Source organism: Calypte anna, chromosome 17 (assembly GCF_003957555.1).
Source record: "Calypte anna isolate BGI_N300 chromosome 17, bCalAnn1_v1.p, whole genome shotgun sequence".
NCBI lineage: Eukaryota > Metazoa > Chordata > Aves > Apodiformes > Trochilidae > Calypte > Calypte anna.
This window is the reverse complement of record NC_044262.1, coordinates 1,388,877-1,952,351: the sequence shown is the minus strand read 5'-3', so window position 1 is coordinate 1,952,351 and position 563,475 is coordinate 1,388,877. Positions and strand designations below refer to the sequence as shown.

Below are 563,475 nucleotides of genomic sequence, written 5' to 3'. Positions count from 1 at the left end.
CTTCACACCCTGCCTGGGCATCACCCCCACCCTTCCTGCAGGGGAAGTGCACCCACCCACCCCATCTGGGTGGGAACAGGGAGGGGGTCCCTGAATCCTGGGAACCCCCATGATGCTGGGGAACAAGGGACATTGTCTGGGCATTGGGAATGGCCTTACCAGTGAGGATGGTGTCAGCAGGCTTGGTGTCCCTCTGCACACCCCAGCGCAGCCGCCCCACACTGACATCGTGCCAGCCCCCAGCCCCTGTCTCAAAGGTGGTGGCTCCTGCAAAATGCCCCACGTATCCCAGTGGCTTTGTGGGCACCTGCATGCCCTGGCCCAGCCAGCCAGGTCGTGCCCAGGTCACCCTGCTTGGGTTCCCTCTGCCACTTGGCTACCAGGGGCTGGGGTCCCCCGGGGTCTCACCGCAGCGCTGCTCGTCAGAGCCATCAGTGCACGTCTGAGCGAAGTCACAGACCAGCTCTGCACCAATGCATTCCCCGCTGTCACAGGCCACCTCCTCAGCTGCACAGGGACCAGCACCCACCCGGCTGGGCAGTGTGGGTGAAAGCTTTTCTGATGGTGAAACCCCCCGGGATGGAGAGCAGTGGTGAGAGGGCTCAGCAGCCTCAGTGTCACCTTTCAAGCCATGGTCCCCTGTTCCTGATCATCCCCCCAGCTCTCCGTGTCCCCCAGCCCCATCCCTGCCCTGTCGGCTGCCACCAGGTGAAGGGGACAGAGGGGGTGCCTGTGAGACATGGCTCAGGCTGGAGGTTTTAGGGTAGAGGGGGTAGGGGGTGTTACAGCTGCAGGATGAGGACACCAGGAACCCAGGCTGTGGTTCAAGGGCAAGCACTCATCATGCTGTGCCCAGGATGGGCACTGTGATGAGCAGAGGGACAGCCAGACCCTGTGATGGGTCCTTCAAGAGCACAATACACCTGGGGACAGCTGGTCCTGCCAGAGCAGGGGCAGGGGACAGCCACCCTCCAGCTCACCTTGCTCCCGCACACAGCCTGGGGACAGGATCAGGTCATCGATGGCCACGGTCCCCATGCCACTGGCCACCCCTTCAATTAGCACCTGTGGGGAGGAATCATGCCAGCAACATCAATCTGAGGGGGGGCAGAGGGGGTACTGGGGTGCCATGGGGTGGGGAATCCTGGGATCAGCCAACACAGATGGAGGAGAGGAGTCTCTCAGGAGGAGACTTGGTGGGAGCAGGGGCAATGCTGGGGCTTGAAGGGGTGGTGGGCCCTGCACATAGCTATGGCCTTGGGCTCTCTTGGGGTGTCCTCAGAGTGCCATTGGGGTATCTGCCAAGGCCAGGTTAGCAAGGGGGTTGGGTTGTGTGGGTGGCCGTGGGGTACAGCAGACAGGGTGTTGGGAAGGCATAGGGTGACAAGGGACAGGTGAAGACCCCCCCCTTCCCCTGTTTGCAGTGAGGTAGTTCCTGGGCTGGGGTGGCTGGGAGGGGAATTTGGAGGCACAGGAACATGAGGGTGGGACATGCCAACCCCAGAGGCTCAGCTCAGCTCTCTGGTTCCTACTTGGAGTGGCTCTGTGTCCCTCACCCTGCAGGCAGCCCAGCTTGCCCCAGCCTACCTTGAAGCTCTCTGTCACGTTGAAATCCACTCTTTCCCGGACCCAGAAGCTGCCCAGGTCCCCTGTCCTCTCCCTCAGCAGGTGCTTGGTGGAGCTGGTCACATAGGAGATGCTGAGGCTGCTGGTAGCTGAGCCATGGAGGTGGCAGTACAGGACAAGCTGGGGACAGGGGGTGAGTGAGCCCCAAAGCACTGGGCAAGGGAGCATAACCCCATGGCAGGGCTGCTGCCCCACACCATGGTCACAGAGCTGGGGCTGGAGGAGCTCAGAAATGCCACCAAACCACCACCGAACACCCACTACCCGGGGCCAACCCCAGCCCCATGCAGAGGTCCCCAAGGCTGGGGACCATGTCCCTCCCTGTGACAAGGGGCTTGGCTGTGACTCACAGAGCAGGAGCTGGTGGCCTGGAAAGTGGGACTGCTGAGCCGAGCTGGGCTGGTGGCCCCTGAAGTCGAGGGGCTGCCCACATGGAGGTAAAAACCTGCAGAAGATGCCAGGAAGGGCTGAGTGGTGCCAGGGAAGGTGTGAGGGTGTCAGGGAATGGTTTCCAGGCACAGTGTTAAGCCAAGCCCAGGTGCCTGATACCCCAGGGGCTGAAGGGGAAACTGAAGCCAGTTGTGACCCAGGAACTGCCCACTAGTGCTGGTGCCCACTGATGTACCTGTCCTGCTGTTGTGGCTGTGGTCTCGGGTAGGGATGCTGTCTCTTGTCCCCAGGCTCAGGCTTGTGTTCCTCTCCCATGTTAGCTGCCCAGCCTCTGTCTCCCAGCTGCAGAAACCTTGCTCAAAGGAGCAGAAGGTGAAGGGCTCTGCGGGGAAGGGAGAGCAGAGCAGTGACCCAGGGAGGTCCTTGTCTTGGGCTGACCCCTCCTCAAACCTCTTGAGGTGATTCAGCCCCCCCAGCCATGCAGGCGTGGGGCAGAGCTGGGCTGCCTGGAGGATTTGGCTTTGCCCTGCAGGTCAGATTCTCAGCCCATCTGTGGGGTAGGGGTCTGGCAGGCAGGACCCCAAAGCTGGGGCCAGAGATGCTCACTGCAGCGTGTGGTGTCCTCATCCCAGCTGTCCCCGCAGTCATCGGTGCCATCGCAGAACCGGTGCTGGGCCAGGCAGCTGCCCCGGCTGCACCGGCTCTCCTGTGCCCCACAGACCAGCTGCCTGGGCTCTGGGGTAGTGGGGACACACAGTGAGCACATGGCTGGACCCCAGGGACCTCACAGCATCCTTCCACATCCTTCCTTCCCTGGGGTCACTCAAAGGAAAGGCTTTTGCTGCCCACACCGCTTCCTGGTCAGGACAAGATGCCCCCAGGACACCATGGGCAGTGGGCAGCCCTCATGGGTGCAAAGCCCAAAGGAGGTTCCCCCAGGATCCTGGCTCCTGTCTCATCCCAGGGGATATGGGACTCACCCTGCAAGCCACAGTTCCTGAAGATGAGGTCATCGAGTGCCAGGGTTGCCCCACACGCAGGTGGTTGGGTCAGGGAGAAGATGAGCTGCCAGCAAGACACCGGGGATGGTGTGAGCTGGGAACCTTGGGCTCCAGATGCTCCTCCTGGCCACAGCTCAGGGGATGATGCCCAGGTCTCAACATGGCCCTTTCTCACCTGAAACTGATCCCTGACTCGTCCTGGGTAGGTGACCAGCTGGTGCCAGCCCTCACCTTGTTGCCTTGGGCTCTGCCACAGCCCAACCACCTCATCCTCGTGTGCCATGGCCAGGCCCAGCACTGGCTGCTCCATCCCGTTCAGCCCTGCAGGAGCCCCAAAATGTGGCTTCAGAATTGGGCAGCCCAGGGGGTACCCACAGGGACAAACCAAGCCCCTCCAGCTCTGGGGACTGGGGATGGGACCCCTGGGACTCACCAGCTCTGCTTGTGGGATGGCAAGGACCCATCTTGAGGTGTCAGTGGCTGTGTCCCTGCCATGAGGGCAGGTGGCCCCATCCCTCCCCACTGCCCCCATCACCACTTCCCAGTGGCCAGTACCCCATACCCACCCTGGGTGCCCTCACAGCTTCCTGACAGGTGGTACCAGGCCCTGATCTCACACGTGGCAGCTGCTTCTCTCATCACTGGTGACCTGAGCCAGGCCGTGGCCGTAGTCTTTGCAGGGGGTGACACGGTGACCATGAACCACCCTGGGGAGGGCAGAGACCAGAGCAGAGGCTGCAGCCCCATGGGATGGCACTGGAGCCATGGTCCTGCTTACCATGGGTCTGCTCTGACCCTTACACCCTACAAGGATGGGTGTCCCAGCACACCAGCTTCAGGGCACCCACAGCCCAGGGTGCACTGGTGTGGGTGCCTGGAGCCTGTTCACCAGCCCAGCAGCTCCCACTTACCCAGGTCAGTGCCCACAGTGTGGTCTGAGGGGGGTCCTGTGCCCCATGAGGCTGTGCTGGCCCGGCCCCTCACCCATCTGTGAGCTGAGGTGCTCACGTCATGCCAGCCGCAGTCACCTTCCTCGAAATCACAGCTGAAGGGCTCTGCTGAGCCCTGCAGGTACCCTGGGATGAGCAGATGGGGTGTCAGGGCAGCATGGGGGTCATCCTGAGGGCTTGCACCCACCTCAGGATCCTGCAACCACCCTAGGAATTCATGCCCACCTCAGGAGCCTCCTCCCACTCTAGGGACCTTTCCTACCTGGGGAGTCCTTCATCTACCCTGGGTTCCTGTACCCACCCTCAGCACCAGCACCCACCCCAGGGACCTACACCCGCCCCAGGGACCTGCACCCACGGTGCCCCCAGTAGCAGGGCTGGGGAGTGGGGCTGGTGCCCGGGCACCCACCACACTGGTTCTCATCAGAGCAGTCACTGCAGTTGCAGATGAAGTCACAGAGCTGCCCCGCTGAGCTGCTGCAGCTGTTGACCACCATGGACCCACCCGGGAGGACAGCGATGGCTACAGGAGAGACAACAGGACAGGGGCTGAAACCCCAACAGGACACGGTGCCTGCAGCAGGGACAGAGGGAACACTGCAGGTGACATCTGCCTGGGCTCCCTGGTTTGGGACCTGGCTTGAGGGAGCACTGAGCTCCCAGCAGCATCACCCCTTGGATGGGATCCCCCTCCTCCCCCCATTGCCACCTCCCACTGCCAGCCCCTGACTCTCACACCCCAGCTCCCATTTTGTGGGAAACAAGATTCTCAGGGAACCCTGACATCCTCATGGGACCCCACACTGGGATGGGATGGAGCAGGGCAGCCAGTGCTGCGTCCCCTTCCCCTCCCCATGACCCCAGTGCCAGCAGAGCTCACCCTGAAGCAGCAGGAGGATCAGCATCACCTCTCCGGCCATCTCAGCCTCTGGGCTGCAGTGAGAGGAAAATGGAGCTGGGAGAGATGAGGGGCTGGCAGGGGAGGTCACACTGTGAGCCAGGGGGATGGGATCTGCTCCCTAGGGCCTGCCCTGGGTTGGACTTCAGCCCCACTGTTATCAGCTCCAGCCATGGGGTTTATGGCTCTTTGCAGGGCTGGGAGAGGTGACCTGCAGCCCTGCACTGCCACCACTATCACTGGCAGTGGCCCCAGGAGACCTTCAGATCCTTTTACCTCATTGAACCCCCCTTCCTCAGCCCCCCCTTTTCCAGTCATGCTGAGGTGCTGGGTGTTGCTCTGAGTGGGATGGGGACAGTGGCCCTCTCCAGCCCAGCAAGGGGAAAGGACAATTCTTGCTGCTGAGCCAGTGGTGCTGCCATCCCTGGAGGAGCTGCCACTTCAGCCAGGGCAGAGGGGGGACTGTGCCATACTGTGCCAGCTGCCTGGGCTCTGTCATGTCTAACCATGGGGAGAAACAGTCCCTGACCAAGAGGAGCAACGGGAGAGCCTTTGGGTGCAGGGCACGGGCTGGCAGAGGGGTGTACCTGGCCAAGGAAGGCAACTGTGCTGGGGGCAGTGGGAATAGAATCATAGAACCATCAAGGTTGGAAAAGAGCCCTAAGATCATTGAGTAGGGTCCTTCCCCCAGGACCACCCTGCCCTTCCCTCTGCCAGGAATGCAGATCCAATGCTTTCTCCCCATCTGCATCACCTGCTGTCCCCACCTCAGACCCTGCCAGGTCAGGACCCCCACAAAGGGCTGGAAACCCATGTGGAGTAATTCCTGAGGTAAAGGGGTAGCCCCCCTGGGGAACCAGGAATGTGTGACTATGCAGGCAGCTGTACTCCCTAACGTGTTTTATTCTCACATACACATGTGGGATAAACCCAGCAGGCAGGCCAGGGCAGAGCACCCATCAGCTTCACCAAGGCTTTGCTGTGCTGTGCTGGGGAGGAGGGGAGCACCCGCGGGGTGTGGGGGGAAGTCTGATGATGGTGGAGAACAGGCACGTTCAACACAAAGGGAAACCAGGAGAGCCTGGAGTGCTTCTGAGGGTGGGGAGCCAGCCACCACCACCACCCCAGTGCTGGATCTGGCTGCACCAGCTCCAGGCTGGTGCCACTGGCCAGCCAGAGCCTGTCAGTAGCCTTCATCTGCCCAGGTGATCTCGTAGTCCGGGTACTTGGCTTTCAGCTTCTCTGTAGTCACGGAGTGGTCCGCTCGTCCAAAGCCCTGGCAGAGGAGGATCCCAAAGCAGTCAGCACCCACGTCAGGGCTCAGGGAGCCCCTGAGGCAGCTCACCACAACCACAGCCCCCAGAGACACCGATGAGCCCGTGCCTGTGACACATGGATCATCTCTGATCCTTAGGCTCAGCCCAACCCTGGCTGTGGGGTAGCAGCAGCACCCAGGCAGGGGGACAGTGCCACCCTGGAGCTAGGAAAACTGGCACCAGTATCACCAACTCCCTCCTTGGGGAACACAGGTCTGACCCAGAAGAACCACTGACCCCCAGCTCAGCTCCTCTGCTCCCAGGGGACACGGTGCCGGTTCGGCCACGGGCAACAGGAGAGACGGCACCTGTGCGAGGGTGGGGAGGGTAAAGCCCCCCCCACGGGTACCCCCCCGGCTCCCTCCCCTCACTTACCACCGAGTACCCATAGACGTGGATCTTCCTCTCCTCGGGGCGGTGAGCGAGGCGTCCGCCCCCCAGGCACTCGCAGTCCAAGCCCCGCTGTGCCAGCTCCTGCGCCGTGCGCTCATAGATGTCGGCTGCGGGAAAGCAGCCGTGGGGCGGGGAAAACGGAGGGGGTGGGCAGGGCACCCCAGTGGGGGGGCACAGGACCCACCACCCATCCTACGCTTAGGACCTCTCCAGAGCAGCCCCCACCAGCTCCCCTCGGTGCCCCCGGGCGGATGGGATGGGGCCCCGACCCCCTCCTTCTCCAGGGACCCGAAATACCCCCAAGATACCCCTGGGTGTCCCGACTCCTCCCTCTCGGGGATCCCACGGCGCACCCGGAGACCCTTCTCCCCTCCCTCCCCGGTGCCCACCGGTGGTGCCGGTGCCCCGCGCCCCTCACCGTGGTACTCAGCCCAGCCGTGGCCACGCACAACATCCTTGCCGGTCCCGCCGGCCGCACGCACCCGCAGCAGCACGTACTTAAAGACCCCGTCACCATCGATCTCCACGTCCGCCACCCCCGTTAGAGCCTCCGCCGCCATCGCACCCGTCCCGCCTTTTCCGACAATCAGCCACCAATCAGCGCCCCGCCCCGCTTCCGGGCCCCGCCCTTTCCTCCCCAACCACCAATCAGCGCTCCGCTGCGGGTGTACCGGTGGGCGGGAGGCGGCGTGGTCTGGGTGTACCGGTAACGTACCGGTAACGTACCGGTAGTGTACAGGCAGGGTACAGGTAGCGTATCGGTAGCGTACAGGCAGGGTACCGGCAGCGTAGCGCATCGGTACCGTATCGGCAGGGTACAGGCAGCATACAGGCAGAGTACCGGCAGGGTACAGGCAGTGTACTGGTAGAGTACAGGCAGTGTACAGGCAGCGTACCGGCAGCGCTGCCTGAGCCCGGGTCTGGTCGGAGCCGCTCCCTGAGCTGGATGTGGCTGGGAGGTGCTGAGGGTGCCCTCACCCTTGGCTCTCCTTCCCCCGGCAGCCCCGGCCGTGCCGTCGTCCTGGCCACCCGCACCACTGGCTGGGACCCCCCGCTGCCCCGAGGGGACCCACCCGCCTGCCAGCACCACACCATCCTCCACCCCCAGCCCACGGCGTCACGGCCGGGCTGCCCGATGACACCGCTTCTGTCCATCCTCATCCCTGCACCCAGCCACCCCTCCCAGCCCCTCCTTAATTCTCATGCTGTACCCAGAAACCTTGTGGGGTCCTGGGGTGCCTTACAGCCACCCCACAGGGCCCCTGGTGCACCCAAAGATAAGACACAGACACAGGTGCTCCAGACACAGACGCTGTAGGAACAGACCTTGTGCAGCCCAGAACCGTACAGGCCCCCCCTGCCCCATGCCACCCCCAGGGCTGCCGGCAGCACCCACTGGGGGGCTGTGGCCTCGGCAGCACCGCAGTGCTCCACAGGACCCCGTGGCTGGGTGGGGACATGGCATAGGTAGGGTGCTGGCACAGGGGTGTGCGTGGGCAGGCACAGGACCACTGGGTGTGCAGGCAGGTGGGTGGGCAGGGTCTGGGGGTCCCAGGGGGTGCCCCCAGCCTGGCTAAGCACCGTTCACACCGGGAGGGCTCTGCAGAGATTTGCCAGGACACTGGCTGGGACCCGTGCCCCACAGCACCCCAAGGCCTGTACTCCCGTCACCCCATGGCCTCCTCCAGACTGGTCTTCACAGCCAATGTCAGCTGCCTGCAGCCCATGACAGCCTCCACCCCTCAATCCATGGGGGGGCCTGTCCCACTGTGCCAACAGGGCAACACCTATCTACAAAAGGAGATGACCTGAGGGTTCCAGGGGGATGATCCGGGGGTGCCAGCCAGGGGTCCCACCCCACGTTCACATGATGTCATCCAGAAGGTTGGGGCTGGCCACCCAGTCGAGGGTGCGAGGCTCGGAGGCGGCCATGATCATGCACATGAACTGTTTGCCCGTCCTCTTGTCGATGGGGTAGATGGTGGTGGGGGTGAAGCGCTTGTTGCTCTCCACAAAGTCACAGAGCTGCTCATAGACGGCGGGGAACTCATGCCGCAGGAAGACACCGCGGATGCGCAGCTCCCGTTGGATGTTGATGAAGCAAACCTCCCGGGCCTTGCGGCCCTCTTCCCCCTCCTTGTCAATGTCTGCTGTGCCAGGTGGCGGTGTCAGGATCAACGTCTCCATGTCCCGCTCCTTCTTCAGGATCTTCTTCTCAGGGCTGGAGGAGGCTAAGGCCACCTTGGCGTATTTCCTGACCGTCGGCACCTGCATCTTTGGCGACGGCCTCTCTGGCACTTTTTGGGTGATAGCGACGGTTACATTCAGGAGGAAACATTCATTGGGGTCATACTGGTTCCCCGTCTCTCGCAGTTCCCGGGCATACTCCCCTAGGTTGTCCGAGTAGCTGTCGAGCTCCCGGAGGGACAAGTAGGTGGGAGACATCAACAGGCTCTCCAGCCCAAACTGCAGGAAGTTCTCAGCCGAGCCGGCATTGGGGAAGCCCAGGAAGAGGACACCACGGCCACGGGAGAGGTATCCCACCTTGGCGATGCGTGAGAAGGCCTTGTGCACCTCGGCGTTCTCCCGGCAGAACTGCAGGACGTGGCGGCAGACGCTGCCCACGCGCCCATAGACGCAGCTCTCCTTGTGCGTGTCCCAGTCCTCGCGGCGGCAGTGCCTGGAGCAGTAGTAGGTGTAGCAGCTGTGGCACGACTTGAAGTAGAGGCAGGCGTTGAACATGGTCTCCGTCCGCCGACACCTGGCGTTGGAGCACATCATCATGTCGTCCTCCTCCGCGCTCAGGTCGGGTGAGCAGTTCTCCGGTGACTTTTCAAAGGTGCCAACAGACAGCGGGGCGGGCGGGGGGCGTGGGGCACCAGTGCGGGAGCTGGGCCCTGGCTGCTCCTTCATGGGTCGCGGTCCCTCAGGCATGCTGGGGGGGACCCTCCTGCTCTCGCTCCGCCGGGGGGGCCCCGGGGCACTGCTGCTGCTCAGAAGCTGCTTGAGTTGCTCGGCCAGACTGTCCCTGTCCCCAGCGCGGTGGCCTGGTGCGGGTTTGTAGTCAATGACGAGGTCGGTGATGAGCTCATCCAGCTGTTCCAGGCTGCGCTGCCGCCCCGAGCTGCTCTCCCTGGGGACAGGCTGCGGGGCACAGGGCACAGCGTAGGGACCGCGCTCCCGCCCTGCATCCAGCATGTCCCAGCTGGCTGAGCGCCTCTCGCTCCGGCCCAGCCCCTCAGCACGGATGTCATTGTCAGTGATGGTGATCTCCGGAGTGACATACCAGGAGCGGCCCAGGGGACCGCGGCCACCATCGGCATGGACCCTCTCGAGGATGGAGCTCTCAGAGAGGGACAGGGCAGCATAGCGCTTGGGTGAGCTGGACAGGTTGATGACCACCGGCTGCCGGCGCTCCTCGGGGGATAAGGCACGGTGCTGCTCCTGGGCAAGCAGATTCTCGTAGCTTCGCCCGCGCTGCAGGGCCTCCTCCCTGCGCCCCGCTGGCGCCAGGATGTTATCCCAGGATTTGGAGTAGTGCTGGCTCTCCTGGCCCAGCCGTGGCGGGGCGATGCTGTAGCTGCCGTGCCAGGAGGAGAGCATGGCATCGCGGCCGGCTGGCTGGGGGGTGAAGCGGGACACCTGCAGAGTCTGGTAGGGCAGGGCGCCCCGCTCGGGGCAGAACCACTCCCCAAAGTGCAAGGGCTGAGTGCTGCGGGGTGGGGGACACGTCCGCGACATCACCTCCCGCTCCCGGTACCTCCCGTAGTCCTCAGCGTAGAAGAGCCGGGCGGAGGAGCCGAGGGCCGGGTACGTTCGGGCGTCCTCAGCATAAATGGTTTTGATGGGGGTGCCCCGGGGGGCGTAAAAGCGGGGTTCGTCCCCGTAGAAGGTGCGGGTGGGAGCCTCCTGCACTGGGTAGCCCCGTGGCTCCTCCACGTACAACGTCCGGGGTGGCATGGTGTGGATTGCTGCTTTGGCTGGGTCCTCGGTGTAAAAGTGCTGGGGGACGCTGTGGCGGGTGGGGTAGGGGTAGCTGGCGTAGCCAGAGCTGCGGAGGGGCATGGCGGGGCTGGGACACCGTGCTGGATCCTCTGTGTAGAAGAACTTGGCGGGGACACCAGGGGCTGAGAAGGTCATGCAGCCCCTCTCAGGGTACTCCCTGAATTCCCGCGAGGCCGGCACTGGCACCGTCTGGTACGCCAGCGTCCGAGGGTCCGTCTCGTAGTACTCCCCAGGGTAGGGTAGGAGTGGGGGGTCCCCGCTGTAGGAGTCGCTGGGGGTGGGGGTGCGGGATGCCGAGCCCTGCCTGCTCCCTGGCACGGCCAGGCTGCCGCGGGCAGCACCGGGTGCACGTGGCCATCGCGGCGGTTCCTGCCGGCTGGGGGTCGCCCGCAGGCTGCGCGCCGCGTGCACCAACACCGCCTCGTCTGGCTTGATGTCCACCCGGCACTTGACATGGGGACTGGCACCTACCTTGGCTCCCAGGCCCTCTTCATGGCAGTTGCTGCCCAGGCAGAGTGGAGAGATGCGGCTGACGCTGCTGCGCTGCGGCTGCAGCTTGATGGGATGCACCTCGTTAGCCAGCACCCGCAGCGGGACCTGACCCTCACGGCGTGGCGAGGGCTCGGTCCGGGAGGGCTCCCGCGCCACCCGCAGCACCTCCCGCCCGCGCCGGGCCAGCGGCGGTGACGCCGAGACGGCGATGGGCACGGCGGTGAAGGTTGGCTTCACCCGTGGCGTGCTCTTGGAGCGGGCCCGGCGCTTGGGCTCGCTGCGTGGTGGCGGGGCCTGACCCGCATAAGGGTCCGGTTTTGGAGGTGCTCGGCGACCCTGCGGCCCCGGCACGGTCTCGGGGGTGCTGGGGTGAGGGCAGGGCCGCTCCATGGCTGGGGGTGTGCCCAGCTGCTCGTCCAGAGACTCAAGGAAGTCAAAGCTCCTGCAATGGCGCTTGTTGAAGGGCTGGGGCTCGCGGGGCAGGGAGGAGGACATGGATGCGTCACATCGTGCCAGGGGCTGACAGACAATCGAATCCCGGGGGGCTGTGGTGGCCACCTTTATGTCTTGGTACACTGTAGACACCAGGATGTCAGGTGGATCCGTTCGTGTCATCTTAAAAGTGACTCTTCTCTTGCCAGCTCCCCTTCAGATGGCCTCAGAGGAAGGCAGCCAGCCCTGCAAGAGAACAGACCAGGCATCTGAATCCCGAGGGGGACCTGCAGTGGTGATGGATAGATCCCCACAGCTACTGGCTGGGGCTTCTCTTTTCCCCCTCCCCATTACCCAGATGTTATGCCCTGTGTGACACTGAAACTGCGGGAACAAGATGCTGGAGGTGAGGTGAAGCCAGGGATGCCTGTCCCTGGAGAGATCCTGATGCCAGAAGGAGATGATGATTTTGGTGCCTGTGGGGCTGGGGGATTGGGTTTGCCCCTTTAAGGGTGGCTCAGCATAGGCCCCACTGCATTACAGTGCTGGGGGCTGGGCAGGGTCTGGGATGTTGGACCCCAAGCAGGCAGTGATGCCAACAGCACCACTGGGAAGCCCATCCCCATGGTGCTGGGGTGGGCAGGGGCAGGGAAACACAGCCCGGGGTCCTACCTGATCCGGCGGTAGCAGGGAGGGGGTTGGTGGGCTGGGCTGGCCGAGGACCCTGGAGTGGCTCCATCCCAGCACTGCAAAATGAAAGGAGCATGTGAGCAGCCAGGGAAATCCCCTGCCATGCCAAGGGGTGGCTGTGGTGGCCATGGGGTGCCTTGGGGGGACATCGAGCAACCTGAGGGACCCCTGCAGACACAGCTCTGCTGAGCCAAACTGAACTGTGCCCTGGGGATGTGGGCATGGCACCCTCAGGCATTGCCAGGTCCTCCCACCCACCCCAGCAGCTGCCTGTGGCAGTGGGGGGAAGCAGGGACAGCGCGGTGCTGGCATCCCTAGTGCCTCCCGGGGTTGCCATGGTTTCTCCAAATTATTCCTCCTTGGTGTGGGTGCGTGGGGAGGCTGCTGGGGCGGCAGCACTGGGGGGGCTGGGGGAGAGCTGGAGCTTTGCGGCACCAGCAGGGCACCCAAAATCCATAAGCATCCTCTGCTTGTCAGGTGGGAGCCAGGATGGCCCCTCCAACACTGCTGGTGCCTCCATGGTCCTGCACCCCACCTGTCCCCAACCCCAAGTCCCCTCTGCCAGGAGAGGGTTTTTTATACAATCCCTCTGCTTGCTTCCCTGGCTAGTGGGTGCTGGGTGCCCCACTTCATGCTCAGCCCTGCCCAGCGTCACCCCAGGGATGCCAACACTGCCTGGCAGAGGTGGCAGCATGGCCTGAGGGGACTCAGCCAGGCCCCTGCCCACACCCCCACCCTGGGCAGTGTGTCACAGAGTCCCCCATGGACTTGTTGTTGGGCAGGACACATGGACACCTCTGCCCAGCCTGTCCCCAGCACAGCAGCCCCTCTGGCATCCCAGCCATGTTGGAGGGCACCTGGTGGGACCCTCTGTGCCAGCCCACAGGGACCATTCCACAGCTTGACCTGGCACTGCTGTGGGGCCCAGTGTCACCCCCACACCTGTACACCCCCAGCCCTGTGCCCACTGCTGTCTGCAGCGCCCTGGCTCCCCACTTGGCACCCCACACACCCAGCTTTCTGCTCCCACCCACAAGCACCCAGCTCTGGCAACTCGGCTACCTCCATCCCATGGGAGCAGCACAAGGGCACAGGAGATGCCAGAGGTCTCCGGGGAGGCTGCCAGGAACTGGGTCACAGCCAGCACCTGCAGCCGATGCAGTGAAGCTGTTGCAGTGCCCTGACACTGCACACCGTGCTGCCGGGGCACTGCAGCCTCATCCCCATGGTGCTGGTGCTGCCTGACTGCTCTGCACCGAGTGCTCTGCTGGGATGTTGCCCACACACACTGCACACACTGCACTGAGCACTGTCAGGGCACTGCCCCTCAGTCTGCCTACACTGCCTGCAGGATCTCCATGTGCGGGACAGTGCCTGTGCACTGCCTGTGTGCTGCTGTTCCCACCCTGCCTGTGCATCACCCCGACCTGCCCTGCCGGTGTGCCCCGAGCACTGCCAGCACTGCCAGCACTGCCTGCACTGCCTGCCCTGCGCACACACTGCACTGAGCACACTGCCAGAGCGCTGCCCGCACGATGCCCGCACGCATCCCGCTGAGCAGACAGACAGTGCCCTCCCTGCCTGCTGCCTGAGCGCAGTGCACCGGCTGCGCTGCCATCACCACGCTGCCTACACATGCAGTGCACTGAGCGCGCCGCTGCTGCAGCATCCCGCAGGCTGCACCGCACCGAGCACTGCCAGGGCACCGGCAGCACCCGCACTGCCCCGAGCGGGCATTGCCCGCAGCCGGCAAGGCAGCCAGGGCAGCACCGCTCGGGCACTGCCAGCACGGTGCCGGTGACGATGGCACTGAGGGACTGGCAGGGTGATGCTGCGGGTGCAGTGCCTGCACACGCTGTGCCGTGGGCACTGCCAGCCCACAGCCCCGCACTGCCCGGCACTGCCCGGTGCTGCCTGCCCAGGGAGCTGGCCCAGAGCACTCCCCGCAGCAGGGGAGGACACTGCCCCCAGCTCCTGCTCTGTACATCGGGCAAATGGACACTCCTTCCCCTTGTGCCACCACCAGCACACTGTGTCCCAAGGGTTTTGCCTCCCCCCCCCATGCACATCGCACTGCCCCTCCACACACTCCCTGTGCCACCCGCAGCACCTGTGCCCCTGGCACCCCCACATCTCCCCCATCCCCACCTGAGCCCCCCCACACCCTCCAAGATTTCCCACACATGCGGCTGCATGGCTACAGCACCCTTGGGTGCCACAGCACCCCCTGCCCCGCCTGCACCCCTGGAGGGGCTCATCCTGCCGGGGGGAGCAGCACTCCCAGCCCCAGGCCAGGAGAGCACCCCCGGTGCTGGCATCCAGGCGAGGGGGGATCAGCAGCCCGGGCTCAGCAAGGGACACCCCGACCCCAGCCCTCAGTGCCCTCTGTCCCCCTCACTCTGCTGGCCAGGCCCTGGCACCCCACCCAGAAGGGGGAACCCCAAACGGGCAAAGCCGAGGGAGGGAGGGAGGGGGGGGGCATCCCGGGACCGGGAGATCCCGGGTGGGTTTGCAGTGCCCGGACCGGGTCAGGGGGTAGCCGGGGGACGAGGGGATTTCCCGGGCACTGACTCCCCCGCGCCCTGCAGCCCCAGGGCGGTGGCCCCGAGCACCCCCCGTGCTGCGCACTGGCACCGAGCGGTACCAGGCCCGCTGGGCCGCACCGGGCGCTGAGCCCGCCCCGGGGCCGGCATCGCCAGGAGCCGGGGGGAGATGGCCCGGCTGAGGCACTGCGGCGGGATGAGATGGGACAGAAATGGGATGGGATGAGGATGGGGGGGTGCGGGGGAATAGAGTGCGATGGGTTGGAATGACTCGGCCGGGGGATGGGGATGGCCTCGGGAGAGCTGGAGGGATGAGATGGGGAGGGCACAGGGGATGGGGACCGCGACATAGGGCATGGGGGGATGGGATGCATGGAATGCGATACCATGGGATGGGGTGGGATGGCCCGGGAGGGTCTCGGAAGGGGGGGGATATAACACACGGGGGAATGAGATGTAGGCTCCGGAGGGGCATGGGGGGATGGGATGGGATGCGATGTCCGGGGATGTTGCGGGGGGGGGGGAATGGCCCGGTCAGGGTCCCTCGGGACTACGACAGGCCCCAGCCCATGCCGGGTCTCCCCTTACCTGCTTCGCATTCGCCTCCCCCCCGTCGCCGCCGCTGCCGCCGCACTAGGCTGGGGCTGCAGCTGCCTCGGGGGCCATGGTCCAGCCCGGCTCCGCCCGATCCGGCCCGGCACAGTCCAGTACGGCTCTGATCGGGCCGGTACGGTTCTGCTCGGCTCAGCCCGATGCTTCGACGCGGTCGCCCGGCTCCGTCGCCGCTTGTTTTCCCATAAATACAGCAGGCGGAGTTACCGGCCGGGGCCGGGAGCAGGAGCCTCCCACCGGCGCCGCCCCCGGCCCCGGTCCCCATCACCGACCCCGGCCGTCGGTCCGGCTCCGCTCGGCTCTAGCCCCATTCCCCTCCCCGCAGCATCCCTCGCCCATTGCGGGGACCCCCCGGGCAGGGTCTGGGGGACCCCTGGCGCCCCCGTGCCCCACTCCCGGAGCCATCCCTCGGGGGAGATCCCCCGGCACCCCGGGGTTTGGGCACCCGCGGTGGTCCCGGACGAGGCCGCGGCATCTCCCGGAGAGGTGGCGGGGGTGTTCAGCCCCACACCGTGAGAGCCCCCACCCCCATGTGTGCCAGCACCCGTGCCAGCAGCTCCCCGGTGCCAGCAGCCCCCCGGGCCCGCCCTGTCTGACTTTGGCACATGCCTCGGGTTTGCCCGGCCGGGGCCAACCGGGCCGCCAAATCCCCGATAAGCTCCCGGGCGCCGTGGCCTGGTTTACCGGTGGCGGCGGGGCCGGCGCTTCCCGCTGTGACCGGATCCCCCCGGGATGCTCAGCCCCGACACGGGCACGGGCCAGACGGGCCACGGCGGCTGCCGACGGCTCCCGGCACAAAACGGGACCGAGCTCTGCCTCGGTTCCCACCTGGACCCATCCCTCCTGCCCACAGCTCCTCAAGCCCCCCCGGTGCAGCCGAGGGTCCCAGTGCCTGTGGGTGCTCTCTGAAAGGCCTTTGGCACTGGGGACCCACCGGGAGCTGAGGCTCATTGCACAGGGAAGTGGAGTGCAGGTAAGTGGGGTGCAGCAGCTGGGTGGGAGAAGCTGGGGAGCAGGGTCAGGTCACTCCCTCCCACACAGGGTCCCCATTGGCACCCCAGGCCCACACTAAGCCGGGTCACACTGTCCTCCCCTCAGCACTTCCATTTTCCTCCCTGCAGGATGCGGGGCTCGGGCTACTGGTTCGGTGGCTCCTGCAGCCCCCGGCTTCCTGCCCTCACCACCCCTCCCCAGCCCCTGCAGTGCTGCTCCATCTGCTCCCTGCCTGCAGCCAGCCCCGTGTCAGGGCTGAGCGCTGCTGAGGTGTGTGACATGGTCACCAACGCAGGCAGGAGGGTGGGTAGGGCCAGCTCGCTGCTCAGGGGGCTGCCAGGGCTCAGCACCCCCCCGCAGGTGCCATGACACAAGTGATGCAGGAGCCCAAATCCTATGGGAACGCATGGAGTCCCAGCATGGGGGATGCTGCTGCCAGGTGGGCACAGAGATGCCTGCCCTGGGGACATCCCCTGCAGTGCCAGCCTCTGCCCATGCAGCCATGGGCCTGGGTGACAACTGCATAGATCAAGGTCACCCATCCAGAGCTCTGCACTTCAGGGTGGTCACGGGGGCCTCAGCCACCCAAGGGCTGGGGAGAAGCAAGCTGGACAATGTTCCCCAAGCCCCATGGCAATCACCATCTGCTCCCCTGTGCTGCTGCTATTTTAGGCTGGAAAGTGCTGAGGGATCCAACAGGACCGTGGGCATGTCTCCATGTCATTGGAAGTGACAGCACCATGGCATGTGCTGCTGTGGGCTGTGGCACTTCCAGGCTCCCAGGGATGAGGAGCAGCCCAGCCCCTTGGGTGCTGAGACCCCCCAGGGTGGCTGTCAGGCAGGAGTGGGGAGGCTGCTCCCTGGCTTTGTGCCTGCTGCCCACCGGGGTGGCAGCCCCTTGGATGGATGGATGGAGGGATGGAGGGATGGATGGATGGATGGATGGATGGATGGATGGATGTCCCCTTGGCACAGCCACTGGCAGAGCGTTGTGTGAGCAGCAGGGCTGTGAGGAGCCTGGGCCCATGTCTCAGCATCCTCATAGAGAAGAATTTCTTCCTAATGTCTTCCTAATAAATCTCTCTTCCAGTTTGAAAGCATCTCCTCTCATCCTGTCCCTCCAGGCCCTTGTCCCAAGTCCCTCCTCAGCTTTCCTGGAGCCCCTTCAGGCACTGGAAGGTGCTCTAAGGTCTCCCCATTGCAGCCTCCAGGCTGAACATCCCCAACTCTCTCCCCCTGGCTCCAGAGCTGCCCCAGCCCTCTCAGCAGCTCCAGTGCCTTCTCCAGGACAAGCCTCCTCTTTTCCCTCCACGGCTTCCACCCAGGCCAGGCAGAGACACACAGGATGCTGGAGCAGGGTGAGGCACATGGCAGAGGAGACTGGCATCCCTCAGGTGTCCCCTGGCACTGGGGACACAGCACGCTCCTCCTCCCCTCTACACTGAGGATGCCACATACCCCCCACCACTTCCCCTCCTTGCTCCCACCCCAGGGCAGGACCTGCCAACCATGGGGAGATCTTCAGGAGTTCTGTGGGCTCCCAGCCTTACCCTGAGCTGATCTACACCTTCTGCTTCAGCCTGTAACACTGCCCTGGTTTTCCCACAGGCTGCTGAGCCTCCAGCTTCAACAGATTTGCCCCATTCCACCTGGGACCCAGTGGGCACAGCCTGAAGGTGCCCAGGGACTGTTTCCCTTTGCTCAGCTCCTCCCTGCAAAGTGGCTGAAAGACAAAAGCTGAATACTCACCTGGGGATGCTCTGGGGCCAGGAACACACGTGACATGCCTGAGATGCTGATGGTTTGTTTGGGAGGCAAACCCACAGATTCAAAAGGCTCAGCCACTCACCTTGGTATCTTTAAGCAGCAGACTGAGCCAGCACTGGATTAATTACATTATGGCATGAGCGAGATTGTTGCTAGGTTACAGCAAGAAGCACCTAAGCCCATCCTACTGGGGGATTTCCCCAGAATCCCTCATTTTCAAGCTTGGAGGCATCCCAGAAGGACAGGCAAGCATCTCACCAAGGAATAGGATCTGTTCTGGTCGGGTGGGAACCCCTGAAGTGCTGTGTCCAGCTCTGGGGTCTCCAGCACAAGAAGAGCATGGATAGAGTTGGAGTAAGCCTAGAGGAGGCACTGGAGATACTGGGAGGGCTGGAGCAGCTCTGGAACCAGGGGGAGAGAGTTGGGGGTGTTCAGCCTGGAGGCTGCAATGGCGAGACCTTAGAGCACCTTCCAGTGCCTGAAGGGGCTCCAGGAAAGCTGGGGAGGGACTTGGGACAAGGGTCTGAAGGGACAGGACGAGAGGAGATGCTTTCAAACTGGAAGAGAGATTTATGTTAGATACTAGGAAGAAATTCTTTATGAGGATGCTGAGCCATGGGCCCAGGTTGCCCAGAGAAGCTGTGGCTCTCCTTGCTTTTGTCCCTTGTCCTGAAGGGGAATGATGAGGACCTGGAGCCCTGGTGAGCTGGCTGTAAGCACCCAGCAGGACACAGCTGGGAGAAGGGTTGGTCCCACCATGGGATGCTGCAGGAGATGGATTGTATGGGAACCAGCAAGCACCAGCCCTGCCATTACCTCACCTGGACTGGGACACGGGCACTACAAGGGGAGGTGGTGCCAAGGACACAGCCAGGGTCAGCCTGTGAGGTAGAACAAAAGCAGAACAGGGATCTGAGCCCTGTCCCTGCAGGGCTAGGAGCAGGGAGCAGGATTTAAACAACTGTTAGAAATGAAACAAATCAGCAAATTCAGCCAGGAATAAATCTGGATGGCAATTAGCAAACTGAGCCTCAAGGCAGAAGACTGATGGAAGCTTCCTGCAGGGATGCTGGAATCTGGGCTGGATTTGAGGGCTGGGAGATGTAAGCACTGGTCAGTCTGTCCTTGTGCTGGGTTTTCACCTGGTGTTTTGACACTGGGGTGGAGGAAGCCACATGTTGGGCATCAGGAACCAGAGGCTGGTCCTGGCACAGGCTGTGCCATGATGGGCTCAGCTCAGAGCAGCTCGATTCCCAGGCAAGGATGAATTTGCTGACAGCCATGAACAGATTAACATGAGAAGAGCTTTAGCAAGCAGGGATGGGCACCTGTGCCATGGAGACCTGGGTCACCAGGAAAGGGATGGTGTGAACACTGCCTCTGCCCTGGGGACGGGGTGTACAGGGCCAGGGCCAGGAGTCAGGTCCAGGCTACTCAGGTGTGGGGGAGCTGGGAGGTGTCAGTAAACCCAGCATCCCAGAGGGATGGCAGCACAGGAGGCAGGCACACTGTGATGGCTGCAGAGAGCCAAGTGCTCTCTGAGTGTGACTTCACCCACGCTTTGTCACAACAGCTGCATCAAGTCACAAGCCAGAAGCTGCCAAGAGTGACAAGAGGTGCAAAGTGCCACATCTCCCCACTCCAGGGACAGATACAGCAGGAACACTCCCCAAAAAACACCTCACTGGGTGCTGAGCTCCCCCCATTCACATCTCGGGTGGCAGAACAGCCCAGGGATGTTCCAAGGCAGACAGACACAGGGTGCCCTCTCCTCCTGGAGCTCCTGTCCTGCACCTCACAGAGCCCAGGGCTGGAAACACAAGGGGCAGGAACAGGGGACCTTGGAATTACTTCCCATGACATGATCATGACTGATCATGGCAGAAGCTGAGATGCCATCGTGTCGTGGCCAAGGGTGGATCTCCAAGTGCCCAGGCAGGGGGGGGACAGGACAGCTTCCCCCAGGACAGCCTGGCAGGTTACAGACCCTGCCATCCATTTGCCTTCTCCCTCCTGCTGCCCTAAACCAAGCAAGACCTGGGCCAGCATGCCCACTGTTAACTGCCAAGAAATCGCAGCTTCTAGCTCTGTGGGTTTTTTTTTTCTTTTTTTTTTTTTTTTCATGGATGACTGATAAACCTAAAAGCAAATCCACTGGTACCTCTAGAGGTGCTCAGACAAACTATTTATATCAATGTGATCCTGCAGAAGCTTCCACATCATGACAGGCACGTACAGACCTTTTATATTTAGCTGACTGGAGAGCTGGGCATGGGAGAGCCCAGTCTGCTCCCTCACCCCTCACTCACTTGCTGGCAGTGGATTACACCTCATATTGCAGCCCTATCCAGTTCAGTGCTCCCTGAAAAGGGAGCAGACTAAGCCTCAAAACCTCTTTTTTCTGTTATTCCTCTCCACACTCCCACTTTACCCCCAGGGTGGGATTGCTCTGCCCTTGCTGCCCAAGGCAACACATGCCAGACCCTCCAGGGTCTCTGGTGTTCAGTAAAAAGCTCCTGCATCTGCTTTAGCCTTTAAAGAAGTCTTTTGGATGACAATGACTCATCTTTGCTTGGGTTTGTCTCAGCTCCTTGTGCTGAAAAGGAACACAAGCCCCAGGGAGTGTGAAGGCTCCTATGGTGGTCAAATCTGGCCCAGGTGACAGACAAACCAATGCCAGCAGCAGTGTTTGCAGGGGACTCTCTGCCTTCTGCTTCTCAGGAGCTGGGTTCACAAAGCACCAGAGCTCAACAAAACCATCACCTTCCTTCCTGCTGTGTGCAGCAGCAGCTCTCACAGGATAGAGCTCAGTTCTGGGGAAAAAATAATAAAGGAAAAACGGAATCATAGAACAGTCTAGGCTGGAAAAAACCTTTAAAGGCTTTCTGGTCTAACACCTGCAGTCAGATCCTCAACCAGATCAGGTTGCTCAGAGCCCTGTCCAACCCGGCCTTAAATGTTTCCAGGATTGGGGCATCTCTGGGGAACCTGGGCCTGATGTTCAGTTCAGCTTCTTTTAACACTTTTTAATTTAGTGCCTTGTTCCACGAAGTGCAAAAGTGCACCAGAGCAAGGAAAGGGCTTTGGGGATCCCTCCTGGAGGGCCAGGCAGCCCCCAACCCATGCAGAAAATGTTTGCAGTGGCAAAGATGTACGGAGGCAGTTGTACAACAGAGCTTTATAGTCAGAATGGATTGTACCAGGTTTTTTCGATGCAAAACGGAACATGACCCAAAATCTTCACAGAACAGAAGCACTTGATGAATGCAGCCAGCTGAGGCTCCAACCCTGCTGCCTTTTTTGTAACAGAGCCCACAAACCGGTCGCATCCCAATCCCGTTTTTCCTCCCCAGACGTGCAAAGGTTGAGCTGTCCCGTGCAGTTTCCATACAGTGTCATGTGGAATGTTGTAGTACTCAGAGAAGTGGACAAATGCTCATGGCAAACAGACCCAAACAACTTACTGCTCATGCAGCAAAAAAACCCACAAAACCAATCCAGTTTGTTGATAGGGAAATAGTTACCAGTGCTGGGGAACAGAAAGAGAAGAATGGAGCTGGTGACTCTGTGTTTGGATGGAATGGATGATGGACCAAAAGTCCAGAACAAAAAACCCCAAGATTTATAAGGATGTAGAAGGAAACCCCAGTTTGGATTTCATGGCTGACATTTTAGAACAGAAAAGGGAGAAGGAGAACAAAACCAAATTTCAAATCAACCTGCACGCCAGAGGGCAATGGGATGCACAGATCCTTGAGGAAGCTTCACTGAGCTGTGCAAGTGACACCAGAAGGGGGGACAGAGAACTGAACAAGCACCATCAAACACAGGGGCTGCCGACTGAGAGCCAGGCAAGCATGAAGGGCTGGCCTGTAGTGCCCAGCCAACTGCAGGCAATGCTGCAGGGCAGGCACAGGGCCAGGCCCCTATGCTGAAAGCAAAAATTCCAAAGCTTCCCAAGCCCATGGGATGGGAGCAGGCTCTCCACCTGGGGCAGGAAAAAGGGGGCACGCTGGCTGCTGGGAGGCTTGGCCTGCTGGCATGGCTGCAGTGTGGGCAGAAGCCAGAGCAGAATGATGCTGTCTGAGCTACAGTGGGTGTCCCTTGGTGCAGAAAGACAGCCTGGGTTTTACAGCATGACTGTAAAATGCCTGAGAAGCAAATGCCTTGCCATGCTAACACTTCCTTGTAGACAGTTCTGAAGCTCTGGATATCTTCATTTCCACATAAGAGTCATGTCCCTGAGAGGTACCAAAGGGAGGGGATTCTAGTATATGCAAATTCAAGGGTAGGAAATGCAGAAAAGCACTGATTTTTCTCTCTTCTTCAGGTTAACTTTGCACTTTGCATTGTTTTCCCAAACTGCATAGCAGCTTACATGTAGTGTCTGAGACACTGGGGCCACGGAAATCAATGGGGCTTCATGAATTCCACCAGCAGCACCAGTGAGTGCTAATTAAGCTGCTGTGCAGAAAGGTCCCGTTCACAGGACTCCAAAGTCACACACACTCTCTCACTCTGGCCCTGTGGCTGTGGTTTTAGAGAGCTGTACCACAGCACGACCTGCTTGAATAAAAGCTCATCAACTGTCGGGTGGAGCAACGGCCAATACAACCTTTCTCATTAAAAAAATAGGAAGGATAAAAAGTTAAAGACTCGAGACAGGCGAGCACGATGCGTTCATGCAGCACGTTTGGTTGCACTCCTCTTAACAAGCCAGGGATTTCAGGTGTGCAGGAGTGGAACACAGCAGGGGTGGAGCAGGAGGCAGGACCCCTCCACCTCCCACACCCTGACAGCTACACCCAGGGGCACCTCTGGAAGAAGGAAAAACAACATCCTGGAAGTGGGCCTGGGAACTATGCCCTGAACCTTCCCCTTACTCAAGTACATCTCAGCTGGAGTTTCTTTGTGTAACGAATGCACCAGAGCAGCACACACAGATGCAAAGCTTTTGTTTTGCCAGCTCTGGTTGGAGAGAATATATGGCAAACAGCCAAAGCTTTACACATCTGCACCTGTCCTGGTGTGACTCGTAAGAAAAAATGGAGACAGCCAGGACACAGGAGTCTGCTGCAGGTACATCTGGCCAGCCTACAGCTCCTCATAGTCCCCTCCTCCTCCAGGCTTGCTCCCACTGGCTCCTCCTCCAAGAAAAGCCTCAAGTTCATCTATCTCATTGTTTTTCTCCTTGCTCTTCTTTTTCTTTTTCTTTTTGTCTTTCTCCTCTTTGCTCTCCTCCTTCTCTTTGCTCTTCTTGTGTTTGCTCTTCTTTTTCACAGACTTCTCCTCTTCCTGCAAAATGAGAAATTTTTTATCAGTAAATCCTCTGAGCACCCCAGTAACCCAGCACACCCCCCCCTGGCACTTGGCTCTGACATGAACCCTGCTTAGGGTGAAGCAGCAACTACCAAGGTTGGCTTGGAGTTAATTCCAGAAGACCCTTCTGTGAGTTTGGACAGAAAAGAAGAAAGACCATCTGGTTTATGGGTAGCACTGGTCTGTCAGGCAGCTTGTGCCTGACAGTACCAGAGTATTGGACATGCAGAAATGTCAAAGACAAAGCCTCCTGCAGACTTCCCTCACTACTCCTGCAGTTGGGTCTGAAAGGGACAACCTGCTGCTTGGGAAGTCCTGGTGCTTTCAACAGACTCAGCCCAGCAAAGCTGCACTGTTCTATTGAACCCTGTGTTTAACAAACTCACACACTGCTTTTCCAAAACCCAACTGCTCCAAAAGCTTGCTTTTAAACCCCAAAGTGGTTAATGGTCTGGAGAGCCTGGGAGGCACAGGTCTGGCTGTAGGAGGGGAGGATGGAAGGAAGCCCACCAGGCACACAGAGCACTGCACAAGGCCAACTCTAGAAGGAAACAGTACCTCTTTGCTCTTCTTTTTCTTCTTCTTTTTCTCCTTAGAAAGTTGCTTATCTGTTCAAACAAAAAAACCCACAACATAGTGTTAAATCAGTTTAAAATATATGAGGCAATCCTACCCTGCCCCAGTTTCCACCCTGGAGTCACAAGGAGATGCAAATCCCAACTCCTCAGGACAAACTTCATCCCTTTGGAAACCAGCCTAGGCCCCATCACTCACACCTGAACTTCACCACACACATCCAGTTCAGTTGTAGGCTTCACACAATCTGTGCTTTTGTGTGTTACCAACACTGACCTGGATGTTCACCATACTGGGACCAGTTCCATGAACTTGGCCAAGGGCCAGCCTGGGACCAGATTATTGTTTCCAGAACTGTATTAGAGCTCCTGGGAACAATTTCCCTCTGACCATGAAATATTCAAAGGCAGAAGAAATCCCACCAGGCATAACTTGTGCTTCTGTGAGTTCCTAGAAATGCCAGGACCATTCAGGACATGGAGGTGGCAGATGGGAGCACCCTGGTGGGATCCACACTCTGCTGTTCAACTGTTGGCATCATCATGAAGCCAACCTGACAGCCCTACAGCCCTACCTGCACCATATTGGGTAAAATAACTTGTCCCAGGTTATCATGGTGGATGCCTTGGCTGCTAATGGGGCTGCTGAACATCCACTGCCTTTCCACAACAACTTGAAGAGGCTTCCTGTTCCTCAGGAGGGTTTCTAACTGCACCACATTCCATGGGCAGGGTCTGACTGCCAATCTCACCTACACATTCTTTGCTTGGTTGACCTGTAAGCACAAGTCACCCCGAGGGAACTCTAATTGCTGGTCAAGCTCCAAATGACTGACTACCAAGACATGTTTTTATATTTATCCTAGAAAGAGGAGATAGGAGGAAGCCACACAGAATTAATAATGCTGCTAAACTGAAGTTAAGTTATTGACCTGGGCCTCTGCAGATGCACTTCTAGCTATTTCAAGCTGTGCTATTCAGCAGCTCAAAGTGACAAGCCAAGGAAGCCATCACAGCCTGTGACACCTTGCATACACTTTTGGAACTGCTATCAAAGAGAATTCTCTCTGGTGCTGCTTACAGCTTTTTCATCCCTTCAGACTCCTCATCTTTCATGGTGACATCAGGGGCAGACCTATAGGAAGTTGCTCTGCAGTAAAGCCAAGCCAGCAGAAATTGATTTTTGCAAGTAAGATGTGTTCTCTCAGGGAACAGGGAAAAAAGAAAAAGCCTGAGGAATGCTTTGGTTGTGATCAGAACTCCACTCCACCTGTCACAAAAATAGAAAAGCAAGTTGGCAGAGTATGTCAGAGCATTTTGCTCAAATTGATCCAAATTCTTGAGGGGGTGGACACTGCAATGCTGAGCAGCACTTCCAGGCATGCCTGGCTAAGCAGGAAGCCTTGTACAGAAGCAGCTTGTGCAAGATGTGTTCCTGCTTCCAGCTGATGCCAGGGAAGGGCTCAGTTCAACCCCATGGGGAAAAGCTTAAAATTATTTGTTTTAAACCACATTAAGGACTCAGCCAGGGCAGAAGTTACAGAGTATGTTATTTGGTCCTGCAATTTGGTTTGCTTACACTCAGGAACCATTTTGGAAAAAAACAGATTTCTGGCAAACAAAACCAGCAGGAGTGGAAATAAGTGGTGACCCTTACCTTCCTCACTGCTCTCCTTGGGACCAGTTTCTTCCAAACCCAAACCAAAGAGATCTGAGTCATTTTTCAGCTTAAAGGAGTGGAGCACTGATTTCACAGGCTGGGGTGGCTTTGCCAATGAGGTATCATCATCAGATATTTCAGACAGATCTTCCCGGACTGGGAATTCATCCTAAAGAGAAGAAAAGGGAAACAAGACAAACAAATTTTTCAACCAAAATCTCTAAGCATTTTGTAGACAAAGATGTCAGAAGGAGGGGAGGGAGGAACACTGCACTCAGCTGTTATTGCCTGTAAGTCAATGCTCTTGATATATCTATTTTTTGACTCAGTAAAGCATCTCAGTAGCACTGGTACTGCAAAGCTTGCTCTAGTAACTTAACATTCATGCTACCAAAATCCATTTTCTGATATAAGGGGATTAAATGAGACCTTCAACTGTGTTAGATGAACAGCATCAGCCACTAACTGCCCTAGAAAGGCACCTCTGCTTTGGGGAAAATCTAATCAGGCTGAGAACACATCTCCAGACTTGAAAGACAAAACCTCTTTCCTGTGCAGCTCTGCACAGCAGGGCCAGCACACAGCAGGGCCAAGGATGCAGTCTGGGTTTGCAGAATACATCACTTCATTGAGTCAAAAGGGAACATGCTCCCAGGGTAAACCTGCCCCTTCAATGTAGGCTGAAAACCAGGATGCTGCAGAGCCTGGGTATCACCCAAACCATCTCTGCATGATGGGAACAGAAATGAAGTTTACAATCTTCTGATACCTGCCAATTCTTCAGAATGCATTAACCACCCTTTCTTACACCCTCCACACTGATCACAGGGCTTTGCTCTGCTGCAGACCTCAGTGATGCTCTCTCCTCCTTGCCCATGGTGGTAATTTTACTGCTTTGCCTGTCTGGTGAACCTTAAACTGGAAAAGATTCAAGCTGAGGGCATCTCCCTGGCACTGCAGCAACTGCAAGCTCCCTCACAGAGCCCCTTCTCATCATCACACACATGAGAAATAAACTTGCTCCAAATACTTTCGCTTTCATATTAAAGTGCCAGGAAAAGCAGGCACTGAAAATGCTTAACAAATGGGAAACTACTTAGTAAACAGCATGACACACAGGCAGGGTCAAAGCAACTGGGACCATCACCCTTTCTGCAGGATTTTGGAATAGTGGGAACACATAAACCACTCCTGCACAGCAACTCCTCATCCCAAATCCCACTTATCAGTTTCTAAAGATTGCTCTGCTGGCTCTGAGTGTGGATCACTGACACTTGGGGTATTTAGATCCACAGCAGCAAGTTCATACCAGCCCAGAGGAGATGTTTGGATTTTCTCCACTGTTCCACAGGGGTTCCATGCTGTGTTTGAGCAGACAGCTGCAGGGCAGCACCAAGGAGCTGCCCACGTGTGCAGCCTCACAGAGATATTACAGCTAACCTGGCTGTACTGCTAAGTCCTTCTCTGGCAGATTTTCCTACTTCAGTAAGGAGTTTTGCCAGCTGAATTTCATTTTGGCCTTTTGATCACTGGATAGACTGTAGGGAGCTTGTGAGAACAAGCTGAACTTGTTCTCACTGCTATGTACACACTACATGTTCAACTTTGGGTGAAAAATGATTAGCTTTGTATTTTATACCTTCCTCACTGCTAGACTGGCAGTGCTTTGGACTTACTGAGAATAAACAACATGTTAAGACCTGTAAGGACAAACCTCATTGCTGTGTGGCTTCCAAAAATTAGGGGGTTTGTGCTTACACCAATTTCTTCAGGTTACTTAGCACCTGACTCACAGTGACAGAAACTAAGAGATGGGAGAGCAGATGAAAGCTCTGCTCCAGGAGGTGCCTCAGCTCTTCAAGCTCAGAAGCACAGCAATTCATGCATGGTATTTACCATTTTCTTCTTCTGGCTGTCAGAATCCTCACTTTCAAAGTCTGGGTCATCCATAACAAATGAAAGCATTTGAGTAGCTATTGGTCCCTCTTGATCACTGTCAGACTCCTCAGGCTTCTCCTCTTTGACCACTTTCTGCTTGAGAGCATGTCCTTTGCTTTGGGAAGTGGTCTTTGGGGCCTGGACTGCTGCTGGAGTGGCATCAGCAGCAGCTGGCAACTTAGTGTTGAGCTTGCTGCTGTTTCTTTCAGCCCCAGAACGTGGAGGTGAACTGTCAGGAGGCTTTGTGTCAGTTGCTTTGGTCAAAACTGCTTCACTCTGTAGTTTCAGAGAATTTCTGGAAGACCTGAAAAGAAAGAAACAAGTTGTCAGAGTCTGTCCACACTCTGTGAAGCAAAGCATGGTGACCATTTCATACCTGAGCCTGCCTGCAGTGTGCACCTCAACAGGATGCACATTTCATCCCAGAGGGTTGTGAGGCCAAACACAAACCACTCACAAGGCTGGAGATGACCCTTGTGTCCCTGGAGGTGCTGAAGCACAGGTTCCAGTGGGGCACACCTGACTGTCACCCCCAGGATGTGGTGTGTAGAGAACATGATCCAGCTGATTGTCCTCCAGCACAGTGTGATGAGTGATTTCCACTCCTTTCACCCCAAGACTTGACTCCTCTGCCCTCCTCACACTGCCACCACCAGATGCTCAGGCACTCAGCTACAATCTCTCTCTGCTTCAGAAAAAGTGTGGGCCATTCCCAAGCAGAAACAGATCAGTGCCCACAGAAGTGCTCAGAGGGACACTGCCTCAGGGCCGTGCAGAAACCACTTCATAAAGCAGTCACACCTAAACCAAATCCATCCCAGCTGACAGCTGAAGGCTGAGACAGACACCAAGATTTCCCAGAGGCCACACAGAAGTCAGTGGCAGGATGGAGAAGAAGCCCAAGTTTGCCAGCATAACCCTCCCACTTCAGGCTGTGTTTGTACCTTTTTTTTTCCTGCTCTGTGTTGATACCTTCATCAGGTATAAGTACAACCTTAGAGTCCTTCACATCTTCCTCCTCCTCCTCACTGGAGAGGGTAATGTTCTTGCTGGGCACCCGTTCTGCTGCTGGCATGGGTCTGCTGGGGATTTTGTCATCCAGATCCAGGTCATCTTGGAAACCTGCCACCATGGGGTTCCCCCCAGGCACCTCTCCATCACTGCAGAACAGACAAGGATCAGACACAGCATTCCCAGGAAGGACCAGGACAGACATGCAGACATCCCTGAAAACAGACTGCTGCTTGCCTGGCTTTTCCAGCCAACTTCAGGGTCAGTGCCCCTCAGCCTGGGGCAGCTGCACTGGAGCTTGGCTGCTACCCCTCCAGGCTGGCCCTGTGTCCTGTGGGATGCAGGGGGGAGCACAAGCCCATTACAAAATAGGCCACAGAAGGATGTGGCACACAGTAGCTGCTACTGCTCGAGCTGAAAATAAGTGGCTGGAAAAGATGAGTCTGTGGTTTCAGCTCTGTCAGAACATCTCTGGTCCAACATGCAAGGATCAGCCAATTAAGCTGTGGGAACTGCCTGCCCTAATCCCCACATCTTGAATTAAACCTGATCATCTACTGCCACTGTGGGAGTATGGGAATTCACTTGCTGCTATCACCTTCCTGGAATTACTTCTATTTTTCTGGTGCTCCCTGTAGCAGGGAGCTACCCAGACACCATAACCATGCTTTAACATTTCCCAAATTAAATTAACCTAAGAACACACTTCTAGAGCTGGATGTAACCCAGTTATGTGTTCAGAGCACCCTGACAGAGAGCTTCACAGCTGAAATGATGAGCTGAGGATTCTTGTCTGAATGTCCCCAGGACTCAATAATTTTAATACTTTCTGAAGGATTTGCTCATGTCAGGAATACAGATATTTTCCCCAGCAATGGCTGATGAGCCTTTGTATCACCTCTCCTTGTCCTGTTTGCTTTATCAACCACAACCCTTCCTGATAACTGACCAACACAGGAACCATATCCTTTTAATGACTCAGTAGGGACTGTACCCACACAGCCTCCATTGTCACACAGAGACAAAAAAATATATAATTATGATTGCTTGGAACAGTTTATATTTTAGAGGCATAAAAACAATCACAAAAACCCTTACGGTGGAAGAAGGAGGCCTCTCCAGTCCCAAGCACACATCCAGTACTGGAAGAGACAGTGGAGGATGTGCTGGTGGGATGGGAGACCCCGACCCCCTAACACAGTCCAGGTGATTGCACTGCTCACTCTGCCTCTTGTTCACAGGTTAGTTTTGGAGAATTACTTCATCAGGCAGCAGCTAATTCAGTTATTTGTGACACAGGGGACACTGTGTTTACCACTGCTGCAGCACACTGAGTGCAGTTAATGCCTGCCTGGTCAGAGGGCTCAGAACAGGGCTGACAGCCATTCCTCTGCTGCTCCCAGCACAGCAAACTGCTGAAGAGCCCCTTTATCACTAACACTGCTGCTCTCATACTGAGCCAGAAAGGAGGCAAACAGCCCATCCCACACAAAGGAGAAGAAAAGTGGTGTTTAAAACAGTCTCCAGGGCAGGAGGAATTACAAGTGAGTGATTTCTGAGGTCTGTGAAGCACTGGCAGGGTTTCCTCTTGAAATGCACTGAAAAGAAAATGGGAGTTGCATCCTAAAATGGGTAGGAAGTAGTGACACTGCATTTCTTTAACACATCACTGCTCTAGGAAGTATGGGGACTCTTCAGAGACTGCTGCTTCTGTCCTTCTACAGCACACCATGCAAGCCTTGCAGCCTTTAGAGCATTCCCAGTGTAAAGAGAATATCCATGTGTGCACACCCTCCCCTCACAAAGTGGGTCACCTCTCTTTGCAGTGAAAACGCTGCCTCCTTCTATAATTTCCAGATAAATTGTTGATTGGCAGCTTAAGAGCAAAGCCATGGAGTGGATATACACCAGGAAACTTACTGCTGCAGTACAAACAAGGCCTGACAATGCAAAATTAGGATCAGCTTGTGGTCCTGAGGTTCCAGCTGGGAGGAATTCAGAGCATGCAAAACCCAAGCTCATTGCACCACCTCTCTCCACCACCTGACTTGCTGCCAAGCCTGTGTCAGTGTTGAGGTATGAACCAAAAGCAACCACACTTGCCAAGGTCTGTCTGAGCTACTGATCAAAGAGCACACTGGGGTTTCCTCCTCTGCCATGTACCCAGAAAAGGAGGTGACACAAAACCTGGCTGCAAGCTGAGCACAGGGTCTCAAACCTGGGCTGACAGGAACCTCCTGAAGTTCAACAAAGGGAACTGGGGGGCACCCAGCTGGAAAGCAGCTTGGTAGAAATGAGTCTGGGGGTCCTGGTGGGATCAAGTTGAATGGAAGTCAGCAAGATGGCCCTGCTGCCAAGAAGGCAAATGGGATCCTGGGCTTCAGGAGGGAAAGTACTGCCAGTAGGTCAAGGGAGGTGATCCCTCCCCTCTGCTCAGCACTGGGGAGGCCATGCCTGGAGTGCTGGGTGCTCCTCAGGACATGAGACATGGGTGTAATGAAGAGAGCCCAGTGAAGAGCAATAAAAATGATTCAGTGTCTGGAGCATCTCTCACATGAAGAAAGGCTCTCTCATGTGAGTCAGGAATGCTGGGACTCCTAGGAGGCTTGGGGAGACCTTATCAATGTGCTGAAATACCTGAAGAAGGGTGCAAAGATGGAGCTAAGTTCCTTTCAGTGCTGCCCACTGACAAGGCAAGAGGCAAGGGGCACAAACTGGAACACAGAAGATTCCCTGTGAAACAGGAAACAGTTTTTGTGCTGTGTGGGTGCCTGAGACTGGCACAGAGATTGTGGACTCCATCCATGGAGATATTTGAAAATCTGGACATGGTCCTGAGCAACCAGCTCTGGGTGGCCCTGGCTGAGCAGAGGGGTTGGACCAAATGACCTCCAAAGATGCTTTCCAACCTCAGCCATTCTGTGACTCTGTGAATGTAACTCTGCTTTAGACATGAAACACACTGTGCCTGAGGCCTTCTCATGTGAGATAACCAGCAAGACTCTTATCTCTCTCATTTGGGTCAACCACAAACTCTTAACACACAGCCCATTCTTCTGCACCATCTTCAACAGCTCTTCAAGTCTGGAGCTTATATTTGGTTGCAGCACACCCACAAGAAATGCTGGCAAGCAGTGTAAGCTCAACATTCCAAAATGTTCAAGAGACCCAAATGCATCTCTAATACATCCTCAGGCTTTGTTCCTCACTGAGGTGCAAGCTTCCAGTATTTAATTTCTGAAAACCAACAACATCTCCATTAGGTTTGAGTGGTTTCACAGGAAAACTTTTCTGTTCTGTAAATGAATTTCTGCAGCAGCAGATTTTGTTGTTAACTACAACAACCTACTCACTGCAGCAGAAGCTGATTATTAGGGATAATGACTACAGAACTCCTATGTTGCTGGGCATTGTGGGGTTGTAATTGGCATCCTGAAGAATATAAATTATTGCAGGTGATGGTCACACCTCTGAATTTCAGCAGATCTGGCTTAGTGCAGGGGGCTCTTTTTTGGTAGAACAAGTGCAATTGTCAGGCCACTGAGAAAACTGTGAACTGCACAAGAAACCAGAGCAAGATACGGATGCTAAGCTGCAGAGAAATAATCAGCATCTGAATCTGCAGGGATGCACTGCAAGGTCTTCTCCTAGGGAAACAGAGCTGTTCAACTGCAGATGGTTACTGCTGTTCCCAAAGGATGAAGCTGTGAATGAATGTCCTCCCCAGGAAAGCCCAGAGGTCTCTTCTCTCTCTGTGTCCCCACCAGCTCCTAAACACTGGAAGGCTGCCAAGGCTGGGGACAGAATGCCAAAGGGCATCACAATGTGACAACTCTGCAGCTAAGGAGCAAGGAGAACCCCTGTCTGAGATGCCTGGCTTTTTATTGAGTCCAACATCCCCTGCTTCCAATGACTGATGTCCTAGAGAAGAGGAGCCCTTATTAAACACCCAGCCTCCTACCCACCACAAGAACTGCAGCTGAAGAGCTGGGAGGGCACCCCAGGACCCAGCCCTACAGAAGGTCAGGCTTGGCTCTCCTGCCATTTCCTTGTTAAACACAGAAAAATATCCCAGCTCAGCCACAGCCACGAGCAAGATGCTTTGCAGGCCAGCAGGCTTCCAGCAACCATCTCATTTTTTTTTCTTTTTCTTTATTAATAAAACATCCATGTGTTCTCCCATCACAAGGAATGATGATTCAGGCTGACCTGCATTAGACAGGCACTGAGCCTCACACACAGCATTGATTTCAAGTTGTAGTTGAACTAGAGAACACTGAATCATGATAAAGATGCAAAAAAATGCAGAATCCCCCACATTCACAGATGAGCTGTATCAGCATTTAATTACCCTCCTGGTTAATACAGTGAGCATGACAAGAGGCAGCAGGCAAGGACTATCCTAACCAGAGGGATGCAGAGCCTGTGAATGTGCTTAGGTCACCTCTTAAGTGACAGTCTGCTTTGTTACAGCTTGCTGCACAGCCTCTAGCCTGAGCAGCTCAGTATACACAATCCCTTTTCCCTTTATTTAGTTAATAACATCAAAGCCAGGAAAAGAAAAAAAGAGAAAAGAAAAAAATCCCCCAAAACTCCAGGCTGCAGGATAAGCACAGTGCTCTGCCATTTGGAGGACAGAATCCCAGAATCCCAGGCTGGTTTGGGTTGGAAGGGGCTTTTAAAGCTCATCCAGTCCAAGCCCTGAAAACGGGCAGGGATATCTTCAACTCCATCAGGTTGCTCACAGCTTGGTCCAACCTGACCCTGAAGGTTTACAAGGATGAGGCCTCTACCACCCCTCTGGGCAACTTGGGCCACTGTCTCACCACCCATGCTATAAAAAATTTCTTCCTATTATCTAGTCTAGTCTGAATCTTCTCTCCTGCAGTTTAAAACCATCACCCTGTCACTGCAGGCTCTGCTAGAAAGTCTCTCTCCATCTTTCTCCCCTTGAAGTGAAAGGCTGTACCCAGACCCTTCTCTTCTCCAGGCTGAACAACCCCAACTCTCTCAGCTTGGCTCCAGAGCAGAATCAGAGCACCTCAGGTTAGCCAGGCCCAAGCTATCACTCACTCTGCACACCCAGGTATGTCCCTGACTCCCCTCCATCCATCCTCCCCTCCTCACCTCTCACTGTCCACGCGGTGTTTAGGCTGTGGTTTCCCCTTCTCTTTCTGTGGGGCTGGCTCTTCCAGAAAGCTGTGGTCCAGGCTGTCATCAGGAACAAAATCCTCCACACTCTGCACTTTCACAGGGGCTTCAGGGTGGGGAGAAGGAGTGGCAGCAGCAGGGTCTGCATTAACAACAGCAGTTGTGAAACACAGGGTGCACCACAAGTAAAGACAGAAATTTGCTTCTCTAAGATGTCCTGTCCAAGGCAGGACCTTGGCTACACAGCAAAGGAAAAGGCAGGGTATGAACAGGGTACTCAAACGAGTCCAGAATGTTACATTTAGGTCCATCTTAGTAAAAGTGCATGCAACAAAACCTTGGATGCCTCTGCCCAGCAACTTCATTGGGCAGGGGTTGGGCCCACACACTGCCCTACTCTGCACTAGGGAAGCAGTTGAGGCAGCTGGCCTCCTCCTCAGACCATCTTTGAAGCAGATTATTTCTCATGAGGCAAATCTGCTGCAGAGCTTGGACTTCAGTGATCATTTCTGGCTGAATAATCTTTAAAACCAGCACTCCACTGTTCTCTGTTAACACACAGAAGCTCTTTTGAGCTGCCAGATTTTTGTGAAGACAGTGCTTCCAATGGCTTTTCTAACAATTCTTCCCATTCAAGAGGTATGTCTGCTCCTGGCAAGAAGCTGAAGGGTATTTTCTTAGTGTCCCCTTGTGTGTTCAGTACCTTCCTCCTGCAGCACACTGCAGCCACCACCCAGCTGGCTCGACACAGCCCCCAGCCCAGAGAAAAACCAAAACGGGAGAATGACAGCACAGCACTGCTTGGACATGTGCTGCACAGACACAGGGCCTGTGGTTTTCAGACCCCTGTCTGCCAGAGAAATGCCCACGGGAGACACCCTGCTCCAGCACCTACCTGGTTGGGGAGGAGAGGGGTCTGGGGCAGGAGAGGTCCCAAAGAGACGAGATATAATGCTGCGCTTCGGCGGGGCTGCGGCCGGAGGGGCTGGGGAGGGTGTAGCTGGGGGAGGCAAGTGGGGCTGCTGGGCTTCAGGTGCAGGCACTGGTGAAAAAGATGGGGGAGGTTCAGGAGAAATAGTGGAGCTTGTGGCAAGTGGCTGGAGTGGCTGCGGGGTGCCAGGGCTTGAGCTGCCTGTCGAGGTGGAGCTCGGAGGTACTATGGGTGACTGGGAGCCAGAGGAGGGGCTTTGCCCGTTGGTTGTTAGGGGTGATGTGTGTCCTCGGCTTCGGGCTTCCATCATCTCAAGGAAGCTGCAAGGAAGAAAAATTGGGAATGTAAGGAATCAGAGAATCATCAGAGTTGGAAGGGATTTCTAGATACCATCTAGTCAAATTCTCCCACTAAAGCAGGATCACCTAAAGCACATCACACAGGATTGCATCCAGGAGGGTTTTGAGTATCTCCGGAGAAGGGGATTCCACAACCTCCCTGGGCAGTCTGTCCCAGTGCCTTGGCACCCTCAGATGTTTAAATGGAACTTCCTATGTTCCAGCTTGTGTCCATTGCCCCTCGTCCTGTCACTGGGAATTACTGAGAAGAGTCCTGCTCCATCTTCCTCACACCCACCCTTCAGATACTTGTAGACATTAACAAAGTCTCTCCTCAGCCTTCTCTTGTCCAGGCTCAAGTCCCAGCTCTCTCAGCCTTTCCTCATAACAGGAATGCTCCAATGCCCCAGTCATCTTTGCTGCCCTCCACTGGACTCTCTCCAGTAGACCCCAGTCTCTCAAACTGGGCAGCCCAGAACTGGATGCAGCCTCACCAGTGCAGAGTAGAGGGGGAGAATGGCCTCCCTCAACCTACTGCCCACTCTCCTTTATGCAGCCAAGTATTCCCTTGGCCTTCCTGGCAGCAAGGGCACACTGCTGGGGCATGGATAAATCACTATCAGGACTCCTTTTCCTCTGAACTGCCTTCCAGCAAGTCCACCCTAACCTACACTGGTGCTTGGGGTTCTTCCTCCCTGGGTATAGCATCCTACACGTGCTCTTATTGAACCTCATCAGGTTTATCACTGCCCAGCTCATGTCCAGGTCATGCTGGGTGGCAGCACAGCCCTCTGGAGTGTCAGCCACCTCTCCCAGCTTTGCATCATCAGTGAACTTGCTGAGGACACACTTTCTCCTCATCTAGGTCATCGATGAACACACTGAACAAGACCAGACCGAGCACTGGGGGACCCTGCTCCATTGATCCCCCTGAGTTCTGTCCCATAGCCAGCTCTCAATCCACCCAACTTCCACTCATCTAGCCCACACTTCTTCAGTTTCCTAACAAAATGAATGGAGAAAACCTGCCCAACAGAGCACTGAGCATGATGGTGGAGTGCTTTGGCTATGTGCTGAGCTGGGAGGGTTCAGGTCTGGGTCTGCTTTTGGTAATGCTGCAGCTCCCTGGGCCACGATGAATCTGGTTTACCCACATGAGCTAAAAACTCCCCCAATGTACATTGAGGTGTGGAAAACCCCCACCTGCTCTGGACTGCAGGATTCAACTGGTATTTGGAATGCTGCTGGGAATTCCCTGGACTGTAACAAATGCCAGGGCTTGAAACACCATCTGAAGTCAACTCTTGGACATATGTCTCTAAGGGAGTAAGTGCTACATTTTTAGATTCTGCAGAAGAGATCAGAGTGCTCAAGAAAACTCAAATGCTATCAAAACCTCTTATTTCAGCCAGGAATGGATTTGAGAGGAGAATCCTTGAATATAAATAAAAAGAGCAATCCAGAGGGCTCACAGAGGACTGACTGCTGTTATCCTCTGCCCAACATGCACACACAGGCAGTCTCTCTCCCTGCACACTCCCCCTCTGTGTGGGAGGCAGTAAAGCCAAACAGCAGAACCTTTGAAGCAAGCTGTGGTCCTGCCTGGATTCCTGACTAGAAGAGCATCAAAGCCTGTAAGCTGGAGAGGGTGAAATTCTCTGTCCTTTTCAAAAAGGAAGCCAAGCCTGATGCTGCTGCAGCCTCCTCCTGCAGCCCATTCAGTTTGCAGCCTTTTCACAAGCTGTTTGCAGAGAAACACTAACAAAGAGAGGCTCTTACTACAAAATGGTTTCAAGCAGCACATTTAAGAGATAAAGGGGGCATCCAGAATAAAGTATTGTGTATAGAACTGAGCAAGCATCATGGTCTCACCTCTTATTTCATTAAGCCTAATGAACTTGTGAAAAGAAGCTTTGGGTTGAACTGCTACTGCAGGACAGACAGACTTTGTTGTGCTCCAGGCAACGAGGATGTCAAAACAGAGACTCCTCTCCCACAAGAGCACAACCTCATCCTTCAGGGACTTGAGCCAGCCAGACATCCTCACCAGACACCTTCACTGCAACTGCTGCCAAACAGAAAGCAAACAGCAGGGGCTAAAAGACTTGAAGCCCCCTAGAGATCTCATTTCTTATTTTAAGGAGCAACCTGTCACACTTTTAAGGAACAAACTAATATAGTTTGTGATCAGTGGTATTGGGAGCCCTAGAGAACAACACCCATGGGAAGCTGTTACTGGAATTGGAAAACCAGGAGTCCTCCCTAACTAAGGAACTGGCTAAAGGGCAGCACTGGAAAACAGCATTAGCTAAGAAAGAAATCCTTAGTACTGTTCCTCAAGGATCAGCCTTGTGGTGTATTGCAGCATTTCAATAAGAAGCACAGAGACCAGGGAATTCCTTGTGAGGCTGAAATCTGGGAGGCAGCATCAACAGAGAGGGACAAGATACAAAGAGAACTGGATGATCCCGAATAACAGAAATGGGAAGAAATTCAGCAGTACAAAGAAAACAGTCCTCTGCTGAAGGGCTAGGACACAAGGGTTCTTGCTCCAAGTTTATCACACCAGAAGAGCCAGGAGAGACTCACCCACTCGTTCCAGAAGACTGGACTAAAGGCTGCACAGGAGGAGCAGTAAGGGAGTATGGCTGTCACACAGCCATCCACTGCCTGTCCCCTGCTGTTAAGGCACCTAAATCAGTGCCACGCTGTGGTGGCCTTGGTGATGCTTCCCCAGGATCTAGGCCAAAGCTTATGTGCTTATTCCACCAAGCAGACTGGCTACAACAAAAAAGCTCCTGGCAGAGCTGAGATCAAAGCATGTGACAGAGCATCCACTCCAGCACTCCTTCCTCCCAGGGGATGTGTAGCTGGGGTAGGCTGCATGACAACACATTCTGCTAAAAATGGTGCATGGATTTGTTATGCACTGAAGAGAAAACATAAAGGAGCTTCACTCTTGCACTGAGCTCTGCAGTGATTGTTTGGGTTTGTTGGGAAGGTGCACAATGCCTCACACAGACAGCAAGGAGGTACCAGTGTGTTTCCCATCCATCCCTGTTGCTGCCCTGCAGGGCTGAGCAGCAGCACATCACCTCCCTCCTGAGGAGGGATCCCCTCACTCAGCATCCTCCAGGGCAGATTACACAAAGTGCAGTGGGAAGGAAAGATACACCAAGGGTACCTGCAGTTCAGCCCTTCTCCAACACAGCAAATGCTCTGAACCTACATGAGCTGTCAGGGCCTGAAAGCCACCCACGAGAGCTGCCTGCACAGGACGTGTGGCTCCACAAATCCACACCAGAAGCACTGAGTGCTGAATTCTGTCACCCCTTCCCTCTGAGCTTGGATTCCTGGTGAGCCAAAGGCAGTATGGCTGAAGAGCTCTGCTCTGTGGGACTCCTCCTCTCAAGTCTTACCCAGGGTTAAAGCCTCCTCCTTCCAGTTCTGAAGGGAGATTAATCCCAGCTGATCTACTTGCCTCTGCTCTTGTTTATAGCAACAGCCACCCTGGCTGGAGGCTTGTCCAGCAGACAAGGTACTGATGCCAGCACTGCCCCTCTCCTGGCTGAGCTCTCCAGCTGCCTCTGTGAGCACCTAAAGCACCAGCACTACACAAGAAGAGAACAGAACAACCTTTGAGTCCCTGATCAGGTCACTGGGTGCCACCATCAAGACAACTGAGTGACTCAGGCAGGGTAAGACTATTGTAACCTGAAGATCAAAGATCCTCTAGGAAGTACACAGGAAGTACATATATAATCATGTTAGGACACAGAATATGAAATCTAAGGAGTAATTAAAGTTGGACCCAAAAAAGAGGACACTCTTCACAGTATCAGGGTACCTGAAGATTTACTGCACTGTGTACTACCAAAACTGCCCATTTTGGAAAGAACCTGCTTTGTTCTGGGCAAGGAGCCAGCTCCAGAGGGAGGGAGGGCTGTGACTACCACCTGTTTCTCCTGCAGAAACACACGAATTTTAAGATCTGGAGGGATAAAAGGCTACAGAACTGAAGTATAAAGAGTGTCATCCTTCCCTCCAGCTCAGCTAGCCTGGAAAGTAACACACATGCAGGCTTCTGCACCTGTGCTCCTCTGCCTTGCTCACCTACACTGTGTGAAGGGCATCAGAACAAGGGACAGCAAGGTATTTTTAGCAGAAAGATGCAATGGTTATTTGGGGACAGTGTGACACAGGCTCTTACCCCAGCACAGCACCAAGGAGAGCTGTGGCACGTGTGCTCTATGTCACCTTCCTCAGCCCCAACCAGACACGTGGGCCAAGTGTTGTGCTGTGTGCCATGAAATGGGATGGGAATGGAGATGGTCTGATCCTGGATTCACATGGGCTGCATAACCAGCTCTGCTGAGCTTTCATATTCGTATCTTCTTCCATGAAAGAGGTGGGTGGAAAACCAGAATACATGAAAATGCTGCCAGCAAGCTCTCAGTAATTTCCAGGGTGGAGGTGTTTGAGCATCCTCCACACTTCAAAAATACTACATAATGCATGAATGCTTTCTCCTGCTTTACACACACCCTTCAGAGGCACAAGTGTGGCTGGTTAGGGAACACACCAAGCCAAACCTGCCACGTGTCTGTTTTTTCTTATATCCCCTTATAATCTGGCCACCGTGTTCCTTCTTCTATCTTTTTTTGTCAGTCCTTCACAGAAGGACCCCCACAAAATGTAACTGTGAAACAAGCAGCATCATGTCCACACCAGGTCCCATTAAAGCACAAGATGAACTCATTTGTCCAGTTGAGATACAGAGCCAGTAAATGTGCTACACAACACCAGATGGGTTATCTGTCCTCACCTCTCAATCCTTCCATTTCAGACCAAGGAACAAGTGCACATCCTCAAACCCCCTGAATAATTCACTGTCAGTTGGACCTGCTTGCAAGAGGAGACTTTTCTGCAATTTTAAAGATGAACATGCGCTGAATATTCATCAGGGCCTGAGGTTACTGTTGCTCTGCTCTTAGACCAAAGTAAAAATAAAGCACAGAAAGACTTGTTAGCTTCACAGTTCCTAAAATTGTCAGTGCTCATCCTCATTCACTATTGAGGACTGGAGCAGCCTGAAGCTTTTTGGCTCCTAAATGCAACGTGCTGTGAGCAATTTTTCAAGTGTATTTCATGTGGCAAGAAAAGCTTTGGGTTATGTTATTAATTGTAAAAACAAAGATTAAAAGGCTGTGTGACATGAGTGTAACTGGGGTTACATTTCCACATTTGTTTTGGACTCTTTAAAGGTACTAAAAACCCAATTCCCCCCTAAGCCCAAGTCCCAAGTGTGAAATAAATTGCCAAGTGGTGTTGAGCTCTGCTGCCCAGGCCTTGGAGGGCACAGCCCCTTCCCAAGAACTCCTCAGGTTTTCCAGTTGACACAACATGGATGTAGCAGGATAAAGATGGGATTTCTCATGAAGAACTTAAGTATTTCTTTTGACTACATAAGTCTCCAGGAAAAAATAAGTGAATTCCAAAAGAGTTGATTACTTAACCTTTGAAATTAAATGTCTTTTCATAGTAAAAAAAAAAAAAGAGTAATACTAGAAAAAATGCAAAGATAAAAGCTCATGAAAACTGTCCATTAAGTCTGCTTCTTATTAACTGTTGCAAATATTTTCACCAGCAGCTTATTCCTGAAAAAAAAAAAATTTTCAGGATGACCTTCCAAAATTCCCCCCAAAAGCCATTTCTCCATGCACACCACTCAGTGAGAGAACAGGCACCCAGTTTTCCTTGTGACAGAAGAGAAGCCAGCCACCATTACAGATGGAAAAAATGAGCAAATTCAGTACAAATCCAGAACCGAGTAAAAATGTCACTGCTGTTTGTTTAATAAGAATTCAGGAACTCAGAAAGAGCTGAAATGTGCTTTTTAAAGAGTACTGAAAATGTAAAATCTGAGAAACTACAGGAAATGTATCAGAGCAAGAACTGTGGCAGGCAGAGAGGAGACCAAGCACAGGGAAAGAGCTGGAAGCAGCTAAATCCGTCTGGGCAGGCAGAGCTGGTGCTGCCAAGGGATGCCTTATGTAAGGAGATGAGGCAGCTTTGGGTGCCACCTCGTGTCTTCTCTGGGATCCACATTTTGCAGCAATGACATCTTGTCCTTGGGTACCCAGCTGCGAAGAGGAGGAAGAGTTTTTGTTCCCTTTCTGTTCTCACTGATCCCGATTTAGCATCGGTCGTGGGTACAGAGCTGCTGTGCACAGGGGTTAAGGAAATCACTGAGATGTCCTAGCACTGTCACCTCGTGCCTCCTCCATGGCCTGATTTTATGGCAGGAGAGAAGGAATTGCCTAAGAAGAGCTGCTCCAGCAGCCACACCATGACCTGCAGCCCAAGGAGACCTCTCCTTGGTGTGCAACTCGTGCTGAGCATCAGCAGAACTCAGGAGCAGCTCAGACAAGGGCCCCACATCTGCCAAGGTCCAACAAGACCATGGGCTGAACACAAGGAGGAAAATGCTCCCTGGGATATCCCTAGGACATCCACTGCAGTGCCATGTTAAAGATGGCAATCCCAAAATGATGGCCCTTTGGATTTGTCATTGCACAGTGCCCAAAGCAGTGGGACCAGCCTCGTCCTGGGATTCTGGATGTCACCACACTGGAAATGCTACTCGAGTGATGACAGCATTGCTGGAGGAGCATGTACCCAGCCAGGGTACCCTTTGGAGTGGAAACACACCACTAATATCACCTGGTGTACAGTGCAGTGCTGCAGCTGGATGCCATGATCCAGTCCAACATCCAATGTTGGAACTGGAAGCTCCTGTATTGCCCAAGCTCATCCCACCTGTGCCAGTCCCACACTGCTGCTGCTTCCCTCACATTTTCATGTTCAGCAGGTGCTTCTCTGAGCCAGCCCAGCTTGGATTAACCCAGAAATCTGTGAGCTGAACTGGCACATGTGAGGGTCCTGGTGTAAGGGTGAGAGGTGACTAAGGAGCAAGATCTTCTGGTGTAAGTTTGGAAGAGCTCTGACAACTCTTGATTAAGAATCCTCCCATTACTGATGCAGAATAAACAGAAATACTGGAAAACTCTCTGACAGCACAGCCCACACAGCCCAGTCCTTTAAGTAAGGACTGTCTAAAGAATTGCCGAAGGCAAGAGGAGGGTAACCAGTGCCTCAGGGAAGGAAGGAGGTGATCACTCTGGAAAGAGGACTGCTTTGTGTGTGTTTGGCACATTTCTGTACTCTCACAAAGGAAAACAGAGCAACCAAGGTTATAGAACTTGAAACATGGTCTGAAAAATGCTTGTCAAAATGGCTGTGCATTAATATTTTATAATAATCAATTCCAACTTCCAAAAAAAGATGTCTGTAAAGTATTTTTTTCCAGTTCATTCTGGAGCTGATTTTTCTGGCTTGCTCACTACTGCAGTAAGGACCTTGCAGTGGGAATTCACAGGACATATTTATCAACAACATACAAATATGAAGAGATTCCTGTTCACTGTGCTACAGATGCACTGGCTTTGCAGAGCTCATCTGGCAAAAGCTCATTTCAAGCAGCAAGCAAACAGTCAGGGCACTGAACAAACAGAAGCCAGCAGAACCTATCCACTCTTCCAAACCAGAAATGCACTGAGGAATCTGGGAGTATTCAAAGGCAAAAAAGAGAGCTGGATTGTTATATTCCTATCATACAACACACAACACACAGGAAAGCAACAGCCAGAAAAAGAGGAATCAACTTGTCTTCTGAGCAGTAGAGATGGAAAATAACCCCTTTCAGCAGCAGAGGCTGCAACACACTTATCTACAATCCCTTCAGCATGTTCTGCCTCCTCAGCTCCACCTCCACTGCCCTCCTGTACATCACGTGCCCATAATACCAGACCCTTCACAGGGATCCCCAGGTTCATGCTTTATTTCAGGTGATGCCACTTAAAAGTGACATTTTCCAGGATCCAAAGAAAGTCTCAGTGTCCCTCGTTGGACCCTTCACATGCCATAACTGGGGCTGCCCAACATTCACCTGACACCCACAAGTTAGAAAAGATGGCTCAAGGACATACAGTTCGTAGTTTTGATCTTCTGTCTCTTGCTGCACTGACAGCTCCTCCAAAGTTGCATCAATATCCAGCTGATTTGTCTCCAGCTGCCGTAGCAACGTCTCCCTCTGAAGAAAGAAAAACAAGCTGGGTCTGAGCAGGAAGGGTCATGGTAAAAGATCTCTGTGCACTCACAGGGGACAGAGAGATCTTGTGTCACCACAGCAATGAATTAAACAGAAGCTTCGGTCCCTCTCACAGTGTTCAGCTTAAATACAGAAGCACAAAGAGAAGGTGAAGCAGTAGCAAAAGAATGTTAATCCAGAAAGTCTGTGTGTAAGAAAGTAATTTGTTCTGAGAGCTGTTCTCAACCATAAATCAATAACAAGTGATTTTCAGACCCAGCACTGCCAGTGGCATTTGGAGAACAGAATCAGCTCCTGCAGAGCATGGCTGTGCAACCCATTCATTCTGATACCTTTTTTCCCCCTAAAAGGCTGAAGAAGCTTCCCTGTGAGCAAGGCCCAACTGATGCAAAACCTCACAGTAATTTTCTTTTTCCTGTCAGGGTAGATGAGTGAGCACAACCTGTCAGCTCAGTGAAATTTCAGAAGTTGCTGTCCCTCAGTCCCTGCTGCCTCCCAGCTTGGGGACAGACATCCCACTCAGAACCTTACAGAATCTCAGGGGTTGGAAGGGACCTCTACAGATCATCAAGTTCAACCCCCTTGCCAGAGCAGGGTCACCTAGTGCAGGTCACACAGGAGCTAAGACTTAAGTCCATTTCACACGTGCAATGAAGTGAGTTTGCTTCACTAATGCAACACAGGACAGATTAACTCAGACCTTCCCTTCCCATATTTCCAACAGAATTCAAGCAAAAACCTCAGTTGAGAACAAGTGTTTTGAGCCACTGAAGCCAACCAGTTGCAAACAGAAGAGTCCCCCCAGCAGCCTGGATGGCAAGGAGAAGAGATCAATAACCCCAGACATTGGGCAGAGGAACACCCAGCACCCTGTCAGCCTCCTGGGGAGGCTCAGGGCACACGAGTCACTTTACACACCAATTCCTGGAGTCAAAAGCCCCAGTGTTCAGTGTCAGGCCATAGATGAGGTGGCCCAGGCAGCAGGGACAGCTTGTGCTGGCAGGTCCAATGGGTCACAGCACTGCACTGTGTCTGGGATGCCAATGATGCTGCTGGCTGCCAGGCTGCTCCACTGCCCAAGCAAGAGGAAGAGAAACCCCACGTGTCCTTCACACTGCAAAGATTTTTGCTTTTTTAACAGCTTATCCTCAACATCCACTTGAGCTTTCTACTACAAGAAATATTCTTGAAGTTTAGTGTCAATAACTCTGGTGAATGTTTAATTCTGTGTTTGACAACAGGGCCATGAACTGCAGACATCCCACTGGAGGGAAGAGCACAAAAGGAAATCTACACAATCTGCAGAATAAAATCCCCATGGGAAGAAAAACATTTGCATCAGGACATGGTGTTCAGTCTACTGCACAGACTATGGACAATATTGTTTCCTAGACACAGCAACATTGGAGCTATCAAGTGTACAAATTTAAAGGGCAAATAACTCATCTTATACAAAGCAGATCACCCTCCATGGACAGGTTGATTTATATCAAATTCTACCATGACTTAAGTTAGCTTATTTACTGGAAGATACTTGGTTTTCTTTAAAGATAGGAGAGATATGGTTTTTTCTTTAAAATAAAGAGCTTCTATGATAATTTATGGTAATTTATTGCTCCCAAGGTATTTAGATTCTTCAATTTACTGTTTTCATTGTGTTAAGAGCTTGGTCTGATTCCTGTTTCCTTTGCTAGGCAGTTTTTATTTACCATATTCATGAACCCTATGCAGATGGAACTTGACTTCAACTAACACGTAGACAAAGAAATATTAAGATTTTAGTTAACTTGAATCCCTTCATTGTGGTATACCCAACAAAATGTCAGCAAACATACTACACTGAACAGAAGGACTAATCAAAATTTTAGAATAATTCCAGATTATTGACTTCAAGACTTAAGAAATTAAAAATTATAGAAGTAACAGATTTCATTCTTTTATGCTACTCACACAGTGTAAGCAAAAATGAGACAAAGAAAGAGCAAATTTTCTGGTTTTTTGTCCTCAGTTTCCTACGATGAGTGAAATAATGCTGAGCAAATTAGCTGAATAAATAGAGGCAGAAGGGACACTGCTCCCCACTGCTTACCTTAGGCACTGAGATAATGACTTCTATTAAACAAGTGGTTTGCCTTTCCTGATACTTTTGCAGTGAGACATACACCAGAGTCATTTTAACTTCAGTTTTCAAAGGTTCCAGTAAATTAAGAACTTAAATTTAATTATGAAAGAGTTACATGTAATTTTGTAAAAATTTCATCACTAATAATGGACTTCAAAAAACTTTTAAAAAATAAATTCTGTTTTACTGGTATTAAAATATTAAAAAAATTATTTTTAGCAACAACCCAAAGGAAGGGGGAAAAAAATCAGGTGCCACAGAGCAAGGCTTTGGCTGAATGCCACTTTCAAGAGCTTCCTGGCAAAAGGCAAATTCAGCTGTCTGCAGAATTTTGTCTCCTCTGAAAGCCTGATTGACCTGCTCCCATTTGCACATTATGTGGGCCACCAGCAATACCCCCAGCTAAACTGCACTCTCCAGGCTGACAATCCTTCCCCTGGAAAGGAACTGATAAATAATTGAAGAGCCTGGGCTGCTAGAGGGAACGTGCTTTATGCTGGGGGTATGAATTTCAGCCACCACTTTCTTCACGAATAATGCATGAATGGAAGCTGGACCCAGAAATGTGCAACTTAAAACCCATGCACTGAGTGCCAGAACTGCTAAGGGAACCCAGCACACAGCTGAGCACCTTCCCCCCTTCAGAGCTGTGGGTTGGGAGCAACACAGAAACCTCAGAGCTCAACTAAGACTGATGAAATCCTAGGTGCATGTAATACCTGGTAGCATTCCTATCCTTTAATCCTGCTTTGCACCAGGGAAATTACTCCTTTCTGGAGACTGTAACTGGCAAATCTCTCTGGAAGTTTAAGCAGAATCTTTAGGAATTTAGCCTAGCTGTGATTTTCCTACACATTTTACCATGATGCTTCACTGGATGTTCATCAGGCCCAGCCTGGCTCCCCATGAACTCAAATGAAGAACCAAGGGGCAGCAAAGCCCCCAGAGCCACCCAGGAGCAGCACTTCAGGATCTAAACTGTAATGAGGAATCTTTTCAGTTTTGTTTCTGCAGTGTTGAATTATTTAGTTGTGTTACATGAAAACCACAGGACTTGGGAGTCTAATTATGAGGCACAGGCATCTTTTGGTTTACCCTCAGTGTTACCCCAAACCCACTGAGAACAACTGTGAGCTGGTCACCCCATTTCCTTTGCCTTTCCTGACTCCCCAAGCTGCTTCAGGTTATATCACATTTATTTTTTCTATCTTTCCCTGAAGACCAAGATTTGTCCAAGAAATTCTCTGGGCTTGGGGCCAATTACCTTATCTAAGTGTCCTAATTGCTTTCTGTCTCAGGTTACAGATCATGTTTACTTATACACAGCACATTTAAATAAAAGGTCCTTCAAGACTTGCATCCTAAAGCTGCTTCCAAGCAATAGTGATACAATAAATGCTTTGGTATTTCCTGCTTATGACTATGAAAATCATTGCACAGACTGATTATCAACAGTATCATTTATGAGCAGCTTTCAGAAACAAATCTGGCTGGAAGTCTTTGCCTTGTACCAACATCTACTTGAATAAAAAAGGAGAGATCTACAAAATCAACAAAAGTAACCTGGGAACTAATTATTCCTCATGGTTTCCACATGGTTTACCATAGGAGCTAAGATTATAAAACCAATCATTTAATCATGCTGGTATATTTTAATCTCCTCCACTGAGCAGCAGGTTGGTTTATAGCTCAGTTTTACAATTTTCTCCTCAAAAATTTATCACTTGACTTGTTTCACTGGGTTTTTACAAATCCTGTTTTCTTACCCTGGCTCTTTGTGCTCTGCAGCCTGAGGACATGGTAACATCCACTAATATATCAGGTTCTTCTGAAATGAGTATTTCAGTGGGGATTATTTATATAAAAATACACACAGACATTTCACTTAGTGGTGAAGGATAAGCAAGATCAACTTCATGGGTTTTTTTCATCCAAAAGAGAACAATGATACCACAACCAGTGAACACCCAAAAAGCATATGACATTAATCCCAAAAGACCCCTGTATGATCACCCCATAGGGTCCTCTTCTAAAGGACCACAGCCAAGCCACTGGATGCAATTTTTTTGCCAATCTTATTCATTACCTTGGAGCCTTTCTCCAGAGGTAAGCAGTGGTGAGCACAGCAGAGGAAAGCCCTCACACAAGCAGAGACAGGTTTCACAGTATCCTAACATCATTTTGTGGATCCTTTAACAACAAAAGAAACCCCAAATACCAAGTTCCTGCCCTAGAGACAGAGAAAATGAAAACTGTCCCACACCCAACTAGCACACTGGGGAAACACCCTCTCTTACCTGCAGCTGCAGGAAGGGGATGTTGAAGAACTTGTGCAGATACTTCAAGCCAAAGCTGTTCTTCATGGAAGACTCAGCATAGCGAAAATATGAGGAGCCAGGGGGCCTGTCTCAACCAGATAGGTAGAGAGAAGACAACTGTAAAAGGACATGGATTTTGTACACCCAGAAGAGGCAAAGTGCTGAATTTCACACCATAAGTGGTCCCCATTTAGAAGCCATCCCCTCAACCCCCAAATCTAGGCTAGCAAGTCACCCTGCTTGGGATTCATCATTTTGTTTACAAACCAAATCCCAGGTTATCCCTCCTGAGAGGTGGCAGAAGGCAGCTCTGGTGTCACAGTGTCATGTGGCTGCCAGGCTGAGAGATGCTTTGTCAGGATACTGGGACATTGGTTTACCAGTCTGGGGGTTTCACAGCTATGCAAGCTGATCATTTCTCAGGGAAGGTTTTCTTTTAAAACTGCTGACAGACCCACACTAAGTCACAAGCACCAACTGGGGGCATTAAGCTCAGCTAAGTCCCATCAAGGGATGAACTTGTGAAGAAACTATTGCATTATGGAATCAAGCCTTAAAACTGGTACCAAGTCTGTGTGCCTGACACAGGCACAAACAAGTAAGAGAGTAGAAAAATGAAAAAAGTGCCTTAAAAACAGAAAACCACACAAAAAGGTACAAACTATTGAATTCCACCCAAGAAATAATATTTAATATTACGTAACAGTGCATCAGATCTCTGCATAAGGGAAAATCTTGCCTGGCTGGCAAGGGAGGTGGGTGGCTTGGCTGTGCCAGTAAATGCTGTCTGAGGATGCACTTGGAGGAAGAGCCAGGCAGACAGCTGCCCTAGCCTGGAGAATTACTGGAGCAGAGAAGAGTTGCACTGCAGGGAGAGATTCTTTCACTCAGAAGGACTATCCAGAAGGTACTTCTGAAAGGCACAGGCTGTCAGGCACTCAACTGTTCCCTGGAATAGAACAAGCTCCTTGTCTAAAGGAAAAAAAAGCCCTCAGTGTAAACTGAAGCTGCTGTAGGAGCTGCTCGGAGCTACAAAAGCCCAAAAGGCAGGCAGGGGGATGACAGTGATGTGGATCTGAGAGGTGGCAGCAGCCTGGTGGCCGTGGTGCCATCTCACCTGTTGAGGTTGTCGATGAGGTCCCGCACGTCTCCGGGCAGGATGACGCGGTGCTCCCCCATGTCCCGGTAATTCCCAAGCACACACACTGGAACGTGGGTTGGCACCTTAGGAAGCTCCCTTAGAATATAGTTAAATGTCCTTCATCACAGGAGAGAGAGAGACACAGGCAGATGAGTGGGAAGCATCACCCCGTGAGCAGGTGCATGCAAAACCCAAGAGTAAGGTGTTTTTTTCCATAATCCTCCCAAGATTTTTTTTCACCCATGGAGTAATACATTTGTATTAAATATGTTGTCTGTGTCAGTGTTCATGAAAAAACAACTTGACAAGTTGTTTCAATAATCTACTTCAATAAATTCAATAATCTACTTGCACCTGCACCTCACACCATTTCCCACAGTTCTATAAAAAAGTGTGGGGTCAGCAGAAGGAAAGGGTTCACTCCCTTCAGCTGTCAGTCAGCTCACTGATCCAAACCAAACCTGTAAAAGCTTAAACATAAAGCAGGAACCTCAACCACCTCCTCTTTCCACTCTGCCTTCCATATGTCTCTCACCCTCACCAGCAGATATGCAAAAGGAACAGCTCATTTTCTCTGCACGTTAATGCAGCCTCTTATATTATCCTTACTAATACCAATATTCCAGGGAATTTCTCATTTGTGTTCTCAAGAGCAGGGGTTTGTATGATGCCTGGGATGCTTTGCACCCATGACAGCACTCCAACACCAGGATGGATCAGACGCCACAGTACATGAGCCCACAGGAAGGCTGCTCACTTGGAACAAGCCCAGGAGAGGAGCATATGAGAAGACTTTTCAGGAGACAGAGCTAATGTTTTAAGGGATACAAGCTTGCTACAACTCCTGAGGCAGCTTATCAGAGTCCATCTGGGAATCAGGAGGTATAGAAGTTATTTATCTTCACTGAACAAAGGAGAATCATGGGGCTCACACTGCTGAAGATGTCTTACCACTGCTTGGTGATGTCAAACATCATCACGACACCATTGCAGTTTTTGTACACATCCAGGAACTCTGCATCCAGAGCCATTTCTGACTCTGCCTGAAGAAATAAAAGCAAAGAAAGTAGTAAGTAATTTTATTCAGCCTCAGGTGAGTACCAGCCACAGCTCTGGATGTGAACAGGCACACTCCAAAGTGACAGTATCTGGGGATTTTACATCACCACCAGTTAAACAAGACACCTGGTGCTTCACAGCTCCCATTGCCCACAGCAGCAGGATGTGAAGCACCTGGCAGTTGTCCTGCATGGACAAGATAATTCCACATAAGCTACAGGATGTAGGACAGAGGACACAGCTCCCATCCCAGGTTTTTGCTGACCCAAACAGAATCACAGAATCATAGCATAATTTGGGTTGGAAGGGACCTCTAAAAGCCACCCAGTCCAACCCCCCTGCAGGAAGCAGGAACATCCTCAATTAGATCAGGTTGCTCAGAGCAAATATTGACTGTACTTCTGATGCTTCTGGTGCACAAAGCCAGGATGCAGTTTGTGCTGAGTTTCTCCCATGCAGGGCTGAAAAGATTTATTAGTAACTGATTTGCTTTTCATTATCTGGACTCTGCACACTGCAAAGCACAAACTCAACCTTCAAGGCTCCTGCTGCAATTTGGTATCTATGGCACAATTCTCACTCATTTCCCAGGAGTGGAAAATGCACCCATGTTGGCAAAGGAAGAAGCAGCTGTGCTATCTGTTCTCATAGAGCCTTTGTCCCCATGGGAGAGTATTTTTAAAGAAAATTCCCCTAATCTGACCCAACACATGCAGCAGGACTGGTACCCTGGTGAAAGAAGTAACTTCACCCATCCCCAGAGTCCTCAGTGCCTTTCCCACCACTTGAACAAAGCAGTTATTGACTGAGCCCCAGCACTGCCACATCAACAGGAGCAGGAAAGCTCTTGAAGAGCTGCTGCTGAGATCATGGGATCAAGGGCCTTTAAACTGAATTTTTCCTGAGGATTAAAGCATGCATCTTTTGAAAGAGATGCCAGGGAAGTCTGTTGGCAGCCCACATGCTGTGGTTTGGGGAATGTGGTAGTGTGGTCTCCCATCCAGCACTTCTCCAGCAGAAGATTCAAAGGATTTGTGCAAGAGCCCTGAGGAAGCCACTGTGTTTACTTTGATGTGCTAGGAAGCACTTTTATTGCTCCTCCCTCCTCTGGAAGGCTGATAAATTTAACTGTCAGCCCAGTTCTAAGGACCAGCCCAAGCACAGGGCATCAAGTGACTTCTTCAGGTCTCATGAGAAGCCCATTCTCAAGGACTCCTTGCTACTGCCCACCTGCAGACAGGTACAAAGCAGAGCAAACATCTGGGGTGCAGTCACTCCCAAAAGACAGAATGTAAAACAGCAGGGAAGTTGTGGTGAGGGCACAAACCAGAATTAAATGCATGGGTAAAAGAGTGGAGAGCACCAAGGACCACACACTGCCCCAAATCCACCTGCAGCAGAAACAAACACACAACTTACATTCCATGGACCAAGGGTGGTCCAGAGGCCCCTGCTAGGAGGTAAAGATCCACATTCAAGGTGACTCACCTCCTGAGGGTCGTTTTCCAGTTTCAAACCATCTCCTCGTTTTTTGCATTTTCCTTTAAAAAAATTGTAAAAAGAAAAAAAAAAAAAAAAAAAAAAAAAAGGGTTATGTTGGGCAGAGCAGTCCAGGATGGGCGTGGGCAGGACCACAGCATCCTTAAAGCTTTTTAACATCCTTTTTAACATCCTTAAAGCAAATCCAACTTCTGCTGTAAGCATGGGGAATGAGGAGGAGTGGGACAGGCATGATTTGCTGAAGAATATTAACTATGCTGTTGAAGAATCCCAGCTAGTCTCATTCAAAGATGAACAGGAAGAAAGTCTGGGGCAGCTCAAACAACCCTCTTCACAGCACAAAGTCCCAATGCCTGAGTTTGGCAGGGTTTGGTGCACACCTGGCCACAAATGGAAGCTGCTTTGTTGCATGTTTTGTTGCATTTAGAGTTGATGGAGCAAAAGATCGTGGGGATGAACAGCAGCACTAGAAATGTGGCTGTCCTGAGAGATGCTGTGACATTGCTCTGCTATGAATAAACGTGATCTCAGAGGCCACTGGATGCTTTGGAGTGACTTGGGACAAAAAAAAGGAAAAACAAAAGGGGTGGCAGGACTCTATGACAATTTAACAGCCAAAAGACAGAATTACTTATACAAGGGGAAATCCAAGCAACATCAAACTGTAGTAAGGGAGCTGTGGAGAAGAAGAGGAGAGACAGTCTACACCTGTGTGAAAGGCCAGAGCCAGAGGGTCACATCTGGTCATCACTAGCACAGGTGACAAAAGATGTCCTCCATAGGAGCTCTGTCTCCAACTCACCAGTTTCCTCTAAGGAACATGCTAAAATACAGCCCAGATACTTGAAGGGCAGATGCCCTGCAACTTCTCCCATTTATCACAGCTTCAGAAGGATTGGATAAGTTCACACACTGGCATTTTAAGGAACCACTGGCTTTTGACTGCCCTGAAAAGGCTTTGGTGTTTTTAAGCCTTGAGCACCCTGAAAATTCTGCAGAACATGAGTTATGCTGTGATGATTTTCCAGCCTGAAACCACAGCAGATGGAGAAGACATCACCATCTGTCTGTACCTATGAGTAGGAGAGTGGCCATCAGCTAACATGATTTTCTGGTGGAGATACTCAGCATTGCCAGAATCTCAGTATGTGAGAGTGAGGACATCTTTCCCCTACTGCCACACAACTTCAGTGTGGATATACCATGGAATAATCTGTCCTTGATCTCCAGGTATTGTTTAAACTTTAATCTATCTATGGGAGTTTCCAGTGTTTTACCAAATGATGAGCACTGCAAGGTCTGAAGTTAGATTTTACAGGTACCTTCCAGATGTTAGTGACAGCAATTAAGAACTCTATGTACTTCACTTTCTTTTAGTCTAAGTAATGACAAAATGACAAGTTAACTAAATTATAATGGCAGACAACTGGAATTCCTTCTTGTAATTTCAGGAAAAAACCCTGCATCACTGACACTGGAATATGTTGGCAGCTCAGATGCACCCACAAAAAAGAATCTCTTTAACAGACTCTGCAAGACTGGGGACCAAAATAGCTTCCACCAATTATTCAACTCTGCTTGAATTTACCAGGGGCAGCTACTTGTAAAATTCATGGTTCTGTCAGATGCTGAATGTGAAACAAGCTTTTCTCTCTTTTTGTATGCAGGTCAAGGTTAAGCAGTTATGAAATACAGTTATTCATGAAAGTTTTAATGCTGCAGGATACAGCAGGAGATTCCAGTCCCTGTGCCCTGACTGTGCATCTGCTGGGGGCTTCTGTGCATCACTTCAAAATGTTTGCCTCCTTGGCATCTGAGTGCTGGATCTGAAAGGGTAAGAAATATTAATCCTGATCCCTTCCCCATTCATGTTTCCCTGGAGGATCCAAGTACTCTGATTTTTTTCAGTGCAGCTGAAGTCTGGGACACACACACCTTTTCCCACTTCAATTAAATTCATTTCAAGTCAGTGGCATTCATGTGGCTTCTCTGAATGTCAAAACATCACTGTTTCTGCAGTTACTGCTAAATTATGCTTGGCATGACCTGAATTTTTGGGCATTACAACAGAAGCCAAAGCAACCACAAATACACTTCACAGGTCCTCTCGTCCTGAGCAATCAAGGTGTCTTTCTGACCTGAGCCAATTTGAAATCAATGCTTTGAGACTGAATAAACCCCTCACACACCTCTCCCTCCTTGTGATATTATGTCTGTATCAAGAGGAATGAGTAATATTCTTACATGATGCTCCCCACTGCAGTTAAAGAGGTCATTTGTAAAGGAGCACCAGAGCTGCAAAACGCGTGTGTGTGCGGATTGATGCCCAGTGTCTATTTCTGGAACCAAAACTGCAGGATGAGCTAGATACAGGCAAGATGTATTTATTGAAAAGATGCAATTCAGCCTCTAAAGCCAAGTGCATAGAGAAGATCATAATATGAATGAGGCCCTGGGCTTTAAGTTGCACTGCTGTGCAATCCAGGTGCCTCAATTAGAAAGCAAGGGTTTTCCTGTTGTGATTGCTCAGTTTTTCCACCTTGAGTGATGACTGCTCCTTATTTACACACAGAGCAGCAACACTGAGACCAAATCACCTTGCAGCAGTGCCCTGAAGTCTACAGAATAGTTCTTAATGAACACCAGAAGACTGGGTTTGTGGCCAGCACCTGAGAGCCTCTCTGCATCTCTGTGTGCCATCAATTCTGTTGCAGGATTCCAAGGGCTCAGTACAGCTTGCCAAAAAATGCTGCCCACAGTGTGAGGGAGAAGCTTCTGTTCACCATTCAAATATACAAGGCTAGAACATCTGCATTCCCAGTGTTACCTAACTGAAAGACCTGAAAATAGCATAAATATTCATTCTGATCATTCCTCCTTTCCTGAAATGCACCTCTGGGAGGGAGAGGGGGGAAGAGGCAGAGAGAGGAATCTCCCATAGGAGGGAAAATGTTTATGCTATTCTGGGGGCTACTGAAAAAATATTATTTGATCCCTTCAGTAACTGTGTGGGAACAGAACCTAACTGGCAGAAGTTACAGGACAGGAGATCAGAACTGCTCTTGAATCACCTGCATTTAAACAGCTTCTTTGCATTCAGGATCTGTTAGAGCTTTATGACCTGTAGCAGTTATGCAACTTGCTGCAAGCCAGAAAGATGAGTCAGGTCTGTGACTTCTAGCTGATATCTTTCCAATGTTCTGTTAGTTCCAAGGGCAGCAAATGAGACAGTATTTACTACACACACTGCACAAAATCTAATATACTCCATGGCTGGAAGCAAGCTCTGCTTTGTTAAGATTTTAACAAATGGCATCATTACACAAACCAACCCCACTCTGAGGCTTGAGGAGAACCCAGCAGGCTGCAGGGAGCTCTGTTCTCCAGTGAGTCTGCACCTTGAAATACCCCAAAGAGTCAAGCAAAAGGGGAGAGGACAATAAATGTCCCCACAACTATAAATTAACATCTGTATGGTAAATTAATGACACCAAGGCACCAGGCAGGCAGGGCCAATGGAGTTATAACTTGCCTTCCTACAACAGCCTGGAGGGAAACACCAAAGCTCACTGCTCCACTAACAAGGATGGGGAGGACACTGCTGGGAAATGTGAGGAGAAAAAGCACTTGGTAAAACCACATTTAACTTCAGTGCAAAAATGTAAATAAGGTTTTTCAGGGTGCAATTTATTAAGTTTATCCAAACCCTCCTGTGCACATTCACAACGAGACGTGAAAAATGGCAGCACTGCACAGCAGAGAAGGGCATGAAGGTCTTCACAAGAAGCTTTACAAGACTAAGGTGGAAATCTGGTTTACAGATACTTCATTTAGGCAGTCTATCTACATCCCCACACCAAGCTTTCTCTTAACTTTCTCTGTCAAGGAACAATTCTTCCACAAAGGGGAAACACCACCAACAAAATGCACCTGGAAAACAACATTTGTTGAAATGCAGGTTCAGAACATGCATTTTTTTGTTGGTTTCAGGCTGAAAAATGCAGCACTCTGCACAACTCTAAATATGCACTTGAGCCAGGATCTGATAGGCAAGGGGAAAAAAGGAGGATCAGGTCTTGTCAGCACTACACTGCAGCAGCACTTGATACTTCACTACTAAAATCTACAGGCTAGGCTGGTGTTGCTCTCACCAAAAGCATCACGCAGGAGGATTTTTTGTCCTGAGCATAGAGAAGGAAGAACAAAAAATGTCATGAGATAATGTTAAGATGAAAACTGGATAGAAGCAAGCTCTTAACAGTTAATTTAATTTTCATCAAGTTGTACTTCTGAAGAATGCAATGCTATGGCAATAGGACAGGATTTGATTTTGTTCCATCAGGATGACCTGAATTTTTACACCGTATTGATTAAGCACATTTGATTACATAAAAATAGAAATCTGTGGTCCATAAGTAGGGATCTTAATAGAATGAGTTTCATTTCAAGAGCACACAAAGTGGAGAGAAGAGTCCCTTGAGATCTCTAACACATGCTCCACTCTCAGAAATGACCCCAAGAGCTGTTATCACATCTGCACGTATCAGATCTGATCTGCCTTGCCAAAAAAATGCCAAGTCTCTGGTTCAGAAGATGCCTCTGCTCAGAGCAGCTATTCACAGAAACAAATGCTGGGACCACATGATTCCCCAATTAACTGTCTATCCACACTGAAGTTCCAAGGAGAAAACAGATGCTGATGTTGGAATCTGTTGCTCAGATTCCAGCCCTGCACATGTTATCCCAGGATCTGAGAGCCAAACTATAATCAGACTCACTCCAGCAGTACCTCTGACCTATGTAAGGTTTTGTCTACACAGTGAAAACTGGGGTTTAAAGAAAGGCCTAAGCACCCAGGATTTTCATTTAAAGTTACTGGCTCAAGTTTAGCCTAAAGGCTCCATTATGCATCTGAACTAAAGCTGCTATCTTTAATTATCTTTTCTTTTTATCTTTTTTTCTTTTTCTTTTATCTTTTCTCCCTCTCCTACCTCCTGTTGTATTTATCTTATTTTTCAGTGTTAGCACAGGTGGAAGCTGCACAGGTTGAGGCAGTTCTGAGGAGTCTGTGCCAGCACAGGTTCCAGCTAAGGCTGCAGGAAAGGCAGCAGCAGCCAAACCATAAAAGCTGAAGTTTCAGTGACTGTGGTCAACAGACTTGAGCAGCAGACACACACAGACAAGGAGTACAACCCACAGAACAAAAGATGCTCACTTGTAGAGCTGCTTTCCTGGCTGCAGCTGCACCAGGAGCCTGGCTGGTACAAAATGGCTCTGAAAAGCCAAGCAGTGTCTGCATTTGGGGCTACAGAAGGGGCTGCTCAGAGTTACAGCTGGATGCTAACACTGCATTCCACTGCATCCACATTGGGTGCTCACTTGTGTCTTTGGGGTTTGTTTTTACTTCTGATAAAATAGGACTTTATACTTTGATAAAACAGGACTTTCTACTCTGACAAAAATTGAAAGCTAATGGAAAATGTATTTATAATACAGTCCTTGGCTAGGTATTTAGAAAGATTTTGGATTAAATATATTGCATTTTCTGTCCTTAGTGAATATAAGTAATTGGCTTCTCTTTTATTCTTCCCTCCTGCATACATCATGCACTGCAGATAATATTTGATCAATTTAATGATGGCATTGCTTTAGAAAAACAGCTCAGCAAGAACTTCTATAAACAGAACAAAAGTCATAAACATCTCTGAAACTATGAAGGACAGAAGATGACATTTATAATAAAGTTCAGAGAGTCTGAATACTCCAGGCAGTGGGCTATTTCATCTGTCAGAGAGCACATGATACAATTGTTTCTGAATATCAGGTTTGATCTAAGTCTGGATTCCAAATCATGGAATATAATTCCAAATAAAGGAGACTCCTCTCTCCTTTCCCTATTTTTTTCATGCAGTAATATCCATACACCTGAAAATAACAAGTATAGGTGTTTTTATAAAGTATAAGTAAGCAGGTATTTCTGAATCCCATGTACATTTTTAATTAAAACTGAGAAAGAACAAAGAATCTCCATTAGAAAGGAAGTTATAAATCTTACCTTTGTCAACTACATCCCAGACTTCAACTTTTACAATATCATCAGTGGCTAAAAGCAGAATAAGGAACAGTGTTAGAAGAGGGTTTTAGGAAGATGATCAACACAGTGCACACCACAGAGAGCCAAAGCAGCAGCTGAATGTCAGATGGAATTCTTGAGTGAGTTAAAAGAAACCCCAAACATAACAAGAAGAGTTGCCATTGAAGGTCCAATTTATACACAGAAATTGTGCTATCTAAAGAACTTCTTAAGGACTCTTAGTCACATAAGTGACAGCCAGATTTCCTTGATGTTTTATGTCAGAGTTGAAGCATGTTATAAACACTGTGTGTAGATTCTTTTCTGAACATGGAGTTCTCCACAGTCTTTCAAAAAACACATCAATTTAATTTGAAGAAAAAAGCCTGGTCTATAAGCAAGATACACAACTGGGGAAAAAAAAAAGGTATACACACAATTAAGGAAGATCAGCCTTACTAGCAATAACATTTTTATGTGAACATGACAAACAGTGCAGACAGCCCTGTGGCTACAGAAATCCATTCTTTCTGCACATTTCAAGTCCTGTTTTGTGAAAAATACAGTATTGGGAGCAATCAGTAAATTATAAGCAGCAACACAGGTTTGAGCTACTAAAATCTGAAACAAGAAAAGCAAAATTCTAACTGCAGTGCCCTGCCAGCAGCTTCACTTCCCAATGGCATGAGGGACAGGCAGCTTTGGGTACACGTTTCTGTGGAATCCAAATAAGCACTTTGATGTTCATGAAATTGTTCCAAGAAACAGTTGCTTTTTGGAAATGCTACAGACTACAAAGCTAAAGCTTGTACTTAGAGCAGCTCTGAATATGAGGCAACAAAATAAGAGGATAATGTCTCAAAGTGGAAAATAATCCCATAGGATGGCATGAGAATTTAGCTAAGTGCCATTGTCAAGCCAGGAAACATTTCCACTGAAGAATTCACTGCTGGCTTAACTTACATGTTTCAAAACATTGTAAAGACAGATTATGAATAAAGGAAAACTTTGATCCTCTGCTTCTGGAGAAAGATCCATTTTTTACATTTACAAGAAGCAAAGCCAGCCTCTGTTTTGCCTCATAGCAACTCCTGCTTATCTTCCCCTCTGCCAGCAGAGCAGTGGGCAGCACAGGAGGAACATCAGCCCACCCCATGCAGCACAGCCTGAGCTGGGACTGAAATCACAGTGGTCACACAGCACTAAAACCTCCACCCCAATGATCCAGCTCCCCAGATCAATCCTGTCCCTGACTCCTTCCACAGACCATCAAGCCAGACATGGCTGAAGCCCAACCACACCCCATCACCCACTCATCTGGCACCCAGGTGCTCACCCAAGGCAGTGGCAGAGCAGGGGCTGCTCCAGTCTGACCAGGATGCACCATGGCCCTGCAAGTGCTGGGATACAGCTCAGGGAGCAGAGCTCTGCCCCTAAATTCAAACCACGAGCTGGGACTGGCAGTGCTGAAGGACAAAGGGATGGGCAGACCAGCACAGTCAACCCAACAGACTGGATTTTCTGCAAAAGGACAGGGGATGTTTTCCTTTCTCAGATGGCAAACTCTGCAGGGGCACAGGAACAGTCCAGAGGGCTGCTCCTTTCCAGAAGGAGGGGCTTCCACAGAGAAGCTGGAACCCCATTTCAGAGAAGTAAGTCTTTGGGGTGACATGGAGGGCTCTCCTAGGACGTAACCTGAGATGCTGAGCTCCAGATGTCCCCACCTCCTTCTCCTAATACTCTCACTTTTGTGCTGCTGAGTAGTTTCCCCAGTACTGACATCCTGCTGAGCAGCAGCACTTCCAGACAGCTGAGCAGAACCAACCAACACACAGAGGGGAAGCAAAGAATTTTGCAAAGAAATTGACTGCACGAGATTGGGGAAAACTATTTTTCCAGGTGTGGGGTTTTTTTTTGTTCTATGAGCACCAGTGCTCCTGCTAGCTTGTAAGCCAGTAAGTTCTTCCTTTTCATCACCAGCTTCATTCCTGATTATCCTGAACACTCAAGAGGATAATTACTTCAGAGCTTCTGTGTTGGTATATGACTCACACACAGCAGCATTTCACCTTCTCAGCTTTGGAAGGCACAGTGCAGCAGGAGTGCCAGTGCATCCTTTTAACTCTGTAACTTGGATTAGCAGAAAACATGGATCAAATCACTTTAAAATCTGTGCTCAGTTGCTATTTGGCCAAGCACTCTGCAGCCAGCAGTACACACTAAGGCACTGCTTTCCCAGACAACAGTGGAGAGGTGTAAGAAGGTGTCACCTCTTAAACACTTCCCTTGAATTGCAGCTTTCAGGGATCCATCCCGTAGCACTTACACAGTTTCTACATAAAGTGTTTAAAAACATGACTGAGAAACTGAATAATAAATTAAAATAACAAGAATGATGAGAGATCATTTCATCTCCCAAGCACACACAGAAGAAAGAAGCAATCAAAGCTGCTGTGGAATTTCTACCCCCAAGGCACTGTCCCATGATTGCCACCCTCACCACCCACTTCCCTCTTACTTTTATAATTCCAGTGGATGCTGGTGACTTGGATCTCCTGAGTTGGAATATATTCCTCAATAAATTTCTTTCCCTGCAGTCTGTGCCAGAGTGTGGTTTTCCCAGTGTTCCTGTCCCCTCGGATGACAATTTTCACTGAGGAAAAGAGAAACCAGACAAAGAAAGTTGATTAACAACATTTTGAATAATGCTGTGAAAAGCATGATAACTTTTTGCAAGAATAATTCAGATCCAATTAGTTCTGCCATATTCCACAGCCATGATGGGCTTTTTAAAAAAAGCATGAGCCTTGGTCATTAAAATTAGTGTTTATTCAGCTGCTCACACAAGCTCAGCATAAAAAAACCATCAAGACTGAATGTTCAGAAACTACAACTTCAGCCAGCCAACCAACCATCCTCCTGCCTCCTCTACTTCTGCCCAGCCCTTACTGCCACCCTGTCATATCCTTTCCTTTCCCAGCCTTCTATGCCAGGCTTCTCCTTTAATTCCTTCTCCATCATTCTCCCTTCTACCTGAACACTTTTCTTTGAGAAATCACTTCCCAGACCTTGCTGCTGAGTCACAAACAGCTCAAGCAGCAGTTCCCCAACCTGGTCCTGTGTCCCCACCCACAGGGGGGTGACTGAAGCCCAGCCCCTGGTACAACCATTCCTCTGGGATGGTGCTGAAGAGCTGAGAGCTCCTGGTGAATATCACCACAGAGCTAAAGCTGTCACTGTTCTCAGCCACTCCCAGCTGCCTGCTCTGGGGATGCACCCCCTTTTCCAGGGGCAGCAGAAAAAGACTTCATGTCCTTCATCCTGTTCCAGCTCACAGCCCAGATGCTCTCAGAGGAATCCTCAATCCTCAGCAGAACAAGGGAGCTCACATTCACAGGCATCTGTTTTAAACTGCCCCCAATAAAGTCACCAAACTCACTTGGTTGATGGCCACAGTTTGGTTCAAATTAAATCAAAATCAGTCAATCCTAATGCACTAGAAACAAGCTAAACTGAACCAAAACATGCATGTCCCTTTGGGGACATAAACTCACTTAAGTAGCAGTGACATAAACCCACCACATGTGTCAGAGGGACAGTCCCTAACCCAGGAGCCAGCCCTTGGCTGCTGGTGGGATAACCAAGGTGCTGTTTTCAGCCTGTTAAACTATGGGATTTATTTTATTTTTTTTTTTAATTCTATCCTTGCTTGAAGTGGCAACCACAAGTCTAGTGGGAAACATCAGCTGACATCAATAGAATCTGTATGCATGCATTTTGAATAGGAGCTATTATCCCCCAGAAAAGGAGCCACTTGGAGACATCTAATGGCAGATTCTGGTGATTTGCATTAGGTTGTGTATCATCATTTGGGCAAGGAAATCTCAGACTGAAGACTGCCTTCTGTTGCAGCACAGGAGTTATTGCAGGCACTTCAGAGAAAAGCTGAAGAGGAAAATGTTAAGGTAAAACATATACAAAGTCTCTGGAGTTCTGTCAGGTGAAATTTGGTGCTGCAATTGCACTGTCTTTTGTTGTTGCACACTGTAAAAGAATAAACAGCAGTACAGCTCAGAGTTACTTTTAAAATAAGAAGAGGATAAAAAAGGCAAAACTGAACACAGCATTTACAGGCTGACTTCACTTCCAGGCCCCAGAGCAACTCTGCAGAGCCTACAAACCATTCCCTGCATTTTCCCTCCCTCTGCATGTGATTCTGTTTCCTACTTATAGATGGTGAAACCAGTGGAGGACTCCTTTGATTTTCCTGAATTAATGCAGCAAGTCTGCAGCACAGGCAGAAGGAGATTGCATTTGTCCCCTTAAACCCCAAGCCTTCCTAAATCCTCTCACTGCCTACCTCAGAGAGCCAGTTTAAAATCTGTATTCCCCCATGAAGTGGAGCATGAGGCATCAAATCAGTGAGTTTTAAGGGACAGACAGACCCTACTCTAGATAATCAGGCTGCTCTCAAAGTGAACTTTCATGGACACTCCCAGGTGACTCAACTGTGAGGTCTCCCCAGAAGGGGCAACTTTACCTCCCTCTGCTCCAGGCACCCCCAGCACTGGGGTTTGTCAATCCTCTACACACTGGATGCAGCATTAGGAACAAACCCCAAACCAGGAGGTGTTCCATGTTCCGGGCAAAAGGATGGCTTTTTTTTTTTTTTTTGGCACTTTCATGTCTTTTGCTCCTGTTCCTGACCATCAGTTGCTAACTCCCAGGGAATCCTCTTGCCAGTCTAACCCACACAGAACCATTCATTTCACCCTTGTTTGTCCACCACTGCCTTACATAAACTTCCACATTTGAGTAACCTACTGCTGGTATTTCCTCCTGCAATTTGTCAGGTAATTTGTTTAAACAAACACTGCTGCCACAGGAATGAGGTCCACCTTGCTCACTCTCCATTGATCCCACTCTCTCCAGCCTGTGCTACCTTCCCTGGGCCAGCAGAGCTGCCTGAACAGTGCTGCAAGAGACCTCATCCAAGGTCAGGCTATGCCAAGGACAGAAAATAGAGGAAGTTTTTACAAGGATTGGGTCCTCATACTTGGGGCTGTGATCTCCCAGAACCACCCAAGCCACTACATGTCTGGTACAGACCCACAACTTTTTCATTTACAATGCCATGGTAAAACACAGGAGCTCACAGATGACAAAGGAAGCAAAAAAGTGTGGGTGGGGATTGGCATTATGGAAATGCTTCAGTTTTGAGACAGGATGCCCCATGCAGAGGAGGTTGAGTGTTGCTAACAACTAACACTGGCCCTTTGCTTTCATCATTTCATTAGCAATCTAAACCTACCCACCTTGCAAGTCTGGAAAACTTAACTGAGTGGGAGAGAGACTGTCAAAACAAATCACTTTGGGTCAGCTGAGAGGTGCAGGTAATCCTCAGTGCCATTAAAACACCAAATAACCTTCAGTATCACCTCAAACAGGGGGGCTGTCTGGTTATAAAATGTTCTGGAAGTGTGAAGGCTGTTGTGAGCTCTGCAGAGAGGCACCAAGAGGCAGGTGACAAGGCCCATGTCCCAGCCATTTGCTGCCCACTCTCTCAGCACCCAGCTCCAGACATCCTGATTATCCTTCTGGGAAGGAAGCAGCCTTCAGTCCCCTAGCAGTAATGGTCTGTGAAAGCAAAGAAACCTTTCTGTAAAGTCAGCACAGCACCCTTTGGTTTAGGTTTAGTCAGTTCCAGGGAACCAGGAGTTAGAAAGATCTGTGGGTTTTAGCAGTGGCTACCAAACCCATTTCTGCACTCCTCTGCTGAATGCCATGTGTTTGCTAAGAATGGCAACAGAGGATTTGCAGCTCTGCCCTTCCTGAGCAATGGCCCTTGTAATGACATTCCCTCACAGCCCAGCTCCAGCTGAGACCACAACCTCACCCTGCTGAATCCCCCTCTGCCAATGCAGCCTCAGGTACTCTGCAGCCCTTGTCAGCCTGCCCCTCTCCTCTAGATATTACAAACAAGCAGTCCTGGGAGGAGTTACTATGGAAATTGGAAAGCTTCCCTTAAGGCAGTGACAGAAAGCTGCAGATTTATTCCAAATACTAAAGTGGTAACTGGAACACAAATCCTGATAAAACAGGGCACAACCCAAAAAGCTTTCCCCAGGCTTTTTGGTAATGAGACAAAATGCAGCAAAGCTGCAGTTGGCATTCCTGGCAAAGAGGCAGAGATCTCTGCACCTTTGTCAACAACGCAGTTCATCAACAGATAACAAAGAGCTGTCCCCATCAACTGCTGTGCCAGCTGCAGGGTGCAGCTGAGCCCTCCTGTCTGCAGCACAAAGGTTCCCTCTTTGAACAGTCAACTCCTTTCTCTTACATAATTGACAGCCGGGGTCAGATACCTGATCCCAGCCTGAGACACAGCAGTCCCTGCCCAGGGAGACTCTGCAGAGATCAAGACTTCAACCCAGAGATCTCCAGGTAGGTGTTTAACGAGGCAATGCTGTGTTCCAAAGCACAACAGCCTCATCCCCACTCCCCCCTCTTTCACTGGCAACCTAACAACACCACTGTGCCACTCTTCACGTCCATGGCTGCTTGCTCAGACACTAGATTTTCTAAATTAAGGGCTCCTGGCATATCCAACAGATGTGTTATGGATAAAAGCACCAAATGCTCTCCCCAGCAAAGCAAAGAGCTTCAAATCATATCAGTTCAAAAGCACAGTCAGTAGTGATCATCCTAAACAAAGCCAAAGCCCCAGAGCCCAAAGTGCTGACCTCTCCCTTCACACAGTTTCAGATTAAGCTCCAACACGAGCTCTATTCCTCCAGCAGAATTCCTCTGTTCTTTACAGAATTTATCCCGTGCCACGTTGACAGACCAGCCTCTTCCCAACCAGAAATCTCATCCTTGCACCCTGACTTCCCTGCCTGGATCCCCACAAACTGATCCTCACAGTGCTCTCTGGTCCCATCCCTATTTTCAGCCAGGATGACACAACTCCTGTCCCCATCTCACAACTGTTACTTCAGGATGTATTTTACATACTCCCAGGGCCTTCCCCCAGCCTTACATTAGAAATAACCTTTACTGAGCTTCAAGAGAAAACCACAACCCTAAACCTCATCACTGAAAGGAAAACGAATTTTTAAAATGTCCCCTGAGAGAAGCCCAAACGTTACCCCAGAAACAGCCAGGAGGAAACGCTGTACCAAGGGCACAGAAAAGGATGGATCCCCCACCTTTTATTAAAGCCTGGCAGGGCCAAGCTTTTCAACAGACACCCATCATGTAACCACTCGAGCTCAATTATAAATATCCTTATCCTGGGCTGCCAGGAAGGTCACCCACACACCCAGGGGAATTACCCTCTCCATGCTTCACCTGACAAAAACTGATTTACAAGGAACTCTCTTGTGCCACACTCAGCAGAACACAGGCAGCCTGTCAGGCCAGCTGCCATCGGCTGGGGACAGGGCTGCACGACAAGTTCCCAAGTCCTGCACAGCCAGAGAAAACTTTCCCATCCTTCCTCCTCCCACGCTCCTGGAACCTCTTATTAAACATTTCCTTGCGAACCCCACGCAGAAGGGACACGTTTCAGTGTCCCTCCGACCTCCCTGGCCACGACACCGGAGTCAGACGGGACAGACCGGCAGAGCTCTCCCCTCCCCGGGGCTGGCAGTGCCCCCCAGGGACCCCCCGAGCCCCGGTTCCGACTCACTGTTATACTGGACTCCCTTGGCAAACCTCCTCTGCAGAGCCTGGTTCATGGACTGCAGCCCCGCAGGGATATTCTTCTCTCTGCCCGGAGTCTGGTCCGACCCCACCAGCTTCTTCAGGGCCGAGAACATCTTTCTGCTCCCACACCCGCGCCACCGGGAAACGGATTCGCTGCTGCTGCTGCTGCCGCGGGGCTCAGGGCGGCCCCGGGGGGGACATGGAGGCTCACGGGGCTATCAGGGCTGGGGCAGGGCCGGCCCGGCCATGAGGGGCTTTCTGGGCTCGGCAGAGCGGAGGTGTGCGGGCTCGGCCCGGCCCGGCCCGCCGCGGAGGGGAGGGGGCTCAGCCGGGGCCCGCCGTGTGCCGGGGCCGGGGCGTTAACCGGGCATGGCCCGGGGCCGGGAAGGTGGCGCGGAGGAGAAGCGGGGCTGCTGCCGGTGAAGGGGAAGGTGGGGGTGAAGACGGGGCCGGGAAGGCGGCTCAGCCCCGCCGGGCGCTGCCGCTGCGGGTCGGGCGCGGGGAGCGGAGCTGGCTCAGGGCTCCCGCTGCCGCCGCCGCCATTTTGCCTCTTCCGCTTCGCCGCTGGGGACGGGACGGGCGCACGCGCGGCCGGCGACGGTGGCCGCCGTGGGACAATAGAGTGCGGAGCGCGGCTGGTGAGGAGAGGGCCCACCCGTGCACAGTCCTTGCAAAACCCCACGGACCCTCGAACCCTTCCAAGACTATGGGCTGCCCAGGGAAGTAGTGGATTCTCCATCCCTGGAGATATTTAAACAGAGACTGGATGTGGCACTCAGTGCCATGGTCTAGCAACCGCAACGGTGGATCAAGGGTTGGACTCGATGATCTCTGAGGTCCCTTCCAACCCAGCCAATTCTATGATTCTAAGACCCCCGAGGTCCCCTGATGTGACCTCCGTAGCCCCATCATTGCGTTCTAGGACCCTAAGACCTTCCCAGGACTCCCCCAGACCCTTGCAATCCCTTCCAGTGGGCTTCATAGACCCCCACCCCTGACCCCCAGGAACCTTGGGACCCTGTCCTAAGACACTCTGGGACACCTGGGACACCCAGAGCTGCCCCGTGACCCCCAGAACCTCTATAATCACGTCTTGGTGCCCTTTAGCATCTCTGGGGTTCCCCTCCAAAACACTTCCCTCCTGGAGCCCTAGTAACTCCCCTGTGAACTCTATAACCCCTGTGACATCCTTGTTTCCCACCCTAAACCCTCACAACCCCTTATTTGCCTCCTGTGGCCTCAAACAATCCCCCTATGACCCACTGTAATATCCATAATTCCCACTGTAGACACCTATGACCCCCAACCTCCACATTCCCCTACTGTGACCTCTCAGGGTCCTCTCTGACACCCTGTCATCCCCACTGTAACCCCAGCTAATTCCCCCAATTCCACAGGGGATCAGGCTGAGGAGGGGACAGAGACTCAGTGGGGAACACCCAGAAGCCCAACACAGGGGGGACACCCCAACACCCCACCAGTGAGAACCTCACAGCATCCCCTGCCCATCCTGGATCCCCCCACCCTGCTCCCCGCCAGCTCAAAGACAGACACTGGGCTTGTTGGTCACATTTGTCATTTTGGTCACATTTATCATTTACTGCTGGAGGCACCTCCTGTGCCACTGCTGGCACCCTCCTGCTAAACCTGGTGCTGGGTGCTGGCATCTTGTCCTCTGCCCATGTCAGTTTGACAGATGCAAAAACTCCTCGTCCTCTGCAAGGGTGACAGACACAGGGGTGACAGACACAGGGGTGACAGACAGACCCACAGACCCCCACCCAATGCCTGCTGCTTCCCACTTTGTCCCTCTGAGTCACAGAGGTCCAGGCCCTCCATGTATTCCAGTGCTGTCCTGGCATGTCACTCTGTGTCCCACTCACCCCCTGCTACATTGGCATTAATGCCATTTTATATTTGTGATGGGATAATAAAAGATGGGCTCTGCCCTGGGACGTGGTGCTATGGCCTCATCCCCCATCCATGGAGACACAGCAAAAACCCAGCTCCTACACCTTGGGAGCAAGCTTGCCCAGGGTTGGCTGTGGGTGAAGACCCCTGATCTTGCCCCTCTGTACAGAGAGGTCCCCTCCACACTCCTGAAATCCTGATTGTCCATCTGTGCTGTGTTTTCCCAGTGTTTCAGTATGGAAGCACCTGCACTGAGTGGAGCTGGAGGGTCTGGCAGGCACTGCACAGCAGGGAGGTGCCTGGCCAGGGATGCACATTTGGTCCTTACTTGATGTCAGGGTCCCTATTCCCCACAAATCTCTCAGCCCCTCTTTTTCCCTTCGTGGCTTCCCCTGCCCAGGGGCTGTCACCTCCACTGCACCCCACTGTTCCCCAGTCTGCTTGGGGCCATTCTCCCTCTTATCAAGAGGGACTTGGAAGTTCAGTCCGGGCCTCTGGGTGACACTATTTGCAGACCATATTCCATATTCCTCAGTCCATATAGACTTCCATATAACCACATTCCTCAGTCCATCAGAGCCCCTGACTCAGGACAGACTCATCCCAGGCACAACACAGGAACATCCCACATCCCTTCCAGATCCATACTGGATCCAGAACCATAACAAACCCATGACAGAGCCACCCCGGACCCATGACAGATCCATCCTGATGGATCCTGGCAGATCCATACCCAGATCCATCACAGCCTCATCCCAACCCCAGGCAGCCCTGTCCCAGACCATGGCAGGAGATGGTGCAGGATGCTGCCCTGGCTCCCTGGGGCAGGGATGTTCCAGGCAGGATGCAGGGAGGAGAGAGGCAAGGTTGGGGTTACCTGCCAGCAGAGGAGCCCCGCAGTACTCCTTGCATTCCTTCTCCGAGTAGAACTGGTTTCCATTGCCCTTGCAGCCCCCGTAGCTGAACGTGATGCACTTGCCCTGAGCTGCATCGAAGGCCCAGCGTGTCACCGGGTTCTGGCAGGGTCCCTGGACGATGGGCAGCCTGCAGGCAGCTGTGGGGACAGGGGGATGAGCTGAGGGCAGGGGGTTCAGGGTCCCCCCCACTTCTCTCAGGGATGCGGGGCTGTCTCCTGGCTCACCCTCGGTCCGGCAGGCTTGCAGACATTCCTTTTCCGTGTAGAAGTTGTTGCCATTGCCCAGGCAGCCTCCGTAGAGGAATGTTTCACAGGCCATGGAGGAGGAGTTGTAGAAGAAGCGGGAGAGCATCCCGCTGCAGGGCCCGGGGTTCCGGCTCAGCCGGCAAGAGTCTGAGGAGAGAGAGCATGGGACAGGTCCCGACAGGTCCCTACAGCACACGGGGTGCGGGGCAGGGGGACCCCCAGCCCCCTCCCCTGGGCCCTACCTTCCTTATTGCCGATGTAGGTGGGCAGGGGTCCCGCAGCCGAGCCCTCCTCGGGGGGCAGCACCGCTCTCCTCAGCCTCTGCACAGGGAAGGAAGCACGGAGCTGCTGCCAGCCCTTCCCAGGGGCTCTGCTGCCCACCTTGTCACCCCCTGCCCTGGCACTGAGCTCTACCTGGACCCTCTCTGCTCCCGGGATGGGCTATGGCAGGAGCAGTTCTGTTGGGTGCTGCCCTGGGCTCCAACCCTCCTGTTGTTCACCTTGGATCAGCAGCCTGTGAGCCCCCCACTCCTCACACTGCTCAGCCCTGTGCTCACCTCAGGTGGGCAGCAGGGTCGTGGATTTTGGATAAAGACACCCAAAGCACCCCAGTCATGCCCCGTGGGGATTAATTTCTCCTCTTGTTGACAAAGGGATGTACATCCTCCAGATGTGTTCTTAAATAAACTGGGCTGTTTCTCCTATAAAAGCCCCATCCTTTATGAAAATCCTTCTAACCACAATGCAGTGAATTTGGGAGGTTGTGGATTAAGGACCACTGGGGTGCTGAGCTGCATCTCCATCCCTGAAGAGGGGATCTGTAGCCTGACGCCCTCAGCCAGGCAAAGAGCAAGGAGACACCAGGCTCCACGTGCAACAGTTCTCACCCCATAAAAAAATTAGAGTAGGGAAGGACTGTTGCCTACCACTTGGAAAGGATCCAGGACCCTCACCCTGCAGCCTGTGCCTGTCTGGGCTCAGAGGCAAAGAGTCTGTGGAGATGGAAGATCACCTCCCATGGTGGTCAGAGGAGCTGCTGCCCAACCCATGTGTTCTATACACACAGAGTCTCACCCCTGGACACACCAGGTCTCCAGTAGGTTTGGCTTGAAGGGGATGTCCCCAGCCTTGATCCATCTCAGGATGCCTGGACTGGACCACTCACCTCAGGGGCAGCTGTGGTCTCCTGGGGGATGCATTCACCTGGCCCAGATGACAAGAGAGAAGATCAGCAGTGGGAGAGGGGAAGTGTCCTGACAAATCTCACTGTGGTCCTGCATGATGCATGCACAGGACCCAGGAAAGGGGACACCCTCCTAGTTTCACCCCAATGTTCTTCTTCTCTTGCTGCTTTTCACCTCCCACTCCCAGGAGCACAGCCCAACAACCCCCCACACCTCCCAGCACCTTCTGAATCCAGGCTGAGAAAGGATCTCCTCAGGTCCTGGGAATACCCAGTTCATGGGAAGCAGCAGGATGCTGCAGTGTGCAGCATCCTTGTCCCAACACAGTGTTGTGGGTGCATTGACCTGGCAGCCGAACAAGGACCCCACTGACTGATATATGGCCTTGTCTCCTTTCCATCCCATCCTACCAAAGCCTTTGCCTCTCCTCCCTCCATCCTGACCATCTTCCCTTCTCCCCAGCCCCACACATGGAGAAGGAGCAGCCCCAGCAGCCCGTTGGCATGACAAGGGGACAGGCAGAAGGAGAGCCATGTACTTCATGGTGGGTTACCTCTATTGGCCAGGATGAAGATGGAGTCCTCTGGGATGCCCATCTCCAGAGCCAGCTGCTGGAAAGACTCAATCAGGTCCTCCCGTAGCTCCGGGCTCCTCCCTGGGCAAGGGAACAGGGTGTGAGCAGATCCAGTACCAGCCCCCTGCTCCTACCCAATCTCTCTTCCATTATTCTTGACCAAAGCCTTGGACAAAGTGATTTTAACATCTCTCAATCATGAAAGGCAGCATCTCAGGCCACTCCAGGGCCTGGGTTCTTCTAAGCAGACATTGCCACCTTCATACCAAACAACAGGATGGTTTGGGTGTTCAGTCTGTGATGTGGCTCTAAGCCTCTGTAGTGCCAAGGATGAGCTGCTCCGAGGCATCACTTCCAAAGCCATAGCCAAGGGACCCGAGGAACCCTTGGGTGGTGTTTCTCAGCTGCACTGGCCCACCCTGGAACCTGCTTGCCCCCAGATGCCATAGCCAGACGTACCGTACAGCTTCAGGGTGGTGCTTGGGCCAAAACTGCTTTTCTTTTTCAGCAGAATGACGGCGTATTCTTCGTAGTTGGTGCGGAGCACGTAGGACTGGATAGACATATCCCATTCTGCACAAGACAGAGGCACAGGGGACGTAATTCTTGTCTCTCAGGGAGAAACAGGGTAGTGCAAGACAGCCCCAGAGCTGGGGGCTGAAAGCAGGCAGCAAATTCAAGACAAAAGCTGATTTTTGGCAGGCTCTCCAGCCTGTTCTTAGTTGATGGGCTTGGAAGCCAAGGGTTGAGTGCAACTGAGATATCCCCAACACTCCTGAAACATGGCTGGTGGGTCCTTGGGGACAGAAGGGATCTGTTGGAACATCTCATCGTCCTGGTCCTATGCCAGGACTGTGCTGAAACAGCCCCTTTCCTCACCTTCACTCCACAATTTGGCTGGAAATAACCCCAGCTGTGGAGCAGCTTCTGAGCCCTGCTTTCCTGAACCCCTTCCCCAGCCATGCTGGTTAAAATTGCTCAGCCACGCTGCAACTCTCAGGGCTGAACAGGCTGGGAGCAGGAATGACTTACTGGGGTTATAGTAGGTGTATTTGCCAGGGGTGCTGGTTTTCTGGTACTCTCCTGAGACGCGTGTGCAGTCACCTTGCCTGGAGGGAGGAGGAAAACAATCAGCTGCTCTGAGTGTTCATTACTGCTGCTTATTCCATGAAAATCATGTCTGGGGCACTGAGGCCATGCCACAGGAGCCCTGAAATACCCCTGCCCAAGGCTTTGGGTATTTGAGCCCAATCCAGCCCCTCTTCAGGGCCTCAGTGCCAGCCAGAGCAAGCAACATCCTCTCCCTCCTTCCCCCTGCACCAAGTCCCAGACCCTGGGAGATGCAGCACCCCTGGGGGGAGCTTTGCATGGGTGCCCCATACCGCAGCCTGGTGCTGGCAGTGCTGATCTGGTCAGCACTGGGGCCTGGGCTCAGGACCAGTGTGCCCATGCTGAACTTCTCCCTGTAGTTCTTCATCCATTTGCAGGTGGTGCCAATGGCGATGTCGTACCACTTCCCATACATCTGCAGGGAGGAGAAAGGGACATCAGGAACTGAAATATTCACAGCCAGGGAGCAACTGGAGGGAGAAGGTGCAGGGTGACAGGGATGCTGCAGGATTTGGTAAGTGGATCAGCACTGAGCAGGATTTTTCTGGGTCCCCTGACCTCCGGCCAGGGCTGGAGGCATCAGGCTGGTGCTTCCCTGAGGTGTCCCAGGGGAGCCCAGCCCCAGGCATACATGTGGAGCTGTGAAGAGCCTGGCAGGGGCAGGGACTGAGGCTGGCAGCTGGCATCCTGCAGGAATACTGCCCATGGGCCCTGTCAACACCTCGTGGGCAGATCAACAGACGTGCTTCATCCAACCCAGCCACCCTGCGTGGGGCTTTGCAGGGGTGAGGCCACACTGAGAGCCAGTGGGGTGGCACCCCCTGTCTAGCACATAGGGAAGGGTACACTGCCAACACCTGTCCTGCTCAGCTTGACACAGGCACGGTCATATTGCCGTTTTCTGGAGGAAAATGAAATAAACCTTTCCCCCATCCCCTCTGCCCCCAGAATCAAGGGACCGCAAGCCGCTGTTACCCGCTCGGCCTCAAAATTCTCCTGCACTTGGATATCCTCATCCTGGTCCCCAACTGGGGTCCCGCTGGCCAAGACGAAGAGGAGGAGGGAAAGAAGACCCCAAAACATCGTGGCTGGTGGCTTCAGAGCCCCAGTGACCCGGCAGGATCCCGGACTCTGCCCTGTCCCCACTGCGCAGCAGTGTGACCTTCAGACTGCAGCCAGTGGGGCTGGACAGCCTCACTTGGGGGCCTGCAAGGGGGGCATGGGGCAGCTGGTAGCCTCACACAGCCCTGGCCATGTGGCCATCTGGCCCTGATCCATGTGGCCAGAGGGTTTTCCACTGCCCTTGGCACTGTGGGGATTTGCAGACAGCTGGTGAGCATCCTCCTGATGTATTAAGCTGAGCTCCTCACCCTCCCCTCTTCCTACACCACTGCCTGGCCCAGACATTGGACCAGGACCTGTCTGTCTTCCTTATTTTACCCTGGGATTCAGATTCCTGCCCCGTGTCCTGCTAAGAGCTCTGGGGGTGCACCCAGACTAACCCTGCAGAGAGGAGAGGATGGAAGGGTGACCCCAGATGGACCAATTCTGCCCTGCCTGCTCCCCTTCTGGGCTCCCTTCCCTGGGGTCCCAAGGCAGTAGCTGTGTGGGTGTCACCACCCCAACACTCTGAAGCCTGTCAGGTGTGGGCAAGGTGAGCCATGTCCCTCCCCAGCTCTGTTTGCCTTTGCAGGATGATTAACTGAAACCAAACAGAGGAGGCAGAAGGCAAACAGAGCAAAGGGCAGTAGCCCTGCTCCGGGTCCCGGCCCGGTACTGACAGGAAAGACCCAGAGCTGGAAGCCGACTCAGACCGGCAGAACTTTCACCCACCGGCCCCTGTGCTGGTTCCGATGGATGCGGTGTCCGGGCAGTGCGGGGAGGGGTCCGGCAGGGACAGCCCGAGCTGTCTTCACACGCAGGTCCTGGTGCCACATCTGGGGCATCCTCGGGACCACGGGGGGAATCTGGACGTGAGGCAGAGATCTCTTTAAGCATCCCCCCTGACCAGCCGCCCCTGTGCTGCTCCCTCTAGAGGAGCTCAGCCCGGGCCAGAAGCAGCCCTAAGCTCCATCCCCCGGGCTGAGGACACCTCCCCTCACCGAGGTCCCACCCCGCTGTCCCCCGCCCTTCCAGCACTAGGTGGCAGCCGGCGGTCAGGAATGAGGGACCGGCCCGAACCCCGGCGGCGGGACCGGGACGGGGGCTCGGACATCCCTGGGCAGCAGGAACGGGCAGTGATGGGCAATGGAGGAGCAGGGATGGGCGGGAGGGTCTGGCAGCGAGACGGGGCAGTGATGAGCAGTGCAAACCAATAGTGATGGGCAGAGGGAAGGGGCGGCCATGAGCTGCAGGGACCAGCAGGGATGGGCAATGAAACTGGTAGCAATGGGAAGTGGGAACCAGCCTCGCGGCTTTGCCAAGCAGGAATCGCGTTAGAGTGCTGGCAGCCGGGCTGTTGTAGCTCCCGGCTGTCCTGGGGGAGGTGACAGGGAAGAGGCAGGAGGCAGTGGGACTGGGCTGGCTGCCTCTGCTCTGCCTCTGCAGGGAACAGGCCTCCCCATGGCACTCGCACACAGAAATGCCCCAGGAGGGCCTACGTGCACAAGTGACAGACCCAGGTGTGACCAACACAGGGCATCCTCCTCTGGGTTCATCTTTGGGACCATTCTGCTTTACTGGGAGCTCCTGTGCCCATGCTGCAACCTGGCAGGGGAGGGATGCATCAGCTTGGCATCCTGCTTGGCACCTCTCCTCCCACTGCTGATGCTGGGGGTACAGGTAGAGCAGTTACCCATCCACAGGGCAGCACCTGGGGAGGCTGCAGGCCTTGGCCACATCCAGCCCAGCAGTACAGATGGCTCCTCCGAGCCTCTGGGTTGTGGTCCCCACCCTCACGTGCAGTTACTTTTTGTGTCCCTTCTCGCTGTGCCTCGGCCTTGCCCCATCCCTCCCTCACCCACCCCCCCTGCAACCCCCCCTCTGCAGCCCCCGCCGCAGCCAGGCACACACACAAGTGAACTTTTCTGCGTTTTCCAGCAATTAAAAAGAATAAAGCAACAGTTGTCTCCAGGCAGGGCATGGATCCTGGTGACCCTGATTTTCTGTGTGGCTGGGCAGGGTGAATGGGGCTATTGAGCCCCCGATGACTGGCATCTCCACTCCAGGATTGTCTCCCCTTCCAAGTCCCCCTCCCCGAGCTCTCCTCCTCCCTACCCTCCTCCCCGCTTTTAATTTCCTTCCTGGAGAGAGCTGCTCATCCACTTCCCATTGGCCAAAGGCCTGAAAGGGAATGGAGGAGACAAGGGGAGGATTAAAGACGCTCTGCTTAGGAGCCGGCAGCCTGAATACGAGATGCACCGGCTGGGAAAGAATGGGGCTTAGTGGGGCACCAGATCAGACCCGCCCCGCAGCATTCAGCCCGACCCGCATTCCTGCATCGCTAAGCAGGGACCTTTGTCCCCATCAGAGGGACACCCCGGACCCCTGTCCCACCTGCCACTGCAGGTAGAGCTTCTCGGGATGATCCCGAGATCAGCCAGGCCAGCCTGGGACATGGTGTCCCCACCCTGTAAGGATGAGGAGGCAGCTGGGGGCATCCCCCCGAGGGATGTGGAGCAATTTGGGTCTCTGGGACATTCACAGCCCTCGGCCCAGCAGACCCTGTGGGGCTCATCCTGCAGCATTGGAGTTTAAGGCAGGCACCACTGCTTCAGCTCTTTTTTTATCTCCTGGAGAGGGACTGGGGTGCCACAGCCTTGGTGTCAGAGATGGTGGTGCCAGCCACATCCTCTCAGCCTCAGCAGACCCCTCAAAAAGACCATGGGTGTAAATTTCCCCTCTCAGAAGCTCCTGTGGCCACACTGTTTGGGTGCAGATGTGGCATGGTGACTGTGACTTACCTTCTCACCAATCTTACTTACCCCTAGCACCAGCACACACACGTTGAAGAACTTGCCAAGGTTTTTGAGGTGCTCCCAGTGCAGGTCTGGAGGGTGGATTTTGTTGTTGTCCTCATGGAGGACCCTTGGGTTCCTCCATGGGGATGGGAGCTCCTGTTTTCTGGGACCTTTGTGCTCCTCCACTGGCAAGGAGCTGATGGTGTCTTGGTGAAGGTCTCCTGCAGAGCCAGTCACAGCTGAGGGCAACAGCAATGTGCCCACCAGCCCCTAAATGAGAACCAGCTGTCTCACCATGGCTGATGCTCACCCAGTGGGCAGGTGCCTCATGCTGATAATGAAGGTCTCTTCTGCCCAAACTGGTTATTTCCTACCCCTTTTCCCTGTTTTGCCCTGAGTCAGAGAAACTTTCTGGTGCAAAGACCTCAGATCTCATTCCCTGAGACTGCTAAGGTTGATAAGGTTGGCAGAAGGTGGTGGAATGCCTGAAGGATGTGTCTCTTCTCTGGAAGAGGATGGGCATTGTCTTCTGTCTTCTGGGATGGAAATGGGGACACCCATCCAGGAAGGATTTCACATTCTTCTCTGGATCCAAGTTTCTGCTGGACTCACAGGGCTTCAAGAGAGCAGGCATTTATTGCCAAATACTGAAAAATGTTCTAAAATAATGAATTTTAGCATGTGATGATTGAAGCTGTCTGAGTTAGGAGTCCCACCTGGGCCATGGATGGAATGGTCCCGTGCAGTGCTCAGGAGGCAGCAGTGACAGGGACCCTGCCTGCTCAGTCTGGTCTCTGGGGTAGAACCTGAGGCAGTGTCTGGGCTCCTTCTCAGGCTGTGGAAGGTGGGGGAGTGATGGCAGCACTTAACCTAAGCTCCTTCTGCTTCTTGAGGTGTCCTTGCATGTCCTACCTGGAGACCCTGGAGGCCAACCCATCTCCTGGTCTTGCACAGATCTCCTGGGCACCCTGGGGCACCTCAACAGGCACAAGGTGCTGCTCTGTATCAGCACAAAGAGGAGTCTGGAAGGTGACCATGTGCTTGGCCATATCCCACATGGGTTGATGTCACTACCAGGGCTCCATCCTGACCATTGCAGGAGCTGCACAGCTTTGGGGTGCATGAGGAACCAGGCAAGAGAGAGTGAGGAATAAACCTGAAACACGTGGGGAAGGCAACTCATCTCCCTTCGTGGTGGCCAGGGGCCTTTTGTCCCTTTTCCTCCATGCCGAGGGGCTGGATGGAGCCCGGCATTTCCCAGCCTGCAGCAGATGCAGCCCCCGGGCAGGCGGTGGGGTTGCTGAGCCCCTTCCCCAGCCCGGCCGGGATGGAGCGGGACCACGGGGCTTTCTCTTTAATGCAATGCTATGAATACTCGGGGTCTTTCTGCTCGCTGTTTAATGGATTTGAATGTGAAAAGGTGGTGGAATTGGGAAGAGGGGAAGAGAGGGGGGGAGGCCAAGCCTCTTTGTTCAGAGATGCTGCTCCAGCCTTGGATTTATTTAGCATTTGGAGGGCTCTGGGGTCTTTCTCTCCTCCCCAGCCCCTGCAAAGGCTCGTTCCCTTTTCTGCCGCATGCTTATTAGCATAGCAGCTGCTCCGGGAGAGGGGCTAGACGAGAGAAAAGGATCGAGGCGCCCGGGAAATGAATAGGAGGGGGAAAAAATAGCTTAAAAGGACAGAGGCTTTGAATGAGGGGGAGCTGTGAGTGGAAAAGTGGACGGGGGGGCAGTTCGGAGTTGTCACTATAGCTGTGAATGTGAGTAGGGTGAAATGTGAGGGCTCTCTGGTCGGGTTCTGTGCTGGGGGAGGATGGCCTGACCCAGACTGCCCATTGTCCCCTGGTCGTGAGGATAGGCAGGGTGGTGGGTGCTGAGCTGGCACCTTCCTGTCCCCACAGTCCTGCTGCCCTGGGACACCCTGAATGCCTCTTTCTGCAGGGATCTTGGGGTGTCCCAACTGTGACTTGTGAACTGAAGCATCAGGGAGAGACCCCAAGAAGTGTCACAGCAGCTGGCAGTCCCCAGAGGTGCTGGGTGGCTGGAAAACCCATCTCCTCTCCATGGAGCAGGAGGAGAATCCCCCAGGGTATGTGGCAAGGATGCAGCCAGTGCCTCCAGCTCCCCAGCAGAGCCTTCCAGCCACCTGATGGATGATAGATTGTTTTAGGAATAATTAAAGGAAATGAAATGTCCAGGACCTGCCACACCACCCTTGCCGCAGCTCACTGAGGGGCAACCATGCTGAGACATCCCAGTGAGAGCTCCCTGAGCAGGCAGAGGGTCTCTGTGCTGTCCCATCCCATGGAAACATCCCTGGGGCCACACAGCCCAACCCGGGTGGGCTACAGTCTTTTTGGGACATTGGCCCTGGAGCCCCTGCTCCCACCCTGCAGCAGGGTGTGGGGATGTGGTTTGGATGACCCCAAAATAGCTCCATGCCACAGGAACATGACATGGACAGACTGGAGAGTTGGGCTGATTCCAATGGGATGAGTTCAACACAGCCAAGTGCCAGGTCCTGCACTTTGGCCACAACAACCCCATGGGGAGCTCCAGGCTGGGCACAGAGTGGCAGAAAGGGACCTGGGAGTCTGGATTGCCAGGAAGCTGAACATGAGCCAGCAGTGTGCCACAGTGGCCAAGAAGGCCAATGGCATCCTGGGCTGGCTCAGGAACAGCGTGGCCAGCAGGTCCAGGGAAGGGATTCTGCCCCTGTACTCAGCTCTGGTGAGGCCACAGCTTGAGTCCTGTGTCCAGTTCTGGGCCCCTCAGCTCAGGAAGGAGATTGAGGTGCTGGAGCAGGTCCAGAGAAGAGCAAGGAGGCTGTGAAGGGATCCAGCACAAGTCCTGTGAGGAAGGGCTGAGGGAGCTGGGGGTGTTGAGGCTGGAGAAGAGGAGGCTCAGAGGAGACCTCATCACTCTCTACAACTCCCTGGAAGGAGGTTGGAGCCAGGGGGGGGTCGGGCTCTATCAGTCAGACAAGAGGCCATGGGCTGAAGCTCTGCCAGGGGAGGTTTAGGTTGGACATTAGGAAGGAATTCTTTCCAGAGGGGGTGCTCAGGTATTGGAATGGGCTGCCCAGGGAGGGGGTGGATTCTCCTTCCCCGGAAGTTTTTAAGAAGAGACTGAATGTGGCACTGAGTGCCAGGGGCTGGGAACCACGGTGGTAGTGGACCAAGAGTTGGATTTGGTGATCTCAGAGGTCCTATCCAACCTGGCTGATTCTATGAACGGGGAGATCAGCTCCAGCAAGGGCATCCTGGGGACTGGGACCTTTACACTGGAGGCCCAGCACCAAGCACTGGCAGCAAAACGGGTTGAAACCAGGAGCTGTTCCATCCTGCACAATGCTCTGGGGATCCCCAGTGCCACCAATTGCAGCCTGCTCGGCCACCCAGCCACCCAGCCACCCACCCACGTAGAGGGGCTCACCCCCACGGCAGGGCTGGAGCCCAGAAAGCAGTGAGAAGGGGCAGAACAGGAAAGCTGGAAAAGGGGCCAGCCCCGGCGGGCAGTGGGAGCCGCTGGCTCCTCCCCGGCACCAAACAGTGGTCGATTGTGATTTTCTTTTTTTTTTTTTTTTAAGAAAAGGTAACTCCTATTCGGCTCTGCAGGCTGCAGCATTATCATAGTCATACAAGTGCCCAACAAAGCATCTATTTAAAATGTCCTGAATTTTGATTACAGCCCATCCCCTCTCGCTCGCCCGCTCGCCGTCTTTCTTTTTCATTCATTACTTACTCTGTTAAGCTCCCTGAAATTCAAATAAAATCCCACCTCCTCCCCCCCATCCATATGCGTTGGTCGATTCAGCCCTGATGGCTGAGCTTGACGGATGAAGGGCAATAGAAGAGAAGACAAAGCTGTCAAACCTCACTGGGCTGCATTGACTTCCCATGGTCCCCACGGCCGGAGGGGAGCCCGATCCATCTGTATTGGAGTCAGTAGCACAAACAAAAGCAAAAGACAATGGCAGGAAGCACTTGAAAGTTCAAATTCTTGCTTTGGTTTCTCTTGGAACAACAGCACCTACGTAATGAGACCGGTAGACAGCAACACGCAGCCTGGGACATGCAAAGGTGCCAGAGGAATGGTCTTGTGCCACCAGATCATCCAATAGTTTTGTTTTATTGGAGCAAAGGTAGAAAAGGGGGAAAAAAAAAACCAAACCCAAACCAACCAACAAATAAAAAGTGCAGGTCTTTGGAGTTCCTAGAGTTCTTGGATTCTGCAGGGAGCAGAACTGCAGAGCCATGGCACAGGGGGCAGGCCAGGGCTTAGGGTTGGGCTGCACCCTCAGAGTGTTCCCACAGCTGGGGACATGGGATGTGGGGGACCTCAGGATGCCTGGTGGCATCATGGGGGCCATTTGTACCCATTGCCCAGCCCAACTTCCCTGCCAAGGGGCTGTCCCAGGGCCCAATCTGCTCTGTCCTGTGCAGACATGCATGCTGTGTTTCCATGGGAAACCCAAGGCTGAGGCAGGGGCTGGCCCAGCCCAGCTGCTGGGAGCCTGGGACAAGGTGAGCAGCCAGAAGTCATGGGGCTGAGTCCTGTGACACCCCAAGCAGATGTCTGGGTGAGGTTTTTGCAGCATCCCAGGTGTGGGTGAACTGCACCAGTGGGTCAGTGTCATGCAGTGCCCCAAGCTCCTATCATGGGAGAGATTTGGCCCCCAGGTGAGAAACCCCCAAGACCACCAGTGGTTGCAGCTGATGGTTTTACAATAATCGTTTCTTTTTTCCTGATAAAAACCAGCTGGGTCACTTAGTGCCTGCCTTCTTCATGCTGGGATGTGTGTCCCCAGGGCTGTGTCTGACCCAGGCACACCCCACACTGGTGGGGACAGGATGGGACAGGGTTTGGCACACTGAAGCAGAGGTTGGCAAACCCAGGAAGGTCACATCAAGTTTTTCCTCTAGGTTTCCTCCCCGCTGCCATTTGCAGGACACTGCTCCTGGGAACTCACACCCTGGAGCCAAATCAGGCAGGGCACAAATTCCTCAGGGATTTGGGCATTTCCAGAGCTGGCAAAATTAACCATATCTGAAAAGCCTCATCCCAAACCTGCACTGCTGGCAGTGAGGCACCTCCAGAGCCCTGGTGAAGGCAGGGACTGCTTCTGCTCTTCCCACTTCCCAGAACAACTGGATCCTGCCTGGGAAGCCTCCAGAGGTGCAGGGCTCAGCCTGCTTTGGGGCATCAGCTCCCAATGCTCTGAGCCTTGGGATAGGAGGGAGATGTTTTGGGGCTGGTGACTCTCACCCCACACCAACCCTCACCCCCATGCCCTTTCCAGAGAGTGGCTGAAGGCAACACCAGCTTCTAGCTGGAGGTGTCCCAGCATCACAGCCCAAGGATCAGTCCACCACAAAGCCTTGCTGGGGCTCAGGGGGGAAATAAAAAAGACCCAGAGAGCCCTGGGGGTCTCAGCTACCCAGGCTGCAGCCAACACCAGCTTCTAGCTGGAGGTGTCCCAGCATCACAGCCCAAGGATCAGTCCACCACAAAACCTTGCTGGGGCTCAGGGGGGAAATAAAAAAGACCCAGAGAGCCCTGGGGGTCTCAGCTACCCAGGCTGCAGCCCCACAGATGAGTTCTATTCCCATGGTCTGGAGCCTGGGACCAGCCCCAGGGCTCCCCCCATACTCCCCCAGGGCGGGCAGGTTCTTTAGGGACACCCCAAACCCTCCATGGCCCATCCAGCACTAAGTGTCCATCTGAGCCATCACCACACACCCTGCAGCCTGGGGGAAGGGGGTGGTGGTGGCTGCAGCCCCCCAGGAGCCCCCCAGCCATCACCCTCAGGGGATGCATTGAACCTCACCCATTGAACCACCCCCACCCTGAAAGCCACACAGCTTCACCCCTACCCCTGTGGGAAAGAATAAACAAAAAAAGGCATTTCGTTTATTTTTTTTTTTTATAAAAAGATCAATGAAAAATTTATTTATAAATTTCACACTCTGGGGCTACATGTCTATATCATACACTCAGGAATATGCTGTACTGTACAGACTTTATCCAGTTAGAAATGATCATATAGTGACCCACATACAGCTTCAATATAAGCCTAAAAATTCTTAACATTAATTAACATAATTAAAAAAGGTATTCGCATCTAAAGAAAAATCTACAGAAAAACTCCTTTCTGGAGCAATCTGTGCATCAGCTTCAATGTCTGCTTATTTCACTGACATTATCAATATATTCTTCTTACAAAAATAATAATAAAGATGACTGCTGGAAGGCAACCAGTCATGCACGAATGAGCCTCCCCCACCTGCCTCTTTTATTTATTTCTTGTACTCCCCGTTTTGGCGTTGGGGTCAGCAGCACGATGAGCCAACAAGGGGGGTGGGGGGGAACCCTCATTTCAATTTGAATCAATCTGCATCCCTTTTACTTCTCAGGATCAAGAGAGTCGGGGGGGGCGTGGGGGTTGCATAGAAAATTGAAACTCTAGGGACTAGGAAGGGCAGCAGCTTTTCAGTAAAATACAAAGGGATGTAAAAATACATCAACTCACAATTTCAGAGCAAACCCCCTTCCCCAGCGTACAGTTTCCCAAAAAAAATCTCAGCATGTCTAAAGCTCCAGGAGGCTGGAAAGGAACAATACTTTTCTTCAACAACTCACCCAGTATTTCACACAGGAGATTCACAGTCTCAATAGGTATTTTATAAAAATATAAATATGGGTTACATCATGTTGTTTTTACAACACTGGACACAGCTCCCTTTAGACTGGGTTTATAATCAAGATTTCTTTTTAAAAATCCATCTAGAACTTGGCTTTACAATACACTTTTTAATATCATGTCATAAATGTTATGACATTTCATTGTGGCAAATCCATTTAGTCAAAAAAAAAAAAAAAATAGTCAAAAATGTGCAACCATCTGGTAACAACGATAAAACCTCACTAGAAAAGATCTTGTTCCCACCCCATAACTATCACACAGAAGCACCATGGATGTGCTGCCATGCCCACAAAAAAGACTTCGGCCAAGCAATTCCTTGCAAATCACAGCACTAACAGTAGAAGCTTTTGACAGGGTTTTGTTTTTTTTTTTCCTTTTTCTTCTTTCAATCTGGAGCTTTTTTTTTTTAAAAAAAAAAATCATCTCAAATCGCTGAAGCAGAGAAAACCCAAACCAAACTGCAGACTAAACCATGAAAGACAAAGCAGAATATTCAGTGCAATGGGAAACCAGTCATGGCAGACTCAAGTTTTTGTGTTTGGTTTCTTGGTTTGTGTTTTTTTCCTTTCAGTTTTAAGACTAGGAAAACAAACCGAAAAAGAGCAGAATTCCCAAACCATATTTTTGAAACACCACCAGCTTAAAAAAAAAAAAAAAAAAAAAAAATCAACACAGGCTCACAATCTTCACCCACAAATATATACAGACATGATAAATAGTTAAGACACAACCCAAATAAAACCAGCAGGTAATTTTTTTTTTCTTTTCTTTTTTTTTTTTTTTTTTCTTTTTTTAATTGTAATGGTTTGGGTGCAGGGAGCAAGAGAGGAAAGAGGAGGCAGTGACACGGATGGTTTTAGTGCAGACGAGGAGAAGAGGGCTGAAAGACCAGTGGGAGAAAGGAGACTTCTGAAACTTTCCGCTTATTTCCAAATGGATGTTCTTGTGCCATAGCAATAAAAAGCAGCATTTGGGATTAAACGTGCAGTCACTTCAAAATGCGACTTCGGGTGGCTCTCTCTTCTTCCTCCCTTTCTTTTATAAAGATATATATACGCATATATACACACATATATATATATCGTATAAAAGGCGGGTGAATCTACGGACGTTAAGTGACTCGTTCTGCATTGAGAAGTGTTATCCTTATCCAAGTTTTCACCAAAAAGGTCCCAAACTTTTCAGTAGTTTTCCGGCATCTCTAGGCAGCAGAGAGCGCTCGCACCCCTTCGCTGTGCAAAAGCAAATCCTCTGCCTCTAGAGTTTCTTTTTTTTTTTTTTTTTTATTTAAAAAAAAAAGGAAAAATAATCCAGGATTTGCTAATCCCCCTTTACACACAAAACCAGAAGGATTCAATGTCTTTTCCTGGGATCTCACGCGTGCTAAATGGATTGGAGGAGCGGGTGAGGATGCAGATGTTCTTCGGACACCCAAAACTGACAAACCGAAGCAGAAAAACCCAACGCAAAATCGAACAAAAAAAAAAAAAAAAAAAAGAAACAAACAAAAAACCAAAAACCAACCAAAACCAAACCGAAAACAACAACAAAAAAGAGCAACCGGGGTGAGAAAAGCGTCTGTCATATTCCAACGGAGTCGCCTCGGGAAAAACAAACAAATAAAAAACAACAACAACAAAAAACAGTGATGGGAAAACCCTGGGAGAAGCGGAGAGGAGGAACTTTGCGTCTCCTCCTGGCCCGGGAAGGGTCTGGGGGGACGGGAGCCCCCGGGGCCGCCACCAGTCTGGCGGAGGGACCCTGGTACCCCCCGGGAAGGGTGGGAGGGGAGGCTGGGGAGATTGAAATGAAGTCGGTTCTGAGCCAGAATACTTTAAGTAGGGGGGAGCGAGGGGAGTAGGGAGGGAGGATTAAATATTAGGGGGTTGGAGGGAGAGGGGTACGGGGGAGCCCTTAAAGCATCTGACCAGATGTCAAACTGAAACCGTGAATACTGTGAGTGCAGCCGAGGTAGATGGAGGAAAAAAAAAAACAAAAACAAACCACATTACAGTAGGAAAACCACCCTTGGAAAGGGGGAAAAATAAAAAAAAAAAAAAAAAGAAAAAAAAAGGAAAAGCAGGCGAACGGCGTCGTGTTTTGCGTGGGCCCCCCAAATCTTCGCCAAATAAACCCCACGGGGGGGGCGGAAGCAGCTTTGGCGGCCGGGGGATCGCGGGAGAAGGGGGGCGGGGGGGCAGCCCCGGCATCACCGGGCCCCGGCGGAGTATTTGGCCTTGGTGATCAGGTAGAGGACGATGTCCTGGTGGCCCCCGAAGGCGGCGATGTGCAGCGCGCTCCAGCCGTCGCGGTTGGCCAGGCGGATGTCGGCGCCGAACTTCACCAGGAGCTTCACCAGCTCCAGGTTGCCGTCGATGACGGACTGGTGCAGCGCCGTCTGCCCCTCGGGCCCGAAGGAGTTGACGTTGAACTCGCAGTTCGTCATGTTCTGCAGCAGGGACTGCAGCTCCTTGGTGTTGCCCCGCCGCACCGCCTCCTGGAAGACGCGCTGGCTGGGCGGCGGCGCCGCGCACGCCGACACCTCGCTCTGGCTCATGCCGCCGCCTCACGCCCCGCCGCCCCGCATGGACGGCGACAACCGGACCGCCCGGGCATTCGGCGGCTGCTGCTCCTGCTGCTGCTGGGGCGCTACCGGCTGCCGGCCCCCGGCCCTGCAAGGCGCTGCTGCCGCTGTTACCGCCGCTCCCTCTCCCGCTGCTCCGACCCGGGCCCCTCTGGAGCGGAGCCGGCCCCGCGCCGCGCCTTTTACCCGCCCTTTTATTTGCATAACAATAGCGCAGCCGTGACGTCAGACAAGGGGGCGGGGCCGCAGCACAGCGCTCCCATTGGAACACTCGGGCAGGGAGGGGGAGGGGGGACACGCCCCCCAGAGAGCCCCTCCCCCACCCGGCACTGATTTTGGGGGGATGGGGGGGAGTGGGGGGCCCGATCCTGTCTCGTCTCAGCTCGGGGTTCCGCTGGACTCCATTCAGTCCGGCCCGGCTCCGCACGGCTCTGAGCTCCGTTCGGCTCTGACGGGCTCGGTTTGGCTCAATTCGGCTCTGCTCCGGTTTTGGCTCGGACCGGCCTGGCCCGGCCCGGCCCGGCTCTACTCGTCTCGCTGTAGCACGACCCAGCCCGGTCCAGTCCATGCGTACAGCTCTGCCCGGCTGGTCCCGCCGCGGAGTGTTCCGGCTCGGCTCGGTGCTTTGGCTGCAGGAAGGGGGCACCACAGACCCGGCGTGAGGGGCCGAGCACAGCTGGGCCAGACTGGTCCGGACCGAGCCGTGCTGGAACCGGGCTGTCCCCGTCCCCAGCCACCCCCAGGACCTCGGCTGCCCCCGCCGCCTTCCCCCATCCCCCCGGGCCGGGACCCGCAGCCCCAATCCCGGGTGGTTGGGGGTCCCCAGGGGGCGTTTTCTGGCAGAGGTTTTGGAGTGAGCACGTTGGGTTCACCCGCGGGAGGCAGGGCCCGGGACCGGACCCAGCCCTGCAGGATCCATCCCCTCTGGAGGGTGTTGCTGGGGGCTTTGGGGATCCTCCGGTGGGACTCATTTTGGGGAGTGAAGAAGCATCACCCGCCAGGTCCTGCCAGCACCAGGATGACCCAGTTGGTTATCCAGCATCGGATCCCACTGCTCACCTCATCACCAGACTCCTGGCGCGGGAGCACTGCGAGGTGTGGACACTGTGGGTGGGCAAGGAAAATGGGCAAAAAAGCACCAAAAGTAGTGCAGGAACCCAAAGCGGCACTGGAGGGGCCCTCCCTGGATCCGTTTGGCCGGTGGGAGCAAACGGTGGAGGCTGCCGGGTGGGAAGTGGGTGCTGTGCCAGAGCTCACCACGTCTGCCCAGCATTTGGCTGGCCGGGGCAGGGCAGGAGGTGAGGGAAGGGAGGAAGGAGCGTGTTGTAAAACGAGGTGACAGCAGCGGCACCCAGGGCAGCTGGCCGGCAAGCTGCTGTCACCTGGCGGTGTCAGCGTGTCCATTTGGGGATGGGAAGGGAAAAATCAGCCAACTGCTACAGTCGAGTGAGAAGGCTTGGATCAAACAGGCTGTCTGGGAGCCATCCATCGCAGGGAGGGGGGACAGTGGCCATGAGCTCTGGGCATGACTTGTTTTGTAGTGCTTCCCCATGGCTTCTCCCTGCAGCAGCCATGCCAGACTGGGGCTGGGCTCTGTTCCTTCATTAGAGGAGATGAAACCAACCTGGAGTGGGCTGTGAGGAGTCAGCAAAGTGGCTCCTGTCTCTCCTCCCATAAAGGTATCCTTTTCCAAGCCCATATCTGCAGCAAGTTTTTCTCATCCCCATCTCCATCCTTACCCCATGACCATCTTCACACTCACACACATCCCCATGCCCATCTCTGTCGCATTGTTGTCTCATCCCATGCACACCTCCCTCCATCTCCAACCCCATCCAGTCCTTATCCATCCTACCCTCATCCCCTCCTCCATATGGCCACGTCTCCATCTCCTCCCTCATGCCCATCCCATCCCAATCCCTATCCTGTCTCCATCTCCATTCCATCCCCATCCATCCCTGGCTGGTCTCCATGTCCCACCATCTACCAGTCCCATCTTTAACACCAGTGTATGGAAGCTCATCGTTCCCATGGAAAAAGGAGGATGGCAATGTGACCGTGGCCAGGGCCTTGGGGCTGTCCCAGCACAGCACTGGGCTGCAGGCACTCCCTTACTGGTGTCCTGTGTCCCCACAGCTTCTCCCAGGACATCCTCGTGCCACTGAGGTGTGGAGCCCACTCAGTGCTGTCACAGGACACTGAGTGTTTGGGGTCTACACGTAGGTGCAGGAACCCAGGTTTGCCTGAGGAACAAAGAGGAGCCACCCCCCAGGGACCCCATTCTGGGGAGGGGGGTGGTGGCTCTGCCCCACCCGTTGTGGCAGTGGGGGGACACCAGTGGCAATCCCTGCCCTCCTCTCCCCCATGTCACCTCGCTGGGGTGAGTTTTGGGGTGGGATGTGGCTGCCAGGGCTGAGCAGAGCCTGGCACTGCCAACAGCCACACCACAGCCTTGGCCACGCCAGTCTCTGACCGTTCCCCGGTACCAAACCCGGCAAAGGGAGCGGCGTGCGGGGGTTCTGCCGGAGCCGGAGGTCAGGGCTCTGCTACTGCCAGCTGGCCCCATCCTTTCCATTCCCAAGTATCCCGGCAGAGCTGTGTGTGTGCCTTGACGAGCTGTACCCTGCGAGGTGTGGAGCCGTCTCAGCGACTCGTGGGAGAGTGGGAATTGCTCACACCTCCCCGGCCCGGGGCTTGGCCAGAGTTACATCCTCGCAAGCAAATCTGCGTTTGCCAGTGACACTGGTGAGAAAAATAAAGCGCCCGGGCAGGGACCCAGCCATGCAAATGTTCAGGGCTGGCAGGTGGGGGCAGGACGCGGCCTGGGAACGGCGCCAGAGAGAGGGAAAAAAAAAAAAAAAAAAAAAAAAAAAAAAAAAAAAAAAAAAAAAAAAAGAAAAAAAAAAAAAAAGAAAAAACCCATAAACCAAAACAAGCAAAAAACCCCAAACAAACCAACAAAACAAAACAACCAATATTAAAAAAGAAAAAAAAAGGCAATTTTGAAATCCTGCGTTTTGGCTCCAGTTTGTGCCTTAGCTCCGTGAGCCGGGTCCAGTGGTTCCTACAAGGGGCTGCGGAGGGGCTGACGGTGGTTGCTGGCTCGGTGTGCCCCCCAGAACCCATACTCCCACTGGGGGATTTATCCGCTCCCTTCCGAGAAGAGGGGAGGCGGAGGGGCGAGGGGGGACCCGGCGCAGCGAACCCTGTAGCGCCGAGAGGAGCGGAACAAACTTCCCCTCCTCAAAGAGACGTGACGACTGAATTTCCGCACCCCCCTCCCCATCCCTCCCAGCTCATGAGAGAAAACCCGGCTGCCCCCGGCGTGGCCCGAGGGGCTCAGAGCCGCTCCGGTGGCGGGCGGGCTGGGCTGGGCACGTTGCAGCCCTCTCCCAAAAAAAGCCAAAGGGGCGATGCCCGTCCTGCGGGCCGGGCGGACAAACCACTGAGAGTCCAGCCACCCCCGGAGGCCTCCTTGAAGAGAGTCGGAGCGCCAGGGGGACGGAACCGGGGCAGGCGGCGAGGGGGGCGTGCCCCCACTTAATTCATTAAAATGTGTCGGAGAGCGTGGGAAAGACGAGAGCTTTTCTTCCCAGCGCAGGGACCCGGCGTGAGGCGGGACGGGAGCTCGGCCCGCCCGCTCGGCTCCCGGAGAGCGGGGAGGAAGCGAGAAGGTTTCCTCTGCCGCTGGCTCCGCCGCTTGCTTTGCCTGCCGGCTTTTTGGCAAAGCCCTTCTGCCCGAGGCCGCGGGGAGACACGGGCTTGGTTTGGCTTGGTTTGGCCTGGCCTGGCCTGGCTTGGCCTGGCTTGGTTTGGCCTGGCTTGGTTTGGCCTGGCTTGGCTTGACTTGGCTTGGCTTGACTTGGCTTGGCTTGACTTGGCTTGGCTTGACTTGGCTTGACTTGGCTTCGCCTGGCTTGGTTTGGCCTGGCTTGGCTTGGTTTGGCTTGGTTTGGCTTGTCCAACGCCGTCTCCCCAGCCATGGGGATGGGGGATGAGAGGGGAGCCCAGGCAGAGCCGGGGGCTGCAGCTGCTCTGTGGGAATGGTGTCCCCTGTGAGGATTCATCTTTGGGTAGGGGGAGAGGGGAGTCCTTGTCCCAGGGGTTCCTTTTGGCAAAGCAGCAGTGGGGAAGGGGTTCCTGGGGGGGCTGAGGGGAAAAACCTTTCTCTGCACTGCCCCAGAGCAGCCCCACTTGCAGCGAAGGGCCATGAGACCAGTGTCACATCTTCCCATGCAGGTAACGTGGACATGTCACACACCGTGAGCACTCAGCAGCACTTAAGCCTTTCCTGGGGGGCTGGGACCTGCCAGTCCCGAGGCAAGAGCTGGGGTCTGCAGGAGAAACCTTGTGCTGCGAGGACGCGTGTGCGGGTGTCTCCTGTCCTCTGCAGGGAGAAGGCACCACAAGCGGAGCTCTCTTGGGCAATGTGGGGTTATAGGAAGGCTCCAGGCATCCCCCATCCTCCTGGAACACCCACACCACGGCAGCCACCCCAGGAATGCAGGGTGGGAAATGCCACTTTGCACAAATGCCACCGAGGATGCTGCTCTGTGTGTTTGTTCCCTCCCTCCCAGCCTGTGACAAACAGGATTTAAAAACCCGAGTGAGAGTCAAGCAGAGTCACAGCCCTACGCGTGGTCATTGTCCTCAGAGGAACAAAGGCAGGGGCATCCCTGATGCTCAGCCCCAGCCTGGGGGACCCTGAGTTGCAGCATAGCAATTGTGAGGGGTTGAGCTGTCTCTCTGCATCTTGTCCTTTAATCGTCCCAGTGCCTTTATCCTGCTGGAAATGCTGCAGGTGTTCTGATGTTCAGACCCTGAATGTAACCTACAGCCTTCATACCTGACCATTGTTCGGGCAAAAGGCCACCCACTGGGACACCCCTAAAGGTGGAGAGCTGCTCCTGCCCTGTGCCCATGTCTCCCAGGACACACGGTCCCCAGGGCCACTCATTTGGCTGCTGCATGATCAGGGAAATGGGGACTTCCCTATGGTCAAGGCAGTCTGGTGGGGTGACATGGCCATAACCCCTTGCTGGACACACCTGGTGAGCACTAGAAGCCCCCATATTGTCAGGCTGCTGGGAAGGGTTGGATCCTGAGGTATTTCCCAGGGAGCAAACATCCTTCCGATGCCAACCTCGTTCCTCACGTGGCACCGACACCTCTCTCCTCTCCTGCCCCCGGCAAGGGGCCAGCAGAAATGACCCCCAGCCCGTGGGAGCAGCGTTTCTGCCATGTGGGGTGGCACAAGGGCCTGAGCCTGCAGTCAGATTCTGGGTCAGTGCCCAGAATCCTGCTGGGTTGTTTGAAAATGGCAGCCAAGCAACTGGGAGCACGATCAGAGCATCTGGCTGGAAGAGCTGCTCCGTGTCAAGGCTGGGCAGCAGGACAGCCCTCACCCTCCTCCTCTCCTTCTCTCCTCACCAGCTGCCTCGGGGTCCCACCGGCCGTAGTTCAAGGCACAAAGTCACACCAGGGAAAACCGAGCTGATTTCTCTAAGCAAGTCAAATATGCAGCAAGGTTTCCTCTCCAGATTACAGGAGGAAGGAAGTTTGGTCGGAAGGGGATGGGGATAAGGTGGGGGAGAAGGGAGGGAAGCACATTCCTGCCTGGTGAGGAACAATGTTGACATATTCATTTGTAAACTAATGCTGGCCTGAGTGCCAAACACCTTGTCCCCATCAAACTCTGAAGGATGTGCCAGGAGCACACAAGGCGAGGAGAGGAGCCCGCCCGATATCCAGTGCAGGGTGTGATTTCTCAAGGCTGAGAGATGCAGCTCATTCAGTCTGGTGTGATAAAAACCAAGATAAAACTCCTTCCTGGTGCCATTTTATCACAGGGTCCCCTCCACGATCACCCAGAGCAGGGCAGGGGCAGGAGCTGAGTGCAGGTGAAGTGACCTGGGGGTCAAAGTGCTCTGGGGTGGGCAGCCCACCGGAGCTGACAGCCCTGTAGAGCCCCACCAAGGCACCACCAAATGGCTCTGTAAACCACCAAGGGCTCATTACTGCCCTAATAAATGTTAAACATATAGTATGGCACAGACAGTGGGGTTTTAAAAGTGTTTTTAAAATTATTTTTAAAAGTAGACAGATAGGGAAACAGTATTAGAGGCTGATTAAAAAGCTGGTTTAATTCCCTTTGATGTGTATCCACCATTCAAGAGTGGACAATTTATGACTTCCTGGATACTGCTCAAGGCCAGTCCAGTGTGGAGTTTGATGCTGTCTGTGTCTATGACTGGAGATGACCTTGCTGTACAGATCTCACCTTGGCATCACCTCCTGTGGAGAGCTGAAAGAGGTGAGAGGTGCTGTGCAGGCTGTCAGTCCCTGCCCCAACCCCAGGAGCTGGATGAGACCCTTTGGGAGCCATTTCATGCCATGCCCACAGGTACACAGGAACTTCCAGAGTCTCCCCTGAGTCTTCTCCTAAACCAAGTCCCGGGGTGATGAGCCTACCCCAGTGCAGCTGATGGCTGTAAGCACCAGAGCTCACAGATTGAAGGAGATGGAAGGCAGATAAAGGCCTAGAAGTGACCAGGAGATGACACAGGATTCAACACTGGAAGCAGAGATGCTCCGTCCCCCTTGGAGGGAGGTTGGGTGCTGCTGTTGGGGATGCAGCTCCCAGCTCCATAGCATGAGGGACCCAGCAGAGGGGCAGGAGACAAGGGGTCAGCACTGGTCAGGCTGGTCTTCTGGAGAGCTCTGCCCTACTCCTGCCATATCCAGCCTGGGAGAGGCAGGAATAAAACAAATGGGCCATTTCCCAACCACCTCTGATTTAATGATCTCATAGAGGCCACGTATCCTTGGGGTGTCACAAGCCATGAGTGTAAATGTGACTGTCCCCCCCCCCAGCCCCCAAAACAAGAGCCCCTTCCAGCCTCACACGAGAAACCTCCACCCTGAATCTGATCAGGTTCACCAGGGAACATGTTCCCTGTGGTCCCCACTGCACTGTGGAGGCATCTCCAGCCCCAGTGTCCCCACTCAGCTCAGCTCATAGATACCCTGCTTGTCCCCAGCAGGGACAAGGACATCATGAAACTGGGAGACGACGTGTCCAAAGTGGGATCCTTCCCAAAACACCTTCCCACAGTGGGAGCAGCAGTAGAAGTCAGTGAGCCCAGCTCTGTCCAGGACCCCAGGGGGGATGCTGTCAACCTGCAGGACTGTCCCCTCTGCCACCACCACAGACCCCCCTGGCTGCTCCTCCTGCTCCCTGTGCCGGGTGTCACTGGGCTGGGCTGTGTCACAGGCTGGCATGGTGGCATCATGGCTCCAGCTGGGCTCCACAAACCTCACCAGGCAACCTGTGGGGAGAGGAGATGGCAGATAAATCATCAGCTGCTGGTGTGATGAGTGAGTCTGAGCTCAGCCAAGTGAATGACCCTTGTGAGGGCCCTGTCATTCCCACAGGGAGTCCAGGCTCTGCCCTGCATCCCTGGGCAGGAGGCAAGGGGTCCTGCAGGGTCAGTACAGCCTGGGCTGGTGTTCTGGACATGCAGGGACTGGACCACTGAGGAGAATAACTGTGGGAATGTGCCTCCAAGCACTGGAACCACAGACTCCCTGCAAAACCCTGGGCTACCACTTGTTTTTCTACAGTTTATAACACAGACATAAATCTACCTTTCTTCCCCTTCTCTATCTATGGTGCCTGCTCTCGAGCACCAGAACTCGGGATCTGCCCCTAGGATCCTGACAGGAGGGACCTGCACCTTGGCTTGGACTTTGAGATCCAGCCATAATCAAAATGACACTGACAGATGCCACGTGGACACCCTTCCCCATCACTGAAACCCCCCAAAAATTTCCCCAGCCCAACACTGCTGCACCAAATCCTGCCAGGACCAGGGCAGGGACACGGGATGCTCCCACAGGAATCCTGGGCAATTTGCTCTCCCTTTCGACACGCTCCATCAGCCACCCTGCTGCTGGGGGGCAAAGCCAACTGCAGACCCCCTCCTTCTCTGCGAGGGGGAGGAGAAACCTCCAGCTCCCCCAAATACCCCCTGGGCTTGTGAGAAAAAAAGCAGACAGGGAGGAAAAGTTCATCCATTAAATGGGGAGAGAAAGGCTGTGATGGTCACCCAGGAGTTCTGCCTCTTGCTTGCACCAGCCCCCTCCTAATTGTGACTCTTCAAAGGGTTGAAAATGCTACATCACTTCAAAGTGACCATTTTTGAATAAGAGCTTGTAAAACCCCTTTCTCCCCCTCCCATCAAATTCTTTTCCAGGGCTTTTGAAGATGCCTGCGCTCCCCTGGCCACCGCGGTAAAAGGGCCACCAGGCGCCAGGCACAGGGTGCCAGCCGGGCACACAGTGGGAACTGTGCTGGGAAAAGGTCAGATCCCAAAGTAAAAAAAGGTTTTCCTAGGGGAAAGTGGGAATTTTTTCAAGGAATTTTTTTTTTCTTTTTTTTTTTTCTCCTCCTGGAGATGGGCAGAGCCGTCCCCGGCATGGCCGCTGATCCCTTGGGGCTGCAGCCCGGCTCACCAGGATGCTGTGCACCACAGGATACCCTAGAGAGGGAGTAAAAGGCATGTGAGGGGTGTGTGGGGCCCAGCACATCGTTCCTGGATGCCAGGATTTTTTCAGCTCCAAGCTTCCAGAGCTCTGCTGACACCAAAGGCTGGATTCCCACCACATCTCTGCGGAAGAGAAATGAAAGCAGTTCCTTACCAAATCAATTAGAAACACCCCTTGGGAACTAATAATCCCATTATAAAACATCTTGGAAATAAAAAGCCCTTTTGCTGCTCGCTCACCTCTTCCCCTCACCCAGGTCACCTTGGGGATGATGGAGCCCTGCAGCTCCTCAGCACCCTGGGGACCAGCACCCACACGTGCCACAGACAGCAAGGATTGTCCCCATCCCCTGGTGCTGTCCCTGACCTGGCAGCCTGAGATTATCCCCTGACCCCTTCCTGCCCTCCATACAAGCCATGGCCATACCCTGCCCTCACACGTGCTGCACATCACATCTCCAGCTCCTGCTCCCCCAGGGGAATTAATATCCCATGGGAACAGCACAAATGTTGCTGTTCCCACCCATGGACACGTCCTCCCAGTGAGTGCTGCCATGCCCAACATGGGAAGGAGATTCTGTGGGACTCCAGTTCTGCTTATTTCTGCACCAGCTTCCTCTCTGGGCTAAGCAAGGCCACCTTCAGTGGTGGGACCTCACCCCTGCAGCCCAGGAAATGTCATTGCCCCCCTGCAGCAGCCAAAGTCACCACCCCAGAGCTTGGCTGGCAGCCCAGGAGGGATCCCCTTCCTTCAGCTTCCAGCACTGAGATGGTGTGGAAGATCCCTGTCAAAGCTACATCTCATGCTTTGGGGTCCTTACGTGGTTCCTGGTGCCCAAAGACCCACAGCACCTTCACCCCAGAGGACACAGAGCCAGGGGTGTGAGCCCCAGGGGCACAGCAGCACCTGAGGTCCCCGTGGCTGCGGGGGTGACACACGAGTCCTGGAGGGAACCATTGCAGCAAAGAGGATGTGGTGGGCAAGGGATCTTGTGCCAAAGACCTCGGGGAAGGCAGAGCCAGGCCAGGAGCCACAGCTCTATGTGTGTGAGGTCCTGCCTGCGATGGGGGCTGAGCCCAGCAGGGGGCATGGGGGGCATGTGGGGCACGGAAGGGGCTGCTGACAGTGGGCAAGGGGACCTGCACCCTCCCCTTCCCACAGAGAGGGAACTGCAAGGGTCATACTGAAGGGACACCTTGGTGGTGACATCAGTGGCCTGCAGTCCTTACAGCCCGTTCTGTCAGCTGCAACGCAGAAGTCGGTGTTACTGGGACCCCCCAGTGCAGGACAGGGGGCACAGGAGGGCCTGGGAAGCTGGGACAGAGCAGGATCAGGGCCATCTATCCTCCCCTGAACCCTTCCCAGACCGCTGATTAGGCTGGAAAGCCTCCATCCCCATGTGCATGAGCCCCGGGCATCCTCCAGGGATCACTGCTGGGGAACCATCAGGTAACCCCAATTCCCTGGGGGGTGCCAGGTACTTCTGAACAAAATCCGGCCCCCAGGGCTCCGTTTCTATCCCAGGTCCCTCTGTGTCACCCCAGCTAAGACCCAAAGGCTTGGGGCAAGGAGCTGGGTGCGTGTTCCAGCCGGGGACCTGGCACCGTCCCCGCGGGAACCGCAGCCTCTTGGCCCCGGTGCTCCCCCCGCACCCGCTCTCAGGATCGTCCCTAATGAGGCAATTAACGCCGGGGTGTTTGGGAGGGAAGCGCGGATCCCAAAGGCTTTGCACAAGGCTGCAAGCAGCCCTGGGAGCATTCTTGGAGTACAAAGGTGCCTGGGAAACCTTGCTGCGGTGAGAGATGGAACCCGATAAGAGGAGTTACAAGCCTGAGAAAAGCACTCGATTGCAGGGCGCTGAAGATCCCCGGTTATCTTTTCCTCCTCGATAAAACAGATAAGCAAAGGACAAAGGACCCGGGGTTGTGCAACCTGGGCTGCGGCAGCCCGGCCACGTTCTTGAGAGGTTCCCAGGGCGGAGGAGGAGGAGGAGGAGGGAGGATAAGCTCAAGGCAAGAGGCACCTCCAGTTGCCATCATGTCCATGATGAGCCCTCCAGATGCCCACGGGCTGCCCAGGGCTCATCCTGCTCTGTTGGGATGTGACTTTGGAGGAGCAGATGGGCAGTGAGGATCATGCTGGTCTCGAGTACCAGTTTTTGGCTGGTCAGGGAGGGTGCTACCCCTGCCTGGTGCTGCCCCCCTGAGCACCCTCTGCCACTCTGCCTGCTCCTTCACCTCTCTCTAGCCCAGAGTGGAGGCTCCAGCATGCCCACTCATTTTCACATTTTGCAGATGTCATTAGGGTGATTTTTGGATTAAAGGAGCCTTTTCTGTTTGGTGAATCCTAACCAGACCAAATGTGCTTCCTGTGCCTTTCCCAGGGACAGAATTCCATTGTACAGAGCATCCCCCAAGCACCGGGGCCTGTGCCAGCTGTTTTTACCACACTGAGTAAGCTAGAAGCCAGCCAGAGGAGAGCCTGTGACACATCCCATCCCCCTGGGTGTTTTGGGAGGCCTCCAGGGTGATCATGGATTGCCCATGCCACGTGGTGACCCCGCAGAGCTGCTGCCTCCCTCTGCTCCATCCCCTGCCAGCTCCAGGCATCTGATGCTTAGAGCATCCCCCTGGGAAAAAGAGATCCCATAGGGCAAAAGCTGTCCAGGCTTGAAACTATTTCCAGCACTTCCATCAAAGCCCTCATGCAGGGAAAATGCAGCTGTGTCAGGGAAAATGTTCCTTAGAACCTGGGAAAGTCCTAGGTGCAAGTTGGACTGAGCTATTATAGGATGAATAAGTTGCTTTTCATCACTTGGAAGCCCTGCCATAAAAAATATGGGACCCAAACCGAGCAGGACTGGCCCAAGTTTTGCAGCCAAAACACAAGCAGCCCCAGGCTGCCTGCAGACAGACCCTGGCACTCAGGGTCCTCTGAGTTTACATCAAGGGTTGGTCAGGCAGGGTCTGACCCCTGATATCTGCCCCAGTAGCTGCAGCTCCCACCTGCAGGTGAGGCTCCCCAGAGGAGGCAGCCTCTTTGCCTGGAGGCAGGAGCAGGGAAAGGGCATTTTCTTGCTAAGCAGCAGCATCTGGCCATGGTCCTGGGAGTTCATCCATGCGTGGTGGCAGGGGTGAGGTGGCACAGCCAGGGCTCGGGCCATGGAGCAGGGACCAGGTCTGGTGTGGGTGAGCAGCTGGAGGCTGTGGGTACCAGACTCCCACTCCATGCTCTGTGCCACAGCCCTTGCCACCAGCCCCCTCCAGAAGGAAAATGTGAAGGAAATCAGGGAATGACTGAGATTTTCCTTAGTAACCCACTTTTCTGGCTGCACATCCCATCCCATCCCATCCCATCCCATCCCATCCCATCCCATCCCATCCCTGTCCCCCCAGGACACTGTTGTCAAACTCTTCCGTTGTGTCTCTTCCACAAAACTTGACCTCAGTTCAGACATCCTGGGGACAACCGAGCTGGGGACAACATGCTCATGCTTTTAATCCCAGTAGCCCCCAGCAGAATCTGAATAGAAACAGAAACTCTAGGGTGACTGGAGCCTGGGGGGGAACAGGGGACCCCCTGTAAAGTGCCCTGGGGTTTTCACTTTGGGTCAGGTGCCACCTGCCCAAGAATCACAACTTCTCTTCTATTTTACGTCTCCATTGCAGCAAAACACCAGCACTCCAAGGATGTTGTGACACTTTGGGTCCCTGATGGCTCTGTGTTGGAGGATTCCCCCAGGTGAGGTCACACCTGACATGGTTGGTGTGGGTCTCCCACCAGGGCCAGCAGACAGGGTCCTCCTCCCAGGGACCTCCCCAGGGACACAGGGGACCCAGCAGGAGGCTGTATGGCATGGTGGGGACATAAGGTGTTGCAGACATGGTTTAAAGGGGGGGTATAAAGGGTATAAAGGATAGAGGAAGGGTGTCCTTGAAAAGTCTGTGCAGAGGAGCAGCATTGTGTGAGACCCCTCCCCAGCTCCATCATCCCTGTCCTGAAGGGGGAAGGGCAAACTGCTCACATGGTGGCTGAACACAATTCACAGCATTTCTATTTCCCATACTCCCAAACTGGCTGAACAGGCCTGGCTGGTCCCTGGGTACACACACACTGAGTGCCCTCACCAGAGGAACCGCTGGGGAGGATGCCCGGGACCTGGGGAAGCACAGCACTCCCAGCCTGCTGGCACCATGGGAAAAGCCACCCCACCACGTCCCTCATCCCCAAAGCCACATGTGTGATTCCCAGCAAAGCCACAGCCGGCCAGGAATGCCTGGCAGCCACTGCTTCACACTGCTCTCCCCTCACAAACAGATGGGGAAACTGAGGCACGGCGAGCAACGTGGTGAGCAGCAATGAGTGCAGGTGAGAAAGGCTCCACCAGCAGCACCAGCCAGAGGCATTTGGAAGCCCATGTGAGTTTTCCAAGTCAGGTGTTGGTGACCTTAGGCTCTCACTTAAGCCACTGCTGGTTTGTCACCAAACCACCCCAGGCTGGGCACCCATGGATGGCATAGGACAGCACGGGGCAGAGGGCTGGGAACTGTGCTCGGTGTGCACAAGCTCAACTGTGCATGAAGGGAGCTGGAAGAGCTCTGGCTGGTCCATAGAATCCCAGACTGGTTTGGGATCATGTTCCAAACCCCTGCCATGGGCAGGGACACCTTCCACAGCCCAGGGTGCTCCAAGTCCCATCCAACCTTCAACACTGCCAGGGATGGGGCAGCCACAGCTTCTGGAGGCAATCTGGGCCAGGATCTCACCACCAGGTTGGTGTCAGGGAACCTCATTCCCCCTCTGAGACCCCAAGCCTGGGTGGGACAGTCCCAGGGCAGCAAGGGTCAGTACATCAGTCCTTGCCATCACTGCCCATCCACTTACCTGAGCCACTGCCACCCTGTGCCAGCCTGCTGTCCTCCACCAGCTGCTTCATCCTCTCCCTGGGGATCTTTAGGTACCTGTCACAGTTGCACACCTGGAAAAATGAGAGGAGGAGGTTGGTGAGATGGTGACCCTGCTCCCTGGGCAGCTCCTGCCTGCCTGGAGCACCCTGCAGCCTCAGTCACACATCAGAGCAGTGGGCAAGGTCTGTCACACTGAGAGGGGGTGGCAGAATTGCACCCAACACAAATCTGAGGGTTCACCAGCCACAAGAAGCTCCTTGGCAGTGGCACCCCAGCTTTAGGGTGCTCAGCTGCATCTTCATGCTAGGCTGCTAGCTCTGCTGCCCACCCCTGGCCTTCCTCCCTCTCCAGCTCTACACAATGCCAGGAAAGACCAGGAACTGAGACCAGGAACCCAAAGCCTGAGCCATAGCTTCATCACTTGTTTGTTGTCTCTTGTCTCACAGAAGGAGGATGGATGTGGACCCCAGGACAGGCTGGGAGCTTGGCTGGCTCTGCTCAGCCCAGCTCTGCCACAGCACCAGGAGCACCAAACCTCATCTTCTACCCCAGCTTGGGTTTGACAAAATGCACCACAGGCTCCTGGTCCTTGGGGAGCCAAACCCCTCAAGGAGCTCCCCAAACCCCACCACTGAGGAGCATCCAGAGCCTGGGGCTGAGCACAGGGTGCAGGAAGCAGCCAAAGGCACTTACCCAGAAGCCATGGGCCCTAAATCTCCCCGGAGGCATCGCTCTGACAGCTTCATCCTCCCACCCCCTGCTGGGATGGGAGCTGGGTGCTGGGATGTGCCAGAACACCTTTCATCAGCTGTTTGTTTTTAGCGGCTGTTTTCTGCTTGCGGAGCATTTTAAGCACACTGCACACCCAAGCCAAGCAGGGAGAGAGGTGCAGAACCTCACCGACCAGAACAAATTCCCTGCCTGGGGCTTTGCTCCAAAGCCTGTTGAAACCAGAAAGGTTTTTCCAGCAGCTGAGAGGGCACTGGCGGCGCCTCTGTGGGTTTGTGGTGTGCATGCTGGAGCAGCCCTGGGTTCATGGTGAGGTGCAGTGATGCCCCCTTCTTCCCATAAAGCTGCCTGAAGGAGGACAGGGGCAGGATGATTTGTCTGAGAAGGAGCTCAGCAGAGTGTCCCAGCTCTGCCCTGCAGCAGCAGCAGGAGGTTATTTCCACAGCAGTATCCACAAACTCCCCACCCACTCCTGTTTGGCCACAGGATGCCTGAGCTGGGGTCTGAAGCTCCAGCCCCAGGGAGCAGAAGCACAGACAGACAGAGGGATGGACAAGGTGTGAGCTTGAAAGCACTCCAGTGATGTGTCAGCTGCTGCATCAGGTTTGAACAGGAGGTTTGCAGCAATTCCCTGTTTGCAGACATGCAGCCATCAGGGACCTCAAACTCATCCAGATGTGGGGCAGAGCTCTGTGTGCTGCTCCAGCTCCCCAGCCCAGCTCCCTGCTCATGCTGGGCACAAGCCACAGGCACTGATGCCACAGGGGCTGAGTGTGCCCTCCCTGCCCTGAGCATGGCACAGCTCCCTCACTCCCACGCTCAAGCCCTGGTACCCGGGGCAAGGAGGCAGGGTGAAACCCCAAGAGAGAAGGAAGATGATCTTATTTGAGTGCAGATGAATTTCTGGAGAGCTGGATGAACAGCTGGAGTTACCTGATCAGGAAGCCCCTTGGGTGCTCAATGCCAGCCTCATGTGAGTGAGGGGCACACTGCAATGGTGATGCCATGGGATCTGCTCTCCTCAAGCCTCAGCTGGATGGAATGACCAGAGGTGGGGCTCCCTGGCTCCTTTTCACACCTTTGCCTCCCTCAGCCCCACATTGGCTCAGCTGAGCCTGGAGCAGCAACCCTGCATCAGCTGGGTCAGATCCATCCCTAAAAAAGGCTGAGAAGGGAAGAGGAGCACAGCTGGATCCAGGGCTGAGCAGGGAAGGAGATAAATGGGCTCCTTTTCTCAGGGCATATGCCACCCCCAGCAGTGGGACAGACCCCAATGCTGCTGCCCTCCTGTGCTCTGGCCCCTGCCAGCTCTGATGGCAGCTGGTGCTGATGCCACAGGACAGGACAGTCCCCCCGAGGACATCCCAGGCTGCACAGGCTGGACCTGGAGCCGTGGGCTGGGGAAAAATTCTCTACTCTAAAATTCAGCATCATTGTAAACTAGAGGCAATCCACTCCCTGGGCTGGGGATGCCCCAGCAGCCTGAGAGAAGCCCAGTGTTTCCCACTTGCCCAGGGCTGCCAGACACTTGCCACAAGGCTCCGAGCCCCATGCCATCTCCTCTGCTTCCCCAAAACACAGGGTGGGCTCAGGAGCCACTTAGCAGCAGCACCAATTAGCTGTAATAAAAAATTGCAATTAATTTTTTTTAATGCCCTGCCAAAATGAGGCAGAAGAGATGAAGTGAGCAGGGCAGTCTGCCACTTGGACAGACTGAGTGGCTGCTGTGCACGGGCTGGTGGTGGCCCTGAGCTCAGTGCTGGGACATGGCTCCCCACACCTTCTGCATCTCAGTGTCACTCCCCCAGGGTGTGGAACAGGTTTTTGCATGGATCTTGCTTTTGTTTCAAGGACAGGGAAGTGGGAAGCCTCTCTTCTGGGGAAGGGATAGGTTTTTTCCTCCTTGGGAAGGTTTGGTTTCCCCAGGATAAGTCCCAGCCACCACCAAGTGGGGCAGATGTAAGGACAAAAATCTTGGTGGTGGTCAAAGAGCAGGAGATGGTGGCACCCAGGAGTGGAGTCACCGTGAGCAGGAGTGATAAACCAAGAGTGAAAAGTTCATCTTCTCTCCTATACCACCTGAGGGTCTCCCCAGCCCCTGTGCCCAGCTCAGGGGGCAGCTTCTGCCTCCCAGCCCAGCCCAGCCCTGGGGACGAGGAGCCGCAGGGTCTCCATCCCTGCCTGTCCATGTGTTTGGAGTGACAGTGGGGCCATGGGGGAGAGAAGGGGTGAGTTCACCTTGGGAAGAGGGTCCGGGCAGCCGCAGCCTCCTCATCCCCCCAGCCCAGTGCCACCCGTGGTCCCATCGCCCAGGGGTGTCCCCGTGGGCGCGGGCTGGCAGCGGGTGCACCTTGGCGGAGAAGCAGCTCTGCCTTTCTCACGCTGGGGCAGCCCATGCCAGCACACGCTTAGTCACTGGTAAATCCCAGCCGAGATCTGCTCTGCCCTCTGTGAAATGGCTCTTGGCTGCACCCCCGCTGAAGCAATCCCGGTGCTCGGGAGCCATGGCGGCTCCAAGTTCCCACGGCACCCCGGCTGCCGGGCCCCGTGTGAATCAGCCCCTGGCAGGAGGGTGCTGGGTGCCCCCACACAGCCCGTGCACAGCCCCGCTCCCAGCCCTGCTCCCAGACCCTGGATCTGCAGGAGGGATGGGCCAGGAGCGGGCTCTCAGGGTAGGGGGACAGCTGTGACATCCCCCCTGACTCCCTGGGCTCCACTCGATGAGACCACATCAAGGATGAGGATGAGGTCTGACCCATCCCAGATGAAGCTGAGCTCCCTCTCTGTCATTCCCCTCTCCCAGCATGATGGGGACATGGGTATTCTGACCAAAGTGCTGCATCCCAGGACCAGGGGCACTGGTCACCCCTGCAGCCATGCAGCCCTGCCCCAGGACATCCTCCACAGCCAGAGGAAGGCTCTGCAGCCTGGCCTGCTCTGGGATGTCACCACTGAGAGCTGTGACACAGAGAATAGGAGTGATGCCAGAGGATTGGGACATGATGTCATGTCCTGCTGTGATGTCATGGCAGGAGAGCTGGCATGGATCTCATGCTGTGGTCCCTGAGCTGCTTCTCCCTGTCCCCAGAAACTGTCTAGCAGGAAACTGTCAGGCAGTGGGGTTCTCCAAGCCTGTGGCCAAGGAGGACACGGCAGGTGAAATGTCTTTTTGCAATGCTGGCAGCCCATCTGATGCCTTGTTTTTGTTTAGGATGATCTCTGCCTCTCCCAGCCCTCCTGGGTGAGGATTTCACCAGCAGTGACGCACAAACCTCTCAAGACTTGAGGGACTGGATGCTACAGCCTGGAGCTCCAGGGCCATCTCAGCATCCCATCCCCTATCAGGGCCTCCACCCAGCTCCCACCCAGGAAGCTGAGAAGCTTGAGGAAAACTCAGGTTCAGCAGAGAACAGGAACAGCCCTTCTGGGACTCCAAAAGGGTCTCAGGAGCTGGTGTAAGCTTGGCTGAAGATGGCTGCATGAGCTCACCTGGAGGTCCATAGCCTGGTGCCCAACACGTGTGGAAGATGAGGAGTTCAGACAGCCATAGAGTCAGCTTTGCTGCTTCCTTTAAAACCCCTGAAAGCTGCATCCCAAAGCCTTGGTGATGCTGAGCTCTGCACAGAGGAGCCATCCCCAGAAGGGGCCTGAGGCTCACGGGGCTCCTTCCACCTGCCCTGCTGACAAACGTCACTGAGGGATCTCCTTGGCAGGAGTTTTACTGGTGAGACACAACCCTCTGCCTGGAGAGCTGCTGGCTTGGGAAATCCTCAGTGTCTCAAAACCAGCCACAAAGGACAACAGTGCTCGGTGTGAACTCTTTGGGTCACCTCAGGGCAGCTCACGTCAGGACAATTCCCTGGGTGTCTTCTGCTCACCACGTCCCAGGACTGCTCAGCAGCCACCTGCAGTGATGGCTCTTTTCCTACTCACCGCCTACCCTCTTCCCTTCCTTTCTTTCCCTCTCTCTCAGATGGATATCACCTGGTGAAAGGGCTGCTCCTCCGGATGAAGGTTGCAACTCTCATTTTGGTTGTGTAACCACAGTCCCTGAGCATCCAAGAGTTTCTTTCAGGGACTTACTGAGACTGGAAACTTCCCTGGAATGGGCATGCAGGATGCTCGGGCTCAGCTATCTCCTCTGGCTGCCCACATGCCAAGCCCAGGTGTTACAGGCAGGTCTGATTCCAGCAGAAGTCCTGCAGGGAGCACCCAGAAAGGAGGGAGATGCTGAGAAGAACAGTGGAAGAAACCCAGGTACCAAATTCCAAACACAAGACAGGAGCTGATCACGCTCATCTGCCCACGTGTAGATTTTCACACGCTCTTCCCAAGTCTCCAGCTCCTCCTTCCTGCACTCACAGCTTTGACCTTCAGACACTCTCCTCTTCCTCCAACAACACTGTGGGATGGATTCCTTGAAGTCCTTGCACAAAAAGCAGAACCAATTCAACCTGGCAGAGCTCCCCACACCCTGTGAGGTGCAAAGGCCAGGCCTGGGGTGAGCTGAGCCCCTGGGACGGCTGCACCTCCAAGGGAACTTTCAGAAAGCATCTGGCCCTTCCCCTTTATGCCAAGAACTTTTCTCATTGATCTTCTTATCACTGAGAACCATAAAGATATACATTGCTGCTCTTGTGAAAGGTCCAACATTTGTCCTTGGTACCAGCAAACCCACTCAAGCAGCAGGTGGGATGTATGGCTGTGTTTGCCTGGTCCTTTCAAGGAGAAGTGGCTCTTGGTGCACATAAAAACCTGGTGTGGCCACCAAACCCTGGGCAGCCCTGTCTGCCACCAACACAGTGAGAAGATGGACTGTGATGGTTGCAATCCAGGCATCTGCCACCAGCTCTGCCTGAGCAGTGAGCAGCAGTATTTTTATGGCCAAGGTGCTGCTGGGGGGAACACAGGGCTGCGGGTGGGTTTCTGGCACCAGACAGGGGAATCTTGGTTCACAAAGGGGGAAGGGCTCTGTTTATTGAATCATTAACATCACTTCCCTCATCACCAGCCAGGTACTCTGAGAGGTCTCTTAGGCAAGTGCTGACCTAGCCCAACCCTGCTAAGCTGGTAAGATGACATGGGATCCCATGCCAGCCTGGGACGGCGTTCCCACTGCTTTCTCTGCTCCCGCTTTGCTATTAGTCATCCGTTTCTGGAAGGTTTCTCATGCATAATAAAGTGTTTCACCACTTGCACAAGCCAGCTCTTCTCATCAGGAGTGACCCGCTGCATTTCCCAACACCTTCCCTAGGCAAGTCCTTCCGACTGCCACGAACGCAGCGCTAAAAAAATGAAGTTTTCTATCCCCCTCGGAGGCAAAAGGTGTGGGAAATCGAACAGATAAGAATGCCTTTAATTAGTATCATTTGCATAAGCCCTGGGAAAGGCTCACCTGACAGCTAGAAGGGCCTGGCTTGTCTGGGAGCACCCGGGCCTGAAAGAGGCAGATTGGGGAAGGTGCTCAGGTTGGGGACATAGCAAAGCCCAAGGGTCAGAGCTGGTGGAGCCCCAGAGGGTCTCCAACTGGATCCTTTTTTGGGCACCCCAGCTCTTGGCTCCTTTTTGGGGCAACCTAGTTCCCACTGCTCTCAATGGGAGATGCTCCCTTGTCCATTTTCACCCACCAGTTCTCAGCTGCTCCAAGTGGGAGGGAAGGATGCAACTTTTGGGTTGGAGGAGTCTGTCAGTTACCCTGGAGAAAGGCAGGGATGGGAGGAGAAGCACAAGCACATCCCTGGAGCACCTGGCAGGGACAGGACCAGGATTTTGGGAACTCTGCTTCTCTCTCCTCTCAAGCTCACACGTGTTCCCTCCAGCATGGTGCAGGCAGCTGCTGGGCCCTTACCACAAACCCCATCTTGTCCCTGCCTGGCTGTCATGCTGCCTTGAGTAGTTGGTGCCTAATTGTCAGTGACACCAAAAGCCCTCTTAGGTCTTACCTTGGTCTTTGCAGTGATGAGAATCTCACACAGCATTACACCTAAGCCCACATGCAAGGCTGATTTTCCCAAGGAAAAAAAAAAAAAAGGATGCTCAACCTCCCTCCTGCCACACACATCCCCCTACTTGGGTCCCTCTGCCTCCTCCAGCTGCCTTTCAGCTCTCTCAAGTCTCACTTGCTGATTTTTCCTCCTGGCTGGGCTGTGAGGTGCTGAGATGGGGGCTGAGCCCCTCCAAAAAGCTGGAGCTGCCACAGCACCCTTGACCCAATCTTCACCATAGCCACAAGCCCTGTTTATACAGCACCCAGCACAGTGGGGTGCTCTGGAACAGGCTCCCAGCACTTACAACAAATTTAATAACAAAGCCAAACCGGTACCTAACTGCCTCCTAATGAGGTTATGCATCACCCCTAAAGCCTTTGTTTTGGGGTGAGCTCTGTGCCAGAAGCTGCCAGGGGCTGGTGGCCAAACTGTTCCTCTGCACCCTCCTCCCACCCTGACCCTCAGTGCCTCTGATCCTCCAGTCCTGTGCCAGCACTGCAGAAATGTGCTTCCCATCCACCTCTTGGGGGGGGGGTTAACCCTCCTGGGTGTGCAAACCAGCACCTCACAGCTCCAGGGCACACACCTCCCACCCAAGCCTTCTCCTCAGCCATCCCAAGGGATCTTGTGCCATGGGAAAATGGGCAGCTTGCCCAGCTCCCTGCCAGCAGCTCACTGCTGCTCCTCTTCATCAGGATTCTGGCCAGAGAGATGAGAGCTCAGATCTTGACCATGGGATGCTGGAACATGAAGGCTGGAAAAAACAACCCAGGCTGAGAGATCTGAAAATCACCCCAGAGCTGGAAACATCGTGCAGGATCCATGAGGATCCTCCAGACCTCCAGCATCACAGTTTGGAACCAGTAAAAGAAAGGGTTAGGGAAATAAATTTTCTCACCGTGAGAGTCAGAGCTCTGGAAACTGCCAAGGACCCAAACTTTGCTTTCTATAGACAAGTCCAGCCTTCAGATCATTAGCAGTCAGGCACAGCACAGCTCTTAGTTACCCAAATTCACACTGGCTGTGCTGGAAGCTGAGTTTCCTGCCTGGCCCAGGTACCACAGAACCCTGGGGCTGCAGTTGAAGCCCCAGCTCTTCTCCCAGCTGAATGTGCAGCCACACCAGGGCCTCTCTCCTGGGCTCCTGGTGCCAGACAACCTTTAGGAAATCACCTTTAATAAGTATTAAGCCAACAGCCACCCTTGTTCTTACTCCTTCTGCCTTTCCCTGGCAGCTGTCCCTCCTCTGGTTGAGGTCCTGGGACCATCTGTCTAATGTAGGACAGAGTTTCTCCTTTCATCCTGTACTGGGCCCCCCCAAGGTGCCTGGCTGGAAGCTGAGCCCCCCCAAAAGCTCCCTGAGCAGTTTGCAGCCCTGTACAAGTGGCTGAGGCCACCCAGGGCCAGGTGGCTGTGTGGCTCTGCTCCTCCATCTGCTCCCCGAGCATCCTCACCCATGAACCACTCACTGCCTCCTCCCCTGCCCTCCAGTGGGACCCAGGGGGTCTGGGGCTGGTGGCCCCAATTCAGTGCAGTGACCCAGTGGGTGCAGGGGCAGTGGCAGAGCCGAGTGGCACAAGCAGCACCCGGGGAAGTCAGGCTCATGTTTCAGCTTCTATTTTTGTCTGGGAACAGAAGTCTGCATGTAGAGCAAGGCAGAGGCCCCCGGGGGACAAGCTGCCTTCCCCAGCTGGAGCCAGATACCATCAGCACTACCTGCCCTTCCCTGTCAGCCTGCCAGACCTCCGGGGAGAGGGCAGCATCTCCTGAGGCACCAGGACATCCCCCCCACATCTCCACGCAGCCCACGGTGGGAGAAAGAAGCCAGGGAGTGGAGCCCCATCCTCTGGGCATGGCTCTCTGCAGGCCAGGCTGAGGCTGGGAACACTTCATCACACCTAACCCACTCACACCATGTCACCATCCGGGTGACAGTGGCCATGGACAGGTGTCCCTGCACAAACCTGAGCCACAGGGACAGGGATGGCCCAGGAGGGACAGGAGTCACCCCACTCGGCTTAGGAACAGGATGAGCTTGGCCTTGGAAAGGGAAAAGGTGAGACCCTGGCTCACAGAGAAGCTCTGGCTGCCCCATCCCTGGCAGTGTCCAAGGTTGGATGGGGCTTGGAGCACCCTGGGCTGGCGGGAGGTGTCCCTGGGCATGGCAGGGGGTTGGGATAGGTGACCTTTAAGGGACCCTTTCAATCCAAACCAGTCTGGGATTCTCTGCCACGATGCCACCTTGGCTCAGGACCCAGGGATAACCCTTTCAACCTTGCACAGAGCTCTGCCAAGATCTGTGAGGCTGCACCAGCACCGGTGATTTGAATTTACTACATTAAAAACTGGACTGGTGCAGAAAAATGGAAACTTGAGTGGCTTGGGCACTTGAGAAGCTGGCATTGCCTGCAGGGTCCAGGCTGCCTGAAGCCACCCGAAAGGAAGGCTTCTGGGCACAGGAGTTGGGGTTTGGAGCCTGTCCCCTCATCCTGGGCAACCACGGGGGGGAGGATGGGGGCAGAGGCAGGAGGAAGCCAAACCCCCCCCTCCCAGCCTGTTGGGCAGTGCCTGCTGCTTTAATTGGGGCGAGAATAGGAGCTACAGAAAAAAAAAAAAAAAAAAAAACAGAAAACAACAACAACAAAAAAACCCGGGAATATATATAAAAAAAAAAAAAAAAAAAAGCGTGAGAAAGGAAATCTGAGCAAGGCCTGGAGCGATCTAACCAATCCAGCGGAAACAATAGCCCAGGAAGAAAAACCAGTTCCTACACATAAGGTAGAATAGGCTGGGAACGGGCTGCAGGAGGGAGGGGAGGGAGGGAGGGGGGCGGGGGGCTCACCCCGAGCGCTCCCAGCTTGCAGAACAAGATGGGCTTTATGGAGCTGTGCCTGCCCCGGGCACCCTGCCCCTTCCCAGGGGCCATGGAGGATGCCTGCCCAGCCTCCTGCCTGCACTGCTGCCTCTAACAGAGCAGGATTTGGGGGAAAACCCCTAATCCCGGGTGTCCATCCCTCACCTAATCCTGGGTGTCCATCCCTCACCTAATCCCAGGTGTCCATCCCTCCACAGGGCTGGGCTGGCACCCGCCCCACAGGGATGGATTGAGGAAGGCAGGGTGGCCCCAGGCTGGCCTTAGTGCCCAACATTCCAGTCTGAAATGATCCCATTCCAGTCTGAAATTAGCCCTGAGGGTGGGATTAGCCTCCACTATAGATCAGCCTTCAGACTGGGCTCACCCCAGGGTGGGGTCCCCCTCAGGATGGGCTCCCCCAGGTCTGGGTTCCAAGGGCTCCCTGGGGCTGAGCACAGGGGGGATGTGGAGCCCAGGGAAGTGCTGCTGCTGCCAGCTTGGCTGTGGTGGAGTCAGGAAGGGAACAGGGGATTTTGCAGAGGTAACAAAACGTGCACAGCACCCACCCCTGGGCCAACACAGCCCTGCCCGGCCACCCCACCCACCACAAATGGGGTCCTCTGGGGAAATGATGGGGGATGCAGCTTCACATCCCCCCAGAACCCACCCTGGGGGGTCTGTCTGTCCCTCCTGGGCTGCACAGCATGGCAACCCAACCCTTGGGCTGGGGGATGGACTGGTTGAAGGTGGGGAGAAGGTGGTGGGCACCATATCCACAACAATGAGCATTTCATCTGGGGTGGAGGGAAAACCCCAGCTCTTTGCAGGAGATCCTTTCTCCTTTGCAGGATCCTTTCTCCAAAAGGATCCCCCCCAAAAAAAACCAGTCACAGAAAGAAGCCATTCAAGCTGCAAACTGGGACCTACAAGAGGAAAGCTCCTGAGCAAGGAGCAACCCCAGGAGACCTTGAGCACTGAATGCCCACGTTCCCAGCCTGACACCTCCCAGCTGTGCTAACGTGACCCCCACGTGTTGGTGACATCTGAGGTCACTGTGGGCAGGCAGGAATATTCCTGAGGAGCCCAAACACCTCCACATCTTCTCACCACAGCAGGGGGGACCTGGGGAGCTGTGTACAGCATCACATGCTTTTATCACACACACACACACACAAAAAAAAAAAGGTAAAAAGGGATAATAATATACACATAAGCACGTGGCAATTTGGGGAGCCTTTTGCTGGACCCAAGGGGTTTGTTCTCTACTGTTTCAGTGGCCAACTGGAGGAGAGAAACCTGGGAGAGATAGCAAGAGGAGTCATCCAGCCCCACCAAACTGGGTGGCAACAAAACTTTCATTTCAGCCCTCAGTACAAAAATGCCCATGAGTGGAAAATGCTGATGGGCTCTTTGTGGAGGTCGGGGAAGGGAAGTGCTCTGTTCCTGCCATTCCTCCCCAGCTCCCTCATTTTGGTAGCTGTGCTCCCCAGGGTCCACAGGGGTACCTGAGGATGCTGTCCTGTAGCCTCACTGGCTCCTCTGGCTGGGCAGGGCTCAGCAATTTCCCTTCCTGCTGTAGGTATAAATCCTGCTGGGCTCTGAGAAACAAAATCTTTTATCTGTTTGGGCAGCATCCTCAGAAACACTTGAGTGAGGACCCCACACAGGTAAACACTGCATCCCTGGGTGCCACTGCTGCACCCCAGTGTCCTGCCACATGCACAGATGCCATGGAGCATCCTTATGGCCACACTCCAGAGCCTTCTTCAGAGAAGGAAATCCCATCCCATCCCATCCCATCCCAGCTGGTGGGATGTCCTCTCCTCCAGCCAGCTCACACTCTCCTCTTTCTCCTGCAACCCCAACCCCAAAAAAACCAGAGGAAAAGCCTGGCTGAGCACTCCCCTCCCCACACCATGCAGGCTCCCTCCCGGGCACATGCAGGAGGGCACAGTGCCAGCAGCTAATGGGAAAGTTCAGGGTCGGGGCGAGCTGTGGGGAGAGGCACATAAAGGGCTCATTGTGCTCCTGGGCTCCCTCTGCTCTGCCTCTACAGGGCTCGCAGTTCAACAACAAAACGTAGCCCAGAAATATGACAAGACACCTTTTTCCCAGGCTGCTGTTAAACTCTAATTAAACATTTCAGCACTCTTGAGCGAGGCAATGTCTGCTTCTCAGGCTCAGGCTATCTCAGCTGGAAAACATCTCCTCTGGTGGAGGCAGGCTGGTGCAGGTTGACCCAGAAAGATGCCCCTCAGGCCTGGAGATGATGGGAACAGATGGACCAGGGTGGGCAGTCTGCTCCCACCTTTGGGATGATGTGGGGACTGCTTGCTGCTTCTCTCTCTGGAGCCTGGGGCTGGTCTGTCAGTGTTTGCATCCATGTCAGCCCAGGAAAAGGAGAGCCAGGCAATAGCTGCTCCATGATAGCTCCAAATCTGGCCTTGCTGACCCAGAAATTGCTCACTGATGGAGAAGGATCATGATTCTGCCTCATCCATGTGTCGCTGCAGGGCCTCCCACAAGGTCAGTACCCTTCCAACCCATCATCCTAGAAATCTTTGCTGTGATGCCTTCCAGCAGTCATACAGCACAGCCCACAAGCTCTGCCTTCAGACTTGGGAGGGTTTTGGACCTCAGAGCTCATATTTCAGTAAAGCAAATTCTTCCCAAGCTCATGGTCAGACCCTGGGGCCACTGCTTTCCTTCCAGACCTGGACCACCTGGCTCACCTCACCTCCAAGCCTCATCCAGGGGTTTGGATATTTAATAATAACCCAACAGACAAGCCAAATGTTTGATTCTCATTCTTTGTGAACTTTGCAGTGATGACCATCATCACCTTGTGACAATCCAGCTGGTTTTAAGTAACCACTTTCCCTCTCCATCCCCATCACATTCCCCCACAGCTTCCAAGCCTGGGCAGGAAAACTGAGCTCAAGCCCTCTGCTATCTCCCCAGAGATGCATCCCAAGCAGAGGTGCTCCCAAAATTTTGTTTGATCCATAAATTTCCAAAGCTCAGTGGGCTCAGTAGGAGATCACCAGCCTCAGGACATCAGGGTCCCAGAGGAAAGACTCATCCCCAAACCCTTCCCTTTCCAAAAATCCCACTCTTTGCTTTCCTCTGGGTTTTCCAGAGAGCAGAGCACAGCCTGGATTTGATCCCCGGACAGGGGTTTGCTGCTTGCCCAGCGTGGCTGTGGGATTGTGTCACCTGATTCATGTCACCAAGAGAGAGGAACCTGTGACATCAGAGAAGTGAGGTCGGAGCTGCCACCCTGATATTTTAAAGAATGGATGAGAAACAAAAGAGCACAAAAGCAACAAAGCCAGGTGCTGCCTGAGCAAGGAGGGATGGAAATCAGCAGAAAGGGGCACAGTGTGAAGATCCCCCAGAGATCACTTGGATGCCAGGATGGGCATGGTGATGCTGAGCTGACACAGCAGCCAGCCCTTCCCATCCTGCTGCACAAAGTCCTTAGGACCTTGTTTCTACCAAACACAGACTGTACTAATAAAAAAAAAGCCTCAAACAAACCATCTCTGTATGCTTTAACATCCGGTAAAGCCACGTGGGGGGGACCCAGTGGTGCTGAGCTGCTGGCACCAGTGTAGTTCAACTACAGCATCACCCACTGGGAGCAGTGAACCTGGGATGGGCAGCTCTGCCTCACTGGGGACCCACAAACCATCAGGTTTCCTGCCTGCACCCTTGATAAACAACCAGGCTGCCCAGGAAAGGGTTACTACAAAACCCTGCCAGTTGTAAGATTAAGTGGTGGGAAGGTGTCTTGCCCTGAAAGGCTGGAGCAAAGTGACAGCCCAGGCGATGACACTTGTAATTTGGCATCCTGTGGGGGTGGAATTTGGCAAAACTGGTCTCTCCTGCTCTGAGGACATTCCAGCTCCTGCACAAAGGGGCAGTCTGAATGGAACACTCTCAATAAACACAGCAGCCAGGGGTCTAATCCAGCTCAGGACCCACAGTTAGTGACAAGCAGCACAGCTTGTCCTGTCCCGTCCTGACCCATCCTGACTGGGGGGCTCTGGGCCTTCAGCTTCCAGCACTGCTGCAATTCCTGCCACCAGGATCACCACTTGCAGCCCTCACCCTGGTGTCTGGGCTGCCCCCCATGGGACACTGTCACCCCCAAGAAAATGGCAACACCAATTTGTAGCTGGGACCCCCAGGCTGACAACCCTGGAGGGGGCTGTCCCCAGGTACCACGCACTCCCAGGGCTTGTCCTCCTCTGGTGCCACCAGGATGGGGTGGGAAGATGCATTTGGGAAGGAATCTGATTTTTTCAAGCAAAAGCAGGGCCCTTGAATCCTCCCCACATAGCACCAAGGTGTGCTGTGCTGCCTGGACTTGTGGAACACGGATGCACCCAGACCCCCACGGGTGCCCTGGGTGGCACTGTGAGCCACAGTCCTGGCACAGACACAGCTGCAACACAGTGAGGGACAGGACTGGGGGGTGATGAGGTGATGACAGGAACACACACCAAGGGCACCCATCACCAGGGCAAGGCAGATGCCAAGGGGGCTCTCCCCAGCCTCCCTGCACAACCATCCCTGGAACCACATCCCCACCAGGCACAGCCTCCCCGCTGAGGATATTGTGACACTGTGATAGGGGTGATGAGGGACCAGATCCTGACTTAATTGCCTGTTTCCCAGGCTCTTTCTCCAGCTGCCCCCCGCCAGGATGCGTGTGCTGACAGGATGGCATCGGGGCACCAGAGGGAAGCAGGGACAAAGGCGCTGTGCTCCTCCTCCCTGCTCTTGTCAAGGCCGAGGCACTCCGGCTGTGAAGGGAAAATGTTCCCAGGGTGAAGGTGTTAAATACCCTTCTCCCGTGCTGCTGTCACCTCACAGTCCTTGGGGTGTGAGAATCAGACTCTATTATCCCCTCATTAGGAACTAACATACTGTACTAACCTTTTCACATGAAAGCTACGGTCTGTTCCTCAACAAAAGCTGACGCTTGGTTCCCAGGAGTGGAAAAAACCCCAACCCCAGAAGCACTTAGCAGGGGCCAGGGGCTGGGGGCTGGGGACCAGGGCCATGCAGAGCTGTCACCATGCAGAGCCAGAGGATGGTCCGGGGGGAGGAAAGGGCTCCATGGGTGAGGGGCCAGCTGGGCACACAGCGCTGAGCAGCAGAAACCGCTGGGGGGTGAGGGGTCTTTACTCCAGACCCTGAGATGGCTGCAGTTCCCCCCAGTTGTCCCTCCCATCTGGGGAGGGATGGAGAGGTTGTGAGTAGTGGTGCAAAGGGGACTCTGTCCTTTCCTGAGATTTGAGGACACTCTGTCCCACTGTCCCCTAGACAGGGGTCCCAGACTGGCAGACACCTTCAGCTCCCTCCAGGCTCCCCCCGAGCAGTTTCCAGGCTTGGGCTGGTTCTTCCCACACCACTGACCAAAGCACGTTGGGATTTGCAAGATGTGAAACTCCCACTCCTCTGCAGGCTGTCTGGAGAGGTGGGAAACTTGGCTGGGAAAGCCTCACCGGGCCATGGAAAAATCCATCTGCACAGCACCTGGGGACCCAGGTCAGCATCTGGTGAGGACAGATTTTAAGAGCACCAAGCACAACAGGTGACATTTCCGTCCCTGGGAAACGTGTCAGCAGCAAGGACAGGGCTTGCATCACCACAGACCACATCTCCCTGCCCCAGATATTGGCAGGAATTGCTCGAGAAGACGGAGAGTTGGCATAACATCCTCCTGGCTCAGGCTTTTAATTAAAGGAGACCTGCCTGGGGTGACAATTTGAGTTTCTGCCCATCACATCTGCTTGATGGTGAGATAAAGAAGGAGCTAGAGGAGAGATCTTGAAATAAAAAGATGTTTCCTTGTTCTTTCACTTCAAAATATCTGCTCTGCCCTGTTTTTAGTTAGAGAACTTTGACACCTCTGAGAAGTGGGCTTGAAATGTGCCCAGGGCCTCAGTGGGTGCCAAATGCCTGAGGAGTCCCACACCTAGGGACACATCCCTGCAGATATTCCACACCTGGGGACAGGTCCCTACCTTCCCACATGGCTGCATGACCCCACAGATTCCAGATCCACTTGCCACCTTGCAGCCTTGACCATCTCCACGCTGGAGGAAAGCAGGAGTGAAGAGAGATGCATGCACATTTTTTTCCTTTATTCTTCCCCGTCCTCCCTGCCTGCCTCCACCTGCAGCTGGCTGTGAAGGCAGCTCCCTCCCTGACCCCACGACCTGCCTGTCCCTATGCACACATTTTTATTAGATCCTAGCCCAGCTCACTAAGCTGTTTCACACAGGCTGCTGGTGACAGCTTCCAGAGCTGTTTTGCTGCCAGGGGATGCTGTGGAGGTGTTGGTGCTACACGCTGCTTTGCAAAGTAATTGAATTAAACCCAGTGAAACGTTTCGGTGCTGCCTGGCTGCTCCTCTCCAGGACAGGGCTGGGTGCAGTGGCCCGGGGTGGCCTGGAGCACACGTGGCTGCTCTCCTGGGCCAGCTCAGCTGCTCTTTTCAGAAGGTCACTTTTCTTCTCAGTTGCTGCAGTTCAGATTTGGGTCATCAGGTTTGATCTCAGCGTGTCAGAGGACTGGAATTCCGGGGGAAGCAGCAGGAGGATAAATGCCGGTTGGCTCCCGGTGGTGCCGTTTTGGGCCGGTTTCAGAAAACCTCTCGGTTCCCTTCATCTGGCAAACGGGCTGGGAAACCTGGCAGGAGGTTCATTCAGTTCATCACCCGACACAGGTCCCTGCCCGCAGTGCCCGTGGCAGCACCTCTGCACACGTGGGTGTCACGGAGATGAGCAGGCAGGGGAGTCAGAAGCACCTCTGAGCCACAAACCGAGCCAGAGCCATCGCTGCAAGGTGAGAAAAGATCCTTACCCAGGGGCTGGGGTGGGTAAGGCTGGAGGAGGGAGATCTGGTGCAGAGGAGAGGTGCAGAGCTGAGCTGGGATCCTTGTCTCTTCAGCCACTGTTCCCAGGCTTCCCAGTGCCAACAAAATCCCCCAGGTCTTGAAGCTGTTGGTGCTGGCTGGGGAGAGGGAGGCAGAGCACTGTCAAGCTCACTGCAGCTGTGGGACCGCAGTTTCCCCGGTGCCATCGGCCCGTTCCGGTTCCCCTGAGCTCTTCTCCAGCTCCACATGTCGAGTGGGTGCAGCGTGGGAGATGTGTGGTGTTGTCCCAGCAAGGTCACTTGTCCCCGGGGTGGACGGCAGCCCCGGACCTGCCGGGAGAGCAGGCAGGAGACACAAATGGAGACAGAGGTTTAGAGGGTGGCTTCGGATTTTCTGCTTCCCCCACCTGAGATCTGCCTGAACCCCCTCGTTGATAAGTTCATCACCAACCAAGCCACTCTGAGACAATGAAAATTAACTTAAAAGGTGACATTTAAGCTGAAACAAGTGATTTCCTCCCCCAGTTTTCATAGAATAATAGAATCACAGAATGGCTGTGGTTGGAAGGGACCCTAAAACTCATCCAGTTCCAACCCCCCTGCATGGACAGAGACACCTCCCACTAGACCAGGTTGCTCAAAGCCCCATCCAACCTGGCCTTCAATACTTCCAGGAATGAAGCAGCCACAACTTCCCTGGACAACCTGTGCCAGTGTCTCACTATCCTCAAATTAAAGAATTTCTTCCTCGTGTCCAACCTAAATCTCCCCTCTTCAAGTTTGAAACCATTTCCCCTTGTCCTCTCTCTACACACCCATGCAAAAAGCTCTACCCCAGCTTTCTTGTAGTCCCCTCCAGATTTTGGAAGGTTGCTATGAGGTCATCTTGGAGCCTCCTTTTCTCCAGGCTGAACTTCCTCAGCCTTTCTTCATATTCAGTCTTTCAGCTCAGTTCATGCAGTGATCAGCACGTCACAGTCTGGGCCATGCAGATGGCAAGCTGGGGACCTCTTTAGCTCCATCAGTATCCTCATCCAACACTCTCTGTGAGTCCCTGAAGCCTCGTTGGTCCCCACCTGACATGTCAGGGGTCTCAGTGCCCTTTTCTTCACTGTTCTTTGCCTATGACCACAGCTGTTTACAATTTCTGGGCTGCAGTCCCACACTGGTGGCTCATGGTGAGCTTCTCGACATGGTTCTTGCTCCTCCAGCTTTAGGCTTGGTCAAAGGATGGTACAGGATAGAAGGCAACCTGTGGTGGTGCCACCTGTGCCCTGCTGGGTTTCAAAGTCTGGAGATGGCAGAGGAGGCTGTGACAGAGCAGCATGACACAGCCACCCCTTCAGAGAGCTCCCAGCTGGTCCCAGTGGGACTGAATCCACACCCAAAACTCTAGATATGGGCTAAAGGAGTGTGGGGTGTGATGGCAGCATGGCACAAGGCACCAGTCAGGAGCTGTGCTGGGCTCCTGTGGCATGTGGCACCATGATGGTGACATGGCAAAGCTCCTGCTAAGGACAGCAGACCAAGGGACTGGGGACTCCCAGGTTTGCTGTGCTTGTGCCACTCAGCTAAATCACCAAGCCCTGTCCCTGCCCTTACCACAAACTAGGGGAACTTTGCTGTGTCCCCACTGTGTGATGGCACCTGACAGGGGGCAACAGGGACAATTCTGACCAGCCATCACCGTCACAGGCTGGGCCAGGAGCAGTGCAGCTGCCTCTGTGCAAGGACAACCCCACAGCCTTCTCCTTCAGCAAACACCCCAGAGCCTCCAACCTCCTGAGGGATGCTCAGTGGGTGCTGCCAACACTTGGGGGTCCCCAAATCCCCCCAAAGAGGGGATGGTGGTGCTGTGGGCTGGAGCTCAGTACAGGGCCCCTCTCCACAGCCCTGGGAAAGCCCAGCACTGGCTGCTGCCATCCCACTGTGCAGCAGAGATGAGAAGAAAAACAACTCCCGGGGCTTCCCCTCACCTCCCATCCTTGCCCCCACGCCGTGGCCCCGCCAGCTCTTTCATCTCCAAGTGCCAGAGGCTCTTTCATCTCCCGCCCGGAGGTGTGAACCTCTCCCCTGTCACCAAAGCCACCCCAGTCCCCGGCCACCACCGCTGGCACCGGCACTGGGACCAACTCTGCCGGAACAAATGGCTGGGAGCCCGACCTGTGCTGCCAGGCCCTGCTTGCCAGAAGGGGGGTGAGGGACCCTTCTGTCACCCTCTGTCACCTCTGGAGTCATCACCAAATTGCTCAGGATCCCCAAAATCTTCTCCCAGGAGCTGGCAGAGAAACGGAGGCACCGGGATTGCTTCTCCCTCTCCCCACAAGCTGGGGGGGTGCCTGCTCTTGTTCACATTTGCTCAAACTCAGCTCCTCTTTGTTACCTTGTGCTGGCACAAAACCAGCCCACAGGGAGAGACCCCCGTGGGCAGAGGTCTGTGCCACCAGAGCCCTCCCTGACCTGCAGGATGAGGTGGTTCCCCAGCTCCAAAAGCCCAAAGGAATTGTCCCGATGGAACCACCCAGGCCACCCTGCCCGACCTCCAGCCCAGGTGGGAGATAAGCTTGGCCTCATCCTGGCACAGAACCCTGCAGTTTATGGTTTAGCTATGGCTCCTCTTTGGATTGTGGTTTAATGGTGACAAAGCTTTGCTGTCACCACACAGGTTAGGGCACAGGGAATGGAGATGGCTCTGCCAAACTCCTGTGAATGAGCAGCATGAAATGAGCTGCCAGATGGGTATGGAATGCAAAGAGAGGACATCTGGACAAAGGAGGGGGCATCTGAAAACATCCTGTCTGCTGGAGACCATTTCCATTCCCAACCCCATCCTCATCCTCAGTTCCATCCCCATCCATGTCCCCCATCCCTGCATGTTCCCAGGCTCACAGGGAACAACCCAGCCTTGTCAAGTGTTGACTCAGCACCTGGGCACAAGCAGGTGGTGGCAGGGGCACATTGTCCCCAGGGCACATGTGGAGCTGGGGAGGCATTTGGCCAAAGCCCTCAAGGTGCAGCCAGGTGGCCACTTGTTTCTTCCACCCACCAGGGAGGACCCAGATCAGTGAATGCTGAAAATCCCACTTCTCGGAAAGCTGTTCCCATTTTTTTTCTCAGGTCTTTGAAAAAAAAAACCCCTTGGCTGTTGCCCAGCACTAGCAGTGTTGCATTGCCCATCCAGCTCCTAGACTCCCCAGTGACCTCCAGGAATATTTCCCCAGCTGCCCACACAGATTTCCCAGGGAAGGCAGCATGGATCCTCACAGCACAGCAGCCACATTCCCACTCTCCAGCTTGGGCTGCCCCATTCTCCAGGATGATCCCAGCTCCTAGAGGAGGCTTTTTTTTTTCCTTCTGATGTGGTGGGATGCAGCCAGAGGACCTGGTGGCAGCAAATGCATTTGTCACTTTTCCCCGTTTGCCTCCCTGCTGGACACAAAGCCCGTGGATCCCCCTTGGATATGGCTGTTTAGACCATTTGGTTTCGGCTCATTTGAGCTTTTGGGGGCAGCTCTGGAGTCACCCTCGTCTGGGTGGTCCCTGCATGGACCCCAGAGGACAGGGTGCTGGAACCTCAGATCTTGGTGAGACTGTGGCAGCAAAATCACATTTCCGAGGGGAAACGAGGGCTGGAAGCCTCAGCCTTGGTGCTCAACTAATTTTCTCCAAGGAGAAACATACAAAGCCTGATCACAACCAGGCAGATTGCAAGGTTCAAGTTCACCTGCAGTTCCTTGCTGTCAGGTCCCAGGGGGAAAAGCCAGAGGCGGGATGGAGGGAATTTCCCAGCAGGCTCCTGCCCTGGCACGCTGCCTGTCCCCAGATGCTCCGTGATGCTGCAGAGCTCTGGCGCCAGACACAAAGCAGCTGAGCTTCATTTAGCTGCTCAGGGCCACTCTACTGCACACCCACAGAGCTTCATCAGGGAAATTCCCTGCCTGGCCTCTTCCCGAAAAGAGGCTGGAGTAGGAGTGTGGGTCAGATCCAGCCCGGGGCCCTTCCTAATGTTGCCAGCTGGAGACTAAAACCTTGTAAGCAAAGGAGAGCCTGAGGATGAGGGAGATGCTCACCCATCAGCAGGTGTCCAGGTGGGGTGAGAGCAGACACTGCAGACACCCCTGGGGTTCACAGGCTGGGCACTCTGCTTTTGTCCAGCAGCCCTTTCCCAGCATGAATTTTTGGCACAATATTCCCTCCCTCCCTCCCTCTGGGAAGTTTTGCTGATAAGGCTGGGATTGAGATACAGAAAAACGCCTCCACGTTTCCACCCAATTTATCTGCTGAAGCATCCATCCTGTCCATCCCTGGCTCTCCCAGCAGCAATGGGGAAAGCTCAGGTGATGCTCAGACCCTCAAGCATCTCTCCTGGCCACCTGAGCAGACCAGCAGACACTGGAGCATCACTGGGGACCACTGGTCCCACTCCAGTCAGGTTCCCATGGCGTTACCCCAAGAGTGAAAGGGGGGCCCTGGAGTGCCTGACAATGGCTCTTTCCTTCTCCCCTCAATAGCAGCGAGGGCCAGGCTGGGCTGACATGGAGCTGTGCACAACAAAAGGCAGTGTCCCAACAAATCTTCTCAGGAGCTGGGTCCCCCGGCTGACCCGGAGTTAGCCCGGACTTCTGCTCCTGCCCGGCCCTCTGGAGCAGGAATGTCCCTGCGCGCTGGGCCGGGGCTGGTTCCCACGCTTCCAACCTGCTTTGCTATTTATCAGCACCCGGCCTCTAATCCCCTTTGTGAAGGTCTGATTCAAGCTCAGCACAATGTGGTGAAAAGGGGAGGGGGGGGAGGAGGAGGGAGGTGGGAGATGAGGGAGGGAAAAGCAGTTCCAAAGAATGAGAATCAAACCCTTTACCGGTTCCCCTGCCCAGATGAGGCATCCCTGGGGATTCTGGAGGCTGTCACCTCGCTGGGCAGTGCCAGGCTGTGTGGGAGCTGGGTGGCTCAGCCCCCTGGAAGGGGCTTGTGGTGGGAGATGATGGTGTTTAACGAGCACACATTTAAAAAAAAATCACCTGTGTCCTCTGGCAAGTTAATTCAGATTTCATGCTCGTGGCTCTTTCATGACCCTCCTCCTGCAGCAGCTTCATCCCACACCCTTGGGGATGAGGAGCCCGCTCTCCCCACACTTTCCCAGCAGGGATGGAAGAGTCTGCTGGAACAGCACAGGAGGGCACAGAAATCCCAATCTCCTCCTGTCCAGTCACCCCACCATAGCCTCTCCCTGCTGCCACAACCTTCTCTCTTCACAAACCTCTGGTTCTGACTGGTTCCGACTGGTTCTGGCCAGTTCTGACCAGTTAAATCTAGTTCCGATCAGTTCCAACCAGTTCAATCCAGTTCTGGCTGGTTAGGACCAGTTCTGTCCGGTTCTGACTGGTTCTGACCCTCTGGGGGCCAATCACACACTGAAATTCCCCCCTCCCCAGACCAGGCAGAGCTGGGCTCAGCTGCCCGGTGCTGGGTTCCTGCTCCATCCTCCCCAGGGCCCAGCACCTCAGCCAACTCCTGTTTGCTTGAGGGGAGGATTCCAAAGCCCTTTCCACAGAGAACTCTGGAACAAAACAGTTTCCAAAGGCTGCACTATTTACAAATGAGGGGTTTCAAGCTTTTGTCCTAAATCCAATGCTGTTTTCTTTGCAAATGGTGGGGTAAAAAAGCAAAAGAAGAGACGACCTCGAATGCTAATCTTGTTAGGTTAAACTGTTCACTAAACAGATGGAGGTGGAAGGCAATGGGATTTTTGTCTTTCAGAGGAAGGGGTTAGGATTGTAGGGCAGGGAGGTCATTCCGGGCAAACTGGCAGCTTTGCTCTTTGTGTTGCAAGAGCAGGGAGAATATTTTCTCCCTGGCAAAATGCTCCAGGCTGAGATGGTCTGGAGGGGTTTAACCCCCTGTTACTCTGCTGGTCTGCCAGGATGGAGACCCTGAGCCTTGTTTCAGCCATTGGGGTTACTCAGGACCAGTGCACCCCAAAAGGGAGATGCTGAGAAAGACCCCATTGCTCCCCAATGCCACAGCACCTGGATACCCCTTGGGAAGGGTCCTCCCAAAAAACACACCGAGGCTCCTCCAGTGCTTGACCCATTTGGTGAGGACAGGAGGGACAGCAGCCACCAGCAGGACACACAGCATCCACTGGGACCTGCTCCCAGGATGACTCCATGCAAGAGCTGTCAGGCTGGCAGGAAGTTTTGTGGCCTCAGCTGTGAACGGGAGCAATGCCCCTAAATCCCTCTGGAGAGAGAGACTGCTTCAGTCAGAGGGTCCAGATCCATAGGGGAATGGGGTGGCAGCCACAGCACGGACCCTCTCACCACCCCATGGGCTTGGCTGTGGCACCTGAGGGGCTGGGTGGGACTTGTGCTGTCACTTCTGGTCAGGGCTGGGGTAAGGAGCTGATGGAATGTCACGGTAGCACCTGAAACAGGTAGTTCAGATTAACCCAAACCACTTCCCTGCTGCTATTGTCCCCTTGTCCCCAAAGCCAGGCAGGGAGCAGGCAGGGAGCTGACAGAGCCCCAGGAGCTGCCCTGCTGCAGGGGGGCTGAGGTGACATGGCCACTGTCACCCCCCAGCCCTGCATCCCTTCCTAATGACTGGGCTGGAGGACTGGCTTGGATCTCTTAGGGTGCAGCACCCAGGCTGCAGCCATCCTTCACCCCACAGAACCCTGTGGGCATCAGGAGCAAGTGGGTTCACCATGGAGGAAGGCACTACCACCTAGGTGGGAGACATCAGGATCCAGAGGGATGTGACAAGGTGCTGGCAGACACACCCAGGACACCACAGAAAGCAGTGAATACTTGCTGGGTGACTCTGAATCCCTCCAGGTTTTCCTAAGCTCTCCCAGGCCTCATGCTCTGCTGCAGCCTGACCCTCCCTGCATCCAGGGAGTCAAGAGATGCAGCCTGGGTGCTCCTGCCAGCCTGGGTGCTCCAGCCAGCTTGGGTGCTGATATCACCCTGCCTGCTAATGCCAGCCCAGCTACTTAGCTGCCACCCATGCCATCATCATGAGCAAAGGTGACTGCTTCCCCAGGTACCTATTGACACCTGTCTGGGGACAAATGCCAGCCAAGAGAATCCAGCTCATACCCAAATTTTACCTTCCTTGGGCTTTCTGTGGGAAGAAAATGAAAGCCCCTTTGTGGGGACCTCTGACCTGCTGGTGTGACCCCATCCTGCTGTCCCCATCACCCTCAGCAGCCAGAGCTGGCAGGAAGCATGGGGCTAGACAGGGTCCCCATGACCCTCCCTGCCATCCCCAGGGCCCAAGGCTCTGGTTTGGGCTGTGTGCCACGCTGGCAGGTGGTGGTCACAACAGTTTCCTGCCCTTCCTACCCATGGGTGCATGTGCCTGTACCCCACCATGCTGCTGGGATGCTCCAGAGGGCACCTGGGGTGAAGCAGCAACAGAAATGAAAACATAAAAGTATGAAGAATCGATAAAAAAACCCAAAAAAACAACTACCCCCAACCGGATCTGACAAACCGGCAGTCAGGGACGAGGAACTGCCCAGTGGGTGAAACCCTCAGGGGTCCACCACAAACAGAATCCACAAACAGAGGCAGGAGAGGATGTGGGAAGGAAAGGGAGGAGATCCTGAGTGTGGTCAAGGAGAGGGCAGCTGGGAGAGGTGGGATGGCTGCAACAGCTGAAACCGGGCGGGATGTGAGGAGATCCCCTCTGGGCAGCACGCCCAGCCCTGGCTCAGGGACCTTGGAGGCATTGGGCAAAGCCAGACAACCCTGAGCACTCAGGAATGCTCTGGTCTGCAGGTCTGGATCCCAGAGGACTCTGCACTGGTGCTGTGACACAGGATAACCTGGTGCTAGAGCTGCTGGGGTTGGCATAAAACTCTTTGTTTTAAAATAACAGCTAAGGAGAGGGTGCTGGTGGGTCCTCCTGATGGGACGTGCTTCCCCGAGCATCATCCAAAGCCAGACCAAAAAAAATCCCATGGGAAGGCTCAGGACAGCTGAATATATGCTCATATGAATATATGCACATCCACAGCAGCACAACCAGCAGTGCCAGCAGTCTGGCCCTGCAGAGCTCCCTTCTCTGCCCAGCCCAGCCCAACACCCTTCTGTGACCCAGAGAAGGGGCTCACTGGGACACAAGGGTCCCCTCCATGCTTGCCCACCCCTGACTGCCACCCAGCCAGGTTTGCTGGCAACAAACCCCAGGAACCCAGCATCCCTGGAGCCACGCTGGGCTGGGAGGAAACTTCCCACCAACACTTTTATCATGGCAAGAGCAAATTCATGCAGTGTCCCAGTTGGGATAAGCTCTCCTGGCTGCTCCTGCCTCTCCCTCCCTAACCACTCTGCGGATGAAGCATCCGATGCTTCCTCCTGCCAGCTACAGCTCCAAATCCTCCCCGGGATGCAGCAGCCCGGGCTGAAGGGAGCCGGGAGGGGGGGTAGGGACAGGATCTGCTCCACATCCCTCCCTGGGGGCTGCAGCCGCTGTGACCACACGAGGAGCAGGATGGCCGCAGGCATCTGGTTTCGCTGTTGCAATGCGAGCTGGTTCTCAGCGGGTGCTTTCACACCCCGGCCCCGTGTCGTGAGGATGCAGTGTGGTCCAGGATGGGAATTCGCTTTTGTGTGTCCATCCCTCCCCTGCCATTCAAAAAAACCCCAAAAAGCAAGCAAGCAAACAAACAAAAAAAACCCCCAGGAGACTGAAAACCCGGCGTCCAGAGAAATGGGTGAAAAAAGGAAACAAAAAGATGAAGCATCAGGAGTGCCCAGAGGCTCGGCTGTGGGGCTGTGACAGTAAACAAATGACAGTCCTGGCATCCAGGTATTTGTCACCTTGCCCACTGCTGAGGTTGGGGCTGTGGAGAGATGTGCTGGAGAAGGCAACAAAAGGGAAGAGGGAGAGTGTTAGGTGCCATGAGCTGAAATTCCTTGTGGCATCCAAATGAGGAATTTTGCTTTTTCAGTCCCAGCTGTGCCAATCCCCATGCCGAACCTCTGTGGGCCCTGCTGAGCCTCTGCTCTGTCCCTACAACCCCACCGAGTCCCCAAAAACCTGCAGATGCAAACACCCAGGGCTGGGGGATGTCTCACTGCCACCCAACTGCCCCCTTCCTGGAGGGGACACCCACAGGAGGCCCCATTGCACACCATAAAGCTGTTTTTTCCCCAGTTCAGGATAATTTCCCTGGAGCAAGGACTGAGAGGGGTCACAAAGCCCAATAGCGGGTGGCCGGGGGGGTGATAACCCAGCTCCCCCCTCCAGCCCCCCAGCAGGTTGGCTCCCTGCCTGCGATAAGGGCAGAAAACAGCCCAAAAACAAACAAACAGTTCGAGTTAATGGGGCGGCAGTTATTTTTGGCCTAGAGGGAGTTCACACACTCCGTGTTGTTTTAGTAAATAACTGTAAATGGAGCTTGCGGTGCGGGGAGAGGGCTGGGAACCGGCTCGCTCCGGGTGGCGGGGAAGAGCCGTGTCTTGTCGCCTTGGTGCTAACAGGAAACCGAGTGCCTCCCCTACCCCTGCCCTCCTCTGTCCTCACACTTCGAGAGTTGCCACATCCTTCAGCAGCCACATCAGAGAGAAGCTGGGGGGCAGGGAGGAGGCAGGCAGAAAGGAAAGGTAAATCTGGGGCTTTTCACCCCCGCTGCTGGGAGAGAGTCCCCTCCACATCCTTCCCAACAGAGACACGAGATGCCACCATGAGCCATGTTGTCACTGCTGGCTGTCACCCCAAAACTGAGTGAGGTGATGGAGGATGGGATGCAGACCCCTTGCACCCAGTGTCAATCAAATGAACATTTTCTTTGCTCTTTTTTTTTTTTTTTTTTTTTTTTTTTCCCCCTAGAAAGAGTGATTACACTCTGGGGTGTCTGGGATAAGGATGCTGAGTGCCTGCAGAGGATTTTAGTGGCATTGGCTGAATTGGCCTGACTCCATAAAACAGATGCAAGGCTTTTCACAGGCAGAAAGCACGACTCATCAGGAAAACACACATAAAATCAAGCAACACATCATCTCAGTAAGAGAAAGATGGTTAGAAACAACCCCCTTGCATGGCCTGTCATCCCACAGCAATAAAACTTGAAAATAAAAGCCAGACGGCGGCCGCTGCCTGAACAGCAGCCGGGGACGGGGACTCGGAGTGAGGTTCAAGAAGCAGCATCAGGCTCATATCTGAATTTCTGTGCTACTGCCAGTTTAAATCAGGCTGCTGGGGAGATTTGCTTGGGGAAGAGCTCCTTGACCCCACGGCAGCAGGAGGAGGGTGAGGGGGTAACAGGGGGAGATGGCTCCAACACGGCCACGTGGCCAGGAGCTGCGGTGATGGCCCCGTGCCCAGCCTGTGGGATCCCAGTGCCACGTTGCTCCTCCTGGTTCCCACACGTTCAGCTACACAGCAATAAAACACACCCTGAAGCCTGTTGGGAAGCCACCAGGTTTAGACCAAAAAAAAAAAAACCAAACCAAAACAAACCCCCAAAATTAACTAAAATCAGACAATAAAATCACTGCTGTTTCGGCGGGGAGAGGAGAATCCTGACCAAAATTCCTTGATCAAAACTCCAAGACCATTGGGGATTAAAATTCTCAGGAGCACCTCTCACACACAACACCCAGATGCCAAACCTCAGGATCTTTTCACCCAGCATCTGTTATATTTTGGTTCCAGCTCTAGGTGAACACAGATAACACAATGGCAGCAATGTCCCCACTGAGCTGGGACACCCAACGCCCTTGGGAACTCTCCCTTCAAAAGCCAACAAAGTGCCCTGCTGCCCCAGGGACAGGGTGCTGGGGGTTCATGGACCCCAAGGGACCAGGTTCAACCCAGAGGTTCTGCTTTGCTGAGTTGGACCCTTTCCCCAAAGTGTGACCTGACCAAGAGATGAGGTGGGGGTGACAGTGTCCTGCCCTGTGGGGCTGTAAAGGAGAGCAAGAGGTTGGTGATGGCACAGGGTTAGTGCTGGAGGGATGGGGAGGAGCAGACACCCTTTTTCCACCCCTAGTTTACCTCCCTGTCTTCTCTCTGTACCCTGTGGCATGAGGATGGGCAGTGCAGGTCTCTGATGTGATGCTGGAGCAGGAGGATCCTTGTCTCTCCTGCAGCACCCTGGGCTGGAGGACCCAGCTGAGAGTTCCCAAGGTCTTCACCAACCTCAGCCAAGCCCACAAGTGATGCAGCCACACCACTCAGTTTCCAGCTAGCTTGGGACTGTGTCCTCTCTTGCCAAGCAAGCCCAAAGCCAAAACAGCCACTAATTGATTGCTTGGAGTAATAAGCAAAGTGATTCCCCATGAGCTGCTCTTGGGATCAGTGCTTGTCCCAGCCCAGGGTGGCTGCACACTGGGATGCTGTGAAGCCAACTGGCTGCTCACTCCATGTCTGAAAGCACAAGGGTGGTTTGGTTAAGGAGGAAAGATCTCCTGAGCGTGGGACCAGCAGTTAGTCCTGGTCTTAGTGTCTGAGACCCCAGCAAGGTCTGCATCTTCTGCGATGCAGAATTAAGATGAATTAAGATGCAGAATTAAGATGAAGAGCTGGAAATGGGACTGCAGGTAAAGCCAACACAGCAGGGAGGTGCCTGGTGTGCCAGGGAACATGGAACATGGGGTCCTGGTGCCAACCACCCCCCTGCCAGCTCATGCCCAGACTTCTGGGATGGCAGCAAATAGTCCTAGGGCTGAGGGGGGCAACCAAAGTCTCCAGTAGAGTCCCACTGCTCACACTACTGCCTATAACATCAACTAGTAAATATTAACAACATTACTGCACCTTCACACTGCAGAGACTGATGGATGAAACAGGTAGGGAAGGGGATTTTCTTGCCAGGGGCACCCAGAATCTGCCCCTCTAACCCAAAATGGTTCAGGCTCCAGTGGAGCCAATTTCTCTCGGGATGTAACATCCAGTGTGTGGATCTTTCCTGTGAAGGGTGGCTGGAAAGAAGAGTCCCAGAGTTCACAGGATCTGTGGGAAGAGTCAGAGGCCAGAGCTGCACATGCAGTGGCTTTTTTTTCATTAGTGGCTTTTTTTTCATTAGTGGCTTTTGCTGCTAATTGGGCACGGGCTGCCAGTCTGGAGTTATTTCAGTAGAAAAAAAAAGAATCTCTCCCCTGCTTTTTTTCCCTGACAAGTCAAAGGTTAGACACCTCTAAAGCCTGCACAACTACTTAAAGCTTTCAACACTGTTGCACTTACAAGCTTTGCCCTGGTGGGATTCTGCAGAGCAAACCCTCCATCATTAGGACAGACCTGGCCCAATGTGCCCTGTCCCACAGCTTTGTTTCCTCCTGCTGTAAAATTCCTTCTGGATTAAAATTTCCCAGAGGAACAGGTTCTGGGTTCTGATCCTGCTGCACTTCTGTGCTGCCAGACCCAGCTCAGCCCAAACCTCTCTGAGATGTTCCATCTTTCTCACTGTTTCAGTTTAAAAAAATTCAGATTTTTTAACAATATTTCTGACTTCTCCTGGGAAGTGGCAGATGTGGCTTCAACAGCCAGGCTGTCTCAGGGTTTAATGAACAAAACCTTGACAGAATTCTTTTGGCACCTCCATTTTTCATTATATTTTCCTCGGAGAAAGCACAGAATTGTAAATTAAACCTGTTTCTAGAAGTAGATAATGCAAACAGGGCAATGGTGGAGAGAAGCAGCTATCATTCTGAAAAGGCTGGTGCAGAAACAAGCTGCCATGTGCTCAGTGCAGGTGATCAATAGATCTCATGTTTCAAATTCCTCAAAATTCATAAAATAATGAGCAGCTATTGCAAACTTCTGCCATTTGCTCCAGAGACCTGCAGGAGCTGCTTGTTTGAGGAAGAGCTCTGGAGTGCAAACACTTGCAGAGAGACAGCTCTGTCCTGCCTCTCTAGCTTCTGGCCCCTGGCTCTCATCTTGCTCCCTGGCAGCAGCCAAGCAGCTTGTGGGGATCCAAGCAGTGGGATTCCATGAAAAGGTCCCTGTGGATCTGGGGAGTCTCCTCCCCAGGATGCTGCAGGGACTGATGGGCACATGTCACTGGCAGGAGCCATCCCATGGGACATGGAGGGGACATCAGAGAGTCCTGCCTGGAGCAAACCCCCATGGAATTGACAGCTCATGGGGAAGCTGGAGCCCAGGAATCCTTCTCCAGACATGGGAGCTGCCAGGAAAGGAGATGCTGATGAGTCTTAGCTGTAGTGTGGGAATCAGCCTGGCTGGCTCCCTGTTTTTATTTGCAATACTGGAGATAAGAAACCCAGGGTGTTGTGGGAAACAGGAAGACCTTATCTCCCATCCCAAGCCACTTCTGCCACAGACTCAGTTTCTTTTTTTTCACTGGTCCCTGATGCTACATGATACAAGTCAGCAGAGAGGGCTTTATGCTGCTGCTCTGTGTCTCAGCCTCTGCACAGTCCTTCTGGAAGCACCACCAAGCCCCCAAGCACCTGGATCACACCAAGAGATTTAGGTTATCCCCAGGAAAAACCTCCAGACAAATCCCCAGGGGCCTCCAGAAGCATGGCAGATACCACAGTCTGCTGGCAGGAGCTCTCTGTCCAGGTCAGCCCCAAACCTTACAGGTACCAGACACAAGTTTAGGTCTCAGCTGTTCTGAAACAGATTCTGGAGCAGCCAAATCATTGGCAGCTAAGGACCATGCTACATGCTGATGTATTATGACTGATGTATTATGACTGAAATTCCAGATAAAATGGACTAACAGCTCATGAGCTGTAGATGCACTTCCAAAAATCAGCTACAGAAAGAGCTCTGAAACCTGAATGTGGCTCTGAAACCTGCAGGCACCTCTGCAGATCTTCACTGTACAAGGCTTTGCCCATCCTTCCAGCCCTCCAGCTTCCTACACAAGCCTGGAGATGTGGATGCTACTTAATTGTTGGATTTACAGTAAAAACAACCATTAACTTTCTTGTCTTCCATGGCTGCTGAGCACTTTATCTATTAGATACAGCATGGGATGGAAATCAATTGCATCAGGCAGTTTAATAGAGAACATCCTGGTGCTGCAGAGTAAGAGCCAAGACTCTCACAAATCAGGAACAAAAGTCAGATCCTTGAATCCCTGCTCAGCCTCTGAGTAAACCATTTATGGAACCAGAACAGCAGCTATAACTCCTGCTGGTGCCATAACTGCAATGAACCCTGCTTGCTGTTATTCATCACATTCACTGCCTGCCTCAAGGCATCAGGAGCCCAGGCTGAGGCTGAGGACACTGCTGCACCAGGATCTGTCTGAGTAACAGATAGAAAGAGGAGTCCAGACACCTGAGTACATCCCACACAGATGCTTCCATGCCAGCTGCAGGCTCCTGAGCTCAGGTGCTGTGACCACAGCTCAACCACAGCTCAAATCCTGGCCCCAAAGCAGGATGAGCTGAGCCAGAGCATCAGTTCAGTGTGTCCTTGGGGACAGTTGTTGCTGACCCTGCAGTCATGAGACCATGACACTCCTGCCCAGCAGCAAAAGCCCTATGGGATCAAAAGTGATTTAAAAAGTGCTGATTTGGGGGCCCTCGTTTTGGATATAGTCTCATGTGGAAGCTTTGCCTGAATCCTGGCTGCCACAGCCCTGTGATGCTGTGCCCAGGGCAGGTGCTGCTCCATGTCCAGCACTGTGGATGCTTCATGGCAGAGCGCAACCACAGCCACAGCCCTGCAGAGCCATCCAAGCCCCAGGGATGAACCAGAGAGCCCAAGTAATGCCATGAGGCCCAAGGGAATGTGAGATTTCTGCTCCATGTCTCTTCCAGCCAGCTGGCAAAGAGGCCTCGCAACTTTTAGTTCCCCACCTGGGACTCAGGATGGAGGCAGAACCTGGGTTTAGCAGTGCCTGAATCCACCTCTGAGGCTCTGAACACCTCAGGTACAACTGAGAAAAAGCAGAGCCCAGCAGCACCTCCAGCCTTCCTGCACCTTCCTGCAGTCCCTTTTTGGGTCCCTGTCCCTCAGGGAGATTCTGCAGCCTGTGGATGATGGAGACTCCTGGGCTGGGATCTGGCCCATACTGAGAGTGAGCGGGATGGAGGCCCTGGGGATGGAGGGAGATGACAAGAAAGCCCCCTGACCCGGGCAAGGAGGAGAGAAGGGGATTAAAGGGAAGGATTAGCAGGGAGAAAACTGAAGGTTGTCCTTGGAGAGAAAGAAATGAGGCAGCAGAGCTGGCTCTGCCCAGCCGCCCCTCCTGCCCCCGCCCCGGCTCCCAGAGGCACCGGCACCTCCTTTGTGTCTCCTCTGACCCAGGGATTATGAGTGTGGGAACGGGGCCTCGCGGGTTCCCGGGATGCTGCACAAAGCCGAGGGCAGGTCCAGGGAGCAGGAAGGTGATGAGAAATGGCTCCTGCTGGGGCTCTTTGTTGGGAGCCCCCTGGGGTGGCCACTCTGCCCTCCCACTCACCCCACGACTGCTGGAAGGGCCAAAAGCAGAGCTGGCACCCGGGGCTGTCCCCTGGCACACTCCAGTGACACTTGTCACCTCTCATCAGCTCCTGGCTGGGAGGTTCTGTGTGTTCAAGCAGAGCCAGGCACTGAGCGTGAGACCTCAGGGAGCACCCAGTCCAAGCCCAGCAGGAGCTTCAGTAAGAACTGGACTGGTGCATCCAGTGACATGGCTGGGGGTGCTCCTCACTGGGGTGGGGACACTCAGTCTGTGGGTGTCCTGACGTGTTTCATTCTCACACACTGGGCTCTTGAAATCTCCAAGAAAGACATAAATGTCCTCCCAAGCTGTCCCTCTCCTTATCACTCTCTCCGAGGAGCTGCAGCAGGAGCCAAGTCCCACCAGTGCCCCCACCTCCTGCTACTGCCCTTGAGCATCTCCTGTGGCCTGGCCCTGCCAAACATCACCCCAGTGGGCAGGAGAGGTGACAGATGTGTCCATGGGGCACCTCTGCTCCACCAGCAACCTCTGGTTTAGATGCCATGACTCCCCAAGATCATCCCAGCATCCCTCTGGAGACACTGGGGATCACATGCAGAGGGAATTGAAAGGGTTTGGCAGGAGCATCAGCTCCCAGAAAGTGTCCAAAAGGCCAGCCCACGATTAATGACCCATTAAGAAATGCCTGTCATGACTATTATCCAAACAGTCCTGGTAAGGAAGGCTCCTTACCTTAGGAAAAAAATGAATGTTGGCTCCAACTGTCCACAAATGCCACAGCCCACTGTGGGAAACTCCAGACTTCTGTAAAAACAAATAGTCTTGTGCAGGAGTTTTTATTTTTAACTAAGCCAAAGCCAATCAAATGATTTTTCATGGAGCTCTGTAAGCTGTGGGTTTGTAGGGCCTGGAGGGGCAGGGAGGGAGTGGACCAGGCACTGCCTCTGTCCAGTAACACAAACCTCATCTGGGACTCCTCCTGACAGCACAGCAACAGCCAAAACCCATTATATTTTTTCATTAAAACAATAAAAAAAGCATAAAGACACCAAAGGGAACCAATGCCATTTCATCAGGTGATCTTATTAATCCTCCTCAGACTTGATACCAATTTGCAGTGAAACCAAAGGCAGAAGCCATGCCAGCATTGGAGTCAGTGCCCTAGCTGGATAGTTAGGTGTTTAATTTAGTATTGCAATTAAATGAGATCATTGTTTATCACTGCTAAAGTATATTCATAATAGATACAGTGGTTAAGAAGTAAAATTTTAAATACATCCAAATTTGCCTAGAAAGGCTTTCCCAGGCAGCACTATGTCCCTCTAATAAACAGATATTCAAGTCCAGCTCTAAAGCTATTGGCCTACATACACCAGTAACTCCCACAGTAACTTCCCAGTAACTCCCATTAACATCAGGACCTCAGCTCAAAGGATTAGGAAATAACTTAGCTAAAGTCTAAAAGATGGGAAGTGCTTGGCAATCCAGATGTGCTGCCACAGGGATCAATGAAAACAGAATTTCTCCAGTTGCATCAACGTGTATTTTCCAGCTATGACACCAACCAAATGCATACTTTTTTCAAGAAATCAGGGAGGACAGATACAGCCAGACAACTAGAAATTCAAGAGATGAGTATTGTCCAAACACATCCACCCAAGCACAAGGTCTTGGGTGCCACCAGGTCACCTATGCTTGGAGGCAAATCCTTGGGCACCAGTGTGCCATGGCTCATGTGCTTCTTAGGAGGGTTCAGATGATGCTCACCCAGAAACTACGAGCTCTCTATTTACTTAATCTCATATTTGGTGACCAATTCCATCCTTCAAAGAGCTGACGAGGATGAAAACAAGTGGTATGATCAGGAAGGAAATTAAAAATAGCTCTGATGTGGCACTGTGTCAAGTGCTCATGTTTAGATTTTAATTTTATTTTTTTATTCCAAGGTTTTTTTTGATAAAATATTTTCCCATGCTGAATACACTTGGAACGTCCCCTCCATCACGGCATTCCTGATGGATGAGCCAGGCTGTTGCAGATCCTATGCCAGAGCTGTGTTTCCTCTGCTTCTCACTCCCACATCCACACCTTTGGGATCTGGAAGTCACTAATGATTGGACACTAGTCAGGAAGGCAGAAACCTTCACCTCTGGAGGCAGAAACACCACCTTGGACATGGTATGGAAAGGGAACTGAGCCTTTGACAGCCAGCACAAGGCTTGGACCACATCTCTGCTTGTCCCTGTAGCAGTAAATGGAGATTTTCCAGACACAAAACTCAGTGACTGTGGCAGAAAGCAGATGTTTCACCATCCCACTGGCTCTCACATGTGGAGACCTCAGTGGAGAACTGGGCAGTCCATGTCACCCACCTCCATCAGCCTGGGCTCAGCACTCACCCCCTGGGGCTACAGCAAATCCTGACCCAGATCTCACTGGTGTGAAAGGTGTCCAAGCCCCTTCACTGCACCCAGGTCACCCAGAACCTCCCCAGCCACCAGGCAGGAATGGTCACCATGGAATTCCTTGTCATTTCCAAGTTCTGCATTCCTTGGAACCATGTGAAACAGAATGATAGTCTGAGTCCAACAACTTTGAACAAAGATGTTTTTCCTGTTTTCAGAAAAACTGCAAATGTAAATTACATTTTTCACTTTCCCTTCTCACCACAAGCAATTACCAGTCCTTTGGGTTTAGTTCAGTTGATTTTTTTTCCTTTTTTTTTTTTTTTATACTTTTCATACACCTTACTGCAGTCACAAGTTCCAAGAATGAGATGGCAAAGTTCTGAGTGAAAAATTACTGAGCTGCAGAAATAGGAAATACCTCTCCTTCCCCAGGATCCCACCACTCATTTATCTCCTGTATGGGAAGACAAACCTTTACAGCCTCCCAGCTCAGGGGGATGCATTAAAATCACATTTGTTAGAAACTTTCAAAAAGAAAAAAAAAATCCAAGGGTGAAGGGAATCCTGAAAGCAGCATTTACAAGGAAAAATACATGTCCTGTTGTTTTGGTTCCTTTTGCAGGTACCTAAGAGTGAGATTGTAGTATGGGTGATGACCTGAGGGAGCTGACACCAGGATGTCTGCTGTGTGCCATATCACCCCCAGAGTTACTCTACAGACACTGAAGATGCTCAGCTCCAAGCAGAACAGGAGGATGCAGAGGCCACGTGGATCAAAACTGACTTCAATTTTCTCTGACATAGTGGTCAGGGCAGTGGTGACCAGGGCTCAAGGGTTATGGATCAGTTACTGAAAAAGAGAAATTTTCTACCTTCCCAAAGTCATGGGAAAAGCCAAAACTGATAAATCACTGTGAAACCCTCCTGCAGCAGGTACAGCCTGGCACCCCTGCTGTCCCTGGGAGCACAGAGAGCAGTGGAGAGCTGGCAGATGTTCATCCAGAAGCCAATATCATCCATTTCCAAAGAATCCTTTATAACTGAGCCACTTGCACAGCCATGGGATAGGCTGGTGTGTGAACTGAGATGGTCTTTGCCCACTCCTGAGCTCACACCACCTTCCTTTGCACTAGGGAAGGATGAGAAGCTTCTCCCCATCACACCTGCAGGCAGAGGAGAGAAATGGTGGAGTCCCTGCTCCACCTTGGACATTTGCTTTAGGGTTCCAGGAGGAACCCTCTCACCTCATGGGCTGCAGAGAGACCTGAACAACCCATTCTTACAGAGATACCTCCACTGGGGATGGATGAAGCTCAGCCACAAGCTCACCAGTCCAGCTCTGCTCCCTGCTCCTTATTACCTGGCTAAGAGACCTATTTCCACCCACCAATGATGCCCACAGCATCAGGGCATGGGCTGCTTTCACCACAGGCAAAAAGGAGTCCAGCTTGACCATCCTTCCATCCATGGGACACGTCAGCATGATGGAGTGATGGCACTCAGGGCCCTGGAGAAAGACTCTCCCTTTAAGGAGAAAGGCAGAGCACTTTGTGCAGGGATCTGGGCTTGTTTTGTCATGGGACCCATTACCCTGAAACCAAAAGAGGAAGGAAAAAGGGGGGGGAGAGCTTTTGCCTTTCTGGTGGGAACAGCATTTGAGTTAACTTTGTTTCCCTTGGGGAAAGGCACCAAAATAACAGAGGAAGGGGGGTGTTGGGGGAGGAGGGGGGATGAAACTAAAAAGGCTGTGTAAGCTGCCTGGGAAAAATCGTGCTCCCAACAGTGCTGGGGAGCCCATCCACCAGCCCTCCATGGGCAGCCCAGCTCTGCCCTGCTGATGGACACAGAGGGACCTTGCTGAGCTCCATCTGCTCTGCTTGGGGCTCTCTGAAGGTTCTGTGGGGAGGGATGGACACTCACCAGGGAAATGGGCTCTGGGGAAGTTTCTTGCTGGGATTGCCTGGCTGGGATGGCAGCCTCTGACCCAATCTCCCACTTCCAGCTGCCTTCCCTGCCTCCCCTTGGTGCTGCAGGGCCTGAGGATGGTGCTGGAAGCCCTGGCAGGATGGATCTCCACCCCCATCCTCATGATCTTCACCTTTTACCATGGAGCATCCCCTGGGGCACCCAGTGCAGGCACCAGTGTGGGGCTTTATTCCAAAGCCTAACACCACACAGCCCAGCAGACTGGTAAAACCTTACAGTGCTCATACTGGGAACATGATTTTCTCCCACCAGATTCTTGCTTTCCTTGCATCATGGCCCAGAAGCCTGTATGTGCCAAGCCCAGCTTATGCCTGCTATTCCAAACTCTGCCTTTTTGTGTCAGTCAGCAGTGGGGGGGTTTAATCACACATCAGCTCTTGCTGGTCAGACCTGTGGACAGGCCTGGGACAGCACAGCATCCTTCTGAGCTACACCTGCACAAAGCAGCATCCCAGCCTGACATCAGGGCCTTGCAGAAACCTCGGAGATGAAACAGGGAATCCCTCTCCCATCACATCATTATAGTGATGAAAAGCTGAGGGTACAACCTGCCAGGAGGCTCAGCCACCATGTCCCCAGCACAGGAGCAGCCCCCTAACCACAGGGCACACACAACCTCCTCTGTGCACATGGCAAAAAGTCGACAACCTGCTCCAGATTCACTCTGCTCCAAAATCCACAGTGATTAATCCTTGATCAGCAAAAACATTCAGGGCACTGACCACAGAACCACAGAACTCTGCCTGTGGACACAGCTTCTCAGTGCCTTTACCAAAGGCTGTACCTCTGGTTTCTAAAGATCCTTTCTTGACTTGGATCACCCTCCTGACACTTCCCCATTACCTGTATGGCCTTTGGAGTGTAGCTGCAATGTGTAACTAGAGCAGTTTTCTCTTTTTAACTTCAGTACTAGTATTTCACTAAATCAGTTTATTCAAGATCTTCCTAAGTACCCAGAGGAATGAGTAACAACAACAGCAGTGAAATTTAAAACAAAAACAGATAGATTCAGGAGGTTCTCCCTGCCTTCACAGAAAGGCTTCCCTTCCTTTTCATAGTGACAAGTGACAAAGAAAGCAAGGCCAGTGCCTGGGCACTGCCACCTCCCATTTGCTTTGTTCCTTCCCCTGGGAGCTGTAGCCCATGGGATATCCAACCCCATTTCCCACCTCCTCCCCCTGCTGTCTCCATCCCCTTGCATGCAGCCCTGTAGGATCCCCCTGGGAGAGGAGCCTCCTCTGCCTCTATTTTTGTCCACAAGGATGAATGCTTCACCCTCACGTGCAAAGGGAAGCAAAGGGACTGGTGCTGAACTGGGGACACAAGGGACAGCTGGCACCCACCTTGGTTTGTGCCTCACTGTGCCCCACACTCCTAATTGAAATGTTTAAAATTCATTAAATTTGGATGCAGAGGAGGGATGTGAGGGTGGGCACCAAGCTGTCCCTGGGCTGCTCCACACAGCTCTGGAAGATGGAGAATCCAGAGCCCAGGCTCATTTCCTTCCCAGGGACACAGCTCTGGCCAGCTCATGGATGCAGCTTCAGCACTGGCACCAAGAGAGAGGGAAGCACCAGGGAATCCCCCTCCTGGGTCATGCTTGGCCATGGAGCTTGGTCCCATGCTCTGGGCAGCAGTTGTGGTCCCCAGCTCCAGCAGGATGTGCTCAGTGTCACCACTGCCCCTCGGTCCCCCCCTCACAAAGCACTGCTCCCTGATAAAGAGTTAAGGCTCTCCCAGAAGCAGTTCTGTGAGAACATTTCTCAGAGGGCAGTGCACTTTTATTTGAAATAATTTTTCCATTCCATTTATATCTATATAATAGGAGGTGGCTCTGGGGTCCGAGTTTTCCATAACCCCAGACCTCATTTCCCTGCCTGGGCTTGACCCCTGCTCAGCTTCCACAAGAATAACAGAGAAAAGTTCAACAGGAGAGAAAGCTACAGGGTTGAGCTCCCACTGCTCTGGGCATGCAATTAGACTAATTTCATTAACAGAAGGTATTTATATGCATAGATATATTATTTACATATTATATACAACATAATATATACATTTATCAGGAAAATCCTGGAAAGAAATGTACCTGGATTGAGATTTCCAAGCAACAGAGGAAGGCAGGACACTTGCTGCAGTCCTTTCTTGCTTCTGCAGTGACATATTGCTTGATAATGGAAATGTTGTGGTTTGGTACTTTGTCAATGCAGAAGTTATTCTTTCTGCCAAAAAATGTCTTGATTTTAAAAAATTCAGTTGGTCCAGTGGCACCAACTGCCTCCACACAGGAGGAGGTAGAACATGTTTGCATTTACCTGTCAGAAAAATGACTGGTACATCAAAATGCTTACCCAGGTGAGCTGCCATTGAATCTGGGAGAGAAGCAGCAGCTACTGAAAACCCTGCCTGCAGTCTGATGAGTTCATCAGCCTCAGCTGAGAAGGGTTTAATTAGGAATGGCTGCATCAAGTGAACCTTTGAAAACACCAGTGACTTCCAGTCCCCTGCAGCCCAGGCAGATTAAGGAAACCTCAGGTACCTCTTCCTCTCCTTTCCTTCCCACTCAGCTGCCTCCTGCCTCCTCTGGCAGGCACTGGAAGCAGCCAAGCTCATGTGAATGTCACCAGGTCCCAGGGACCAATGTGGCACAGAAGGTTCTTCCCTCAAGAACTACCCAGGCAGACACGTGTCATGCATGGGAGATTTTTCCCACTCAGCTTTCTCAGCAAGAGCTACAGGGGTTCACTCACTCAGGGACCAGCAGCATCCAGATCTTTGGTTGCACTGAACAACCATGTTCCCATCTCCCTGGCTCCACCAGGATCCTCCTCCTTTTGCTGTGCCTGGAAGAACTCACTCTGGTGCTGAGTCTTCATAAAGCAGAGGGTCTTCATTTAATTAACACATTATTTGATGTCATAATTAGCTTCTGCACCTGCCTGCTTCTCTCCTCGATACACACTGAGTGCTACACCATGGTTATTGATCTATTCAGACACCAAACCTGCCAGTCCAGCACAGAAACCACAGCACCAGTGATGCCCAAATCTGTTTCAGAAGTGCTGGAACAAAGACTGAGAATGAGCATGAAAGAGAAGTGAGCAGAAACAGGACAAGAGAAAAAGTAAAAGGATGCCCAGATGTGATGTTTTACACCCCAGGGTGATGGGGAGGACTCCTCTCCACCAGCTCCTGATGGCCCACTATGGGCCATTCTTCTTCTTAAAAAAGATATAAAGTAGTCAGATCAAAATGCACAGGAATGGGAGTTTCACAAAACTGCCAACCAATTGCTAATCCACTTACTGGACTGTGTCTAACTGGGACAGACCTGGAAGATGCAGAAGATTTACCTGTTTGGTGGTCAAGATGCAACTTAAGTTGTAATAGTTAAGATGCTTCCAGAGGAGCAAGGGGAGGCACAACAGACAGTGTCAGTTCTCATCCAGCATTTAACTTACAGCCTCACAGGACCCCCAGCACAGGATCACTGCACTTCAGCTGGACCAGAAACTGCTAAATGTGCAAATTCCTCCCCAAACTGCTAAAAGCATTTAAAGTGATATTTGCAGAGCTGTCTCGACCTTCCCTCAACTCCTCAGCAAGTCTGGTTCTGTAAGCTGTCAGGTGATGGTGGCACACAGAGCAGGCAGGTCAGCAGGGTCTGTCAGAAGAGGTATCCCTCTAACACTGGCAACTCCATTTCTCTTTACTGTAAAGACATCAATGTGTGCCACTGGCCCTAGAAAATTCACCCCTCCCTTCCTAAACAAGGCTTTTGTGGTGGTGATGTGATGGGTCTGTGTGGGCAGCTGACTGCTGCTTGAATCCCAGACAGATTTGGGTTCAAAGGGACCTTAAAGACCACCCAATTCCAAGCCCTGCCATGGGGTTCCCACCAGACCAAGTTGCTGAACACCCCACCCAACCTGGGCTGGAAAACTTCCAGGGAGTGGACACCCTGGGAGCAGCCAACTCTGCAGATCCCCTGCACCCACTGCAAATCCCCACGGGTTGTGGTGCCCAGAGGTCAGCACTCACTCTGCCATGGCCAGAAGAGTCACAGATTATTACAGATCATTCTTATACAGTTACAGATTGCAGAGTTCTCAGTAACTCCACAAGGTGCACAAAGTGGAAGCAGAAAACCATCCCTTCCTTGGACCTGCTGGCCACGCTGTTCCTGAGCCAGCCCAGGATGCCATTGGCCTTCTTGGCTACCTGGGCACACTGTTGGCTCATGTTCAGCTTCCTGTCAATCCAAACTCCAAGGTCCCTCTCTGTCTGGCTGTTTCCTAAATCAAACCAGCTCAAACCCCTCCATGAAGCCCGGAGCAGCGCTCAGCCAGCAGCGCTGCCAGGGGTCGGGAAGGGAGCTGTGTGCATCCCCTCCCTTCTTCACGTTGGGGTTGTCAAGTTGGCAGGGAAATAATAAACACTTTTCTAAACTTCCTAAATGTCAAGAAAACATTTACAGGGCCCACTTCTGCAAAGCATGCACGGCAGCCCAAAGGGCACACCCGCACGCTTCGCCGGGTGCTGCCTGGCATGCTTTTGCCATGATTTTTATTAAACATTTGTGGTTTTCCTGCTGAAAAACCCTGCAAAAGATTAGTGCCAAAAGGGACTCCTCTGGGGCTGAAACTGTCAGGGAGCCAGGACACAGGGAAGGACAGAGCCTGCGTGTCCATTCCTTCCCTAACACATTTTACAGCCAGAGAAATAAGACCCAGCCTGGCCAGGACTGCAGCACATTGAGGTGGGAAATCTGTGCTAATGCTGACTGACCATGCTCTGGAGACACAGAGCAATCTTCAGGCCCACACTCATGAACATTTCACCAGCAAATAAATTAATAGGAAAACATTTCCCATGTATGCAGTTTGGGTTGTTTGGTTTCGGTGAGGTTTTTTTGTTTTTTTGGGGTTTTTTATGCTTTAAAACACGATTGCTATGGTCTCTAATTTTCTCTAGGCAACTGTGCAATGCCTCCCAGCTGCTGAAATCCTCTGCTGGGCACGGAAAAAACAGGCTGAGAGTGAAGCTCAGCTCCTGGGAGGCTTCCAGCACAAGGCTGGAGCCACAACCACAACAACCACAACAACCACACCGGGCAGGTTGGCACCAGGACAAGTGCCACCCCGGGGTTTGGTGTGTGCCACGCAGTGCCACGGCCCCACTGCTCCTCCAGAGCACCCACGGGGGAGCTGCTGCTGCTCCCACAGCCCACGGGGCAGCTGTGGGTGTGGGAGGGCAGTGCCTCTGCCCAGCACCAGCCCTCAGCTACTGCCAGCTTAGGCTATTACACTTTAATGAAGGCTTCCTAATGAGCTGTTTAAATAGTAATTAGAGGCCAGCACTGAAGAGGGAGATAAGTCCTGTGGGTATCTCGCCCTGTAAGAAAGGACCTGATAAGAAAGAACTGAATGATTTTCTTCTGGGATCAATTCCAACAAGCAATTATCCCCTTGATACCACGCTGCTTAATCAGGAGCAGATTGAAAAAGCACTTGACAGTGGCTGGCAATGAATGGGCCACTTTCCCAGAGCTGTACAGGGGAAGGCTGGAGGCTTCAGCCAGTACCTGAGATAGGAGATGATCCAAATAGTGCTAATAGCCCATTTAATTTACATATAATAATAATAATAATAATAATAATAATAATAATAATAATAATAATAATAATAATAATAATTTATTTTTAAAAGCTTCACATTGGTGGAAGAACCATCAGCTTCATTTCCTAATGGGTTCCCATCTCAGCTATTCAAAGGGTTTTGCTTGGGGGTTTTTTTGTTTTGTTTTTTTTTAATTTCAGATGCTGAGCTTCAGTGACTTGTTAAATGCTGACCAGCAACCCAACTGTGGGCCCTTCACTGTCTTTCTATGAGCAGCTCTCCCCTGGCAATTAGACTGAACAGATGAGCCGAGCTGTGACAATTGAGCAGGACAAGATGACTCACAGACTTGGCTACAAACTTACTGGTTCTTCTCTGATGTTGTTGGAGAGTTAAGTAAGCTCGAACATTTTAATAGGCTTATTTTCTCACCATTTTACTGCCTCAGGTGATCCTTTGTGTTGCAACACAAAATACCGTATCATGGGATTATTAGGAAAAAAGAAAGGAACGTGCACAAATCATCATTTTTTTTTTTTCCTGTCACACTCTGCGAGTGCCAATATCTGGCAGGGACTCTGGCAAACAGCACAAGGAGCAAATGAAATGGTGCAGATAGCAATGGTGCAAACAGCTTTGGCAAATTGCAGATGTAATGGCCAGGAGGGATATTTTAAAGCTGGAGTGTTACTCACTATCTGCAGTGCAGCATAGCCAGGAGGTGTAATGGTACAGCAGGACACAGGGAACAACCCCAGTGCTCACCTGCACGTAAGCAGCACAAAAAAAAGACACATAAAGGGGGCAACCATGGGAGTAGCAGCAAATGAACCTTTCCTTAACTGGAAAAGACAAGAGAAAACCTGCAAAGGTGTCTTCTGCATAGTCAGACCATGATTACAGGATCTCACACACAAGAGGAGTTCCGAATGAGAGGCTGGGAAGGGACTTGTTAAGGTTTGTCAGGTCATCCCCTGAAATTCCATCCTGTGAGATGGAAAGGAGAGCAGGGCATGGAGCAGTGAATCCTTCCCAGGCTTCACAAACAGGCTCAGGACATCAGGGGATGCAGACAGCACAACCCACAGCATCCCACAGCCAAGAGCTGGCTCTCTGCACACCTATTTGGTTTCTACAACATCATACTGCAGTGGGCTCCAAATTCACCCAGACACCATGCAGAAATGGGCAGCTCAGCTGCAGTGACTCAGGGGCTAACTCAGGCTCTGGGGCCTTCTGCCTTGTTCAAGTTTGTCAGGCTCCAGGTGAATGTTGGCTCCAGACTGGAGCACATCCCTCCTGTGTGGCTCTTTGACTCTGTCATTTCATCTCATTCCTTCTTTTCCTCTCCTGAAGGGCATCCACTTCTTCTTGCGTAATTTCCCCCAACTCCTTTGTTTTGATGATGATTCCCACTTATGGGTAATTACCAAATTTCATTAGTAATTTCCCTTTTGTGCCAAGGCCATTAAAAATATGAAACAGCATCACTTCCAAGGCTGATTTTTGAGAAACCCACCGAGCACAGTCCTTGCAACCCAGCAACTGCTTCTCCAGTTGATTCCCTATTTCTCCTTTACTGAAGACCAGACAACTTGGTGACATCCTTTCTGCTTTGTTGAGAAGATCAGGTTTATCATTTCCTCTGACATCATTTACTTTCAGAAAATCCATATCACCTTGTCCATTTTCTAAGTTCTGAATTAACCATCCAGCCCCTGTGGTTTGACAGATTTATTACAAACTCTTCCCTGTGACTTCAGCTTTGGGCCAGCCCCTTCTCACTCTGGAGAAGAAGCCAGCTGGTCCTCCCTTCTGCATGCTCAAAGATCCTCGACTGTTGCTTCCATTTTGGTTCTGGCATTTCCCATCCCTGTGGCTGTCACCATCCATCCTGTCCCTCACCCCCTGCCCAGCACTGTTCTGCTCCCAAAATCCTAGGCACAAGTTTTCATTTTGCTTCTTTCAAGACTATATCATCTTCTGTCTCTGTCCCATCCTCAGCACAGACCAGCCCCATTTCTTCTTTCCTGATTCCTCTTTCATTTACATGGCTGGACAGTTTCCAGGAGTTGTGCAACCCATCTTTTCTTATTTCCTTTAATAACCTTGACAAGGTTGGATTCTGCCTCACTTTCAGACTTACTTACTTTCCAAAACTTGCATTTTAGGACTGATCTTTTTTCCCATTGCCCATGGACTCCCTGATCTTTCTCAGCAGCATCTCTTCTGCCACCCACCAGCCTCTTATCCCATTCCTTGTCCTTGCAGATCCCAAGACCCTGTCTCACCTCCATGGGAAAGGGGCAGGGACTGTCAGTGGGAGTGGAGCTGTTGGTGACTCAGCTTTCCTGTTTGTGGGAGTGGGAGCCTTTGCAGGAGAGGTTTATCCTACCTCGGATCTCAGGGGTGGGCAGAGAGGTCCTGCCAGAAGGAAGAAGAATGCTCAGAACATGCTCACTGGATAAAGCTTGTTCATTCCTCTTGCCCTCTGCAGTGCCAGGCCTGTCCCCAGCTACCAGAGGAGCAACTTGGGCAAGTGTTGGCCCAGTGAAGCCCAAGGAGCTGGGGCAGAGTCTTGGAATCAACCAAAACTCAGTAACAGTAATTATTCTTTTTCAATCTTTCTTTCCAGCCACTCTCCAAAGCAGGCTGAGGTTTTGCTGAGCCGTGCTGCACAACGTGCCTTCAGTGCAAAGCCACAAATATCCACAAAATTGAAGGAAAGAGGTAGGTGGGAGGAGGGAAACCCTCGGAACTTGCCCAGGGAAATAGCTGTGCACTTGCACGCCTCGCTGGAGGAAGAGTGCCCCGGTCACCAACACAGGTTTCCTGTGCAGCAGCACCACTGCCAAAGGGTCCTGCCAACACACCCAGCTCCTGGATACCCACGGTTCTCTCCAAGCAGAGAACAAATCCTCCAGGAGCAAGATTCCAACCTTGCAGCTCTCCCCTCCGGTGGGAAGGGGATGGGGAGCAGGGCAGTCCCCGGGCTGTTTGTGCACCAGGGTTTGGGGCTTTGCTACTTGAGAAGGGTTCTGTACCAGAGAGGAGCAGAGCAAAGTGCTTCAAAAGAGGACAAGAAACTGCCTTGGAATGGCTCCAGCCTTGGCTGGGAAGTTGAGACATGCCTTGGAGGGGATGGGAGTCCCCTTGGAAGATAATCAGAGATTTTTGAGTCTCTCCTACTTCCTTCTATTTACAAAGTCAGTGAAGTGAGAAAGCTGGTTCTCCAACCCCACTGAAACCTCCCTGCTCACTGCAGGGCTGGGGGACACCTCAGTGTGAGGTGGCCCTTGGGACATAGGGACACCAGGGAAAGAGGATGTGGGGCTGTCAGAGAATTTCCAAACTCTCACTGCTGCCAAGAGCAGGGCAGTGTGACACAGTGGGAGAGGAATGTCACCTCCTGAGGGCTTATCCCCATCTCAGGACACACATCTCCAGGGCACCTCAGATGCTGGGGTGATGCCACCCCTTGTGGTATGAGGAAAGACCACCCTGACCATCTCATTCTGGTCAGCCAGGGCTGCCTGTGGTATGTTCCTGCCAGCCCTTGGGTGGACAAGCATCTTGTTCACTCTCTTTCCTACCAGCAGGAAAACAAAAAAAACCCCAAACCAACCCAAAAAAAAGCTAAAAGCTGTTTGCTTCTGTGCATGCTCAAGGGAGAGCCCTGCCCCTCCAGACATTTCCCTTCACTCTCCTGTTGGGGGAAGAAACTCCATCCACTTCTCAGCCAGGCTTGCAACACTGCAAATGGAGTAACTTTAATTCAGAGCCCAGCAGCAGAAGGATTAAACCCTAGCAGGATGTGTACCCTGTGTGCTCCATGGGACCTGAAGTCAGATGCCCTTCTCCTCTGCAAGATGTGGAGGGATCTCAGGAAGGGCTCTTGGATGGAGAAATCCAAGTGAAACAACAAAGCAGTGAAGACACCTGAAATGTGTGCACCAAGGCTGCTTCCTGCTGCCAATCCATCCTGGTTTGGCTTCATGGATGGACCTGGAACCTCACACTGCATCTTGTAGGCAGCAAAATCTCCCCCTTCATAAAGAACCAGAGCCTCTGGGCTGTGTCCACGTCAGGTAGGAAAACAGAATCAGATTCTTCAGAAGTCAGACACAAGTTCAGACAATAAAAGGAGCCTGATGACACACTAGAGCCATGGTGATGTTTATAAAGAGCAGTAAAGGTCACATACAGTCTAAACAACTTGGGTCTGACAGCTAAGAGCAGCCAAGAGATACAAACACCCTGCTGGCACCTTACACAGACATCCCTGTAATCCATGTGCCTCAGATTCAGCAGCTCTATCAGCAGCTTTAGGAAACTCTCTGCCTTTCATGGGCACAAAGAGAGCTCAACAACCAGAAGCAAGAAAGCAGCTTGAAAGCCTCCAAGGGCTGGTGGTAGAGCTACACCAGAGGTTCCTGCACCCCACGCTGGTTCACAGCTCTCAGCCAAGGTGGAAAATTCAATCCCTGCTGCAAACACTTGGCAGAACTGGGGCTCTGGCTACTGCTGCCCATCCCCAGCTCTGCTGTCTTGGGACTCCCTGAACTCCCACGGACTGGGAAAGGAGTGAAAGAGGCTTAAAGTGCCACAGAATTCCCTGCCACTTCCAGCTCCAGAGGAAAGCTATTTCCCAGCCAGGAGGCAGGAACCCACAGCAAGTCAGACAGCCAAGTGAATGGCCAGAAAAAGGCTTAGACATTAATTTTCCCATCAAAGGAAGCACAACATCCTCCCTTCACCCAAAATATAGATCCACACTCTCCCATCACTCCCCTGAAGTGTAGGCTCCTCCGTCCCCTGTCCCATTCCCAGGCAGGAGCATGGTGCTGAGCTCCCCAGGGTGTGAGCAAGGATTCAGACATGCAAATCTGAAGGCAAGTGGGTGCATGTTACAACAAGGAGGAGGCTGTTCTGCATGGGGACTTGGCTACTCCTGGGAAGAGACTCAGGGAACATGCTCATGAAAAACCTAAGTCTCCAAATATTTTATTTTGATCCAAGAGCCTGGCAAGATCTCCTGTGAACATCCACTGCGTTGGGACTACATGAGAAGAAGTGGGAGTGGTAGGAAGGGAAGAGACTTGAGAAAGGCTCAGGCTCAGGTCTGGGCAGACTGCTGGGAAACCAGAGGGAATGGCTGGAATCCCTGACATCCAAACTGGAGCAGAAACACAGAGAAAGGCTTGAATTTTCCTCTGAAACACAAGGATGCTGAGCATGATGTTTCAGTCTGAAAGGGACGCAGCTCCCTTGGGGTCCTGCAGATCTGGGAGACACATGGGTACCCCTGGGGCCAGACTGGTTCCTCTATACACTCCTGTCATGATGCTAAACCCAAGGAAAACTTTCAGTAACACAGCCCTGCAGATCTGCTGGAGAAGCAGAGCCTTTCACTCTTTCTAAATAAACAAAGCAGCTTTGGTTTTTTAAGACAAAAAGCTTTTCTACTAGTGGCACCACAAAGTGACTTGAAGAACTGGGGATCAGTAGCAAGCTGAATAGATCCTGCTGGGCACAGATCAAAGCAGAGTGAGAGGTACCAGCATCCTGTGATGGATCAAAAATCTTGGCTCAAAAGCTTTAGAGGGTAAGAAGCCCACTGCCTTCCTAGAGATGCTGCACACTCTTGCAGCAATGCCCAAATCTTACATCCCATGGGGGTGGACAAAGAGCTCAGCCCTGCTGGATTTCTGCCTAATGACAGCAAAGTCAAAGGAAGCCCCAGGGATGGATGGAAGGTGAACTCACCCCCAGGACAGAGGCTGCCACTCAGCCAGCCAGCAGAGACCACTGCAGACCAGTGAGGACATTTCCAGTTTCCATTCACAGCCACAGAGCTACACAGGTTCAGACCAAGCCTGTGGCATGCAAAATGTTGTGATTGGGATCCCAGTACCCTCCAGTCTGGTCCATTTTGCAATTATTGACTTTACAGTGGGAAGCTGAGGAAACAGGCTCCTTTCTTACCTGTGCCACCATGAGACAGCAGAGGTTGGAGTGAAGCTGCAGCTCCATGTGACAGATTATTTATTTCTGAAGCCAAACACTTGATACATCAACTAAAAGAGACATTAAGAAGACCCTCAAATCTTCTATTTTTATTTTTAATGTGCAGGATAAAGAAGAGCAGAAACAGACAAGTGGTTACATTATTTTGGAAACTCTCCTGGCAGACATACTCAGCTGAGTGGACTCAAGCAACTCCCATCCCTTATTCTGCACTGGGCATTTCTGTAGCTGTCGCACATCTGGATTAACCTGGATTAAAATCTTAAATCTCCTGTCAGCCTTGGAGTTTGTCCATTGACATTCACCCATATCCAAGGAGAAGGCACAAGAAGCCTTGGTTTTTGCTGGGAATTAAGAAAGAGGAAAAGCTTGAGGAGGTGAAGAGAGCACAGGGATGTCCACACAGGAACGCACCAACTCTGACATCTCCACTGGGGCAGCTCAGTTGCTGCTGCTCAAGATGAGCTCCAGGGAGGGGGTCTTGCCCTCCCTGCCCAGGTAGTCATGGGGGAGTCACATCCCTTGAAATGACTCAGCCCTGAGCTGCTGAAAAAGCTAATGCCTTCCTCCCCAACCCCAGGGAGGAGGGGTAGAGACACATCCTTCATTCTAGGAAACCCCAAGACACGCTCAAACCAGTATCTGGCTTGAAGGAGAAAGGTGAACACTTAGAAATTAGAACTCAAGCAGCCAAAATCCCCCAATCATCCCTGCTGGGAGCCAAGGTGAACCAGCCTGAATGTTGAAAGAGGACTCGATGGCAGGCGTGTGACACAGCAGATCACCCTGTCCCTGCCACAACAGATCCAGAGCAGATCAATACCCTTGATCCAAGGCAGAACAAGACTTTAATCCAGCCTGGGAGTTTCTGCAGGCTCTCATGGAGCTGGGCTGACAAACCTCACAAAGATTAAAACTGCTTCAAGCTCCCGATCCATGCAAGTGGCTGGAAAACCCCAAGAGAAGCAGAGTCCCTGTGGCAGCCAGGGCTGGCAGCTGTGCCAGGCTGTGCCCCATGCCATGCTGTGCCATGCCAGAGGAGTGGACTGGGACAGTACTGCCTCGCAGTGTGTGCTGTCCCTGGCAGGAAGCCATTTGTCTGTGAGGCAGGGAAACAAGGAGTTCTGGGAGATGGCAATCCCATGCAGCTCCTTGCTGCTTTTTCCCAGCTACCGATCCAAGAGCGCCTGTGTTTACTTCCAGCCTTCCTCTCTGCTCCCCTGCCAAGCAGCCTTAAACAAACCACTCCACACTCCACTCCACTCCACCAGGAAATGCACTGGATCACATCAGATAAAAAAGCCATTGCACTGGGGCACTTTGCTTGTGTTAACCCTGCACCACCACAGCACCACCACAGCACCCACGGCCCCTGCATCTCCAGGTGCCTCCTGTCCTGCCTGGGGCTGCTCCAGAATCCAGTGGTGCTGAGCAGCTTGGATTGCAGCTGAGCAGAGTCCAGGAGCTTGCCAGCAGGGAGATGGACACCCTGAGAACACAGAGCCATGGCTCCCGGGTTCAAGCCCCCTGCACCATCTGGAGTAGCTGCTTCAGAGTGGGAAATGTGTGAGATGATGCTGTGCCCAGAGGAGCTGTGGGGCCAGAGGGGTTTGCCCCACAGTGCAGCCAGACTGACCTCACCAGGGTCCTAAAATGCTTTCAAGGAACACAGGAGATGGGACAGCCCTGCAGGTTGTGGTGTCCTACCAGACAATGGCCCTGGCTCAGCCTCTTCTCTGTTAAAGCAAGGACAAGAGAGGCCTCTCTCTGGGCTGTGCCACACTGGGCACAGCTGCAGATGGATGCTGAAGACCTCTCGGGACTTTCCCCCAAAAGGTACAATCCTCAGAAGCCCCTTAAGGCTCAGAAGACCAGGCCTGGCTCTGGCACAGTTCCTGGATGTGCCATATAATTTCTTTATCCCCCATTTCCTAGCTGTAGCACCACTGCTCTCTCAGGCCCACGTGCTCACTGGGACATGCTGCATCCCTGCCATGTGTTGAGGACACCACCACCCACAGGTTCCCAGTCCCCACCAAGCAGGGGAGGGGAGGCAAGAAAATAAGTTGCCATAAAAGACAAAAGTGCATTGAACCTCCAGAAAAGCAGGACGTTCTCTGCAAGAGCTGCTTATATTTTCTATATATTTACTGTCTCATGGACCTGCCAGCCAGCTGGAAAATGGGGATGGATCTGGACCTCTGAGCAGCCACCACTTTCCTCTCTATCCTCCTTGTGCATATTTGCACAAAGTGAAGCACAAAGCCTTCAACCAGGAGGAAGAAAATGTCTGAGAGATGCCCCCTCACCATTTAACCCACCATCTTTCCTTCATTACCCAAAACACTCAGCAGCCTTTCTTAAACCACAACTGTCCTGTCTCCTTTTCTTCCTCTAGGTGAGGGCTGGCATGAGTCTCCCAGGAATACCCTGGATGGTCCCTAAGTGATGGACATCAGAGGGCAGAGAATGGAGAGAGGACCTCTGATCTTCCTCAGCTCCATTCCCAAACCAAACACCATCCATATTGAGAAAATCAAACTTTTCTGTTATGGGAAAAAAGAAAAAAACCTACAAAAGTCTGAAGGCCCAGCCAAACATTTCTCTCTGGCCAAGCAGCAGCAGGCTGAGCCCTGAGAGCCAAGCAGCCCCCACTGTATCCTTCAAGTCACTTCTGCACATGTTAAGAACCACTCCATCTTCCCTTTGTTTTAAACAAGATAAAGGCTGTTTTAAACTAACCTTCAATAATACATGATACTATTGCTCTCCTGACTTGCTGGGGCAGCACTGACTGATTTTGCTCTTACCTCTTACCACAGACCAACACATTCAAAACACAAATCCTGCCTGGGCTTGAGGATGGGAGCAGGAGAACAGACCACCATCAGCATTTGGTTCCTTAAACCAAGGGCTGAGCAGAAGCCCCAGCCACCTCTTTTGCCTCAAAGCAGGCTGTGCCCAGGCTCTGCAAAATTACCCTAACTCACCCCATCTTAACAAGCAGCAGAATTACTAATGGGGTAGAGCTTTTGCACACCCAAACCCAGTCACACAGAGGCAGGAGGCTCCCTTTTTTGATGAATACCTGGCAAAAAGACCTATTTAACAGCTCTGACATGCTTTAGCCTTACTGCTAGCCCTGCTCCTGCTAATCCCCTCCCAGCACTGCTTGCACACTCGCCTGGCCTGCAGGGAAGTGATCCTGTGTTTGACATACTTGTAATTGTGTAGAGCTTTGCTCTCACGCTCGCTGGCCCAGGGCCAGGCAGCAGAAGGACGTAACCTTGAGCCGAGCCGAGCCCTGCCTTTCCCAGCCATTGAAACGGGAGAGGGGCTGAAGCAGGAAAAACAAGGAGGCAGCTTTTCCCTTTCTTTGGGTGGCAATTCCCTCGCCCTGCCCAGCACACACACACATTCCTGACACGGTGCCAGGATGGCCATGGGGCAACCCGCGGGGAGCCAGAGCCCCGTTGGGGTGGAGGCAGAGTCCCGGGGGGCCAGAAGGAAACCTGCAGCTCCTGGTGGAGGTCGATAGAAAGCTCTGACTCATCCCCTGAGCACTGCACAAACAGGCCTGGCAAGTGAAATGTCCTCACAAAACCATCCCACCCCAAAGTCCACACCAAGATGCATCGGGAACAGCTTGACACAAGTTTTGCTTTAGGGTTGATGTTTTTCATCTCTCCCAGTCCTTAACCTGAGCTAAAACTCTCTGTGCTATTGCTGTAGCTCTAACTGTAGTGATCAGTGCAGCCAATTCCCACTCCTGGCATTCCCTGCTCCTGGAAAGGGACATACCCTTCCTCTACACACTCCTGGCAAAGCCTGATTGCTCCCCCCCAAGCCCCACTGTCCCTTTCCATCATCCCCACAACTGGGTGACAGCAAGGGGTGATGGGGACATGCAACATGCTCTGCACCATGGTGTCCTGGGCCTCTGGGCTCTCAGCCAGCACATTTGCCCTAAGCAAATCCAGAGGAGAAACCCTTTCAGCTCTCCTCCAGGCTTTGCAAGAGGCTTCCAAAACCCACCCGAGCCAGACAGAGCACAGACTGGGCAAGGTTTGCAGCTTCAAACCATAAGCAGTGACCAGCACACAGCTTACAAAGGGTTTGCTGGGGCTCATGTTTGAAAAGCAAAAGTTCCTCTCATTACTATCTTGAAATAAGCATGGTTAGCAAAGATGCCTAATTCTTAGTGGCAAGTTAGAGCTTCAAAAAGGGTGTCTGAACCCTGAAAGGATGTTCTAAAAAGAGGCACATTTCAGATTTCCAAGTGATGTTTTCCCAGCCACACGGTTCAGCTGCTGGATTCTGAAGGGAAACTATGCTGTTACCATCTTCCATCACGATCAACTCCCTGGAAGTCAATGCAACCTCACAAATAAACATCAGGGAATGCCTCATAAACAGATACTGGGCCCCAAACAGTATGTTGAGAATTGGAACAGCAATGCCAAGGCAATATATGATTTACAAGACCTGCAGCAAAGTCAGCCATGGTTGAAAGTCTGCACTTCTTCTGCCAGGGCAGCTCCTTGACTGCTTCTCAAGATAGGAAACACAACCTGCTCCTGAGCAGACAGTGTCACCCTACCATGCCCTGAGACAGAGCTGCAAGAAAATGCCAAAGATTTCACCCATTTCTAACAGAAATGGCTTCACAGAGATGTTCCTGACTGGCTTCAAGACAGCAGTGCCAGGTTCTGCCAGCCAAGGCTGTGGGATGGTGGAGCATCATGGAGTGGAGACAGGCAGAGTGGGCAGTGTGGGCAGAGCAGGCAGCGTGGGCAGAGCAAGCAGGTTCTGTCTCCTGGCCTGGGACTTCCCTGGGAAATCCGGTGCTGCCCCGGCTCGGATGAGCTCTGCTTGTGAGCGGGGACCCAAGGTCCCAGGAGCAGCAATCAGGGAAGGAAGCACCAGGCCCGGGACACTTGTGGATGAGACAGGAAGGGATTACAGAAATCTCACCCACCAGAACGTGTGCGTCCCCTCAAACAAAGCCGCTTCCACCTCTCCATGCAGCCAGGGCTGGGAACCAGCTCCCAGCTGCTCTGGGAAAGCCGCGGATCACTTTCCTTTCCCACTGTCAGCACCTGCTTAGAGGTTACTTCCTACGACCTTCAGGGTAACCCCGTATCACAGTTTTACTGTCCTGAGAAAAGAGATGGGTATGATAAACCAGGGTGAAGAGGAGGAGCCCCTTCCCTCCCCCTCGGATCCCTCCGGCCCCAGCGGACGCGCGGCTTTTCCGAGCGCCTGGGGTCTGTGCCACGGAGCCGAGTCCCCCGAGGGCAGCCTGCGTGCACTCTCCCATCCAGCTAGAGACCAAGGCAGGAATAATATGAACATATATATTTTTAGCAGCAGCAAATTATTTCTCTTACAGAAAGAATACTTCCATGCTGGGCTTTTTCCCTTCCCTTATCACAGATTGCATATTTAGAGCGTGAGAACTCTACCTCGCACAAACAAATGCTGCCAGGCCCCTGTGCTCGGCCAGGGAGCTGCTTCTGACCTCTCTGACATGCCCCTTTTCCGGACCAAACTCCCCATCTTTGCTCCAGAAGTGGGAATTGTCAAAGCCAGAGCTGCATTCAGGACCCGATGTGGAAAGGAAGGGAAAATGCACTCCAGAGAGCTATCAATCAGCACGTTTGTGAAATCATAGCTGCAAGCAGTGGAGCTGTAGGAAACTGAGGGCAGACCCTGAGCTCTGCCATGGTGACAATCGGTTCCTCCGGCGCGGCCGCGGGGGCTTCGCTGCTTCCCCTCTGGCTGCAGGTGCAAGCAGGGATCCCTAGGGATGTCTGGAATGGCTGGGGACATCCCTGGGGTGATCTGGCTGCTAAAACACATCATACTTGCCAGCAGAGAGTCCCACCCAAAGAGTGACTTTACAGCCTGTGCCGCGCAAAGCTTGGGAATGAAAGGCCACGGGTGCTTCAACCCCCTTCCCACCACAAGTGTAAGGGCCAGGTTAATGGAGCGGGTAGCAAACTCCCATAGCCTCCTGGCTTCAGTCTGCTTTCCCAACCCTCTTGCAGCCCTGCCTGTCCCCCTGCCTGTCCCCCTGCCCACCTGGCCACTGCTGGGAGCTGCTTTCTGGCAGGGAAGCCGCAGCCAGCCGGGCAGCCCTGGATCACAGCTAGGGAGGCTTCTCATTCCTCGAGAGGAGGCTGATTTCACAGGCCGACCGTGGCAAACATCTCGGCGATTTCTGCAGTTTGTCATGGATGAGCTGTGAGGCACGGCTCTATCCCTGTGTCCTGCTCAGGGAGGGAGGGAGGGAGGGAGGCAGAACAGTTCCTCCTGGCCAGCGAGGCCCAAACGCTCCCCGCGGCCCCTCTAAGGCAGATTTAACGCATTTCAAACAAAAATGCATCAAATGCCGTATTTCCACACCGAACATGGGGATTTCACGCTCTGGGTGACTTTCATGACATCAAGATTGATACGGACTCTTAATCATAGGTAACAGTTGCTGGGTGAAGCCCCAGGGTGAGGACCTGGTGCCTCACGCCTGCCTTCATTTGCTCCTCTTGGCTTTGCTCTGTTTATTTTCCCCACAGCTCAGCATGGGGCACTCACCCTCCCACTGAGAACGAAATGTCAAGTCATTGGGCCCTTTGCAAATCAGGGACCATGCCTTTTGACCTGCACTGAGATCCCTACACCAGCAGCATGGGAATGGAAATGAATCTGACTGGCTAAATACTCATAATTTGTGGTCAGAGGCAGCGTCACGTACAAAAAGCTTGCAGGCAGGGAGCTCTCACAACAAAACGTGGTTGTTTCAGAGAAAAAGTGGTGCACAGTGAGTAAAGGTGGGGTTTACTCAGTCAGACATCCAAGCTCTCTCTGCCAGCCTGTGCCACTGCCAGTGTCACATCCCAAAGCCCATCCTGCAGGGACCAGGCACTGCCAGACTGGAGCGTGGCAGTGGGCAGGTGGGGTGAGGCTCAGGCTGTCTGTTAAACCTGACCCACACATGAAGTTTGAAAGATCTGCACATCCCCACCTGTTAAATTGCTTTTCCTACTCTGTCCAGTGCATACTTGAATGTTCAGGAAAAGAATGGTTTATCTCGGCACGTTAGCATTCCCATTCTTAATCCACTTGATCTGAATTTCCACCAATTAGCAGCAGGGATTTTCCCACCCAGGAGTTTTCCCATCGCAACCACAAACAGCTGCAAATGTGTCACCTCTAGACTCAGATCCTGACTCCACATGTCCTTGGTGCCTGGGCTGTTAGAAGAGGTTCCCACCTGCTTGCAGACCCAGTGTTGGCAGGATGGGCAGGTTCTGGCCTGCCTGTGCATCACCAGAGATGGGCCAGGGCCAGCTCTGCACCACAGCTGAGCTCCCCTCACCATATACCAGTGGTCTGAGGGACCTCTGATCCCTTGGCTTCAGTAGGGAAAACCTCCTTGGAGAACTGAGCCCCATCTCCCTTACCCACCCAGTGCAGAGCCAAAACCTTGTGATGTGGAAGAGACCAACAGCTCACAGAGCAAATCTACCACCCAGAAAGAGAGGAGGAAGCAAGTTCCCAGCTCTGAGCTGGTACCAGCCTTCCTCGGTCACCTTCTCCAATCTCCCCTCCTGGCTACAGACAGCAAGATTAGCAAAAGGGAATGCTCAATGTGAAGCTGGGAGCTTCACACTGCAGGGCCTGAAAAGGCAGAGCTCAGACACAGAAGGAAGCATCCCACTACAGCCACCTCCAGCTTTTTCCCCAAAAAGAGCTCAGGCTTCTGCCTTGGCTCGTGCATAGGCTCAGGCATCTCTGGAGAGACAGTGGCTGGGTCTGGGTGCCCAGGGGAGCTCTGTGCTCAGTGATCATAGCAAACAGGTTGCAGTGGGGACTGGAAGGTTTGTCAGGAGGTTCTAGAGTCAAAACATGGAGAGAGAGGTCTCCATCAGCCCCAGAAGCTCCCCAGGGTGAGTAGCCAGTCCCTGGCTCAGAGGGTCAGCAGGCGGGAGGAAAACAGAGGAGTAAAAAACAGGACAGTTCCCTGCCAAGACTCATTTCTCCCATGCATGGGGCCAAAATCAGTTGCAATGATATCAGCCCCATGTACTGTTTGGAGCTGGCTCATCTCTGCAGGACACAAACTCTGGCACGGAGCTGAGCTGCACAAGGCCAAGCCCAGAAGCTGAGCTGCACCATGTGAACCACTATGAGTGGAAACGAAATCCCATTGAAATTGGAGCAGATTTGACACAGTGGTCAGAGCCCAACCATCCAAGAGCTGAGCTGGCAGCCAGCAGGACAAGCATGGGTGTCTCTCACCTGCTCACTAAACGTAAAAAAAAATTGCTGCTTGGTGGCTCCTCTCACCCAGGAGAGGCTCCAGCTCTTGGGGGATCCCATATAATGCAGGAGATGAGCACTGCTGGCTGCTGAATGCCTGAGGTTAACGGGGGAAAGCAGGAGGCTGGAAAGCTGGAAACCATTTGCACGTTTCTCATGACCTGGATTTCCGAGAAACATGGTTTGGTAAGGACCAACAGGCTAAAACTCAAACCCTGGGTTCCTCCTGGCAGAGGGATCTATATGATTTGGGCTCCACACAAGCAGCAAGGGGCCCAGGCTGGGCCAGCTGGCAGGACCATGGGTGCAGGGCTGGTGGCTGGCAGCACAGCCCAGGGCCAGGCAGCATTTCAGGAACCAAGGAACCCTGACTGCTCCTGGCTGAACACCACAGTCCAGAAAAATACTTTAAATTGGGGGGGTGGGAGTTTGGGGGGGAGCATGGGGGAGGCAAGAAGTAAAAGCCAAAAAAATAGAAGGGAAAGCAGATGAATGTTTGGGGCAGTATTTGAATTGAAAACCCAGACAAGTGGGAGTGTGAAAATGTGATTTCCAGACAGACGCTTTCTTTTCTGTGTGACCAGATGCCTGGCTACACCAGCAAACCAGCTGATACTCGGAGATGAACGTCCACACACATCTCTCCTTGACCATTTCCAAAACTGCTTTCTGCCGGGTCCCTGCATGGAGGGAAGACCCTTCACAGGCACTGCTCTTCCCTTCCTATGCTCTTATCAAGTTCTTATCACTCTTTAGGCCCTTGGGGAGGTAATTCCTGGGCATTCCTGCTCCAAAAGCCAAAGGACAGTTTTCCCACAGAGGCTACGTCCCTGTGATGCTGTGGGAGTCATGAAAGCAGGAGACCTGAAACACCCAGCAGAATCACTCAGAGGTGAAACACGAAGGCTGGGGTGGAGATTTCACCCACTGAGAAATAAAAGGAGTGTTCTGCACTGTGCCTATTGCTTCAGCCACCTAGCTCCCTTGTGCAGGCAGGGCTGGTGTTAAAACTTGGTGAGAAGGAGGGAAGAGTCCAACCCATCCTGGTGATGGTGATGAGCTCTGTCACCTGCTAAGCAGTGGTACTGAGCAGCAGGATGGGTGCAGAGCTGAGCAGGGTGCAGGGAGAGCTACTGTTTGTTTGTCTGTCCCAGGGCTCAGCAATGCAGCTGCAGCCTGACAGCTGGAACAGAAACCATCTGCCCTGTACTGGGCTGGAGGAGACCAGCAAGGATTCCTAGGATGAGAGGGCAAGGGGGAGGCAGGGTCTCCTGTGAGACCAAGGGAGCTGAGTCCTGTGGAGGTTCTCCTGCAATAACCATTGCTGCAGGGCTTGGGTTACCCCATGGTGGAGAATGGGGAGATAAGAAGGAGGGGTCAAGTCTTCTGTGAAGAGGGTTCAGGATGGATCCAGTCAGAAATGAAGGCATTGAGAAATAAGAAACAGTCCCTGCAAAAACAAACCCTGGCAAGTCTGCAGTGGTACCTGCTGTCACCCAGCCTGCAGGGAGCTTCTGGGCAGACTGAGGGGAGGGAAAAGCTCAATTCAATCTCAAATAAACAGCTGTGTTCAGAAGTACCTCTGGGTTTGCGTGGGTCTAGGGGCCATTCATAGACTACATAATTGCTCCACATACATCTTTGCTCAGTGTGTGTTGTTTCACCTGTCCTGCCATGGCAGCAGTTTGATGGATGAATTTCAGGGTCATATCCAGTAGTTTCACTCTGGGTTCTCCCTGCTGCACCACTAGATTCTCGCTGACATGCAAGTTAGGCAAATCCCATGCAGCACATGAGACTTCATGGGGAAGGCCACCGAGGGACTATTCTCTTTCTGAAAGGATGAGAAACTCATTACCAACACAGATGGCCCAGCTCTTCCAGGCCTCTTGCCTAAAACACCAGTCCAGCAAAGGCCACAGGCTTTACAAGATCCCAGCTACTCGGGAGTTTATGAGGTCACATAAAACATTTATGGTGGGTGCATTAGTAACTCAGTGACCTATATTTACAGCTGGTGCCTGCCTGCTGCAGAGCTGGGGTGACCCCGAGGCTTAGCCCAAGCCCATGTGCTGGTATTTGGATCATGTCCACCAGCATTCACAGCTGGGCTCCCAGGAGCAGCCAAGGGCAGCTCGGATGTCATCTCTCTGCTCCAGCACCCACCCACGGGCTGCAGCCACGTCCCCAGGGTCCCCAGGCTGCCCCAGCACCGGGGAGTGGGATGGGATGGCCCCAAACCAGCACAGCCACCCCTGTTCGTGCTTGGTGGTTGCTGGTGGGAGGTGAGACCATCCCAGAGCTCTCTCCTAACTGGCCTCCAACACCTTGCACAGCAACGAGCCTCCTTCATGCAGAAGGAAAATTAAAGGGTGGAGTGGGTTGGGGAGGGATGCTGCAGAAGGCAAGGAGCAGCCTGCAGATGTGGGAGCTGGGAGGAGGTGACAGCTGGAGCCTGGCCAGGCCACTAAGTCCCCGAGTGCAGCAGGGCAGGGTGTCTGCCTGGGCCCCCCCTCACTCAGGAAGAAGGAACAACAACAGGAAGAGAAGAGAACTCGCTCAGACAAAAGATAAACAGACCAGCTAGATAGTGAAGCCAGAAGTTGCTAATTAACCTCAAATTGCTTCGGAAAGGACTCCAAGTGGCCCGTTCCCTTCTGAAATGCCAGCAGGCAGAGCTGTCCCAAAAATCCTGCTGCTATGGCCCCTCCACTGGCCCACAGTGATGCTCCCACCAAAGTTTGTCTCTCAGCAAGCCCTGAGCTGGCCTGGGTGTGAATGCAGGGGCACAAAACCCAAAAAGGAGCTGTAGTACCTTGCTAAGTGCTCAGTCTCAACTTTGGTTTCCACACATATAGGCCGGAGCTCCTTATTCGTGCAGCAGCACAGACCCTCTCACCCTGCCAAGCCCAGGCAGGAGCCACGTGTTCTTGGAAGAGGCCACAAGCACTGGATCTGAGCTGGGAGCAGCACCCTGAACAGACCTCCTGCTCCACAGCATCACCCAACCCAGCAGGAGCTCCCTTCCCAATGAAGGCTTTGCCCCTGCTGAGCACATTTCACATGCTGCCCAAGGGGGAGGCTGACAGGAGGGGACTGAAGCACAGATCCCTCAGGCAAAGGAAATAAATTGATTTAATCAATTAAATCAATTACTCAAACCCAAGGGCCAGGCAGGACCAACCTGGGCTCCTTAGTGCAGGAAATGACACACAGCTGAGCATCTGTGTGCATGTCAGGATGGATTAGGAGCCTGTCAGGTGCTCAACATCAGCTTTAAAGATGATTATGTGTGAGAGGGCAGAGCTCTGGACACCAGAAGCACCATTCCAAGCACTGCAGCCCCAGAGCATCTGCCACTATCTTGCTACACAATATAAAAGGTGGTGGTGGGAGATAGGAACCTGTAGCAGGTCAGTAGCATCCCCATGTGCCTCTGGACTGGTGGAAGCAGCCCTATGGATATCCATGTCTCTTTAAGGAGATTACTCCAAAGTTTGAAGACAAGGACACCACCACAAGCCTCCTAGAGCTGCCACTCAACATCAAAGGGAGCCTCTGTCTTGACTTCAAAAGGACCTGAGATGGGCCCCTAGAGAGAAGCATTTCATGTAAGCACTCACAGCCCCTTCCTGTATTGAGATCCTACTCCTACCAACCCTATAACAACCTCTGGGACCCTCAGAGGTCCTGTCCAACCTCAGATGTTGAAGGATTCCATATAATTGTCTCCTTTTTCTTGTTAAAGCTGCAATGCTTAATATGGGCCCTTCGTCTTGTTTGCTATTGCACAGTTCCAGAATATCTGCTGTGAATTTGGGAATATAAATTTAAAAAAAAATATCTATAGTGACAAGTTAGACAAAGACACTAAAGTGCTAGATAAGGGAAACATTTCCAAATTCTGGAGAGGTAACATACAGAAGAAACCAAAACTAAATGTCAGACCTGTGCAATAGGGCTGGGACACACAGGGTGACCACTGAGCTCTCAGCACAGTTTGCATGTAAAGGGCCCATGACTGAACACTTTAACTATTCTGATTTATCTAATTAACACATAACCTATCAAAAGCCCCTCAGATTTTAAAGTATTTTAAAGCTTTCAATGCCAGTGTAAAGATGAAACCCCTGTGTTCTGTACCAACCTGCTCTCCCCCATCCCCGTGGCTGAGCCCAGGATTTAGAGAAATAATTAAGAAATCAGAGCAAGCAAACAAAGCAAACAAACAATCCTTGCCTTAGAAAAATCACATAATGATAAAATGAAATAAAAAATGGTGGAAAAGTTATTGTATTAACACTGATGAGAGTCCGTATCTGTTACACAGCTAATAAAACAAATCACTCCCTCTCAGATGGAAGAAAATGTTTCTTCTCTATTGGAGAAAAAAAAAACACAAAGCAGCTCAACTGCATCCCTGAAATTGTGCAATTTACTTTGCATATTTGGCAGCCAAAGTAGAAGAAGCAGTTTATAATCCAGGGGTTTTCAGGCAAATGACAGGTCCTTGGTTCTCGAAGGAGTATTTCATTTTGGTATGTTTTTTAATTAACATTCTAATGGTACATTAGAATTAAAGGAATAGCAGTGACTGAAAACTCTGGTAGCTGTTTGTGCCTCTGTAACAAGCAGTGTCCCAGCAGTGCCCAGGCTGACTGTAATTGGAGCAGCACTTTCCTGGGCACTTTGGGGTTTTGTGTGTGTAAAACTGAAGCATTTTCCATCCAGCCAAGTTCTCTGTGTCCCTTTGCTGGGCAGTTCCCTGCTTCCCACAGCAACACGAGAGCAGACTTAACGAAGAGGAGGTAGGAATGAACCCAAAAGGGCTGCATGCAATAGCTTGGTTCAGGTTTTTTTAAGCACTTCATTGTGAAGATCTGAAGTGTTTTACATTTTATTGCTTTTAAATGTTAATTGGTTTAAAACTGTTTTTAAATCTTCATTGTATTAAGGTGGAAATTTTGTATAAAACAACCTGTAAAGCTCCTTTTTTTTCTTTTGCACTGAGTTGATTCTGTGTTTCAAGAAATGGAACTGCTGGTGTGAAACACCCAGAGAGACCAAAACTGGCACTACCTGCCTGCAGAAACAGTTCAAAATGGGCAAGAATCTCCCAAAGACAGTAATTTTTTGGAAAGGAGCCATACCAAGCAGTTCCCCAGGCAGTAATCAGAGCAGCAAAGGGAACCAACTCTGCTGCCTCTGGAAAGGAAGGGGGGAAAAAAAGCCCACAAGGGAAGTGAAACTCTGACAATTTTTAGGTCCTAGAGACAGAGTCCTATGACTGAGCACAGTCCTGTGTCACATGAAAGGTGTGGGAAAATGCTGAAGCTTGGGTTACACTCACATTTCTACCTTCAAAAATAGCCTGAGAACCTCAGGATGACTTCATAGCTGTGGCAGCTCCAGGCTCAGCACTGCCAGGAGGGTCCACGGGCTCCCAGCCCCACCAGTATGGGCAGGATCCCTCCTGCACCCCTCACCAGGGCACCAGGACCTTCATCCTGTGCTGGAGAAACTGCCCCAAATTTCACACAGCTTTAACACCCAGGTCTAAGTACTTGGCTGGAGTTAGAAGTGAATTTGAATTTAAGCTCAGAGTTAAACCTTGAAGACATCCTGGTGAGTAAGGCATTTTCCAATTATTTCATCCAGAGCATCCAATGGCTGTGCTGGCTCTGTAAACTAAACAAAACCACACATAAATTACACTGACACTAAGAAGAACATTTAACAGGGCTGCCCTTTGCAATGCTATCCAGGTTTATTCTGTTTACAACTCTGTTTACTGCCCTAATCTCCCCAAATTACCCAGGCTCCAACATGAGACATAAACAGACGGAAATTAAGCTACTGGTTCTGAGGACAAGGTTGTTTGGTTTTGTGTTTGGTTTTTTTGTTTTGCTTTTTTTTTTTTTTTTTTTTTTTTAATTTTTTAATGAGTTCTGATGGAGATAATAAGAACAAACCAGATATTTGTTTATTTATTTTTCAGAATTGGCTGAGTGCAGAGTGTGCCCTGTCAGAGAAGACCCATTGCATGTCTCATTGTCACAGCTCTGTGTCTGGCTGAGGCTCACAGCTTCTCTGCCTTGGGAATATCCAGCTTTTTAAGCACATAAATATCCCCCCAGCCTGGCTGATGTCCCACCTGGATGTAGTCTGGATGTGGCTCCTTGGAAGCAGCCAGGGGACACATAGAGCTGGCAGCTCTGTGACAAGCAGGGACACACAGCAGCTCACACCAAACACGTGCTGCAGTGGTGTCAGGCCAGGCACATGCCACAGTGATTGGTCTGTCACCCCCAAAATAAAAAAGGGAAAAGTTCTAGGAAATAAACTAAACAGCACAACTACCTGCACAAACCAGCTGGGCTGCTCAGCCCCAGTGCCCAGTGCCAAAGGACCAAGAGGATGCAAAAACCCCCTTGAGAAACCCCAGCATCACACTGGGGATGGACTTGGAAAAGAGAGGAGAGTCCCAGCCCCTGCCAAGCAGCACCTGAGTCCTGCTTGTCCCACAGAGCTGCCACTTGCAGGTGGCCACGATGCCTCCCGGGCAGCAGCAGCTCCTGTGCCCTGCTCTGGGGCTGCTCTGCTCTGTGGTTTTCATGCTGCATGGGCTGCCCAGCCCTGTGGGGCTTTCACCCAGCCCTGCAACTCTTGATAATGGAAAAGGAAACTCTTGGTAAGAGACAAGGAGCACTGAGAACACTGATGCTAAATGCACCCACCCAGGGACCCAGGCAACACACGGCAAGGACCAAGCTCCCAGTGGCCTCTGACTGCAAATACGTGTGACTGGGGCCAGCATTACTTCACAGGTATTTTAAAACTGCCTCTGAAAGCAGTAAGCACCAAGGCTTCCTGTGGCAGATGAGTTTACAGCCAGACAGCTCAAGGCTGGCCCCCAGTAAGTGCTCAGGTTCTGGTAGCCCCCAGAGGTCAATGTCCCTTTGTTCCCCTCTGCCTGTGAGGGAAGGGCACGAGGAGAGATGCACAAACCCACAGGGACTGAAAGACCAGGACTAAAAAGGAGGTCAGAGTCCCATGGGGACAAACAGAGGGAGCACAGAAACTTCAGCAGCTCTTCACAAGGCTTTCATCATTTCATCACTTTAGGCTTTATCCTGATGCTGCTTACAGTGGTCCAGGTGACATGAAGAGGAAGAAGTGGCCTTCCCAGACTGACCACCTCTATCCAATGAGGCTCCTGGAGCTCAGGAGCTGGATTCTGGATTTTTCCCATCCCTTTCCCTGTCACCTCCATCTTTGGACCTTGTTCTCCCAAGATACCCAAACTCTGAACTGAGCACTGCGTGTTCAACATTCAAAATGAGGAAGGGTGATGAAGAGTGGGTAATTCTTTTTCCAGTGATCTCATCACTCTGGTTAAAAAAGGGAACTCAAATAAGTTGTGTGGTCTAATGCATGGAAATACTTTTATTCCTTAGGAACAGCCTTGAAATCCATGTGCAATGGCACATCTCATTTACTTGCACAGCTGCCATGACTTGTTGCTCAAATCAGGTCTCTGCATTCACAAATTCTTTGCTAATCTGGGTGTCTGTCCACACATGTATTCGAATTCCTGGAGCGTGTTTGCACTTGCTGCAGTAACTGCATGCAGGAATCAGGCACACCTTGTTTGGAGGGCTTCACCCAGGCAGTTGCATATTTGGCACCACCACGCAGCCCAAAGAGCATTTATAAATTAATTAAACCCCTTGACAGAATCAAATACTTGGGGAAAGGACAGGAAAGAAACAGCTCTGCTTTGTATCACTTAACATTAAAAATACAGAGGACTGACATCTTCCAGCCCTGCCTCAGCCTTTTCCCCTGAGGATGCTGAATGGACTCCTGCCACGCTATTGCTGCCAGAACACAGCACCTGGAGTGCAGGAGTAAACTGGGAAACTCTCTGCATGCATTGACCTAAACTGGCCTCATTCATTCTACTGTCATAATTCTTAGAGCTCACTGTTGTCATAATTACCTGCCTGTATCTATCTCATTCCCACAGGCTGCTCCTCCAGTAATCCTTCTCAGAGTCACTCACTCACATTTCAGATCATCTAAATTCAAAACCAATTATGGGTAATTAGAGGAATTTCTATAACCATCCCCTTTACTGGATGTACAGGAATGATCTGCAATTCATCTTCAATGATGATGTCCCTGAGAAGGCTCTGAAAGAGTTCCCAAGAGGAAAAAGGATTCCAGGAGGAATTGGAGCCTGGAAAGCCAACTGTATCCTGGGATGCATCCCCAGCAGCATGACCAGCAGGTCAAGGTCAAGATCCCTTCCAATCCAAGCCATGCTATGATTTTGTGAACTGTTTCCTCCTCTTTTATCTTGGGAAAAGGCCTGATGTGAACACAGGGCCTCCAGCTCTGAGTGCAGGTGAATCTGGGCTTTATTTCCATGGCAGACCCAAGGCTGGGACATTTCAGCTACAGCTACTGAAAGGCTCTGTGGTGATGCAGCCAAAGATGTTTTAGAGCAGATGGTGAAAGGGAGTGAGCACAGTTTATGTTTCAACTGGCTGGACACAAACCAGTGGATTTGTTCCCTGCCCAGTAGCAGGAGTAATGTGACCTCAGGATTCTTCACAACATACTTCTCTCTACCCAGACCCAGGTAACTTTCTTTTGTAAGAACCACAGTTCACATTGAGCTCATCTGCATCCCACAAACCTCAGGCAATTTGATTTTTCTTCGTAAAAGAGTGTGCCACTGTCACAGATCTCAGGTTTCATGCAGATTTTTTTTCCTGAGTGTTTTGCAGACCCCTTTTCTATTTGATTAAAGTTACTTTCAAAAGTAAAGGCTTATAATTTCTGGTGATCTAAACAGATGTGACTCGACAAAGGTGTCCATTGTAGGGTCATGGTAGTGCTTTATTTTTTAATGATGAAGACTTTGGTTGTTTGTTATGGTGAGAAATAGTTTCCCCTCCAGAAAGCCCCTTGAGAAATTCCTGAGAGAAAATCCAGACTGTGAAAAGTATGGCTTGTGAGGAATTTGAAACAACATGACAGGGGAAGCAAATCATGGTGAACATGTTGTTCCAGACAGCCTGGGCTCATGGTCACCTCCAGCCCAAGCCCATACTCCCCACCTCCAGGTGAGCTGTCTCACTGCTGCCTGTGACATGGATGGCCATGAGAACCAGAATCCAGCACCACTCAGCCTTTCTATCCCCCTGCTGCCTCCAAAAGCCAGGATCTCACCCTGTCTGAACCAGCACAGAGGAGGATGGTCTCAAGCCAAAGGCAACACATCATGGGAGTGAAACCCTGGGTCGAGGTAAGGAGGGAAAAACCTGCAACAGATCTTCTGGCTGCTGTGCCAGACCAGACACAGCTGCAAGTGGGCCATGAAGACTTTGGAGAAGTTTACATTTCAGCTCTGTTTTGCACCTGGACAGTGATGGGTTTGCATAAAAACTTGATTTCTCCAGGGTGCAGCTCCAGAGTGGGGTAACCAGTGCAGTGCCTCTAAAGCTCCAGTTTCTGATCCATTTTCAGTTTTTTTCCCCTCCATCCCAAGTCTCTTTCCATGCACATGTTAAAGGGCTCTGCTATATTGTAATTGAAGTATATTTAAGTAAGTTTCAGTTCTCATTTCAGGCTTCATTTTTTAAAATAGCAGAATAGCTTGAGTTCATGTCAGAACAGTTTTAAAGCCTCCAGCATTAAAAATAATCTGTCATAAATCTAAACCCACCAATTTTTCAGAGAGGAGATGCCAAGAGATTTCACACACACGAGCAACTGGGAGATGGGGCTCCAAATTCCACTCTGGCTTTTCCACTGTGCTCTTCCAGAGCTGTTCCTGGGTCTGGGTCTGGCTGCTTCTCTGCACCAGGAGAGATGGAGCTCGATACAGAGTGAGGGAGATGAGGGCAAGCACAAGGAATCCACAAAGCTGCCAGAATGCAGGGAATTGGCCAATTATCCAGCTCTGACCTTTAGCAGAAACCTACAAAGGGATCTTTATGGATGAGAAGATTTCAGGAAAGGAAGGAGAGAGGTAAAGATCAAGGAAAGGGAACAGTGTGGTGAATTAAATCAAGTGTTTATGACTGTCCTCTGAAACCTTGCTCTTAGTCCAGCCTCTACCCAGTGACAATGTTGGGATTACTTAAGAGAACTTGATATAATAAGCTAAAAAATAGTTGTGATGTAAACCCAGTGAGGCTTCTAGACCACAGCAAGAGGTACTCTTGGCAGCTTCTCTCAGTGTAAGGATTTTCACCCTTCCCAGCTGGCATTCCCTTGCACAGCCACAGAAAGGGATGAAGCTGACATGAAATGCTCACCTCCTGGGCACAAACCTGTGCTCCTCCCTGATGGTCCCATGGGGCCACTGCCAAACTCCTCATGGGATGTCCAGGGTCTGTCAGACCTCAGCCCACTGATTAAAACCAGAGCAAAATGTGTCAAAACGGTGAAAAGAGATGGAGAGAAGGAGGTCAAGTACCCACAGCCAGCAAAGATACCCCTAGGCAGACTGATTACACTGCTGCTTGGCTAAAAAAAAAAAAGAAATAACAGAAAATATCCATTGAAAAATTCCTCTTTCTGCCTGATATTGTAAACACAAGTTCAGTCCAGGAGACTCCACGGGCTAAGATGGTTTTGATGACTTCCAGCCGTGTATACACTCTGCAGATTCACTTTCCAAACAGTCTATTATCACCATACAGGCAGCTCATTTATTTGCTGAGAATTCTCATTTAAAAAAAAAAAACCTAATCAGTCGAGATTTATTTTCCTTTGATAAGGCACAGGAGGGCACTGCTAAGGTTCTGGCTTCTGCCAGCTTCTTGTCCAGCAGTTCCTGTCAAGCTGACACCAGGACAAGGCTCTAACACATCACTTCTTCAGCTGGTGTGTCCTGGGGCTTTGCCACTGATGTTCCCACAAGATGGATCATTTCCCTGCCTCTGTTCCTCCAGGAGTGTGTTGGGCTCTTCCAGCCAAAAGCAGGCAGAGGTGGGTGGGTGTCTGTGAGCACCAGGAATTTTCTGAGTCTTCAACTGAGCATCACATCTGCCCAGAGCATCTGGAGCTGCTGCAGGACAGCACATGAGGGTCTTGTACACCTAACCTAAGGCTGTTGGTTTCCTGTGCTGGCCCAGGTGACACTGCCACCTGGGGGCAAGGGGTACCAGGACCCTGTTGTTGTGGCTCAGCCCACTCAGGGTTGGGAAGAAGCAGGAGCAAGGGGGATCTCAGAGCTTCCACCCCACACAGGGCCTGAGATCATCACTGGCAGAGGTACCTTGCTCAGGGCTCCCAAATCTCTGTGAGCAAACAGAAAGAAACTGGAAGGAAGAGACAAAAAGAAATAAAAAAAAACCAACAAATAACCAACCAAAAAAAAAAACCAAATAAAAAAACCAAACCAAACCAAAACAACAACAACACCAACAAAACCAAAACAAACCACCAAGAAAAAAAAAAGGAAAGAAAATGAAAAAAAAATACTAAAAGAAAGCCTGTGTTTGAAATACGCTTTGTTTTCTTTTAAAAAATCCAGGATCTGCTCCAGTTTGAAAGAGGGGGCGAACACTGACATAAGCTCTTTGTTATTTGCATTAGTTCAAGAAGAAAACACTTTGTTCTATATATTCCTCTGAGGCTTAAATACTGCCTCAAGCCCCCACTTTTGGCAGGCAGGGAGCAGGTCACAGGTAGCACACCCAGAGCCCCAACAAACCAGCAGAATGATGGTTCATTAGCCCTTCCAGTCCCTCTCCTCACCTCTCCCAAGCCCTCTCACATCCAGCAATGACCAAGTGAGAACATGGATCATGTCTTCATCTCCTTTCACTGCCAACCCCAGGACGGACTCAGCCACCACCCAGCCTGTTCCAGGGAACCATCCCCTGGGATGCTCTCAGACCATCAGTGACTCCATCAGCACCCCCAGTGCTCCCCAGCAGCTCTACCCTTATGTCTAAAAACAGGCAGGAGCCCCCCAAAACTCAGAGAGCCACCAAAGAGCAGCCAAGGGCTTTGCTCAGCCCTGGTGGGATCTGAAACCATCACCCCTCACCTGCCTTGGTTCCCCAGCAATGCCTCAGTGGTTAATCCCCCTCCAGATCACCTGGGGCTGGGTTCCCTCTGCCCAGAGCACAAAAAGCTGATGTTTGCTAATGGTCTGCTCACCAAATCTGCCTTCACACCACCAGAGGGGTAATGACTGTAATTGCTGAACACATCAACTCCCTGTTCTCCCTGGGCTGCTCCAGCCATGCAGGTTGAAGCGTGGAAGGACAAGTGCCAAGTGTAATGGTCTGAAGCCATTTTCCATTAAAAGCTCTTGTTTTTCATGGCTTATAAGTCACCACTCACTGCCTCCTGTCCCTTAGGTTGAGATTTGTCATGGTTGTTCTCAACCCAGTGGAGAATTTCTATAGGAGAAGTTCAATAGTCTAAGTAGCAGCAATTATTCACCTGGCTTTCATCATGGAAGGTAACAGATATCTGCAGAAACTGCTGTCTCTGTGAGGAAGGCAGCAAAAAAGAGGACTTCTGCCCTGCATCCCAGATGGAACACAACTACCACACCCTGAGGTTTTCCAGGAGTGAATTCAGCAGCAATTGCTGTACCAACAAACACCCACCCAAACCCAGGCACCACGAGCAGTCCCATAGGGCTGGTTTCCAGCATGAAAATGGGATGATCATCAGCTAATCAAGGTATTTTCCAGATGCATTCTGTGTGCAAGTGTAAATTCTAAACCTGCCTATAAAACAAACCAATGTGGCCTGAACTTTGGACTTGGTGAGGTGAGTCCTGAGCAAGACACTGGTGTTTGCACGAGGAGATCCCATCTGCTCTGCTTCACACATGGAGAACTGATGCCCCTGCACTTCCCAAGCTCCAATTCAGCAGAAGAAATGAAAGAACTGGCTTTTTAATTTAAAAAAAAAAGCAAGGAACTTAGACACAAGCCACCAGGTTAATGAGACATTACAACTGAAATGTCAAATGAGCAAATGCCAAATGTGCCAAGTCCCTGCCTGTCCCCTCACAACCTGTGAGCACATTGTACCCCATGTCCTGCTCTTCAGACTGCCAGAAAGAGAGGTAGAAAGGGGCTTCCTTGGCTTCTAGGAAAACCAATTTTGAACATCCTAATTCTATTTTGTCTAAATCTTAACCATAATCTTTATATTAATGCTGTTTATTATAATGTATTTTTCTTGGAATGCATGCACAGAAGCACAATAAAATATAGTTGCATTGGGCTGTTTTAAAAACAAAAACCACAGACCAGATAAGAAAGACAAAAACCATCTTTTATGTGGAGAGATGGCTGTGGGTCACTAGACACTAAAATAAGAAACAGCAATTTGCTCTTACACCAAGGAACAATACAAAGGTGTTTAAACACTTAGATGAGGAGTCATGAAGTCAGTGCAGGATTAATTCCAGGGGAAGGAATGACTCCTCACTCTTCTACCTGAGCACAGAAAAGAAACATAAAACCCACAACCCTGTCTCATTTCTGTAGGAAAACCCCCAGTCTTTTTTGTGCTTTGAAACAGGATGTTGCTTTTTCACATCCATGAATTTATTTACTGACTCTCCCCATAGATTTTAAGGTTAATAACATAATTTTGCTTGTCTAAGTTTTGCTATGTCCCTGAAATGAGCCTCAGGCCTGGGTTAATGGCCCCAAGGGTCAGAGGATGCACCATGCTGGCACCTGAGCTGTTCCAGTGATTAATAACAGTATTTCTCAGGGGGTCATTCCCCTGCAGCCTGCCAGTTCCAAATTCTTCTTACCTTGAGATAAAACAGCTGATCTCACATGAGGCAGATAAAAAGAAATGCCAATAGGTACTAATAGTAATAGTTTAAACCTTGCAGGTCCTTGGCCACCTCCACTGGTGACTGGGGAGAGGAAACACAATCAGGGCTTCCAGCAGCAGGACAACCACCCTCAGGTAAAGCAAAGAATGGGAAATTTCCCCAGTGATGGACACAAGGTCTCTACTTTGAACACCCAGCTGAGCTCAGTCCCCCCAGAAAGAAGCTGTGTGAGTGTGGAAATGTTTTCCTACCAGGAACAGCTCTGTCAGTCTGCATGTCCTCACTTCCACATGCCCAAGACCAAGATCTCTCTGCACAGCACTTCCCCTGGGGATGTGCATGACTGTAATTATTTCTCCAGTCACCAAGGGCCAAATCAGCTTTAATCCAAAGGCCTTGGCTCAAAAGAATATTGTTCTCCTCTTGCTGGGGTTTTGGATGAACAATTGGTTCCTTGTGGGATGTCCCAGGCTTCCCACAGGCTCTGCAGGCACCATCCTTGGCATCCCCCTGGAAGGTGTTCAGCTGAGCTCCTCTGGAACAAGAGCAATGCTTCCTCCTTGGGAAATCTGGGCAAAATATCCCGAGATGAAAAGCAGTGCAGAACTAGGAGACCTCAGTGAATGAGAACAAACTCAATAGTTCTGGATTGTGCCACTCCTTCATCTGATACCATTCACACTGGAAAAGCAGCACTTCAGTTGTACCAAGACAAAACCAGGGGAGGGATATGGCACTTCCACACTGAAGAGGCAAACAGGGAGGATGTCAAGTGAAAGTACCACAGAATCAAGCAGCTTGGGGTAATAACTTCGTGTCAGGCAGATATCAACACCCACCCTTCTTATCTTTGCTGAGCACAAAGAGGTGCTGGCCTAGCTGATGATCATAGACTGGCTGCCACACAATGGGGCAGGCACTGCTTGCTCTTCCAAGGGTGAGATAAACTGTCAAGTGAATTGGAGATTAACTATCCAGATGTAAATGAATTCATTGCTATGCAACTGATAGGGCTCAGGCCTGGTTTAGTGCAGGATGGAGTCAGGTTTGGAGAGCTCTCTCAATGGCCAAAGAATTTATAACCTGTATTCATGGCATTCTCTGGAAAGGGCTGCCTAACAATGCCCGAGCTTGCAAGCATTGTTCCTTTTGAAGGGCTTTGCCACTCCACCCCCACTCCTCTGCCCCCAATTTACTCCCCTCCTCCCTGGATCCCCCAACAGACCTGCTCTGCACCCTTCCCTCCTCCTGATCACACAGGAAGAAAGCTGGGGGGAGGTGACCTCCACAGCAGAATTTGCTATTCATGTTCCGTTCCCCCTCACAAATCCTTAACTTCTTGTCTCTTTTTAATCTTTTTTCTCTTGAGAAAGAAAAGATCAAAGGGCTTGGGGCTGATGCTTTCTGAACTAGGCACTTCTTGCCATGGGAAAACAGCCATGGGGAAGGGCTCCACAAAGATGCTTGTGACTGGGGGTGGGAGAGAGACGATGAGCCAGGACTCTCTTCCATGGAAACGCTTTCCCAAAGCCTTTACCAAGCAGCCCTCCAAGTAAGATGCAGCCATCCAGCAGCCATCCCAGCTTGCCAGGCCTGGCTGGGATATGGCAGCAGCAGCAAGGAGAGCACATCTTGCTTGGGGGTCACACATGAACGCTGTTAATGTCTTCCAACTCCAAGGATGGAACTGCAGAGTCTGGAGGTGTGCATGGGTCCCACAGCAGATCCCTCCTGGGGTGACTGGAGCATGGCAGCAGGGCAGACCTGGTCTGTAGCCTCTCATTGCTCCTGGGTTCCTTAGGAATCAGTTTGGAACAGAAGAAGGAAGAGCTACACTCAACACAACTCCTCCAAGCACAGATATAAAACCTCAGCCTCACCAGAGCTTCCCTTTCACACCTCCATCAACACCCCCACCTCAGCCTGCCAAGGTTGTGCTGGGCCAAACACAGAAGCTGCCTTCCAAAATTAAATAAAACTTCCCCTATTTCCAAAAAGTCAAGCAATTATGCCCTGCAGTTCCAAACAGCCTATGACTGCTATGGAGGAGAGCTAAAAGGTTCTCACAGGGAAGAAAGAGGAGGGATGTAATAGTTCCATCTCCCAAATTGGCTGTGATGAGAGTTTATCTCAAGGCAGGATTTGGAGGTCCCCAGGTATCTTCCCAGGACAATGTGCATTTTTCCCTCATTCAGTAATCCCAGTTTGCCAGTGGCAGGCTGTCTGCTGCCAAGGCAGATGAGTCACAAGGAAGAAGCTGTGCACAAATTAGAGATTTGTACCAAAGCACTGATATAAAATATATCAGGGTAAAAAAGTGCTCTTGGCCCAAAGGTTTGTATGAGTTTCCAACTGGAGATGGAACTTCAAAGCAGAGGCTCAAATCCCTAATGAGGGAACAAGCTTGCTGAGAAACCTTTAATCATTTTTGCTTGGACAAGCAACACATAAATATTCTCCCTTTCAGAGGTCTCCTGCTCCTGGGAAGTAACTGTTCTGCACTTCTATGTTTTGGAAAAATGTTACCTAGTTTTGAAGGACTGATCTGAGTTAAGTTTTTTTTCCTACAATCCAGGCTTGCTGGCACAGATGGGGGAATCTGCAAAGACTATTCAGCTGTCCAGGTTCAGTCCCACCATCTTCTTTTCTAACAGGAATCCCTCATTCCTCTCCTTGTTCATCTGCCCTGAGGGCCATGACCCCTCCAGGACTTTTCAGAGGCAGGCTGGGTCACCACTTCCTAATTCTTCTGTTTTTCATGTTGCTTGTGCAAGAGCTCTCATGGACTTTACAGTCACACTGTCCTTTCTTAGGAGGTCTTGGCACCTTTGTGGTCTGCAACAAATAAAAACTTCTAAATAAAATAAAATACTTCTAAACTCACCAGTAAATGACCTCTCCAGAGCCTTCAGCTCACCAGCATTGAGAAGCTATGGGACAACTGTCTCATTGTTCTTCCAACTCCAGGACAGGCAGGACAGGACAGGATCTGAGTCTTGCTTCAAGCATTTAATGTTAAATTACTTTAACAACAGCCTTACTTGTATTGCATTGACAAAAGCTCATTGCTTGGCCAGGTCACACTCAAACCCATGGCCCTGCTCTCCTGTCAGGAGCACATCTCTAGGCACTGATGATTGTATGTCCCAACCCTACCTTCTCACACAATAACTTCTGATTCAGCTCTGTAAAGTTAGATTAAAATCTGCTAAATGTGTTGTGGTGTAAATCCCGTGAGGGCTTCACTAACCTACACCACAAACAACCTGCAGCATCCACAGCACTCGAAAAAATTACAGGTCTTAGAGGAACACTGAAAATTCACACGACTTTTCTGCCTTCAAAGCTGGTTTCCTGATGCAGATTTAAGAATCTGTTTCCTCTGTAGGCTCAACAAATGCCTGAATCACAGTGGTGAGCCAAGGAGAACAGCTGCCTCTCTTCAGGTTTGAACTACTTTTCACCACCACCCCCAAAACCAAGCACAGGAGCCTTCTCATTATTAGAGAGGATAAGTGTTTGTGCTGAAGGAAAAATGTAAATTGCTCTCAAAGAAATGCCAAATTAGCACAAGTGACCCACGACCTGAAATGCAAAAATTCTCTAGTGGAGATTTAAAGGCAGTTGAATGTCTCAGCAAATTAGCTCCACAGCTGCCACGATGACAACTCCCCTCTCACACTCATGCTACAATGGCAATAAAACAGTTGTTGTTCCAAAGTGTTTCTGATTATTTTTGCTCTACTGCTGGGGGAAAAAAATGCTAAATGTCACCATCACCAAAGTGCCAGATGTGTGTGTTCAGCTACACCATACCAACTCCCCAGGTGACAAATGTCTCCCTTGTCCTCCTGGTTTTGCTGCTGCACAGCCAACCAGGCCCTTGGCATTTCTGTTGAGTCCTGAGTTTCTTTTGAGCCAAAATAACAATTCTGGTCAACTCAGATGTGGTTCTGTGGATTATTGCCCACGAGGGGTAAACGAGAGACACAGGCTGCAGTGTGACAACACAGCAAATCCAGCAGCAAAGCTTCTGCTCTGGGATCAAAGGCAGCGTGGGCACATGACACAAAGCACTAACAAAATACAGAATTAGGAAGTCAGCTCATATGCCTGCAAAAAAAAAAAAAAAATTAAAAAATACAAACTAATTTGTTGTGGCTACCTCTGGGCTGGAAGGCACTGAATACCTAGCAGTGTGACCATACAGCCAGCCTGGACCCAGCTCCACCCTACAAACCCCCAGCCCACAGCAGGACAGTGGTACTGAGTCACTCTTCTTTAATGGGCACCCAAAGAAGATTTTCACTTAGGCCACCTAGGAAGAAAATGTAATTTGTATACATGTCTCTATGTCACCATAGGATCTATTCAACTTCCAAGCCTTCTTGGGTTTTTTTTTCCCTCTGGTCAGTAAGGACTCACATTTTTTCCCAGTATCTCCAAGCATGCTCAGAATGAAACCCAGCAGCTCCAAAGTGCTTTTAATGAAATATTATAGACCTCAAGTATTCAATTAGCAATTTGTCATGGGAAACAAGTTCTAAAAGCCTACCATAAGCACCTTAAACATGTCATGTCTACAAGATACAGAAAGGCTTTAGTAACATGCACTGTGCAAAAAACCAGGATGTACAGAGAGAGAAAAAAGCTTGATGGCATCCTCTGCAATGAAAGCTTTCCAGGAACACTTGTACATCTCCATAAGCTGAAGAACTACAGTGTTACCATTATTAAAATACTCCCTATAAGGAGAAAAGCAGGGCCAGTGCTCTGAGGAGAAATGCATGCAGCCTTGTTCCCTTTCTAAAAATGAATCTTGATGAATATGTGACCTTTTTATGACTCCTTCCCTACTAACAAACGGGTTTCACAGAAACAACGTGAATATACATTTGAAGCATATACTAGGAGAAACTGAATTGTGAAGATGTAAACTGCAGAATCTCTGCCAGAAACCTCCATTTATCCCTTGTTTTCATCCAGACAGAGGAAAGAAAGAACCTGATCAGTGAATTCAACCTTTCAGACTCCTGTAGTCTTCAACGAGCACCCCGAGTGAACTCCAATGAAGATGTAGATGAAGATTTACTGATGGAGGCTGCATCCTTCTCAGCCACTAAACTTGGTGGGAATTGGGCTCCTCATGTCCCCAGCCACCAACCAAACATTAATGTCTGGTGTTCCTCAGCAAGCAACCCCCAAGCCAACACAATAAACAAGTGTAACAGAACTGCAAGCTCTCTTCAAGTAACTTATATACAGAGATGAAATACAAATTAGTAAATCTGCAGGCTCCCCATGCTCAGGGGAAAACCTAAAGGACACACAGAGGTCCTTGGGACACCTGGGTGACCCTGCATGGTGTGGGACATGTTCTCTTCTCAAACAGCAGCTCCTGAGGGCCTGGAGGTGACACAGCCCATGTGCCACCTGCTGCAAAGCCACCTGAAACACAGCTCAGAGAGGCAGCAGCTCTGCAGGACTTTGCCAGCCACACAACACAAGGACTTCAGGGATGGGCAGAGGGATTCCTCATACGACCCCTGAGAGCACAAGCAATGGGACTGGGCAAGATGGGGAGCTGCTCCCTGACACAAAAAGTCTCAGCTCCAGACAACACCCCCCCAGTCTGCCTGTCCTCTCACCAGATTCACAAGCAGAACACCATCAGAACACCACGGCACCAGGAACAAAGTTCTGCTGCAGTTTCCCTGTGCCCCAAGCTGCACCCCGTTGTGAAACGTGGTGAATACCCTTTCCTCCAGCTTTTCCTCCTCATTCCTGTCTCATCTTCACTTTCACACTACCTGCTGGGTGATGCTTTTATAGCAGCATCTATCACCACAGCATCCCAGTGCACCACAGGAAGACAGAAAGCCCTCAAAGGTGTAATCTTCTTCCCAACTTTGTCACTTTGCTTTTGCATTTCAATTATTTTGGTAACAGCAGGCTGTTAAACCATGAAGATCACTGTAGCAGGCAGTGAACAAGGAAGAGAGCCATTGCTACAAGTGTGTGCTTTTCTCTAATGGCAACTTGGAGAAGTCCTGAGACACATTTCTTGTCCAAATGTGCTCTGCTCTGCAGTCTTCCATTAAGAAGTGAGTAAATAGTTTCCCATAAAAGCCAAAGGGCCTGTAAAAAACCCCAACAGAATCTTACTCTCTCTTTAAATTCCAAACCCCATTAACTTCTCACCTTTTTATAACTGCCCCAACTGGTAGGGACCTTTGGAAGCAAATTGTCCTGCAGAGGAGCAGGAGCTACAGGGCTGGAGGTGGCAGCAGGAGCTGGGGCAATCACCAGCAGTGTCCCTGTGCCCTGACACCAGCTCTGCAGAGCAGGGACCAGCACCACGGCATGGACACCAACACTGGTGGCACTGGTACAGCCACCAGAGGTGAGCCCAGGATCCCATCTGGAATTCAGTGCCTTCCCCCAGCCCTAGGGAGTTTCCTGGAAGCCCATGGCAAGCCCAGTCCTGGCTGGCGCCTTGCTGCAGGACTCCCTCTCCTTGGCAGTAATTCCTCCATCTCAACTGCAAGTTCAGAAAATAACGTAATGAAAACAGTCTTCTTTTTCTTTCCTTTTTTTTTTTTTTTCCACTGCTCATTTTATTTTACTGAGCTACTGCATACGGAGCTGAATCTTTATTTTGGCTTATGGCCTCTTGCAATATCATTACCCGCGCGCAAAGGAAAAGCCCTCTGGAGATTTCCAATCCAAACAGGCCCTTGTTTTATCTACAACTATTTGAGTACATGACCTCAGATAACCCCCTGGCCAACTGTGTGCCAAATGCAAACTGCAGCCATGGGAACTTTAAATACAGAGAAGATTTTCCAGCTTCCCTCCGAAGGGAAGACGTCGAGTTTCTTGCTGTCTTTGGGTCGGGCAGAGCTGGGAAGCTGGAGCTGGGCTGGCACTGCCACCACTGTCACCATCACCCCAAGGAAGATGTTGGGTTGAGGCAGGAGCACAACTGACCTCTGCCACATGGTCACTGTCCTTTTGCTTCTCAGGGTACTGCTTCAGATTCCTGAAAAGACATACAGCTGCACTTGGGCCAACAGACTCATATGTAAGGCTGTGTTTGGATTCCTCTGGACAGGGGAGGTTTTTCATCTTCATTAGCCCTGCAGTTTCTCATTGGATCAGAGGCTCCTGCTCTGTTTATGAATCTACATAAATCAGTTAATCTGGCATTTTGAATGAAACATGGGAGGCTTTGGCAGCTGGTGATTCACAGACACTCAGGACATGTGTGCACCTAACTTAGCAAGACCGAGGAAAAGACCAGCCCAGAGAATTTCAGCACCAGAATCAGTGATAAACATTTTTCACAGCAGTCACCACTTGTTTCTCCCAGATCAATACTTCTTCATGTTAACACAAATCCATTAATGCAAAAGAGGAGAATGAGTCCTAGACCCAAACACAAGCACAAAGGAAAAAAAATCTGAAGCTCTAGGCACAGCACAGGAATTTGTTCTTCACAGTCTCCACTGTCACACTCAACACATGCCCACATTATTTCATGTTGGGAACCAAACTCAGTGAGCAGGGCATAGCCCCACGTCCTGGCTGAGGATGTCAGCTTTCACCAGCACATGAGGCTTCCTGGGGAGCAGTGCAGAAACCTGGAGTTTAAAATAAGTGTTAAAGCAAAAGGCAGGGGACCCAGGGATGGAAGGCAAGACCAGGACACTCAGCACTGCTTTGCACCTAGAACATCCCTGTGTCCTCAGCTGGGATGCCCAGAGCACTGCAGCTCCCACAGCCAGACTGGGTCCAGTGTCCATCTGCTGGACACACCAACCTGGGGTGGTTTTTTAGCTCTGTGCAACCACACATTCCTAGGCATTTTCTAGAGGTCTTCACATCTCCAGGCTGCTGTTATTTTGATCTTTACGACCCCCGGAAAAAAATGGGTTCAGCTAAGTCTCATCATTAGGAATTTATATAAGGTCACTTCAAGGCTTCATGCATTTCCTCTGGTTCAGATCTCAGGGCTCTTAGTGCTTCCTCTCTTCATTTATAACCTCCTTGCTGTAGGGCATTCCAAGTAAATCATCCACCACCAGTTTCCTCTCTTCAGCAACATGCATTAAGTTTTTCATTCAGGCCAAATGAAGCTTCAACTGCTCTGTACAACAGTAGCTGAGTTAAAGGCACAGCATCACTTTAAGAGATGGCAGCTTTCCCCTCAATAAAAAGATGCAATTATTTTAATATGAAGAAGATGTATTAATTCTGTTTCTCTGGCAGCAGGATAGATGTAGTCACATTTGGTAGCACAGCTGCGAGCAATGAACAAACTCTTACATGTTGTCTGGGAAATTCATTTGCTAATCACTGAGAAGAGCCTTTTTCACTAGGAATAAATTACAATACACACTCAGAAGCTGTGAACTGTATCCAACCATGATGCAAAACTGCACTGAGGTGCACAGCAGCTATGAGCTGATCAAAATGGCACAGCTGCTCTTTACAGGGGAGTGATCACCCACCTGACTGTGTACTTCATTTATGAAGCCAAAAATCAAATATGAACCAAAACACATCATGAACTGCCAGAAGGGTCCAAAAATAATGGATATGAACAGGGTGGGGATGAGATAGGATGAGGTTTTATCTCTGGACAGGCCACCCTCCCTGGTACATTGCACAGCACCAACCAAATTCTCTCCATGTGGCCTGAGACTGGTCAGGGACTGAGCAGTGCAGGGCTGCTCATGGGAGCTCTGGGCTCCCAAGGGCTGTGGCCATGCTGATGGACTGGAGGCAGAGTCTTCCTGCCCCCCTCCTGCACATCTGGGCAGCTGCAGATCAACCAGACTGGAGAGCTGAGCTGGGTGAAAATTAACCATCTGTTTCTGACAGGTCCATTTCAGCTGGGATCAGTTCCCTGATCCAGTGACCCTGCAGTTAAACAAGCACTGGTGCTGGGGCAGGAGGGGCTCTGGGAGGCACTGGGTAGGGTAGAGGAGAGGCACAGCTTCAGCAGCATCCAGCTACACCTACTTAAACCACTGCTGAAATCATGGCATAAGCATCACAGTCCCATTTCCAACAGACCCTCAGTGATCCTCTCAAGTGTTTTCCTTCCTCTTCTCTGAAAATAGCAAAGAGGAGTCCAGCTCATTCAGACATCATTCACTTTCTTATTAGTAGCCCATGAATATCACTGCACCATCACTGCACACTGGGAAGAATGAATCTGACACAGACCCTGCCTCCATTTTTCAAAGCCTTTCATATTTTTTCCACGATTTTCCAAAAAGAACATTTTCAATATTAAACTTCAGTAATGCCTTGAACTAGTGGGGATAATTTCCACCTAACCTTTTGCCTCTCTTTATTCCATGTCCTCTCCTGACACAGCTATCTCTCTCCTGCTAAGCAACCGCCTGTATCCGCATGGATGAGTCTTTGCAACTGGAAAAATAACCAGGCTGATGGAGCTTAGGTAGGAGAATCTGACTGCCTGCATTCCTCCTGCGGCTGGCCCCAGGAAAAGGACACCCTGCCACTTTTAAACCTGGGAGGTCTTTGAGAGTTTGGCAGAAATCCCCTGGGAGGCCCATCATTAGCCATTTAAAACTGTCTATAGTCTGGAGCTGAATTGCAGCTTGGGACCAAGCCCCCGCAGAGCTATCTGTCAGGAAAGGCTCCCGGCACTGGCAGGGGCTGTTAACAGTAACAATGATGACAATGTAGTGGGATTTTCAGGGGCGGGGACTTCAAAGAAACCCTAAAGAGGTATTTTTCATTAGGAAACAAGAAAGCAGCCCGAGTATTGTTTTTGGCACTAAAGCTGAATATGAATGATACTGCAGCAAGTCACAGCTCAGCGACGGCATAAATTTAAATATGCATGTGCTGCTTTTCTGTACTGCTCCCATCACATCGGGTTTGTGCTACCTGGCCAGGACAGCAGCTCTTGGACCAATCCTCATGCTGAGCATCTTTGGGATACTTCAGTGCTTCTAAAAATCAGCAGCCAGCTGGCAGTCCCTTACAGTGGCTACTCCATGCCCTCGTCATCACCCTGCAGACAGATGCTCCCATATTGGTACCTTAATCCAGGGAATCAGCCCCAAACCCTTGGCTTCCCACAGCCTGCCCACTGGGTGATAAACCAGCTCAAACTGAGAGTCTCTCCATGCAGGAAGGAGAGGGAAACCATGGCTGGCAGACAGGAGGGATTGGCTGCAAAGGGACTTTCTGCACTCAAACTCCAAATCTATGGGGAAGCAAAAGAAGACAATCATAAGAAGTCCAAGATGGACATCATGAAACACTCCTGCTGCAGCAAGTCCTTCTCTTAACCCTAAGGATTTACTAATTACAGGGCTGCTTACTGTGTGGACCATGACGACGAGCCTGTGAACACAAGGGCACCAGTGATACCATAAACATGAATATTTGGTTGGAAACCATGTCCTGCCCTCACCAGCCTTCTCCTTGTGGAGATGACCAGAAGATTCTGGAAGGACCAAAGATGACCAAAAGGACTCAGCAAGATCCAAACCTCTCTGGGTGCCCCATTTGCTCTGGATTCAGCAGTGCTGGGCTGCTCACCACCCCAGTCCCACCGTAACCACCCGTGGTTTGTGTCCCTTTGAACCAAACCCAGGGTCAGTTTTTCCCCCTTCCGACAGCCCAAAACCCCAAAGCTATCATATCAAGTCAGCAGAGAGAAAGTGCCCTCGGGGTTTGTGGAGCAGATTGACTTTCACACCTCACTGCCCACACAGAAGAAACCCAATCTAAACAGCGTAACTTTGCATAACCGATTATTTTCACTGGGGTAATCTGAGCCCTCCAGTAAATGCCACCAAATGTGCCTGATCCAGGGAAGGCCCCGCTGAGGGGAGGAAGGGCCCAAGTGCTGCAGGAAGCAGGAGGGAAGGCTGGGCAGGGCTGGTCCTGGCTCTGGGATGGGTTCACTCCTGGGAGAGAAGGCTGAATCCTATGTGAACAACTTAGTGCCCAACACGTTTGTATGGTCAGAAACCAGGGTGTGCAAAAAGAAGGGAAATAGGCAAGGCAGGCTGGTGTGCAAGATGCTGTCTGGTTTGATGTCTTTTTAAACTTTCTTTTCCTCAGTGTCCCACATATTTTGAGAGGCTTCAACTTTCAGTCTGACTCCCCAGTGACCTATTATCCCTGCACATCAGTCACTCCATCCTGTCACCAAACAGCCATTCACATGACCTTGTTTGTAGGGGACCATGTTCCTCCTCTGACTCCTCTGTCACCAGCTTCCTTCTCTCCAACCAGCAAGTCCAAGTCGTTTCCTCCTGCAGGACTGAGCTCTGTGATCTCTCCTTCTTTAAAGTCCACGAAATTAGACTGCCAAATTAAAACCCTGGCAGATGCAGCAATGGGTGGCCTGCCCAAACCTCTGTAGGACACCCACACTCCCTGAGCTGCCTGAGGTGGAGCAGTCCCTGCCATGGGTACACCTGACATGTACCTTTCTCCTGTAGTGACCACAAAGCACTGATCCAGCTGTGCCAACGGGAGCTTCCATTTCAGCTGGATTACCCTCAACACCTGGATCCCCATGTGCCCTCTCCCCAGGCATGAGCCACAAACATGAGGGACAGAGAAGAGGACAAGGGATGCTGGGCCACCCTCCTGGCTGCAAGACTGCAACCACTGGTATTTTAAGGGGCAGTTAGGAAAATAAGCCTGTGCTCACTTAAACACATGATGTTCTCCTGCTTCTCTAAATTGCTCAGTAGGAAGAGCTCCCCCTGAAACCACTTAGGAAAAGGCTCTGTGTGTGTGTGTAAGGAAGTAGTGACTGGGGATCAGAGAAAACCAGGCTTCCCACTGTGTCTTTCACAAGCACTTCCCTGAATTAAAGGATGATCAGCTGAGACTCTGCATCTTGAATTAAAAGAGGTAGATCATCTAAATCCACTTGTCCAGAGAAAACAGAAAGAGACACAAGAAACATGCTCTGAACGTTACATTTTCCACCTTTGCCAAAATTCTATATGCTGTCATTTCTCCCTCCAAGTTCTCATTCCTGGTGTCAGGAAACTGCAGGGCACTGGGCTCCCCTCTGGAAGAAAAAGTTGGGAGACTGTTCCAGATTATCACGCTCTCAGATAAGCTCATTATAAAAACCTTCCCTTTACCAAAGATTTACTATTGCCTTCTTGGGGCAGAGAGAAGAAAAAATTATCCTGAGCCTCTAACAAATGATTGACCCAATGACAGCATCCATGCCTAGCTCAGCAAAATCCTACCTTGGGCTTACAGCATGCAATACAGCTTAATTTCATCAAGATAACCACAAAATAGAATCTTCTTCAAGAAGAATACAGTATATGAATTGATAAACTAATTTAAGAGCTTTCTGCTCCTCTTTCCCCCAGGACACTGCTTTACCTGTCTCAGTTTCTGAAGCACTGTACAATCCTTGGATGAAAGGGTTTACACAAACCCAAATGGTCTTTTCTTACATCAAGTAAGTACTTCAGACCAGATGCACCTAAGGGGAGAAGGTCATCTTGAAAAGCCTAAACCTTACACGTATTGCTTGCCATCTTCATCATTAGCTGCAAACAACTCCACAGCAATAGATGAAGAAGGAAATCTTGTCCCACAGGGGTCCTACAGGGATTCACAGATAGGCAGTGTTGGCACCAGTGTCATCTCATACAATTAATACTATGAATAAGATATTCAGTTCATTTAATGCCAATAGAAAGTTACATGCTGCAACTGCAGTCCTGGCAAATTCTACAGTGAAGCTCAGTTGTACAATGCTGACTCAAATGAAAGCTTAAAAAATGCCTGGAGACCACACATTCTTCCAAGGAACAAAAGTCTGCTGCCAGGATTAACAGCTGCCCAGGGAAAAATAATCTTGGATGACTGCAAAATTGTTCATTCCCCCTGAAGCAGGTACCAGGATTTCATTGCACTTGCAACAACAAGATAAGGGTTTTGTGCAGGATGCACCCCAGGATTTAGAAAAAACCTTGCTGTGATATTGCCTGTGCTACAATATGTCCCACATCAAGCTGCTCAGGAGAAAGGCTCCTGTTATTCTCTACTCAATCATCTTGAGCTGCACAGAGAAAATGAAGGCCTGGAGCTTTCTGGATGGGTTCAAAGCAATTCACTTCACCTGAACCATTAATGAAGCTGGTCACTCCATTGTGAAAACAAGAGTTTTGACATTATTTAACTTTTAATGAGCAAAGTTTCTCAAATAATGAGACTCTCTAATTGTACTGCTGGTCTATGTGTAGGATTATCACCCTGAGAACCCTCCAGTAAAAATATACAATCATTCAAACACCAGGAGCTGGACACCCCATCCTTACCATGACACACAAACAAAGAGCATTATAAGGGCACCAATGTCAAAAAGGAGGAGAAACTCCACAGTGTATAAAACATGGGAATTTTGACTTCTTGACACAGTCAACACACTGAACTCTGACCTCAGGAGGCACAGGGGACTGGAAACCAACAGAACTTAAATTGGCTACAAATCTCTTGTTTTCTCATGACATTTGAGAGAAAACATGGGGACGGTTTCCTTGGGACACATGGGAGTTATAGCTGTGTCACTGCCTTCTCCAGAGAGTTCTTCCCTCTCCTTACAGTCACTCCATCACTGTCACCCACTGACCTTTCATTACTTTCTCCCAGTGCACCAGCATCACTGCATCCCAGCACTTCAGGAGCTGGCCAAACCCACGGGAGGAAGAAAAAACCTTGTACAGAACTGTATAAAAGGACATTTACTCAGCACTACAGTGTCTACTTTTCTCTGCTAGGCTAAACACAAGTGCTGTTTTCACTGCCAATCATTTGCTTGTGCTGTTCCCACTGGCTAAACCCAGCATTTTTCCAGCTAGTGTTGCCCTCCAGGAAAAAAACACAGTCATACCTTTCTTATGCTTAGCACAGGGCAACAAAACTGGTTCCCAGGCAGAAGGATGGCTTCCTCAAAAGAAAACATTTGCTGTCAGCTGAGGTTTGACCTCTAATGGCTAATTTGGCATCACCATTTTGAGCACTGTAATATATAGCACTGTGAAAGATTAAGAGCATTTGCCCCCCTGAAGTTTAATATCTGTCTGCAGCTTCCCAAGCAAAAATAAGAGAAGGGAAATAAATACACAAACCTTGGGTACAGCCTCTCACAAACATGCACAAAAAGAACCTAAAAGATCCGTGAAGGAAATGTCACTGGAAATGAAGCTTTTGCAGGCACTGAAAAAGAAAATCTGCAACATGAGACTCTTCCTGGAAGAAACACAGCTGATCTGCTGCATTCCCAGGTCTGCCTTCCAGGGCTCTGTGTAAAACATAAACTTCATGCTAACCCTATGGAAACAGTCAACATGCTGCAGAGACAACAGTCTGCTCCGAGCTGGTGAAAGGGGAAAAAAAAAGTCTCAGGCTGTCATTCTTCCCTTGCTGTGACCTTCATGCTCCACTGAATTTCTGAAGATACTGAAATCTTGGCAGGGAAGTGTACAGTCTGTGGGAACCAGGCAGCACTGCCGAGGCTGGCTGCTGAGAATTAGGCCCAGTCAAGCCCTTTTTTGGGGGGCTCTGAGCTTTACATGGAGAGCAGAGCGACAGGCTGGGAATATTGGTGCCCAATGCACTCGTGTGGGGTGCTGGTGACCCCCCCAGCCTGTCCCAAGGTGGAGCTGGTACAGGCAGTGTGCTGCCCACCCTCCTGCTCAGTGCTTCCCCATGGCTCCATGGTTTATAAAGCCTCAGAGATCAGCAAAACCCTCAGCTGGAAAGCAGAAAGGAGCACAACTTGCCACAATAAATCAAATTGCAAACCTTGGTGCTATTTAAGGATGGTCATGTAGAGCCTCTCCAAGTGAGCAGAGCTGCATCCCTGTGGATGGAGGGAGGCAGCACCAGGGTTGGGTGCTTTCACCACCGAATCCTCACATTCAGACCAGCACCTTCTGAGGTCAATTCACTGCCTCAACGATGTCTGTAGAGGTAGAATAATACCATCTGTGCTTCCTGGCTAGAGCCTCAGCAGCACAAGTTGCAGATTACATCTAAATTGCCAAGCCCAGGATAAACAAAAAGCTGATGAAGGCCTTGCCCTCTGTGCTGTACAATCAGAGTCTGGAGGAAGAAATCACAGCCTGCCAAGTGGGTAGGCACAGGGCTGAGTTTTTGGTTTGGGTTAAGGGCTGTTGAGGAGCAAGCAGCTACCTCACATCTGGGGAAACCACAGATGCTGTTAATCACAGGTTTTCCTGACCTGTAGCCACTGACAAATTGCATCCTATGGATGAACCTTTCATTAAACCACACAGGGTTTCAAAACAGTACTCTCTTTCTCAGCATTCCCAAGCTGACAAAATCCAGCACACATGACCCTGCTTAATTCTTCACTGAGATGGTGACAGGGCCCTTACCAACCAGATTTCAGGGCCAAAGGGAAGTGAACAGGGACACAGTGTTATGCCAGGGCATCTCAAAAAGTAAAACATGAGCTTCAAGAACTGACATTTCCAAAATCCTTTGATGATCCCCACAGCCCCATTTCGGTTGCAGATGCTTCTTGTCCTAAGCAGCTCCTGAGACAAACCCCTCTCTATCTGCTGAGGGCAGAAACATTTTACTAAATACAGAGCCTTTAGATTTTACTGGTTTTTTTACTGCTCATGGGGAAGGACAAGTGGTAGATTGAAAATAGTAAGATGACTGTTGGTCAGACCAGGAAAGGTGACCACAAAACAAAACTGGTCCCACTTCCATGACAGGCTAGGGCAGGGAGATAGCTGCTCAGCCCACAAGTCAGTGAGAAAGATGATGTCTGGCAGTTCTCATCATCATCCGGACTGAGGGAGCAATCCACATAAAAGGAACAAAAAAGCTTGATCAGATTGGTGTGACAGAGGCTCATGAGAGACACTCACATTTTCAACCTAAAAGACAGCTTGAGGGATCTATATTACTAATTATCGACTAATATTGCCAGAGTTCCCAGGCTGGCTTCAAAGGTTCTTGCAAAGTGCCCCAAGCAGAAGGTTTTTCATCTAATCATAAGGCCTTTTTCTTTGTCCCTGCTAAATGGATTGCTTCATACTGGGCTCCCTCTGCGTAAATCAGCTTGCACATGATGAGCTTTGCAGTGATGAAATTCGTTACCTTAACCACAAAAAAACTGAAACATTTGCTGCAACTGTTAGAACACTTTTGCACCTAATTTAAAAAAAAAAAATATGGTGGTTTCCTCTCTACCCACAACCCCCCCCCTCCGCCTACTCCTAATCCCATGCTAACACCTTTCTAAAAGACTGGGTTGAGCAGCTTTGAAACTGAAAGAGCAGGGAAGGGGGGGGGGAAGATATCAGATCTCCAGACAATGAAATAAAGCAGCTATCTCTCACATCCTGCAGCACTCAGGCTGAGGTCATAAGTTAAACAGGACATCAGAATAGGTGATGTAATTTGCTTATTTAGGATCAGAGCATTCAGTGAAGTGAAAGAGACAACCTATTTGGATTTGCAGATAATCCTATAATAAATGCAGGGCTGTTCAGCTGCAGAAAGTGCAGCTGCAGCCTGGTTTGGTTTGGGTTTTGGTTTTGGTTTTTTTTTGCCCCTGCACATTTATTTTTGCAGAGGGTATAATTGCAATCACTTTTCCTTGCAGGAAAGACACAAAATCTCACCTGGGATCAAACCCCCATTGTGTTAGGGATTGTTCAAACAGAGTCCTTGCCCTGGACAGCTTAAAGGCTAAAGGGTCAAGTCAAACAGAGGGTGGGAAAGGAAAGAGAAGCCCAGGGGAGAAAAGGAGGTGGCACAGCCACACTGCAGGGCCCAGGCCCCCATCTCACTCCTTCCCTTGTACACAAGAAGGTTTGGACTCAGAGATGAGCAGAAATGATGCTCTCAAGTAAAGCACAAGTCAGCTTTCCAGAAGATGGACGGGTCCTCCTGGCACCAAAACTGTCTGCAGAGCCTCAAACCAGCCAGGATTTTACAGCAGAGTTATAAACCTTTAACAACAAGGTTCTTCTTTAGCAAGGGTAATTTACCAGCACTCCCATACAACACCAAACACGGCTTTCCCTTCAAGCCATGGTGACAAACACTTGTGCTGTAAAGATTTAAAGCTAACAACCTTCACTCTTTATCTCCTTGTTTTATCCCCTATATCACTTTCTTTAGCAGACTTTGGTTTTTTCTTTCTTAAATGCAAGTTCTGTGTTATAACTCCCTTCAAGCTGCAAAGAACAGAGCATCTCTGACCTTCCACTCAAACCAGTTTGTTTGCTGACCCCAAGGCTGCTCACAACAGGTCCTGGCAACTCCACAAAGATCCTCCTGACCCGTGTGAGAGACCAATGTGCTGAATTTATCATGTACCTTCAGCATGTACTCCACATAACCCCTCTCTGAATGAGCTATTGTGGATTCCTGAAAAGAAGAAAAGCTGTATACAAGTGTTAGAGGTAGAGAGGTATATAGTAGAGGTATTTGTATACAAGTTATACAAATGTGTTAGAGGTGACAGACAAGACGGTTGCATTTCAAATCGAGGGAAAGGGTTCATTTCAAATATTTTAAAGCTATCAAGTATAAGGCTTCTTGGGTTTTTTTTTCAATGTCAACAGAAGACAGAATTAATCTTATTTTCACCCAACTCCCCTAATGTGCTCTTCCCAAAGGCAACACCAGGCCTGGCAGAAGTTCCTGTCCACAGGCAGCTTCTCCACAAGCAGAAGTCCTTAGGATGCAGCACTTGGAAGGCAGATGCAATGAGAAGCTCATCCTTGGCAGGCCACAACTGATGCAGCCAGCAGCATTTCTGAAGCCTTTAACCAGAGCAACCAAGCCAAAGCCCAGCACAACAGAAAGCAGAAATGCCAAGAAGCTGTGGGTGAAATTCTCCATCCACTTGCTGCTCAAAGTCAGACAGAGGTAATCACTATTTGCCATTGTTTCAAAAGAAAAAGCAATATTTTGGCAGGGTTACAAAGCAAACCCATTCTTTGTATCTGTAAAAGAGAGACAGTCCATCCCTGCCCAGGGAGCTGACAGAGGAAACATATTTTACAGGAATCTTGGGTACAGCATTGAATTGGGACCTATTTTTACCCTCTGCTCTGCACTACACGCATTAATTGTTACAGCAACAATATTTGCTGACATATTCACTCACATCATTTACAGAGCAGAAGCCCAAGAGACAAAACAAGCCCTGGCTCCACCAGACAGGGAGAGGCAGGCAGGATGCCACATTGCTTCCTGTGACACCCAGAAAAAACCCTTATCTGCTATGGATGATCAGGGGGATAATCCATCTCCAGCACAACAGGACTGTCCTTCAGACACCCACCAGCAGAGCTCTGGGGAGAAGCAGGAGAGTGGCCCAGGTTAGGAATGGCCATTTCCAGCCTCCTCCTCTGGCCCAGCAGCACTTGGGGGTTTTTGGAGGATGCCATCCAAACATTCCCTGACCCATCAGCAATGCACATTTCTGCAAGAAGGTGGCAGACATCCAAGCAGTTTGGAAGACCTGAGGTCTGTCACCCAGTTACAGACCAGGAGAGGCAGGCACAGCTCAGCAGTTTCAGGATCTGGCCTCCACCCTAATTAAGACCAATTAGGTTTGCAGAGAATGAAGATGCTTTCCAGAGAACTCGCCAACCAAGTGCTGAGGTCTCCGCTGGCCCCGGTGACCCCAGAGCAACCTTCTGAAAGCAGAAATTGCCATTTTTCCCAGCCAAGAGCCAGCAGTTCTGCCCTATGCCCCTTCCCAGGGTGCTCCCATCCCTCTGCCCCTCACAGAGGTCCTGACCACAGCCCCGGCATTCCCGGGAGCCTCGGGGCTGCTGCCGGACACTCGCAGCTGGGAGAGCTCGGATCCTCCTGGAGAGGAACAGCAACGTGTCAGCACAACTCCCAACAGTCTGCAGAGGACAGCTGAACCCAATCAGCTCTAGAATGCCTAAGCTTTAAATGTAGGTAAATATATGATTCAGAACACGGAGCAGCTTGACAAATAACAGCATCTTCCCATGCCTCGTCGTGTAAAACATGCAGCTGTTCTACCACCACAATTTACAGGGAAGGCATTTCTCCTGGAAGTAAGAGAACACTTAGTATATATTCCTAGCCAGATTGATTACCCCTATTTATACTGTAAACTAAGACAGCACGTACTAAAAAGCCATGTAGTTAAACAGGCCCAGCCTCCAGCTCCTGGGCAAGGGGTCATTTTGTATCGTATGCCCCAGACTCCTGCAGTCATTACAAACACCACAGATTTCTGCAGCTTGGTTTCTTCTGTGTGCTCATTCTGCTGGTATTTCATCAGCCATCAGGAAGAACACTGCTGTTTTATGGGATCTCAGGGAATCAGAGAATCCACCAGGTTTTTTAAGGATTTTTTTTTTTTTAAATGGCAAAGAGGCCAGCATGCTCCTTACTATATAAAAACTGTTCTGTTCTCAAAACAACAAAACCACAAGACTGGATGTAATATAGCTGAAAATGTACATTTATCCTGAAGTGAGATCAACCCATATTTTGTCGACCCAGTCTGCATGGTGTTACGTCATTCTCCTCCTACAGACAACCTGCACAGCTGGACAACTCTCATTTTCTCTGTAAATTACAGATACAGTTTCAACAACCAACACCAGATACAAGCAGAGGTCTAGAAACTGCTCTCTGGTGTGTCTGCCCAGAAGTCACTGCTATTCCCAAGCACTCGTGCAGTTCCACCCAGCCAAGAGACCCCGTGAGCTCTACCAAAAGGCACCGAGCCAGACTTCACTGCAGAGTTCAGCTGGCCTGTTTATTCCTAATTTATAGCCAGATTTGCAGTTTCTTCTTTTCCTTTTTTTAAACAATGATAAGCTGAGAGCTGCTGAAGTCGCAAGGTGGTTTACATTACCATTTTTGAAGGGATAGGTTTCAGCGTGTTACCCTAACAAATACAAGGGTGAAATTGGAAGAGATGGAGATTTGAGCTAACACAATTAAAATTTCTTCTTAATAACAATCCACAGATATCCAGTGCCAAACACAATCAGGAGTCATCAACTAGCACGGACATGAATTAACCTAATAGCTTCTGGAAAAAAATAAATACAGCCCTAAAAAATTCCTCCTATTAAAGTAATTAAGTGTTATCAGAATCACAGAGCCATAATTAAACATGGTTTGCAATTAAACCAGCATGTGTCCTAGACAGAACACAGCAACAAAGAGAATATAACCATGATAGTCAATGCCAAAACACACGCCAAGTACCAAAAATCAGAAAAACAGCTGAGTTTCTCCCAAAGCTGCAGAGGGGGTGCCTCTGCTCTTCTGACTTAGTCAGCAGCACTTCTAAGGGATGTTCACACACTCTGAACTCCTCACAGCTTTGCAAGCTGTTGCCAGAGCTCAAGCAGAAATCTTGGGAACTAAGCAGGAGACACAATGCATGACCCAAAACGTGCAGGACCCGTGGCTGCTGGGCACGACCCCACGAGGAAGATGAAATTTAACCCAAACTCCTCCTACCTGGCAGCGGCTGAAGATGTCTGCCAGGGACACCTGAACGTTGAAGTGCTTCAGAACCTGAAGGGCCTGTTCTTTTGCCTTTTCTGAGCAGTTGACAGAGAAACACCTTCCTTCTGCTACTTGGGACTGCAGCTTCAAAAGATAATCAGAAACCAAAAAGAGAAGTGAGGCACTCGATGCATCTTGGTCCATGTTGTTTTTCCAGTATACTTGGTTTGGTTTGAACTCAAAATAATATCAGGACTTGGTGTGTGCTTACAGTTTAAATTTTGATCTAACAAAGACAATTAATAAATTAAAATTTAGCTACTGGTGCAATAGCTCTGAGGCTACTGAAACACTGCAGGTTTTATATGTGTATATACATGAAAAATTATTGCCAAAATCCCCTTCTACTTATAATTTGGTAGTGTGGTGCTGACAGAGGTAATGAGAGGAAACTGAATTAATACAAGTTTTCACATGAAACCTGGCCAGATCACAAACAGCATGCAAAAGCAGAATGATGGAAATGACAGTTTTTATACACTGTTCCACATGGAGCTGACGGATGGTCAAGAAATTTGAAGTGGTTGATGTAGTCCCTGGATGTTTGTTATGCATTCAGCAGAAACATTGGTAGCTGGGAACAAGCACTGGGAAGCTGCAGACACTTCTTGATGAACATGCTGAGTACTCACAGTGGGATGGGATCAACTCCACACCTAGGAAGGAGCCTGGCAGAGCCATCCTGGCCTTGTCAAGGGCAGACAAAGGCAAGGACACAAAGGGAACCAGACATTTCCCAGGACAGTGCTGCACACTGGGAAGCAGCTCTTTTCCTTTTGCAATTCTTCCACAGTACTTTGAAGTCAAAGCTTTGCCAAGTAAGATTCTGCTGGATGCTGGATGCCTATTGCATCAGCTGCAGGCTCAAGGAACCTGGAACCAAGGAACCTGGATGAGGAACCTGCACCATGGCATGGCTGCACTTGTGTTTTAGAGTGGGGGGAGTTTTCTTCAATGCTCAGCTATTAGGTAGGAAATCAGCAACCTACATTCTGCAAATAGTCCAATTAGGTACTTGAGGAGTTGGGAAGTTTTCTATTAATAGTTTGTAACAAAGAAATTCTGCACTGTGGCTCGTTTCTGTTCCAGAACAGTTTCTCTCTTCCAAATGATGTTTTGTGGAGCAATAAAGTGTCAAGGACATGCAGCAGGCATCATAACACTGCACCTACTGGCTTGGCAGGTTCAGTATATTCCAAATAACACTCCAGTTTGAAGTGTATCCCATGAAGGGCTCTGAACATCTGGTGCTGAGGGTAAGGTTGGTTTTTGCTTTGGTTTCTTTCATATCAGTAGGAACACAAAACCTCTACAGCTTCTATCAGGACCCAGTGCTTGGTGGCTGCCATCCCCTCCCTTCCAAGACTGAAGAAATGTCTTTAAGTATTGAAATGTCAGTGTATGTCAGTGTGGAGCCAGCCAGCAAGCACCAAGCTTTGTGACAAAAAACATGGGAACTGAGCTGCCTTCCACCTGCCAGTGAGGCCAAACAGAAACACTTTGTTCTGGATTGCTTGGCTTGATTTCCACCTCCTGTCCCCCAAGCAGTGTAATTGCTCTCCCTGCTGATGCAGGACTGTGTACAGAAACAAAATTTCACCCTGAGCTTTGGTCATTGAGAACAGCAGCCTGTCAAGACCCTTCATGTTGTTTTTAGAGTAGAAAACATGAAAAAGCCAAGCCAGCTATTGCATTCACATCTGACTTTTCTTTCATCTGACTTTTCACATCTTCTCTAGACTTCACAGCTCAGACCACGCAATGATACAATGCCAGAAAAATGCCAGAAGCTCTGAACACTTACAGTCCGATATGGGAGTCCAGAGGTTAAAATGACTCTTCCTTCCTGTCGGGCAATCTGGAAAAAACAGTAAAAATCATAATGAGCATGGACTGAAGTTCCTCTGGCTTCAAGCTTTCCTTTCAGTGAAAGCAGAGAGAGCATGAACTGGGGATATGGAGCCTTTCTCTCCAGAGTCAACCCACACAAGGCCAAGAGCACCTGGGCCTGGTTCAACAACATCCTCTTGACAGTGATAGCAGCCCAAGGTGTCACTTACTCTGTGTCCCCTCCCTGCCAATGCCTTGCCTCACATCTGCTGGAACCAGCTACTTGAGCATCTGCCCTGCAGATGGCCCAGGGATCCAATCCACCTTGAAATAATTGGATCAAAAGCATTCCTATCTTTTTTTTTTTCCCCTCTCTTAACTCACACTATTTCTGCTTCCCCAGTCTGGTTCACAAAGAAGCAAGCAGCTCTGCTCACCCAGCAACACACAGGGGAGAAAGGCAAAAATAACCTAAGCACGTAATTCTGGCCAAAAAAATGCACCATGAAATAGGTCTGCAGACTTCACAGATGTTAACAGAAGGATGCTGACTCCACTCCTTCAAGATAAGACTCTGTTATTCTCCCAGCAGCCTGAGAGCAGACACACAGAAATGATGCATCCTCTGCAGGCTGCAGAGAACATCACCATCCGAGTTCATCATCTGCCTTGCAATCATGTGCTTTTATCAGAGGTCTTGTCCTTCAAGGGAAAGGTCTGCTGAATTATCAGGGGACTAATTACCCACACTTCTGACCTTCCCAACAGACTGAGAGACACTTTCAAATGGTTTGATGCCAACAGGAGATATGAAATCTGGAGCTGTAATTCTTCACAAGGATGAAAGTGTGACTGATCTTCATATGATTCAATGACATCTCTCCCTCCCACCTCTTCAGTCCCTGCTGTAGGAGGGAAATAGTTTTACAGCCTGACAGGAGGAGGATTCCCATGTGAATCAGCACTCCAGCTCCCCCAGTGCTGACAAGAGATTGGCACTTTGAGGTAGGCACGAGGTTATTTCTCTTCTCTGGCTTGGATTAAGTTGAAAGCTTTTGTATTGTTCACTGTTTCCAGATGTGTGTCACGGAGGTCTCCCTTTTGGATCAGAGTTTCATCTCTCTCTGGATCACTCTTTAACCCTGGCAGGACATATTTGGGATCTGAGTCCTGCTGCACTTCCCAGGCAGTCTGACACCACTGAGCACAGGAAGGGAACACACAAAAAAAAAACAAACCAAGATTTTCAGATTTGGTCTTGGATAGCTCTTCTCTTAACAGTCACTGGACCTATGGCAACATGAAACGAGGGGCAGAAGGCTCTGAAGGCACCAACTCCCTGTGCAGCCATAATTTTTTTCCCTATTTTGACCTTTCAGGTAGCCACTTCCCTCCCTTTTTTTGTGAAGTCACTCTTCAGCTGCCAGTTCTGCACTGAGAAAGTGATTGGCAACAACTTCTAAAGCATCCTCCTATGGGCAAAATTACTGGATTTCTTTCAAAATCAACTCTCTTTCTCAATATAGGAAAAAAACTTCAACAGGAACCTCGAAAGGGCAGCAGAGGCACCCAGTGCTGCCCACAACACTGCTGGGTTACTGAGCAGCCCTGCCAAAAAACCACCCTGGTGGCACAGCAGCAAAAGTCCAGCAAGGCAACAGCAAAAGCTCAGCACAGTGATTTGCTGATAAGGGAAAAGAGATGTGAAATTCCTTCAGGCCCATGTGTGCTTCAGGGTAAGTCTGAGGATTTCACAGCTGGAACACTCCACTCTGACTTCCTGCATCCAGGGTTAATTAGTTCAAGCTTGATAAATCCCCTTATCTAAATGGCTTTGCAGAGACAAGCAAAGAACATCAAATAAAAAAGGAGAAAACTCTTCCAGCATGTTTTTCCGCCTCTGGAACAATGACTGGGAGAAATGCAGAGCCAGAAAAGCCATGGGGTAGCACAGGAAACCATGGAGGATATGGGCTGGAGAAAAGGGCACTGTTCCTTCTTTTCCTCTGAAAGAAATAAGGGAAGGCAGCACAGGGACCATCTGGGATATGTGTGTTGGGAGATGGAAATCCAAGGAGAAGCACAAGCAGAGCAGTGTGGAGGGGTGGGTGTCATCCCAAGTGCTGCTGAGAGGGCATTGGCCTCAGGCTCACAATCTATTAAAAATCCCAACTTCCTCTGGAAAAGGCTTAGACCTTCTGAATGGAAAGCACTCCCTAGGAACTTGGTATTATTATTTAGCCTAACGTGCCTGTCTGTTCAGCCAACTTTCACCTTGCAGAGATGAATGAACACAAATGAATTACTCAACAGAGACCTGGGAGGACGATACTGAGGAGAGAGCCCAGAGAGAGCCTGTGATTCAAAGCCAGCACCAAGAGCAGAATGATTTGTGACAAGATAAAGGATCCTGGATTAAGGCCAAAGAAGGTTTCAAGCAACAGCAGCACAAGGCTGTAGATTTCTAATTTAAAATTTGCCAAGGCCAAGGATGACACGTGTTGGGTAATGCCACGTGCCCTTGAAAGTGCAGCCTGCAGTGTTCCCTCTGAAAGGCAGCAGTGCGAGAGAAGGTGTGGCAGATGTGAAGCTGTGAGCCTGAGCTTAGGCCAGCAAGGTCCAGCAAGGTTCAGACAAAAGAAGGAGTGGACAGAAAGCATCTGTTTCAGGACATGTGCTTGAAAAGTACAGACATGGATCTACTTTAGAAGTGGATCACAAACCTCAATCCAACCCTTAAGTCCCTACCTGTAAAGCAGACAGTAAAGCAAGACCTGAATAGGTCTGTGAGCACATTCAGTCTAACCCTGCAGAGCACTTGCTGTAATGCTGGCACTGCAACCCTAAAATTCTCTGCAGCATTCCTGAAAACCTTAAATTGTACAGAGTTTATTGCATGATTTCATAATGTGGCCTTAGGGACCACACTGAAACCAGCAGCCCAGTTTTGTTTCTTAATGCAGACCCATTTGTATCAAGGTCTCCAATGAAAAACATTCTCCTCCTGCTGACCAAACATCAAAAGGGAAAGGCCTGACCTTTAAGGCAGAACAATTCTTCATCTGTCCTCTACAAATTTACTCTGCTGACTGGCAGGGAGATAAAAAGAGGAGCAAAGCTGAGGAATTCATATACATCAAAAATATGGAAAAATACATTCAAAGCTGAGATGAGATCAGAGATTAGATTCCCCCATTACATGAAGCTCTGCTTACTGCAATATTATATGGCCCCTTTGTGTCCCATGGCTCCAAACCAGTCTGGGAAAATTCAGATCTAGGTGTACATTGCTCTAACTGGATCCTGGGATCCATCCATGCCTGGCCCTCCTCTCTGACTCACCTGGAGTTTTGGGGGAATTGTTGTAACTCTGCAAGGGAACCTTCTACACCATGGGAACTGCAGGAAGCCAGTTCTACCACCCTTCTGGATATTACCACACTTCAAAAGATACAAGGTTTGCCTTGGTGTGCAAACTATTCTTAAAGATGAGCATGATTTTGAAGACTAAGAGCATAGTCCATTAAAAAAATAAACCAACAGTATGAATTTCTGCAATTTTTCCATTTTTAAAGATTTCTTGTCTATGCACTTGGTCTCTTCTCCCAAATAACCAGAAACAGAATAAGAGGAATGAGCCTCAAGTTGTGTCAGTGGAGTTTGACATAGGGAATATTGGGTATTTCTTCCCTGAAAGGGTTGTCAGGGCCTGGCCCAGGCTGCCTCATCCCTGGAGGGATTTCAAAGCTGTGGAGATGTGGTGCTGAGGGACATGGGGCAGTGGTGGCCTTGGCAGTGTTGGGTTAATGGTTGGACTTGATAATCTTAAAGGTCTTTTCCAACCAAAATGATTCTGTGATTCTTTGATTATGGCAGATACCTTTTAATCCTCTACTTCTCCAATCAATTCCTAATTAAATGGAACCATTAAATTCACTGAGTGCAAACTGGTAACACCACAACACCCAGATATGGGCAAACAGGGGAATTCACTGGCTTGGGATGTTGCAGGTCCTGTTCTCATGGCTGGCAGGTCTGAGATTGCAGAACTGGCATGATAAACTTGCCATGACAACTGTTGACCAAAATAAAACATTCAGCCAACAATATCAGCACAACATGAAGCTGCACACAGGACACAGACTTCAGCTTCAAAACAATCCCTGCAACACACATCAGTCTATAAGAAAAAAGAAAGCAATCCATAGCTGCCAAAGCACAACCTACAAAGCTCTCAGGCTTTCAAGTTTGATCTCAAGTAGCAGAGGATGAAGGACACGACTCATTTTATACCAATATTTGAAGTCACCTTAGGAAGCAGCAGGAATGAGAACAGTAAGGAGCAAATGCCAGGCAGCTCAGGAGTTCTTGGCACATGGGGATGTGTAATATGCTGAGAAACTGATATCAGCCTGATAGATTGATTTCAGTGAAGTGACCTCAACGAAGAACAAACTCTAACTCTGTACACACTTCTGTGTTCCGGGTGACACCAGTTCAAGACTGCTGGGACAACACCCAAATTTTCTATCTTCTACTCACTGACCAAGTCCCAAACCTTTCTCCTGGCCTTTGCAATAACATTGACACATTTTTGGGTGTAGGATGATGGTCAACATTAAATTTCTGTTAAATCAGGACTAGGCAGATATAAAGCAGGGTAGGAGGAGTCTAGTTTTATCTTTGATTATCCAAGCACAGATCAAAGGCTCTGCAATACAGTAACAGTCCAAGGGCTTTTGATAGTGAAAGGATGTTTGTCCAGTCACCATAGAGAAAGCAATGTAAAACATCCTGCTCATAGCACGATAAGGTATCAGGATGAGAAGCAGAGACAGGGCTCTGAGGGGAGGCAGTGAGAACTAGTTTGTTTAAATGACTTGTGAAAGTTTGGCAGAGATGAGATATTAATTATTTCTGCAGAAGTTAGAGCCTGCAGAGGATTCAGGCCAAGCAGACATTTGAAGAGGAAACATCCTGTGCACCAGGCTGGGGGATCAGTGCACATTTGATAGCAACACTCTGTGTGGGCTGAAGAGCTCCACTTCTGGTGTAGCAGAAATATGTCTGAAATGAAGAGCCATGTGGCTCTGCTCTGAGAGGTCAAAGCTGTTATGGAAGTCCAGATCCATGTTCAGTGTCCCTGAGCATGTTAGAGACTCTTCCTGTCTGAAACATTTCACTGCAAGTTGTGGCTGATCACCTTGGAGTCATGTCACAAGATGGTAACCAGCTTGGCTGTTATATGGCAATTTATTAGGTACATTTTACCTTTGATTATGGTTCTGCTCAACTGACCCAGGCACAAGGCAGGTCAACACCTTCCATGTTAGCCCAAACTGGAGTCCACCAGAAACCAAAGTGAATTTGGGGTTCTTTTCCCTGATTTTTTTCTTGTTTCAAATCTCCCATCACCTCCCCATCAGCTACACTTGAGACTGCAGGACACATCTGCACACTCTGCTTGTGTTCTTCTCATGACTTTAAACACCCCAGCTGTCACTGACCCCAGCATACAGACACAAACAAGGTTTGGGATCCACTTACCTCCCATCTCTTGGAAACAGAGAACTGAGCCCATGCACTATTGTAGGGACCAGCTGCCAGCAGCTCCTCAGCCTGAGCCACAGAACCTGATGTCAGCAGAGACACAGGAAGATGGGAGTGCTGGGCAGCCCCTGCCAACCTGCTGCCTGCTTGGCATTAGTGATGAACTGGTGCAGCCATTCAGTCAGCAGCACAGAACAGAGAATGATACGGATTGGAAAGGACCTCTAGAGATCATCCAGTCCAACCCCCCTGCCAAAGCAGGATCACCCAGGGCAGGAACACACAGGAACACAAAGGAGACTCCACAACCTCCCTGGGCAGCCTGTGCCAGTGCTCTGTCACCCTCACAGTAAGGAAGTTTCTCCTCATGTTGAGGTGGAGCTTCCTATGTTCTAGCTTAAACCCATTATTCCTTGTTCTGTCACTGGGCATCACTGAAAAGAGATTGGCCCCTTCCTCTTGACACCCACCCCTCAGATATTTATAGGCATTGATAAGATCCCCTCTCAGCCTTCTTTTCTCAAGGCTGAACAGCCCCAGGGCTCTCAGTCTTTCTTCACAGCAGAGATGCTCAAGTCCCTTCTTTATCCTCACAGCTCTCCCTTGGACTCTCTCCAGTAGATCCCTGCCTCTCTTGAAGAGGGGACCTCAAAACTGGCTGCAGGATTCCAGGTGAGGAGACCTTCTCCAAGGAACACAGATGGGAGCTGTAAACACACCCACCCCCCAGGACTGACCTCAGCAGCTTTCCTGTGATCATCCTCATTCTCCAGTATCTGGACATCGACACCAAGGCAGCGAAGGTAACGCCCAAGGCCCTGCAGCATGTTGTCACAGACCACCTTGAAATCCTTTGGGGAGATGGGAGCAGAGGAACATGAGGTCTCCTTGGTAGATCCTTTGCATTGCTACAGAACAAAAAGAGCTCCATCAGCAGCAGACCAGAGGGCTGATCTCAAGTATTTTTGTGTTTCACCTCCCTGCATTCACTCACCATGAAAAGTCCAGCTGTCCCCTCCCACCTCTATTATGGTTTCCCCCATGCTCTACAACACCTCTAGATGCTCCTTCATGTCTTTCTGCATCACTCACCTACACCTGGGCTGAAGGCAAGACACAATAGAGATAATTCTGAACGAGAACCAAACCCAGACCTTCAGCCTTTCCCTGGAGAAATGCCAACCTGCTCTTCCATGAATTACATGGACAGTGATTTTCATGAAATCACAGAAACACATCTTCAAGGTTGCTATTTCCCTATGGAATTAGACTGCAATTAATATACACGTGCCAAAGTTCTGATTTGGAAAGGGGATGGGCCAGACAGTGGGAAAGGCAGGTAGACAAAGCAACCACGTCAGCTGTGTTATCTTTGAAAGTTTAAAAATAGGTAGTGCCTGAATTCTGTTTATTTTATTTCAAATGTCTGCTGCTGTGGCAGTTCCTGCAGTGGGAGACTTTGTTGTTGAGAGGCTCTCAGAGTACAATAGCAAAATTCATGGAGAAGGGAAGTTACTGAGGAACCTCCAATGCTCAGCTTTGCTTCCAGGAACTTGAATCAGCTGAACTGGCTGAAGGACACAGCCACCACCTCTGCAGGGATTTCTCTTTTGAACCAGAGTCACTGCAGCATCACAGATCAGCTCTGCAGGAGAGGACTCAGGCCTGGCAATGCTGCAGCACACCATGCAGATACACCTGCTCTGACTGGGCAGATTAACTGAGAGCTGAATGCTCAGCCTGGGGGATGCTGCTCTTCCCAGAAGCTGGCACATGCACTCAAAGCTCTGCAGCACTGGCACCAACTCCTGCAAGGACTGTGGTGGATGCAGACATGGTGCTGTGATACCAGAGCAAGCTGAGCTCTGACTTTGAGGTAGCTGGAAGACACTAATCCTGTGCTGCTGCTTCTGTAAGAGAGATGTAAGAGAGTAGCAGCTGGCTCTTAGTGAGTGTTTATTGAATGGCCAGCAATGTCATATGCAGCTTTTTTCTCATGTTTCATGCCAGCAGAAAGCAAAAAGCTTATAAAGGAGAATAGTATCATTAGCCCCACTTCAGACTGTGGCCCAGGAAATACTGGGAAAGAGGGCTTGGAATCATGCAGGATGCAGAGCCAGGACAAGTTGGCTTCTTTGAGTCCCAGTCCAGGTTTTACCAACTACTCCTTGGTTAATGGATCTGCCTGTAGAGAACACAGAGATGACCCCTGAGTTCACAAGGTAATTCAAGCCTCAAGTACTTACTTTTCCCACCTCTGCAGCAGCCAGTCAGATCTGCTATAATATACAATATTCCCATGAACACAGAGTGGTTTGGAAACTCCTGAGCAGCTTTGTGTTTTACTGCCTGACACTAATGGGATATTGTACATTTACACATGCTTGAACAGGAGGATCCTGGAAAGGTGGCTGTAATCTATAATAAATAATCAATAATCAATAGCATCTCAGTCCAACCATGAAAAGTATTGGCTCAGGACACATTTGAGACTACTCCAAAGGCTACACAGCCACAGTGAGTCTTCTCAGCTAATAAAAAAACCTTTTTCTGCTCATATTTTTGTAGGTGCATGAACAACCAGATGGTTGCATTTTAAAAGTAAAACTATTCCTGAGAGAGAAGGACAAGTCCCATTCCAATCAGAGATACCCAGTTCCAAATTATGGCCAGTGGAGTTTAAAGGGTCTGTCACAAGACATTGCAAGAGAAGGAAAGTCATGGGCTGTGTGATGGTGGCCAGGAGACAGAAACAACCCATCAGCAGAAAGACTTCTTAGATCAATTTCTTGGTTTTAAGTTTGCAGACTTCTACTCCAGACACAAGGAAGGAGGCATTCCCAATGTGAAACCAAAGTGTAGGAGCTCAGTTAAAGCAGGGAAGTCAAAGTTTTGAAGCCACAGAATTCAAACCCACAGCACTGAAGAGCTATGGAAGGAGCAAGGTCAGCTGAATTCTGTCACACAGACCTGCCACAGTGTTTTGTGAAGACAAATGAACCTTGAACTGCAGGGAAAGCTGAACCCAGGCACATCCTGGGAGGGATGTAAAGGGAAGGAGCAAGGGAGATGTTTCTGCAATAGTCCTGAGAACAGCCCACAAACAGGCATGCCATGCATAGCTAGTAGTATGACAGAGACACAGCAACATATGATTTGCAGGGGTCTTGAGCAACACACAGCTCTTTGAAGATGTTACAAACCTGTCCAGAAGGTGATGGTACTTCTTGTTTATGCAGCTGCTTCGTTGCCATGGGTTTTATGCTTGGTTTTCCCACCAGACTTTCAGTCAGGTCTGAGCTCAGACCAAAGCTTGCTGGATCCTTACAGATTTTCTCATAGATCTCCAGTAAACAGTATGCATCTGAAGCTGGAAAAAAATGGAGTAAGAGCCTCAGCTGGTTTCATGCAAAAGTAACACAGAGGCTTTCCTGTTGCAAGGAAGATCCTGGAGTTCTGTAAACATCACTGAACAATCTGTGAAGCTCCAGCTTATTGACATCACACCCTGCACTCTTAAACTGATTCCATGAGCACTGCACTCTGACACCATCTCAAAGAGCCAAGGCAGAGGAGCCCAAAAAGCAACAGGTCCTCTGCTATCTCTGCCTGTAATGTAATGCAAATTGTAGTGTGCCTGGTCAAACCACCAGGTCTGATAGCTCCAGCCAACCCACGTTACACTCCATTGTTCCTGAGCCCACGGTTTATTACCACATCTTGGCTCTGGGCAGGTAACTTCCCCATTAGATGTAATATCTTAAAAAGTAATAACCATGTTGTTTGCCATCACCTGCCCACACGCACTGCCGTGCGGCTGCTGTGCCTTGCAACGGGAACTGCCTCAGTGTCCCAGCCAGTTCTGCAAGTCCCAGTGATTAACTTTTGTGGGAACTGTGTCAGCTTCAAAGATAGCTGAATTTAACAGAGGGCTGGGTCACTTTAGTAGACTGTCCTTTGATGCCCCAGGAGAAGATGTAGACCCAGACTTCTGACTCTGGTGTAATCAGTGCTAAACTCCCCCAGTCCCTCCCCAGAACAAATTCTCTGCTGCAGTCTCTGCCACTGGGTCTGCCTGGTTTCACCCTGCTCTACCATGCACTTCACTGTGACAAATGAACACAGCACTTGCCCTCAGAAAGGCTGAGAAAATGGGGCAGAAGGAAGCGGACTTTCTTCTTTTCAGCCAGTGAGAGGAGTTTCCAGTGAGAGGAGGGTGATGTTTCATCAGACATAATCTGCAAAGCTCAGGAATTCTTTCATAAGGGACATAATGATTCACTGGGCAGTTTAAAAACCATTGAAGCCATGGCCATAAAAAGAGAAGCATAATGTCTGCTGGCTTCTCTGAACTAATCTGCCAAGCCATCTTCTTCGTTTTCTACTTAACGATTTTCCTGGTGACAGACAACAGACAAACACAGCCTGTAATGAGCAATCTGGAGCACTTTGCCATGGAGTCAGTGACCACACCTGCATAGAGGATCTGTTCCTCCCTCAGAGGCCGTTTCTCCCAGTTAGACAGCTGCTCTGTTTTATCCAGAGGCTTCCCCAGCACATGTTGCACCATGAGGCTGAGTCCTTTCTCCTGTTGCCTGGAACCTTTATCCTCACAGCTCTGCTCCAGTGCATCTACCTTCTGGCCACCCTTCTTGGAGTCAGTGAAGCTCTTTTGCAGCTGATGGAAAGAAAAAGACACAAAATAAATGGTTCCAACATAACTTCTACAACACCTCCTATTCCAGTGGGTGGGGTCACACACCAACCCTCTGATTTTTATCTCTTGCCTGGCATATTGAATCCCCTTGCATCAGACAAGGGCTGGGATGACATTAGATATATACTGCATCTGGTTATTTGTTTAACAAACATACTTGCTGGAAAGAAATCTGTTTCATAGCCAGGGAAGGGAAAAAATTGCACTGTTGTATAGCATTGCATCAGAGAAGTGGGGCTGTGACTGACTGTGCAAAGTTTTGCAGAGTGCTCAGCCATGTGGTTGTTGAAAACCAACTCAATAAAAGAACAGCAACCATAGTTCAGAACCTTTCTCCTTCTGGTTCCAGTGAAAAAAGGTATTCCTGTAACACAGCAGGCAACAACCTTCCTGCAGTTGCCATTTCACAGATTATATGGGGGCAACAACTGTTGGCAGGTACCTCAGACCCTACAACACTTCCCAGGTTAAGCTACTAGTCCCAGAGATATGAGTTCACCCCAAGCCATAGCCTTAAACACACTCTGCAGATTTTACCCACTAGAAAGTTGTCCTTAACATTTCTGCAGACTGCTAGAAATGATTCTGTACTAACCCAGGGACAGCTGGAGTTCAGCTGAACAAAACTTTCTGTGCTGAATCCACCAGCAGCTCTTCTGAAACATTATGAGTTCTCTACAAATCATTAACTCCACAATATCTGCTTCTAGAATGGAATATCTGAGTTTCTACAAGAATTTAACTCAGAGTTCAAGTATGACTTGTGCTCAGAAACATCATCTCAGATGAATGAAGCTGTGCAGTTCAATTATTTTTTCATAGTTTTTATAAAGGCTATGAAGAAAGTTATTAGCATAACAAGCTCTAACTTTTTAGCTGATGAAACCCAAATGCTTCTGTCTTTCTTTACAGAGCTACATTACCCTCAAAACCACAAGTGGAAAGTACCTTTTTGCTCCTTCAGCCATCTCCCTGCCCATAGAGGACACAAATACAATGCTGTGAAGTCATGCATGACAGTTATCTACAGCCACACGCAGGAGACACAGTTTTCCATAACTCCAGGTGTTCATCCTTACTTGTTTGTCTACTTGGAGCAGGTCCAGCACACCTCGTGCTCGCTTGTCGGTGTCTTTCAAAGCAGAACAAGTGGCTGCAAGGCTGCTGAGGTCTCCAGACATCCCATAACCTGGAGATAAAAAACCCACAGAGGTAGAAAAACACAAATCGTGGCTCATGCACTGCAGCTCAGAGTCAAGATGCTGACAATATATGTACAAACATTGATGGAAAGACCACTAGGGAACAAGGCAGATTTTTGGCTCTCCTGTTCCTAAGAGAGACTCTTGCAGACCAAGACTGGGAGAGAAGAGTTGGATGAAAAGATGCTCAGTTTAAGATCAACTTACTGAAAATCTGCTAGGGCAGTGAAAAGCAATTACCAATCTGCCCTTGAACTTCAGGTTTGCCAACTCCTGCCAAAAGGCTCCAAACAGAATCTCAAAGCAGGTAAAGCCAGTGAGTTCTGCTATCCAGGGCAGCAACTTTGGGACAGGACCAGCAAATCCAGAGAGCTTTTCATGACAGACTTCCCTAGAGCACCCAAGCTTGGGTGCAGGCTGGGGTTTGGTATGGAATGAAGACAATGCCAAATCTATGGGCAAGACTAAATCAGAAATCTTGGATTTGGCCTGAATTAGGGAGACATTTCTATCATTCCCAGTTACAGTGGTCACCCTGTTAGCTGGCATGGCAGTCTTTGAATACTCAGGGCTACAAAAACTGGTCCCATGATAAGTGAAATGAGAGAATGACAAGAAGACTCAGGAATTACACAAAAGAAACAGTGTAAAGACTCAAGGAGCAGAGAAGAGGCTCACATTACCTAGTTTAGTGATGGCTGCATCTGAATAGAGCAGCTGGATGAAATGAGGAAGCTTCTCCTTCTCACCCTCAGTCTCAGCTTGCTCCAGAAGCTTTGGCAGGTCTAGCAGGAACACCTCATCCTTCAGAGCAATTTGGAGGAGGGAGACAGGAGGCTTCCCAACCATGCCAAATGAAGGCTTGTACTCCATGTCAATGCCAACAACCTGCCCAGGCTGCAACACAGACAAAAACCTCTTCATTTAAGAAACCATCTATGTTTTTAAGTAACCTGCACAGTCTCTGTACAGAGCACAAGTGTTTCCTTTCCATCTCTTTGCTCTCATACAAAATACTGTAGAGATAGTGCTGAGTAAGCTGAGTTACCCCTGGCACAGCAATTCCCAGTGTTCCCCAATCAGACAAGCCTCAAGAAAGCAGCTAAGGAGCTGTCAAGACTTTGAGGGGGAAACAGTGAGGGCAGTGCCCCCTCTGTGCCAGTCTGCTATGAATTTTCTGTTCCTTGACCCTTTAAAGTAAGTACAAGGTGACACTCACCTGCAGCACCTTTTCCCAGCACTGCTGTGTCTCTTCCCATGTCTGTAGGAAGTGAATATTTGCCCGTGGAATAGGAAGCTGGTAATAATCCTTCTTCTTACTTTCTTCATGACTGTCTGTTTTCACAGCCTCTTCTTCCCTGCACATAACAGATGCAACATGCCATGAGGGGAAATCTGGGTTGGAGGAACACTGGGAAATCTTAAGCTCCTTATTTCAATCTGGCCCTCTATTTCCCCATGCCACTCAACTCTTCCCCTCTCTTTCCTCACTTTTCCCTATAATCTCTTTCATCTTGACTCATCCTCTCTTTTTATTCCTATAAAAAGAAATATATATATATATATAATATCCTCACACTGGATCTGAGAGCTCAGCACTCACACATGCAGTATGCTCTGCAGAGAACACCCAACCCAAACCTCAAGCCCTGCTTGCAATGCCCAGTTTTTTCCCAGAACCAATACAACTCAGAGGACAAAGCTGGACAGATGTTTCCACACCACAGATAATGCATTTTAGAGTTACTGATTTTTGCCCTTGAGCTTTTACACTAATACACTGTAATACAGAACAGAGGAGCTGCCTCTGCCCAGCACTGTGTCCAAACTGGAGCTTCCACTTCCCCACAGCAGGAACTGGCTGAGAAAGAGACTCAGAGACTGCTCCACACTAAGATCACTACCAGCTGGGCATGGGTGAAGCTGTTTCAGCACTTTACAGTGCAATGGCTTGGGAAGGCTTCCCAGACCTCCCTGCTGCTCTCCAGCTTCCCTGCCTCCATCCCTTCCCTGTAAAATGTTCACACAGGTTGCATAAGAACATTTGTCCTGCATTTCACAGCAAAGAAATGATAAAATAAAGTTTCAAAGTAAGGGAAAACAGCCAGCTGAACCCACAGACCATGTGCTTGCTTGTGCTACTCCCTCCATTTGGGTTTCAGATGGTTCCACACAGAGAAATTTTGCCTCTGTACATTAATACCCTGTGAATGTTGGAGGATGCCTGAAGAAATGAGCTAACTGGCTTCCTACAACAGGATCTTACACAGCACATTTTCTTTTAAAAATGCTGCAGTCTCTTGAAATGGCCTTGTAATTGGGAGGTCAGCATATTGCTATGGTGTCTCAGACAGATGATGCAATCAGAGGAAAGAAACTCATAAAAAATATCCAGCTATTTTAGACATATCACGCATTTCTGGATAGTCTCTTTCCCACAGAGACTTGAAATGGTTTATTATTTGAGAAAATATTTACTAATCTTATGTTTAGGGACTGTGTGACTAATTTTGTAGCATAGCAGCTTTCACTGTACAAACACTTTTTTTCCATGGGTTTGTGTGCATGGGGAAGTCAATATTTGTGTAAAATATTTAATGAAGGTGTGCAGTCTCAGGTCTCCAGGAATATTATCACCTGCAGAGATCAGGAGCTGCGTGTGGGGTGACCAGTGGCAGAACTGATGTCATTTATATGCTGGTATCACCTTGTTCTCTACAGTCTTAACACCCTCTCTGGGAACTTGCTGCTTTGTTAGCTCAATAAATAAGGCAGCCAGACTGCTCTATTAGGCTCTCTTGATTTTCTAGCAGCAACTGCAGCAGGTATCATGACTAGATGAGTAAACTGAGGCACAAAAGGTTTTGCTCATCTGTCATATCTCCTCATGAATGGCAGGGCCATCAGCATGCCTTCCCCCAGCCCCTACATGACACAGGCTTCCTGGAGCAGAGATGGAGCTATGGGTTTTATCTTCCCAGCTGCACAGTCTGTGGATAAGTCACACTCCTGTTAATTGCCTTTTGAGGGGTTACACCCCATGGAAAAACCTCTGGCTCAAAGAGGCAGCTACGTTTGGTATGGAATGAAGGCTTCTGCAGACACTTCTATCAATGCCTGCAGACATTTCTAGGCTTTTGAAAAGCAAATGCAGCATGTACATACTCAAGATGTGATCTGAGTAAATGGAGGAAGCTTTTGCTAAATTATCTCCCCACAGAAGCATTAGAGCAGACTATTTTAAGAAAAGATGCAGTCTTTGTATGATAAGTAATCTACACTGAAAAGACACAAACCAGATATAGTTACCTCTCTTGGATGTGAAGCTTTTGAAGCTCATCAGCCACTTCTTGAGGTAACATCTCCTTGGGCACATTGCAGCACTGTGCCCATCTTGCTGCTGTGGGCAAATCACAGTACTTGATAAGCAACTGGATCAGGTGCCCTTGGAGCCATCGATTCTCCCCAACTGTGCTCTGCAAGGAATCAAGGGTGAGGAAATCCTGTCAGTGCAATTCCATCGTGGGTGTTTCTAACCCCTCTCAGGACACAGAATCCTCAGGGGGTCCTGGACAAGCAGAGAAAGCAGCAAGAATCCCCCCACTGCAGAGTGGGTTTGCTCAGACCCAGTGAGTGCAGAACTTCCCTGCCAAGAGGTGAAGGACTTCAGCCCAGAGCTCACCAGGGTACTTGGGGCCCTGGTTTTTTGTGGTTATTTGTTCAGGGAATATCACTTTGCAGGTACAGAGAAACAAGGGAACACAAAGCCATTTAGCCTGACCAATGACTTGATCAGATTCTGGTTATACCAAGTAAAATCAGAACCAGTGACTGCCCAGACATAAAGGTCTTTGGGCTTCTCAGGCAGGTAATTACAGAAAGGGTAAGGATTTGGATTGGTTTAGTCCTACTTTGTGCCTAAACATGGGCCTGAAATGATGCTGGGACTTGATGTCCTGGGAGAGGCAATAGGATGGCTTCTCTAGGTAACAGGGGGATGGGTTTCCTCCAGCCTTGGCAGTATTTGCAAGAGCACAGCTGTGTGGATGGGTGTCCTGTGCAACCAGCACAGGCTTGGCCAGCTCTGTGGATGGGGCCCAGGGGTGTCAGTGGTGTCACCCTGCCTTGGAAACAGGTTGTATGAAAGGTCCTGTGAAAGTCCTGCTTTATCCCCACTGATGGCAACTTTCAAGTCACTCCTGCTGTGGAGAAACAGGGTTGGGCAGAAGAAATTCCTCCCTTTGTGTCTATTCAAGGCCTCTGTAGATGTGACAACTGGATTATTGCTTCAGCCAATATGGACAAACACAAGGAGCTCAAGTGTGGAGGCAGGAGCCTGGGTCAGGTGCAGCTGCACACAGGGAGGGCAGCTCAGGACACTCCTGGTTCTCAGCTGCTTTCTGATTGCAGCAAACATCCCTGCCCCAGCAACCTGCAGAGCCCAGGGCCACAAACACAACCTCTGTGTGGTTGTACCCAAAACACCCATCCAGGCAGTGGCTGGAATTTGGCACAGCAGAGCTGCCATGGGCAAGGGGCAGAGCTGACAAACAAGGCAGTCCCAGTGCCACAACCAAGGTCACCAAAGCTCCTTTCTTGTTCTCTCTCTTGTCCAATGCCCTCCAAGGCACCCTTGCCCAGCAGCTCCAAGAGGAAACAGGAAAAAAAAAAAATTAGGAATGCAGTGACACCAACAGTCAGGACAGCTAAATTGGGGCAGGACTCTCCCTCTTTTCCTTCCCAACCAGCCCACCCTGTGCTCACCCACACCCCTGAGCCCCTGGAGCTGGATCAGCCTTTGGCTCCTCCTGCCAGACTGATTCCTGATGGATCTGCCTTAGCAGTTATTATCAAAACCCCTTAATTGCTAAAAGAAGCTGAAACTCCACATGGTGGATCAGGACCTGTAGCTCCACAGCTGTCTTGCCACTGGCACTCCCAACACCTATTTTTCCGTGTGGTGAAAAGCTCAGTCCCACATTTGAAGTCCATCCCTGCTCCCTGCACACTCCATGGCCATCTCTCCTTCCCTGCCCATCCCGAGGTGCTCACAGGGTCAGATCCTGCTCCCAGGGACTGCCAGCACCTGGGCTCTTTCCCCACTGCCTGTACAAACACAGCAGGGTGGGTGGGAGGCTGGGGCCATGGGGCCTCATTCCTCACATTCCTTCAGGAACTAAAAGGTGAGAAGTTGCCTTCAAAGCAGGCACACTGCACAGAGATCAGGAAACAAACCTGTTGATGGCCCCAAGGTAAAAGGGAAGGAAACAAGAAGAAGAAGAAAAAAAAGAAAAGGAGGTGCAGGAGGGGTGAACCACAGAGGTGCAGGAGAGGGTAAAGGCTTGGAAGAAAATCCAGAGAGAAATTTTGCATCCCTGGTAACATGTATGAGGAGCCAGGCTGCTCAGAAAAACAACTGCCCCAGCACTGAGTCTGCACCCCTGGGACCTTGCCAGATGCCAAAGCACATTTATTCTCATGGATATTTGAAGGAAGATTTTTCTGCTGCTCCTTAGAGGCAGATGGCACAGCAAGGAGCCAGTGTCAAGCAGCTCACCAGGGGCTTGGTTACCAGAGAGAACCTGACTCAGAGAATCATAGAATGTCAAGGGTTGGAAGGGACCTTAAAGCTCATCCCACCCCCCTGCCATGCCCAGGGACACTTCCCACAGCCCAGGTTGCTCCAAGCCCCATCCAACCTGGCCTGGAACACTGCCAGGGATGGGGCAGCCACAGCTTCCCTGGGCAACCTGTGCCAGTCACCCTCAAATTAAAGAATTTCTTCCTCATGTCCAACCTAAATCTCCCTTCTTCAAGGCTGAAACCCTTTCCCCTTGTCCTCTCACTGCACACCCATGCAAAAAGCTCTACCCCAGCTTTCTTGTAGGTCCCCTTCAGGTGTTGGAAGGTTGCTGTAAGGTCACCTTGGAACCAACCCCAATTGGTTCCACCTTGGAACCAATCCTTTTCTCCAACCCCAAATTCCTCATCCTATCTTCAAAGGAGAGGTGCTCCATCCCTCTGAGCATTTTAATGGCTCTCTGAAGAGGGAATGGAGGGAAAGGGAAGGAAAAGCAACCACATTAATGCTGCCTGTCCTCTACATTTCCTCCTGAATCTTTCCTCCCAGCCATGCCAGTTCTGATACTTTGTGCCTCTCCCACATTTCTGCCTCATGCAACTCAGCTCAGTCAAGCACCTACAATGTGAAGGGAATCTCTATAACCCTTCCTGCTGCATTTGGCAAGCCACTTCTTAGAACTCCCCAAAAGAACATATTTTCTTATTAACATCACAGAGCAATTCCCTCTTCTAGCTTCCCCTGTGTCCATCCTATTGTCTTTCTGCCTTTCTTCTAGAACACAGAGTCTTTGGGGTTGGATTTCTCTTCAGTTCACCCAGAGTAAATTCTTTATAATTCTCATTATGTCAGCTTTATTTCTGGAAATAATGAGGTGCAGATTTTTAAATTTTTTGTTTGTTTTTTTGTTGTATTTTAATGATAATAGATTTATTGTTATAACCACAAAAACAACTCTGGAAAGAAGGTTAATCTCTCCATCTTGCATTCTGAAACAGAAAATAGCTATGTTTTTTTTTTTTTAACTGAAAAACTCCAACATTGCACTAAAGGGGAAAGGCTTCCACTACAACAGCTTTGCAAGAAGCAAGAATGTAGAAGCTTTGGCCCCAGAAGATGTGAGCATAGATGCAAACATTTCACTGGGGACGACATTTGATGTATTTTGCTCTCAGTAAACGAACACTTGAAGAGGAAACTGGCACAGTTGCTCTGATCATCATCAGCGACATCTCCCAGTAAGAAAAGATTACCATGAGGCTTGTTTACATCCCTCTCAGAATTCTAGACATATCATACCTTCTTTAATCCATAGGCACACACAAAAAAACTCCTGACACCAACAATACCCCATGATTAAAGCTCTCCAAAATGACTGCTGCAGATTACCGACCCGTAAATCCTGTTCTTCCCCAGCTGAAGCCTTTACAAAGCTCCCAACAACCAGTGCAGAGCAAGCTTAGGAATTTCCTGACTTTAACCCAAGGAATCAGCAATTCCTCTGTCGTCATCAATAACTTTGGATCCAAGTATCCAATAATTTCTTTGGAAGTCACCTTACCAACTCTGGATTACTTTTATCTCTATGTGTTAAGTTGCATTTGTGTCTGAATTTGCCACTTTCCCTCAGCATCTTTTATCGTAAGTGAAGTTACTCACACCAGTTATTTACCTGCTATTTGCAGGGTCAGATTCTAATTTGACTTTTGAATGTCTTGGAGACAGCAAGTTTAGAAGGGGGAAAATAAACCTGGACTTTGAAAGGACAAACCCACTGTAAGCAATCAATTCACTGTGTTTCAAGTAGAAGGTGTCACCATGGCAGGGGTTGGAACAAGATCATCTTTAAGGTCCCTTCTTACCCAAATCCACTCCGTGACTCCCTGAGCACCCTACTGTGTTACCTGCATTGGTACTTTGCTGTATTTATGGTTTCTGTTTCATTTGTGCCACATGGAGAGATGCTGCAGTAGGAAGGCACCACTGGTATGGCACGGAAGTCATCTCTGCCCAAGGTTGGAGCTGGGACCCTCAGCACCAGCTCAAACCAGGCTCACAGCCTGTTCCGTGAGAGAAGGGGGATCCCAAATTCTGGGAAGCCTCCACAGCTGCCACTCAGAAGGTGCCAACTGTACCCAGAGCTACTTCTGAACTGCTCCTTGTGCCAGCAGCAGAGCACTGACCCGTGGCCAAGGCACCAAGGCAGCAGGAGGAGGCAGCTCTGCTCTCTCACCACTCAGCTGATCCCTTCCTCACAGGGGAAGGGCTACCCAGATGCACTGATTTCTGAACTGAAGAAGCACCAAACAGTCCCCATTCATCTCTCAGCAGACTGACTTTCAGATAGCAATCTGTGCGTCACCCAGAGCCACAATTCAGAGTTCTGGAGGCCACTGCCACCCCAATGGCAGGGAAGTGGTCTGTCTTCTTTCTATCAACAAAGCCTGAGCAGTGTGGCTTCAGCTTTGTGAATCAGGAGATTCAGATTCCCAGTCTCCCCATACAATCAGCTCTTCCCAAAGGCACTTAAGAGAAGTCCAACTTAAAGTATCACTTGAACTGCCCCTGACTGAGAAGAAGAAGCTGAGGGAGCAGGGCTTTTTCAGCCTAGGGAAGGCTATGTTGGAGGTGTGGGGGAATATAATAACTCTCTTCAATTTTATCATGGGGGATCATAAGGAAGATGGAGTCAGACCCTTCTAGAAAGTCCAATCAGGACCTTGAGGTGTCAGTGAGAGTGGCTAACACTGCAGTGAGTCCAGTGGGGCAGCTTCTGCAACACCTTGTATAACTAAGCTGGCACTGCTTTGAGCAGGAAGGCAGAGAAGAGACCTCCACAGGCTTCTTCAAACTCAAATTAGGTTGTGATTCTGTGATTAGCACTGCTGTGCATTCCCCAGCACTGAGACTCCACACAGACAGGAAGCTTCTTGCAGTGACTGCTGCTTTCAAGTTCCAAGCACCTCCCGGGTGAAGAACACCCAAGATCTCATATACCCAGAATACAGGATGGTCCTGATTGTGCTAACTATGTGACACAGAGATCCAAATACATTTCCTGCATCGGGATTCCTTCCAGATTTCTGTCAGGCAGTCCCTGAGGGAAGTAATTCATCTCCTCCAGATGAAGTAATCATGTCGCCAAAATCTGCTCATCCTGCTACAGATGAGACAGAGGTAAAGGATGAACTCTGGTTTCAAAGGCAAGTCTGAAGAGAGAGTATTTTCAAAGAACATCAAGCAAAAGGTTGAGACTTTTGAAATGTAGCACTGGACATCCTTCATATCACCTTTACCCAACCCACAGAGACACTCACAGATAAACTGCTGGCAACAGCTCCACTCCACAGGGCACAGGACATTTCCCACCACACAGATGGAAGGCTCTGCACACAACATTTTACTTCAGTGACACCAGGGTCACCAGGCTTCACTTCAGTATCTGATCAGAAGATGGACACCACCATTTCTTGGCTGGAGAAGGCACAAATCCAGAGAAGTTGAAGTTTAAAGGTGAAGGTGGAATACTCAACAACATTGTTCCTAAGTGCTCCAGTGAACTGTCAGGCATGCAGCCTCCCAGATGCCTCAAGAAATGGGAGGATTTAGTTAGGATGGCACCATGACATGTCTGGAAGGTGGTAAAGCTGAGCTCTGACACTGACCCACCTGCATACAAATGCAGATGTGCTAATGCTGTCCCAAAAAATCAGCTTTACTGTCAGATTAGCCACCCAGCAGAAGGGCAAAGGGATCCTGTCCCTCAGTCCCTCTGGATTTCAGACAAATCTCCCAGGAGAGATGCAGCCTGAGGCTGTGTTGCTGTGCCACTTGCCTTCAGGGTCACAGATCAGTTCATGGTCTTGTTTAGCAGTGTAGGTGTAGCCTGACACCCTGTCCCCTTTGGGGACTTTCCCAGTGGGAAGATCAGAACATTTTATTTGAAGCCACAATTAACTCGTTTTCCTCAGCTACAACCCACAAAAACTCCAGGAATGCCAATACCCAAAATCAGGGTGCATTCACCTGCAATACTTGTTCAGGGAATGTCATTGATGTCCTGAGGCCTTTAAGGAGCTACAGAGCCAGGCTAAGCCTAGGAAAATAACCTTTGTTTGGAGAGAGAAATAACTGCATGCCACTACATAAAACAAAAAGTACAACTCCTTACCAAACAGACCAGGGTAACTTTACCCTACTTGCTTTTTCTTCCTCCTTCACTTCAGTCTGAACTCTGTCCTGAGAGTCTGAGCTTCTCCCTAAAATCCCTTTCTTACAATCACTCCAGAGGTGTCCTCTGAATTCCAACCTAACCCGGGCCCCAGAGTTGCTGAATATTATTCCTCCCAGGATCAGCAAAGGACCAGGGACTCGTTCTGAATACACAAACCACAAGTTTTGATATGCTTCCAGATTTCTCACACCTCTTGGTCCCACGATGGCAGGCTGGAGATATTTTCTGGGAGCATTCCAGCACTTGGCAAGACTGAAGATGAATGAGGATGGGGAAAGAGGCCAAACTCTTTCAAAGCACCAAGTAATATGTTACTTATCACAGTAGATGCTTTGTGTAAGTCCAGTAATACAGTGCATTAAAGACAAACTGGCAAACCTTACCTTCCCAGTGTATTCTGAAGTAGCACTGAGCTATCTGCCTTTGTCATTGTGACACATGCATACACCAGGGAAGTATCCCTGTGGCAAAAGGGAAATTGGGCTCTCCAGTTTAAGGAAGCAAAGGCTGCCATCACATACTGCCCACAGGTGACCTGCACCACTGCTGAGGTCCCTGTATGAACCAACATGATTTCCCTGGTCTCTCAAGCCTAAGAAGGTTTACGCAATTGCCAAATACTTTCAGAAACTCACTGGAGAAGTCCCCATTAAAGCACTCTCTTTGCCTTTGTATCTTGAAGCATGGAAGCCCACACAGGGAAAAGAAGATTTCCTGCTAAGCCACGAGGCTGCCTGAAAGATTGCTATCAAACAGGATTATTCCAAAATTCAACTTATCAGAAGTAGTGGATATCCACTCTTACTACAGGATCTGTCTGCAGGAACTCAGCTCCAGCTACAAAAGCACAGCAAGGGACAGCAGTGACAGCCACACACTGCCAGAGCTTGACACCATTCTGGGGACAGGAGCAGAGATCTGAAGTTCTGCTTCACTACAGGACTGTGAGAGCTGCAGATATGAAAAGAGGAAGAGCCACAGGAATGAAACCACCACTGCTGTGTCTCCACTGCTGCTGTTAAATTAACTCACAGGATTACACTTCATCAATTTGTCAGGACATTCATGAGCTCCAGCCACCACGAGGCCTTCCCATTCATTTTGGATAGCCCTAATATTAACCCTAACTAGCTAAACCAGTATACCAATAAACCCAACCAATCATTCCATTAAATGTTCCCATACCCAGTCACATACATTATAGGAATTCACAAGCTCCATCTTCCTTTCCAAAAAGATGTGGAATTCCAGCACATTTACTCCCCAACAGGGTAAGATAATTTACAGCTCAGGTCCTCCCTGTATCAGATGTGGACTTCTCAGGAGAAAGGAACTGCATAAGGGGGAAGAGATTCAGAAACCTCTTTTTTGTTCTCTCTCTATTGCATTCTCCCTCCTCAGGTCAAATTCCAAGTAACAAAGGTGGAACCTCCTCTTACTTGGTTCTGGCTCTGGATTATTTAAAAAGATTTCTATAGAGGTCCTGCTATACCAGGCTGGCATCATTACTCTGCACATGCTTATTCCTAAAATTCCACTCTTTTCTTGTGGCAATAGCTGCATGAAAGATCAGTTATCAAAGACCTCCAGGTCTGTATCACTACCTTAATTAAAAGGTCTCTAAGCTCTGAAGTGGAATTAAATTAAAATCTAAAGAACAGAAGCAACAACCTCATTCCTTTCCTTTCTTTTTAAACCAGGCCTGAGCTTTACTGACATCAGACTTCTTAGGTCTCTTCTCTGCTGCTGCTTCACTTGTAAGCAGGTTTGTGAGAGCTCCTGCCCAGCCTTTGGAAGCCCTTCCTCAGGCCCTGCTGGATGCTCACCAGGGGCTATTTCATTCCTTTGGACTCATACTCAGTGCTCTTCCTGGCTCCTCTCTGCTTATGGATCTGTTCCAGCCCAGGCTTGTTTCAGAATGGTTAGGAACTTGGGTTTGGGTTCTTTTTTGTCCAAGAACATACTTATGTGGCATTCCCAGCAAGGGATATCTTTCTGTTTACTAAAGTCTTCAAAGTGAATATGCAAAAACCTTGATGATGGAAATCCTTGCTCTGGAGCCCCAGCTCTTCCCATCATTAGTCTAGATGCCCACAGGAAAAATATGGGTTAGCACTTATTTCTATTTTACCAGACACAAAACTCCTCTGGCTCGCAGCCAAAGCAATAACAAATATCTTTGCAGGATCTTTACTGAAAGCAAAGCTTGGCAGTAGGTATTTCTCTCCTTTAATCTCATTTAGTACATTTAAACTCCTGGTGGTTTTTGTTCTGAACGAGAAATGCTTGAGAGGGTTGACTGAATGAACTCTGAAATTCACACCCCGGCAAACTGGACTGATTTCCTAAATCCATAATTACAGCATTCCTCAGAGATACACATTCTTTCAGAAAGAACAAGGGAAGATTAGTTTCCTGTTCCCATTTACATGACTTCTCTGTCAAGAGGAACTTTTTTTGTTTCTAAACAATCCTCTGTTTATGTGGTTCTTTTCTTGGCAGGGAACTGGTGAACTAAGCTCACCTAAAAGTATAACACAGCCAAACTATCAATTGCAAGGAGCCTGAGCATCTTTGTGCAAGGCAGATGATTTGCACAGGGCTCTAGAATCCAGTGTCTACCTGTGGAAGAGCTCAGACAGGTACCCAGCAATTACAGGGGTTTAAAATAATCTGGGATGATTATTAAATGACTGGGTAGTTTTACTGCTGACTGAATAAGAACATAGGAGTTGATCTGTGCCTGAATGCATAAAAGGATTAAGGCTTTAGCAAAAAGTGGGCAAGTGTAGATCCCTGCATCTGCACATCCCCAGCACAGACACTACAGAGCTGCAAGTAAGAGCTGTGTCCCACTGGCAAACAGAAGAGGTGCAGGTTGTCCACTGACAACCTATTTGCTTCCCACTTTTAAAAAAGCAGCAAACACATCCTCTCCTTCACTAGCAGGCAAGCTCCATGCTCATCTTCCTCCTTGCCTCCCCTATTTCTGCTGGAGAGGCCAACACCAGTGCTCTTGATCAGGTTCTGTTTGTCTTGGAGAAAAAGGACATCCAGGGATTTTCTCATTTTCATTGAGCCTGTCCCCATTTTTGCTTTGTGGTCCACAATCCTCCAGCTGGTGCAGCCTGGAGTCAGTAACAGCTATCCCAGAGACTGGATAGATATCCTGGAGACTACTAGATTAGGCTCCTGACATGGCTTTTAAGGAGTTTGTTCCTATAAAGTTTTGGATGATATTCTTTCCTTTATTGCTTCCTAGTCCTAAAATGCTTCAGCTCTTTGGCTGCATTAACCAAACCACCAGGGCACATCAGTTCAGTCTAACTGCTTGCTGATGCTCTTAACTCTTTAATCTAATACTGACCTCTCAACCTACAGCCATAAGCCAATTAGCCTCTTTTTTATACCATACCAAATCTCTTTCTGATGAAGTTGTGCTTTCTAGTGAATGCATGCTGGTGACAGAAATGTAATTATACTGCTTAGCAGCAAGCTAGCCCGGGCTGGTTGCAGGGGGTTTAAGGTCAGAAACCATCTCTAGCATGCCAGAACAATTTAAAGTACATTTTTTCTCTCCCCAGTGTGCTCTCTAGAGATTCCTTTCTTCACTCTCCAGTACTGAATATTCCTGCACATAAAAGCTACTTGGCCACAACCTTAGAACTGAGGTCCTGAGCTTTCAGAGGGCTTGCTTGCCAATAGCTCACTGAAGCAGCAGGCTGAACCCCCAAAGCTTGGCCCTGCAGGGACACACTGAAGGAAATGTGAGCTGATTTTATTGAGCAAACACATCTTCCATCACCCCGGAGAAATCCCTGGCTGATTTTTTAAACACGTTTTGATATTTTTGACAATTTGGCAAACAGTATGGAAACCAACAGCAGTTTTGTCTTAGCTTCATTGTACCTACTACAAAATGCCAGCAGCATTCATTAGCATGCTTCTGCTTAACCACAATTTATTTACCTAGAAATAGCTGGATTTGTTATAAATAAAACTCCCATAATTACCATCAGGCACACCAGCCCTCCAGGTCTTAGAGAAATTAATCCTTTCTAAGCCATGCAGGAGGTACATGGAAGTATTTACATTAAACTGTATATATCATTATTTGATAGACTTGATTTTGGTTACTGATGGAACACACTGCACTTTTGGCACTTCCCATGGATTTCTCCCACAACAGCTGTGAGCTTATTAAATGAGAAATTTCCACTTCTTTTAGAGCTCAGTGCTAAGTTCATTAGTAGGGATCCATATTTTACTGCTCTTGATCCAGAAAGCAGAAATAACTGAAAAATTATGTGATGCTTTTCCTGAGGCAGTCACAGATGTGTCTGTTTTCTGAATCAGCCCTATCAGTAAGTCCTTCTGCTCTGCATTCTGATGTTACTCCAGCTATTAATAAATATGACACCATTTACAAACTGAACTGAAAAAATAGAAGGAAATCTGTACTTTGCCTGTAACTTTTATTGTCCAGTTTTTCCATGGGTTAATATTCCCTTAGGTACTGTTACATCACACTGTGGCTCTATATTATCCCCAGAGATCTCCAAGAGGAATGGTAAAGCTGAAGAAAAAGGCATGGGGCAAAACCAGAGAGATTGCCAGAACACTCCCACCACCACTGAGGTTCTGGTTAATCCCTGAGCAGGGGACAAAAAAAAAAAAAAAAAGAGGAAAGAAAGGAGCAACAAGTGGACACTGGGGGAAGCAAGACTGCCAGTTCTCATCTGACATAAAGCAATTCCCTCAATCCTGACTTCACAAGACAGATACCAGATCTTAAACCTTTCACCAGTCCAGGTCTAAATCCTTTTTGCAAAAAAATACTTTGCAAAAGGGAAATGGGGAAAAAAAAAAAGCCACAACAAGAAAACACCTTCTCTTTTTCCAAAAGCAGCTGTTAGAAAGCTGCTTAAGTTGTGGAAAGATAAATGCAATTCTTTTTGCAGATTTCTTTTAGCAGACAAGGAGTAGCTCCTGCTTATTTATCCACACAACAGTACCCAGAGCTCCAGCACCCTGCTGCACCCCCAGTAATACAATTACAATTTATTTCAGGTGATGATTCCTCCCTGACTCTTTCAGGAACAAGAAAGAACTAAAACAATCACCCACTGGTTCTAATTTCCTGCTAAAAAAACTCAGGCAATAAAGACTAGCAAGGGACTCCAGTGGTTAAACTAGTTTTGGTTTCTACCTTCCAGGAAAACAGCCAGCCTAGATTTGATGTCTGAGTGATGAAATCCATTATATTCCTGAATAAACAGCTCACTCAAACACAGAGCAAAAGATAATTTGACATGCAGACTTATACCAAAAGACATGTCGTTTGTTAATCACCTCCTGAATATCATTTCCATTTGCATTGCACAGATTGCTTAATTCCCTACAGATAGATTCAGTTCCTTACACTACAGGGATGTTGCTGCACTCAAAACAATCTTGAGCCAATTTAGAAGTCTGCCTGAACTCAGGGGTCCTAGGGAAGGGTACTAGATGTGGATATTTGCAAAGTGCCCTTTATGACCTCTTGTCCTTATTAAAGATTCCCCAGAGCAGGATTCCTGGCCAGGTGTTCTGGCCACAAAAACATAAAAAAAAAAAAATAATTGCATTCTGCCCTTTAAGTCCCCCTTAAAAGTTACCTCCTTGAGCACAACAGCTCTTACATTTTATTCCAGAGGCAGAGAAATTTTAATTGAGGTCAAAACGGTTCTGCATAGAAGAAGCACGTTAGGATCTTGGCATCAGTCTCCAAGGATGTTTGGCATTTAGAAAGTAATTGGTTAAATAAATAAGATTACATTGGCTCCTTGCTGCAGTGTAAGATAATTCATACCTATTCAGGAGCAGGAATTCTCAAAGTTTTTCAAATGTTTTACACAGAAAGGGGGGTACTTTACTTCTATGCCTTCTGTTTCTCCAGATTTCTGAATATTATTTCTGAATATTATCTGTAAAGTAGCATAACAACCCTAGAATTTTACTGGAACTAGCAAACTGCATTTGCTACAAATCACTAGCATCTCACCCAGAGAATGAGCTGGCACAGTGTTCAATTTTCATGGTCAGAAATTTTATAAAAAGTAAGTTATCTCATCATCACAGCTGGAGAAGGAGAGCAGATTAGCTCTGGCCCCTCCCAGCACTGAACCCAGGGAACAGCTGGCTCCAAGGTTCTTCTCCTTCATTCCCATGCAAGACCAGGGGGGATTGAATAGCAGCAAAAGAGGGGCCTGAGGAAAACATGGGCCACTTCCCTAGGAGCTGTCTCCCCATACCCTCCTCTCAAGCTGCACGTGGACAGGGTGTATCCAAGCATCAGCTGCCCAAAGGGCTGCCCAATGAGCCACCCAAACACCTCTGCAGCCAGTAGTGCTTTTTCTGAGCATTCATTGTGGAAGTGTTTAAGATTTTTACATCTGAGAAACCAAGAGACAGTTTCCCCTGTGCAAACACCAGCACAGGATGGTTTTCTGATTTAGCATCACAAGGCCCTTTGGCTCCAGGTCAGTCAAGGTGGGAGTTACCATTTCTTCACTGTCCCAGACACCTTGCAAAACAGGTGACAGTAACACTGAGAGTCCTAACCAAACCAAAGAGTTTTCTTTTTCCAGAGTCTTCCCATTTGATCTGTTTCTGAATTTTTGTTATTTTCCTTGTAGCCTGCAAATATCTTCACTTTGCACTTCACAACACTGCTTCAGATTATTGCCCCAAATGCCAAACTTCATTGCTGTGCACTGTCCCACTGCCCTGCTCCATGGGAGAGGGAAGTTCCCAGCAGAATAAACACATTTATTTCTTGGGCCAAAGTACCCTGAGATAACATTATAGACTGTACCAGCTGGGTAGCTCTGCTGCAGTCAAACTATTGCCTGCAGAAATACTCTGAGGGTTAGAATCATTGAATAAGAGTGTGACTTCTAGGCTCTAACTCTTCAGAAATACCCAGAATGTGCTGTTATTTCCCCAGCCCTTCCTCACCAAGCTGAGGGCTGTCTTCTGTGAACGAGATCAGGGCCTTTAATGCTTCCTGGCCAGCTCTGTCCTCACACAGAGGGGAGGACAATGTAGAACAGACAAGATTTGAAGGGGTGTGGGTGATTCCCCACAAAATGGGTGCTTTGGTGCTAATCAGCTGAGTCCACACCAACATGAATGCAAAATCCCCCCCAAGATATCAGTGAGAATGCTGCATGCAAAGAGCAGTGCAGCAAAATACCAGACTCACCACTTCCCAAGCCCTCTGTTAAAGCAGGAGAATTTCAGGCTGCCAAAACTCAAGTGCCTGGTGCTATCTGAGATGTCCTCAGGCTCCAGCTGCCACCCAAGAAGGGAACGTTTCTCTGGAAGTCCCATGCCAGCCTCCTGCTGGTATCTCAGATACTATCTGACACCTCAGACACTGGTGGAGGTGACATTTGCAATCAGAGTTGCTTTCCCTGCTATGTTTGTCACAGATATCATTGTTCTGTCTGTGTTCACTTTTTGAAAGCTTGGCAGATGATTGAAAAATGCCTTCTGGGCTTTTTAGTCTCAAAGTGATTTTGGCCTGCAGGATTTCCAGGGAAACATCAGCATTCAACATCCTTCTGCTGCTGCTGGCCAAGTGCTCTCAACCCTTCCTGAACACATCTGCCCATGTCCTGTCTCAGCTGTTCTGGGGTTGTCTGCCCAATTCCACCACCTTTATGCAGCTGATCAAAGCAATGAAAAACATAAAGCAGGCAAAAAGGGAAGCAGAAGAGCACAGAGCAAGGCAGATAACTGGGCTCATGCCCTGCCTCTTCTTTTCCTGCCTATCTACCATCAATATCCTACACACCTTCCCCTCTGCTTGTGAAGACAGGCACTCTCCTGCAGGTTTCTGTGCAGCTCAGGAGAAGTTTGGCAAATTAATAAATAGCAATGGAGCTGGCACTGAGCAAGGAGAGCACTCCTCCCTCTGCCCTCCAGGTATCTCTGCTTGGAGAAGATGATCCCAGGGGAGCTCTCCCAACAGGGAGTTGGGGTGAGGGCAGCTCCCTAGGGTATGAAGACATTTTGATCCCTTTGCCTTCCCTCCTGCCATCCCTGCCTGCACAGCTCCAGCCTGGGCAGCAGATCAGCAGCACAGGCAGTGCCAGATGGAGGGGGCAAAACCAGTTTGCTAGAGGGCTGGAAACAGGTTCTGTTGGCCCCACAATTAATTACAGAGTTTCTGCCTTTCTGTAGGAGCACTCAGGATCACACCTTCAATTCAACCCACAGGGCAGGAACAGGAAAATTCTGTACTTGTGCTGCTCAGGGCAAACAAAAAGAAATATCAGGCCAGAAATGTCTCTTGCCCACCATGCCAACTGTGCCAGGGCCACTGCACAAGGAGGTCACCACTTATGGCTCTAGAATTGCAATCTTTTGTTACAGCTGCTGCACAGAATAAAACAAAAAAGGGTTTTAAGCCTATGAAGACATTCAATGTCTCTGGACTTAAAGACTGTGGAGTCTGACGTTATGGAGTCTTTGAGGAGATTTGGTTCCCCCAGGTGACCCAGAGGTCACACTGCATGGGTCAAGAGAGGTGATTCTGCCCCTCTGCTCTGCTGAGACCTCACCTGGAGCATCCTGTGCAGCTCTGGAGCCCTCAACACAAGAAATCCAACACTGGTCCCAGTTTGCTCACACCCCTTGTTAGATGCATGAAGAGAACTCTCCTTTTCCCCCTTCTGGTATTCAATCAACATAAATATTTGTAGTGTTCACTTAGAAATAAGTGTATGAAAGTAAACCAATGCACTTGATAATCTTATCTAACTGCTTTAGCCCAACTAGAGCTTTTTTAAAGACATCACAGGAATTACAATATAAATTTTCTTCCTTGCTCTTCCCTGCATGTACAATTTTGCTATATGCTTTACAGATTATGAGAAAGTGCAAAATACTGGATACTGTGAGCATCTTAAAATAATCTCTTTAAATGGCACTGAGAAAATGAGAGAAGGAAATCCATACTCACCTGAATGTGATCTCTCCAATTCTCCTGAGTCATGGTTTTCTGAAAAGACAAAATTACTTCTGAGCTGTCTTAGAAAAGAGAGAATGCCACAGACAGCAAACTGAAACCTAACACACCACCTCACACACTGGCATCAACTGTGAGGAATGCATTCTGGAGAACATGGGAAACCTCTGCTTCTCATATGTCACCAGCTGGGGCATGAAAACACAGCAAAAATGAAGTGATTCAGACAACTGTCACAGGCAGTGGCAGGCCCTGACCCAGCACTGGAGCCCAAACTCTTGTTATGACCCAGAGCTGGGTTCTGGGCTTATCTGCAGAAAATTTATCACCATAACAACACTCCCCAAAGTGCAGCAGCATTTCTGAATGGTGCTGAGCAAAACTGCAAGGCCAGGGTCTGGTGGAATCCCTAACTCACTGCTGCTGCCTTTACCTCTGATGTGCAGAATGTCCACAGACAGCTCACCTCAAGAGCTGCCCAGCAGAGAGCCATCCCCAGGCAGTGACCCCACAGATCATCTAAAAGGCTTGAGCCTTCAGAATGTGAAAATACAAACTTTTCTTAACAGCCAAGTCATGGAAAATCCTCTGGAATCGTGAGGTCTGGGAAAGGAAACTGATAAGTTGATATCCCCATTCCAGTGTGGACCAGAGCCAATCCTGGGGAGAAATCTGGGATGGGACCTTCTCCCCCCTCTGCCAAGAACACTGACTGCATGAGACTGAGCAGCCAGCAAGCCTGAGCCTCACCCCCACTCCTGGCCAAGGTAGCAGTGATTACTAGTGCCACTTTTATGGAAAGGTACAAGAGCAAACAGGGAGTAAGAGTATCAAAGAAAACATCTTTGAGATACACAAACATGTAATTCAAATAGTAGTGAGATAAAGGAGCCATTTAACCAGACCTCATACACAGCTGAGAATGGTAAACAGAGAACAGCAAAGAGCTCTCAGAAGAAAGGACTGCATCCAGAACCAGCTGCCAAATGTACCTTAATGAAAGTAACTGGCCAGCTTGGACACTTTAAATCAAGCAAATACTCCAAAAACAAAGGAAATGGAAAGGCAGAGAGAGCAGAACACCAGATCAAGAATCCACTCTGCTAAATAAATACAGCTGGGTGAATGCTTTCTACTCTCTGAGGATGACCAAGCTCTCTGAAGTGACATCCTTAAGATGATGGATTTAGAATGATGTACATTAAAGCTCTGAGATGCAGAACAATTAAATACTTGATCCTCCCCAGGTCTTCTGTCAGTGGATCTGGCAGGCAGGAAAAACAGAGCAGAGCCTTCACTGATGGGTCAGGAGGTCTTAGAGGAAGAAGTGGCTATGCCAGACTGGTGTCATCAGATCACCACAACTCAACCCCATTTTTGTGTTCAAAGTACTGGGGGGTCAAAAAACCTGCATGCATCTCCCTTCTTCAGTCAGAACACCAAAGGAATCCTCTTTTGAAGAAAAGAACAGGCACTTCTGGAAGAGGTGTCTCATTTCCTGAAAACTGGCTTTCTTAAGACTGAATCAATAGCACCATAGGAACATCTGAACAAGCTCATAGGTTCTGTTCAAACCCTGTTAAAAAAGCCTCTTGTATCTACAGGGAGAATGTCTCCAATGACCTGCAGGTGAAACACCACTTTGTGTTTGGTAAACACAGCTTGCTCATTCAAAAGGCATGAAATGGAAACATCTTGCTCTGAAATTCAGTCTCTTGTGGTCCTTGTCCTTCACAGTCCAATTCATTCACCTGGATACAACAAGAACAAACTATTTTTTTTTCCAAAGGAGGCAGAACAAAAACTTTCTTCCAGCTGGTGCAGCCTGTCTCCAGGCAGAGAATGATGATGAATGACAGACCATCAAGAGAAGCACCAAAACTGCCCTGGTAACAAGAAATGCTTGCTCAAGAGCATCCAAAAGGCTCAGTCCAAGAGGGGTGAGAAACCACAGCAGTAATTCTGCAGTCAACCTCCAAGATGCCTCTTGGGAACCTGCTCCTTAGAAAGAATTAATGGCATCTTCTACAAGCCCTCAGTATCAGGCCAAGTACCAGTGTATTTGGAAAGAGAATCAGGAGGCTGGACTAAAGTGAAGTTAGTTCAAAGAGTGGTTCAGGAGCTGAAACTCTACCATTTTGCTCAATAACAAGGCTTTTAGCACAAAAGAGCCTCTGTGGCAGGTTTGGGCCACACCTGTCAGAGCCAGGCCACCAGTACCAAAGCAAAGTGCCTACAAAGAAGCCAGCAATGAGGAATGCCTGAGACCTAGAGTTCTTAAAAAACCCCAAAACACCACACAAACTGTCCCCAAACCAAAACCACCTAAAAACTCCTTAGGCAGTATGTTCCTGCTTATTTGAGATGGCTGAGAGAGAAACTGGGTGAATGGAGAGCACACACCCTGAACTCCCTCCATGTGTCTGAGAATGCTGCTGGGGATGTGGAGGTGAACAAGCAGCCAGCTCTGAGCAACAGTGGCACTCACAGAAAAAAACCCCACAAGTCCAATGGCAGATCCAAACAATTCATGTCCAGTAACAATCACAACAAAAACTTGCTTATACATGAATATATTTCAAGCATATCAATTCTGTTAGGCAAAATAAAGAAGAAGCCTCAATGACACCCATGGCACACAATACAGAAACGTACCTCAACAAACCTCTTGTAAAAGAGGTAGTTCAGGGTTCTCAAGTGCCTCTGATTTATGGCATTAGGGCAGAGAGCTAAAAGAAGAAAAAAACATTTGAGTACACAACAGAGCTGAACATCCTTGAAGTTTTACTGTCTATACATCACCTTTTTCCTTCCCTGGTTTCAAACCCAGTATGTGGAAGGAAGAATGCCATCCCACCTGGAACAATGATGGACAGACACACACATTGTCAGCTTATCTAAACCATAAACTGTTATTTACCTTTCAACCATGATTAGCAATGCTAATTCTCCCTTCTGATATCTCTGGTTCTACCACCCTTGAATGATAAGATCCACTTGCTGGTTCAATATGCTTCAGTGTCAATGACTTCACACCTTTAATTAGATAGCACGCTCATCCAGGCACCACCTCCTGTCTCTAGAGGCTGCATTCTTTCTGTTTTAATTGGAGCCTGTGCTGTTAATTCATTGAAGCAGTTTTCAACATGTTACTCAGGATGTAAACTTGTGGCTAAAGTTTACCTGATAAAATCCATACCCATGAAAGAGATTCCATGCCCATACTGAAAGGGAGGTGACGACTGTTTTGCTGAGCTAGCAAGCAACAGTTATTATTATTACTGTCATCTTCATTAGAAATGTCTCATTACAACTACAAACCCCAAGATCTTCACATAGCTCCTTGTTTTGAAATCCAGTGCAGAGAGAGATAAATGCAGAAGATAAAATACATTAATGAGGATTAGCATAAATATCTGTCAGTTCTTGCCTCATGCTGGGATGTGTGTACAGGGAAAGAATTAACCAAAGCCTTCGTTGGGGTTTCAGAGGCTAAAACCCCAGATCCTGAAATCAAAGGGCTATGAACTGATGCACCAGAGCTTCCTGCAGCTCCTCATAGCCTCTTGAAGCATCACATCATAACATTTCTCAGACAGAAATGTTTAAAGCCATTAGTTTTAAGTTAATCTTAAACGTGGCAACGAATCCTTGCCCCAAAGCATCTAGGAAATTACTGCAATTATCCTACAGTATATTACCCCAATAAAAAGGGTGATCTTTTCTCCAGATATCATCCCAATATCAGGAGGAAAGGGCATCAGCTCATGGAAAGCAACACTTGTTAAAGAAGGTTAAGAGCAACATAAAAATTAATAGTATCACCACCCAACTAGAGATCTTCATCAGAAATCACAGTCTGACTGATTTTGATCACCAGAAAGATCTCCTCAATTTTTTTTTTTCTGTGGGCTTCTAGAGGAAGTAACCAAAGCACAGGAATTGGCAGAACTGAGGGATTTTAAGAGTCCAGATCCCTGTGCAGAAAGCAGGACAGAGGAACACAGAGGCTGTGGGGTATATCTGAGGGCACTAATGAAATTTTCTTTTCTGACTGAGCAGAGGAACAGAGTTTGGATCCAGTTTTCTGTATTTCAGTACAAAAACCAAAACAAAACAAAACAGAAAAGGGCTAATCAAAAATGTGAGGATGAAAGGTGACACACTAAGAGACAATGAAATTAAGAGTTCAAAGCTCTAAGGAAAAGAAGAACAGCAAAATAAAAACAACGAAATGGACTTCAATAAACTTAGAAAACTGGCACAGAAGATTTAATGTGAAAATAACTTATAAGGGGAAAAGGAGTTAAGAAGAGCTGGGAATGTAAAAAATTTGAAGTGAAGTAAGAGATTTATCTGCTAAATCAGAAGCTTTTATTGATCTCAAACAGAAGGCAGGGAAATGAACATGGAAACTGGATCACACACACACAAAAGAATGGTCCAAACACGTAAAATCAGGAAGCCCAAAGTGAAAAATGAGATATGTCTATCAAAGCCATAAAGGCAAAAGAAATTCCAGATAGCCTTTTGAGGGGGAAAAAAATGAGAAACCTGCAGTTTCATGACCATTTCCAACTTATACTTGAAGAAATCCAAGCTCTTAATGGCAGAGCAACTTACTCAGTCACATACCATGTTGAGAGAACTCAGTCTGAACTCAGGTTTTCTGAGCCAAACCCAATATTATGCTGGTCAGAGCACAACACAGCATCCCAAGCTTTTCAGGACAGGGACCATCCCTCTATTCAGTGTTTGTACAATGGGGTTTGGGGATCCTGACTGGACTGTGGCACGCAAGTGGAATACAAATAGTTTCTACAAAAGCACCTCTCTGGGCATGTGTTAACTCTTAGCTTGGCAGCTGCAGCACCACAGTGCTTCATCTGAACCACATTTCACATTGGGACTGAGAATCCAAAATTCCAACCTGCTCTCAGCTGTGAGCAGAGAGTAGGTAAAAAAAAAAATCAAAAATCTGTTTGTCGTGCAGGGCAGGAAAGTTGTAATACACATTGTAATACACACTTACCTCACTTGTGTAGCATCAGGGAGATGTGTCTATTGGGGACATGGTGTAACCTGTGTTTAGGTGTGGTGTGTGGCCAGCACTCCCAGGTGACAGGCAATGCCTCCTGAGCTGGGCTGGGGGCCTGATGCTCTCTTCACACTGCCCTGAGAACCTGGCTCCCATTCAGAGACTCCTTTGCCCTGTCCTGGCCAAACAGAAGGTCTCAGCCAAAGCATACTTTGTTTGGGGACCTCGTAAAGGAGCCCTTTGAAAATAAAATCTGAGATGCTAGAAGATTTTAGCCTGGTATTGCTAAGGATTGCTGGGGAATCTGATGAGCAGCAAGCTGTGTGTGAGTCAGTGTGCCATGGGATTAGTCCCTGAATCCAAATTAGTGGAGGGCAGAGCAGAAATGCATTAGTACCTCTCATAAAATGCTCTGTGCCCCTACAGATCAGGGACAGCAGACCTCAGAAAGGAAGGTAAAACAGCAGAAACCCCAGACTATCCTCAACCCCCTGAGTTACCTGCTGGCTTTGCTGCCTGCCTGCAGGAAGAACAGTGAGCATGGTACAGTGGTGCTCATTCTGCTCCTGAAGGAAAAAAATGCTCCAGTGTGGTCTTTAGACACACATCTGGATAGGATAAACTTGTGCTCAGAACAGCAAGGGTGGTGTCAGCTTTTCTAACAACAAAAGGCTGGAACTACTGGCCTGCATGTCTTGGTTTAGAGCAGATCCTATTCTGTTGTCTGGACTTTAGGAGGCAAAAATGCAGCTGAGAAGGTAAGGGCCCCAGAAAGGACCCTTCAGTCCCCTTCCTTAGCACCCTGACTCTGCAGCCACTGCAGGCTCCTGCCTTCTGATGTCTAAGCCTAGAGGTTCTGTCTCAGTGCTATGGAGAGAGGTGCTCATATTTAACAAAAAAGCTGAAAAACTCTGAAGGAAAATCATCACTGAAGCAGGGGAAAGAACATTTGCAAAGCAAATGAAAATAAAGCAAAGGAATAACCTTCTGCTATGTTTTAATGAGGAGAAAGTGAAAACATTTGACATTTCCTCCTTCCAAAGGCATTCCTGTAGAGATGTAACAGCCTTTCCCATCTCCCTAGCACTGCATCTTTCCTAAGTGTCCAGGAGTCCCTGCTGGAGCTCTCCCTGGTGACAACCCTGCCTCGGGCTGGTGGCTCTAAGGATTTTGGGGACAGTTGTGACTTACCTGAGCAGGACAAGGCTCTGAGCAGCCCTCGTCTGCCCTCTGCTGCCCCACTCCAGCTCACTGACAGAGCTTCATCTACAAACCCACCCCGGCCTTACAGAAGGAAGATTTACACCAAATTAAGGATAACCCGGTGGTCCAATGAACAGAAACTTTTCTCTTAGTTTATGCTGAAAGCAGTTCTTAAAGATTGTGGCAAAAACATGTTCATAGCATGGAAAATTTAAGGGGCTCAGCTCATTTATTACATTGCTACAGGACAACAAGTGCTAACTGTGCATTCAGTTCTCACCTCTTTTCTAGCAACAATTCATCATCTCCTTTACTGTTTTGTAGGCACTGAGGTCCACTATATGAGGAGAGTTACACTGGTTTTTTGAGAGGAATCATTTTTACCTCATCCCCAATGAATTTCCAATGAAAAATGCCTCTCTGTAGTATACTGACTGCACAAAAACTCAAGAGAAAATAGACTCAACCATTCCAAACCCAGGGAGGGTCTGCTCGGAACTGCTGGGACTGAAATTTGCATTTGTCAATTTAAGTCAATCTCACAGGGTCTCCAAAGAGTATTAAGCAATTATTCTGCAAAAGCAACAGGCTCGTTAAACCAGAGCACACTGACCCATGTGTGAGAAAAGACTCTATAAAACTCCACTTCCTCAATCACATACCATTTCTGCCCAACTTCTTCCTTCCCCAATAAAGCTAATTAAATGCAATCCACACACAGTTTATTGAGACACCTTTGGGGCTCAGCAGAGCACTATTTTTTGTGTTAATGGGAATACTGGAGCAGTTCAGAACAAGAGGTGGGCTAAGCTAAGATTATGTTTTTGTTTTGTTTTGTTTTTTCTTCCTGAAGTTCCAGATCTTTTTTAGACTGGGCCACCTCCTCTTTGGCTCTGAGATTTAAAACTGGCAGTTCTCAGGAGAATTTCAAATCTTCATGGCTGATCAACACTAAGTTTTGTTTGCAGTCAGTGAAATTTACTGTGAGTGGATGAGAGTGAGCTCAGGTAGTGAAACACAAAAGTAGATTTGGAACTGCAAGAAATGAGTCACATACAAGTTTGCCTTCTCACACCATGAAACCCTGTCCTCCTTCAGCCTTTCTCACCAAAAGCCACTTCCCTCTTCTGCTGTTGCTCTCAGCAAGTAGGACTCCTGAGTGAAGAGGAGGCAGAAAGCAGCAGCAGACTGCAGAACCAGGTTAGGGAACACAAAGTGTTTCACTGCTCACTTTGGTGGAGCTGAGGGGGTTTCAGTCTGCACATTTTCCCTACCCTGCTTTCTTTTTGCATGCTTTTTCCTCAAAGGTAGATTTACTTCCACTAAAGAATGGAGATAGAACACTCGGGAATTCAGAGTAAAGGAGAGGAGAGAGGGAGGGAGGAAAGGAAAGCCATGCTGCTCCAGCTGCCACCATTTCCCAATTCTGTTCAAGCAGGAGCAGCACTGAGGCAGAAATTCCTCTGTAAGCATTCATCTCCCTCCAAAGTGTTTCAAAGGAGACTAAGACAGCCACAGTTTAGCAAAGTGTGAAATCCTACATGAACTACATGTGTTACTACCTAAAAAAACCCCACCTACTTTTAGATATGGGATTGTGAGATTCATCCAACACTGCTTGAGCTGCCCCAAATCTGGCATCTTATCTCAATCAGTAGCCCACATCCCCTTTCTCATCAATAGAGGTGGTCAGCCCTCACCAGCAAGTGACATCCTGCACTGCAGGTTCCACAGACAAATCACTCTCTGGAAGCACAGACAGGAACGGGATCTACCTCAAGGAGCTCACCAGCCAACTTGTCGTGGAGGACTAGCAAGATTTAACCCTAATTATTGGCAGTGACAGCACCTGGGTCACCATCACCAGACTGAGGCACACTGCCATCCCCCAGGGAGCACCTGGGAGCAAAAGCTACATGCTCCTCCTAGATTTTTTTTTTTAATTTCTGAGGATTTTGCATATAGACAGTTATATCATTTTAATTCTAGACTTAATCTCACACCCTCAGTGGACCTTTAGTAAAGAAAGGGAACAAATCAGTTCTTATCACAGATTAATAACAATACAGACAATACAGCCTGTTAAATGACTAACCTTGGAAAGTCAAAAAAGTTCCTGAAGGCAAGAAAACTTCTAGGAAAGTTTTAGATTTTAAATAAAACACCCCCTGTATATCTCAGCTTTCACATCAAGGTGTTAAGTTTAATTATATTTCCTTATCCTCCCATGAGGATTTGTAAGGATTATCTTATTAACTTTTGAACACCAGTCCGAAGATGTGAAGATTAATATGCAATATAGTCTTGCTGCCAGGTGTAATAAGCCCACAATTTGTGGTTAGAAAACACTTTTCAGTCCAGGAAAAGTGAGTTGCATATCTTGGGCTGATGATGGAAATCTTTGCATGGTAAAACCTAACGGTGCACCTAAAGGTGTCTGATGCAAGATCCCAGAGAGAATTAAAAAAGATCAGCAGTCCCTGCTAAACCAAACCAAAGCAAAAGAAAGTCAATCTTGTTAGAGAACTGGTAGAGGAAAAGACCTATTCAGTGATGTCAAATGTGTTACTTCTCTCAGAAGGCTGCAAGTGCCTCAAAATTCCCTGACACCAACCTTAATTTATGCAAAGAATACAAAGTGCTGTGAGGCTGCTTCTCCCCAAGGGTTATCTCTTCCCAGCTGATGCCCTCAGAACCCAAGAAACCAGATCCTTAGATGAATAATGATTTGCCTTTTCTCTGAGTGCAATGGAGTCATAACTCAAAGATGACCATCAGGTGTTACAGCCATTCTGTGCTGAAGATTCACTTCACATCAGGGAAGAAGCAATCTATTAGTCACAAGCACTTCATTCTCTGACAGCAGAAAGAATTCTCATAACTTACCAGCTTTCTCTTTCAATATCATTAATTAAACCCTGAAGCTCCCCAGGATAAATTACAGCAGATTCCTAGCTGAGCATGGAAGAAGACAAATGTCATTAATTTGTTCTTTACTGGTGAGATAACTCCACAATTTGTTGCAATATCACATACCTGGATCTACATGAAACAGCCCCAGGAGCCTGAAGACCAACTTGCTCAGCATTTTCCGGTTAAATTTATCTGGTTTGCACCTGGAGAGGCCTTGATATTGTCTGTAAGCAAATAAATAAAATTGGAAAGAAACATCCATGAAATTGCCTAAAGTACATTTCCCAAATAACAGACATTTAACAGCAGAGGCATCAGGGTGTGCAAGGAGTTGGTAAGAACAGGCCCCTGCCTTCTCCAAATTACAGCAAAAAAACCCAACACTGCAACCAACATAAATTTCCTGATCAATAACTGGGACAAGTCTTATTTTACAGAAAGAGAAAATGAGGAATTCCATCTCATCTTTTTTTCAGAGCTGAGCCTATTGTATCTATTTAACTATTGTATCTACACAGTGAGTTTGACCATAGTGGTGGCTTTGTGGCTGACAGGAGCTATTCCAGTGAGAGGCAATCTACAAATTAAAACACACAGGACTCTTTCCCGAGCAGAGGGAGGTTAACCACTTGCACCTCTTGTTTTTCTGCCACTTCATCACAGTATTATCTTCCTGCAAAACCTGTACAACCGATACTGAAGCTCACCTTTGTCTGCAGCAAAGCAGGAGACTTCAGTTGCTATAACCTCCTGGAAGGAGCTTTGATATTGTTACAGAGCTAAGATCTACTGCACAGCTCTCATTTCACACTCCTCTCTCCTGGCAGGAACTGAGCATCTGTCAATAGGAATTATACCTCTGTCTTATGGGCTGAGCTGAAGGCTCTGGCACAGACACCAGAATTTCCCCTTTCTCAGCTGAAAGGTAAATATATTGCACTCCATAATGCTGAGAAATGATCTCAGACAGACAACCAGAGAACATACTGTCCTCTGACAGCAAGTTGGCAACTTTAGAAAGTCAACGTGTGTTCCTACCTTGTGATGTCTCTGATATTAAACCCAGGTTCACACCACGTGTCCAGGATCTGCAAGAGCTTGCTCTGGAGCTCAGGATAGTCTCTCACATAATCTTCCACCAAGTTGGTTTTATCTTGGAGCAGTAGTGGTGTACACATCTAGGAGAGGAAATCACAGTTAAAGTGCCCTGGTTTTGATCACTATGTCCTGCATGAATGCTGCAGCAGCCAGAGGGCACGGAAAAGGTCCATGACATTGAAGACTGAAACCTGGCAGATAGCTGCTCAAGTCACAGCCCCCTCCTTAACCAACCAGTGCTGCCTAAAAGGCTGATGTGACATTTGGAACACAAACATTTGCAAAGCTTCAAAACAGCAAAAGCACTAAACCCCATCCCAGTGATAACCCCTTGACAAGAGCACAGCAAGAATTCTTCCTAACAGTGGCTGCAGCTGGGGAACAGTCCAGTGAGCTGTAATGGGGTCTACCAAAATATCCCTGTCAGCTCCCAAGACATAAGGGGACATCAGAAATGCAGCAGTTACTTCTTGGGAACAAAGTACAGCCTCAAGTGAAAGGCAGCACTACTTGAAGGGCCTTGATGGATCTCCTGCTTAACAAAAGGTGGATTTGATGACAGAGAAGCCTGCAGAGGAAATGACTCACCTTCTCCACATCTTGATGTGATTGTAATTTTAGCCTAATGCTCAGTATGGCTGCCTAGAAAAAAAGAAAAAAAAAAAATTATGTGTATTTAGAAGTACACCACAATGGATAAATGGACATTATTCCAAAGCAAAGTACATAGAATCATAGGATTTCCAGAAAGGGAAGGGACCTTTCAGCTCACCCAGTTCCAACCCCCTGCCATGGGCAGGGACACCTCCCACCAGGTTGCTCAGAGCCCCATCCAGCCTGGCCTTAAAAACTTCCAGGGATGGATGGGGCTCCCACCACCTCCCTGGGCAACCTGTGCCAGGGTCTCACCACCCTCATGGGGAAGAACTTCTTCCTATCTTCCAACCTAAATCCCCCCTATACAAGCTGAAGGTTGCTACTTCTGGTTTGGACATGAAGAAGAACTGGGGTCTCCAGAGCTGCTTTTTATTTCCCTCCCAGCTATCTCAGTTTGCTGAATTAAAAAAAAAATAAATAGTCTTGCAACTCTCAAAATCTTGTTTCACCATTTGATCTCCTTGGTACCTCTCATTAAACAAGCAACCCGTTAGCTCCAACATCCATACAGTGGTTTCCCTAACAGCTTTTTAATGTTCACATGCATGTTCAGATTAGGCTAATTGCAGAACTGTTATCTAAATGGCAGAGCTTTATCTCCATCTCTGTTAACCATGCAGGTGACTTCATCAGATGAAGGAGCAGGGTGTCAGTTTAGGTTTTCCTTTGTTCCAGGATGTGTTTTCTGCCCTGTTCCAGAGGGGGTAAAGCAACAAATCTTCACTTAGCTGAAGTGTGGGGTCACCCAGCCTCCCAACCTCACAGCACCACAGGTCAGAGGAACCCCAAGCAATTCACACAAGCATCATTTTAACATCACCCAGCTAAAGGAGGTGATGGAGCAGCTGAACTGTGCTGCTGGTGGGAACAGTGGGAACCCTGGGAGCAGTGGGGCAGCAGCCCTGGGCAGGCACAAAGCTAAATGTGGAAGGAGATGCATGACCTGGGTCCTAGAAACAAACAACCAGGCTGGATTGCAGGGTGTAGTTACATGGGTTGGCTGAATAGTGAGGACAACTTAGATAAAATCAGTGTGTTTACAATAGGAATAATAAGAGAAGAGATATGAGTAGCTGTAATAAAGATGAAAGTGTTTGGCAGCTGTGGCTGTGGTCTCGACTTCAAGCTATTTTAAGATTTTGTTCTGTTATTATCATGTTTTGAATTGTTTCACTCCACAAACAAGTTTTGTGTAAAATGACCCTATTTTTAACAGTCTGTTTATAGATGATAACATCTCCAGCAAAGCAGCACCTCACTCGCAGACTCATTTTGTAGGTAGAAAACAAACACTTTAATTAGGCAGCCAGCATGCCACAACTGAAGTTGGGAGAATCCCCCTTCCCACCCAAGATTTCCCCAGATGCAGGGCTTCACTCTCCAAGCTGGGTTGGAAGCCCAGACAGGGTAGCTGGAAGCCAGCAATCCCATTAATCCAACTGCAGGCCCTCAAACTCCAGCTGGACCAGCTGGACCAACACAAACCCTGAGCAGCAGATACCTCCCCAGGTCAGCAGCTGACCAGAAACCCAAGGTACCTGGCAGGAACAGGATGAGACCATGGCCCAGGCTGCCCAAGGAAGCTGTGGCTGCCCCATCCCTGGAAGTATTGAAGAAGTATTGAAGTTAGGTGGGACTTGGGCTGGTGGGGTGTCCATGCCCATGCAGGGGGGGTGGAACTGGATGAGCTTTCAGGTCCCTTCCAACCCAAAACCAGTCTGGGATTCTATGAAATAGCTCTGATGAAGGCTGATGTGTTGACAGCTTATCAGGGACTACTCACTCTTCCTCCAGTTGCATTTGGATATTTTAAAATTGTTTCATTCCCATGGATAAGCACATAAAAATACACCAAAGAATAGCTGGATGAGGAAGAATTCAAAGCCAGGCAACACTACATTAAAGTATATCTAAAAATTCACCTAGGTTCCTTGACCATAGGATGGGTCCTCTCCCATCTACCTAAACCTGATGCACTCAGGCCAGGCCATGAGCACCAGACCACTCCTCCAGTCATGCAATTGCTGGTAACAAGGGTACCAGCAAGTACCTTTGTACCAAGGGTATGGGAAACCAAGGGTATGGGAAAGTGGGGTTTTGAGGTGAACACACAACCCTTGAGTGCCTTGAACCAATATACCTGATTCTCTCTACTTGTTTTGAGTGCAAGTGGCTCTGTCTCATCTGAAAATTACTATTCTTTCCACATACAGTATGAAATGCAGGAAGCCACACAAGATCTTATCTGCAAGGGCATGTGCACTTGGGTGGTGTCTACACTGACAATTTAGGCAATTTTCCCACGGTGGGGTTAGCATCAGAGGAATGACCTCTTGCTGGTAGCACTGCTTGGAGTGATGATGCAGGACAGACACAAATGGTTCTGATGACTCCTGCATTACTTAGCTCCCCTGCAAACATGTTGGGACAACACAAAGGTAAATATGCCTCTGCCCGACTTAGTGCAGTATTTCTGAACCAATGGTAAAGGAATTTCTGCAAACCCAGAGAACAGACCAAAGAACAGAGCGAGAACTCTCAGGAGGACAAATGTCAGATTCAAGAAAATCACAGTGATCAAAGCCTGGATACGTAGTAGATAGAAATAATTGCATAAAAGGCACACCATGTACTAATCAACTGGGAACATCTGTTTTGTATTTTGGAATCAGTCATTTCAAACTTGTGGCTAATCAGCTTTGCTCTAGCTCTCAGAGTGCATCACAGTCTATGAGATCAGGTTAGATGTTTAAATACTTCCTACTTAAAGAGCATACAATCTATGCAGCTGCCTTCAGGAAGATCTTCAGAAACAAGAAAAACATGAGATTTCTCAGGTCTGCTTTCAAGAGAGCAGGAACATATTTTATAAGCCACGAGAACGTCAGAATGAAGTAGTGAAAGGTCACTCCCATCTAAAGAATTTGAGGTAGACAGAGAGAGCTACAAGGCAAGGCCAGAACATGCATATGCACAGGTGAAGGGGAGAGGGAACTGAAACAAACACTTTCCCTCTCTTTCTCAGGTCACTCAGAGCAGCTTTAAACCTGGTTTAAGTGATCACAAATGAGTGACCCTCTAGAGCTCTGCCCAAGCTTCCTGTGTGCACAGGCCACCCACCTTCACCAGATCCTCCAAATGCTAACATGTGAATTATTATTTCCCAGCAATACCCAGGCTCCTTCCTAACCACTTCCCCAGACAGACAGAAGAGGTGGCTACAGAATTTGGGAGCAGAGTGGTCCATGGTCCACAGGTTGGCTACCTCTGCTCTGGGGTGGCATGGATCCAGCAGGCAACATACCATTAGAGCTGTCCTTTAGCAGTAAATTAACAGAAAAAAAGGGAGACTGACATCTTTACATGGGAAACATCCCCTACAATACTCTTTGTTTTTCTTACTGATTGTTATTTTTCATTTAAAAGAAACAAGGCAACTCAAATGCACACACTTTAAATACAGCTCTTACTTGTCCAGTAAGAGCTGGAAAAGTCTGTGTAGTTGAGGTGGTAAATGGGGTAAAGAAGCAATATCAGGTGTGTTTTTGTTGTCCTGGGAACAGTTAAAAAAAGTCAGAAAAAAAAAATCCAAAATCTGAATAACCATTGACGTGCTCAATCAATCTTAACCCTGATCTGTATCGACGGATTTGCAAAAACACCCCATGTGTACTCATGCACCACCTATGAAGTAGGACCACAAACAATAACATCCCTCAATCAGTGTTTGAAACATCACTACACTGAAAACTGAAGGTCATGTTGGTGCTTGAACTTGCATTTCTTTGGCATTTCTGTATTCCTTCAAGTTTAACTCCTTGATCAGCTTTCCTTACCACTGAATTATCAAATTACTTCTGTAGTAGTATGCATTGCTGGCAAAACCTTTGAATTCTTTGTCTACAAAGCTTTACTCTGGATACTCCAACTAATTTTATGACAAATTGTAACAAATAAATTTTAAGAGTTAATACACATCATCTTAATTGAAAGAGCAACTATCAACTGAATTTTATATAAAGAATCAACCTTCATTACTTGTAGAAACCAACAAATGAAACATCAGTAGAAAAAAATACACTCTGCTTTTGAAAAAAGAGAAATCTGAATGGACAATAACAAAAAAAAACTGTTAAAAATTGAATACCCCACTAATAGCTTAGTCCAATATTCCTGTTTAAGAACCAAACTGATGAAGAGAAGAAAAATTCTTCTAGTCACCAACACAGGAGTGGGAGCTCTCTCAGGCCCAGGAATATTTCTGGTTGTCAGAGGCTAAAAAGATTATTTATTGTTTCCTTCCTAAACCCAGCTCCACTGCCACCTGTTCAGAATTTACTATAAAGCTGTTAAACAAGATGAGAACTTTGATGCTGACTGTGAAAACAAGTTTCACTGTATCTGACCAGAGCAGCAACTCACTACTGATCCAGAAGCAAAGGAATTTGATTTTTTTTTTTTTCTTTAAGCGCAGCTATCTTTTTACCTTTATAAGCTGTTTAAAAAAAATGTAAATAAAATAACTCAGCGGACAATAGAGGGCATTCATCCCACAGAAAGACAGCCGCCACCCTTAGACATGAAATATCGCAGCACATTAAGTCATGAGACCCCGCTAATCAAAGCTGACAGGGCCCTGAATGTGATTTCTGCTGAGACTTAGCGATATCATGGGGCACTGAAGCATGCACAGCCTGCCAGACTGCCCTGTTCATGTGACAATGGCTTTTATTCCCCAAAGGGGCCTGCGAGTGACAAGAGTCCCCTTTGTCTTTAGGCTCCCGCATTCGCGGTGCAAGAGAGGTTCATTCAACCAGCCCCAGACACTCTTTGAAAGGCTGAAGTGTAACATAAGATGACCATGAAACACTAGCTTGCCTTCTGCCTACCCCTCATTCTTCTCAAGCACAGCCTGGCCTATTCAGGGCCTCTCACAGCCCCGCTCGCGCTGCATTACCCCCGGTCTGCTGAATCCCCGCATTGTCCCGGACGCACACCCAACCACCGCCCTTCCCACAAAACCCGCTGGCCCCGTGGCCCGACCGGGCTCCCACCGTGGCCTGGGACAGCCCGGGTCGAGGAGCCACACAGCCCTGCAGTGGCTTCAGGGGGTTTCTGAGGAGGGAACAAAGCCCCCACACCTCACCTGACGCTACCTGAGCGGGAACGTTGAACCCTTCCGGCTCCTCACGCCAAGCGGAGCTGAGGGAGCCCCCGTCCCGCTCCTGCGCGGCCCCAACGCTGCCCTGCTCCTCCAAGAGCTGCCAAGCCCGGGCACAAAAGAAGGGAGAAAACCCCTAAATGGGGCCAGAAGCTTCAGAAAAACCCCACTTGGATGTCCCTTGCCCATTCCTTGAAGTCTTGCTTCTTTTCCTCCATCACGGGAGCACTAGTGCCATCCACTGGCTGCCGCTCCCTCAGGTGCCTCCTGACCACAGCACCATGGGCTGCTAAACCAAAATTCCACACAAACCATCTTCATCCAAAACCAGCACCAGCTGGGAATCCTCCTGCCACTAACCCCAACCCTAACCCTAACCCTAACCCTGACCCTATCCCCAACCCGGGACATCTGCACCCTGCAGCCTTCCCTGCAGCTCACTGCAAACCCCCAGCTCCTGCCAGCCACAAACTTTTTTTGACCCCTTCTTCTCAAAAAGCAGGGACAAAAACAACCAACCACCATGGCAGACCCCGGAGATCTCTGGGATCTCAGATTCTGAAGAAATCTTTCTCCAAAACCTCTGTGAGGGCCACGGAGCAGAGCTGGGGATCTCCAGGGTACACGTGCCACACACCTGCACCACAACAGGCAAAGGGAATTAAAGTGCTCTAGAATAAATGCCTGGTGTTTTAGTGTAAATACAGTGAGGAAATAAATAATGGCAGTAAGGATTTATAAGAATTTCTGTCCATTCAGGTGAGAGACAGAACAGCCAAAAATCCTCCATATCAAGCTGCTTTACAAGCAAGACAAGAGCAGGAGAGATCCACCACAGCCCCCTGCAACTGCTCAAAGCTCTAGTTCCAGGTTTTTGGGGGTTATTTTCTATGAACTTAGGTATGACCAGTCCCCATGGGCAGTAAAAGATTTCCTGTTATTCTTGAAGATAATTCTATTCATCCTTCTGGCAACAAAACAAAACTAGAAGAAAGTCCTGGCTGAGGGTAAGCAACAGTTGAGGTTTCCTGTTCTTCACACTGGGAATTACTAGTAAATGAGGTCTTCTGTGGAAGAAAGAACAGAAAAACAATTCCAAAAAAAAAAAAAAAATCTAGAGCTTTCCAAAACCAAATCTGCATTTCTAATGACAACAATAAATATCTTTGGAGTCATGAACTTAAAAATCACACTTTTCTAGTAGATTTTTCAACAACTCACATTCAAAAACTTATTGAGGAGGAGTAAGATTCAAGCACCTACACGTGAACAGATCAGATATGAAATACCCTTGTTTGATATTCAAAGAAATCAACAGGAATGGAATTCCATGATCTCACTTGGGAATTTGGTTTTGCTGAATAGAATTTTTAAAATGCTATTTCATTTTTTTATGTTGCTAAACAAGATCAAGCTGTTCTACACTGTCAAAGTGAACCATCATCCTTTAAAAAAAACCCCAAACCTATGCTTTTTTGCACTAAGCAAAGGAAGAAATGCATTTCATTATTGTAGTTTGCTTATGAGAACACCCACAAGGCTATCAGGACATCATGGTGATGCCCAAGATGCTGCAAGCACTCTAAACCACAGGGTAAACATATCAAATTCTGGCTTTGGTGAACTGTGTCAGTCATGCCAACTCAAATACATCAGTAACACATCTTGAGTATGAGCCTCAATGGTAAAGAGGCTTTGAAGCTCAGACAGGACCCTTTGGAAATCATGTGGGAACAGAAAGATTTTCCAAACCCTCCTTGCTGCAGGCAGATTGGAGATAGCACAGCAGGTCTATGACCAGCTACTAAAATCCCTTCTTTTCTTGCCAAGGACAAGGAAAACAAAAAAGAAACACAAGCATCCCCTTAAATTCTCCAAATTAAACCCTATTAACCTATTGCTTTCAAAGGTCAAAAAAGGGATAGAGAAAGGATTCCCTGGCATTCTGTACTCAGCTATTAGAAAAACTGAGGTTGAACACAGCCTCCTCGTGTCCACGGGAGGACCACGCTAAGCTGCAGCATTCACAGCGTGCAGCTGCTGTGAAGAAATGGAATTCCCATTGAAATGCATCCAAAAAAAAAAAAAAAGGACACAGACATTAAGAGAGAACCAGAGAGCTGTGTAGGTAAATTTCTTTGAAAGACATGACCCACCTCTTTGTAATTGCCCTGCTGATAAAGATGAGTGACATGTTCAAGCAAATAGTTCCGGTCTGCTGTATGGAGCTGGTAAATGCTAATCAGAGGGTCAAGAAGATTAGTTGGGCACTCTGCTAGGATGCTGAGTACACGGGCCTGCAGCTTCTTCAGCTTGATGCCAGACTGGAAACAAAAATTAAAAAAAAAAAAAAAAAAAAAATCAAACACAGATTTAGGAAAGATGGCTACGATTCAATGGCAGGTGAGAATACAGCTTTTTTAAAGAGTGGAATAAGCCAATGCCTTGGGAAGGGATTCTCCAGTTTCCCCATGAAGTCTGCAAGCAGAAATCAGAACAATATGATACACATTTTTTTCACAGCATCCAACTTAAAAACACTAAATGTTCGCAGGATAATTCTGGAAAAGGCACATGGCCTGTGCAAAATTAAAAATGAAACTGGAAAAATGCCCTCTTTTACTAACACAGCTAATTAGAAATTCTCCCCTCGAGTTTCCAGCAGAAAATCTTTGAATCTAGAAACTCCCCTCAAGGGAGATCTCTCACCTATCAGGCACAGGAATTCAATATTCATTCCCAAGCTTGCTCCTGGGTGCAAAAAGGGCAGGACAAGCAAAAGCATCATCAAAAGATGCACAGATAGGAGTATTAATCCTTGTGTTCCTATATGATCATGCTCTTATGACATAGGAATTTCAGAGCCAGTAGGACTTCACTGCACTTTGCAGATATTGTAATGACAGAGCTCAACATCTAAAAGCAGACATTTGGAAAAATGGGAAATGAAACAGCACAAATACAAAATAGCTTGCAGCTCAGAGCCAAAATCATAGGGAAAAAAAAAAAGATAAAATCTCAATAGGTCAGAATATATGAAGGCATAAGGAATGGTAAACATTAGGAGGTATAATCTGATGACCCAGTGTTACAAAGCTAATCATTCAGCTGCTGAACAGTCATACTGTTACCATTTTCTGCATTCCGGATGATAAAAGCTCCTCACCATATGGCAGGAGTTAAGCAATCATACACTAACTAGGCTTTTATTTGCAGAATTGGAAGAATATCAGAGTAGATTACTGCAATTGGGTTTATCCTGACAGCAGGGATGTGAGCTCCAGTGGGAAAGCCTCCATCCAGGCAAAGGCTGCAAGATCAGTGCTTGATCAAAGTGGTTTGATCTGGAGAGATGGAAACCCCAGCCTGGAAGGGGAAGCAGCTCTCGTATCACAGCTTCTGATGCTATTTCATTTTCAGGCCAGCATAGGAGAGATAACAACAGCTCAGTACAAACTTGACACCTCATCACACCACGTTTTTATGAGACTACAGAGAAGATGCTGGACTATGGAACAAAGTGAAACTGGGGACACTTGAGGGACATGAAACTCTCCTTTCTCCCAGCTCTCTTGCTCTCTCTTTTTCAAACCTGTTGAACAGCAGGATGTTCTTCTATCCAAAGCTGCAGCTCGGTGGTGATGCAATACCCGAGGGAATGCCCTTTCCCCTTCCAACCACCGCTGCCTTCCAGCATGTCCAGGAGTCCTGCCAATGGGTCCTCCAGTTCTGCAAAGCCCCGCCTGATTTCTTCCTGAAGCTGAGATACAAAAGCAGATTGTCATGTACAAAAAGATTAGTGAATCCTCCCTTCCCTCAGCTGAACACAAAGCTTTATTTTTTTTTTTTTATTTAATCTATTCAGAGAGGTAACTGTTGCTATTCAGCCACCATCCGCGCCTCCAGTGACTTTTCATGTCATTACAGATTCCTTCATGGCTCACTGCACCTCAAACCCAATGGGAAAAGCAGCAATTGTCCACACTAATTATCCCATAAAGACAGAGAAGTTGTTCTGTGGGGCAGACAAAGGGGCTCGGGATTTGGGGGAGGAGAAGAAAAGAAGTGAGCTGGAGAATGGGGTGTTATTGGGAAAATGGCAATATTTAAGGTAGATAAACTGGGCTCTAAAATCCACTCACCTAACAGACCTACAAACAATAAAGCATCTAAACCCCTCCTCATCATCTTTGTGCCACCAACCTTGACTCCATGCCCACTTCAGCCACAACACCATAATGCTCCTCACTGTAACAGGAATATTTGGACATACCAAAATTGGTTGGATTTTACACAAGAGCTTAAAAAGAAAGAACTAGCAGAGTTCCACCTCTGTCAGGCTGCCATCCTGCACACCTATGAACCTTTCACTCAGACCTACACAAGAAGAAGGGTATTGGCTGTCAACTACCCCTGCCACTGACTGTCAGGCACTGCACACCTCCACTGGGAAGGGGCTGGGAACATGGGAAAACTCCATGGCATTAGGAATCCCAGGGTGATGTGTTTAGAAATGTGAAGGAATTGGACATTCACTTGGTGAATGTTAATAGGCTACTTACTACCCATCTGGTAGAAGTGATAAATTAGCAGTACTGAGCAATATCTTTATAATGTTTACATTTGAAGTAGTTTCCAAGGAGCTTGGGGGGTTGGCAGGGTGAAGAAGTGGCATCCTTCAGTACCCACAGAGGACCTTTCACTGCATGGTACATGTACCAGCGTGGAGCAAGGCAAAAGCAGAGACAGAAAACAAGAAATCACCAAGAGCAGAGCAGCTGCTCTCTTTCTTTTCTGGCAAAAAAGCAAAACCCTAAAGATGCTCATTCCTGCTTGCAGCCAGCACTTGTAATTTACTGTATATGATGGCCTCGCTTGCAGCTTCCAATGGAAACAACATAAAGTTTGGGGAATGACATGGAAAATAAGAGAAAATCTACAGCAAATTTGCTAATGAATTTGTTCTTTTTTATTCATCGACAATATTTACTGGAAGAGTTATTTTCCATGGTGTCTTTCATGTCTGGAAAAACCACAAAACCTACGACAGAAACTTTTTCTTTCTCACTAGATTACCAAACGCAGCATGAAAAAAATGATGACTAACAAAGATGTGACTTTAGATAACAGATTTCTCTCTGTAAGTATTTTTCCCTGTGGCAAGAATTTGAGATGTTAAACAAAGGGCTCCAGCTTCACTGTGAGATTCAGCAGCAGGAAAAGGCAAGCTCTTATCCAACCACAAATATCCAACACAACAGCCAAAGGAAAACAAAGCAACTCACCAACTCCATCAGACTGTTTATAAAAGGCCCCTCTTGTCCCTCTCACCCCCCAAGCCCACCTCAGCACATTTAGACTGAACAAGAGCTTCCACCCCACCTCTCAGCTCCTCCTTGGGCTTTGGCAGGGTGAGCTCCAAGGTTGCTTTCACACAGAGCATCTCCAAACACCACTGCCAGGAGCAACCACTGTTGTTATCCAGCCTGTCTTGACTCTGTACCAGGTAGACCCTGACAAACAGGAGTAAAGTCTCCTCCAAAACCTCCCAGCAATCTGAAGGTTACAACCTGTGGTATGTATGGTTTGAGGGGGAAAAAATTAGAGAAATTAAAAAATGGCATGAGACACCTAAATCAGAGAGGAAAGAGTGTTGTGCTGCCTGGCTGCTCTCTCTGCCAGGGAAGGATTCCTCTCAAACGTGTAATTGCTATTTCCATTTCAATTGAATCCCATGGCAGGGAATACTCCTTGGGGGATTTCTACAGCCTGACAGATCATGGGAACAGGAAAATTTTGCTGATGCTCAGACTACACAGACTTCATTCAGCTTTGGTTCTTTATTTCCAGTTACACAGCTCAGGGCAGTCTGCTGATGCTTCCCAAACTGTTTTTCCTATGTAGGAAATGACCACTTCTTACAACTCTGTTCCAGAACTGAGGTCACACTGTGGTCAGGTACCCTTCTGCTCATGGTCAGAGGGGCTGATTCACCCCAGTAACCAAACTGCACTGACTACAGCCTGCCAGGAGCCAGGGACCTCCCTACCATCCAAACATCAGTGGAACAGAGCAAGTCCTACTCAACTGAACTCCCCTTGGTTATTTGAGATGGAGGGTTGGATGCTGGTGGGCTTGGAAAACAGCACAACCCCACAGCAGCTGCCTCTCAGCAAAGTGTCTGCACAAAAGTGTCAAAAACAGTGTCTGCTGAAGGGTGGCAATGCCCTGGGCCTGGATTAACCAACCTCAGGGACAGCATGAGGAGCATCCAGCAGAAACCACTGGGGACATTCCTGTGGTCCTCACCTTGGAGGCTGCTGTGCCACCACCAGGTCCCACCACAATCCTTCTCCTCCCTGTGCTCTCCTCCTGGATCAGAAATCCATCCTCCTGGTTCAGAAACCTGGATCTGCCCATGGGGACACAGACCTGCCCCACAGGGAGCTGCAGCTCTGCAAAACCACAGGTCTCTCTGGGATGACCACTCCAGATACAAAGGGAGTAAGTGGAGCTTCAAGGGTGACTCATGGGGATCCTCCACATTTTCCACCCTCAGCAGGAAAGCTGTGGTGATCTCTGCCCAAGAACACATCAATGGGAGGCTTTGCCTTTCTCAGAGTATTTTTCTTCACAATCCATACACATCCCAGGGTACAGAAATTCTGATGATTACTCTTTCCTACTGTTGTTTTGTGGGATTAGCTGCCCTCAAGACCTAACAAATAATACTTTTTTTTCCTCCAACTGTAACAAAACATGATAGAAAACTCAAAGCTTAAGAGTTGCTGAGCTCAAGTCTATGTTGGTGAGTGAAAAGGCACCTCTCACACTGTGCTACCCCTGTGCTGCAGACTGTCAGGAATGGAAAGCCTAAGTGAGGCTGACAAGGATGATGACTGAACACCCCAGGGATGGAGCCCATACACCCAGGTACACATTTCACACAGGAAACACTCCATGTGGATATGTGGTGAGCTGCAGGTTCTGGGTCTTTTGGGAAAAAAGTATCTCAGCTATGAACCTGTCTGAACAACTTGGAGTTAAACATGGGAAACTCACAACTAAGCTGATGTATCTCGTGTCTTTGTTAGTTTTCAAGCTCCCAAGTTTAGATGAGTTTTACTCCCTGTGAACAATCTCCATCTCGAGCTCATTGGGTGCTGTTTAAAAATGCAGCACTAATTTTAGACATAGAGTGTAAATTGCATTCACCACAAGAGGCAAAACCAAACTAAGTTGGAAAAAATGGTAAAAATACTTAGAATATGAAGGCTTTGATATTATTCCACTTGGCAAAGAGGCCTTTTCTTACTGACTTCAACCCTCGTTTTCTCAGCTACTAGAAATTTTCTTCTCCCTCCCTCCAAGAGCCTCCATTTAAAGGATTAAAAAGTGTTTAAAAGAAAACAAAAGCAACTTTGAATTTTTTTTTTCCTCTGTAACTCAGCCCTGTAAACTTCAGCTCTTTTATATGAGCCCCTGAGCTGCTCCCCATCACACAGAGCTACCTTTTCTTTTCACATCTTGCTGCAAATGCAGAGGCTCTTCCCCTGGGTGCTGGAACTGAAAGCAGTCATGAAGAATTGCAGGTCTGACCTAAGTGTTCTGTGTCTGGACATGCTCTGCATGCAGTTATGAACTGCAGCATGGAGGGGAGGCTCACCCTTACCTTCTTCATCTTTTTCATTGTCCAGAGAGGCTGAAGGGTTTTCAGCAACAGGAGTGGGTCCTGGCCTGGAGGAGGGGAAAGAAAGAAAGAGGGTGAGAGAGAAAAGGAGGGAGAAAAACAAAACAAAACAGATTTATTGGCTCTGTACAGGCAGCCTGGACACACTGGTGCATTGTTTCACTGAAGAGAAATCAGCTCTGTGCCACTGTGTTTGAAACCACCAACCTTCCAACTGTCAGTCAGGATTAAAGTGCTAAAATCCCTCACTCTGAAATCCTAACAAAATAACAGACATCATCCATGCATGGCTTTAACTAAACACCCACAAGGAGCTCAAATACTGAAAAGCTGTAGTGCTGCATTTACAACTAAATCATGCTGCTGCTATGCATCAAATACATCCCCAGCAGTCCCCCCCACACTCCTTCCCTTTTAATATTAAAATAAAACTGTCCTAGAAGAGCAGGTATTTTGCCCAGGTTGGAAAGGATCACCAAGATGTTAATTTTTAATGAAACAATTTGAATGTGTTAACCTCATCCCACCCCCTGAACAGAAGATGCAAGTGGGTGACTCTATGGGCAGATCCCTCAGGGCAAGCAGTGGGGCAGCCATGGGGCTGCAGGCAGATTGGGCTCTGGAGTGGTTCAGGAAAGGTGAAATGAGGCTGTGATGAGTGGCAAAGCTAGGAAAAGAGTGACTGATTATTTCAAAATAAGGTTATTTGGAATTTTTTCTCTTTTACTTTTGAACTGGCATTCAGCTGTTCATCTCTCCTCATTCACCATGCCAGTATGATTCATCACACCAGGATTCATCACACCAGTATTTCTGAATCAAATGTTTAGGAATATTTCATTTTATAGCCAGTAACATTTTTGATATCTGGTTCTATTTATTTCACAACCATTTACTCACAAAGCCATGACTCAGAATATTCTGAATTAAAATCTTCTACTGCACCAACAGTTTAAAGGTGAACAATGAACTTAAAAATCTGAATGAGTTGTCCAAAACCACTCCTCATATATTAACTGCTCCTCCTCTTGTGTTTTCATAAAGCCAAAAGAAAAATGCTAAACTGAAAAGGAAAGATCCTTTCAATCACCTTCTGTGTTCTAGGGTTCCTAAATGGCTCCTTTCCAAATGCTAACTTTTCATGCTTAGTATCCCATCTCACTTCATATTTCAGGTCACAAAAAGCTACTCCAACTGTGAAAAGCTCGACCTCGTCCAACTAAACTCTGAGCATTGCATTTATAAAATATTTTAAGTAGCAAGCTGATTACTGGGTGAGCCAAGAGAATGATAGTATTCCCACTATCCCCCAACCTCTGGCAAACACCAGCCAAACTGAAAATGCCACATTTACAATTCTTAAGATAATATTTTTTTCTCATCTCTGGTTGTTCTGAAATCTTGAACCCTCCAAACGCTGCCTCTGCTCAGCTACTGCTTCTGCTTCAGAAAAAAGATAATCTCCTTTTAGAACAAAACAGAAGAAAACCCAGATCCCCACTCCTACACAAAATTAGCAACTAACAGTCAGATTCAGCCCATGTGTGTTGCACATGCCCACATTTGTACTCACTCTCCCCTTGGCTTGACTCCCAAATAAATTTATACACACACAGGAAAAAAAAAAAAAAATCAGAATGCAGCCCAGTGTGTAACCAAATCCACTGTAAATCTGCACAGTAATTAATGCAGTGAACAAGCTGGAATGATACAGGAAATGAGAGCAGTTAGGAGAGCCATGTTTCACTTCTGATACAGCCAATAATTCAACTTGTTAAACAGCTTTCTAAAACCTCAATCAACAAAACAAGCCCATTTCTTATGTGACTTTTTCCTACCTTACCTCCCTGAATCTGCAATCCAATCTCACCAGTTTTCAGTACCCAGGCTCAGGGAAACCTCTCCTCTCCCTGCTCAGTTTTAAAGGACTCAGGATGCTGCCAGCACAGGGGGGTAGGAAATAACCCCCCAAATCCTGGACAGAAAAGCACCCATGGTGTGGTTATCAGGCCATGGGCAGGAGAAGGGCAACCACCCCCCTCCTGGCATGGCCTGACCACAAGGAACTTGCTCTCTGTTGTTCAGTCTGTGCCTAAAAAAGAGGCCAAAATGGGGATGGACCAAGGAAAGAAAACATTGAAATATGAACTGAGGTACAGTGCTGCTTCCTTCCTTACCTGGCAAAGCCTGGGAGCTATCTGAGGATAAAATGGCATCAGAGGAAAAGCATCACAAAATAACCCAACTGTGACTTCTGGAGCCAAACAGAAATGAGACAACACAGCAGGAATATGCCCAGTCCCAGCAGAGTGGACAGCTGGGTATGGTGGGTATGGAGCTGTTGTACCTCCCTACCCTCCAACGAGGGCAGGAGATAGAAATATGAAGGTCCAAATCATTCTGGCTCCTGTAAGAAATGAATAATTTATCTTTTCTCTCTCCTGCAGGAGCTCTTTGGGGAACTAGAATCTTCAAGGTTCTCCTGGCACCCCAAAAAAGTAAAAAATTAGTGTCTGTCATGGACAATGAAACAAAAAAAAGGATTGTTATGTTCCCACTGGAATACCAGATAGGTTCATGCCCATCCACATCCAAAAAAGAACTGGGAAAACAGCAGGAAACTAATGTGAGGATACCCAAGGGAAAAGGACAGGACCTTACAGGGACTTTCATAAGCCTCCCAGAGCAAATCTGGAGAGCAATGATTGCTCAACACAAAAGGGAGAGAAGAAGAAATACAAGGGGGAAAAAGAACAAAGCAAAGTGACTGAAAACCAAATGGTTGTAACTGAACCACAAGTGCATCTGGGCTCAACTCAGAGGACAAGGAGAGGGAAATTCTGGAGTAACCTCCAGATGCTGTAGCAGGAGCAAGAAGCAGGAATTACTAAGATACCCATATTAAATGAGTGACAGAACAGTGCCTGAAATGTAGGGATAAGCCAGAAGAAGACCTTTCTATGTCATACCAAGAACACTCAGAATCTCCACCTCTGAAAAAAGTCAAAATCTGCAGACTCCTACATCTGAAGGTGCATCCAGCTCTTAGCAAGGGTCATGCAAGGAGCAAAGCCAACAAACCAAGGATAAGGCCATGGAAAACAGTGTAAAAAAACAGCCTGGCAAGAAGGAGAGCATCAGCTCCCTGCTGCAACCAGCTGAGGACAGGCAGGCTGACCTAGCAGGATGGAGAGGCTGAGGTCTGCCCCAGGCATCTGATCCCAAGATCAAACTCAAAGGGAAAATGCCCAACCCAACAGTGAGAGCCCTTCACAGCTCAAAAAAAGGGGTTTTAGACCATTAAATATCTGGCAAAGCTTCACAAACACAAGGCTCCAGCACTTTGGTGGAGATCTGCACCCACTCCATCTAGACACAAATGACCTTGATCTCTTAATCTGAAAGTTTCTCCAAATAATAAGTTCCTGTTGTAACATTTTTCACATTACTCTATTTCCTTTCAACATTTTTCATCCCGAAAATAAATCTCCTCTGCCCCGAATCTGGTCCCAGAATTGGAGGAGATGGTAAATCAAAATCTTTTCCAGTTCTCAATATATGTGGTTACATTTCAAAACCATATAAACCACAAGCCTTGTATTTTTGAGTTAGAAAAGTGCCTTTGAGGAAAGCCATAAACTACTTTCTGTTCATTCTCTTTTTCTTTTGTGCATACATCACTCAAAACCTGCTGTGATCACAACAAAAGCTGTGCCCGTGGGCTGGTGAGGTAAAGCAGTGGTTTTGCTATTGCATCCTTGCAAAATTCTGCTGTATTATTCACTGGGTTTTTTTTTTCTGAAACAGCCTGGCAAGAGAAACCCACTTTTGGACTGAGGCTCCTGGTGTGTTTTGCATGGGGAACGTGAGACATTCAGCCCCAGAGGAGAAATTTACCAATGAAAAAAATCTCTCAACACTTTTTCTTTGTGTCAAAAGCCATTAAAGGCCCCATGGCCCAGGAGCTGGAAGAATCACAGTCAATTAATTAAAAGATACAGACTGGGGAAAAAAAAGTGGCTAAAATGCAGCATCACCCCCCCCATCCAGCTGAAATTCATGGGCAGAAAAGGTCAAGAACAGAATGCTAATGGTTAAGTTTTCTCTAGGCAGAGAGCTTCCACCTCTGCTTTGCAAATTAACAGGATTTTTTAAAATGCTGAATGGAATATTTAATAAATCAAACTACCCAGGAAACAATCAGTGCATTTTTACTTTTATCTATTGTTCTGTGTGCCTTGGACCCCAGTAAATCCCTGAAATCTGTTCTGTGTGAAAACTTCTGTGAATCTGAGTGAATTTCTGTGAATTTGAGATACTTTTCTGCAAGGAAAATCAAAGTTCCAGATATTTCTGTCTCCATGAGTCTGTAACTCACACCAAGTGTATGTTTAATGAGTAGAAGAGCAGGCAGGGCAGAGCTGTGGTATCACTGGGATGATGCAAAAAATAATGCAGGAATTTTCTGGTGAGGGCTTTTGAGTTGCTAGGGACAGGCTGATTTAATGCAAAAGTCACAAAATCCCTATACAGAAACTCACCTATTTTTACACCTTCTAGGCTGTCTTGCTGTGCATGCTATTAATGAGCACACATAACAATTCAGAAAATGATTCCATTTGGAATTTCTCCTGACAATGTGTAATGACATTTAAAAGACACAAACCCAGCTGTAGAATATAGAGTATTATGCAATACACATTGTACAATTCTGGGTTGTAATAATAATTTTTAAAAAGCTGGTAGATAAAAGATGGAAACAGAAAGCTGCTATATTATTTTTAAATAAACAGAAAACCTTCAGGCAGCAGGACATGGCAGTGCCATTCTCATCTTCCTCTGTAGGAGGCTTTTCCAGTAATTTGTTCTTGGTTTTGTCTGGGGAGAGACACCTGACATTCTGCATAACTACATGTGTAGAGGTGTCATGCATGCTACAACAGTCACCAACCCAAAGGCTTATGATACAGATTAATTAATCACTTTTTAAAACCCATTAGGCTTATGCTGCTGCAGCAGTGTCTGGTCCTGTCACAGCACCCCTCGTGCTGCACACTCACCTCCAAGAGACACTTAACACTGACAGAACCCAAGAGGGAAACCAGGCCTCCCACAAACCCAGGAACAAAACAGGGATATGTCAGAAATCCAGAGGACAAGAGACCACCCTACACAGAGCATCCCTACACAGCACATTCCCCAGAGCTGTCAATTTGAGGCAAACTTCTTGCTTGTTACTGGTTCTTTTGGAAGAACTGTTCATGTTTCCATCCTAGGTGTATCCAGGTAAAATACAACCTTGCAGCAACACCAGTGTCATCCTTTTCCTTGGCTTCTGGGGGGTAGGGGGACTGTGGGGGGTAACTGGTGCCTCAGAAGCTGTTACAGAGGCAGGAGGTGGCTTTCAGCTGGTCACAACTTGATCAATGCAATATCCTGCAAAGTGGGTTCAGCAGCATCCCTGCTCCATCCTCCATTTCTTATTGAGAACACATGTTCTAAATGACATTTAATGGCATGGCTGTAATTTGCCTGGATTTTTCCAAACAGTGCCAAGGATCATGTTTCCTACATCTCCCACTTTGTGTCCACACTGATATGGGAGCCACCATGTTGAGACAGCCACCATCCTCTGCAAACCCAAGGCCACTTTTTCCCTGCTCTCATTCAATTAACTTTCTGAATATGAAAGTCACAAAGTTTTCTTAGTAGACACAGCACTGGATCCAAGAAGTTATAATTGAGAGTGAAGAAGTAAAAACAGTCGTTTTTGTCAGAAAGAATCAAAAACCCAAACAACTTAGCAGGCAGCCAAGGAGGCAGAGCTCCAAAATAGCAAGAAAATCTGGGAAGAAGAGCAGTACCAAAGGAAGGGCTTTAGCACCTATGGCCCTGGGCTACCTTGTCTTCAGCAGCTCAGTCACATCCAGTTGGCTTAAGGGAGGCTGAGTTTTTTCAGGAGCATCAATCGGGTTCAAATAACACCATGACCCAGACAAAGCTCAAACACATCCTTCTCCATCCCTGCAACTTACTTTGAACTGTAAACTGGCACCACCTTGGGGATGGGGGGGGTTGAATTTCCACTGACTAGAGGGGGTCCACTGCTATTTCAGGTGCACCTGCACCAAGAGGGTCAAAGGCTCTTTAATACTTTCTCATGAGGGAGTCTGTGCCTCTGGAAAAACAGATATTTCCAGGAATGATAACAGTTCTTTTCCAAAAACACTATGACTAAGAAGTAATCACTTGGTGATTCATTCCAACCTCCACAGACTGCACTGCTGAGACTCCCTCTAAGAATTAAGGTCCCCAGAGCTATTCCCTCCCAGGGAAATGTCTCGGTAGCAGCATCTGCAGACAGGCAGAGGAATGTTGCCTGATCAATTTAAATGTTAATTACATCCCACCACTGAATCCTCCAGTGCAAGATTTACAGGAGGATCAGATGTCACTAAACTATTTCATTTCAGAAGCAATAAATTGTTCTGCTTTAGCACAATTTCCAAGGCTCCAAAACTCACTCTCCATCCCCGCTGCCAGCTCCTGAGCTCTGTCTCCCACAAAGGGCAAATACACATTTAAAATGTAGAACTACATGGGTTGAGATGAATTCAAACACCAAGGAAATGAAGCAACTAGACAGAGAGGGTCCTTCTTTTTAAGGTATGTCTGGCTCACCCCAGCCTTTGTCTCAGATTCCAATTTTAGCTCCAGCTTTCTAATCGACAGAGCTTTGAACTCCACCGCCCAGAACGCTTCAGATCTCAGAAGAGAAATAACCACACACAGCTACCACAGTCTTAAAAACTCCATACATCCACCACACACCTCCCCTATAATTTTAACATTAAAGGTTTTGCCTTTTGGGAGGTCTGCAAGTCCAGGTTTACTGTAGGAAAAGCATCTGTGGCTTGTTGCTCCAGTTCTTCGTTCACACATTGGGATTCACTCTCTGCACTAACACAGTCAGTGGCACCAGACAGAAGGGGGAGAAAAAAAGGAGGAAAAATAACCCAAAACAGCACAGGTTTTTCCTCCAGCCCTGTGATACCCTCAGATGCCTGTCAGCTCCTGCCCCTTGCCAGAGGTGAGGAGGTCTGTAAGCCATGGCTGCCTCTCCCCTGCATCTTTCTACAGCAGATGAGGTACACCCTGAGTGAGCCAGGGGTGTTCCCTACACCCTGAGTGAGCCAGGGGTGTTCCCTACACCCTGCCATGATATGGTCCAGACAGTGATTCAAACTGCAGAGTCAGGTTGTGTTTCAGTCAAGAGGGAAGGGAGGTCAATCCCAACACACACCCCTACCCCATCCCTGTATAAGATGCTTTATTTCAATTCAAATGAGACAGTAATTTTACTCAGCAGAAAACATTTTCCTTTACTTTCTGGGGGTTCAGCATCTGGAAGCTTTTCTTCTCATGGTTCTTTGTCATCTTTCAGACATTTTGGTTTCAGAGCAGCATCTAATTCAGTGATGTACCTGGCATGCAGCATGACAGCAAGGCACAGGCCAGAGATTCCTGAATTGCAGTCTCTGGTTTTGATCTACTGAATTAATATGACAGCATGGAATATTACATCACAGGCTTAGCTCTACTAATTATATTTTCTCTAATAAAGCTTATCATAAGGCATCTTGCTAAGCATTCAATGAGCATTTCTTATTTGATCCTTCTAGAGAAAAGCTGGAATTCCTCAGATGCCAGCAGCTGAGCTCACCCCTTCCTGGGATCACTGTGTCAAGCCATACCTCAGCCTATCCTGCTGACTACATCTTTATGGAAATAAAGTCAAAACAGAGAGAGAAAGCAGAAAGGTGAGAGGCAGAACACTGAGAAACTGCCATGCTGGAGAGGAGAAAGGGAAGTGAAGATAGTGGGTAGAGTAGAAGTGTGCTGAAAGCAATAGAAGTTTTTCTAGAAAAAGAATCTGGTCTTTCTCAATGGCAGTAAAAGTCATTATTTTACTGAGAGCAAAGGAGAACCCTTTCATTCTGAGAAATAGGAGTTATGAAAACATCATAGGAAACCTCACAATTTCACTAATACATCCTCTAGTTCTCAGTGAGTCAGAAGTTCACATTCTTCTAATGCAACTTCCCAACTGAAAACAATCCCCACACTTCAAGCAAAAGAATAATAAAGGACACATATGCTTCTTATAAAACAATCCTTACAAATAACCATGGGTTTTGTTTTCATAGTGGATAAAATTCATCATTTCCCCCCAAAAAAACCAGAGATCAAATAAAATGCACTCTCATTAAAATAAAAGCCTCACTTCTCTGAGCGGAGCAGCCGACAACATTTTCCTCTTTATTTTCTTAGCACTTTTTGCCAATGAAGAGAAAGGAGAATTGCTGACCAGCCCCACTGTGCGTGGCTGCAGGCTCAGAGCATCTCCATCCCAGGACTCCCAACAAGGACCTTTTCTCCCCTAGCCCCACGGGCACCCACATTCCTCTCCCACTCAGTGCTCAGACACCTGAAGAGCAACAACTTCTGTGTGTGAGCAGAACCTGCCCCTCAGATCTCCTGCCAGCTACAGAAATAAAAATGAAACCTCAGGAAGGAGTTACAGAGCTTTGGGAACACGCTCACACAGTGCCCATGATGAGTTACTCTCAGGGAGCAGAATCCCTTCCCCTTGTGAGGAACCCACAGACTGCAGTGGGGTCACCCTCAGCCTCCTTTTCCCCAGACTGAACAATCCAAGTGACCTCAGCCCCTCCTCAGAAATCATCCCTTCCAGACCCTTCACCATCCTGGTTGTGCTCCTTTGGATGCTCTCCAACAGTTTCATGTCTTTTCTGTCCTGTGGTGCCCAAAACTGCAGAGTGGCACAGGGGAGCACCTCACACCATGGGTCTGGACATGGATGTGGGTCACCACCTCAAAGAAATTTTTGGATGCTTGCAATGCACCCTGGCTTGGCAAGATCCCTGCACCAATTTTTACAGAAGTGCCTGTTCTAAAAATAATACAAAGAAGTTGCTTTCTAGGCAGGTAATGAAATTTAGATTATTAATAAAAGCCTAAAAATATAAGAGTCCTTAACCTTTTGCAAGGAATCTGCACCACTTTTAATGATTTCCTCATCTGTTAGATGGGTTATAACTTCACAGGTTATATCACAGGTTATTAAAACCAAGATGACAACACAATCCCTGGCACAGGAGGACTCAAGAGTTGGGAACTGAAGGGAGCTGGGGCACAAACACCTCAGTGTTGGGCAGGGAAAGGAGTTTTGCTAAGAGTAGATGTGTAGGAATTACCTACAAATTCTTCTTTCTTCTGTTTTCTTCCACATCTTCAGTCTGAGCAGAGGGGGAAGACAAAAGGAAGACAAATCCACCAGCAGTATGTGACCTCTTGCTCCCAGATGCTGAGTGACAGTGTCCTGCATCACATCTGCTGGTCCCCAGCTGCCTTCCTGAGCTCTGGCATTGGGAAATCTCCCTCCTGTCAGAGGGAAATTCACTTTTCCCTCTGCTGCTCCTTCTCTGGTCTTTCCTTCAAGGCACAGGCAACAGTGATGCCTCTCTCCAGGCCATCAGGTCCTGGTCACAGCTGGCTTATTTTCTGTCCCTCAGGATGTTTTCAGGGGATGATGTCTCTGGCACCATTACCAGCTTTGGGCACTCCTCCTTTTCTCCTGCCTCCTGCATGGGCAGACAAGCTACGAGCAACAACTGTGCTGGAAGAGCAGATGTGGCCACCTGTGACCCACCCTCTCCTTGGGCAGTGTGGCAAACCAAACAGATTTGCTTTAAATGTTAATTTGAGAAAATATCATTCTTCTAGCAAAAATATGGCTCGTAAAGGAGCTTTTCACCCTCTCTTCAGGTTACATATAGTGTAATTAAAAGACTCAAGTAAAGGAAGTGGAGAAGAGCCATTTGTGAATGCTGAAGCAATTGCAGACTGAGTTGCACTCTGCTTTCACTGATGAAATAAAATGGTAGAACTCAAAGACTGAAGAATTCCTTCTTCCTATAGCTGATTACATCTCAGAGTGTTACATTAAAACTCCCTCTCAAGTACTGATACTCAATATTGTCACAGAAAGCAAGAATCTTCAAATGTGTTCTTCATTCATATCTCTGCTTATGTTGCTGCTTTGGAAAATCCCATCCTGAGGTGCCAGGAACAGTTCCAATTACTCCAAAATGTGCCTCAAATGCTGGATCTGCTGGCTCCATCCATAAAGCTCTCCAGCTTATCTTCAAGTTACTGCAGCACAGCCTTTCCCCCAAGCTGGCTGGCCCAAACTCTTCTTCTCTAGGACTCATCCCAGACATCATACAAAGGCTCAGGCAAAAACTTACCCAGTGCTTCACACACTTGTCTGAACATCTTGCTTTTGATTTTTTTCAGTGGTTTTGTAACTAGCTAAAAGGCTGAATGAAAGATATCACTGCTACTTCAGACAAAAGTAGTGATGGCTTTTTATTTGCAAAATGTACAGGTGCATCCTCTCGGGTAAAATAAAAATCAAGTCTTTGAGAGGTCCTGCCAATGATGGGTGAGATTATAGCTCTTGGGAGGTGAAGTAGAAAAGAAAGGGTACCTGTCTGCTCACCATCAGCATGTTTGAGGAGATTTGTTGGTTTCTATGGCAACGGGGAGGGTAAGGTGGCTGCCTGGTTACTACTGGGACTGACGCACATCTCAAACAATCGTTCTCTTCCTGTTCGTATGACATAAGAAAAACAGGATGCTGAGAGGTGTTTATCTGAATGAGCGAGATAAGCAAAGCCACTGACATTTCTAAAAGTATAAGATTTAACTAACAAGATGTTATAGATTTTCTGTGGGAAAAAAATAATAAAAAAAAAACACCAAAAAAACCCAAGTGCTGCACTGCTGAATGTGATTCAATTATGCATGGAAAGATCCTTTCCCTCAGAACCGCAGGAAGCAGTTGAGGAGCTGTTACATGAGCCATGAATACCAATGGAAAAGTCCTTTTAGTGGGAGATACTGAGTTACACTGCTGAATCAAAACGGAGAAAAACAGCTTAGTGTGCAACATCCTGCCACCTCCCCAAAAGCTGCTCAGGGCCCCCCGATGGGGTGGGATCCACAGAACCAGCCCCACTTCTAGACAGGGACACCGGGCTGGATTGTAAGGCTGCCTTGGCAATAAGCACTGTTTCTCAGGCCTTTCACTCAGTCCCAGCAATCATTGCAGGTGCTTTGGAGCATTTTAAACATCTATCAGGGCCTGAGAGAGATCCTTGTAACTCCTAATTATACTTTCATCAATGAAGGAACCTGCGACCCAACTGATGCTGCAGGGTTGGGTGCTGCAATCACTGCTCTCCACTGATCCAGATGGTGCAGCCCAGCAGCACGTTCCAGTTGAATGCTGAAAACCAGCTCGTCTCCAAGGCTGAGCTCTTTTTACAGTCCTTACTGTGAGCATTTCAACACTTTCTTGCAAGTCAGTGAAGGGACCAAGGCACACCCCAAGGCTGCCGTGCTGAAGGAACCACCACCATAAAGAGCTGCCAGCAGTGGGTGTTACTTCAAAGACAGCAGCACTCCATGCTTGTGTTTTCTTTCTTTTTTTGCATTGAGCAGGTGTTGGTTTCCTTAAAAAGCTGCACCTCAGGCTATAGTTACAGCTTCTGAAGCAGGATGCTGCTGCACTTACTCCACAGAGGGGCAATGGGAACTGAAGCTCTTTACCCCAAGTCTCCCAGAAGCAAGCAGCAAGAACAGGTACACGATTCTGACCTCCCTCATTTTCACATCAGTGTGAATCCACCTGTTTTAACAACTCCTTCTAACTTATTGTACCCTGGTGACATCACTCTGGACACCCAGCATGTAGCCCCCCCATTGAAGGACCCTCCTGGGTGGCAGGGACCACAGGGACTCTCAACCTTGCCCATGAGCTGTGCCTGGAGCTGCCACATCTCTGGGCAGCCTCCACTCACCCCCTGTGATTTCAGCTGCACCAATCCCAGCTTCTCAGGGCTACTGAAAAACCAAACCACAGTAAGGATTCCAGTTGCAAATCAGTTCTTTTGGAGCAGCCCAGGTTTCCTACAGGCCTTTAGGAAACAAGGGAGAAGCTTTGCTACCTGTGTCATCATTATCAGAAGACACAAGATTGGAGTAAAAAAGCAGATTTCTACTTGATTTTATGTCAAGTGGATTTCTCCTGGCTTTTATGTAAATTGTGTTTTCCCGTTTGCTGCACATATTTAAGTCAGTATCAAAGGAACAAAACAGAAACCCAATCATTGTCTCTGGCTTGGCTGGCTTACAGATCAACTCCCAGCCTTTAATTCTAGGAAGTGGGCGACCACGAAGTCTCCCGGACAGCCCAAGGCCCCCTCTTTCTATGGAACTCACTGTTTGTCTTGGAAGTTGTGAGGTTAACACCGTCCCATTCAGCCTGCAAGGGAATGTGGGGCAGATGGAAAGAGGGAAAGACAAAGATGGACAGAGAGACTGCAAAAGACTGAGAGACAAAGAGCAGCGGCAGGATGAAAGAGCATGGAAGGAAGGCACGACCCAGCCAAGCCAAACAAAGTTTTCCTTGAGTGATTACATCTGCTGGAGAGTCTGCAGCTTGCACTCTCTGCATTGCTGAGAAATTCTGTTAATTGTGTCTAGGACATTTGAAATATCCCAAGAAAAGCTCCTCTGTAACCATGAAAGCTCTGAACTGCGTGAACTTTTCAAATGCTGAATTACTGATAGCTTGCTACGTGCTTCTTGAAGTCAAAGCTGAAAATTGCTTTACAGAAGATTTTTCTGGGGCACAGGGAGAAAACCAGTAACAAAATCTTTTTTTTTTTTCTCCCCAAGAACAAATAAAACAATTTAAGAAAAATTCTTCTGCTTTCCTGTGTCTGTGTAGCTAAGAACCAAGAGCATCCAAAGAAAAGGAAAAGAGACCTCCTCACAATAGGCAAAAATAAAATAAAATCAAATGAATGATCTGTAAAGCCAAAGCCTCCCATTTTGTAAGCCAGAACCACTCTCTGGAAGTCAGCAGGGATAGTGGCAATAAAATAAAAAACAGATCAGGTTTTGCTGGGCCATTGAACTGACCCAACTCAGTGAAGGGTCCAGGGTAGCAGCACTGAAGTGAAGGGGCTGATTTCTGTACCCAGGGCTGGGGATGGGGCTGTGAGGGACAAGGACAGAGAGCAAGATCCTTCCCTTGCAGTTAAGCTGCTAGATCAGTCAAGACTGGCATTTGTTCCACTCTGTCAAACCCTACTTCTTTTCTTGTAATGCAGAGATACAAATTATTAATTATATAATAAGTGTCCTTCAAGGACCTCCAAGGTACAACGTTGAGTTTTACACATTCTACAAGGCAAACAACCAGCTCCAAGTTCAGGTAAAACTCATCCATCAGCCACAAAACAGGATCCCTTCTCCTGCTGCAGCTGAGTACAGCCAGGCTGAAGCTGAGCACCTGGAGCTGGAGTTGCAAGCACTGCTGGAAGGATGCAGATGCACAGATGGATCTCAGTACCATTCAGATTGGATTTTTTTCAACTTTTTTTAAAAGAGTACCTGTCCCTAAGATAGGCAGCCTTTCCAGGCAGAACCTCCTCCTCTGCTCAACTCTTCAGGAAGCACAACCACCCTTCCATGGCCAGGACTGGGCCATTTAGAAACACCAGCTCAGCATCCACTGAAGTATCTTCAACACTGAAGGAAATTGGAAGGAAATCTTCAATGCTGAAGGAAATCTCAGTGGATGGAAACACCAGAAGCTGCTGAGTGAAAGATGAGGTGGCAGCTCTGAGATGAGAAGCCTGAACTGAACCTGGGAGCAAAGAGACCAATGGCTCTGCAGCCCCTGCCAGGAGGTACAGGGCACAGACAGTCTGACAGACAAGGAGGACAATTTGAGAGCATCTACTGCAATTATTTCAGTCTTCAAAACCATGGAGGATTCCCTAAAAACCTGCAGTCTCTTGTGGAGGAGGCTGGGGTTGTGTTTTTTGCTTATGTACCCCTTGGTTTTTGTCTTAGTGGACAACACTCATTTCCAGTAACCATCGGCTGAAGTGGAAAAGGAGCATTTAACAATAAAGTGCAGGAATCCATTCTGAGTAATGGCAAGCCATGTGCTTTTATGAAACAATAACACACCAACATAAAATAAATCAGTGCCTTTTAATTTAACAATGTAAATTACCCTCCCACCTGCTGTGAATCTCCAAAAAGCTGGCTGCATATTTACCAAGCTGTCTATCCCAGTCTCATTCTGAACTGGCCTAATGCCCTGGGGTTAAACTGTAGGACTCTGTCATCTCTTGCACTCGTATGACCTAAGAAAGGGAATGTGGCCTTTTTCCCACAAGCCCAGAGTGAGAACATCATAAAAGCTGAACTTTAGCCCCCTTTTTGGGCAGGCAGCACAATAGCAAGGAGGATGCTGTTACTCCCTGGAGGCTCTGCTGCTGAAAAACATCACCAAGCTCAAGTAAAAGGTCAGTAGCTAGGATTGCATCTCTTGTTTTCCTCAGTTTTCCTCCGTCAAAGGCAGTTAAACATTCTTTGCACGCCCCCCTCCCTCCTTCTGAGAAATGCAGGAAGGAAGTGCTTGCAAAATAGTTTAATTTAAAAGAATTCCCCATCTCACACACAGCAAACACTGCTTCAGACTCAGAGCAGGACATTTCTTTTGCCCTCCAGGTTCCCAGTAAAACAGAGGGGAATCCCTGCAGTGGTAACCATCCCTCTCTCCCCAGACCCAACCAGAAGCTGTGTTTTAACTCCCAAATGCTTTGGCTGAGGGGCAGACACCTTGGGTGAGAAGCTCTGCAGCTCCATGCAGACCCTACAGAGCACACACACCTTGCAGGTTCTTGGCAAGCAGAGGACATCTGCCCAGGGACCAGGAGGTGTGGAGCCAGGGAGAGGAGGATGCAGGAAACCCTTCATCCTTCCTGGTGCTGATGGTGCCAGGCACCAAGAGGCACTAACACGGTCCTGGGCTGAGGACACAGTTTCACCTCCAGCTGTTCTCCTGCTGCTTGTTTGATCTCATGGGATGTTTTTCCTGCAGTGTTTGTTACCTGGACTTGTTTGGGACAGTTAGATTTAACCTGACCTGTGTCTTCACTACCTTGATGTCAAAGAACCAGAGTGGGAGGAATTAGCTCTTGTGCTCCATCCCTTTTTGCCAAGAAGAATGCAGGGATCAGCAGGCAAATGATGGAGAACAACTTTGTTACTGATCCCTTTATGTCCCACACCCACATATCCACTCAAGACATAATTCCCCTCAGACTGTTCTCCTCTCCCTGGGCACACAGCATTTACCATCACAAACCCATTTCTTTCACTTTTCAGAGACTTTTGGCAGCCCTGAGGACTTGCCTTTCCTCAAGCCACAGACCATGACAGCCCCCATGTCCAAAGGGGCTCACAAGTCTCTGCCTGCTTTCACTTCTTGGAGAATCCCCAGTCCTACAGCCAGAGGCTCCTGAAACAAACACCCAGGGGGGGTTCAGCAGCGCTGATCCTGCTCCTGCCCTCCCACGTTCCTGACATTGCTGGGCAAGCCGAGGTGGATTGATTGCAACTTAGCACTCTTGGACTTAAAAATGACCCATCAACAAATCACAACCCTGTCTCTCTCTCTCTCTCTCTCTCTTTTTTTTTTTTTTTTTTTTTTAACCCATTGCTGTCACAGAGCATAGTTAGATTTATAAAATAAATAAGAGATCAGCACACGTGGGAACGGAGCAGAGCTGCACCCACAGCCCATTAGAGTGATGTCTTCTTCCCCCAAACAGGATGGCCAGGACAGGCAAAGACACAATCATTTATTTTCTTGAAGGAAATTAAGAAATTTTGCATGTTGTTAATGGGAGCACTTTCCCATGCACAGGCAAGCAGCTTCACAGAGGGGAAGATTAATCCTTTCACAAAACAGGGAAATGAGACTGCCAAATGCCACAAACTGTCTGGGGACTTTGAGTCCGTGGCAGGACCTGAAACCAGGTTGGCTGGGTTTTGCTTTTCCCCTTTTAAAGCTGACAGCTTCAATTGACAGCATCTACCTGCAGCCCTGACCTGGGAAAAAACCTGATTTTCCCTAGTTCTAGGCCACTGCCCTGACAGATCAGACCTTAGGTTTTATTACAGTTATTACTGCTGTTTATTATCCTTCCCACCCCTGGTAACTTTTACCTTCTTTTCTTTTTCAATGGGTGTTACTTATGTGCATTTCTGGTAGATTTAAAAGTAACTCAGCATTGCAGAAATGCCTTCAGATTTTAAGTAAGGAGTCCACAGTACTGCATTCTGTAAAGACCTTAAATAAGAAATAATTTCTGTCCCACAGGGTACTGTAAAGGCATTTAAAGAGCTTATCCTCCACCCCATGCCTGCTGCAAGCCCAGACAAATGATAACAAAAATGTGAAGCAGAGGTGAAAGAAAGAAATAACCCCAGAAAGGCACAGCTGGTTGGGCAGATGAGGTGCTTGCACAGGTAGCCACACAGAGCTGGGGATTTTTTTTGCTTATCAGGACTGTTCAGAATTACACACTGGATTTTTTAATGATAAAGAAGTCTAAAAAGAATGAACTGCTCTGAAACATGTACAACCACAGCACATCAGGCAGTATGCAGAGTGGGTCAGAGTGGCCAGATTTCAGTCAGATGCAATTTGCTTCTGGAAAGTCTTCACCAACTTCCACAACTCTAGCCTAAAAACCTTATCATTAAAACAACATCTTATTTATTTATTTATTTTAGAGCTTACACTCTTATTCAAGTTTCATCATGACTTTACTAAAACACAGCCTTACGTAAATACAATTTTGACACTGAGTACACTGGGCACACTGCAGAGTCCCACTGCAGGGATTACTGCCAGGAGCCTTTCCAGGGAGAACAGAGGAAAGGTTGAAGTAATCCTGTAGTACCAGTTCTTTCAGGAAAAATCCAACCCCACCAAATACCACATTCTTCTACTATAAACAACTGCTGAGTTTTCAGGGTAAGTTTGGAATATACCATTAAGCTGGACTCTGACTTGAATTTTACTCCAAACCCTCCAACATCCCAAACAGGGAAGACTTGAAGGTTATTTTAACTCCACACTAATTTACAAGATGCTGTGCTTTAGCTGACCCCGGGTTCAAACACTGAGTACAATTCAACAGGGGCATCAGTTTGCAAGAAGGAGAGCAGGTGTTGGAGCTGTGCTGGCTGATAGCCTTTCCATCCCCCTCCTTCCATTTCCCAGTATAAACCAGTTCACTTGGGCACAACCTACTACAAGGCCAAAGACCAATAGGATTGCTTTCAAAAAACCTGCTGGAAAAGGCAGAATGACAGAGATGGTAACACAGGCAGAGCTGCCTCTGTGTGGATGCTCACACTCCAAGTCTTACACATGGCACACTCAGGTGAGATGTAGAAGGGAAATTCAACCTCAGGTATTGGAAAGCTGTTTCTCCATCCAGTTAGACTCTTGAGATTCTGTCATATCCCATTGTACAACAGCATTATATGGTGATTGCTCATCATCTCTCACCAGCCCATCTCTGCAGCCTCTTGCTTTCAGAACCAAAATGAAATTCCCAGCTCAAAGTTGGAGAGAATGCTAGGGCCATACTGCAAAAATACCCCCACCAAGTAGCTGTTTTAAGGAATTGTTTAAAAAGTGTTACAGATACGTCTGAAAATATCTAAATATTATATGGCAGCTTTCAAACAAAACCAGTAGTATGAGAAAAAGATCATGTGTCAGTTTTGAGTCTCTGTTTGGAGAGGGGCACAGAATCAGGCTCAGCACAGGTGAGTCATTCAGAGGTGAGGCCTCCACCTTATTTATTTCCTCACAGATTGTGTTTGCCTCATCACTGCTCTGCCCTGAAGACCTGACAGAACCTCTGCCAGACAGGAATCACTTCCTTCTCCTCTGGCCAGACACATTACCCTGGGGTGCTCTGGATCAGGGACCATCCCCAGTCACTTCCTTGGCTTAAGGCTCCACAGCCTGTCAGTGCTGGAACTCCTGAACTGATCATCAGCCCTCTTCCTGCTTTTCCCCCTGTTTTTCTTTGTTAAACTGCTTCTTCTAAAGTGGAATTTTTCTAATCAAGTACTTCAGTAGCCAAGGGCAAGGGAAGAAAACCCTGGGTAACCTGCAGTCAGACAGCCCACAGATCCCAGTGCTCTGCACTCAGGCTGCCTCCTAAGCGTTTGTGGGAGATGTGTGTTTTCCCCTTGTGGGGCTGGGATTGTTTGGCTGGGCTGGGTGATGGATGGTGGAGAAGGCTGTGTCTGGAAATGTGCTCCCAAGTCAGCAGGAAGCTGAGGGGGCCTTTGCCAGCACTTCCTTCCTGCATACAAGGGGAGGACAGAATGGGAAAAACCTTGGCTGTGCCTTACCCTGAGAAAAGTGCTACCCTTCCAGCTGGATTACAGTAAAAATATTTTAATCTTTCACAAGATTATAATATCCTTCCTCTCTAAGTATAGCTGCAGTGGTAGAAAGGCTCAGATAATTCAATGAAGTGACAATGTAAAACTCACTGGGTGGCTCCAGGGGGCTGGTGCTGGAGGCTGAACAAAGGGAGGTCCAAACTGCAAGATCCCTGTCTTCAGCCAAGATATAAATCATGGTTAGATCAGATCTGGCTATCCCAGTATCTTGACTTTAAGAGTACCAGTATTATGCACTTGACAGAGGGTGTAAAATCTACACCAGTACACTGGAAATGTGACTCTCTTGGGAGCTTCATACCTGTGCCTGTTTTAAGGAGAGGATCTAAACTCAGGGCAAGACACTTATTAGCCCTACAAAAAATAATGTTGCAATGACAGTCTGTGAATATTCTAACCATGAGATCCACACATTTCTCACAAGCACCCAGCATGGTTTGTGTTACACAGAGGCTTTCCTTGAACATCTTCTTCCAAAGAACCAACCTCTGGGTCCTTTTGGGGATGATTCTGCATGACATCCTGACATGTCAGCATCATCTGATCACAGGAAAGAAAACGTGGAGAATATTGAAAACAGATATTCCATCTTACCACAGGAATTTGCCAAAAATTTTCCATCCTGAACTCCCTGATTCAAACCCATAGACAACAGCAAGAACTTCAGTGTAGGAAGGTGTTCAGAACCCCAGAGCCATCAACCTGGGGATGTGACAACAAGGGCATGGCACAGGGTGCCACTTTTTTTGCTGTTCCAGCAAGGGGATGCCCTCACAATCCCCTCAGGCAGATATTGTCTGGATGAGTTTGTCCAAACGGGCCTGAAAAAGTGAGGAAGGAATTCTCTGGACTCTTGACAACAAAAGAAAAATCCCCAAACCTGGGAGCAGACGGCACTGAAATGGCCTCTGCTTCTGAAAAAGGAATCAGACAAAAAGACCTCATCCATTAACAAAGAGCAGGGAACAATGGAAACTGTCAAAAAATAGCCCTCACATCAGAACTAAGAATGCCCCTTCACACAGCCAAAAAAGTACACAGCTGAGCTGGAGCCTGGGAGGCAGTCAGGCACTGCCTGCTTCAGGCCCTTCTCCTTTGCAGAAACTGCCAGAAGCACCAGATGACACTGAACTCTAATAACCAAAGATGGGGATGGAGAGGAAATTTGTGGTAGGATTGAGCAGAATGATGAATGAATTCCTGCCCATTCAATCTCTCCAGTGAGGACCCTGACAAACCTTCATGAAAAAATAATATGCATGTGCATCTTCCCTGGATCTTCCTTTATGGGGGAATGCCACTGCAAAAGCAATTAACAAGGAAACTAAACTATGAATAAAATCTGAATGAGTTGTGTAACACAGTAATAAAAAGCACGTGTTGTTCTGAATTAGTGAGAAGTTATAAATAGAAGTTGTTTCAAAAAGTCTCAACCTGGAACACAGTTCTGACAATGCCAACAACAAGATGTGGACCAGGAAACCTCAAAGATCCAGTAACCTCCCTGGCACGCTCTGAATTTACAAGTTTTGCTCTTCTTGTGACTCAGCATTCTCCTCCAATAGCAGTAAGAAAAATAAATGGAAAGCAAAGCATGCTGAACAAACAGGAAAAGAGAAGCAAACATTTGGACAAGAAAAAACTCACCCCTGGGCTGATCACTTGAGTCACCATCTTGATCCATCCCAAAGGCAGCACCAAGTCAGGATGCTGAGCTTAGTGGTCTACAGCTCAGGATTGGTGGCCCAAGCTCTTGCTTCTGAAAAGAAAAAAGGTGGTGTGACTATCAAACCATAGGAACTTCACCCTAATAAGACAAAGGAAATATCTTGTGTGTGGTCTGTGTCTTTACATCTAAGCAAGATAGTGGTGAAACTGTGCAAAGATAATTTAGCACACAAGTCATAGTTCACTGCTTGAAGGTGACTGAACCTAATGGTGAATCAGTCAATTAAGTCAACCAAAAAATGCTGAAAAGTGGCATCTGCAATCTCATGCATGTTAAAGCCACATGAATTTAAAACAACATGTGAACTCCCAGAACAGGTTGTGATGAGCTCTCAGCTTTCAGTTGCACAAACAGGAGTCTCTAACACTGTTTACTTGATTAACCAAACAAAAAAAACAGACCTATCTAACTTCCAAACTGGACTAACAGTCCATGTAAGACTGTTTTTGCTAAACAGCTCCTCCTCTTTGTTTGTTTGCCCTTCCACCCATCACATCTTGACTGTGGTAGAGTTGGGAACAGACCCCATGCCTCCCAAATCCCCATCCAGTGCCTTAACCACCACATCCTTCCTGCTGAATCACAGCACAGAGTTGTTTATCAGGAAGGAAATTCCCCCTCAAGAGTACTCACTCTGAGCGTGCTGGCAGCACACAAATGCTTAGAAAGATCCAAATGGAGTGGCAATAACAACAAGTGATTCAAGTCACTGGACAAAAGGCTAAAGGTATATGTACATCTGGCAGAGCTGGTGGTTTCCTTAAAGCCCAGCACCTGGGTGAAGAGGCTATGAAAAAAATCTTATCTCTCCTGAGAAAACATCACCAAAACAAAAAAGCAGTTCCTATTCTGCTTGCTTATGGCAATATACAGGAAAATGTGAAGTGAGAGTGACTTAAAGCTTTAAAAACAAGTAGGCAAATACTAGGAAGCAAATTGTATGTGTAGTCTTCTCCCTCCTGTGATTATTAAGCCTATTTCACACTTATGCAATCTGCCCTTTTATTGCTTTATTGTTACACACAAGCATAAGCAGCAGCACTGATCCATCTGCAGAAGAAAAATGAGTAAGGAACATGGGTGAAGGTGATGTTATCCTGCAGGTCCTGAAGATGTGGTCCTGGAAGCCCTAACAAAAGCTTTACCTGAAGACCATGCCTGTCTTTTAATTGACTTTTATAAACTGGATCCTGAAGTTAAACCCAGTTCAGCAGCTCTGGGGGCAGAGTTGACCACAAACCCAACACCATTCAAGCTACACCCAAACTCTCTGCTCTACTCTTGAATGATGACATCTCAGGCTCAGGATGTCACATTTTTACCTACATCCTGAGCCTATTTACAAGCAATCTCAGTAACCTGGGTTATTTCAAAGTGGGAAAAAGAGACACAGGCTGAAATACAAATAGCAGTTCCACCTATTTTTACAATCTTTTTATCATATAGATCTTTAACAGCTCAGAAAGAGAAACTCCATCTCCCCGTGATAAGGACATAGGAAAAAAAGCACAGACACCGAAAAAAACCAAACCCCAAACATTTTAGGAAAAAAACAAATAAAGCAAAAAGCAGTCAGGCTACATGGTTCTAGAGTACACCCTTCACCTCATTAGTTCTGACACTAAAACTAGAAAGCAGCAGAGAAAGTATCAACAGATGTCTATCAAAGTGAGATGGATTATCCAGGCTATTCCTCTCAGCACGGTGAAATCTGCCAGCTTGACAAGAATTTATTTTTTATGGCAGTTCCTGTCCACGTTTCTAACATCCATCAGCAACTTGTTGTGACATCAAGGGCATAAATAAAACCTGAACCCAGGAGAATGCCTTCCTGCACACTGAGTGCCCAGCACATCCTCAGCATCAATGGGATACCAGGAATAAAGCAACTGTTGTGTGCAGGTACCAACCATGCAGAGGAAGATTGGAAACCAAGAAGCTCACCCCCATCCCTTCCTAATCTCCAGCTGGCCATGCAGCTCAGCCCTGTGTGTTTTACTCCTGGGAGTAGAATTGACCCTGCATTAGAAAAGCAGCAACTTCCAAGGGCTGGGTCACCACTCCCCCCCCAGCCAGGATAAACAGTTTACCAGCAGCATCCAGCTGAAGTGAAGGCAGTGACTCTTTATTCCATTTCCAGCAGTACAGCTGGGCTATGCCCTCAGAATATTCAGAACACAGGAACAGGCTGCCCAGTGTTGTGGAGTCTCCTCTGGAGACATTCAAAGCCCCCCAGGATGTTCCTGTGTGACCCCCACCAGGTGCTCCATGATCTCTCAAGGTCCCTTCCAACCCCTGACACTGATTTCTGTGATTCCAGAGAGTGAGCAGGGATGATCCAACAGAACCTCTCACAGTGAGATGAATCCTGCTTTCTAAGGAAGGGAAAAAAGGTGGGGAGAAACCCCTGAAATTCACAGTTCAATGCCTCTTCTTTCCCCCATCTTCTTGAAGTATGTGTGAAGCCTCCCTGTTATCCAGAATGGGAATGGGGATGGCTCTGCAGACCAAGCTCCCCTCACACTTCTTATGCCTCACTCAGTCTCATGGAACACTGGAAATAATAAAAAAAAAATCATCCTGGAAATAACCAACATCACTGCTGAAACCCAGGGCAAGGCTTTGAGGGTGTTTTCTTTGTGTCTGAGGCCCCAGGAAAGGATGCTGGCTCCAGAACACCAAGTGCTGAGCTTCCCACCTGCTTTTCCCCTTCGGGGGCTGAGTCTGGGATTGTTTGATGGTCTCTGGCACCCTCTGCTGACAAACTCCCACCGACCAGGTCCCTGGGAACTCAGCAGTATGCACACAACTCTCATCTCCTTTTCTAGATGAATATTCCATAACTAGAGACGAAAGGGGACTAAATAATTGAGTTTATTGTAATAGCAGTAGGCAAATCCTTCATACTAGGAGACACAGTGTGCTTACTTTAAATGCTGATAATTCAGTAACTCAAGCTCTCAAATGAAAACCAAGCTTATGTTGCTTTCCTTCTTTCCAACCTTTGTGTTAACACCAGAACCACAACAATACTGGGGACTCCATATGTGACTTCCAGTACTTCCCAGAACACAGCCAGGGCTGTTTCTTTTTGATTTATTCAGGCACTTTGTTTGCTTCCCAGCAATTTGATTTCAAGTTCAGGCACTGCTGTTAAGCCATGAACCCAGACATAGGAACATCTGTCTTGGGAACAGAAAGCATCTGATCATTTTCCCTGGGATTGCTGAGGAAGCTTCATCATCCTGCATCAACTTCTGCATTTTCTTTTTCTATAATGCATTAACCATCCCCTCGAGCCTGGCACTTCCAAAAGGCTTTGATGGACAGACTCTGGCACGCAAACCTGAAGCAGCTGAAGACACTGCTCCTGCCAGCTGTTTGTCACCTTTTTCTGCTGGGAGACAGCACAGCTGGCTGGGAGCTGCATGCCCATCCAGCTCAGAGTTTTGGCACACTGATGTGAACAGTGGGTGAAAGAATTTGTGTGAAACTGCTGAGCTCCATGCCAGAGAAACAGAGGTACAAGGACACATTCCTTCTGCAGTGCTGAGAAGCAGTGGGGGACAGTCCCCTCCTAAACTCCTGCAGCTGTTTGGCCAGCAGACATGGAGCAGAGCACCAGCACAGCTCATCAATGGGTGTAGGAACATCAGCTGAACTCATGCCTCCTGCTGGAAACTCCATTTGGGGGGTTGCTCACAAGGGATCATGAAGAGAGGCTCTACACTATAAAGTTTTGGAAGTGTAATTAGGTTGGTAAAAGTGCAGTAAAAACAATCCCCTCCTGACTGACAGATGCTTCAGCAAGTTCTCAGCCAACACAGATACAAATTTAAGACTCCTGGAATACAGGGGAAGATGAAGGGAGGAAATTTTTCCTTTTACATAATCCTTCTTTAAGACTTGAAGCTTTCCTTCTCCTGAAGGCTCTGCTTGAGTAACTGTAGACACAACACTGAACACAGGAGCCTTTCCAGGATGGATGAGTAATTTCAGCAATCCAGTAAATTATCTCCATCTTGATGTGCTTCCCTTGCTCATCTCCCCTTTCTATTCACTCAGAGAGGCTTCAGCTCTGATCTGTTGATTTCTTCCTCAACACTTTCACTCCAGACCACGTCTAAATCCTACTAGAGTCAAAGCAGAATAATCCAAGGATTTCCTTTCAGCTCAACATTTCCTCTGTTATCCCTGTTGCTAACAAATCCCTCTGGGGCTCCTCATCTCCTGTCCTTGTCCCAAGTCACCATCAGCCTGGCTGCCCCCCAGCCAGCAGCTCTGCAGCTTCCACAGGTTCCCCATAACACTCAGGTTTCTGGGCAAGCTCCTTGGCTGGATCCTGAGGGCATTGCTTCCACCTTGCCAACATTTTCAGAATTCAGGAGTCCCACAAGCATTTTAATTTCGAGGTTATTTCAGCCAACTTGACCTAGATTTCCTTTGTAGTTTTTTTCTCACCTTAGATCTGCTATACCTTGTCAACAAGAAGCTACCTCTTCTAGCAACTTTTGCCTCTTATTTCTGTTTCTTTTACACTGTGGGTCCTCCCATCTCCTTAAGGGAACATTCTCCTTGTTCAATGCTCAACAGGGAGGATGAAGAGGCAGGAGCTGCAGCAATCAGAGATCAACTGGCAACAATTAAAATGTTTGAATGATTGGTAACAACTGAAAAGCTGGAGGAGACCCTGGCTTTGCTGTGGCTGAAAATCCTGGGTAATCCTGGAAGTATTGATTAAGACTGATTACTGGCCTGGTCTGCTTTGCTTGTTCTCTGAGAAGACCTCTGTCCTAAACAGTTTCACCTGTTGGTACCTAAGGGATTGACACCCTCCTGTCAATCCTGCAGGGTAGGGGTTCTCACTGTTCCTTTCTGAACAAGTTTCATCACCAAATGACATCTAGTTCAATTAAGCCTCCTTATCAAAGTCAATTAAGCCTTTGCCAAGCTTTTAGAGCATGGAGCCAGTATCTTCCCCACATTCTCCTTGTCAGCTTCCTCATGCTTGTACCCATAGCATGAGAAACAACATCACACCCCACCAAGCCACAAACCTGAGTCACATTATGCACCACCCACTCTGTGCTGAGTTTTTGTCTCTTCCCAAGCCATATCAGTGTTATTTCCATCACTCCTGACAACGAGCTGCTTTCAAAACTCCCTTGAGGAGAGCTCTTCCTTACCCCAAATCACCTCCTGCAGAAGGACTTCCCCAGAAAGCAGGCTCTGAATGCAGTGATTAAGCCCTAAGTAGGATTCACAAGGTCATCCTTGGTGGCATAAACAGCTTTCACATGGGGCCTTGGCTTGTAACCAAGTTTGTGGGAGATGATACTGTCCAAAACAAGGGGAATTTGAAGTCAGTGTTCTCATCTCCTCCCAGCACTCTTGGAAGGCTGGGACCAAGAAGCCACTGCTGGGTAGTGAGCCAGGTTTTCCCCTGTGACTGGAAGCTGGGTCTTCAATAAACTGCTCATTGCCCTTTGGTTCTTATTCTAATGAACAGGCAAGGGCTTCCAGCTTTCTCTTGCTCTGGAGTGGCTCAGACCATCTCAGGGGAATAAAGTATCCAAGTTCAAAAGCTCAGGTTAATTTTCAGTAGAGTTTAGAGCAAGGCAGGCACAGTCACTGTGAAACTGCCCACTTGTATCAGGAGCTCACAATAGTTACAGGAGATCTTCAGAAGTTGAGGAAAATGCTTTTGGACTGCTCTGCATCCATACACAATGTTATTAACCTGAAAGGCATGTGTTTTTCTCAGTATGATTTATTACTTGCAGTTAGAGTTACAATAATCATGGTCTAATTTTTCAGAAAGTATTACAGTTTATGCATAGTTTTAACCACCTTTTGAAAGACCTTTAAGTAATGATGAATCGACCCATAAAATAATACAAATGTTAGAACTAACATATTATTCTCCTTTAGGCACGGGCAGGAATATCTGATTTATGTCTGCCAAATGATTTGGCATCTGAACAACTGGCAACAAATTCAAAGTGAAGCAGCAGAGCTGTGGGCAACCACTGGAGAGATTGGGATTCTTTCCCTTTTCAAGATGAAATGCCATGTCTGGCTCTGGGATGTTATGATCTAGTTCACTTGTTCACAGGGCAGCAAGTTAGCTACATCAAGATAACATGAATCTGCTCTGCTTTGCCACTGTGCCATAAAGCACCCCTCACATTAAGCCTGATGTACACACAAGTCCACACTTGATCAAAGTAACCACTGGAAAAAGATCTCACCCTGTTGTGCTCTCCTGGGAAGCTCTCCACCCTGTAAGTCTGCAGATGCCTACCAGAAATTGCAGGGTCTGAAAAGCAAATTAAAAGGGTACCAAGACTTCCCAGAGAAGGGCCACAAGGATGATGATCAGAGGACAGGAGCACCTGCCATACAAGGAGAGGATGAGAAACCTGGGCTTGTTCAGCTTTGAGAAGAACAGGGGAGACTTTTTAATGATGTTCCAGTATTTAAAAGTACTTAAAAGAAGATGGAGACTCCCTGTGTGCAAGGAGTCACGTGGATAGGACAAGGGGTAATGGGAGGGAGATTTCAATGGGACACAAGAGGTAAATTTGTCACCATGAAGACATGGAAATGCTCCTCACCATGCCCCTCAGCTCCTCTGAACTCCTGTGCCCCTCAGCTTCTCCAAAGCTGTCTGGGATGCAAAAAGGAAATCTGAGGCAACATGCTGAAAATGGAAAACTGCATCCTTCTAAAAATTATTAATCACTTCAAATGCTGAAACAATACCCTTTGTCAAAGCTGTGGGTGGTGAAGCTGGCACAGCTCCTACTAAAGAGAAACTTCATCTTCACTGGTACAAAAGCACAGAGCAGCATCCTGTGCTGCTGAGACACTGGACCTGAGTTTCTTACAAGGTATGTTCACCACCTCCTGTAGCCCAAGAGTTTGTGGAAAACAGGAAGACAGAAACAACTTGGGTCAACAGAGTCCTGAACCAGACACCACACGGGTGCTGCAGCAGGAGGAAAGCTGCTGATTGGCAGTAAGTGCTATTTACTGGGAGGAAAACCATCTTTTTTACAAGGCTGTGCATCCCTCTGGGAAGCTCTAATGGAAATGGTGCAAGTGAGGCACCAACACAGGACTCCACAAACCTCCCTGAGAGCAGGAGGAGTCACTGAAGGATTTGCTGTCCCAGTGCCACAGAGGAGCAACCCCTGTGCTGAGACACGAAGGAGAAGGAGCAGACAGAGACCCCGAGAGGCACAGGGTTTGTCTCATTCTGGTCCAGTTCAGAGTCTGTGGGAGGGAATTCAGCCTGGCAATACCTGTCACAGGTTAAAAATAAGAAAAAGGGAGCAAGGGAAAAGCTATAAAGGTACAAGGAGTGAGGACACCAGAATACATATATAAAAAACGTGCCTTTCCAAGTACAACTTGCATTGCCTCTCTCTTTCTGAATACTCAGAGCTAATTCACAGGCAGCCAAATTATAATTTTATTTCTCCTACAACAGAAACTCAGAGGAATATGCTCACAGTAACCAGCTTTTAGACTTGGAACAGAGCTCCTCAGGAAAAAGGAACAGCCCAGCACTAGCAGGGGACGTGCCTGCTGTACAGATGCCTTCAGAGCACAGTATGTTCCATCATCTCTTTATCAAACCCTCAACTAATTAAACAATCCTCTTGTCAGAGGGGACAGGCATTGTTTGTGTGACCGATGCCCTGTAAACATCATGGGATAATCTCCTTTTTTTCTCCCCCACTTCTCCCAAACAGCTGGGGGATGCACTGCTGCCTCTCCAGAAGCCTCTGCTCATCTGTCACTGCTCCCTCAGCTCTGCTGCTGCACGCAGCATCAGAAGCCAAGCTTAGGACAATAATGCCACAGCTACCCCAACAACTCATCTGATACCATGACATTAGGAGTCCCCAGGCCTCTGAAGGGCTGAGCAAACTGTTAGGAAGGGGCAAAGATGAGATTCCTGGATAGAACTGACAATGAAAATGATATTGATCTATAAACGGCAAAAAATGCAAAAAGGAAAGGATTTCCAGGGCCCTCTTTTGGCTTCAGTACTGTGGAAGAAGAGGTTGCAAATGCTAAAGCTTTGATCAGATGGCATCAGGCTTGCTCACACATCTGCACAGTGACAGCAGCACAAGCTGTTCACTCAACATTCAATGCTGAGCCCCAGGCCCCCTGCAGAACAGCTCGGAGCAGCTGGGGGTGTGGAGATGCCACAATAAACAGGAATTGCAGAGGGCAGTTTCCTCCTGTGAGATGAGCAGAGTGCTCCTGGAGGATGCAAAATCCAAAGGGTGCATCCAAAGGATGTGTGTAGGTCCCCTCACTGTATTCCTGATGCAGGGGAAGTATTCCAGACCTCAGTGAGAGTGCTCCAGCCACCCCTGTCAGCAGGGGTGACAGCTCTGTTACCCCACAGACATGGCTGGGACAAAGGCCACCCCTGTCACTTCTCCATCAGAGTTTCTGTTTTCCTACTCCTACCACCACCAGCAATCCAGACTTAATTTCTGTAGGAAACTCCAACTATCTGGACTTGGAAATTTTGAGTTCAAATGCAGCAGCCTGACCCCACAAAGCATCCCGTGGAAAACATCCAGATTATGCAGAACTGCCCTTCCCAGGAGAGAAGCAGAGAGCAGGCAGGTGGCAGCCCCCACTCCTGGCCCAGGTGATGCTCCCTGAACCTGGGGACATGGGCTGGGACACTCTGCTCCAGGGTACTCTGGTGGCAATGGCTTCACCACCCATAACGAGGGATAAGCATGGTTTTATTTGATGTCAGGAGATTGTGTCTGCTGGTTTGAGTAAGGAGGAAATGGGATATTTCTGTAGGAAAGGTGAGGAGGAAGAGGAAGGAGGCAGCAGCCATCTGCCTGGCTTCACCCAGCCCTACCTTGAATGGGCTTAAAGCTCCTTCAAAGGAGAAACCACAGGGATGTGTCCTGTGCTCAGGACAGAACAAAACCCAGGAGACAATACATCCAACAAAATGGCTGTTCCTTTTTGCACCTCATCTAGACCACAACAGGGAAAAAAAAAAACAAAACTGCTCTATTTTTAACCTACCACCAAGAGAGACTTCATAGAGCCATGCTCAAATCTGCACAAGTTTCTCATCTTAATCCAAGCTAAACTCAAGCAAGTGTAATGAAGACATCCCAAATGGAACAAAGCAAAGCCAAAATAATGTTATCCTAGGAAAACTGCACAGATTTGTCTATCTGTAACAAAACAAGCAGCAGTATCAGCCTGAAGGCTCCTTTTCTTCTCTCTCCCTTTTTTTTTTTTCTTTTCCTTTCCCTGGTGTTCCCTCCCCACCTCATCGCTGCAGCCAAGTTTTAAACAATATACATGAAAATAGCAGCTTTCAATCTGTTAATGAGGCCACATGGCATCCCAGGGCACTCTGGAGGGAAGGGTTCAAAATGCTTCTTAGTGCAGCCTGCACTGCTCTGAAAAATGTAAAGCATTTCAACCTGGCAGGCATTCCACTTGCTTTCCAAGTAAAAGAGCACTCAGAACTCCAAACACATACTGTGGAAAGAATGATGCACTTGTGGAAAAAGGGAAAGACCCATTTGCTTTTCTAAATTTAAAGATTTATAAATCAGTGAAAATAGAAAGCAGAACACTTCTGCAAGTTATACCTGAGCAATCAAACAGTTGTTGGAGAAACAAGTACCTGTTTTTCCTGACCTACATTTGCAGGCTGGCAGGAAATCAAAGTTCATGTCAAATTACAGAAGATTTTGAACAGACTTGCATGCACCCTCCAATCTCAGCTATTAAATCTGTTTGGGCCCAGAGTTTATTTTTTGCAGGAAAGAAAGTATCACTTTTTCAAATGACACATGCTTGGTGTTACCTCAATGGAGCAGGTATGCTTTTTGTTGTAATCCTAGAAGGGGGAACAGATTTTCCATGGAATTTGGCTCAGCTGGAGGCATTTTCCTCTCCTTGAGCTGCTGTATACATTATCTCCTATATTTATAATGAAACCCATGTGGTTCAGCAGACACAACCACAAACATCAAACTAGTCTGGCTTTGTCCTAAAGGCCTTAATATGCAAAGGTCCCAGCAGCCTGTGTGGGTCTGGTCTTCATATAAACAAACAGCAACAAACCAACCCCAATCTTCTCAGCTAACCACCAGCCAAGTCCTTTCAGACAAGACCTACAGACAAGTGGGCCATAGTTACAGCAGCAAAGGAGAACACTTTCATCTGCTTCCATCCTTACCCCATCACAGGGCCATCAGATTTCTCCTTGACTCATTATTTTCTCAGAATCCCAGACTGGTTTGGGTCAGAAGGACATTAAAGCTCATCCATTCCCACCCCATGTCATGCCCAGGGACACCTCCCCCAGCCCAGGGTGCTTCCAGCCACATCCAACCTTCAACACTGCCAGGGATGGAGCAGCCACAGCTTCTGCGGGCACCCTGGGGCTCAGCACCCTCACACCAAAGAATTTCTTCCTAATATCTCATCTCAGTTTCCCCTCTTGCAGCTTGAAACCCTTCCCCCTCATCCCATCCCTCCAGGCCCTTGTCCCAAGTCCCTCCCCAGCTTTCCTGGAGCCCCTTCAGGCACTGGAAGGTGCTCTAAGGTCTCCCCATTGCAGCCTTCTCTTCTCCAGCCTCAACACCCCCAACTCTCAGCCTGGCTCCAGAGCTGCTCCAGCCCTCCCAGTATCTCCATGCCCACCTCTGGACTGGCTCCAACAGCTCCATGTCCTCCTGGTGTTGGGGACTCCAGAGCTGGACCCAGCTGGACCCCAGGGGGGCCTCCCCAGGACTCCTTTCCTGTGCTCACAGGACATGAGACTCTGCTAAGGGACCCCAGGCTGCACCCTGCTCCTCTCCACCGAGATTTGCACCTCTGTGATAGAAAAGTCTCATCCATCCAAGAAAAAACAGGCACTGGGAGCTGCAGTGGTGGGACAGGACAAAGCAGAGCCTGTGTTCATGAGGACAGAACTAGAGAGCACAGCTTGGAAATAAAACCAATCTTTATATTATAGCAGATTTCCCCCCCAAGACCACTAAAGCTACGACACAGCAAAGTGCACCTCCTCATCCTGACCTCTGCAAGTTTTATTAGCTGCTGAAGTCATGAACCATCACACCCTGCTTCTGCAAGTATCTGGTTTAACACAAACTTGCAAAGACTGTGTGTGAAGGAAACACATTTTAGGTTTCCTTTTTAAGTTTCCTTTCTTTTCGTGCCCATTTTCAGATCTCTGCAGTTTCACAATGTCCATGTTTCACTCAAATTAAAATCACTGCATTGCAAAACACATCCAAGACAAAAAGTTGCAATTAAGCCTAATTTAAAAAAAAAAAAAAAAAAAAAACAAAAACCAATAACCCAGTTTTTCACAATCATGGCAGAAATTCTTTACAAATGCATCTTCTTCAGACCCAGCTAAATGTGCCCAAATGCACTGAGGATAAAAACCCTCAAGACTCCATTGGCAACCAGACTTCCCACCTATTCTCATCCCCGTGAATCAAATCACTTCTGAATTCATACCTAAACAGATGGATTTTTCTCATGCTATCTATACTAACCAGACCAAGCCTAAAAACCCCCCAGTGCCCTCCTGAATTCCAGTCAGAGCTGACATGAAGGATAAGGAGCCAGACATCCATTAGCAGGAACCTAAACTGGGTTTTGGGAACTGCTGTTCTCACTTATGTTTTTTGATTTATACCTCAGAACTGCAAAACTAATGAGATTCTAATGAAAAGTGGGACATGATTCATTTGTTTCAACCTCCCCCTCCTCTCCCCAGGAGGTTTGGTTTATTTTCAACAAGCATGCTACTGATTAAAATAAGAGGTGACATTTTTAAGAAGCTGGAACATAAACCTGTTCCCAAATGTGCATGGTCTAAAATGACAGACTGGTTTCTGCAGTTCACAGTTTCACTGCCTTTACCTAAGTTACTTTGTTCAAATGTTTATGTTTGTTTATTTTCCTGGTCACTACTACATAAACAAGAAAAATCTAATCTGTGTATCAAGTAATTGTACTGAAAACTTGACTAAAAGAAGTCAAGCCTCTGGCTGTCTAGTTTCTTTCCTGCCCTAAACAACACTCAAACCCCCTGCATGGATGTGAAGCATAAAACTCTTTGCAATTGAATGACACATAAAATTAAGAAACTAAATCTAAAGCAAGGTGCATCCATATAGTTCTCCTTGCTGAACAAGCTGAAGTCCAAGCTCACATATTAGACTCTTCTCAAGGTGTATCCACCACTGAATATCAGCATTGGACAAGGGGGACACTGTGAAAAACATTTTATTAACAATAGGCAGGTCTGTAGCACCATCCCAAGCTGGAAAGCTTTCAAGAATACTTGTTACTAAGCCATATATTTAACATCTTTTAATCTCCAGTGTACCTCCCATGATATGGATGGGTTTCCTTGCTGCCTTTCATGCTCAGGACAGCTCAGAGAGTGCCGTGCTCCTGAACCACACATCTAGGAAGCCTCTGATCAGAAACTCAATCTCTCAATACAATAAGGTCACTGAGAAATGAAACACTAAACCAGAGCCTTTAAACAGGCATTTAAATGAGGAAATTAGTTCTATAAACATCAAGTATTTGAACTGTCCATTTGTTATGGAGAACGCAGCAGGACCACCAATTACTAAAGCCATGGACTCCAAATTGGCAGCATTTGCTTTCCAGCATTACATCAAAATGCTGACTCCACCAGCCAGGAATTTAACTCCTCAAGATACAGAAAAGCACCAGCTACAAATTATGGAGTGACAATTTTAATACTTATTCATTAAAGCACAGTCACTGCCTCATGGCTACGTTGCACAACCCAAAGCTTTGGATGGCAGAGGGCAGCTTCCCAGTTTGCCCAGTCCCCTCCCTCCAACCTTTCCCTTCTTTTCCTACATGCTTGGCACTACCAGCATCTCCATCCTACAGGCATTACACCCCAGTAAAGTGAATCACTTGGAGGTTTTAGGGGATGAGACAATTCAGTCCCCTAAATCTAGACGTTCACTCTCTTTTTAGAGGCTATAATTCAGTCTGCAGCATTCAGCTGAAGATCAATGTCCCACACAGAAACACACCAAAGATAAGTTGTTCCACCCAACTTAACAAACATTTCCTTGCAGTCACACCCTCTTCACATAAAAGCAGGAATCTTTCTAAACTCATACTGAAAAATTCTAGTGGAAGGTCACAAACTGTAACAATGGATAATTATAACAATCATCAGACAAAAATTAAAAGTAAATTGCTCATCAGTTTGTTTTTTTTTTTCAAACTGCCCAAGCCTCAGGAACAGCATGTTTTGGACAGAAAAGAATTTGAATTTAAAAGATTACAACAAGCTGCTATTCATCAGCTCAGAAACCAGTACTGGATTCTCCTGCAAGAGCTCAGCTCTCCCAGGAACTCGCCTCAAACATCCTGATTTAAAACCTCCTCTTTGATTAAAGTGATCTTTAGACAAAGAGAGCTGCTCCAAACCTTTTCCACCTCCAGGCTGAACAAATCCATAGCTCAGGATAGCACCCAGCTTATGGCTCATCCCATCTGCACTGCCCTCCCCGAGCTTTCAGAGCTCCTACCTTGGAGATACAGGAATGGGAAAGGTTTTGGGACCAACATTAGGATTAAAGAGAGAGAAAAAAACATTCTCTAGAAAATACAGCCAGTATGTTCATTTGGAGTTTTCATTGAGGAACAAAAAAGATGAAGAAAAACTACAATTCTGCAAATGTCTCCTTCCCCAGAGTCACCACCCTCAAACCAAACCACACACCAGTGCTGAGACTGGAAACCATGGGATGAGAAAGCAAATGTACCCCGTGATGTTATTTATCTCCAACTCCCAGATGAGAAACTGAAACTCAGAGTGAGCCATTTCTGCTACCATTAGGCACATGTCTCCAGATCTCAGAAACTTGGGATTTATTTATTTTTTGTTTAAAGCATTCAGCTTGACCACACAAGAGGTACTGTTTTTCACAGCTATGTTGCTCTAGGTTTGTCATCAAGTATCTTTTACTCAACTATCCCAACCTGGATGGTGAGAAAAATTATGCAAGCTTTTAGGCAGAATCCCACCACAGGTATTCTAGCAGGAGGGATTTTTGTGTCGTTTAAACTTCCTCCTCCATCCACTGGTCAAGTTCCACAGGCTACAAACTACTCATATCTGGCTCTTTCCTCCCAAAAGAGGATTCTCTCATCACAGCTTGCCTTCACCAGCCCTGCTCCCCTGACAATACCCTTTACTCCTCTCTATTCCACAAGCCTTTTCCTTTCAGGAAAAAAAAAAAATTCTTGCCTTTTCCTTTATTTTCTTAAATGAAACTCTGAACAACCACTCTGAGCGTGCTTAGCTTCAAGACAGCCACCTCTACATGAGATCTCTGTAGAGGAAATAAGAATAGAAATCAGGATTTGGTAGGAATGCAATTCCCCACTTGCTTCCCTCTACCCCCTCTCATTATAGGAACAAGTAAGGCAGAGCTCTGACAGACAGGAGCTGTCTTAACTACACACTCCAGAGCACATCCATCTTCAGCAATGGGAAAAGCAACAATTCTTCTTTTAAAAAAGAAAAGAAAGTTGGTATGTGGTCATGTAATTAAAGCCTGTCACAACTGACACCCCCACTGTGGTGGCTGGTGTGGTGCAGGCATCCTTAAATCCTGGCATTTCCTCATCTTAGGCATCTGAAATCCCTGACATGTTTTTATTGTACCACACCATAAATTAATTGTGCAGCAGAAGTGATGGCTTTAAAGTAGAATTCTTCAGAATGACAACAACCCAGCTAGATCCCTGGCTAGAATTAAGCCCCTACCCCTGGCTCCTCATTCACACTCCAGTCCTGAGATAGAAACACATCTGTGAACAAGCTTGAGCACATGCACATGCTCACTGTGCTTAAAATTAAGCATATGATAAAGCACTATGGGCTTTAACAACAACAACAAAAATTAAAACAACAAAAAAAAGGCTTTTTTAAAAAAGCTACAGAGAAAACACACAGGGCTGAGATTGAGATCAGAGAAGAAACTGTAAAGTAAATGGCTTCAGAAAGGACTCTGGCTGACAAGAGGAGGTCACCACCATTAGAGGTCCCAACACAGCTTTTTTCTTTCTCATTCTCACCCCAAACAAATGAGGAGCAGTACAGAAGCCATGAGCCCTAACTGGGAGGTAAGAGCATTGGTCAGGATGTGCCCCTGCGTGGGTGTGGGCTGGGTTGGTCACTGTGGAGTGGGATCAAAAGGGGTTGTTAGGGGAACAAGCAGGAAAGGTAAAACAATGGCTGAGATAAGAAGCATCTCAACAAATATGCAACCAAACTTCTGGGTTTAGAGCCCCCAGGAGGGAAGGGTTTGGCCCCCACCCTAAAGATGCAGTCCTGGTGCCAAGGCTGAGCAGCAGGAGATCAAAGGAAATGCTGAGACTCTGTAGGAGGAGGATGAGGAGGATGAGGAGGATGAGGAGGATGAGGAGGATGAGGAGGATGAGGAGGATGAGGACGATGAGGACGATGAGGACGATGAGGACGATGAGGAGGTATGGAGGACACTGCTTCAAGGTATGGAAGGAGCTCATGACACCTTCTTCCAAGAGAGATTTCTTGAGAGCAGCCAACTTCTCAGTCACAAGATCCCATCTAGTGACCTTCACCCAAGAGCTCCTTCTTTCTAGGAATAAATGACAAATTGTTTGCCTCTCCTGGTGAGCACAGAGCTCAGGGTTCTCACACAGCTCTGTGCAGAGGGTGCACTCAGCAGCAGATCAGCTGCTCCTGCAATTCATAAGCTACAAATTGAAGAAACACACCAGGAGCTAAAATGAGTTTCCGAGAACAAAAACAGCTGGTAAAGAAACAAAAGCCAAATATTCTGCTGGCTGCTGGCTGCATTTTTTTTTTTTTTTTTTTAATTTAGCTTGAAACGAAATGAAAAAAAATCTGCTTGGAACCCAAACAGTCTCTAGCTGAAAATGTGGTGTCTAGCCTGAAAAACAGAGGCTTCTGGACACAAAGCCAAGCAGCACAGGATTCCCATGGACCTGGTGTTTCTCAAGCCCTTAATGTGGTTCAACTTAGGCAAGTGGTTTTAGGATTCCCAGTTTAAAATCTACAACGGACATCTGCAATTCATTCCAGTTTCTTATTTTATTTCTTACTTCTCCAACCAACTCCAAATCATTTTACGAGTTCTTGCAATCCGGTACTAATCAGTTACTCATGTTGGAGAAGTCCCTGCTTCCTAAGAAGGGCTCCCTTGGCTCCAGGAGCCAAGCTGTGCATTTCATCAGCCCTATTTCACCAGAAATAACAGAAACTACCTGAGAAAAGAAGAATGATTGGCAGCGTTCAATGCATGGTTAAAAAACCCAGAAAACTTCTATCCCAATGCACAGCAATAACCACTTTCTGCACCTCTCCTCTTCTATCAGACGTAAATCAAAGGCAACTCCTCTCCTAGCAGGACTCATGGAATTGCCCATTCTGAGGAGATTTGATCAAATGGCTTCAGGGAAAACTGTGGATAAATTTTCATCCAACTACAAGGAAGGAATTCCCACATGATAAATACCACTGGCTTAAAACCTTTAATAGAAGTGTGCCAACCAGTATTTGCCCACCACACATCCCATCTGGTGGATGAAGTGCTGAGAAGAGGTGGCAGGCAAGGCAAGGGCAGCTCTTTTAGAACTGATTTTTTTAGAATTGATTTTCTTAGGATGGATTTTGAGGCAGCAAGAAGTGTTAAAGCCCAACACAGGTTGCCTCTTTACTTTGTTCTTGTTTAAAATAAAGGTTGGCTGAATAAGAGACCCTGTGTACAGCATCACCCCAAGAGGAGAAGCAGCAGAACCATGGAGTCCTGCAAAGGGGAAACCCTCCTCAGGCACAGGAGGCTGAAGCAGACAGATCCCCCTTCCACTCTCCAATGTACATTAAAACATCAGGTGTAGGGTTATTCCTGCTCCTGGCTTCCACAAAAGGTTCACTGGATGTAATACAGAAATCCAGTCAGCAGAGAACAATAAAGTTTTCAGGGGTCCACTTAGTCTGTCATCACTCACCCTCTAACAAGCCTCTAGCTGCCTGCCATTTCCTTCAGGTTTGTTGAGGAGCTACAGACCTGACAGAATAAAAAAATTGGAATGGGTTTGCTCCTAAATGTTCTCTCACTGGTACTGGCAGCAAATAAAACTTTGCTGGCATCACTGCATAGCTGGCATCCTCATTTAGAGGATCCAAGACAGAAGAGGGAGTGGACAAGGCTTCTTTTGTGAAGTTTTTATCCTTCTGATCAAAAATCTCAGCACCATCTTGTTTCTGCAGAATTATGAAGGACTCTTCCAACCCAAACCATACCATGACAATTTAGGTAAGAAGGGATCATGATGATTTAGGTAAGAAGGATAAACAAAGCCATCTCACCAGCACAGGACCCTGTAAAAATCCCAGGGTATAAAATAATGATAAGAGATCACTGCAGCATTGAATTTAAATACTTCAGTGGTGGAAATTTTCCCAAGAAGAAGAAAGGAGAAATCACTTCTAAGAGAGGATGTATGTTAGCAAAAGAAGTGCAAGTCATCAGGAAGAAGGAACATTATTAACATTATTCTTTTCTATTCACATCATCTTCAAGAGCAAAATGGGTTACAACTAATTCAGCTATTTATTTTTTTTTCAAATAGACATTTTCCAGAGTCAAATTTCAAGTGAACAGATGGAAAAAAACCAATGTTTGCCACGTTGGAGAAAGGACTACTTGAATTCAGTGCATGACTGAGCTGCTGGTGCCATCCCTCAGCACCATTCACCCAACCCAGACCCAGCAGGACTGAACAGATTTCCTACAGGATGAAGAATGCAGCTGTCAAAAGCTGCTTTGGGGGTAAACCAAAGACTAACAATTCTGTTTGCACCCTTCTGAGTTCCTATTTTACAGAGAGCTAATTATAATTAAGAGACCTTTGGTAAAAAATGACTTGGGAGCTGCTCTTTCTCTTCAGAGCTCAGTTGGGAGGAACAGCTTCATCATTTGGGCACCATTCCTGTCTCTGCTGGCTGTCTAATGACACGTATGGCTGCGATGCCCAGATCCACCCAGATCCATTCCAATCCAAATGGTGGATCAAGATTCCCCTTTTTGGGGGCTTGGAGCACTGGTTGCCTCTTTCAGGATTCAAGAGAGATCAAAAGCACCAATTCAGATGTGGCTTAAGGGTTGAGGCAGGAGAGGGGGCAGCAGCTGACACTGGTGGCTCATGAAGAGGACTCTTGAGGGAACACAAATTGCACATCCTTTGTGGTTCTGATTCTCCTAGGAATGGCAACACTGCAGCTAAAGGAACAAACATCCCTATCAGCCCAGCCTAACAATCAGCTGATAATGCTCAGCTTCTAGGATTTGGAAAGAAAGGCACTGGAGAAACATTCCTCTGGTTTCCTGTTTGAATAATGCAACCCTGACTGTCTGGATCTCAGAGTCAGGACATCATGCTGTACCCAGGCCAGCTTTATTATTTCTTTCATGCTTACTGTTTACATTTTGCCTTTCCCTCTCCACATGGTTTCTATCTACAGCTCTTGAAGGTAAATCATGAGCTTTAAGTGTTGCACAATGTACCATCTCAAGGGACCTTTACAGTCTCCACCAGATGGTTGGGTGGACAATACCCTTCTTTCCACATCCTTCACACTCCCAGATTCTGATGAATCCACATTTGACCAAACTGAAAATGGAACACAGATAAAACTGCTTTCACTAAGCATCTTTTATAGTTTTTTTCGAGTTTGAAAAGGCTGGATAATTCTTGGCAATAAGTTTGTATTAAGCATACAAAATGTCACTTAATTTGCCTGGCAACATTGCTCTGGTGCTGTGTCCCCAGTTAGTTGTACTGGTGATGACAGTAAGGAACAGCATTAAAACATCTCACTCTGTTAGGGAACTGGAGAAGAGCAGAGCTGGAAGCTCTCTCATCAGAGCTCATCCAGTCCTTCTCAGACTCCTTAAAGCAGGATCAACTCCAGCTCCTCCATTTTCAACAGATACTTAGCTAAATCCAGTCCTAAAACCTTTCCAACGTGGATACTCACCAAGGGACTCAATACCACTCTTTCATTGTTTCTGCTCAAAGTGGACAGGAGCAGCAGTTTATTTCTCTTTTCACATTTGCACAGCTACCAATTGTTATTACACCCTCCTTGTCCAGACTGAATCATTCCCCTTCCCCCTCTTGTCTCACATCTCATCTTCCAGACCAAATTGTTCAGCTCCTGCTCTCCAATTAGTTTTCCTGAAATGCCCCATTCCCTTTCACTACATGAAAACAATTTAATTTGTGTTGTACAGCCCCCAGCTTGCATGGAGCTGGACATGGAGTAAATAGCACAGAGCAGATCATTGAGTAGATGGGAATTCATGAAGTCCATGTCACTGCTGCCTTGTCACCCTTTTCCTGGCCTGAAAACATGGTCATTCTTCCTTAAATACAGAGCTTGCTCCAACCATAAATTAACTACTCCTCTTCTTAGGCCATTTCTCCAGTCTCCTAAAAGATTATTTAAATTCTGTACTTGACACACTGCCATGCTCATCAACATTCCTCCCAAACTCTGGTTACCACCTGACAACTGTCACACATCTCTGGTTCCATCATACTTGTACCCCACTGCCATTTCACTTTCCCTTTCTAACCCAGAAGCAATTCAATCTGCATTTAATAACTGCTGTGACACACAAAGTGCAGTAATTCTCTGCACTGCAAGAACAATGAGGTCCATAGCTGATGAGTATGTTCTACATGAAGAGACACACACTGTTCATCTGAATGTTCACAACCTGTAGTGTTAGATTTATTGCTTTTTTTTAGCACATGTATTTTTAGAGTGCTGTGGGAGAAGGTACAAGAGTTAAGACAGTTTAAAAAAAAATTGAGAACTTAGTTGGCAGCTTGGGGTATTTCTATCATCTTGTCTGCTTCACTAGCAATGATGTGTTGCATTAACTTTTAGGATACTCGAGAGCAAACATTTGTGTAATTATCCTGCCTGCTAAAGACTCCTCAGGGCTCCTGACAAGTTTTACTCTGCCATTTTTTCACATGACAAGTTGCACATTGACTGAATTCAGTTCCACCAATAAAGGTGCAAAAAAGCCTCCTGTAACTGGGATCACAAACAAATGTAAACCACAGAATTTATCTGCTCTGCTAACAGTTAAATAGTATCCATTGATTTTTTTTTTCTTGCATATAACAAAACTCTGACAAAACTTGTAAAGAGTCTTTGGAAGCTGCTTTTGACAACTACCTATGAATTCTCATGGGTCCCTATTGCACCAGGCCAGCATCACACCCACTCCTACAGAATGTCAAATTAAAGAAGCATTTAGCAGAGATATTTCTTATTCCAAATTCAAATAATTCTGCAGAAAGAAGATGGTGTTGTGTTATTGCCTTGATCAGTCTGAAAAGCAGCACTTGGTTGTTTTTCCTTTTTATAAATGATTAGAAAAGTCCCACTAATACCATAGTGGTTCCTTTGGCCAAGAATAACAGGCTCAAGTGTCTTTATGACAAAAAGGGAGAGGGGAAGGGAGGGATTGTGGAGGGAGAGGGGAACAACCTTTGGAAAACAGGCTGCAAAAAGAGAAGTTAAGTGGTTTCTTCAGGTACCAGTGGAATTTTTGTGCTGCTTTTGTACAGACTGTAACTACAAGACTGTACAAGCACTGACATGGGTAAGTTTAGATCATAGCTTAACATAAAAAAACTATAATTAAAAAAAAATAAAATCTATTTCCAGCTGCACAGCACACTCACTGAACAGGGCTGTGGAGCAGCTGTTCTTTAAGTGCCCTTTTTCTAAAGAGAACATCATGTTCCCTTCCACATGAGCTCAGAGAAACCAGGATTTTTGCCCCTCAGAAAACCACATGCATGTAGACCTCTTCCAGGCTACAACTTTTATGTATCCTGAAATGACTTCCCAGAGCATTCTCTGAAAGCCTTCTGGTTAACATGAATGTCTCAGCCAAGATTGGACTTTTCTGGATCTCACACTTGAACTGTTACTAAAAACTGAACCAGCTCCTTTTCCAGCCTCTAGGAACACTGCATGGGACTGTGGGACTGCCTTTTTTTCTTTATTTTTTTTTTTCCCTTGAAGGACTTTGGCCTAGGATCATTGCTAAAATCTACTTCCAGACTTGGGAAGAATCTCACATATGATGATGCCTTTCCAAAACTATCAGTATTAGATATCACTGTGCCCAGGGAGTAAAAACTGATACTCATAGAAAAATATTTACCAAGCTGTGCTTAGGAGTATTACAGGAACTTGATAATGTTACTGAAACCTGATCAACATAACTTCATCTAAAATTAACTCTAAATCATACTGTTTATTCTTACCAACTCTCACAATTTTCATGTGAATTTTGGAATATTTACTCAAGCTCCAGCTCAGAATCCTTCTCCTCTATACACAGCAACTTTCACTTGCTTGACAGAACAATAATAAATGAAATACATCCTCCATGTGTGTAGGACTGGCTTGTGTGGTAAATAGCATTACCTTCCAATCCAGGAAAGTTGTTTTAAAAAAGCATTGATGGCATTTACCAAGTTTCAACACAACCTTTCCCAGTAGTGATTACCAGTAGCTGGTATGGCTGTGTTAAGAGAGGATATTTAAAGGTAAAAAACCCCTTTTTTTTCTGGTTTGCCCATCACCAGTAGTGGTGGCTGCTTGAGCCAAATGACTTAGAAAAAAGCATTTTCATTTTCAGGAGCATCTTGACTGGGGAACCTTCCATCCTTTTGGTTCCCCCCCTGCACTTCTGGCTGAACAGAAGCAAAGTCAGGAACCCTCCTGACTTACCCTTGACAAAATTAATTAATTCCTACTGTGTGTAGATGAGTGGGAATCCCATGTAGGCTCAAATGAGAGAAATTCCCTCTTCCTGGAGGCCCTGTTGCCACCAGTGCTTGAGGTTCCCAGTGCCTCTGAGGAAGGGATGGGGAGGCTCCCAGTACAGCTACACCTCCAGCAAAGGAGGTACCACTGAACCCCAGGGATAGTTTAGTTTGTTTCCAGCTGCTGTAGTTACAGCTTTGGCTGCTACTGAAAGCAAATGAATTCTTATGGTAACCAGGAGGGGGAAATCTGCCTGGAATCAGACCCACAGTCCTCAGGGTTCATTAATACATTGGTTTTAAGTGGTATTTTCATGCCTGCACTATTGAAACACTAAAGATGGCACCATGGCTTAAGGCTCAGCCAACACCATTCCTCTTGCTGAAAGCAGTATTATTTTAACACAGTCTAAAACAAAATCAGGGTGTTTTGCCTTAGAAAGCATTTGCTACTTGTTTCTGTCCATACTTGTGGACAGAAAACCCCCTAATGAAAACATGCAAATAACTGAGCTACACATTCACCTCCTCTTTTTCCCCTGCAATCCACTTTATATGTCAGGGCAACACCAAGGTGAGTTTCAAAGCTAATACCTTTTTTTTTTCTTTTTTTTTTTTTTCTTATCCTGAAACACTTTATTACTGAGTTTGTGAGACATTTGTTTTCACAAAGGAAAATATTCTTGGTATTAATGAGATTTATACATTAGAAACTGGATGCTGAGACAACCAGGAACAGTATCAACAGCTTCACTCTGTATGGTTTGCAATTGGCTCCAATCAATTTAGGATTATTTTCTTAAAATGAGACAGGCTCATTGAAAAAGAAACCATAATGGACTAGCTGAAAGAACCTTGATTTTTGATCTTTAATAACACTGGGAAAATCAGGTAAAATGCACACCATAATGAAATCTTAGAGTTAATATCTGGATTCCTTTAGGAAGAGGCTGGCTGTTGTTTGGCTTTATCTTTCTTACACAATTCTGAACAACTGGTAAATATGTTAAAATATGTGCAGATTTCTCATTCAAATGGTTTGGCAGAAATCCACAGAAATGGAGAAACCTTGCATAACCTCCAGCTTATGAATGAAAAATAAAGGAAGTCTGAGGGGAAAAAAATAAAAAAAAGTAAACTAAATGTACTGGGGAAAAACATCCTTATATGAATAAGCAACAAGAGCCCAGAGTGAAGGCATCCCAGGATTTTCAGGGTGACAATGCAGACATGGGCTTTGAGGAGAAGCCTCCTCTGCTCATGTACAAGTGGTCAAGAAGCAGATCCCAGCTGGGTGTTGTAGTTCACTGTCCTACACAATAATCTTCATTTTGAAGTCCTATTTTACCAGGAAAATACTGGCTGAAAATACTGGAACAAACACTACCAGGATCAGGGAATCCTGGAACACAGGATGAAGAGAGAAGGTGGGGGGAGGATTCAAGCAGAGCCCATCTGAAAGGTGCAAGGCTTGGGAGTAAAAGCATTTACACAAAATACCAAGAATTACACCAGGCAGGGCTGCAGTGGAGTGAAGCCAAAGGTAAGCTGAGTATCTGGGGGGAAAAAAAAAAATCTTGAAGAGTGAGAATCAGTATAAGGAATTATTCCTTAGGGAAACAGGGGAAGTCCTTTTGTGTGGGTATTTTATGAGAGACTGGGCATGCCACCAAGAAATGTACTGCAGGAAAGAACCAGACAATGGCAAGGAAATGGACTGAACGTGTTAGCAAGACAATTTCCAGATCCGATTTCTGTGAAGAGAAGACCATGACCTCACCACTGGATCTGTGGTGTTACCATGAAATACTGCCCCATACAAGCCTCAAGTCCCTGACTAGCATGGGTACTGTCCTAAAACAGACCACACCAAAGCCTGAAAGGGATCTGGAAGTGTCTCTTCATTGTTATTTTATTTTTGTATTAACGATGGGTCAATTTATGTCCACAGATTTTGTAAGGCAGAATTCACCAGGGATACTGAGGAACAGGAAACTGAGAGACAGAATAAAGCATTTGGGGAAAACAAGAGGTCTGAACTTGATTAAAAGGAAAAAAAAAAAAAACCAGAGGAACAGAACATCTGAAGACACATATGGGGGAGGAGAAACTCTTTTCCAAGGACAGATGGCAGCCATGGAGATGCTGAAAATGCCTGGTTGGACAAACTGCTTTTCTGTGTTTGCCTCCTTTCCATCCCGGTGCAATGCAGAAGTGCCAGCAGCTTTTCCACGTGGAGGGTTCCTACAGTTGTAACAAGCACAGAAACTATTTTGGCACCTCTGGCAATTGGATCAGGTCTCTGTGCACCCACTTCCAAATCAGAGCAGCTGTTTCAGATGCAGCTGTGGGAAAAACAACAAGAGCCAGAGCTTCCCTCTCGCCGTTTGGCTAAGAGAGGTTGGCCACAACATCCAAGTAACAGGAGCTTAGAAAATTGATAAAATGTTTAACCAAGGGATTAGCCTGCTGTAAACACACTCTATCCAATTAAAATATCCTTCCCCTCTCAGAAGGATGAATTGTCCCCTCATGGGGCACCTCTGCATCTTGAATTTATTGGCACCTCAGCAAGTGACAGAGCAGATGAAGGTGGCCACCAGGCCAGAGGACTGAAGTCAAGCTACCACGTTAAAACAAGTCTCAATACAAAGTTCCTTCATTATTCCAAGATGCTGAAAGCATTCTAGGAAAGGTTTACACAGGCACTGTACGTAACCAGGCTCTTCTTTAGGACAGTGGCTGACTCAAGTCTGCAACAGATTTAACTGAATATTTACCACTTTGGTTACCAGACCCATCTTCTTGCCTGAAAATAATGTTTAAGGTTGTCTCCAGGCAGTGTTTTGTCAGATCTTTATTGTCATCTCATCTTTTTATGGCCCCCAAAGCTGCCTATACTTTCTGCTACCTCCTGGGTTACTGCACAGACAAAACTTGAGGATGATTCCTGGGACAGAAGTGGATTTGTTGCCTTCCAAGCACAAATAATTGGGTTGAGGGATCATCCAGCCAATGTCCTGGCTCCAGAGGTGGAAAACACAGGCTGAGAAATTACTATCAAAATGGAGTAGGTGTAAAGTCAAACTTCACCAACATTGTTCCAGCTTCTAGAAATCTGCTGCACAAGAGATCTCAGACAGAACTGGAAGTTGAATTTGTGTTTTCAAAGAGGTCTTTGATGGATTTTTTTTTTCCCATTGATTTGCTCCGTTGCTTCTGGAATCCACAAGAATTTTAGCACTTGTACCACCCCTTGTCAAAGCTTTCCATAACTCATCTGTGCTAATGATAAACATCTCTTTGTTCACAATACCAATACCAGAGTTGTGGAGCTTCAAAAGAACAGTGGAAAGGTTTAGATGAAACAATCTCTTCCTACTTCTGTCCTTTATTTCACTAATAATCAGCTGTATAAAATGTGCAACAGATGGGATCCTCAGCATCGAAACCCAACACCATCCCACTGACTTGTCACAATAGCTGAAAAGTAGCTGAGAATAAAAAAAAAATAAAAATATTTAAATGTTGAGAATAGACAGGCTTTAAATTTGATCCATTTTTTCAGAGAAACAAAGTTTCAATCAATAGATCTTTCAGGAATGCTGAAAATTTCGATTTGATGGATACAAGGCTCTGGAAATGTTTCCTTTAGCTTGGACATTACATCAACTGAAAAACTATAGCAATTTATTTTGCTCCTGTGCTTCCAGAAATGTAACTGAAGACAAACATCTGAAATTAATCCACTTCTGTGATTAAGCAGAATTAGGGCATGGATTGTTCTCAAAAGCACAGGTAAGTACATGCATTTCCAGCACCTACTGCACTCATTGGTACCTCCAAAGAACTCAGGGCTGAGAACTCAGAGCTGAATGCTGTTCTGATGGAGGCTGAGAGATTTCAGACCTCACTCTGATTTACATTCATTTCAGCAGCAGTCAGACAATGGGACGGATTCTGTTATCAAGAACAGAGTAGCATCATCAGGCATTTATTGTAACATCTACCAATAAACTTCTTCAGGCCATCTGCTCAAAGGCAGAAAAGAGAATAAGACTTAATTTAAATAAATCTGCTGAGCCCTTTTTATCATTGTTTTTAACCTATTAGCCAAACTGATGGGACAGGACTCCTCAGCTTTGAGTGAGGAGAAGCAGAATGGTGCAGATTCCTCTAAATTTACCACTGCTGTTTCCAAGGGAGGCAATAAATATCAAATGAATAGGAGAGCTGCGAGTCCACCACCAGCATGGATTGTCATTTAAATCCTTTCCAATTATAAGAACAATGAGAGCATGTGCCTGGAAAGGACTTTGGGGAATGATATCCTTTTAACCTCCCACAACTATTTGGTCAAGGGCTCTCCAGGGACTGGGACAGGGGGGGTGGACCAGGAGATAAGCAAGTTGGCTTCCGATGCACCCCAGGAGCCAGCCAAGCCCCGTTACCATCCTCCTGAGGAGTGAGCCAGAAACATTGCCAAGCCTGTGGGAATAAGAAACCACAGACAGCCCTTATCCCAAGAATGTACTCAATCTTCAACAACGTGGAGTTAAAAAAAAATAAAAAAAGCAAGATTCTGGTCTCCGTTTTTGCAGAGGGGGAAAAACGGGACTGAATTAAAGAGCAGCTTTCAAGTATTGTCTGTGTGAGTGTCCCAGAGTGAAAAAGGAAAGTCAAATAAACACTTGAAACGATTTCCATGTCCCATTGTTCCTAATATGCTCCTTTAAACACCCAGCAAAGCACATATCAGATCTGTCTGCAGAGCTGACTCTTAAAGCTCGAAGTTGAGCAATCCGTGAAGCTGAGCACAGGCTGAGGGGCACAGCTGGGTCAGGCTCAGATCAGGATTGGGTTGTGTGCACTGGAAAATGAAAGTCACTAAAGCATCATGTTTTCCTTTCCCTCTGCTCAACAGAAACAGATACTTGAAAAAGACACCTTATTTCTAGCTGACATTTGCTCCACACCATAATTGTTAAATTAAGTAACTGAATTATTGCAGAAATCCAGCGTGGTTGCACTGCTACAGCTGGATGCATCTCCTCAAGGCAGAATGTAGTGGGGAAGACTTAAGGAAACATGAAACAGTTTTCTTATTCAGAAACCAGAGAAAAAGGAACTCTATGCTACTCCTACATTTTTTTTTTTTTTATTCCTTTAAAATATTTAAGCATTCTCCATAATCTACAACTCCATTTTCTGAATGCTTCTAAACAAAACAAATACTTATTTCTGGGTAACACAAAGAATCAGATTGGGCAAATAGAAAACACAAATCTTCCATAAGGAAGTTGCTTCCTTCTACAAATGGCACTCCAATACCTGCAAGCTTCTTTTTGGCAAGAAGCTCAGTATATTTACTTACTCCTTTGCAGGACCTGAGCTCAACTCCCACCACTCAACCCATCACCCCTGAACCCTGAGGATCCTCTCCAAGGCCACCCAGAATCCCTTACTACTCTTCAGTGCATCTGATTCTATCCAGCACTCTGCACAACTTCCCTCAAAAACACCAAGCTCCAAACTAGACTTAAAATCTCTAAATTCTCATTCCACTTAGACAAAAGCCACATGGGACCTTGGCCCAGTACCAAGGGGTGACCACACATCATCCTAGACCAGGAGGTACTTCTGGAGCCTTCCCATGCTCCATTAGAAAGCCTCCAATCTGCTTTCTCTCCTTCTCACAGCCACGTTAAGGAGATGTTGGCCAATTTTAGTCAGGAATGATCATCAGGCTCCTACAGCATCACAAGTTTTCCTCCCACACCCTGGAACAGTCAAGAACTAGTTTCTTCTTGTATATAAAGGCTACAGACTCTGCTCTTCAAACCTCACCCCGCTTTTCCTGTTTCTACTGGTGATGGAAAAGCTGGGAAATAGAAAGCAAACAACATTAGAGCAACCTTCACAATTCTCATTCCCATATAAGCATCTTTTCACAGAGAAGGCAAAGAGATAACAATCTCCATGCCAGGACTCCTGTTACCTTCCTCCTACAGTGATAAGTGGTTCAACTCCACAGATGGAAGGAAATGTGGCACCAGAGGGGGACATGGGCTAACTCAGAGGACCCAAGTGACTGCTCATGCCTGCCACCTACCCCTTCACCCACAGGTTATCTCAAGTTTATAAATGACTAAATCAACACAGCCCGTCTCCTCAAACCTGGCTTTTTCAGCTTCAAGTGCAAAATAAAATAAAACAACATACCAAAGCATGCTGTCCGTGCAAGGCAGCATATAGAAAAATGAGTTTACACAGATGGGACATATTACACACCCCCTTATGTCTCTATCAACACACCAGCTTTGAAAATCTGCCCTAAATAAAAACCAAACTACCACCACGTTAAGCCAGAGGCCAGCAGGGCTGCGCACGCCGAGCGTGTACTTGGCAGAGCTGGGATTGTTCTCTCCACTTTTAACAAACAACTCACTTCTAAATGGAAAACTTCAAGTATTCTGCTGTGTTCAAATGTCAGGAGGATTATATTCAGCAAAGTCTCCTAGAGTGATGAACTAATTGGCCATCAAGTTCATAGAGATGAAGCTGTAGGTTGTTTCAAAATTAGCAGGACACACCAGAGCTTTCTGAGGATCCACAGCAGGGACAAATGCTGGCCTAGAACATTTCTGGTTCCATTAACACATAAAAATAATACTGTAAAGATGTTTATTTTTACAAGTTACATTAGGTGGAGAATATAGTTGAACAATAAAGCTGAACACATCTGGGAATGCTTAAGCAGCAGCTCCATTTTCTCTCCAAGAAGTCTGTACACAAACACAATAAACTTAAGTTACACACATGACAACTCAATGTACTACACACACACCAAAAAGAAAAAAAAAGCCCAACAACAAAAAAGGACAAAAAAAGTGTGTTTTCATAAAAAACAAACTTCATTTGTTTTGCTGGAGGAGCATCTAAGAGCTGAGGGAGTAGCTGGAACAGACAAGTACAGAAAGAGCCAAATAGAGCTGAAGAGCAGAAGGCACCCAAGACAAACCTTACCAAGATAGATCACATCTACCCAGGCAGTGCCATGGCTTGGCCAGTGGTCAGTGGCCAATGCCTAAGGAAAAGAAATAAGCAGCTGCATTCCCCAACACATTTTCTAAGCCTGCAATAACTTGTACCTAAAGACTTCCACACACCAGGTCTTTTGCACTCGTATAAAACAGACTTCACAGATCTTTCTTCCAAGAATATATTCAGCCACTTTTATGCAAACTGTCAGCACCAGAGTCTTGTTGCAACAGCCACACTGTGTTCATCATGCAAAGAAGTATTTATTTGTGTTTATTTTGAACTTTCTACTTCTATCTGATGTACCTGCTTTTTGTTGGGGGATGAAAGAGAAGAAGTTCCACAAGGGAACACACAGATCTGGACATCTGCTGAATCTTTCAGGTCCTTGAAGGCTCATCAAGTGCAACTTCCATTTAGAAGAGACACGTTGGCTCCTCCATGTTCAGATAAAATCACGTGCCAAATAATTCCAATCTATGTTTTTCTTTTGACAACACTGCTCAATTCAAAGCCAGATTTCTGTCTGCTGTTCCCCAAGTGCCCTGGAACTCTTGCAGTTTGGCATCATATCACTCCTATCTATTCTCTAAATAAACCTAAGGAGGTTTCAATTAAAAGGTTGCACACAAGTGTTAATAATAATTCAACAGTTTTTCCCTTGAGTCCCTCCTGGGCTCTAACATCATGGTCCCTGCATTCAGTTACTGCTCACTGGGCTCTTAAATTCTTCCTTGAGCAGCTGGGTTTGAGATGGGTTCTGGTGAAGAAACCATGAGGAACATAGATGCTCATTTGTTTCTTTTCTCCACCTTCTGCAAGAGATTCCTTCCCACCTTAGTCCTCAAGGGGTTTTGCAAACTTTTAGACAAGCTTCTTATTCCAAACGTATTTGGAAGAGAACTGTTACTTTTTATACAGTCATTCCTCTTATTTGTTGGGCTTTTCAGTGTTTGTTCTTTTCTGTCTTCCTCACTTGGTCATGACTTTAGCTTTTGGAAGGATGCCTTCAACTCTGCAGTCTTTCTTCCCTGCTGTTCCACACCATAACTTTTCTCTCTCAGTCAGTTTTGGCAGGGCTGAGGCATTTGCTCCACAGTACAGTGCCTTTAAATAATCTTCACACTACCTACAAACATTTCACCCTTTTTCACTGCTCCTTTCAGTTTCTTTTTAACCAGCTTCCTCATTCTGTACTTTCCCTTTTGAAATCAAATGTCACTTCTCAACTTTTTGGCTTGGGCTGCTTCTGCAGGGCTGTGCAAACACTCGTGTTCACACCTACAGGAGGGCCACTGCCTGGAACATTCTGCACCAAATTCTGCACCATTACCAGGAGAAAATCCTCTGTCTGGATTCCCTGTCCAGATGTTTCCCCAAGGTGTCATTTGTGTTGGCCAAGAGGACTGGGGTGCCAGTTTTCTCCCCTCAAGTTTCCTACTGTAAAGCTACATACTCTCTATTAATCCATAGTTCTCCTATCAAGTTTCAAGATTTTCTAATCTAAGGATTCTGTTGCTTATCCAGTTATTTACCTGACTTGACATTTACCTTTAAGACACCACACAAATTCTCCAGGGCTCTGAACCATTCTGTCACTATCAGGGTCTTGCAACTGGTGTTTTCTTTCTGTCCCTTTTCTTACAGCCCCATTTGACACCCTCACACAAAGCCCAAACTCCCTACATCATCCACCAAAGACACTGCAAGATTTGCTGGTTACTTATTCAGCACTGACTCATCCCTAGAACAAAAACCATGGGCCTTGCAGTCACACTTTTTACAAGGCTGGGGAGTACAACACCCAGCAAAGAGGACAAAGCCAGGGAGGACCCCAGGCAAAGCAAACTCACCACTTTCTATGGCCTTTGTTACTCCAAGTAGTAACAGCAATCCTAGGATAGTCCTTTTGTCACATCCTGGAGATGCAGAACCACACCACCCACAGACTTCTGCTGGAGAATTCAGTTGTATGCTTAAGTTGTTTTCATTTTAACTTACATTTTCTCCTGAAACCTACCAGTACAATAGTGAATACCAAAGAAGGCAAATGAAGATAAAAACAATGAACCATACAAGACAGAGTTTAAGGAGGAGGGGAAATGTCTGCATCATCCTCCTGAAGGAATTCTCAGTGCTCAGGACAACACGGCCCGAGGGAAATGGTAAAGGGAGAGAAATAAATTCTCTCACCTCTGGGTTGAAATCCAAGCCAGGCTGGTAGCAGCCAAGAAGCATTAGCTTAACATCTGCTGGCTGTTTGGGAACCCATGTGAAGTGAGTTATGTTCCTCAGTGTCCACATCACAGTCCCACTAATTGGCACCACGTTGGCAATCTAAACACAGAGGTTAAAGTCTGAGCATCCAGCAAACATGGGCTACAAGATTATTCAACTTCAGTTCTGAGTCCATATGTGATAAATTATACATTTGGTACAAGTAACTCCATTTCATTGCCCCACCATCCTGTTCTGCCCTCAGAATAAAGTCATAAATCCAAGCAAGGAAACAATCTGTCAGCATTCCCTTCCCAAGCACAGAGGCTCTGAACCAGTAAGACACATCATGAATTTCAGTCCTACTGAAAGTAACTCAAGCAACTGCTTAAATTGTAAGTAAAACACTGTACAGCATAAAGTATGAGCTTAAGTGTTTGAATAATAGCTGCCAATATCTCTAGATATTATAGATATCTTTATCTTAACTTCAGTTTTTAACTCAAAAATGCATCCCTCACTCAAAATGCAGTAATGATGCAGTCCTAGAAATCCCAAATACCAAGAAGGTTCTTTTCTCTTTGTCTTTCCTTCTGCAGCTTCTCAACAAAGAGGGCAAAGGAGCTCAACAAGGAATGCTGACCTAAGAACAAGACCCATTAACTTTTAAAAAACTACTTTGCCATGTCAGCCCATGGCAAAACATTTGTGTCTGAGGAGAACAACAACAAAACAACCTGGAGAAAAACAACCATCTCTTAAAAATGTCAATAAAACCCACTGAGTTTTGGTATCAGCTGAACATGGCAGCACAAACCCCAGTCTGAACTAGGAAGGAAGGAAACTCCTGTTACAGTTTAGAAACTGCTGCTGTTTACACATCAGTTTAAAGAACTGCTTATGATGGGAACATAATGAAAGCTGTTGAGCATGAAGGGAGAGAGAAACTAAGCCAAAAGCATCATCTTTGCCAGAACTCTACCAGAAAACAGAATCAGAGAGCAAGTTTGGGAGGGATCTCTGGAGGTTTGCAATCCAATCAGCTGCTCCAAGGATGGCCAACTTCAAAGATGGGGTTGCCCGTGGGTATTTTAGGTGAAAGCACAACATAGCTCAATACCCTGCAAAATTCATGTACAAAGAAATAGTTCTGCCCAGCTGAATACCCCTCTTGCTTACCACTGCTCTGGAAAGGTTCAAGTTCTCAGCTGTTCTGAGCAGTAATAATGGCCAGCTGCCACTAAGAACAGTGATAAGCTTGAAAAGGAAACAAATTTAATCTAAATATCCATTAGTACCAAGGTTTGGAGAACTTAACTTGGTAAACTGCAGACTTAGAGGAGGGGAGACTGTGTGACAGCCTGGGAAGGATAATCCTCCCAAGATCCATGCTTTATCTCTTGTTGGAAAGGTGTGCTCAGCTCTCCTAAGGAAAACACAGGCTGTGGCAAAAGGCCAGTCTGCAGGAAAACAAACAGCCCCCCCAGTCATTCTGCATTCCACAGCCAGCTTCAAAGGGAAGCTTTTTTATTTTTTTATCCTTCTTGTGCAAGAGTTAGCATCCAGAGAGGATGATAGCATCAAAGTTGCCTTCAACCAGCACAGTCTGCTCCTTCTAGCACAGGCTGCTCACCATCACCTGGCATCACCATCACCATCTGCCAAAGCCAGACCAGTTTAACTGCTCCAAAAACACACTGCCAGGTCCTCATTCATGTCTGCACACATGCTGCTGAGGATCTGGTATCCTTGTTTCAGGAGCTTGCTGGATCTGCCTGGCACAGCAAGCCCACTCCATCCCCAGGGCTGCAGAATCCCTGCCAGCCCCTGCCTGCTTCAGGCAGAAGGACACAAACCTGCTTTTCCCCATCACTGACTACTAAAGCCTGGAAGGTGGAGCTTTTCTTACTCTCTTCTATAATTTCATGAAGTAGAATAGGATGGTGGCCCATTTTCTAAACACCAGACAAAATTCCTTCTGCTTGGAGCCACGTGGTTGTTAACTTCTTTTAAAAACCATCCCCCCCTGCAAATAATTATATTGCCACTTGAGGTGGGATCTGCTGTGCTGAGATCTGCAGGACACTTCTAGGAGACTGTGCTGGGTGCCAGGGATCCAACACAAGCTGGAAGAAACCCAAAAACACAGATACTGCAACTGTGCTGCCTTTGGCTGCACTCAGCCCTCCCAAGCTGCCAGCTCAGGATGTACTGATACAAATCTCCACAGAATCATCTTGCTTGGAAAAGACCTTTAAAATCAGCAAGTCCAACAGTTAACCCAGCACTGCCAAAGCCACCATTAACCCAGAACCCATTCATGATGCTACAGGAACCACTTGGGTGATAAGGTCCAAGAAAAGGTTATAATCAAATGATGTAATGATCTGCTCTGCTGGGCAGCTCTACCCTGCACTTCTGAACCCTCCTGGAGGTCTCAAATAAGCACTGATACTCAAATAAATGTTTCCTCAGAAAACCAAGCACAGAAATAATACCAAATTCATGAGTTTCCTGAGTGTAATTCCTCTCCATTTGAGAAACAGGAGGGGTCCAAACAAGAAATTCTTCTCTGTGGGGGAGAGAGGCAGGAAGGGAGGAAATGTGAATTACATACACCTCTGGATAATAAGTCCCACCTTAAAAAAAGGAAGGAAATTGGAGTTAACTAAAAAGAGCGTGTTTAGCATCACTCCACAATGTGGGGAAAAAAAAGCAAACAAACTAGGAAATCCTGGCTTGGGATAATGCTGCCTCCTCCTGTCACTGATGGGCTGCCCACAGTCACTGCAATGAGGAGAGGTGAAAGGTCCATTTTTCACTCTTATTTGCAGCACTACTTTGAAGTTACCTACAAATCAGAGTCCCTGTTTGATGGTCAGTTCTCCACTGTCATCCTATGGTTTTCTGTAACAGGGCTGTTAAAAACCATGTGTTTTCACTTTATCTTTTAATTTTCTTAAAAAAGGATAACTCATAACTGAGCAGAGACAAAGGCTCTGTTGATATAACAACATGTGAATTAAATCTGAAAAGAGAATAAAAGCTGTTCTCTTAAACTGACAACCCTGCACAGAGGGCTTCTAGCTAAATTGGGGTAATAAATCAATAGGAAAGATTTCTCTTTGGCTGAAACTTCCATTTGTTTAGGCATGGAAAAAGAGCATTTCAAAATTGCTCTGGACACTGTACACAAAAGGCTTTATTCAGTTTTGGGGTTTTTTTTCTTTCTTTGGGGATATACTTACAACACAAAAGTCATGCATTTGCTTTACTTAGAAATACTTAACTTTTTGGCACTTAAACTTATGACAAGTCAAGCAGCCAGCACCACTGAGCCCTGAGCTACACTGCTTATTCTGAAAAGAAAAAAAAATAAAAATTGCTTGCTCCATTTGCATTATTACATTAGGCAGAAGACCAGCCTAAATTTATGCTCTTCCCCATTATGTTCTTCTCCTGTATTTTTCTATATACAGAATGTTATACAATGTGTTATGTTTCTATAACACTTGCTCTAATTCTTCCCTTAAATTCTATTACTAGTGACTTTTTCACTCTTATTTAAGCAGGAAATGGTCTCCAGTTGTTGCTACCTACCCACATCCCAACACATTTGGTCCCACATCATCTTCTGAGACCACCTTGATAACCTGCCAGAGCACAATGTCCATCCAACACCAGGGAGGTGCTCAAGAGACTCCAGTCACAATATCCCCCCAAATACTGCCCAGAAACAGGGTCCCCAGATGCCCAAAAGCAGTGAAAAATAAGCAACACTTGGCAGAAGATTTTAAGGACAACACTGACTGTAACTATAGATGGGACCAAGAACTGCAGCTGTCTTTTTAAATAAAAATCAGATGGTACCTGGAACTGACTGCAGAGCTGAAAGCAAAGATAACACTGGCACCTGCTAATGACATTTAATACATTAATTATGCCATGAAGCTGGCATTGGCTAACCCACACAACCATTCACCAGGCAACTCTAGCTTGTCTCCAAAGAAAGACAAAAACCAAAAAAGAAATCAGCATAAAAATAAACTTTCAATTTCACAGAAAAGCTGTGTGAGAAAATATTTCTAGGAGATGCAGCTCAACTCTGAAGAGAAGCTTTTGATAGCAGCACTTTGGAGCTCCTCTGCAGCACCTTCTGGAGGTGTCACTGGTTGGGACATTGCTCTGATTTTTTTTTTAGAACACCCAAACTGTTGTGTGGTAAAACACGAGGAGGCAACTTCATATGGGATGGAGTAGAACACTGAAGGGGAGAAGATTTTGCCTAAAGCCTCTGTCATTCCAAATGTCATTTCTAATTACAGCAGAGTTCCAGCAGAGGAAGCTGGTGCTGCAGTTCTGCCAAGCCTGCCCACCATGGGGATGATTCAGTGCTAATTGCTCAGAAAAATGTTTCCAGTTCCACCGGTTTGGTGTGCTTTGTAAAAAGCAAAACAAGGTATGTTTGGGAGCAACTTAAGATGACATTTATGTTTACAGACAATCTGACTCCTGCTTCTTCTTGGAAAAGAAAAAAAAAAAAATCAAGAAAAGTCAAAAGTAATGCAAATGATCTGGCACTAGAACCTTCCCAGAACAGAAGAAGCACCAAAGCAGTTGTGCAGTATTCATGGTCTTAAATGGGACTTCCCTGAGTCCTGTTTTGTTCAATATTTTAATTATATTTAAATTTAAAAAAAAAATCTTTACTGCTTCAGATTTCAAAGCACTTATACACTGATTAACTCTCCCAAGGTAAAACCCATTATCCTCTGTTTTACAGCAGAAAAGTGAAAAAAGATAAAACTGTCAGAGGCACAGAATGATGTGAGGGCTGCAATTAAAACCCAAGAGTTTCTGAAGCACCTTATTGTTTCTAAAAGGTTGGGGGTTTTTTTTAAGATGGTAGCAACAACACAAACAGAAAGGTTTTAAATGGACACACATGTGGGATCCTGGAAGTTTACAGGGTAAGGGCAATGAGAAAGGCAAGTTAATTAATCCAGGTGGAAAACTGTAAGCAGGAGCCTATTAGAGGATTCACTGTGCTCCAACACAAGCATTAAATCAACCTGCCAAGCAGCCAGTCTTGCCTTGCATCACAGGACAGCACAAGGCAATCCATCTTCCACTTGATCCTTTCTCCTCTGGGGCAGCAAATGAGATTTGTGTGGAGAATTTTCTCTGGAGAGCAGCAGAGTGACTGCAGAGAGCAGCCCTGTGCTGGGTTATTCAGCAGTGCCCCCTAACGAAGCTGCAGCTTTGTGTGGGAACAGATGCAAGGGAGAACAGAAAAAAACCCAAAATGAGACTTCCCAGAAATTTCTCCTCCCTAAACACCAAGCTTTGTTTCCATCTGAACACAAGGGGTAAACAGATGATCCCCAACTAACTGGTAACTGCTGCTCCAAAGACATTTTATGTTTTCTTGTATTATGCAAGTCCTTATTGGTAAAAATCTCTGTAGGCAGAAAAAGATGGGAAAATTCAGAGTTCTCCCATTCTGAGAGAAGAAATGACATGGAATTAGATGGATACCAGGGCAGGTAACCCAGTACAACTCCTTACAATAAATTGAGTTCTACACAATCTGCTTTATCTGTAAGGAACTGACTTCTCAATATAGGATGATGTAGTTTAATGAATCCTTACAAAACTAAGTGAATATCCTGAAAGAAGTTGACAAATCCAAATGGAATCTTCCTAAATCTATTCCCTAATAAAGCACAGTACCATAAAATACTGATAATTTGAAACAATGTCTTCATGCTCACATGAGCCATAGTGATGAAATGGTATTTACTGTGGGTTTGTGCATAAATCTGCTTTACTGTCAAGTTCCCTTCCACCTACCTCCATAAACTACTAAATACATCTGGCAACTAACTGATACATCTGGCAAACAGAATATGTTTGCATTGCTTTCAGAAACAAAAAAACCAAAAACCAGAGAACAGCTGGTGAGGATTCCCAGAACAGAAATGAATATTAATAATCCCAGTGTCCAATTCTCTGAACAGGACTGTTTGACTTGGAAACCTATCTGTAAATAAGCAGTGAGGGACCCATTTCAGACCAGCACAGGCAGAGCAACCCATGCAACTCTTGCCTCTCACACCAAAGCATCCCACTCAGCTGTCCCCCCAGCACCCAGAAGCCTGAGGTGAAAGAGATCCAGGAAATCACCCGAGCTGGAAATGCTGCTATTCCAGAGGCTCAGAAAGGGCAGGAATTCCTTGAGCTGCACTGCCCCCAGCCTGCCAGCTCTGGCCTTGGCCCCACTTTGTCAAACCAAACCAGACACAGCAAACTCACCCTGTGGGGAGCCTGGTGAAGGGGGGGACCCGATGGGTGCTGCCCGGGGGGTTCCTCTGCCGTGGAGAGCTGCAAGGAAGCAAAGGGGCTTGAACCAGGTGGAGCTGGTGAGACCCTCACCAGCACAGCACCCAGCTCCACCAAGCCCAACCAGCACCAGGTGCTGTGCCACCTGGGACAGATTGATGTTGGCACCTCCTAAATGCCTCCACCTGACCCATCCACCAGCTGTTTTTACTTCTTGCTGATTGCTTTTATTGCAGTGTTCAGCTCAGGGCAGCTCACCAGTGATGGCACAAAGCAGTCAGGGAACAGTCAGACACCTCAGTTGGTTGCTCACTTCAACAAAGAGAACATCAGGAACCCTCCACTCCCATCCATAACCATCCCTGAGCAGTCACTGCTGCTCACAGAACAAAAAAACCAAACAATGATGCTATGTGGCTAATAAAAACCTGCTTTGTGCAGTCTGAAAAAGCAGCTATTTAGCCCAAAGAGCAAAGCTGCACTCTCCTTCACAAAAAGCCAAACCTTTTAGTTTTTAACACGGGGAGATTTTAATCTCCAGTGAGGATTTTTCCAAAAAAAATTGACAGGCAATTGCACAACCTCAGAAAGCCCAGATGGAGCAGTGTTACACAGCAAGGGTTTCCCAAGCAGTGCTGGGCTCCTCCTCTGCTCTCTCACGTTTTCAAACATTCCTCCCAGCACTGCTACGTCCCAGCCAACTTCTCTCCTGAAATAACAGTTTTATCCTCAAGGAGGCTCAGGCAGGGTTTGACATGAAAAAGATCAGCAGCAGACAGACAGATGGGATGGGTAGGAAAAAGAAAAAAAGGGGGAAAAAAAAGCACGAACAAGGTTCAGTGAAAATAAAGAATGATCATTGTGTGCCCTTTGGAGCAGGAAGCAGAAAGTTGTCCTGATGCAAATCTGCAGCCACAGCTTGGTCACCGTTTTCTGATGTCACTACAGGTGTGGCCTTTAGGAACAGCAGCTCCCAGCCAGCCAAACAGATCCCAAAATCCCTTTACAAGGACCTGATGTGATAAAACAAGTGCCAGCAGAGCCTCAGCCTGGAAACTGTTGCCTTGCTGAGGGTGAAAAACTCATATAATGCCTCAACTGATCAGACTTTGGGCATTTGGAATCCCTTTCTGACCTCAAATCTGCAAACACATGGGGGAGAAGACAGAGTAAGTGAGGGAGGGGATTCTCCAACACAGGGGCTGCTCCCTGTGCCCAAATGCTGATGATTTAAAGAACAGTGCAGGAAGAAAGACACCACTCCAATCTAACTCTCCTCCCTAAGAACAGCAGCTGGAATTACCCCTTCAAGCAGAGGCTCATCCAAAAGCATGATTGCTTGTGTCTAACTTAACCTAGAACTACAGCCTTTTAAACAACATTAAAAAAACCCTAAAATTCCTGCTATTTCTGCAGCCAGGCAGCCTCAGAAGCAGAGTCCTAGGAGGTGACTCCCTGATAACCTCACTGACTTTCCCCAAACCTCAGGGACACCCCAAGATTTCAGCTTTAAGCCCAGCTTCAGCATTGTTGCTGTTTCAGCTTTCAGAGTTGAAAGGATAACAAGAACTTCAGACTTAATGCCAAGGCTTGAACCTCTCCTGCAAACCATTCCTGTCATTAACCTCCCCTCACTGCTAGGAAATGGTGTAAATGTTTCAAAGAAATTGGGTAGGTTTGACTCTCATTTACCAGATCTCACTGTGCCTTTGTTGGAAAGACTGAAAAGATTCAGCTCTCAGATAACTTTCCCATAGGCAAAGATTTCCACAGAGTGGCTGAGTCATTCCTTAACCCTCTTCTCTTGGAGTGCCTGAATAAAATGAGGGGTTTTTGGACCATTTCATGGCTTCTTTTCCAGAACCAGAGCATTTTTGTGGCCTCTAAACTCTCCAGTATTTTTCTATCTTACTTGAGAGCTCCTGTAACTGGAGGTTATGTTCCAGCAGCCTGTTTTAACACCACCATGTGCACACAGGAGCACTCCCATTTTCTCTTCAGAAAAAAAAAAGGGGAGGAAAAAGGGGAGGAAAAAGGGGAGGAAAAAGGGGAGGAAAAAGGGGAGGAAAAAGGGGAGGAAAAAGGGGAGGAAAAAGGGGAGGAAAAAGGGGAGGAAAAAGGGAGGAAAAAGGGAGGAAAAGGGAGGAAAAGGGGAGGAAAAGGGGAGGAAAAAGGGGAGGAAAAAGGGGAGGAAAAAGGGGAGGAAAAAGGGGAGGAAAAAGGGGAGGAAAAAGGGGAGAAAAAGGGGAGGAAAAAGGGGAGGAAAAAGGGGAGGAAAAGGGGAGGAAAAAGGGGAGGAAAAAGGGGAGGAAAAAGGGGAGGAAAAAGGGGAGGAAAAAGGGGAGGAAAAAGGGGAGGAAAAAGGGGAGGAAAAAAAAAACCCCACAACCAAACCCCAACAATCAAACCAACTCTTCCACAACTCTGAAGCTCAAATCGTGTCACTGAGGCAACTAAATCACCCTCTGCAACTTCTGAGTTGCTGGCAAGAAGCTCTCATGGCTTCCAGACTTCACACACCCTGCTCCATGATATGGGAATCCTTCTCCTACTTGGAATCACCCAACCATGAAGGTCAAACCAGGACCAAACAGCAGCAGCTGGGCACTGATCATCCCACCTGTCTGCAGCAAATTTAACAGCAAAGTTTAGAAACCTTGGAGAATCTGAGTCAATATAATCAGCACTTGAGAAAAGAACCAATTCCACCAGTAACCAACTGGAAACAGCCCCATTCTTTTAGGGCTTCCACCCAATGATCAGGATGCAAGATTTGCTCCTAAACTCGTTCATAACTTCCCCCTTGCTGAAGAGGAAGAATCTCTTTTTCAAGCCCAGGTTTTTGAGCCTTTAACCTCTACACCCAACAGATTTATAACACTTCTACATTTTTACTACACTTTACCTGATCATTTTATTTCATTCCTGCAGCCCACATCAGGTTAAGGCACATTTAACTCTTCCATTTGCCTGGACAATAACAACCTTGGTGTTTCCAATCCCAATGATTTTTTTTCCTCGTTTTCCAACACCTTTAAATCCATGGCAGGGAGCTCAGGGGGTTTGTTGGAGCCGAGCAGCCTGCACCCCCCCCCATTCCCCTGCTGCCTCTGCACAGGACTCCCAGGGGTTCCTTCCTTTGGTAACTTGTAACTAAATCACCCCAAATACCCCCAAATTCCAGCGACACAAACCCCCAGAATTTGGCATTATTTGGATCCATGACCTCGCAGTCAGCACTCAGGGGGCCTCCACCCCCAGCCCCCAACAGCCTCCTCCACCCTGGGGCCATCTCCTCGGGACCCAACCGAACCGAACCGCTCCCCCCAGCCGGTGCCAGGCCCGGGTCACCCGCTTAGAGCCTGGCAAGGTGTGGAAAGGACCCCCCCAACCCAAACCCCAACACCGGGCCCCGCTCCTCACCCACCACCCCCTGAGCACCGGGGCTTCCCTCAAGACCCCTCCCGGGAGGCACCACCCGGGGAGCCCCAGAGACGCTTCGTGGCTTTATTTGGGCTGCGAGCTCGTACACCCGGAGCGGCCCCGCCGCCCCCCGCCCCTCCCCTCCCCTCCCGTTCGCCGCTTCTCCCGGGGCCTTTCCCAGGCTCGAACTCGGCTCCGGGCTCCTCCACACAAGGGCCGGGCTGGGCCGGGGCTGCGCGGGGAGCGGGGCCCTGAGGCGGGGAGGCCCCGAGGCGGCTCCAGGCCCGCAACGGAGCGGCCGCCGCTCGGGCCACTCACCTGGCACCGACCCGGAAGTGGCGAGGGGAACCGGGGAGTTCCGCACTCAAAATAATTCCCTCTCGCTCCCGTTACTCCGCTCGCTGCCTCAACCCCACACCCGCTCCGGAACCTCCCGTCCGCGCCCACGCTCCCCCACCGGGCGGCTCTCCCGGGAGCGCGGCCGCACCGTGCCTGCAGGGAGCGCTGTGGCACCGCCAGCCCCGGGGCTCCCCTCAGTGACGTCACCGCCCCCGGGGGGGGGGTGGGCCTCCCCTCAGTGACGTCACCGCCCCGGGAGGGGCTCCCTTCAGTGACGTCAGCAACCTGGGGTGGAGGGCTCCCCTCAGTGACGTAACTACCCCCCAGAGGGGCTCCCCTCAGTGACGTCAGCAGCCCCGGGGTGAGGATCCCCTCAGTGACGTCAGCAGCCCCGGGGTGGGGATCCCCTCAGTGACGTCACTGCCCCCGGAGGGGCTCCCCTCTGTGACGTCAGCAGCCCCGGGGTGGGGATCCCCTCAGTGACGTCACTGCCCCCGGAGGGGCTCCCCTCAGTGACGTCAGCAGCCCCGGAGGGGGCTCTCCCCGGTGACGTCAATGGCCCCAGGTAGGGGCTCCCCCCGGTGACGTCAGCGGTCCCGGGGGCTCAGTGGGGACGCGATCCCCGCGACCGCTCGGTCCCCGTCCCGTCCCCCCCCGCCCGTGGGTCCCTCCCCGCACGGTGTCCCCGGTCCCGGGAGAGGCGGAGGGGAGCGGCCGGGCCCGCCCGGACTTCCTCGTCCTCCCGCATCCCGCCCCGGGGCCGCCCCCTCCCGCCGGGCAGGTGAGGGAGTCCGGGCCATGGCGTACCGGGAGCTGGTCCGGAGGTGGCACCAGGGAGTGTTGGCTGCCGACGGCGGGCACTGGGACGCGGCCCTGGAGGCTTTCGCCGGTATCCCGGAGCCACCGGCCAGGATCTGCTTCAATGTGGGCTGCGTGGAGCTGCTGGCGGGACGGCCCGGGGAGGCCCTGCGGGTGAGGGGCTGGGGTAACCGGGGGGGCTGGGATGGGGTCCCGGGACACTGGAAGAGGCAGCTCCATCCCTGGCAATGTCTCAGCCCAGGTTGGATGGGGCTTGGAGCAGCCTGGGCTGTGGGAGGGGTCCCTGCCCGTGGCAGGGGGGTGGGAATGGGGGGGCTTTAAGGTCCCTTCCAACCCAAACCAGTCTGGGATTCCATGGAACCCACCCAGAGGGGTGGGAGGTGGTGCCAGAAGGGGCAGCATGACTTTCCCATTTTGAGTTTTGAGGGAATAATGCTGAAACTCAGAATGCTGAACTAATTCCACGCTCAAGCTCCTTCCCATCCAGCATTCCTTATCCTGGATGCCCAGCAGGAATGGGAGCAGTGATGGACACACAGGAGCCCTGCAGCCCCGCTCCTCCCCTCCTGCACCAGCAGCCAGGGCTGCAGAGAAGCTCCCAAAGTGCTGGAGACCCCTGCCCTGTGGAAATGCCCTTCTATCCCAGCACCCAGCGTGTCCACACGTCTGTCTGTCTGTCTGTCTGCTGCCCACGGGGAAAGGTTTCATTTAAGCTGTTTATAAATGAGCAGCACAAAGACCTCAGGATGTCTTGAGGGGTGGGGAGGTGCTAGGGCAGAGCTGTGGAGCCCTGGGCAGGGCAGACACTCTAAGGGACAGCGCTGAGCACAGCACGACAGTGCCTGAGAGACCTCTGAGGTGTATTTTGTTGTCTTAGGTCGTGATGGTTGTGTTTTGGGTTTTAACAGCCATGGGTTTGTGCCTGCTCAGGCAGTGGATGGAGTCTGTGCCCACCTGGCTGTCCCAGGTTTTGGAGAGTGCCTTTGCAAAGAGATGTCACCCTGCACAGACACTTGAGGTGCTGGCTGGGATTCCTGTGTCCCTGGATGTATTTTATTAGCAGAACAAGAAGGTCTGGTGAGAGGGGAGTTGGAACTAGGGGGCTTTTTAAGGTCCCTTCACAAACTTCCAGTGATTCCAGGAACAGGCACTGACTGGGAAGAAGCTCAGCTCTGCTTCCGTGTAGATCAATGATTACTTGTTTGATCTTTTTTTTATAGCATGGTAAAACATCCTGTTAAAGCAAGGTGTGTTGTCAGAGCTGCAAGAGAAGCCAGACACCACCTCACCAAGAGCCACAGGCACTCCCTGACCTCCTGCAACATACTTGCACCCCTGTAGCACTGCTGGGCACTCTCAGGGAAGTCCAGGCTTTCAGGTTTGGTTTCTTATCCACCTGCCATCTCTGCAGTGATAAGGAAGCAGCACACTTCCTCCCTTTCCCAGAAATACTGACTTGTAGGGGCAGTGTGAAGCCCTTCAGCCTCCTCCCATGCAGCTCTTCTCATACTCCTCAAATATCCTTCCCTCTTTGGTCTGCTCCTGCTGCTCCCACCACCACCTCTGCCCCAGGCAACAGTTTTCTCATTGCAAGATGCTGGATGGCACACACAGCTCCTTTGTTACATCCAGTTTCGTTTTGGTGTTGTTTTTTTTTTACCAAGGAAGGATAAAACCCTCAGCTTTTCAACAGACAAGACCTGGAAGGTGTCACAGAGCTGTTTCCTGGTCCTCAGAGCTGGGCACAAGCCCAGGGACAGCTCTGCACCCAGCATGAATGCAGCATGGCCAGCAGGGTGCATACATCCAGGCATCAGCAGGAGAGATCCTGACTGATCCTTGGGATGTGTCTGTGTTTTTCCTTAGGCATTCAACAGAACCGTTGCAAAGGACAACTCCCTGGCTGTTGGCTTCTTTCAGAGAGGCTTTGTCCACCTGCAGCTGGAAATGTAAGTGAGGCTGATGTCTTCAGTGAGGCTTCAGTGAGGCTTCAGTGAGGCTTCAGTCTTTGATTTTCTCCTCTTTTGTCACTCTTTATGCCTAAACCTAAAGGATTCTCTGATTCTGTGACAGTAAAATTCACTTCTTTATAAAGTCCAGTTCATAAAGTCCAGTTTGGCCTCATAAGCTGGGTCACAGGTCAGCAAATCTTACCCCTGATAAGACTGAGCAGATACAAAGTGCACAGCTCTTGGATCCCTGGGGTGACTAATATATATATATATATGTATATATGACATTACTGTGAAGAAAAAGAAGCTGCTTCTATGTGGGGGCTGCCAGGGAGTTATGGTGCCTGTTAGATTTTCTTTAGGAATAAAGCAATAGAACTGTTCAGCCTGGTATGTCTTCACATGGGAGGTGTGAGCTTGGCCTTCCTAAAAATGCAGCCTGCTCACAGGGTCTGGCTCTCCCTCTCTGGTCTCAGTCTCACTGATCTGACATTGGGATTTCTGTGCCATGGGACTGAGTACTCTTTGTTTCCAGGGTTAAATCACATTGACATCCTGCTCACAGAGGCAGGTGGAGGATTTTAAAGGTCCTGTCTTACCTCTGAAGTTCAGTTATTCTCTTCCCTGTTATTTTCTATCCCTTAATTTCCAGAAAATTGCTGTCTTTATTTCTGGGAGGGGGTTAAACCAAGCAGTTCTGCACTCACATCAAGCAGCTGCATGCTGAGTGCCTGTGCTAGCAGAGCTGCACTCAGGGCTGGTGGAGCCCTGCCTGGCCCATTGGACCAGTTCCCCTCTGCTCCCAGCACTGCCAGAGCCAGCAGAAGTGGAGCAAACCTACCCTGAACACACACCCAGGGGCAGCACAGCTGGCAGAGCTGTCCCCCACCCAAGGAGGTGACAGTCACCAGCACCCCATGGCTCCTGCCCTCCTCAGATGCTGCTCCTACCCCCCCACATCCACCTGGGCACCTTTTTTTGCTGTGCTCACTGTCTCTTGGTGGGATCCCCACTGCACAGCCCTTCCTGGACCACTGCCTGCAGCCTGGGGACTTCTTTTGAGCTCAGTTTGAGCTGGGGTCAGTTCAGACCAATTCCCATCTTAGCTTTAGAGTTTCTCTCCATTCTGTGTGCAGTGCTCTGGCTCAAGCTCAGCCTTGAGCTTTTTTCTCCTCAGTTTCTCCTCTCCCCTCTGCCCTGTAGGTATGAAGAAGCTCTCTCTGACTACCATACAGCCTTCAGTCATCTGAGGGAAAATCCCTTCATTGATTACAAGCAGTTGGGGCTGAGACACATCCTCTATGCATGGGAGGTAAGAGTCAGTCTCAGTCCTTCCCCTCAGGAGTTCAGCAGCAGGCATTGGGAACCCAAGAACTTCTCAAGACACCACATTAGAAAAGTGAAAACTCTCTGCTTGTGTTTTTCTTTTTTTAAAGGAACTTCATAATGGAAGTCATAAAACAATGTCATCTCTGAAGAGTTCAGCAAATTACAGTTTGAAAAGTTCAGATGCCCAGGAATTTGTACATTGGGGTTTGTTATCTGTGCATGTAATGCCCACACTTACAAGTGTGTAAATATTCCTGTCACTTCTGTGAACTCCTCAGCTCTGAGAACTGAAATAGGTTAAAATATAGACAGATGGGAACAAAACTGGTCCATAATGAAGACTTTAAAAACTGCCATACATAAAGGCCTGTAGCAACTGGTCTTAACAGTACCTCTGTGTTTTACTTGACCCACTGGGCTGCCAGCTCCACTTTGCTTCTGTAACACTTCACTTGGCAGCTCCTTACCCTGTTAGTGGAGTCAACTTGCTACATCCTGTTCAAAAAAGCTCTCAGTGTGAATTTACTGTAAATATTTGGAATACTCAGAGTGTAAACGACTTGTCAAAACTGTGGTCTACTCTAAGGGTTAATTTTGTCCACACTCATAGGCTGAAAAGCAGATTCAGGGGAGGATCTAATTCTTTATTTCAGCAAGAGTGAGGAGCCATTGTGTAACTCAAGTCAAGCATGCCCAGAGACCTGTCTTTCAGTCTGGTTAATCTTCATGCACCTTACACCTGGCAGCAAGAAACTAACCTTGGCATCTCTGGTATTCCCCAAACCTCATTGGTTTTTAACAGCTTCAGTGCCAGAGCTCTGCCTGCTCTGAGCTGACACACTGGGGAACAAGAGGTTCCCTTTGAAAGGAGCAGAGCTGCAGGAGTGCCCTGAGGCCCTCAGGAGGAGGTTGGGACCCTTTCTGGTGTGAACACCCAGGGCCTCACTCCCAGTGCTTGAAGCATTGCCAGGATTTGTTCCCTCCCCACTCCTGACTGGGGATCCACATCCCACTTCCACTGTGTCCTGCTCTCATCTCTACCTGCAGCTCATTTTTCAGAACACCCAAATGTCATCCTCCCACAGAACTGTGCCATCAGCTTTTCCCACAGCTGATCTCCCCAAGGGACAGGAGATATCCTTTATGGTTTGAACATCCAGAAATATATTTACCTCTGGCAAGGAGATGGCACTTCAGAGCTGAGTGACAGCTCCTGCTGTCCTCTTTCTGCATCTCTGCAGCTCCTGGAGGTGTTCAGGAGCAGCCCTCTGCCCTCAGGATTAGGGAGTGAAGGGAAAGCATCCTCTTAGCTGCACCTCTGTCTTGCATCCAGATGCCAGGAAGCAATTTACAGGCTGATCACCCAAGTAGATAAGATAGGATATCAGAGAGGGCATCTGGGAGGTCACACCTTTGCCCTGTGGGCCAGCAGCTTTTCTGTGCACTGAGCAGGGACAAAAAGAGATGTCCCAGAGGCACCAGATTGAGCTTTCCCCATCTCTAATCCTCACTCACTTTGCTGCTTCATCACTGACCAGACTCAGGTGCTGCCAGAGGGTAACAAGCTCCAGCTGACAATTTGCACATTCAGAGCCCAGTGCACTGTGAAATGGTTTGTTAAGTTCTTTTACAGTGGAAGGGAGTCAGAATTTCTCAGCACAGCAGCAAAAATCACCTTGCTGCAGCCAGAAACCAAACCATGGAGCTTGCCATGCAGATCCTGCCTGGCCTCGTAGTTGCAGGAGGGATAAGAGTAAAATTTGTGCAGTTCCAGAGTCTTCATCTGGTGTTGCCCTGAGCAGAGCAAGCAGCTCCAGCACACTCAGGAGCTCACCTGGAGGTGCAGCTTTCAGCTCCTTCCACTCTGATGATGAAGTTTTTCTCTCTGTGCTGCTCACTGTGTCTTTCCTGCAGCCAGAGGGGTGTAGGTTGGTGCTGCTGTGGCTGTGGTGTCCCAGTGCCCTGGTCCCTGTTTCTGGGCTGAGTTCAGGCAGTTTGTGTTGGGTGTCTGCTCACTGCCAGGTCTCTGCTTTCTGCTCCCCCTGCCCACTCCAGGTGCTGTACAGCATGGCAGCAGTGCAGTGCAGGCTGCAGCAGTGGCAGGAGGCCAGAGCCACCCTAGAGAAAGCTGTGGTGTGGAGACCTGAGGGAAGAACAGCAGTGCTGGACATGGCCCTTGAGAAGGTGCAGGTAAAACCAGCCCAGTGAGTTCTTGGGTACTTCTGTTGGGCTCAAGGTAACAGAGGAGGCCACAAAAATGATCCAGGGGCTGGAGCAGCTCTGGAGCCAGGCTGAGAGAGTTGGGGTGTTCAGCCTGGAGAAGAGAAGGCTGCAATGGGGAGACCTTGGAGCACCTTCCAGTGCCTGAAGGGGCTCCAGGAAAGCTGGGGAGGGACTGGGGACAAGGACTGGAGGGATGGGATGAGGGGGAAGGATTGGTTATTTCCAGAGTTGGTTCAAAAGAACAGTTTCCTTTTATATTCTGTTGTGATCAGGAACAACTTGCAGATCTCTGATTTACTCTTCCTGGAGGGTTCATTATTTTGCTACCTCCATACTTCCTTATCTTACTTGAATCCTTTCTATAAGAAAATTATTTTTGTTTCTAATCTGATCTTCTAGCACCATGTTTGTGCTTTCCATTAGTGTCTTGTTAATATTTGCTATGAGCTTGCTGCTCAGAGGTTGAATAGAGGAGAAAAAAGAGACAATAGAAGGCAAATAGACAGAAATGCTTAGAGATTTGGTTCATAAACTTCACTCCCCTTCCCTGCCCACCCATCCCATGCCAGCAGTCAGTCTTTGACTCATCACTGGGTAGTGGCTGCTGAGCTCTTCATTTGCATGTGCTTGTCAGACCTAAGTGACCTTTTTCAAGCTCACAGCCATTAATTTTGTCCCAGTGTCTTCCTGGAGCTGATCCTGCACACATAGGGAAGCTATACTTGCATTCACTGCTCTGTGTTTCATGTTGTATTAATTGATGGCTTTTCCCTTGTCTGCTTTCCCTGCCCCAGAACTGTCTGGTTTTAGAGCCTATGCAGGTTCCTCTCGGGGAATTTTTCAGACCACGAAAGAAGGAAGTGGAACAGCTGGATTCAAAAGATTTCCTGGGCAAACCCAAGGTAACAGACACCTGATTGTTAAGATAACCAACAAGCAGATGGAAATCCCACCTTCTGACATCTCCAGAAAGCATAACTATTGAGCACCCCACTGCGGGAGACCCAAGACTGTGAAGTCTTTCAGCCAGTCACAGCCTCTGGGACACAAAAGCCAAAATGTCTTTGAATTGCCACCTCTGCTATCAAAACTGCACTTTGGTGCTAAAAAAAACCTTCCCAGTCTTGGTTACTTGAAACTCTGATAAATCTGAGCAGGTTCTTTGGGGGCCCTGTGGTTGGCTTTTTGGTGCCAATGACATTTGCAAGAGGAGCCTTTTCCTTCAGTGTGCTCCTACTCACAGACACTTGGGAAACAAATGCTTTGTCATTGCCTTTGTCAAAGGCAAGTCAGGAGTGTTCCTCTGTCCCTTCTGTCACCAGTGCAGCCAGCACAAGTGCCACGGGCCAGAGAGCTCTGAGATGGATAAAGGGAAGAGAAAGTAATTAATTAATTTTAAAGAAACCTTGGAAAGGATAAAAAAACCTCAAGGACATGAACAGTTGGGGCTTTCTGGGGAATCCTGCTCTGGTTTTTCTGCTGTGTGCATAGCTCTGCTTCATGCCTGCTGTAGGCTGTCAGAAGGACTCATATCTGAGTAGATAACCTTGCATGAAGTGTGAGAGCCTCTTCATCCAGCTTGGATTCAGTCATTTCTATGTCCTCTGACAGGTGATCTCATCCATCATTCCCAACGATGAATACTTTGGCTTTGAGCCTCTCAGACTTCAGGTGAGCAGGACATAGCTGTGAAAGGAGGAATGGAGCTGTCATGGAGCTCCAGGTAGGGCCTCAGATCCCAACACCAGGAGGGTAAGAACACATTACTGAAAAAACCAGTGCAAAGCTGGGTGGTGGGCTTCAGCATTGCCTGGGATACAGCTCTGGGAGTCTCCAGCCCTTTGAAGATGAATTTTTGTCTCTTCACCATGTCAGAACTGCAGTGGAGACCTTGCTGTGCTCAACAGGCAGTTGCTCAGCACTTCAGTAAAATTTTTCAGCCTAAGCATGGCTGGCTTGCACTGTGGAAGGAGTTTCCTAGCAGGGGAAAAGGTTTTGTTACCCCCTTTGATGGGATAAAGCAGGAAGGGGAGAAACAGGAGGTACATCCTGCTAAGGTGTGGAGCAGCAAACTTCCCTCTGGCTGTTGTGCTGTGACAAATGCCCTCAAAAGCAAAGACATAGCTCAGGGTGGTGTTCAGAGGCACAGTCAATAAGATGGCACTGTTGCTATATAAGACACTGTTATAAATAGATGCTGTTGTTGTTCCTCCCCCAGAAACAGGGATTCTATGAACACAGTGCTGATGCTCTGAGGTAAGTGTTCACCTCTACCCTGCTCTAACTCTTCTCTCACTCTTTTTATTCTGAATTTCATGTTTTTTTTCTCTGATATCTTGGTCTGAAGATTCGGTGGGATCCACACCCACTTCTCATCAAGGGTGGAGGGAATGACAAACATGCAGAAGCTTGTGTGGCTGCATCTGCCACTGCAGCTCAGTCACGTCTCTCCTGCAAGGATCTCAGGGCAGTTTGCAAGAATTGATTCCATAGTTGTGGGAATCAGGCATGGATCATGCCATGGCTGGGGAATGGAAGCACAGAGAGGTTGTGCCCAGGTCTGTAGCAGAGGATGCTCAGCTGTCCCATCCCAGTTCCCAGCACGTGTCCCAGCCATGCTTTATTGAGCCAAAATCAGCCCCAGTTCAAAAAACATGAAAGTAATTTTTTTTATTAATGATACTGTGTTTCAGGGCTGAGTTTAATAATTGTTTTGATGTGTAGGATATTTATTAGTATAACAAAAATGGGACAGCTGTTTTCCATGCTCCTTTTGCTCCCAGTTGGACCAAAGAGTAGCCATGGAAACCATCATTTCCCAACACTGAAACTGTTGGCCCATGCCAGTTTGAATTGGTGCAGTATTCTGGATCAAAGCCATCCAGCACCAGAACTCTGGGTCAGTAAAGATGTTCTTGTTCTTTCTTTCCAGAGACAGTGAGACAGGCTACTGTCGGGTTTTGTCCCTCTATCACCCTGAGGACTCAGAAAAGCTGGCAGTGAAAGCCAGGAGTTTGGTCTTTGTGCTGGCAAGAGGAGCAGATGGCTGGGCTACAGCCATATATGATGGACAGGTAAGGAGAATGGGGTGGTTTTCCTGCTCCCCAGAAGAGACCACAGCCCTGCTTGTGAACAGGACCTTGCTGCAACCCTCTGAGCACCTTCCTTGATCCCCCACCTGTAGCACTGCAGAGCAGAGGATGAGTTCAGGAGCTCCTTCCCACAGCTCAGTTGATAATCACAGGTTTCTCTCCCACCAGGTTCTCCCATTCCCCTGTGTAGCTCTGCAAGGGCATCTTTTGGGGCACTTTTGTTCTCCACCATACAGGATTCTACGTGTAGGATAAGCAGACTTGACCAAGGACCAACCATTTAGAGCAGTATTTGTCACCTCAGATCTCTAAGGAGCTGAGGAGACAGGTTGGTCCTTTCCTGGTGTGTAATGGCTCTTAATTTAACCTTAGGAAGGTTTTTGGAGGGTTTCAGCTGTGCAGGAAGGTTTTATAAAGGGCTCTAGAGAAGACCTGAGGAATCTGACAGCCCTGCAAATCTGACATCTGTTTCTACAGACAAGGGAACTGTAGTAAAACAGATTGAATAGAAACTGATCAATGTGACAACATGGAAAACCTTTTGTTGACAGAAGCTGTTTCTCACCTCTGTTTAACTTCTTTGAGAGAGCCAATGCACACCTGGGTTCAGTTGATCCACTGAATGTATTATCTGCCTGGATTTAAAAAGATTCTTCACAGTACCACTAAAAGATCTGAGCTGTTTGAGCAAGAGAGGCAGTGCCCTTGTGTGTCAGGGTGAGCAGGCTGTGTGGCTTTGAAAGGGTTGAAGCAGTGCAGGGGGGTGACAGAAGAGGGACCTGGGGCTGCCTCTGCCACAGCAGCAGCTCAGCTCTCACTCTGCTCTGCTTCGTGTCCTGCAGAAGCTGCGTATACCCAGCTCCCTCCTGGAACCTGCCTCCAAGATGGATAAATGGGTGAGCTGACAACCTTGCAGCCAGGGATGAGGGAAGGAGCAAGAAATACCTGTGTGACATTTATTTGTAAGATTATCACACGTTGGGATAATTGTATAAGGGAAACATAGAGTGTGAAATCCTGAGGCACCCTAAGTGAAGACCAAGTGCTCATGAACAGGAGCTGGGGGAGGGCTTTTGGATGGGTGTGCAGGGAGAGGACAAGGGGAAATCGTTTAAAACTTGAAGAGGGGAGATTTAGATTAGATATTAGGAGGAAATTCTTTGGTGGGAGGATGGTGACCCCCTGGCCCAGGGTGCCCAGAGAAGCTGTGGCTGCCCCATCCCTGGCAGTGCTGAAGATTGGATGGGGCTTGGAGATTGGAACAAGATGGTCTGTAAGGTTCCATCCAACCCAAACCATTCTGTGATTCAGTCTCTGGTGTCTTCTGCTCACTCCATTTTGCTGTTGTTCTGTTGCAGAAGATCAGTGATGGGATTCCCCTCCCTCCTGCCCAGGTGCCTCCCAGCAGACTCCCTGGGAAGCAGAAGCCAGGTATCCCTGGGCCAGGGGCTGGGCTGGGGGTTATGTGGAGCTGTGTCCAACCCCACCTGCTTGAGCAGTACCCTGGGGGGCTGCTTGCAGCCACAGCTGCCTTGTGCTGGGGGGTTTGCAGAATTGCTGCCTCTCCTGACTGCAGGAGCTGTTCCTCTGCTCTCTGCAGAATCTGGGGGAGAAAATGCCTCTGCAAATGATGCTGGTGCCCAAATGGACTTCAAGGTAAGGTGCTTCACAAGCTGAAGCTGCTACACCTAAAGAGATCAAGGCTGTCAAAAGGGGAAGATCCCTAGCCAGATTCCCCAAAATTCCTGAGATGCCCTAAAATCACTGAAAAAACTCTCTTCCTTTGCCCGTTTTCCCTTTCCAAGGAGGGGCTCTTGTGTGGTCTTCCCTCCACCACTCCCAGCTCTGTGACCATACAGTTTTGTGGGGCAGCTCAAGCTTGAGGCTCACCAGGGCAGTTCCCTTTTGCTGCCCTCCAAGGAGCTGAGAGCCCCTCACCCAGCAGTGCTCTCAGGCCCAGTTTGCAGGAGACAGCTGCTCTTGGAATACCTTCCCTCCCATCTCCCCTCCTCCTGTGGGGCATTTTCTGTCCCTCTCAGCCTGGGCACCACAATTAATTCCTATTTGTGTTCCTCTGGGATGATGTCCTCTGATGCACCTCCATGTTGTTACCAACCTCTGTGTGATGGAACTGGAATTGCTCTTGTGAGCACCTCACTGGCAGTACCAGCTGCAGATCAGCTCTGCTCCCCTTTTGTCTTTGCCACCCCTCTTTTTAGGACTTCTGGAGTAATTTTTGCTCAGCTCTGCTTCAGGCAGAAGGCAGCAGAACACGAGATCTGGGCTGCAGCTCCCCAGCTGGCTGGAGGAATCGAGGCCCTGCTCAGATATAGGTTTGGGGTTGGGAAATATCTTTGTGATCCAGCCCAGAAATGGGCTTCTTGGGTCAGGGGAGGAACCTGGGCTCCCAGGCTTTGCATTTGTCACGAGCCACCAGAAATCCAACACCGCATTTCGGTGCCGTGTGGGGCTGTCTCTGGGTCTCCTCTCCTGAGTCCTGAATGCCTCAATATGAGCCCCTGGTGCCACATCTCTCATCAGGTCCCACCAGCTGGAGGAGAAGCTTCATCCAAGCCAGCCAGAGCTGTTGTGCTGCGAGCCTGCTGTGAGTGCAGCGTGGTGCTGAGGGCTGGAGAGGTCCCGGCCCTGCCCCAGCTGCGGGCTCTGCTGCGGGACAGCTTTGCTCAGCAGGCAGAGCAGGGGAAACTGAGGTACACGGCAGGCTCTGGTGCTCTGGGTGTGGGACAAGGCAGCAGCAGTGTCACTGAGGATGCAGACCTTGCCCTCTGGTCTCCTGGGACTGTTTAATCGGGGTCAGAGAATTCTAGCAGAGGTTGAGCACAGACGTGGGCACACAGCCATCCTCACGGGGCTCGTTTACCAGGTTTGGAGACCAGCGTGTGTGCTGGGGGCTTTAAAAGCCAAAGATCTTACCCAGGAGACTTGTACTATGGTCAGGAAATGGGAAAATGGAAGGAAAAACTCTGCACAGCTGCAGCTGCTGTATATTGGAGTTTCTCCTGCTCAGCTCAGCCTTTGGGATACAGAGGGATCAGGGCAGAGCAATGTGGGAGCTGATCCTGGGGTGAGGTGTCCCTGAGAGTGACAGCCCTGGGGACTTAACAGGAGAGTTTAAGATCTTCCCCTCACTAAGTGTATGAAGAGGTAACAGTGTCCCTCCCTAACAGTGCTGCTGAGCATGCAGGGTGGCCTTGTGTCATTGTGCAAGGTAACAAGCTCAGAGCTGGCTTACAGAGGGGGTTTGGAAGATGCCCAAGGGCTAGGATTGTCTCCAAGTTTGTCTTGAAATGATTTGAGCCCCGTTGATGACCCCTTGCAGCTACAGGAATTCAGATGGCAAAGCCCTGGGTGAAGTTTTGGGAGAGGAGGATCTCGGGAAGATGTGGCAGCAGCTGACAGATGGCAGGGTGACACTCTGCTGCCAGGTACATGGCTGTGACAAACTTCTCTGCTGTGCTGGGCTCTAAGGGAGTCTCTGCTTTGCCTTGCAACCTCTGTGCTGAATTTTTTTCCTGTAGGACTTGGACTCCCACGCGGGCAGACCCATCCTCTACCGGATGCTGGCTCAGCACCCTTACCCTGCACAGGGACCAGGGGACTTGGAGTTCAGCAAGGGAGACATGCTGGACATCCTCTCTGAAGGTGTGTCTGCAGGCTTGGCCTGGCATTTTGCAGTACCTGGGGAGCAGATGGGCTCTCCTGTGCTGTCTCAGGCTCTCAAGAGGTACTGGCTTGTGCTGGGTTTTGTCCAGAGTTAAGTTCCAGCCATGAAAACTCTTGCTAACCCCACTCTGATGGCCCAGGGCTCATCCTGCTCCTTTATGTTTCCCCAGTGAATGAGGACTGGCTCGAAGGATGCTGCAATGGCAAGACAGGAATCTTCCCCAAGTGCTTTGCAACCCAGCTCAGGTGTGGTGCTGCCTTCCTGTAGCAGTCAGGAGCCTTTCCTGCCCACCTGCTCTGTCACCCAGGGGTAGGAGACACCACTCCATAGCCAGGAACTCTGCTGAACTGGGCTGGAGATGTCCCCTGCTCACAGATCCCATGGGCTCAGTTCCAGCACTCCAACAGCATTTCCTACAGTTTGTTCCCAGACCTGGCCTGGCAGGCAGAGAGAAGAGGGGGAAGGAACTGGTGTGTGGCTATGGGAAAAGTCTGTGTGGCATCTCAGACTGTTGGGTGGGAAGAGGTTTCTCTGGATGGAGATTTTCACTCTTTCTCCTTTGTTGCTCAAGTTCAGGCTGGGAAGGCTGAGCCTCACTCTGAAGTCCAGGATAACCATGTAAGCAGAAGGCAGAGCCCAGGTCCCCAAGCTTTTGGGTCACATATCCTCATCTCAACCAGAGACAGAAGGCTCTTTGGGAAGGTCTCTGTAACCAATTTGCAGTGGGGTATACTGGGTAACACCTTGGGTTAGGAGCACCATGTGCCATCTTCCACAGCAAATATCCCATGGATCTGCCAGAGCCAAAGAGCTCTGAGCAGCCCTCAGCCCAGCTGCCTTTGGTTCTTTTCTTAAGCTCTTAAGTCCTGCCTGGATGTTACTGCTCCATGCAGGAGTCCTGCGGCTCAGAGGAGAAGCTGTGGAACACCCCATGCAGCCCAGACTGGGGCTTTGGAGAGGGCTGGGCAGCCTGGTGCTGGGCTGGAAGGGATGAAATGAGTGATTCCTGCAGCTGAGCTCTGCTGCCTGGGCTCTGCTGTCCTGAATAAAATGCTCAAGTGCCTGGAACTGGAACCTGCTTGGGATTTGGTGTCTGACAAAGCTGGGCTATGTGATTTGAATATAAAATAAACCCTGAGCCAGAGTTGGCAGCTCTGAAATGAACTTCCACTTGTATTTTTCTGCTGAGATATGCCAGTAAATATTTTTAAAAGCAGCTGACAGTGTCTTTGGGAACATGTTCTGTCACATTCTACAAAAATCTTGCACATCTCACACAGGGAAAGATACAGATAAGGTCACCATTGCTCTCCATCACCAGTTGCCTCCCACAGCTGGTGGGAAAGCAGCCCAGCAGGACTGGCAGTGCCAAGGAAACTGTGCCAGTCTGGTTAGTGACCTTCCAGTTTGGAAAACAAAAAGGATTTTATTTCTAGTCTGAATTCATCTGGCTTCATCAAGCCACCACGCCTCAGTCAGGCTTTGTCAGTGAGATTAAAGGTTTTTCTCGAGTCAGGAGTCTTTTCATCTTGCAGGTACTTAGACCTCAAGCCACCTCTGTCATCTTCAGCATCATTACAGGCACGATCCAGTCAGATCTCCTCATGGAGATGAGTATAATGCCCTCGTTCTTCTCCTTTCACCTTCTTTTGCACCTCTTCCCTGCCTGGTTTAGTGGACAGGGTGCCTCTAGTCAGGAAGCTGGTAGCTACTCAGTGTCCCAAAAACACTGGAGCAGAATACCCCCCAGTCCTGCCACCATGGCCAGCACGATGAAGGAGACAGCCCCTGCCCAGAGGCTGGGCTGCTGCACCTTGGCATCTTCCATGGCCTCTGTGGGGATCATGGTGGTGAAGTTCAGCATGAAGCCCAGCGGCCATCCCATGTCTGTGCTTCCTGCCTGAGGTGAGAGAGCAGAGGGAAAGATCCAAAAATGCCTCTCTAGGCACCTGTAGCTTAGGTGCAAGGATTGGCACCTCTCCCAGGAGCTGCCCCAGCTGGGATTTCACTCATGGACCTGGCAGCAGATCCCCAGAGAGCTTTCCTCTCTGTGCCAGGGCTGAAGGGTGGCAGGATCACAGAATTGTCATGGTTGGAAAACACCTCTAAGATCATAGAGTCCAACTGTCAACCCAAAAAAACCCCACCATGCCCACTAAAGCATGTCCTGAAGTGCCACATTTACAGGTTTTTTCAATACTTCCAGGGGTGGTGACTCCACCACCTCCCTGAGCAGCTGGTGACAGCTCTGCTCCAGATGTACTCCTGTGACCTGCCCGTGATTTGGGATCTGAGCTTTCTCCTTTCCCCACGATCCTTCAAATCTGGCCATACTCTGGTTCTAATTAGTCATGGGGCCACCATCACCTCTCTGATGCCAGTTCTGCCCAACAGCAGAGACAGAGGTGGCCAAATCCTGCTCTGCATTTCCCTGAACCCTGCAGAATGATCTTAGGTTTGCATCAGAACCACGCTGGTGTCAGAGGTGGGGACAGGTAAGAAGGAGTGTGCTGGGGACACTGGGATCATTACCTGGGGACACATTTCTGGAGCTGCCTGCCCAAACCCAGTGCCAGGGGTGTTTTACCTGCTGGCTGAAGTGGATGCTGCTCCAGGTCTGCTCAGTGAATTTGTAGCCATCCAGCAGCAAAGTCAAAATGTAAATTGCCACAGAGCAGTAGGTGGGGAGGAACTGCTTGGCCTGTGGGAAGCTCTTCTCCAGCTGTGGGGACATTGGGGACATGGAGAAAGAGATGTTCCCTGGCCTAGGGAACAGCCAGGCAGAGATCTGGGACAGGATAAGCACAGGGCTTCTTGCTGCTCTCACCTCTGCCCAGCTCTTCTTGCAGAAGGTCTGGATAGTGGAGTTGACTTCTTTTAGAGACTGCTGGCTGGTCAGGTTCAGAAAGCTGAAGGTGTAGTAGAACCCAGAGAAGGCCTGGGGATAAGGGGAGATGGTAAAAACTTCATCTCCTTCCTCACCCCAAAAGAAAAATGACCCAAGGCCCTTCTTGCTTAGCAACAGAGTGATTGCCAGGATTCTGGAGCCAGCACCCACCATTTCTGGAGCTGCTCAACAAGTCCTGGGGCTGCTACTCACACTCTGAGCGAGCTCAGACCATTAGGAGAAGATTTTCCCTTTTCCCACAGGGATATCTGGCACACTGCAGGAGGCAGATGCCACCTCCCTGCACAGAGGAGGTTTCCAGATAGGACCAATTCTGGGGTCACCTCCTTCCCCACCAACAGTGGCAGAGGAGAATCCCACCCCCTGCCCTCTCCCTGCCTGCTGGCAGCTTAGTGAGGAACCCCAGGAGCAGAGACCACCCTGCCTCTCCTTACAGATGCTCTGAGGATCCCAGGGTCCCTGCAGTGAGGATGCCACCTCCCCCATCAGCAAACCCGCTGGGGGGGAGCCCTGGGACACAACCCCCACCCCAAGTGCTGGGACAAAATCACTCAGGGGCTGCCTGAACACCGGTGAGCACCCATCACACGACCACGTGTTGGGCACAGCCCAGCTTGCAGGGAGGGCACTCCAGACTTTTCCCCATTTCCCTGGGCTCTCAGACAGCCTCTGCTGCCCCAAAACCCCCCAGCCCTCTCCCACCCCCTCCCCCAGGGAAACCGAGGCTCCTTACAAAGAACTGTCCCCGCAGGGGGGGCTGATAGACCCCGTTGAACCCGCACGTCCTGTTGGCCCCACAGCTGAAGTTGAAGAGTTTCCGGATGGCCGTCTGACATGCCACTGGGTCCCCTGTCCCTGTCACTGTCAGGACCTCTGAGGAGCTGGGGGTGCTGGGTGCACGGACACAGGGGCTGTTGTAGAGCTCTGCTGTGGGGATGTTCTCCTGGTATCCCTCGGGGTAGCAGGGGTGGGATACCTGGAGAGACCTGCTGGCCTGGGGAGAGCGGGAACTGTGAGCAGGGCTGGGGCTGGGATGCCAGCCAGACCCTACCCCACAGCTCAGCCCTGCTTTTGGAAGACGTTTTCATGGGAATGGGAAAGGGCTGGGCAGATCCTGGGGAGCAGGGGCTGCAGTACCTGGTGAAGAGCTGCCAGCAGCATCTTCAGGGCCTGGTTCTGCCCATAGCATAAGTAGCTGTGGGTATAGAGGGAGTAGTTGGTGCCGTAAAGCCTGAAGAACATGGAAGTGTTCTCATCCTCAATGGGCACTCCAGGCTGGAAGGTGATTTGTGTTGAGGCACCTCCAAGGTCCAGAGCTCCAAAAACCTCCGTGTCCCGTGGATGTTCCCATTTCTCTGCAAAGGAAAACTGGACCCATAACACAGCAAGTGTTAGGCTGACCCGGAGGGACTCACAGCCCCTGGCCCTTCCCTCAAGCTTTTGGGGACTCAGAAGCCCCTGAGGGACCTTCCATGTCCTGGCTCTCTTTCAGTTCTCCTCGCCCATCTCCTCCTCGCTCCACACAGACCTCCATGAGCTCCTGGGCTCTGTCCCTTGGCTGCTGCACAGCAGCTTTGATCCAGGGACTTTGAGGAGGGGAAGAGTAACACATTCATCCAGGGTCCAACACTGCTGCATCCCAGGGATACCCAAAATTGACCCTTTTGTAAATGGAGAGCACAAAGAAATGCTGAGAGGGACACAAAGACCCTGGAGCATCCTAATGGCATCAGTGGCACTGAATGAGCAGTTCCCCCAAAGGGGCTGCATTGAGTTGGGGGACTGCTGCCCTAAAACTCTTCTTTTTCTCTCTTCTGGGAACCAAGAAACCTGAGTGCAGCACAGACAGGGACAGAGAGGCTGCTTATTCCCCTTGGCTCTCCCCCCAAGCCCGCACCTTCACGAGGGTCTCCAGCAGGTAGTTGACTGTGATCCAACCCAAGGAGCCCTCCTCATTCCCCGTCAGGATCCGAGCTCCACGGAACTCCACGGGGTACTCCCCAATCACCTTGGCGACCTCAGCCAGGACCCGCTGGGCCTTGGTGCTGTTCTGCTCCCTGCCCAGGGAGGAAAAAAAAACCCCACAGGCTGGAGGAGGCACAGGCTGGGAGCTTTCAGCACAGGGCTGACAGCAGGAGCTGCGTCTGCTGCAGAGCCCCGTGACACACATGTCCCTTGCCCACTGTGCCCCCCATGGCCCCATCACCCCAACTCCCCCTTATCACCAAACCCCAAGCCCCCATGTCCCCAGCCCCAATGTCCCCATGTTCCCAGCCTTTTGTGCCCATGTCCCCATGTCCTCAGCCCCATGTTCCCATGTCCTCAGTCCCCATGTCCTCATCTCCTTTCTCCATGTCCCCATGTCCTCAGCCCCATGTCCTCAGTCCCCATGTCCCCATATCCTTTCTCCATGTCCCCATGCCCTCAGCCCCCATGTCCCCAGCTCTAGTGAAATGAGGCAATCAGGTGTTGCTAATTACGAGGTGGGAGGCCTGAGCTTGTGTTAAGCCCACCTGTGCCCAATTAGGGCTGAGCCCAGCTGCCCATGAGCAGGACTGGGTGACCAATAAAAGGTAATCTGAGCAATGCCAAGGTTGTGAGTTTGAGCATGCATTCAGAAGCTCACCTTTTTTTTGGTCGCCCAATCCTGCTCATGGGCAGCTGGGCTCAGCCCTAATTGGGCACAGGTGGGCTTAACACAAGCTCACGCCTCCCACCTCATAATTAGCAACACCTGATTGCCTCATTTCACTACACCCAGCCCCATGTCCCAGCCCATCAGGAAGGTGGGGAAGGAGCTGCAGGTGCTCAGCTCCGGGCAGTGCTGGTACCTCAGCAGCCTCATCCCTGCTGTGGCCCCCAGGAGGGTTGGGGTCTCCCGCTGCTGCTCGGATGGGACAATCTCCATGGCTTTGTCCAGGCAGGGCCTCAGGCTGGCTCCAGCCCCAGCGGGGTCCTCTGCATAGCTGGAGATGCCAGGGCCTGCAAGAGGGCACCTTGTGATGGAGCAAGCTCAGTGCCAGCCAGGAGGGATGGGGCTGTCTCCTGGTGACCAGCTGGTCCCTCAGGTCTCAGATGGCAGGCAGAGCAATTTCCTCATCCCCTGGGGAAGGGGCAGGCTCTCCTTTCTCCTGCAGGCAGGGTGAGCACAGCCAGAAGTGCTCTCTGCACAGCTTTTGAAGTTTGAGTTCCTATTTTTATAGGTTGGCACCAGATCTGAGGACCCAGCAGTGCTGTGGTGAGCTGGGACAGGCTCTGGGTTGGTAATGTCACTATTTACCTTCCTCCAAGCATTGCACAGCATTATTAGGCCATGCACCCTCTGGTTACCCTTTGCCCTCTGCCAGGACTCTGCAGTTCACCAGGAGTTGCCACATCGCAGTAGCACAGCCTGGATTTGAGGTCGAGGAGAGGTCTGAGCCTTCTCCCCTCTGCCCAGGCACCTCTGTCCCAGCCTGGTGGCTTTTGCCAGCCCATGGACCATTACACTGACCCTACCCCACCTCGCTAGCCTGGGCTCTTCCTCCAGAGAGCAGCCCTGGTGCCAAAGACTGACAGCTCCTTTGCAATAGGAATAAACACCCCCTGTGCACCTATAAATGCCCAATAAGTAAATGTCCTTTGGGGCATTTACCCCATCTGGCACGGACCTGCCATGGCAAGTTGGACCCCAGCAGAGCAGGGGCTTGGGAGAGAGGCAGGGAGACATCCCAGGACACTCACCAGACACAGTGCAGGTCCCCACCTGGGAGATGATGCCGGTGTCGTTCTGCTTGTCCCCGGGCCACTGGTACACGTAGAGAGCTGTGTGTGTGGAGCCAGCATCAAACACCAGTCCATACTGGGAGAGACAGAGGGGACACGGGGTGCTGGTGGGTGCAGAGCTCCTGGAGAGTCAGCAGAGCTCTTGGGCAGCTTGGTGGGCAAGAGGAACAGGAGTGGCCAAACCAAGGATTGTCACCAGAGCAGGGAGAGCCCTGTGGCACCGCTGTCACCATTTGTGTTGGGGACAAGGCTCCATCCCAAGCCCTTTGAGCTGGCAGTGCTCTGTGGTGAAAAGGCTCTATGTACTGTAGGGCCAGCCACAGTGACCAAACTCTGCCAGGCCACCTGGCATGCCAGCCTGTCCCCATCTTAGTGACAAACAGCACAGCCTGCCCGAAACCTGGGGTAAATCCTATATCAAGGTAAATCCTATACCAAGGGGCAGGCAGCACCTTTGTGGGCAGCTGCTCTCCTCCTGGGGACCCTACCTTGGTGCTGGGTGGCAGGAGCACATCCCTCACATTGACGACGGTCAGAATGAGAGCAATGAGGCTGAAGACACAGGTAGCTGCCTGCAGACCTGTCACAGCCTTGCCTTTGTAGTCCATTCCTCCTCCCACCTGCAAGAACAGCCCCAAACCCCCAGCTCACACCCCAGCATTTGGAAGGCAGGTTCTGAAATGCAGATCATACCCTGCACCCTCATGCATCCCATGAGACCACTGCCCAGGTGCCCTTGAGAGGATCCTCACTGCTCCAGGCAAGGGAACACATGGATGATGCTGCATCAGGTAAGCAGCCATACAGGGATGGTGTCCAAGAGGTCTCCAAGCCTCTCCTGCAGTCCCAAGGACAGGCAGAAGGGAATAGGAAGAAAGCTCCAGCTCATCTGGGCACACATGACCCTGAGGCCAAGTCATCGTGCCAAAACTGACAGCAAGGCCAGTGGGGAAAGGAGAAGGTCCTGCACCTCCTGCTCATCCTGCTGGAGCTCAGGTCCCAGCAAAACCCCAAGGCATCAGTAAGAGATTGCAGTGGAGAAACAAAGCCAAAGGGGCTGCTTCCCTGCAACAGCCTCAGCACCTGGCAGCTGACAGGCTCTAAACTGCGGCTCGGGAGAGCGGGAAGCACCGGGTACGTGAAGGATTTGAATGACAAAAGAGCTCTTAAGACGGTAAGGACGAGGTTGGAGCTGCACGCCGGGAGCATCTCTGCCGGGCAGATCGGTTCCGACAGCGCTGGGCTCATCAGTGCTCTCCCTGCCCCCTCTGTGTCCCTTCCCTGCCCCTCGGACCCCCGGGCACCCCCGGGCACCCCCCTGCCGCCCCAGCCCTCTCCCCGCTGCCCCTCCAGCCCTCCCAGAGGGTTTATCTCAACCCCCAGCCCCTCTGCCGGCCGGGCCCTGAGCCCCCCACCCTTCTCCCCCAGCCCTGCTCCATGCAGAGCCTCCCCGAGCCTCTCCCCAGCCCGACGCTCACCGGGCCGCTCCCGGCCGCTGCTCCCGTCAGACCCTACCTGGAGCTCCGCTCCTGGGACAAAGGCTGCCCCGGGCCCGCCCTCCCCTTGGCCCCAGACCAGCGAACCTGCCCAGGACGGCGCGGTGCCGGCGGCAGCGGGGCTGGGGCTGGGGGGCCGGGGTTAAAGGAGCGTCCGGCATTAACCGCTTCGCTGCTGGAGGAGGAGCGGCTCTGCCAGCCAGACCTCCCCCCCACGGGGGTGCTGGGGGTGGATGGGCACTGCCCGGCGTGGAGGGCAGCAGGGGGGCAGCCCCCCAGGAAGCTGACGGCAAGCCCAGCCAGCACTGCTGCCCCGGGATGGAAGGAGAGGCTGAGGTCTGGGACCCCCAGCCGGCCATCCCTGCCCCTCCTCTGCTGCCATAAGCACCCTGCAAGGTAAAGCACGGGCCAAGCCTGTCCCCCCTGCTGTCACCTGGCTGCCACATTGCAGGCAGAGGGGTCCAGAACAGAAAGAGGATGGTCCTGACAGATGGAGACACATCCTCATGGCTGGGGACCCACCTTCAGGCACAGGATCTTGTCCCCACAGCCAAGACAGGGTCCCTTGGTCTGGGACCCGATCTCATAGCCAGAGACCCATCCTCACTCACAGCCAGGGATCCTCCAGTCCCCATGACCTCACAACATGTCCCCACAGCCAGGGACCCATCTGTCCCCATGGTAAGCGACTTGTTCCTACAGGCAGGAACCCATCTCTCCCCATAGCAAGGGACCTGATCCCACAGCCAGGGACCCATTCCCATGGTGAGTGTCCCATCTGTCCCCACGTCCAGGGTCCCACCCGCGGCGTGGTGCAGGCAGGGGTGCAGGCAGAGGGGTGCTGGAAGGGTGCAGACAGAGGGGTGCAGGCAGGTCGGGGTGCTGTCCTGCTGCAGGCAGCGGTCCCCGCCGAGGTTCCCCCCCTCCCCGCCCCACTCCGAGCTCCCGCCCCGGGCAGTCCGGGGACGCAAGCGGACATCCGAGCCCAGCTTAAGGCCGCACTTTCGGTTTGCAGCGCAGGGAAGGGGCGGGCAGGGTTGCCCTGGGGCCGTGCCCGGGGACACCGAGGGAGCAGCGGTGTCTGCTCAGCTCGGGACAACGAGGAAGGAGGGGGGCTGAGGGCACAGGTACGGCCGGCACCGCGGCCACCCCAACACTCCGGTTCCGGGCCCCCTTCTCCGGGCCGGGAGGTGCCGGGGAGCGGGTTCAGCCCCGCTGTGCCCGGGCTGGGCTGTGCTGCCGGCCGAAGGACAGGTTCCGGCTCTCCACACCCGGCTGTCCTGGGAGATCTTTTCGGGGGCTGTGGGGCTCCTCCAGGCTCCGGGGGGAGGGACGGGGGGGGCTGCCCTTGCTAAGCCCGACCCTCCCCACAGCCATGGGCCTGATGGGGGCACTGGTCTGGGGCTCGGCGGCTCTACTGGGGGTGCTGGGGATGGCCGCCTTCCTCCTGGTCCTGACCCCGGCAAAGGATGCCGTGCTTCCTGCAAGGCACAAAGTAAGTGTCCGGGGGGACCTGAGGGAGCCCTGAAATGACCACCGGCTCCTTTCCACACCTCAGCCTTCCATCAGCCTCGCTTTGCTCCTAGCTTGCAAGCCCTCCCCTACCCAATGCAGCGTTTCAGGGCTCTAACCTAGTCAGGGTAGCTCTGGGCAGTTCAACCCCCCCTAAACCCTGGTCCTGGCTCCTTAAGGAAGGGGCAGAGAAGAGCTGACCTCCCCCTGGGGCTGTGCCAGTTTCCACCCCAGACAGTTTCTCTTCTCTGTTTTCAGGAGCAGGCACACGGGGGGTTTACATCTCCCTGCCCTGCTGCTTTCTGCTGGCTTTTGCAAACTGTTTAAAAGTAGTCAGGGTTTGTGAGATTTGCCACTGCTGAAGCTCTGGGAGCAGCCTTGGCATCCTGAGGCCTCTGGGCCGTGCCTGGCTGCTTCCCTGCCATGCAAATCACCCTCTGACCTTCACATCCTCCCTTTCTCAGCTTTAACTCCTTGGAATGGCTCCATCGGGGGGGGAGGGGAGAGAGGTGGGATGTGCAAACTTGTGCTGCTCACATTCACACGTGAAAAGTGAGAGCAGAAGCTTTCAGAAGCATCCATGGCACTTGTCACCCCGTGTCCTCTCTGTCCCCCCAGTATGGACTGGTGTTTGATGCTGGCTCCACACACACAGCTCTCTACGTGTACCGGTGGCCCAGGGACAAGGAGAACGGCACCGGCATCATCTCCCAGGTGGGGACCTGCACTGTGTCTGGTGAGTGTCCTGGGGTCTGTCTGTCCCTCTCACTCAGCCTCCTGGGGAGCTCCCCCAGACTCTCACAGCATGCTCAGTGATCTGAGTCATTCAGCCAGTGCTGCAGGTGGCCCAATGGCAGACCCAAAGGTAATTTTAGGGGGTATAGTTGGCAGTTTAGTGAGCTTTGCTGTAATGGGGATCCAAAAGTGGGTAAGGCCCCCAGATAGCACAATTTCTGCAGCCAGTCCAGTCTTGCAGCCAGTGGTTTTGCATCAACTCCCACCTTGGGATGCAGTTTTTACAGTTTGCTCCTTCTCCCACGCAGCTGCTTCCTTGGCTCTTCTTCCCATACCTCTTCACAGTTGTTTTCATAATATGCAGCTTCATGTTCCCACGGGGCCTCCTAAAAGCTCTGCAGACATCTCTAAACATGGCTGGGGATCTGCTGGATTTTTGTATGCAGTTATTAACTGTAGTTAGGTCTGTAGTTTCCTTTTTGGTATCTCTATGGCACGGCAGAGTTTGGGCTGTGACTGGGACATCTGGGTATTTCTAAAGAGGTCCAGAGGTCTCCGTGGGCGTGGGGAATGGGTGGATTTGCTCCACACTGCCCCGTCCTGGCTGGCACTGAGCTTGCTCCATCACAAGGTGCCCTCTTGCAGGCCCTGGCATCTCCAGCTATGCAGAGGACCCCGCTGGGGCTGGAGCCAGCCTGAGGCCCTGCCTGGACAAGGCCATGGAGATTGTCCCATCCGAGCAGCAGCGGGAGACCCCAACCCTCCTGGGGGCCACAGCAGGGATGAGGCTGCTGAGGTACCAGCACTGCCTGGAGCTGAGCACCTGCAGCTCCTTCCCCACCTTCCTGATGGGCTGGGACATGGGGCTGGGGACAAGGGGATGGGGACATGGTGATATGGGGCTGGAAAAATGGGGGTATGGGGACATGGGGGCTTGGGATTTGGTGATAAGGGGGAGTTGGGGTGATGGGGACATGGGGGGGCACAGTGGGCAGGGGACATGTGTGTCACGAGGCTCTGCAGCAGACGCAGCTCCTGCTGTCAGCCCTGTGCTGAAAGCTCCCAGCCTGTGCCTCCTCCAGCCTGTGGGGTTTTTGTCTCCTTCCCTGGGCAGGGAGCAGAACAGCACCAAGGCCCAGCGGGTCTTGGCTGAGGTCGCCAAGGTGATTGGGGAGTACCCCGTGGAGTTCCGTGGAGCTCGGATCCTGACGGGGAATGAGGAGGGCTCCTTGGGTTGGATCACAGTCAACTACCTGCTGGAGACCCTCGTGAAGGTGCGGGCTGGGGGGAGAGCCAAGGGGAATAAGCAGCCTCTCTGTCCCTGTCTGTGCTGCACTCAGGTTCCTTTGTTCCCAGAAGAGAGAAAAATAAAGAGTTTTAGGGCAGCAGTCCCCCAACTCAATGCAGCCCCTTTGGGGGAACTGCTCATTCAGTGCCACTGATGCCATTAGGATGCTCCAGGGTCTTTGTGTCCCTCTCAGCATTTCGTGGTGCTCTCCATTTACAAAAGGGTCAATTTTGGGTATCCCTGGGATGCAGCAGTGTTGGACCCTGGATGAACGTGTTACTCTTCCCCTCCTCAAAGTCCCTGGATCAAAGCTGCTGTGCAGCAGCCAAGGGACAGAGCCCAGGAGCTCATGGAGGTCTGTGTGGAGCGAGGAGGAGATGGGCGAGGAGAACTGAAAGAGAGCCAGGACATGGAAGGTCCCTCAGGGGCTTCTGAGTCCCCAAAAGCTTGAGGGAAGGGCCAGGGGCTGTGAGTCCCTCCGGGTCAGCCTAACACTTGCTGTGTTATGGGTCCAGTTTTCCTTTGCAGAGAAATGGGAACATCCACGGGACACGGAGGTTTTTGGAGCTCTGGACCTTGGAGGTGCCTCAACACAAATCACCTTCCAGCCTGGAGTGCCCATTGAGGATGAGAACACTTCCATGTTCTTCAGGCTTTACGGCACCAACTACTCCCTCTATACCCACAGCTACTTATGCTATGGGCAGAACCAGGCCCTGAAGATGCTGCTGGCAGCTCTTCACCAGGTACTGCAGCCCCTGCTCCCCAGGATCTGCCCAGCCCTTTCCCATTCCCATGAAAACGTCTTCCAAAAGCAGGGCTGAGCTGTGGGGTAGGGTCTGGCTGGCATCCCAGCCCCAGCCCTGCTCACAGTTCCCGCTCTCCCCAGGCCAGCAGGTCTCTCCAGGTATCCCACCCCTGCTACCCCGAGGGATACCAGGAGAACATCCCCACAGCAGAGCTCTACAACAGCCCCTGTGTCCGTGCACCCAGCACCCCCAGCTCCTCAGAGGTCCTGACAGTGACAGGGACAGGGGACCCAGTGGCATGTCAGACGGCCATCCGGAAACTCTTCAACTTCAGCTGTGGGGCCAACAGGACGTGCGGGTTCAACGGGGTCTATCAGCCCCCCCTGCGGGGACAGTTCTTTGTAAGGAGCCTCAGTTTCCCTGGGGGAGGGGGGTGGGAGAGGGCTGGGGGGTTTTGGGGCAGCAGAGGCTGTCTGAGAGCCCAGGGAAATGGGGAAAAGTCTGAAGAGTGGCCTCCCTGCAAGCTGGGCTGTGCCCAACACGTGGCCGTGTGATGGGTGCTCACCGGTGTTCAGGCAGCCCCTGAGTGATTTTGTCCCAGCACTTGGGGTGGGGGTTGTGTCCCAGGGCTCCCCCCCAGTGGGTTTGCTGATGGGGGAGGTGGCATCCTCACTGCAGGGACCCTGGGATCCTCAGAGCATCTGTAAGGAGAGGCAGGGTGGTCTCTGCTCCTGGGGTTCCTCACTAACCTTGGTTTTCATCACCCACAGGCCTTTTCAGGGCTTTATTACAACTTTCACTTTCTGAACCTGACCAGCAGGCAGCCCCTGGGCTTGGTCAATGCCACCATCTGGCACTTGTGCAACAGCAGCTGGAAGGAGGTGAGATCCTGCCCAGGAGATGCCCACGTTTCCCCTGGCTGTCAGGAGCACAAAATCTCTGGACAGGGAGAGATGGGAGAGCAACCTGCAGGCTCCCTTGTCCTCCTTCTGCCCCAGGCCCAGACATTCCTGGGTCTTTGCTCCATGGGGTTGGATGGAAAGGGTGGATGGGACCCCCCTGGAACCACCCCCTGCTCCTCCTCCTCTGCAGGTGCAGAAGAATTTCCCCACCCTAAACAGGACGCAGCTCCGTGATGCCTGTGCTGTCAGCTCCTACATCCTCACCCTTCTGCAAGGCTACAAATTCAACAACGTGACATGGCCTCACATCCACTTTGTCCAGCAGGTAGGGAGGTGCCTGGCAGCCCCCAACTTCCAGGCTTTGTGTCACAAAATGGCTCACAGCCACCTTGCCCCTTCCCCGGGTAGGGGATCAGGGGACCTTCAAGGTCCCTTCCCACCTGAGGCATTCATCATTCTGTGATGCTCTGATGTTGCCTCTTGGCTCATGCTCTCAGACATCAGGTGGGACATCTGCCCTGGGACAGTTTGTGCTGTCCCCCAGCTTGGCCTCACCACTGGGGCATCTGCAGCCCAAGGTGTGCAGAGATTCAATGGCTTTGGAGCAGGAGCAGGGGGTGGAACAGCAAAGGTCCTCTCTGGCTCTCCAGCTTGCCTGGTGCTTTTCAGCCTTTCGTATCCCTCTGCTTTCTCTCTCTGCACAGGTTGCTGATGTGGATGTGGGCTGGACTCTGGGCTACATGCTCAATCTCACCAACATGATGCCTTCAGAGACTCCCCAGAGGGTCGTGGGGCTCCAGAGGAGCAGCTGGATAGCAGCCACAGTTTTACTGGCCATCATGCTTATCCTCATCTTCTGCCTGCTCACAGTCACATGCTGCCAGAGAAATTCCTTCAGTTACCAGAGCCTTTAGCAGTGCTGCCTCCACAGGCACCCAAAGCCATTTTCTCTGCTTCCACACTTGTGAGAGGAACAGCAGGAATTGTCCCCATGTGTCCAGGAGCTGTGAACTCATCATGTGGGGCACCTGTGTCCTGGCCTGGTGAGCTGGAACCCAGCACAGGCTTTAAAAAACCCTCCTCCCTGGAGCTGTGTGCTGTCTGCTTTTCCTTTCCCCTCCCTGCTGGTTGGAGCTGCTCCAGGAGGGAGGGCAGGGACATGGAGGGCTGGGAGCTCAGCATCCTGACTGCAGTGATGCGGGGCAGCTGGAGGGGGTGGGTCAAGGAAGGGAGCAGGGGAGTGTGGCAGCAGTGGGATCATCATGGGGCTGCTTACAGCCTCCTGCAGATCCCCCATGTGGGGTGGATGTGTCCTTCCCCATCCCAGGGACATCACCCACAGCCAGAGCAGCAGCAACCCTGGGGCAGCTGGGATGGGGATGGGACTTGGGCTCTGCCCAAACCTGGGGATCCTGGGGGGTGGAAAAAAGAGCAGCCCCAGACTCTGCTGTGTCAGGTTCCTCTCTGGTCCAGCTGCATCCCATGCCTGTGCCTCCCTTTCCTGCACACAGGGTGATTTGGAAATGCTGCTGAGACACATCAGGAGCAGTTCCCAGGGCCCCTCTTACATTTTTGGGGAGTCCCATTGCCAGCCAGTGGGTGGATGGGGTGAGACCCCAGCTCCCAGAAGAGAAAGTGCTGTCCTGGTGCCCTGCTGGCTCCTCTTCAAGGTCTGGCTGATGCTCCAAAGTCTCCAGGGGTATCTCCAGTAGCACTGAGTGATGCTGACTCTCCCCTGAGTCATCAGCAGCCCTTACCTGGGACACAGAATCAATAAAATCATAACCATTCAGGAGCCAAGTCAGTGGGGTTTCCTCTTCACTGCCTTTTGCAGTGTTTATTTGGGTGAGGAGTGGTGCTGGGTGCCCCTTCCTGTAGAGACACCAAAGGTCAGCACCTTGTGCTGGTGGCAGGTAACAGAGGATCCATCCCCAGGGCAGGTAACCTGGGCAGAACCAAAGGCAAAGGGCAGAGCTATGGGCAGCACCCAGCTCAGCCACATCACAGGGGCAGGGTAAGACAGTGTCCAGGCCTTCTGCTGGTGGGACAGGGAGGTTTCCAGGAAGAACTCAGGAACACTGAGGCCTTTATCCCAGAAGAAAAGCAAGATTGAGATGAGATGAGATGATGGATCCTCTAGACCATGCTTCTGACTTTAGGTGCTCAATTTGCCTTCTGTCTCAAAGACCATCCAAACAAAGCACAATGATGGTCTCCAAAGCCAATCAGTGCATGTGATGAGATGCAGCTGGGGCACTGCAGAGCCTTGCATGGCAGGGACCTGCCTGGTGACCATGGTCAGACCCAGCATCCCATGAAGCACTCTCAGCAAATGCCTGCAGCTCTGCTCTAGCACTTGGGGAGCTCTTCCATGGCCAGGGTGGTTTTCCATGGCCCCATTTCCCAGCTGGTGGGATCGAGGCACCCATAGTGGTGCCAGGAGGTAGATAAACATGGCTGAGGTTCCTGTGGTGTGTAGGTTTATCCCAGCAGGTCTCCACAAGAGTGGGGATCCTTTGGAAGCCTCCTGTGGTGCCTCTGCATGTGGGGGACAGTCCCTTGGGAGGTCAGCCCATGGCTCTTCAGTGCTGTAGAGGTCAAGGTGCTCAGCATGGCCGAGTCAGTCCCAGTCCTGCTGGCAGAAGCAGAGGGCACCACGGTGCAGCAGCCCTCGACCCCTGGCAGGCTCCAAAGTGCAGCCCAGCTCCTACCTCCCCCACAAGAGCAGAAGTAGGGCAGCAAAGCCCAAGGTGAGGGTGAGGATGATGAAGGCAACAGCTGCAGCCCAGAGGGAAGGAACCTGTGCCTTCCTCCGTGCTGGAGCCTCCTCTGGGATCATGTTGGTGAGGTTCAGCATGTAGCCCAGGGTCCAACCAATGTCTGCACTCCCTGCCTGCCCAAGGAGAGAGAGGACAATGGGTTAGCTTTGCTGGGGCTGGAAAATGCCCAGTGGAAAAGGACCTGGAGGTCTTGGTTGACAGTAGCTGAATGTGCCCAGGTGGCCAAGAAGGCCACCAGCACCTTGGCTTGTGGCCAGCAGGAGCAGGGCAGGGATTGTGGCCCTGTGCTGGGCACTGGGGAGGCTGCACCTCAAATCCTGGGGTCAGTTCTGGGCCCCTCATGACCAGAAGGACATTGAGGGGCTGGAGTGTGTCCAGCTGTGTAGCTGTGGTGCTGGGGGATGTGGTTTAGCACTGGGCTCAGCAGAGTTGGGTCAGTGGTTGGACTTGATGATCTTGGAGATCAATTTTCCCATTTTCTGATTTTTCCAACCAGAACAATTCAGTGCTTCTCTGACCCTATGAAAGCCACCCTGATGGTGCAGGGCCACCTTCTCCTGCCTGGCACAAGGGGTTGCAGCAGCTGACCCCCTCCCCAATGCCATGCAGGGTTTTGGGTCCCCCCACACCCTGTGACCCTTCTCCCCAGTGCTGTCCCTGCTCCTGCCCACAGCCTGGCTTTGCTGCCCACCTTCATCTGAAAGAAGATGTTGTTCCAGCTGCTCTCATTGAACTTGTAGGCACTGAGGAGTGTGAGGATGTAGTTGGCATTGGTGCAGTATTTTGACAGTCGCTGAGGATTCTCATCAGGGTAACTGGAAGACAGCTGGGGTGGGGACAGGGTTGGGTGGGAAAGGAAATTATTTACAAGCAATTCCCATGCAGGGACAATGCCCTGATAGAGGCTGTGTGAGGGGCAGTGGTTCTGCAGCCAGCAGAATGCAGAAAAAGCCTCCTGAAGCAGGCAGGTATTTGGGACCTGTCCTCAGGGTGACTCCTTTGTGCAGGATTTACTCTCCACATGGCAACAGAGCCCTATGGGAACTCCTCCTGCCCCAGATTCTCCCATAGCAGCCTCCTTGTGTTCTGCCCGTGTGGTCCTAGCAAATCTTCTGACCTTCTCCATCCTCATTTGATCAACTCCAGAGGGGTTCCAGCAGCTGGCTCCCCTCTTGCCCTTCTCCAGTGCTACAGACCCACTTCCACCCCCAGCTCCTGTGCTAGGGGAGGAGATTTGGCTGCCCCCACCTGCCCTGGCTGCCCCTCTCCCAGTAATCAGTGATCAAGGGCAGTCCCCCATGGTGGGTGCAGGATGGTCCTGGCTCCATCACAGAGCCCAGGGACGGCTCTGCTGTGTAGGGCATGGAAAAGCAACAGGGAAGCTGTACCCTGAGAAATCCCCACTCCTCTTCCCCCCCCTCTCCCGCAGGACCCCTTTGCTTGTGAAGCTTCCCCGTGGTGGGGGACGTACATCTTCCCAGCTTCTGGTGCAGAAATCCTTGATGGTCTCCCTGACAGTGGCCAGAGGCTGCCCCTTGGTCAGGTTGAGAAACTTGAAGTTGTAGTAAAAGGCAGAGAAAGCCTGAAAGGCAAAGGGTAGAGATGTCACTGAAACCTCCCCGGGGCAGCTGCCCCCATCTCCCTTGAAGAGGAGATGAGGTTTGTCCCTTTGTCCCTCACCAGCTTTGTCCCACCCTTATCCAGTCCCAGGACATGGCTGTCCCTGCCCCAGCAGCCCAGGGAGCACAGGCAGAGCTTTGCCTGCTGGGGGAGAGGTTTGATTTGACTGGAATTGGATTTTACTGTTTATTAAAACAGCCCAACTGGGAGAGCTGGCCTGAAACCCAGAGGGCAGCGATCCCTGGTGTGCCCTGGGGCAGCTGGAAGCTTCTCTGCAGGGTGAGGACAATGCCATGGGACATGCAGGGACACCACAGCACCCCAGGGGAGCATCCTCTGCCCCGGGGGGGTGGGAGGAGAGGATTTTCCTTACGATGAACTGCCCGGTGAGGGGGGGTTGGGTGACACCATCGAAGGTGCAGTCCTGGATCTGCCCACAGGCTGAGAAGTTGAAAAGCTTCCTGAGGGCTGCCAGGCAGGCACTGGCATTGCCACTGCCCTCCAGGGTGACGTCCCCATCACCGAATGCCAGGCCTGGGTCGCTCTGGTTGGTGCAGGGGCTGGTGCTGAAGGATGACAGGGAGATGGTTTCGTTGAAGTCTTTTGGGTAGCAAGGGTGCTCAACTCGAGAGCTGAAGGCTGCCTCCTGGGAACAGCAAAACGGCACTTTCAGCACCCCCGAAAGCCTTTGGTGGGCACACAGGGTGCAGGGGTCACTCCATGTTCCCTCCAAAGCCACAGGCACCAGCATCTCCTACCTCCTCATCAGAGAAAGACCCTCCTGATGATGCTTAATCCTGGTCAAATACTCACTCTGCTTCGATTTACTCCCTTTCCCACAGTGTCAGACCCAGCACCCAGCTCCAACCTCCTCTCAGGGGGTTGCAGAGAGCTACAAGGTCTCCCCTCAGCCTCCTCTGCTCCAGGATCAACACCCCCAGGGCCCTCAGCTGCTTCTGGGCAGAGCTCTGCTCCAGCCCCTTCGCCAGCTCCATTCCCTTCTCAGGACACTCTCCATCCCCTCAATTTCCTTCTGCTCATGAGGGGCCCAGAAGTGACCCCAGGATTGGAGGTGCAGCCTCCCCAGTGCCCAGCACAGGAGGATGATCCCTGTCCTGGTGCTGCTGGTGACACCAGTGCTGACACAAGCCAGGATGCTGGTGGCCTTGACCACCAGGGCACACACACTGGTTTGTGTTCAGCCACTGCCAGCAAACACCCCCAGGTCCTCTCCCAGGCAGCTTTCCAGCTGCTCTGCCCCATGCCTGGAGTGTTGCCTGGGGTTGTTGAGACCCTTCCCTTCTAACCTTCAAAAAAAATCTGGAAAAACATCTCTGGTTCACTTTTCCAAGTGCATGCAGGAGCTGAGGTTCAAGGGGTGCTATGGGGTTCCTGTGCAACCTCCTCCTTAAAGCAGAACCAACAAGATTGGGTTGCTCTGAGCTTTGTCCCATCAAGTTCTGACTATCCCCAAGCTACTTTACAGCATTTCTGGGTCCTATGCTGATATTTGACCATTCTGATTGGGAAAAACTTTCCCTTTCCATCACGTTGGAAACCTGCATGTTCCAGCTCCTGCCATCACCTCTTGTCCTGTCACTTGTCACAGCCTGGTCCTGCAGTGTCTGACCAGAAGGCCTCTCCAGAGCTGTCCCTTCTGATGCTTCCCATGCTTCTCTCCACCTCTGCCCACCCAATATTCCAAGGAATCTGTGCCTGCTCTCAGGAGGCTGCCAGCCTCAGTAGCTAATGCCTCTCGGGAAGAACATGACTTGTTCTTAATTTCTGCTTTCTGTGGTTGTGGTTTAAGTCTCTGGTTGGTATCACAAGAGCAGAGGCCAATCCCCCCCCCCCAGTTCCCTTCTCACCACAATTAATTCCTTTTCCAGTCTCTTCAGGATCTCATTCTGCCCGTAGCAGAGGTAGCTCTGGGTGTAGATGTTGTAGTTGTACCCATAGAGTGTAAACGTGGAGGTTTCACTCCAGTTCCTCACTGAACCTTCAGGCATAAAGCTGATTTGAGTGGATGCTCCTCCAAGATCCAGTGCTCCCAAAATGTTGGCTGCCTCTGGATGAACCCAGGTGTGTGCTTTGGGGGAGTACTGCCAGGGTGAGACAGGAGAGGAAGAGGAGCAGGACACAGCTGGGGTTACTTGTCCTGAACAAAATCCTCACCCCAGTGACATCAGGAGGGGGTTGTTACTAAGTTAAATGGTTATTTAATCAATTTATTTCTATAATGAGGCCCCACTGCCTGTCCTGGCCACTGTCAGAGCCAGGAAAAACAGACTCAGTGGTCAGGATGGACTTTGAGCTCCCATGGCTCTGAGCCAATGGTCCCAGAGCAAAGCTGGAAGGGACCTGGGCTGGAGGGGAGGGACAGAAATCCTGCCCAGGAGCCTGGGCACTGCTCTGAGCTGTGGCAATGTTGGGACAGAACATGGCAGAGAAGAGCTTTTGGTTTAAGTTCCGTTCAGAGTGACATAAGGGACCAAAAGTGGGGTCTCCCAGTGCCACCCAGGGTGGTGAGACAAACCCAGCAGGAGCCAAGGACCCCACTGGGCTGCATGGCCAATGTCATTGTCCCCAAGAGAGCCTGTGTCCCCATGGTGTGGGGATGTGCCCTCAGCAGGGTCAGTCCTATTCCTGATTTCTCCCTCCCCTCCTCCTGTAGCCAAGCCAGGGGTTAACTGCTGCTTCCTGAGACCATTCCCCAAACCTGCTGACTCTGACATTTCCTCCTGCTGCAGGAAGAGCAGAAATCCTGGATTAGCACCAGCAGAGTGAGTGTTTCCCCCTTTCTCCCACCTTGGTGAAGGAATCCAGCAGGTAGTTGATGGTGATCCAGCCATAAGCCCCTTCCTCCTCTCCTGTGAGGATTCGAGCCCCTTTGAAGGCCACAGGATACTCTTGTATGGTTTTAGCAGCCTCAGCCAGGATTTGGGCTGCAGCTGAGCTGTTCTGTTCCCTGAGTAGGACTCAAAGGTCAGGACACAGCTACAGCAGAACTCCACAAACCCACCAGCAGACACTCTGCTTCTCCCCCAGTTCCCCACACTCTATTTTTCTTTTTTCTTGGCAACAAGCACTTTGTGTGAAATGTTTCTCCCTACCTAACTCAACCAAAGCTGCTTGGAGAGGATAAACCCCACACAGGGCCAACCTTGGCAGGGTAAATCCAGGAGCAATTACAACCTCTGCCCTCCAGCACACTTTGATCCCAGTCCTCCCACCTCTACCTCCTACAAACCCCAGGTCTGAGCATCCTCCACTGACCACTGCCATGGGGTGGGGTGCTGAGCCCCAGGAGAGCTTTTAGGGTTTTCTGGTTTCAGGGTTTCAGGCCACAGAGGGGGAAAAGATGTCTCAGGGCCACTGGCAATGTGTTTGCCCTCTGAAGTGAGTAACCTTCAGGCTATGACCCAACTCCTTCCCTGGTTGCCAGGGCACAAAAATACTGTTAGATATCTGCAATCAGAAAACCAAGAACCATGAAATGAAGGCTGGCATTTGAAGATATTAGGGGTTGGTGAAAGGTAAGGGCAGGTCCTGTAGCACCCTTTTGCCTCCTACTTGTGCCCTGCAGCTCCCCCAGCAGCACCCATCCACCTGGGCAGATGGCACATCCCCTGGTGGCACCTCAACTCCCCTGTCATTAAGGGATCATGAAGAGCAAAGAAAGAGCTCTTGGAAGCAGGCAGGAAGCACCTTCCTGGGATGTGGGGTCCCAGGATGCCACCAGCCACCTCAGAGCAGCCCCAGTGCCTGTCACTCAGGCCACCCATCTGTCCCCACTCGTGCAGGATGAGAGCTGGGAGCTCCTGGTGCAGCACAGTGTGTCCTGGTAGTGGCTCCTCCATCACCCCCATGCCCTGCAGAGGTACCTCAGCAGCCTCATGCCTGCTGTTGCTCCGAGATATACTGGGACATCCCTCTGTTTCCCAGCAGGAATGACCTTCAGGGCTTTTTCCAGGCACGCTCGTAGGGAATCTCCAGCTTTGGGGGGATCCTTGGCATAGCTTGATATGCCTTGACCTGGAAAAGAGTCAGGTTGGTTCAGACTGATGGGAATGGCTGGGGACAGGGACATGGGAGCAAGAGGGGCAGCGAGGTCACCAACTCTTAGCCACAGAGGGCTTTGCCAGGGTCTCCCAAACCTCTGACTGACCCATGCTTATGTTCCTATGGTTTCCCCACAGCTCCCACGTTTTCAGCAGGGTCCTCAGATCCCTGGGTGAGAGTTTCCTCAGCCAGGACAGCAGCTTGGGCAGCTTGGCCAAGGTGAAGGAATAAATTATCCAGAGCAACCTCAAGTGTGTGGGCACCACACGGTGCTGAGGAGTCAGGGACCAGCCTGGCTGCAGTGAGAGCTGAGGGACAGGGATGCCCAGCATGGGCAGGGAGGTCAGGCTGTCCCACCTGCCCCAGGAATACCCAGGTCAGCCCTGAGCAGGGGGATACTGACCCTGGACATCACAGGACAAGGTCTGGCTGACCACCCCCGTGTCGTTCTCCTTGTCTGAGTCCCACTCATAGAGGAACAGGGAGGTGTGAGATGAGCCTGCATCAAACACCAGCCCATACTGCAAGGAAAAAACAAAATAAACCAAACCAAGATATCACCAGGCTGGCAGGAGGGGGGAGCAGCCTGCCCAGGCCCCCACCATGGCCCCAAAACCCCTCTCTATAAGGCACAACCTGCACTGTGACAGAGCAGGGAGGTGACACTGTGTGGCCTCAGCACTGGCATTTCCCACAGCACCTCAGGGAGTTTCTCATTCCCTCTCCTGAGGCCTGTGCAGCAATTCCAGCTCACATAAACATTTTACTGGTTGTTTCCTCATGCTTTTAAGATTTTCTTCCTTGGTCACATAACCCTTTGTCTCTCCGCTGGCCCTACCTTGGTGGCAGCAACTCTCCTATTTTCAGTCCTCTCTTTTACAACCCCCATGGCTGTGCCCAACCTGGGCAGGACCCCAGTTCAGGAGCACCCACACCAATGTCTCTGCCCCATAGAGCCCTCCACATCACCCCCAAACCACAGCAACCTTCTTCCAGCAGCCAAGGGTGGGATGCCAGGGTGCAGGGGAGGGATGGGGAAGAGCTGTGATGCTTGTGCTTTCATGAGTGGGTCAGGACAAGGCTGGTGGGAGGTGGCAGGGACAAGAGACAAGTGGAGGTGGATCACCTGGGTGGGCCCTACCCATCTGTCCCAATAATCTCCTTGAAAGACATCAAAGGCAAAGCTGGTGCTGGTTTCAGAGGAGGCTTCCCTCCCTTCTAGGTGGCCAGGCAGCATTTCTTCTGCCTTCATCTTGAGATGCAAAGAAAAAACCCCCTCAGCTACACAAGACAAATCCTACTGACCACCTGCCACCTCCCAGCCCTGCAGATGTCTCTGAAGATCTGTCTAAGGCAGTGGGGCTCAGGAACCCTTTTTTTGGGCTGACCTTGACCGTGGGTGGCAGGGTGACATCGTCAGTCTTCACCAGGCTGAGGACAAGGGCAGTGATGGAAAATACAACCAGCACCCCGATGATGGCAGTGGGGAAGTGCTTCTTGTTGGCAAAGATCATGGTGAAGGCTCCTGAAAACTCAGACCCAGGAGAAAGGTGATGGGACTGGGAACACCATAGGCAGTGAGAGCTGCAGGGACATCAGCTCCAGAAGCTGTCTCCAGGCTGGCACTATCTCCAGTTGTGTAAGTGGGGAGTCCTGGGGGATAAGCAGAGCTTTTATTGGGAAAAACAAGATTAGGTTAAAATAGGGAAGGGCTGGAGGAAAGAGGAGCTGGAGGAAAGAGGAGCAGGTGGGATCATAACTCAGCTCCTGCCCCAACTCCTGCTCAGCTCACCTCTACTGGGAAGGATCAGTTCCAGGAGGAGCCAAAGAAACAAACACTGCTCCAGAGAGAAGAGGACATGGGGAACTGCTCCCAGACTCCAGGTGAGATGCTGTGGAAGGGGATGACAGGTGTATTTTACAAGAGGGAAGAAAAGTCACCCAGCCCTGGGTGCCCAGGTGAGTGTTGTGAATCCTTGCTGTGGCTCCTCTGCTGCTCTCCCCAAACCCACCTTGGGCTTTCCTTTTATGTCCCTCAGGAGTGGGTACTGCTGGGAAATCTCTTCCCCATTATTTTATCTCAGCCTTCATCGGACTGAAGAAAAAAAAGGTTCCTTGTTTGTCTTACAGGTATATTTCTGGCTCAGCTCACATTTTCCCCACACCTTATTGTCAGCCAATTATTTCCTCCTCATTTGAATGAAATCCCACACAGGAGCCCTGCAGCACATTTCCCTTTTAACCCTTATCTCCCTGATTCTTGGTGCTTTTACACACCCCCTCCCATTCCTGTCCTTTCTTTGCTCACACCAGTATTAATGGTTTGGGTTGGAAGAGACCTTAAAGCTCATCCATTCCCACCCCCTGCCATGGGCAGGGACACCTCCCACAGCCCAGGGTGCTCAGAGGTCCCACTGGCTGTGCACTGAAATGTCACCCTGTGAAATGGGGGGTGCAGCAGCCTCAGCACCCATCTCCCTGCAGCTGGCTCTGAGCTCCCAGTCCACTCCCTTTTCCCATGGAAATCTCCTTTGTCCTGGCTCCTGTGCTGGTGGGGGGGTTGGTGGGTGGATGGGTGCCACCTCTCCTGGATTCCCACCTCCACACAACACAGAATCTTTGGACTCACATGGTTTTGCTGGAAGGAGGTGGATAAGGAGCTGCTGCCTCCCCAGGCCTGGAAATCCCCTCTGAGGGCAGGGATGGGGGAACCAGGGCAGGAACTTTGCTGGCAGAGGGAATTCTGTCTAGAAATAGCTCAGCTAAGAGCTCTAATCCAATAGAAGGGAACACCTCAGATTTGACACCAGATATTCCCCAGCCAAAGCTCTGGTAAGGGCTTCATAATTCTGTTGCCAAAGTTTTCCCTGCAAAAACTCTGGGGCAAGAGGAAGGGAGGGTGGGGAGGGGGCTTGGCAAGGCAAGGGGAGGCAGAGGCTGGGAGCCCCAGCAGGACCAGTGAAAGGTTCACTGAAGAACATCTCCCAGTCCTGCACCATGGCCCCAGCACGGGGCATCACACACAGAGCCCCTCCTGGGCTCCTACAGAGGCCCCTTGATGAGCTCATTAGGTAATTATCTCAGCTCTTACCTCCTCCTGCTGAATGGGTTGAGAATTGGCCCCTTCTCCTTCCTCCTCAGTGCTGCAGGAGGCACAAAGCTGTCTCCCCCATGCCCACAGCTGTCCCATGTGCAGCACCCAGCACCTCTCCTGGGCTCCAGCACAGAGGCAGCAACCCAGCCACAGGCAGTCCAGTCCTCAATTTGCTTCATATAATCCCACCCAAAGAGCTGGGTTTGGGTTTTTTTCCTTCTAAAACACCTGAGCAGGGAGCACCACAGGAGAGGGAAGGGCTGGGGGGTGCCTGGTCCCCAGGGACACCCCTTCTGCCAGGGCTCCCCTTGGGTCTCAGAGCTGCTGAGCCCTGGTCCTGTTTGCCTTCAGGGCTGTGCTCTGGTGAGAGGGATGAGCGCTATTTGCTCAGAACTGAAAAAGTGACCTAAATGTCTCATTCCTCTGACAGCAGGTGGACAAATCTGCTGGGGGGAAGCCCGGCCAGAGTACACACACACACACACACACCCCTGTTTGATCTGCTCTTGACACGTGGCTGTTTTGCCTGTGGCCCTCGAAATGAGTCCATGAGACCCAGGTGAAGCTGCCAGGCACTCCACTGCCTCACCAGGTGACTGGTGTTTGTGAAATGAGATCACCTCCCCTGCAAACACCTTCCCTCTGCCTCTTGAAAGGAGAACACCCTGACTCAGGGTCCAAGGAGTGCCTCTCATTTCCCTGCAGGTCCAATCTCTGCACCACCAGCTCCCCCAGCTCTGGCTGGGGGTGGCAGTGACTCTGTGCAGGTCCCATGAGCTTCACCCCTGGCTCCTGCTTCCCATTCCCCTTCCAGACACACCCTGGGTCTTGCTGGGACATATCCCAGCAGGGATGGGCTCCAACCCCCCCATTCCAGTCTGATTCCAGCAAGACTCGTGGAGTTGGGGTCATTAAAAGCTGACTTTGCCCATGCCTGCATTTCCCAGCTGGCAAAGAGCACAGCAAACCTTTCCTCCTCCCTGGTATCCTTCCTGGTGTGCATCATTATTAAACATGTTCTGATTGCTCTGACTCTCACTGTCTTGGTGCCACCTCTCACCTGTGGGTGCTCTGGGTCAGGAACAAGTGTCTGGAGCCAGTCCCAGTGCTGGCCATGGCCACCCCAGTCTGTTCCCCTTCCCTGTGCACAGCTACCGTGCACCAGGAGCTGCTTCACAGCACTTGAATGGGCACCTGCGCCCTCCTGAGAGCCCCAGGATTCACCAGATCATAGAAATCATGGCATTGTTTTTCTTGGAAAAGACCTTTAAGGTCCCCAAGTCCAACCATGAACCCAGTAGCAATAAAAATATCAGCATTTCCATCCTGACAGTGGAGCCAGGTGGTGCCTGGAGAGCAGGGAGCACGTTCTGCTGGGAGGGGGTTTGTGCTGGGGTCCCTGGGGGCTGGGATGAAGGGATCAGGGATGCTCCAGGGGGCTGAAGTTGTTATGAGCTCACTCAGCAGCTGTGTTACCACCCAGAAACCTGAATTTTGGGGGGTCAAAGAGCTGGGAAAGCCCTGGGAATGAGCTGCTGAGGTGCCCAGCAGACCTGCTTGGCACCAGGAGAAACACCCAGAGTGTCCAGACCCTGCTCAGCACCAACATCTCTCCAGCCAGGAGTCCTGGGAGAGGGGAGCATTTCATGTGTCCCCAGTGCCACCGAGTGGGTCCCCCAGAGTCACCACTTCGGTGAGACAGAGGCTTCCTAAAGTACAAAGCACAAACCCAGCTCTGCACAGAGAGTTTTGGGGTGACCCAGCACAGCTTTGCCTTTCTGCTCACCCAGCCCCCTCTGAGGTGCAGATATTTGAGGGGGTTTTTGCTCAGCCTTTGCTCAGAGCCTCAGCCTCACTGAGTGACTTCTGCTCTCAGCATCTCTGGGACACCACAGCCCCAGGATCCTTCCAGTGAAGCAGCTCCAAGCTCCTGACTGGGAGCCATCCACTTCATCAGGTCCTGAGTCCAGGAATCATGGTCCCCAGGTGCTGCAGGTGGAGATGGAGGTCCCTGGGACCATCCCTTCCCAGCTCTCTCCTCTAGGAGCTCTCCTGACCCTGTGGAAGCTCAGGTCATCCCAGATCCCTGTCCTGCTTGTGCCTCAAGTCCAGCTGAGCTGTCCCAGGCTGGGCTCTGCTCTGCTCTGGAGGTGCCAGATGGATGTGCTGGTGCCACCTTCATCTCCCTCCAGCATAAACCCCCCTGTCCCCCCATCAGATGTCTCTCCAAGAGCTGCTCCTGTCCCAGGAGGAGCTGGGACACCTGGAGCAGGGTCACAGCCAGGGCCTGTCCTGGGTGCAGGGACCCCATGGCTTGCACTGAGCTGTCAGGTTCTGTCACCTCGAGCTGTGCCCGAGGGTGGGGACCCCAGCAGGATTTCACCAGGGGGATTTCACACGTGCAGAGCTGCACACGTGTGTGGGGTCTGGGGACAACGGTCCCAGGAAGTTTTGTTGCAGGACTTGGTGGCCCTGGGCACAGCAGGTGACTCCTGGGCAGGAATCCCAGGAAGGGACATGGCTGATCCTGGCTGCATCCCCCCCAGGGCAGCACCCCAAGTGCCACCATTGGACAAAGTGTCCCCCTGTGTCCCCAATCCATCCCTCCCCCCCCCCCCAGGAGCTGTCCTTACCACTGGGAGGGCTGGGAACACTGTGGCTGCTTCTCCCCTGGGCAGCTGGAAGAGGCTCTCAGAGGTTTGGTGGCACAGGGCTGGATACAGCATTGTCCCCCCCGTGTCATCCACCACACCCTGGTGACACGGCTGTCTGCCAGCTTGGGGGGTGACAGTCCCAAACGAGCCCTGCTGGGACTCAGCAGCAGGAAATGTCCCCGTGCCACTGCAGAGCCACACAGCCAGGCTGTGGGACACTGAGGGACACTGAGGGACACCTCTGAGGGACACCTTCATTTGTTTGATCTTTGTTGTTTGGGTTTGGGGTTTTTTGGTTTGCTTGACCCCTTCTTTGGTGTCATTATCCAGCTGGTTTGTCACCAGAGCACCCAGTGAGTGTCCCCTCCTGACTCAGAGGCCGTGCTGCTCCTCTCCAGCTCAGGTCCTCTCTGTTCTCCTGTCCCCTGGGACCACCCCAGCCTTGTCCCCCCCCTCCCTTTACCCCCAGACCCACACCAGGGACTGTTGCTGAGGCAACACCTCTGGCTGGGACTGTGCTTGGCGTGATGGGAGGTGTTGTGGGCACAGGGACACAGAGTGGGGGCAAAGTGTGAGGTGGCAGTGGGCAGGGAGCAGCCAGCAGCCTCCTCTCAGGTGGTGCCTGGGGCTTTGGTGTCACTCTGAGGGAGCCACGGGGCCACCAGCCCTGTCCCTGCAAGGTGACAGACTGGGGGAGCTTCAGGGGGAGCACTGGGGTGAGATGTGAGGGGCACAGCACAGGGGAGGAGCAGCTCCTGTGAGGCAAAGCCCAGAGCTTGGGACCCAGAGCCAAGGACCCAGCAGGACAGGTCCTCCTGTCCTGCATTTCCAGCTCCAGACCCTGGGGACAGCTCAGGAGAAGCCACCAAGCCACTGGGGACACGGAGGCAGGGCTGGTGGGGAGCAGGACACGGGGTGCAGCAGGGGCTGAACCCCAGGATGGGATAAATCCAGGACAGGTTCTGGATCCTCCCATCACCAGGAGAGCCAGGAGGAGGCAGCAGCAGTGGGAAGGGACATCCATGGGGTTGTCTGTGGGAACAGCAACGGGAAAGAAACCCTCCTGGTGCCCAGAAAAGGAGCAGCTGCTTCTTCCATTGCTGCAGGAGATCAGCTCCATGATCCTGCTCCTGGTGCTCCTCAGGTCCCAGTGACTCTGAGCTGCAGAGCTGCTTTTCCAGCAGTTCCCTGTCTCCAGATCCCACCTGGAGGAGATCCTGAGAGCAGCAGAGCAGAGGAAGCACCGGGAGGAGAGGGGGCAGGGAGCAGGATGAGCAGCTGAGGCTGGAGAGGAAGCTCAGCCCCTCAGGTCAACAGTGTCAGCAGGACAAAGGTTGGTGACACTTGGTCAGAACTCTGCTCTGAAGGTCTTGGAGAGATGGGAGGGACAGATCCAGCAGTCCCAGCACCCTTGTGGGGTGTCCCTACACCCCCTGGTGCTGGGAATTCTCTGGACATTGGGACTGAAGGTGCACAGGGGCTGTGGGGACAGTGTGTGACACCAATGCTCAGTGATGCCACCCCTCTCCTCAGCCAGGAGTGTTCCTGTGCCCAGCTCTCCCCTGCCCCCAACACCCCTGCCTGGATATTTAGGGAATGGATCAGAAATAGGAAGAAAAACCCCACACATTCCTGTTCCCAAATACAAAACTTCACAGCCTGTTTCTCTCTGGCCCCACCAGACCCTGCAGGTGCAGAGCTCAGGGCAGAGAGGGAAACAAATGAACCCCAGTGCTGAAGCAGCATCACAAGTGTGGCCTGGGAGAGGCAGGGAGGGGGACAGGACAGGCTGGCAGCACTCTGGGGGTAAGAGGAGACCTGCTACAACCAGCTGCCCTCTGGGCAATTCCCCTTCTCCAGGCAGCAGTTTGAAACACAAGTGCTTCCCAGGGACAAAAACAATAATTCTAAATAAAATTAAACCTTCCATGCGTTTTTATTTGAAATTAAAACAACCTGCCCCCATAGCAGGGCTGGCAGGGCAGGATGTTCCAGCACTGACACCAGGAATTGAAGGGACTGAAAGGAGGAGGCAGCATGAAAGGAGCTTCTGAAGAACTCTGACGTTATGCAGCCCAGCAGCATGCTTGGTCACAGGGCTCAGGACCTGCGTGACCTCTCTGCTACCAAACACTCCGTGCAGGAAGGAAAAGTCCTTGTCAGGAGTCCGGGATTCCCTGCAGAGCTCAGCACGACCCCGGCCACAGGGGGTGAGAAGAGGGGGGGGGGAGGAGGACGACGACAGCGACCCGGAGCCTGCTCCCTGGCCGTCAGTTGACCCGGCAAGCTCTGATCATGAGGAGCTGGAGGAGGATGAAGACGGGGGACATGATGAGCCCGTACCACAGCTCCCGCGTGTGCTCCACCAGCTTCTGGCACAGCAGCATCTCAAAGACGAACTTGAGGCTGAGGATGGTGAGGATCCAGAAGAGCCGCAGCACGGCCAAACGTTTCTCCCCGTCCTGGAAAAGCCTCACCGAGACGATGGTGGTGAAATAAGTGCTGAGACCGTCGGCGGCGAAGAAAGGGACGAAGACGAACCACCAGGAGAGAGCCGGGGCCTGCCCGTCCACCTTCAGCACCAGCAGCACGGAGAAGGCCAGCAGCGCCAGGCCGTGCAGGAACAGCTCGAAAGTGGCGAAACCCAACCACTGCACCAGCTCCCGCAGGGAGAACAGCATCGTCCCGGCGCCGGGGGAACATCGGGAAAGGGAAGGAAAAACAAAAAGGAGGGAAAAGGAGAGGAAAGGAGAGGAGGGAAGGGACCCGCAGGCCGCCCCGGGCCCCAGCGCCTGGGCGGGCGGCGCGGGGAGATGACGTGAGAGGGAAGGCGGCGCTGAGTGGTGACGTCGCGGGAGAGGGTGAGTGAGGGGGTTCGGGGGGGTTCGGGTCGGGAGGGTTCGGTCGGGCAGGGACCGAGGTTCGGGTCGGAGCTGCTGAGGATGCGGCCCCGGGGCCCTCCCTGGGGCTGCTGCGAGTGAGGGAAGGGCCGGGGGGGGGAAGGGTCTGGGGTCCTGAGAGGAGAGGCTGAGGGTGCTGAGTGTCAGTGTGGGGGTGAGGGGCTGGGAAAAGGCTCAGTGCCCCCCAAAGCTCCCCTGATGCTCCCCAGAACTCCCCTGCTAATCCCCACAACTCCCCTGCTAATCCCCACAGCCCCACTGCTTCTCCCCGCAACTCCCCTGCTGCTTCCCACGGCTCCCCTGCTCCCCCCTAGAACTCCCCTGATGCTCCCCAAAACCCCATTGCTAATCCCCACAACCCCACTGCTGCCCCCCACAACTCCTCTGCTAATCCCCACAGCCCCACTGCTGATCCCCAAAACCCCACTGCTCCACCCCACAACTCCCCTGCTGCTCCCCAAAACTCCCCTGCTAATCCCCAAAACCCCTCTGCTGCTCCCCAAAAGCCCCCTTCTGCTCCCCACAACTCCCCTACTGCTCCCCACAACCCCACTGCTGATCCCCAAAGCTCCTCTGCTGCCCCCCAGAACTCCCCTGCTAATCCCCCCAACCCCACTGCTGCCCCCCAAAACCCCCCTGCTTCTCCCCACAACTCCACTGCTGCTTCCCACAGCTCCCCTGCTCCCCCCCAAATCCCACTGCTGCCCCCCAAAACTCCCCTGCTAATCCCCACAGCCCCACTGCTGCTCCCCACAACCCCATTGCTCCCCCCCACAACTCCCCTGCTGCCCCTCAGAACTCCCCTGCTGTCCCCAAAACCCCACTGCTTCTCCCCACAACTCCCCTGCTGCTCCCCACATCTCCCCTGCTGATCCCCACAACTCACTGCTGATCCCCAAAACTCCCCTGCTAATCCCCACAGCCCCACTGCTCCCCCCCACAACTCCCCTGCTGCTCTCCCTCCTTCCTCCAAGGAGGTTTTAGGGGGGTGGGTGCTGGGCTCTGCTCCCAAGGGAGCAGTGATAGGATTGGAGGGAACTGGGCTGAGGTTGCCCCAAGGAAGGTTTAGGCTCGATCTAAAGAAGAATTTCTTCCCGGAGAGAGCAGTCAGGAGTTGGGATGGGCTGCCCAGGGAGGTGGTGGAGTCACCATCCCTGGAAGTGTGTAAAACCCATGGAGATGAGGCACTGCAGGACGTGCTCCAGGGGGTGACACTGCTATTGATCCATAATTTTTATTCAGGGGTCAACTCAGGGGTCTCTTCCAACTGTGACAATTCTGTGTCAGGGCTGGGGGGCTCAGGGCTGGGGCTTTGCTTTCAGCCCCTGCCCCTTTTTGAGCCTCTCCCCCAACTCTTGCAGATGGGGGAACGGAAACTCCTGGTTCTCTTTGGCAGCCAAACGGGGACAGCTGAGGACACATCTGAGAGGATTGGTCGAGAAGCCAAACGAAGGCACTTCCAGTGCAGGGTGGTGGCTTTGGATGACTATGATGTGGTGAGTGAGTGGTGTGAGGGGGTCCCAGGCACTTGCTGCATCTTCATAGAGCCCTCTGAATGCTTAAGCACCCCCAGGTTTGTTGGAGGACCTGAGGGCACAGCCCCTGTGACTGTGCTCAAGCAGAATCCCTTGTTCTGTAGTTTGCTAACAGAATCCTAAATCAAACCAGAACCTGTTGTGTGCTTTGCTACACATTTATATCCACCTCATATCTATTGAGTGATTTAGAGTTTTGTTTGCTACAAACTCTCAGTGCTTTGTTCTAACACAAAGTCTGATCTAACCATTCCCACAGCCTGCACCTGCTACAAGCTCCTAACACTCTCCAGGAGCCAAACTCCTCTGATTATTCCCAGGCTGTGTGCTGCTCACACCACTCCATTCCTTGCACGACTGTGCACCTCCATCTCATGTAGCTCCATCTGTTCTGCTGTTTTTCCACACAGGTTGATTGGGAGCTGCTGGAAATAGTGGAGTCATTGTCTCAACACTTGTCAGGTCCCCCCTGGAATACTGGGTTCAGTTTGAGTGTTATCAAAGAATGGTTTGGGTTGGAAGGGACCTTAAAAACCATCCAGTCCCAGCAGCCCAGGGTGCTCCAAGCCCCATCCAACCTTCAACACTGCCAGGGATGGGGCAGCCACAGCTTCTGGGGGCACCCTGGGGCTCAGCACCCTCACACCAAAGAATTTCTTCCTCATGTCCAACCTCAATCTCCCCTCTGCCAGTTGAAAGGTTTCAAGCTGTGTCAAGGTTTAACAGGTCCAGCATCCCAGTTTAAGGCTGGGTCTGCAAATAAAGGGGTGACAGGTGCTCTGGGTTAACCCCTCTCCCTTCCCAGGAAGGGGAAGGAAAGAGAATGAGGGACAGAGGAGAGATGGCTTGGAAAGGAAACTCGTGTGGTGTTAAGGAAACAGTAATGTTGAAAAAGAGAAAAATGGGATCTGTACAAACAGACACAAAAATGGTGTCACCTTCCCCCTGGTCACCACTGAGGCTGCAGAGCCAGCCCTGGGAAGGGCTTGTGTGGGCTCCTGGAATCAGGGACAGATGGGAGCTGAACTGCTTGGGATTAAAGCAGAAGAGTGGAAGGAGTCATCCCAGGACATTGGCCATGGGTGGAGGGAGCTGGACCCTCCTCACCCCTCAGTTTGACACTGAGCATGACACGGATGGGATGGAAGAGTTCTGGTCAGTTTTGAGTCACTTCTCTGGTCTGCTCCTCCCTGCAGGTGTCACCCTCCTTCCTCCCCTTTGTTTCCAGCACACAAGATGTTTTCCAGTACCCAGCAGTGGCTTTGGTTCTCCATCCCATTCTTCTGCTGTACCCACAAACATGAAGTGAGCCCTAGAAGCAGACACTGACTGCAGAACAGGCCATTGATTTCAGCAAGTGCAGCTGCTTAGAAGAGACTTGACTGAAAAGGGAAATGACTGCAAAGAAAATTGCTTCTGTCCTGGCTCAGACCTGGGCAAGTATGCAAAAAAAGATGTGGAGAAACTGGAGAGGGTCCAGAGAAAGGTGATGGAAGGATTGGGAAGCCTGTGGATGAGGGAAGTTTGAGAGACCTGGGATTAGGTGGCCTGGAGAAAAGAAGGCTCAGGGGAGACCTCATCACCCTGTTCCTGTCCTTGAGGGGTGGCTACCAAGGAGCTGGAGACTCCCTTGTTACAGGAGGTCCCATGGAACAGTCAGGCAGGATGGGGAGATCCTGATTGGACACAAGAGGAACATTTTTCACAGTTGGACTTTGGAATAACCTCCCCAGGGAAGTGGTGGATTGTCCCAGTGTTGGACTGAGCCTGGAGAGGGTGCTGGGCTGTTTGCTCTGCACTCTGCTGCTGCTGAGGAAGGTTGGAGCAGCTGATCCTTGAGGTCCCTCCAGTCTGGTGTTCTTTGGTTCTGTGAAGATGTGTGAGAACCAAGAGCATCCCTTGGGATGGAGCCTGGGCTGGATGGCAGCTGCTCAGCCCTGCCCTGCGAGGTGAGGAGCAGCACAGCAGATCCTGCAGAGGAAATGGTGCCAGACAGGGCTTTGGGGGGTTTATTCCAAGTGTTTTCTATTCCTTGGGATCCATATGAGCAGCGTGTGGTGGTAGCTGGGACCTGTTGGTGACCTGACTGTGCTTCCCATGTTTGTCCCCACAGGCCAACCTCATCAACGAGCCCCTGGTGGTGTTTGTGTGTGCCACCACGGGGCAGGGTGACCCCCCTGACAACATGAAGGTAGGGACACACCCCTGCCCACATTCCTTTGGTCTTCCTGGTCCAGTGCTGGGATTCTTTCCTGAAGCAACTTGGGCAGTGGTTCTTTTGGGAGGGGGGAGCTTTGGAGCAGCACCACTCACCTCTCTGGTACTGATGGGCAGGGAGCTGGGAGGTGGCAGGAGGTTGGAGGGGAACTGTCCCTGTCCTGCTTGTGGGGACCTCAGAGAGCAGTGACCTCCGGGCAGGTGGGGGTGGTGGCTGCTGTCAGGGTCACCTCTGCAGGGGGTCACATTCCCCATTCTGTTGGGGCTCAGCAGAGGAGGCAGGAGGGACTTCACCTCCCCAACCCTGCCCCTGGGAAGGTGAAGCAGGGGCCAGGCAGGCAGGGGAGGCCCTCTTGGTGGCACTGTGACTCCCCAGCTCTGTCCCTTGCAGGCGTTCTGGAGGTTTCTGTTCAGGAAGAACCTGCCACAAGGTTCCCTCTGCCAGCTGGACTATGCTGTGCTGGGTCTGGGTGACTCCTCCTACCCCAGGTAAGCAGCTCCACAGCTCCTTGCCTGCCCAGGGCAGCTTCTCCTCCCAGCTCTGGCTGCAGGCAAGATGAGGGTGGCTGGAGAATGAAGGGGCAAAGGGAGGCAGAGCCTGGCTCTAGAGCAGCAGCTCATCAAAACACATTTCTCAGCCTTAAAAATCCTTTACCTGCCAGCCCCCGTCCCTCCTAACCCCCTGCAGTGTGTCAGAGGTGTCTTTCAGGCCATGGAGTTCTCTGTCCAAACTGTGGGACAAATACCAAGAGTTTTAGGTGGCAGCCAGCCCTCTCTGTCCCAGTTCTTTCCCAAAAAATTGTTCCTGTGTCCCTGGCAGAGCCAGGAGTGTGCCTGGGCTCCATGAGGCAGCGAGGGGCTCAAGGGAAGGAATTGTTTCTCTGCCTGGGGTACAACCTGCCCTGAAGGGAAGTGTCACCTCCCCAAGTCCCTTCTGGAATGCCAGGCACAGCCTGTGTGGCCCCAGGATGTGGCAGACACCTTTGCTTTGAGCTTCCCTGGGGTGGAGGTGTGGGCTGGGCAGGGTGTAGGGCTCTGGCTGGAGCTGCTCAGTGCTGCTGCTGGCAGCCTGTGCTGGTCCCTGGGGCTCTGCCCTCTGCAGCTGGGGCTGTTTCTCTGCTCAGGTTTAATTTCATTGCCAAGAAGCTGCACAAACGGGTGCTGCAGCTTGGGGCCAACCCTCTGCTGCCAGTGGCTCTGGGAGATGACCAGCACGACTTGGGGTAAGAGCCCAGTGGATGTGAGGGGGTGGGGGGAGCTCTGGGGTGCACTACACTTTTGTCCTCAGGTTGATGGCAGGGCTGAGGGGGCTTTACCCCATCCTTGGGTTGTGCTCCTCCTCCCACATCTTTGCTCCTGTTCCCCAAATGTGGCCAGCAGACTCCTGAAACCCTCTGTGACTCTGCTGGTCTCTGCTCCTAACCCTTTTGTGCCAGGACCTGGCTCACTTGCTTGTCCAGGGTGTCCCCAGCATGTGCCAACATCTCCTGATTGTGCCCCAGCCCTGTTCAGAGCAGGGAGAGCTGTGTCACACAGAGTGCAGGCTTGTTCTCCTCACACAGGGGGGGTGACTGCCACCAGCTGTGCTCAGGGGGCTGCTGGTTCTGCTCAGCCATCAGAGGGGGCCCCAGTTTAGAGGGGCTGAGACTTTTCTAGTCCTGAACTGGGAGGGAAGGCATGGAGGAAGTGTCTGTGGAGTGACAGGGAGGGGGTGGTTTCCCAGGGGTGACCCAGAGTTGTTCAGGTGCAGCACTTGAGCCTGGAGGGGTGATGCTGCTCTGCTGCAACCTGAATTTCCTGCTTGCAGACCAGATGCAGTGGTGGATCCATGGCTCTTGGCCTTATGGGACAAGATCCTCACCTTGTATCCCCTGCCTCCTGGCCTTGAGATCATCAGTCCAGATGTCTGGTGAGTGCAGCAGGTAGGCAGGGGCTGCTGGAGCTGCCTGCTCTGAGGTGCTCTGCTGTCTTATCTGTTCTCTGGGCTGGAAGTGTGCCCAGGAAACCTCCCCACGCAGCTTTGGGTGTCCCAAGAATCCCTTGGCCTTTGGCCATGGCTGTCCCATCTCTCTCTGGGTGTCCCCTTGTCCCCTGGATGTGTCTCAGCTGCCCCAGCAGGGCTCTGCCCATCTTGTCCTGATGTGCCTCAGCCCTTGGCAGAGCTCCTCAGCCAAGGAGGCATCTCCTCCTGGGGCAGTCTGTGTTCCCTTACCCCAGGCCAGCTCCAGGGGACAGGGATGATGGGTGGTGGACACTGGAGGAGACTTCAGGCCTCTCCCTGCCCCCAGCCTCAGGGGCTCTGTGAGCAGAGGAGCTGAGGTAACCTCACTGCACTGTTCTGCCCACAGCCTGCCCCCAAAGTACACCCTGCACTATCTGGATGAGGACACCCTGCACCCTGATCCTGGCCTGCTCCAGCCCACAGCTCCCAGGGCTTTTCCCTCCCAGCTCCATCCCTTCCCTGCCCGGATGGTGTTCAACCAGAGGGTGACAGCAGAATCCCATTTCCAGGACGTCCGGCTCATCGAGTTCGATGTCACTGGCTCAGGAATCACGTGAGCATTTTCCTGAACCCCCCAAGCTTCTCTCTGAGGGACTGCATGTCACAGAGTCACAGAATTTTCAGGGTTGGAAGGGGCCTTTCAGATCATCCAGTTCCATGCCATGGGCAGAGACAGGAAGCTTGCTCAGAGCCCCATCCAGCCTGGCTGTAAGAAATTCCAGGGATGGGGTTTTCATCACCTCCCTGGGCAACCTGTGCCAGAGTCTCACCACCCTCATGCTGAAGAACTTCTTCCTAACTTCCAATCTAAACCTTCCCTCCTCTAGTTTGAATCTATTCCCCCTGGTCCTGTCACTCCCTGACATCCTAAAAAGTCCCTCCCCAGCTTTCCTGTAGCCCCTTCAGATACTGGAAAGGCCACAACGGGGTCTCCTTGGAGCCTTCTCCTCTCCAGACTGAACAACCCCAACTCTCTCAGTGTCATCACAGCAGAGCTGCTCCAGCCCTCTGAGCATCCTCATGGCCCTTTGGCTGCTTTCCTTTTCTACTCCCCTTCTTCAGTGAAACCTCAGCCTGCAGCCTCATGGCTGTGGTCCCTGCTGCCCTGTCCCCCATCTGTGACAGGGACAAGGGGACGTGGCAGCTCCCTTTGCCTTGTCAGCTCAGGGAGTGGGGTGTTAGTGACACTGGAAATGTGGCTGAGCAGTGGCCTGTCCCCTGGTGCTGCTGTCACTGCTGTGCCTGTGTACCTGCCCTGTGGCTGCCCCTGCCAGGTCCTGCTGCATCCACAGGTTCTGTGCAGGAGATGTGGTGATGATCCAGCCCCAGAACTGCCCCGAGGATGTGCAGCAGTTCTGCCAACTCCTGCGTCTGGATCCACAGAGGAGTTTTGTGCTGAAGCCCACAGAGCCTGGTAGGTCCTGCCTGCTGCTCCCTTCCCTCCTCCCCCTGGGATGGAGAATCCCCTGAGCTCTGCCCCATCCTGGAGCTCTGCTCTCCTCCTGCTTCAGGCATGATAAAGAGGGAGCTGGGAGTAGCTGATCACAGGGGACACCTGCCTGTTGCACAGCTCTGGTGTGGGTGCTGGGGGTCAGGGAGCTGTGGGGCAGTGCTGGGGGTCCTGCCCTGAGTTCTCCTGCTGCCTTGCAGGCACACCCCTCCCTGCCCTCCTGCCACAGCCCTGCACCATCCAGCACCTGCTCACCCACTACCTGGACATCTCCTGTGTCCCACGGCGTTCCTTCTTTCACCTCTTGTCCTACTTCTCTCCCAACGAGCTGGAGAGGGAGAAGCTGCAGGAATTCAGCTCTGCCCAGGGCCAGGAGGAGCTGTACAGCTACTGCAACCGTCCCCGCAGGACCACCCTGGAGGTAGGGCTGGGGGAGCAGAGCAGACCCCTCCCCAGGGGCTGTGCCACAGCAGAAAGCACCCAGGGAGATGATTTAGAATGGTTTGGGTTGGAAGGGACCTTTAAAATTTATCTCCTCCAACCTCCCTGCAGTGAGCTGGGACATCTTCAGCTAGACCAGGTTGCTTGCAGCCTCACTGAATGTTTCCAAGGATGGGGAATCTACCACCTCCTTGGGCCAGTGTCTCACCACCCACATTGTGAAACATTCATTCCTTATACCTAGGATAAATCTTCCTGTCTTGCAGTGTAGATCCATCACCCCTCATCCTGTCACTGCAGGGCCTGCTAAAACGTTTGTCCCCGTATTTCTTACGGGCCCCCTTGCAGTGCTGAAAAGCCACAGTGATGAGCTGGTTTTTCTTGGCTGAGGAACTGAATTTACTTCACTCATGTCCAAAGTGTCCTTGGCTTTCCACTGGGGGTTATGATCTCCTTCAGATCCTCTGAGCCATGTGGGGGCCTCGTGCTGCAGGCTGGGGGTGAGGGGGGCAGTGGAACAGGGGTGTTGGTGCCTTGGTTGAAGGGCAGCGTGGTGCAGGGGTGTGGGGCAGCCTCTGCTCCCTGGGGAGGCAGGCAGGCTGCCTGCTGGCTGATCCAGGTTTTACCCCCATGGGGTTTTATCCCCATCCAGGTCCTGTGGGATTTCCCTCACACCACCTCTGCCATCCCACCCCATTACCTGCTGGAGCTCATCCCTCGCATCAGACCCCGCGCCTTCTCCATCGCCTCCTCCATGCTGGTAAGAGCTCAGCCCTTCTCAGCCTCTTGTTCTCTGAGCTGAGGGTCTGACTGCTGGTGCCCTGCACCCCCCAGGCTGTGCTCCTGGACCTTCTGAGCACCTACAGGCCACCCAGCCCCCTGCCCTGCTGTGATCTCAGCTGCTGGATGTAAAGCCCAGGGCTGTGCCAACCTCTGGATTTTGGCACTTGTCCTCCTGCAGCCCTTCAGGTGCTGGGGCTGTCCCTGTGTGCTGCAGAGGTTCAGTGTCCTCCTCACCGGGGGGCAGTGGATGTGGTGCCACAGAGGCTGAGAAGGGGGGTGCTGGGGAAAGGGGAGTGGTGCTTCTTGCTGCTGCCGGGAGGTGGCAGTGGGACCTGGCCCGAGTGGCTTGGCAGAGCTCAGCCCATGGATGGGTGGCATTGGTCCTCAGTGAGGTCCTGTTGGGTTTAACAGTCTCTATGGCCGTTGCCAGCTGTGCAGTGCTGCTCTGGGAAAAACCCTTTTCCTTTCCCACTGGAATTGTTCTGGGAAAAACCCTTTCCCACTGGAAGGGATCTGGGCTCTGTTCTGTCTCTAAGCTGCTGTTTCAGGATGAGCGTTGCTGGCACCTTGGCAGGAGCTGGGCCACAGGCTTTGTCCTCAGAGGAGGTGCTGGGCTCTTCCTGCAGGACACTGCTGCATATCTTCTAATTCCTCCTGGCTCCTGTCTGGCCACAGGCTCATCCTGACAGGATCCAGATCCTCGTGGCAGTGGTGCAGTACAGGACGCGGCTCAGCAAACCCCGCCGGGGGCTCTGCTCTACCTGGTTGGCTTCTCTCAATCCAGAGCAAGGTAACTGGGCTCACTGGGAACCCCGTGTGCTTGCCACACCACAGAGTGGTCCCTTGGGACCGTGGTGGAGCTTTGTGTGTGTGCTGGAAGGAACTGGAGCTGCTGGGTGGAGCACCAGCACCACCACCACCATGGGAACTGGAGCATGCTGGCCTGGGAAGAGAGGCTGAGCTCACAGGGATCATCCTTCCTCACTGTTCCCATCCTCATCAGAGCACAGTGTGCTCCTTCAGCTTGCCCTGAGCCCCTGACCTGGTTTTCTCTCAGCTGCTCAATGTTCCTGCTCCCTCTCCCAGTGTTTCCTGCTCTCCCAGTGAGCTGCTGCTGGTGTCCTGGAGCTGGTAGTGCTTTGATGGCTGGACACCCCCAGACCAATCCATGCTGCCCCATGAAGCCTTCTCTAACCACAAAACCCCTCCAGCTGGGCCCCACTCAAGTGTGGAGAGCTCAAAGTGTCTCCTTGCTGCAGGGTGGTGGAAAATTGTTCTGTATGACTCCAGGACAAGATTGGGCCTTCTCTGAGTACCTAAAGAGGGATCTTCACCCTTCCTATGGCCCCAGAGGTGGCAGGTTTGGTCCTCGCTGACTCAGCAGCCAGGTTTTGGTCTCTGCTCACCTCCACTGCTCTCTGCCCTGGCACCAGCTGAGTGAGGAGAAGCCTGTGTGCTGTGGGGTTCTTGCCTTGCTCTGAGGTTCACTCAGGTGCTTGTAGAGACTGTGGTGAGAGGGCTGAAGAGCTTTTCATACACCCAGAGCGTGGCTGTGGCACCAGGGGTGCCTTGGTGCTGGGGTGGTGGTGGTGCTCTCCATCTCTGGAGCATCCTGGGAGAGCTGGGAAGGGGAACAGCCCTCTGCAGAGTGATGATGACCATCAGTCTGTTTTGCAGGTGATGTCCGGGTACCTCTTTGGGTGAAGAAAGGAGGAATGAGGTTCCCAGCTGACCCTGACACCCCCGTGATCATGATTGGCCCTGGCACAGGGGTGGCACCTTTCCGTGCAGCCATCCAGGAGAGGGTGGCACAAGGACAGAGAGGTGAGAGAGGCTCCTGGGATTGCCCAGGGGTGCCCCTGTCTGCAAGCAGCTCTGTGTTCAGCATGTGGACAGGAGGGACTGGGGGCTCCTGAGGGTTGGGACAGGCCCAGGCTGTGCTGTGTTTGGGCAGAAGCAAGCTGGGCTTTGGGGCAGGTGAGGGCAGAGCCTGTGTGGCTGTTCCCAGACCATGCTGCATGGCTGCCCCTTGGCTCAGGGCAGGGCTCTGCAGAGGCTTTCTTGTCTCTCTGTGAGTGGAGGGGGATTGTTGAGCTCTTCTGCTGCACAGGGAGTTGTCCTTCCCTCCCTTCCTTGGCTCAGCTGTTGTCTCAGCACGAAGCTGAGGCTGGAGGAGGGGAAGTGGCAGCCTTGGGGGGCTCTTCTTGCCCAACCTGCCCCTCACCTCCTGCTCTCCCTGCACCCAGGGGTCTCTGGTTGCCACAAACCACCTGGCCTCATGCTCACACAGTTCCCCAGTCCTTCTGATTCTGCCAGGCCAGGGCTGTCAGACAGGCCTGACAAAGAGGTGAGAGTCTTGGGGCTCTCTTGCAGCTCCCGTGGGCACCAGGTCCCCAGTGGTCATTTTGCCCACCCAGCAGACCCCTCGTGCTCTGCTCTCTGCAGGGAACTGCTTGTTCTTTGGCTGTCGCCAGAAATCCAAGGACTTCTACTGCCAGGCAGAGTGGGAAGAGCTGGTGACAAGGGGCTTCCTGACACTCTTCACTGCCTTCTCCAGGGACCAGGTTAGTTCCCAGAGGGGGAAGGTGGATATAGAAGCAGCACTGATGTTTCTGGCCCCTGTGCATATTGTCAAGGCCTGGTGGGGTGGCACAATGGTCACCTGGCTCTCCTGCACCCCCTGGGTGCTGGTTGGGATCCCCAGGAGCAGCAGAGTGCTGCTGCCCAGCCAGGACACATCTGACTGAATGGAGCTGGAAGGGTTCCTGGCATGGGGCTGGCAAGTGCCAGAGCAGATAAAGCATCACAGGGCCCTTTGAGTGATAAAAAGCTCCCAGGCCTCCCAGGGGGGGTTACCAGGCAATAAACTTTCTTGGTTTAGTGCCACCCTCCCCACTATGTCCCTTGGATTGGTGGCTGAAGCTGAGGGGCTTGGGCTTCTTGCCAGCTCTCCCTCAGCTGTGCAGGAGGGAGCTCCCCAGGGGCTTGAGCAGCCCCACAACTCAGCCCCTTGCTTTGCTTCCCTGTTTTTTAGGCAGCCTCATTACTCTCAGCCCCTCTCCAGGCTGCAGGGCTCTTGACATTTCTGGAGAGGCTCTGAGAGCTGGGACTTTGTTTCTGTGCCCTGCCCTGTCCCTTGCTGGCACTGAGTGCTCAGCCTGCCTTTGAACAGAGATGTGATCAAAAGGCTCAGAGGGAATGAGTATTTCTAGGTTGCCCAGCTGCAGCAGTCAGTCCTTTTCTCCTGGCAGTGGGCATGCATTGACATGAAGCCAGCACCTTTTTTCCAGTCCTTTGTAAGGCATGGGTTGGATGCCTCCCTGAGAGCTTTCCAAGGCTTTGATGTCCCACAGAGGTTTGTGTGGTGACCATTCTGCCTTCCCCCTGATGGCTCAAGCAGTCAAGGGGGGATTTGCTGCTCCCCAAACCTGAAGAGTGGCCCCAAAGCCTCCTCCTTCCCCCACAGACTCTGGAGGGATGGGACTCACAGTGTGCCTCTCTGCCAGCCTTTGGGACCTTCACCCTCTTGTGGGGGTCTTGTGGTGTGCTCATTCCCTCCAGTGCTCCCCAGGGTAGTGAGTGAGGAGCCCCAGTGGCATCTGCTGCTCTGGGCAGTTGGAGCTGCTGCTCTCAGAGACACCACAGCCATGGACTCATCAAAAAAAAGTGTTTTCAAAGAGCCAGCAGGAGCTGAGATGCTCTGTAGCTGGGCAGGGTTTCCCTCTGCTCTCTGTAAGGTCCCCTTTGCAGTGCCCTTCTGTCCCATCATGTCCCCGTGGTGCAGCTCTGCTAATTCTCAGCAGCTTGCCCTGGGCTTTAGCTGAGATGTCGACCTGAGTTTGTCACTGGAGTGGCTCTGGTTTCCAGGTAGCTTCAGGTCCTCAGATGACCCCCTTGGAGGCTCAGCCTCTTTGACACAGTCTCTGTCAGCACTTAGCTGATTAGTGTTAATGATGCTGAGCCACCAGCCAGCTGCCCTGGTGCTTGGGACAAACTTCCTTAGATCCTGCCATCCCTCCTGCCATCCCTCCTTCCCTTCTGCCATCCCTCCTTCCATCCTTCTTCCCCTCCTTCCATCCCTCCTTCCATCCCTCCTCCCCTCCTGCCATCCCTCCTCCCCTCCTGCCATCCCTCCTTCCCTCCTGCCATCCCTCCTTCCCTCCTGCCATCCCTCCTTCCATCCTTCTTCCCCTCCTTCCATCCCTCCTTCCATCCCTCCTCCCCTCCTTCTACCCCTCCTCCCCTCCTGCCATCCCTCCTTCCCTTCTGCCATCCCTTCTTTCCTCCTGCCATCCCTCTTCCCCTCCTTCCATCCCTCCTTCCATCCCTCCTTCCATCCCTCCTTCCATCCCTCCTCTCCTCCTTCCATCCCTCCTCCCCTCCCTCCTGCCCTCCTTCCTCCCCTCCTTCCATCCCTCCTCCCCTCCTGCCATCCCTCCTTTCCTCCTGCCATCCCTCCTTCCCTCCTTCCACCCCTCCTCCCCTCCTGCCATCCCTCCTCTCCTCCTGCCATCCCTCCTCTCCTCCTGCCATCCCTCCTCCCCTCCTGCCATCCCTCCTTTCCTCGTGCCATCCCTCCTTCCATCTCTCCTTTCCTCCTGCCATCCCTCCTCACCTCCTCCAACACTGCTGGCCAGGTCAGAGCAGCAGAGCTGTGCCCAGGGTGACCTGGCTCTGGAGCCATGTGGGACCTGGTGACCAGGCAGTGACCAGTTCCTGTGACAGCCTGGGTTGGGGGTTGTTCCCATGCACAGCTCCAGCCTGGAAGGCAGCAAAAGCCTTGTGGCCTTTGGGATTGGATGGGAGGAGGAGGAGGTGGTAGGAGGAGGCTGTGCTCCTGGCTCAGGGTGTGTGGCTGAGGGCCTGGCCTCCATCACAGTGTCACCTTTGTCATGGAGGAGCATGAATTCAGGCACGTTGGCAATGGTGTTCCTCTTGGGTGGAAGCCAAGGCCGTAGGCAGTTGCTTGGATTCCTTAAGTCTTGTGGATTAACCCTTTGGAAGCTCTGCTGGTTGGGCTGGGCTGTGCCCAGAGCCTGTCCAGTCCCTGAGCAGAGCAGAGGAGCAGGGTGTGGGACCAAGGCTGTCCCCCCAAAAAGCTTCCTGCCCTTCCCAGCAGCTCCAGGTCTCCAGCAGGGCTGGGACCAGCAACCAGAGGTGTGGGGAAGAGTCTCTGGGACATTGAGGTTCCTCTGCCCATTCTGGGAGGGGAGAGGACAGGAGAGGAGCCTTCTCAGCCCCCACCCCCAGCTCATGGCCCTGGCTGTTCACTGGAGCTGGTAGAAAGCAGCTGAAGGATTTGTGGGGGCTACTTGGGGCACGTTCCTCACAGAAGCTCTTTATGCAGCACCCATCTCCCACCATCCCAGTGCATTCACCCTTCACAGCCTCTGAGAACAGTCCCCAGGGCTGGGCTGGAGCTGGAGCTGGGGCTGAAGCTCAGCTCTGTGTTTCCCTGCAGGAGGAGAAGGTTTATGTTCAGCATCGCATCCTGGAGAACCGAAGGCTGGTGTGGGAGCTGCTGAGTGCTGGGAATGCTCACATCTACCTGGCTGGGTGAGTGAGAGGTCTCCCTGTCTCCATGGAGCTGCACATCCATGCTTCTTCACCTCCCTGGAGGTTTTCCCATGGCTCAGCCTCCAGAGGGAGCACACCTTGCACTCCAGCAGGTCCCTGGGGGCTGCAGTGACCACTGCAGAGGGAGCAGTTTCTTCATCCTCTACATCTGTCCTGCTCTGCAAGTCCTGGGCTGAGAGGGCCAGTTCTCACCTGCCCTGTGCTCTGGCTAGGAGAGGCAGAGCTGGCATCATGGGAGAGTTGCTCCTGCTGCCCCTGTGTGCCCGTCCTTCCAGCTACCAGTGCCAGTGACCAATGTCACCTGCCAGCAGGCTGCCCGGGCTCTGACCCACAGCAAATCCACTCATGGGACAGCTCCAGCCTCCTTGTGCCCTGCTTGTCCTGTGGGGCTCAGTGAAATAGTAGGGAAAGGTTTGTGCAGTTCCTGTGGCCACTTTGGTGGACAAAAGGCATTTAAAGCACAAAATACCAGAACCCCACTGGTGCTGGGGCTCATGAGCAACAGCTTTTGACACCCTGGGCACATCCTAGGTCTCTCTTTGCACCCAAAACTGCCTTCTCAAGGCAGGGCTGAGCCACGTTGCACCCCAACCTCCTTCCTTTGCCAGTGCAGTCGATCACCAGGTGGTTTCCTTGGGCTGAGTCTCAAATAGTTGGCCAAGAAGTGGAGTCTGCCCTTTGGAGGCAGCACTGAACCTGGCTGGGCAAAGTCCTCAGCCTGCCTGTCCTTGTGCCTGCCTGGCTGGCAGGGAGGAGGCTGCTGCCTCATTCTCTGGGGGGAGCCTTGTGAAACACTTTGGGCTCCTGGAGGTGGTGCAAGGCTGGTGACAGGGTTTGTCCTGCACCCTGTGACCTGGGAAGCCCTGTGCAAACCTCTGCCTTGCTGTTGACACGAGCAGCAATTGCAAGAGGCTCTTTCCTGCCTGTCTCCTAGGAGAGCAGGAACTTCCCCCGAGCCTCTCGGGGTGAGGCTGACCTCACTGCATTCCTGGCACAAGGAGATTTTTGTTTACTGCCCAGGAAGAGGAGAGCCACCTGCCCACTGCTCCACTGTGCTGCTTCCTGGCCTGCTGTGCCTCGTGGCAACGTGGGGATTCCTGGGGCCCTCACCCCAGCCTGGGGATTCCTACCCACACATTAGGATTGGGTTTGCTTTCCTCTGTTAAGCTGCACTGGGGGGTTGGGGTTTGTACCTCCATCCCAAGCCCATCTGCCTTGTCCTGATGGCTCTCTCCTTTGCCCCTTCCATCCTCTTTAATGCTTTCTGGTGCTGAAGAGAAACATCCTAGAGGCAGCCTAAGAGGATTCCTTGTCCTCCATGTCCTGGGAAGAGTGGGGCTTGTGTGGCTGCCCCCGTTGTGGGATTTTGGGAGATGCTGGTTTGTTTGGACATGAGGCTTCCCCTGAGATGGGGTCTTTCTCCCTGGCATGGGGTGACCCTGGTCAGGCAGGTGGGATCTGAGAGCCTCATCCTCCTGGCACAAGGAGGTGACTGTCCTCTTGGCAGTGGACACTTTCCCACCCTTCCTGAACAGCCTGCACTGAAAGACCCCTCAGATGACAGGGCTGCTCCTTGGCCCCCAGACATCTGCTGGGAACTGGCAGTGAGGTGCCAAACAGGAAGGTGCAGCTTGGCCTGAAAATTGCCTTTTTTTTTTTTTTTCTGCTAAAAATAGTATTCCCAGTTTCAACCACACCAGGAGAAAGATGGGTAAAGTGATTCCTGGGCTGTGTGTCCCTGAGCAGTGGCCCTGGGCCATTGGCACTGTGCCTCTGCCTTCCCTTGCTGGCTGGGGCAGGGTCTGAGGAGCTGGGGCTGTATCTTCTCCCTGATTTTACCCAGCTTATCTCTCCCAGGGGCAAAAAGGTTGAAAATGTCTCTCTCTTTCTGCAAAAAATACTTGACATGTTTTCCATCACAAGCTCAGCTACATTATCTTGTGCTTGCATATCAGAGCCTGACTCAGAAACAATATGACTCTTCCAAAAAAAGAAGACCTCCTTTCTGTGTATTTTGGGACCTTAATCAGTTTCAAACACAAGTCAGGATTCTGTCTTGTTCTTGGGAAACAGCAAGGACGTTGCCAGATGCTCGTGCCAATTGGAGCAGCCTGGGAAATTTTTTATTGGATGTTTTTTTGTTGCACAGTCAGCTCATCAAATGAAGCTCTCCAGGAAAAAAAAAATCTGGATTTCTGAATTTCCCATAAGAAATGATTGTGCTTGGGAGTGTTGAATCATTTTCATCTGTTTTCTACACAGGAGCTTGTGTTTTCTTCACCATTTCTGTTATTTTGAGGTTTGGACTGGCTTTGGTTGCAAATCTGACCACCAAAACAGTCATTCTGGGTTGCTCAAGAGGAGGCAGTGCATGGATGGAGGCGGCTGCTCCCACACAGCAGTCTCACCCAGCTCAGGATCAGACATCTTCTCCATCAAATGTTTCCCCTGAGATGAAAGGACAGTTTCCTGCTCTACTGCTGATAACATGACTCTTACATATTCCCCATGTCCCTGTAATGAGGGTGAGAGGAAATGGAGCAATGCAGAGGGCAGAGTTAGGGTGATGTGATGATCCTTTGCCAGGGCCTGGCTGCCAAGGCCTCATCTTTGCTTGCAGATGCCAGTGCTAGGGAGCTGCCTGGGTAACGGGGCTGCTCTCTAGGGAGTGGTAGGAGCTGCCTTCCAAAGCCTGTCATTTATTGGGTGCCAGGAGCCCATATTGCAGGGTGAGGTGGGTTCCCATCACCCTGCTGCACTGGCAGCCCGTGCTGTGTGCCAGAGTGGGGGCTTGGATGGCCACTGGTGACTGCTGCCCCACTCGTGGGGGCACTGGGATTGCAGATATACCCCTGGTTTTCCTGCTCACCCTCCATCCCACTGCCTCCTCTCTTTTCTAGGAATGCCAAGCAGATGCCAGGGGCTGTGTCTGAAGCCCTGCAGGCAGTGTTGCAGCTGGAAGGTGGGCTGTCACCCTCGGAAGCAGAGCAGCATTTAGCAGCCCTTGAACGGTCCCAGCGTTTCCAGTCTGAAACCTGGTCCTAAGCCTGGCTCCCTGCCTCCCCTTCCCCCTAAACTCTGCCTGAATAAAGGAACCAGCAAAAATGATCCATCCCTGGCATCATCCTTGGGATGAGGTTATCCCAGATGGGGCAGGGGTCTGGCAGAGGGGGTGGATTTACCCAACCAGCCCTTCCCTGATGGCAGCAGGGTGCAGGGGGCAGGATGAACCTGTCTCCTGGGAGTTGGGTTTGGAGCTGGGCTGGATCCCCTGTGTGGGGGGGATGCTGCTGGCTGGCATCTGACTGAGCTGCTGTCCCTCCTGCTCCAGCTCCTGGGGTCTCTGTGCTGGGTGAGCAGCATTGCCCCGGGGCATGGCTACAGCTGCAGCATTGGTGGTGGCCCTGGTTTGTGGTAGGACCTGGAGGAAGTGAGCTGTTGAATGGGATTCTCTCCACCCTGGCATTACTCAGCAGCTGCAGTGCTCACTGTCTGGACAGACCAGTTCCACTGCCCATTGGCCAAGGGCAGCAAGGATGGGTGCAGGAGGAAGCTTCCATCCCTCTTGTCTCTTCTCCTGGTTCCTGAGCCTGTTTGATGCTGAGGCCTGAGCTCCCCAGGTGCCAGTTCCCACTGAGTTACCCCTTTTCCTGAGCACCATCTCTGCTGGAGATCCCCTTCCACATCCTTCACCCCATCCTGGGAGCTGCTTCCAGCCCTTTCCCTTTGAGTCAGCAGCCTCCAGCCCTTTCCCTGGAAGCCACGGGACCGTGAACCCTGGTGGCTCTGCTGGTGCCCCAGTGGGACCAGTGCCAGCACCTTCCTCCCCCAGTTCAGGGAACTTGGGGCCAACATATAAATAGCAATTAGGGTTCAGGACGTGAATCAGTGGGGGAACAGTCTGGGACAGGAAGGGATAGGAAGGGACAGCAGTGCCACACCACACCTGTGACCCAGCCACCCTCCCACACACCTGCTCACAAGGTCCCTACACTGGTGCCCCGGGTTTTGGGGTGTTCTGGGCTCTCTCCCCACCCCGCTGTGTTGCTCCTGCAGACCTCTGCTGGGCTGGGTGTCCCCGGGCCCCAGGGGACAGCGTGGATCTGCTGCACGGCAGTCACACCGGTGGCACTGTCCCTCGCGTGGGGCACTATCCAGGCTGTGCTCTGCCTTCCAAGCCCCACAGGCTGCTCCTGGGGCACGGTAAGGTGCGGTGTCCCCACGCAGGGGGACAGAGGTGTGCTGGACTGGGTCTAACTGGAAAGGGGCTGTACTGGGAGGAGGGCAGTGCCCATCTGGCCGTGCCCCACGGGCCACGGTGTGGCGAGCATTGGCCACAGGGGTGGCTCCGGTTTTGAAGGGCAGAGGCGGCGGGGAGCTCAGCTCCTCCCCGGCTCCCGTGGGCACCGATTGGTGCGGCCATGGCTGCCGGCCCCGCGCCTGAGCAGCTTCCAGAAGCTGACAAACCAGCCCGGTTAGAGGCAGGCTCGGCCCCAGCCCCGCCTGGCCGAGGGCGGGCAGACTCTGCCTGCACAGGCACCCCGGATCCCCCCTGCACCCCTTGGCGGGGCAGCAGCAGCTCCGTGCCGTCTCCGTCTCCGTTGGCCCTGGGGAGGAGGAAGAGGAGAAAGAGGAAGAAGCGGCTGCTGGATGCTGACGGCGATGCCCCTCTTGGGGTGGTGGCCTGTGGGTGAGGGTGATGGGGTCGTGCCCTGCTCTGGAGGGTCCTGACCTGCCGGCCTGGGAGAGGAGGGCCTGGGACTGTGTCGGAGGGATAATGGGACTGTGGGGACGCCATTGCCTTTAAATACCCCCCTAAACAGCCGTGCTGAATGGCACCCCCTGCCCTGGAGCAGCACCCGCATCCTGCACCCAGCCCCGAGGGGACTCAGGGAGAGGTGGGTGAGGGGGGTGGCCATGGGGCATTCGGTCCCCTGGGGCCGGTGGCAGAGGCAGAGCCTGGCCCGGTGCAGGCAGCTGCTGGGGAGGGCTGTGCCGGGCAGCAGGGACAGACTGGGGGATCAAGGGGTGCCGGGGAGCCCCCCCAGCCCTGCGAAGAGGTGCCTGGTGCTGCCTGGGGACCCCAGGACCTGCCACTGCTGGAGGAAGCAACTGAGCTGCTCCTGCCCGGGCATGACAAGCTGCCTGCCCACGGTGCTTCCCTGCCTGCGGGACAGGACCCTCCCAGCACCACCGCTGCCATCATCCTGCCCCGCAGGGAGAGCCCGGCGTGGCAGCGGGGCTCATCCAGCCTGGAGAGTGCCTCCAGCTCCGTCCTGAGCCTTTCCGAGGAGGAAGAGGAGACGTCGAGCAGCCAGGCAGCGGCAGAGCCCTGCCACGTGTTGGCGGGCACCGAGGACGAGTGTCCCATCTGCACCGAGCCCTACGACCAGCAATGGCACAAACCCGCCCTTCTGAACTGCAGCCACGGGCTGTGCCGGGCCTGTCTCCGGGCCATCATGGACACGGCCTCCGGTACCGAGTTCGGCCGCGTGCGCTGCCCCATCTGCCGCCAGAAGACGCCGATGCTGGAGTGGGAGATCTGCAAGCTGCAAGAGGAGCTGCTCCTCCTGCATGCCCAGCCTGGCACCCCTGAGACCTTGGCCGCTCCTCGGCCTCCCGCCTTGCCACCCCGGCGTCCGGGCCTGGCCGGAGCCCTGGAGCATCGTTTCCAGGTTCGGTTCCTCACCAGCCGGATGTTTGGGTGCCTGCCCTGTGTCCGCTACCCCCCCTGCCTCATCCGCCGCCTGGGGCGCCTGGAGCGGCGCTGCCGCTGCTGCTACCTCCTGGTGCTGGCGGGGCTGCTGGCAGCTGAGATGCTCAGCCTGCTCCTCATCTTCCTTCCCATCGTCCTGATGGTGATGCTCTTCCTCATCCTCGATAAATAGCGCTGGGTTTGGGCTCAGCCAGGCATGGGGAGAGGGGCCCTGCCTGCTCCCACTTTGCCCCAGGAGCTGGGGCTGAGTGGTGATGCCAGCCTGGGAGCAAGCTGGTGATCCCGGGCACCTGGGATGCTCTGGATCTGCCGGTGAGGTGGCCAAGGATGTGGAGTAGGCAGCCCAGGGAGGTGACCCTGGAGCTGGCCATCATCCCCATCTCACCCAGCACCAGGTGACACATCTCTGCAACAGCAAAGGGACAGATGGAGCAGGAGCCCTCCCTGCACTGGGGACACTGAAGGGGCTGCGTGGGGCTGAGCAGGGCTGTGGCGTGGGCTGCACAGCCCCTGCCTGGAGCAGACAGACTGGAGGTTCCCCAGCATGGACTGGAAATACAACTTGCATTTGTCTCATGGCTGTGTCCAGCTGAGTTCAGTTCTTGCTCTGGGCTGAGTGTGTCTCCCTGGGGCCCAGTGATGACAGGAGGAGGGGATGGGGACAGCCAGTGGTCCCCAGCCACCCCAGGAGAGTGTTCCAGCCCCCACTGCAGCACCTCCCAGCCCCAGCCCAGCAGTACCAGCCCGTGCTCGTGCCTTGCCCTGAGCAGAGATAAGAAAGCAAACACTGCCCTGTCCCCGTGGCCTGGCACTGGTGGCACTGAGGACCCATCCAGCCACTGCAGGCAGAGGAGCCCATGGCAATCATGGCACTGGGGCTGTGCCCATGTGGGACCTTCCTGTGGCTGTGGTGGGCAGGAAGATCTCAGCCCTGCTCCTTACCCAGCAGCTGCCCCTGTGTGGGGTCTGTGTCCCATCCAGGGATGATGCCCTGCTCCCAGGACACCCCCTGACACTGGGCCCTGTCCTCCAGCACAGGGAGGCAGCATCAGGAGCAGGGCACACAGAAATGGGTCATGCTGGAGGCAGAGGCCCCTCCTCACACCAAGGAATATTTATTTATACCAAGTGGAGCAGCTCCAGCAGGAGAAGCACCAGCTCAGCCCCAGCTGGGGGCGTTTCTGGCAGGATGGGGCCTGCAGGGAGGGGGCTCAGACACCTGGGGGGCTCTTCCACTGCCTCTGACTCCTGGCACGTGTCCCTGCTCTACATTACTTGGGGGAGGTGACTGTCATTTGGGCAAACCAGGACACAGCTGTCCCCATGAGGATACTGGAGGAACACGATGCACCTTGAGCATGTCTGGCCTCCCCACTCCTGCTGCCAGCACCTCGGGGTGCTAAAAGCCACAGAAGGGCACATCCTTCCAGCCTGGCATGGTGCTCCCAAACAGCCCAGCCCTCCCCATGTGGCCTGATGCTTCCCCCAGCTCTGTGCTGCTGGGAACTGGTCCTGTTGGGAAACCTCTCATGGGGCAGGGTGAGGACTGGTGGGGCCACACATGGGGTCAGGGCTTGGGGCTGCCCACCCAGCAGCAGGAGCACAGAGCCCTGCCTGACCCCCAGCACAGACCAAGCAGGCTGTGGGAGGTGGTTTTGGGGGAGAACAGCTGGGAAACATCATCATCATCATCATCATCATCATCAAGGCTGATCCCAAAACTGCGGAGAGCTGCTGACCTTGCTCCTTCCCACATCTCAAACCAGAGCATTTGGGGAAGGGTTGTCCCAGGAGCCATTTAACCCCTCAAGGCCCCTCTTCCATCATGGGCCACCATGGACAATGGGAAGGTCCAGAGCTTCACCCCAGCCCAGGATGGGCATTACACTGAGAGGGAGAATTTATAACCATCTGGGAGTTCATCTGGAACCATCTGGGAGCATCTTTGCTCACACGTGGCCAAACATGTTCAAGCAGCCATGGGGACTTGGAGCATTTTAAACCCCTCTTGGAGGCACAGAGCTCACTCTCAACAGGCCATGAGAATGTTTCAGGGCCTGGGATGTCAGGGTGACTTTGAAATGACTTTAATTCACCTGCAGCTTTGACACGAGGGCAGTCCCCATCCTGCTGTCCCCATCCTCCTGCAGCACACCCAGACCCCTCTTGGAGCAAGCACACGTTTGAGGTTAATAGGGCTGGAGAAATGGGCTGTCACCCAACACTTACTCCTGGAAGGCCCCATTTCTTCCTTAATTGCAACTCAAAATCAAATTAGTGGTTTTAAATTTACTGTGTGCCCAAGAGGTACCATGAGGAAGGGTGGGGGTGGGGAACTTTCATCCTTTTGTAATAAAAAGGGCAAATTCCTGCTTTGAGGCCAAAGCTGCTGCCACCTCTGCCTTGGCTTCTGTGTATTTTAGGACCCCAGAAGTGGGGCTGCTCATCTGGGAGCTGTGGCTGCCCCAGCTTCTCCAAACAGCCACATCACTGGGCTCACTGGGGGGATGCAGGGACCACCAGAGCCCCCCAGCAGAGATGATGGGGGGGTGGTGGCACAGGATCCCCATGAAGGATGTGGGGGAGCCAGGTTGTGGCTGTGGCACACTCAGAGCAGTGTTATTGATATTATTGATGCTGTAATTCAGCACCCCCTGGGATGTGGTTTTATTCCCTTCAGAAGCAGCTGCTCCACAGTAGCTCATCTCAGAGCAGAGGTAGCCCAGAGAAAGGCAGTGGCCCCCAAAACCCTCAGTGTCCACACACCCTGTGCTGTACCCACGTGTGCCCCCACCAGCACCCAGGGAACCATCCTGCCCTGGGTGCATCATCCCTCCTGCTGTGAATTCCTGCCTGTCCCAGCTGGAGAGCTGCCATCACTGTGACCCTGGGGCCCACTCGGTGCAGGCAGTGGGTGCTTCCCACCCACCTCATTTGTGGGTGCTGCTGGGGACAGTGCAGAGGCCACGAGACTGCCAGGGCCGTGGGTGCATCTCCCTCACCAGAAAGGGAGCCCAAAGCTGCCCCTTTGCCAGCAGGTACCACCTGGGCCAGGCTGGCAAATCCTCCTCCTGGTATCCTGTGCCACTGGTGGAAAATCAGACCATCCAGTGGGTACTGAAGAGCTCTTTTTGTGGCTGGGGACAGCTCGCCAAGGTGGGCATGGGACCCCCCAGTGGGACAGGGGACTGGGCAGGGAGGGGACAACGATAACAGAGCCAAAAGCCAGGCAGGAGGAGGAGCTGTCAGCCCAGGGGAAAGCCCTTCCTCGGGGTACCTGCCCCCCAGCTTGCCCCCCAGCCTGCTCAGCACCCCCCTGGCATGCAGCCCCACTCCTGCCTGCAGCCCTACGGCCCCCGAGACGCCGGCTCACCCTTGGTTCCAATATAACCTTTATTGGGGTGACTGATGGGGGTCAGAACAAGGCCGGGTATAAAACATGATCATTGTCACAACCAGCAGTGGGAGGCATTGCAGAGCAACACAGAAACGGGACCAGCCCCCGTTCTCTGCAGGCAGCAGGGTGGTACTGGGGCTGCTCCCTTGGGGTGGGCTGTGGGGGGGGGGGGTTGCAGCCCCTCTCCCTGGATGGATGCCGGGCTTCGGGCAGAGGCAGCGATGCTCTTTCCTGCAGCATTCAGGGCTCCCCAAGCTCACCCAGCCCTGCTGCCCTGGGACCAGGCATCATGTGCCTGGTTTGTGGTGCTCAGCCCTGTGGGAGCACCTGCATATTATGGCTTTTTCTTAATTTTTTTGCTTTTTTTTTTTGGCAGCAAACTTACCCCTCCAGGTGTCCTGGAGATAGCAAGACTGTGCCCAGGGGGCTGCTGCCCTGCCAGCCCCTCCACACAGGGCTCAGAGGTGTTACTCTTGGGAAGGGGCTATGGGTAGGAGTCAGACCTCTGCCCCCCTGCCCAGCTACATTCCCTCACTGGTATTGATGGTAATTTGGGGGTACTGGACCCCACGCTGCCCCCCCCCCTGAGCCATCCCACAGGGCATCAGTGCAGGGCCTCAGGCAGAGCAGCAGAGAACGGGCACAGCTCAATGCCTCTGTGAATGAGTAGCAGCCTGGGACGGGGTGGCTGGGGATGGATGGGGGAAAAAAACAAGAATCCTCCAAAACGAGGACAAAGTGGAGCTTTCCTCGAGGGCCTGCGGAGGAACCGGGCCGCGTGTCTGCTCGCAACCGAGGGGCTGGTGCGGTGGCTCGGCGTGGCTACGATTCAGGAGCATGGCGGCTTGGCCACTGAGATGAAAGCTTTGGCAAATAACTTACAGAGGGGGGTGGGTGGGGGTGGGCAGCCGGGGACCTGTCCTTGCCTCCTGTGCCAGGCGGGGGTTCCAGCGTGACCTTCAGGGCTCCTCGTGCCACGGGTGGTGGCCGTGGGGTGATGGGGAGCATCTCTCTGCTTGGGACCCGGTGTCCACTCTCGGGAGCCGTGAGGAGAGAAGGAGCAGATGTCTGGGGAAGGAGCCTGGTGAGACGCTCAGTACACAGCAAGGGCACCTGCAGCAGGACCTGGGGGGAGCTGGAACCACTGGTAGATATGCTCCCCATCCCAGGGTCCTTCTCCCCTGGCAGCATTAGGGTGGTAGAGGGCTGCCACCAGGTCCCAGTGTCCCCGCCGCCCCTCGCCAGTGCCAGCAAGGAGGTTGGTCCCACATCCTCAGCCGTGGTGAGCATCAGAGTATCCTAAGGCTGTGCCACTGTCACAGAAGGGACTCAGGGTGGGCCGTGGCACTTCACTGTCCTCTCCCAGCTGCCCCGCTGCCGGGGGGTGCGGGCAGGGGTCTCACATGATGGTGCAGGAAGACAGCGGGTTCCGGATGTGGCAGGTGCAGGCAGCCCCGCAGTACTGGCGGAAGGTCTGGTAGCAGCTGCGGTCGGTGTCACTGCTCCACTGGACGGGGTTGGTGGCCAGGGCCTCGGCTGGCAGTCTGTTGAGGATACTGGTGTTGACAGCCAGAGCTGCCAGCCCGTAGTCGGTGAAGAGGACGGTCTCCCGCTTGCAGGTGGGGCAGGAGATGAACTTGTACTTGGGGCAGGACTCGTAGAGGATCTGCAGGCACTCCTCACACACCGAGTGCAGGCAGGAGAGGATGCGGGGCCGCTTGTTGGTGAAGTTGTACATGTGGCCGCAGGTGGGGCACTCCAGAGGCTCGCAGGGCGTCGAGGGGTGCAGCACGTACTGGTTGACGATCACCTCGTCCGACGGCGGCTGCCGGTGGTAGCAAACCTCCGAGCTGCCCTTCCGCTGGGCCTGGTACCCACGCTCTCGCCGTGGCAGAGGCGGAGTCCGGGGCAGCGGCAAAGGCCCGGGGGTGGCATCCAGGGCGGGGATGTCCCCGCAGGCCTGGTTGACGATGATCTCGGACTCGGAGGGCCACGCGCGCTTGGCCACCAAGGGCGGCTCGCGGCGGGGAGCGGGCGCGTAGCGCGGCTGTGAGGCCTGCAGCTCCGAAAACTTCTCTGGGTGGATGATTTTCATCGCCTCCATTTTGATGATGACCTGTTGCCCTTTCAGACACGACATGAGTATGGTTTTCACATTACTGTCCACTGCTCTGGGGTCTCTGAGGGATGCCTGCATCAGGCTAAAACATGCCGGCAGCCTGCTGAGCTTTCAGTCTGGGTCTGGCCGCAGAGCAGGAGCACGGGGAGCAGCCACTGGCGCGGGAGAGCATCCTGGGGAGACCCAGCGGGCCCCACGCCCCTCGTCTCCAGCCAGCCCCGGGGGAGCTGGGTGCAAGGGGAGGGCGGGCAGGGGAAGGCAGGGCTCAGAGCAGCATCCTGCTTGCCTCGGAGGATGCTCTCGGGCAGGCGATCAAAGGGTTGGCTCCCTGCGGCACCTCGCCGGGATGTTAACGTGACATTGGCAGTCACTGAGCAGCCCCCACTTCGCCTTCACCGGCGCTTCCTGCACCGGATCAGCTGCGGTTGGGAAGGGTAAAATTGGGATCGTGGTGCCTGATGCTCTTCGGAGCAGGTGAGTCCATGGAGGTCTCACAGGAACTGGGAGCAGCCCCAGCCTCACCCGGGCCCCCGCCTCTGCCGGCCTTTATTCCTGTTTATGCGCCGTGGGATCCTCGTGGCGCTGAAGAATGTGTTTGCAAATTCCTTTGCTCTGACTTCCCGGCTCTCCCACTCGCCGTCACCAGCAGCTCCCGTGGGGCAGGAGCTCAGGAAGCATCCTGTGCCGGAGGGCAGTTCACCTTGGCTGCTGCTGGGGCTGCCACGCACCTTGTCCCCTCTGTCCCTGGCACCTCTGTCCCCAGCTCAGCTTTGTGCTTGCTGGAAATGAAAAGCGAGAGGGGGTTGGATCCAAGGTTCTTCAGGGATCTTTTGGCTGCCAGCACTCCCTTGGGAAGCACACCTGCCTGCATCCCAGCAATTTGGCAGGGGGGCCCTGCAGGTCCTGTCCATCTGCCCGCATGCTGGGCCAGTGGAAGCAGGAGTGGGAGCAGGCAGGCATTGCCCCTTGGGCATCTCCTTGGCAGCTCTGAGCATGGGGTCCCAGGTCCCCCTTATGTCTTGAGGACCAGGAGGGCACATTCCCCTGTGCCCCACTTGGATGCAGGGCCCCTCCGGGGGGCTACCCCACCGACCTGCCACTGCAAAGGGTTTTCTCTCACGTTTAGCCCCTCCTCTGCTCAGTGGATCTATTTTTACCTCCATCTCTTGCTCCTGATCCGTCCCTGCTATTATCCCTCCCTCCAGCTGCCTCTTCCCAATCCCATCTCCTCTGCCCTTCTCCCGGGGTTGCTAGAGAGGACAGGCCACGTTTGGGAGCAGGAGATGGGGGGGGTGGGCAGCCATCCCGTGGCCATTTTTCCCCCTCAGCAGCCCCGGCGACAGCCTGTCTCTCCTCCTGTCTCTCCTCCTGTCTCTCCTCCTGCCTCTCCTCTGAGAAGGACGAAGGCGCTCGCCTCCATCACGCTGCAAATCCTGTTAGAGGGATGCCTGCTCCTGCCGAGCCCTGCCAGGCCTGGCGGAGGGAGCCTGGGGAGGCCATCTGCTCACAGCAGCCACCCCTGGGGATGGCAAGAGGCCGGGGGGTGGTGGTGGTGGTGGTGGGCATGTTTCACCCCTGGATGCCCGAGAGCTGTGGGGAGCTGGATCCCTGCCCGACCCCAGTGGGGGTGTCCCTGGGGTTCATGCTTTGGCACCACTGGGCAAGCACCCTGACATGCCTGTCCTGGGGAAGGAGGCCTCGCTTCACCCATCCCCCATCACGGCCCTTTTGTGCACCCCACATCCTGCACCCCACAAGCAGCCTATATCCCTCCCTCCCCCCCAAACCGCGCAGAGCAGCAGCCCCGGGGCTCTGCCCGCAGGCCTGGCACAGGCACCTGCAGCGCGACGCTCACTGCCACCCCTGCAGTGGCCACGGCCACCGCGGGTCCCTGCTCGCACCACCGCAACCCTCACGCACAGCCCTGGATCAGCCCCCCGCAGCCCTGCCCAGCACCCCCAGTCCCCCACATCACATCCCCCCACCACTGACCTCCTACCGCAGCCCCACGCCGCGCTGACACCCAGCGGTGCACACACATGTGCACACACACACACATGTGCACACGCACACACGTGCACACGCACACACGTGCACACACACACACACGCAGATGGCCCCCCGCCTGCGCGCCCGCAGGGTGATGCCCCCCGAGTGATGCCCCCCACGGGTGATGCCCCCCGGGCAGCCCGAGCAGAAGGGCGGTCGCTGCCGGTCCTTACCTGCATCGTCCCTCCGTGCCTCAGGCGGGGGGTCCTGGTGCAGCCGTGTCCCCAGTTTAGCCTCCAGACCCCCGCTCGGTCCCCGGCGAACGTCTGAAGGCCCAGGCGGCTAAAGGTTATCTGAAAGGCAGAGGGATGCAGGCGCTACCGGTGCCAAGTGGCGGGTCCCCGAGGATGCCGGCGGGTCCCCGAGGATGCCAGCGAGTCCCCGAGGATGCTGTCGAGTCCCCTCCGCCGCTCCCGGCTGGGCCGTGGCTCTCGGTCTGGCTTCCCACGGTCTCTCCGCCTCCTCCGGCAGCTTCCCCAGCGGGCACAAAGGCAGGGGCTGCCGGCGCCGGGCTCCTCCGGTTCCTCGGGCTCCGGATGCTCCTCCGGCGGGGAGCGGCGGGCGGGGGGAGGCGGCAGGTAGCGCGGCCGGGGAGGCACCTTCCGCCCGCCCCCTCCCCCGGCCCCCCCCCGCCTCCTCCGGCCGCCGAGCCCCCGCTCCGCGCGGGGCTGATGCAACACTCGGCGGGTTGGCCGGGTGTGGGGGGTCTGCAGCTCGGGCACCCCCTTTTCTCCCCCCTCGGGCAGGTGCAGGCTGGCAGCGGGCAGGATGGGTCCCGCCGTCCCGCGGGGCTCAGCGGGCGCGGGCGCTGCCTGCGCGCTCCCGCCCCGCTGCCGCCCGGCCCCGCAGTGCCGCCGCAGTGGTGCAGCCGGATCACATTTCTCTCGCTCAGCAGCGACGGGGCCCGCCGGCCCCGCACAACCCCCCCCCCCCCAGCTCTGCATCCCCCCCATTCCGCATGCCACCCCCAGGCACACAGCCCCCTCCGGCCCCCTTCCCGCACCCCCTTCCTTCCCCCCCTCGCCGCTCAAGCCCCCCCATCCCCTTCCAATCCCGCACAGCCCTCCCTGCCCCGCAACCCCTCTGCTCCATCCCCCGGCGGGTCCCCGGTGCTCCGAGGGGCCCGCAGTGACTCAGCATCAGCCTCTGGAAACGGCTCCGCGGGCCGGGAACGGGAGATGCTGCTTCGGGGGAGAGAGGGGCAGCGAGGAGGGGGCCCCTCCAGCAATAAGATCCCCCAGCTCCAGCACCTCTTTTTCCTGTTGCCGAATCAGAGCCACGCACCCCACAGTGTCCCTTAGGGACTCTGCCCCACTGCCAGGCCTGCCCCTAGGCCACCCCTGCGGGAGCAGAGCAAAGGGGCTGATCCCCCCCCTGCTGGGGGCCCTGCAGTGCTGGGCACAGGTCTGGGGCTCCCAGCACAAGGACACAAAGCTGCTGGAGTGAGTTCAGAGGAGGACACAGAGATGACCCAAGGGCTGGAGAGAGCTGGGGGTGTTCAGCCTGGAGAAGAGAAGGGAGAAGAGACCTTAGAGCACCTTCCAGTGCCTGAAGGGGCTCCAGGAAAGCTGGAGAGGAACTTGGGACAAGGGCCTGGAGGGATGGGATGAGGGGAATGGTTTTAAACTGGATAAGGGGAGATTGAGAGGAGATCTGAGGAAGAAATTCTTTGGGGTGAGGGTGCTGAGCGCCAGGGTGTGAGCCCCAGAAGCTGTGGCTGCCCCATCCCTGGCAGTGTTAAAGGTTGGATGGGGCTTGGAGCACCCTGGGCTGGTGGGAGGTGTCCCTGGATGAGCTTTAGGATCCCTTCCAACCAAACCATCCTCTGTCAGCCTGGAGGACAGTGCAGCTCCATCAGGCCTTACACATCCCACAGGTTATCTGACCATCCATGCTCCAGGCAATGATGATAAAAATGTCACCCAGATGCTTGTCCAGGAGGAGGTCACCAAGGCCACCAGGTCCAGAGGGATGGACTGGCACCCCAAGGCCTCAGCCATGCTCCATCCTTAAGCTGGACCAACCCTGGGCCCATGATGCTTAACCCATCAGCAGGAAATCCACACTCCCCCATTGGCAATGGTAGCAGTTGTTTTTTTAATCTTCTATTGTGAAATAAGGGTTTTGTAATGACGTTGCCTTTAGTCCCTCCAGGTGTTCCTCTCTGATCTCATCTGCCCAAACCCACGCAAAGTTGCTGCTCTCTGGCACCCTGACACCACTGAACAGGGATTCCCTTAATTCCTCCCTGCCCCTCCCTGTCTGTGGCACTTTTTGCTTACTTTCCTGCAAACACTTCTGGATGCAGATGGCAAGAACTATTATGGTTGAACTCACAGAGCAAAGGAAATTGCAGGAAGTGAGTGAGCACGAGCCATTTTCTGTTATTAATTCAGATGGCATCCCGTGCTGACCCAGCTACACGGTGTTACTACGCTGCTCTTTGGTGAGTTAAGCAACAGCTCTATTTAAAAATAATCATAAATTATATCAGGCAGCTTTTCTGCTGAATAAGAGCATGTTTGTGCCAAGATGCTGAGGATCCTCGTGTTGCTCCAATAGCTCTGCTTGTCTCTGCTTATGTGCTCAGTGGACATGGTACTGGGTCCTTTGCACCCTGGCACGGCAGAACTTCAAAGTCTCCCCTCCACCTACTCAGGCACTTGTGAAGCAGTTTGCAGCCCAAACTAAAACCTGGCACCTCTTTTTTCTCCTAGGGCTTGTGGAAGGCTTGATGGGGTCCTTGGGAGCAAGTGACATGGGTTGAGTCTTCTGCAAGGGAGCCTTTGGTCCCAAGTTTTTGTTCCAACGTGTGAGTGCTCAATGAGTCTTGTAAGGCTCTCCCAGGTTTGCTTTGTGAGATGCAGAATTTCCCCTTTTCTCTGCTGAGCTGGTGCTCCAAGATCTCTGCATTTCAACCCAAACTGAAGATAATCTCATTCTTCAAAATCCTTCATTTTCAGTTGGGCCTGGGTGGCCACTCCAGTGATTTTCTGACCAAATCCCAACCCCTGTGGACAACTTTAACCTTTGCCTTTGGCCATACTCTTATTCCTGGGTTTACCACCTGCCTTTGTCATATGTACATCCACGCTGCATTCCCTTTCACAAAAATCTAGTGCATTATGTGCAATATTATTTATGCATTATATTATGTGCATTTATTCACCTAACTGCACATCGTGGTGCTGCACGTGGGTGCTCTCAGCACATCTCCTGAGCTCTGCTGATGTGCTGTGACACGCGGGTCTGAGTTTTAAAAACAGCACTGATTTGTTTTACCATTTTCTGAGACCTTTCCAGTAGGCCAAGCATGTTCCTGGGTTTGGAGGGAGCTCCTCAGGTCAGCTGTACCCTTCATTCCCCATCTCCTGCAGCAACCTCTATCCAGGCTGACACCCAGGAGCAGCTACACCAGTGGGTGCACTTCATGCCATCCAGATAAATGAAAGTTTCCTTCTCCAACCAAGTGGTTGTGGTTCCTTGGGACCCTGTGTGCAACCACAGCTCCTCTGCAGAACTCATTCCTTCCCAGCGTCCCAAAAGGATCATTTCTAACCTTTGCTTCTCAGATGCACTGAAAGCTGTAACACCACTGGGCAGTCTCTGCCACAGCTCTGCTGAGCTGAACAGTGATGCTAGAAGATAATTTGACCCTAAATTTCTTCCTCATAATTTACTCCAGCCATCATAATCTTGGTTGTCCTGCTGGATTTTGTGGCACTTCTGGATTTATAATGCCTGCAGAGAAGGACCTCTGCAGCTCTAACAGGATGGTTTTCTCCTTGCTTGATGCTGAGCCTATTCTGTGGCTCCACACGTGCCTGCTTTCCACTCAACACAAGTGAACCAGCAGCTCCAGGTGTCCCAGACCTTCTTCCCTAGATCAAACCTGGAGTTGTGCATCTCCCCCACCTCACCTGTGCATAGTCCCAGGGACACCCAGAGTTGAATTTCAGGGATGAGAGGGTGGAAGGAAAACCCACATCCTTAAAAAATATATATATATATCTTGAGTCTGGGCAAAACAGGACAGGGATGGCCCAGAAATAGAGATGGCAGCTCTGCAAAAAAAAACTTTTCCCTTCCCATCCAGCCCAGCCAATGCTGGGTTTAACTGAGCCCGAGGGATTTGAGGCTCAGCAGAAACCAGAGCATGCACCAGGGCTGAGGACAGGCTCTTCCCAGCCCTCCTTCTCCCAGCTGGGCTGGTGCAGCATCCTGGTGCTGGTGATGCTGGGGCTGAAGCAGACACCTTGTGACTGCAGTGACATTTGGTGTTTGCTTTGCTGGCTCCCAGGGAGAGCCCAGCACTCTGCATGTAACCTGACAGTGCTGCTCCAATGCTGGGATGTGGCAGAGAGTCACAAACTGGGTCAGGGAGAAAGAGGCATCTTCTAGATACTTCCAGAAGTGTGGTGGGACCAGGGGGGGCCAACATGGGTGCTTGTGCCTCGTGGGTGCTGCCTGGGCTGGGGCAGAGCTCCAAAGATCAGCCCAGCACTGAAAAAGCAGTTTGGTTCTGCAGCAGATTTTCAGCTTTTTGGGGTTCCCCCAAAACAGAGCCAGCTCCATCCCCAGTGTGACATGGGAGGTGAGGTCCTTCCATGGGGCAGAAACTGATGCTCCAGCCTGGAAGGGGACCCCGAGGTGACCATATGGCTGAGTGAGCCATCAGGGTGCCAGTGGGGACTGTGCTGTGTCCCCAGGACAGGACAGGGGTGGACAGAGAGGGTTGTTCCACCACGAGCCATGTCTGCTGGGGACACGTGTGGGGGTGAGGTGGGGCAGGTGGGAGCTGAGCAGAGCACCAAGCACCCACCCAGCCCCTGGGTGCTCTGGAGATTTCACGGTCCTATAGCTGGTGAAAAGGTGGAGTTTTGGATGGATGCAGGCTTGAGGACAAGGGCTGTTCCCCAGCAAGGCAGAAGGGTCTCTGGGGAGGCTACCACCACCCAGGCCCTGGCTTTCCACAGGACCCTGAGCTACACAGGGGGCTTGGGACTGGCAGAGCTGCAGAGGTGGCTCTGTACCAGCTCAGGGGCTGCCTGCCCGGGGCTGCTGCCGTGCCAGCACAGACTGCCAGGCTCTGCAGCCCTCACCAGCCTGACAGACACAAATGGGAGTGGACAGACAGCCCTGAGATGTAAAGATCAAACCCGGGGAGCCCCCGGCTGCTGTCAGAGGGAGATGGGGCACTTAGAGTCACCCTGGGAGTGGCAGCCCCATGGCTGTCCCTGCCCCATGGCTGCAGCAGAATGCTGCCCACCCTGCATCCAAGCTGCAGTCAGCAGGGCAGGGGCTGGACAGGACATGGAGAGGGAACAGCTGGGGGATTGTCTGACCTGGATTTCTGGTCTGGGAAAGGGGGCTTCTTGACCAGAAGGACACTGAGGGGAGGGAATGGAGCTGGGGAAGGGTCTGGAGCACAACTCTGCCCAGGAGCAGCTGAGGGCCCTGGGGGTGTTGATCCTGGAGCAGAGGAGGCTGAGGGGAGAGCTTGTGGCTCTCTGCAACCTCCTGAGAGGAGGTTGGAGCCAAGGGGGGTCGGGCTCTGCTCCCAAGGAACAAGGGATGGGACAAGAGGAACTTTTGGCCTCAAGTTGTGCCAGGGGAGGTTTAGGTTGGAGCTGGGGAAGAATTTCTGCCTGGAAAGGGTTGTCAGGGCCTGGCCCAGGCTGCCCAGGGCAGGGCTGGAGTCCCCATCCTCCCTGGAGGGGTTTTATAGTGATGTAGATGTGGTGCTGAGGGACATGGGGTGGGGATGGCCTGGGCAGTGCTGAGGGAATGGTTGGACTCAGTGATCTTAAAGGTCTTTTCCAACCAAAACAATTCCATAATTTTATCCTCTGTCTCTTTGCAGGCAGCAGCACTGCTGCCACCAGCATGAATCAGGAGGGAGGGACAAGGGTCCGAGATAGAGCCGTGGAGGAGGGCGAGGGCACGGCTAATTGGGATAATTGCTAAAGCAGGCGAGGGGCGAGCAGGGAGGGAGGTGGTGAACAAGGAGCCCTTGTGCACAGGCGGCCCAGACACGCGGCCCCGGCTCCAGGCGGCACCGAGAGCCGAACAAACGGGGACTGTTTGGAGGGAGGGAGGACAGGCAGGCGGCAGGACAGAAACCAGACCTCCTCTGAGAGAGGAGCCAAGGGCTTTGCTGGGAGCTGGGTGCTGCATGGGGTCTGCCTGCTCCCCATGGGGAGACCAGCGCTGCCCTGCCACGGCAAAACCTTCACTGGGGCCATTCCCGATCCATCCCCGGGGCAGGGGCCAAAGGGAGGGGGATGGCAAAGCCCTAGGGATGCTCCGGGCCGGGAGATGGGTGACAGCCCTTCTGCCGCAGCCATCCCCAGGAGCGGAAACTTTGAATCATGGAAAAATAGCCGGAAATCTGCCCCTTATCCTAACAAACTCCTGGCAGGTGTGGATGCTGCCGTACGAGACCTCGGTGCGGTTGCAGCAGGGCGGAACCTGCTCGCAGCGAAAGCAAAAGCGGTGTCTGCGTGGAGCCTCTTGAGAGGAGGGGTCCAGCAGCTGCCCCCGCCCCTTCCCCGCTTCTTTCCTCCGCAGGCAGCAGAGGTGACATTTAAGGAGGACAAGCCGTGGCCATGCACGTGGGCTGCCCAGCCAAGTGTCCCCAGCTGAGGCTCCCACAGCCCCTTTTCCAGCTCCCTGCCTGCTGCCGAGTGTTTGATAGACATCCCGGGCTGCTCGCTGCTGCCTGGTTCCATGCAGGGAGCTGCAGGTTATGGCTTTTTTGTGGGACACAAATCCTGCAGCACCAACCTGCCATGGGTGCTGGGCTGAGGTTGGAACTGTTCTTCTGAAAGGCCCTGTGTGATGGCACCAGGGCAGTCCCTGTGGCACCTGTGGGTGAGGGTGCACCAACACCATGGGTGGACGTGTCCTCTGTGCTCTCTGCCTGAACCAGGGCTCTGCACATGGGTAGGACAGAGCTGGGGGGGGGGGGATTTGGCCACTAGAGGAGGATGGTGGCCACCAAAGTGCTGGGGCTCCGTCCTTGCCTCCTCCTTGCTCGCATCTTCAGCAGCAGCTCTGCACAGGACCAACCCCTGGCTCCTGGTCCAAATCCCATCAGGAGCATCCCAACCTCAGCCCCAGAGCTCTCAGGGGCTGGGAGGAGACGGGAAGGACTCGCTCCAGGCCAGGAAATCCTTGCTTTCTCCTCCAGCTGGGCCGCAGTGGGCAGCCACAATGCTCGTTTCCCCCTCCTGGCTGCCAAACCCCACCGTGACCCAGGGGCTGCAGGGGAGGGATGGGGGTGGGGTGGGCAATTAGAAAAGGGTCTCCTTGCCCCCTTCCTGCAGTGGGTGTCAGCCTGGACAGGGGCACATGGCAGCCCAGCCCCCCAATTCATGCCGTGCCAGTTCCAACCACACCAGTCTGGACACCAGGTTATTTATATGACTCCTTGAGGGATGCAGCATCCCCCTGGCAGGGCAGTGTGGGGCTAAACTAGTCAGGTTTTGGGCTCTGGAGCTGCTACTGGAGCATCCTCTGTGCATGGGGTGACAGGCAGCAGGGGCTGGGGAGCCCAAAGGCAGCAGGCAGCATCCTCAGCCCTCCCACACGGCTTGGCCAGGCCAGCAGATGAGTGCCCAGCACCCACATGGTGTCCCCACTGTGTTCCCAGAGTTCTTTTACCTCTAGGATCCTCTGCTGGGCTGGAAAGAGCATTGTCACCCTCATGTGCTAGTGCCACAGCACTGCCTCTCCCAGGTCATGGAGGGAAATATTCCACAAATGTGATTTGTCCATGAGTTTTTGCATCTTTGTTCCTGGGAGAGCCCTGGGGAGAAGCTGGAGAAGGTGCCACACATCTCCCTGTCCCCAAGGGAAGGGTGCCCAGCAGTGGGACATGCCTGTGGCATCCTGGTTTGGTTTTGCTTCCTTTTTTTCCAAAAATTAATGCCCTTTTGCTGTGTGTGAAGCCCCAAGGACTCGAGGCAGCCCATGTCATCACTGCAGCTTACCTGCAAAAAAATCCTAAAATCTTGTTTGGTCTCAGCCCCCTTGATGTGTCTGCCCTCTCATTCTTGGGCTGCTGGGAGGAGGAACAGGCTGCAACTCAGCTCTTGGGTCTGGTTAGAAAAAAAAACAACAGGGGGATGAAAGGGTTGGCTTTTTCTCCTGTTCCTTCTGTTTTTCTCCTCAAATCCCTGAGGTTGTCTCCTGGGCTGCTTGGCAAGAGCACCTTTCTCTGGAAGCACCAAGGCACCTTGTGAGGACCTCCCTCTCCATCACCTCCTCTGGCACAGGAGGCTGCCTGGGTGGGCACCACGTTTTTGGTTGGTTTTTTTTCTGTTGATTTCCCCACCCCTCCCTGCAAACAATTGCAGGAAATTCGGCTTTTTAAAGCAGCCACTAGCTACACATCAGCTCTGCTCCTCATTTACTCAAGGAGTGCCCAGCTCCCAAGCACCTGCTCAGTGAGTTCCACACAGGACAACTCCAGAGCAACAGCCTGGGCTCTGGAGCAGCAGTTTTTCCACCTGAAGATTCTCCATCACCTCTGAACCCTCCCAGGTGCTGCTTGAGAGTCGTATCTTGCCAAGAAATTAAATGTTTGAATTTCAGGCTCCAGATTAGGGGTTTCTGCTCCTGGATGGGTGGTAACTCTCCAGCTGGGGCTGCGGGGCTGCAGGTCTTCCTCGTTGCCTGCACCAGATGGAGAATGACCCTGCCAGCAGAGCTGCTTCTGCTCAGGGCAGGGAATGGCAATCTGGGGCAAAAAGCCAAAAGGAGCAAGTCTGGTGGTGCTGGCAGCAGCGAGGCCCAGAGAAGGGACAAGGGCTGCTCCTGCCTCTTCTCCTGGTGACCCTGCAGGAGCAGAGAGGTTCTGGGGTGTCTATGCAGATGTTTTGAAGCTTTCAGTACCCAGGAGTTGGGTGCTGGGATACTGGTGGTGCACAGCATGTTCTCTGCTCTCAGTCCTCAGTGGGGAAACTGAGGCACGGAGCTTCCCGGGGCCCCAGTGCTAGAGCTTTGGAGAGGTTGACCTCCCAGATTCTCCAAAAAAAAATCCCAGCCCCCCCAACTCCCTTCCCTCCACTCCCTTGGAGGCCACTGAGCCCCTTTACAGGGCAAGGCAAACTTTAGGAGGGACCAGAGAGGGAAAGTCCCCACCACTGCCCCTGCCGGCTGCCCGGAACCGGTGCTGGTGCCAGTGGATGGTACTGGTGGCTGTACTGGTGTCAGTGCCAGGTCCTGGTGCCCCACACCAGTGCCTATTCTGGCGTCTGCTGTCAGAACCGGTGCCCAATGCCAGCGGTACCAGTGGCTGGTGCTGGCGCCTGGCACACGATGCTCGGTACTGGTGGTCTTGCCCAGTGCCCAGTGTCCCCTTCCCCACACCTCTGGCCAGTGCCCAGACCCGATACTGGTGCCCAGTTCCTTGTGCCCCTGCCTGTTGCCGTTGCAGCCGGTTCAGGGCGGTTCGGGGCGGTCCGGTCGGTCTGTCGGTCGGGGAGGGAGGGTCGGGCCGGTCGGTCGGGGAGGGCCGGACCCGGTCTGGGCGGGCCGGTGGGTCGGTCGGTCGGTCGGGGCGGGCGGAGGTGGTTCGGGGCGGGCCAGTGGGTCGGGCAGGGCCGCTCTGGAGGAAGCCCGGCGGGAGGCAGAGAGGGTCCGGAGCCGGCCCGAACTTCGCGGGTGGTGAGTGCCGAGGGTGAGCCCGCTGCCTGCACCCTGCCCGCTCCCTCTGTCCCTTCCCTGTCCCCTTCTGCCTGCGCCCTTCCCCTACCCCCTGTGTCCCTTCTCCCCCCTCCTGCCCCGTTCCCTACCCCTCTCCCTGCTGCCCCTGTCCTGTCCCCTCCTTCCCCTCCCTCTCCTTTTCCCTGCACCTTCCTTCTTCCCCAGTGCCTGCCCCCCACCTCTGAGCCCCTTTTCCTCCCAGAAGGTCCCATCCCATTGCTCTACCTGCACCCTGTCTCCCACCCACCTGCTCCCACCCCCCAGCACCCTGCCCATCCCCGTGGCTCCCTGCCCAGCTTTCCCCCTCTCCTGCCTCCCCTCCTGTCTCTGCCATCAGGGCCACACGACCGAAGTGTAGAGTTTGCACGTCAGGGTCCCCTGGGCTGGCAGGGAGGGAGGGCGCAGCTCTGCACCCTGATCCCAAACCCGTGGGGTCTGCTGGGGGTCCCTTCCCCGTGCTGTGAGAACAGTCCCAGCACTGACACCCCCACACCCAAGGTAACGGGGTTTCTGTGTCACAGGAGGTGGTCAGTGCCAGCCAGGCCACGTGTGCTGATGGTAAGGGGGAGCATGGATCGTGGTGTCAGCCTGGAGAACCCCTATGCCAGTGTCAACATCCCGAGGGACCAGTTTCAGCAGAGCTTCATCACTCGCTACCTGAAGGATGAGCCCACTGTCATTTCCAACCCTGCAGCCGTGCCCATCTACAGTGTGGGGGAGCAGCCAGACCCTGCTGCCAGCTGGAACAGCCCAACCATTTCCACAGAAAAGTCCTGGTCCCGTCCCTACAACCCCTATGGCAGCCTGAGGATGCCCAATGGGGAATCGCCCGGCTCCTTCTACACCATCACCCTGGACAAGCCCCCCAAGGGCCAGGAGCAGGAGGCTGCAGGGGAATGCAGCTGCTGTAAGTGCTGCCCCTGCTGCAGAAAGTGCTGCTGCATCATCTCCTGAGGGTCAGACCATGGGACAAGGCCAGGTGGCCTGGAGGGGACATGAGTGCCCAGCTTGGGCACCCCAGGGAGCTGCCTTGATGCCCAGCAGAGCTGTCAGCAGGGAGGTGACACTGGCTGGACTTTGCCTTTGCTTTTCATCCATGAGCTCTGCAGCCAGACACACCGGTGATGGGCACCTGCCAAGTCCTGAGAGCCCAGTGTGGGGCATGAGGGAGGAGGAGGAGAGGTTCCCCCAGCTATGCTGAGCCCTGGAAGCCTTGAAGATGATGTGTGCCAATGGAGATGCCATTGAGAAGTGCCTGCACTGGGGACGGGGCAGCACTGAGAGCCTCTGATCCTGCACACTGCCCCTGCCAGCCTGCTCTTGCCAGGAACCCCTCTGCTCTGGGGCTGGGGCACTGCTGGTGGGCAGGGTTGGGTTATGGCAGCTCTGGGGGGGTGGCAGAGGAGGGCATCATCATCATCATCATCATCATCATCATCATCATCTTCATCTCTGTCTTGGAGCAGTGGAGAGGGGACATGGTCTCAGCCAGGATGGGGACTCACCTCCCCAGAACTGATCAGTCCCTCCCACAGTATCAAAGGGGGCTGCAGACCCCTGTGCCAAGCTCTGGATGGGCACTGCTCCCCCTTACCAGGCTACCCATGGGACAGAGGGATGGGGACAGGAAGGACAGACAGACACACCATGGCAGGGTGCTGGGCAGTGCTCCAGGGCAGCACAGCATGGCTGTGGGCAGCAATGTCTCAATGCCAGGAAAGCCCCGGCCCCCTTTGGTTCCTCCTGCCAGGCTTGCAGGGAGGCACAGCCCTTCACCCCATCCACATCCCAGTCTGTGGCTCTGCACTGCACTGGGGACAGGTCCAGTGTGTGAATTGCTGGCCCAGCTCCAGCACTTGGTAGCCCTGGGGCACCCTGGTTGGAATGAAGACTCCCAGCGTTTTTCCTTCTGCAACCTCCTGGGCATGGGGGAAGGGAAGCGAGGAGCCAGGAGCTGCAGGGGCGGCTCCAGGCTGGGTTTTTGGCTGGGGTTTGGGCTGCTGTCCTGGAACAAGCCCGCTGTTGTGTTGGTGTCTCATGGGCAGCTGTGGTGTTGGCGTCCCACGGGTGGTCCTGGTGCCAGGAGGCTGCTGCAGGACCCGCCTGCCTGCAGGGCAGGGGCTCGGAAAGACTGCGTATGTTTGCTGATGACTTCAGGGTGCTGCAAATAAAACTACAGCCATCTCCTCCCTGCCAAGGGACGCCTCTTCCCTCCGCCCTGGGTTTTCCGGGATTCCTGTGTCATTTCTTCCTTGTCTTGGCAGGATGGGCAGGGCAGCAGAGGGGGCACAGAGCCCTCTCCTCTCCATCCATAACTGTTGTGGTGCTGACTTGTGGCAGTGGCACCCTGAGCTCTGCAGTTGCCAGGTGTCCTGTTGTCCTGCTGTCCTGTTGTCCTGCTGTCCTGATGCCAGCCTGGGCCCAGTCACTCCAGCCTGCCTGCCTGGGGAGGTTGGCTGCTGCCCAGCCCAGCCTGCCAAGCTGTCCTGGCTTTTGGAAAGAGAGAGCTTGGCTTTGGGGGAGGCTGGGGATGAGGTAAGTTCCTGGCTGGGTCAGCTGAGTGGCCTTTGTGGCACTGTCCCCACTGGGAGACCCACCAGCACTGGAAACCCACAACTGCTTGAATTCCACCACCACCAAGGTCCCACCAGCACTGGGATCCTACCAGAACTGGAAACCCACAGGAAACTCACCATTGTTGGGAGCCCCCCAGCCCACTACCACCAGGATTCCACTGGAACTGGGAGTCCACCACCCCTGGGAGCCCATCAGCACTGGGATCTCACCACCACCAGAAGTCCAACACTGTTTGGAAGCCCTTGAAATCCCAAGGCAGGCCCAGGTTGCCCCCCTCACCTCCCCGAGCCCCCTGCCTGGCCCAGTTCCCTCCTGCAGAGGAGGGTGGCAGGGACACAGCCCTGCACAAGTCCCTCTCCTGCTTGCCCTGCCTGGACCATGGGCAGTGGTGGTGTGGGGACAGACAGACCCCTCCTTGTTTGCTTTGGTGTCCCCAGAGCCAACTCTGCCTGGCCACAGAGCCAGGACCTGGTGTCACCACCTTGGCTTGGCTGGAAGCCCCATCCCTCAGTGCGTGCTCTGTGTCCCAGGGGTCCCACATACCCTGCGGGGACAAATGTGGTTTGGAGAGGGAGCTCTGTCCCCAAGGGGGGTGTGTGACACCTCTGAGAGCCCCAGGCTGGCAGGGCTGGCACCAGGGGGATGAGGGATGAGCTGGGTTGGGCACTGGCAGGGTGCAGTGTCTGCTGGCAGTGCCATGTGTCACCACTGCCCTTGGCTCTGCCTAACCCCGGGGTGACAGCAAACAAGGAGGAGGGGCCGGGCAGAGCAGTGCCTGCCAGACACCTGCAATGATTAAACTGGAGGCAGCAGGAAAGGCAGGGGGTGGGAAGGGGAGGGGATGCTCCCTCCAGACCTTAGCAGGGCTCTCTGGGTGTCATGAGCAGCTGCCTGCAGGGTCCCAGGGTGCTCCTTTTGTCTTCTCAGGGGTGCGGAGGGTGGTACTGGGTGGGTGCCACCTCCTGGGTGTGCAGTGTGGGTAGTGATGCTGGGCTCTGGCTCCTCTGCTTCAGACCTTTGCACTCCCCTGAGGGTGCCACTCCCTGCCCCACTGGGCAAAGGTCCCTGCAGCTCCAGAGGATCAGTTTTGGGAAGAGGAAAACACATTTCCCCCCTGTGCTTGTCATTGGGCAAGGTGAGCTATAAAAGCCCCTTCCAACCTGAATCACCTTGTGGTTCTCTGATCCTGTTCTTATGGCCAAAAGGGACTGGCACCCTCCAGCTCCATTCCTCTCCTCGTGGAGTCAGGACACCACCCTGCTTTGGGTGGCAGTGTGACTTCGTGAAAGCTTTGGGACACGGCCAGACATCCCTCAGCACCCAGCTGTAGTGAAATGAGGCAACCAGGTGCCATTAATTGCCAGGTGGGCATGAGCTTGTGTTAAGCCCACCTGTGCCTGATTAAGGGGGGCCCTAACTGCGCATGAGCAGGATTAGGGGGCCGATAAAAGGTGAGGCTTGAAGCACAGGCTCAGCTCAGTCCTGAGCAAGCCAGCAGAGAGGTCAGTGGCTCTTGGAGCAGTAGCACTGATCCAGGCTAGGCAACCCTGAGGGCTATAGACTCAGAGCACTGTTTGTGAGTTTCGGCTGGAACACCTGGTTGGACCTTGGAGCATCGTACCCTATGAGAGGTTTGTCTTGCAACACCCAGCTGCCTGCATGCCCCTGGGCACAGGGCCCTGTAGGGAGCACACCCTGCCCATCAGGCACCAGCTCTGCCCAGGATGCCACCTCTAGGGTGCTGCCACCCACCCCAAGATGCCAGGGCACAGCAAGGGTCCCACACAGCTGGTTTGTGATTGACCCAGGGCACACTGCCTGTGCACCCACCCTGACTGGAGAGTCTGGCTGAAACTCAGGTCCCTGTCACAGCAAGGGGAGGGCATGCCCTGCCCTGGGGAGACATCCCTGCACCTGGGGACACAGTGCACACCCATGGGCACTGCCTGGGGAAACCTGTTGCAAAAGGTATCTCAGCACCCTGTGTCAGGATGTGGCCACTGCACCCCGGAGGGGCTGAGCTGCCTCCTCTGCTGCTGCGTTCCCCACCCCGCCATCAAGGGCTGGAGTTTTTCTGCAGAGCCCGGTGACCCTGTGAGACTCCAGGTCTTCATCCCTCCCAGTTTTTCCTGCCGTGGAGTGCTGGGAACACGGCCCGAGGCTGCTGAATTCCCGGTGAGCAGGAGAGAGCTGCCGGGCTCTGCCCGCACTGCTGCAGCCTGGAGCAGGAGCTGCTGCCCTCTACTGCTGCCAGGCAGAAATGCTGCTGGGTGTCCTGGCAGGCTCCAGGATGTGCTTTTCTCCTCCAGGATCTTCGGTCCAGGATCTTGGACCTTTATCAGGCTCCTCTGCCGGGACAGCCCTCCCTGCAGAGGCTGCGGCACTGCCGGGGCTGGTGGCTGCGGGGCCAGAGCTGCCACCACCCTGGTGCTGTCACCTCCCCTGGGTCATGTGTGGGTCAAGCATGAACCTTGCTCGTGTCACTGAGGGGTGCTAGGATGTACCCAGCCTGGTGATGGGCATCAACCCTGGCAGAGCCGAGGGTAACTCATCCCCCAGGGGCTTTGGGCCCCACACCTGGGCACCAGATGGAGCCTTGGTGTCCCCATCCATCCTCAGCCCCTCCACCCCCACGAGCCCAGAGCCTCCCTGTGTCCCCTTCTCCAGTCACAGACATCCCCAGGGCCTGGAGGCTGCCTGGGGACAACAGGGTGGTTCAGCTGGCCAACATTTGCCCAGATGTTCCTGGCCAACATGTGGATGTGGAAGATGTGGGAGGCTCCTCTACTGCTGCCCAGCTGATGTCCAAGCCCTGTCCACTCGGAGTGAAGCCCAGACCTCCTCAGCTTTGTGGGACTGTTTCTTCTGCTAATGAAGCAGCAGAGAGTGGTCAGTGGCTGCTCCTGGGGCTTGGATTTCAGAGGTCTTTGTTAGCCTGGTTCTTGTAACCCAATCTCCCAGGCTTGGCTTCCCAGCAGCTAATCCGATAGCCTGCCTGTCCCTGAAAAGTGAGCTCCTTCCCAGTGCCACCAGCATCCACCAGGACCTGGCTGGAACTCTGCTGGTGACTCGGACCCCCCATGGTCCCCATGGGACTGCCACAGCCCCCCGGGATGGCACAGCACTTCTGACACCTCCCCTGAGGGACTGGGGGAGCACCTCAGGAGAGGTAGGGATGGGGGGCAGGGGAGGAAGGGAGGGATACCCATGTGTACCCAAACACTTGAGGTCACTGGTGGAGAGGGACTGGAGCCTTGGTGACTTCCAGGACAGATTTGCAACTATGCTGGTGGGTGCCAGACCCCCCTTAAGATGATGCTGGGCTCCTACTTCTCCCCATCATGCTGCAAGCTTGTCTCCTGCTGCTGACAGCCATGCCAAGGCAGCCTGGCATGGCCCTGAGCTGGGGAGGAGCAAGGATGTGGCACTGCCTGGTCAGTGTCACTGCTCCCCTGAACTGATCCCACTGATCCCCAATCCCCCACGGCACATAAGGGACGCTTGGCAGAGCTCCATGCTGAGACACAGTGGTGGCACTAAGGACAAGGTGTCCCCCTCGGATGTGCAGAGCCACCTGTAGTGCCAAGGTCCTGCTTTTCTAGGCAGGGCTGTCCCCGGGGCAGGCAGCAGGCAGCGATGTTGGGCAGGGAACCTGGGATGCTCCTGGGAATCCACCCCGTGGTGCTGCTCCCCGTATCTCCCATGCATCAGCCGCACCGGGAGGTGTTTTCACTCTGGCTGTGAGTCTGATGGTTCCTCTCACCCCTTCCCAGCATGTCCCAGGCTGGTGGTAGCCCCCGGGCAGAGGACCCAGGGCCGTGTAGCAGGGCACACTCCCGCACCCCGAGCCGGGGCAGCCAGCGGCTCGAGTGCATCATCTGCTTCTGCTCCTACGACCTGAGCAGCCGCCTGCCCCGACGGCTTTACTGCGGTCACACCTTCTGCCAAGCCTGTCTGAAGCGTTTGGATGCCGTGGCCAACGAGCAGCGCTGGATCCCTTGCCCGCAGTGCCGCCAAAACACCCCCACGCCCCGCGGCGGGGTCGCCATGCTCGACCTCGACCTGGCCACCTTCCTCATCGTCAAGGCTGACAAGGAGCATCCCCGGGGGGCCGGCAGGTCCCAGCCTGACTCGGCCACCAAAGGCTCAGGCAAGGAGAAGGTGGTGACCCAGCAGCCGGCGGGGCTGTGCCAAGAGCCGGTGCCTCCTGTGCTGTTCCCCCGGCGTGGCTGCTGCCGGCCCTGCCTGTGCTGCGGGGTGACAGCCACCTTCGAGAGCTGAGCATGGGGACTGGACAGCTGAGCATCCGGGGGGGTGGCTGAGACCCTTTTTTGGGGACCTTATGCCATGGACAGTAGTGGTGGGGCTGTACTGGCATCCTGGGGCTTGCTTCTTCATTCTGCTGGGATTTGGGTGCTACGGGGGGGGGAGATGAGGATGTCTCATCCTGCCCACACCTCACTCTGAGACCTCAGAAACCTGGTCCAGCCATGAGGGATGTCTCCATGTCATTGTCCCAGGGATTGCTCACAGCTGGCTTCTCCGTGCACACAGCATTGCAGCATGGAGCAGGCAGGGGACACAGAAGCTCAGGGACACAGCCGTGCTCCAGGGACTGTGTCCAGACCCTGAAAACACCAACCCCACACTTGACCCGTGTCCCCAGCAGGCACTGGGGACATCTCCCTGGCCATGGCAGGGGGTGAGCAGCATGCTGGCAGTGAGGGACTGAGAGAGGAGCTGTGTTTGCAGCCTCCTGGGCTCTCTGAGCACAAAAGCAGAAATGGCCTCGATTTTAACAGGGTTTGTGGTTTGGTTTCTTGTTCAATGAATTTTGCACTCCTCACCTGATCCCCAGTGCCTGCAGGGAATGGTCGGGTGCAGCCCTTGAAGGGGGAAGAACATTTTGAGAGAGGGCTCCTTAATAATTCAGTTCTCCATCTATCCAGCAGCTGGTGGTGGGATGAGCCAGTGCTGCAGCTCCACGTGGCTGTGGGTTGAGTGCTGGGCTGGGCTGGAGGATTCTTCTGAATTATTTCCAGATGGGGATTAATGCAGCAAAGTGAGTTTGCTGCAGGATAGATAAACAAACCAAAGCTCCTCTGGCTGCTATTAATAAACTGCCTGCTTGCTGCTCCTGTCCCAGATTTGGGAACATCCTGGTCCTGGCCCAGGGTGCAGCCATGTGCTGCCCTGTTGCCCTTCCAGCCCTTGAACCATGGGTCAGAGGTGACAGGGGACCTCAGGGACCAGGGTGCTCCCAAAGTTGCTGCAAAGGTGTGAGCAGAGGGCAGTGTCCCTGTGCCAGATCCCTGCTCCCATCCCTGTGGGTGGGATGTGGAGCTGCCATCTCCAGCCTCTGAGCTCTGTGCAGGGTGGTGGGTGCTGGGAGGTGACATCTCTCCAGCCTTCTGCTGAAGACCTTTGTGTGGTTTTGGAACCAGAGCAGGTGTAAACAGGGTGGGGGCAGACTTTGAGCCCTCTCATCCCAGCAATGCCCTGCTGGGGTGAAGGTAAACAAGTTTTGGGTGGCTGCAGGCCAGCCAGCTCACCTTTCCCACAACTTCAGCTCCGGGGGTCCTGGATGTCCCTCCCTGTGCATGCAGAAGTGTGGCCAGGCTGGGGAGGAGAAAGGTGGTCCCTGGGACTGACATCCCACCCCCCTCCCTCCCTTGGGCAAGGCTTCTGCTCACCTTCCAGAGGCAAAGAGAGACCAGGGAAGGGTCTGGGCTCAGTGGGGTAGCAATGACTCCCAGCAGAGGTCTAATCCTGTTGAGGACTTCTGGATATAGTGGGCCAGCACAGAAGATGGGGTTAGACCTGCTGAGGATGTGATTTGTCCCACCCTAGGCAGCTACAGGGGTCCTGGTTCCATACTCCCCCTGCACCTGGCTGGTGAGGCAGTTGCCCAGTGGGGAGGAGGGAGGCCAAGAGGTGGGTCTGGGTTTGCTTTTTCCCAGCTCTCAAGCCTGCAGAACACACAAGAAGTTAATGCCAGGCCCCACAGAGCTGGCAGCTCACCTGGCTGGAGCAGTGCCTGGCAGAGGGTGGGACACGGGCATGGCTCAGCACCTTGCCAGGGCTGGCATCACAGCAGAAATATTTGCTGAAAAAAAATGCAGCTCCACCCCGGAGGAAAACCAGGTCCGGGTTCACAGCCGGGGGGTGGTGAGGAAATGCTCGTGGCTGTGGGAAGCCCAGCACACCCAGCACCCTGCTCAGCACCACCCGGCTCTGGCTGGGCAAGGCGCTGGCACTGAGGGACCCTGCCCAGGGGGGAACCCAGCACCGGAGGTCTGGAAGCTCTGTCCAGAGCCATGGGGTGCAGGAGGGTCCCTGGCAGGGTGCTGGCTTTCCAGCTGAGCTGTCTGCTTCTCCTGGGGCCGCTGCCCTCCCCAGCCTGTCCCAGTGCCTGCCGCTGCTCCTCGGGAGAGGCTGACTGCAGCCAGCACGGGCTCCGGGAGGTGCCCCAGAGCCTTTCCACCAACACCAGCGCCCTGTGGCTTGGTTACAACTTCATCGCGGTGCTGGGGCCGGGTTCCTTCCCTCCCCTGCCGAAGCTGTTGCTGCTCAGCCTGCCCCACAACCATCTGGGGCTGATCCACAGCCGGGCGCTGCTGGGGCTCGGGGCGCTGCGGGACCTGGACCTCAGCAACAACCGCTTGACCGTGCTGAGCCCCGACACCTTCCTGCCCCTCACCAGCCTGGTCATGCTCAACCTGGGCAGCAACAGGCTGAGGGAGCTGGAGCCTGGGCTGGCGGAGGTCCTGCCCCAGCTCCAAGGTCTCCTTCTGCAGGACAACCCCTGGGTGTGCAGCTGCAGCATTCGGCCCCTCTGGCGCTGGCTCAGCCACAACAGGGAAAAAGTGCAAGGTGAGTGCCCGCAGGACTCTGTCCCCAAGACCCCCTCCTGCTCCATGCTGGACCCCCTCAGGGACCCAGCACCCCGGCTGCTTGTGGGGTCTGTGCCTGTGAGGGCAGGGTGAGGTTCTCCAGAACCTCCAGCCGTGGCAGCTCCTCTGCCTGCATGGGGGGAGGCAGCCCTGGGCTTGGCTCCTGGTCTCCACCCTTGGTGACCAGCAGGGATTGCCTGGGCAATGTCCCAGCAAGGGGACCCAACCAGTGCTGAACCCAGTCCTGCTGCACTGGGGGCAAGGGGTGCTGGGCAAGGAGCACCTGGGGGGGCAAGAAGAGCCTGTGGGCTGGGGTGGGCATCACTGCTGATCCAACCAGGCCTCAGTGCCTTCAGCTCCTTCCCCAGGACCTTTGTGAACATGGGTCTGATCCCACATCTTCAGCCCATGAACTTAAGGGAGAAATGAGGAGCCAGCTCTGCCAGCAAGGTGTCCCTCCCCACAGCCACCCACTCCTCAGGTGGACACTTGTCACTTGTGCTGGCTGGGAGCATCTGGGGCATCTCCATGCTGCCTGGTCACTTTTCCCCAGATCAGTCCTCCAGGAGCCCACCTCACCCCTTTTCTTGCCCCATCTGTTGTCCTGGCCAGATCTATTTCCTAGTGCCCTCTCCAGTACTGTGCCCACCTCCCCATTCCATCCCATCCCATCCCAACCCACTCCTCAGGTCACAGGACACTGATGAGCCCTGAGCCCTCACAGCTTCCCTTCTTTGTACGCTGCCATGGGTGATCTTGGTCACCCTCATCTCTCTTCTGCCCTGGTCCCATCTGTCCCATACAGACCTGCTGTCCCCTCTGCCCTTGACAACTGTCCCTGTCAGAGATGCTTTTCTCTTCCAGAGAAGACTTTGCTCCTCTGCAGAGCTCCAGAGCAGCTGAATAATTATCCAATCATGGACCTCAGGAATGAGTCCTTCACACAGTGTCAGGAGACCTCACTCACTGTTCAGCACTACATTGCCTTCTTCATCATTGGACCCTTCTGCTTCATGGCCAGCATCTTCTTCTGCACCTTCATGGGCTCCATCACAGTGTTTTGCCAGCACCTACGCAGGGAACCCGACTCCTGGAGGAGACCCCACATCTGTGGGGGCCACTGAGGGAGGGTGGCCAGGCCAGGAGGTGGTCCATGCCCTTCTCCACCTGCCTCTATCCCCCTCTTGCAAACATTTCTCGTGGACCAGTGAGTGGATGCTCCGTGCCTGGAAACCCCTTTTCTTCCTCCCAGAACCCCTGAGATGATGCCAAACCCCAGCTCAGCCCCGCGGCAGGACATGGGCTGCAGCTGCTCTCAGTGTCTCAGGGGGTTGCCCCCAACCACCTCAGACCTGCACATCTCCTTCCTGGGGCTTGCCAGCTGATCCTTCTCCAGCTCACCCTTCAGTTCCAGACTGTCCCCAGCCCCCGTTGCCAGGCCTGGCCATCAGCCTGGCATCCCATAATGGTGATATCCCTTCCCTCCCAGTCCTCCCTGCACCTCCTGCCCTTTCTCCTCCTGGTTTCTCCATCCCTCCCTCCATCTTTTACTCTTTTCAAACCCTGCAGCAGTGCTGGGTGAGGCTCTGATTCAGCTCGGGGCTCCCTGCCAGCTTTGCCAGAAGGCAGAGAAGGAAAGAGGCACAAGGCACCAGAATAAACCACTTCATGATCCAGTTTAGACTTTACTGAGCTCTTGCAAAAACTTGGTATTAATGTTACATTGACGTATAAAGTAGAATGGGTCCAAATTCTCAGCTGGAGCGAGATGAACTTGATGGAGCCACTGCAGTCAGTGGGATGATGATCACAGACCTCAGCTGCTGCCTGAAAATCCTGGCTGCAAAGGCTGCCCACCTTCAGGGGAACCCCTCTGCTCGGCTGGGGCAAGGAGAAGGCATTTCACACTGCTGGGGCTTGGTACCACGTTGCAGGTGAGTTTTCCACCTTGGCAGGAGGTGGGATGCAGTGTTGCCCTGGCTGGAGCTGCTCACGACCATCCTGGCTGATGCCAGATGCTTCCCCAAGGCTGGTGCCCCCATACCTGCCCACAGCACCTGTAGGGAAGGTGCTTGGGGTGCTGGCACATGGGCACGTGTGCTTGTGGGGAGGAAGGGGTGAGGAGGAAGGGGGTCAGCCTCGTTTGGTTCCCTTCTCCTGAAACTGGGACCCAGTTTCCGTGTCTCCAGGTTTGGGCAGATGCAGGCACTCGAGCTGGGGGTTCAGGGCTGGTGAGCTCGAGCTTTGGGTCAGTAGGGAAGTTCCAGAGCCTGCCGTGGTGTCCCCACACTGCAGCCAGGCTGGGTGGCAAGCCACCACTGGCCAGCAGCATCTCTCTTTGCATTGCTGGTGCTGAGGCAGTGTGGAGCTTGGCTGAAGGTCAGTGCAACCATCCAGAGCCATTTCCTGGGGTGATGTTCCTGGCTAGGAGAGCCACGGTGAGAGAGCTACATGCTGGTCATGGCCTGGTCCTGGGGATGTCTTCTGTGCAGGAGAGGTGGGGAGACAGGCTCTTGGCTGAGAGCATCTTATGGGCTCCATGTGCCACATGTAGCAGAGGAGTGTGAGCTGCAGGGCTGGGGACACTCCTGCTGCTAACAGGCTACACACAGGAGCCAACTCATAGCCATGGGCTGGTGGGAGTGAGGAAGAGGGGGGTTCATCCTCACAAGGAGCAGGGCAGACACTTTCCAGCCTCTCCACAGAGCCAGAGGTCCCTCAGTACCACGGGAACACATGGCCCAACCTGCTGAGCCACACCGGGTGCTCCAGCCACTGAGGAGCACTTGGAGCCCTCTGGGGTGGTGGGAGACGTGGAGCACACCTGAGAAGCCCCGTGTGTGCTGAGAAGCCTGAAGCCTGCAAAGTGAAGGGTGTGTTTGTATTCTGCCCCCAGCTCTTCCCTGCTGCTGTGGGAGAGCGGGCACCCTGTGCCTTCCCAAGTCCCTTGCACGTAGGCAGTCAGTGGCAATACTGATTATCAACAGCACTGGTCAGAAGTGATTATCTCTGTACAGGGAGGTCCAAACCGTGTCCTGGTTCTGCCGTGCATTCTGGGGCACGAGCTTGGCAGCAGGCCTGGGAAGGGAGGGAGATATACAATGAAGTCACCATGTATAGATGAAGGATGCTTTCCTCCCACCTCACCCAGAAGAACCCATCAGTGTCCCTGGAAAGGCAGTCCTGGTTGTGCCTTCCTACTCTGGTGGGCAAGGACTGATGGCCCTCGGGGAGCAGGTCACACCACAGTGCTGACTGAGGGGTCGGAGAGGTTGAGCTGGCCAGTGATGTCTGTGGGATGATATTGCTGCAACACACAAATAGACAGACAAGGAGAAAAAAAAAAAAAACACAAAAAAGTGTTAGGCAGCCCTCGCACTTGCCCCAGGTCTCCACTTTACATCCCACATATCCCTATGGGATATTCCTACGGGATGCAACGGCCCCAAATCTGCTGCTGGCTGAGGTCCCCTTTCCCACCTCAATCCTGGTGCAGAGCTCGGGGCTGACACTCTCCAAGCAGCCCCTGGCTGGGCTGGAGGAGGCCCAGGAGCAGTGGTGGCAGAGCATCACCCACCCAGCCAGTCCCCCTCTGCTGGGACACGGCCACGAGACAAAGTCTGTGACTCAAACACCCAGCCCACGGCTGAACCTGTGTTTGGAGGCTCTGGGGGGGTTTCTGGTGCCGGATCAAGCTGTGCTTTGAGGCCAGGGCTTTTCACCTCCTTGTTGGTGCTTTGACTGTCCTCCAGTGCAGGTGAGCAGTGGGGTGTGGGTGACTTGTGAGAAACTGTGGTGTTAACTGTTGGTGTGAAAATACAGCCTGGAGGAGGGGGATGGGTGGGGGGGAGGGAGGGAGGTGAAATGTGACCCGGATTTGGGGTTCTGTGCTCCTTGCTTGGCAAATGCTCTCTGGGAGAGACCTCCCCAGCCATGGTCCCACCAGTGAGCAAATGGGGAGAGCAGAAATATCCTGCACTGGGATAAAAAAAAAAAAAAAAAGAAGAAAAAGTCCTTCCTCCTCCAGCAGATAGTTGGATATTTGCAAGGGGACTGTTATTTTTCCCTTTCTCCTTCTGTTCTCCCTTCCTCTCCCACTTCCACTCTCCTGACTCCAAAGCTTGAACTCCAGCCCTGTTGGAGAGCAGGTGAAACAGCCTCTTGCACTGTTCTCTGGGGCCCTGCACTGGTGCTGGGACAGGGAAGGGTCCCAGGGTCATGGTGGGTCCCATGTGTGGCAGCTCAGACCCTTGCCCATGACAGCTCCCATCCTGCAGGGATGCTCCAGGGGCTCCTTGGGGACTTTGTTGGGTGTTGGCTGTGGTCCCCGTGGTGCTGTTGGTGGCTCTGGCACTGTGGTTACCCTGTGTGGCTCTGTGCCCTGCCTGCTGCCATGGGAGGGGCTGTGGGGGGGGGGTCCCCCCAAGCCTGGTGGGTGGTCCTGGGGTCCAATTTTGTGCTTCACCAGAACCCCCCAGGTGGGAGCTGCTAGGGAAGGGGTGGGAGCCAGTGTGCTCCTGTCCCTCTGGCACACATTCTGGGGACGTGGGGTCAGGCGGGACAGGTCAGGGATGCTCTGGGAATGTCTCTTCACTTAGGGGACTTGCTGTCACCAAAGTGGAGCCTCTGGGATGTTCCTTGCTCAGGGGTTGCACCTCGGCCATCACCCCCCTGAGCAGAGGGCGGCAGAGGTGACCCCAAGGGGTGGCTTCCTGGGCCAACTCATCAGTCCACTAAAAAACACCTCTCCCTCTCTCCCCAAAACAGGGGCAGCCACCCCCTCCTTGTGAAAAAATCCAAATTCCAGCTTAACACAATCCTTCCTTTCCCCAGGAGAGCTGGCAGGACCGGGGCTGGATTCCCACAGGGAGGAGGAGAGGTTGGGTGGCTTCCTGGGAGGAGAAGGAGGAACTTGAGATACAAAAAGGAGGGGGTAGAAGAAAGGAACTTTGTTAAAATCCTGCCTGGTGGGCTGGGGGAGCAGCATGGGGGTGTGTGTGTGGCTGGTGCACGTGTGCGTGTGGCTTGTGCACGTGTGTGTGTGCCTGGTGCACGTGTGTGTGCGTGTGGCTGGTGCCAAGGGGAAGCTGGAGGTCCAGCAGGGCAGGTTGGGGCCTTCTGGTCTCTCTGCACAGCTCTGGGGAGGGTTTGGGGTGGGTTGGGAAGCACTAAAATAACCAAGCGAAATGGGGAATCTGGCCAGAAAAATTAAAATACAAATTCAAATAAAATACAATTCAAATTTGATTTGAAAGCATATCTCCTCCAATCACAGAGTTATCACAGGGTAACATTCTCATTTACTTTTTTTTTTTTTTTTTGTGTAGAGTTCATGCATGCAATTTTTAATAATAAAAAAATAAAAAGAAATTAAAAATGAAAAGAAAAAAAAACCAAGAAAATGGTATTATCAAAACTATGTCAAAGTAGAACTAAAGATAGAAGCACATATCAATAATTGTCGGGTAAATAAAGTTACAGGGATGGTGCAATTATCCCTAAATCAAACATTATAAAGCCAAGAAATTAATAAATATTAAGTGTAGGAGAGACTCAAACATGTTAAGGTATGGAAGTGAAGTGAAGGCACCAGAAACTTTAAATGACAACCAGGAAGAAAATATAGACAAGAACTTAATATGTCTTCAAAAATGACTTCAACCTAATCTGGGCTCATGTGCGAGTCCCTGGCTGGTGGAAGATTTTTCTGGAAGAATTTTGGGGTTTGTTTTGTTTGGTTGTTTTTTTTCAATGAAAAATTAAAACTTCAGCTCAATGCGATCTCGCTGTAGAAAACGTCAACTTTCCTTAAAAAAAAAAACAACAAAAAAATTAAAAAGAAAAAAACACCCCAAAACTAAAAATCAGTTCTCTTTGACCTACTTTTGGTTCTTTGGGGCCCAAAACTAGATTCTTTTTTTTTCAGCCACGAAGTGTTTGCCTTTGGGGTGGCTGATCCTTCACTCAAAAGGTGACCTTCTCCATCACCCCCCTGGGTACTCAACCAGCTCCGGCACCATCCCCAGGGCTGCAGGGCCACCACCTCCTGGCAGCGCTGGCTGTAGACGTGGTGACATGTGTCATGCTGTGTCTTTGGGGGGTGGGTGACACTCTGGGGAGGGGGCTGATGACGGCGGGTAAGGTTCAGGGGGAGTGGGGGGTGTCTCTAAGGGCCCTGTGCACCTCGTTACATGTCTGTAGGCAATGTGCTGGCTCGGAAGGTGTCTGTGTGGATTTATGCGTCTCACATGGCGTCTGTGGGGTTGCAGTAGCGTGGGTGGCTGCGATGGATGGCAGAAGGTTCAGCTCCGCGAGCGCTACTCGAGTTGCAGGAGCTGCCTATGGGGAACACATGCATCTCCTCCCGGGGTGGTGGGGATGATGTGCCGCGGAGAGGCTGTGCAGCTCGGGTGGTGGTGGGCGCTAGGACGTTCAGAGTGGGGTGGCAGCTTCCCGGGGCTGTCTTGGCTCCATGGTGCCAGCCTGTCTCTCTGGCACTCCTGAGGGACCATTCTGCAGGGCTGCAGAGCAGAATCCATTTTTAAAACTCCCGACAACGAAAAGGAAAGAAGCGAGGCCACCGGGGGCGGCGTCTTTCGCTCGCTTGCCAGGAGAGCGCATGGGGCCGGGGTCAGCCCGGCCTTCCAGCCCCATGGGCTCTCAAGCCTCGCCCCTCTGAGACCCGGTGTGGGCCCACAGCTCCTCTGAGCATCATCAAAGAGGGCACCTCACTGCTTTCTCCTCTTTACAAGGACCCCAGGCGACACGTCCCAGCATGCTACGTCCTCACGGGCCTTCCACAGCAGGAGGGCATCGGGGTCTCGGAGCCAGGGCTGCTGCGTGGAAGTGGAGGGCACCAAAATGGCAGTCTGTGACCTGAGATGGTGGCAGCACCCTCCTGCTGGCTGCTCAGCCCTACAGAGCAGCCGGCAGCTCTGCCCAATGTCACCACAAAGTCACCACAAAGCTCACTCCTCCATGGGCCTCTTGCCATAGCTGGACCTCGGACCCACTAGCCTCCATCTCGGCCATGTTGGGATGGGTGTTGGCCCTGCTAGCCTGTTCTCAACTCAACTAGCCTGGTTCCCTGAGGGATGTGTCCTGGGACCCCAGCCTCATCACCACCTGGAAGAGAGAGGACTGCAGTGCATCCTTGCCCATAGTGGCCTCGCAGATGCAGCTGCCCCCAAGGTAGAAGGGGACCATCTTCTGGGAGGAGTGGGGCCATGGTTCAACTTGTGAGCACCGTTCCAAGAACATGGCCAGGACCCACAGCATGGGAGCAAGAGGTGAGGGAAGGAGTGAGTACAGCTCCACCACTTGCTCATGGGACCTCCGGACCTGGTCAGCTCAGAGCACTGAGAGCTCTGTGGTGTGGTGTGGTGTAGGGGACATGTCACACCAGGGAGACGGATCAGGCTCAGGATGCTTCCACAGAAGGGAGTGATGTGGGAGCTGTCAGGGTGCCACATGCCAGCTGCCCCCTTGTTCCTGGGTTCTCCCCCTCTCCTGTGCCACCCTAGGTGCCCACTGCACCATGGGGGTCCTGCTCTCCCAGGACAGGACTCCTTGGATTCCTAACTGTGGAGTGATGCAAACACAACTCTACCTGGGACATGCTGAAATTCCTCCCACAAGACATTTTTCTAAAATCTTTCTTCCCTTCTTTCTGTCACTTCTCCTCACTCTTCCCACCTTCTCCCCACCCGCACCACCTCTGTTTTCTCTCCCTTGGTTGGGGCTCAGGGCACCTGCACCCTTCCTGTAGAGCTGCCGGCGAGTGCAGCAGTAGGGAAGGGGCACCTCAGACATGGGGACATCACTGGGACAATGTGCCACGCAGGCAGCATGGAGGCAGAGCAGGAGGTGACAGGAATGCTCACCATCTTCCTCACAGGGGTCAGGGGATGAGAGAGAGGAGCGTGGGTCCCCCTCATGCCTGCCAGGTTTCAAGGTGACAGCGAGAGGAGAACTTTGTGTGAGATGGTGGCAGCCGAGCCCGGCCAAGGGCTCAGCTGTCCCCAGGGCCATGTCTCAGGGGTGCTCCAGGAGCTTCTCGGGTTGGAGCCTGCACTGGTGTCCAAGGCAGCCACCTCCATTTCACACACAGAGCCATGGCCCCCCCGAGCCCCTGCGCTACCTCCTGCTGCTCCCCAAGCCTGCGGCTGCCCATGAGCCACAACTACCCACGCTGCCACCGTCCCCCCGTCCCTGCCACGCTGCGGGCAGCTGGCCAGGAACCTGCTCTGAGCAACCCTGGGCAGAAATGCAGCGGTGGCCCCCAGGAGGTGATGGGGACGATCCCGTAACGCTGGGGAGGTCGGGCAGCAAAACGCAGCGGGTGCTGCCACACGAGACAACAGAGTAGCCACAGTGCAGAGTGTCATACAACAAAAGGCGACATGCAGAGGGACACTGGCTCAGTCTGACAGACCAACAGCCCAACCTGACACCTGAAGAGTGCCTGAAGCTCCAGCACGAGCAGACACATTTGGAAACAGCTGGCTTGAAAGGCAGCAGTTTGGAGGTTTTTCTCTGGTTACGTGCGAGCAGTTTTACTCTGCGGCGGAAAGCAGAAGTTTGAAGCGAGGTTGGGGCTTTCACAGCCCCCCCTCTTTGAAGCCTTTGAGTCTCTTTTCTAGAGCTGCCAGACTGCTGACGGTAACCAGAGAGAGCTGCCACTGCTGTGCCCAGGACTACGTCCTGAATGCTAATTGTCACAAACAAAAATCACATGTAGAGAATGTGACACGCATGGCTCTCGGTGAGGTGACACAGTGCCCAAATTAAATCGGGGTGATTGTTTTTAGGCATACAATGACAAACAGGTACAGGAACACTCAGGAACGGAAAGGAAAAAAAAAGAAAAAAAGGAAAAAAAAAGTAATAAAAAGATGTCATCAGTTTCAAGAGGTCAGCACCGGTAAGGTGAGCGAAGCACAGAGAGGAACATCGGAAATCATCCAGGCAAAAAGAAAAGAGAAGAAAACAAAACAAAAGAACAAAACGAAAACTCGGTTGCATCTCCCAACTCATCACAGGACTCCAAGCCACCTCCTGCCTGCCCTCCAGGATCCCAGCATCCTTTCAGGACCACGGGATGACTGACTCACTGACTGACTGACTGACTGGTGACGAACATGAGCTATGCATGTACACTGGCAGCTTGGGGATGGGTGTGTGGCAGTCGATGGGATGGCAGAAGAGAGAAAGAGAGAGAAAGAGAGAGGGCAGAATTGTTCTTCTTCCTCTTACCGTATCCTTGGAGGACCTACGTCTCTTGAAGCTGGAGGCCAGGGTGGAGGTGATGGACCTAAAAGTGGCTTTCTTTTTAGGGTCAGGTTCTGCTCTACCACTTTTTCTATCCTAAAATGAATATGTATAAGTGATTAGATCTCTAGTGTGCTGTTGGAAACACTAAATCTATTTGAATACTGCCCCGTGTCATGTCCTTCATTTGGGTGAGAAAGCTACTGGAGATGTCCTGTCACTCCCAGTCCTCCAAGGGCCTCGATGACCCCATGGCCACCACACAGCTACAGCTACATGCCCGGCCTCGTGTCTGGAGGGCTGGAAACCCCTCTGGGGAGCAGCCCTGCACTCCTGGGTGGTTGGTCCAGGCCGGCACAGCTTGACCACGCTTCCTGGGCACGTTCTGCCTGGCACCCTGCCCCTTACTTCCACCGCTAGCCTGGCTGGACCAAGAGGTGAGATGCTGCATCTACCACTATGAGAAAAAAAACCAAAAAAAACCAACAAAATAACCAACAAAATTGCTCAGGGCCTTTTCTGAGGCTGAATCCTAGTGCCACAAGAGAGAGAGAGGACTGCATTGAAAGAGAAGTCATTGTATGAATATTCTGTAAAAAAAAAAAAAAAAATGTGTTCAAAAATTTCAATGACGCAGTTGAGCAAAGCCGAACGTGGGTTTGTTGGTGGTGGTTGATTTTTCTTTTTTTTTTTTTTTTTTTTTTTCTAAAGTAAAAGAGGTTAAAAAAGAAAACAACAATAATAATAATAATAAAAAGAAACTGGAAGAAAAAAGAAAATTATAAAAAAACAATAATAAAGGAAAAGAAAGGGAGGAGGCAAAGCGTTAGCGCTATGATGTCATCGGGGTCGGGATGGACTGAAAGAGAAACAGAACTGGAAAATGCAGGCGTTGGTGTCAGCGAGTCGGACCTGGTTAGCGCAGGCTGGGAGCACCAGGCGCCAGGGTGCAGGGGCAGCCAGCCGAGGGCCACGGCCCCGCTCTGCCGCGGGCGCCGCCAACGATTCCTCCCCAATTGCTTTGGTGCCAATGAGGGTGAGGTTCCCGACGGGGGACGGAGTGACCAGGTCTGGCTCTGCTACCGCACGGGGGTAACCAAAATGTATCCCGCTGGTGCGTAGAGCATGCTCGGGGATACATTTGCTCCTCCTTCTCAGTTCTCTCTTTTGCGGACATGCACAAACGGAAAGGAAAGCAAGATGAATGGGATGAAATGTCTTTTTTTTTTTTTTTTTTTTTTTTCTTCCATGGCATCTCAGGAAATAGCCATGGCAAAACTGCGATTCCCCCAAAAAAACAAAAAATAAATAAAAAAAAAACGTTATTTTTGTTTGTTTGTTTTAACAAATAAATCTTTCCACTTGCCTACCTTCTAGCAATGTACCAGATACTAGTGCTCTGACGTTTCCTCCTGTGGAAAAGTCTTACAATGTCAAACGGCTCTTTACCATGAGGCTGTTTACCCCCGCAGGGCAGCATGCTTTGCTCACAGTCCCACAGACTCTGCCCAAGGAACCCAGTGCAGTATTTTCTAGAAGGTTGGCAAGTGAAAAATGGCAGTGCGACTAGTGTGCTCTGTCCCAGCAGCCTGAACCCCCTCGGTGCTGCTGCTTTTTGGAAGCAAAGGGAAAAAAAATAATTAAAAAAGTATAAAAAAAAAAAGAAAAAGGAATTAGAAAAGGAAAAAAAAAAAGAATAGATAAATGGCTTTTCCGAGACTCTTATCAGTGAACAGAACCCAGAGAGCTCTCAGGACACAGCAGCCTGGCCTCAGGCCTCCCATGGCTGCTCTTGGGCTGGTGCCTCCCCCCTGGGGCAGCCCCCCCGTCCACCCCAGACAATGCTGCTCTCCCAGAGCCACTGCCCTGGGGCTCCCTGGGCACCCCTGAGCCCCCCACCTCTCTGGCTGCCTGGCTCTGCTGCCAAGGGCAGTGGCCTGAAGGGTGTCTTGCTCTCAAAAAGCCAGCTTGCCTCCCCGAGGAGGAGCAGCCTGGGGGGATTCCCGGTGAGCCTCCAGCCACACTAAACTGGGGCTGGGGGGGGGGGGCACCATGTTGCTCAGCCCCAAGAGCAAGGGGCTAAGGGAAGCATGAGGCTAATGGCCCAAAGATGTGCCCATGGCTCAGGGTCACTACCAAGCACTGCTGGGCCTCCTGGGCTCCCCTGCACAGGGGAATCAGGGATGGGAGAAGCCAAGAGCAGGGGAAAGCAATGGCCCCAGGGAGCCCTGGCACTGGGGGGGCATCTGCACAGCTGGATCCCCTGGAGGAAGATGTCCTTGTCTCCAAATGACAAGAGCACGCACCACCTCTTTTTGGAGTCAGACAAAGGGGCCACCAAAACCCCAGGGAGTGGGCAGGGAGGGGGGAAGTGATGGGAACCATCCCGGGAGCATCTCTGCAGCTGATCAGCAGCAGCTCATCAACCCTCCCGACTGCCAGGGAGCGTGGCTGGAGCCGGGCAGGTCATTGGCAAAGGGAACCACACCAGCACTGCCTGCTCAGCTAGGGACAGCCATGACACTGGCACCTGGTCCCCAGAAGAGCAAAGTCCCTGTCCCGAGCACTGCTGAGGGCATCTGGGCCACGTCTGTGTCCTGGCTGCACAGCACTGCCTGAGAGAGACGGCACCAGCCAAGGGCAGGGACCCTCCCCTCCAGCTTCCTACATTCCCAGTAACACCCAGCTGGAGTTACTGGGGCATTGGGGGGTGGGGAGGCAGGGGGGGAGAGAGGGCCTGGTGCTAATGCACAGCTCGACATTCAGTGGGTGGGTGAAGGAATGGCAAACGCACCTGGTGGAGATGTGCTCTAAAAATGGTTTGTCCTACCTGCAGGTTTTTCCTCCACACATTCACGGCTGCAAACGCCAGCTGCATCTGCTTCCTCCGTGCATCCTTATGCCTTTTGTAAGCTATTTCTATGAATATTAAAAATATCCCGGCAACAATACCTCCAGCCACCAGCATAAACACACCTGAAATAAGCAGGAAAGTTACAGGGGGTAATAGAAACCGTACCATGATGCTTCATGTACATGACACTTCATTTCCTCTGTAACATGCTCAGCAACAAGGTCCAGTGGCAGCCCAAGGTCCCCTCCCCAGCCCCCCACCATCCCCCTGCGGTTCTGGAGGTGCCAAGGAGGAGAAGGCAGCAGATCAGGGCAGTGGCTGCAGGTTGGGCACCTGCTGGGGTGGGTAGAAAGGGGCTGAGGGGTTTGGTGTCACTGTGAGACCCCCTCGGTTGGCACAGAGGGAAGGGATAGGTGCTGGGTGCAGCACCCAGCATCAGAGCAGACCCCATGCTCTGGCTCTGTGGGGTTATTTCCACCAAAACCCCAGCTCTGGTGCTGTGGTTTGCCCCCCAGGTATGGACAGCCCTGCACTGAGCTCTCTCTGATGCCCTTGGGGCTGCCAAGGTAGAGCAGTGTCTGAGGGGACACAGCCCCAGGCTCCTCTTTCCCATCGAACATCCCCATCCCACATCCCTACCTTAGCTGGGCCAAGGACCAGCAGCACTGGGAGAGCCTGACTGGGGATTCACCATCTTTGCTAAGGGGGAACCAAGAACCCACCCTTTGGGATCCATTGTCCTGCCCAGCTGAGAACAGGTTCCTTGGGGTGGGGGGCTGCCCCTCACCACCAGCCCCTTCCTGCCCCAGGGTCCTCCAAAGTGCTGCTCCCCTCTCTCTGCCTTGGTGACAGCCTTGATGTCACTGTCACAGCCACAGTTTGGCCAGAGCAGAGGGAGTGGGGCAATGTTCACAGCAGGATTGCCCCACTGAGAAGGACAAAGCCCCCCCCAGGGAAGGTGGGAGAAGCTTCCTGGACCTGGCTTGGATAAGGAGGGATTGGAGCCCAACACAGCAGCCTCCCAGCACCAGGAAAGCACAAACCCAGAAGAAGCAGAATTTTGGCCCCAGAGGAGAGCCCCGGAGAGGAGAATGTCTTGAGTGAAAGCAGGCTACCCAGCCAAGGGGGAGAAAGAGGTTTGCAGAACAAACCTGCCATATTTTCAAAGGTGAGTGTTGCTGGGGCATTGCTACGGGAATCACACTCCTGATACCTCACCCAAGTCTTGTCCAAATCCTCCATGAAGCCGTTCTCATGGGACCTGAAATCACAAGGAGACAGGACATGGCAGTCACTGGGGACAGAGCTTTGTGCCTCCCTGTACCCTGCCCTGGAACTGGGCACCTTCCTGAGCCTCCAAACACAGCACCCTGCCAGATGTGACACACGTGTGCACACACGTGTGCAGGGATGGCTCCTGCATGGAGAGAGTGGTTGTGTCCTGACTGCAGCCCTGGTCTGTCCTGCACAGTCCCTCCCCTGCCAGGGCCACACGGGAGTTCAGGCAATGCTGGACCCCACCCTGCTTGGTGACACCCTCTGGGTCAGGGCAGGGACAAACCTCTCTCTCAGGCCTTTCATCTCCACACCTTGGACAGGACTCTGATAGCTCCTGACTCTGTCTCACCAAAAAATTAATCTCACATATCCCTCTCCCTCTGCTTGCTGCTTCCCAGCTGCCTGTTTCTCCACCACCACACTCCTCTGCTTTCCACCAGTGTCCAAACTAACCCAAGAAAATCTCTTTTCACTCACAGCATAGGGCTGACTGGGGCTGCCCCCTCCCACCACTGCTGGGAAAGTTTAGTTGGACTCGACAGGGGTTCCAAGGTGTCCCTGCTGACCAGGAACTGACAGAGTTGGAAGAAAAACAAACCTGGAAGATCCAGTCAAGGCAGGGCAATGCTTTTGGCCAGGCTGAGCTCACTGGGAGTACTGGGACATGGCCCACACCCTACCCCCAGAGACACTGGGGCTGGGTGGTCTCTGAGTATCTCTTGCCCAGGCTCCCCCACCCATCACAGCTCCTGCTCTTCATCTTCTCTCCCTCACCCTCCCACCAGCTCCCTGCTGCCTCCCCACCCTGCCAGTGGGACCCGGGGCCATGGGCGCCCACCCCAGTGGCTCAGGAATGTCCCCTTGTCAGGAGTGACACAGGAGGGACAGGAGCAGCCCCTGTCCCTGCTGAGGGGTGGCAGTCAGTGCCCTGCTAACACAATGTCCCCATCCAGGAGCTGTGTACAGACTTGAGGATGGCCAGGGAGACGTTCTGCTTCCAGGGGCTGTCCTTGCGCATCCCGATCCCAAAGCCGGAGCGGAAGAAAAGCTCCCCCGTGGTCACCAGGTCACACTTCTGGGAGGCTTCAAACTCCAGCACTGCCGAGTCCCAGATGAAGGCGTGGAGCTTGCTGGAGATGGAGAGACAAGAGGCAGGTGAGGCCGGGCAGCCCTGGCTGTCTGCAGCCTCTAGGGGCAGCGAGGGTGCTCCCAGCCCTAAGTGCTGATCAGCATCACCTTCCTCCTAGCTGGGAAGCAAAGGGCTTGGCAAGATTTTGGAGTTCAAGGGATTTACGTGGCCTTTGAAGCTCCTCCCAGCCTTGCACAGAAGCCAGGGCTCCAGCTGCACCTTTCCCCATGCAGACCTTGTGGTCTCTACCCCCAAACCTGGCATTAGGAAGATCCCACCCAGCACCAAGGGGTCAGGTCCCATCAAGCCAATGCCTTGAGTGCAGCTCCCTCTGGCCTTTCATCAGCTCTGCTCATGCCAGGAAACTGCAGCACCCTGAAGCCCCAGGGAAGGTTCTGGCCCCACTCACTTGTCCCTCACTGCCTGGATGGCCTCGGCAGCACTCTCGTAGTTGTGTTTCTCCATGTGCCGGTACATGGTGCTCAGCTCCACCTGCCGTCGGAAGTAAATATCCACGGAGCTCTGCTTCACCGTGGCGTAGATGAATTTATCCGAGGGGTTGCGTAGCTGCAAGGCAAGAGCAGGGCTCCTGTTCCTCCTGTTCTTCATCAACCAGCCCGGCTCACCTCAAAGCTCTGTTCCCAAATTGCCATCAGCCTCAGGGACCTGATTCTCATCTTGGTCTCCTTGGAAGAGCTGAAGATGCTATGGGGTGGTGGAAGTCACAGGGCAGGGGATGCTGTGGGACCACGGTGGTTATGCAGGGAATGCTGTGGGACAGGGACACGAGTGCAGGAGGCCTGTGGGTGCTGTGGGGCTGGCAGTGCTGTGGGCAGAGGAGGCAGCAGGGGGTGGGATGCTGTGGGTCAGCTCAGCTGAGGGGTACACACGTTCCTGCATGCCTGGGCTAATAAAATCCTAGAGCTGTGTCCTTGAAAGAGCAGGAAATGGGTTTGAGGCATGCTGGGATCTGCTGGGAGTATTGACTGCACCTCAGGGACACTTTCATTACTTATAACTCATCTATAATGAATCGTTTCCTCGTTGGTTACTGCGGGCTCTCCAGGAACTGCCAGGCACTATTTCTGGACAAGTTATTTTCTTCCTGATCCCTCCCCACGTCTGTCCCTTCCCACCCAGCACAGGGGCTCAGACAGCAGCAGCCCCAGGTGGAGCTGCCCAGGGTTTGACCCAGCTCCCAGCCATGTGGGTCACCACATTGTGACCCAGAGGAGGCATCTCCTGCATTTCTGCCCAGAGGGGACCAGGGAAGGGGACGGGAAGAGAGGGGGCTTTACCCGGGGGTCGTTGATGCCTGTGATCCTCTCCTCAGGTCGATCCAACACCAGGAAGGCTGCCAGGTTGGCAGTGTAAGAAGCCACAATGATCATAGCAAAGCCAGCCCACACCATGCCAAGAATACGGGCAGAGAAACTCCGAGGAGCACCTGGATGGAGAGAGAGGAGATCAGACTGGCACAACCAAGGCTTGACTTGGTCACCAAAGATGTGCCCATCCCAGGAGATGAGTGGCAGCTGCAGATGGACACTGTTTATCTGCTCTGCCAACAGCTGTGTTCAGTCCAAGGAGAACCCAGATCCTTCCAGGGCATGGTGTGTGTGTCCCTGAGGAGGTGGGTAACTCTGGGCAGGAGAAATAGCCCAAGAAGGTTGCTTTTCCCATTGCTGATGGTGAGGGGTTGTAGGATGGACTGCACAAGTGCCACAGATATGCCAGTCCCATCATCACCAGATCTCCCGCCAGCCTGCTGGAAGGCTCAGGGGATGAAGTGCCCCCAGGACATCATCTCTGCCACAGAGGGAAGCAGTGGATGAGGGCACGGGCTCCTTCCTGGTCCCAGTGTGTCTCCCCAGCTCAGGGTTGGGCCCTCAGGACAGAGCAGTGCTGTGACAAACCTTCTCCAATGCCAGAGTTCAGCAGGACCCCCCAGGAGAACCACATGGCTGAGGAGAGGGTCAGGGCATCTTCCTCCTCCTCCTCGCTGTTGACTTTGAACCGGCCAAAAGGGCTGGAAGATGAGACACAGAGTTCTTCTCATATCCCTGATCTTCTTCCCAGGGCTCCTGACTGTGTCCTGATGCCACCCTACATCCCTCATTGCTGCAGATGTTACCTGTGCCCCAGACAGCTCTCTACAGCTCCTGTCCCCCTGCCTGGCATGTCCCCTCCCCTGATTCCCTCACTGTGGTACTGGTCCCAGCACACTTCTCTCCAGGCCAGGAAAATCATCTGATCCTGGCCAGCTCAACACAGAACTCAAGGCAGATCAACCACAAAAGCTCTGGGCCCAGGGCTGAGGTGGGGACAAGCTCCTGGCTCTGCAGAGGAACTACCTTGTGGCCAGGGAAGGGGAAAAATTCAGAACTCAGGAGCTGATGGGTCAGAACCCTGGTCAGACATCAGCATGGCCCCTGCTCTCACAGCTGTGTCCCCACAGATCCAGATGCTGGGTGACCCACAGCACCAGCACCTACCAGAGCATCCCAGAGCCTCAACCCAAGGCTGATGGGGCAAAGAGAGCAGGGCTGGCTCCTGCCACAGCCTCCTGAAAGGCTGCAGGGTTGTGCCTGAGCCAGAGGACAGTGCCCAGGGACACCTCCCTGTCCCCTCCAGCCCTTGGGTGACCCGGAGCACACTCACCTGAATCTGTCCAAGAGGTACAACATCACAGCCACCACGTGCACTGAGAGCCCCACCAGCAGCCAAAGGGTGCTCTGGAAAGGCTGCATGAAGGAGTCCAGGGTGCTGCGGGGGATTTCCTAGAACACAGGAGAGAGGTGACCAGTGCTGGCACCCATCACACCTCCACCTTGCCTGCCTGGCCTGGCAATCCTGCCCTGTTCCCAGCTCCTCCTGCTTGGATCCAAGGCTCAGGGAGGCTGAGGCAAGATCCAGCACTAAACCCAGAAGCTTGGAGGGGGCCATTCCCCAGCAGAGATGGAGATTTGGGGTTGTCCTGGGGTGGGCAGGGGACAGCAGTTGAGGGGAGCTGGGCATGGGGCAAACATGACCTGTGTCTGCAAGCTGGGGAGTGAGGAGCACCTCCTTCTGGTGCTACAGAACAGCCCAGCCCAGCCCAGCCCAGCCCAGCCCAGCCCAGCCCAGACCAGCCCAGACCAGTCCAGTCCAGTCCAGTCCAGTCCAGTCCATCCCATCCCATCCCATCCCATACCTTTTTCACCAGGATGGTGAGGCCTTGGTACTTGAAGGGCTTGGAGAACTCAATGTACTGTGCCCTCTCGTTGTTGATGGTGAGGGGAGCCACGATCATGTCAGCCTGGCCACTCAGCAGCTCGCCCATCATCCCATTCCACTCCTTCTTGTTGCTGTTGTTAACCTGCCAGAGAGACACCCTCGGGTCACCTACTGCCCTGACCCCCATCCCCCCACCACCCAGGACCCCCCACGTGTGGCAGGAGCCCTGCCCTGCCCTGCCCTGCCCTGGAGAAGGGAACCTGGGGGAGGGGGGGGTTTAACACACAACAGGAGCAAAGAGAACTCGGGGGTTGCCCAGACTCACCCTCTCTTGGGTACCAAATTTACCATCAGCCACCAGGTGAACCTCGTAGGTGAAATTCATCACCCCTGCCAGCCGGATCAGTAAATCGATGCAGAAGCCATAGCAGCAGAGTGCCACGGTGGGACGGCCTGTGGGGACAGGGACAACGGGATGAGGGGGGTGGCACCTTGGGAAGGGACAATGGGAATGGGTGGAGTGACACCTTGGGAAGGGACAATGGAGATGGGTGGGAATGGTGGGCAGGGACAATGGGGATGGGTGGGGTGGCACCTTGGGCAGGGAAAATGGGGATGGGTGGGTCTGATCCCTTGGGAAGGGACAATGGGATGGGTGGGACAATGGGGAGGTGGCTGTCCCCAGCCAGAGCAGACACTTGCATGGCTCTTCTTTCACATGAGGTGTTACTGACCCACTGCAGGGGACAGAGGGACTTGGTGGCTGCAGGATGTGCAGGAATATGAACTCCTCAGGGTGAATGCAGCCCAGGACACAGCTCGGGGCTGGGGAGCTGTGGGCAGGGAAATGGGATGGGCCAAGGGGACAGAGCTCTGGGGGGTTGGGGCATGCCTGGCATTGCTAAACAGCTCACACTGCCCCCCAGGTGCTCACTCCTGGTGCTGGGACAGGCTTTCCATGACAAAATGGATGGAAATTGGATAGCAAGGACAATCTTTTTTCCTGGAAAGTGTTGCCAAGCCCTGGCTCAGATTGCCCAGAGCAGTAGTGGGGTCCCCATCCCTGGGAGGATTTCAGAGCTGTGTGGATGTGGTGCTGAGGGACATGGCTTAGTGGTGGCCTTGGTGGTGCTGGAGGAACGATTGGCCTTGATTATCTTAATGGTCTTTTCCAAGCCTATCCCTTTTCCAACCCAATCCTATGACTGTGTTTGTGTTAGTACCAGTGCAGAAGGTGCTGCTGTGTGTTGAGGTTCTTGCTGCTGCTTGAGATAAAGCAGAGAGAACTGCAGCATGTCAGGAGACAGAAGCATGGGATACAATCCCTAAAACAGCCCTGGAGCCCACCCAGAAGAGAGACAGTGGGAAAGTCATCTGTTGGGGTCAAAAACCTGAATCTCAGTGCCCAGTTCCTGCACAGAACTACTGTGGGGCTGGGCTGATGGGGGGCTGGGGGTTGGATGTGCTGTCACCTTTCTGCTCTCCATCCTCTGTGCCTCCTGTGTGACTGAGCACCCTCCTTGGGGACCCCTTCTTGGGACAGGATTCTTTTTCTGCTGGGTGGGCTTGGGGACCCACTGTGCTTCCTACCAGAATGGGTTACCTGGGATGGTCTCGTTGGGTCCAGTGCAAAAGACCTTTTTCACAGGATCTCCATTGATGGTGAATTCCTCCCTGCAGGTCCCATCTGCCTGTGTGGGCTTCACATACACAAAGGGCTCTTGGTGGATGGTGACAATCTGGGAGGAGAAGCACAAACACCCTCTTAACTTCCATTCCCCCCGCCAGACCTCTGCACCCCTGGGTGGGGATCTGGGCTCTCCTTTCTAGCCCAGCATGGCCAAAAATGCCACGGTGCCAACCTCAGCTGCCATCTCAGCCCAGCAGCAGGACCTGCCTTTGGGACAGGGAACATTTCCTGCCCCTGTACCCAAGATGAGGAACAGCCATATCATCCTCCTCCTTCCTGGGGCACTTCCACCTTGGCCCCAGAGCCCTTCTCACCCCTCTCCCTAGCATCAGGCTGATGAGATCCAGCTCCCAGCCAGGGTTAATGCCACGTTCCCCCAGGATAATGCAGGTATCTCAGTCCTGCCCTGGACCTGTTCAATAAAGCTGCATCCCAAGTCATCTGCACCACCTCTGCAGGAGGAAGGGCTGATGGGTGGGGATGGGTGACTGGACGCTCACCCTGGTAAGAGCAGCCTGCCCAGGGCCCCTTCAGTAAAAAAAAAAATCTGCTGGGCTACATTTAAGGGAAGGGCACGAAAAGCAAGAATGGCTGGACCTTTTCCCAGTCGCACCTCCAGCTCCTCATCCTTAGGTTCAAAAGGGTGGCTGCAATTTTTGGCTCAGGAAATCCCTAAAAAACAGTTTCCTTCTGGCCCCTGCACTGTCTAGCAGCAGCAGACTCCAGGACTGAACTATTCCTTGGCCACAGGAGCCCATCCTTGTGCTCCTTGCAAACCCACTGCAGGTGCCCTCTGAGGAACAGTGAACAACTTCTCTCCCCATCCCTTCTCTACTCTTTTCTCTCCTATCCCCTTTCTAGCTCTCTCTTTCCAAACCAACGGGTGCCAGCCACCCCCTCTAATTTATCTCTAGCTGGAAGTTGTGCTCTTGCTCTGCACACTCTCCAGTCCCTTCTCTAAGTTCTTCTCCTACATCCTCTCCCAGAGGGTGGGTGCCTTGTGTTTGCAAATGCTGCTGCCAGCAGCCGAGCCAGCAGTGCAAGGGGGAGGCAGAGAAAGTCACAGAGCTGCATGCAGATTGTGGGGACACCTGCCCACCCCTAATTCCAGATGCTCTCACCTTCAACTTGGTCGACATCTGATAGCCTTGAGGTTTCTCAGTTTCTCCCCCTGGCCAGATAATCTTCCTGTCATTGGTCAAGACCTGTGATCAATCCCAGGGGAAGGAGACAGACATGATGCCATGGGCAGACACCCCAGAACACACACCCCTCTCTCCCACCCAGCCCCTCCAGGCCCTTACATACATGGCTGCCATTGTAAATCCCAACTTGGACCAGTTTCCTGTTCTGCAGGTTCATGATGCTGTAGTTGGCAAACTTCCTGTCCCCATCCTCATTGAACTCCACCCGTCCCGTGACACCCTCTGAGTACTTGGAGGACATCAACACCCTGTGGAGAGAAACACAAAGGGCCAACCTAAAAACCTGCTGTGGACATTGGGACACCTCAGAAGGTGCCAGAAAGGGAAATGCTCTCCCTGTTGCCTGCCCTGTGCCCACTACCCTATGGAGGCTCCTCACAGACCTCTGGTCATCCTCTCCTGGTGGATGGAGTTTGTTTCCTCTGCCACCTCTGTTGCCACTGCCCCGGTTTTCCAGCAGATCACTCCCATTCCCACAGCACCAGAGGACACCTTCCACAGGGAGCTGTGTCCCTGCCACAACTCCTGGTGCTTCTGTCCACACCCCAAAGGGAGAACCAGACCCAGTCATGGGCAGGTGGTGCTGAAGACCCAGAAGGGTTTCTTAAGCCACTTGCAGTGCGCCCCAGGAAGCTCATGCCAACAATTCCATTGCTGAAGAGGATGCCAGAAATTTATTTCTAAAATAATCTTCAGGCTTTGCATGTCCCATGCTCAGCAGAACCCATATCTTCACTGAGGTCACCCCACAGGCACCGTGACCACAACACAGGCGAGAGATCCCCGTGCCCAAAGCAATGCCCTGGTACCAGGTCATGCTGCAGAGCTGCCCTCCCACACAGGGAACCAAGATGCCACAGGAGCTCCAGCCTGCAGGAGAGGTTCTGGTGCTACAAACCAGAAAGCCTGAGGGTCCTGGGGAGCACATGCAGCAGTGAGACCCAACTCAATGCATCTGCTCTCAGCTGCTGAGAACCCACCACCCAAAACCTCAGCACCAATATCAGCTAGAGCAGGCAGCAGCCTGTCCCGTGCAAGGAGATCTCATCCCCAAACCCTGCTGGCAGCACACTAACCCATGCCACAGCCTGGACACGAGCAGCAAGAAATGTGTCTGCAGCTCTGAGCTCCAGTGGGACAGAAATATCCCCCTACCTGATTCTGTAGAAAATCTCCTTTCTCTTCTCTTCCACTCAGAGAAATAAGATCTAGACTGGAGGAGAATATGACCCCCAGATCTCCTCCTCCTGGAGTCATTCCCTGCCCATCCTGATACTAGGTTCCCAGGAGAGCATGGGTGTCATGGACTGAACTGGTTCCATGCCCTGGGATGATGCTGAACAGCCTGAACAAACTGGGGAACAGTTCCTGAGCCCATCTCCTGGCTGGTTTTCTAGGAGAGATGTGGCCCTCACATGCAAACCATGCAGGACAGTCCAAGCAGTCTTGTGCCACGTGCCCCAAGGATTTAGTGATAAATCCTCTGAACAAAGCTGCCACCTTGCCCTCCTTCACCGTCTCCACACACTCCCACCTTTTCCAGCTCTCCTCTGCTCCCTCCAGCAGGAACCTTTCCCAAATACCTCTTGAAAAGGGGTCCTGTTTTCCAGATGTTGGTGTTTCCCACGCAGCCCCGTGGTGGGTCTGTGATGTTTTCCTTCTCAAACAAGTCATGCACGGCCTGGGCCACCACGGCCACAGCATCACTGATGTGAGCAGACTCATTCTTCCCATTGATGAGCTGCAGACCAATGACTCCTGCAGGGAGCAGAGGGCAGGAGGCTCTCAGCACCCCCGGACTCAGTGGCAGCTCCAGCATCATCCACACACCCAGGGTCTGAGGATCAGTGAGTTCATGGCCATGGGCAGAGGAATCCTGGGGGAACTGCCTGAAGTCAGGCAGGGGTGGGCAGGGGAAGGTGCTGCAGCAGCACTGGGCTGCCACTGTCCTACCTGTCCCAGAGCAACTGGGGACAGCTTCCCAGACACTGTGCTGCATCCCCATGGCATCTCCCAGCCCTCCAGGTGATGCTCAGCCTGAAGGCCCTTGGGGAGCTGACAGCAGCAGAGCCAAGGCTGCCATTTGGCTGTGCCCCCACATACAGGGCAGGGGACAGCAACATCTGGGACCTTCTATTTCCTTGGGATCACCACATCACCGTGTACCCCCACCCCGGGGGTCCCCAGGAGGGGAGTCCCACTCTCTTCAGCTCCAAGCAGGTTCCCCTGAGCCCTGCTGCCAGCAGAATGGGTGTCCCAGGGGGGTGCCTACCATCGGGGGCATAACGCAGGGCATTGCCCGATATCTCCCGTTCCCCCACCAGCCAGACGTAGCCAGACCCCGTCATGTTCAGCATGGCTGCTGCTCTGTACACCGTGGCTGCATCATCCTCACTGCAACGAGAAAAAGAGGAGAGCACTGGGGCTGCAGGGGCTGGATGGACCTCTGGCTCCTGTACCACATCCCAAGGGGGTGGCAGCACCAGGGAGGACACATCCTCATCCTCCTCTGGTAACTGGTTCTCCTCTGGTAACTGGTTCTTCTTAGAGAACCTTCTCCTCCTAACTGGTTCTCCTCTGGTAACTGGTTCTCCTCTGGCAGCTTCTCCTCCTGTAGTAACAGGTTCTCCTGGGCAACAGCCAATTCCTTGCTGCAACAGGAGCCTTTCCCTCAGCATCACCCAATCCCATAGCACCCAGCACTGCTGAGCATCTGCACATCTGTCCCATTCCTCATTGGTCCCCATCTACAGCTGTGGGGACAGTGACTCCTTCACAAGGTTAGGGTACACCACACACTGCTGCTTCTGCAGCTGCCAAGGCTTTGCAGGGCACACAGCAAGCTGAGCACAGCACCCAGCACCTAACTGGGACCTGGGGCTTTAGGTGGGGTTTCTCTCATGCTCCTTCAAAGTCCCAAACCTGAAGAGACCCCAGTACTTGGAGGTCTTGCAAAAGAGAGTGAGGAGACCTTAGAGCACCTTCCAGTGCCTGAAGGGGCTCCAGGAAAGCTGGGGAGGGACTTGGGACAAGGGCCTGGAGGAATGGGATGAGGGGAATGGCTTTGAACTGGAAGAGGGGAGATTTAGGTTGGACATTAGGGTGAAGTTCTTTGGGGTGAGGGTGCTGAGCCCCAGGTTGCCCCCAGAAGCTGTGGCTGCCCCATCCCTGGCAGTGTTGAAGGTTGGATGGGGCTTGGAGCACCCTGGGCTTGGGGAGGTGTCCCTGGGCATGGCAGGGGGGTGGGAATGGATGAGCTTTAGGGTCCTTTGAACCCAAACTACCCTGGGATTCTATGAGTCCATGAAATGGGGAGGGCTAGCTCTGCCTTACCTGGCAGAAAGGATGATGACACGAGCCTCCAGCTCCTTGGCCTCCAGCAGCAGGGATGTCACGTTTTTGGTCCCAGGGTCAAACTGCAGCACTTTCTCAGCCTGTGATTAGTGTGAGCAGAGGTGGTTAGAGTGGGAGCCCCAGGACTGCACGTGAGAGCCATGCTATCTAGAAAAGGGTCAAGAGAATTCATTAAACTGCACAAAAATCTGCTAAATAAGATTGGTTATAATTATTTTTTTCTTTTTTCTTTCTTTTCTTTCTTTCTGTCTTTCCTTCCTTCCTTTCTCTTTTACGGCTTTGTCTTTTTTTTAAATCATTTTATTTTTATTTTTTATTTTGCACTCTGCATGCAAACTGAAGTCAATCAAGACCCAAAAAGAGGCGTGCATTGTACAGGAAAGAGAAAAAGACTTTGAAATGCAATTGAAAACTCAAACGAGTGTTGTTTTTCAAAAACATGGGAAATGAAAAAAACATATTGCACAGGGTTAACCTTTGGGAGCAGAAGTGAGCAACTTACACCAAGGAACCGTTTCCTTTGGGGAGGAAAGGGGGTTGGTTCAACTTTTCAAAAAAAAAAAAACCAAAAAACAAAAAACTTGCAAGTTAATTACTGGTTCACATGCATGTTTCAAAAAGAAATCCTTCCAGGGTCAGCTGGCTAGGTTTCCATTCTCAAGTCCAAACCACACTATCTCAACATAAAAACGTGCTACCAGGAAACACAGTCATGGATCTTTTTTTTTTCTCTTTCTTTTATTTTCTTTTCTCTTATTTTTTTTTCTTTTTTTTTTTCTCTCTTTTTTTAAATTTTATTTTTTATTATTATTTCTTTTTTATTTTTTTTTCTGGTGGCTGTGGCTATTTTTTTTCATTTGCTAGTTAGGTTGGTGGGCGGCGTGCATTTCCATGCATATATACCTTGGGTCCTCGCTTGTTGTCATAGGAAAGTTGGTCGAGGTTTTCATAGTTCCTTTTTTTACTCTGATGAATAATGTGCACAGAGAAAATATGTAGACACAGAAGAATATTATAAACAGTTGAAAATGACGTGTAGTAAAGCAATCCAACATCCACCTCCTCCTCCACTGTTTGCTAAAGGGTCTCTATAACGCTGGAGCTCGCAAAAACCACTACCAGGACAGTGCCTCAGCTCACCCCGGAGCATCAGGGTGCAAAGTTGGGGGGGTCAGAGCAAGCCTGAGGGTCACAAAAGCTCTTGCAATGTAGGTGGCAAATCCCTTGTGGGGCTGGGCAACTCTTCAGCAGGACATATATTGGGTTATGGTATTTATGGAGTGATCGATCGATCGGTTGATTACCTGAAACTCTGAAACCGTCTCTAAGGGCCTAAGAGGTGGGGGTTCCATGGGATTACTGTGGAAGGAAAGGACAAAGTGCTGTGTATGGGAAGGCAAAGTGGTGCTGTTAAGACCAGGAGCATGACTGCTGTCACTCTGAGCACTGCAGACACCGAGGTGTCACAGCTGAACCTGTCACCTCCCGCAAGGAGGGAGCAGCTCTCTGGAGCTCTGTTGTCATCCAAAAGAGAAAGAAAAAAAAGCTCTCTGGGTGCTGTGTGGGCTCAAAGCGTGGGTGATGTGAAGCAATGGTGATCATGGGATGACACTGCAGCTTTTACCTGGTGCCTGGGGAGGCCTGAGGGCACCTGATGGCTCTGGGTGGCCCTGGGTGGCACTGGGGGATGCAGCTGATGGAGACCACGGTGCCCATAACGTGGCCCTACCCGGGGCCAGTGGGGTTCACTCTTTGGTGGTCTCTGTGCCACTGGCCACCGCGTCACCCCCAGGCCAGGGCAGGATGCTCAGTGTGAGCTGAGCCTGCAGGACAGGAGGAGCTGAGAGTCTGCTCCTTCCTTTGGCTTCTGCCTCAGCCACTTCTGCTGCTTGGCCTGAAGTAGCACGAAAACTACTTCTGGAGGTTTCCTCTCCTCCAGGCAGCCTGCTCAGGGCTCTCAGGAGCCTTGACCCTGCAGCTGCATGCACAGAGCCCTGGGCATCTTCCTGGCAGCAGCCCCTGGGGTCACATCAACCTGGCAGTGCCTGCAGGATGGTGCTTGTCAGCTTTTGGTGGGACAAACTCTGCCCTCTTCTTCTTGGCCCCATCCCACCCAGCTCTGCATCCCTGACCTGTGTGCCTGGAGTACAGGACCTGACTCTTCCAGATTTTGCAGCATCTTGTGGCAAGGGCAGCTGATCCCTGCCAGGAACCCAACCCTTTGCACCCCATCATGCAGGGGTTCATGTTCCCTGGTTCTTCCTTAGGGTTTACTTCTGCATCTTGCTCTCCAAACCAAAATCTTGCTTCCTCCTGCAGGCTCAGATCAGCCTTTGGCAGATTTCCTCTCCTCCTTGTAGCTGTGAGATCTTTCTTCTCCTTGGACACATCCTGAGAGGTTTTTCATGGCTCAAAGCCATTGAGATCTTGCAAGGAGAAGTGTCTGAGGAGGCAAAATCTGCTCAGAGCTTAGGTCTTCCCTTCTAATGGTGTTCATGGTGAGGATTTTTGCAATGGCTTCAGATCAGATTGAGACCTTGGGCTCTAGCTGCCTCCAAGGAGGGCAGAGCTGCAGCAGCACAGTGGGAATATCCTCCAGTGATGCCACATTGGCCACTTGTGCTCTGTCACAATCAGTTTAGCCAGAAGCTTGGTGTCCATCTTCCAGTTTACAGCCACAAATCACCACGTGTGCTCAGGATGCTGGTCAGCAAAGTGATGCAGAGTCTTGTGTGCAGCAAAGCTGGACCTGATGGTACCAGATCACCTGTCTCTGTCCCTATCCCTCGTGCCACATGGTTGTGTCCAGTAATGAGACCAGGAGACCAGTCATGTTTCCTCTCCTTCCCAGATTCCCAGATTTCCACGTGGTCCAGCAGCCCTTCCCTGCTCCTCAGCCTCTGTTTCTCACAAATCCAAAATTCACCTTCCACCACCTTCTCCAACATTTACTCAAAAAATAACCTCTTTCATGAACACCACCCCAGAGAATGTCCTGCCACCTCTGACTTGGACAAACTCTGTTTTTCACAGGTTCTGTCCCTCGCTCCTACCCCCAGGCAGTGATGCTGCAGTGCTGGCCTGCCCAGATCTATGAGCAGAGTTGTACTGGGATGAGTTCCTGCAGAAACCTGGGGGGCTCTGGGCTCCAAACATCTGCTTTAAGTGCAAACCCACACCATGGCTCCTGAGTGACACCCAGGGCTGGTGCAGACTCCAGGGAACCATCCATGCTCAAGTCCAAGAGTTCAGGTGGGCAGCTGAGCCTCTGGCTTGTAGTGATTCCTCCAAGTCCTCAGGACCTGTGATCCAAGGCTTGAAAAGAGCAGTTTTCCTACATCCTCCCTTCCCCAAAGCCCAAGCTGCCCTTGAGGAGGTTGGAGAGGGCTTCAGGTACCACTTCACAGCATGGAGAGTCAGTGATGACAAGAGGAACTCCAAAGCAGAAGAGATTGAGGAGGATGGGAGAGCCCCAGCAGGGCAATCAACCACCTTCAAGACCTGTCAGATCAGAGCAAGATCCTCAAAGGAAAAAGAAACAAGATGTGGAGAGAAAGGGGAAGACAAGGTGAGAGGTACCAACCCACAGCACATGCCCAGGCTGGAGATTCCCCAGTCAGGGAATTTCCAGTAGCCCAGTGGCTGTCAGGGGACACCAAGAGATGTTGTAGATGCAGGGTAAATGAGGGGCAGGTCTGAGGACAGACTCTCCCTCTCCCACCTTCCAAGCTCCAGATCTCAGAGTCTTTCATGTAGGATGGTTTGGCTGAAGAAGAAATCCCCCCTGTGCCTGGGAGCATTTCATGGAGCAGTAGGGGTGGAGGCAGGAGCTGCTGGGACACAGAAAGTGGAAATCAGAAGATGCAAGGAGAGGGATGACAGACTGCCAGTGAGAACATTTCCACAGCTTTCCTTGGGTCAGGGATACTCTGCTGGGAAGAGGCTCTGGAGAGAAATACTGGCCTGCTGTCACAGAGCAGGGAGATGCCTTTGGAGGCAGAAGGATCCCACCAGGACTGGTGGGGCACCAGTGTCTCACGATGGCCCAGGATGCAGCAAAGATGAAATTCCCTGGGAACCAAACACAAATCCTGGTGACCAATGTGGCTTGTGCCAGCCCACACCCTGGGAACACCTGGGGTTCCTCCAGGGGCTTGATGAGAGGTGATGAAGGGTGCTGGCAGGCTGCTCTCTCTGCTCTCTCAGCTCAGCCACTGCCACCAAACAGGAGAAATGTCTGTGGCCACATCTCAGCTGCCAAATATCCAGCAGATGGTGGGACTGGAGAAGAGCAGATTGTGGTCAGAACAGCCCAGAATGAGTGCCTGCCCTGGTGCTGATGGAGACCTGGAGATGGGCTCATACTCTGCCCACCCAAAGAGGACTCTGCCCTGGGCAAGAGGATGTGCTGGGACTTCACCCCATAGGGCAGGAGATGGTTCCTTGTCTTCCCTGTGTTCTCCTTCCCTGCTTGTCTTGAATGCTGGCTCAGTCCTTTCACTCAGCAGCAGGAGGGCTCTGGAAATCCTTCTGAATTTCTGAAGCAGACTTGGGGGCCTGCCCTGCCTCCCCCCCTGCTCCCTGCTGGCCCTGGGTGCAGGTCAGGGCACCTCCTCCATAAAGCTGCTCCCGCCAGCCCCAACCACCCTCTGGTCCCAGCATGGGGTGTCTGGAAAGCAGCGTTTGGCATGGGCTTCAATGGAGATGGGAAGGGGGGGTGGGGGTGGCAGCTTTATGGAGCTGGTGAGGACCCCTCTGGGCAGCAAGGTGCCAGCAGCCCTGGCCCCTCCTAAGCTGCTAAGGTGAGCTGGGGGTTGCCAATTTGGAAGCTGCATTTCAGGGTTGGTTTGGCACTGCTGGGTCTGTCTGGGCCCTGGGTGGCTGTCACAGGGCAGGAGCCTCCCTAAGCTGAGCGACTGGTCCTCTCCTTAGCTGGGACTCTTGGGTGAGGCTTTTTTTTTTTTTTTTTTTTTTTTTTTTGCAGAGCTCCAGGTTATCCTTCCCTTCATTTTGTAGTTGATTTACATGTAGGAGATTTTGACCATGGCAAAGCAAGTGAAATGAATAAAGTACAAAGTTCTGTCAGGTACTAGTCAGACACTGTTGATGCTTTAAGCATGTCAGCCATGTTACAATGGAAAGAAAAGGTGTTTTACATACAGAAATCTACATACATACAACAGCCCGAGACCTCTAGTTTTGTTGTTGTTGCTTAAACAAAGCTACAAGACAATGCTGAGGGACTGACCTTGGACTCTCTCTCCTCCAGGAGGGTCTCCAGCTTCTTCTGGGCAGCACGACCCTCGTGGTCGTCACTGACTATCAGGATGACGTGGTTCCAGTTGAAGACTCTCATCATCTCAAACCAGACATTGGCCTGGTGAGAGTAGGGTGGGACTGTGCGCAAAAAGGAGAGGTGGATGCTCTGCAAGGAAGAAGAAGAGCTCAACACAGACTGCTGGGGGTGTTGGCCAAGGTACCTCTTAGGGCTTGGGCAGGTTTGAGGGTGCTGGGATGGGATGGGCTGGGATGGGATCCTGAGGGCAAAGAGGCAGAGCAGCAGCTTGTGGGTCACACACCATGGGGAGGTCTCTCTCTGGGACCTGCACTCTGTTCCTCTGACTGAAAGACAAGCAAAGCCTGGCTGGGAGTTTGTGCTTCTCAGTGGTCGATCAGGTTGCTCACAGCCTCATCCAGCCTGGGAGTGTTCCAGGGTTGGATGGGGCTTGCAGCTCCCCTCTCATCTAGTGGGAGATGTCCCTGCCCTAGCCAGGGATGGAACTAGATAGTCCTTAGGGTCCCTTCCAACCCAACCCTGTGAAAGGGCAGCAAAAAAAAAAAAAAAATCAATTCCTTCAGAGATCAAGGAGGAGCATCTGCAGTTAGAAGCAGATTTACATGGCAGGGGGGTGGAAAAAGATTGTCTTTAAGGTCCCTCCTAAACCCTAAACCATTCTGTGGTTCTCTGATGTGAGTTATGTGCCATGAGAGGAGTTCAGGAAAGCAGTTTTATAATCTGCTGCCTGGCTGTTTCTAGGTCAGAGTGTTCCCCAGCAGCACCCGGGTGGCAGCTCTGGCCACGTGCCCGAGGTCACCTCTCTGGGTTGGTAGAAGATGTCATTAGGGTTGGATGATTGAGCAATAGCCATTCCAGCCTAATTAACTGCAGGGCTCTTCGGGGAGCAATTGGGCCAAAAGCTGTTGCTGACTGAGGGGTTTAAAAAAATTGCATCTTTTCCAAAAGGGCCCTGGGATCAAATATTAGAAAATGAAAGTGCTTGAGCTCAGCATAGGTGCTGCTTGGTGTGCCAGCTCCATGCTGAAGTGCTGCTCCAAGCCCCATCCAACCCTCAACACTGCCAGGGATGGGGCAGCCACAGCTTCTGGGGGCACCCAGGGGCTCAGCATCCTCACACCAAAGAATTTCTTCCTAGTGTCCATCCTCAGTCTCCCCTCTGGCAGTTTAAAGCCATTCCCTCTCATCCCATCCCTCCAGGCCCTTGTCAAAATTCCCTTCCCAGATCAGGCACACAACAAAAAATATTCCTAATTACAAAACACCAGTTTTCCTTATGAGATGCTCTTCTGGGAAGTGCCAGTGAGGGATCACTGACCCAGTTGAGGGGCATCACTTTTTTCCCCACTTCTCACACTGTTTCTCCTGAGCCTCAGTTTCCAGACAGATCAGTAATTAAGAAAAAAAAACCTCTCTCAGTGAGCAGCAACCCCAGGAGGGCTGGAGTGGTTACACTGAGACTTAGTGAAGGAGCAGGTCATGATTTCCTAAGATGTACAGACAAAAAGGCCAAAGAGAGGCTGGAGAGCTCAGCTTGAGAGCTGCAAGGTGGTTTCTAGAACAAATAGTTCTTTGAATCCTGGGAGCACTAAAGCTTTCTTCCCTTCCTTTGTTGAAAGACCAACTGGACTGCTGTGCTCCACTGGGGATGCTCCAAGAGCATCAAAAGGTGCTGAGCAAACCTGGCTGTGCTGGGGCTCAGGCCTTTCCCCTCCCTGGCAGCTTGGTCTCAGGAGAACCATCATTAATGCTGAGATTTCACCCCCTCCTGTGAAATTTAGCTAAAATTGGCTGACGCCTTCCAAACCAATCAGGGGCATAGAGACAAAGTGATCTTACAAGCTTGTTTCCATAGAGACGAAGCTGAAAGATAATTTCCTGAATAAAAATAATTTAAAAAAATTAAATATCACAAACTGATCAGTGGGAACCAGAAAGGGAACTTGTCCTACATGGGTGTGCAGAGCCTTGCACCCTCCTGTCCCACACCTGCACACCTCTTTGCTCTGTTCTCCTCCCCTCCCATCTTTGCCATCCTCTCAAGCTCCTGCCAGACCCCCCCTTGCTTCTCTACCCACCCAGGCCCTGTCTTTGCCTCATCTCTTGCCTGAAACTCTGCAAAGAGCTCAAAATCCTCAAGTCCTGGCTGCTGTGATGGGAAGGGTGAGGAGTGAGAGCCGAGCCAGGCAGAAGGGGGGGTCTGGAGCAAAGCTCTGCCCAGGAGGGGCTGAGGAACCTGGGCGTGTTGGTCCTGAATCAGAGGAGGCTGAGAGGAGACCTTGTGGTCCCAGTTTGCTGCTGTGGGCACGGGGCTGCTGAGCTGAAACTGGGCTGAGAGCAGGCAGGGTGTCCCCTCCTGCCATGGTGACACCCTGTACACTGTGACAAGATCCCTCTCAGTGACACTGCTGCCTGGACCCATCTCCTCTCCAGCCAGATCCCCCCTTGCTCATGTCCTACCTGCTGCCTGCTCCCTCCTCAGCCAGCTCTGCCTCCAGCTCTTCCCATCCATCAGGTCCCATCGGGATCCTGCCAGGTCCCAGCTCCTGCCAGCCACCACTGCTGTCCCTGCCATGGCCTTGGCTGTCCTAGCAGGGTTTTATTTGGTCGGGGATGCCAAGCTCTGCTGCTGCTCCAGCTGAGCAGGCAGCGTCCCTGGGAGCCTCTGCTCCTCCCTCCTGCAGCTGAGCTGCGTTGAGCATGGAGGAGGAATGACTAATTTTGCACTGAACATTTGCATTGTGTGAATATTCACATTTTCCAAGCAAAGGCCAATCTGTGCTTCAAAACAGGCCTGGTTTCACCCTGAAAAGCTCATGCACCTGGGTAAAAATCCTCCACAAAGGCTGCAATGGAATGCGGGCCACCTGGCTCTGCTCAGCTCCTCCTTTGGCTTTTACTGATCCCAGGTGAACCTCATGGCAGGGCATTGCCCCAGCCTCATCCAGCCTGGAAGTCTCCATGTTCCCACCAGCTGGGCAGGTGGTGGCTTGAGGCACTGGAATGTGCAGCTCTTCCTGGCATGCTGGCTGGACTCAATGTCATTTATAGCCTTGGGATAGCTTGAGATTGATTCTATTATCTCCCCTACCAACATCAGATAAACCCAAGCATACAAGGAAAAAAAACCTTCAAGCCCCAGAGAGCTCCTCCAGGCTCCATGAGGATCCTCTTGTCCCTCCACAAGCCCCCAGCACCCTCTCAGGACCCCCTGGGCTCCCTTTCCCCCACTGGTGAGCAGGGCAGGAGCTGCTTTGTGCCTTTCCTTTGGCTGAGGAGCAGTGAGCCCAGCAGGGAATCGCTGCAGAACTCATCCAGCACTATCTAGGTCAGCACTGGCAGCTGGGGAAAAGATAATGTACCAGGAAGATGGGAGAGAGAGAGGGAGGGATTTAAGTGGAGGGGATGGATGGACAGACAGCCCCAGCCACCATTAACCCTCCTGAGGGGCACTCTCAGTTTACACCCCCTGAATGAGGCACCAGAGCAGAACCGTGCAGCAGTTACCTTATCAGAATAGATAGACATGCGTGTTGTCAGACCAATGACTGGGATCCGGTAGAAGCCAGCTGTGTATGAGACTGGTGTTGGTGTTAAGTGGTCGTTGGGAGCAGGAGGGTGGCTAACTAATATTGCATAGACCTGCAGGACAGGATACATGACACAAACATTATTTCACAGGAGCACACATCACCCATCCAGTGTGATGACTTTTTTTGTTTTATTTTCTTTTTTCTCTTTTTTTTTTCTTTTCTTTTTCTATTCTTTTTTTCTTTTCTCTTTTTTTTCCTCTTTTTCTTTTTTTCTTTTCTCCCTTTTTTCTTTTTTTCTTTTTTTCTTTTTTTCTTTTTTTCTTTTTCTTTTTTTTTTTTTTTTTTTTCCCCAGCAGCATTTAACAGCCCCACAGCATTCAAATAACCAAGGGTTGTGCCAGGGAGCCAGGGGAGCTGGAGCCCCTGGGGGTGGGGGGGGTGTGACATCTCTGCTCAGGTTTGTATCCTAATGGTACCACCCTGCCCAGCCTCCACACGGAAAACATCCATGGATTGCAGATTAAAGGGAAGCATCTCCCTTCCAGTCACACACTGTAATGTGATTTCTTTAACCACACATTTAATACTCAGCTGTAATTCCCCTCTGAGGACTATTACAGACAAAGTGGTCAGCTGGGAGCATGGAGCCAATCCACCAGCTGGCCCTGAGCTGGGAGAGGAAAAGGGAATCTGGGGGGGATGTGGGGGGCTGGCAGGGGCAGGAAGTGGGATCTAAAGGGGGTTTCAGCAAGGGGGATTTCAGGAAGGTGCTGCTGTGACCCCAGGGCTGGGATTTTGGTCTCCTGCAGGATCCTGTTTGGTGTCAAAGGGAAAGGAAGGAGCTGGGCAGTCCCTGGGGCATCCTTTGTTACAGCAATGCCCTGTCACAGCACAAGGAATGTCCCCAGCTGGTGTCAGCTCTCCAGCTAGGGTGAGCAAACACAAGGGCTTTGATGTCTGAGAGGAAATAACATTTCTTCCTCCTCCAAGCATCTGCCCAAACTCTGGGATATGCTCTGTGCCCTGGCTGGGGGTACAGCTCGCTGGGATGGGAGGGGAGGATGGAGCACCTGTAGGGACCTGGGGGCAAGGGTGGGAAAGGAAAGATCCTGCTTAGCATTGGGGGGGTGCAGAGTGAGCTGGGACAGGGGCTGGAGACCCCACTATGGGAGAAGGAATTACTGGGGAGGTGACCTGGGGAGGCAGAACCCCCAGTGCTGTGCTGACATGGGGTGGGTGAGAACCAGACCTATCCCAAGGAGGACTGAGGCAAGGTTTTGGGTCAGGATCAGGCCCTGGGGGGGTCTGGGGGCTGTGGGGATGAGGCCTGTGCTGCACTGGGCAGTGGCTCAGAGGCAGGAGCCATTTTGCATGCCTGGGCTCCCAGCTCTGCACCACAGCCCCTGCTCAGCCCCAGTGCCAGCAAGGACTGAGGGTGGATGTGTCCCATGCTGGGGACATGGAGCTGAGACAACTCCTGTATGTTGGGATGGCATGGCCACCCCCAGGACCCCAGCCCCCTCTGCCCTCTCATCCTACTGCTCCACAGAGATGTGCCAGGGCCAGCAACCCGGGGGTTCTGTGGGGTTTGCCATGGGGACAAGACCCAGAGGTGCCATGGGCATCCCCCAGCTGGGATGGAGCCTTGGGTGGGGAAGGACCTGATCCAGGCTTCTCCCGGGATGCAGGGACCATTACAGCCTTCACTGAGCTTCCATCCCAGCTTTGTCAGCATCCCCAGGGATGTCTCCAGCCATCCTCCACCTCCACACCAGGAGGCTGAGCTCCAAATGTGCCAGCCCTGCTCCACTGTGCACCCCTGCCCCACACCAGCTCCCCCCTCCCTGGCTCTGTCTGTGCCCAGGTGCACACACACACACATTTCTCCATGCACTGGGGGATGTGTGAGCCTCCAGGGGGGGGGGGGCGTGTTCATGCCACCCATGTGCACCTCTTCTCAGGCTCACCCCACCTTGTGCAGGTGTGGGTGGTGGGGGTGGTTGGTACCTGGCTGTCTGCCCACCTGCTTGCTGGGCCCAGGCAGGGGGAATGGGGCTGGTGAGCTGGGCTCAGCACCCAGAGCTGGGGGGCACAGAGGGGCAAGGCCACAGCCTGCCCAGGGCACCCCTGCAGATTGGGGGTGCTCTCTTGTGTACCCATACAGGCAGGAGGGAAGAGTGTGCTGGCCTGGTGTGTGCAGGCATGTGTGTTCAGTGTGCTCTGTGCGTGGTCATGGCTCTCTGGAGCTGTGCAGGTGTCTGCAGGCATGCACTGTGTGTGTGTGTGTGTGTGTGTGTGTGTGTGTGTGTGCACCCTGTGTGTGTGTGCATGCACTGTGTGTGTGGCAGTGGGTGTGTTTGTGTGGAGCTGGGGGGTATGGGATGTGTGCAGCTGCAGTGCACAACCATGCAAGGTTGGGGAGGGGGATGCTGCGTGTACACGCAGCACTGTGTGCCTGCAGTGCATGCAGGGGGCTTTGCTTGTGCAGCAGCACTTGTGTGTGTGTGTGTGTGTGTGTGCACCTGGTGCAGTGCATGCTCATGCCTGCACATGGATGCACAGGGCACAGCCTGCGTGCACCAAGGTGTCTGCACACTGGTATGAGCAGGGGCACGCTGCATGCTGCGTGTGCACCCACGTTTGCACGGGGATGCATCTGTGCACAAGGCAACTGTGAGCCTGCATGCAGCACAGCCCACAGACATTCCAACAGGGACTTGTGAGCACACAGTGTGTGTGTGCAGGGCCATCCCCATGCCCATAGGGTGAGGGTGCCCGTGTGTGCACACAGCGTGTGCCCCGCAGCTCCGTGTGTGCCGTGCGGGGCCGTGCACGGTGCGGGTGTGCCTGCATCTCCCTGCCTGCACTCTCACTGCTCACACTCGGAGCCCGTGTGCACCCTGGGGTGCCCGTGCGTGTCTCCCAGGACGGTGCGGATGGCCGTGCGTGTGTGCCCCGAGGTGTGCGGGTGCCCGCGGAGCAGAGCCTCCCGCCCGGCCGCGCTTACATAAAGGCTGCAATGCGGGTTCCAGGACCCCGCTCGCGGCGGCTCGACCCACCCGGAGCCCCGGGGGGATGCGGGGGGATGCGCCGGGGGCTCGGGAGCATCTCAGTGCTCTGCAGCGAAGGGCCGGGAGGTGCCCGGCGGGGGGGGAATGTCGCCGTCCCGGGGTACCTGGCTGGAGATGAGGTCCTCGCAGACGGAGAGGGCCATCTGGATGGCGTTGGGTTTGTGCGTGACCGAGGTGGCGTTGAGCTGGAGCTTCCAGGTGCCGTGCCGCTTGTTGGCCTGGTTCACCGCTTCGCGGAAGATCTGCTCGTGCTTCTTGGTGCTCAGCACCGCACCGATGTTGACGATTTTGGGGTCGCAGCCGGCGCGGGCGAAGGAAGAAGAGAAGAGGAGGGCGAGCAGCAGCAGCCTCATGGTGCTCATCCAGGGGCCGGAGACCCCCGGCCCCCTCGGTCCCCCCCGCCCCCCTCCGCCGCTCGGGCCCGATCCCGGCCCCCGCCGCTCTCCGTGGTGCTGAACCCTCCGCCGCACCGACCCGACCGCCCCTCCCGCTGCCGCAGCGCCCGCCCCCCGCCCGCCCCGCAGCCCCGCCCCGCACCGGACCCCCAGACCCGGACCCCCGCCCCGGACCGCCTCTCCGCTCCGAACCTCCCGCCCCAGCCTCCCGCTACGGCTCGCCTTCCTCTCCCGGACTCCCCTCTCAGGAGCAGAGCCCTGTCCCGGACTCCCGTCTCGCCAGGGGAAACTCCCACCCCGAATTTCCTGCCCCATCTCCCAATCCCGAACCCCCTCCTCTCCCTGGGACCCCTGCCCCCCACGGGATTCCCCATCCTTTTCTCCTCCCCAGGCTCCGATACCCCCACGGATTTCTGTGCCCGATCCTGGTGCACCCGGGACCCCCGGACAGTCCCAGACCCACAGCACTGCCCACTCCAGGATCGACCCCGACCCCCTGGCCTGCCCCAAACCTCCCCACAGCCCCTGGTTCTGCCCTGCCCCGTGAGCTGGGTGCGGGGGGTGGGCTATACACTCCCCCCAACCCCCTCTTCTCCCCGGGTTTGTGCTGCCAGACCCCGTGGGCAGGCTGGGAGGGGGCTCTGGAACCTCTCTGAATTGTCACTGGTACAGGGGGTGCAGAGCTCACCTGGGTGCTGAGCCCCTGGCTGCAGTGGGGTGCATCTCCTGGGGGTTCCACTCCATCCTCTTTGCACCCAGAGTGCCCTCTTGAGGTCTGGGTATTGCCCTCACTTTGGGAGGCATAATCACACCTTGGTAAACCAGGGTTTTCTCCATAATCACACCAGAATGGGGGTAAACCAGGGCCTTCAGGGGGTGTTCTCCAGATGCCCCATCCCTGGCAGTGTTGAAGGCCAGGTTGGAGCAGCCTGGGCTGGTGGGAGGTGGCAGAGCTTTAAGGTCCCTTCCAACCCAAAGCAGTCTGGGATTCCATGGTCTCTGAACAACACAATTCCCCAGCCCTGGGTGGGAAAGAGTTGCCCGTGACAGGAACACCATCAGGGGGCTGATGCTGGAGAATCCTTATTGGACTTACTCACCTCTTGGTCAGGGATAAGAAGCAGACACTGCCTGGTCCCTTGGCTTCACTCTGTCCCTGCAGACAGAACCATCACAGTTCCAGACGTTAGCTCACAGGGCAAGCAGCCATTTTCCTCCCTTAAATTCACCACATGACTCTGGGATATGACCTTATTTGTCTGCTGAGGGATTCTCTTTATCCATCTGTCTCCCAGCCACCATTAACCTCTCCAAAGGAACTGCAGCCACAGCAACGAGTGGCCAACACCTGCAGGACAGTCCAGCTCCATGGCTGGAAGGCTCCGAGTTTTACTCCTGGACCACATCTCTCACATTCCAGGGCCAGAATGTGGCTGGAAGATCACAGGGCTCCTCAGAGCTGCCACTTTGGCCTTTTTGGATAGAACAAAGGGGTTGCAGAGAGCGACAGGGTGCTGCTTGGTGACTGGATGGGACAAATGCTATCAGCCAGCCCACGGTGTTCCAGCCAAGAGGAAAGCAGGCTGAGCACTGCAGAGGAAAAAGCACCAGAGGTATTTTTACATCAGCCATTTCTAGGCTAGTGCCACAGCCAGCCCACCTCCATGCTCCTTTGCAACGTGAGTTGAAGCAGAATTTTTTTACCTCCCCCCCAACGCAAATCTTCTGGCTGGCATCTCTGAAGTGCAAGTTGCCATGGAAACCATTTTGCCTGTGTCCCACGTTGCCCACATGCACTCGGAAGAAGCTGCGGAAGCAAAATGGCTGTTGTGTAATGCCAGAGGGGCTTGTGTGTCACCCAGCACCCCTCCAGCCATCAGACCCTCTCGGAGAAGCTGCAGACAGTTCCTTGGGGAAGCAATCAAACCATGGAGGTTATGGCACGTTCAGGGAGCCTTCACTGTTGCAGAGCTTTGTGTGGAGCTCCACACCGAGCCTGCTGTGCTCTCACCACAGCCTTGCAGACACATTTTAGCTCTTTTCAGTGTCACTGTCATTCCTCCTCCTCCAAAGATAGAGATGAGGGGTTTGAGGACCTCATATGATGTGGCTCTGTCCACTCAGAGGGGGCCAAGTGCTGTCTTGAGGTGACAAAGGAGCTAATGAGTGCTGTGTCCATACCCACACTGGATTCCTCTGCCTCCCAGGGACATTCACAGCAGGTTGTTTGGGGAGAAAATATTTTGAAGTGGGTTAGAGAGACCCAAACCCCCGTGGGTGTGCTGGCAGAGGAATAATAAAGGCCAGACCTGACCACAGCAGAGCACTGTGTAGAGAAGCTGAGGGGGAAAGGTGGGCTTTGGATTTTTATCTGGCATCCATCTTGCTCACCTTGGAGTGAGAAAGGTCTTTCCTCCTCATTATCTGGAGGTCCCTGTGAGGAGAAAAAGGAATATGTGCTGCTGAGCCCCTCCAGGAGTCTCTGATGATCATACTTGGGAACCAGGATCTTCCCTCTGTGCCTCCCTCCATTCATTTCTTGTCTCCAGATTCTTGTTCCCAAAACCATCACAGAGGCCTGGGCAGTGTCTGCTTCCCTCCGGTGGGCTGTGTTGTCCTGGCACCAGGGCCAGCCCAGATCACAACCTCCCAGAGTCAGGCTCTGCCAGCACAGATGTTGGCACTGCACGACTGCCACTCCTGCTGTGTCCTCAGCTTCTCTGATTGTCAGAAGGCCAAGGGTGCCTGCAGGGTTTTCCTGGGGTGGAAGCTGTGGATTTGGGAGCCACAAGCTGGTCCTTGAGAGGGCTCTGTAGCAAGCAAAGGTCTTTTCTTTTTCTCTTGCTGCCTCCTGGCATAGCATGGCACCATCCTCAGCCAGGAGAACTTAACACTAATCAGTATGTTCATGGTGTGATCCTGCTCCTTATGTCTGGTGCCTTCTGGATGCTGGGGAGATGGACAAGAGCATGGGACTGGTGTGTATGTAGTGTGCCTGAGGATGCTGTAATTCCTCCTGTGGGCAGAATAAGTCAGGGGAGCAGGTCAGGTAAAGGGAGAAGCAAATGCTGATGGTTCAGAAGGAAACCCTGGTGGTTGGGATTCCAGGGATCCCTGCAGGTTGCCAAACCCCTTGGGGACACAGGGACACTGCCCGGCTCTGCTGGGTGCCACTGCCTGTGACACCGGGGCCACAGCCCTCACCCCTCTGGGGTATCACCTAACACCCATCAGTGACCCTACAGACCCCACAGCCCTGGTATCAGCTGCTGCACCCCCAGCTCTGCCCATCCCTCCCCTCGTTTTTTGCCTCCTCCCCGCAGCCCCGGGCGGGACGCGGCTCTGGCAGCTGCCGGGTGCCACCTCGTGGTACCAAACTCTCTCCAGAGAAACCCCATTGCTGCTGGAACGGCAGCAAAACCTCCAGCACCAGCTTCCCGAAGGACAATTTGAAGAGGGGGATGGCTGCAGCCTTGGGTGACAGCGCTGCTGGGTCCGGTCAGGAGGGGCTGAGTCCCACCCGACCTCCCCTCACATAGGGAGGGGATTTTACAACCTCACAACCTCCTGCAGGACATCGCCTTTCACACTCAGGACAGCCCATCCAAGCCTACGTGGTCACCACTGAACATCCTCACCTTGGGGCTCACCTTAGGGACAGCCTCTGGGCTCCCCTCGATCACCTTGGGGACCATCAGTTCGGGACTCACCTCACCAGGAGGGGTACAAAGGGGGCAATGGCACTGAACACCCATTTCACAGCTGGCAGCCTCAAGAAGAGGGACCAGGCACCCACATCTTGGATGCTGGAAAAGGTGAACATCTCCCAAATGGTCAGAAAGCACCTGCAGACAGGACAGAGCCCTGTGTGTCCTCATTAAAAGCCACTTCATGAAGGAGAAGTTGTCTTCATACCAGCTCACCCCTGTTCCCACTCCCCTACTTCACACAGCACCCAAATCTTCCCACTGGGTTCTCTCTGCTGCTGCAGGGCCCATCTCTGGGCTAGGTGACAACTGGGGCTTGAGGCCAGTTAAACAATCACCTCCCACCTTCCACAGTCCTACAGCCAACTCCTGGGGTCAGCAAGGATTTAAAAAATTAATAAAAAATAAAAATAAAGACTTTTCACTCTGAGTCGTCCCATTGCACCCTCCTGGGTGGCTCTGGGGAGCTGTGGGGTTTCAGAAATGATTCTGTGCTCTGCCTGGGTAGCTCACAGCACATCACTGTTCAGATCTGGCACATTGGCATCACTGAACAGGCTCTCAATGGCAATTTTATTTTCTCCTTTTAAGGCTTGAAGGCAACAGTTGGTCTCAATCCAGGAAAACTCCTCACATACACCTACCACTGAGATGTTCTTTGCGTTGATTGAGTAGGAAGAACATCTTAAAGGTCACAAGGAACAACTTCTTGATCCTGCTGCACTGATTAGTTTAAATCACCCATTTTAAACGGGGCTGAAACCAGGGAACAGCCTCACCTGCACTTCTGCTTCTGAGTTATTTTCCCTCTGAACTCACCCGGCTCTGGTGGAGTCCCCATCCCTGGAGATGTGGTGCTGAGGGACATGGGGTAGTTGTGAGTTAATGGTTGGACCTGATGATCTCAAAGATCTTTTCCAGCCAGAACAATTCTCTAATTCTGTCTGCACTGGGGCAGATGAAACCCTCTTCAAAATGCAAGGAGATGCATCCCACCCAAAGCACCAGATTTTCTCAATCAGAAGCCGCAGCAAAGGTTTCCTCCTGCTCCCTCTGATCTTTACTGACAGGAAGAGAAAGAGAACTTCTATTATTTCACCTCCCACACGACAGAACAAGGCTGAGCAATACAGCAGAACTCTCCTCTGTGCTGCTCAGTAAATTAGAAAAAAAGAAAAAAAAGCAAAGAAGGCAAAACCCTTCCAACCCAGTAGAAGCTGCACTGTCTGACAGCTGGGTAAATACAAATGCCAAACTTCATGTCACTGGAAAGAGCACAGACCTGGTCCTAAGGCAAAACCTGATACAGAGGATGACTTGAAGTCCAGAGGCAGAGATGGCTTTTAACCTCTTCACGTCTATAGCCAAAATTTCTCCTTATAACTCAAGGAAACTTGAGGAGGATCCATTGATGCAGCAATTTACTCATTTGAGCAGAAAGAAGGCTGCAGAGCAGTAGCCATGCTCCTGCCCTCAAGATTTACACCAAGCACCCAACTGAAATAAAACTGATCTAAACAAACTCCTCCGTCACCCTCAGATGTTGTTCTCCTTCTTCAGCAAGCTGAAAGCTGGCAAGGGCCACCAGAGAGTCTGTGCCATGTGGATATCACCCAGGAAGATGAAGATGATGAAGATGATGATCTCTGAGCCACAGTCAGGATGAGGTGACTCTTAGTGCCAACATCAGCCTTGGAGCTGCCACTTTGAATCCTTTCTTTCCTTCCCAGTGTTGGATTTTGCAAGGGGCCAAACCTGGCAGTCCTGGGGGGTGGAGGGGCTGCTAAGTTCAAGGTGGGGATGCCCAAAAAAGGAGGAAATTGCCACCAAGGAGAGGGTGATGGGGCATTTGGTCAACAGTCCTCCAGGTTGGGAGCCCTGGCTCTTGGTGGGGAACATCAGCTCCTCGGTTCTCTCTGATAATCCACTTCTGGGACATCTACTTAAACCATCCAAGGACATCTCATCCCAGTTAACCCAGTCAGGGACATCTCCTCTCAGTTAACTGGGCCCTGCCTGTGCCCAGTGTCACCACTGCTGCTGGCAGAGCTCAGAGCTGTGGTCACCTCCCTGTGCCACTCACCAAGCACTGAGCATGTGTTCCCTTTGTGGGCTTCTCCAGCCAAGAGCAGCTGCTCTCTGTAGTTGGAGGGAATCTTTTAATTTGCTTTGACTTACAGCTGATGTAATTAAACCAAAAGATTCTCTAAGAACCACTGCACTCGGTGGCAGGAGGCTTTTCAACTCAGCCAGCACCAAAATGGCAACGTGCTGTTATTCTGCTGTTCATCCCCCCAGTCACCAGCCCACGCTGACAAATGTGCCACGGAGAACAAAATGGGTTTTGTCTTCAGCTCCTCTCACTGGAAATGAGTCTGGAAAAGGAGAAGTGCTCCGTGGCACCTCAGGAAAGGGATGGTGGCCCTGGTCCCTGGAGGAACCTGGGGCAGCCACAGGGGAGGCTCCTCTGGAGCAGTGATGGGAGGCAGCAGCAGAAGTCTTCAAAATGAGCAGTCCCCTGGGAGACTTTTATATAATTGCCAGTGAGCAGAAGGTTTCTATTCATAAAAAACAGAGAAAAAAATGCTGAAATGCTCAGCTTGCCTGATAAGCATCATTACTTCATTCTAGCACCTTTTGGAGGCATTCAGCCTATTCCTGGGTTGCAAATTCAGAACAAGAGCAAAACAACTGAAGAGACAAAAACTCTGACAAGGACGAGATCCTGGTGTTAAATAGGGAGTGATCACAAAGTGAATGCTGATTCTCTCTCAGTTCTTGGTAGCACAGTTAGCAACCAGCAGGAGAAATCAGATGTTAAAATAACCTTACAAAGAGTTTGCACCCAAACAAACAATAAATATGGAGCAGTAAATAAAGAAACCAGAAGGCCCAGCAGTACCTGCCCTGCTTCAGAGAACCAAGGGTGGGAGCATTCCCAATTCCTCTGGTGGAACAGTTCCAGTTCTCCAGTAGGAAGAGGCAGGAGGCTGAGCTGGAATGGGCTCCTGGACCATGGGCAGGGAGGGGATGGACACCCCAGGAGAGGCTGCTCAGAGCCACCAGGATGCTCTTGGGTCCTTGAAAGGCCAGGGAATAAATTCACAGCAAATTTCCTAATTCTCAAGCAGAGTTGTTTTTTTCTTTCATAGAAAAGGATAAAAGGTCAAAGAAAAAGAGACTTGAAGAGCAGTGGACAACATACCTTGGATTTTCTAGGGGCAGGTCTGCTCTCCTGCCCCTCCAAACCCAGCTCTCTGCACTGAGACAATTCCCTGCTCCTTTCTGCTTCACTTGGAGATGGGGCTGAGGGCTCCAGGCAGCACCAGCAGCTGCATCCCTGCTCACCAGGGAAACCTGAGGACACTGAGCCCTCTGAGACACTGGGAAGCCCACCAAGACTGATGGAGCCTCCAGGCAGAGGTTTCTGTGCCCTTTTCTGTCTGAGTCACCATTACAAACACCTGTGGTGGGAAGGGCTGAGCCTGCTCAGTGCCTCTCAAAGCCCAAATGCCTCTTTGGTCCTGGGCAAGCTCAGGGGTGGATCTGCTGATCCAGGTGGAAATCTTTGAGCTGAATGTGTCCTGGTGGTGAGAAGACAAATGCTGCATCACAATAAACCAACAGCCCCACCTGGACCTGATTCACCTTCTGGTACCTCTGCTCAGCTCAGTGGGGAGAGGTGCAGGTTCCCTGAGCTGGCAAAGAGGGGTGAGACACAGGATGCTCCAGAAAACGCTCCAGGGAGCTGTGGGTGCAGGGAGCAGCATGTGGATGGCATTTCACAGCTGCTGGGATCCATCAGAGAGATGGCTGTGGGGAATTTGGTGACTTTAATGGATTTTCTCCCTCTTCACAAAGCATGGGCACCGGGTGATGTCCCCTTCAGGTGCTTGAAAAATAGAAAACCCCAGAGACTTGTTTTTTTTTTTTTCCTAAAGGTCGTTTTATTGTAAAACCATAAATACAACACTGACATGAAAATCCTCAAGCAACGGATGCTTTCTTACAGTTACAGTTTGTCTTCTGCCTTGGCATCAACTCTGAAAAGAATGTTGCAGAAACATGTCTCTAAGATACCTCTCCAAATAGCCGAGCCCTGGCCTGGAGTGCTTGGCTGGTTTGGAAGCTAAGTGGAACTATTCCTCCTCTCCTGTGGAATATTTCCATTCAGACAGCAACAGACTTGTAAAAACAGCAACATTTAAACACCTTGGTTTTTTTGTTTTTTTGTTTTTTTTTCTCTTTAATAATCCTTTTCATTTGACGTCAGTCTAAGTTTCAAACAGCAATTAATTTCTTTAGCTGTAAAAAAACAAAAACAAAAACAAAACAAAAATCCTAAAAAGAAAAAAAAAAATAAAAACCAAACCAAACCCAAAATCAGAAGAACTTGAGTTGGCCTCAAGCGCTCATCTATCACAATGAAAACCAGCAACTCAACCCTGTGCAATATTGCTCTCTAGTGAGTCATTCGATCCACACCAACAATACATGAGACTTCAAACAGGTTTTGTTTTGTTTATTAACACAGCAAGTGTGACATTAGATAACCTTTTAAATACAGTACATGGTACAGTGCAGGGCCAGCTGCCCCCACTTTTCCTCATTATGAAGACAAAGCCAGCGGTGGCGGTTTATAAAAATATTGTGTTGCTACAAAAGTATAAATTAATGCTACCGGTATTAAGAAATATTAAACACATAAAACTTATAAGGATTAAGAAAAATATTCATTAATACCTGTAGAAAACTCTGGCCTAAAAAAGATATTTTTTGTATATTTTTTTTTTGTATATTTTTTTTTTTTTGTATTTTTTTAAGATGACATGAGATCCTTGCACTCGCAGGTAGAGACACACACAGGTGCATCTGTGGTATTGCCTAGAACATCTGCATCTACAGAAAGGAAGGAAATGCACACGTGTTACCCAGGGGAAGGGAAGGAGGGAAAGGAGACCATTAATTGTTTGCTTGATGAAACAAGAACTCAGCTCCCAGCAGGAGGTTTCAAAAAAAAAAAACAAAACCAACAAAACCCAAAGGTACCAACAAGGACCAGCTTCTCTTCTCAGAGTGACTGCAAACAAGGATTTCCTGATGGTTTGGTTTGTCACCAGGACACTTTCTAGCCACAAGGTGGACCAGAATCCTCAGGGTTTGGACAATGTGTGTTCCTCCTGTCCTGACAGCCTTGGCTAGGCACCTGTCACAATGGTTCAGTTCATCCCTTCTCAGTTTTCCTTTTAAATAATTAAAAAAAATAATAATAAAAAAAAATTAAAGTCCCAGTAAGTTTAAAGGGACCATGGAAAACAGCTCCTAATACTGTGGCTCCTTCCAGAATACAAACATGCTTCTCTCCTTGAGTGGAAAGGTCCTTCTGCACAGGTAGCAAGAAAAAACAAATAAATTATTCCCCCCTCCCCACTCCCCCCCAGCCCAAGGGGATAAAAACACCCTGTCCTGTCCACATAACAGTGCAGAGACCACCAGAAGAACCCCCAGATGACTGAGAACAAGCACTCAAGGCTGCTGAGGCTGGAAGTGTCTTGTTAAGGAACTTTGGTTGTAAAAAAGCAAGGGGCTGAGGTGCCCGTGCTCAGCAGCTCCACTGCACAACACTCCCCCTGCTAAGGCCGTGCTGTCCCCTGGGTCCCTCTGCCACTGAGGCACCCACGGGGGCAGGGAAGAAAATCCTTTCTGCCAGTGGTTGATGCTGGGGGTCAATGAGCCACTTATGGGACCCATTTGAGAAGTTAAGTCTAAAAAAGTCACTCAGCTGCCTCATTAAATCCTAAGGGCTCTGCTGGATGCACCATCGCCTCGTGTGAGCAGAACTCCTCTGTCGAGGTGAAAAACAAAGGACTTTCATGGGAGTAGTAAAAAAACCCAACTAGCCAGCCAAACAGAACCCAAAATTAAACATAAAACACCCCAGACATTCAACACATAAAATTAAATTTCAGGGCAATACACTCTCATTGGTTTACCATTTCTGGCCTAGCAAACTACCCCTCAGTACTGAGGCATCCACGTGGAGCTGTGCTGGGCTTTACCTCGCTCTATTTTTATTATTTTTCTGTTCAGTGACATTTCCAGAGGCCCCAGGAAGATGACAGATAACCCAGATAACCCATGGCATGGGGACAGGTCCCACGCGTGGTGAGAAGGGAGTTCTTATTGCTTCAGGGTGACATCTTCAGAAGGGTGTGACACAGAACTTGAGTGTCAGCCAGTGGGCATTCCCAACAGATCCCACGGATTCTGGTGATGCTGTAGCACACCAGGAAAATGCACAGCAGGAGCAGCAAAACAGTTCAGGTTCTCCCCCACACTGATTCCTTCACCCTGGCAGCACAGAGGTTGACATGAGGTGCTCCTCAATTGGTGTTATGTCCTCTGCCCCTTCTGCCAGTCAGTCCCCTGCCTCCTTCAGACACCTGATTAATGTATAAACTGGAGTCTTGGGAAGGCTTTGGTGTGGGTAGTGAGTGGCAGGATGCAGAAGAAGATCTGTGAAGCCTCTTGGACCTATAGGGCAGGACTGGACTCAACACCCAGGCAGCAGTTTCCCACCTCTACACCCAAACTCTGCTCTGGGCAGGGTCCAAAGCAGCTTTGAGCCTTACAGAGTGTGCTCCAGGGAGCTGTGCAGCCTGCTTTGAAACAAAAGGGCTCAAAAAAGTTTTCCATAACAGACTCCCCCCCAGATTTCACCCCTCTGAGATTTCCCAGAACCTGCCTTTTTGGTAATTTTTATCCCATTACTTTTCATTACTGTCTCAGTAACAACTTGTCCCCTGCTGCATCTGCTCCCCCTGAATGCTCCCAGGAGCTCCTCTCCACCTCCTTCAGCCATAGAAATGCAATTAAAGAGACCCAGGTCTCTCCTCAGTACCAAGCTCTACAATCCCTTGCCTTTCCAGACCTTGTTGGTTTTTCTCTGCCTGTCTTTTCATTTCTCACTAGCTTGGTGCTGCACCCATAGCATTCTCCCAGACATGATATCTCAGTCACCCTGCACCAAAACCTCCTGGCCCAGAGACCCAGAGGGACCCAGAGAATGGAAATGGTCCCTCAGATGGGGCAGGGCTGGGCAGACTCACCCACAAGCCAGACACACACAGTTCCTTCTTCTCACACTGAACCTTCTGTGTTATTGCCAGCAGTTGGGAGAATAATCAACCAACTGACCTGAGACAGCTCACTGACTACTGTGTTAACTCAGAGACCACAATTCCGAGCTCAAACCATTTTCAGAAGTGCCTTCCTCTATTTTCAGTCATTCCCAAGCTTTGAGATCATCTGTCACAACTTTTGTTTGTAAAATTCATGTAAGGGTCATGACTCCCTGAGCTGCTTCTGGATGTATTCTCTGGTCAGCAGGGGAGAACACCCAGCAAGCACAGTTAAACCAGTGCAGGTGGTTCACATGGGTGCTTAAACCAATTTACTTCTGAGTTAAACTGGTTTAGCCAGCAATTAACAGACAATTGAACCAGACAAAACCTGAGCCCACAGTTGGCTTTCACAGGAAGTTTTTCAGATAGCACTCGTTCCAACACAACCAACGTGGTTTCCTTAAAACAGACGTAATACAGCTTTGACAGAGAGAAAAGTCTGCTCCCAACTGACAACAACCCAGGAGCGAGACACCAAACACACCTTGCAAGGCAGAGCACAACCACTGCCCACAGCTAGAGACATGGGGAGAAGTGACACAGGGGACAAATCTCTGCTCCCTGTGCTCCCTGGCTGCCCAACCCACACAGAACCAACCTTCTGTTCTGAAGAGCTCTGCCTTCCTAGCCCACTTTCTCAGTTTTCTGGTAATAAGAATCTTCAGAGAGCACTGGAAGGCCCTTCTGTTCTACAGCTCATCTTCTGCTGGTGCTTGCTCCCCACCTGAAGATCACAACTCTTCCCAAACTGTGAGATCAGAGGGAGGAGCCTGCAAGGTCAGGCACAAAGCAGCAGAAACAACTGAAATACCTGGAGGACACATACAGCATTTCTGTATCCCAACACATTTCTCAAGTGCAAGTAAAGGAAACGAGCAAGCAGAAGCCAAATTCCCACCAGGACCTACCAAAGCAAGATCCCTGTTCTGAGGACTTCTCCCAGCTCAAAGAGAGCTGGAACTCATGAGAGCTCTGGCCAAATTGAGAGAGTTCCTCCTCTCCAGTTGTCCAACACAAGATGATGCTCCTTAACACCACAAGTGCTGCTCGATGCCACACTGAATAGAACCATAGAAAAGTTTGAGTTGGAGTAATCTGGAAAATTAAAGCTTCCAAAATTCAGACCTATGCTCCCTAGAATGCAAATCCAAGTCTTGAAGAGGGAAGAATAAAGAGGAGCCAAAGCTTGGCATTTAGGGTAAATCTGTGTGCTCCAGATGTGCTTCTTTCTTTTGAAAGAAGGATTAAGTACCTCAGACAACACCAGCTTGTGAGCAGACACAGCACAAATAGCTCCTCTGAGCAGAACACCCTGTGACCATGTTTAAGTCTCATGAAAAGCTGCAGCTTCTTCCACTGACCCACTGGAGGAGGAGGATGCCCCATCAGCTCCTCTTTTCAACAGCTTTCCAGATTGCTCCACCTCAGGGCTTTAGGTTTTATTTTGCTTTTTCAGCTAAGTTGAGGTTTTACATCTTTGGGACAACTTCACCTACCATACAGTGTTGTTTAACATCCATCATTAGCAGGACTCTAACCAAAGTCACCCTGGAGGGGACGGTTCCTGGGATGGGGAGAAGGTCATGACAATCCCTCTCTTCAGCTGGCACAGCAAGAAAGCTCCAGATCTGATGCCAAAACCACACAGTAAGAAGGGGAAGGGGACACAGGCTGGGAGTAAAGAGGGGATTGTGGTCTTCTGTTTGCATGCCCTGCTTGTGCAGCCAGAGTCCAGCTCATTCTATGCAAACTGGCTGCACAAAATATCCATAATTTTACCTTATTCTCAGATCCAGAGCTTTCAGCCTGTGCTAAATCTCTTCATTCCAACCCCTCCTCCTCTTTATGTTTTGCAGACAGACAGCACAATGAGCTCGAGCTGGAAAATCCCCCAGAAATTATCAACCTGTGCCCTAGCAAAGCCTGGGAGCTTTCTTTTGGAGCTTTCTTTTCCAAGGCCTGCAGGGGGGCTGCACATTCACCTGAGCATCAAAGGGGCTGTGAGCAGCTCTCAGGGGCTCAAGTGAAGCAAGGGCAAAGGTGGAACATGCTACTTGGAGAAAGAACTACAAATCCTGCCCCCAGTTGTGCCCATCAGCTGCTCATCTTGCTTTGGACTCATCCTCCAGCCACATCTTGCTGCAGGATCCCTTGTGCTTTTCAGGGGGAACAGCAGCACAGCACAAGTGCTTTGCAGTTGGTACACATCTCACTTGGGTTTTTTGTTTGTAGACTCAGTCATTCCTTGTTACAGGTTTTCTCCTGCACTGCAAGTGCAAACAGACCCGTTGCCATGGGCACAAGTGGTGGCTGGCAGGCAGGATTTGTACCAGAGGAAACAAAACCAACAAGAAGAAAAGTTGGCCCCACAACCAACACCTCCGTTTGCAAAAGCCACTGCCAGAGAAATCAGACCTCCACCTGCCTCTGCCTTGGCAGCTCTCTGCAAGTGCTGGCACTGGGGCTGCAGACTGTGCCTTTTAAGGTAGCCATAAGCAAAAATGACATTTAGGAGACAACTGATTTTGCCCTGATGCCAGTAAAAGTCCTGAGAGGTCAACCCAAACTCAAGCTAACAGCAGGTTCTGCTTCCAAGCTGAGAAAACAGCTGGGTGCAAAGAGCTGCCCACAGCACCCCTGCCCTGGGACAGGTCTCTCTCATGCAAACCCTGCCCATGGCTGAGCCCATGGCAGTGAAGGGGCCAGGGAGTGCTTGCCAGGGTCAAGGCATCTGCAAACAAAAGCCTGAGGGACTGTCTCAGGACTTGCAACTTCTATTACAACCAGGGATGGGCAGGAGGGATCTTGGTTTAACATCTGTTCCCAGCAGCTCTGCAGAGGGTTCCAGGCTCACCCCACATCTTCAGCAATCAGAAACCATCCCTGTGCTGCCCAAAGGGCTTCAGCCTCCTGCCTGGAGCAGAGCCACTCCACCCCCTGAAGCCTCCAAGGTGGCTCTGCACATCTGGAAGCAGGAGAGACTCCAAAAGTAAGAATTTGCTTCAATTTGCCTCTGGGCTACAAGTCCCAGTGATGAAAAATTAAGTTTGGCACCAGGAGTCAGGAACTGAGCAAGAGGCACCAAACTTGAGAGCCTGCAGAGATCCTGTTCAGCAGCCACAGACTGTGTCTAGGGGCACTGGACACAGCAGAGCACTGGCCTGGTGGAAACCAGAGTGACTGAGATGTTTCTGATGATCTCTAATTGCATTTGGGGTGAGCCAGTAAGTGTGAACGTTTAAAGGCCCGTGGACTTCCTAGCCAGAATGATTCAGCAACATAAGAAGTAGTGTAATGCACTGTAGGTATTAAAAAGACATTCGTGTTACTAGAGGAAACCATTCCAAATAAAATGGGAAGATATTCTTTGCACTCATTCAGGAGCACTTACATTCAGAAGGATCTTTGAGTCCATGCACTTCTCTAAGCTTCCTTCAAACCCCACTTTTGACAAAACTGATTGATGATCTTTGTTCCCATGAAAAATCATACACCTTGGTTTGTCCTTGGCCTTCTGAGGGTCGCTTTGAGTGTGGTAATGAGAAACTGCTTTAGAAAAATGTTTGGGTCCAAGGGTTCTCAGTGGCAGTGGGCAGACTCCAGCAGGCTTGCTGCTGGCCCACAGACACCTCTGCTGCCACTACTTGCTGGCTTTTCCTGGGTTTTTTTTGCTTTTCCTGGGTTTTTTAGCTTTTCCATCTAAGCAACTGCCATGGTTTGCAGAAGGATGTTATTTAACCATGGATGGGTTACACCAGAACAAGTTTGAGAACCCCTGATGTACAAAGCTCATGGGGAAGGTAATTAACACTGGGAATTCACAAAGTTTTGCTGTAAAAAAATAAATCCCAAGAAATGTAGCAATTACAGACATTTTCTGCCATGAGCCACTTCTCCTAGTTTTAAATCAAACTTATTATCACTAGATAGCATATTAAACTCAAAACTGGGAGTGGAGACAGAAGAACAGCTTCTTTTTTTTTTTTTTTTTTTTTTTTTTTTTTGGAAAAAACGTATCTGAAAAAGTTAAAAAAAAAATAATAAAAAAAAACCTTAAAGTCTCCCTTCCTGATTTCTAAAGGTGTTGCTAAAACACAGCTGCCCTGATAACATGCACTGTCTGTCAAGGAGGCTGCAGACAAATGCCCTCAAGGTGTACAGTTATTCAAAGGAGCAAAGTCCAGTGCAGAACTGGTGTGTTCAATGTAGTCTGATTATCCATGGCAAGATGGCCCAGGGGACAAGAGGAAAGGCGGGGTGGAGGAGAAACAAAAGAAACTTCAAGTCACTTTAGATCTCAGCTGCCTGAAGACTTTAGAACATCAGCCTCCCATTGGTCTGCCCACTTGAAAACATTAGAAAGTCTGTCAAGTCCACACACCAGCTACAGAAAGGAGCACGGGCCTGGCAGAGGGCTGTCTGTCTCTCTCACGTGCTCAGCTTTCCTTTCAAACTTAATTTTATATATATTTATATTTTTATATATATATAAAAAAGCACTTGGTTTCCAGGGGCATTCATAATGAGGTCCACAGTGTTTAGAACTTAAAATTCTTTTTTTTCTTTGTTTGGAACAGTGTTTTAAAGTTTTCTTTTTAATTAAAAGACAGTCTTAAAGCATGTTGGACTTCAAAAACATGAGTTTGTTCATGTCTTCTGGACTGAGTAGCCGTCTCCTTTTGATTAAGAGAGCCTGCTCACACATATTTACACATTCACTTCTGGCACCAACAGCAGGCACTGCTAGGAGCCAAAAGGCTAGCTTGGCTAGTTTTGTATGCTTTTGGGTAACACACGACCAGTACTGAAACAGGTCAGGGGTGGCCTGGAAGAGAGGTTCTTGCAAATAATCATAGACTTCATTTTTCCCGAACCAATCTTCTTCCTGAGCTGCTGTGGCTTCCCCTGCCGCCCGAGGCTTCTTGGTTGAAGGTTCAAATTCTGTTTCTTCTGCCCAGGACTCTTTCACTTCGTTGATCAACTCGCAGACCTTGCCGATGATCTCTTCGTGCTGGTATGGCGGGACGGGCCGCAGCTTCTGCTGAGGGTCTAAGATCATGGCTACCTTGTGTGCCGAGTGGACTTTGAAATTCTCCTTCAGCGCCTCCAGGAAGAGGTGGCAGAGCTTGCTGACCACACCAGCATCGTTGGCTTTGGAAGTGAAGAGTTTCTCCAGTTTGACGTAGGTGGGCAGTACCAGCTGCAGGGTGGGCCGGCTCTCGTTGCTCAGCTCGATCACCGCCTGCTTCACCGGAGCCAAAATGGCTGCCAGGTTGCTGAGCAGGTGTTTGTTCAGGTTTTGGATGAGGTTCATCTTCTTGGCCCTGCTGTAGAACTCGCAGATCTGCTCGTAGCGCTCGTGGACGAGCAGGAGGGAGTCGGTGACCGAGTTCCAGCAGGGCGGGGGAGAGGTCTCTTCCAGGGAGCCGAAAGTCTCCTTTGAGAGGCCCGTGGAGCCTGCCAGATCTTCACAGACATTCAGGAGCTCGATCACCTCGTGCATATTGCGAGCCTGCAGCGTTCGCTTGTTCAGCACGCTCTGCACCATCGAGTTCAAGGCACAGGCTGAACACCGCAGGCACATCCCCGCCTTGGAGAAGGCCGAGGAGTTGACTTTGCAGTCCGTGACGTAAACCGTCCTGATCTCCGACATCACGAACTCCGAGAGCACGTTCTGCACCCAGTGGTGGATGAAGTCACCGTTATCCCGAATGTCTACGCCCTTAATTCCCAGGACGTAGCTCTTGATGTGGTTGCCCTCCACCTGGTAAGCTGTCAGGATGTAGCAGGAATCGGGGCCGACGCTCTGGGAGTGGCAGGTGACGCCGATGCCCAGGCAGGCGTTGCTGCCCAGGGCGCAGGTGACTTTCACCTTCACCTGGTTGTACATCCGTGGCAAATGCTTCAGGGCCAGAGTGTTGAAGTTGCCGAGGATCTCGGTGACAGAGAAGGCACCATAACGAGCTCCACTATCCACCAAGGTCTGGGCCAGCTTGATGAACTCCTTCCCGCTCACCACGCTGAGAGCCCCCAGGTCGGTGCACATCACCCTGAGGAGCCGCTCGGCGATGTTCTGCCGCTCCTTCTCCGGGATGGAGCTGTTCCCCACCGACCCGCTGGCTGATGCTGCAGTGAAACAGGAGGAGGGAGACAAAGCACAGGATGAGAATCACTCCTCTGCCACGGGAGAGGGGAGGAAGGCAACAAAACAATTCTGAGAGAGACTCGCAATGGTGGAACATACCCAAATGATGGCAGGGACATCTGCACCCCCGGATTCGACCTCCAGGGACAGGACTTGCTCTTGCTCAAAGCAGCAAGGAGCAGATCTGTATGGTTTCCCTGGAGTGGGGACTGAGACAGAGCACACACTTCCTATTCACAACGCCAAGCCTTAAGCAATGGCTCTTCTTGACTGAGGAACTACAGGGAGAAGTTATTCTCCATGTCTATGGGCTGGTGGTCATGACTGGAAAGCTGGACATCTCTCCATTTCTGTGATCTGAACCCTTTCTTTGAGACAATTATTTTAAGAGGCGCTGCTTCCTCCACCACCCCAAACAGCTGAAGCCTGTGTCTTCATTTCTTCCTCTGAACTCCAGCAACCCTGCTTTTTGTGCCTGATTTTGGGCTATGTGACTGTCATTTCTGGCCATACAGTAAGACAAAAGTGTGTTTCTGTATCACCCTTCCCCCAGGCTGCTCAGCTCAAGTGCTTGGGAACTGATTTCCCACAGGGCTGTATTTCATCTTTTCCTGTGCTGAAGCAGAATTCAGAGGTGAGTTGGGGATACAGATGCTGGCTGCCTGCCAGTGCAGAGACTGACAGATTATGCCTACGTCACACCATGACAACTGGATTCATTTTTTAACCTCCTGGCAGGAAACCTGACCTTGGATCAGAAGTTTACTTTTCCCAGGAGTTCCCAAAGACTTCTTCCTAACAAAACTTTCCTGCTGCCTCCTTGAGTTCCCAGCACTTTTTGCATGAGTGGCTTTAAAATAGGAATGAGTGCTCTGCTCTGCAGGCCAGTACATGAATTAGGGATGAAATCAGGTGCAGTCAGGTGAGGACAAGGGCCTTGTGCAGTGCTGCACCCTCTCTGAGAGTCACTTGTTGAAAGCAGAGAGGTGAGAATGGGATGGAAGGGCAAACACTGCTACGTACTGTTGTTGGCATTGTTTCTTTGGAGCTGTGGTTTCCACTTCTCTTCAACAACAGCTAGAGGTGATCTGGGCTGGCTAGAGGCAATATTGTTCTCGTTGTCAGCTGTGGGGCAAGTAGACAGGGAGGTGTTAGAAGCACAAGATAAAAATCCTTAAAGCACAAAGAAGGGGAAACAATTCCCATCTGCTCAGCATTTACTTACAGCTCCCTTAACTCAGGTGGCTGCAGGCCACTCCATTTTCTGTAGCTCTAAGAAGTTTTCAGTGAGACCACAGAATGGGTTGGAAAAGGCCCTAAAGATCATGTAGTTCCAACCCCCCTGCATGGGCAGTGACACCTTCCACTAGACCAGGTTTCCTTAAAAACTGTCTTTGTCTTTGCAACCTATCACCTCCCAAAACGTGGCTGAAATGGGACAATAGACTTTTCTGTGCATCAGTGACACTGGTGCACACCTTGAGAAGTGTCTCCTGATCAACTGATGTTGCACACCAGGAAGAAGAGCTGCTCCTTGTACTGCTGACTTGTGCTGCTTGCTTTGGAAATGAAAGCAGGTTTAACAGTATTTATCCTTCTTTTGCTTTCCTGCCTCTTTCTGCACCACAGGTGTGAAAGGTGTCTCTATACTGTGCAGTATTTTGGTTTTTTCAGGCTCTGCTCAACTCCTCTGTATCTAAGGATCTTCCTACAATCTCTCAATCTGCTTTCATCCCACTGCAGAGGGACTTCTCTGCCCCAGTCTTCTCTGGGGCTGCTCCCTGCTGCCCGAGACTGGAAACAGAAAGAGTAAAATCCAAGTTTCTGAAGTGTAACCAATGCCTGTCCCTCCCTATGGCTGCAAAGCTACCAGCTGCTCAGGGCTCTTTGTGTTCATGCTCATGTAATTGGGCTGAACACTTTGGCTGCCAGTGTGATGGGACTGCTGAAGGAAATGCAGTCAAGCTCAGTTAATTCTGTATCATACCCATGCTCTTTCCCCTCACGTGCCCCAAGAACTTCTCCCGACCCTCTGAAGAGGATTTTCCAATTCCTAGAATGCTGTAAAGCTGAGCTCTGAAATAGGCTGTAAAGCAACAGTGAAGTGCACAAGGAAGAGAGGTGGAAGAGGAGGGGAAAGATGGAGAAACTGATGAGCAGGCTGAAGAGAAAGATGGAATTAAAAACAAAGACAACAAAACAAGTCCTTTACTCATCCCAGCCGGACTCATCTCACCTCACTGGGACATCTCTGATAGCCACACCTTGTTTTGAAGTGGCCCCTGGGGGCTCTTTTTACAGTCAATGGTGCAAAACAGGCTTAAGAAGTGAGATTCTGTCACCCAGGCAGAACCAGACACCTCTTGTCCTGTAAGATCCATCCTGCTCTGAACTCACCAGGACTCAATGACTTCTTCTCCAGTGAGAGCCCAAGCTGACCTGCTCAGGTGTCAATATCTACAGCCCAGGCATGCACAGAAATGAACCCTAACCCTGTGCTCCAGACAGCAGAGCACAAATGAGAGGAATGCCTTATTAAGGCCCATGCAGACACTTTGCTCTCCAGCCCAGGCTGAGCTGGTGCTGGGCAGAGGTGTGGGCTGCCCACCAGGACAGACAGAAAGGTGAAGTTGTTCTCCCTGCACAGCAATGACCTGGGAGAGGAGGGAGTCCAGCAAGGATCTAAAGACAAGCAGTGATGTGAGGGAACTCCAGTGCCCTCTTCTTTATCAGCCAAGTCCTCTCAAGTTGGAGCAGTTCTGCATGGTAACTGCTGGGGCTTTCACAAACCTTGCTGATGAACAGCCACAGACTGCAGAGTTGTCATGAGGTCTGGACACTGCACTGGTCACAGCCTGGATCAACACCTAAGAGCAATCCAGGATCTGACTGAAGCAAAGCAGACACTGGGACTGCTACAAGGACTCCATGTGCCCAGGGAATTCCCTGGCCAAGGTTGGTACCTGGGGAGTGCTGCCATGCACAGGATTGCAGCACAAGATGGGACTTCAGCAGGTCTGGAAGTGACATGAAGAGCAGGAGGTGCTCCAGCAGATGCCAGTGATCAGATATGAAAAAACACTTTTCCCTCAGCATTTGCCCAGACCAACTGCTCTTGAGTTAATGCCACCACTCTTCTCAACTCCAAACATCTGTGGGCAGCCAAAGGGAAATGCTGAATATTGCCTACTAACTGTTCATGGTTCAGACCTCTCTCATCTTCACAAGGGAAGAGAAACCCTCTGTATTTCATACCCCCAACTCTTTTATATATTTCATAGTAACAGGGCATTCACTAAGTACAAGTATCTGCTGGCATTCAATATGGCATTACTGAGGTTTGTGCATTTCAGCCTCATCTTCCTTATCTTTGAAGGCAGTCTTTGAACTACCACAGATCATGGTTCTTTAACTTCTCTTCATGCCTCCAATCCTTTAATCCAGGTTCAGCCAGTTGTCCTGTCATTTTTTTTAGCTCTAGATTGTGGGAAGGGCATTATACAGTAGCACTCAACCTTAACAAAGTACTCTAAAGGGAGTCAAAGCTATATATTGTACAGTGTAATTACAGAACAAATTCCTCTGCCTGGTGTTCTGCTGCTCTATTTCTGCCTTTCAGCCTCAAATTTACATTCTAATTGCTTCTTCTCATTGTGTAGCTGCTTTATAATTGTTGCTTATAATCTCTCCTGATTACCTGCCAGCCTCCAGCATCAGCTTTCTGAATGACTCAGGAGTCAGTATGTCCCTGCTCCTGGAGGCTCCAGGATGCTCCCTGCCTTCAGGCACTTGTGAGGGGTGCTCAGGGGATGCATCACCTTTTGTTGGGAGAGGTTGGCTCTTTCCATCAGACATGACAAACCAAACTGGAACTGGACTCTGGAACACATGACCTGAGGGAGTATTTAGACCCATGTGAACTTCTTAAAACCATCATCATGGTTAGAAAGGACCTTCAAGATCATGAGTCCAACCACCTCAGCCACTAAATCACAGTGCCAGGGTCTACCCATTTTTTGAATACCCCCAGGGATGGTGACTCCACCACCTCCCTGGGCAACCTGTCCACTGCTTCACCACTCTTTCAGTCAAGAAATTTTTCCTCATATCCAGTATTCTTAAATCTCTGCATTCCCATAATGAACCATTCCTTAAGCCAGGCATATCCACTGGTATAAATGGCTTCTGTGTCACCAGTCCCACTGACTGCTGCATGGTCTCTGCACCCCCAGATACCAGAGATGTTCTGCTGCTGCTGTTCCTTGAATACAGAAATCCATGTGCTCTGACAGGCTGGAAGGCAGCAAACTGTGACAAGAGTACCTGCAAGTCCTGTGTGACCCCCACAGGTGCTCTCCTCCCTGGGCTGGACACCCACCACACTGGCTACAGCTTCCACACCTCTTCATTTTGTTTTGCCTTCATCCCACAGCAGCAAACACCACACAAATCTGGAGGGAAGACTGCTGCTCCCTGCAGAGGAGAAGGCATGAGCACCATGCACAGAGCTGCCACAGCAGGTGACAGCCTTGGTGATACCTGGAGAAAGCACTAAAAGAAGACCCAGACAAGCTTGCTGCAATGGAGGGGTGAGACAGCGGGGGGGAAGCAGCCAAGCAGAAGGCAGTGACTTAGAAACAGAGCATGAAGAGATGAGAAAATACAGTTTGACAGGAGTAATTGAGTTGGAGAGAAGGGATCTCTGCTGACATTACATGAGTCAGATCCTGCCTACTTCCTCCAGCCCTGTTCTGTGTCCAAAGTAACCCAAGTGAACACTCTAAGAGGTCACTTGGGAAGAAGAGAGAAGGAAGAAGCTGCAGACAGCACTGACTTCAAACATTCAACAGTTCACAGCCTGCCACTGAACTGCCATTCTCCCTTTTGTCCTTAGCCTTGGTTCTTTCTTTGCAGCTTCTTTACTCGATGTCATCACGACCTACAACTCAAATTACTGCATTTCAGTGCCAGAGATCAGAACAAGCATCAGGAGGGTCATGGTGCAGCTTGGAAGCAAGGAGGAACTGCCATGGAGAACTAGCAGGAACAGAGCCCAGCACCATGGAGTGATGGCAACCACTGCCCTAAGCCCAGCTCCACAGCTCCTGGGGTACCATTAAGTCCAATGATTCCACATGAGGCAGCTTATGCTTCAGCAGAAAATAATATCCACAAACCTCACCGTTTTATAACAAATAGCCCTAGGTGTCTGTTCATGCCATTACAAAGATAACAACACACAAAGCCTGCACAAAGATTCACCCATGAGAACTGAACTGGAACCAAGGAACCACAAGGATGAAGAACTCAAGGGACACTAATTAAAGTAAGGACTAAAATTAAAACAGAGAACAAGATAAAGATTTTGATGAGAATTACTGTAATAGAATGGAAAATATGCTTTTCCTCAAGGCATCTGTCTTCCCGTGCCACTCCACTCAGGGATTATCTGTAATGTGAAGGCAAATATAAGCACTGCATACATCTGTGGAGAACACAGGTCTGTTGAGGTGAATTAATTTGCAAACCTGTGTTAATTCACTTGAATTTTCATTTGAGAAGAAAAAAAAAGAAGAAAAAATGCTTGCCAGTATAAAAAACCCCGAACTATTTCTACATTTTTTAATATTGTGAACACTGAGAGATGTTAGAAAACAAAAAAGGTGGCTTAGAAACTAAGCAGTGGAACTACTCCTCAGAATTTTCTTTTGTAGATAGAAGGAAATGAACACAACTGGTGAAATGACAAATTCTTCTTCTGGGAATACACTTCAGTCCTTCACAGAACTCCAGAAGACACAAGCATGGGAAAGGACTTGTGTAGGCAAAGGCTCTGCTGCCCTGCAAGAATTTTTGCTTCCTTTGCTTCAACAAGAACTACACTTTATGCAGGAGGAGGGATTCAATCAGCTGTAGGAGTGAGTCATTAATGCCTACACCATGAGCATTCCCCAAACCTTAGGATACAGGATATCCCTTAGGATGAAGGGAACGAGCAGCCTGATGTGCTCTGTGCTAGCTAAGTTCTCTTCCTAGGAAAAGGAGCAATATTTATTACATACTCTGAGCCTTGCACTGTTGCACATGCTACTTTGTGCTTCAGCCTTTGAGCATCTTTTTAACTGTGGGTGAGATCACTGGGGCTTTGGGAACTGTGAGCACAGAAAGCTCCACTGACACACGAGGGCTCAGCACCAGCCAGCAGAGCAGAACTGAATTCTCCGCTTGAAGCGAGTCGAAGCACCCAGCTTACCTGCGTGGGACTGCATGTGCTCCAGGAGATTGTTATAAAACTGGAACTGGATTCCACAAGCTCCACAGGTGTAAGGCTCTGTTTGGGAGAAATCAGTTCAGAAGAATTACACAGAGTATGCAGGGAAGCAGCACACGTGCATACTTCAGCTTCTACAGTAGCAGGGCAGCGCCTTAGCGCCCGCTCCTTGTCACCTCAGCCCACGTGTGCAGGACACAGCAGCTCCTTAGGATGAACCCAGAGGGCTCAGGCTGTGATCTGGGAAAGAGCTGGGACACAGCACTGCTTCCCGGGCTGGGGGTCAGGAATTTATCCACGTGTTTCACTTTACTGCCACAAGAAGGCCAGGGCTGGCAGAGGGACAGCTCGTGCACTAGAGCGGAGCAGCTGCCCGTGTGTCTGTGTGGGGTCTAGGGAATGTGCACAAAGGTTTGAGAGGCTACACACTGACCAGGCTTTCCTAGCTCACTCCTGCTGCAGGCTGGTTTAAGCATATCTTTCTTCTGTCTAAGCCTGAAAGCAAAGCATGGTGAGTTAAATTTTACATCCAGTTCTGTCAAATTCCGGTCACTGCTGCAAGACAAGAAGCAGCGGGGTGTGAAAAATCCCACTGCTCAGAATTGGAGGGATGGGGGAACTCAGCTTGGTTCTTCTGTGGCTGTCAATAAGTGGAGCAAGCCTGTGAGTGCCACTGTGCTGAGTGGCAGCAAGTGACTGGGGTGAAGCAGAGGGGAAGAATCCCAGAAATCAGAGCTGTGCCAGAAGGCTGAGAGCAGAGCAGGAGAGCCGTGTTGCCAGAATAATGTGGATGAGTTGGAGTCAGGAAAGAGCTGGGTGCAGAGCTCCCTCATGAGCTGAAGGATACATAAAGTTCTCTTCTGCTGAAAGTGCATTTTCCACTGAATTATCTAATAGCAAATATTTGCAGTTGCTCATTTAAACAGCATTAGTTGAGTGGATCACTTCACAGACGTAGTAAAAAACTAAGAGTGGCTGAAACAGCTGATATTGCAGTTTGCTTCTATACCTCTGGATCATACCAGCACACTGCCACCATTCATGCTGTGGCATTTTGTTTTTTAATAGCAGAATGGACAAATGCAGGCATTTGGTCTATAAACACACGTGCACACAAATGCCTGGCACCCGAAGAGGAGGGTTCATTGCTACTGTATACCAGGAATCTGTATCTGCATTCACAGGGACAAATACTCTGCACCAGTGAGCCTAGAGAAACCTACTGCAGATAAGTAAAAGCACCAGCACCCTGGATGGAAGAATCAAAATAAAGGAAAGCACAAGCCTGACTTGGCAATAACCTGTCAGATGTCTCTCTCAGGTAGCAAAACCCAGAATTTACCAGATGGCTACAGGAAGCAAGGGAAAACATAAAAGAGGCCATAAATGGTTTGTGTAAGCTGTACTTGTATGCCAGGTTAAACCTCCTGCTGGGTCCTTCCTACAGAACCTACAGACCTCTGAAACGATGGAGCCAGCTCCACCTAGAGGAGTTGTGCTCAGTACTTCATTTCAATGTATTTATTCTCTTGAGCTGCTGCTCCTGTGGTTTGCTGTACTGAGGAGATGCTGTATACAAATAACTGCTTGTGAAGATGAGGGAAGATGTTGGCAGAGGTAGCAATTTAAGGACTGGAAGAATGAACATGGACTGGCTGTTACTGTCAAAATCATCAGTAGAGAAACAGTCAGTTGTGGTGAAATGCCACAAGAGGTACAATGTATTCTAATTTTTTAGACTCCTGCAATTATCAGAGAGGAGAAGACCCCACATGTGTGCAAACCATCCCTCTTTGATATATATTTCGTTGAGCTGACTTGTGTTACAGATGCACCTATGCTCCTTATGGAACCAAGACTGCTCAGATGGAAATGTCTCCAAATAAGGGCTTGACTCCACCTTCAAGTGTCAAAATTAACATTTGATTCATCTAATGCAAGAAGTCACACCTCAAAAGAGCCTGCTGAATGCTGCTGACAGGTTCCTGGCAGGGTCAGAAGAGCTCTGGTGCTGCAGCCAGAGCAGCTGACACAAAGCTTACCTCTGTTCTCTTCCCCATTGCTTTGCTGGAGCCCCTTCCCCTACAACAGAGTTGGGAGAACAGAACATCTCTGGTGCTTCAGAAAGTCTGGAATTCAGAGGTGTCACCCCGTGGTTTCAGGTCAACCTGTGCCATTTGGACGCACACAGGGACATGCATTCCCTCCTGCTGTCACTGCCTGCAGGAAGGAGTGGCACAGCAATCCATCCTTCACTGCTGCACCTCAAGGACTATTCTCTGCTCTCAGACAAGAACACAACCTCCACAACCCCCCTGAAGTAGCCACAACGACAGTTTTTCCAGTGGGTCCCATTCCAGGGCTCCTCACTGGGAAGCAAATCCCTCACATCCATGCAGCACTCTCCAAGCAGCACACCTCTCACTGGCATTTTCCTCTCCTGTTCCACTGCATCCTCACATGTCCTGCTCAGTTTATTTTGTCTTTCTGAGCTGCCTACCTTCCTCCTGTTACATTCTCAGCTGTTTTATAACCATAAAGCTGTCTTGTCTTTCTTCTAGCTCTCTCCTTGCTTGATTTCCCTTCACTCCTGACACCTTTCTTCTGGGTTCTCTCAGTAAGGGCCAGGAGCAGTGCCAGGTGCTGTGAATTCTGTCCACCCACTACCATCACCTATCCCTTCCTCCATCCCCTCCTTCCTCACTGCCTGTCCCCTGTCCCCTCCTGCTCAGAGCTGGTGGCACAGCCCCAGCAGGCTGCTCTGAGCTGTGCTCCCTACTCCTTCCTCTGCCTGCCCTGCAGAGGAGCAGATCCCAGGGCTGGGAGATGGCATCAGTGCAGGGCAAGGCTACCCTGCTGCCAGCAACCTGAGCACAGTGCTGTGCTCAGCCAGGACCCTGCCCCTGCCCAGCTCCTCGGAGGCAAAATATTTAACAGCTTGGAAGGAGGAGGAAATAATTCTGAACGTGTCCTGCCTGCCAGCAGAAAAGGGCTGCTCTACAGCCAGCTGATCTCAGTGGAATCCGACTCTCATTCCAGAGTTTTCCCACAGTGTAGAGAGGGATTGAAGAGCAGAGAGCACACACAACCCCAGTGCAAGCACACAGTGCTGCTGGAACAGCAAACATGTTCAAGAACCTCTTGCAAGCTCAGCCTGAAACTCGAGCACTGCAGCATCCCCAAGCAATGGCATTGCAGCCCCCTATCAAGCACTGAAGAACTTTACACCTCAAAAAGGAGAGACATGATTCTGTGGTGCACTGGGTGTTGGCTGCTGAGCACAAAGCACCATTTCTCCCCCAAACCACCTTTCCACAGGAAAGAAGAACGTGGTGTGTGAGCCAGGTCTCTCTCTGAACAGGACACACTCTTGGTCACCCTTAGTGGCTGCCCAGGTGCTCCCTGAAAACACCTTTAGAGAAACCTAAAGCACCAGCAGCCACTGAAGCCTCTTCAGTCTCTGGAGCCACACAGAACTAATGCTCACAGTTGGTTGCCCAATTTAAAACATCTTTCCCCAGGGCTATTACTGGACATTTTTATTAGTGCTTTATATATACCCAGTGAACAAGGCTCCAGAGTAAGGCAGCAGGCTGCAATAGCCAAGACAGAGAGAAAAACCAGTATTTGTGTTAAGGTTAAATAAATCACTCTAATTCCCACGTTAGCTCTCGTTGCCACATCTAAGCCAGAGAAAATTGCAGAGCCTGGTTTGAGGCCAGGAGTGAACATGAGTTGTGAGCTATTAACAGAAAGTTTCAACAGAAAGAAACCTCCCTGAGCTGCTTGTGCAGAAGTGAACCCAGCAGCCAAGCTGCAGGGCTGATGGCAGCACAGGGAGCAGCCCCAGACAACTCTCTCCTCAGCAGAAAGGACCCACATTTCAACACTGCTGTCCACATTTTGATGCAAAACAAATGCAGAGCTGCAAGGGAAACTTCACAGCATTTTTTGCCCAACGTTTCCATTGGCTTTAGCTTTAATAGCACTGGAACTGCATTTCCCAGCTCTCTGACACAGAGATAAAACAAAGCATTTGACTCAGGAGCTGCCTCTGAGAAAAACACCAACACACACCAAAATAAATTGGAAGCTTCATGAAAACAGGACTTCTCACTTCCACCCAGCTCAGACAACAAATGAGGTGCTACATAACGAGGTGCCATGCTTTAAAAAGGGGATTTCTCAGTGCAGCACAGTTGTTAAATTTGTTGGTAGTGATTTGGTTTTTCTCCCAGTGTGAGCTCTGATTTTCTGAGTACTTTCTCAGATTTTTAAGTGGAGAAAGAACAAGCTCCCCTGCCTCCATGCACTTGGGACTGTCCCACACCAAGGGACAGCAATCCTGGATTCCGAGACTGGAGCAGACACCATCATCCCTAAGATCCAGATGCAATCCAAGGAGTAACCAAACCCTCTGGAAGGTGAAGGCCAAAGACCTGCCTGCTGAAACCACCCCACATAGGGCAGAATCTCCAGCAGGGACCACCTGCCCCTGCCTACCCCAGACCTGCTCTCCTTCCCCTCTGGCTCACTCCCCACCATGTCCTGGGCTCTCAGGCCCAAGGGAATGAGCTCTGCAAAGGTGTTCAGGGAGCTGAGCTGTGAAGACAAGCTTTCCTCTGCATAACTGGAATTTAAAGTTGGGTTTATTTTCAGTCTTCAGGCTTAGTCTCTCAGAACACACATTAGTGGCATATTTCACACCCAGAAGGCTGTGTGTCCCAATGGCCTGGCAGCCCCACAGTGCACAGGAACAGCCTGAAGGATTTCATTTAAATCTGAAACCACAGCAGTCAGGCATTTTGTTTCTGACACCTGGGCTCGTATGAAAAAAACATTTACTCATAAAAAATGCTAAGAGGGCAGGCCAGCATGGCTGCAGGGTGGCAGTCCCTACCTCTGAGCACCACAGACATCTGTCACACTTACTTTGTAAAAGCGGGAAGGGGTTTGAAATCAGGGGACTTGCGGCTTCTGCAAAAAAGGAAAGAGATTTAAAAATTGAGATTGGAAGAGACCTCACTGCATGCTACACAGCTCTGCCTGGCTGCTCACAGATCCATGTCCTGATGCTGCACTTGCAGATTTAACTGTGCCAGGATGGGGGTTTCCCTTTACTGCAAATCATGCCATGGCCAAGCAAGGACTTTTCTCTCTCGGTGTCCTGCTAAGTTTCTCATGGCATCTCCCTTATGATCACTGGACTACATAAAAAGAGTTTAAGAGGACTTGTAGGCACCAAGAGCAAAGGAGGAAGATCCCAACATTTGTAACACACACTGTAAATGCACCATGGCCACCTACACCTCCAGTGCAGAACAGCCTTTCTGGACCAGCTGGCAGCTTGAGGACCTGAACATTCTTAGTCTGTAGCAAGACCACCCATTCCCTCAAGAATCATAAACACCCAGTAATGCTGACATGCCTCAACAGAACAGAACCACAGAATTATTGATGCAGTTTGTTTCATCCCAGAAGTTTGGCAGCAGCCACTGCTGGGTGTCTCAGTCTGTCCTTCTGCTCAGGTGCACGACAGGACCTGGGATCAGAAAGGCAAAAGCAGGAACTGAACTCCTGTTCCTGCAACACAAGCTGCACAAGAACTCAAGCAGACATCCTGCCTGCTTCCATCTCCACCAATAAAAAAGCTTCAGAAGAGATCTATAGTTTAATGCTGATTTGCACTCTGCCTTTTTACTGCTTTCCATAAAACTAAAAGTTCTGCTCAGTTGTGAGGAAAGAAAGACACACTACCCACGTCTGTCTGAGAGACCACCCTGTTGAACATGCAATAAAAATACTGGGTTTGTGTAGCAAGTAGCAAATGAGACATTTCTAATTACCCTTCTACTTGAAAAAGTTTTATGCTGCAACTGGATGGGAATGTGGATCCATAAGACACTGTAGGATGCTGTGACATTTTCACCAGCTGAATAGAATGACTTTAATTGTGCTGCATACACAGGAAAATAAAATGCATTACTGAACAAACTTTTGCATATAGAAGTGATTCCCTAAAAAGTACCACAGCATGTGAGATCAGGAAATGCCAAACTAACAAGTCTGGGATTCCTAAAATGCCACCAAGTGCCTGTTTAGGGTTCAGTCTTCTGTCCTTTACATTTTCAGAACTGGCTCTTCTCAGTCTTTTCCAAAAATTTTTACTTCTGAATCAAAAGAAGGAAATTCATTTTCTTGGTCTCAATCTCACCTCAGCTTGGCATGAATTGATTAAAAAAAAAAAAAGCTATTTCCCTTGCCTCTCTACCAGTCTGATATCAACACTGCTGGAAAGAAAAGCTTCCCTGTGTAAATATGAATGAAAAGCACTGACATTTTAAAACCCCTAAATGCCAAAATTTGTTCCACCAGAACTTATGACAGTAATAGTTATCTAATGCAGCAGGTGAAATTGAGACATATTTGTACAGCTTAAATCAACCCTGGAAGTTAAAAATACTTCCCAATTCCCACATAATTTTAAGTGTTGTCTTTCACATTCATAACATCTAAGAAGTTCAGACATCAATAACTCCTGTCAATTTCAGCTAGTTTTTTTTTTCTTTTGATGGCTGTATTTCCAGGTGTGAAACTAAAGAATTTTTTTTTTCTTTTTACTATTTTCTTTTCTTCTTAAAGTCTCCCAATTTCTCCTCCAACCCTATGAGCCTCCAGATGCCATAACCACAAATTTCTTCCTTTAACTAACAAGTCACTCAGAGAGTCCAAAGCTCAAGGCTGGGTCATGCTGTAAACACTCATTCCAGACATAAATGTGGCACTGCAAGTTGGGATGGGGACACAAGGAAAGAGCATAATGCACCCAGCTGGGTGGCCTAAAAAAAATCCTGCTGCTCTGTTTGCTGTCACTGGAACTGTGACACAAACCCCACATCCACCCAGAGCAGGTGGTGGAGGGAATGAAGCATTTAACAAGGCCAAACCACACAGCTCTGAGGATGCTCAACTGGCACCTCCATTTACCTCCCAAACCTGGCAACTGCTCCTGACAGCAGCAGGAGTTTGGTGATAAGCAGCAGATGGGAGTGGGGAGGACGGAAGTTTCTGTCCTTCTGTCATTCTCAACCACATTATCACCAGCTGCTTCCCTGCCTGTGTGAAATCTGCTGGCTGGAGCACAAGCAAGGATAAGCCAACAATGCCAGAATGAGTCCCAAGAGTTCGTATCACACCTTGGGAACACTGAGCCACACAGGGTTTGTCTCATCCACTGAAACACAGCCATGGAAGGAAGGAAAATGGGGGGCAGAGACATGTCAGCTCTTTAAAAAGGAAGTTCCTGAGAGCTCTGCTCAGACACCCAGGCACACAGCCACCTGCAGAGCTTTCCATGGCCTCTTTAATCATTCCCAGCATCTCCAGTGTGATGTGGTGATGCTCACTCAGGCTGCTATCAATGGGAACATTTACACTGACTTCTGAGAACAAGAAGAAATAAGAGAAGAAATGGCTTGGTGCAAGAGCTGGAGAAGATCATTGAAAGGGACACACAGGAAGCTGCACAAAGATGAAGTCAAGAGGGGAAAGCTGAGGAAGAAAAGAGAATGTGGGATAGACAAGGGAAGGGGGAAAAGAGAAGAAGCTTATACATTCTCATGAACCATTCTGGCCTTGAGAAGCTGCCCAGAATCAGAAAAGAACTGCTTCCAGCCAGAGCCCAACTCCTCTCAAATCAGTCCTGAGCAGCTCACAAGTTCCTCAGGTGTCCTGGCTAAAACAGAAGTTTAGGTGAGCCCCTGGCAACTCTTCTGCAGCCTGTCTGGCCCTGGACCATGCCACTAAAATAAACTGACCATCCATGTGGTGCAGACAGAAACACTTCTCTCAAGGAAGTACAACAAGCAAATCATAGGAAATTCAGCCTTGATTTGTAAAAATTCAGCCTTGTTTTTATTTCTACTGTGAGGCTTTACTCATGTGCTATAAATGCCATAGTTCAGATGGAAACAGACTCAGGAGGATGAGTGTAATGTGAGCTGGTACAAAGAGATGGCAGGGGGAATCTGTGAGATGTGTCTCAGTAACAATGGGTCAGGATTTCAGAGCAGTTCAGACAGAACTAAAGTCTTGGACTGTTCAGGACAACCACTCTTTTTGTCTGCTTCTTGTGGTTGGTTCCTGGACCGCTCCCATGCTAGAGGTTCATCTCCCCTCCTGCAGCTCTCTTGGCTTTACAAGGAGCTGTTTGATATGAAGGAAGAGAATTCTGCCACTCCTCTGTCAGGTATTCAGGGCTTGACAGGAATAAAAAAGGAACAATCTAGGGCTGCTGCTTTCAAAAGGCCCCAGAGGAGTCAGGAACCCAAATGGTACGCTGGCATTTTAAGACATGCACTTAGAGGCTTTGAAACCCTTCAGACAAACCACTTGTAGTACCCACAGAGGATGAGACATGAGGAGCAGACCTACTGGGAGGCAAGTGGCCACATTCAGAGCAGCAAGTCAGGCTAGGAGCTCTTGGCAGTCAGTGAACTGCTCTGTTTTGTGTCATGTCTAACAGCCTGGTTGGGCTGACTGCAGACAGCCTTGGCCAGCCCCTAAGGACTCCTGGCTGCTGCTGCTGCCCAAGTGGAACAGGACTACAGAGTAGGAGGGCCTGAAACACAGAGACAAGCTCACCTTGGTTCTGCTTACACCTCTTTTCTTTAGGTTTTTCTGTCCCCGAATGAACAGCTGCAATTGTGGTGAAGGCTTGGATTAGTACAGAATTGTTTCCCAAAACATAACACACAGTATTTTAGTAACAAACAACTTCTGACCCATTCACTCTCACTCACTCTGCTGCTGCATGTGGGTTTTCCAACACCAGTTCATACCTTTTCAACATGGTTCCAGAAAGCACCTTATTTGCTTCAGAGGCAGACATAAAACCCCCCAACAGATGCTGTGTAACCTGCTCCAGGAAGAAATCCTATCCCTTTCCTGTCTGTTCCCACAACTGACACTGCAAACACCACATGTTTTGGTACCCTGGAGTGGGGAATGGATGGAGGCCAGCCTGTTCTGCTGGCATCTTATTTATCTCTGCATCAAGATGCTGAAATAACATTTATCTGGTCTGCCTGTTATTCTCCAGTTAGGGAGCATAAGAGAATGGCACTTGAAGGCAGGGGATACACTGGCAGGATAAAAATCTTGTGAAGAACACTCTATAAATGGTGCATCTAAACAAAACTGTCTAGGCCAGTGGTTATGTTTAATGACTACCACTTGGACTTAAAACTCAAAGGCAACTCCAGAAGAGCAGTAAGTTTTAATTCATTCTAGCAAATGTATTTTGATACATCTACATAGTGAGCATGCTGTGACATCCATGTAGGAAACCCACATACAGCTGGGCTCAGGTGACAGTGTAAATAAACTGGCACATTTAGCATCACTGTAGTATGCAAACTGCTCTTCTACTCATAGCCCTCAAACTTCTCTTGCTTGTTGAAAAGGGTTTTGCTGCACCAGGGCTTCACTGATGCACAAAGAACCAGTACTGACTGCTTCACCTCCATCCATATTCCCCTTTCTCAACATCTCTGCTCCCCACTTAAAAATCTATGCCAAAGCACCTGGACTTTGGGAGCAGGATCCCTCTATCACCTATCTTACAGGCTTGGGGTGCCAGGAACCTGGGCAAGAATGAACAGAGGGCACCCCCCCAGGAAGATTAGCAGCTTGGGAGCTTGTGGAAGGTACCCTGAATGTATCAACAATCACCCATCACACCTGAGTCCTGCTCTGGAGAGGGATGTGGAAAGCAAGAGCAGGAGAGAGAGTAAACACACTTACCACTGGAGTTCTGAGAATTGCTGTTTGTTTCTTCAAAGTTGTTTTGAGCTTTGCCTTCCACTCTCCTGCTGAAAGCACTTTCTGCTGGGTGGAGAACAAAAGCAGGAATGGTGACTGGTCAAGGTTGGATGCAGAACCACACAGACAGGAGGCAAGACAAGATGCTCCTGTGCCACATAATTCCATACCCTGAATACAGCAGAAAGGTCAAATACCTCATTTTGGAGGCAAATGGGCCAGATTCATTGAAGGGATAACAGGTAGGTATTTTTCTTGAACGCCTTCTGGCTGAGGTGACCTGGATTGGCTCTTAGGGAGCCCATGAACACCAGTCCTGACTGAACCAGAAGGGTCATGGCTTCCTCCCCTGCAAAAAAACCCAACCCTTATCTTACTCTTCCTTAAGGCAGTAAGTAGCCCCTAAAAGCCCCTGGCCCAGGTGGCCACATCTGCAGATTGAGTCCTCATCACAGCACACAGAGTGTCACCTACAGAAGCTCTGTGCCAGCTCCCCCTGCACTTCCCAGGCATCTGCACTCCTTTTAGGAACACCCTCCCTGAAAGGTTGAGGACTGAGGGGCTGTCTCAGAGCCTACCCAGGATGTCTGGAAAAACCACAGGAAAATCCACAAGTTCAAGATATTTCCAAAATTGCAAATACTGAGTTGCTGAATGGTTATAACACCTCCTGCCTCCAAAGGCATCCTGGTTTGTCTGGAGGGCCACCACAGCCACCTCTGCTGCTTGGGATCTGCCCATGCCAGACATTTCAGGGGGTTCAAACACCAGCTGATTGACCAGTCCTGAACTGAGATGGATTTAAGAGACTGCTTCTCTGCTGCTTGGTTCTGTCTCACATCCTATTTATTTACAGTTATTTTTCAGTGCTCTTTGTGGTTTGTTTTTGTTTTTTTTCCCCAATCCTTTCTTTTTTCTAAAGGTTTGATCTTGTTTGGAAGGAAGAAACAGGGACTATGGGAAGATCAACATTCACTTGAGTCTTCTAACACCTCTGCAATGGTTCTGTACCATTCACATGCCCAGCTTATCTCCCCATGGTTCCTGTGGGCAGTGGAGCACTGTGAGAACATCCCTACTCCACTTCTCTTCCTCTGGCATGGGCCTAACCCTGAATATATCACCTTGAGAGAAACAAACACTAAATGTCAAACAAAGCTGAAAACCAAACAAATATCCCCATACCTGACAAGCCACTAAGCCAATCCTTCTCAGGAAGCTCTCCCCAGTTTTGTGACACCAGGATTTGAAACAATCTTTTGTACCTCATGGTTAGCCCAATGCTAAAAATAAATCAACTTGTCACTGGAAGAGGTTACAAAACCCTCCTGATGATCTAAATCTTCCATTTATTAAGTGCCAAAGCATCTCAAATCCCCACAGCTGCTGCTGGGACAATCACGAATGGAGCAGACCGAGTCCAGGAAGGGCCCAAAGCCAACCCAGGGCAGGACTGGACAGTAAGCAGTTAAGAAAGCTGGTGGTAGAAAGGCAGTGGTACCTGTGATGGCCTTGCTTCCTGAGGATCCAGAATTTGGAGCACGGAACATCTGGGACTGGGAGGCGGGTGGGACAGCAGAAGGGCTGCGGTGCAGGAGCGTGGAACATCGGTTTATGGAGGCTGGAGGCTTTTTGCTGGATTGGCTCCCCTGGGTCTTCACTGCCACGAAGAGTGGAGATCGAGAGAACTCTGGATATGAACACTCAGAACTAGTGCCTGGACAGTCAGTCAGCTCCCAGAGCTGGGAGGGCTGCTTCCTAACAGCTCACGAGTCCCCCGCAGACACTCGGGATCCTCTGACCCCAGGGAACAATTATTTTGCCCAGATCCCTGAAATTTTTTAGTTCCTTTCCACACCTTTAACTGCCAGGTGGCCAACCCATTCCTCCTCCAGCAGGAATCACCCCGTCCATCCATCCATGCAGGAGTGCTGCTGGATTGCCATAGCCTGGCAGGGTGTATCTGCAGCTCTGCCCATGTATGTAAGGATGTAAATTTGAATTTGGCTTTCCAGGTCTCTCCTGGGATACTGAGAGCTCTGAACAGGGAGGAGCTGTTACAACTTGGTTACCTGAGCCTTGCATAAATCCTACAGATCTCCAGCCACGTTCCTTACCTTGCCAACCAAAGAAAGGGGGTCTTTGGAAATGGAATTAGGAAGCCAAGTTCCCATCCTGCAAGTCACAAAAGGCCTTTTGGCCACCACCTCCAGACAAGTGCTGGTGACATGTGGAGAAATTCTGAGTGTGACTGAAAATGCTCTTTGAATGCATCTACATTTTGGTCTCTGCAATGCACAATGAGGATCAGCAGGAATTTTCAATGCCAAAAGTCATATGAAAAACCTCCAGGAGGAGAGCTTTTTGTCTAGGCCACAAGAATTAAAAAAAAAAAATTACAAAAATGGATAAATAACCCAACAACCACCTTCATTCTGTGGTGGCTTCTTCCATGGAAACTTGGATACATCTCCTGAAGTCTAAGTCCTACTCCAAACACCTGCCAGGAAGAATCACTACAGGTTCACATAAATTACAGCTCAAGCTCTCTACCAGTAATTCCTACAGATGTGATAGCTCAGTGATACTTTAGGATGCCTGAAGCTGGACAACACTGGCACATGTTCATCCTATAGAATATAAATCAGAAATTAGCCACATGGAGCAGTTCCCCAGACTGTTACCACAGCACAACAGCTGAAAAAGGGGAGGAGAAAAGTCACCCAGACTGGGACTGGATGCCCACATCCAAAATCCCCTGAGACATTACAGACCTGGAATGTGAACTGCTCTCATCTTCCCCCTCAGCAGATCCAGGATGACATTCCCTGTAAATATCAGTGTACTTCTGCAGGAGATTCTGCACTAGGTTTCCTCATAGTTTAAGTCAAGATACTTCTCCTCTTCATCTCTGGTCAGCTGAACAGACAGGAGGCTTGTTTTTGCTTCCTACACTTCCTTTCAGCCTCCATGGATAATCCTCCAGTTGCTGCCAAACTGCCAGCAAAAATGTAGCCAGATATGATAATTTCCTGCTAATGTGTCATCTAGTTTCCCATGAGGCCCATTCCTGCCAATTGCTGATTTAGCCCCTGTCCATACCAAGCTAATTAGCAATCAGGCATCCAGTGTCAGAAACAAGGAGAAGCACTGCAGAACAGTTACTGCTGAGGTTTGAAGAAAGAAATCTCAGTGCTATGCAGACCACCTTAAACAAATACTACATCCTCAAAATCAGACCTCAGAGAGAAGGCTCCTCCACCTGACACTACAATGAGTCAGAATTAGAGCCAGCAGGGCAAGCCAGACAACAGAATATTAGTTCTAGCAGTCTGGAGCATGCTAATTAATTGAAAAAAAAAAGAACCTGAAGCCTTTAGTTCATCAGATGACAATGTCCTCTGAAGACTAAGCAGCACAGGCAGAGACAATCATGTAGCTCCTCTGTTTTGCTCTCAGGGAGTTCCAGAGTCATCAGGCAGGTGATGGGAAGTCAGTGAGGTTGGGGTACAGACAAACAGGAGCCATGGCCAGGTATGGGCACATCCACAACTGAGCTGCAGACCAGCAGTGTAGCTCAGGCAGGGACTGATGGCCCAGAGCTGAAGTACAGGCTCTGACCTGGGGGAAGCCCCTGTGTGAGGCTGCTCAGGGTCAGTAAGATTTATCAGTGCCCTCAGGGCTCTGACATCACTTTGGATTTTCACCCTGGAGATGGAGAGCTGCCCCAGTTTTACTGCACACACTTCCATGACCAGAGCCTGTTCCCCATCTGCAGTTACCAGCAGGGATGCAGTGAGTGCACACTCCTCTGCCTGGACTCACCAGGATAAAACCTTTTCTTGGAGGCTTTTCTAGCCAGTCCCCATCCCAAATCCACCAGTTTTTCTCTGCACTGTGAATACATCACCTGCAAGCAATGACAATAGCCCAGGCACCTGCAAATGTGCTTAAGTCAGTCCCACCCTACAGAGCAGACTGAGCCTGGAGGAGGACAGAAAGAAGTCTCTGAAGCCTCCCCCTGAGCACCTCTGAGCAGAGACATATCTAAAACTGGGACAATGAGTGTGCCTACAATCTACTTTTTTTGGAAACAGCCTTTGACACCTGTCTTAAGAGTGAACAGGCTGTAAGAATATATATTTTAAAGAGTAATAGCCCAGTTCTAAATATACAAAAAAGCCCTTATTCCTCCCCAACAAAAAAGAACTTTCCAAGGAGACATTTGGCATTAACAATTCCAGGGAACCCCAGAACAGAGCTCCTTTTTTTTTGCAGACAGCACTGACCAAAAATTATGCTTCAAGGTCCTATTGACCTTGCAGCATATAAATCTTTGTTTTAGCCCATTTTCAATAATTTTTTTAATCCATTATCACAGAAAACCAGAAAGACAGGCTCTGGAAGGGAAGCTGGCACTCAAGCAGAGAGACCCAGAGAGCTGAACTGGTAATGCTGAAGTCTTGTCCTGACCCACTCCCACTATGGCTAATTTTTAGCATTTGCCATATCATCACAAGGACAAAACCAGGGTAAAGACACAAGTGTCAGCTTTACCTGACTGCTAGAGCATGAGAAAAGCCTGGTGAGCTTTTCAAAATCATGTGTTTGCAGCTGCCTGACAAGACCTCTGGTTCATAGGAAGAGCAGAGTCTGAGCTGCTGGAAGTTGGGTGGATGCACTGTCCAGCCTGCCTGAGGAACTACCCATGTCCTCTGCTGTGTGCTCACCAGGGTAAGTGGTTTGTGACTGTAAATCATAAATCTTACTGGTCATAGGAAGTAGGGAGAGGAAGAAAAAACAAGATTAAAAAAAAAAAAAAGAAAAAGGAAAAAGAAAAGTTTATGGGGAGGGGGTTAAACCTTATGAAAAGATGACCCTGACCTGATCTTAAGTGTTTTCATAGTTAAAGATATTTGCTGAAGGGCCTGGAAACCCATCTGCACATCTCAGGGACTGCTGGTCTAATCTGTGGCAGCACCAGCTTCTTCTGCTTTCCCAAAGGTTACTGCAGAAATCATGGTGCAATAACAGCTTCAGCCCCAGCATACAAAAGAATGTGACTCCTCCAAAAGTGACTTCTGGAAGTCAAAATTGGCCATCAGGGCTCCCTGCAGACTGCACAGGGAGAAAGGAGGCACCTGTGGGGACTGCTCAGACTGCAGTCAGACCTGCAGGGCCCACGTTAGGCAATTACCTCTCCAGAGAAGAACAGTTGTGGTTTTCTTTTTTGCTGGATAACCTGGACTGGCACCAGCAGCTGCAGCCTGACACTATGGATGGTCAGGAGGGTGAAGAGATGTCCATGGCCATAAAACCTCTTGAAATGGGAAGTACTGGGCAGCTAAGGATCTGCTACTGCTGAGCAGGTTCAATGCAGAGTCCTTACAGCACCCTGCTCTCAACCATCCACAAAGGGATGGACCAGGGATACCAAAGCCTTGGTGTCTGAGGGCCCATCTATATTGAGATGGACCTATTGATGATCACCACCAACAGCACCTGGGGTGCAGGGATGCTAAGGAATAATTGTTATGTGTGCAATCATAAGCACTGGGTCAGTTCCCCTGGGCAGATGGGAGGTAAGATGAATAACTTGGTGCTGATGGCAGTGGAGGTATTTCATGCCCTACACCTTCTAACACGATCCTGCTCCATCTCCATGCTCCAGAGAACCTGCATGGGAGCTGTCAATATCCCACTAAGCCTTAACCCAGCTTAAAAGGGACAGTTCCCAATTTATTCCTGGCTATGTCTAAACCCAAAGCTGCTGTATTATAACTTAAAAACCTAACTGAACCTGAATTTGGTGAGGAAGCAGTGTGTGCTCCCTCTGCTGGCTGCAGACAAGCTGCTAAAAACCCCACCAAGCTAATGAGAGCTCATCCATCCTCATCATCAACCACCATGGACAGGCATGGGCAAAGAGGAACCATGCTGGCTCACAGCATTAAAATCACAATAAAGCACAAGGTTATACTCTGAAAGAAGCATGGAGTTCACAGGTAAAGAACTTCTCTGTATACTTTTAAAGCATCCAAAACCAGCACGCAGCAAGAACTTCTCTGAACTGTTTTACTGAAAGTTTGCACCGAATAACACTTAATTGCTCATTAAAACCTCCCCTTTGGATGGAGAGTGCAGACTGTAGTGTCCCTCCAGAGTGCAGATCCTAGTGACATGCAGTATGCCTTTTCCTGAGCTTCCTGAAATCAATATTTTATTGCCTGTGATTTAGCAGCAAGCTGCCAGTAATTTACATGATTTTAAAAATCAGTTTTAACTCACTGTCTGAAATAATTTCTCAGAAACTCCTAAGAAAGGTGCTTCTTCCCTAGCATGTATGTTAACTTATTATTTAGTAGGGGAGCCTAAAAATGCTGTGTATCACATTGTTACGTGCACTTTAGGTACCAGAACCTTCAGTGGAACAATAAAATAAAGTATCAAACCCCTGGAAGGAGATTCCAGCTCAGCCCTGGTCAGCACATGATCTGAGTCCTGCCATCTGGAATCCCCCAGATGGGAAGAACCACAGGAATGATGCCCTCTCCTGCAACCCTCATGCTTGCCACCAGCCCCTGTAAATGAGTTTGTAATGAAATAATAAATCTCCAGCAGGATACTCACTGATAGGTGCATGCAGAGCCACATGTTCCTGGTAGGGAGTGTAGTATTTGTACTGCTTGCCACAGAATTCACAGGTGTAATTGCCAGTTTCTGTAGAAATAAAACAAAGACAAAGATCAGAAAGGAGTCCAGCACTCTCTCACAACCACTTTTTACATAGAAGGTGGCAACATGAAAAAACCCAGTGTGTATCTCATGCCTTTGGAACTTCTCTGTCCTGTAATTCACACAGCTTTTACTCTCAACAAGGACAGTTAAAGCCAAACTCCAGAGTGACAGACCATGCAGAACAGAACAAGTACAGGAGTTTATCCCAAAGAAGTGTGTAAGTAAGGGTGCAGAACAAAGGAGAGAAGCCTTTTCTAAAGTCTGCATTACAGATGACACAGTTTTGTCTTCTGTTACTGACAGCCTGTGATGTGTGAACAACAGGAACAGTTAAACTAGGAAATAAGTTGCCAAGGTCAAGTCTTAATGTTAGAACTTTGATATTGAAACTGCAGATTTCTCCCACAGGAGGAGGTGCTTTCTGCAAGAACTGTGCTGATTCCTCCTTTGGGGATAGTGGTAGTAATGGTGTAGTGTAACAACACACTGACACCTCCTGCCCCTGCCAGCACTGGGAAGTACAGAACAGAACAGAACAGACAGCAAGCTGCATGCCAAAGGAAAATCCAGGGTTAATCAACTGTTTGCAAAACAGAGAATTCAGATAAATGCTTTGGCAAAGTCTGATCCTTTCTCAGCTTGACCCTGCTCTGTTTTATGAACCCATCACAAAGGCAAAGTGAAAGCAAGCACCTTTCTCTTAAGACCTTTAAGACACCTAAAGACCCTCTCCAAGCACTGCCAGCTTTTCTCTTAAACTTCTTTTTGCACAACCCTTGATCAGAAAATGATCACAGAGCTGGATTTCTTACAGCCAGGGCTGCTAGAATTTGGTTGGTTTTTTTTTTTAACCCATTTTTCAGCACCTTCAAGCTCCCAAGACCCCTGTGTAACACAGTGCTTTCCAGTTTTCCTAGAGGCACTCCAGCTAATGCCAGATGTGAAACCCTTGTGCTTTCTCTTTCACATTTGGAAGTGTGTAACAACTCATACTTGGCCCAATCTTCTGGAACGGCTCTGGCTCCTCCTCCTTCACTTCATCTGCTGCTATGACGGCCTGGTCATAGGGGTCTGCAAGAGAACAGAACCAGCAACAGAGCTGACAACACCCTCAGCTTTTCCTTCTACAGCTGCACGGGCACTGAGGGCTCCTGCACCTGTAATGACACATTGAGCTGGAACAAGATTTCAGGAGAAGAATTATAAACCAAATGACCCCTCTGTCTGACTTGTCCCTGCTTCTCCTCAGGTCCCCTAAGCAGATGTTATTCCCTTCCAGATCAGTAACATACCTTGCAGATAAATATTGTGTAAAAAACATACAGAGGAAGGCTAAACAAAGGCATTGCAAAGCTTGATACACATTTTCTGATCAGCTTCCAGTGCATGCCCAACCTCATGATGTTACTGCCTGAAAGGGGCCATGGTAATGCAGTGAGCAAGCAAGTCAGCTCACAAATACTGACCAGGGACTTTCTACCACCTAACAGTACAGCTAGCAACAAATCAGACCCCAACCCATTTTATAAAATAATTTAATTTATGCCTTGAACAGCTCACTAGATCACCAGAGACATGAACCACCAAAAGCCTCATCAATCGTATGTACCACAAAAGCCTGGTACCTACTAGGGCTGGGCATCAACCTACTGGCTGTACGTGTGAGGGGAGGGACAGAGGACACTGCTCTCCTGCTGCCATCTGTGACACAACTCCCTTGACTCTTACAAATGTAGAAATGGACCTGCTGTGCCTGAATTACTCAATGTTTGAAAAGGTTTGTGAAATAAAGCACATGAAGGATCTCTGCTTACCTGCCCGGTTTTCTGGGGCCCCTTCCACACTAAAAACTAACACAGAATAGAAGAAGGAAGGGAAGAAACAAAACAGAAATTAAATCCTCTTAAATGGCCTTGGTTTCCTCCTGCATTTCACGCACTGCTTCAGCACATTTCAGCCCCACAGAATAAACCAGGCTTGGTGCCCCAGTCCCTCCTCTTCCCAGCAGCATCCACACAGGAACTATTTGAGCATGCCCAGCCCTATTACACACAGATCCTCAAGGCCTTTGTTCCAACACTGACACAGCCCCACGGGAAGTTCAGATCCACGGCTGCCTCCCACTTGTGTTTGCTGAGACACAAGAAGTCCCTTGGAGGAACTGAGACAAACCTTGTCCTTGCAGGTCACAAGTGGAAGCCATTTCCAAACCCTGACAGAACCCTAGGCAGAGCTCCCTGCACCACAGCCCTGAAGACAGAAGCAGACACATCCATCCCACAGTGACTTTCATTTAGTTTTGGTCCCCCAGGACAGAAGGGACTGCAAGAGAACCTTGACTGTTCTCAGAACACATCCTACATGGTTCATTCAAAACCAGAGCATTTTTTGGACACAATTTATTGTGGAAAACAGCTCCTTTTCCCAAGACAGCCCAGTCACTCAAAACCTTCTGCTTCCTGAGCAGCCTCTTTCTAAAATTGCTAGGGCTCCCTCCCTGGCCAAGTGAGGAGCAAAACCAATGGCCCTGTAGTATCATACACCAGTGAGAGCCTGGAGTACCTCTGGGCTCTCAGCTGGGGAGCTTCAGGTGCCCAGTGAGCCAGGGGCAAGTGAAATCTTTTGTTGCTGAATGTTGTTGCTTCTGTTTCCCTCCATGTAGGAATGCTCCACAGCCCTTCTGCAGGAGGGTGTCTGCTTCTGTCTGTGTGTCACATCTACATCCACAGAGGAATATCTGGCTGGCAAGTTCCACTGACAACTGCCTCAGTTCACTACCACAAGGATTAACCAAAATGAACCAACATTTGGACACTCTGAAATGTGGTTTCTCACAGAGGAGAATGTTGGGAACAAATCCTGTGAAGTCAGAAACCAAAAGGCAACAAACTCGTGCCCAGCAATTAGCCAGACTGGCAATTTACCTTGAGGGACTCAAGCTCCAGCACATCTACCCTAACCCTGAACCTTAATACAGACAGAAGGACTGCAAGGTCCCAGCAGAGGGGTTATTTTGATGCACCCAAAGAGAACCAAGCACAGCAAACTTCTTGCAGCAGCACCCGTGGACTGCACCTCTGCTGCCAAAGGTGGGTGCCATGCTGTGCCATGTCCTGCACATCCTGCAGAACCACCCTGGCCCTTCCCTGGAACACACAGCAAAGGCTTCTCATTCGAGTCTGGGTGTCTTAACAGTACTCACCATCCACAGCATGTAGGTCTCTGTGTTCTTGAAAGCAGCTATAATATTTATATTTTTTCCCACAAATGTCACACGTGTACCTAAAATTGTCTGTTGGAAGAAGAAAACAGGCCATGTTAGAGATTCTGAGGTAACAGGCAAACACTCCAGAGGCTGCTGCTCCATCAGGCTCCCCCATGCAGTTACATTCACCCCACATTCTCCATCCACCTCCAAGGCTGTGTGCAGAAAACCCCTTCCTCCCCGTGGGATATAAGATGCTGAGCTGGGATTCCCTGTTCAGGAAGCTCTGCTCTCCAGTGCAGCCTCCAAAAGACCTCAGAGCCATGAAGAAGCAGAGCAGCAGAACCTGCTGAAAACTCCTTTGGAAGTCTGGGGCTACAGCAGCCAAGTGCTGGTCAGGATCTCAACAAAGTGGTGGAACCAAGCACAGAGCCAAGAGATGAGCTGTTAGAAGTAAAAGTCCTTAAGTTGCCAACTACACCAGGGACTGGATGTGTCTGCTGCTTCCTCATCACTGTGTCTGAGGTACTGTATGGGCATGTTGTAAAAAACAAACCCAGAGACAACCAACGATCCAAAGAAGACAGGACAGAGCTCAATGAACACGAGGACTGATAAAGAGTTCAGTTTCATCTCTGTTTGCATCCTAGACCCCTCCCCTCATCCCAGCACCAGCAGACCCCCTCCTCCACAGTCCTGTGGGGAAGCCAAGACAGATGCAAAAATTCTGAGATTCTTGCTGATTAAGATTGCTTGAGATTCTTATTAATTAATTTTGGTCTCACTGAAAACAACAAAGTCTTTGGCTCAGCTGTTGTGTCACTGCAACCTGCAGTAGCCAACCACTTGGAAACAAAGCAGAACACATCAGCTCCTGTAGCCACAAAGGATCCTGAAATTGTTGTATTTTCCTTCACAACAGGAACAAGAGTCAGCACCCCTGGCTCCCCAGATGAGCTGCCATTCAGTGAGCTCCCCTGCAGCAGTTCAGTTGCTTGTATTCCTGTATCCATGTGATTAGAATAAAGTTAAAGCCTTGTTTTGACTTCTGCACTGCATTCAAACACACCAGAGTATGCACATTAAGTAAGCTTTTTTTTTTTTAACTTCTCAATAATTTTATTTTTAAAATAAATAAATATTTCAAGCTACTATGCAGTGGTACACTCTAATTGCTCACTTGGGTTCACTACTGCAGTCCATCAGCACATGGGGCTTCAACACTAAATGAAGAATCATTTTCCACCCCTTTATTCTGCTTGGCAGAATGACAGTAGAAGCTATGGTGATCTATAAGAGAAAAATGCCAAAGATAAAAGGTGTTAAACAGCTGGGCACTGGAACTTTACTTTTGCTATCAAAAAATATTTGTATCTTAATCAGAGCACAGCAATGGTAGGATAGATCTAAGGCATTTCAAAAAGCCCAGGCTGGATAAGGGAGACAGAGCCCAGGCATATATACCATGAGGAAAAGGATTTCCTGCTTCAGGCAGAAAAGGGCTCAAGGAAGAGGAGGAGGAGGAGAAGCAAAACAGGACTGCAAGAACATTCAAGTGATAAAAGCACTTTTAACTACATTTCATTATACAATCTTATGCAGTCTCCTTCTGTGGTCACACACCAGCACTGAGGGTTTCAGTCTGCCCTGGATCCATTTTGACAACAAAGAGAATCTAAGGATTGCTAGTGAGTGTCTGTATATTTGTTGCAAAAAACCACAGCCAATTATTAGCAGAGAAAATTCATAATATGGCATCAGGAATCAGTCTCACATGGCTAGGCAAGAAATCAACCTCCTTCTGGAGGTGTCATGAGCCATGTGTTAGATGAACTAAAGACTTATTTTTTAAAGGAGTACCAAATGCCAAACACTTTCAATACCTCCATTTGGAGGAAAGAAAAGTATTATGGCCTTAGTTTGGCAGGAAAGTGCTCAATAAATTGTTAGAAAAGAATACAATTAAATGTTAAAGGTAAGCCATCAGACAGACTCCAACAGGCACAGGTGGTTGTAGTCTTTGTAACTTAGGAAAGGTTGAGGGGATCTCAGTGTCAGCAGTGGTGACCTGGGAATGGTCACTGCCCTCCCTGGGCTGTGCCAGGAAAATGAAAACATGATAAAAAAACCCTCCCAAGAGAAGAGGGTTGTGCTTGTCTTGCTAGGGGTCCCTTTTCCAGAAGGAAGAATGATCTTCAAAGATTACAGTGAAACAACTTGTTTGGAGAAGCAAGCATTTCTTCCAGCTGGTATTGGTACTTATCTCTTCCTCAAGTCTTTAAGAGAGGTAACAGCCAGCAAATGGTGCCAAGTCTCAGAGACAAGGAGGTTCACTCAGAATTCAGAAACTCTCAGGAGGCTGCCAATGTGTAGCTAAGTTTTACTCTCTCTGAAACAGGGTCACTCTTCCAGGGCTGCACCCTGGTGCCAGACACCTTCCTCTTGCCCCAATAAAGCTGTTTCTGCTGCCAGACATCACTGTCACTGCTGCTCCCAGCAGAAACAGCTTTTTTAGCAAGATGCTCACAGAGCAGAACCAGCCTGGATGCTGCCACTCTTCCTGCTCTGGGTTATAACCGCTCCACCAAGGTAGATTCCAGCTGGGGCACCACAGACAGTATGTATTGCTACACAGCTTTCTATGGGATGAATAAAAGGGACTGGGAGTGCTCAGGTTTCCTGAAAAGGCCATAGTGAAGCCCCCACCCCAAACCCCCTGAAGGGACAGCACCATACATGGCCAAACTAATGCTGGGTAAGAAAGTGCAATCAGATTCAAGCTCTCTCCTATCACCAGGGAGGTATCAACATAGTGCAGCTTCACCAAAATGCAGAAACATCAACAGGCACTATTAGGATTTAAGGAAAAATCCAGGGTAAGAGCCTAATTAGCCCACTAATACAAAGGTTCAGTGCTTATTGGTATTCAGGCAACAGCCCTGCAGAACACAGCCCTGCTGCAAGGTGAGCAGTCCCCCTGTGACACTGCTGCCAAGCCTCCAGTTTCAAAACACTTAAAAGAACATTTAAACCCAAACTCCAGATTCCACCTGCACACTCCTGAGTCTTTCCTAGGGAAGCAAGGATTCTAGACAGAGGTCTAAGAAGTAATAGCCTTCTATCTTTCAATCAGCCCACATTTAATCTCGTGAAACACACACACACCAAATACAGCCTCACGTTTGGCTGGGGAAAAAGTGGCAGCTGTGTGACAGAGCAGCTCCTGGGACAGAAGGACTGACACACTGAGAGGGTGAACCAGCTGATTTTTCAATGACCCCAAGAAAGAACTTTATGGGATCTGAAAGCATCTTGACCATTTACAAGTGCACCTCCAGTAAAGGCAGGGAATGGACTCCTCCTTTCTGCTGCTCCCAGTGCTGCTCCTGTTCTGGTTCCTGTCCTGCAGTCTGTGTGCAGCCACCACTCTGCTGCTGAAATCCTCTGCCTCAGGGACAATCAGCCAGGTCATCTTTCTCCCCAGATGCAACATTAAGTATGCTAAGATGTTTTTGTTGTGTTACTTTGAATATTCAGCAGAGAAGAAAGCCCAGATTTCAGCTTGGAGGGCAGAGAAAATACAACCACCAGTGGCAGGGGAGAGGCTTCTTTTTCCCCAGGGCACCTGGCCCACAGCCTCTGGATTTTGCTCTGGAAGCCCAGGAAGGGAATGACAGCAATCAGGAATTTGATGAAAGGTCAAGACTTCTGTATCACAAACTAAACCTAGAGATCACTTTAACCCACCCTTAACAGCTTACTGCCTGCACACCTCCAGCTACTCCTCACTCAAACTGTTCTTGCAGGGTTCACACCTGTGTTTTACAGCCAAGCAGAGTTGCCAACAGAATTAAGAGCTGGCAGAGCTCAACTTAAAGGCAAAACTCCTTGAAAAGGGAGCAGGACTGAGCCCAAAGTCAGCAGCAACCCTGTAAGAGGATTAAAGTATCTAGAGTTACATTAGTAAGGATTAAATAATAATAAAACCCAGAAATTTGGAAAGGATGGAAACCCTCACACACAAAGGTACAAGCCAGCTCCTAAATGGAAGTTAGGAAAAAAAAACCTTTCCCTGTGGGCAAACTATTCCAGGGTCACTCATTTCATGATCATTTACTTCCTTCCCACAACCATTTGGCCTTTCTCAGGAAAACAGGAGACATCTAGCATGGTGCTTCCTGTGCTTCTCAGAAGGGGGTCCTCAGCCTGCAAACTACCATGCCAAGAAAAAGTTAATTCCAAACCCTCACACAGAGGGGCCAAATCCATTGAAATTCCCCAAAAGTGGTGAAATACATGAGCTCACCTTCAAGCTGTCAAGGGGCTAGCTGACAGGTAAGGAGCCACAGGTCTGTATTTGCTTTCTGACTGAAGCATTTCAGAGCTTATCCCCAGCTCCTGTTGCAGATGGATTCAGGAGCTACAGGACTGATTTCACCTTACAGCATTTTTTAATCTGCTTTCAAGCACATGGCCAGTGAATTCTATGAATTCTGTGATACTTTATCCAACCTATGCATCAGCACAATGGAGGTTTAAATGGAGACCAACCAGGGCTGTATGTAATCCCTCCAGGTCTGGAAATCTAATGACAGAGTAGTAGGAAATCCCATCCAGAGGGGAATATCCTGAATTAATTTCTGAAAGACAGATCCTTCTTCATAACAGATATAATGTAATTCTTTTCAAAACATTTTGGGGGAGAAGATGCTTTGCAACTCAGTGGATGTTGGGAGAGAAAACACTTCGCAGGCCTTGTCAGGATATTACACATCAATGAACTTCCTTCTCCCACAGTTAAAAGTATGTTAAAATTGAATCCAAACAGACAGCAATTATCAATTTCATGTGAAAACACTATGGTGTTTAGTGATTATCCCCACAGCCAGCATTGTGAACCAGGATATTCAGACTCCACTACAAAATTCAGACAGAGCAGACAATGCAATTAACACCAGCAGATCTAGTTTCATACTTTTCCATTTTGGTGTCACTTCACAGCAATATTGGATTCCTTTTTATTCAGATTGTAACTACATGTGAGATAAAGAACGTTGAGAAGAGAGATTCAGTTTAACAATGAACAGCCTCAACCTTGCATAATTAAAAAAGGTAGGTGTACTTGTGCATCCCTAACTTGTTGCTGCAGTAAGATTTATCATTTGTATCAATAAGGATGCTGAATTTTTGCCTTTCCCATTCAGCCCACACCGGGGAGTTCTGCAGAACACACAGTAAAGGCTGTTCTATTGGAACCTCCTTTTGGAATCAAAATGGTTTGGCTGGGAACAGACACTACTTATCTACTGGAGCACTGGGGCTTTCATCAAGGAAAAGGAAGCTTCATCTTCACCTCTTCCTATTCCTTCCTTCCTTCCTTCCTTCCTTCCTTCCTTCCTTCCTTCCTTCCTTCCATTTCCAGCTGATAATTCAATGAGAGTATCACTGCTTAGTTTCCAAAGTGGAAAGGAAAAGTGATAGTTAATGACTGAGCAGCACTGAAGAAGGAATCCTGGCTCCATAAAACTTCATAAAATAGAACAAAATTTAAGAGTAAGGATGCAGAACTTTTGTCTCTTTCATCAGCCAAGATAATCAAGAATGCTGAAGTTTAGGTTGAAAGGAAAAGGTCTTAAGAAGGTAATACTTGTACTGCTCTGCCTTTCCTGTTGGGAATATCCCTAGAAGTAAAAATACTGAGGACTTAAATACTTAAAATTCTTAAAGTGAGGGCTCTTTTGTTTGGTTTTGTGTGTTTGTTCGTTTGTTTTGGGGGTATTCAGTCAGTTTCAGTGTTGCTGAAATGCCAACAAGCAGACAAAGGTTCAGGTTGAGATTAGAATTTGGAATAATTAATGGCACTGCTGCTTGTACACCTTTGCTGTTGTTGAGTTTCAACCCATGCCAGAAGACAGAAAGCATATTTCTTCTTAATAAAGGTGGAGGGATGTATTTCTATCCTCAATAAAGCTCTCCTGGCATTTTCAGGACAAACTGATGGATGATCAGAACAGTCTGGGATTACTAAAGTTCTTATCCTTGTTATTAGAATGAATATATTTTCCCCTCAATATTGCTGCCTAGGAACTCTTTAAGAAATCTGTTGCAAAAGATGACCATCCAGATTCTGTAAACATGGCCAGTATCTGGAAAATGGGCAGAAATGTTGTTTTTACTGGTGTATTAGTAATTCTTTGCCTCAGATCACGTGAAGAGCACGGATTTATAGACAACTTCAAAGCCTCCTTTTCTAAAACCTTAGATTAAAACCACTCACACAGCAACTGGTCCTCTCCAGAGCTGTGGAACTGCAGGATTTGCACAAATTACCTCTTCCACCCCACCTCAAATGTAATGTGTGAAGTCAGAACCAGCAAAGAAAGGCAATGGGAAATTATCTCCCATGTTACAGAAAACCTGGGAATCTGCAGTGATAAATCCCTCTCCCATCCCAGTCCTGTAAGGTACTCAGGGAATGAGGAGTGTGATGGTGCAATGGGCAGCACTGCACCTTGCCAAAAAAAGTCTTCTTCCAGCCCCAGAGCTGCTTCTGAGAAAGGCAACAACTGCAGCACTGAACACATGCCTTAAGGTCAACATTTTTTGGCACCAGAGATCCCAGAACTAAATTCTGAGTTATTTCCTTAATGTCCTCCTCCAGCAATGAAATTTATCACTCTTGGTCTCAGCCCACTGGTCATTTAAAACTGAAGATGAATATATTCATCTCCTTGTTAAGCAACCAGGAATCTAAAAAGACTTTACCTACTTAAAATGCAAACATATTAGACAAATAAAATCCATTTTTATAGCTCTCCCCACAGACTGAGAGAATTATTAAATAAGCACATTGGAAAAATTAATCCCTAAGTTGCAAGTGACTAACCATTCACTCTGGCATCTGGAGGTGGCTGTGCACACACACAGCATTTGTGTTAGGTTTTTATCTGCAAGTTTTACCAAATACAGCAGTGGAACTTCTCATTGTTTGCTCTGTTAATGCCCCCAAAAGTAAAAGGAAATAAAACGTTAAAATTTACCTTCAGGAAACATTAAGGTTACAAAATGGAAACTTTAAAATTAATTGAGAAACAGAAGATGCTAAATGTTCTTCCCTAATGCCAGTAAATCACTTATCTTCCCACCACTAGTCAGAACATTAAAATCATGCTCTCTAAGTGTAAAATCTGGGCTGGAAACCATGCTTTTGAGTATATTAATTTCATGGTTTAAATTCACAACCCTCTAAATGTTTTTACACATGCAAGGCATTAGCACTGTGCCTCCACAGTTAACGTTTGCAAGGCAGATTCCAGCCCACATCCTTGCTTCTAACCTTTCACTGCTTTTTCAAATAAATTCCCTCTTAGGCTGAACTTTCTCATGCTTAGTCACAGCCCAAAGGGAAATATGTTTTTAAAAAATCAGGCCAATCATATTTTATTTATGGGGTTGTGAAATATTTACTATGGATTCCATTTTGGAAAAAAAAAAAATAAATGCAATTTTCTCTTTTTCCCCCTTCTAACTAAATAATGTCACAAAGAGGAGAGACACACCCCTCACAGGTGCTGTCCTGTAAAAGGATGATGGCTTTGAATGAATTTGGCTAAGAAATTGGTAAGAAAAACATTCTGCTTGCAGTCTACAACATCCTCAGGCCCAGATGAAAGTTAGAGGGCTTCCTATCACCAAATGTTCCATCTTAGCCCAGCATCCAGGCACAATCTAGCACTCAATAAGCAAGTACAATACTGCCATGAATGAGGAATATAAAGCTCACAGATGATAGAATGTTGTATTTCCTTTTCAAATGATGCTTCTCCTGGTCCATCATCAATCTGATAAGAATTCCAACCAGCTACCAGGAATTGGGACAGGATCAGATATTAAGATTATCTTGCACTGAGGCATTCACTTTCATTGACAACCAGATGAATTAAGGTTTCATGAGCAACTATAAACCTCACAGGCTAACTCTGAGCTCTGCAAGCCAGTTATGGTTATTTTGGAGATATTCTTGTACACAATCTTCTCTCTCCTACATTAAAAAAAATAATCTGATAGCCTGAATATTACAATCCCTGTAGCAGATTTATAGATCTGGACACAGCAAAGGCTGCAATGCTCTGGAGACCAGGACTGGGGCTGGTGGAAGCTGATATTCCCCTCTACCTCCTTGGGATCAGCCCAGAAACAAGCACAGAGACATCATCAGCTTTCTTCCCATGGCAGCTCCCAGCCCAGCTCCTGTCCCCAAACTGTGACACATGCACTGAACCCAACCTGTTTCCTGACCCATCCCAGTGCCAAGCTCTGTCCCTCTCAGAGGTGATGTTTGGGCACACTGTGGGGCAGGGCTTGTGGCCCCCTGCTTGCCAGGGGTTTTATTCAGCTACCTCTCAGCTTGCCAAGAATTTCTCGTGGTATGTGAGCAGCAGGAGGGACTGTTTTCACAAAGGTTGTAACTCCCCTAAACATGACTGGAATTTCCATGGAGAATGAAGGCCCAAACACCTCCCAGGGACTTCCAAAAGTCTGGAGCAAACCACAGAGCATCTCAGAACAGACTGCCAGACTCTTCTACAGGAACCTAGATGTCAAACTGGCCAGCCCTGCCTAGGAAAAAAATATCAAATAGGAACTTTTTTTTCAAAACCTCTTTCCTCCCTGCCAGTGAAAGTTGGTAGCAGTTTGACAAGCCTTTTTATTAACACATTAGCACTGTGGGTTGCATTGTTTTCTTCTCTCTGCATGAGGGAACTCTGGTCTTGGACCCTGAGCCAAGGCTACAGAAGTAGTTTTGCAAAGCCATATAACTGTGTCCCCATGAGCACATCCTCTCCTCAATACCACAAATCTGTGCCCCTTCAAGAATGGATCAAAAACCAAACAACAACAAAAAAAAAAAGGGATTCCCAGAGACACAATCTATAGACTAAAAACCCCAAAGGCTGAAATCAACAAACCAAGTGCAACAGTCTGTCCTCAAGGGAGTCTTCAAAGTGCTTTCCCAGCTGGAAAGTCTAAACACCACTGTCTCCTCTTCAAGCAGGCAGCAAACAAACAACTGGCCTCAGCTGTGTCCCAGTTTGCCCCATGGCTCCTTTTTTTCCCAGGAAAAAAAAAGGCCAGGCCAGGCCAGCCCCTTCTTACCAGACCTGAAGACACCTCCCAACACAGCTTCACCCACCCTGTCAGTAACTCATCCTCCCAACTTGCTCCAGACCCAGGATGGCAAAATGCAGACTTTGTCCTCTAAGAACCAACCCAACTCTCTGCTCTCAGGGTATCACAACACAGCTCCCTGTCACCAGAGCTCCATCACTCCTGGGACCAAGCCAAGGGGCAGCCCCTGAGATGTCTTCTCACTTGACACACAAGGTTGTTTTCACTGAAACTTTCCATGTGCCTGCTGTGGTTGTAACAGCTGCCTCCAAAAAGTCACCATGGAGAAAACTTGGAACAGCTTTTAAAAACCTGAAGTTCTAGTTGTCTGAACTAATGCCAAGGACCCACTGCTGGTCAAGGGAGCTCCTTATCCACAGCAGTTTGGGATGGATGCAATCTGTGTCCCAGAGAACATATGAAAAAAAAAAAGATCTTGATATGTGCCTTAAATACTGACAAATCTTGGAAGAAGGTAGCAAAGGATGCCTGCAGAGACCATGAATTTAGAGGCTCCCAATGAGACAGAAATAGCAGAGGAAGATTTGAACAACACAGACATCTTTAATATAAAAGGTTTAAACAGCCAAATCAGGTTGTGGAGGAATAGCAGTGGAGCAGCAGGCAAAACAAAAACAGCAGGAAGGGAAAGATTAATAAAAAATTCCTAAAATATACGAGGAGCAAACAGACTGACAAGGAAACAAGAGGGCCATTGAGTGGAAAAGGGAGAAGAGCTGTGCAGAGGCAACCAAGGGTAGACCAGGGATTTAACCCAGCCCCAAAGGGGAAACTGGAAAGAAAGCAGCTGAACTATTTCACTACAGCAACAGGGAGGCAAATAGGAAGATAACTCTGTCAGGAAATTCCAATCATCTGCACTTAGGAACAGCAGCACCAGCCAAGCAGTTCCACGTTCCCTCTGGAAGACAGGTGAGCCACCCAGCAGTTCTGCTGGGCAAGCCTGCTTTGGGAGAGCAGTGGGTAAAAAGGGAGCTCAGTAATTCCTGCACTGAGGAGGGGAACAGATTTGTACAGCCCAGCATGAAGACAGAAGCAATCCCTGCCTCCCTCACTGCTCCATCTCCACTGCTGTCATTGCAGCTCCTCTGAAGCCTGGTGCAGAGAGCACCTGATTCTCACTGTCCTCTCCCAGAGACTTCTGTGACTTTCCCTTCTCCCCTACTCCCTGAAATCCAGCCACAGAAATCTGTGTCTCCATTTATGTCCACAGAAATCCCTCTATGAATCAACACAGGATTTGCCTACACAGCTGAGGGACAAACCTTTGTGGTTTTTCCCCTCTTACCCTCCACACCTGGGTCTGCTGTGTCTGTATCAGCCAAAGATACTTCCACAACAGCTAAAAGGAGAAAAGCTGACTTTCAGAAAAAAATGGCAAAATGGATACCATGCCCTACACCTGAATAACAAGCCCAGGATGCATACAGCCTAGCCCAGAACACAGCAGAAGCTTGTGCCAAAATTCAGAGTGAGGGGGGCAGGAGATGAGCCTGGAAAGACTCAGGGTAAGTGAAACACCAACAGGCAGTGCAGCACTTACTGTAGAAGAGACAACTGAACACCACAGGTCAATGGAAATGGAAAGGGAAAGGGCTGAGCTTCAGAGCCCACCTCCCCTCCAGTGGGCAGCAGGAGTTAGTGGGAATACACTGTGTGCAACACTGGTTGCTGCTGGGATGTTCTGGTTCAGGGCTGAGGATCTCCATACCCCACCTGCTAAGTCATTCCTGCTTCTTTCTGCAGACAGATTGCCAAGACTTCCCCTGCTAACCCCAACTCTTCACCTATCACAGGCCTGAGAAAATAGTAGTTCAGAAAAGGTAGCTCAGCTATTATTTTTTCAGTATTATTTTTCTTTGCTATATATCTCGTATTTTTATATCCACCCACAGTAAGTTTGGTGCTCCTAAGATGCCCTCTGTAACCTACCTTTGCAATGGGACCTCTGGATCTCACCTAACATGCTCAGAGTGGAATAAATCCAGGTTAGCAGAGACCTCAGGAGGTCTCCAGCCTCACCTCCTCCTGCTTAAAGCAGAGACTGCTCTGAGCTCAGGGCTGGTTACCGGGGGAACCCCCAAGGATGCTGCAGACACAACCTCTCTGCACAGCCTGCTCCAAAGCATGGGGAAAAGCTTTTTTTTCAACGCAGCTTGCACTTCTCTTCGTTCCACTTTCTGCTCATTATCTCTCTCTCTCTGTGAACCCCCTGGCTCTATTTCCCCGGTTCCCTCACGCTGCCACCTGCTCCCCTCATGCCGCCTCTTCCCCCCCTGCTCAGGCCCGGCTGCCTCAGTCCCTCCTCACCTCGGCAGCCCCGGGGGCTTGTGCTGAACCCGCTTTGGTTTATCAGCATCCTTCCTGGTGGCAGGGACACACACACCCCAAAGCGCAGCTTGAAGGTTTAAAAATCCTACGAGCCTCGCTTCCATCAGAGAGGCAGCACCCAGCACCCTGCCGGCAGGGGCTCAGGCGGGGCTGAGACGGACGGACCTCTGCTCATGGCCGCCTTCCATCTCCTCGCACCGGATCCACGCTTCCCTCACGACCGAGCCACGACGGAGACGGCCGCTCCGGCACCGCCTCCCTCCCTCCCTCCCTCCTCCTCCTCCTCCGCCGCCATCTCCGCTCCGGGGCCGCCCTCTGCCGGCAGCAGCCCCGCAGCCTCCTGCCCCGCCTGGGCACCCGAACCGCCCCATTGCCCCGCCTGGGCACCCGAACCGCCCCATTGCCCGCATGAACCCCCGAGCAGGGGGACCCGTGCCAGGGAGCACCCCCGAGAGCAGCACCCCCGACGGGAGCATCCGCAGCGCTCACCCGCACCAAGCCCCGACTCCCCCCCTTTTCGCACCCCCAATGCCATGGGTACTTACTGCCTTGTGAGGCTCCTTCACCTGAGGCAGCTTCAGTGTCTGCAAAGAGAAAGAGCTGCACTTAGATCCGAGAGCAGCGGCTCTGCCTCAGCCGTCCCCAGCACCTTGCTCCCTGCCTCTCCTCCGCCGTGGTGCAGCCCAGGGGCCCGGCACAGAGCGGTTCCTCGGAGCGGCTGCCCCCGCCGAAGGTGCGGGTTCCCCGGGCAGGATGCCACTGCCCTCGGAGCAGGCTGTGAAAAGCCGACGGTTCCTCGGCGAAGGGCAAGAAGCTGCGGGGCCACCTCAAGGAACGTTTGTTCGAAGGCAGCCGCCCGCAGTCCTCAGGAAGAGCTTCCAAAGCCGGGGCTCTTCTTCCCCATGGGGCCGGGATTGGCAACGGGATGGCTACACGGAATGCCCCAGCCCGGCACACGAGGAGCAGCTTGGAACCTGCTCGGAGGAGCTGCAGAGAGCCCCAGCTCAGGGAGGGGTGCAGGGGGTCACCCCCAGCACTGCCCGGAGCAGCTTTGGGGACGGCGACCACCACCCCACCCGCACTCGCCATGGGCCAGCTGGGGCTGCAGCAAGGCAAAGGGGACAGGAGCTGCCTGCCCTGTTCTGGGGTGATGTTAATTACTGAGGTGTGCACAGACCGGACTGGAGCATCCTAACGGTGCCACTGTCATTAATGCAGCTCGTAACGATGAGATTTGGAATTTCTGCTGAAGGTTTGTTGGAATTGCTCAAAGTGCTCAATTCCGGGGCAGCAAAGAGTGAACAGCAGAGCCAGCTCAGCTCCCAGGGAGACAACACAACCTGCTCCACTGCCAAGCCCCCCTTCTACAGTGATGGCAAAGCCTCTACAAGAGTTGGGCCAGGAGAATCCCACCCTGGGGTTATTCTGCCCTGGTCCTACTGAAGGCACTTGTGGAAAACTGTGAGAAAAAGCTCCCTGCACTATAAAGTGTGGGAATGCAAGAAACACGAAGCTAAACTTCAAGCCCTAAGTGGATGCAATGGGCAAGGCTACAAGCTGGAAAACAAAATCCAGTGTTAGAAGTCAAGAATAATAAATGATTAGGATTGCCAAGCCATTCTGAAGTGTTTCATATTCATCCCAAATTGCATATACTGGATGTCACATTATCTAATAACGTAACTACGCTTCAAAATATTCCCTGTGTCTCTTGGAATCACGCTCCCACTGCTCGGAAAACCACAGCTGTGGAATGTCACAGCATTTCTGAATTTAAAATTTGCAACCTGAAGTAATGAACACTGTTTGCATTTAATTTTCTTATTTCTTAAAAATAATAAAAACAAATGACTGTGGGTTTGTGAATTTGTACATTTCTACTTGATTAACCTGCCTGATTAGATCATTTTTCTAGGCAACGTTATTAATCTGGCACAACTTCATAGACTGAGGGGCCAGATTCAAAACCCTCAGTATCATATACAAAACCTCAACAGTCAAACCCCCTGTTATTTTTTTCCACAGCTGCTACTTGTTTGAATTACCACCTATCACTCAAGGAAAAAGCCAGCACAATGGAGTTGTGTAAAATGCTGTCCTGGTGTTTGCAGACAACAGCATAAAAAAACCCATAAAAAATACATAGTAGACATGCACCAGGCCATTTCTGTCATTTAAATAGCTTCAAAAAGTGCTCCAGTCAAACTTAACAAGAATAAAGTAATCTGCAAAGGTTTAAGGAGCAGCTGTTTCTGAGCTGTGCTAAGAAATGCTGTTACTCTTAGTCATAAGACAGACCAAAGTCTTCATGAATTTAGAAAACCACTAAAAATCCCCTAACAGCCCACTCTAAATCACCTTTGGGCTGAGACCAAGTAATTACAGCTTTAAAACAAAAGACCAATTTCTGAGAAAGCTGCAAAAGTAAGAGAGAGCAGGGAGGTCGGCAGGAAAGCTGAAAAAAAAGCAAGTTAACTCCAGTGTCTCATGTAACTTTCTGCATCTCCTACAAAAACCTGGTGGGGAATGTACACATCCATGAAAATGGATGCTTGGGGTGCAACACAGAGGGCAAAGGGCACCCCCAGTCTTCTGGGTTTGTAGGAGCAGATCATGTACAAATGAAATGCAACATTTTTTAGGTCTGAAACACCACCTCTCTTCAGGAATGGCTATTTTGCTGTTACTTTTCAACTTCTCACCTCAAAATCCTTTCAGTCCCAGAACTGCTCCAGCTCAGACTCCAAAAATGTGCACTGTGGAAAACTGCATTTTTCCATATTCACAATTTGAAGGAGTCATCTTCCTGTTGGTATTTTTGGAACTGAGCAGGACCCATTCTTGGAAAATATTAATGCAAAGGTTTTAAAACTTTGAGAAGTTTTTCAACAATTGGTTAAACTAGAAACTTTGCCTGAAGAAAATCCCACTCTAGTGCATTCAGTATCTGTTCTGATGATGGCAGAACACAGCCATGCAGGATGGGAATGGGGAGCTGACTGGTTCAGAGGGAGGCAATCCAGCAACCAAATAATGGAAATAAATAATAAAGAAAAACAACTCGAGCAAAATCATCATTCAGCCCAGAGAAGTTTATCTGGAAACAGCAAACTTCCACCAATTATTAGCACTGAGGCAATATATCCTGCGAGGGTTAAACTCAAGCCTTGCTATTTTCTTTCATTTGCTTTCTGAAGAATTCTCCTTTGGGTAAAAATCTCCCTCCCTTGGCCTCAGCCCAGAGATTTTAAAATTTACTTTTCCAAAGTCTAATAAAGTAATTTCAGCCTTTTTTTTGTTGTTTTTTTTTTTTTGTTATCTGAAAGTAAAATAAGTTTCATGACTCAAAACATGCAGATGTTTTGCTGCCCGAGTCGCTTAAACACAACCCAACAGACAAACCAAAACTGAAGGGAATCCAAACCTTTTAATGACTTGAAAAACCCCACACAGCTAAACAAAAAGCACTGTAAGCAACACATTTTTAGGGCCTGGGTTGCAGTAGGGGAAGCAGTAACATTTGGTAGGGTGGATGGGTGGGACAGAGCCCTCCAGGAATGCTCAGCCTCTGCTCCAGCCCAACTCCAGCAGCTCTGCAGGAGGAAGGAGCCACGATCCTGCAGGGCTGCACAACAGCTCACAAAGGAGCCTTTCAACTCAACAACACAACTTTTTTTGTTGGGTTTCTTTCTTATTTTACGGGTGGGTTTCGGGGAGGCTTAGGGGAAGGAAAGCAACCTTTGCATTTCTTCCTTGGTAAAACGCAGTGAGTAAAGCTCTTACCCAGGTTGCTGATTATTTGTAGAAGCCTTTATGGTTTTGGGGTTTTTCTCTATGCCTGCATCTCAGCATTCAGAGCAAAGCAGAAAAGGAGTTTGCCCCTATCAGGCAGCAGGGCTTGAACTAAGAGCTGTTTCAACCTGCACTGCCAGACATCACTTGCTCCCTGAAATTCCCCAGCTAGTGCTGAGCACCACAGGGTCAAGAAAAAAAAGAAAATGCCCCATTTTCCAGTAAGAGGTCACCCACTCCTAAAGGCAGACAAGAAAAAAAAACAGGCTAAAGTATAAAGATCACCTCCAACATAGCTTCTCTCCCATGGAGATCTAGAGAGGAGGCAGGTGGGGATATAAAAATGTAATCGAGGAAATTCCTCCCCAAAATTATCATTACAAAGAAAATGTGATTTTTAACCTTGAGAGATCTTGCCAATGTGAAAGTCTTAATGTGAAACTGAACAAAAGATTAGAAGAAACAAGTTTTTCACAGGACAAAACAAATGACTGACAACTAAGGGCAGATTGGAAGAGCAGAAAAGGCAACAGAACTCCCACCTGCACTGGCCACGAGCCCTGAGCCCCCAACCAGCAGGTGCTGCAGCTGCAGGCATCCAAACTGGACACCAGGATGTACAAAAACCAGTTAGAAATGACTCAGTTCAAAGCAAGGACAACTTGGAACCTCCTAACCCAAAGAGAGAAGCTGTGTCACTGAGTGGTGACAGCAGGGCTGTAGGCAGATGGTATTTTCATTTTCTGCCCCAAATGTCCAAACCAAATCTAGAGAATTCCATGGGCTGAATCTTTTGCATCAGCAGCTCTGTCCCCCTGCAGGACCAACCCACAGCTCAGCCAAGGACCATCAGTGATACAGGAACCACAGAAGAAAGCAAAGAGCAGAGGGCTATTCAAGGGGAAGGGATCCATCCTTCAGCAAATCATAAAAAGCAGATATTGCTGCCTGAATGCTCAAAAAGCCCTTGAAGAAAGCATCTGAAGAGATGCAAAGGGGCCTGGGTTTTCCCTGCCTATCATGTACCCTATGCTGAGCTGGTGAGCTGCCCCAGGATCAGTCAAACCTTCAGGGGACAGAGATGATGGGTGACTGATGGGTGGCCGTGACCTCAGGGAAATCATGGGTGATGCTCAGAAAATGCATCAGGCAAAGAGGGAATGATGCCTGATCCTGGCACTGCAGTGTGGCTCCTGCCTTCCCCAGCCATGAAGAACTGACTGTAAGAGAGAGGAGCTGAGTGTCTGCTAATTGCAGCTGCTAAGTGCACATAGCAGGACAAGGGAGCTCAGCTTCCAGTGCTTCAAGGAGAAGCAGACTGGGAGAGCTGGTTTGCCAGTGCTTGGATTTTTATTGAAAACCCAAATTATTATTCTCGGGTATTTATGTATTTATTGGGGTTTTATTCTCTCAGCAGGGAGAACATGCCAAGTGCAGAACCTGAGCTCTACTGTACCTGTACCCAGGTGTTTGTTGTGCTGCTGCAGCCTCCTCAACACCTCACCCGAGACACGTGTGGCAAGAAAAGCACCTTTCACAAAAATTCCTTCCACAAAAATTCCTTTCCTGCATTGTTACTGGTACAGTCTGTGTGCAGTTCTCACAGGATAATATCACATGGGGTTTTTTCATTGTAATCCTTTTTTTTTTTCCCCCTAACCATACATTCCATGGCATGGTGTTTCTCTGCAGACAGCTACACCCCCCGACTGCTTTAACTGCCAGGTCAGGTTCTGTTTCTGGGAGAATCCCATTTACTGAGCTGCATCAAGTTTCAGTTTCATGTCTTGTTGAGGACTGTACATGAATAAATATCTCATTTTGATTTTTACTGTCTTAAGGCAATTCAAATGCACTTTAAATGTTACTACCACATGCATCAATTTACAGCAACATAAAACAACATTTTCTAAGTTTCATAGACATAAATTGTGCTTCTCTGGCACTGACATGAAAATTACTGCTTCCATACTCAAAATTTTGAGAATTTCCATCTTCTACAGCTACACATTAAAAAGGCTCTGGAAGCAAAAGGTAAAGTCATGTCTCCTCTGGGTTGATAATAAAACTATGGATTACCCAATGTACATGTGTTTATGCATCCAAACCATTAATATGCACCCTGATTTCATTATAAAAACATAAACAGAAGTTTAAAAACAAATTATTTGGATCACACAATAGGATGTTACCTCCTCTACTAAAGCTCCTAAAATTCCAGCTGAACCAAGGATTCCAGAATGTGTGGGGAAAAGCAGGCAAATAAAAGCAATCCTTGTCCCACATCTAAATGCTGCAATTATTATTGCAAAATTATTGCAGTCCTGTGATGCAACAGTGAAGCATGTCAGCAAGTAACTGCTGCTCACTATGCAGCAAAGGAGTTTCAGGAATTTTGTTGGTATTTAGAAAGGAAATACCAACATGGAAAAGACAATTCTGCATGTACCCAAGGATACAGAAGAAGCTCTGTGGTGTTAAATATGACAAGGAACAGGGAAGTGTGCAATTAGAAGAAGTGTTGTGAGATTCTGAGAAACTCTGAGCAGTTAGGAATGCACGTTCACTTTGCAGCTGTGCAGCTGCTGACTTCTGAGAGTTCACACCTTGAAAATTAACATTGCATGAGCTTTTGTCATCCCAGGATTTTCAAACTCCTCCTTGGGAGTTGTCCTTATGCTCCTTTAGCCATTCCAGTCAATTGTTTTATTGAAGCCCACGTGCCCTGGAACTGCTGCTTCCAAGGGCAGATGCTCCTGCAAGTCTGAGAGACCTCAGTGCTGAACTCAGGTGAAGGGAAATAAACCCATCAATAGTCTCATGAGGTAGTTTCAAGTCTCTGTTTTCTGTTGTTTCTCCAAATCATGCAAACTATGCTAACTGTACAAATCACTGAGCAGAACCTTCCCATTTATGCAATTAAGCAACACAGAACTGGCCAGTCCTACAGAAAATTCCAATCATGTAATAAAGCCACTCCTGACCAAGCAGGAGATATTCCATACAAACAATCCACCTGGACAGTGACCTCAGCTGACAGGAGCAACCTCAAGTACTATTTTCATTTTAGCAAAAAACTCTAGAAGTTTAGGAATGCCAATCTTTAACTTGATGCCTTCCCATCCTGACAGGGATGGAGTAGAACACCCGGCTGGGCAGGAGCAGGGAGCACCTTGGGGAGATCCCTGCAGGAAAGACCCTGCTGGCACCCGGGATCTGTCAGGAGAAATGTCAGGATCTGCAGCTCTCCCAACACACAGCAAAGCCCCTGAGCATTCTGACCCCAGAAGAAATATTGCTGGAGTAGAGAGCCCCAAAGCTTCCACAGCCTCAAAACTTATCCTATGGATGAGCAATCCAAAGGAAACATCAGTGATGGACAGAGAATCAGCTGAGCAACTTTTTAAGAGCTTCCCCCCAAACAGTCCCCAAACTAGAATGCTACCCCAGAATTGCCACAGATTTGAGGAGGAGTGAGGTACCTCTGTGTGCTCGCACGTGGGTCTGGAAGCAGTTGTAATATTTGTATTTCTTCCCACATATTCCACACTCGTAAGACCCTGGAAAAGAGGACAGAAAAGCATAGGTCACCATATTAGATCAGGAACAAACAGCCTCACCACATACTCAGCCATAAATTGAGGACAAAAGAATGCAGTTTGCAGCAAAGTAATTTTTGGAAGGTTCATGAAGATAAATGCAGGAAATCACTATGCCAGACTCAAGTCTTTTTTCAGCCTTATTTAAGATTCCTTGGCATATTACCCTGAACGTACATTTTCAGTATATCTTTATAACTTTGCTAACATGAAAGAGCCACTCTCAAAATAGCCTAACTTATAATTTTATAATAATGACTGATATTTCCTATGGACAGAAATAACCTTGAATTACTTTTCACTAAGTTCCTAGGATATGGGAAAAGAAGTTTTGCATCTGAAAAAAAAAGAAGGCAATAAGTTATCTTGAGGCAAAGAGTTTTCAAAATTTCTCAAGAAATGCACAATGTACAAATTTCTCAAGAAACCCACAGAGATTTGGTAAATATCCACCCAGAGGAAACCAAATGGATACAAATATAACTTTTGACCTTTTTAAGGAAAAGCACATGACCACAGTAGTCTCTTTTCTCAATTTGGGTCTCCTAATTCCAGAAAACAAACATCAGCAAACAGTCATTTGAACTGAAACCAGAGAAACAGAGCTGAGAGAATCATTTATAACAATGAAATTATACACTGAATTTAGCCTTTTCTGTTTATTGGGCAAGCAGACAGAAATTGCCTTAGATTTATTACTGAAGTGGATTCAACCTTTTTTTTCCCCACTCCAAGTTGGTGGACAGGCTTTAAATTAACCTTTCAAGCTCTCATTTGCAAACTGTATTGTGTTTCTTAGCTGTCCATCAGCAGCTCAGTAGCTGTGATCCCATCTGTGCTCCTTGGTAGGGCAAGAGCAGCGCTCACTGGAAGAGTGAAAAAGAAAGGAGGTGGGAAAAGAAGGGCTGAATATTGCTTCATGTGAAGGTCACTCTGCATTTCCATGGATGCTTCCTCACATAACCTTCAAACAATCTTCTCTGGACCATGCAAAACTCAGGGACAAGCCACAAACAAGAACAAAACATTCACACACAGCTACAAAGAAATATTCCCAAACACCATTTGACAGCAGTACTTACCCAGTGCTGCTCAACTGAGCTCTTCCCAGGAACAAAACCAACTGTATTTTTGGAACGTGTTATGTTATGGTCTTTTATTTTCCCTTTTCATGCCGTATGGCATACAGCTTGGGAAGCAAACAAGCCTCCTCCCAGCTGGTAACAGCACTGAATTCCCTGTCCATGGCTGTTACCATCCCTTGGGATTCTCTTTTCATCTTGGGAGGCTACTTTGCCACTGATGCTGAAAGAGGCAATTCACTACAGTCCCATACACAAGAGTACACAGCTGAAAAAATCCTCTAAAATACTGATACCAGAGTCAGTTGACTATGTCTGATCTGCTCCACAGCCTTCTAATTATTGTAGGCAACTGGATTTCATGCACATACATGGATGGGACAGTCACCACCCCTCCTCACTCCACACGAAGTGAAATCCTGGATGTCAGCAAATCAGCAGCACCTGCCACGCTCAAGAACTGCTTATATTCATCACCAACCTCCCAAATTCTGTCCTGAAAACGTTTCCCTAAGCCTCAGGGCCAGCAGACACTCCCTGACCATCATCTGGACCCTCCAACTCCCCCCATGCCGCGCTGGGGCTGACACCACACGGGGAGCACCAGGGAAATGGACCCAGCACTGAGGGGCCCCAAGCTGCATTTATGTTCTCTTGTTTTTTATATCCTCACTTCCTCTGGAGATGTTCTATGGGCCATAAATTCATGTGGTTATGTAGAAGCTCTTCAAGAAGAATCTAAGCTGTGCAGTGTGTTGTGCCTCCAACACAGAACCAAACGGGTGCTGCAGAAAGGGCTGAGCCTGGAAAACAAGGGCAGGAGGCAAAGGCAGGAGAGGACCCGGTGTGTCCCACAGCCAGTGCTTTTGTGCAGATGTCCTGAGGCACTCAGGACTCAAATGAAACCCAGGGAAGGCTGGAATCATCTCCTGCCAGGACTGAGCCTCTCCTCATCCCCTGCACAGGGACAGGAGCCTGTGGAGGGTGTAAGGGAGGTGCAACACTGACCGAAAGTCCTGCAAGCCCTGAGACAACCCAACAGCCACAACTGTGTACTCAGCACACCACTATTTTGGGGGCCAAAGGCACAGAACCTCATATTAGAGAAAGAAGGAATGACTGGGCACAAGGAATGTGTTATTAGGGTGGAGGAAAGACAAAGTGTGACAAAAAAAACCCCAGACATCACTCAGTGTTAAAGCCTTACAAAGAACACACTCAGGCTGCCTTGGCCATGGCCACCATGGCCATGGTTTTGTCCACAGCAGGATGTGTCATGCAGGTTAAAGCTCTTCGGCAGAAAGGGAGATGGGGAAGGTTTTGGTTAGTTGGTGCACTCAGTTCTGCCAGGCTTCTCCTCAGCCTTGCAGTTGGAATCTGGGCAGCACATCCACTGCATCCAGAGCTTTCCCTTGCTCCCTGATCCCTGGTTAGACTTGCACACCCTTCCATCACATACCGGACGTGTATCTCAATGCATGGTCAAAAATCCAGGTCCCTGAATATCGATTTCGTGTATATCCAACGGGAGAGCCACGTTCCACTGCTTTTCCATCTAAATTGTGCAAAGAAAAATCAGAAAAAAGCCCTTAAAGTGGATGCATTTCCAAAGAATAATGATGGCTGAAACCTATTAAAAATTTCCAAGGCCCATCTGTCCCTGGAGCTCGCTAACAAGATGTCAGTGGTCACAAAAAATTCCTTAAGGCTTCTGCAGAACTATTTCATTTGGTGTAACCAGAGGGAATCCAAAGCACTTTTGATTTACATGTGCTGAGCAGCTCAGCAACTGAGGCATCAGCATCGTGGCATGAATCAAGCCTGTCCCTGTAAGATTGGCAGCTTCAGCGCAGAAGGATTCACTCCTTGCTTTGTCTCAGAAACATTTCTGATTTAATGCATTCCTTGAAAAATCCTCTCCAAAAGGTTTCTCGTAAAGCACAGACCAGACTGAGATCTTAAACAGTCCTGTATAAAACTTCTCCTGATTAACTTGCAGATAACTCAGTCCTCATAAACACATTAGAAAATCTTCCACATCAGCCAAACAGTCTCTCCCCCTATCTCTCTGATTTACAACACAAGTGCCATTTTCTTCTCCTCTCCTTTCTTGACCACTCCATGGTGGACTTCTCTGCCTTTCTGCCCTCACACCCCTGCCCTGAGATAAGTTAATGTGCTGGACCTCTTCGAATGATCCTGACCCAAGGCCAGCATGTGAAGCTGGCAAGAAAAAAAAGGAAGAAATGAACAGGAAATGTTGTTATCTCAGAGCTGGGCAGTGCCACAAACACCTCACTGCAACCCAGCAGTCCCCTGCTGCTGACCAGCCCCAGGTTTAGACAACCTCTCTGCTGGCTTCTTCTGCTTGGGATGCCCCAAGGAGAACCCCACGGGGCTTGCAAGACTTCTGAAGAAAAGGAGATGAAAAGCAAAAGGTTCAAACCCACAAACATCAGCACTGGCTCTTGGGCTGGGGGATCAGTCCCTGCCACCCCCTGTCCCGCTTCCATGCACCCCCTTTCCTCTATCACAGAGTTTGGGCTGCTCCAGACTGATGGAAACAAAGCCTGGAATAGTCCAAAGCACAGGGAGAGACATGGGAATGTGTAACCAAACAGGAGGCAGCAGGCACAAGCTCTAATTTGATGGAAACACTACAAGTCAATAACAGCAACTGAGCAAGGAATCCCTGTTGTAAATTGCTCCAAGTAACAACTAAAAATACAAATATAGCAGAGTGCTGCAGGAGATGTGTGACTCAGAGAAGAGCCATAAATCTTCTAATGTGTATCTCAGCCAAGTCCTTAAGCTGAGCCCTGCAGGAAAGCTGTCTGTCACTTGGAGCCACGTGTCCCCTGAAGCCTCCAGCACTGCAGCCCCAGCTCAGACATGTCCCCTGTTTTGTGCCTGTCCCCAGCACACCACAAAAGGAGAGTCTGGGGGGCAGCATTTCCATGTGAAGGAGAGGGGGTTCATTTCCCCCCTATTCACCGATTCAGCCTCCATCATCAATTCTGACCAAAAATAACCACTTCTGACACCTCAGCATCCCCTAGAAGGGTGAACACAATCCCACCAAGGCTCTGCCTTTCTGCTGTGCCTGATGTGACTCAGATCACAGCACGAGAAAGGTTTCAGGGTTAAAAACTCCTGGCAGTACTGGTGAGCAGCAGCACAGAGCACGAAGCTTTTGCTCTCCAGGCACTGGTGCCTTCAGCTGTCCCAAAGCAGCAGCCAACGTGGCCAGCAGAGCAGCAGGGACCTTCCTTGGGTGAGTTCCACAGCTCCTGTCTGTGGCTTCTGCAGGGGGACAGAGGGGATCAGAAGAATTGATTGGGAGCCAGTTGAAGAAACCACAAGGAATTGATAGCTGGGCACCACAGCCAGTCCACACAGAGCACAGTGTTTGGTGGCCAAACAGAGAAGTTATTCAGAGCCACCTCCCCAGCAAGCAGCACTTTGGGGAATGGCACTGAACAGGGGCACTTAGAGGGCTCTGTGCACAAAGGAACTGGCCACCGACTGCCAATCACCTCCAGACCAAGCTGGCTATAAAGAAACCCAGCACGAGGCTATAAAATAACAAACACAACGCACATTTCATCTGAAAAAGCCCCTTCCAGATAGCAGTTCTCCAGTTTATGTTCCATGGCTTTCGACCACCACTTGTGAACTGGTAATGAACACTCTGTCCCCCTCTTGACAGTGCCTACACATCACTGACTGCATCCCCCCTCACTCCTGCCTCCAGTGCTCTCCATAGGTACAAAATGTTGCCTTATATCCAAGCAAGCCAGCAGCAAAAGCTGCTCCTCACTTTGCACAACAATACAGTCAAACCTTTGTTAGAAACCACCAATTTTGGGGCACATCATCTGCAGAGCAGGTGTCAGTAACGTGGCTGCTGCCCAGCCAGAAGCCAGGGGGAGGACAGGGTCCTACATTACAGTTCTGAAGTGCAGATGCCTTCACCAAAGGCTGGTGAGCAGACCTGGAGGAGAATGTCCTCCTAACCCCTCCCTGGGGACCAGGGACACCTCTGCATTTCAGGGTGACCAATTCTCCCAAAACTGTAGGGATATGGAAGTTCTAAACACACACAGAATACGTCCTCCAAAATGTAAGGTCTTGAAGTTGGAATTATTATTTATGGATCTCCTAGACTCTACCTGGATGTTCTGACCCTGCACAAGTAACAGTGACCTCCCACCTTGCCATTCTTAGTGCCTGTCCTGCTGGGACAATGATGTTCCCAAGACAGTCACCAGCTAACAACACCCTCCAGGGTTTCTTTCCAACAGTGTGCACAGTGATCCAGGAAAAACCAGAAGAAAATCTCACATCAATACCTCCTTTGCTTTCCTGCTGCAAGACAAACCAAACCCAACAGCAATGCCAGGCAGCTCTCAGGTCCCTTGAAGGAAACATGGTCCAATCACTCTTTTTCTTTGATTTATTTCCATTCACTTCCCTCAAAACATTTCATCTTTTTCTCAAGACTTCGTTCCTGATGGCCTCCTCATGTATGCCCACCATACCTACCACCAGCCCTGGGTTCACCATGAATTCTGCACATGACTGAGGATCTTACAGTTACCACACTCTCGGTCAAGTCTTCAGGGGTGACCGGATACAAAGAGATGGAAAAAATTATAGAAGGTACAACAGTCCTGAACCAGGGCCTTGAAACTGATGTGCACCTTGGCCCTGGGCCCTCTGACAGAGCTCTGAGCTTCCAGGCACAGCTTTCCAGAGCTTTGTTCCTGTCCCCAGCAGCAGGGATTTGGGATGGGCTGGGTTATCCCGGGGCTTACCGAGCGTCTGCTGGTTGCGGACCCCACCTATGACCACACAGATCTCGGCGGGCACATCTCCTGGCCCATCCTTGATGTTCTTCTTGGAATCTTTGGTGTCGTCCTGCCAGATCACCTCTTCGATGTAGTCATCTGGTACCTCTGTTTTCACTTTCACCTCAGTCATCATTCCAGCCTCTTCACTGCGGGAGGACTGAGACGTCACCGAGTCGGAGCCCTCGGCCTTGGGGCTGTGCGGGCTCCTCTTCAAACACTCCCTGGATGGAAGGAAAAGAGGAGAAAACATCAATTCTTCCTGTCAAGTCCTTGTTTCTAATCACTAGGACCTAGTTAAAGGTCCTTTGGTTTCGTGCAGTTTATTTAAAATAAGTATGGGCAGGTCTGTGTGTCTGTGATACACAGTAAGTAATTAAAATTTAACCTGAAAAAAGGCAATAAAATGATTTGCTAGTAATGAAAATAACCCTGATCATCACAAACAATAGCAGCAGCTTTAGACTAAGCCACTACTAACAGCTCAGAATCTCACCTGGCTCCTAGCTAGCCAGAAGCATACCTCCAGCACTTCTGACATCCACTATTACACCAGGACTACTCCATACACGCTGAAGAAAAGTCTCCTGACATTTGTAATCTGGATTTACCTCCATGCTTGTGTACTTCTCCATGGCTTATTCTATGTCACATCCTCTCTTTTAACTCTTCAAAACAACTTAACTCTGCAAACCAACATCAACAACTGCAAAAGACTGAAGGATTTTGAGCAGGTGAAGACCAGAGACCAAGCCAGGGGAGCTCCCATTCCAAATGCACCATCCCACCACTCCTTGTGGGCTCCCTGGTTTTAAGACTGGTTATTAATGAATTCCAACATGAAATGCAAAGATAAAATAATTGCTGGTTCAGTCTCTGCAGAAATCAAAAGAACTAAATACATAACAATAGCTTAGACTACCCAGAAACAGGTATTTCAAAGACTGTGACATATCTGGAGTCATGTAAACACTGGGAACAGCCAAAGGTGTTTGAAAATGTTTTAAGCAGAAGTAATAGGCAAAATTAAGTGAAAAATAGGCTGAACTTATGAATGAGAATCACTGGAGTATGCAATAGCAAAAAAACCAAACCAACCAAGCAAACAACAAGAAATCCCATTGCTTGGAACATCACAAAGTCAGAATAAAGTATGAATTAAAATGTTAGAAACCAAACACCTGCAATGGTTTCTCTCCAGGTTCTGGAGCTGGTAGAGAAACCAAAATGCTGGAACTGCAGGAGAGAGCCCAAGAGGCAACCCTGGGAGAATGGAGCTGAGCAAAGAACAATCTTCTACAATAATTACTGCACAACCTCCTCCATGGACATGCAGTTGCTATTTCAAAACGGGTCAGTCACATCATATCACCAGATACTTTATTATTCATCCCTTCATTCTCATTATGGAAAGAAATGTACAATTAATTGCCCCTAAACAGGGAGAATTAGCCTTGACCTGCCCCCCACGCCCCATCCTCCTCACACACACTCCTCCCCATGCTCCCAAAATCATAACAGGGCTTTTACAAGTGAGAAAGATGAATTAAGACAGAGAAAATGTGGTTGAAAACTGGGCATTTTTTATGGTAATATTATTGGACACCCAAAAGGTCCATCAATCTCACCCGACGGCAGCACAGCTGAGAACCCCTTCAAAAGCCAAGGGAAAGGCAGCAGCCAGGAGTGGGAGCAGAAAACACTCAGCAATCAGAAAAGGGTGGGATTAATTGCAAATCAATCAAACCAAGAAGCCTTTCCTTCAGCAAGGCAAGAGGAGGAAGATTAAAATCAATCCAGTCTGATCCCAGCCCCTGAAAGGCAGCTCTGCACCTCGAGTGAAGGCAAACCCCCTGCTGTAGGTGGGACAGCAAGCATTAAGGTTTTTTCAGATCATGTGTATCTCTAAAAAACAATCCTTATAGAGATAGATACGTATAAATGAGTGTGTCTGTATTTGTGCACACTCACTGAAATGCACATCTAGAGAAGGGATGGATCCTGTGTCCTGGCAGCACCCCCTGTCACACAGATTCTCTGCTGACCCCCCGAGGTGCTGGCATTTCACTGCATGAGCCAGCCCAGTGTGTCCTGAGCTGGTTCTGCTGCTCCTCTGCTGGCAGCACAGCTGGAGAGGACACACAACAGCCTGAGAGAGGGCAGGAACAACAGGAGGAGACTGTCAGTTCTGCAGAGCCCAAGGTTGGCAGCAAGTCTTGTTGGTTTGGGATGAGGACACACAGAGGGAAGGGGATTTTACAGCTTCTGGGACATCAGCAAAGTCAAACAGTGGTGCTGAGTCCTGGAAGCAGAACTATTCCCCAGCATGAACCAGGAGGTGACCACATCTGTGGGCACTGTGACATGGTGAGGTCCAGAGCTCAGCCTGTGCCAACACAGAGACCAGCCCCAGGTTCTGAAGTCCTGTGGGACACTGCTGGTGACACACTGGTACCACTGGTGTGGGCAGAGCCTCCACTTCATGGAGACAGCAGCACACAAGGACTTAGGGAGAACCTACCCCGAGTCAGATCCTGCTCCTGGGCACCTGCAGCCATCCCTCTTGTGGTGGCACTGAACAGTCCCCAGCCTCATGCTGTCACATCCCTGGCAAAACAATTCCATCCTCCAGAGGTCAAGTGGGGCTTCCCAGGGATCAGCTGCAGTTCTCTCTGCAGGTCCAACCTGCATTTCACATCCATGGCATGATGGCCATTGGGAAGAAGGCATTCTTTAAACAAAGCACTGACAAATACTTCTCAGACACATTAGCCCAGAGGTGAGCAGAGGGCAGGGCACATCTGGCTGAGCCCTCACCTCCTTCCACAGGGAGCATCCTCTTTGGAGATCTGGCTGCCCTTGGAGCCAGGTTGAGGAGCCTTGCTGAGGTTCCTTGAGCTTTCCTGGGGAATACCAACACCCTCTGCTCTTTCATGCCTTGTCTTTACTCAACTGTGGACCTTGGCAATCCAAGAAGCTCTTCCTTGCCAAGCATGGAAAAGGCCTTGGGGGGCCACACTGCTCACACCATTACTCAGTGCCTGCCAGGATGCTGCTTCCCTTTCCAGGAATGACTCCGTGGATTTGAAACATTAAAGAGGGGAACAAACATTGCACTTGGGTGTCTCACCCCCTGACTAAGTAGGCCACGTAGCCAATTACTGCATTACCAGCCCTGCCACCCCATAATGCTCATTTCAGCATTGCTGCTTTGATCACCAGGCTTTCATCTCCCCGTGACGTTACGGCCACTTTCATGTCAGACACAAACATGGGAAGGCAGAAGGGATTTAAGGAGGCCTTGGTGAAACGTGGGGAACTGGAAAAGTGGGGGTAAAAATGGGCTCTTGGACCCATTTAGGGAGAGTTTCCCTTGGTCCTACACCCGTGACAGCTCAGGAAGGCCAGAAGCTCTAGCCTGCATGGATGGTGCAGCAATATAATAAGCACAAATTAGTTTTGCTCATAATAAGCACAAGAATGATTTTGGCTGTGAAGCTGAATAACCTGGATGAGGCCTCATCAGCATCAACACAAGAAGCAACACAAGGAGCTCTTCCAAGGGGAAGGGCTGACCCAGCCACACCAGGATGCTCTACCCATCCACCCCATCCAGCAGCCTCCTGAGGAAGAAGGAGAAGAGGAGATGGGGTCCAAACTGTAATTCAGTGCTGTTTCCATCTTCAGAGGCTCTTGCTGGCTGTGAAAATCAGAACCAGGAATGACTGAAAGTGAGCAGAGCCCATCAGCTGCTGCAGCCAGGAGAAACTCACGTTTGCTGTTTGCTTTTTCTGATCTGGAGCAGCATTCTCATAAATAATGAAAGTGACTAAAAGCTACTTAAAAAACACACATTCCTCCCTTATGAAAGAATGAGGGGAAAAAAACCAATTATAAAAGGACATTTCTTCCAGCTAGGAATAATTTGTCATGTAATTCTCTGAAGACAGCAACAGCAACATGCATGCTCTGTGCTCTCTTTTGAGTGATCTGTGATTGCATCCATACTCAGATGGCTTCTAATGAGGCTATTTTTACAGCACACATCCTGCCGAGATTCTGGGGAGGGGCGAAGGGAAAGGAGTGGAGGAGAATCAGTCTTCAACGTCAGCTCCTGTGTATTTTCTCCTCAAAAGGAGAGGAAAAGGAAACAAAAGTGGAGGAGGACATTCCCCTCTGGATCACCACCTACAAACACAGCTCTGCTGCCCCAGCAGCAAACCTGAAGCATCTTCAGGTTTTTATTGGAGACCATTCCAGCTGGAAGAACCAGAGACACCAGTGATACCTTGATGGTTTTGATGATGGGGACATCCACACCCCTTTGGCTGTGTCCAAGGACACTCTGAAACCCTTCCTTGCAGGGTCCCTGGTACATTTTGCTGGGCTGAAGGACCAAAGAGGGTGAGAAGAGCCCAGTAATGAGGACCAGGCAGTGATTTGCAGAGCTCACCAGGAAGGTAGCATCAGAGTGATGTTACAACTTCTCTTCTTGAAACCAATGTGCCAAATTAAAGGAGAAAAACATGGGGAGGGGGGATAAAACTGGGCTCAGTTCTCAAATCGGCCATGGGTTTAAAAGAATGAGAAGGTTCCTACCATGACTGGAGCTAAGGGAAGGGGAATGGATGGAACAGATGGAAATGAACTCTTGTTTTACAGGGAGATGATAAAAGCAGAGACAGAAAATGAAAGGTGTGATTTTAAAATCTGCTTGTCTTAGACATGATTTCTGGTGGCCTTCCCCATAGCTCTCCTGTGCTCCCTGGGGCAGCCCAGATCATTCTCCTTGCTTTACAGCAGCAGTAGGGAGGTGAAGGGCATGGGGAAGAGGAAGCCTGCTGTCCTTCAGCAGGGCCATTTCTTTTGCAGACATTCCTCAGAAAAAAAGATTTTCACATTCAGTGTTTAAAATGAGAAAAGACAGGAGCTGTTTTTTCCAGTATTACAGCTGAGCACTTTTTTTCTAGCCTCCATGCCTCCTCCTTCAGCTTTCAGATGTTCCATCACAGACTTGAAAGCCAAAGAGATCAACCAAAGGGACTCATCCAACCCAACCAACAGCTCAGAGCTGTTCCTCTCTCCGAACTCCATCTGAAGCTTGAGCCAGGGCCTCTTTTTTACAGGCTCTCTTGATTTGGATGCATAAAGTGATGGAGTAACCATCATACTCATGGGTCCTTCCTCTGAGTTACGATTTTCCAAAACAGGCACCACATTCACATTTGAGGAGATCACACTCATCAGGAACACAAAGAAAATTTTTGAGGCAAGAGAAGCAGCCCCACATCCTGTCCTTATCTGGGACACCTTCAAGTTTTCAGCTTCCCCTCTCAAATAAACTGAAATCAGAGCATGAGAGCACATTCCTCTGCAGGCAGGCGTTTAACAGGAATGGCCATCTAGGTTTTCCTGGAAGAAAGTTGCTCAATAAACACCAATATTACAGTTAATAAATTTAGAGAGACCTAAGGGCTCTGCAGAAGAGAGACATCTCACCAAGGCTCACCAAAAAGGCTCACCAGCTCTTAAAAACAGAGACAACAGCTTTCAAAAAAACCCCATCTGATTGACCCAAGGCTTGGTGGTGCAGTGTGGTGTGGAGTCAGTGCTAAAATTTGGGGGAAAAAACCAACAAAGCAGCAGACTTAATGCTTCCAACACCTTGGTCTATTAAAAGACACAATCCTGAGAACAAATATGGTAAGAAGAAGGGGAATGGGATTGTGTGTGCATTCCTTTGGAGCCACGTGGCAGCTCCAAATCCTTCAGAAAAGGTGAACTACAGGACCAAACCAGGCTGCCCTGTTCAAAACTCCCCTCTCAAAATTCAACATTAAAATGCAAACCAGAACAATAGTCAAGAACCACAAAGAATTCCTAAGGTATGAGCAAAACAAATTCCCTCCAGTCCTTATTAGGAATATCTCGAGAATGGTTTGAAGAGTTGAACCAAATATATGTATTAAAAAAAAAATTGGCTTGCCTAACAAAAAACCAAACGTGTGCTTTTTGCCAAAAGCAAAAGAATTCAGTCAGATAAAAAATGCAACACACAAATGATGCAGGTTAAAAACTAAATTTAAGATGATAATGGAACAGCTGCCAGCAACTTTACATTTGCAAGCGTGGAAATGTCAACAGAGACAAAGAATTTCAGGGGAAAACAAAGATAATAGATGAGGGCTTTATTTATATGGGTGAAAGAGCTCTATGTTGCTTGACTAAGAAACGACTGAGGGGGTGGCAGCTGTCTGCAAGTGTCCACAGGTCCCTGCAAAGGCCACGAAGAGTCTCAGCTGGACAGTGCCACTGACCCAGTGGTGGCACAGCGAGGCCACAGGATGGGATGGATGGGATGAAACCAGCAAGGGGAAAAGCAGACAGGAAAGGAGATGAGACCTTGGGGCTGGAAAATCTGCCCAGCTGGGGAGTGATGTAAATGAGGTGGCAGATGTCCTGGTGTTGGAGATGCACATACTGGAACATACACAACCTCTGAGGGGCTGTGCCAGTCTCAGACCTACCCTGAGCTGGGCAGGAGGGGGGATGACCCAAGGGAAAGCATCTCCTGGTTCCCCAGCTTTGCTGAAGACACAGTAGCTGCCACATCTCAGCACTTGCCAGCTCCAGAAAGGGACATTTCTCCACTTCACTCCACCCAAAGCCCTCCCAGGCTCTGGTGTTTGGCAGCCTTGGTGTGGATCCCGCAGCATCATTCCCATGGGATGTGCCTCAGCACGGCTGCTTCTTCATCCATGGACATTTCACCTTCCTTCAGGTTTCAGGGAAACCTGCCTGGGTTTTCCACAGCTTCCACTCTGGTCACAGCAGAGAATGGATCCATCTGCTCCTCTTAAAGCAGCCAGAGGGACTTCTGGGGGTTTTGGGGCTATGTTTTTGTTTGTTTCTTTTTGAAGATGGCTGGTGGGAGTGCTTCAGAGAGCACAGGGCTTATTAATACCTTGCCTAATTATTAATAGTTTTCTCTCTTTCTGACACAGAATGAGTCTGAAGCTCTTCATTGCTCTGGGCCTGACAATCCCACAAGTTGCCTTTTAAAGGAAGGGTAAACAATTTAAATTGTTTTGCTTCTTGGAAACACTCAGCCCTTGGTCTGTGCCTCCATGGTGTGTGGAGCCATCCCTCAAGGTTTGGAGGACCACAGCTTCCAGCTTTGGCATGCAGGGATGTGGTGCTCACATCCCCAAATGTTGAGGATCTGGTGAGGATGGGGAGAGGAGGCTGCAGAATAGTTGGTGCCATCCCAGGGCAGAACCTCCCCTGGGTCACAGGAGCTCCTAGGGAGGGAAGGTACACCAAGGACAGCAATGTGGGGAAGAGCAGGAAAGATGTCACCAGAGAGACAGGAGAAGGGTGAACTGAGAAGGAGGAAAATGGGTGCAACAGTTCCCTGGTGCCTTCTCCTCCAGTTGGAAAGTCACATCTAAGGCAGAGACTGCAAAGACCAAACTCTCTAAGCACCATGGCTTGGTCTGGGTACCATGGAAAAACTGCACCATGTTCCCAGCATCCTGGAGATGCTCTCACAGCTCTCTCCCTCCCTCCAGGCCAGGTAGAGCCCTTCTGCTGGGACCTCCAACTCCACAAGACCTCCCATCCTTTTTGGGAACTCTGCCACGGTGCTGTTACCACTGCAATAAAGATGAGATTCACCCAGCCCTCAGCCAGCTCAGAAACTCAGAAGGTCTGGGATTCAGGCTCTGTTTTGGGAGTGGAGGAGGATGTGTTCCTGCTCAGCTACATCTGTGCTGCCAGGGGGTTCCCTGGCTGGTGACAGCCCTGGTGCAGACGGGGCTGAGCTTCCAGCTGGCTCCATTCCCTCCCCAAACAGATGCAGTTCCTATAGCACAGTCTGATTTATTCAGCAGGAGTCTCACACATTAAGTGTAGTTAAGTCTGAAAACAAATCTAATGACTTTAAAATAAATAGCCAACGGAGGACTTGAAACTAAAATTCTTCCTTCCTCTGACACCCACCATATAAACAATAATAATTATATAAAACCGTGTCTAACACATGACTACACAAGGCTCTGGTGACCAAGAAAAGCACACGCTGCTTGTCAGACATAATTGCACATTTGTTTTTTCAATTATTTCTTGTCAAGATCCAGAGCCCACCATCTGAATGCTGACATTAATTACTAGTAAGTAGTTAATTTTACAATTGCTCCCAACGATTACACTGAGGTCTGAAGTTCCCCACGCTGCTCTCACACTGCCTCCAAAGTCCCTCCAAGCCCTCCAGGATGGTCACACAGACTCCCACCAGTGACTGATACAAAAACTGGTCCATCACAGAATCCCAGAATGGTTTGGGTTGGAAGGGACCTCAAAGATCACCAAGATCCAACCCCCCCAGATGGACAGCAACACCTCCCCTTGGATCAGGATGCACAAGGCTTCATCCAACCTGGCCTTGGACACTTCCAGGGAGGGGGCATCAACAACCACATGCAGAAGGAGCTTCAGAAGAAGCTGCAGGACACTTTCCAGCAAGGAGCAGCAATGTCACTGATGCCATCCACACCAGTCCACGTCACCCCATGGGTGCCACCTTTCAGCTGAGTCCCCTCTGAGCCCCACTCCCGCACCCGACTCTTGACAGCACACCCTGACAGCTAACTGCCCATCATGCACAAAAATATCCTGCCTTTTATCAGCTTTTAATTTGCTGCCTTTTAATTTTGTTGACTGCCTCTTTTTCCCTTGCCAAAGGAAGAAAGAAGCCTCTGATCTACCTTTTCTGGAGTGTTCAAAAACACGCACAGCTTTGTCATGTTGTCTCGAAGTTGTCATCTTCTCCAAGGCAAACAGACATCTCTCCTTTAAGGAAGGTTTTTTTCCCTAATAATTCTCTTCACTTTTTAAAATTCCCCATTAATGGGCATCCAGTGAGGAGCAGGAGCCACACACCAGTTAATCAGGTAGGAGAACAGCAAATGCTTTCTGCTTCCACTAATTCCCAGCTGCAAACAGCTGCATGCATGGAGCTGGGTTATTTCAAAGGCAACAGAGGGGCCCAAGAGGAGCTGGGAGGTGATAAGATCACAAAAATCCTGGACCTTCAGAGCTTTCAACATTTACTTGAAACAGTAAAATCAATTCAATATGATCAATAAATAAAAATAAGATTGACCCAATACTACGGGTACCAGAGGAAGATCAAGTGTGCTACAGTAAAAAAATGAGGGGAAAAAAAAGTTGATGAAAGCTAAAGTTGTCCTGGCAACCCTATTTTGTGTATATTTCTTACTGACATAAATTAATCGTTAAAAGCTTCCTCGTCAGTTTGCAATTAGTGGGAATTCTGAGCAGCAGCAACTTTGAAAAACATCTGCCTTGTATCTACAGCCACTAATGGCCTCACAGATGTTGTCAAAGCTTCACCTCAACCTTCAGCCACTGATGGAGTCTTCTTGAAATATTACATTTTGATTTGATTTGATTTTTTTAAGCAGATTTGCTCTTCTTCCTTTATTTGACCACCTTTTGTTCAGTCAGGAGGATGCTGAAATGGATTTTGTTTCCACTTGTCTGAAAGAACAAAGGGATTCCCAGCCTCCTACTTCTTCTCCATGTCCATCCAGCATCAGTCTCTTCTTAAAAACCTCCAGGGATGAAGAACCCACCCCCTCTCTGGGCAGCCCATTCCAATGCCTAATCACCCTCTCTGGAAAGAATTTTTTCCTAATATCCAACCTAATAACCCTTCCCTGGCAGAGCTTCAGCCCATGGCCTCTTATCCGACCCCCCCTGGCTCCAATCTCCTTCCAGGGAGTTGTAGAGAGTGACGAGGTCTCCCCTGAGCCTCCTCCTCCCTAGCCTGAACACCACCACAGATCCTGTACCACCACAGCAGGAGATGTAGAGACAACTCCTGGTGTGATCAGAGGGGCTAAGGGACATCTTTCTATCCTCTTGTGTGGGAGCACCCAGCTCCCACATCACATCCCAAGATTTCCATCCCAAAACCTCATCCTGCACCTTGGCATGGGCAGGGGGAAACTGCATGGAAACCACCTCTCCTCACAGTTCCTGAGGCCAAAACATCACCTCTGGCATCTGCTGAGGAAAATCCAAAGCTCCCAACTCATCCCTGCCATGCAGTCACCCTTTGCCACCCATCTCTGCCCACCCTGTCCCACCCACCCTCCACCTACCTGCTGGAGCAGCTCCTTCGCCCACTGCTGTTGCTCTCCTCGGCCTAAGGAACAGAAAACATGGGGAAAATAAGGTTATTTAGGTGAAGAAAGGCAAGCCAACCCTCCAAACTCTTCCCCATCCCATTACTGGTGGGACATACCCAGCACCTGAACCCCAGCAGAGGTTTGGAAGAAGCCAAGGCAGAACCTGAGCCCCAGCCCCACCACGGAGGGGACTTTCGGGGTCATTCCCTCCAGCTGCTCCCCTGGAATTATTTTGTTGAGCTTTTACCCAAATTTAAAGCAAAATGACGAAAAAATCTGCAATTTGCAGGAGGGAAATAAGGCAGAAAGAGCCAAATTTAACACTCAGGTGGCCCCGTGCTGGGCTGAAGGGGCAGCTCCAGGGCACCTCCCTTGGTTAGCAGTGAATTCCCTGATTTATCCCTCCCGGAGCCTGGGAAAGGGCTGAGCAGGGAGTACCCAGGGTCTCCTCCTTCAGCTCTCTCTGATCAGAGGCTTCCTTGGAAAGACAATATTATTCCAAACCCAGAAATTTTATTTCTGAATTTGTGCAAATACAAGTTAAAAGATATTAGCTGCGTTTCACATTTTGTGCAAATGGCAGAAAGAGGCAATTCATGTGCAGCAGGATGGGGGCCAGCCAACGATTTCGATAAAATAAACCCTTTTTTAATTTAAATGCTAATGCACTGAATTAAAATTTAATAACTGAGGAAATTGAAAAGCCGAGTAGGAATATTGGAAATAAATCCAAGCAGAAACAGCTGAAATTAAAAATTCTAGAGAGTGGGAGGATAGCAGCTAAGCTGTCTTATATGATTACATTTTTTTAGGTTTTTTTATTTTATTTTTTTTTTTTCAGAACGAAGGGGGGAAGGAAAAAAACTCCTATCTTTGGCTGGCTGTAGGGCAGTAAATCGAGAGTGCTGTGATTTATTGCTCAATTTTCCTGAGGGAAAAAGGCTTTCTTTCATGCTGAAATATTTCATAAATTTCAAGCCAGCATAAATTCTTAATTTAAAAGTTATGGAGGTCACATTTAGTGCACTGGTGCAATTCTGAAATCTTAAAGGAATAGCAACCAAAAAAAAAATTGTGATTTGGTTTTTTCCTTTTTTTAATTCTTCATGTGAAATTTTGTTGAAGGGGATTCTCTGAGTTACACAAAGCAGAAACACGTCCTGGGCTCTGAAGGTTTAAGAAATCCACTGGAAATTAAGAGATAAAAATCTCATTCAATTACAAAAAGGTATTTTTTTTATTATTATTTTTTTTGTTGCTTGCCACTTGAGGAATTTCTGTTACAATTTTCCTCTCTCCATTGCCTGGGAAAAGGCAGAAGGGAGGAGCTGACAATGTAATTGCTTCTGTTAGATCTCCAATCTTTTGTGAGCACTGATATGTTCATTTGTTATACAGCTGTTCAGCTACAGAAAGGATGTCAGAGCACCCATAATTCAAAGCAATCAATCAAAAATTAATGATTTGTCATGCTTACACAATGGAAAAAAAAAAAAGCAAAAAAAAAAAAAGCAAAAAAAAAGCTTTATGGGTTCCTGCAACTGGTAGATTGCTCAATCTGCCTTCAGGACATTTTCTAGAAGATTAGATCTGTGTATACAGAGAACAAAACAAAAAAAGACAAAAAAAAGAAAAAAAAAAGGGGGGGAGAAGGGGACTTCATGTACAGCCAGGGTGTGGGGTCACCCCAAATCCCCTGGAGATGGGCACACTGCAGTTCCCATCCATTTCAAGAGCTTTCTGCACAACCCAACCTCCCAGCTCTGAGTTGCAGGGAACCTGCAGGGCTCCTGGAATTCCAGCTACTGGAATTCCACGTGGAAAATGCCCACTGAAGAGCAAAGGTCACCTGGACCAATGCTCCTGAAAGCCACAGAACTCAGACACCAAAGCTGAAGGCTCAGCCTGTCACGTCCACTCCAGCTGCATCATCACCAAGTGCTACCTGGATAGCAAAATATTTCCATTTGGAAAATGGAACTCAAACGCCTCAGCTGGCAGAGTTACTCATCCTCCATGTCAGCCAGGATTTCTTTTGATATAAATCCATTTGGGGAATGGTTTGTGCAGGGATGGTGCCCCTGACCTGCAGCATGTCCCTGTCCCCGGGCTGTGGTTATTCCTCATGACCCAGACGTGGGACGGTGCCTCCCGTGGGATTCACCACCACACCTAAGGCAGAGAGTGCTCTGTGAAGGATCCCCCCTGGAATATTCATTTTATGTTTCTTTTCCTATCTGGACTTGTGCAAATGAATTGCTGGAAACAAAAGACATGGAGCTTGCAACTTCTGAGTGTCCCAACCCCCCCTGAGTGGCTGCTCAGCACCATCAGGGGCCAAGACATCATTTTATTATTTACTTACTTTTTTGCCTACCTACCCCACCCTGTGGATTCCTGACTGCTCAATTTCCCCCTTCTGTTAATTACTTTTTTTTTTTTATTTCCTAATGCCAATTCTGTGGTATTTTGACCTCTTCCCTGAGCAGCTCCTGCCCTCCCTTCTCTCAGGATGCAGCACACATCAGTGCAAACCACAAGATGTGCACAGCACGGGAGGTGTGATGGCCCACCAGCATCATGGGATTTATTTTAAAATAAATAATAATAAAAAAGGAACCGTAAGAACTGAGAGCACTCAACCTAGAAGTTGAGCCAATCAAGAGCCTCTTAAGAGAGGAGGCATCCTCTGGACATCTCCCATGGGGGAAACACTGAACCCCCCCTGACAGATGAGGGCAGAGACGGTGGGGTTGGTTTGGGGCTGCTGCAAGCCTCTGGCTGACTTCTTCATTTGGATTCCTTAGACCCAACCACCAAGCCAAGTCTGAGGAAAATCAGCTCTGGCTGTCTTCCAAGTTTCTGGATGCTTCAATAAGCCTCATCCTCACCACAGGTGCCACCAGAAGACACCTTCACATGCTGCTCCAGTTTCCAAACACCCGATTAACAGGCACATTTTCCATGCCAGTAATTTGTCTGGGTTACAAACTCTTCAGGAAAAGCTCTGTTTAATTCAGCACTTGGAAATGTGGACACATATTTCTGAAAATCTGGCTGAACAAAGCTTTTTTTCCTTTGATTGTGCAGTAAGCCCCTTTGGAATTAAATGTGAAGGGATGATGCTTTTTGCAGGCCACTCACTTAAGCCATTTAAAATAAAACATTGCTTTTAAATTATAAAAAAAAAAAAAGTGGTGCTTCAGGACTACAAATATCATGAGCAAATCAAAGCAGTGGAATTGTTGGAAAGCATCATGGAACTGCCAACAACCAGAATGGGCTGAAATGGGTCAGAGCAGCTTTTGGTACAAAGTAGCATCTTTGGGAAGGGTGAAGAGAAACCTCTTGTGCACCAGGTAACTGAACTTGGTGACTCCTTCATTTCTAACTAAAAAAGCTGAGGAGCAGAGCTGGCACCTGCCTGCAGTTGGTGAGCAGGGGAGGATGGACACAGAGCTCTGAACCCCAGGCTGGGTAACCAGCCAGCCCAGCTCTCACAGAGAAGAATTTCCAATTCAAAATACGATTCCCTTAAGCTGCTTTTGAACATATCAGGCATGTTTAAAGTAGTTTTGTTTAACTAAGGCTAATAAATATCTCTTCAATTAAAATGCACACAAGCAGAATGTGGTTTCTGGCCATATGCTCCTCAGCTCAAGTGGTAAGAGAAAAGGAAATAATGTTGTAAATAAAAACTGTATCCATCACCATCTCCTCACAAGATAAAGTGTCAAAAATGAGGAGTCCAAGCAGATGTATGACTGACCCGAGAAATGCATGTTTATAGAAAGGACTACACTACACTGGGAAAAAACCCCAACATTTTAACAGTTACTGCAAAACAGCAACAAAACCAACAACAAAAAATAACTTAAACCCATGAAAACGTTAAATGAGATTTCAGAAGATTTGAGCCCAGCTTTTCTGCCCCGTCACTTAAATGATGATTAAAAACAATTATTCAAATCACTTGGATCTGCATCCCCATCCTCACACTCAGATCTGCTCCCATGGAGCTGGGGGGACCAGGACCTTCCCCCCACCTCTCCAAAGGCCTCCCCAGGGAGAAGAAGGATCCAAATCCATTTGTTTATTCCTACACAGCCACCTCCCCAGGATTTTACATCAAACTTCACCCCAGCTCTGCCAGGGGGAGATGCCACCAACTCTGCCAGGGTTTGCAGGAGCTTTACCCCCCAGATGCTCTGTGATGGGCTGAGTTGTTTGGTTTACCTGAGAAGGAAAAAAAAACCAAACCCACAACTCACTTTCCCCTAATGCCTTCCCAAAGACAGCTGAATAATTTCTGGCAAAGCACAGTAACACCTGTAGAGTTTCAGAAGGGGCCAGCAGCACCCAGCGTGGAAGCTTTCACCAAAAATAATTAAGATTTGGCAACAGGAGAAGAAACTGCAAACTGGTCTCACAAAGGAATGTGCCATAAAAATAACTGCAGGCCTGCCTACCTGTGCTGTCTGTTATTATTAACTTCAGAGCAACAGAAAATGCAGGAAGTGCCTTTTTTTTGGTCCTTTTTTGTTTAAAAAAAATAAAAAAGGGCAAAATATTGGCAGTTTCCTATTGAATTTTCACTAAATACTAAAAGAAAACAAGCACCACACCACCCCCATCACACCAAAACCCCTGCAGAGTACAAGGACCCATAAATACACCTGGGGTTCCTCTTGCCAATTCCCAAGATGCTCAGGAAACCCCAACCCCTTTTTCCATGGCCCTGTGGTCCCCCCCATCACTCCCACACTGTCCCCTCAAGTTTATAAAGAGCAGGAGCAAGGAGGAGCTGATGGGTGAGCCAGGACCAGGACACCCCCTGAACACAGGGACATGATCTCTGATGTTTTGGGCTCATCCTTGTCCCATCCTTTGCCTTTGCAGATCAGGACCAGCAGGCTCTGAAAGGGATGAATTTTCCACCAGGGAACAAGTTCATTGGGCTGCAGGAATGTGTTTCCTATTTCCTCAGCTGCAGCTTCCCCTCAAGAAACAACCAAAATAATAATAATCAAAAATATCTGCGAGGAGGAAATCTGAGCTCTACTAAAGCATCTTCCCTGGTCCCACAGCAGAGCTGAGCCCCAGGAGAGAGGGTCCCCCAAGCCCCCACCTCCATCAGGGGTTCTGCAGACACCCCTCAACCTGCCCATGGGGACAACAATGTAGGGACAGAGGCCAGGGATGCCAGCAGCAGCTTTGAACAAGAGAAGTGTCCAAATTACTGGTGAGCATCTGGGGGAATTTCACCCTTTTCCTTGCAGTGAGAAAACCCAGCGTGTGGCTGGCTGAGGTCAGAGGGAAAACCTGACAGTTTAAAAGGATTCTGAAAGTTTTGAACCCTCTGAGATGAAAACAGCTCAAGTGGTTTCTGCTTGAGGTCATCAGGAGAATAAGGCAGTGACTCCCATCCCAGCCACTCCTGCCAAACCAGGGATGAGCTTTCCAGCAGGCAGAGGGATGACAGAGGTGTTGATGATGGGAACAAACCCAATCCAAGGGACACACACACAGATGGTGCTCAACACCTCCACACGGGGACAGCTGAGACGTGGTGGTACCAAAAGCCCCTGGACCAAGGATCTTGTTTGTGCTCTAACACAGGACAGGGGGAAATGGTGTGGGAGGAGGGTGCTGGTTTCTCCCAGACACGTGTTATTTAAACAGCTTTAGACTTACTTCAACCTTGAGATTTGCCAAGGGAAGGTGCCAAGGTGACTGTGACCTGCAGGGACACAGTCTATGGAGCAGAGAGAGCATCCCAGCTCTTGGGGACAGAAGGAACCCATCATTCCCCCTGGGGCTGTGCTGAGACGTGTGCCCTGCACGTGTTTGGGCAGAAAACAATTCAGAAACACTGATTTACTGAGCAGCTACCTCACCCACACCAACACCTCCACCATGTTTACACATGCAAACAACTGGCTGCTGGAGATGGCTAAAAACCCAAAATCAGAGGTGTTTCTAGATGGGAATAAAGCATCACCCAAGCTTGGGCAGCACCCTGGCCATGTCCCTTCCCTTCTCACTGGTGACCAACCAAAGAGGAGATGTGTCCAGAAAGACCTCAAGCCAGTGACCATCATCACTGAGGGCAATGGTACCTCAGGATCATGGGGCTTGGGCAAGGTCACCCAGGACCTCCCACCAGGAGGACATTCCAGATGTAAATTCCAGATTGCCCCCAGTCCAGACATCCCAGGTGAGACCAGGGTCCCACCCGTGGAGGTGTGGAGAGCCTCACCTCTCCTGGTGCCCATCCCTGCAGGACCAGGGATAATTAACCACTGATTATTTTTCTTATTATTGCTCACCTCCCCACAGCTGCCAGCTGCTGAAGCCACCAGGTGCCTCTCAAATACTAATTAATAAAAAAACATAATGACAAAACCAGCCAGGAGGTTGACCAGCCCGACACAAAGGTCAGGCTGAGCACAGGATTTCCATGGAAGCACCAAGGCAGGAATGATCCCTCTGCTCTTGTTGTTTCACTTCAGACTTCACCCGGGGCCCTCTCTACACTGATTTCAATTCTCTTTGTATTGGCAGAAGAATTATTTTTCTTTTGATTTCTTTCTTCTTTTTTTTTTCTGCCTTGCAAATGGCAGGACTGGGTTTGCTCAGACTTCTCCCCAGATCCTTATCTTGGGCAAAGAAAGTTGCAGCCTAGAGGTAAAAATTGGCAATAGGCAAATAATAATAACAATAACAAGAACAGTAATAATGAATCATGATGAAAATCTACCAATTCTTCTCGTTCAGCCTCACTGTATTTATTTCTTGCCTACAGCTTATCACCAGCCCATTTTATAACCTTAATTCAATAACCTGGGTGTGTTCCCTGCACCCACCCCATTTTCCAGCTTTCTCAGGAACTTGTCATTACAAATCCTTCTAAAAAGTTTCAGACTGAACAGGTTAAATCCAAGAGGCACCCAGAGGGTTGGGCTAACCAGGAGAGCCAGAACACCACAAGCCCTGCCTGCCTTCCCTCTTCAGATGGCAAAAAGCTGCCTGGAGGGACCCAAGGGCTTCGTGTCACCCACCACTCCTCCAGCTCCTGCTCCTTCAGGTGGCTGCAGACACGTTTAAAGGCTGTGAGCAGTCGCCTTTGAGTCAAGGGAATATTCATACCAGTAATTTTACAAACTTGCTGAAAGAACAGGCAGAATCTGTGCTTTGAATTTCAATTTTTCTCCCATGGCTGCCCAGGGAAATTCAAGTAGCAGATGCGAGCAGGAGCAGAACGAAGAGAGGGAACATTAAATAAATTCTAACCTAAAACTACAAATGTTCAAACAACTATTAAAAAGCTTCCACCTGACATTCCCTTTTTTTCCTTTTCTCTATTTTTTTCCCCTCAAAACAGTCATGAAATGAAAATGAAGAATTAAATCAATGCAGTAAATTGATCTGCATTTAAAGAGTTACTCCTTGATTATAAGCAACTCGAAAGTAATCAAAATATTTTTTCCATCTCCTGTTGCTCAGTGCTCTCCTTACTCCACTCTTTATGAGAAAAATAATCAAATTGAGGGTGAAAAGGAGAAAAGGAATTACTGATTACTTCTGAACTCTCATATTATAAAAGCTGGAAAATAAGAGTGACCGGGTAAAACAACAGAATTATCTGCATCAAGCAGTTGTTTACAGATGGTATGAGTTTCCCAGCAAAAGAAACAGCTGGAAGTATTTGTAAAGAATAAATGTATAAGGAATGAAACCTTGGGGGGAGGAGGGGATTATTATTTTTTACTTGTGGGGGAAAGGAGGGGGAGAGAAGGAGCCATGCGATAGCATTTCAGAAACCCACCCCTTTCTTCCACGTTTCCAGCTTCACAGGAAGCTCTCAGGAAATCAACTTTTTAAAAACTCCTGTTACAGGCACTTTTCCAAGCTGATAAAACAAACATCTCTAACCTGCTATGAGTGCACATGGCAAAAAAAAAAAAAAAAAAAATTAAAATTGGATTTATTGATACCCTGAATGCCTCAGGTTTAACACAGAGGCACTGGGGAGCACACAGCATTTCATGGAATGGGTTGGGTTGGAAGGGACCTCAAAAATCACCCAGTGCCACCCCTGCCATGCCCAGGGACACCTCCCCCAGCCCAGGGTGCTCCAAGCCCCATCCAACCTTCAGCACTGCCAGGGATGGGGCAGCCACAGCTTCTGGGGGCAATCTGGGGCTCAGCACCCTCACCCCAAAAAACTTCTTCCTCAGATCTCATCTAAACCTCTCCTCATCCAGTTTAAAACTGTTCCCTGCTGACAGGGGACATCTTGCTGTTCAGACCTTGGGATGTCCCCCCTGCCTGGTCCTTGCCAAGCTCTGGGACCACCAGCTCCACACTGGGATTGCTCAGCTCTGCTCCCCAGAATTCTTCTCCAACCTCTGTCACCTCCTGCTCTGACTGGGACTGCACAGAGGATAATTTTGGGGCTTAAAAATGACCTTTTAAGGTCCTTCACAAACTAAACCAGTCCTGTGGACTCTTGTGTCCAAACCCAAGCAGACTCACAGGTGCAAAGCTGCCACATGGACACTACTTGGGAGCATTTTCTTCCATCTCCATCCTGCACTCCTCATGCACATCAAAGTAGGACAAGCATCCCAGAGCAAGATGGCCCAACAGACATGGGCCCACCTGTGCCATAAACTCAGATCCTGCTCTCTGGATGCTGGAAATAAGGAAGCCAAGACTGAGGATTAAAAAACACACCATTTCCAAACCAAACCCTTCCCAGGAAACCTCAAAGCCTCATTGCTGCCCCCCAGCATGAGAAGTTCAGAGACTCTGGATGGATCCCCCTGATGGTCCCTCAAAAGTCTCTCTGACTTCCAATACACAAAAAATTCAACCCAAAACCCAACCCAAGCCATGGTAAGACCATCTGCAGAGGACCCACTGGCAGTGGTGGATCTGGGAGCCAAGAAGGAGCCCTGGAATGAAGCACTTCTTGGAAGCAGCTTTCATAAGACTAAAACTTTGCCCTTTAAAGCTGCAGAGTCTGTAAAGCACATCCCAGAGGAGCTGCTCCAGCTCCTGGTTAACTCTTTGTTTCAGTGAGAGAATTTTATTCCTGGGCAGAATTGTGTATTTTGGAGTTGGTTTTATTCTTTTTGGTACATTTTGGGTCCCTCCATAGTGACCAGCACTGCAGAGATGCAGGGTACTGAAAACGTTCAGCTAAAGTCTTAAAGTAATCAAAAACTTCGTCAAACACATGATCATCCAGGTCAGAAAATTAATATTTAGGACTAAAACCTACATAATTTGACAAATATTGCAATGAGACAGTGTTAACAGGGCCCTATAATCCCTTGTAATATTTAGAGATAGGCTATAAAGGTGAAATTAAAAGTTTTGCCATTGGGAGGTTAGCTGAGGGACTTCACCTCCTCCACCAGTTTTGTCTGACTGGCTTTTTTTAATAGCATGAAATGGTGGTAATTTTACTTTGGAATGGGAGAAAAAAAAACAACAAGTCAAACCACATGGATCTAAAAGGGGGGAAGGCACACAGAGCTGGGTAATTTTTTCAAACTTAAAAAAAGAGCTGTAATTACAGGGGGGAAAAATTCAGAAAGAGTTGTGTCCTGGCTCCTTCAAAAAGAAAAATAAAAAATTATAAAAAAAAAAAAATAATAAAAAAGACAAGAAAAAAATAGCAAAAAAAGAAAAAGAAGAGATGGAAAGGGGAAAATGAAGGAACTGGAGAAAAAACAGGCTTAGTGTGGAAATCTTAGAAATTCTGCTTGCAAAATAACTCCCATCAAGCAACCACAAATCCTATAAATACCACCAGATCGACTCCCCGAGCGGATATAAATCAATAAATAAACAAACAAACCTCCAAGATTGAAAAATATATAAATAAAATTGAAAACAAATTTAAAAAAAGACCCAAAATAAATAAAAAAAAAAAGCCCAGAAAAGCCTGGCTGGTCCCAGCAGGGGTGGGTGGCTTTGCCAGCCTCTGGAGAATGGTGGCAATGTGGAAAAAAAAGGAAAAACAACTTTCCTGGGAACATTTAAGGCTGCAGCAGCAATCCTGCCCCAAAGCCTGCTTCTTGCCTTGGGATAACCCAAAAGTTACCCCAGGGCACAGGGGATGGGTGAGCCCACACCCCTCAAACTGGGCACAGCACTAAGAGTGGGGATGTCAACTCTAAGACCATCCCTCCCAACTTGATACCCGGGAGCATTTCCTTGGGCTACAAAAAACCCATTTTTCCTGGAGTTTGCACGGGACAAACCTCAGCCAGCCCCGACCTGCATGACCTTCAATTCCCTATAGTTCATGGAGCTGAAAAAAATGCAGGCACAGAGCTGCAGGGAAATTCTTTTCAGCCCAAAGTGGAGCTGCAGCTACAACCACTGCATGGATTAGTGTCATTTTTTGCTGAACCATTCATACAACAGAATCTGACACCCATTTTCAAAGAGTGGAAGTGACACAGGCTGACATTTAAAATTTTCTGATTCAGACAGGGAAAATATCTGTCCTATTTCTTTTTTAAAGCAAGGACAGGAATTTATGCTCAAAATCTAAACAAAGCACTTGGGAGCCCTAGATTCTGTTCAGCTCCAAACCACGCAACCCAAATTGGTGTTCTTTATTTTCTGGTCAACAACAAAAATTAAAATCAATGTATTTTTCTTTTGCCTTAAGCTGAAAATGAATTTTTCAATTTGTCAGAGCTTCAAGAAAATTAAAAAATCTATTATTTGTGCAGGCCTGGTGCCAGATTTGTTGAGGTCCCACTGCGATGGGGGAAAAAAGGTAAAAATGTTCTTACAGGATCCATTTTGGGGTTGGGTTTTGCAGGCAGCATCACTGCTCCCCCCCTGCCAGGCTGCAGACCAGCAGTGGCTGCAAAGGCTGGTGAAAGGACAACCAGAGGGTACAATTTTCCCCCCAAAAATTCCCATGGAGCCTGGGATCATGTCAGAAGTACTGAGAAATCCCCAAGCCCAAGTGCTGAAGCCTGATGCCCAAATGCAGTCGGGGTTTCCCTGGAGCAGAGGCTGCTGCTGCCTCCACGTCAAGAAAGGGGCAACAAACCCACTGAAACAGATCCATGGACCTTTGTGTGAATAAAATAATTATCCAAAGCCTTTCTCCTCCTCCAGACGTGGGCAGTGTCTGCAGAGAAGACCCAAGGAATATCTGCTGTTATCACCCACATCTCCTCCAGGGACTGCTGAGCATGTGAAATGTTCTTGTAGGTCTAATCACAGCTTCAGAAGAAGAAATCATCTGAATATTTCCCTAAGCCCCCTCCTCCCAGAACGTGAGGTGCCTACATATCCTGGCCAATGCTGCTTCAGCTCAGGCTATGCTTAGCTCTTTTTTTTTTAAGAAAGAAAAAGGTCGTTTATGTCCACCTGAACAATCCAGAAAAGATGATTAAGCTGCTGCTCCTCCCTAGATCTAGATGATCACTGCCATTTGCATGCTGAGACAGCATCCTTGCAGCTCTGAGATGCTCATCCCAGGATCCACAAGCATGGCCCAAACTGCTGGAATGGCACCTTGGTGTCCTTACCAGGTTTTGTGAGGATGAACACACATTTCTGCCAAGTGCCCACAGCTCCTTGTGCCTGTGCTGCAACTTTCTGTCCCTCACCAGCCAAGCTCAGAAGGTCAAGCTCCAGCCAAGTTCCTCAGCAAGATCTGAGATGCCAAAGCAGGTTCCTGGCTCTGAGCTCAGAACATCTTCATAAAATTTTCTGCCTCACCAAGAGATTTTTGCAGACTGTGTGCTCTGCAGAAACCCACCCAAGTTACTCTCCTTGCTCCCACAAGGGCATGGCAGAGCAATTCCTCTGCACAGGCAGCAAAGCAGCTTCACTCCATCAGCACAGATTCAGCATCAATTCTCCCCAATTCTCCACCTAATTCCCCACCTATGTTACTTTGGAATGCTCTATTTTCCTGCTCATAAATATGGGTGTAGGGGGGCAGCTTGCAGACTTGGTGCATTGGTCTCTAGTGACCAAGTGCTTAGGTAATAAAAAAGCAGAAAAACCTACCAGGTCACAGCTATGCAGCCACAGTACTGCAATGTGAAGTGGACATGCTCCTGAGTCTTCTGGGATTCCCCCAAATTTGCAGCCAGGAGAGAATTCACAGAAATGGACCCTCAGAAGGTGAAATTCCACGTTGCCTGAAGGGTCTTCAACGTGACCTCCAGGCTTCCCTGCAGCCATTACCAAGCAAACTCTGCACAAATTATCACAAGTATCAAAAGCATCTTTGCAGCAGAGCTTTTATTTCCATATATTTGAAGCTGCTTTCCCCTTTTGTTTCTTCTCTAAACCGGTTAAAATGAGCATTAAGGGATATAATTATGTTGTTAGCTTAATTGCCTACTTAAAGCAGAATCTACAGGGGTTTAATGCAAGATCTGAAAAGAGGGGGGAAAGGAAATTGGGATATTAATGGGTACAATTTTTAAAACTAACATCTTCTGGGGAGAAGTGAGTCTGGGTCATGGGACAGAGTGCATGGGGGGAGGAGGTGGAACCAACCCCCATCAGCTTCTTTTGCAAGGTTTTGTCAAAATGCAAATTGTTGGCCCCTTCCTTCTCCAGCAATCTAATTTTGGAGAATTTGACCTAATTAATCATTAACCACCACACACACACACACAAAATGCATCCCTCCTTCAGTTTGAAACCTTAATGCTATTATTGGCATGACACACTTAAGCTCAGGACAGGGGCTGTTATCTGGTGCTGCCAGGACCAGTCCAGCTGGGAAAACTCTTGCTCCCAAACCACCCAATGGACACCCAACCAAATTCCAGACACAGGAGCACAAGCAGGACAAGGGGAGAAAATACCTGGTGCTTATTCTGATAGCTGCTGTCTTGAGAAAAGTTCAGTGTCAGGATGCAAAGGCAGAGGGATGTTCATCATCCCTGCAAACAACCCATCCTCTCCCACATGCACATCATGCACATTTTTTCTTTTATTTACTTAGAAACCCTAAACTGTATCTTCAAAGCTTTCCCATGTTTATGCTGCCTCCTTTACGTAATTTTATGTCAGACCCAAAAAAAGCAGCAGGCCAAGCCTGCTGAGGAGCAGAGCACGATGCTCCTGGTCCTACCCCTTCCCCAGTGCCACCAGCAGGATCACACATGGAGATGAACTTTTAACTTACCAGCAAAAATTGGGGTTTTTTTCATTCATGCTCTTAATGCCTCTGAATTTCTACATTTCTCCCCTCTCCCTGCCAAGAGCTGCAGTGGTTGGGGTTGGCTCTGCTGTCCCAGCTACTGAGATGCTGCTTCTTGAGCACTTCTGGGCCCCTCTGACTGAACCTGAGAGATTTAGCTCCTCTGGCACCAGGGTTTGTCAGACCTAGAATTAAGCTCAGTGCTTCCCCAAGACACCATCCCTTCTCCTCTTAGACTGCTTTATTTAAAGTCTGGCCCTGCCCAGAGCTAAATCCCCTGCTCTGACCCCCCAGTTTGACTCAGCACCTCAGTTTCTGCAGGTTGGGGGTGACCTTCCCCCTGTCCAGTGGTCACCACGGACACAGAATTTGGGGGGGAAACCCCCACCTCCACATTTATGAGATGTCACTGCCTGTGTGACCCAGCAAGGGAAAACACTCACAACAATCCTACACGTACGTGTGGGAAACACCATTCCACTCCTGCAAGGGTGGAACCAAATTCAGGGTTTGCTCAGAAGCAGACACCAAAGAAACCCAAGAGGCACCAGCTTCTTGTTTGCCCAGAAAGAGCAACAAAATGGGGATTGCAAAAGAGATGCTCCCTCCACCAGAAATCAGAGATCCCCCAAGGGGAAGCTCCCTCACCAGGGCTGGTCTTCCTCAAAGCTTATTTAAATTAAAATTTGAACTACAGATATATATACACACAATATATGTTTCCAAGATATATATATATATATATAAAATAGAGAAAGCTTTCTTTGTTTATTTATCTTATTATTCACTATGTTGCTTCAAATATTATTATATTCAAAATATTATTATATTTGAAATCTTTAAGAAAACTATTTTCTGTTTTAAGCAGCTCTTTCCCCTCCAGCCTCCTGCAGACCCCACAGAGATCCTGGAGCCTGACAGCATTTGATGTGTCTGAGCCAGGGAACATCACAGCCCTGGATGAATTATTGGTGTACTCAGAAAAACTGCAGAATTAATGTATTTCAGTGTCTCCTTAGGGACACGGAGAAAACGTGCATTGTTATAAAGTTCAATATTATTAGGAGGAATATGTATAGCACAAATTAAGGACTTCAGAGAAGAAGCCACCTTGGATCGTTTGATTAATAGAGTAAGTACTTCCTATCCCCACGTAAGTGGATTTCAAACAACTTGAACTCAGTGTAATTAGATGGATTAATAAAGCACCAGAATTAAGACATTCGGTTGAAAGGGAAAAATGTGAAAGACTTTGGAAATTAGCAGATAAAGAAAGTAAATAAGGGGATGCATCAGCCAACGGGCTTGGTAATCCTGGGGAGGATGAGAGAAAGCATGACCAACCATGACCACCAAGCAGCAACAAATGGCACCATCCAAAAAATCCATCCTTAGAAGCCCTGGAACCTAACCCCATGCATGGATTATGTGAAAACCATACTGAAATATAACACAGCTGCAAAATCAGAAGTTGGAAAATGCCCCAATGTGGGTGGCACCCAGCCTGTGTGATGTGCCACCAGCCCACCCTGCCCTGACGTAGCCCCAGGATGCTCAAACACACACTGCTTCTTCACAGAAGCCTCAGCTACTCCAGAAATAAACTAAAATCAAGACCAAAAAAATATACAGAAAATTTCTACCAGCCAGACTGACCTGGCAGGGCCACTGCTAGATGATCAGGTCATTGATTCTGCAATATTTGAGCACAATTTTTGTTTTCTTTAGAATTAACATTTTTTAGAATATTTCTTGAAATAATCAGAAATGGTTTGGGTTTGTTTTTTCATCCTGTTTTATGCTTTCCTCCATCCATTGGTTTGGGGTAATGCAGGGACACCATGGCTGTGGGAAGGATCCCCTGCTCAGCCCCCAGCCCTGCTGCCTCTTTCTCCCAATGCTGAGCTGAGCATTAGCAACTCAGGTACCTCCCAAGGTTAAGAATTCAGCCAGATCAGGGTGTTTTTCCACCATGCCACTTCCTTGAAATGCAGAAAGTTCTCCCAGTTTTCCACAATCCCCAAAAGCAGCTTTTGCTTCCTTCCCCAGAGCAAAGCCCTTGGTGACCAGGCCAGCCCTGAGCCTGGTGGGTCACTAAACCACGTTTAGGTGGGAAGTTCCCAAATGCCACAAAAATTCCTAAAGAAGAGCAAAAGACAAAAGAGCCCTCAAGATGCAGGACCCAGGAATGCCGTGGTGCAGAGCAAGACACTTTCCCCCAGACCCACAGACATTTTTGGGGCTCACCATGGGCAAACCCATCTCCTCTGAGCCTCATTCATCAACCAGGGCAGAGGGAGTTTTTGTTACGACTTCTGCAAATAAATTTCCCCCTTAGGCAGACACCTGGCTTGGAAAATTTCAGTCTCAACCCTTTAAAAGTTCTGGCAGAGTCATAAAGAATTGAGTGCAGGGGCTCCTCGGAGTTGGGCAATCCTCATGGACTGCAGCGCTGCCAGCTCCGCCTGCAAGGCAGCCACAGAGGGAAGCAAAGGCCAACATGAAAAATAAAATGCAAAAAAAAAGTAAAGTAAAGAAAAAAAAAATAAGCTGAATGAGTCATTGTTCAACAGAGGAGGGCAGGACTCAGGATTTTTTTTTTTTTTGGTTTGTTTGGGAGGGGGGTGGCACATTAGAAACGCTGAAGGAAGAAAGGTTGTTTTGTTTTGCTTTGTTTTATAGATATATCACAGGAAAAGTCTTGTTTGGAGATTAACTAGAGCTATTAATGACGAGCAAAATGGCTGTCAGTCACAGCCTGTATTCCCCGGATAATGAACAAAGTGGTATTTTTATTATACACAAAAATAGATCAGCCCTCCCACCAACAGCCGCCAGCCTGGAGCTCTCTGCCACAAGCCCCAGGATGGGTGGGTGTCTCCCCCAGGCTGGCCCTGCCCACCCCTCCTCCTCCTCCTCCTGCACTTGACTTTAGCCCTGGAAATAAAAAACTGGAGCCAAACTGGGGCTGCAGAGCAGAGAGGGAAATTCAAATCCCTGGAACTGCTTCCAGGAGTCAGGGCACCAGGAGGGGGTGAAGACAAAACAACCATCAGCACAAAACAGCTCGAATCGGGCAAGCTGAGGTCAAAAGAGTCTTTTCTGGGCTGTGTATTTTATTAATTTTTTTTTTTCCTTTTTTGATGAAGTGAGGAAGAAATTACATTAATGAATCATGACCACGTCACTTGGTGACCTTGAGGAGTCACCGCCAAGCCCCACTCATTTATTTTCCAAACAGGACTAGGAAATAAATACCCAAGCATCACTAGCCCGTGCCCTTCTCAACACAACCATCAAATGAACAAAAATGAAAAGGCATTTGGGTAACAAGGAAATAGGGAAGAATTTAAAGAAGCAGCCTCAGCACACTGCCCTGGCAGGCACCTGTCCCATCCACCATGCCCAGGGCTGCTGCACAGGTGCTCTGCAAACCCCATCCCACACACCCACACATCTCAATTTTGGGAAAGCCTTCAATACCTCAAGCTCATCAAGTTTTACATTAAAAAAAAAAAAAAAAATTAAAAAAAAAACCAAAATAACCCAACAAAACCACTTCAGACATTGTATGTTGGGTTTTTTTTTTTGTAGTTCCTCTTAAAATTTTTAACAACTACCCTAAAGGAAGTGACTGGGAGCTTCACCCCCATGGTACACCCAGCTCTGTGCCACACTCATTTCTATTTCCTGGCTGACACCAGAGATGAAAGAGCAAGGTTATTTGGGGGCAGAAAGTGTGCTCTGCCCAACAGAACAGTCCCAGTCCTCGCCCCTGTCCCCATCCTGACCAGTTCTGGAGAGCCTGGCACAGGCTGACATTGGAGCTTTTCACAAGAGCTCTTGCTGGCAGCACAGGAATGCCCATGGCATGAATCCTGTCCTTCCCTAAAACAAAAGGATAATTAAACATAAAACATTACCAGTGAATTTCTTGACCTACGCAAGGAGAATTTCCCAGGGCCAGTGATGCTGCAAAAGGCAGTGGAGATGGCACACATTTAAATGTCCTCTTTCACCAATAACTTGAATTTTAAAGTCAGTTTTTAAAACATTTTCAATCAAAACATCCTTTTTTTTTTTTTTTTTTTTTTTTTTTTTTAGTTTTTTAGTTTTTTGAAAGACATTTTCTGTGGAATACAAAGGGCTTGGTTTTAAGGGGGAACCAATCAACCAAGTCATCTCCTGAAGGCAGTGCCATGTACACACTGATTTTCACTAACAGAAGTGGAAATCCAGACCAGAGCAAGTGATGTTCACTACTTTCCAGCTGGGTGAGTGTGGTGGCAACGGAGCTGCCCATCTGCTGAGAAAACCAGTGGAACAACTGCTCCAGTTTGGGCTTATTTTGAAGCAAAAGGTGAAGCAACAAACCCACAAAATAGGTTTCGCTTCCAGCAGTCAGCACCTCAGAGCCATTTTTATAATGCTTGTTTTTCTTAGATTATCCCAGTGTGGTTTTTCTGCTGTTTCCTTGTTGAGCACTATTTAACCAGCACAAAGTCTGCAATCATTAAACCACGGAGCCAACTGGTCACCCAGCAGTGACCAAGAGCAGCAGTCAGTCCTTTCTGAAATAACTGGGCTGTGGGGAAATCCATAAAAATAAAATTGCCTTTGGTGGCTCTAACTGGAAGGTGGTCTCTGGGTTTGGTGTCCCTGCCTGGTCCCCAGCACACGGGTCTGCACCCCCTGAGAGCCTCAGGATGGGCACAGATACAGGAGGAACACAGCTGGAAGTGTCTCTTTAGCAAGAAGCAATTATTTAATAATTAAAAAATCTGTTTAGAGGCCTGGCCCTCTGAGCTGGAGTTTCTCTTGCAAGCAGCAGTAAGCCATGAGTAGGGGCTGGATTTGAAGCAGATATTGTAACTTCAGGCACATTTTCCTCCATCCACTCACTGATGTGCCAGGGACTGAGGTGTTGCCACCACCCAAACCTCAGCTCTGGAAAGCAAGTGACTTTTCCCCAATTCCTCTGATGTTTGCTCTGAATCTGGGCAGCCAGCACCTGGATTTTGGAACCCCCAAGGCAGGGGTTCTGCCCGAGCCCTGCACACCGTGCTGGGATGCAGGATGGGTGCTGGGACACGGTCCCCTTGCTCAGGTTCAGCTCTGTGCTCACTCCTGGCACCCACCGAGTCAAATTAGGGCAGTCACAGGGCAATCATTAACCAGGGAGGGCAATGGGCACAGAGTCATGTGAATGAACACTGCTTGCCAGCCCAGAGAGGCTCAGATTTAGTGATAAAGTGTCTGTTCCCATAGAAAAAACCTCAACTGGCACATGCAGAAAACAAACCTCCCAAGTTTAAAAGATGTGCTGGGAGCAAGAAGCAAGAATGGCCACAACCAATGTCCCTGTCCCAGCATCTTGCCCAGGTGAAACTGTGTTTTTCCTCCAGGTTTCCACTGCACCAGCTGGGCTCCCTGCACAAGTCACATCCCCCCTTTTATTAGAGATTCATTTAATCAATCCATTCTTCCTCCACACCCCGTGGCTCCTGGCTTCTGTGAGTCAGAAAATCCATGTCTTTCATAGAAAAAAAAAATAATCATCTTTTAAAAACCATGAGTGAGCACCAGGTTTGTGAAGCAGCCAGGACCACCCCTCTCAGCAGCATTTACCCAGCTAAGGACATGGTTTAGTGGTGGACCTGGCAGGGGGTTGGACCTGAGGACCTTGAAGGTCTCTTCCAACCAAAATATTAATTTGGTGATCCTACAGTTTTAGCTGATTCCAATTCTACAAATGTGGCAGCAGCCAAGCCTGGAGGTGAAGGGCACAGCCAGTACTAATGCTGCCTAAATCTTTCCAGTTGTGGACATGGGGGAAGCAGGGAAGGACCAGGCCCCCATCTCATTCACTTCTCGAGGCTCAGGTAGCTTTGCCTTCTCATTTTCAGAATTCCTAAATGCACTGAACCTGTTTTTCCTGTTTTCCTTCAAATTAATGGGCACCACCAACTGTGGAGGAGAAGGAGCAGAGGTCATGGTGCAGCACAGTGAGGCATCTCCTGGGTACCTGCACCAGGACACTGCAGAAATCACCCCTTGGGTTCACTGGGTGCCAAAATTCAATGCCTGGGCCAGCACCTCCCCAAGCAGCAGCACGAAAAGCAGCCAGGGACAGTGACCTCTGCCACCCCTCAGTCTCAGGACCCTTCATGCTCTGTGTGTCCCCAGGGAAATGTCATGGTCACACACAAAGGGGTGGCTGCAGCCCCTCATGGTCCCCCTGAGCAGGGAGTCAGGGATGCTCAGGAAGTGCTGGAGCAGCAGGGAGGTGGAGGAAGAGGGAAAGGAAAAGGAAAGGAGAAGGAGAAGGAGAAGGAGAAGGAGAAGGAGAAGGAGAAGGAGAAGGAGAAGGAGAAGGAGAAGGAGAAGGAGAAGGAGAAGGAGAAGGAGAAGGAGAAGGAGAAGGAGAAGGAGAAGGAGAAGGAGAAGGAGAAGGAGAAGGAGAAGGAGAAGGAGAAGGAGAAGGAGAAGGAGAAGGAGAAGGAGAAGGAGAAGGAGAGGGAAAAGGAAAAGGAAACGGGAAAGGAAACGGGAAAGGAAACGGGAAAGGAAACGGGAAAGGGAAAGGAGATGGAGGAGGAAGAGGAGTAGGAGAAGGTGGAGGAGGAGAAGTAAGGGGAGAAAGAAGAGGTCTGGTCCAGCAATGCCACATTTCCACGCACTCAGCTCTCCCCTTGTTCAAACCTCACAGTACAGTGAGAATTACCAAGGCACAAATCCCCTTTTTCCAGCTTCAGCAGCCCCCAGCCAGCACCTTTCAAATTCTTCACTAGGAAACTCCTCCAAGGTAATAATTTCTCTTCAGCTATTGGTCATTTCCATCCAAACCCCCAACGTTCTGGATAAACTGAGGGCAGGAATTCCTGCCCAGCCACTGGCACTCTGCTCCTCCAAACCCATCCCAAGCACCCTGACCTGTGCAGGGAATGAGCTTGGGATATCAGAGTGGGAGGAGAGAGAAGCCCTGAGCCTGCTCACAGGGCTCCTCTCACCATATTCAGCAAAGTTTTCAAGTAATTCCAAGGCAAACAAATGGTGCTGAGCACCTTGCCTTGTAAGAGCTCAGCACACCAACCAGCACTTCAGGAACATCCCGTTTTTATCCACCTGCCCTAGGGCAGCACATGGAGGCATCTGCTTTTTGAACACTTCTCTGTGTCTGTGTGTGAAGCAGTTGTGAAATGCATTACAAAATACAACCACCATGGAATCATCAATTTTTGTTGTCTTGCTTTCAGTGGAAGAAAGCCCAAAATGGAGGCTTTGCAATTTCTGAAATACAGAATTTGAGTTCCCAAGAGATTATTAATTTTTGTTCAAAAAAAAAAAAAAAAGAAAAGAAAAGCAGCAGAGTTATTTTGTAAGGAAAATACTGAATGTCCAAACTAAGTCAAAAGTTAAACATGCCACTGCCAAACTTTTGCAAGGCCCAATGGCTATATTAAGAAAAGAGATCATAAAACAAACAAAACTCCAAATAACCCACGGGCCATGATAACCAACATCCAACAGCAACACTGCTTTTGCTATGTGTAAATTTCTAATTATAACCACAAAAGGAAAAAAAAAACCTTTCCAAATCCAATCAGAATCTTTCCCCCCTTTGTCCCCAGAGACCAAATTTACCCAGTCAGGGTTTAAAAAATTATTTCCATATGTTAATTATTTCCTGTAAAATAGGAATTCACTTCTCTTTTGTGTTACAGTAAAATCCATGCAAAGGGTTTGAATTCAGCCTCAGCTGAACACCAAATTATGGGACTTTTCCATGTTTCAAGCCCAAAATAGATGCTCACAAAGCAAACTGGAGCTCCAAACCCACTCTTACCCAGACAGGTCTGTCCTCACCAGCAGCTGCACAACTGGACCAGTGTCTGGTTCAGTGTTTAGCTGGGAAAAAGAGGAACATGGTGCCCACCAACATCTGAGGAACCTTCCTACAGAAAGGCTCAAATTTCTTTCAGGTCCAATCACTGCACTGATGAAGATCTGGGCAATTCAAGTAGGTTTTGGGGATGCTCATTCCTCAGCTCTTCCTTCTGGTCCTCCAGCCCATCCAACTTGTTTGCCACTACCATAAACCCAAGCACTCCCTACCCCAACTGCTGCTGTTCCTGACACTCATGATACCCAGGAGGAAAAGCATCCATCCAACAGGGATTTTTATTTTTATTTTTTATTTTTCTGGCCCTTTACCTATGTCTTGAAGGGTCTAACTGCCCCAAACCCCTCCTGCCTACCCAGGGACAGCTCAGGACTGGAGGATGGCTGCTTCCAAAGGTGGGGAAGAGCTCAGCCACCTCTGGTCCCATAAACTTAAACCAATCCATAGACTGTTTGCTTTCTCAGTAGGAAAGTACAGCACAAAGCCTTCAGGCACCAGTTAAATCTCGACATCATTGTATTTATAGTTATGAATAATAAGAGCTTTTCCACAGCACTACAGTGGCAAGGCATAATTCAACACAAATTCAATTTTTAAAGGATGATGAATTGTGATACACTGAGATTTTTATGCTCCCATGACTATTAAGAAGCCCATGATATTCATTTTAGTAAAGTAAAAATTGAATATGGCAAAGTATTGTTCATGACTTGGGGAAAAGCACCACTGCTGACATCTGCACCGATCCCCATCAGGACTGAGGAGGAGATGAGGAAATTCAGACAATTCCCAGGCTGTGTTACCACTGCTGGGAGCTTGGAAATCACCAAGCATCAGCCTCTTCCCAAGCATCTCCCCCAAGAGGCCACTGTCCCTCTCCTGCACCACACCATCCATTGCTAGTTTTACAACTCTCTTTCTCCTCAATTCCTTTGCATTTCTCCCTCTGATTCATCAAAAAAAAGAAAAAAAAAAAAGCTCAAAACCTGGTTCTAAAGCCTTCTCCAGCCTTCCTCTCACTGCCCAGCCCATCTCTATGCCAATGTCCCATGGAGTGTCACAGCTCTGCTCCACGTGGATCTGCTCTCTGATCTCTGGCTCCTTTTTCAGAACCACACAAAAGTTCTGCCCAATTAGAGACTGTGTTAGGTCCCTGTGGGTCCCTGCAGAGCCTCTCCTGAACCCCAGCACTGCTGCTGCCTCCCTCTTTTGCCTGTCACTCAATTATCTTCTCCTTCAGAGCATCACCAGAATTCACCTCCTGAGACCCTGTCCCTCAGCACAGCCCAGCTGCCAGCGGAGTGGCAGTGACAGAAGTGATGTCCTGATGGTGGCAGCTCCAGAAAGGTGGAATCAGGGGCAGGAATTGGAGTCAGCAATTACCAACCAGGGCTGGCTCTTACCCTGAACTAGAGAGGTTTCTCTCTCCACTAAAAACCTTTGTATCTGAGCTGTAGTGACCACTTTCAGCATCCAAATAAAGGTTTTTCCAAAATCTGGCACTCTTACCACTGCTGATTTCCAGCAGTAGGCTCCCTGACACACCACTCTGTGTCATTTTAAAGGGACTTCTCCATCAGCAAGATTTGTTTTACCCAGAGAAGCAACAAAGAGCCCAATGAATGGAAAAAAAAAATGATTTTTCACAGCCTTTCTTGTGCTCAATCTTGGCACCTTGCTGCCAATGCCAAGTTCTCTGTTGCCTTAGGGTCCTACTGGAATGCAGAAATTGGGCCATGGGAGAGATGTAGGAAACTCCTCTGATTGTCCCTGAGATGACCCCGGGGACAGCCATGGCACTTCATGGGCATGAAGCAGCTGGGACTGATTCATCTGTGGTGGCCACGAGTGTGGTGGAGGGACACCCATCCTTTCATTCCCCTTGAACTCTTCCCAAATCCAGGTTTTCCTCCTCAGGCTCCTTTTAGACTCCTAAATGAGGACTGGGTTTTTGATGGGCATTCCCACCAGGTCCTACCATACCAAGTGTCCACAGGTCAGGTCATCAGAAAACAGAAATATGGACATGAAACACAGATGGAGCTGCACACAGCTTATGGGTCAGTCTAACTCCCTAACACAAAAGGTGGAGAAAATATAATTATGCAGAAATGGCAGTTCCTGTGTGATGCTGCCAGACCAGACTCCTGGACCCTCAGCAGATACAATGAACACATCTCAGACAGAAAAATGTGGGGGAAGGATCTGAAACAATTTTTCTGTAGGTGTGGAGACCCTGTGCCAACCTGGCTGCAGATGTCTTCATGAGCCATTCAGCCCTCCCATGTCTTCATCTGAGAATGAAGAAAGAAAACCAGCCTTGTCAAAAGAGACTTGACACCACTTCCTGCTCAGATTTATGGCTTTGGTTGAGAATGATAGCTATTTTAGCATAAAAGACCTAAATTTCAGCATGGCTTACTATTTCATAAGATGTTGATCAGCCCTAGAAGAGATCAATGTGAACAGGTACTAAGTGGATTAAAAAAGAACCATTTGATAAATTTTGAAAACTAATTGTAATGAAGGAATCCTCATTTCTTCCAAGAGAAAGCAATCCCTGAAAAGGCTCAATATCTATCAATGATTTACAAGCAGCCAGAAAATCATTCCTAGACACATTTGTAGAGAACATAAAATTAAAAATCAGTTGCACATAATTAAAGAGGACAGGTCACTAATACAATGCCATCTGGATCGATGGGTGTGCTGGACTCATTTAAACAAGATGCATTTTTATGCAGCCAAACATACCATGGAAATAGGAAAAAAAAAAAAAAAAAACAAACCCCAAAACCCTAACCAACAAGCAGCTATCCTGGAAGAATGGCTGGAAACTCCTGAGCTGTCCTGGTGGAAACCAAAAGGAGTTCTGCTGCCCAGGGAAGGCCACGGAGTAGGAGGTTTGGGGATTTTGTGCTGTTTCCATTTCTCCTGCGAGCATCATAATTGAGATGGGAGAGGAAGAGGCACATCCAGCACCCAACTCTGTATCCTACAGCAGGTGTCTGAAATGTGCCCATCCCTCCTTGCTGACTATGGATGTGAACATCAAAAAAATACCATTTCCAGAGCCTTGAAATCAGGGCTACAGACTACTCCTAAAGATAAACTTCAGGCCAAACAAAACCCAGGGGTCTAGACAGTGGAGTGGCTGCCCTGGGCAGTGCCAGAGGCTGCAGTTGGATGATCCCAAGCCTTTCCACCCTTGAAAGCTGGAACTCCATGAAAGGTGGGCAGAGCATCACCAGGACTGGCACTAGCAGTGAGCAGACACTAAAGGCAGCCCCATTTCCCACAGCCCTTCCTGGACTGGGTGGCTGCAGTCCAAGAGCTTCCTTATTTTTGCTGAATTAGTCAGATGGGTTCCTGTCAAAAAAAAAAAAAAAAAAGCAAATTCTCCAGCAGATCTGATGGCACCTAACAAAAATCTGCATAGCTTGGACTCAAGAGATCCTGACATAGAGCTGTAGAACCCAAAGAAAGAAACAAGGAATGAGGTAGCAATTCTTTTCTTTCCACTTTGTCTTATTAAGCCCCTTTTCCTCCTTGGCTGCCCAATTTAGTTTTTATTACTATCCTAGATGGCAGCTCCAGAAATGAAACACTTAACCTCTGCAAGTTGCTTCTCTTAATGAATACACAGCAGTTTGCTATTCATTACAGCCAAAAGGAAAAGCCAAATAATCTCTTTCTGCTGCATTAGCCAGCATGGCTGTTAAATGCTGCATGGAGAGTAGCCATGGCGACCTCCTCAGGAAGGAAAACTGGACTTTTCCAAAGGCTATTGTCAGGGCTCAAAAAAACAAAATAGGAGCAAGTTTTTATTATTATTATTATTATTATTATTATTGCTGTTGATTGCTACTTCGGAAGAAAATTCAAGGCCAGAGAAGGCTGCCAGAGTGACAGCAAATAAAGGAGTTTATCCACAGATTTATCCACAGATTGAGCATAACAGACTCAAGGGGCTGAGAGTTTATTGTTGGGGTACCTCGACTCTGACCTGCAAATACCCACCCGTATAATCACCCAGCAATTCATCCCCATCCTTAGCAGAATCCTCAGCACCTTTCCTACCTCTGCTGCCTGATGCTCAGCTGGGAGCTTATCTACAGCCCACAAAAAGTTTTGGGCAACTCTACCAGGACAAAGCTACCCTGAAGTGACAAGATGGGACAATTTTCTACCTCTAAAGAGGACAAGGACAAAGCAATTGAACAAAGCTTCTATGGAAAGTGGGCTCCAGAGGCTCAAGGAAACCTGGAGTAAAACTCAAGTCACTCCAACCATTCAAAACTTTGTGATACACCAATCCAAATGTCTAAAACATCCTGATGTCTTCTCCAAACACTTGTGATTAGTGACTCTTCTGATGGGAGCTGATAAATTTATTTCTCTTCACTTCTTGTGCTGGGAAATCTAAGGCACATTCTACAACTTTCCCAGAGGCACAGGAAAAAATTCAGTGCAAACCAGACACTTATCCTTGCATGTTATTCACAAAATCATTCCTTCATTTTAGGGAGGTTATCTGTGTGCCCAGGGTCATCCCCAGCCTCTCCTGGGCACTCGAAGAAGCCAATAGGTGCAACCTGGACAGCAAGAAGAAAAAATCCAAGGGCACTCCAAGCTGCTTATTGCAGTAAATGAAAAGAGGGTCATCTGATTGCTTTCCAAAGCTAAGAAAAGTGTTCCAGGTTGGAGGGATCCAGGTGGTAAACTGATAGAACACTATCCAAAGAGCACTTCCACAGACTGACATACAAGCAACTCTGCTACAGAGCCAGGTACTGCTCCCTGGGGACTGCTGATAGCTTATAGAAAAAAAATAAAATAAAAATGAAGGTCCTGTTTCGCAGGATTAAGCCCTGAAAAGCAGCTGGACCGCCACTCTTGTGTAAGAGACTACATGAAGAAGACTGAGCAGGCAGGCCAGGGGTCCATCCAAGCCTGTCCCCAGCAGTGGCTGGGTCTGGAAAGTCCCTGAATAAAGTACAGAAACAGAAAAAGCCTCAGCAGAACATCCTCAAACAATCTCCCATCCTCCAGCAATCGGCAGCCCAGGGACTTCATGGCTCAGCCTTTGTGCTCGGCTGCTGCTGGCTGGAATTTCATTCATTAATTTATCCAGTCGTTTAATATTTTATGTTTTATAAATATAAAGCCTAACACCAGACTCTCAAAACCAGACAGGATGGAAGAACCTTGAAGCATTCCCATAAAACCCCATTTAAAATGCATCGCTTGGTAAAGTGCCGAAAGCATCAAAGAAATGGAGAGGGAGCTTCTGGAAGGCCACTTGGGGAGAGCAGAGCCATCAAAACTCACTTGACCAACCCCACCCAACACACCAACCTCTCACCCCTGGCTGGGAGCATAATTAGAAGCATTAACTAATTTTTAAGCAGCAGCACATCTTGGGTTTTTCCTCCCACTGCCAGATCGCTGCGTGGTGGGGAGGGATTCTTCAGCTTTGGGTTTGGTTTGGTTTGTTTGGGGTTATTTTGCCACCTAGCAGGGCCATATAACCTGAAAAAGAAAGCAAAAAACTTTGTGGCACACTTGACTGTTACCAAACATTGCCGAGGTGTGAGAAGGTGGGCTGAGCAACACCAAATGTTCAGCTTCAGGAGGCTGTGAGGAGCTGGCTGGCAGCCCTTGGAGCCAGCCAAGGAGTGGAGAGTCCCACTCCTGTACCCAGGCTCTTCCACACCAGCAGCTTACAGCAAGCTCCAAAAGAAATCCATCAAGATTTCTTCATTTTTAAAATTTTTTTAATAACGAGCCCTGCAAACCTAAGGACATTTAACTATCTGGGGGTTTTTTTAATACTATTTTTTAAGGCTCAGTGTGACAGTGCTTTGATAAGCAAAATATTTTGTTGAATGTCTGATGGTCCTGATTATCTGATTGAAGAGCTGAAAAAGCCAAAAGGGAGACCAGGTTTTAAACACTAACCCAGCATTCGGACACTTCTGAAACACTGCCAAATAATTTAACACTTGACATTTACTGTTCTAGAGCTGCTGGCTGCACAACTTGCAAAATCTACTTCAAATTCTGTTTCCACCAGAAATATTTTCAGGATTTAATAAAATTAAAATGAAAACTGAGAGCAAGTTTAAATATTGCTTTCACATTGCTGGCTCCAAAAATTTTACTGTCCTGTAGTTGGAGAAGATCAGAAAATGAAAAGCAAAAGTGATCTCAGCCTTCTTCCATCTTGAACAGAGCTGCAGAACAGTTTTATAGGATGAATGTGCTGCTTTATTTGGGTTTAGGAACCTTTGCCTCTGGCAGCAAGGTAAGGAAGGAGTTATTGAGTTCTGCCTTCTTGCTGCCTTTTTCTCAAGTAAATCCATGGCCACAGGGACAACACCACTGGGGGCCACCAGCCCTGACACTGAATCTTAACTACACCTTGAATGTTCCTGCAAAACTGGGAAGGAGCTTTGGGGCATCATCCAGAGTTCCTACCAACATATTAAGAGAAGAAATGGGGAGCTGCTCCCACCAAGCATCTGGTGGAGTCCATTACAGACTGGTAAGCTGGGGGAAAATCTTGAATTTTCATCAGAGACAACCAAAAGGTTGGCCTTTCTTAGGGGATTTCAGCTATTTAGTGCCCTTTTGAGCTACAATCCTGAAATTAGGAATAATTCATTCATTACAGACTGCTGACTGCAAGGGGGGGTTGGGGGAGGAAACAACCAGAAATTTGACATTTCTTTCCAGTTCACCAAAAGGTCAGTCTACTGATTTACAAAATTCATATTAATTTTAACTCTGAGGCTGTCACATTGGGCATGAGGAATTTATTTGGAAAAATGAAGGTCACTTCAGGTCTCCAGTTGCTTTTCTCATTTTGAGTGCAGCAGCTTTCAAAGGCACAGTCCATGCTGAGGCAGCCAACAGCCAAAGTCACCAAAAATAGGGGAAAGCTGCCAATCTGAATACAGTAAAACACAATTCTGTTTAAGGCAGGGTGGGAAGTGTCTCCCATAAACCTGGAAAAATGTCACCAAAATGTCACAAACCTGCAAAGCAGAAGGAAGCCCTCACCAGCACTGCTGGAGCTCCCAAAGCCACCGTGATGGCCCAAACACAGAGCTTGGCTGCCTGGCCAGATGGGAGAGAGAAGAGAAGAAAAATTCAAGAGATCCCCAGCAAAAAATATCAAACCCACTGACTGACCTGCTGAGATTGATGAGTCCTGTTGTCCATCAGTCATTACACCCTGTGATGCCTTCCTCAGGCACCTGCAGGAGCTCTACAAAAACCTGAGGCTCCTCTGCTCTGCTTGGGCAGCTCCTCATCACCCAAAGTATCTTCACATTTATGAAGAGCAGCAAGAAATCCCAACACCCATTTTCCTGCCGTGGTCACCAGCCCAGACCATTCCCCACATCAGGAGCTATCCTGGCCAGGAAATGGCTCCCAGTTTGGGAATAAAGCTACAGCCAAGGCCAACCCATCAGCTGGTCAAACCACACCCTGTGACACCAATGTTGCCCTCAATTCCTGTTTTGTTTTTTTTTTTTAAAAAAACCTCATGTTTCCATTATTTTCATAAAGCCAGATTCATAAAAATATAACAGAAAAATAAAGGGAACCATCTTGACATCACAGTAATTTTATGCTCCAGCTCTAGCCTCTGCCCACCAAACCTTTGTTCAGCCTACCCATGTTTATGCTGTAAGGAGATTTAAATCTTCTGACTTCTTAAATACAGAAAGTTGGATTTTGCTGTTTTCCCCTTAGAGAAGCAGTTCAATGTTTATTTCTGAATTAAAAATTGGCCTTGGGACAACTACACTTTAAAATAAATTGCTACTTTTACAACTATTTGAAAATACTTGTTTCTCTTTGTATTTCATTTCTTTAGGGAAACAAAATACAAATCCAATCGACAATCAGACATTTGTCTTTTTTTCCTCCCTTTTAATTTAGTAACTTGTGAATTCAAGCACTGACCCAGCTGAACAAAGGGCAAAGACTGTTAAATTCCAGAGCCCAGGAGATACTCAGTTACTCATTTAAGGCCTTCTGCAGAGTTTAAAAAAATAAGAATAAAAATGAGACTTAGTGAGGAGAAGCAATGGATTTGGAAACAGTGTTTTTAAATTAACAGCCAAAAAAGAGGAAAAGGTAAACTGGGAAGAGATTAGCTGCTTGCTGTGCTGTGATGGGAAGATGGAGAGAAGGTTGGAACTCATTAGCCCAATTACATAATATATTGTTTGGGCCAAATTTGAAGGCAATAAAAGCAGCAAGAGAAACGAACATTAGGTAACAGCAAAGATGGAAGAGGTGAGGGACAAGGAAAAAAATAAAAGGCCTTTTATGATTTCATTTGTGGATTTTCTTTGAAAGGTTTCCCTTGGCCAGGGGAGCACCAAGCAGAGGCAAGAATCTGGCAAAAAAACAAAATACAGCTGGGGGTGCCCATGGCTGATGGCTGCAGGGGCTGTGGTGACACCCAGGGGGGGAGAGCTGGCACACCAAGCAAGGGGAAAAAAATTAACTTGAAATTCCCTGCCTTCCCTTCCTTCTTTGCCTGAAAATCACATTTCACTGAATTCAAAAGCATTCTGAAATTTTACTAGTTTAGGAAAGATTGAGTAAGCATGTAATTAAATTAATTACAGAATCACTGCTCTGCAACCTACTGCAGGAGTAGCAGCAAATCAACCAAACGGATTCAGAATCACTTCCTAAATGCTTTCCAGTCAAATAAAACTTCAAAAACTGTCTCAAACCACTTAAGAGCACAGTCCAGAAAAACCCAACCTTTCAACCAGTTTCCTTCACCCGTAGAGGGACACACTCCTAAAGGGCATGACCCGACCTGGAGCACTTCCCTTCCTAAATAAACAGCAGCTGCTCCGAGCTGGAGGCTCCTCTGCATCCCCTGCCTGCATCCCCTGCTCCATCTGCTGCCTTTCAGCTGCTGTCCCAGCCCATTCCTATTGACAGCCACCCCCAGCTCTAATTAATTGCCCCTCAGCGCAAGGAGGAGACAGGGAAAGCCCCTCTGGGAGCTCATGGCTGAAGGGTGCAGAGTAGATGCAGATTGTGGGTGGGTGGGTGAGTGGTTTCCATCAGGAAGGTGCCCCCAGCCTCAGGGATGCTGCCAGCTTCTCCTGGTCTGCACCAGCATCAGCAGAACCAGAGTTGAGACTTTGGTGTCCCAGGTGAGGGGGATGCTGAGCTGGGGAACCAGGGGGGGTTTGCTCAATGGGTCCAAGCATCGTTCCCCGCAGCTGGGGAATGTCTAAGATCAGAGGAGTCTCCTCTGCTATGGAGAGAAGTGAAACCAGAGGTGGACTTGCTCCGAACAGCACAATCTGCACCCCAGCCCTGGCAGACACAAGGCCACAGGCAGGAACACAACCACAGACAGAGGCATCCATCCTTCCCAGAGAACAGGAACAGCCTTGTGCTTGCTGCCTCCCAGGCAGAGCTAGGGCAAGGCTGCCTGCTTGGTAATGCTCAATCCCAAAGGGTGGCACTGGATGATCTTTACGATCCCTTCCAGCCCAAACCAGCCTAGGATTCTGTGACCTGGAGTGAGCTCTTTTCTTTGGACACTGACCCAGTTTTCCCCCAGGAGATGCTGTCAGGTCCTGCTCCTGCTGTGGTAACTCCAACCCTGCCAGCACGATGGGACCTCACACAGGGTCTGGTCCAACTCCAGTGGAGCTGAGTTACTGATGGGCAGCACCAGGACCAAGAGGACATGGTCAGGGCTGCTCCAGGGCTCAGAAACTCAGGTCATGCTCCTGTATGTGGCTCCAGAAACCCTGGGTAAGGCTTAGTCTTCAAATACTTGTAAGGAGGCTAGAAGCTGTGTGACTGTACAGTAGTCAGCACCGTGAGCCCTGACTTCAGCCAGCAGTGCTGAGGAGCTGATGCAACACAAGCCTCCTCTACCCAGTCATGCCAGAAAACCATGACAGAAACCTGATGTTGTAACCACAGAGGGATGATGACTGCAGACTCAGTGCCAAGCCTGAACCACGTCATGCTTTAAAGCATGTGGTGAGGAGGAGCTGAGCCCCCTGCTCTGCACCATGGCCACAGGGGCTGGGAACAGCTCCAGGCAGAGCACCCATCCCCAGATGCTGGCAGGCACTGGCAGCAGCACACCAAGAGAGATGGCGAGTCCAAAGACATCAAAGCCTTCCTGACAAGTGAGCAATCAAGACTAAACATTGGCTTTTGCTGCACGATGCTGAGGTGACATCCCCACCCAGGTCACAGCCACCCCACGAGCTGCGTTACAGCCACATCCACAGGAACCGCTGACCACGATGCAGAGAAAGCTGCTTGAAGGAAACTTCTCCCTTCCCAACTGCACCACTGCTGAACTTCAATCCTATTTTCAGTCCTCAGCCCCTCACACCGCAATGCTCAGCCCCTTACAGGACATGGGAGGCAAGTCCTTGAGTGGCTTAAGTTGTTTGATGGTACCGAGTGCTGCGCCTTCCTCCTCCCACCCATCTCCCTGCTCCCCCCCATGAGCCAATGTACTCACCAACCTGGCAGAAAGCCCTGCCTTTCCCTTCCCTCTACTCTTCTTTTTTAATGTGCTTTTCCTGGTTTAGGGAGATAATCAACTCACAGAAGGCTCCAGCAAACACCAGCCCACGAGATCAGCAACAGATGAGCATGGACAGAAGGCAGAGGACCAGCACCTCCGTCTTTTGGCAACAGCATGCTCTTGGCCAGGCTCCCCTCCCCAGCTCGCAGGCTCTGCTTGCCACCCACTTCTCCCTCCCCCAGGATGACTGTCAGTGTCATTAACATCCAACAAACGAGGGCTAAGGGAGTTTACACCTCGAGTTACTCGGTAACGCTGCCGGAGAACTTCAGGAGACGGTAACGTGCTGGTCCGCCTCCAGGCTGCACTTGGAAAATGCTCCTCATAAAAAGGGCAGAGCTATTTTTAAAGGAAATCCTGGATGTTTCTGAACGTGAACGCAGCAGGCAGCCACAAAGGTACCTCAAGCCAAGGAGTCAATGAGCTGGAGCTGGGAGGCTGACACCACGGCCTGACGCTGCTCTGGCGGCCGCAGCCAAGCAGGGAGCGCGGCTGCAGCGTGGCCAAAGCCACGGCCCTGCCGGGAGGTGCCAAAAGACACAGGAGCACAGCCAGGAGCATGGCAGAAGGATCTCCAGAGGACACATCAGCTGTTTGCTGGAGGTTGGGAACCACTAACACATCGTAGAGCAGTGCTGGTGGCTGCTAGGAGGCAGAGCACAACGCCCGGTGCAGCAGGCTGTGGGTCCGGTTAATCTGGGGCTTGCTCTTGTGGGGGTTGATGCAAAGAGGTCAGCTGGTGAAAGCTGACTGGCTTCAGAACCTTCCCACAGATTATGCTATCCAGCCTCTAACAGCTTCCAACAATCCTTCCATGGAAGAACTGGTGAAGAAAAAGAATTAATACCTAGAAATGGAAAGAACAGAATTTCTGATTTTTAGGAATAATATTTCACTACAAATACAGTAACCGGAGGTTCAAAAGAAGCAAGACCTCCAACTAAATGCCTCTGAAGGACAGGAGTGTTGGAAAATCTCCCAAAAATAGAAGAGACAAAGAGCTCATTTCTGGCACCTCAGGAGACATCTTGGCCTCATCCACCTCGACTACTCCTACAGAGAGAAGATCTACTCAACCACCTCTCTTCTGCCAGGACCTGAGCATCAGGGATGCCCTTCTGCTCCTCCTGTAACAGAAGCAGCATCTTGGTGTACCAGGTGAGATTCTTCCCCGTCCAAGTGATGGTGGACAGAAGTTGCCCCTTCTCAGCACGTTTGTGGCTCCATAGTCCCACAGCAAACACAAAGGATAAAATATCAAGGAGGCTACAGAAACGGGGGAAAAAGAAGTGCTCACAAAGTCCAGACAACAGACTTAACCTTTTCAAGCTTCCTTCTTCAGTTACCTTCCATGAAGAGGAACACAGATGGGTCACAACATCTGAAACTTTCTCTAGGGTTTCTTCACATTTTTTCTTCTCCAGAAGAATTGTTATGGCAGAGTCCTGCACTGCTGCACATCCAAGCAAAGCTACACCACAAGCCCTGCCACTGCTTCCCCACAGTTTAACTTCCACACTTCTGCAACTCTTCTGATTTGCTCTTGATCCAACCTGTGTCAAGTGAAACCCATCACTGCCTGGTCATTTCTTGTGCTCTTAGAAAAGTCATCTCATGACTGCCACCGTGTTTGAGAGCTGCTGCAGACAACTCTGGAGCAGAGACAGCCAGCTGGCTACATAACTCCTGGATCACTGTGGTGCAAACAAGGAATCTGGGACCAGATCTGCCAAAATTCCAGGTTTTCACTACAACACAACCTGGATCTAAGAAGCTCCAGAAGACAAGAGACTTGAGTTTGGCAGTTCCATGTCTTCTCACATGTGAACACTAACAAGATTCCCCCAAACAAGCAAGCTACTGATACTGAGTTAGCACGACATAAACACAGAGAAGCTGGAAGAAGAGCAGGTCCTCTGCTGAAGGCAGGCTCACAAGCAATATGTTCACTTTCCTCTCCAAAGCGAGCTGTGATTTGCAAACAGCAGCAGTGCCAGCTCCAGCACAAGTGAGCCTTGGTGTGATAACCACATCTCATTAGCAAACCATTCCTTCCATCAGGATCTGTTGCTTTCATCTCTCCTTTGTCTGGGCTGATGGCTCCAGGACTCCGAAACCCTCCTTTTATTTTCTGGTACAACACACAACTTCCTTTGCCTTCGATTACATCTGTTGGTTTACAAAAGCTTTTCCACAAGATCTACATTACTTTTGCACCAGTATCTCCCACATATTGTTTTCTTAATTTAATTTAACTTTTCTCCCCTTGAATCAAATCACCACTTGCCTCTGATCATAATTTGGCTGAATGAAATACAGAGTAGAAGGATATCAGGATATTTGAGGAAGGGGGGAAGCAGAGCATGACGACAGATGCGCTGTGCTCTTGCCTTGCTTTGTTTCACGTTCAGCCCAAAAGACACCCTGCTCTCATTAGCACTTAATGCAGGTGAAAATAAAAGGGTTTAATATTAAAACAGCGTGGGCACATGGAAAACATCCACTCTGGACTTGTTGGAACTTGCCCAGTATCAGCGTTAACCTCTTTCTGTATATGAGGAGCTCTTTCACTTCTAAGACTGTAACTTCTTATCTGGGCTAATAATGCTCAATGTGAAGCTCTCAAATCCCATTTGAAAACTTAACTATTCCATATTTAGGACACTTCTCCACTCCATTAGGAACGTAACAGCTTAAAGAAAACCATCCAGCAGCCATCACAAAAGGGACTAACTACTTATCTGCTGGTTACCCAGGGCATGACTCCAGGGTGCTGCTCTCCCATCCCACCAACTCATCTATGCCAAGGAAAAATCTTGCTGTTCTGCTGTCTGAAAGAAAAAAAAAAAAGGAAGGACTGGGCAAAGGGACAGTGACCAGGAGCCTCTGCAGGATGAGGACAGAGAGCTTGGGATGTGCAGAGAGAAGCATCAAGGCCATGCACAGCTGGACACCTCATTCAAGCAGATGGAGTTGGCAACCCCAAGCTAAGCAGAGGCTGCGGGGCTGCACTGCTCGGCGTAAATGTTGTAATGTTTTAAGGGACAAGCCATAATCTAGGAACAATAGATCTGGTCACATTCCTGACAAGGCAAATTCCACCCTCCAGTCAAGATGTGACACCAGGCACCCGGCGCTTGCTGACACGGAAAGCCGGCGACTGGCAAGGCACTGCCCGTGCAACCACAGCACCCCAGGAACACGAGCAGAGTCACTTGAAATGTTGCTAATTTCCTCCCAAATCTGTTGAAATTCAGATTACGTTGGCAGCTGGGTGAAAAGCAGGCATGCAAACCCTGGCCACCAGAAACGTGTTCAACCAGCAACGGGACAAGGAGGTGTCCCCCCCACTGCCTCCCCACTGAGGCTCTGACAGCTTCTCTAGAGGAGTAAACACATGGAATCAATCCTCCTAAATATTAAAACAAACCAACAAAGAAATAAACAAACCAAACCAAACCCAAAATCTTCTGGCATTGCTAATCCTACTCTCCAAATCAGGATAAGCAGGCACAGAGGAGCCCCCTGCCCCACCTGCCCCTGCAGCAGCCACCAGAAGCACCAACTTTTACAGCCTGTCAAAGCCCACCCACTTTTCTAAATGAAACATTAACCACAGTGTGATATCAAGATAGAAGACAGCTTTTAATTACACATACAAAGGAGTCTGCAGCACTCCAGTTTTAACTGCAAGGGCAGCTTGCTGAGAAAAGCAACTTTAATCAAAGATTCCAGGCCCCTTCTGTAGACCATTAAAAAGAAAATCTTGTGAGCTTACCTAGTAACTGTATAAACTGTCCCCAGGTTTTTATGAACCCGACTCATGAACTTCTAGTCAGAAAGCATTTTGTTGAGGGCATTATCTTTTTTTTTCTTCTGATTTACATCCCTGTTGAGCTTAGCGAGGGAGCATTTTGGAGGTGACGCATCCAACAAACACACATCCATAAAACCAGTCATTTTTATGGATGTTCCTGTTTCTTTGGAAATTATTTAGGTCTAAACACTCGCACAAGAAATAGATGCATACATATATACACACACATACATATGTTTGTACGTCCCTGAGAGCTGAGGTCATAAGAAAATGCTGATTCTTCAGGGCTGCCTGTGGCATGAGGTCAGCTCCACACTTAGCAGGTGAGAGCAGCAAAGCATTTTTGTTGTGTAATGAGAAGACTTCAAGCTTCTTGGCAAGCTGTATATATCTCAGTTTAAAAACAATATCCCCACAACAGGAACGTGTCCAAGTGTTTGCAGCTCCCTTGGCTGTTGTTGGAGCTCCCAGCACATGCCACAAGCTGAGGCCTGGATGCAGGTAGGTCTAGCACTTACCAGAGGAATAAACCACCTACTAGAGGCATTAAACACCTTCCAGAGGCATTAAAAAGCTCATTTACAAACACGTTAGTCCTGTATCTCCTGCCTCCAATTGCTATCATCATCTCCAGTGGACAAGTTGCCTCCGCTAGCTTCTGTCTGCTCTGAATATATCTAAGGAGCCCTTTGAAGTCAAAATATTCTTTGCAATTAGATCTTCTCTATTTCTTTTTGCCTTCCTAATTATCCTTTTAACTGCCTTCTGCTTATTTTAATAGATCTTCCTATCCTCCTCCTTCCCAGACTGTTTATACTTTTTAAAAGCCTACTGCTTACTGCTCCTAATACTGTTTACATCTTCACTCAGCCACCTCAGCTCCATTGCTGCTTTCTGCCTGATTTCAGAGTTAACCAGGGGAAATTTCCTCTCTGATCTCTACAGCAGTCTGTAAATACCTCCCATTTTGTCTACAATACGTTTCCCTTGTACTCAGGGAGAGAGAATGAAGTCTCCACTAGACCACAAAGCACTCAGAGAAAAATCCATATTCTTCTATATTGCTCCAGGCACTCTTCTCCCCACTGCTTTGCCTTATCACTTCTGCATTAGGAATATTAAGCAGATTATTAATGACTGTGTCCCATGTGTTCCCTAACTACCTTATTCATTATCATTTCCTGCCTGAAAAAGTAAACAAATAGCCTTTTGTGCTCAATGTTACAGGAGATTACCTATGAATTTCATTAGTTATCTCTCTACTGGGGGAAAAACCAAGAAGTTCAGTTTCACACGAGGGCTCCTGTGGGGTGGGTGTGTGATGGCACAGGTGGGATGGCCCAATGCTGGAGCAGGAGGTTTTGGGGCATCCCTTAGGGTTTGGAAGTGAGAGTAATTTAGGGTCCACGCAGCAGGAGTGAGAGAGTGTATTAAAGGGAGGCTCACTCAGTATTTTCTCTGTTCCTTATAATCCTTCCCCAACCATCTGCTACTGGACACTGGGAAACAGGACACCAAAAGAGAGAGAGAAAGTGAGAGCTTTTGTTTAAACCACAGAATAGCCATTCTTTATACCATAACAGCCCCTCTCCCCTGTCTAACTGCTGAGCCCTGCCAGAAAACTCTGAAACACATATTCCCCAAATGCAGAGAATAAGCAAGAGCACTGAGCTATGCAGCATCCAGAGTTTCCCTTGCTGGTTTGTTCTAATAGCTCATCTCCCCTGCTGCTCAAAATTTCCACCTCCTACTCTTAAAAATATTTTTGCATCTTCATTTTGTCATCTGAATGTTTGGATCCAGCTTCCAGGTATTGTTCCTTGCTATGCACTTTGCTAAAGTGAACAGTTCTGGTACCTGTTTTGGTTTTTCTTTTTCTTTTTTTTTTTTGAACCCATGGAGCATGAAAATAAAAATCAGCAAGTTAGATTTTTTTTTTCATACTCTTATTGTCAGGAAGAGTTTCTCAAAATACAGTGCAGGTCCCCAAATGTTTAGCAACAAATCCCAGTGAGTATTTCCTTTGACTCCAATAATTGCTTCACTGTGCTCATATGTTCTGTTTCTTCTCTAACTTTTCAGCACCACTTTAAAAAGCAAGAGAGCTGAAAATGGGAATATTGCATTAGTGCATAAGCAACAGGAGAAGACAGCACAGCTGTTCTCACATAGCTCTCTGCTTTGCACACCCATGGTTTGCATTACCCTGTCCCAGACTCAGGGATGTTGTGTGTGCTGCAGCACTTGCTCCTTCCCCACTCCAGAGCCTGGTTTGGGCATCTCTGCTCCTCCTCTGGTCTCCCCAACCCAAAACCACTCCCTGCACCTCTCACCTCAAATCCTTTTGATGCACCCTTTCAATTATGCAAACCAAGCAATCACCTAAATGCCTTTGAAAAGCCACACAGCTGGTAACCTCAGACCCACCAACCCTTCAGACACCTGCAAGCATCACCATTACCCCCCCAGGCTGTGGAGCTGGACCCATGGGACCACTACCAATACCAAGCTCCCCTTCACACCCTGTTCACAGCCTTGATGCTACCAGAAGGTATTTTTGGGGGCATGACACCAAAACATCCACTTTGCCAGCCTGGCAAAAAACACATCCTCCAGCACTGCTGTTAAAGAACACTTTGAGTTTGATGCTCCCATCACCTCCTCCCCTGTGTGCACTCCTGGGCTTTGTCAGCCCTCGTCCCCACACTGAGGACAGGCTAAGACAGCACCACAAAAGCATCAGCCAGTTTTTCTGGAATACCTTCACTATATCCAAGGCTTCCAGGAGAAAAAAAAAAAAGGAAACCCAATGGACAGAACCCACAGGAGACCCCACTGAACATCAGGAAGCTCCAAGGTGACCTTACAGCAGCTTTCCAAACCTCGAAGGGGGCTCCAAGAAAGCTGGGGTAGGGCTTTTTGCATGGGTGTGTAGCAAGAGGATGAGGGGCAATGGTTTCAAATGGGAAGAAAGGAGATTTAGACATTAGAATTTCTTCCTGTGAGGGTGGTGAGATGCTGGAACAGGTCACCCAGGAACATTGTGGCTGCCCAATCACTGGAAGAGTTCAGGACCAGGCTGGATGGGGCCTTGAGCATCTGGGTCCAGTGGGAGGTGTCCCTGCCCATGGAAGGGGGTTGGAACACGATGATCTTTAAGGTTCCTTCCAACCAAAACCATTCCATGAATCTCTGATCATCACCAGGTGCTGGCTGGAAAGCACTCCTACACCTCAGCCTCACAACTGCCATGGTTCCTGCTGCTCCTGGAAGCTCCTCTGCTCATGGGCTGTAAGTGTGCCATACCTCTGCCTCAGGAACAGGGAACAGCAATATTTATTAAACATGTCTAGGTTTTCTGCTTTATTATGCATTTTACTTCTCTTCAGTAGTGATAAGTCTACACAAACCATTATTAGAATTTCTTTTGTTCCTAATACAAATACTTTCTTACTGTTCCCTGCACTGACAGTCAGAGATTTTTTTTCCCTTGTGTTTTTAACTTCCTTTATCAATTTTCTGCACTTGATAACTTCTAACTCAAGGATAACTGTCATCTTTTCCTTTTATTATTCAATTTTTTCTTTCTTTTTGTATTCTTATTTCATTCTCACCAGCACAGCTGCTGGTGCAGGGGGGTGGCTGGTGGGAGCAGGGGGTCCTGCACAACACAGGCCACATCTGTAATTTTACTGTGATTTTAAACCCAGTTCTCCTTTCCTGGCAGAAACCATCCTCTGCTAAAAAGCACCCACGAGTGACACAGAGGACAACAGACCCTGGAAAAGTAAAACTCAGGACCCACACAGTCTATTTTGCTGAAACCCCACAAGGACCCACCTGCCCGGTGGGTTAAGAGGGCTGCAAGTCATGACCTGGGCTTACCCAAAGGGGATGGAGCCCCTACAAGGAAACCAAAATTAAAACAGACCTAAATCCCAAGCAAATCAAACCAAGGTAGGTAGGAGAACACCAGGTTTACATGAGGCATTTCTATCTAACAGGTCATAAATGTACTGTAACCCTGAAAGACCTTATATAGATTCAGGTAGGAAACAAAAGCCTCAAGGTATTACTGTCCATATCCAAATTATGTAAGAATGATGGAGCTCTGCTGATAGAGAAGCAAAGTGCTGCCCATTAAATTAAACATGATTATTATGTCAGTAGGTAGCAGAGAACCTTCTGGACTGGAAGCCCATCTGAGAAAGGCAGAGCACAGAAGGATGCTCAAAATGTCACAGAACACCAGAGAGGCTGCAGGGCTCTGCCAAGGCAGAAAACACAACTTCAATAAGAGGTGCACTCAGTTAATCAAAAAGACTTGTAAATGTGAAAGCAGTTTTGATGCAGAAATGATGCTCTAGGTCCCACAGAGGACCTCTCCCTGCACCACATCCTTAGCCAAGGCTCACCAGAACACAGTGGTCCATGAGTCCTGTTCTGCTGCTCATGGACCCTTGGCAGAAGCATTGTCAGGGATGGACAAACCAGGACTGCAAGGGATGGAGGTGGAGGCTCTGCTGCTCCTGGACCTTCTGGGGCTGGTTGCAGAGCTGTGACTCAGGAGACAAGGACCAAAATCCAGCCTTGCTGTAGTCAAAAGTCTACAGAACTCAAAAGCCACCCAAGAAGTCCATTAAAACTACTACTGCATTAATGAATGGGTTCTTAAATGGAAAAAAATGTGTTAGAGCAGGGGCCTGGAACTGGGTGATCTTACAGGTCCCTTCCAACCCTGAAAATTCTATGAGTCTATGAAATTGTGTGATCCCACAGTTTTGGAAGAGATACAGAAGAGATTCAAGGAACTACAAACCACAGAACTTTATTTTTGTAGCAGAAAAATTCAGACAAAGAGTAATTAAAAAATACAATTAAAAATCAGTGTTCACACAGATAAAAAGGAAACACCAGGTATCAACAGGGCCTCTGTAGATAGTGGTAACTCCCCAGGCTTTGAGGACTGCTGGCAAGGGGCAAGCAGAGAAGGGGGAGTGAGCAGTGGAGCTACCTGGGATGAGTTTCCTCTAAGCAGCCTCTTGCAGCAAGTACACTCTGAGTGCTTTCATATGCAGAGGATAAAGTAAGAAGTCATCTCATTGATTAACAGCTGATTAAAAGGTGGAAAATAAAGGGCAGAAATAGTTCCTGATCACAGTGGGGTCCCACAGACATCTGCTCTGTGCTCCAAGTAAGATCTGGAGAAAGTAACACAGGAGGAGAAAGGGAGATACACACAGAATCAAGATACCTGGATTAGCATTCCCAAAAGCCATCAAGGAGACACTGAGGACACTTCTCCAGCAGTGTGAGTGCACACTTGATGGTAGCCAGCAAGGCAACAACTGATTATGAGTAAAGAAACACAAAATGTGCAGATGCATAAAGCTGCATCCATAGCACTGTGTGTAGTTCTGCTGTGCCCACCTTGAATCTTGTTGCAGAAATTAAATCGGAAGGAAGGAAGGAAAGGAAGGAAGGCAAGAAGGGCAATTCAGGGAGAAAACCTCCCAGAAGAGCTCCAGGGGGTCCAGGAACAGACCCAAGGAGCAGAACCCCAAGGACAGGCAGGGAACAGGGGCACAGAGGACAACTGGTTGCTGCTTCCCCAAGCACACAGCGAAAACCCAAAAATAAACCCCACAAGCAGGGGAAAGCAAATATTTTTCACACTTCTATTTGCCTAAATAAATTGCAGATGCTGCAATTATCCAAATCATTGCCTTGGCAGTCAGCAACACCAGGCTACTGAAAATCCCCAGAACAAGGGGCTGCAGCATGTTCTGGGAGGGTGGGCAACAGTACTGCAAAGCAGAGGTGAGAAAGAAACAGCTGGATGCCACATCTGCCAGAGGGGAGAATAAAGCTATTATTATTATTATTATTATTATTATTATTATTATTATTATTATTATTTCATCTGTCCCATACCTGGAGTTACACAGGACACAGGCATTAGGCAAACCCTGTCCTGCAGAGCTTTAGGCCTAAGTAAAAACCCAAGAAGGAGTTTGCAATACTGGCTTTTTCTTCTGATTTATGGAGTTGGTCAACACTCAACACCTGGTGATGGAGAACTGGGAATCAAAGCTGCTGCTGCACCTCATGTAGAATGGCATTGCCTGCAAGGGAGAAGGAATCTAGAAGAGAAAAACATTTAGGGAGGGGAGGATCAACCAGAGACCTCAAGTTGAGACAGCAGAGAGCAGAGGAGGAGGTTTGGGGACATGGCTCAGAGCACAATTTCCTCTGCCTTGAAATACAGAGACAGGGAAATGCAGCAATGCACAAAGTGGAAGGAAAATACTGCAGGATGGATTTGTAGAGGTGTCCAGGAGGGGAAAAATGGTTATGATCCAACCTCTCCTCACAGAATTCTCTCCACCTTCCCCTCACAGATTTATTAATAGCTCTTGCAGAGAAATTAGTGACAGAGCCAGAGTGTTTGCTGGGCCCTCAGCTTTGCTGGGGGGATGCTCTTTGAGTCAGCTTTGGGTCACCTTTGAAACTCCTTCAGCCATCTTCAGAAAGAAAGAACAGCCCCAAATTCTTCGAGTTTACAGCTTCCCTGTGATGTCTGCTTGGAAAAATCTAACAAAAAATAATTGGGACAAAAAGTTTAAAAGCTATGCTGTCCAAAAAAGAAAAAAATGCTTCTGCAGTTTGCTTTTGAAAAATTTCCGACTGCTTTTTTGGGTTTGTGGGATCATTAAAATAGCTGAGCTGGGAACGTCATTGACTTGGTTGGTTTTGCTAAGAAAGAGTACCTTCTGGGGTGAGACAGGGGGTTATTTATGGGGGAAAAAAGACTTTTTGTGAATAAAAAGGATTCAACTATTGATATGCAAAAGAGACCGAAGTATTATTTATATAACAAACTATTACAGCGTGATCAAACTTTAATTAGGGAAAAAACACCCAATGCTTTGGGAGAAAATAAACTAAAAGCTATAACTCTGGTGCCAGAAGATTTCTAAATGAAAGGATGGATTCCTGGAGAATGCTCCTTGTATTTGTTGTGCAAGGGCTCCCGTGCCATAGAGAGAGTTAAGGTAGAGGAAAGATGTGTTTTGGAAACAATGTTGGCCAAACACTTGAAAATTACATAAATCCAGAGAAGACAGATAATTTTTTTTTTTTCCTTCGCTATTTTTGGGTGGGAGGAAGGAAGAGGCTTGAAAAATGTAAATATTCCAATGCCATTTTCCCTCCAGAATAAGCGTTTGCTGCTGATGATACTCTCTTAGCAAAACAAAATCTTTCTGTCCTGCAGAGTCAAAGGGAATTTGGTACCATTTTAGTGACTTCAGACAAAGCTACTTGGGGGAAAAATATAATCACAAGTTTTAAAACCCTGCCGGACTGGTCCCTGAGAGAGTTCTTAAGCAGAACCAAAACACAAGCATTTAAGACTTAAAAAAAAAAATAACAACCCAAAGAAAAAAGCAACAAAAAACCCCAACACAACAAGAAACAAAATCCAAACAAACAAAAAAAGCAAACAAAAGAAACAAACAAAAAACCTGTAGCAAAACGACAACACAGGATGGGAGGAAAAGATAGGAATGGAAAATTCCTTCCTGGCTCCACGGATGCTAATTGAGTCCCTAATGCTAGGAGCTGACTATCAGAAATTTCTACATATATATTTAATTAGGTTAATTTGTAAAACACAGGCATATGCCTGCTTGAAGTAGACAGGAAGGTTTCATTTTAGACATTTTAAATATCACCCACTGAACTCCCATCACAGGTTCTGCTGGGGCAGGGAGGCCGAGGAGCTCTCTGTGGAAGAGGAAAGCACAAACATTTCCCAGCCATCCAAACAAACCTCCCCAGGGACTGACTGCTGTCTCCTCCACCTGAGCAGAACCCAAAAGCAAACGCAGCATTGTCACTGAGTTGACTTTTCAGCAACTAAACCAATCAGGATTAGGACATAATAACAAACAAAACTAACAAAAGAAAAACAACCACCAAAAAAATTAAAAATCTTTTTAGAAATTTAAATCCATGCAATGTTTCAGGAAAAAATCCTCTTCTTTTTCTTGGGTTTTGGGTTGTTTTTTCTCATTTATGAATGGCACCCCTCTCTCCACTGAGGATGCTCCAGTAGACTCATTCCTCCATCTCTCTGCTGTCACTTCCAGGAGCAGGAATTGGATCCTTGCTCTCAGACCATGCACAATACAACTTGGACCTTACAAACTTGCTCCAGCCATATTTTGCTTCCACCTAATCCAATTTATTTGGATTCATTTTTTTATTTCATGCCCGGTGTCCTCCCCAGCACAGCAGGTTCCCCTCCAAGGCTGTCTCTCTGGCAGTGTCCTAACAAACCCAATTAAGGAGGAACACTAATTCTATCTCCTGTTATCACCAAGCAGCCAAATTTACAGGCCTCTAACGTAGAGACAGATAAGAAGGTAAAAATATCCCTCCTTGGAGTTAATGTGCTGTGTGCCTGGGTGGTAATAACCACAACCAGACAGCCAAAGCCACATGCCCCAAAGGAGCCTGAACATGACAGAGTCAAAATACACCCAGGACAGACTGCCTGGTGTTCAATTATTAATTCCTTCACTGGTGAAATTCATCTCCAGCCCCACCAGACCACCCCATCCCACCAGCTCCTGTCCACTGCCATCTCCCATCCCCACAGCCCCAGGACCAAGGATGGCCAAGTCCCAACCTGTCACCCCCGTGTCATGCCACCACTGGGCTGCACCTCAACATCTCAAGAGCCCAACGTGGGTCCCCTTGAGAGTATCACCCAAAAAGAAATCCTGCCCAATCCCAAGGGGATTTTCAACTCCCTTCTGCTGCCAGCCCAATCCAAATGCAGCTGTGCCTCCCTACAAGTGCTTCAAAAACACATATGGAAATTCAAAAAAGGTATTTTGTTTCCATCACAGAATTATCCTGTGTCCTTACAACCCTCCCTTCCCATCCTCAAGATTACAAGTATCACAAATGCCAGTAAAAGCTCAGGATTTGCAACCCATAGACTAAAGAGCACCAGACCTTGAGTGACAGATTTACACCCAGAAAGCAGCAGCTCCTGTTGGGTTTCAAGATACAAAGCTACTGGTGCTACTGGTGTTTCAAGACACAAAGCACGGGGATGCTTCCAGTTCAGCTTCCAAACTACCCCTCTCAGTCTGCAGACAATATAAAAAAATCTTACAAACCTCCTGAAATAGGGTTTCATTACTTCTCCCCATGTGTAGCCAAGTAATTAAAATAGTAATGAAAAAACCCTCACCAAAATACAGACAACGCCATTTCAGGTGCACACCCCAAAGGCTCAGGAATGCCCCAGGTCCTGGCCAAGCACCACAACCACGCTCTGCTCCCACCTTGTTTTGGGTTTTCCTCCAAGTTCCCCTCTCAGCTCTCCCACACCGGCAGAGCTCTTGGCTCTGGTTGCCAAGAGTTTTAAAATCTGAGGTTTAATACTTCTAAAAATAGGTCTGAAGCAATTAAATACTTATACTAAATTTGTTCTCAACATACTGGAAGCAGAACCTAAATGACGGGCCTTCAACACAAGCACACCCAACTTCTTCTGAAAACTGCCTTCTGCTGCTATTTTTGGGCAGGAAAGGATACCTACACCCACACAGAGTGAAAAATTAACTTAAAAAAAAAAAGTCACTTGCTGCCTGAGTGTATCTAGTAAAATGAAATCATACGACCTGGAAGACCCTGGAAACACAGAGGTGCCATGAGGGCAGCAGCACTGGGCCATGACCAGGCTCAGCTCGCTGCCCATGCTGAGCTCTGACCATCGTGTTCTCACTTCTATCAGCTGCAAAAACACTGAGCCCTGGGTGATACACCCCTAATTCCTAAGCCAGCACAGAGGACCCCGAGGGCTCCCCGAGGTCTGACCCAAGCCACTTGTTGGCACAGTCCCCACAAGCCCCCAGACTCACCAGAGATCTGCACTCCCCGTTGCTAAGTCAGACATGGGGACTTACAACCAACACCTGGAGGGCCCCAGGAAACTTGGGGAGAGACTTTTAAAAGGGCACGCAGCAATAGGGCAAGGGTAATGGCTTAAAACTGAAAAAAGAAAGACTTAAATTAGATCTGAGGGAGAAATTCTTGGGTGTTCTTGCCCCCAGAAGCTGTGGCTGCCCCATCCCTGGCAGTGCTGAAGGTTGGATGGGGCTTGGAGCAACCTGGGCTGGTGGGAGGTGTCCCTGACCATGGCAGGGGTGGCACTGGGTGATCTCTAAGGTCCTCTACAACCCAAACCATTCTAGGATTTATGATTTATGTTCAGGTCACTCAGACTCCAGCTCCAGCAGCTCTCAGCACCCACTCTCCTCTCTGCCTGTCCAGTTCTACCCGCACAGACAAAACTTACAGCAGCCACTGTTCCTTCTTTTTCACATTACACCAGCCAAATATAGATGTGAAACAAACAGGAGTAGTGGAAATTACAAGCAAGGAAGGCCTTGCCCATATAATTAAATCTTTGCAGGCCCAGTAGAGCAGCTAAGCCTTTCCAAGCACACTCACTGGAGTGCCTGGGCAGCACAGGTCAGGGAAAGGAAGATGGAGAAGGACTCACAAGAAGAGTTAATACAGCAGAGGGACTCTCACAGTGTCACAGTGACACCCGTCCCATGGGAGGCACAATGTGTAGATGTAGAGCCCAGAACTTCTTCTGTATGAGTACAAAGTTGGCACAGGGGTACAGAGTCTGATCTTCCAATAAGACTTCTAACCAACTTGTACCCTCAATGCTGCATCCTTCCCCAAATAAACCTTTAAGTAAGAAACTAGCTTGCAGTGGCACTTCCAAAAATCCTGGAGGAGGATTTTTCCTACTTAACCTCCTTTTTCTGCCACATCTTACATTGCCCACTGGGGGAGTAAAAGAGACTCAAAATATGGCTGCCCTATCTCTGAAGTGTTCAGCACCAGCTTGGTTGAGACTTTGAACTGGTCTAGAAGGAGATGTCCCTATCCATGCCAGGGGGTTGGAACTAGATGATGGTTAAGGTCCCTTCCAACCCAAATTAGGCTGTGATTCTATGGAAGAAGTAAAACCTAAGTAGCTCAGAAAAGCCACTGTGCAGCTTGCCCAGAGCCTCCACGTGCATTTACACTCTTTAGTGTCAACGTGTGACATCCATGTTACAGATCACCTATATCCATCATTTTGGGACCTGTCCACAAACATTCCAGAGGCTCCCAATGCAATGTCTGCATGGGAAAAGCCCAAGCAAGATCAATGCTCATGCTCAGCCTCACAGTCCCACCAATGACAACACTCAATGGGAGATAACAAATAAGACTTAGAACGGTGGAAGCACAGATTCAGGGTCCAAATATCCAGCCTCAACCAAGGGGAAGCAACTTTGCCTTTATAAACACCCTGTCCAAGAATTAGGGCATAACAGCTTTGATGTCTGCAGCATGCACATCCTGGGAAGGTCGAGGGAAGGGATGGGAGGCACCAAACTGGGCTCCATCTGAACCAACCACACCTCTGTGGCCACAGGTCTGCTGGACAACCAACTGCTGCCTCCCATCAACTCAGTTTGCTGCTTATTGTTTATGATTATTACATTTTACATCCTATTGATTACGTCCCCAAGGGAAAAGCTCTCTTCCCACACGTATATTAAGTTTTATGTTGCATATTACACTGTATGTTATGGATTATATTGCATGTTATAGATTACAATATGTCACATACACTCATTCCTTTATATTACATTTTATGTTGAATATTCATTGTATGTTATGGGTTATATTGCATGTTATAGATAACAATATGTTACATATACTCATTTCTTTCCACTCCCTTCATGCCTTAACTTTACCCCACTATTACCAGAGCTAACCAAGGTAACCAGGAGCAGGGGACAGAGTCCACCCCTCCACCATACACCACGTGCTGCTGCCTTCCTGACTCCCTCTTCCTTCTCCTGGTGCCACAATTTAAAAATTCAGCTCTCAGACAACTGCCAAGGAGGCAGAGCTGCTGGGACAAGCTGCACAGGAGCCCTGTGCCACTGATGAAAGCCACATTGCAAATGGTTATTCTTCATACACCATCCACGGTAAACAGCATCATTCATTTCTATTCCCTGGCTCCAGACAAATCAATGATTGTTAATGCAAAGTCAACACGTCCAGATGTAGTTTGCATACTAGTTAACCACTAAATTGGCATCACATAGTACAGAATAATCAAGAGACATTCAAGGAACCAAACAAAAGTAAAAAGGAGGCAGATGACTAGCAATTAATCCATAAAAGACGTTTAAAAATTAGAAAGTTCTTCCCCAGCAAACGTGGTGTAGCCAAACCAAATCCAGAAATGCAGAACTCTAAATAAATGTAATGCTAGATGCTCAGAAAATGTAGAATTTAAAACAAAAATATCTCCTGGTGCCATTTCTTGCCTCCCTTACCAAAAGGCAACCTCCACCTCCAGCTGTGCTCACAGTCCCTGCCCAAGCACCACGTCCCTCTCCATCCCCCTTCTCATCACAGTATGCACAGACAGGGCCTTACCCTGCAAAAAGCAACCTTGACAAAAATCCCATTTCTGGGCAGCTGCCCGTGACTGTGGGATGAATCCATTTTACAGCCCCCAGCATGAGCAGCACACAAATCATCACTCCTGAACATCTGAGAAAACCTGGAGCAACCCCAGCCCAACACCAGCAGGTCAAGGTGGGATCCTGCAAACCCCTCACACGTGCAGAGTCCCACAGAAGCCACCTGGGTTGGGTGACCATGTCCTGCCCTACAAGGCCAAGGCCAACACCACCAAAATCTGAGCTATGCCTGAGATGCTCAAGACCACTGGTGGCTCAACCCCAACACCAGAGACCTTGAAAGGTGAAAAAAAATCCCCACAGCCAGCAAAGCTCAAGGGGAGATGTGCCATGGGGAGATGTGCCATGGGGAGATGTGCCATGGGGAGATGTGCCATGGGGAGATGTGCCATGGGAAGATGATCCATGGGAAGATGTGCCATGGGGAGCTGTGCCATGGGGAGATGTGCCATGGGGAGATGTGCCATGGGGAGATGTCCCATGGGGAGATGTGCCATGGGGAGATGTGCCATGGGGAGATATTCCATGGGGAGATGATCCATGGGGAGATGTGCCATGGGGAGATGTGCCATGGGGAGATGTGCCATGGGGAGATGTCCCATGGGGAGATGTCCCATGGGCTGTGCTATAGGGACAAGTCAGGACCAGCTCAGAGGTCAGCACCAGGGACCAAGCCCCACCACACCATGGTGGGAAGGTCTAAATCCTTCAAGAGGCTCAGCATCAAAAGAAGCTGGGATAAATCCCAGAGCTGTTCCAGCACAAGCCTTACAGCAGGTTTTAACCCACCTCCAGCCAAAAAAAAAAAAAGAAAAAAGAAAAAAAAAAGAAAAAAAGTAAATTAATCTACTTTTTAGACCTCTAATTTCAGTGCCACACTTGCATAATTGCAAACTTGAGTGTGTCTCACCAGGGCCACGTGCCTGCCCCCATGAACTCAACTATTCCTGGTGTTGCATTATGGCACTGATAGAGCCTTAAATTATTTTGGAGTTATGCAAATACCACGGCAAGGTTTTATATGGTGCTTGTGTAAATATTATCTACTACTGTAATAATACTGTGCCTGTTTTCATCCTGGGATTAAAATATGCCTATTTTCATCCTCACCAAGGACAACGTACTCGAAATTTATTTTTTTTTCTAAAAAAGACATCTCAGTTATGTCACACAAAATCTGGTGGTATCACTCTGCCAGGCTCCCTTCCTCTCCCTCCCCCTTCCAGCCTGCCAACCAGCAATTTTTAATATGCTAAATATTGATCAACTTTCCAGGAAAAAAAAAAAAAAAAATCCCCCTGAAAAGCAGATTGGGATGAAAAACGAGGAAAAATTTTTCGAGCCAGGGGAGGTTTCTCCTGGAAGGACACGGGCAGACAGAAAGGTTAGATTCAGAAACCCATTATAACCTCAATCCTGGCTTTTCATCACTGCTGGAACACAGAATGGAAGCCGTTGTTTAAAGGAAACTGATATACAGAGAGTTAAAGACTGGAAAGGTTGCGGTGCGCACGCCGGCGCGGTGACAGCAGCCCCCAAGTTGCAGCCCAGCTCCATGGAATTGCATTTCCATCTCTGCAGAGCTGCAAGACACAAACCCCTCTTCCAACACAGGCAGAAAACTCACTTATTCCCCCAACAGCTGAGAAGAGGCTAAACCAGCTACAAGCCACTGCCCTTCCAGTTTCCATCCTTTTATTGTAGGATAACGGGATAAACGTGAAAGATGCCAAGAGGAACCTGGTGGCACTGTGACCCCAAAGGGGACAGATGTCATTTATTTGTCATTAAAATGCAGCACCCATCAATGTGTCCCCCCCATCCTGAAGCTCAGCCCCGGGGTTGCTCCCCAAACCCCCAGGTGAGGGTGTAAGGCTGGGCAGAGAAAAAGCAGCACCAAAAAAAATCTCTGTTTGGAAAATTTGTCTGAACCCATTAAAAAGGAAAAAAAAAATTATAGCTAAAAGCTTCCTGGGGGATAATCACTAAGTAAAAGTTATAGGGTGCTCAAAGAAGGGGATTCCTGGAGTGTAAGAACATGGAAAATGCACCACCTGGGTGAAACCAGGAATAAAATCTTCTCCAGGATTGTTTAATCCAATTTGGAGCATTTTGTGTAATTTCTACCCCACTCTGACTGCACCACTGCTGCTCTGCCACCACGGGACTGACTTCAGTATTTGCTGAAAAAGTCAGGAAGAGGGTGGGTCCTGTTCTGGGGGAGCTGGGGGGGGATAAACGCAAAAATAAAAATACAAAGTTGACATTTCAGGGGATTTTCTCCTCCACCCAACAGTTATCCTGCGCTGCAATTTTTTTCCATTGTCCCCCCCCCAAAAAAGCAATCCAAAAGGTGAAACAAATAATGGGAGGGAGGGGGGTGAAAAACAGCCCCATAGCCCTGAATTCCCCAGCCACTCCTGCCTGGTTTCAACAAAGTATCAAATTACAGTGAAATAAAAATGGAAACAGAAAAAAAAACCTTAAAAAAACTAAAAAAAAAAAAAGAGTTAAAAAAAACCAAACACAAAACCAAAACAAAACAACCAAACAAAAAACCCCCAGAAAAACAAACATCAAAAAAAAATTTTCCAGGGATTTGAGGTTGAGATTTAAAATTTATTTCAGATTGAATTTTTTTTTTTTTTTTTTTTTTCCCCCAGCATTTGGATTTCAGCATTTGCGGGTGGGTGCCTGGCAGGTCCAAAGAATTCACTTTTTGAGTTCAAAATTTTAAAAATGCCTCAGTTTTTTTTAGGAAAAAAAAAAACAAACCAAAAAAACAAAAAATAAAGCAAACCAAAGAAAAACCCAACAAAAACCCCAGCAAAGTGCTGCAGCTGTGGAGCCAGCCATCTTGCTATTTTGTCCCCATTTTATAGAGGAGACTGTGTCAAGGTTGGTAAAACTCAATGTTGACCTAATCTTTCCCTTCCTCTCCCTCCCCCACTTTTGGGTGGCAGGGCTGTGTATCACTCCTGTATTGCTTTTTTCTCCAAACAATGCATGTTCCAGTGCTCTTTTGTTATTTATTTTTAAAAAGATCAATACCAAGACCCCAGGATTCAAGGGCAACCCTACAATAATAAACCAGTGTGTGCACAGTCCAGAACTCATAGGCTCCCCGTTACATTAAAATAATCAGAACAGTATTGTCAGAAAAAAAAGAAAAAGGAAAAAAAAAAACCACAAAGAAATAGAAAAGAAAAAATATATTTTCAATTCAAAATCCAGGAAGGTTTTACAGGAAGACTCAAGGAGAAAAAGGATTTTGAAATTGTGGAAAATATCATGGATGAGTCCTTTAAAATCACTTCGCTTTTACTGGTTTTAAAAAACCAAAATCCCTAAATCTGTAACTATTTTTTCACAATATTGTTAATTATGCATATTCATAATATCATGGCGCACCTCGTCATAAACCTGTGTAAATACTCATTTGTCAGGATTAGTTACAGTGTGTTCAAAAAAAGGAAGGAAAAAAAAACCCTAAAAACCCTACTATGGAATTTTTTTTCTTTACAAAAGAACTGGGAAATTAAATGCTGGAAACTATGTTTTAATTATGCATGGAGAAACCATCAGAAAAGGCAAGAAATTCAAAAATAAAACTGACATTCGACTCTTCATTTTGCTTGTCCTCGTGTTTTCCTGAACTGTGTTTAGAACCTCATTGTTTAAGAGCAGTTTTGCATGAAATCCAAAATCACAAAAAAAAAAAAAAAAAAAAAAATTTGGGTGTGTCCACAGCAAATTTTCTATGCTCTAATTTTCCTGCAAAACTCCTCGTTTGAAACAAATAACTTTAAACACTGCAGAAAAAAAAAAAAAAAAAGAAAAAAAAAAAAAGAAAAAAAAACCAGAAAAAAAAAAAAAAAACAACCAGTTTTGGCAAAGCGTGCTGCACAAGTTGAAAATTACAATGAAGTACAATTCCTAATTGCTCCGTACCAGCAATTCTCCCACTTTCCCAAACTCATCATTTTATTCCCCAAACACGGCTCCAACTTCAGCCACTTCCCCCCCTCGGAGAACTCCGCAGCTCCTGGCCCCCCCGACCCCCCAGAAATCGGGGAAGGGGGAACCTGAATTCATTCAAATTCCAGCTTAATTTTCATTTACGTATTCGCTGGGCTTTGCTTCCAAAGAGACAAAAATGAAATTTAGGGGGAACCGGGAGGAGGATGCGGTGGGGGAGCCCCGCACAGCCCCGCACACCCCAACTTTATGGAAAAAATAAGAAATAGCAGAATATTTCCTCTTTTTTTTTTTTTCAATTTTAATTTCTTTTTTTTTTTTTATTTACGAAATACTCTCCTCTAGGTGGCGTCGTTTTAATGGAAAAAATTAAAAAAAAAAAAAAAAAAAAACACGAAACCTACCGATCGGGAAGAAAATTAGAGAAGAGAAAAAGAAAAAAAAAAAGGAAAAAAAAAAAAGGAAAAAAAATAAAAAGGAACAAACTAAAGAAAAAAACCCGAGAAGGGGAACGGGGAACGGCGAGAGGTGGCTCGGCGGACCGGAGCGCGGGGCTGACCGGGCCGGGCCGGGGGCCGGCGGGCGGGCCGGGGTGCGGGGCTGACCGGGCCGGGCCGCGGCCGCCGGCTCGTCCCCGCCGACATGGCTGCTGCTGGGCTGCGGGCTTTGTTTTCCGCCCCGGTCCGAAGGGGGCGGTGGGGCCGGTCCCGGGCCGGGGAGCCGGTGTCCCGGCTGCCGCCCCCCGCGCACTGCGCCAAGCGCCGCCGGCGGGGCTCCGCGACGGGGCGGCTGCGGCTGCCGCCCTCCCTCCCTTCCTCCCCTCTCCCTCCGCCTCCCCCCGGGGGACACGCCGCCCGGCCGCCGCGTACCTGCGCTCCCGTCGCCGCCGCCGCCGCCGGAGCGGAGCCGTCCGGCGGGTTCATGAGGCTGGGGCGGGAGGCAGGCGAGCCCCGCGCCGCCGGGGCCTGCGATCCGCCGCGCACAATGCCGGCGCCGCCGCCGCCGCCGCTGCCTCCTTTCCGCCCTCCCAGGAGCGGCGAGTGGGGGCGATGCCCCCGCTGCGCGGGTGGGCGGCTCGCCGGGCTGCTGCAGCCCCCCTTCCCCCCGGGGGCATGGGCCGGGGCGGCCGCCGCGGGCACGGGCGCTGCCGCTAGCGGCGCGGCGCGCAGGGCTGGGCGGGCGCCT

General features: G+C 50.2%; 18 protein-coding genes across 47 annotated transcripts; 6 read left to right on the top strand and 12 right to left on the bottom strand.

Moving 5' to 3' along the window:
- Positions 1-5,753: 5,753 nt before the first annotated feature.
- PHPT1 (phosphohistidine phosphatase 1) lies at positions 5,754-7,149 on the bottom strand. Its single transcript, XM_030461250.1, has 3 exons — positions 6,993-7,149; positions 6,557-6,681; positions 5,754-6,141 (listed from the first exon to the last, which is right to left on the bottom strand). The coding sequence occupies exons 1-3, from the start codon at positions 7,132-7,134 to the stop codon at positions 6,049-6,051; spliced, it is 360 nt and encodes a 119-aa protein (XP_030317110.1). The 5' UTR covers positions 7,135-7,149; the 3' UTR covers positions 5,754-6,048.
- Positions 7,150-8,436: 1,287 nt separating this feature from the next.
- On the bottom strand, positions 8,437-12,214 carry AJM1 (apical junction component 1 homolog). The gene is made up of 2 exons (XM_030461249.1): positions 12,176-12,214; positions 8,437-11,749 (listed from the first exon to the last, which is right to left on the bottom strand). Exon 2 carries the CDS (start codon positions 11,684-11,686, stop codon positions 8,438-8,440), a length of 3,249 nt encoding a protein of 1,082 aa, XP_030317109.1. The 5' UTR covers positions 11,687-11,749; positions 12,176-12,214; the 3' UTR covers position 8,437.
- A 9,055-nt stretch (positions 12,215-21,269) lies between these two features.
- On the bottom strand, positions 21,270-65,704 carry RABL6 (RAB, member RAS oncogene family like 6). Its single transcript, XM_030461220.1, has 15 exons — positions 65,105-65,704; positions 59,933-60,067; positions 57,397-57,444; positions 51,330-51,382; positions 49,734-49,825; positions 48,759-48,899; positions 47,621-47,726; positions 43,080-43,183; positions 34,658-35,013; positions 33,739-33,904; positions 28,545-28,760; positions 27,559-27,904; positions 25,660-25,831; positions 23,986-24,035; positions 21,270-23,403 (listed from the first exon to the last, which is right to left on the bottom strand). Exons 1-15 carry the CDS (start codon positions 65,232-65,234, stop codon positions 23,203-23,205), a joined length of 2,316 nt encoding a protein of 771 aa, XP_030317080.1. The 5' UTR covers positions 65,235-65,704; the 3' UTR covers positions 21,270-23,202.
- A 976-nt stretch (positions 65,705-66,680) lies between these two features.
- AMBP (alpha-1-microglobulin/bikunin precursor) lies at positions 66,681-72,232 on the bottom strand. 2 transcript variants are annotated; one of them, XM_030461394.1, is made up of 10 exons: positions 72,038-72,232; positions 71,335-71,477; positions 70,985-71,061; positions 70,412-70,525; positions 69,932-70,033; positions 69,360-69,397; positions 68,437-68,539; positions 68,174-68,341; positions 67,910-68,086; positions 66,681-66,837 (listed from the first exon to the last, which is right to left on the bottom strand). In XM_030461394.1, the coding sequence occupies exons 1-10, from the start codon at positions 72,143-72,145 to the stop codon at positions 66,806-66,808; spliced, it is 1,062 nt and encodes a 353-aa protein (XP_030317254.1). In that variant the 5' UTR covers positions 72,146-72,232; the 3' UTR covers positions 66,681-66,805. The 2 variants fall into 2 exon arrangements, with proteins under 2 accessions (XP_030317254.1, XP_008497537.1); XM_008499315.2 differs by having other exon boundaries at positions 68,437-68,515; positions 72,038-72,229.
- Positions 72,233-80,876: 8,644 nt separating this feature from the next.
- Positions 80,877-84,413, bottom strand: NRARP (NOTCH regulated ankyrin repeat protein). Its single transcript, XM_030461465.1, has one exon. The coding sequence runs from the start codon at positions 84,221-84,223 to the stop codon at positions 83,876-83,878; it is 348 nt and encodes a 115-aa protein (XP_030317325.1). The 5' UTR covers positions 84,224-84,413; the 3' UTR covers positions 80,877-83,875.
- A 5,972-nt stretch (positions 84,414-90,385) lies between these two features.
- Positions 90,386-305,869, bottom strand: EXD3 (exonuclease 3'-5' domain containing 3). Of its 7 annotated transcripts, XM_030461430.1 has the most exons (23): positions 305,717-305,869; positions 301,949-302,017; positions 264,325-264,436; positions 254,813-254,920; positions 244,210-244,274; positions 240,130-240,297; positions 238,694-238,861; positions 231,308-231,361; positions 230,660-230,799; positions 229,745-229,845; positions 223,123-223,196; positions 220,462-220,500; positions 204,946-205,112; positions 202,856-202,994; positions 202,320-202,533; positions 201,514-201,623; positions 200,191-200,395; positions 198,921-199,087; positions 196,455-196,625; positions 190,142-190,195; positions 188,290-188,421; positions 97,682-97,775; positions 91,152-91,578 (listed from the first exon to the last, which is right to left on the bottom strand). In XM_030461430.1, exons 5-23 carry the CDS (start codon positions 244,225-244,227, stop codon positions 91,256-91,258), a joined length of 2,538 nt encoding a protein of 845 aa, XP_030317290.1. In that variant the 5' UTR covers positions 244,228-244,274; positions 254,813-254,920; positions 264,325-264,436; positions 301,949-302,017; positions 305,717-305,869; the 3' UTR covers positions 91,152-91,255. The 7 variants fall into 7 exon arrangements, with proteins under 7 accessions (XP_030317288.1, XP_030317290.1, XP_030317285.1 ...); XM_030461425.1 differs by lacking the exon at positions 254,813-254,920; XM_030461427.1 differs by lacking the exons at positions 254,813-254,920; positions 305,717-305,869 and adding an exon at positions 302,558-302,645.
- Positions 305,870-306,506: 637 nt separating this feature from the next.
- On the top strand, positions 306,507-320,148 carry NOXA1 (NADPH oxidase activator 1). 5 transcript variants are annotated; one of them, XM_030460947.1, is made up of 16 exons: positions 306,590-306,709; positions 307,044-307,257; positions 308,423-308,505; positions 309,712-309,820; positions 311,893-312,027; positions 312,855-312,962; positions 313,672-313,731; positions 314,279-314,316; positions 314,993-315,134; positions 315,995-316,048; positions 316,511-316,583; positions 316,753-316,808; positions 317,694-317,863; positions 318,493-318,598; positions 318,692-318,815; positions 319,007-320,148. In XM_030460947.1, the coding sequence occupies exons 1-16, from the start codon at positions 306,660-306,662 to the stop codon at positions 319,102-319,104; spliced, it is 1,620 nt and encodes a 539-aa protein (XP_030316807.1). In that variant the 5' UTR covers positions 306,590-306,659; the 3' UTR covers positions 319,105-320,148. The 5 variants fall into 5 exon arrangements, with proteins under 5 accessions (XP_030316809.1, XP_030316808.1, XP_030316807.1 ...); XM_030460946.1 differs by having other exon boundaries at positions 316,729-316,808; XM_030460949.1 differs by lacking the exon at positions 307,044-307,257 and having other exon boundaries at positions 306,507-306,709.
- A 95-nt stretch (positions 320,149-320,243) lies between these two features.
- LOC103533457 (ectonucleoside triphosphate diphosphohydrolase 8-like) lies at positions 320,244-327,119 on the bottom strand. Of its 2 annotated transcripts, none has more exons than XM_030460957.1 (10): positions 327,026-327,119; positions 325,999-326,130; positions 325,469-325,586; positions 324,577-324,727; positions 323,643-323,802; positions 322,883-323,113; positions 322,479-322,739; positions 321,665-321,775; positions 321,425-321,559; positions 320,244-320,737 (listed from the first exon to the last, which is right to left on the bottom strand). In XM_030460957.1, the coding sequence occupies exons 2-10, from the start codon at positions 326,116-326,118 to the stop codon at positions 320,546-320,548; spliced, it is 1,479 nt and encodes a 492-aa protein (XP_030316817.1). In that variant the 5' UTR covers positions 326,119-326,130; positions 327,026-327,119; the 3' UTR covers positions 320,244-320,545. The 2 variants fall into 2 exon arrangements, with proteins under 2 accessions (XP_030316817.1, XP_030316816.1); XM_030460956.1 differs by having other exon boundaries at positions 326,989-327,071.
- A 252-nt stretch (positions 327,120-327,371) lies between these two features.
- On the top strand, positions 327,372-333,287 carry LOC103533502 (ectonucleoside triphosphate diphosphohydrolase 8-like). 2 transcript variants are annotated; one of them, XM_030460955.1, is made up of 10 exons: positions 327,372-327,402; positions 328,380-328,501; positions 329,137-329,254; positions 329,899-330,049; positions 330,368-330,527; positions 331,057-331,287; positions 331,431-331,691; positions 332,061-332,171; positions 332,383-332,517; positions 332,897-333,287. In XM_030460955.1, exons 2-10 carry the CDS (start codon positions 328,382-328,384, stop codon positions 333,104-333,106), a joined length of 1,497 nt encoding a protein of 498 aa, XP_030316815.1. In that variant the 5' UTR covers positions 327,372-327,402; positions 328,380-328,381; the 3' UTR covers positions 333,107-333,287. The 2 variants fall into 2 exon arrangements, with proteins under 2 accessions (XP_030316815.1, XP_030316814.1); XM_030460954.1 differs by lacking the exon at positions 327,372-327,402 and adding an exon at positions 328,051-328,133.
- Positions 333,288-333,369: 82 nt separating this feature from the next.
- LOC103533501 (ectonucleoside triphosphate diphosphohydrolase 8) lies at positions 333,370-344,184 on the bottom strand. 3 transcript variants are annotated; one of them, XM_030460952.1, is made up of 12 exons: positions 343,746-344,184; positions 342,447-342,546; positions 342,043-342,307; positions 341,781-341,906; positions 341,058-341,175; positions 340,477-340,627; positions 339,401-339,560; positions 338,461-338,694; positions 336,966-337,238; positions 336,444-336,554; positions 335,664-335,798; positions 333,370-335,085 (listed from the first exon to the last, which is right to left on the bottom strand). In XM_030460952.1, exons 3-12 carry the CDS (start codon positions 342,166-342,168, stop codon positions 334,900-334,902), a joined length of 1,620 nt encoding a protein of 539 aa, XP_030316812.1. In that variant the 5' UTR covers positions 342,169-342,307; positions 342,447-342,546; positions 343,746-344,184; the 3' UTR covers positions 333,370-334,899. The 3 variants fall into 3 exon arrangements, with proteins under 3 accessions (XP_030316812.1, XP_008497584.2, XP_030316813.1); XM_030460953.1 differs by having other exon boundaries at positions 334,951-335,081; positions 343,746-344,183; XM_008499362.2 differs by lacking the exon at positions 341,781-341,906 and having other exon boundaries at positions 343,746-344,180.
- Positions 344,185-348,371: 4,187 nt separating this feature from the next.
- On the bottom strand, positions 348,372-349,108 carry TMEM203 (transmembrane protein 203). The gene has a single exon (XM_008499313.2). The coding sequence runs from the start codon at positions 349,081-349,083 to the stop codon at positions 348,673-348,675; it is 411 nt and encodes a 136-aa protein (XP_008497535.1). The 5' UTR covers positions 349,084-349,108; the 3' UTR covers positions 348,372-348,672.
- An 84-nt stretch (positions 349,109-349,192) lies between these two features.
- NDOR1 (NADPH dependent diflavin oxidoreductase 1) lies at positions 349,193-366,411 on the top strand. 3 transcript variants are annotated; one of them, XM_030461252.1, is made up of 15 exons: positions 349,193-349,263; positions 350,664-350,798; positions 352,951-353,028; positions 353,446-353,543; positions 354,179-354,277; positions 354,862-354,963; positions 355,403-355,609; positions 356,349-356,470; positions 356,707-356,927; positions 357,600-357,707; positions 358,406-358,520; positions 359,408-359,554; positions 360,176-360,294; positions 363,192-363,286; positions 366,208-366,411. In XM_030461252.1, the coding sequence occupies exons 2-15, from the start codon at positions 350,664-350,666 to the stop codon at positions 366,350-366,352; spliced, it is 1,791 nt and encodes a 596-aa protein (XP_030317112.1). In that variant the 5' UTR covers positions 349,193-349,263; the 3' UTR covers positions 366,353-366,411. The 3 variants fall into 3 exon arrangements, with proteins under 3 accessions (XP_030317112.1, XP_030317113.1, XP_030317114.1); XM_030461253.1 differs by lacking the exons at positions 349,193-349,263; positions 350,664-350,798 and adding an exon at positions 352,626-352,786; XM_030461254.1 differs by lacking the exons at positions 349,193-349,263; positions 350,664-350,798 and having other exon boundaries at positions 354,862-354,976.
- Positions 366,412-372,771: 6,360 nt separating this feature from the next.
- On the bottom strand, positions 372,772-375,250 carry RNF208 (ring finger protein 208). Its single transcript, XM_030461309.1, has one exon. The coding sequence runs from the start codon at positions 374,615-374,617 to the stop codon at positions 373,820-373,822; it is 798 nt and encodes a 265-aa protein (XP_030317169.1). The 5' UTR covers positions 374,618-375,250; the 3' UTR covers positions 372,772-373,819.
- Positions 375,251-386,189: 10,939 nt separating this feature from the next.
- CYSRT1 (cysteine rich tail 1) lies at positions 386,190-388,470 on the top strand. 2 transcript variants are annotated; one of them, XM_030461255.1, is made up of 2 exons: positions 386,190-386,260; positions 386,821-388,470. In XM_030461255.1, exon 2 carries the CDS (start codon positions 386,855-386,857, stop codon positions 387,251-387,253), a length of 399 nt encoding a protein of 132 aa, XP_030317115.1. In that variant the 5' UTR covers positions 386,190-386,260; positions 386,821-386,854; the 3' UTR covers positions 387,254-388,470. The 2 variants fall into 2 exon arrangements, with proteins under 2 accessions (XP_030317115.1, XP_030317116.1); XM_030461256.1 differs by having other exon boundaries at positions 386,200-386,273.
- A 3,508-nt stretch (positions 388,471-391,978) lies between these two features.
- Positions 391,979-393,157, top strand: RNF224 (ring finger protein 224). Its single transcript, XM_008499360.2, has 2 exons — positions 391,979-392,045; positions 392,650-393,157. The coding sequence occupies exon 2, from the start codon at positions 392,651-392,653 to the stop codon at positions 393,155-393,157; it is 507 nt and encodes a 168-aa protein (XP_008497582.2). The 5' UTR covers positions 391,979-392,045; position 392,650.
- A 1,935-nt stretch (positions 393,158-395,092) lies between these two features.
- LRRC26 (leucine rich repeat containing 26) lies at positions 395,093-397,649 on the top strand. The gene is made up of 2 exons (XM_030461100.1): positions 395,093-395,749; positions 396,634-397,649. Exons 1-2 carry the CDS (start codon positions 395,194-395,196, stop codon positions 396,891-396,893), a joined length of 816 nt encoding a protein of 271 aa, XP_030316960.1. The 5' UTR covers positions 395,093-395,193; the 3' UTR covers positions 396,894-397,649.
- Positions 397,650-399,007: 1,358 nt separating this feature from the next.
- Positions 399,008-432,242, bottom strand: GRIN1 (glutamate ionotropic receptor NMDA type subunit 1). 5 transcript variants are annotated; one of them, XM_030461096.1, is made up of 21 exons: positions 431,770-432,027; positions 428,569-428,703; positions 425,014-425,190; positions 420,669-420,731; positions 419,745-419,845; positions 418,684-418,805; positions 417,995-418,169; positions 416,515-416,659; positions 416,328-416,411; positions 415,120-415,255; positions 413,842-413,969; positions 413,494-413,658; positions 412,962-413,080; positions 412,217-412,329; positions 411,599-411,747; positions 410,710-410,867; positions 410,140-410,301; positions 409,045-409,154; positions 407,870-408,015; positions 405,025-405,135; positions 399,008-399,076 (listed from the first exon to the last, which is right to left on the bottom strand). In XM_030461096.1, the coding sequence occupies exons 1-21, from the start codon at positions 432,025-432,027 to the stop codon at positions 399,008-399,010; spliced, it is 2,826 nt and encodes a 941-aa protein (XP_030316956.1). The 5 variants fall into 5 exon arrangements, with proteins under 5 accessions (XP_030316956.1, XP_030316958.1, XP_030316957.1 ...); XM_030461095.1 differs by lacking the exons at positions 399,008-399,076; positions 420,669-420,731 and adding exons at positions 401,012-402,290; positions 432,222-432,242 and having other exon boundaries at positions 431,770-432,124; XM_030461098.1 differs by lacking the exon at positions 405,025-405,135.
- An 8,033-nt stretch (positions 432,243-440,275) lies between these two features.
- Positions 440,276-563,249, bottom strand: ZNF618 (zinc finger protein 618). 8 transcript variants are annotated; one of them, XM_030461113.1, is made up of 17 exons: positions 563,160-563,249; positions 510,163-510,206; positions 499,943-500,199; positions 496,585-496,680; positions 493,927-494,004; positions 487,198-487,236; positions 475,130-475,219; positions 473,742-473,777; positions 472,921-472,998; positions 471,820-471,909; positions 466,691-466,879; positions 465,172-465,255; positions 464,011-464,064; positions 460,300-460,344; positions 455,350-455,427; positions 450,120-450,221; positions 440,276-449,077 (listed from the first exon to the last, which is right to left on the bottom strand). In XM_030461113.1, the coding sequence occupies exons 1-17, from the start codon at positions 563,211-563,213 to the stop codon at positions 447,564-447,566; spliced, it is 2,928 nt and encodes a 975-aa protein (XP_030316973.1). In that variant the 5' UTR covers positions 563,214-563,249; the 3' UTR covers positions 440,276-447,563. The 8 variants fall into 8 exon arrangements, with proteins under 8 accessions (XP_030316973.1, XP_030316974.1, XP_030316977.1 ...); XM_030461114.1 differs by having other exon boundaries at positions 465,172-465,252; XM_030461117.1 differs by lacking the exon at positions 460,300-460,344.
- Between the last annotated feature and the right edge of the window lie 226 nt (positions 563,250-563,475).

Bases quoted from the DNA above. Each gene is read 5' to 3' on its own strand.
- PHPT1 (XM_030461250.1), bottom strand. From the start codon at position 7,134: ATGGCGGCGGAGGCTCTAACGGGGGTGGCGGACGTGGAGATCGATGGT. The intron at 6,682-6,992 runs GTGAGGGGCGCG...GCTTTCCCGCAG, and splicing joins CGGCTGGGCTGAGTACCACG to CCGACATCTATGAGCGCACG. The intron at 6,142-6,556 runs GTAAGTGAGGGG...CTCCTCTGCCAG, and splicing joins ACGTCTATGGGTACTCGGTG to GGCTTTGGACGAGCGGACCA.
- AJM1 (XM_030461249.1), bottom strand. From the start codon at position 11,686: ATGACACGAACGGATCCACCTGACATCCTGGTGTCTACAGTGTACCAA.
- RABL6 (XM_030461220.1), bottom strand. From the start codon at position 65,234: ATGTTCTCGGCCCTGAAGAAGCTGGTGGGGTCGGACCAGACTCCGGGC. The intron at 51,383-57,396 runs GTAAGATTTATA...ATTTTTTTAAAG, and splicing joins CTGGGATGTAGTTGACAAAG to GAAAATGCAAAAAACGAGGA. The intron at 49,826-51,329 runs GTGAGTCACCTT...TTATTTCTTCAG, and splicing joins TGGAAAACGACCCTCAGGAG to GCAGAGTCAGAAATGGCTCT.
- AMBP (XM_030461394.1), bottom strand. From the start codon at position 72,145: ATGTTTTGGGGTCTTCTTTCCCTCCTCCTCTTCGTCTTGGCCAGCGGG. The intron at 71,478-72,037 runs GTAACAGCGGCT...TCCTCCCTGCAG, and splicing joins AGAATTTTGAGGCCGAGCGG to ATGTATGGGAAGTGGTACGA. The intron at 70,526-70,984 runs GTAAGTCATTCC...TGTCTTGTGCAG, and splicing joins ATACACCTACTATAACCCCA to AATGGGATATGTCTATCCAG.
- NRARP (XM_030461465.1), bottom strand. From the start codon at position 84,223: ATGAGCCAGAGCGAGGTGTCGGCGTGCGCGGCGCCGCCGCCCAGCCAG.
- EXD3 (XM_030461428.1), bottom strand. From the start codon at position 264,361: ATGGATCAAGATGGTGACTCAAGTGATCAGCCCAGGG. The intron at 231,362-238,693 runs GTGGGTCATGTC...CTTTTTTTCTAG, and splicing joins AGCAGGGCAATTACAAAGAG to GCAGCCATACTGAGCATTAG. The intron at 220,501-223,122 runs GTACGTTTCTGT...TTGTCTTTTCAG, and splicing joins TTTACAAGAGGTTTGTTGAG to AAAACCATGACTCAGGAGAA.
- NOXA1 (XM_030460946.1), top strand. From the start codon at position 306,660: ATGTGGGCTGCGTGGAGCTGCTGGCGGGACGGCCCGGGGAGGCCCTGC. The intron at 317,864-318,492 runs GTACACGGCAGG...GACCCCTTGCAG, and splicing joins GCAGAGCAGGGGAAACTGAG to CTACAGGAATTCAGATGGCA. The intron at 318,599-318,691 runs GTACATGGCTGT...TTTTTCCTGTAG, and splicing joins GGGTGACACTCTGCTGCCAG to GACTTGGACTCCCACGCGGG.
- LOC103533457 (XM_030460957.1), bottom strand. From the start codon at position 326,118: ATGGACTACAAAGGCAAGGCTGTGACAGGTCTGCAGGCAGCTACCTGT. The intron at 321,776-322,478 runs GTAAGGAGCCTC...CCTTATCCCCAG, and splicing joins CCCTGCGGGGACAGTTCTTT to GCCTTCTCTGGGTTCTACTA. The intron at 320,738-321,424 runs GTAAAACACCCC...CTCTCACCTCAG, and splicing joins GCATCCACTTCAGCCAGCAG to GCAGGAAGCACAGACATGGG.
- LOC103533502 (XM_030460955.1), top strand. From the start codon at position 328,382: ATGGGCCTGATGGGGGCACTGGTCTGGGGCTCGGCGGCTCTACTGGGG. The intron at 330,050-330,367 runs GTACCAGCACTG...TTCCCTGGGCAG, and splicing joins GCAGGGATGAGGCTGCTGAG to GGAGCAGAACAGCACCAAGG. The intron at 332,518-332,896 runs GTAGGGAGGTGC...CTCTCTGCACAG, and splicing joins ACATCCACTTTGTCCAGCAG to GTTGCTGATGTGGATGTGGG.
- LOC103533501 (XM_030460952.1), bottom strand. From the start codon at position 342,168: ATGATCTTTGCCAACAAGAAGCACTTCCCCACTGCCATCATCGGGGTG. The intron at 340,628-341,057 runs GTCAGTATCCCC...ACTCTTTTCCAG, and splicing joins CTTGTCCTGTGATGTCCAGG to GTCAAGGCATATCAAGCTAT. The intron at 336,555-336,965 runs GTAAGGAAAATC...TTTGCCTTTCAG, and splicing joins CCCTCACCGGGCAGTTCATC to GCTTTCTCTGCCTTTTACTA.
- TMEM203 (XM_008499313.2), bottom strand. From the start codon at position 349,083: ATGCTGTTCTCCCTGCGGGAGCTGGTGCAGTGGTTGGGTTTCGCCACT.
- NDOR1 (XM_030461252.1), top strand. From the start codon at position 350,664: ATGGGGGAACGGAAACTCCTGGTTCTCTTTGGCAGCCAAACGGGGACA. The intron at 354,964-355,402 runs GTGAGTGCAGCA...TTCTGCCCACAG, and splicing joins ATCATCAGTCCAGATGTCTG to CCTGCCCCCAAAGTACACCC. The intron at 358,521-359,407 runs GTAACTGGGCTC...TCTGTTTTGCAG, and splicing joins TTCTCTCAATCCAGAGCAAG to GTGATGTCCGGGTACCTCTT.
- RNF208 (XM_030461309.1), bottom strand. From the start codon at position 374,617: ATGCAGGCATCCCTCAGAGACCCCAGAGCAGTGGACAGTAATGTGAAA.
- CYSRT1 (XM_030461255.1), top strand. From the start codon at position 386,855: ATGGTAAGGGGGAGCATGGATCGTGGTGTCAGCCTGGAGAACCCCTAT.
- RNF224 (XM_008499360.2), top strand. From the start codon at position 392,651: ATGTCCCAGGCTGGTGGTAGCCCCCGGGCAGAGGACCCAGGGCCGTGT.
- LRRC26 (XM_030461100.1), top strand. From the start codon at position 395,194: ATGGGGTGCAGGAGGGTCCCTGGCAGGGTGCTGGCTTTCCAGCTGAGC. The intron at 395,750-396,633 runs GTGAGTGCCCGC...TTTCTCTTCCAG, and splicing joins CAACAGGGAAAAAGTGCAAG to AGAAGACTTTGCTCCTCTGC.
- GRIN1 (XM_030461095.1), bottom strand. From the start codon at position 432,027: ATGAGCACCATGAGGCTGCTGCTGCTCGCCCTCCTCTTCTCTTCTTCC. The intron at 411,748-412,216 runs GTTTGTCACAGC...CTCTCCATCCAG, and splicing joins GAACTCTGGCATTGGAGAAG to GTGCTCCTCGGAGTTTCTCT. The intron at 410,868-411,598 runs GTAAAGCCCCCT...CTTGCCTTGCAG, and splicing joins CAGGCATCAACGACCCCCGG to CTACGCAACCCCTCGGATAA.
- ZNF618 (XM_030461113.1), bottom strand. From the start codon at position 563,213: ATGAACCCGCCGGACGGCTCCGCTCCGGCGGCGGCGGCGGCGACGGGA. The intron at 510,207-563,159 runs GTACGCGGCGGC...TCTGTTCCTTAG, and splicing joins CGGCGGCGACGGGAGCGCAG to GCCGAGGAGAGCAACAGCAG. The intron at 496,681-499,942 runs GTAAGCCCCGGG...TGCACAATTTAG, and splicing joins CCGCAACCAGCAGACGCTCG to ATGGAAAAGCAGTGGAACGT.